The sequence below is a fragment of the Papilio machaon genome, chromosome 1 (genome assembly GCF_912999745.1).
Source record: "Papilio machaon chromosome 1, ilPapMach1.1, whole genome shotgun sequence".
Lineage (NCBI taxonomy): Eukaryota > Metazoa > Arthropoda > Insecta > Lepidoptera > Papilionidae > Papilio > Papilio machaon.
In genome coordinates, this window is record NC_059986.1 from 6,294,170 (window position 1) to 6,731,262 (window position 437,093).

The 437,093-nt window shown below is 34.4% G+C and overlaps 31 protein-coding genes and 2 long non-coding RNA genes across 47 annotated transcripts; 21 read left to right on the top strand and 12 right to left on the bottom strand.

Moving 5' to 3' along the window:
• Positions 1-83,362: 83,362 nt before the first annotated feature.
• On the bottom strand, positions 83,363-92,914 carry LOC106719823 (5'-AMP-activated protein kinase subunit gamma-2). 4 transcript variants are annotated; one of them, XM_014514269.2, is made up of 3 exons: positions 92,511-92,914; positions 84,082-85,662; positions 83,776-83,857 (listed from the first exon to the last, which is right to left on the bottom strand). In XM_014514269.2, the coding sequence occupies exons 2-3, from the start codon at positions 85,582-85,584 to the stop codon at positions 83,810-83,812; spliced, it is 1,551 nt and encodes a 516-aa protein (XP_014369755.2). In that variant the 5' UTR covers positions 85,585-85,662; positions 92,511-92,914; the 3' UTR covers positions 83,776-83,809. The 4 variants fall into 4 exon arrangements, with proteins under 4 accessions (XP_014369751.2, XP_014369753.2, XP_014369752.2 ...); XM_014514265.2 differs by having other exon boundaries at positions 83,363-85,662; XM_014514267.2 differs by lacking the exon at positions 92,511-92,914 and adding an exon at positions 92,183-92,263 and having other exon boundaries at positions 83,363-85,662.
• A 5,135-nt stretch (positions 92,915-98,049) lies between these two features.
• LOC106720018 (probable nuclear hormone receptor HR38) lies at positions 98,050-110,991 on the top strand. 3 transcript variants are annotated; one of them, XM_045683119.1, is made up of 5 exons: positions 98,200-98,275; positions 98,359-98,462; positions 107,606-107,682; positions 107,942-109,370; positions 109,640-110,991. In XM_045683119.1, exons 2-5 carry the CDS (start codon positions 98,399-98,401, stop codon positions 109,906-109,908), a joined length of 1,839 nt encoding a protein of 612 aa, XP_045539075.1. In that variant the 5' UTR covers positions 98,200-98,275; positions 98,359-98,398; the 3' UTR covers positions 109,909-110,991. The 3 variants fall into 3 exon arrangements, with proteins under 3 accessions (XP_045538992.1, XP_014370041.2, XP_045539075.1); XM_045683036.1 differs by lacking the exon at positions 98,359-98,462 and having other exon boundaries at positions 98,050-98,275; positions 109,640-110,989; XM_014514555.2 differs by having other exon boundaries at positions 98,196-98,462; positions 109,640-110,990.
• A 1,733-nt stretch (positions 110,992-112,724) lies between these two features.
• LOC106720017 (vacuolar protein sorting-associated protein 52 homolog) lies at positions 112,725-115,887 on the top strand. Its single transcript, XM_014514554.2, has 7 exons — positions 112,725-113,154; positions 113,397-113,542; positions 113,637-114,204; positions 114,378-114,533; positions 114,604-114,722; positions 114,793-114,916; positions 115,181-115,887. The coding sequence occupies exons 1-7, from the start codon at positions 112,903-112,905 to the stop codon at positions 115,808-115,810; spliced, it is 1,995 nt and encodes a 664-aa protein (XP_014370040.2). The 5' UTR covers positions 112,725-112,902; the 3' UTR covers positions 115,811-115,887.
• Positions 115,888-116,994: 1,107 nt separating this feature from the next.
• Positions 116,995-125,430, bottom strand: LOC106719787. The gene is made up of 12 exons (XM_045680317.1): positions 125,229-125,430; positions 124,827-124,894; positions 124,340-124,463; positions 123,355-123,453; positions 122,815-122,947; positions 122,513-122,676; positions 122,331-122,382; positions 119,284-122,064; positions 118,666-119,199; positions 118,394-118,573; positions 117,936-118,187; positions 116,995-117,329 (listed from the first exon to the last, which is right to left on the bottom strand). The coding sequence occupies exons 1-12, from the start codon at positions 125,301-125,303 to the stop codon at positions 117,130-117,132; spliced, it is 4,662 nt and encodes a 1,553-aa protein (XP_045536273.1). The 5' UTR covers positions 125,304-125,430; the 3' UTR covers positions 116,995-117,129.
• Positions 125,431-134,026: 8,596 nt separating this feature from the next.
• On the top strand, positions 134,027-135,993 carry LOC106719914 (BTB/POZ domain-containing protein 9). Of its 3 annotated transcripts, XM_014514399.2 has the most exons (3): positions 134,027-134,067; positions 134,212-134,327; positions 134,594-135,993. In XM_014514399.2, exon 3 carries the CDS (start codon positions 134,594-134,596, stop codon positions 135,938-135,940), a length of 1,347 nt encoding a protein of 448 aa, XP_014369885.2. In that variant the 5' UTR covers positions 134,027-134,067; positions 134,212-134,327; the 3' UTR covers positions 135,941-135,993. The 3 variants fall into 3 exon arrangements, with proteins under 3 accessions (XP_014369885.2, XP_014369884.2, XP_014369886.2); XM_014514398.2 differs by lacking the exon at positions 134,027-134,067 and having other exon boundaries at positions 134,155-134,327; XM_014514400.2 differs by lacking the exons at positions 134,027-134,067; positions 134,212-134,327 and adding an exon at positions 134,342-134,473.
• A 209-nt stretch (positions 135,994-136,202) lies between these two features.
• LOC106719983 (peroxisomal N(1)-acetyl-spermine/spermidine oxidase) lies at positions 136,203-138,087 on the bottom strand. The gene is made up of 2 exons (XM_014514478.2): positions 137,579-138,087; positions 136,203-137,505 (listed from the first exon to the last, which is right to left on the bottom strand). Exons 1-2 carry the CDS (start codon positions 137,854-137,856, stop codon positions 136,203-136,205), a joined length of 1,581 nt encoding a protein of 526 aa, XP_014369964.2. The 5' UTR covers positions 137,857-138,087.
• Positions 138,088-138,271: 184 nt separating this feature from the next.
• On the bottom strand, positions 138,272-148,235 carry LOC106719984 (aromatic-L-amino-acid decarboxylase). 2 transcript variants are annotated; one of them, XM_014514480.2, is made up of 7 exons: positions 148,041-148,235; positions 142,037-142,076; positions 141,710-141,794; positions 140,961-141,195; positions 139,798-140,047; positions 139,566-139,714; positions 138,510-139,404 (listed from the first exon to the last, which is right to left on the bottom strand). In XM_014514480.2, the coding sequence occupies exons 2-7, from the start codon at positions 142,065-142,067 to the stop codon at positions 138,688-138,690; spliced, it is 1,467 nt and encodes a 488-aa protein (XP_014369966.1). In that variant the 5' UTR covers positions 142,068-142,076; positions 148,041-148,235; the 3' UTR covers positions 138,510-138,687.
• A 4,018-nt stretch (positions 148,236-152,253) lies between these two features.
• Positions 152,254-157,935, top strand: LOC106719824 (trifunctional enzyme subunit alpha, mitochondrial). Its single transcript, XM_045682747.1, has 14 exons — positions 152,254-152,458; positions 152,578-152,684; positions 152,968-153,154; positions 153,382-153,574; positions 153,766-153,887; positions 154,470-154,699; positions 154,960-155,139; positions 155,260-155,426; positions 155,651-155,880; positions 156,040-156,232; positions 156,549-156,684; positions 156,846-157,069; positions 157,457-157,573; positions 157,714-157,935. Exons 1-14 carry the CDS (start codon positions 152,389-152,391, stop codon positions 157,850-157,852), a joined length of 2,295 nt encoding a protein of 764 aa, XP_045538703.1. The 5' UTR covers positions 152,254-152,388; the 3' UTR covers positions 157,853-157,935.
• Positions 157,936-159,878: 1,943 nt separating this feature from the next.
• LOC106719917 (probable palmitoyltransferase ZDHHC24) lies at positions 159,879-160,939 on the top strand. The gene has a single exon (XM_014514404.2). The coding sequence runs from the start codon at positions 160,024-160,026 to the stop codon at positions 160,888-160,890; it is 867 nt and encodes a 288-aa protein (XP_014369890.2). The 5' UTR covers positions 159,879-160,023; the 3' UTR covers positions 160,891-160,939.
• Positions 160,940-161,092: 153 nt separating this feature from the next.
• Positions 161,093-165,049, bottom strand: LOC106719832 (major facilitator superfamily domain-containing protein 1). 2 transcript variants are annotated; one of them, XM_045686501.1, is made up of 11 exons: positions 164,922-165,049; positions 164,718-164,849; positions 163,944-164,094; positions 163,112-163,237; positions 162,560-162,765; positions 162,272-162,485; positions 161,943-162,156; positions 161,767-161,864; positions 161,579-161,691; positions 161,410-161,506; positions 161,093-161,333 (listed from the first exon to the last, which is right to left on the bottom strand). In XM_045686501.1, the coding sequence occupies exons 2-11, from the start codon at positions 164,836-164,838 to the stop codon at positions 161,144-161,146; spliced, it is 1,530 nt and encodes a 509-aa protein (XP_045542457.1). In that variant the 5' UTR covers positions 164,839-164,849; positions 164,922-165,049; the 3' UTR covers positions 161,093-161,143. The 2 variants fall into 2 exon arrangements, with proteins under 2 accessions (XP_045542457.1, XP_014369768.1); XM_014514282.2 differs by having other exon boundaries at positions 161,093-161,336.
• Positions 165,050-169,419: 4,370 nt separating this feature from the next.
• LOC106720006 (junctophilin-1) lies at positions 169,420-189,172 on the top strand. 3 transcript variants are annotated; one of them, XM_045678828.1, is made up of 8 exons: positions 169,420-169,798; positions 178,336-178,547; positions 180,200-180,474; positions 180,770-180,943; positions 181,199-181,533; positions 181,866-183,312; positions 188,360-188,560; positions 189,010-189,172. In XM_045678828.1, the coding sequence occupies exons 1-8, from the start codon at positions 169,569-169,571 to the stop codon at positions 189,094-189,096; spliced, it is 2,961 nt and encodes a 986-aa protein (XP_045534784.1). In that variant the 5' UTR covers positions 169,420-169,568; the 3' UTR covers positions 189,097-189,172. The 3 variants fall into 3 exon arrangements, with proteins under 3 accessions (XP_045534784.1, XP_014370015.2, XP_014370016.1); XM_014514529.2 differs by lacking the exon at positions 188,360-188,560 and having other exon boundaries at positions 169,502-169,798; XM_014514530.2 differs by lacking the exons at positions 169,420-169,798; positions 178,336-178,547; positions 180,200-180,474; ... (1 more) ...; positions 181,199-181,533; positions 181,866-183,312 and adding an exon at positions 185,161-185,682.
• A 1,678-nt stretch (positions 189,173-190,850) lies between these two features.
• LOC106720068 (carcinine transporter) lies at positions 190,851-194,690 on the top strand. 2 transcript variants are annotated; one of them, XM_014514648.2, is made up of 8 exons: positions 190,851-190,936; positions 191,069-191,311; positions 192,281-192,448; positions 192,691-192,949; positions 193,041-193,667; positions 193,909-194,090; positions 194,208-194,386; positions 194,495-194,690. In XM_014514648.2, the coding sequence occupies exons 1-8, from the start codon at positions 190,886-190,888 to the stop codon at positions 194,688-194,690; spliced, it is 1,905 nt and encodes a 634-aa protein (XP_014370134.2). In that variant the 5' UTR covers positions 190,851-190,885. The 2 variants fall into 2 exon arrangements, with proteins under 2 accessions (XP_014370134.2, XP_045541386.1); XM_045685430.1 differs by having other exon boundaries at positions 190,851-190,932; positions 191,068-191,311.
• A 143-nt stretch (positions 194,691-194,833) lies between these two features.
• On the top strand, positions 194,834-196,116 carry LOC106720070 (zinc transporter zipt-7.2). Its single transcript, XM_014514649.2, has one exon. The coding sequence runs from the start codon at positions 194,995-194,997 to the stop codon at positions 196,033-196,035; it is 1,041 nt and encodes a 346-aa protein (XP_014370135.2). The 5' UTR covers positions 194,834-194,994; the 3' UTR covers positions 196,036-196,116.
• Positions 196,117-198,429: 2,313 nt separating this feature from the next.
• Positions 198,430-199,259, bottom strand: LOC106719899 (40S ribosomal protein S18). Its single transcript, XM_014514376.2, has 3 exons — positions 199,192-199,259; positions 198,873-199,058; positions 198,430-198,726 (listed from the first exon to the last, which is right to left on the bottom strand). Exons 1-3 carry the CDS (start codon positions 199,192-199,194, stop codon positions 198,457-198,459), a joined length of 459 nt encoding a protein of 152 aa, XP_014369862.1. The 5' UTR covers positions 199,195-199,259; the 3' UTR covers positions 198,430-198,456.
• Positions 199,260-199,694: 435 nt separating this feature from the next.
• On the top strand, positions 199,695-205,062 carry LOC106720038 (importin subunit beta-1). 2 transcript variants are annotated; one of them, XM_045679247.1, is made up of 10 exons: positions 199,695-199,854; positions 200,311-200,552; positions 200,628-200,808; positions 201,198-201,457; positions 201,803-201,989; positions 202,394-203,535; positions 203,621-203,791; positions 203,870-203,992; positions 204,156-204,448; positions 204,906-205,062. In XM_045679247.1, coding segments are annotated over exons 1-10 (2,658 nt in total). In that variant the 5' UTR covers positions 199,695-199,796; the 3' UTR covers positions 204,907-205,062. The 2 variants fall into 2 exon arrangements, with proteins under 2 accessions (XP_045535203.1, XP_014370082.2); XM_014514596.2 differs by lacking the exon at positions 204,906-205,062 and having other exon boundaries at positions 204,156-204,452.
• Positions 205,063-207,350: 2,288 nt separating this feature from the next.
• LOC106720008 (adenosylhomocysteinase) lies at positions 207,351-210,736 on the top strand. The gene is made up of 5 exons (XM_014514533.2): positions 207,351-207,427; positions 207,522-207,565; positions 207,877-208,067; positions 209,353-209,505; positions 209,721-210,736. The coding sequence occupies exons 2-5, from the start codon at positions 207,544-207,546 to the stop codon at positions 210,645-210,647; spliced, it is 1,293 nt and encodes a 430-aa protein (XP_014370019.1). The 5' UTR covers positions 207,351-207,427; positions 207,522-207,543; the 3' UTR covers positions 210,648-210,736.
• Positions 210,737-210,843: 107 nt separating this feature from the next.
• LOC106720009 (39S ribosomal protein L15, mitochondrial) lies at positions 210,844-212,808 on the bottom strand. Its single transcript, XM_014514534.2, has 3 exons — positions 212,619-212,808; positions 212,269-212,423; positions 210,844-211,526 (listed from the first exon to the last, which is right to left on the bottom strand). Exons 1-3 carry the CDS (start codon positions 212,718-212,720, stop codon positions 210,899-210,901), a joined length of 885 nt encoding a protein of 294 aa, XP_014370020.1. The 5' UTR covers positions 212,721-212,808; the 3' UTR covers positions 210,844-210,898.
• A 322-nt stretch (positions 212,809-213,130) lies between these two features.
• Positions 213,131-215,069, top strand: LOC106720007 (conserved oligomeric Golgi complex subunit 6). Its single transcript, XM_014514532.2, has one exon. The coding sequence runs from the start codon at positions 213,193-213,195 to the stop codon at positions 215,035-215,037; it is 1,845 nt and encodes a 614-aa protein (XP_014370018.2). The 5' UTR covers positions 213,131-213,192; the 3' UTR covers positions 215,038-215,069.
• A 449-nt stretch (positions 215,070-215,518) lies between these two features.
• On the top strand, positions 215,519-216,979 carry LOC106719786 (probable tRNA(His) guanylyltransferase). Its single transcript, XM_014514229.2, has 2 exons — positions 215,519-216,332; positions 216,402-216,979. Exons 1-2 carry the CDS (start codon positions 215,742-215,744, stop codon positions 216,726-216,728), a joined length of 918 nt encoding a protein of 305 aa, XP_014369715.2. The 5' UTR covers positions 215,519-215,741; the 3' UTR covers positions 216,729-216,979.
• A 530-nt stretch (positions 216,980-217,509) lies between these two features.
• Positions 217,510-219,581, bottom strand: LOC106719834 (V-type proton ATPase subunit d). The gene is made up of 4 exons (XM_014514284.2): positions 219,349-219,581; positions 218,677-219,185; positions 218,040-218,294; positions 217,510-217,773 (listed from the first exon to the last, which is right to left on the bottom strand). The coding sequence occupies exons 1-4, from the start codon at positions 219,467-219,469 to the stop codon at positions 217,612-217,614; spliced, it is 1,047 nt and encodes a 348-aa protein (XP_014369770.1). The 5' UTR covers positions 219,470-219,581; the 3' UTR covers positions 217,510-217,611.
• Positions 219,582-220,184: 603 nt separating this feature from the next.
• Positions 220,185-220,780, top strand: LOC106720030 (succinate dehydrogenase assembly factor 4, mitochondrial). Its single transcript, XM_014514575.2, has 2 exons — positions 220,185-220,319; positions 220,444-220,780. The coding sequence occupies exons 1-2, from the start codon at positions 220,277-220,279 to the stop codon at positions 220,743-220,745; spliced, it is 345 nt and encodes a 114-aa protein (XP_014370061.1). The 5' UTR covers positions 220,185-220,276; the 3' UTR covers positions 220,746-220,780.
• A 70-nt stretch (positions 220,781-220,850) lies between these two features.
• On the bottom strand, positions 220,851-224,168 carry LOC106719785 (pre-mRNA-splicing factor ATP-dependent RNA helicase DHX16). Its single transcript, XM_014514228.2, has 5 exons — positions 223,738-224,168; positions 223,406-223,542; positions 221,761-223,324; positions 221,207-221,609; positions 220,851-221,072 (listed from the first exon to the last, which is right to left on the bottom strand). The coding sequence occupies exons 1-5, from the start codon at positions 224,067-224,069 to the stop codon at positions 220,851-220,853; spliced, it is 2,658 nt and encodes an 885-aa protein (XP_014369714.1). The 5' UTR covers positions 224,070-224,168.
• Positions 224,169-224,587: 419 nt separating this feature from the next.
• Positions 224,588-226,722, top strand: LOC106720029 (WW domain-containing oxidoreductase). Its single transcript, XM_014514574.2, has 6 exons — positions 224,588-224,658; positions 225,002-225,143; positions 225,447-225,703; positions 225,783-225,962; positions 226,039-226,306; positions 226,414-226,722. The coding sequence occupies exons 1-6, from the start codon at positions 224,636-224,638 to the stop codon at positions 226,720-226,722; spliced, it is 1,179 nt and encodes a 392-aa protein (XP_014370060.2). The 5' UTR covers positions 224,588-224,635.
• A 1,335-nt stretch (positions 226,723-228,057) lies between these two features.
• LOC106719784 (E3 ubiquitin-protein ligase mib1) lies at positions 228,058-370,821 on the bottom strand. Its single transcript, XM_045680112.1, is given in 18 exon segments — positions 228,058-228,367; positions 228,608-228,919; positions 228,921-229,151; positions 229,235-229,554; positions 230,061-230,247; positions 230,913-231,171; positions 317,710-317,861; positions 356,878-357,147; positions 366,655-366,836; positions 367,465-367,609; positions 367,869-368,051; positions 368,370-368,555; positions 369,170-369,277; positions 369,363-369,530; positions 369,729-369,925; positions 370,290-370,485; positions 370,568-370,705; positions 370,813-370,821. Coding segments are annotated over 18 exon segments (3,384 nt in total). The 3' UTR covers positions 228,058-228,226.
• Positions 233,695-241,034, top strand: LOC106719997. Its single transcript, XR_001357440.2, has 3 exons — positions 233,695-233,909; positions 238,039-239,123; positions 240,091-241,034. It is a non-coding gene; the product is annotated as an uncharacterized LOC106719997 (long non-coding RNA).
• Positions 288,094-303,122, top strand: LOC123721095. Its single transcript, XR_006756144.1, has 3 exons — positions 288,094-288,106; positions 292,909-292,910; positions 303,034-303,122. It is a non-coding gene; the product is annotated as an uncharacterized LOC123721095 (long non-coding RNA).
• A 279-nt stretch (positions 370,822-371,100) lies between the features above and the next one.
• Positions 371,101-375,332, top strand: LOC106719872 (CDK5 and ABL1 enzyme substrate 2). Of its 2 annotated transcripts, XM_014514343.2 has the most exons (9): positions 371,101-371,529; positions 371,638-371,756; positions 371,838-372,021; positions 372,163-372,423; positions 372,884-372,919; positions 373,782-373,896; positions 374,008-374,198; positions 374,268-374,475; positions 374,794-375,332. In XM_014514343.2, exons 1-9 carry the CDS (start codon positions 371,186-371,188, stop codon positions 374,932-374,934), a joined length of 1,599 nt encoding a protein of 532 aa, XP_014369829.2. In that variant the 5' UTR covers positions 371,101-371,185; the 3' UTR covers positions 374,935-375,332. The 2 variants fall into 2 exon arrangements, with proteins under 2 accessions (XP_014369829.2, XP_014369830.2); XM_014514344.2 differs by lacking the exon at positions 372,884-372,919.
• A 4,245-nt stretch (positions 375,333-379,577) lies between these two features.
• On the top strand, positions 379,578-383,909 carry LOC106719783 (radial spoke head 10 homolog B). The gene is made up of 8 exons (XM_045680119.1): positions 379,578-380,027; positions 380,095-380,144; positions 380,739-380,888; positions 381,115-381,345; positions 381,504-381,617; positions 382,102-383,062; positions 383,171-383,392; positions 383,596-383,909. The coding sequence occupies exons 1-8, from the start codon at positions 379,688-379,690 to the stop codon at positions 383,907-383,909; spliced, it is 2,382 nt and encodes a 793-aa protein (XP_045536075.1). The 5' UTR covers positions 379,578-379,687.
• Positions 383,910-384,328: 419 nt separating this feature from the next.
• LOC123721419 lies at positions 384,329-385,479 on the top strand. The gene is made up of 3 exons (XM_045680123.1): positions 384,329-384,627; positions 385,003-385,132; positions 385,279-385,479. Exons 1-3 carry the CDS (start codon positions 384,329-384,331, stop codon positions 385,477-385,479), a joined length of 630 nt encoding a protein of 209 aa, XP_045536079.1.
• Positions 385,480-387,472: 1,993 nt separating this feature from the next.
• LOC106719906 (neuroguidin) lies at positions 387,473-389,018 on the bottom strand. The gene is made up of 2 exons (XM_014514385.2): positions 388,756-389,018; positions 387,473-388,414 (listed from the first exon to the last, which is right to left on the bottom strand). Exons 1-2 carry the CDS (start codon positions 388,762-388,764, stop codon positions 387,530-387,532), a joined length of 894 nt encoding a protein of 297 aa, XP_014369871.2. The 5' UTR covers positions 388,765-389,018; the 3' UTR covers positions 387,473-387,529.
• Positions 389,019-389,437: 419 nt separating this feature from the next.
• Positions 389,438-393,308, top strand: LOC106719846 (transmembrane 9 superfamily member 4). The gene is made up of 9 exons (XM_014514304.2): positions 389,438-389,458; positions 389,534-389,922; positions 390,000-390,155; positions 390,425-390,705; positions 391,191-391,394; positions 391,642-392,059; positions 392,154-392,337; positions 392,418-392,556; positions 392,634-393,308. Exons 1-9 carry the CDS (start codon positions 389,450-389,452, stop codon positions 392,732-392,734), a joined length of 1,881 nt encoding a protein of 626 aa, XP_014369790.2. The 5' UTR covers positions 389,438-389,449; the 3' UTR covers positions 392,735-393,308.
• Positions 393,309-394,089: 781 nt separating this feature from the next.
• LOC106719907 (carbonyl reductase [NADPH] 1) lies at positions 394,090-395,193 on the top strand. Its single transcript, XM_014514386.2, has one exon. The coding sequence runs from the start codon at positions 394,240-394,242 to the stop codon at positions 395,062-395,064; it is 825 nt and encodes a 274-aa protein (XP_014369872.2). The 5' UTR covers positions 394,090-394,239; the 3' UTR covers positions 395,065-395,193.
• Positions 395,194-401,702: 6,509 nt separating this feature from the next.
• Positions 401,703-413,236, bottom strand: LOC106719954 (zinc finger protein with KRAB and SCAN domains 1). The gene is made up of 6 exons (XM_014514447.2): positions 413,027-413,236; positions 409,438-409,670; positions 409,015-409,155; positions 407,461-407,780; positions 404,201-404,351; positions 401,703-402,151 (listed from the first exon to the last, which is right to left on the bottom strand). Exons 2-6 carry the CDS (start codon positions 409,667-409,669, stop codon positions 401,895-401,897), a joined length of 1,101 nt encoding a protein of 366 aa, XP_014369933.2. The 5' UTR covers position 409,670; positions 413,027-413,236; the 3' UTR covers positions 401,703-401,894.
• Between the last annotated feature and the right edge of the window lie 23,857 nt (positions 413,237-437,093).

Here is a 437,093-nt window from a genome sequence, read left to right on the forward strand (position 1 = left end):
TGGCGTGAAATGGCCAGTTAGTGAGTAATATCATGTTATTTGAGGGCGACGGGGGCTAGGGGGCGTGAGAGGCGCGGGGGTGCGGGCGTCGTGACGGTACGTTGTCGGCGCGCGGGCCCCGGTCACGAGTCGCTCTGCTGACCCTACAGACTCCGCTTTCCTTCTCAACATCTAACAATACAAAACAACTCTATGTCAATATACTCCACAACCTAAATCGAGTGCTAACCCTATATCGATGAAAGACGAAAAAGACATTGTATTTAAACAACACTAACTGCTGCTAACGAGGTGTCGGATGTCTTAATATCGGATGTTTAATATTCATTATAAATTTAATGCAACGCGAATTGATTAGACAGACTCATGACTGCGGCCAACAGGTTTACATTAATTCCATTTGTATATTAAGGTAATTTTATTAACATTTTATTAAAGCCGAGTATGCCTTATAACTGTGAGAGGCTGCACAATCAACGACCAGCAAGCACTTAAATTGTGCCGAGCTCCGGCTAAATTAGTTACATTACCTACGCCAAGCTATACCTACTTCTGTTTTTGCAATAATCCATAAGTATTACCTACTCAAAATACAGTTCGCGTGGGAAACATGTTCCGCGTTTTGAATATGTTTTCTTGTGCAAAATTAGTCTGATGATCCAAGATATCAATTATTTACCTTCAAAAATAACCTCATGTTATAATTTATCGCCTGATTATACATATACAGGTGATTTCTGTTTCCTCGTCTAATTTTCATTTCATTTTTTTTATATTAAATATCTTCATTTAATCGTGGTTTCAAATATGTTTACTAAAAAGTCAAATAATATCATAAAAATGCACAGTTACCAGACTTTCCAACCTTATAACCTTTACAATTAATAAAATTGGAGTGTCTATGTGTAACATCGAAAAAATCTAAATAATATCTGTCTGTACGCAAAGCCGCGCTTATTACGAGTAATCCCCGAAACGGCTGGACAAATTTTGACGAGACTTTTACTAGAAGGTAGTTTAGATGTGAGCTAGGTAAAGCTATTTTTTTTTACTTCAGCACTGATAAAGTCGCGCGCATCAGCTAGTTAAATAAAGATTATACGTACATACATATATGTATCGGAATTTTCTAATACTTGTCCTCTAGAGTGCCGTGTTATAAATAGTGTTTTTTTAGTTTTAACTATTTTTAATTAAAACTTCTTTGTATCAAGCTTTACGGCTATTATATTCATAAAGTTTACAATGGTTTAAAAGCTTTTATTGTTGCAATAAAAAAGAAAGTTTGTTTATGGTTCTTAAATCGTTGTTATGGGACTTCTCGTACAGATAGATGATTGAGCGCGTGCAATCGGCAAATAACAAGGCGCACGTTTATTCTCGTTGCCGTTAACTGTCAGGTGTTTTGTGATAAATAGACACACCTTTGTTGCATTTTATTTGTCAATTATGGACGTTGAAGTGTATTACAGTATCATTAATCTGTGTTCGACGTTTTAAACCGACTATGATATTGGTATACATAATTGCCGTTACTTATAATTCAACTTGTAAATAGTAATACTAAATAATAAGTTATTATAAAATAAATATATATTAGTCATTGGAGTATTAAAAAATTTTAATTTTGTGTTATAGAACAGTTCAAAAATACTGTCTGTGTCTTTAATCTGTTTATTTTATGCTCGTATCGATCTTCTTTGTCCGAGTTGATATCAAGATGTTTTAGACGTAAAATAAGATGCAATAGATGGCGTGTCTTGAAGATATTATTGACAATAAATGAATACTGAAATAATGATAACTCAACTTTCTATTTGGAGGAATATTCATTCAAGGTCATGTCTATTAGGTTCGTTAGTCATGTGTTAAAAGGTGCATAAGGTTATAATTTTACACATCAATTGATTTAAGAACCTAGTAAGTTCTTATAAACACAAACTATGTTAAACGTTACCGCATTCTCTATTTAATTACCATATTACGGAGATGTTAATTAAACTTAAAGCTTGAAACAAGCCGGCTGCGCTGCATTCGAGGCGCCGATTTATGTATTAAATAAGTGGACTATTCAAGGCCGTCTGATGTGTCTTTTTTCCTAAACAAGTCTCGGCAAGTTTCCTTGAGATACGACTTTGACGGTACAACAATCTCAATTTTTATTCTCTCGTTTTTCCTGATTTTGTTTAGTTATCTCGTGTTTGTCACTAAGAGAATAGTAAATGGCATTTAAATTTTATTACTTCATTAGTCGTAAATTTGTATAAACAGTTCGCTAAAATTACAAGTAGCTGTGCCCGCGACTTCGTCTGCGTGAAAAAGTGCCTTCGGGTAGCATTTTTAATGATTTAGGCTAATTATATTTTAATTAAATTTATAAAATATTACAGCGAAACATATTAAACTTACAAAACATTCACATAAACCTTACATATTCCTATACAAACTTTCATCCCCTAATACCTATTGTTGTTTTGCACCCTTGAGGGTAAAACTTTTACAAACTTTGAATGTAATATTTATTAACATCATTAATAGTCTAAAAAATAAGTACTTACGATACTTCCATACTCAGTTTTCACCGCCACTTTCAAATCTTACAACCCTTTATTCGCGTTAAAAATTATGTCTATGTCCTTTCTTAGGCTCTAGACAACCTGTGTACCAAATTTCGTTTTAATCGGTTCAGACAGACAGAGTTACTTTCGCATTTATAATATTAGTGAGGATTAGCTTATGAATTGATGTCAACTTATTTAGCATATTTTCGTCACTGTAGCCCAGATCAAAAACTTTTTTTATATGACCTATGTAAAAAATAAAGGTATTCGATGACAACAACAAGCGTTTAAGGTTTTTTTTTGATTGACTTTAAAAGATACGGAAACGCTGTGAATTATTAATGTTTCATTTTTTTATCATATTGGTTCATAAGGCTTCGAATTAGAGTAAAAATTCAATTTTCTTGATTAACACACATGCAGATTTTTTAAAGTTCGATAAGAGATTAGAATTTTTGATAGTTCGGGAAAAAAAAGTTGCATTATCCGTAACATATTGCAAACAAAGATTTGAGAATTAATATTATTTAAACATATATGCATAAGAGATAAACGAGGCTCAAATATCGTATGATATAGCGCAACGCTAAGTTCCTACCCCGAGCCATTAGCTATAAATTATCACGAAGCCCATGTTTAGATGTTGCAGTTTGCGAAGATATGCCGGCCGCATGGGAACCGCGGATTATCCAAGAATTACACACTTCATACACGAACACTAAACGTTTGCATGTAATTTACGTTTACGGTGTATAATTTTATTTAAATTAAATCCAGCCGAGACAATAAGCACACGTTATAACTAATGCAATATTTATAGCTAATGACCAATAAAAATAATAATGATTATGTCAAAATATACTTACATAGATACAAATACAACTTTTTAGAATTCTAATCGAGGTCGCCTTCTTTCCAAATATTCAGGCGGGTAGGTAGGTATGCTAATTACAAAAAGAAGCTCAATAAATAAGCCATTGCCGCTTTTCGAAATAAAATTGCAGGTCGTTTCAAGGTTCCGCGGACGCGATTATAGTACGGTCAGTTATGTTAACGGGGTAATAAAGCCAGAAATGCAGTTTTTTGTGCAAATCAATGCTGATTGTGCAAGAAAAGCAAGTGCAGAGCGAATCGCATGTAATGCGGTGGAGCTTGGGATAAGTAGTATGTTATTTGCGAATATTAAAGCGTGCGGAGGGGCGCACGTTATTTGGGAGTCGGGTAATGCATTTTTGCAAGCGAAGCGGGCGCGCGTTGTTACGCAAGGATGCTCGGAGAACTGGTCCGACCGGCTTGGATCTGGGCCAGAGCCATCTCTCCGCTAAGATATTACCGCTAATAGATATTGAACCTCCGGCCGCTAGCCGTCGACTGTTGACTGCGCCGCCACTTTTGCTGTCCGCCGTTCCTTGTGCTCGATTTGCTTTTAAATTGATTATTGCAGAAGCGGCCTGTGTCATGTTTCGACTTATAAAGCATGCATTACGCCGTAATGGTTAAGCAGCCTCTTCAAGTTACAATATATATTTGTGTTCAAGTCGGAGCTTTCATTTATATTGGATCAAATAAACAATGCTTTGCTTTGCGCGGAAATTGTTTGAGTATGCAAATGTTTTAAAATAATATTTTACCTACATGTAAAGTCAGAGTGGCGACTGACGTCAATCAATATTATTAATAGAAACGAATGGCCATCATACACTAGGTATTTTAATATAATATGCAAAAGCTGCGTTTATTTTTTTTTACTCACTGAACACAAGTAAACAGGACAATGATATATGGCACATTTTAGAAGTTTTCCACTATGATGCAAATTGAAATTAATACATAAATTTATTTTTATACTTAAATTTCTTAAACATAGTAATAATTAAATTGATTTTTTTTCAATGCTTAAAAATAAATTACGATTTTATAATTTAGATTGGAAGACACTTTTCGATAATTGATTCCAAATATTAAGATTTTGTCGGTGCATGTAACCGCTAAGCTATAGGTACCGTAAACATAATTAGATATCAATTTTGAAACCTGTGCGCAGAATTCAATAATAAATTACATAATAAATTTCATTGTATTCCTAACTTGAATGGTAATATCGGGAGGGAACTGGGCTGGGTACGGTTAGCTTACACAATGGAGGTTACACTAAGTGCTGACATTTCATTAAAATATATTGAAATCGTGAAATGGTCTTGCATCCGATTGATTGAAGCGGTGGTCGGCGATCGACTTCGACGGCTGCCCGAGATTGAATTGTTTCATCTTACGACATGCTCGTAAATACAAGTACCCCCTGGAACGTTGCTTTTTATTTGCGGCAAAACATGAGAATCGCTTTACACGGTAAAACTTGACTCCACCGCTACTTCTTATGTATCGGAAACATTGAATACTTCATGAAATTTTTCAATGAAAATAACAAACGTGTTGTTCAAGCTTACTTCTTTTATCTTATACTAACAACGTTGTGTGTTAGAGAGTTGTTAACAAGATAACAAATTTGGAAGCACTTACCAAAATTGTTATTTATTCCAGGTCTTTATCCATTTTACATGGCATTCCGAATTCTCTACCTTTTTTTATTTTAAAACGACGTCAATGATTTGAATATCTACTAAATACAATTTGTTATTTAAATTTATAAGTCCGTGAGGACTGAATGATAGATTAACTAAAGTATTATGAGCTTTTAAATAATTTAATCTATCATATATACAGCTTTTATAAGTTATCTAAGCGTGTTTTACCCAATCAATCTCTCATACGACGCCGGACAGCAGGTGATCATTAAATTAATTATAATAACATTATCTGTGTTTAGGTTTAAAGCGACGTTCCTAATTATTAGGTTCTGTAATAACAAATTGTGGGGACCTTGGCGCTAAATCTTTAAACAACGACGTTACCTACATACTTGTACGTGGATATCTCCTCACCCGATAAATCTAATTTATTGGGAGCTCGTGCAATCATGCGCGTGTAGCCGGTAAACACAGAGTTTATCTCGGTAAATAACTAGACAGCGCGGAGATTCATTAGGCGTCGATCCGTGTCGGCCGCGCTGTAATCGAAGCAATTGTTCTTCTAGGGAAATTCAATTATTAGCTTGTGCAAGTCGCAATTGAAGCCACTACCCTTTACCAGTTGATGAACTTACGTACAAATATGATAAGCATCAAAGTTAATAATTTCTTAAGTTCTTTCAATTTCAATATATTCTAACATTCCTGAATTAGAGAAGACAAAAACTGCAAGAAGAGTAGGTAGAAATAGAGAGTTGAGATAATTTAAAAGCTGATAATTGTAGCCCACTGACATGTACTTAACTTGACAATAAATTGTTAAATGTGACATTCTATTGTCGCAACACTTGTACTGAGACATATTTTTGTCTCTGTTTTTTCGAAGAGTATGATAGAGAGACGAGAACGAAGAGTTGCTAGTTTTTGCGTTTTCGCGATTGTTGTTTCTATATTTCGAATTGTAGTAGTGAGCTGCGAGTATTTCGGTCTCACGCTTTGAAACTGCAGCAATATCATTGATCGATTGATTTATAAATTAGAAGAAGAGATTTATAAATTAATTAATTGATTAGAAGAGGTGTTTGAGACTGCGGATAACAAAAAAAATTTATTACTTTCCGTTTACTCACTGTAAGTGGACATTGGATCACCGCAATGGTATGATAAAATATTCGGGAAAATATAAAAAAAGAAAATCACTTACTTTTGTATGAGTAAATTTTTCATGGAAAATTAAGTAAAAACTAAGTTTACGGTACGAAACGTTTGCGTACTAAGAAAACTAGGCACAATTTACACCAAGTTGACATTCACAGTAGTCACTGCGGTACATTTCCATACAATATGACTAATTTACATTGAAAATCGATTAAGCCATCGATTTCGGAAGCTAGATGTAACTTGAAGAGAATTAAACAAAGCATTTGTGAGAAAATTTATTAAGTATATTTACTAAGGATAAAGATAAAATTAGTTTCTTCCAAAAACCGGTTATAAAAATCGTCTAAAAATTATTAAAAAAAATGTATTATGCTTGTCTCTTTTATTGAGAATTTTTTTTACCAATTAAATCATTTTACAATCACAACGATTCTTTTAAAAGGAAAAATCTTTAAAAAACTCAAACCAAATTTAAAACCCGAAGAACACAGAATAGGTATAAACCTAGACGGAAATTAAAAGGCATCCGTAGAAATTTGAGGCTTTTAAGACCCCTATGCCGAACAAATTGGCTAGCAAAAGTTTATTATGCCCGCATAATCCTTTATTTAGTCTTCAAATAAGTTCGAAAACACTTAAGCGTGTCTAAAAAAATGAAGCAATATAAACAACCCTAAATAAAGATATTATAATTACAACTATTAAAGGCACTTTGGCATTTAAACTATCTTGGATGCGCAAAGCAGAGTGTCTAGTTCCGCGTCTACATATGTGGCATAAACAAGGGCTATACAAGCCTTACAACGTACACCAGAGGAATACGACGTGATACTAACTGTGAATTTATGTGAGCCCTATAAATTTTCAATTGTCTGTTGTCATTAAATATTCAGAGTAATAAATCAACGCGTTATCGCGACTCGTTGTAACGGTTACATCGCGGAGGCTCCCTGGAAATAATTTAGAGATATCGATAGGGGATTCCGGATTACGAATAACAACAAAACGGGAACGATTCCATCGCGAGCGCTATTCCCTTTTGTATTGTACATTGCTGTGCTGGGAGCCGGGGAATACAACGTAACTGCTTTAAATAAAACAGATAACACTATGAATTGTATCTTCATTTTATTATAAACATGTTAAACACTATTGTCTAAGTTAGTTTCTTTTTTACATTTACGAATAAAATTCTTCTTACTTTATCTAAATGGTGTAGAGAAAATTTGGAATAGTTTTTCGTTAAACAAAAACATAATGTGACAGAAATATGACCTATTATTTTACAAAGCACTTAATATTACACATAAAACTTGAAATTTTTAACATATTCTCATGTTAGAAATTATTAAAAACTTTGCTTTAGACGGTTAATAATAATAGTAATTGTTTGAACCCATATATGTCTATGTATCTACAACTATAAATGGAACTTGTGCCCGCAAAGCCATACATCGTGCAATATTGGTCAGGGATACGAGTACGTGGAGCATCGGTTCTCGGGTGCAAACCGTGAGATGGTACAAAAGATTTGGGTGCCATTTTACCACAGATAATAATTACGATGTGCGAATATTGCGGTTCTTTAGATTATGCTTTGACAAATCACGACTTTGCAATTCGAATGCAGCAGATTTAATGTATGGGCGGCAGTTTGCATTCTACCCGCGACCCGGCGGGCCACCTCTTTCCTAATGCACGCTTATTTGAGCTTTTTAACCTTTCCTCCGTTGTCGATTTTGTGTATTCAACAATGAACTTTAAACTGTTTCTTATTCAGTACTTGATCTCGGTTAATTGTAATGACTCTTTACCAGCGAATTTACTTTTATGAGCCGATTGTCCTGTTGAGTCTATTTTATTGTTTGTTTTATCTGTGTACAACATTTTTGAATACAACTTTTACGAATAGCAAACACTTTAGTACAATAAATAAAATAGTTCAATGTATTCTCATATTTGTATTTGAAATCTTCACTTAAAAATAAAATAAAAAGTTTTGTACACTACATACACTGACATACAAATACACTTGGAGCTATTGTGTTATTAATACGTGTATTACGAGCGAACTTGTAAGAATAAATACTCATTATCTTTTAAATGATGTATCGTTACCAACTTGTAATTACGATGTGAACCTTAACCCGTATACTTAATTGCCAAATTGATGTGTACTCATTTAATAATAGTAACAATAAAACGTAAAAAAAGTTTGTTATTGATGTTATGTTATTTAATTATTGTTTAAAATTGTGTATAATAATAATTAACTGATTATCATTTTTGTTAATGTAAAACGGTTTAACATTTATACAACTTCTTAGATGAAAATAAGTTCCCCTAATCGATTGTTAAATAAACAAACACCATGTATTTTTTTTAGAAAAAACATAAAACAATGTACAAATTACATATTGCAGTCGTAGAATTTTTATTTTGAATTTAATTTTAGATATCAACACGTTTCAAAATATAATTAAAGTCAGAGTAATTTACCAGACAGAGACAGATTTATATACAGAGTACCAATGGAAAAAATGGTTACCAAAGTTGACAAAATTCCTATAAAAAACCAATTACATCTGGCGTATTAAATTATATAAGCCATATTTTTGTATGAATCATATACTTACAAATTACTCATACACTATGAATTATTCATGTGCTGAACTCATTAAACGTATTATAATTCATTTTTTTGTCTGCTAGTTATTTTTTATGTATAATAGCCTTTAATAAACCTTTTAAGTACACTATTAATAAGCTTACTGTAAAACTTCACTTCCGAATAAGTAACAATTCTGAAATGGGACTTATTAAATAAAATCAATTTCAGAATTGTTAATCATACTAATATTATAAATGCGAATGTTTGGATGGATGGATGTTTGTTTGAAGGTATCTCCAGAACTGCTCAACAGATCTCTATGAAATTTGGCATAGATGTAGATCATAGTTTGTAAGAATACATAGGCTACTTATTATGTTTTTTTCATTGCGCGCGGACGGAGTCGCTGGCGACAGCTAGTATAGCAAATAAATAACAATTCCAAAACAGATTCTACACGCAGTTGGAGTCATTCTTTGAAATAAAGGATTTTTTTTTCTTTTAACTTAATAAATTGAACAACAACAAATATACAGAACAAATTTAAAATCATAGAAACAAAATATAATTAAATCAAATTGAAAAGAGTACAATAAAATTATATTTGTCAAATTAGAGATAATATAATTTATCAAAAATTCTATTTGAGAAAATATATCTGTTATCGAGTGTAATCTTTGGCGCAGATTTACCGTGTGAACGTATTTACTGCAGCCAGCATATAACGTGGTTAGTTTGACACTGTAATAATTTACTACCACGATATATTTCAGTTACGACTGTATAATAAAGTAGGATATCATTTGCTAGGCCTCTAATCTTGTCATGTTTGATATCTTGTACCTAAAAGTCGTGTCAACGGTTAATCATTTATTTATCATGCTGTTAAACGATTTAGAATCTTCTGTAAGGTTTATTATTTTAACATTGCAAATACGTGAGCTATAGTTATAGTAAAAATAATGCAAAAATTAATGAAACTATTTTAAATTTATTGTACAACTGGCAAGCTTATCGTTAAAAGCGATCTTTTTCAGTTCAACCTTTAAATAGACGGGTATGTCAAAATCGAAACGGAACGACGCGACGGCTATAGATTATACACGATATAAAACAAATACTCGTACATAAATACTCTGCACAATATTTTGCATCAACAATAAAGTTCGCAAGAAACTCGATTCTTACCACGATTGGGCTGGTATTATTGAAAAATAATTAAATGAATTCGCTTCCGATTCCTGTAAGCGTTTTAAATTTGAAAGAGCTTAATACCTACCTATTTTAATAAAACTATGTAGTTACCATAGGAGCATAAAACTTAGTGTGGTTCAGCAATACCAAGTGACACGACAGATTAAGAGATTATTAAGATTTGTCACTTACTTGTTACTCTGTATCGAATGCGCCGGTTAATTGGCTGTGTTGACCCCGATAATGTCAAAGGGTATGAGTTAAAAATTTCGACATTTACTTAACAGGTTTCATTGCCTTCTTACAACATGTAAGGCACGTAAGTTGTGCCTGCAACTTATACTAAAAATGTCATTGCTTAAAAGCTGTCGCTCATAACTTAATTATAATAATTAGAATTAAACGATTTTAGCGCACGATAAGCGATGATGAGAACTTTAAGATTTAATTAGTAAAATATTACGTTATTGTTCTAGTATTAAGGAGCTATGTTTGTTCGTTTGTTTCAATCGCAGCTCGAAATTACAACGAGTCATTCCGTGGGGCCGGCACGACGCCGACATGACTCGCGGGGTCGACGTAATTAAAATTTTAACATCTTGACGGCAAACAGTCTGTCGAAAATAATTTACGTCGTAATCGTGTACGATCTCGATCCGTTCTCTAATGCGCCGTATTAGTTTATGGCGGGAGGGTTGAAAGGTTTCAGCACCGATCGGTTTTGCAAGAATCTATTATGTAGAATGCCTCGGGCGTTTCTGTGCAGGGAATAGCCGAGGGTTACGCAAGGCCGGCGCTCGGTGGTCGCGAGCTATGAGGGGCAGAGTGGTGGGGCGGGGCGGGCGGTGAAAGGGTTTGGGCGGGGCGGCGTGCGCGGCGCCGCCCACTGCGCATTTCACCACCGCAGCCGACGACGCTCCGCCACGAGCCTCGTGCGTCCTACTTCCCTCGGCAGGTACGCTCTAGGTGTTCCATTGTGTGCCAACATCCTCAAACAATGCCATTGCGAAACCTTAGATAATACGTACCAAAATCGTTAAGGTACCGCACGAAACGCGCCTTAAGTTAGACAAAAACTTTCAGAGGATGTCGACTTTCTTGAATCTAGTTCTGTAGTACGGTTAATTTACCGTTAATTCATTAGATAAGGGCTTAAAGTTCAAGCACGGACGATTACGGTAATAATTAAATATCTATAAAAGTAAAATGTTCGCGTGTTCAAGCACTCGATTATATCGTGTTAAAAGGTCATAAAGAAATAGTTTAATGCGTTGCAGCTGTTGTTAGTCTACAAAATTATAAAGTCTAGGTTGCATAAAAAGTTTAACCGTTTTAAGTATAAGGTTTTGAAGTTTGTATAGTTACTATCTTAATTCTATTCCGGCGTAGCATATCTACTTTACTGTTAAAAGCAGTCTGCGGCTTGCGGGGCAATTGTGCTGAAAAGCTCCAATTTGAAGCGAGTTCGCGCCGCATTTGACTCTAAATGAGACGTCGCGGGTCCGTGCGGTAAAGAGGCCGTATTACTGTGATTGCGGGCCGCGGGCCGCTGGCAGGTATTACCTGGTCGCCGCTGGCGCTGCGCCGCGAACTGCGCCACGCCGGCTCACAGCGCGGTGGCGAGAAGCGCTCGAATATATGACCCGGATTGGACGCTGCCGCCGCCTCAAATCTGGTTTCATGAACTTACCGTAATTTCGGTATAATTATAATATTTTAACACTTGCAGAATTAGAGCGTTTAATATAAATTATCGTATTATCGCTGCGTTAAAAATATTGTATCGCCTTGTAACCAGGCTGATCTCCATTTCACTGATATGGGTCGCTTTTTAAATTACGGTTATGTCTTTTATTACTTAAAGTAAGTTAAATATGTATGGAATTATATTCTAAGAAAAACAAAGTATAGTCTGCTACAGTGCGCATAATAGTGAGCTTTTTAGAAAGCTTTAGCGGCCAAGTGGGCCATACCATAAATATCATTTGTTTTTCTATTAATTTCATCAAATACTATTTTGCGTTCTATATCTGATGTTTATAATATATTGAAATTTAATGATTAAGTTGTAAACAATTATTTGAAATAAAATCGACAGTTACCATGGTACACAGCACGTTTATTGATATACTATTCTCATTCTTGTTCCTATTATACGGTATTTGGTTTCGATTACACAAACGCCACTAGCACATATTCTAATTTGAATTTCAACAATACATAATTGTGGGGGGCGTGTCCAAGCACGAGCCGGGCACCATTCATCTTGACACACCGTACCGACGAGCTTTGCCGTTTTGCTGCTGAAGATAAAATATTCAAAATAAAAAAAAAAGGTGAAGTCTATGACGATTTTATTTTCCACATTATACTGAAAAATACTGGCAACTCTCACTCATATCTGTTAAAAAATTTATAAAACTAAAAAATAATACTTTTATTATGTTTTAAATGCTACACGTGATATCTTAATCAATCGCTATCTTCAATTTGGAAATACACCGCTACATTTACATACACAAGATATAAATATGTTCCCTTAGGTGAAAAGAAAAGAATTTTATTGATAAAGGATGATAATGTACTTGTTGCAATCTCCACAACGTCTGGATCGATTGTAGCTGATGCACACGGCTATATTACAAGACTTTTAAAGTTTTTTATTCTGCGCTGACGAAGTTTCGGGCGAGCACTAGTAGTAAATAAATTCCTAAAGCTAAAAATATCATAGCATATGGCGTATGGCGCATTCAATATGTCGTAATGTGTCGCATTCCTAGAGTAACTTAAGCTAAGTAGGTAGATTGTTCTAAGTATGCTGTGCCCATATTTTCGCGGCGATGTCACAGATCCCGAAAGGTCGCTGAACCTGAACCCCATTGTTTTGTGTTGCGTCAACGAATCGTCTGCCTCGAGCTACAATGAATTGAATTTGTACCGCATTGGGTATTGTAGCAACAATCGCGTGACTAATTTATTTTATGTTATATCTCTAATGGTATGCGGTACAATTATTTTCACAACAATGATTCAGGTGATGCTTGATGGAGATGAAATTGCATTGTTTTCTTTGACGTCTTCATATCAGACTTCATATTTATCTTCTAGGTGGTACATAATTATTTTTTTATTACAATGAAAGTTTTTACTAACTGTCACTCAGAGGTTTATTGATGGATCTAAAGAAGTCTACACTTAGGAATTGTTCAAGTTAAAAAAAATTGTTCCACGATAAGTTTATTTGTGCGTTTTACACATTTACAAAAAGTTTAAAAACACTTATAGAATTAATTTGAATAACTAAACACGAGGAACCATTCTCAAAAGCAAAAGCTCTCTGATAATGCGTTCGTTTGCCTCAACATATGATTCAGCAACGATGTAGAATTATTTTACAAAACATCCTACTTTTCAAGTAAAGGTAAGTTTACACGGATGTACAAAAATATATTATTTTTATGCACATTATTTCAGGTATGAACCACCACTGTAAAATTAACTTCAAAGCATTACTTGTATTAATAAATAAAAACCACCCAAGTCTGTTTACATGTCCGTAGAAAGTTGTATCGCAAAAAAGTTAACTATGTGCAATGTGCATGTATAATAATAGGATAAGAATTTCAATTTCTATAAGCTGCAACTTACAAATGTTGAAAAAATAAACAACAGAGTAATTGCAAATTAATCGCAAGACATTGAATAAAACACGAGTAAACTAAGAACCGTTAGCTTTAGAACAAAAACAAAAACACCTGTCTATCGTTAGTGTTAATATTTCTTATTTATTGTAGTTAACTGGGATAGTTGTGTAGTTTCTGTATATGTCAGTTATTGTTCTTACTTTCTATTAAAATCATAATAAGCGAAAGTAAATTTAATATAATGTACATATATTCATTTCAAAATCTTAGCGTCATCTGTAATCATTCTGTTTATAGGACTTATGAATGCCAAGGAATCTTTTTTATTAAAAACTTTGGTTTAATTATGCCGTTTTTCAACTATTACAAAGGTTGTTTGGAAATGAAATAAATAAGAGATAAACTGCATGATTCTTGGAATCAAAATCTTAAATAGAAGAAGTCGGCAATAGAGGGAACAACAACAATAGCCACGATCCGGATGTATATTTCACAAGCACTTCTAATGCTGATGTTGCCGCCTTAATGCGATAGTGTAATGCCCATTGTTTCTCGTAATTTTCAAAGACAGTATTATCAACCCTCGAACAAAGGCGTTTATCTTGAGGGGTCTTCTTAAATGGGTATAACTTTTCTGAGTGCGACGCACCAGTGGGCACGAATTGACAATAAGAGCAAAGTTCAACTGCGATCGGGAGTGGAGAGGAATGTGCAGGTGCGGTGCTCCGAGGTGCCACGGGGGCCACAGGGTGCCGCGAGGTGCCGCAGCATCCACATTACGGTAGTTCCGCGGCACAGACTCCGGTGAACCTACGAAGTCACGATTATCCGCTATTTATATTGCCCACTTCGGATATGAACTGCCCTTACGGACAATAAATTCGGCAATATTATCAGACCGGCGGCGTGGTGTCGATATGATTTCTGTTCGCTGTCAATTTAAATGTTAGAAACAAGCCTGTTTTATGTCGACAAATCATAAGAGATTAGGTACAATCGCATTGAAAAATGTTATAATTCAATAATATTAAAGTTTACTTACTTTGCAAGTATTCGATATGCGAAATAAATATTAAACGAGAGCAAAAATGAAAATAGATGCGTACACGTATGTAATAAAGTAAAGGAAGAATTGTCTTAGCTGAGAAGTCCAAAGAAAGGTGTTGTCCTTTGAATTAAAAAGCAATTAGCCTTTTTGTGGTTGTAGATTTTAACGAGACTGTCATGTTGAACATGGTTGATGCATTTACCCTAACATATTTATGTTTGTCGCATAATACTGTAAGGTTAAGTGTTTTACTCTATACTTATGTTATGTTTTCGTTATTTGCGAGAATAATACAAATGCAACTCACACAATAGCTTTTGTATTAATGTTTGCACTCTACGGTACTTATAAATAAAAGTAATTATAATTATCTCATCTTTATGTATAAGTTCCAGCCAGGGTAGCAAATACTGTTTATTAACTGAGATCTAAATTTTAACGTGAAGAGTCCTACTCGAATAATAATAATTAATGTTAACTCCATCCAATTTTATCATATTCACAGGAACGGCAATTTATGAAGCGACATATGAAACGGGAAGTTGTTTGATCAGTTGTCGCGGAGCTCGCGGTGTGGGCAATGAATCAATCCGGCTGAAGGGTTTCCACAAACACGTTGAAGCACTCAATCCTCGGCCGCCGCGCGCAGCTCACCGTCTCCTAATTGACATGTGTCAGTGAGTGTGCGACTGACCCCGGGGTCATGCGTGAAGAGTTTGCGGCTTTCAATACTTTCGCCGGTCCGCACAAGCGTTGTTGATTTTGATTTCAGGTTATTGTTGTGGCGGTATTCATTTCACTTGTAAGAAATTTCCATAACTTGTGTAACGGTCTCGGTTGAATGCACGATATGCGAAGATTAACTTGTTTTCTGATGAATGTATGATAAATGAGATAAACGGTGTTATTTGGCGCTAAGAAAAAGATTTTTTGAAATATAGTCTATTCTAAACTTTTAATTTTTTATGCATGGAATAATAAATAAAATTTTCGTTAAGACGAAATAAATTCCGAAATTTAATTGGGTTGACGTTAACTTGGGGTCGACGTTAACAGAACCATACTAGAACAAAACATTTTAAAAATGAAATCTAAATGTTAAAACGTAAATCAAAACTTTCATAACTCTGTAACCAATAAGTCCGGTCGATCTCGAGTTGCACATCAGAGTGGCAATTATCGCTTTGTAGTACAAATACTATTGTTAGTGAAGAATTGTAGAATGATATATGGCTTGTTCGTTATTTCTTAAGTGAGTCTATGGCTGGCAATTTACCGGCTCGGAGATCGATCAGGTGCTATTATTGGAAGAGGTCGGACGTGTACAAACATCGATTCGTGTTGTTAATCCGAGTCGTCGCCGAGAGGTGAGAGCCAAAGAGGTTCTACTCACGTATTCTCACACAAATAACCATCAATCGTTACCACAAAATCGTCCATAAATATTTAAACTCGAATTTTAATGCTTTACGCAACACTGGCGAATCCTGTCGCTTGTTAAGTTTCTAGAAACTGAAAGTTGATATCTGAAATTTGACCAATTAAACGTTTTGTTGAAATTTAGAATGTTCAACTTGATTTTCTGGAATTGTTAACATTTTATACGTTACAGTAATTCCGTATAAATATAAATAAAAAAGGAGTATATATTAAGGAGTGGACAAAATGAGATTCATTTAATAAGACGTAAGATTACCTTAACATGTTCACGTAACAAAAATATGACCATGAATGCCACTTTTTAAATAAATAATAACTTTTAACGTCTTCTAGATAATGAATGCTGATAATTAAATCACTGACATAAAAGTAAATTGCCATATAGATCGGACGATATTGTGAAATATGATCTAAATTTTTGCAATATAAAATTCGTATCAGGTTGATAAATTGCGAAAGGATTGAAGCATCAGTGAATTTGCATTTTAATAGACCAATTTAAGTATTTCAGACGTAACAGCTTTATCTAGGCATCGCGAGGCCGGAATATATCAAAATGTGCAATAAGCTATAAAGGCGATTACAATCGCTTTTTTATTTCCGCCTTACTTATTTGCTCAGCTGTAAATTTTCCATAAAAAGAACATACATAAAAAGAAGTAAATATGAGTCAGAACTTAAAACTTAACATCGAATTATTTATAACTAATTTTATTAAATAGTATAAAATTTACAATAACTTTGAGAATGATTTTAATATAATTTCGTATTTAAATTATACAAATTATTTGAGATAAAAATATGCAGTTTCTGACATAAGCGCAAGAAAAGGGATGTCGAAAAGTGGATTGTCTGAAAAGACAGCTATACTTTTATATCTCACTCGATAAGCAGTTACAAATTGGCTCCGACGCTGAAGACGCGGCGAGAGCTTTCATTAAACGAAGCTCTGTAATGTTTTACAGGAAAGCAGAAAAATGAGGCAGAGCAGTAGACAGTTTAGTACCTACTTATATTGATTAAAGACTTACTGTCTAAACAGGCCTGTTATTTCTCGGCGTGTGCGTTCAAATAATAGCAGTACTGTTCTTACTGTGGTGCCTTCGTGTGAAACTAGCGTAAGCTCTGCGCGTTGCCGCTGGAGCTCGCTCGCTTATGGCGCGTGATTACGGCCAATTATTTTCTGTTTATCTCTAATTACGCATGCGCTGCCAACGTCGCTGGTTTATCAGCGATCTGCCCTCCGGCCCGAGATCCCATCGCGAGTGCTAATCAGCTCTCAATCCTCTTACATGAACCATCACTGAATTCGCGAACGCATTGCGACAAAACTATCATTTATTTCCACTTGCGTTTGTAACAATGCTAATACTTTAAGCCGTAATTAAAACAACATTTTTACAGTTTTAGAACGTTCTAATGTCTTTGGCTTATCTCACTGCATTTTTTTTATAATTGACCATACTGACTTACAATTATATTCTACATTTGAAAGTGACTGTGAGCAAGAGAAGTCTTACGATAGAATGGATTATGGCGGTTAATTCCTTCCGATGAAACATACGTCAGGGTAAACATTAAAAATACATTAAGCAAAATATTTTGTTTACGAATTGGTAATAACATGTGTAATAGGAATGCGTAAAATTATTCACAACGTTGTTATATTCGAGAATGGTTCTTACGCAAATTCTCAACTCAAGAGATACAAGAATCTTATTTAAGTGTTGTTTATTACGAAACGACTGCGGTGATCAATGGAAACTCATAACTTCTTTTTGTAAGATGCAAGTGGAAATATTTCAACAATAATTTTAATGATCACTATTAAGAAATTAGTAATCAATTTGGTATTAAAGAAGAATGATATTCATTGATATAAAAATTTAACTAGATAAATATTATACCTCTAAATGCGAATGTTTAGATGGATGGATGGATGGATGTTTGTTTGAAGGTATGTCCAGAACGGCTTAACAGATCTATAATTAGGCTAAGTTGGCATACACGTAGGACATAATCTGGAAGAACATATAGGCTACTTAATAAGTTTTTTTTTGTCATTCCGTTAGGACGGACTCGCGGGCGACACCTAGTATAGTATAAGTACGTAAATATGTATGCATTTTTAAATGAAAAATATACTGTGTTAGTTAAAATTAATGATACTTCGTGTTAAATTTTGTTTTCATCATCCTGTACGACGTAAAATGAACGTCTTGTTAGTCAAGTATTCACTACTGCAATTTACTGCCCTACGGCATTATTTTAAATATGATTCTGAATAGTGGCAGTTTATTAAACGCGTACATATATTTATGGCTTTTTACAAGTAGGATCTAAATAGCCGACTTACCTTGGCTGTTTCATTTTACTTAATTAATTTCGACTTATGTTCCTGAAAATGTCGTGAACTGGTAATATCAAATTTTTTATTGTTTTTATTTATTATTACTATTTACAATACAAAAACAAAAAACTTACTGTAACTACATATTTACCAATATATTTTAATATGTAAAAATATGTTTTTATATGAACAGTTACTATAACAGTTGAAACAGTTGAGACAAATTACCACATTTACGTAATAAATGTTTGTTTTCTTATGAGATAAATTGTCACATTGCATGTTAGATTATAGTGTTGTTATATTAAAGAACACGTCGGGATGGTTATGAAGTGCTTCGTGCGTCGTGCGTGTCCACAGGAGCGCTCGGACAGTATTAATTTATCGGTAAGTCGTGCAAACATTATGACGTGCCGGTTTTCGGTTAGCACTTATGGATGTGAAATTAGGGTGCAATAACGCAACAAGGCCAGCGGTTTCAGTGCTCAGTAGGGCTGTTTGTCTCAAGTTATAGCAATATTTAATAGTGTTTCTGTGTACTAATTTTAGTCCTCTTCCCCTTCCCACCCTTTCCTCCTGAATGGGTGGGAATTTGTCGGAGGAGGGTACGCAAAGTAAGGAGAAATATTATTTTACTGTATGTCCCCTCCTCCGTCGATTAAACGTAGGCAACGCATCTGCAATATCTATGAGTCATCAGCAGTCATCAGCGGTCATAATTACTTGCTCGTATGACAGTTTATGATATCAAAAAAACATGTACCAAGTATAAACTAATTGATTAATACTGTGTAGTTTGAAATGTTATTCTTAAAAAAAATCGAAAAACTAAATGCAATTAAAAGTTTAGAGAAAGTGTTATTTCCTTAAGAATAATAACAAAAACACTCACAAAATGAAATAAAAAAAATAAAAAATAAGTTAAAGTTCATTTAGTTTATTTTAGATGTGGCAACCCTGTTGTCGACCGCACATACGCGGTTTGATTGATATGCTTTGGTGATGTCGATGCACGTTGCGGTCGCGTGCTTCTGCGAAAAACAATTATCAACATATTTTTGGATTATATTTCTATATATGTATATCCGGTTCTTTTTAACAACCTTATAAATGTTCTTTTTAAAAAATAACAACATAAGTACGTATTGAATGTATGAATGCGTATACGCTTTACATTTTATTGAAAAACTAATAAATATCAAATATTATCTTCGACATACATTAAAGCGTAAATGAACTAATTATTCGAATGAATCTATCTGTATTTATCAGTTTACTCAGACCAAGTCAATAGGCCAAGGAGAAAAAATTCAAAACAAGAATATTCACTCGATAAAACTATAATCGTGACACAACAAAGGCTGAGACAGCGACGATCGACATCATCCTTGAATGAGCACTTCGAGGTGACTAAGTCGAGCCTTATGAAAGTCTATTTAATCTGACGAGGGCACTGATCTGAATTCCGATGTGACGCCCGATCCCGAACAGATGTGTGTCATCGAATCACTTTGCTAAATATTATTTTAGATGGTGTCCTGAATAGACCCAAAATATGATATGGTAGTAAAAATTTTATTTTAAAATAGGCTTAAACTTCGATCCTATAATCTTCAAATTCATTCTTCTTCATAATATTGATTATAGCGCCGTGCCGGATCACTCACTACAAAAATGTTAATTAATATGTGAAATTTAATATTTTGATGAGAAGATGAAATAATTTACGATACTAGCTGTCGCCCGCAACTCCGTCCGCGTGGAATTAAAAAAAAAACTTAAATAGTAGCTAATGTGTTCTTTCAAACTATTTTCTAATCATTGCCAAATTTCATCAAGATCCGTAGAGCCGTTCTGTAAATACCTTGTAACAAACATCCATCCATCAATGCATTTAAACATTCGTATAGTATTAAATATAATATTAGTAAGATGTGAAAAAACACGTCATTTTTATTTACGAAATCTGCATTACTTCATATAATGTTTTTCACCTTTTCAATAAAGGCGACTTACAATAAGTAAATTATCCAATTTATATCGAGACATATTTAAACTGTGATTTAAAACGAAGCTCATTCGCGATTACGTCAGTGTGTGTGTGTGGTCTTCGGGCGACAGTCGCTGGGCCCGTCGGCCGACAATACCGACAAGCTGACGGTTCAGACGAGATTAGTGAGATCAATTACTCAGTTCTCACGGACCGCTACCGGCGTGCACTGCCACTGTTCACTATTACAACACAATACACGTACATACGACTGTTACATGTGAATCTTTACCATTAATAATGTAAACTTATCAATCATTTTCATCAAAGGAAATAATATTTTTACTAATGTTAAAACTACTAAATAAACATAAATAAAATACACTCATACATACATACATTTTAACATTAATATATATAAATTAAATTATATTTTTACTAAGATTTTTAAACCTAACCTAAAATATTAGTAGTACTAGAACTGTTACAAACCTAACCTCAAACTCAAAAACACAATAAAATTCAGGTAAAATCATGAAACATTTTTGCTCGGTTACAGCAAATAGCTTACGAATCGAAATTTTGAAGAGACCACTTTCATACTTTAGATTAAAAATTAATTCCAAGCATGGATCTCCTCACCTTTCAATCTATTGCTACTATTTTCTATGTATCTGTTTACTAACATAACGTTCATATATAACAATAATTGAATCCTGTTACATTGCTTATTCATTCGATAAAATTCAATGTACAATCTTAGAGCGGTCACGCTTTGTGTCACGTAATGTAGCTTCCCACGATGTAAGGATAAGATCGCAGTTGACTGATGTGTAGTTCAATAAAGCTACAGATCAGTTAAGTCTAAAAGTGAAACGGTCGCCAGTATAATAGCTCATTTATTAAGATGGTTGTCTAGTTTAGATAAACGACGAAGAAATATCGCTTACATTTTCCGATAACTAAATGTAATTAAAAGATATTAAATATTTTAAATATAAAGTTTAAAATACTATCTGATATAATTAAAATTAAACTGTCAACTTATAACGTTAAGATAGCATAAAGAATGATTGATGCAGTTCTATAGAGAGCCCTTATAAAAGTGTTCGTTGAAAAGTTTAAAATACAATTTTTTTTATAGTACTTTTTATTTGTAATAAAATATAGAAATTATTATTATTTAATCAAATTATATAATGAAATACTATTAAACTTCTACAGTTAAGACAAGAAATTTTTATTGTAAGTTTTCAACGCCGACACACTCTAAAATAATGATTTCATTCCACACATTATCTTTAAAAAGAAGTAATAACAATTGGCTTTAATACACTTTTTCTCCAGTGGAATTTTTTTTTACCATAAATTCCGTACTTCTTTGCAGCATGAGTAACAAAGTTGGGAAGTGTAGTCATTTGTTCGACTAAAGATAAATGTTGTCAATGAATTGTTACGTTGTAAATCGTTGTATATCTATCATCTGCGGTGCAGGCACAGGTCCGGGCCGCACGACATACTATTACCAATGCAGGACAAAGGTTTCTTGCCATTGAGGTCATCTGTTGCTTTATTCTCTTACTTGTATTTAAAAACAAGAAACGTACATATAAAAGTGCCATAACTCTGTTTCATTCTTTGAGTTGGTATCAAAAATATGTAATTTTTTTATTTATGAAAATAATCATTTTTAGTTTTTCCTCTTTTATGAACAAAAAGTAGACGAAGAAACTATGATGATTACTTTATTCGTATTGTTCCAAAAAAGATATTGAAAATGATTTTTTTTTGTTTTGTTGAATATCTTAAAAATTTATTGCAATTACGTTGCATTTAATTGACTGCGGGTTACTTTATAAAAATTCTTTCTTATCGATTGTTCAAAATCAGTAATCAAAGATAATAAAAGTAAGTACGATATTTATCTTATATCATTCAGTAACATCATTAAGTCCTCAATGGGTCATATGGCATCATTTCTTTATCTTCTTAATTAATGTAAATTTTCAACATTATAAAACATCTATTACGTCACTCGATCATAAACGTACGTAACCAATTGAATTTTACTAGACAGGACCTGTCAAACAGCCGCTTTGCTCTCTGTCAAAGTAAAACAAATCAATTACTTCTAAACTTGTTTACTTGTTTGCTCGTCTTCTGTAATTTTTTGTTCATAAATACGTAGGTATCAGATATGCACTAGTTTGGTCGTCATTTGTACCTCTTCTCTCGCGAAAAGTAGCAGACTTTATTTATTTATTACAACAGCGGATCTTTGTCTAGTCCGTTTCTGTAAAGTCAAAGAGTGTCCATTTATTTCTGTAGATGCTTGTTTGTTGAGCAAATTCATTGCGCCGTCGCAACTGATTAATTCTCTCGCCGCTATCAACTTTACCGCTTAAAGTATTATAATTGCCGTGTTTTGATATCGCGTTTCTTTAACTTTTTATAAGGAAGTGAATAAATGAAGAACGTTTATGGTTATGCGAGTACGTATTAAAGTTGTCTTCGATCCGAGGGACTTTGATTTATTTTGCAAAAGTTTATTGTTTATTTGGTTTTAAGCTTTTTTATGCTTACCATCCCAGGTCCCAATGAAAATATATTAAGCATTTTCTTATAAATATTTTGATTATATCAATCTGTGTTTCGTACATGGTTTAATCGTACTTAATATAAATGCGAAAGTTTACATATATGGATTGATGGATGTTTATTTGAAGGTATTTCCGAAACGGCTCAGCGGATCTTGATGAAATTAAGCACAGATGTAGATCATAGTCTGGAAGAACACATAGACTACTTATTAAGTTTTTTTTTAATTCCGCGCGGAAAGAGTCGCGGGCGACAGCTAGTATTAAATATAATGAAATATTAGTCAAATCATGTGTTAGATTAGTTGATGAGATACAAATCAGGACTTGTTTTATCTTTTGACAGATACATTAAAGAGCAATTAGATTTGTTATCGATGTCGTGTGAATGGATATATCAAGTGTGAAATTTTGTATCCTCGTTTGTGTACAATTTTATTTATGTAGTTTTATGACATTTTGCAGAGAGATTTACTGATACGCTAAAAAATATACAAAATCTGTAAGAGATAATAATAATTGAAAACAGTAACCTAGAATTAAAAATTAAATTTTCTGGGCAAACATGTCTCAGACTTTTATCTTTTTGTAATTTTACACAGTAGAATTTCAATGTTTTAAGACAACAATATAGTATATATATATAGACAGTTATAAAATATCAACAACTTCACTCTTTTTAATATGTATTAATTAATGAAAGCGCATTATAATGATGTCCAAGATGATTTGCATTTCATTAATTTGGTTTTCAGCTGAAATTATAAACAGCATACAGTTCCGTTACGTTACCGCAATGAGTATGCGTTCCTGCGATAACATACAATAGATAGTTTACGCAACATACTGCACAAAGCCGTCGGTCAAAAAAACTTTATTGTCCGTCCGTTAGACACATAATTGTGAGCGCGTGTGGGTGCAACGCACACTTAACCTCGTTGCGATGATGATGCAAATTTAGCCGAGAAATCGTCTCGTATCGCACACTTTCATAACAATCCGGTGATTGATTACATAAATTTGAATATTAACGCTGTTAAAACCAAATTAAACTCACCCGCGGCATCGGATAAAGGACGTCGCAAGAAGTCTGATAAATTACCGAAATAATGATTTAAGACTGTCTATAAAGTTACGTCTTACATGTAACTAATAAGTGCAGTGATGCTATTACGCGTTATGGCTATTTGATTGGCACAAAATGAACTAGGAACTACGAAAACGTATGATGTTATTGCATGAGAATGGAACGAAAGTGGTGAATGGAACGAATTCTTGCCATCAAGGAAACATGCACACTTTTAGTTAAAGATGTTGTCAATACTTTGCAATGTAATTCTAAAATGAATTGATTATTTGAGGTCTATTACTACAGGTCGGTCGTTCAACAGGAATAATGGTTGTAAAAAAAATGTCGTCATGGAATTTCATACAGAAATTTAATTCTAATAAATATTATCTCGATTTGATCATATAAATGAAGAAATTAGAATGAATTATAAAATAACCTTGCTGACTGATAACTTCAAACGTAAGCCGTGCTGTATTATTAAGTTATTTTAGATGACCATGTAGTCTGGTTTTATTTATCAGGCGCCAATCTACATTTTTGTTAGAACTCAAATCAAAAAGTTTTTATCGTTTTGATGGTTTATTGCTTTATTTTAACATAAATAGAAACGCTTCGGAGGCACATAAAAGGTTGATCAATTATCACAAGCTGGCTAAAAAGACTTATTAAAAATAGATATGTTAGCATCATTAATTTAAACACCAAAACATTCCATAACAAATCCATAGACAATAAATGACTTTGTTAGCCATTACAATGTCTAAATATAATTTCTCATTTCCATTGAATACGACTCATATAAACACGTTAATTTAATATCTATAATAAAAACTAGTCTCAATTAGTTATGCGTGATAAATAACAACAATAAGCCCTTAATTTTCATTTGATTGTTGTAATTAGGTTTATATAAAACCACCAAAACGTCGGCGATACTCATTAAACACGTGCGTTGAGGTGGAGTGAGTCAGTTTAGGAAGCGACTCCCCTACGCACTATTATCGCCATTGATTCTGCGGTCAAATTAACCATGAACAGCAGGTGCAGCCCAAAATTCTACGTTCCCATAATTTATATTAATTCACTTAAATGTTGACCACAAAAGTTTGGTTTTTCTTTGGCAGATATTTGTACATACTTCATGATATACAAAACAACAAATTCAAATTACTGGTGTTACATAAATGTGATTTATTGCACTAAGGAGGCTTAGAATACAAAAACTAAAAGAGATGGAAAGTATTATCTGTGCGCCCTTATATTGATTCTATTACAACAACGAAATTTATTATTCTAATTCATTCATTCAATAGGTCAAATTCTCCTTCACATCATTCAAAATAATTGCGGTACTAAGTTTTTAGATTTGCTACTAATCGAATAAGTACTCTATACTGCTGACATTCCACAATTACACTTCTATCATCAACAATTGCCGATTAAATTGCAAACAAAAAGCTGCACATGTCGCAAATAGTATCGCTTTCTTTCAACGAATATTGACCGCAATTGTACATTTCATTTTCTTTTTCCAAGAAATTTAATTGTTGCATTGGACAATGAAATTCTATATTTATATTTACCATTAATTGCTTGTTTTTAAGTCCTTCCTTGAAAAATAAAAAGTAACTGTTATTTCTTCGAAGTCGATCAACTAGTACTGTGCTATTCTGAGTTTCAGAGAATAAAGAATCCATGAAAGTAATGACTTTGAGAATAGTAAATACACCTTTAAACTACATGAATTCGAAACAAACTTCCGTATTCGAAGACTTACAAGAACAACATTCTTAGTCATATTTATACTAAGCTTTTAGTTAAGTATCAATAAATTATGAAACTTTTAACTTTATTAAGAACTCTATGTGGGGTCCCTAAAGTGAAAATTTTGTAAACATAATTCTTATCTGGGGTCAACGGTACTTCATCATTTTTGACAGTCGAGTGGTTTGCATAAACTGTTACTAGTTAAGCAACAGTTTATGCAAAACAATTTCTTCAATAATAACGTTGTAAAATTTTTATAAAAAAGATTTAATTGTACCTACTAGATAAAAACATTATCATTTACTACTACAATTAATAATAATTTAAACTTAAATTTTAATATAAAAATTTTGATAAACATAATTATATAAAGATGTACCTAAATATCGATAAAATGTGGCAATTAAAATTACTGGATAAATAATGTTAAGGTATTTTGTTTGGCTACATATTAAGGAGTAGTGATGCAACGGATGTCTGTTTCCGTTTCCGCAAGTGCGGAAGTTCCGCGTGCTTTTCAACATCCGTTTCTGCTTCTGCTTCCGCAACTTTTATAACGGAGATAAAACGGAACTTTACGACGGCTGAGAGATCCAAATGCGCGGCGCGAGACGGGCAGTCCGTGCGCGGCCTTTCAGCACTTGTCGCATTTGTTTGTTTACGTACTATTTTGTGAATTTAAGCGCGTAATATTTTCTGCTGCTATTTGAAACAATCAGTTTCTCTTGCTGGAGTAAACTGTCTAGTTGTTTTCCATATAAAATTTGACAACTGGCAAAATGTGACTATTTCATACGTACGAGTTATTAAATGTACTTTTGAATAAGTGATAACCATGTAATATATCATCATCATTATATAGTTAGAAATATATTTGTCGTTTGTCAACACGAGTGGTTTGGCGAACTTTAATTTGTAAATAGTGTAATTTTGTTTCCTGAAAATAAATTTAAAAAAACGCGTATTTTAACTTATTGCAGCGCAGTAAAAATACATACATTGAAGGCTAAAGGATATCCAATGCCTTAATAAATTAAAAACGAATACAAACTGTTTTTACCGAAAAAAATATTTTTGTAAATATGTTTTTTATTATTATTTACACTTCTGTTTCCGCATCCGTTTCCGTTTCCGTTTCTGCTAAAATTTATTTTTGACATCTGTTTCCGTTTCTGGTTCCGGTAAGACACTTCCGTTGCATCACTATTAAGGAGTGTGTTTTAAACTTAGAAAAATGTTTACCAATATTTTTCAAAACCAGAAACAAATTGAATTAATTTTCGAATATCTAATTGCATGTCTACAGTATAAAGTTGCCTTATACAGAAGATCGATTCAACCCTATTTACATTACAAGCCTTTAAAGCTTAGTATAAAAAGAAATAGCAATTTAAGTTTCTCAAGACGAATTAAAATATGTTACTGCACATTTATGTATATTTTATTTATAATTTATTTGTCACGTATAAATTTGTACATCGTAATATTATAATGTTATTTACGCCGCATAATTTGCAATTGAGGTGTTTTATGAGACTTAAGATTGGCTCGCTCATTAGCATTGACACGAATAGCGCAGCACTAACTCTGATTCAGCCGATGAGCTTCGACTCTACTACCAGGCAGTTAATTAAACCTCTATATAGTTAACGTCGATGACCGCATCATAACGTTTATTGTGCAGTTAATAAATTGCGCCAGTACTTTGTTTTAAAATCAATTAGCCTTCTTCATTTTGAAACGAGATTAAATCTATAATATCAGAAATATTATTTAAGTCTATTGGAAAAAATGAGGATGAGGTCAGAAAGTTCTAGAATGGTGACGACAACAATAAGGATGGTCGCATCGTAATTGCAAGTCTAGATGATAAAAACGAGAAAGGAACAAACTTTATGATCAAATTATAGAAATGGCCTCGAACGCCGTATTGGCAAAAATCATATTTTTGAACAACAGTCTACAACAGTTAACAAACAATTTGCATTTTTACATTTTTTGAAATTCGCTTTGTGTCATTTGTGCAGGAAAACAGCATACTAATGTATGCATATATTCAAATTTCAACATCATTATGTTTTAAAGCGATACAGATTCGTTCCATTATAATTTAAAATTATGTTAATTGCCTATCCATAAATTGTAATTATGGCGTTCAGTATTAGTCCGACTAAGAATTAGGTCACCCGAGTGAGATAATCGAATAGATATGACTAAATTACTAAATTCTATAATGATAAGGCGTACTCACCTACTTATACACATTTCCAGTATTACGTCAAGTCAATTGTTTTGTCCTTCCTCAAGAATTTTGTTTATTTGGTACGTAGAGAATGCAATGCGATTAAGAAGTTGGAACTTGTACATAACTTAAAGAGAAAACTTTTTATGTTTCCAGTGAACTATCGTAATAAAGAAGTCAATTGAACTTGATGCTGCTATCCGTAACTTTATTCAATATAATTCAGAAGACCAGTTCATTGGAAAGCTTTGCATATAGTGGAAAATGTCATGTAAATATTTTAATAATAAAATAGTGTGTGCGAGAACGTGCCAATTATTAAGTTAATGAGCACCAGAGGGCATAGTCGGAAGTTGTATGTTGAATCTGTGACCACAAATATTGCTATAACGTGCACGACCACCTTCGTTAGAGAACAGGTTTACTACCATATTTCTCATCTAAACAATAAATAAGGTGTTTCGTTTTTCACTTTGATTGCATATCATGAGTCAGCTTATATATTTTTAATTCTATCACGATAAATACGCGTACCTTTCGGTAACTATTATTATTAATCGGATTTTCAATGTGATAATATATATTACGAGTATAATACTTTATATGATGTAGTACTATTTAAAAACACAATTAGAAATTTAAAAATTCCGCGGGATCGTTTATATCTTTTACATGCGGAACTTTGGAAAGATTTTACTTTTGCAGCTAAATTAAACGTATGTGAAAGACCTCAAGAAGAATAAATTGTTCCTTTGTTAATATTTTCATTATTTTTTCATGCAGAGTAACCAAAGCTCATCAGTCTGATTTTCAATTATGCATTGAATAATCAACAACGTCAAAGGTACGAGTAAGCTGTTAAACTTAATGATGTTCATAAATATTATGAAGCTGTGGCTTGCGGCATTATTTCAGTGTAAATAATTGGACAGGAACTTTGCATTAATGCGTTTTCTAAGCGCATTCTTCTTTTTCAATTGAACCATAAGGTTGTTGGGAATTTTGTTCGATAGCTGGGTACGTGGGTTGCATACCGGGCTCGGTTTACTGCCTCGTGAGATATTCCTACTTGCAAATACGTTCTGTAAACGAGATGTTTGTGCACCCTTACACGGTATTGTTTTACACTTGAGTGTCTGTGGCACTTGCTGATAAGTATAATTTTATTCATTTACTATAGAATTCAGCATATTATAGGGTTTATGTAAATTATTCTTATTCCGGGAATATATAATTTAATATCATTTGTATTGTGCACTGTTTTGTTTTGTTAATTAATATTTTATAATTATAAATCCCGTACAACAAAGCTTTAAAGTAATTTATAAATAATGATTACTACATCGAAAAGTAAATCAATACTAAAATAAAGGCATTTAAATCAATTATAATCATTACACAAAAGTGATATTCGCGTCGAATAGTGATGTATTACATCCACCAAGGAGAAGAATAAATAAATAAAGCGCAATTAAAATTACCAATCAAATTTTACGACGGAAAAAACTTAATGCAAAATTGATGCTTGCGATGCAACGTCTACGGCTCAGACACGTCCCACAAAAACAAGTTCTGCCGATTCGTTCTTGTAATATCGGAGTAATTTATTTAATGTTAGAAATAGACCTCGCTCGGCTTCGGTGCTACAAAGAATATTGGCTTTCACAACGGAACCCGGCAAATTTATGTGCAGCTAGATTGAGCCAACACTATGCTCACGAGAAGCGAACCGCCTTATAATCGACTGCGTACTTAGCCTATGAGCTATCCGTTTAGATTTCGCAACATCTTTATACCTCAGTACCAGCTTAACCTGCTTTGACGACGTACTATTGTTTTGTGTACCTATTTCTATCACAATTAAGATTCTTATTTGATATCACAATAAAATATTTATAGTTTTTTAATTTCGACACTTGTCAAAATGTTTTAAAAAAGCTTCCGAGTTATCTTTGCATTCCTCCTGTTAAAGATTCATGTTTTAGTTACTTGGATGTGATGTTTCACAAAATGGAATCGCTAACCCACAAAAATAATGTATGGAAAATATCGAGCATCTTGAATTAAAAAAAATGTCATCCACGTGTTTTTGTTAAATAGATAAAAAATATATACTATATCATAGAAAATGTTATTATGACATGGGCCCGTTACTATTTTATAATGAACATAAACACCGTGCACACTCGCCTGCAACTATCGACCCGTTATTATGATGAACACTTTAATTAGCAACACTAATCTAACCAACAACTCAGTAAACAATTGCCGTTAAAATGGTCAGGTGGAGTGGCTTAGAATTGCACAGGGATCGATTATGGAGAACCAGTAATTTCGCAGTACACAAGCACGCTTCTTTGCTTCCTTCGCCTTAAGCTTATTCCGTTAGTAGGAATTATGAGTACTTGTCGCAGTTTTACACCTGCTCATGAAACCGTTCTAGTCTCGTTAATTGTGTCGAAGAATCTACTCGCATAAACTATTCAATAAGTTCAATTATATTAACTGTAATGTAACAAGATAGTGTTATAAAGATAACTACACCATTAAATACTAAAATGTTAAATTTTATACGATAATTAATATGGTACGAAAATTTAATATGTAAAGTTATACCAAAACTACTTATTGTATTAACTTAAATATTAATATATACCTATACACATATATTAATGCAGTCTAAATCAACCATCTCAGGATGGTAAGGATTCTAAAACTCAGGCGGTGCTGATTCTGGATAATGAGTTCCAACAAATTTCTAGATTACATTAACGAAGATAATTTGTGTGAAAATAACAACAACGAATATCAAGAAAAGATTGCAGTTGCATATTATTAATCTATATATATAAAAGAAAGTTGTGTTAGTTACACCATTTATAAATCAAGAACGGCTGAATCGATTTGACTGAAAATTGGTGGACAGGTAGCTTAGAACCAGGAAACGGACATAGGATAAGTTTTACCCCGTTTTCTTTTTTTTTTATTCCGCGCGGACAGAGTCGCGGGAAAAAGCTAGTATGTTATATAATATTGAAAGCGGATCCATTTTATAAACTCGTTGAAATTTATCTTGAAATGGCATCGGAACTATTTCGTATTTACTGGGAGCTAGTTGCTTAATATTATCGTGATGTTGACTAGTAATTATATCGACGGCGGAGGTGTTACAATTATTACATGTCATATTTGTAATTGACGTTGGCAAAGTGAGCGTGAGCGTCCTCACAACACTGAAAGCGACATCTAGTGGCTGCAACATCTTATATGATTAAACGCATTTCATGTTTAATTACCTATTCATATATTTTGTGTATCTCACATGAAAATAGTAATTAATGGTCATCAACTAATTACATCTTTCTAATGTTTTTATGGTGAAGGAAAACATCGTGATTTGCACATGTACCTGCAGATATATTCCAAGATGTACGTGAATCAATCCGCACCGGGCCATCGATCGTTGATTAAGGCCTAGTCACCAATATCTTAGGTCTTAGACTCGAGCCCTTCGGTGGGAACATTTATGAGCTGTCGATGAAATAATAACATTATTCTGTGTCTACCTTAATTAAAACCAATGATTCATTTACTTCACCATTGTAATATTGAGGTAAAATAGACCAAGTCTTTTTATTTTTAAAAAGTAAAACGCTTACATGAAACATCTTTTATTCTATGTATCTTTTATTTTATCGCTAATTTACATTTATCTAGTTTGATATTTAATTATAGTGAAGTAAGTAATATAAAAGAAGATAACAAATATAGAAGATATTTTACATAAGAGGTATTCTGATAAATGAAGATTGGAACGCCCAACGAGATGGGTTGCTTCGAAATACACATCATCAATTTTTGAAGTTATGCCATATAACAACAAAAATTGTATAATTTGAATTATTAAGATCGTGTAAGAATGTTTATAACTGTCCATTTTATTTATGTAAAAAAATTAAACAGTATATTAAATGTAATGTCATATCTAAAACCTAAATCTCTTATCATAAAGTGAATATAAATTTAATCCCAGTATATGTTTGACTCACAAATACTTTGTGGTAAGCTAAAAATAAACTAAGAATTATTTTATATGGCTATTTTTCCATGATATTACACATTAAATTGTCGATTTCGATCAAAGTGAAATGATATATCCATTTACACGTGATTCCGTCGTTATTCTACTTACAAATGCATATCGATATTCATTAAGGTTGTACGTTAATCGAATAATGAGTCTTTGGGGCACAGTTGAATAGGTCCGTCGTATAAGTCGTATCGCTGGTTTCACACGAGGGCTACCTAGTGAGGCAGAGGCAGTTATAATATAACATAACAGTACTGCTGTTGTTTGAACGAATACGCCAAGACGTTCAAACAATAGCAGTACTGAACTGACCTACTGTTCTAGCTCATAGTTCTGCCCTTGTGCGAACTAGCATATTTCAAAGGCGGGCGGGTAGGGACAGTGCTCTCACTAATTAGGCTTAGCTCTCGCTAATTTGACGCGCGAGCACTCGCCCGCGCCGGTCGCCGGTCGCCGCCTAATGAATGGTATCGCACACGTTCATCTCGGCCACGTCGCCGCCTGACTAAGTTTCCTGCAACACAAAGCTGGGGATGCGACCGCAGATAAAAGAAGTCGTTTCCGTTAACACAAATTCAATACTAAACGCTAATACTTTAGTTACGTATCATCAGTATTAATGTACAAGGAAACGAATACAGGTAGTGGCTGCGATGAGATCTCTCCATTCTCTGGCTCCAGAATAGCGAGGCTAATGCTTATTCAGAGTGCTTGCATCACTCGGCCACGTTTATTATAGTCATCGTTACGATGAACGCAGTTGCCGCTTTGATATATTCATATACGCAAAATGTTGCTTGCCGTCTCTACTTATTGTTACGTATGCTTTTCCTAGTCCGCAAACAGCTATGTTATTAGCACGTAATTCGATTGATGTGCCACTTTGTATTCACATTTGATGAATGTTCTAGTGTTACTCTGATGCGACTAGTAATGATATACAATTTTATGAAATACAAAAAAATGCAAAGTCAGTTTTACGTTCGATGTAACTTTTACTGGTAAATTTCTTTCTTTTGCATTAGGGCAAAGATAATAAAAATTTGTAAATAAAATATTAAGGTGTACATTAATGGAAGAATATAAAATTACAATAACAATTTTATTGGTAATATATATAAATTACAGATCATAAAAGTAACAGTTATAAAATCTATCTTATGATAACAAAATCTCAATATAAACGAAGAAATTTTTAACACATAATAATTTGATTAAAAATGAACACACAAATTAGTATAATATTTTTTAGTCAAAAATATTTTACACAATTTATTTATGATTATATAGGATATCAAATGTGATATCATAGAAATTGTCTGTCAATATTTGAACAGTAAGTACTGGACTCTATATTAGTTAAATAACTTGCTATGGTTTTACTTTTATAAAAGAATAGTACACACACTACTTCACTATACACATAAAGCATAAATAACATGTATCTATGTGTGCAGAGGAAATTATTATTTGATTGGCAATAGACTATAAAGGAAATGAATGGATGAGATGTAATCTTACATTATTTGATGTATACTAAAATCTATGCAATAAACATATTTTTATTCGTTTTCTTAAAATCAATACATTAATATAAAATGCTTTGTAAACTATTCCTTAACAAAAAAAATCGAATGTTTTTTTAAAAAGTCCACCATTTTAAACATCCCTTCAAACAAAAGGATCTTTAAATGTGCTTAGTAACACTTTAGGTAGCTTCTATTGAAAAACAAAAGGGAAATAAACATTTCATGTTAACAATAGGATAGAAACTACGAGTATAATCGGCTTCAATAGAAACGAGAAATTATAAGAAACCGATGTAAAGAATTTTACCTTTATAAGACTGTAACCACAGATTTATTAAAAACAGACTTGATTGTCGTTGATATAAACACTAATTTTTTCATAATTAAATCCATAGACAACATGGTAATAACAGCCACTTAAATGTAAAAATGTAATTTCTCATTTCCATTGAATTCGAGTATACTTATAAATCGACGAATCTTCAATCAAAGATAGTGATCGTCAAACAAAACAAAACTTAACTGCCTCGCGGATCCTTGTGTCCTTAAAGATAACTTGTTAGTATTGACACGATTGATATTTAATGCGCAAACGCCGTATCCGTTAATACTCGTAATATGCCCATTCAGGATCCTAAGCAAAGTCGGAGATATAATCGTGGCCGACGTTTAAATGTACCACTGTTTTAATCTTTGACTCTGAAAGGAAACGAGGCAAAGTACCACATCATTAAGTGGAGAATTCCTTCGGAAGCGGCCGCCGCCGCCGCAAAGTAAACAAATTCGTGCTTCCTTATACGTCGTACTTATGCTCTTATCTGACAATTTGTCACAAAATCGAATACGTTTTCACTTAAATTTTGTCAAAGATTATAACTACAGAGTCGGAAGTATAATTAATTTATCTACGAATATAAGGGGGCCTTCTTCGTTAGATATGTCATATAATGTTTTCATCGTAGTTAACTACACACACATAGATAATATGTCAACTATGTTTTCACATTGCAGAGGATTTATAAGACAAAACATTGCTAGGCTAGGACCAATGCCTTCAGGGCCCAAAAGCAGTAATGTTCATTTTACTTGCTTAGAAATATAATTTGATTATTTTTTTTATCTTACTGGAATACATATTCTTTTATTTACTACTGATCTATGTATAGGAGCGCAATCAATTCGACAGTTAATTACTGCACCGAGGACTCACGACTCAGACGTCGATTTAAAAAGCTTTAAGCTACGCCATTAATTTCCGGCTATAATGGACTGATAACGAATATGATTCGCATGTTTTTAAAATAATTATATGCAGCCATTTGATGAAAAATTATTCATTCGTAAGCTTTTAAATGATGTTAACATCTGTACCAAGATAAAATGTTAACGTTTATTTGTCGTTTAACTTTCTATAGTTTTTATACATTTCAAATAATAAATTAATTTCAGTCCGCGCAAAGGTATACCGATGAATACCGACTGTTGATAATTAATTACATGACACAAATAAGGAATTAACATAATTTCAGACACTTCGAGTATGCAATGTTTACGGCGAAAAACGGTTTCATTTTGAGAGAGAATCGTAATAATTTCACTTAATTACAGCATTTATTCGACGACGAGGCCACGCGGTCACACTGGCCGTCCACTCTTTATCTCACAACGCTAGTATTTCGGTTTACGACCGCGACAATGATTCCAAGTGAGAATTAAAAGCTTTTCCTTGTTACACATTGTACGCTAATGTGTGCACAACCATATCCAGGTTATTTGAACAAAAACTTGACAAATTATCTTACGCTTATGCTGAGATAAAAACTATTTTTTAATCACTTAAAAATATATTAAAAGACTTTGATTAATTGTATAGGGATCTGTAAAAATTAATAAAATTATGAAAACTATGTTTCACGACTATTTCGTACCAAGTTTATATTACTCTGTTTTTTTTTTAGTAAATTCGAGTTAAATATAAATTTAATTCAATATTCATTGTAAATATATTGTAAATATAGTTTTGTATAACAGATTCGAAATCTAAAAATAGGACATGTTTTTAATGCATTAAAGTAAATTTAAAGTGAAGGGGTGAACGAGGAAGCGGTCCGCCTGATAAATGATCGTCGGCGTCCACGGACAAACGCAGATGACCGTGTGTCACTCTGTTCTCTTTTATATTCGAAACAGTTTCGGAATACTTTGATTACAATTTGATTTAAACAAATAATTGTAATCACGTACATTTATTGGGTAATGAAGAAAAAAGTGATCTTTACTCAAAAACAAATATTGATTTTCACTATTTGCAAGCTGAGTGTGGAAAACGAATTGAAATAATAAACCTTTTTAGCAAAAGTATACAGAAATTATCGAAACCCAGATGTTAAGGCACATAATAATATTTCTTGCTTGCCAAATTTACGAAGCTTATTTAATTTTGTTTTCATATTGCGTATGAAAAAAAATCCCACGACCTAATAAAGTGGTCCGAATAAGTTGTCCGACTTCACTTATCACTAGCATTATTTTTTTAATTAATTTATTTGATTTAATAAACATAAAAGACAAAAGGCCTCGTGTGCAAAGCATAAAAAGCATATAAGTCGAATTATTTGATTGTTTATAACGCAAGTTGTCATAAATTTTAAGGTTTAAACGTATCTCTGTGGACGGCAAGGCGCTGCAACAACTATAATCGTCGTAAGAAATGTGTTTTTGTATTCAAAATCTTACGATTTAATAAAACCTTGTTTTTACGACTATTTCACTGGAGGTGAGATAGGGAAACATTTGATGGTGAAAAATGTATTTTTTTTTGAGTTTTTGGCATTCAACAGATTAGAATTATAAGACTTTAATCATTCAAATGATCAGGTAGAAAGAACTAATTCTATTTATAGTACAGATACCTGGTTAATTCTCTACAAACATATTTTATTAACACTCGAGATATAAATAGGATTCATAGTATCTACTTCGAAAATATTAAAATAGAAAAGAGAGATATTTTAAAAAGCATTAAATTATATACTTGCTAATAGTTTTGTATACCAATTTGCCACATTATCCCCTTTACATGTGATCTCTTTAATCACATTGAATGTTCTCCATTATTGCCTTTGATTCGGCCGTTATACTTATTTTATTTATGTTAAAGCATAAAATTACAATTTTATATAAAACTTCCTGTACAACTAGTCCATAATCGCAGGTATTTTGCGACAGGCAATACATTCCGTAAAATATGATACATCTTATATGTATACGTAAGCTACGAGGCACTTAAACGCAGTTTTAGTCCGGTAAGCTTGTTATGGTTATTTCAATATGTCAAGTATTGAATTTCAGGCAGACACCAAATCAAAACGGATACTGATCACAACATCATTAACTGTAAATTGTTGTCAAATATTTTGTCATGTTTTCAACATTAAATAAGCTGTTTTAAAGCAAATCACATACATACACGTCGTAGTACATAATCATTACGCATTATTTGCTATATGCGATTGTGTACTGTTGTATTACTATCACTACTATTACCCGCGGGATTAAAAAAAATATCTGGTAATAAATATAGTCTGTAGTGCTGGTCACTGGATAGTGAGTCTTCCCAACAATGAAAGAATTTTACAAATCGGTTCAGTAGTTTCGGAGTCCATTCAAAACAAACAATTGAATCTTTCTTCTTTTTAATATTAGTTATATAAGTCGTAGAATAATATGATGAAAAATGGAACATTTAAAACTGTATACATAAGCGCAATACAACAAAAATATCGAATTTGAGTTCTAATTAAATAATTATAATCAATAAAGAAGAAAAAAAACATTTTTTTCTTACTGTAAAATTAGTTAGTGGAAGATAAAATCAATAAGCGTCTATCGATCTTTTCATTAATATAGTTTTCATAGCGATAGCCATCAGCGTAATCCGGAGCCAGTCAATGACGCATCCCACGTAATATAGCCAGCAATATGTCACCAGCAAATCCTGTACTCCGACCATTTTTAATTTTCCTAAGCAATTGGTAGATTCATAAAATTACATATCTGACGAATGCATTCAATTTGACGTGTTTTATTTCGTCTATTTGTAAAGAGGACAACACATTAGATTGCCAGTCTGCACAGAAATTAGCAGCTAAAGGTGACACTCACGTTTTCAAAATTGTCGAAATGTAACACATTTTGTGAATAAATTTGTTCGATATGAAATTAGCCGAGTCTTTACCATTTTCGGGGTCAAATTACAAATGGGCGGGGTACATGGTTTGACGGTGTCATAGCTGCCTATTCCATACAATCTGAGATAAGATTGAATAGAAATTAACTGTAACTGTTATGAATGAGAATATGACTGCCATTGCCTCGTTTTAAAACTTATTAAGAACATCTTAAGAGTCCTTTGTGTTCGATCGACTAAACCGTAACGATCTGATTTAAATTTTTTCCCCATACAATAATTTGATGTGCATTAAGTTTTTTTTAAATATTTTCTAATGTTATTTCAATTAAGATTAAAAAACATAAAATATTTTTTACCAACATTAAGATAAATTTACAAATATTAAAAAGACTTACAGTTTTGATAACCGAATACATATTCGGAATACTTAGCAAAAAAATTTACAATCTACCGAAAATTGTTAACTTTATCAATTTTTTTGTTTTAGTTGCACCAACTACAATTATTGATTTATAGGTGACAGTTTAATATCGAGGACATCCTGTTACAACCGGAGGCTAAGAAAGTATTTGCATCAATTATACGGATACAAATAAAGTTCCAATTTTAAAGATCACATGTATATTAAAGTCGTCAATCAACTTGCAACATCGGTTTGTTATTTATTGCTGTAGCACTGCGCTTTCAAAACAACATATTCATACATATATGTATGTTTAAGCTTTCCGAGTCAGGGGTTGAGTTACTCATATCCATCTTAAAACGGTTACAAACGTCATTGACAACAGGTGTGATAGATTTTAAATTGCTTCTATTGTACGTATTTATTATTTATACGTACGGTTGTTTTCATTCTTAAACTATTTTCCGTGAGTCAATATGTTATCTATTAATTTTATTGTTTTGTACCGCAATGTCTTAGGACCGCCACTGTGCACGGAGACTGAAGAAGTCGGCAGTTGCAGCTAAAAAGGTCGCCGGCAGTAAACGTTGGCTCTTGAACTACAAAGAAGAGTAAATAAAATAAGCTGTTGCCTTATAATTTACACAGCACTATTTCGATGAGCATTGCTGTGCCGGATTTTAGGAATAATAACGGCGACCAACAATAACAATAAATATATGTAAATCTAAATTGCAAGAATATTCAAATCATTATTATCTGAAACAAAAAACGATAAAAGCAAACACCGTACAAAATCTTGTTTATATTTAAAATGTACTTAAAATTTTGGATAAAATCTTCAAGCATATTTAATAAAATAACATCTTTTAATAGTAATAGATTGTAAAGAAGACAACAGACACAATTTTTCTGTTTCATTTTACAATACAAAGCTTTCATGAAAGAAAAGTTATTTCACAAAAGACAAAAAGTTTTAAATACAGCTCTCTCACGATTTACCTGCAAATTAATTTCCCTTTAAATTAATTTTCGTACATTAAGTATAATTTACTTATAAGTATTGATCAATTGATTAATATTGTAATTCGCCATGGTAATTAATAAATCATAGCTGTAATAAAAAGCCCTAAAAACGTATCCAACGTTAATGAGTAACTAACTATAGGGCGTAAAGTACAATGACAAATTTTGACATATTTTGTGTTACGAAAACGTGTAAAAAAGACATGTCTAAAAATCCAAGATGTGACAAATAGAATTATACACAAACCGCCAATGACAATGAGTTAGTCAAAGAACAACTCGCTGTATGACAGGACAATAAAAATACTTTATGACTAGGATGTGATTTATCAATAACGGATACTCAATGGACCAGTTACTTAGTAATAGAAATAGCCACAACGCGAGAGCAAGGCCGGGTCGGCTCGAGCGAGCGCGGATCCGCAATCGCCTCCGAATCCTTGACCCATCCAGAAGAGGCTACTCAAATAGAATGCATCGAGGTCCTGTCGCCGTACATAGATAAATAGGTATTTAAAATGCCGTTCGCCGTGGGAACCGTGACGGGGCCCGAGCGAGATAACCCGCGCTGCGCCTGCGCCACTCGCGTCGACTGTTCGCTCACAGACCACGTCGCGAATCAAACAATGAACTTTGTAATCCATTTGGTCGCTTAATTTCGTAACTACCTCTATCTGTCTTTTTTATCTATGCTTTTTATTTTCGAATATATTCTAGCACTTGATTTTAAATTAAACTCTAATATAAGTAACTGTAAGGATGATTTTATGAAAAATAAAATGGTTTGTTGAAATTTGAACGTTATATTAAAGAGTTAACGTCTCTTATCGTGTGGTTCTATAATAGCTTATGTTGTATAGAGGTAAGGCTGCACGCTGCGAGATGTCATCTGGGCGTCCCGCTGTGAGCCGCGAACAATATTGTGTCTCCTATTCCGCTTTGTACATTATAAAATCAATTCATATTCACTATGACGAGCTACGAGATTACGAAACGATTTGAATTACTTTACTACACCATTATATTTCATATTAAACGGTCTGTTATTTTGCAAATATTTAGATATACATTTATGTAACATAAAAATCAAAATTATGTTAATAAAACTTGATTATGTCCACGTGTAATAAAATTAATGTTGTAATTAATGATTTAGGCACATAATTAAACAAAGTAGTTTATTTCCTTGAACATATTTTTATTAAATACGATTTACCAAATTCTGTCATTTATCTCTATGTACTATGTAATTTATTAATTTAATTATTGTAATGCCTACAGCTACAATGTCGGATATGTATTTTAATCTAATTTATTATAAAGTCTAAATGTAATTTAATATCTCCCATATCACATTACGTTGAAGTTAATACCTAAATGAATACGGTACAATGTAACGAGAAAATATATTGCCCAAATTTAGTTCACGAAACAACTTGTTAAACGAAATAAATAGGGAAGAATTAAATACAGTAATAAAGTAATAAATTTACATTGGTCCAGACGTAAAACTGACGTCAAACAGGTTGCCGGAGCAATTACCATTTTACGACAAGACGATTGTACAAAAACAGCATCCACTCGAATTTAGCGAGCTTTGTGCTTTATATTTGGTATTGAATTGCAGTCGCGAGATGATTTTGTTGGAACAACAGTCACCGTATCGCGATAAGCATTCGCGTTTATAATTTATCTGGCATGATCTAAGTATAAATTAATGTGGCGATGCGTATTTATGCGCAGGGCGTTACAGGATGGTAAAGGGGCAATGTGAGAGATGTATCATAAAGATATACCACGACCGGTGAACGCTACTCAAACGTTTTAATGCGATCTCTCGATTATTATCAACTATTTTACGATCTTGCAAATGGCTCTCTGAAAGCAATATCTGTATTTAATTACATTAGACCTATTAATCATAGCCACACAATAGAAACTATAAAAAGAGTCTGCGATTATTATAGATAAACTGCATTTAATGTGGATTGTTAGCTGATGCGTTGTAAAAATGTAAGACAGTTGCAGATAGTTTTGTTATGAACAAGCCGTGAGTAAGAACACATCAAAATCGCCGCTCACCTGTGCCGGTCCCACGATCGCTTGTCTTTATTTATAGATAGTTATCTGAAAATCGAGAGGCGCCTCGTATTTTGCATTAACGCCGATTGCTTGTGCACAACAATGCCTTTGCGACTGTAATAAATTTACCACTGTCTATAGTTTTACGAATTTAGCTACATTATGAACACATGAATAATTCCAAGTTAAGACGAAGCAATTCGGTATAGTAAGTTATTAATATTTATTACCATCTCGCAACTTGCAACTAATTCGTTGTAATTACGATGGCAATGTTAAAATACATTGTAATTCGGGACGTAAATAAATAACAAGGAAATTTTATTGAGTAAATTTGTTCATTAAGGTCCGAATATAATTAGGTATAATCGCGACATAATTATAAAAAATGTATTCGAAAAACACGTAAATCTTTTGTCGTTAAATTGGATCAACTTCCTGCATGGACCAGTCCGTTGCGGCGCCCGACGGCGCTTCCAAATCGGTATTCTGATGTTCTTTTTCTTCACGAATAAAAATAGAGCAAAAACAGGTTGCCGTTTTTTTACACTCGACGACCTTGCGGCCGAGTAGATTACCGATTGTGATACACAGTTACTAAAAAACGGAGAGTGTGATGTATCGCCGCTATTAAAATAAACCGTGGAGATTGGCGATACAACGATAATTAATTTTCACGTTCACATATCGCTAGCCTTCCGGGACACGAAGAACGGAATAGCAAAAAGATAAATACGCTTCGGTACTAGGTTTTAGAAATTTTACTTTTACTTTTAAATAATAACAAGTAACCATCATCAACAAAAGATTCTTAAAACGTCAGTCATGCGATTAGTACGTTCTGTTTTTCTTTTTATTTAAATATTGCGCATTGAACTACTCGCAATAAAGATTGGTAATTTAAGCTCCGATGGACGCTTTAACCTTGCTTACTTGTAGCGTATTTGTATTTATTAATATCGAGCAACTGTACCGGTATATTGTATGATAAACGCTTACTTCTCGTTGTTTTGTTGATCGAATAATATGCGAATATGACATTGCTTTAAAATGATCAAAGTTTTGATTCTATCGCAATGATTAATGATACGACTTATTTATATTTGAGAGAATGATCTCATAAATAACAGTGATTTCTAATTACAAAGTGTGTTGAGGCGCCTCACGAGATAATCTAATAAATCCATTTATAATTTTTAATTAATACGTCATTGGGATCTACTATTACAAACGTGTTATTGCTGTATACTGTTTAATTGCGATTTAATATAACACCAGAAAATAATAATTAATGCCTTAATTACCAAGTTTTACCGCTTCTCCTACATGTAAAGCATTTCATATAAAATAACTTACATTTTGATTTTTAATGAGTCTCAAAATTTGATGATAATTTTTTTACTACAAGTGAAATATGGTTTATAACTGATATTCCGTTTAAAGATGATAAATGCTTTCTTCAATGAAGCTGGGAATTTCTATTGTGCTGGTAGTAACTCTTCTTGTGTTATATATCAAGTTTATAAGTTGCGTTATGTCTGATGTTTGTTTCATCAAATTTTCGATAGTCTAATAATATCTAAGCCTAAATTCTCTCGCTCCAAAGTAGCAAGCAATTTATCATTGTTAAGGTAATAACTTAATACCCAATTGCCATTGCAACTTTAATTTAATTTAAGATTGAAAACCCACACTCATAAGTTAATCAATATTGTGAAAATGTGGTCAAGCTTCTAGGATTACAGATTTAATGAAGATTGCCTAAGCTTTGCTCGTCCGCTCCTCGCATCACTACTTGATATTTATTCATTTTCTAAGTAATCACGCAACAAAATAACCAATAAAGCAAATGTTTCTCTCAGTGCTTACAGTTCTATTTTATATTTATGTATAATGTATATAAACAGAAAATGTAAATAAGAACTCATGTACACAATTCCAAATTGTTACGGAAATATCGTTAAACAAGCTTTATGTACCTATATTTAAAATATTTCAGCTTATCATTTCTTTCTATTATATAAATTATTATAATACAATTAGTATTCTTACAGATAATTTTAACATTTAAAAATATTTTAAACGAATTGCTGTGTTAATTGATTATTTTAACTTTCTGTTATCACTAGTTTATAATTAACAATATGTGAAAGCTACAAGCATAAATCATATGATTTTCTTGCACACTTGGTCGTGAAAACAAATTATTTATATGATTATTATTAGTAAATAGATAACATTAGCTAAACTTTGTTGAATAGCTTGAATCAATCAACATTAGCGTGGTTGTCACTTTATCTCAAAGTAATACATAATTTTCTAAAATATACCTCTATATTGTATTCATCGTACACTTTTGAAAACAAATTATTGTTTTTGCTTCCCATTTAGAATTGATTATGGTACATCAAATTGTTGCCATAAGTTGTGTTGGCAAGTTTTCGACCTAATTTCATTGTGATCGCCAAAAGACAATTCACTGAAATGGGTAGGAAACGAACGTCCTCGACTGTACATTTATTTACAAAGCTACTTACATAACAAGACAATTTGTTTAAATTTCATGATCGTAATTTAAATGTTTTCCACCTGCATTCCAATCTCCAAATTTTCATATAAACAAGTTAAAATGGCAAAACATGGATTACTTTGTAAATATGTAAACTACGTTTAAAGATAATATTCGAATTGAGAACGTAAATATTTTCCTGGATCCTTCTATACAATATATTTGACTAGCTATAGCCCGCAACTCCGCTCGTAATTTAAAAAAACTTAATTAGTAGCCTATGTATTCTTACAGACTATATTCTACATCTATGTTAATTTTTTCAATGTTCAGGAGATACCTAATAACAAACATCCATCCATCCATCCATCCATCTAAACATTCGCATTTATACTATTAGTAAGATTCAATACGATCCTTGTATTCGCATTTATAATTTTAATATTTTACCGAACATTTTTTAGTTTTGATTATTTATTTGAATCAACATATGAACATTTTTAAAAGCACAAAATTTTATTTAATTAATAGTATTTCGGCAATGAGAACAAACAGTTACTTTTCTTGTTAATTTCAGTATTTCATGATTATAACTTAGTAACATTATTATGTTTGTTAGTATATTCTCATTTAATAATCAACAACAACTACCATTATTATAGAACACACAAGTAGTTCATTAAAAATGGTAACAAGATGTTTAAAATATAAATTTATGTTTGTGTAATAAATGTTTTTTGAACATTAAGGGCCTTACCATAAAAACTTAGATAGTGTATCAAATACATTTTAGCTTTAACATGCGTCAATCCTTTATACCGTGACTCTAGCGCTCTAGCTTAAAACATTGTTATGCTCAATTGGACTATTGGTTATTATGTTTCAATTGGAAGAAATATTTGCTATCAATTGTATTTCCTATATAATTTTATAAAGTACTGAAAGCTTTCAAAGCTAAGAAAGCTTTCAGAACTTGGGCTTTGAAGTTTTTGAGTTCAAATACATTTAATTCAATTCTATAGTTTTAGAATAGCTCTCATTTATGAGTTAGGACAGTGAAGAGTTTTTACGATAGTTTAAATTGCAGTCTTATTGATTCCTTATAAGTAGTAGTACGCAGTAACACACGCCTTGAACAATGCGGTGAGCCTGTTCTCTGCTATGTATCGGCTTTCCGGTAGAAAGTCACTTATCTATTCAATTGTCTCTGCCACACCCGCAGCTTCGATGACGGAGTTATGCCAGAATCCCACGACGGCACAATGAGATAGAGCAGTAGACAGTTCACTATCGAATAGTAGTACTGCCCAATGAATTAGAATATTTCATTATTAAGAGACAAAAGTTCTAATTGCTATCATTCTTGCTTTATACATATTAGCCCCAAAATATTTTCTTGTAGCAAGCCAAATAGGTTTAAAACATAAAATCAAACTATGGTTAGCCCAAATTAAACTTATCATAGAATTTACGTTTAATTTCCATTTTACAAAACGTGCATGAAAAATCCAATATTTTTAAACGTTATTTTGGTACATTAAAAAAATGAATACCAGTAATTGAAATCGACATCGACCTTTCAAAACTAATGCTATTTGTTTGTTATCTGCTTTAAACGGTTCCGTTAAACGTAAAGAACAATGATTCGGTACATCCTGACAGTTATCGATAACTCAAGGTCCGAGATTTGAATACGCATTTGACAAGGTTACATTGCCACACGAATTGGTTATGATTGTACATAATTTTTATATTTATACATTTTACAACAGTTTTTGTATTTATCTACCTGCACTGTTAGCAAAATAAACGCTAGTTTAGATTTTTTGTTTCACATATTTAAGTAATCAAGTTACATATTGAGATATACAATTTTATTTAATTGCTGCAATTGATTATATCAGTGCTTATTTCTTTGGTAATCTATACATAATAAATGAATGATTATAAAATGTGTTGTTAAATTTTTTTTGGATGGACTCAAACGCGTTGATGTCTTTTATACTCAAATTCTATTAAGGTTTGTTTTAATGTAATTTTTTATTAGTACTATCTCATTAAAATAAACTAAATCGAATATCAAATCGAGCAATTAACTCATAATGACTAGCCAAAGTCGATTCTCGCGAATGTGAATTAATGAGCCCGTTTATAAATGGCCGTGCAGCTCACCCAAGTCGATATCGGAACCTGTCCGCGAGCAGTCCGTTGTATAAAGTGACCGTTCTTTGTCCGGATCGTCCTAGACAGCCGCCGCGCGCCGCATTCATGCATAGTAAATAATTACAGTGATCATCGGCAGGTGGACGCGCACGCGCACGCGCACCGCGACCAGCGCATAGAAATAGAAAGCCACATTGCAGTAATTATTTAGTACAGTTATCCTTAATGGGCCGTTTTGCGAAAGCTGTTAAGTAAATAAGCTTCGTCCTGCGCTTCCCACCTCGCCGGCTGCGCACGTGCCTCTTCTCTCCTCTCCCTCTATTCCCCCACCCTCATGCCCCGTGCGCGCCGGCTGGAATTTAAAATAGGAATTTTTAAACGTACTAACAATTCTTCATTTCAATTAATACTATTTGTTACACGTAAACTCTTTTTTCAGGTATTTGTCGAGCGTCAATACTCGGGGAGCATGAAGAAATATGTTGATTATATTGCAAGTCATGAACTAACGTAAACAATTCCTTTAACGTTTTATGATCTTACTAAAACTTTTTCGAATCTTTGGATGTAAACAAGACGTTGACAACAAATGTGTAATGTTTATTATTTTTTGCGATATCACATATATTTTTATGTACGCATTTAAATAGTTCTACAATTCAACAAACAAATTGAATTGAAATAAATAAAATAATAATTCAACACATCAAAGTTTCTAACCCACTATATTTATTCTATTCCATATTGACAATTGGTCATAAAGTATTTAATCTTTCACATAAATTATGTTTTGCTCAAGATATTATTTTGCTAAAAATAAAATGAATTGTGAAAAAATATAAAAAAATATTTAAAATCTTAACAACCATTCACGAACCTAATTTACGATCTAAAGACCTTGAATTATAAAATCCTGTACGAAACCACTTTTACGTGCGTCATCTTGCATAGACGGTACGGTAACTTATAGAAAGCGTTTACACTAAACTACAACATGTTTCAAAGCATATTGTTGTAGTTATACTTTATTTGTCTTTTCTCACTTTCAAAACATTGACTTAAAATCATTTGGTCTCAGTTTTTTTGAGACAATTGAATAGAAATAAAGTTGCCTTTGTGAATTTCTCAGTTGAGTAAAAAGTATGGCATATAATTCAATTTGTTTTGAGAATTGTTCGAATTATTCGATACAATGTTGCCTTATTCGATATGATTTTATATTGAAAAACAAAGTCGTCAATTTTTAAAATGCATACATAAAAATATATTGAGACACGTTTTTTGTCTGACACTAACCTTCGAAACGTTATAATACTTGAAATTCAAGTTATTAACTCCGTTTACATGCAGCCTGCAGAATATCTATCTAATTTTATATTACCAAGACAAGCATTGTTTTTTTTGTGCTTTGTTGTTGCTCCGTAACAAAAATTACACATTTGAAAAGTTATTTGAGATTACTAACAAAATTTTAACGATGCAATTCTTTAACTTGCAATGTAATTTGGCTAGACACTGTTGAAACTACAGACATTTTCAACAGATATTATAGAATAAAAATGAGCGCTTGCTTATATTACATTTTTGACACCAAAGGTTATTTGGTTTATAATAATTACCTATTTCTTGTTGTCTGGTCGAAACCAAACAAGATGGCGACCACTAAAAAGTTCTTAGAACTTCGGAAACGAAAAGATAGGATGCAGTTACGAGACTGTGTATGGAAACTGCATGATTTAACTTATATCACCTTTTTCATCATCCGCGTGGTACACCTTGGAGTTGCCAAGGTGCGATACAAGATTCCACAGGTCACAGTTACGAAAATTAATTAAAGAAATGAATTTACACATTCGTAACAAAGAATCGTAGTTAGAGATTATGGATTTCCATTTGTTATAGTATCGGCACAGCTCGCTTCTTCATGTCCACCATACGTGCATGTAGGCTATAGACACATTTAATATGACAAATCAATTGATGTTCGACAAATCTCTCGTTGTACTGCCACTCAATTTTGAAACATTAATTCCCTGTGTCATTCATCCTTGCAAAGAATATTCGAGAAAACTGTAGAATAAACAATTACTTTGGAGTCTGAGTTGTTATACTACGTAAGCACGATTCAAAGATAGTTGTGAGGCGCACGACGGTAGCCGAGAGCGCGGCCGGCTGAGCGGCGGCTCGGCAACGGCGGGACAGCGGCGGGACAGCGGCGGGACAGCGGCGGGAAGGCGGCGGGACGGCTCGCGGCGGGTCACGGGGTTAAGCGATACTTTATTTTGAATAATTTATATGTCTTTACGCGATAGACGGCGTGCCCTCCAGCTTGTACTGTTTATGGTAATGCGAAATATCGCGCATTGCAAATTCGCCGAACGTGTCGCCGCCGCTCGGGCCTCGCTCGCTATGAATCGCGAATTTATTCCTCCCTAGAAACGAGCTCGTTCCGGTACCGATGTGGAGCTATATAAGGTCAACGTTTATCATGCCCTCGTTCAATTGTACAGCAAGCCCGAAAGAAAACTGACGACGCCACTCTGCTCCGCGAGCGACATAAATAACGATAAATTATCATCGGCACGGGGTTCATTAAAAATAACCGCAATCGCAACGAGAACAATCAGCGAATAAGAACAGAAAACAATAATTAAAATGTAAAAAGTTCACAGCCATCGGGGGCGAGGCGGGTCGGACGCGGCCGTCGTGGTAGTTATTTAAAATTCACTTTCAAGAAATTGTCATTAATCAAAATTAATGGAGTTATTATCGCACTGGAACTTTCAAAAAATATTTATTGCAGACATAAATCAGTGTTAAGGGCCGTAACGAAGCAGCGCACTGAGCTTTCTAGGACGAGGCAGGGATACGCCGCAATTACGACCGCTCGGCTGCTGCCGCGCCCTCGCCTCTCACCCCGCGGCGCTCCTTGCGATACTCTTAAACAATAGATGCATCGACAAACTAGGCCACCATTGCGGAAATTAAACAGGCTCACAGCATTTACCTATTTGTTGACTATATAATTGTGATGTGCTCTGTAATTGCCCAATGACTTATTGTTATATAGGTATTTGCACAAAATTGGCTTAAACATCTAACATAACATCTACATAAATGTTTGATTCAAAAGTTGCTTAACCCATGAAATAGTATCATCTAATGCTCAATGCTCTATTGGCATAATTCACTGCAATTAAATTTGTATTAAATTTTTTACAGTTTTTTAGTAAAAAATAATTTATGTTTTCTTTATTTGGAATGCAACATTTGATAATTATCTTAATAATACCAATCAATTTAACGTTTTACGAAGGATAAAATCAGTGTTATTAAAAATAAAATTGCTTCCTATTCCGCTGAGTTCAGGAAAAATCTTTATCTATTCGCAAATTCCAAACGTAAGAAAATAAATTTGTTCATTATTAACAATCGCATACCATTTTTTTAAATATAAACGATAGTTATCCGCAACAATTTTGAAAGTTGTTTTATTAAAAGAAACAGACGATATGACATGATTTTTAATAGACATCGACGTTGATGTACGACAGCGCCTCACTGCGGCCTCGAACCATACCGTGGGAACTATATTTCGGATAACTAGCAATTTTGTAACCATTGTTTATTAACTCTAAATGCGTTATTATTATCAAAATCATATCACTTTAGTCAAATAAACGCGCAATCTGCTAAATGCTATATCTGCATCATCATCACTCAAATTACCCAACTTAATAAAACGCTGTTTTTTACTTCACGAACAAAACAGATCTGATATTATTGAATAAAGCTTTCCGATGAAATGCACCGGAGTGCATATCTTTTAAGAGGTATTAAGAAATTGACATCTGACATTGGAAACTCCGGATTGATATAATTGGCAATATGTTCGTAAAGTAGCGCAAGGGGCAAGCGGCAGATATATTTATGCCTTGAAATTCGAGTGACCCGCGCACCGCCTTCGTAATTTAACGAAAGCTCGCGTACCTCGAGACACTTTCTACTGGCCCTCATACTGAAAACAACAATATTTTCGTTATTGATTACGCACATCATTCAACCGATGTTATTATACCATCATATCATTCCATCACCAAACGGTATATATATACTTATTTCTTAATCATTTTTAAACAGATCCATTTCTAAGTTGATTATATAACCGGTAAAGTCTCCTTAATACATTAAAAAATCCAGTAATCTAATTTTAATGGCCTATAGCGAAATAGCTAAACGAACGCTATTTTATTTATTTTGTGTAATATAATTTGCATTTACGTAGAGACATGCGTCAATGACAACGTGACTTATAAATATTTATTAGAGCATTTATATATTTTAAACATCGAGAGTTTGAATGACTTTGAATAAATGATCAAAGGAACTATTGTATTTTCACCGAAGAGTAATCGCGTCCCAGAATCTGGAGCGAGGCATCACTTTTTATTTCGTAAGCAAAAGAAACTTTTTAATATGCCTCAAGCCGAGCACCGAGTTATACAATATTCGTTACGGATTTTAAATTGATAAATAATTTGAATAAAGAGTAATTCATAACGTCGCCTTAAATTATTTTAAGCTCTGTTTTGGAAGCCAACAATAACTTTAAGTTAGACATAGTATTAAAACCAGGATATATCTTTTAAGCATTACCTAATTGATTTGGAATTTTAAAATAATTGTCCACTACTTTCGTTTTTGCTTACGACTATTTAATACAAGATTCAAAAGTGAAAACCAAATTTAAACTTAACTCTAACGTTTAAGTTTTGAAAGGTATGAATATCAAGTTTGAAGTTTGCAAAAAGTGCAATTAGTATTTTTAAGAAATTGATCCGTTATCTATTCATTACTACAAACTAATACAAGGTTGAAGATATAAAATATATGTGAACAGGCTATGTAAAGATAACTTATGAAAATATTCCTAATTCGAATTCAATGGAAGTATAGCGTAGTGTAGGAATAAATCATCACAGCTGTACGAAGCTAGATAAGAGGTGCAGTGCAAGTCGTGTGCCATTGTCGGTGTCATTTAGCAAACACGCAGACAAGAAACATGGACAAGGCAACGGTCGTTCTACCTTCTGATGAACACACCTGCCACTAAGCCGCGCCCATCACAACGTCTATTATACTTATTTTGCACGTTGCAACATAACTCTCTCGATCATCGTATGGTTAAAAAAAATATAAACGAGTTTTTACATAAAATTTGTGTGTTAATAAATATTATTATCAATTATTAGTATTGTATTATTAAGCTAGTAGTTAATTAAAAAAATAAGTTCAATTGACTCTACGACGTAGAATACGAATCGTATGACACTTCGCTCATCAAAATCGATTTTGGCTACAAAAAGTCCTAATGACCATACCAACTAGCATGCTTATTAAAATACCAGAGACTACTCTGATGTTTTAGAAAAAAGTCAATATCTACATAAATAAGTAAATTAAATAAGGTTAATGTGCAGCTTTGAATTAATATGTTTTTTGTCTTGAAAGCATTTTTCTATTATTTACAAGAACTACATAAACCAAATAAGGACTTTATGTTTAAAAAAGTATTTCAAGTATTCATTTTAATTATCTGATTAAATTAAATATCAGATTGGTTAATTAAAGCGTCAATTGAAAGAGTAATTATTTTCGAATATGTGATCAGTTAACATTTTACTCCGTAAGAAATTCAATTTCTTTGAGACGAAGTGGGTCAATCTGATATAAAGCAGCCATTGAAAAACGAAACCATAGCAATAATCGACGCGCCAAAAAGGTCTCGCGCCGCCACGACATTACGACAGCCACGCGGCCACGCATTGTATACGAGGATCGAGCGTTTGCAAACTGATCAATAAATTTATACCGTCAATAAAGATATCGATCAAAATTACAGGGTGCTGATGATTTAACAAATATATACGTATAGAGTTAACGCAGCGAGCACGGTGGCCGCGTGCCTTCCGTGAAGCTGTTATACCATAACCCTTAGCATTAATTTAAGCTTGTCCGTGCGAGCTTAAACAATTTCATCGATTATCATCTGCAAAGATGTTGAGATCACTCAATTATACATCCGAACTTCTTTATTTGCATTGGTACTTTATGACGATATAAAGTTCGGTTTAAAAATATTACCGTCAAATCCGTAAACACGATCAGGGTTAATGACTTACATTGATTCGAAAGTATCAAAGTGGGAAAAAAATTAAGGCCATATTTAAAAACAATACAAATATCGGATACTATCAATTTATATTTACCGCATTTCCTTGGATACGTTCAGTGGTCGAGCATAAAATACTCGTAGTAGGTAATATCTGCGCCTGACACGTAATTTATTAAGGTTGATAAAAAGAACTTCCTGATGCTTACTGCAGTTTCAACCAAATTGTTTTGCTCTTTATACTTTGATGAAAATTAATTTTGATTTGCAGGCTCTACCGCTAGTAGATAGTTATTACTGTAAAATATTAGTTACAGATGCATTGCATTATACAGAAATATCAGTAAAATCAGTAAAATCTTCATCTTATAAGTTAAATTGTAATTATAGCTGAAATAAGGGAAAATATTTTTTGCTGAGTACTTTTAATATTTTGTCACTTCTTAAAATGCCCTTGATTTAATTCAAAGTGAGATATGTTATTGAATCAGGGCAGAAGGCCGACCCTGCGCAAAGGTTACTCCTGATAAAAAGCTGGCAAGCTCTCATTAGCGGCTTGCGTAAGCTCGAAAGCGGCCCTGAGGGCGCTCGCCGCAGAGACAAGCAGCGCAAATTACTTTGGCACCGTTTGACGGCGGGAAATTTCATTACCACGAGCACATATCATTATTATCTCGCCGGCAATCTACATATTTTACTCGGTAATAAATGCGCGCTGGTGATTTCACTCTCTGGCACTGGTTTTCGAAAATGACCCGACTTAAAAAATTCTGTAGCGCTACTCTCTCAAAGGGCTGTTACAGTTATAAGTGAATTTCTTTTTGACCTCTTGCATCAAGGTGTTGTAGGTAATTATCTGTAATGTACATGACATATAATTTTGCGTAAACAACATAAATTGACATTTACCTTAGTGGGTACGGTACACATCTGTAATTGGTACGACTCGCAATAAATACCTGATTGACACGTTTGTTTTAACAACATTGTTCAATTTACGTGATATAAAAACTAATTTACGTCATTTCATTATAAATATAGATCTCAAAATGGTTCATTGTTTTAAAATCGAACCTATTATTTTTTTACTTTTTCGCAAGTATTTTAAGTATTGGGCAGTAAAATTAATTGATAGTCAAAAATAATTTATGAAAAGCAGTCACAAAATGTCACAACTTTTTAAACAAAATTATAACATTTATGATTGATGCAGATCAAAAAGTGTAAAGGGCAAATGATCGCAATTTCCGAGGCGAAAAGATTGCACGTTGTAATTATTTCAAGTTTTTTGGCGTATTAACAAGCCTTTTCTTGTTTCAATCTCGTACGTTCACACTAAGACGTTGATGGCTGTCGTGAAACCAGAATACTTCTTTCCGAATTAACAATAATGTCAGTTTTTTTCATCAAAAACGTTTTTTTTTAAACAAATAAGTTGCAATTTAATCTAAAATGTACTAGGTTGAAATACAAGATCTTTGTTTAGTCTCTCTTAGCAACTTATTGTACATTTTAAATTATTTTCCTAACAAATAACTGTGTGAGAGTTTTCACTTGTTTTATTTCTTTTGTGTAATCGTATTTCAGATCATTTTACTCATGGCTTCTGACCATTTGATGGTTTTCTTATACAGACACATATTTTGTACTTTTTTAATATGCAAGATAAAATTACCGTAAATATTAGGGTGGGGCAAAAAAATCAACTATTTTTTTTTTACAATCAATACGGAAAAATGGGTTACTAGGCACCTTAAAAAAATTCTCACCAAATATGAACTCTTAATTTTAATAGGAAGATCCTCCGCGTCGCAGTTTTTCATTTTTTTCTCAGTCCAATAGAAAAAAATTCATTCCTCATCATTAATTGGTCGTACAGAAAAATTTTTTTAAGAATTTTGTAGGAAATTTAATGCTCTACAAAAAAGGTATCTTATGTTTTTTCCGTAAACCTCACCATTTCACTAATATTGAAGATTTAAGATTGATTATTTTAAGTCAAATGTCACTTTTGTTTATGAATTTTATAACTCGACAATAAATGGCTATTATTGAATGCGCAATAGAAATTTTTGTAGCAAATTAACTGCTCTATAAAAATGGTATCATATGTTTTGGCGATTAAATTAAGCGTTCAAAAGATATTCATCATCAAACTTTCATGTATACCGATTTTAAGAGTTTTTGATTAAATAATCGAAAAATTTCAATTTAATCTATCAGTTTTGAGAAAATTTACACGAAAAAAATTTTATTTTATCAACTGAGAAACTTGAAAATGTTTTTCAAGCTTTTTTTTATGTGTAAGTATTTTTATCTACATTTAAAAAAATAAATTGTACATTATTATTTTTTTTTATTGATAAATGATTAACTAAGCGATAAATAATGTACAATTTATTTTGAAATGGTGAGGTTTACGGAAAAAACATAAGATACCTTTTTTGTAGAGCATTAAATTTCCTACAAAATTCTTAAAAAAATTTTTCTATACGACCAATTAATGATGAGGAATGAATTTTTTTCTATTGGACTGAGAAAAAAATGAAAAACTGCGACGCGGAGGATCTTCCTATTAAAATTAAGATTTCATATTTGGTGAGAATTTTTTTAAGGTGCCTAGTAACCCATTTTTCCGTATTAATTGTAAAAAAAAATAGTTGATTTTTTGACCCACCCTAGTAAATATTGATTATTGACCTTATTTTTAAATATATATTTTTATTGTTAAACGTAGTAACAGCGATTACCGTTTAACTTAGCAATAAATATTTACGGTCTGTTTATTTTTCGGTTGTGTTATCGACATTTTTAAGACACGCCGTATAAAGCGTATTTTATAACAGCGCTATAAATATTTAAGTCACAATAACGCAACCTTAATATGAGGTTACTTTGTGTATAAGTGAACTCATATATTATCGTCGCGATATATTAAAAAGGTTAAAAAATAAAAGCTATACAATGTAAATATATTCGGTTCAGGTCACTTCGTCACATCTTATCAGATTGGGAGCGGTGCGGTTGTCGGCGCGCGGTTGCCGCAACGGCAATTTCGAGGTGCCGTCAGTAATTATTCCGAGTCGCCGAAAATGTAAGGCAAATATAAAGCTGTAAGTATTGTGTGATATCACCGCAAGAGAGAACCGATCGGGCGGAATGCAACACCCGAAAGTCCCCCGAGGTTGGCGCGAGGGCGCGGAGAAATGAGTGCTCAGTTCAATATGAAAACCTGTATCTTACAAAATCGATTAAGCTTTATTTTCTGCTCTCACGATCGCGTGACGAACAATAATTATTAAGGTGTCGATTGGAAAAACGTTGTACGGAAATCGTTTAACATTTTCAGAAATCATTGGTATTAAGCCATTTCACCAATTATCGAGTCCAATTTGTACGTACTTATATTAATATAAGACTGGTTGACGGATGCTGTCAACCTAGCTAATTTCAATTACGTTGATATCTTCCGGTGAATTTCAGATTTAAAATTGTGCAATAGTTGAACATTCAAATTTTTTTGGTATTCTTACTTGGCTAAAAAACTACTCGACGAATCGTTGGTTTCTGAGATCAAGATCCCATTGTAAAACATATTTTTATCTCTGTTTTTATACAGAGATTTTGGTCTAAGAAACCAACGATAAGTCTGTTACTTGCATAAAATATCAGAAGATAACTACTATCAAGAAAATATTGTTATCTTTGCATAAAGGACTTTAATGCAATTTGCGACTAATTGAAAGTTTCATATTGGCCGTAACGCGTGGTAAGTGTCTTTCTTAAGCTCTACATTGTATGCTATATTAATAAGATTTATGATTCAAAGGTTAAAATTTTCTTTTTATAGCAATTTTATCGCTCTTTAACTTTAACAATAATTGTTTAAAATACATACATATTGTACAAGTACAAACATAAGAACGTAATTTTATTGTTGAAGAATTACGTAACGTAATAAAACCCTGACATGTGGTGACTGTACAGAAAGAAAAATTCTAGTCGAAATATTGCGCCATGGACGCAAAAGTAAGGAGGAAAAAATACAATTTCTGTAACGTAATTGGGTTTCCCGTAGTACTCACGTGAAGTTTTCATGTTGAATATTCATATTTCATGTTGAATAAACCAAGGTAACTCCGAAAACTACAGTACCATGACACATAGTGTATGTCATTTATATAACACCCTCTGGATTATTTTTCACAGAGGATTATATAATTGTAAATCATACCTTTCCACTATTGTAATTTATTTAACTTCTTTTACATCAACTTTAATTGGGTTTAATTTACACATCTATACTCAATAAATTGTTAATATCACAAACAATAGAGTATAACTATAAAACAAAACTATTTTATCTTTTTACAATATTTATTCACAACTTTTTTTCTTCAACTGTTTTATATGTGCCTCTATTACGCACGGCTTCGCGTTACCGGCCAGTACGACCTCCTTGGTAGCGTACAAGGAGGTTCGATGAGCATTGATATGCGTTATACAATAAAACAATTACTTATAAATTTAACTAATAACTAGTTATGATTATGCCACACAAAACCATGGCATGATCTGCATGCAAATTTGTCGCTTAAAATATAATTTTTAAGTGTAAATCCTACTTAACTCTTAACTCTTCGAACAAATAATTATTTTTAGATAAAACTTGATTAAGAAATCGAAAAACTCGACTGACTGAGGCTTAAATGAATAGCGCCATCCATTGGATGTTTTTTAAAACAAAAATTTTAAAATTTAATTAAGTTTGACTAAATGAACTCTGATTTGACATAAATTCCTTTATCATTTAAGGATAAACTCAAAAAAATCGAAAAATTGATTTAGCGATGTAAAAAAGGCTATGAATAGTCATATCCGAACTTGTTTTTCACTAATTTAGAATTTTACTTCCTAAGTCCACTACATTAGTTTTGTGTCGATGTAATATGGTACAAATATATATAGCACTTCGAGCTAGACAACGAATCAATTGACACCTCTCTTTTTAAAATAAGTTCAGTCGTTTATGCTCTAGGCCGTAACAATGGAATTTACATACATACAACCCACATACATAAAAACAATTTTACTTATACGTGAAAAACATTACACTCGGTGTTAGTCGGGTAAAAAACAAAAAACCTTTACAGTTTGATTTTCAACTAACTAAATTCTGTTTAACGTTTTATTTATTCAGGTACTTATATCCGAAGTGTGGCCCGGGGTGTTCCTTACGATTATTACGAAGCAATATCTCGCGGGCCGTTAACACGTTTCTCACCTGTCGACACCCGCCATCTATGAGCGTTTATCGTAAACTGTCACTACAATTCTTTACCGCAGACGTTTTAATTAAGTCTTGATTTCATTATAGGCATATTATTTTGTTCTTCGAATTGTTTATGTACTTCGTGACCGTACTACCTACTAAGTACTTTCTAGATGATTTTATATGAGGCTAAATGGAATAAAGGAAAATCTATTTAAACATAACCGTCGACTGTTGAGCAAGTGAGTACCAAAAAAACTATATTTTAGAAACAACAATTTTTTTTTGTCAATTTAATTAAGAACACTGTAATATCAGGTAAAAGGTAATCTCACCGTCTTGTTGGTCGTCATCGGCTGCCAGTAACGACTCAAATAAAATTGCGAATTCATCGTCATTTCAGGCCTTTGGTTACTAATCTGCAGTTCGCTGCGGGAAGTCGACGAATGATCGATTCTTTATTCAAATCTTTACGACATCATTAACCGCAAAATCCTTCTCTTTAGAAATATGAATATAATAAACGACAAAAGAAGAGATAAAGAACCTGTAAATGTTTAATCACAAAAAATTCCTCTCTAGCTAACGTATTTTTTTAATACCCAATAAATATTTAATCTGTGTAAAGGTCTGTTATACTTTCCTCTAGGACTGGAACAAAATTCTATAAATTTAATATCAATAAACAACGATCTGATAGGATTAATTTTTTTGATTACCACGAGGTTCCAAAAGATTTATATAATTAAACTTAGTCACTGGGAATCTGGCATTTAGTTGGGCGGTAATATCTTGGCTGATCAGTCATGCGGTAACATCTAGATTGACTGAGCCGTTTTATTTGTCTAATCCTAATTCAATATCGCTTTTTATACGTCTGCCTTCGCAAGTCCGACTGGCTGAACGTATTCCCAGACGGAGTTACTTTCACTGTCTAATTGTTTATAGTGGCGGATGTCAATCGTATCGATAACTTAATGTCAGCTAGTCTGCGTTTGGTCTAACATTGTTAATTATTCAGATATGATATCGAACTTTTATAATGCACCAAGGTGAGCCGAGGCGACTGCATTAAACTGTCAAGTCCTCGATTATCTCACACTTTAGATTCATCATGAGACCGTTTTAGCACTTAAAAATTGAAATGACTCCGTAATGTATTTCTCTGAATGACTGGAGCAACGGTCAAGATCCGACTACCGCTAAATGTGACAGGATAATATATCTGTAAACAAACTTATCGATCGCCATTAATCTCCTAGATGTTTGCAAAGACACAACATTAACTTTTGCAATATATCATTCCAATAAGTGTAATTATAGATAAGGAAAAGGAAAACTAATTGTTACACGTCATATAATAAAATAATAGCATTTTACAAATAAAATAAAAGCACAAAGTTTTTGTTAAATAATCATACAAGAATATGTATATGTACCATAAAGATAATAGATGACGTTAGAAACTAATTAAGGAACCTTATAAGTTATTTCTTGATACAAACAGAACCGCAAAATACTTTAATAACAATATTTTGTTTACGCTTTAAACTACAAATAGGTCCAGGTACCGGTAAAAGCATTTAACACCTTGCAACAAACGGATGGGAAAGATAACAAGATGTTTTTAAACTGCGACTTCGTGCAAGCGTCGCTGTCACCTCATCAGCTCCTTAAATAAAAAGAACTTCTTCAGATAACAAGCTGCTATATCAGGCGACTACATTAATACTACTTTGGTCATTGTTAAATATAATATTAGACTTGAAAGCAATCGGTACTAATGCCGACTCTGTTTAAATCTTCGGAACCGCGCGATTTTAGTCGCTAAGCGACTTACGCAATAAAATGTCATAAAGATTCGTACACAGCTACGTGTCGTCGACATTTTGTTCTTTTTTCTCCAGTCGCTCGCTACCTACATTTTGCAAAATCGTTTTAAGAAGATGTAACGATAAAGGGACATGTGAAAACACTCTGCTTTAATGGAAAAAGTTAACATATCATCAAGATTTTTTTTTAAATCCGTATTGTTTTATGTAGAATGTTTTTCCCCAGGCGGAGAAGGATCAGAAGTGAAATATACAATGGGTTGTAAAATTTAAATATTTTGCCTTTAACTACTAGTCAGTAGGTAGTAATAAGCAGTTAGTTGATATTTTTACCATGTTTTTCATTGCTGTTTTTGCCTTATTACAATATTTATTTATATCATATCATGTACGCAATCTACAAAAAGTGTTACCGTAGATTTTACTAACTAAGTTTTAGTACAATAAAAGACATAAAAAGTAAATGTTCTTGTTACATTTATAGTGGGAACGTCTGATATGCGCAGACGTAAGTAGCGAAGTTGTATTCGGTCTAAATCCAGCGGCCATCACAATGCATCAGAGCCACGAGAAGTGAAGGGCGCTCGGAATTCTCGGATTATTTTAACTTGTCTTTTTCAATGTCAGCGTTTAAAATAATTGCATCACAATTTTAAAATGCGAGGCTTTTGCTTTTAAGAAGGTTTAAAGCGTCGAGATTATTTCCTGGAAATCAAGACGCAGTTCAGTTTATTACTTTTGCATTTATGTATCCTTAGAGCTTATATACACTTTGTCAATATTTAAATTATATATTTAGTTGTCTAGATTTTAATTAAGAAGTTATAAAAATATCAATTTATTATTTATTAATTATAAATTCTAAAGTCGTCAAATCCGCTCTACAAGGTCACGTAAAAGATACAATTTGTCATTGACGCGTCATGGCGACTTACTATTTATAGATTTAATATTAGACAAATTTATGGAATAAATTGTAATTAATGAAATGTATAGTTAAGTAAATGGCGGAGTGTAATTTCATTCGAGCAATCCGCAATTACCGCCTCACCGAGGGCTAGATCCCTGCAACAATATTACGAAATTTGCAGCTTCGTTCAAAATAACAAGTAATTGATTCTGAGAACATTGTCAGTTACCTTATAATAGTTACAGTTTACAGATAAGATATTATTTACCTACATTTTGGTATCTTATGAAACATAGAATAACATTTTAATAAAAATAATACTTCACCTTGGTCTAATTTTAAATATTTATGCTAACAAACATTGGTAGCAAAATTTTTTATACATCTGCAGTGTGGCAGGAAATCTAAACCAAGTTCTATGAGATCTTCACATAAACATAATAACAAATAACTTTTCAGTCTAGTATTAACATATTTACATTTTTTTGCATTACCCATGAAAATGGGTGTAATAAAAAAATTATAAAAGAGAAATAGAAATCAATAGATAAAACTTTCCACTAAGATATATTATTTTAAATGATCTGCTATTAAACACTATAATGAATGATCGATTACATACGGTACAGTTTATTGTTCACGACACCTTTTTCGTAATGAATGTAAGGCCTCAAATTGGTACGCGAGCTGGCACTAGCGTGGGATGATCACTATTGTGCTTTGTATGTTACATTAGATGACATTGAATGCTTCTTGGAACTTACATCGACTTTGACCGGAATCGATTTTAAATTACAATAATTTCACATTAGATAGAAATTAAAAAAGTTTCTCAACATTTAAAACATACTGTCTTTGTATAAATTGTCATTTAACCCGCGTTGAATTTGTTTTATAGTCAGTTATTATTTTATTTTATTGTAATTTTTATACTAGACAAAGATATAATTTTAAAAATAATAAGATTAACATTTACATATTATGTTAAAAATTTAAGTACGCATAAGAATATTTAAGTAAATAAAAAGTTGTTGTTACCTTTTTTCAAATATCCAAACATACAACAAGATTCAAAATAAGTTGAATCTGTGGAAATTTTAAATAATCACTTTTTCAGATTAAAACATTTTCTATTTCGAAATCGACAAAATTAAAGTATATCTCTAAATCACTTTGTATCCTGCAAAGAGTTGATTGTTTGTAATAATACGTAATAAAAAATACATTTTAAAAATTACTCTGTTATCTTAACGAATACGTTTTTGGTCATTTATATTAATTACAATTTGCAACTATATAAACGGCGTAGCATTGCCAATCAAAAACACACTTTCACTTCCTGTTTTTCGTTTTGTTAGTAGATCCATTAAAAAATGAAACAGGCATAATACATCAACAACTTTAAAATATAGAAGAAAATATCAAAAGAGAAACGACGACGACCTTGTAAACTATAGCTTTAAAAGATATAAAACAGACTCGTTTTAGATGACAACATAACATATAAAATGAGCAGGTATCGTAAAACAATAATGTTCGTGATAATGTATATGTAAGCTATTATAAGTTGGCCACAAAGATTCGTAGATATGTTGGTAATTTGAAGAGTCAGTTTACGGTGAGCGGCTGCGTAGATTTCGGCTGGGAACCGCCCGAGGCTCGCGCGCCACTCGCTTACAAAAAAACAACAAAGATTCACTTCACGCTGACCTGCCGCACAAACAGTACTGTTCAACGGTTCCTACGTGTACCGTCCTAACTGTAAAAATACAATTTTTATAACAGCCACTAGTAAACTTTGAAGACATAGAAGTACTCTTCTGTTAAAACTATATTTCGTTTAAAATAATAATATAAGACAAAAAAAAATGTGTAGTGCAGACTATGTTCGTGCACCAAAATTCTCAAAAAAACGAGTTACGACCTTATTCGTAGGGAAACATGTATTTGTAATGACATGAACCGGAAAATTACATTCTTAGAATGGTTACAACACGAGAGAATCATAACAGATTTTTTTTTTGTTTATTATACCAGTATGCTCCAGGTATGCCAAGTATTAAGGTACAATAAGGAAGTATCCACAAACATTTTTTGTATTTGTACATACTAGGTTTGTTAACAAAAAAATATATAAGTTTAATTAAATAGGTAACTTTAAATGGGTATGACCAGAATAGCCATTCCTATAGTAAATAAGAGTAGTAATATCTATAATCGTTTATATATAGTAAAACATAGTAGGTACAGTAGTTGTTTGTTCTACACGTATCGCATCTTCATTAGTTCTTCATGTTTGTAGGCATTAATTAATTTTAAACTTTTTAGTATATTCAACGAAAGTCAAGTTTTTAATTATTTCTTACTAAAGATTTTGTTAGGTACAACTATAAAATTGCTATAAATAATAAAATACAGATAAAATACTAATTTATTTATTTTTGAATTAGTTATTGCTAAAGAACTGATTGCACTCTGTTAAAATTGCAAATACGAAGCTGAATATAAACTTAATTAGATTAGAAAATACGATGCTTGACAACTTGTGGGATACACCGAGCTTTTAGTCGAACAGGGTCACAGGTCGGGTACTGACATGCATAATTAGCAACATTTTGCCTGTTTTAATAAATTATTTATACAAATTCACTTACCATTAATTCAATGAGACTTTATCATTTACTTATAAAGTGCACATGTAGTTTATATTATACACTAGCAGTCGCCCGCGACTCCGTCCGCGTAGAATTAAGAAAATACATAACCAGTAGCCTATGTGTTCTTCCAGACTATTTTCTTCATCTAGGCTAAATTTCATCGAGATCCGTTGAACCGTTCTGAAGATACCTTCAAACAAACATCCATACATTCATCCATTAAAATAGCAAGTTAGTAGTTAGTAAGATACCATATTAGATGGAAGCATTTAAAAGTACTTAAATTAGGAAGATTAATACGTTTTTTTTTATATTATTTTACAATAACTATAAAGATTTTTATGATTTCTCAATTTTGTAATAACCTTAACTTAAATATCAATATTGAAATTAAATTATTTTTTAGTGACGCATAAAAGCATATGAAAGGTAGATGTAAGGTACTGTTCACGTTCTTAACTTTATTAACCGAACTTTAGCTATTAATAAAATAAAGTCTTATATAAATATTCTATTATAATATAAGTATTCATTTTTAGCCGACTTCAAAAAGAAGGAGGTTATCAATTCGACTGAATTTTTTTATTGAATAAGCTTTTTGCGTGACGTTAAAACAAATGTTACTTATGAAAAACTGTTGAAATGTCTGAATTATAATGGTCTGTGGAAACTAAATCTAAGGTAGTAACTTAAATGTTTGTTATTTCACGTTGCGGGCGCGTGGGTTGTGAACTACGATCGCTCTAATGATGCTATTAATTCTATGTTGATCAAATGCTATCGATCTAATTTAAACATTTAATATTAATCAATTAACACACGTTGAAATTTGATTTAAATCATTAACTTCAAGTTTTTGCTTCTCTTTATATGCTGAGTAATTTTGATTTTGTTTTTGTTGCCGTGGAATCCCATTGGCTTTCACTTGTAATATATATTGCATTCCCTATTTTAACATAGACAATGAAAGGGATAACAATATGTATACAAGTCTATAACAATGCCAATCACTTGAATCGTCTAATATTAACTATCAGTCGCTCATTCGTTTTATTTTTAATATCTAAATGCAGTTCTCCACATTAACTAACTGTGTCAAACACCTTCCACTCAAAAGAAGGCATACAAAGTTTTTGCTTCATGTATTTATTTACTGGCCAGTATATCAGTGGGCGATTATAAACTCAATCTTTTTTTAAATTCTATGCCAAGCAGGCATGCATCTTAAGACACAAAAGTAATTTAAATTTATATACATCTAAAAGCAAGTCTAAATCAGATATTAGTTATAGTGTTCGTTCCTACATACACATCTCACGCCTGTAACCCAGAGGGGTAGGCAGAGATCACGGACCTCCATTTGGTGTGGCCAAATGAACCTCCGCAATCCACTTTTCTCCATTTTGGGAGACGGAACGTGACGGGTGGCGAGCCACGTCGCCGTCATTTTCTCCCGGGAATTCACACATATGTGCGGGTTGCATCACGATGTTTTCCTTCACCGTACGAACGTCGCGTCGGATTAATGTACATATGGAAATAGGAAATCGAAAAACACATTGGTACATGGCGGGATTCGAACCCAGGACCTGTAGATTGCAAGTCAAGTGTTTAACCCCTGAGCCACCGACGCTCTCGTTCCTACATGTGTACACTTATCGTTTTATCTTAGTGAAATGCGCTAACAACATAGCTTTCACATCGCTAATTGGGTTGGCCATTAATCTATTACAAAACGACTACACGATGAGGACTTCACAAATTAAAGAAAAAAAAGACATTTTTAAACATGACCTATGACTCATTGCAATTAATTGCAATACGTAACAGTTATTCAATATCTTGCGTGTTTTCGTAGTTTTTTTTTTAGTTTCAATAGGTATATTGTATTAACTAAATATACTGATGATGAGAACTAAATTATAAAGTATCATATTGTTCTTTAATCACCGTACGTTCTGTTACGTGCATTAATCTTCATCTTGGTGTTGCTTTGAGATTTATTTAACAGGTATATAAGTGAAAGTTACATTGTAATGATCCGTACTCTTTTCACATAGCCAATATTCAAGTGTGTTTGTTTTCAATTACTTTAATTATATTATTACAATAGTAACAACAAATTTCATGTTAGCAAATGGTTCTGAAATTGGAGCCGCGAATGTAATAAGACACATAATAACTAACATGAGTAATTTTATTAATAAGGTGTTTTCTTTTTTTACTATGAATAAAAAACGATAAAGTCGTTTTCATGTCTTTAGAAATGAAAAAAAAAACATTTTACTTGTTTTACAGCACTTAGCCATGAAAGTATTTGCAAGTTTCTTGTTGTTATCGAGTTGAAGATATACTAAACATGTACTTAAATCTTAATGAATGAACTTGATTTAAGTATAGTTATAAAACGAAAAGTCCGTTAAAAGTTGCGCTACCGTAACGAAGCACAAGCAGAAATTTTCACGGACGATAAAGGTGCTAAGAGAATACGTTGATTACTCGGCGCGATGCCATGTCGCGGCGCGGCCCGTGCGCGGCGCCTTTCACCGCGGGTCGCAGGTCAGGGCGCGCTCGGGCGCTCCGCCCCCGGCGCCCGCCCCCCGCAGACTCCCGCAGCCCCCGGCCCCCGCTAACGGCCCGCCACCACTGCCCTATTCAGCTGTCTTCGCGCGAACAGCACTACGCCGCCGCCGGGAACGACTTATGAATTATTAAATTGCCCCGAACCGTTTTGAAACAATTACAAAACAATACCAATTCATATCATAAATTTGAAAGAGCCCTTTGTAAGCTCTCAACATAACATTGGTCTATGTACGCCGGTAATGTTATCGATTGTATAATCATCTTCCTTACTACTGAGAGAGCAGCTCCTATTGACTTATACATTTAATGTTATCATACAAACAAAATAAAATTTCCGTCTTTCAGTCTTGGGCAAGATAAAGGAAAAGCATTTATACGACTTCTGTCTACATTTAAATCAGATCTCACTGTTTGTCTACGTTTTGTTCAATGCGTTTAAATTTTACTATTGGAGGGATATTTCTAAAAATGTAAATTCGTCTGGAGAAAAGAATATTACACTAAAACTTCCTTGGTGTCCATCTGAGTTAATATAGAAATGATAACTATTTAATTTTCTACCTGTTATAAAATTCCATACCACGAGGGTTATGTAAATCACTGAGTAATACTTAAAAATAATGATATCGTGTTCGAAAGCATAACGGCTTACATTCAGACATTGCTACTTGCAGTTTTCGAAATTCGATACGTTTAAGCGTAGACATAATAATTTCGTGTAACTAAAGATAATGAGCGAATCAATTTGTGTTAAGAGCGTGGTAAGTTTACGGATTGTATGAGGTACATCGTTAGGTTAATTCGGGTATGGCGGCGGAAGCGGCGCATAGCGAGCTTTCGGCGGTTCCCACGGCGCACGCCCCGCGCCCCTCAGCCCGTCGCCTCACCGCGCTCTCTGTTACACAATGAGAGGTGAACGCGGATCTAAGCAATCGCTTAACCTCGCCCACTACACGGCGCGGCGGCGCGGCGGCGCGGTGGTGGTACGATCGCGCCCAACCGATGCGCCCTCGATACCGGACGAAACGCTCGCTTTGCGAAAAATTATACCGCTTACTAGAAGCTTATATCTAGATTTCTACTTAATATATTTATAACTCTGTATCACGTGAAAAAATCCGGGAAAAATTAACAAATATGTGCGTTTACTTAAAAAAACTGATACATATTTTCTCCGTAAGAAATGAGCTTCGATATACGATTCAGATATCCAAATTAGACGTACTGCAGGTGCAGAATTGTAATTAACTATAATTACAAGACGATTACTGATGTTACATATTTGATTGATAGCAAATAAAACATTCTAAAGATTAAATAAATTGGATTAAAATATGAATTTGTGGGCACAAGGGCGTGGGTTTTGTTCTTTAGTAGAACCTAAATAAATTACCGAAATGTATTTGATGAATAAGAAAAATTAGTTTTCAAATAACTCAAGCTGCATTACGGCGGTCATCGGTGTCGCCGCGGGCGAGACGGTGATGGGCACTTTCGATACATCCGGCAGTGTTGCGCCGGTACCGAGGTCACGACCGCTCTTTTTGTCCAGCAATGTACATGCGACGTGCGTGATTATATTCTGCTTAATTATGCTGTCACATCGTCACTTGGGCGATAGTGAAAGCGAACGATACACAATAATGATAGAGGAATATGCAAGTGAAGCTTAGATGGTCGCGTATCAATGATTATTTTAATCATTATAATACGATTATTATGTTATGTACATGCAACTACCATTGCATATCCTAATTACGCTCCGAAGTTAAGCCAACTAATTTAAGATTAAAAGTAAGTAAAACTTACATAAATTACTTAGTTTTTCTTTACTATTTATACTTTATGCCTGACATCAAAAATATTATAGTAAGAAGACATTGTTGGAAAAAAACTCAGACATTTCCCTACCAAACTCATGCGGGTAATCCTTCTTCCTTCTAAAGTCACCGATCAGGTAGGGTTTTAAATGATGTACTGAACTTCACTGTATATTTTCATTATGTACATGATAATTAAGTCTTATTTATAACATACTCTGAAAGTAAAAAAAATATCACCACTTTAAGCCTTTGTCCGTCGTCATACCTGAGATGGAAGTCACTAGAACAGACCAACGTTTCCTTGTTCTTGTAAACGTTCATTATACTTATTTAATCGGTAAATGAGTGATTTTTTTTAATAATTAAATGATTGAAACCAATTTTCATATAAACTTGTTTACTCAATTCTATAAAACATTTGTAAAACCCGTTCTATATTCGCTTTTTTTTTATTTGTTTTATTTTTTATTGTTAACTCGTTCCCGTCTAACTAGTATAATGTGACAAAAGTAAACAGGTTTCGTTTGTGTTTAATTTCGTAGTTAAATTTATCTTTATATAAATTATTGTATTGATCATAAATTATTTCTTTCCGGGTCATTTAAAATCCCAATTAATTACAGACACAGTTTTAGAGGTGTTACAGCATATACGTAAGCAAACTGGAAATGTGAACGGTGCTATAAAGTAGTAAATCACAGTACGCAGGTGCGGAAGCCAAGTTTTTGCCTTTGTAGATATCAAGCTAATGTCTATACTAGTAGATAAAATAATTGTAGCGGATATTTTTATGATTCATATTCAACTATAAAAAAACGCTAAAAAAAAAACCAGACAACGAGAAAGAACCAAAGGTGTTCAACTTAACAAATAAGTGTTAATATTACTTACAGTCCGCCACCGATAACGCTTATTGAATTTTTTTTTGTCAAAGAGAATGACAAGGATGGCAATATGTTGTTGTATATGTTATTTGGCAATAGAAACTTACATTAACAAACTTATCAAGTCAAGTCAAAGTTAAACAACTGTTAAAAATGCCAGTGAGTACGTCCATCATCTCAAAACTTGTTTCATTGTTTCCCTACACTATCACGTATTACATTCATATGACCAACAATTGCCACACCACCTTACAATGGCCTTAAAACCAAAAGCCCGCGCTTCTGTAAGCATGCCTGAGGCGCCTAAAGCTTGGCTGCTACAACAAAAGTTTGAAAGTTTCATTGTGTTAGAGATGCCAGTCGCTAAATCATTATAAGTAAATATAGGTAAGTACGTTATTTATGTCTAAATCTCTCGTCCACACAAGGACTGGTTAAATAATTACATTATGTGTTACGTCATACGTATAAAATGTATTATTTTCATAATTTTCCACAACGATAACTGATACCAGGCGTATTATTTGACAAAGTGAAGTTTTAAAATCAGACAAAACAAAATAAGAAGAAATAATATACCTCTGTTCCAATACGTTGTCCTTCGAAGCGATAATATACTATATGCATTAAATAACCTCCACTTGCTTTGTCTAGTGGACGTTGAGTGGGATAATTTATAGTTGACTGAATTTGGACTGGTTTATTTTAATGGATGGTAAAGAAAAATAATAAATTTTCACTTTCAATGTTTTTATTTGAGAAATATTTTAATTAATTTTCTGCTATTTTACATAACGCGCTCACAACGAGCTTGTTCACATTGTAACGACAGCTTTCGAGTATTATTATCAGAATGGCTTCGCATTCGCGACGCGACGAACCGCGCCCAACCTCCTTAACACTATTTGTATATTATTTTAATTTGATATTCCAACAGCAAGTAAGATTTTAGAGTTAAATTATTTCGAGATAAACAAACTTGTTTTGAACCGAATGACGTGTTAACGTAGTTTGTTCTGCAAATTATGTTTGTTTAATGCGTCGTGGGTATTTTTCAATGTCGGTAACTACCCGTTGTACAAATTACTAAAATGTAGAAACATAATGTGCATTAGAATTCAAAGCGAATATAAAATGCAGATGACCCTCTATTGTCGAACTTCGCGTGGCTTGCTGAAAAAAAAAGGGAAATATTAACAGTTATCTATGTATAAACGGCAACAGTAGCACATGCCGAGAGGAAAGATAAAAGATTATTAATTATCGCTTGTTAATTTTATGAAGTCTTAGTTAAAGAATTTTCACTTGGACACAGATGTGGACTTATTTAAAAGTTATCTTAAGGCAGAACTCACAAGCGACGCGCGAGAAGCTGCGAGACGCGGTAGACGCGCAGTATCCAAGCGCGTATCTGTTCCGGCTCCGGAATATTCCGGTCCTCCTTGAGCCGCGCCGCTGAATACGGGCCGGATCGCAATCTTTTAGATCCTCGCATATATTATACGAATATAGCTTGTAAATATATTGACCGACCAAGCATTATGCAGTGTCACTGCACCTTCTTCGAAAGTTGATTTTTTTTTTCAATATTTCCTTATAGATGTGAATGGTGTGAAAAAAATGTGAACATATTTTCTTTTCATATTTAATACTGAATCCAATAACTGCACCGAGTACCGCGCGCCGCACACCGCATACCGCACAGAAGCTCTCAGTGACAATAAAACTACGTGATACGCATTTAAACATCTAAAATGAAAAACCGTGTACCTAAATACTTCCTGCAATATTTATTCATTTCATATTTTTAATGTACTCCATTCGTTGATGTCTTTTTCTTTGAATTATTTTCGAGTTTTAATTAAACTTTAAAATATATTCAGAATTTATTTTTTAATATACGAAGGAGTTAAATACAAATAGATTTAAAAACATAGTTCTCCTTACAGGAATGAGACAAATGAAACCGCTACAAAGCAAAAAGTAAAAATTCTGTAGTAAAAAACCTAATCGAAGAAAAATCATCTGAGATTGAAGTTTAAAACGAACCATTTCGTGCAAATATTGATTACTTTTAATCATATGGGATAAAGCTGTAATGTTATATTATTTATTGAAAATAATCTAATCTGATTAGTTTATTGCACTTATCAGTTTTAAAATGAGAATACAATATCAAAGTAGTAAAAACCTTTTATTTTACGATTCTACCTGAAATGATTAGGTAATCAACCTTGGTCTAACCAGATCAAGGCAAATCAATAATAATTCGATTTGGATTGAGTTAGCTATGCATTGGAGTAATTCTGATCCTCTCAACGCATAGCTAAATAAAGTTATGTCGTCATCGGGTCAGTGATCATGACTAATTTTCAGTTTACGCCGCACTTAACACGTACGAGACGAAACGTAACCTTAGTTGTCACCGTTACTTTCATAAATTATTGTGACTAAGAAGACTTTTTAGAGTTTATGTAATAGTTGCAAGAAATAGTGGTCAAAGTACCACAAAATTCTAAGAAAAATTGTACTAATAGTTTTAACAAAAGTAGGTTATTTTGTTACCGATGTTTATCATTTACCCGATATGGTTAAAAAAAATACAATTTTAAATGCAATAAATTGAACTTGAACTTATTACGACAATTTAATTTGTGTTTTCCCCACAAACCTTACAATTACAGAGTACCAGTTTACGACAGGCATGCAAGCCTTTATGTGTCTTTTGCTAATTTACAATAATAGTTATAAATTATTAAATTTAAGGAATATATATTCTTTGAATATGTACTTCTTTTTTAAGGTGTGTTCAATAACAAATTTAAACAACTTAACGACTTTTCCCATTTGTAAATGATGGGCGTCGTGAAGAGCAAAAGCTACTACTAGGTCAGTGTGTTGCATCATGACATCAAATCGTCACTTAATACACAAGATTCTATAGAAGGTAAGTCAATTTTGTTGAACATAAAATTAGCAGTTGAACAAATTCAAATACATCAGTTTACCAGTGGTAGACGCCAAGAACAACAAAATTTGTTTCACGAATTGGTCGGCTCCCCGTTGAAATACCACGACCACACCGGAGACCGGCTTGAAGTTAAAGCTATTCTGCGATTCGTCTGATGAGTGTGGGGCAGGAGGCCTAATTTCACATCCATTTCCTTTACCTGGTTTACCTTTCTTATAAGGAAAAGATGGAAATTGGATGGGGATTTAATGGACGAAGGATCGCATAGGAAGGGGAAATATTCTCTTTCTGAAAGTCCCCTCCTCCGTTAATTAAAGGTAGGCAAAAGTATCTGCAGTTGCGAATGTCTTTGGGCAGCGTCCTCTTCACTATTTCAACGAATTCATGGAGCTGTTTGCTCGTTTGCCACCTTTCAATATAAAAAAAAAGTTAAATGAGTAAATTAGTTGTAAATTATTTTTTTGTAGAATTTTAAAATTTTTAAAACGTTATATAATTAGTTAATTTTATTACTAACCATAAAATTAGCGTAACATATTTTGAATGTGGCTATGCAGATAATATTACCATATTTATTAATACTGACAGGAAATCCGCGAATACGGTTAGATAAAGTAATATCAACATCCTATAATCAAGTATAGTGCTTCGCTTACTGCATGCGTCTAGACATGTTGAAGGCTGTTTACTTCAACAACGCCTTTATGAATCATCTCACTTAAATATTCTAAGCAGCTTTTTGAACAGACAAAGACGCTGTTTTTAAAATAAATTTAGTCTTATCAGGTAATGCGTAAGTGGTGTCAAAAAACGTGTTTGGTTTAGACAAAATTTTATAAGACGAATAGCCAAGAAATATGTTAATATTTTGGCTTTACCCTACGCTGATCTAATATTTAATGTGGCTTTATAAATAGTAATCAACAATGATTATAATAAACAGTTTATAAGGTAACGCTTTACGTTATATTATTAACAGTTTAATAACAACAAATCGTTCCGAAGTACATACTCGTCTCTCTCTCGACTCCGTCCTCGTGGATTTGAAAAAAAGATAATATGTAGCCTATGTGTTCTTCCAGACTAAGATCTGCATTAAATTTCATCGAGATCCATTGAGCCGTTTTGAAGATACCTTTAAATAAACAAGAATTGCCAGTATTTTGTTCTTTAGACATAAAAAAGGCAAACAAAAATAAAGACATTAATCAACATAGAATTTTTAGAATTTCATAATTAAAACGGTAATCTCAATGCGATTTTTAGTTTATCTGATATAAAAATTTCGTATTAAATCACAATGTTAATTAACATACTCCTTCGAATCGGCTTAACCGATATGAAATTTTATATGCATATTCATATAGGTCTGAGAATCGGCTACTATCTATTTTTCATACCGCTAAGTGATAAGGGTTATAAATTTGGCACATGTGTCGAACATAATCTGGAAGAACATACAATCTACTCATAAAGTTTTTTCTAACTACGCGCGGAAGGAGTCGCGGGCGACAGCTAGTATGCTACAGATAACATACTAAGGAATAAAAAGAATTTTAAATTATGTACATAAGCGACTTTGTGATTTATTTTTTTAATAAAAAATGGAATCGGGACAGTTGTTGCGTAAATTGAATGACAGACGTGTGGATTTGTCAACGTATCCGGTGAATTTAAATACTGAACGCAATTAAAAACATCCGCTTGTTTAAAAATTTGTATAATTTGGTAATTCCATCACATTTTATGGCGGCTTACATCTTACATGGGATAGAAGTACACAGCCTTCAAAATGGTTATTTTTAAATATAGATGAATATTTATAGACTATACTTAAAATGTAAAGTATATGTGAAATATTTCAACTTTTCGCCGCTTGACCTTGAATATATATTTTTTTAATTTTGCTTATCTTGACCGGCCTATTCATAAGAAGCAGACGCAGTTTTATTCTTAAGGACATCTAATTTAAGTATCTGAGATAGTTTTTATCGATACATGACTATGTTTTCATTATTATTTTGGATACATATTATGTTTTGTTTATTAAGGTGTCCACGATTTTATTTTATATGAATATTCTTAACAAAGAGTAGGTTAATAAACTTAAAAAAATTGATATAAAAGATACTGCCTAGTTAATAGACGGAAATATTACAGATAAATATTGCCGCTTGGGCCGAAATAAGACAATTTATCCAACATAAAAAAAGATAAACGTTACATCATTAATTCGTGTGCGAACATGGTTATGCACTTCTCTAAGACGGCGGTCATGACCCTACATAATGTAACGTACGAACAAACGAAAAAATAATGAACGACATCTTATAACAACAATGGCGACTATAAATAGGCACATACGGTGTTGTGCAACACAAAAAGGCATAGACTATAGAGCTCCCGGGCATGACGTATGACGTTTGTATTATCGTTTTTATTTTTGTTCGATATTCAAATAGTGCATCAATTGCCAGACTTCATTGTGTTAAAATGAGGTCCGTATATCAAGTGCATCATTAAGACGAATTGTTAAAAATAAATTATCATAGTTTAAAATAGTCACATCCTAAAAACCTGACTTGAATTTGATAACAAGGTGCATCTGTAGCAGCTGTTAGAATGTGAATCTTAATTAAATCTGAAATCATAAAATGTTAAGTCCTCCTCATGTTATAAAATCTCCTTTGATAATTATTACGAGAATAATTTATATTAATGTTAATAGAGATTAATTATAGGCATTGGTTGTCCGTTTGCTTCACCTTCCGTATTTAAAATAGCGCAATAAAGTACCTTCACTAAGTCAAAGGTTACGTGTGATGATAATGAATTAGGTGGCAGAATTTACAATAATAAATCATGATATTATAATGTTACACACATTACAAACCATTCTATTAAATACTAAATTCAATTAAAAAAGAATATTAACTTTAATAAGTTTTATAAGTCTAAATATGTCGAGCGTAGGTGGCTCAGGAGTTAATCACTTGACTTGTAATCTGCTGGTTCTGGGTTCGAATTCCGCCATGTGTTTTTAAATTTACATGTTAATTTATCCGCCGTTCTTACGTTGAAGGAAAACTTCGTTATGCACATATCTGTCGACACATATAAGTCAACCAAGCACTGATCCAGTGTGATCGACTAGCCCTTCAGTAGGGACGAAGAGTGAGCTGATGATGTAATATGTCTCTATTTGTTTAAACGTACTCGAAAATTTAATAATTGATTCGTTAGTGATGGTCGATTATGGCACTTTTTATCAATATAAAACCGTTACTTTTACACAATAAACATCAACATACAGGGTATGGGTAAGTAATGATTTGCTCTGAACATACCAAATCCTTACAAAAATACCACCAGTAAATTCTATGAAGGAAATTGATTCTCTCATTTATGTTTACGATCAAGTAAATGCAGGAAAACGCCAGCAATCGATTGCTTTCGGTGAAATCTGTCTTTAACCCTGAGGTAAATATGTTCTTGGTAATACAAGATGCAACTTAATACCTCTCAGAATCTGTATAAATGTAAACAAAGTTCTTTAGCTCCATTATTACTAATGTAAAAATTTTATTGCACTATGTATGAATGTAACAACCAGGTGAGCTGTTTTGCTTCTTTGTTATTATTTAGTAATAAATCAGTGCAATATTACAGGCATCACACACATTTATGTTACTGATTAATTTTTAACTAAGTCAATTTATAATCGAACTAGGATAATGAACTGTCGTCGATTTAAAAACTGAATAAATCATTTAAAATTTGACTTATTATTCCACGCAATATAACAACAATTTTAATTAATATGAACTAGAAAATAAATAAGTTAGATTATTTAGGTCGTTTATTATCAAAGAAAAGATATCTGTTTCGTTTAACATGATATTTTCCAATTGTAAATGATTCGTTTAGTTTACAGTTGGTCCGTCTAGCAACTGACAAAGTTTATAATCGGTGCGTGACATATAGATTTTAATTGTATTTGTCATATCATCCATTAATAACGTAATAATTAATAATTACTAACAGTGACCTCACATGCAACAAATATGGATTTAATAGAGGTACTAATCACATGGGAAAAATGTTTATATCAGAAACGGAAATATACAAGTATTGTAATAGATTACGCGGCACTGAGCTTTTATTTAGATTGTATTAATCACGAACAACTCAACATTCAATGAAATATACGTTCAAGATGATTTACTTACACGAAGTTACATCGGCTTCCGTCTACAACCTGTTCGATTACTGAATGACAAATGATTTTATGTTAATTTATTTCAATTATATATAAATATTTCAACATTTTCTAAGAGATATTAATTTTGATAGTAGATCAATAACTGTTGCTATTGTTTTCGCTTATTTATTTCTGATCAGGTAAAAAATTTACATGTAACTAGTAGTTTCGGACGCTATTTTCACTTATGATCTTATCACCAAACTTATTATTATTCAGCGTCTTTTATTTCCTAAAAAAGGGTATGTGTAACATATACATTTCTAGTGAGTGTCTAGTAAGTGAGCAACATGCTTATATGCTTTGTTATCAATAAAATGGTAAATTATTTATTTCAATTAAAATTTTTAATATATCAGTTCTAATAAAAATATTACCGGTTCCAGTTGGCCATTTTTAGCTACATAATAATACATTCTAATCACTTCTATTTTCGTAGACATTATAATATGTATGAACATAAGTCTACGTTTACGTAATATTTTAAAATAAATTAAATAATGGAAAAATTAACATGACTTAGCAATTAAATATAGATAGTCTATGTATGAATATGGATTACTAGCTTTAGGCCGCGACTTTGGTAGCACACAGAATTGGTAAAAAATGATATAGACTATGTTACCCAGTGATAATATAGGTTTATTATGGCATAAGAATTATTGTAGTCGGTGCAGTAGTGTTTGAGTTTTGTTTTTTTAAACAAAAATACAAATCTTTCCTCTATACAATATTAGTATAGATGAAAATGTTATATGCCTATGCTGGTAATAAATTTAAAAAATCAATAAAACCCGGCTATCTGTGCAACACTAAAATGAAAATTACGAATCGAATGATATATATACCTTCACGCACAAGTGAAAGACATCCTATAGTCAAATTCAATAGTAATGAAAAATTATATTGACACATTTCACTGGCTGGACAACTTTCAGTGTTTTAAATTGATGATACAAACATGTCTGTTTTAAATAATTCCGTAATAACAGCCTTATAACGGTGAAATTGTTTAGATAGGTTTGTTATAATATCCATTGAGTTCGATTATCTAACCCTACATAATTACATACTTGCATAAACCTGAGAAAATACAATTTATACTTACTAATCCGCGTACTACCTACGGTTTAATCCATTAGCTAAAGCCTAAACAAGGATACGAAAAAATATTAAATTATAAAACGGCGTGATGCATCAAGCGTCAAAATGAGCCGCGTCTTATATCATCGTCGGAGAGATTTCACTTTGTTGTTAAACAAAATTACATGACGTAACTGTGTATTCAACATTGCGTTTTTACTTCCTCGTTAATCTATAAAATTTAGCAAATACACAAATACCTAAATGCACTATTGATCTATGCAATAATTTTATATGCATATGTATAAACCAACAACTTATTTTATTATTGTGACAAAATTTATTGTAAAAAAAAAATAAGCACGCATATTTCAGCCAAAATATATATAACTCGTTTTTAAAGGAATATAAATGGAAAACATTGTGTATTATAATCAAATTCAAATGTGATTTATTCAAAAAGCTTTATGCTAATTGATTTGAAACAAAAAAATTAAAACAAAGATAAACGTAACCTTGCTAAATGATATTGTCAGCGGTATGCAAACGATTGCAAGATGATGAATAAAGAATATGATCGCAAGTCGAGTTGAGTTCGCGTTGTTTCGAATTAACGCATCGGTCAGTGTCCATTCGCGCCGCGCAGGCGTATAAGAGCCGTGTCAGGAGGTCATCGACTGGCTCCCAATCGCTATGACATCAGTTTCACTACTTAGGATTACAAAATACTTACTCTCACTCACGTAACTACACAACGAAGCTAGGTTTTACATTATTCCATTTGTAAATCTTATCTTCACAATAAAGTCTCAGTTCATCGTCTGTGTTTATGAATATTCTTCAATTTTACGTATACCACATACAATATAGTTATAGTTTTATCAGTTAGGTAAATAAACAATTTTATGATAATAGATATAACAAAGGAGAATCGACTTTTCCTAATTGTAAGTGATTGCCATTAGTAGGCTTGTGTTTTCCTTTATGTAGAATGAACCAAATTGGGAAATAAGACAATTAGGTCAGTAATTAAGATGGAAATGAGTCTCAAGCTCCCGATACATTGTAGACAATTCAGTTCCAGTTCAAAACTTACTGTCATCAACGACATATTTTGATCTTCACACAATCTCATATTCCTATTGCAATTAAGATAAAATTAATTTAATCAATTGACTGATGCCAAATATATTTCAACATAATTAGGCCTAGTTAGCATATTAGTTGGATCTGCCGAATCGACATCAAGCTAATAGATTGAAATATTACTTTGTTACTGTATCGACGGTACAACTTAATCACAAGCTGACCGTAAACATCCATTTGTAAGGTCAATAGGCGCAAGACATTCGTGAACTAATTTACATTTTTAAATCTTTCCTAGCGAATCTATTATCATTTTCTGACACATAAGAGATTTATCTCAATCATTGCGAAAATACCTTAATACTGGTGTAATCGTAGAAACAAGTTTTTTATATTTAATTTATTTTATCAAATTTTAAAACAAAATAAATACAGTGCTTAAGAAATAATGACAGACATTAATATTGAAGAAGATAGCGTCAGTGTTACAGCCTGAGGCCGTTTTGTTTGTGTGCAACATAATCATAGAACTTAAAATGTAATCAATTCATTTGTGTATGAGCAATAGAAAAAATTGTTGCTCCAATGATTCGTTAAATATCTTGCCGGTCAGCGAGTGTTTATTACGAAATTGTGTATTTATAGTAAACAGCATCTTCGTAATGTGTTTACTTTCTAAGAACTATAAAATTAAACGAAGTTAACATAGATTTGTGTAATAATGTAACATTTTGTAACAGCAGTAACGTTAACTTTTATTGTTTTAACCTGATGTTGTTACAATATACGTAATCATATTTGCAATTTAACGACCGTAAACAGCTGAGATTTATTAAAATCCAATACAAGCTTCCACTATTTATCTATGAGATAATTAATCGTAAGCTTTATTTTCTATTCTTTATTTCACAAAATTAATTTTTAAATTAAACCACCAGAGCGATAAAAAATATGTTTGCAAATCTTCAATTGTCTCCGATATGCCGCATAACAGTAATACGCGAACATTAGCGTGCATTAGGGTCATAATGTCGTGAGAACTTTATTTATTTAGTAATTTACCAAGAAAAATGTTAGTAACCAGGAAAAAATTAATACACATTTTCATAATTAGAGATAATAAATCTAACTAGGTTATTGTATTATATGTGGTGACTCAAAAGTTTCTAAAAATCTGTAACCGCAACGTTATGCAAAGCTTCGACTTCACTTCTTAGAGTATTAGACATAAGTAAATTATTGATTTAGAATGTACACATGAATAAGTGCTAAGAGGCTTATTTCCTTTTAAAGAATGTACTAACAATCATAAGCGACTTATTATACGAGTACAGTTACATTAGTTATTATATCAACTGATTCTAAATTTTTTCGTGTTTGTTTAAAAAGTTTCCAAAAAGAAAATTATCAATTTAAAAATTTCATGGTTATATTAATTTGAGTGTTTTAAAACGTTTATCTGGTAGTTTTTCCAAAAAAAATTGTTTATTATCTCACATCCGTATATTTTTGGTTTGTTAATTTCATTACAAAAAGAAAAGAAAAAAACACTCGCAATCCTTGATATATATTATGTTTTTATTGTATAAATATGTTACAACATCGAATCGGTACAAACTCGTCGATAATAATCATAAACGTATATGACCACTATACGACCTCCGCTTGATCGATTAATATGTTAATTTAACAATTTATTAAACATGGACCAGTCTCGATATCTTCCAAAAATCATACGCCAAAATCAATTCAATTTAGAGATTCTAATATTTTGTCAATGAATGCATTTTTAAAAAAAATATCTAATACTACTGAAAGTTGCAAGTGTGATAAAATTTTTGGATACTTACTATAGTTAATTAACAAAAAAGGGCTCGTATCTTGCCATACGAGATATTTTAAGAAGCTAATTGCAAGTACAGTGTTGTTCATAGTAGTGAGTTTCCATTTCTATACAAAAGCACATTGTTATCTCTATCTTATGAAAATACTTTAAAAACCAACGGTCTGAAGTTAAATCTCTGCTTCTTGTTCACTAAGACACGTTGGACGAAAGAGCTATTAATAAAGAACTGTTGCAATTCTTGTCGCTAAATTTTAATTCAGCGAACTAAATCTTCCCATTAATACGAAGTGATAATTTGTAGTGTGATGGGCCTTGAAGGAAAGATTTTCGTTTTTTCTTTAAGGCTTGCAACGCACCTTCAACTCCTCTTAGAATTAGAACTTACTAACATCAAATGACCCACTGCTCTTTCCTTAATCTATAAAAATATATTCTTACCAAGTTATTCTATAAAAGATATAAAAAAGTTATTAGATTGCGATGTCTGGTAATAATCCGGTTTCCCAACTTTTAGATGTAGACTACTTAATTACTAAAGCTATAATATTAAAAACTCTCTAATCAAGATAGAAGATAATTTTAATGATTCATTGCCAATCATTTATAGGCGAGTAGAAACTATTTTCGATACTAGACATAAGCCATTGAATTATTAATCTTTCAGTGAATAAACTATTGCTTGATCATAATACCCGTTTTATTACAAAGCAGAGGGCACACAAAAATATCATCACTTTGGCAATCCCACTCAGGGCTGTAACTCTCTTGGCATCTTCTCTTAGCACAAGCTACTACGCTAGAGACAGTCTTGTACCTAATTCTTTCAGAAAAGTGGCAGTTTTTTTAACATTATATGTGAATTATTAATTTCTCTTATATTGCTTCTTACAACATCAAAGTCATCATCATCATCATCAACCTGCCCTTACAACATCAAAGTACAGGACAGAAAGTCAACGCATAGATCATAAATGTGTCACTAAACGAATATTAAGTAAAAAATAAGAGTTAAGTTTAATGTAATATGTTACCATAAGTTAAACACGGTTATAATTTATATTTCTTAAGAATCACACGTCGTTGTAAATATGTATTTTGCATATTCTAAATGTATCCAATAAATCACCAAATAGATAAGCTTATGACCGTCAACGACAAAAATGTATTATCATTTACCAAAAAAATATGCGGTCACTCGGTGAGCCGGTTACAGCGCGTTGTTACCGATGTTTTAAACATTCGCTAAGTTAATATTTGATAGCAGTAAGCAATTAGTTTTCAAGATTTGAATATCATTAACATTTAGTTGCTTTATTTTAATAAATAAATGTTTGTTTAATTTCACAATAATGTACAAACTTTTCCTTCAATTGTTAAATATGAACGAATTATTTGCAGACTTGGTTGCAGAATTGTTTACAGAGATAAGGAGAAGAATTGCATTAGCTCAATGTGTGTAGAGAACACAAGTTACCAAACATTTGTTGTGCCCATTTATTGCATATAGAAAGGAGAGCGAAAAAAGAAACCTAGCAAATAAACGAAGCTACCGTCTTTGCCGGTTTGCGTGTCAGTGTAACTGACCTTTAAAATTAAACTAGGGCTCAAAATATGAATGCTGGTCTATCATAGTATTTAGTAATTGATACTCCTCTTTAACGACTTAATTACATGATACATCGTGAGATTTAAAAACATTTCCAGCATTTTCAGAAAGAATTGATACAGAATCGTAATTTAATTGCGCTAAAAAAACTGTCGCGAGAATCAATTTTACTAACACGGATGTAAAGTGTGTGAAGGAAGTAACCGCCTCTAGCAATATGATTTAAGTGATTAAATAAAACTATTAAGGAAGTGCCCTGACTTCGCAAGTTTAGAACTTTGATGCCAAAAATAGAGATTTAAAACTACCCTACCTTTAAATTTGGAGCAAATTACATATTCGTTACGAAATTTCATTAGGACCGGTGCAACAATTTCAGTGATTATTCCAGATATTTTTTTATTTATTATTTTTTATATGTGTATAAGTATCACCAGTAAATCAATGACATTTCGCATAAGATCGTAACTACAAAAAAATATTTGTTTCCACAATCCAAAACTAAGCCAGAATCGGGATCATCAATAGACCACCTAAGTTGTTATTAATACATTAAAAAATAAATAAAAATAAACAATGGGCACTTGGCACTTTTTAAAGTATTATTATACCTTACAGTTGCAAAAAATACAACCGTAGACGATAAAAACATCAAGCATCAAGTTTACACTTCAGAATCTATAACTTTACCCTTGAGCCATATGAAATATAAATAATTCTCGTCTAGACAAGATTTTATATTTATCATTTAATCTTTTGTTGCGAACTGTATAAAATTATGAGTATACTAATACCTGTCGCCCAAACTTCGTATCCCCGAAGCGAACGACGGTGGTGGCGGAGGGTGGCGGGCGGCGCGGTGGCCATGTGTAGGCAGATCGCTCTCATAATCACGCGACAAGCTTCCATATTTATTTAACCGGTGTCAAGTGACTTACCGGTTTCTCGCGAGTGGGTCGCTACTGGTTCTTATGTTAATTTGAATAGAATCTATACTTGCCAATCTATTCTAACACCATTTCTTCCGTGCAAGCGATCCTTAGGCGATATTTGTTTCGCATTCGACACATGTACTTCTTTGTTTTATTTTAATGATAAACCATGAGACAGATATAAGATAAAATGCATATTTCCCTTTTACTAAAAGAAACAGTGCAACCTTGAAGTACAGAGATTCCGGGTTCAGTCTTCAACCGACGACGGCTTGCCGCGTATCTTACAATGTACTTGTGATAAATATAACGTGAGTCTTTATAAAAAAGTAGACATATTCTGAATGTTATGAATCCTATTAGGGCAAAAAGATTCGCTTAGAAGGTATGATAGAAAGTGTATTAACAACAACAATGAAATAGAAAGATACTGAATTTGATCTGATTGAATCGGTCAGTAGATACAGGAATGAGATAGTAGAGTCCTTGCGTAGTTATTTTAACATGTTTCTGTAATATACCGCTTGTGCCTGTTCCTAGACATCAGATCAACATCAGCAACAAATGTCTGCATTGTGATATATGACAAATTATAAAGAGCTATACCGTCGAATAGAATGTTGCAAAATCGTTAACGATCAGGGTCACAAGCGCACGGTCCAATCACGTGCATTCATTATTTTAACGATGTGTAAATTGTATACAAAAAATATATTATACCTACTCTATTTTAGAAAGTGATAAAAGCTTTACCCAATATTTAAGGCCAAATTGTAACAATGCATATTGGTAGCCATTAGGTTAGCATATGCATTTTATAGTCATAAATGCAATCATTATTTAACGATAATGACAATCACTGAAAATTATAAAAATAAGATATCATTATCGTTAACCTCATGGCAACTTAATACCACTTAGCTTGATGAAGTTGAAAATCTATGAAAAAAACTAAGAAAATATTAAACTAGACAGTTCCATCTAAGTCTAAAACACAGTACAGTAATTATGTTCAAACGCCATAGGAAATGTTAGTAGCTCAACGTTTTGGCCAATGCATCTGTAATAAATTAAATAAATCTATGTAGTAAACTATACTAATTATATTTTAATTATAAAGGATTTTAAAGATAAAGATACTGAAAATAAAAATTTAATAGATTAAAAGGCAAAATTTGCTAAAATATTTTATTAAGTTTCAGCAATATACTTTAATGAGTTAAATAATGAATAAGGCAATCACGTGGTGTTTAATGCATCTATTAATGACTGACAATAAGTTAAATTACAATATCATTAGACACAAGCAATAAGCATAATTTGAGATTAACAATCTAATTCTGCTATAAAATCATTAACAATTTCTTTGGGATTAAAGGACAAAACAACTATATTTATTACATTTACTCATCTCCATTATTATTAATATTATCAGCTAGTGGCAACGACTCAGATGGAGTTCTCGAGATAGAATTGTGGATTGTTTTATTATTACTACCTTCAACGTCAGTCTCCAAAACATTCGCTGAAGTAACATCTGTAGAAATACCATCGATAGCAATATTAGATTTCGTTGTGGCCTCGTTAGCCTCAGGTACAATTTTCGCTGCTAAGTTTGGAACTTCTATAGATATTACTTCGTTCTCGCTTTCTTTAAGTGATTCAGGCAACTTGTTTTCTTCAAGTGGTCTAAATATCTCTTGAAGTGAAGAGACCTTCTTTTCCGTCGGAATAATCCTATTGAGATACAATAAAATATCAGACAGGGATACAATTCCTATCAATTTATCATCCTTATTTACTAGTAATAATCGATGACTTTCAGTTCTAACTATAACTTCTAAGGCCTCATATAGAGTAATACTTGAACGACATTTTTGTAACTTTTCTTCCCAGTCTTTCTTTTTATTTCTTACCTCGCCTATAGTCAGTGACAAATTCAAATACAATTTTTCACTTACCAGATTTAAAACTTCATATTTTGCATAAACGTCAATAAGAGTGCCATTGTCATCTAAAATAGCTAAAGCAGACACATCTTTTTCTAATAACAATTTGAACGCTTCTTTAATAGTAGTGTTTTCAGTTACAGACAAGATCTCATCATATGTACCAATTTTTAAGTCCAATAACCTCTTTTGAAAAAAAGTTAATTCGGGAAATTCATTCAAGTAAACGAACAAAAATCTTAAGATTCTTTTGTGTGATAATATGTATAAAACATCACCGGTAAATGGATCAATCATTAAAAGACGATGGACACGGTTCTTTGTCAATAAATTGATGGCTTCGTGCAACGATTGATCCGGTCCCACGGCGCATAACGGCTTTCTTGTAGGTCGTAAGATTTTTTTCCAATTATGAAGTGTATGACGTTCCAGATCCTCCATAGACAAATTCTCAGAGTCAAGATGCAGAAGAATTCTAATGAAATCAGTCACTGTGATCATACCCACTAACATTTTCTTATTTGCATCCCAAAGAGGTGCTGAACGAATACCGTGAGATACTAGTGTAAGAAAAGTTTTTTTCACTGAGAATTGAGTGTCGAATATAATAACTTTCGCTGATTTTGGTAATATTTCATAACATTTGTGGTATTTGAAAAAATTCAATAAAAGCCTAGTTTTATCTCTTCCTCCAATAGATATTTGTACGATGGATAAGTAAGGGTCATATTTAGGTAAACCTCTAACTTCTCGAAACAGTTGCTTTGCCTGTGCTGGTTCAAGCGAAGCGTATGAATTTTTATGGTAAGTTGGAGAAGTGGTTTCTATTGAAGAGCGTCGGATTTGTTTACTATTTTTCTTTTTTGCGGCATCAGCAGGTGATTGGTTATGTTCTGTGTGTGGTTTGTTTCTAAAAATATCCATCACCCTTGTTATTGGACCAAATTTCCGTGATGAGGCACCAGTTACAGTGTGATAATATTTTTTATGTGAATCTTTCGGATCCACAGGTTTTTCTTCTTTTGAGGAATCGTCGGTGTCAGTCGACTTGGAAGTGGAAGCTTTTACATTTTGAATAACTGCTTGATGTTTCTTTGAATCACTTTTTCTTCTTAATCGAAATATATCAAAAATGGAGCTTCGTGGACTAGAAGAGGTACCGTGAAAGGTTTCATATTCCTTTTGGTTCGAATCTCTTTCAGCACTTGAGGGCCTAGAAGATTCTACAGGTTTATCTTTAAAAATTGTTCGCACATGAGGTCGTTGGGATTCAACTCCTCGTGTGCCAAAGTGTATAGTATGTACATTGGCGTTTGGTAGCCTTTCAGGCGTAGTTTCCTTTTCATCAGATGACGATAACGTAGTGACAACAAATTTCTTCTTCTCGCCGACCACTGTTTGCCCATCTTTCTGCGTCTCAGATTGATGCCTTTTCTTCCTGTGTTTATGTTTATTTTTTTCATGTTTCGAAGGAGACTCTGGTGTTGCAGATTCATTTTCTAAAATTGGATCCATATCCAAATAATACTATACTTAAATAAACGTTGTATTCCTTTTTCATGTATCATTATCCGGACCAGTAGATCATGACACCTGAAAACAAAGAGAAAAAATATGTTAATTAAAATTAAATTAATTTTAAAAAAGAGTTAGCATTTATCATCAGAACCTAATTTATAGTAAATCTTAATACACAGGTTCATATTGTCCATATCAACATGTTTATACAATTTTCTAATTATATCATGGCGATGTGTAAAGTTTAAAAGTACTTTTTTAAATGTATACATATTGATATGTTCTATTTTTAGGCCAGAAAACCTGGGAAAAAGACGTTGAAAATCATGAAATATAATAATGCCCGTACCACCCTACATTAGTATTTCGATTCAAACTAATAAACTTGAGACCTAATCATCTAATATTATGAGTTAACGATAATATTTGATACCCATAAAATAAACTGGGCACAGTATTTATCTTATTTACAAAGGCTTATGACATATTATATGCACATATAAATGAAACGTCACCTTTTTTCAGATCGAATATAGTTCATATGGAGACATATTATATCTTTGAGGGACAAATCAAAAATCCTTGGTATTAGTACTCAAAGATATCATAAGTAATATATAAGTATATTCATAAATATCAGCCTATTTGTATACGTCATTTAGCCAGCTTACGTAAAGCCCAAACAATATAACGCATAGTTACAAAGCATAACACAACGAACTAATAAAGGCAATTTAATTTAGAAATATACATATTTTAAATACATCATTTATCATAATTTAAAATTAACTAGAGCATTATTATGCAGAGGATTATAGAACAAATCGGTACCAACAGGTTAGGTCGTTGCTAAGCAACGCGATGAGGTAACGTTATGCAGCATTTTAATGCACCATTTCTTATATTCACCCAAGAATATTATTATTAAACCTACTAGCTGTACTATAATACTAAATAGACAAGATACTCTTAGATTTAATTATATTTACAACAGAACTACACGAGAATGCGTCAATTTTAAGTCATATAACAGGTTACCGTGACACAAATCAATACTTCAAGTAGGGTTGGGGGACGTCTACGTACAATGTAACCAACACTGAACATACCTGTTTTGTATCGACTAATCATCTTCTTTCAAACAATAAGTACAAAGTATTCACACAAAAGATAAAATGTAGCAAACTAAATATGTTAAAATTAAACACTAACACTAAGGTTGCGGAATATTCAAGCTGGCGGGGAGCGCCATGTTGGTATGCGATAGAGAGATTTCTACGACATCTATTGGCGGGTGGGTGAAATTGCAGGAAAGGAAAACTCCAAAAAGCTTACCATATCAATAAACATTTTTGGTCAATAAATTATGTTTTTAAATATAAGCTTTAATTAGATAATAAAAATTATTAATTTCTCCTTAATATTAATTGAATATATATAATAAATATGCAAACGAAAACTTTTGTTATAGATTGTCTGTTATATGAAGCTGACAGATGGGGAAAATCGTTCACTTTATTTTCATGAATACACCCAAAGGCGTCATATACGTTCGTGAATACTTTATTCAATTTAGGTATATGATATTCCCAGTTATCTTAAACGCTTTTAAGTGTGAGAAAAATTGTCCTTAAAATGGAATTATGATACGTATAGTTCAGTATTGTTAGATAAAATATTTCTGGCAATTTAAGTAAAATCAATGAAAACTAAATGTTTTATTGAAATTAATATTTTTAACAGAGACAATGGAACTCCAATTAGCACAGTCCCGGCAAACGAAAAAAGTGATATTAATGAATCTCTTCTATGTCTTAATATTTGAGTTTAGAAATCTATTAAATTTTACAAAACTTGTATCACTTAACTATGGCACAGATGAGGATATAACTATTTCACTTCGGGATAAACGTTACTACTCCATGTTTTTTTCCTTAATTATCACTTACACCTGTACGTCACACAATTCAATTCAAATAACTTTTTAAAAACGTCTTTATTACAACTAGAATATCGCGTTGTTACAACAAGCTATACCTAATTCGGAATGGTTTAATAAAATTTTTAGATTATAAGTCTTACTGCCACACTCAAAATGCTCACTAAAGCAGAGCCTTAGTGTACATTTGGCATGAGTCTATACTAATTTAAACTGAAGAATCGCTCAAGTAATCAACAAATGTATGTAGTTGTATCAAGAGGAAATTGCCAGTTTTCTTCCAGTGCTAACTTCGTGGAATTTAGCTTGTGTACTAATACGTCCTATCTAGCCCAGTAAGTTTAAAGACTCAGGAATTTATATAGATATTTTTACATGCGGTATATGCAAATATCGCACGATTTAATTAATTCGATGTTTGACATAATATACCTACCTACTTAATATTGAACCGATCACTTCAACTATGTATTTAATCCAAGAATCTAATTAACATGTTAATATTTTATAGGCTTGATTTATAAAGATGTCATTTTTGAAGTGTTTTATGCATTTAAATTGACTTAATAGGCGTGACAAAAATTAGAATTAAATGTCGTAATTAAAAAATAAGTTTATGTCCCTTATTTTAATTGGGGGATTGCTATAAACATCACTGAGTACTCTTATGACCTTATTGTGTCCCAAACGTTAGCTGAGCTGAAAATGTAAGCTTATCCCTCTATTGCAGTAATAAACTAGCGTATGTATTTTTATTTTAAGTTTCAAATTATAATCTAGACATTAAAATAGGACCACTACAGAAACATTGTATATCGTAGGTATTATCGGGTAATAGTCAATTAGCATAAACGGCAAAGCATAGGCAAATATCTAAATTTAAACATGAAACTTCTAGAAACAACACGCATGCGCGGGAAACTATGACGTGATGTATCGTCATCAATCCGTGACGTCATAAACTTGGAGCTCGAGACGAACGGTGACGTAGCAAGCGGGGGGATGCGGGAATAACGATCGATACCCTTATGGTGTTAATAATAACATCGAATGAAAGCAGTGACGCTCGAATAATGGCTTGGTTGTACAGGAGGAGTCGGCCTTTTAATATTACGGGTCGGTAGCTCACGCGTGAGACCCACTGGCACTATTTGTAACGAATACATAGGTCAGACGTTTATCTAGGAGTTGATAAGTTGTGACATTATAACGTCCAGTTATGAACGATGCGTTGAGCCGTTTGACCGTAAAACTCTAAGCAATGTTTTAGAATTTTGATTGATATGAATAATTCTCACGGTTGTCAATTTTGGAGACTTCCAGTTTGGATGATTTTGACACTTAAGGTACAGTTTTGACTTCTGTTATAGAATATTTGTTGAACCAACCAAAAGAACTATTGCTCAAGTGAGAACATGCTATCACAACTTCTTATCTACAATAAAGTTTTTAGGAATTTAGTCAGTCAAATTGTGCCAATTTCTGTCACCTATATTTTGACTATACGGTCATAATAAATTAGTTTTTCTTATACGAGTCCGTTTTGCGTTTGTTTATCTAGAAACGAGTCATTCATGAACGTGACACATCACGAGACTCATTTACAACGCACGCGACTGCGACGCATCTCAATTACTCTTCATTCGAATTCTTGGTTTTCGCAAGGTCACAATGTAAAACATTTATATAAAACTAGCTTTTACCCGCGACTCCGTCCGCGCGGAATAAAAAATAGATAACGGGGTAAAAATTATCCTATGTCCGTTTCCCGGTTCTAAGCTAACTGCCCACCAATTTTCAGTCAAATCGATTCAGCCGTTTTGAGTTATAAATAGTGTAACTAACACGACTTTCTTTTATATATAAAGATAGATATTTTACCACTGGAAAGAAAAAATACTTCATTTATTCGTATACTTCGACATTAATATCTTTCACGATCAATTTTACTTTCTTCCCAGTAAATTTAAATATTCCTCACACCTATTTTTAACTTTATTGCTTTTTCTGTTTTATCGTTTTTATTTCAACTATCGATGTTTTACTCTGTGAATATGCACATAAGTACTATTATTATTTCAAATGATGACTTACTCGAAATATAATGAACACAATTAACTGCCTACTATGTCGTAGTTTAACATCCAGCTTGATTACTGGCTATCGCTATATATGTTAGATAATATAAACCATATTAACAAGCACATACATATAGGTTGATGTCATAGCGTTTGCAGTGCTGCTTAAATTTTAATTTCCGCAAAGTTAAAATTAGCATCGCACATAATCTGAGCCCGAAATTAACTTGGAAATTATTAAAAACTAGCTTTTGCACGCTAATTCGTCCGCGACTAATAAGAACTTATAAGTGTTATTCCATACTCTATTCTACATCTATGCCAAATATCAACGAGATGCTTTGAAACTTTTGGAGATACCTTCATCACTCATCTATCTAAACATCCAAACTATCGAATTTATAATATTAGTATGTTTCAATATACAACATGTATAAGTTCGAAATGTGATTCCTGGGTAAAAAAAACAGATCGTTACCGATCTCCTACTATATTACACTTATCCTAATTATTGCAATGATTTTCATTTGAACTCTACAGATCTCAAACATACGAGAAGTATGAATTACTGAATATAGTTTCATATGGCTACCGGCTCATGCCAAATACTTCGTAAATAATTTTCAAATCCATTGTCTCAATCAATTCTCGCTTTTCATATAAAAATTACCTTAATATTAATATTTTTGATATTTTAATATCTATTTGTTATTTTTATACTGAAAGAGCACGTGTTATTGACACAGTATTTTTAAGAAAAAATGCGTAATGCACAACAGCAATTAGATTTTTCCATAACAAGGTAAACGAATATAAATTTATGCTGATAAAAGTAACGTTTGGAATATAAGAAGCGCACTATAACTTAGTTTACCGTGTTATCTATAATTATATTTCATTACGGTTTAGTGTAAATCGTTAACAATAACAAAGTCTATTTAATAATTCCTTTTTCACTGCTTGACTTTAACGCTAGATTAAATTTTTACATTAAACTGAGAAGACCGATTCAGGAAATTATGTAATTTTGTTTGAAATAAAACATATCTCAGTTTATGTTTAACGAATTTGCAGTGGACATAAATATGTCCCGAAATAAACGGATGCAAAATGAAGAATTACAATTATCATATACAGTGTACCAGGGCGTATTAAAGCGTATGTCTAGTTTTATTACTTTAAAATAAAAAAATAAGATAGAAAACAAATATTCACAAAATTAACACCCGCATTGCGAAACACCAGATTCTAGTAGCTTGCAGAAACTTGCGAAGTCCGATATGCTAATTTACTTTATGGGGACTCGTGTCTCCAAGTTTCACATCAGATCCCAGTCTTGCTTTAAAACAAGATTGAAATAATTGATAGCCAGTGTAAGTTTACTTACAATTGAATCCCAGCTCATTTTTACCAATTCCCAACAGTTTTTGTTTTGTTTCCTCAAGTCATGCTATATGTGTTCTTCCAGAATGTGTTCTACATTTATTCCAAATTTCAGATCTATGTATACATTCTTGTGATATCTGCTAACATACATCCATCCTTACATCCAAACATACGCATTTACATTATTTGATGGACTATTTATTAATGTATTTAATTTAATCACGATTAAATTTTTCCTTTTATTTTTGGTGTATTTGTACTTTAATGTAGATTTATAATTACACAACAATATAATTGAAAAAAGATAACACGTGGAGGACACTCTATGTTTGCGAACTACTCAAATCAAACTTAAGTAATCCACTGATCTTAAAGATACTTGAGTGTGCTTTATCTACGTAATAGTTTATGATAAGTTTTAAAACGATATCGCTCTTTCGATACATTCGAAAATAGCAATTGAAGTATAGATAATGCAATGAATTTAATTCGAAATCTTTTTAATAAATTAGATTAAAATTAAGTAAGAAATCAAAGCTCTCTTGTTAAAGCATTTATTGGGGACAGAGAATATTCATGTTTATTTGAATTATAAACAACAGAATGTTACGTCATTTTTTACAATATGCAAAATGAGTTGGATATACATATTTATTTCACGTGATTACATCTACCCATTGTACTGTGCTATATTTAAATACGGATTCCTTAGAAGCTTCGATGCCTCTAGTCATAACAGAATGGTTCGTCTCATTGGCATATTTTTTTCTGACCTACGCACTTCCGAAGCGTGATAAAGATTAAGGATATGTTTGACTAGAAACTAGAACTACGATGGTACCCTGCTAAATAATCTCTTTATAACATTTATGCAATAAAAACTTTGGACAAAGAAACATCCAGGAAATCTAGATTTTAAACAATGATAATTGACTTAATTTTTATAAAGTGGATCAGAAAATAAATTTTGATTTCATTGTGGGAAAGAAATTTTATTTATTGGTGTCTTAAAAGTTTACATAACTCATAACTAATGCTCCGAATCTTGATCATAGTGTAAATATGAAAATATTATTATATACATAGAATTTCAACTCAAATTTAGCGAATCATAAAATATAGAATCATCATTGTAAATTAAAAAAGTAGTCCATTGCTAAGAGATAATTATTTTCAATGCCGAGTATCATACCTTTATCATCGTTCTTTGTCGGTGCAAAAATCTACCTTATTCGTATCCGACATTAAACAACAACCCGTTCTATACACGCTCACGAGCTCACGACACTTGATTAGCCGCCAAATATTACTTCTACCTTTGTATCTGTTAGCCCATGATAATGTGATCGATAATTACAGGACCCGCTTGGCATACCAAAACTAATTTGACAACATTCCTGACAACGATAACATTCATGATCGCTCGGCACTGATACATTTTTATCTGCATTTTAAAACATAACCTCAAAACATCTTTGCCGTCTGCTCGGAATTTATTAATTGAACTCGTATGTACTTACAATAGTTATCATTGCGTCGAGCACCTTTCGCACTAACTATTTGCGAACACTACACACACGCACACACTGTCAAAGTGCATATTGCACTCAATACTACACGATAGTTTTGCATGCGTCGCGTTTGTATTGTATTTCGACACGACTTTAGAATTCACTGGACGTTTGTGCAGACGTTGTATAATATGGCCACTGGGGTTGTTATTGATGATAGCACTGTTTTGTCAGAAAAGACCGCCATGCCCAATTAGTACAATTTACAATAGCACACAACGTTGAAATGTATGCGCTGACGGCATCGAAACAAGTCGCGTTCACGCTATAATTCTCTTGCGGGCCGCTGATGCCGCTGCGTTCACTCAAATACGTACCGGCGCGCACACATGCGCGTTGCGCGCGGCTACACACTTATCGATGGGTGCGTATTAAATATAGAAGACGCCACGCGGCCGCGGAGTGCGGGGTGCGTTCGCGGCTCGCAGCTGATGTATAAAAACTGTTATCAGCTTGATCCCAGAGATTTTAACAATGACATGTTACACTAAACAGCGCTTATTTCTACATTATCACATATCCGGGTTGTAGTACCTAGCTGCTCATAAAAAACGTTAGGTATTTTATTTAAAACTGTAGTTTATTATGTATATTTTTTATTTAACTCCAGAATTATTCAAACATTTAAGTAGTTCAGATGTTTTGCATATTTTATGTTCTAGTAGTAATTGTAATTCAATTCACACAGTTTACCACGCCTATCTTACTTTGATTTTCATTGCCATATAGTCATTTATATGCTGCAGCTTGATGTAGGTAATGTATATTACTATAATAACATTTATTACATTTAATTTCATTCGAGTGATAATCGAATTGCCTTCTAACAAAAATATAGGTGTAAAAAATATTGAAGCAACTTTATTAACATAAAATAATTTATCAACACAACTTACTTACATTTGTCCTATTACCGAATAACCTAATACAACAAACGAATATTTTGGTTCGTTGGAAATGCATCAAGTATTTATTTTATTATTAAATATTTATCGCGATCACTGACAATTGTAAACTATAAACTACAACCCAGTAATATGTGTATGCAAACTGAAGTAATAGAATGATATAACGAGCCACGATATATTTTACTTCCAATATTACAATCTGGAAGACTAAAAGGTTAAAATTTTATGACATACCTCTCTCATTTTTCTCTTTCAGCAGTAAGCCTCAGCTACATGTAAAGAAATACGTATTCTTTTCTCACTCCTCTTTTAATTCAATTGAATTGCACTGACGGCACTCGCAAGCAAACTGACACCAAACAATATTATCGGCTATGTCGTTACTTTTTATGACTAATAACAAATAACAAATAGCCGTAAGTCTGTCCCCTAAAGCCTTATGATAAGGATATGTTGGTATCGGAATTCAACTTAATATGGTACAGAGGAGAGTCGGTTTTTATGAAGAAATAAAATCGTACAGTATTATATATAATTTTTGCATGTTTTGTTTAGGTTCATAAGGGCTACTTACTTCTTCTAATTTGTAATATAATAAAATTTCATTTAGGCCAGGTCTGCAACACAAAACAATGGTCGCTTTATACATTTCAACATAAAATTCTTTCTTATCTTAGAATATACACGAAAATATCGAAAAATGATTTACCGCGGATTTCTGTGACCAAAAGTTCAGTATAAAATATATTATTATTTCTGTTTTGTCAAAGATAATGACTGGGATGACGACATGTTTTATACTCATTTATTGGTCTCAGAAACCAACGGTTAGTAATACAAAAAGATATGGCTTGAACTTAGATACTTAAATTTAGAATTTATTCTTACGTCCACTGTATGTGTTTTGTGCAGATGTAACTCCGGAGAAGAAGACGAATCGTATGACATCTGACTAATCCACACACTTCAGTTGTTTAGCCTCTAGGCCGTTACAATGAATCTTACATATATATAAATCCACATACATAAAACAAACTTACATAGGCGCAAAAACATCACCGATATTCTCACCAAACATCTCTGATATTAGTCGGATACTAATTAAAAATTTAATTTTATAAAATGGAATGACTTACTAGTTACCAGGTGTAAGTACCGACTGGTGTCGAAGGCCTTCTAGGACTTTTCATTAGTGTGAAGGTAGTTTGTCAAAACTGTCTCACGGAAGTTTTAACAATTATAAGCTAATCTTATTTCCAGCAGGTAAACGTAAGCTTCCCCTTCTTTTGTCCTGATAAAAGCTATTTTTTTCACATAATTTATAATAAAATTAAGACTAAAGGTATGTCGCATACCGCTTCCCCTTTGACGGATGAGCAAGTCTTTTGTCGATGAGTCGGCGAAGCGACCGGCATCGATTATAAGTAAAATTAGAATAACTGGACGTTTGCCCGTGCTGAGCAACAAATAGTACTAGGGCATGCGACCACCGACCGCCGGCGGGCCGCAACCGACCGCAGACCTGCCGCAAATACATGCACTGAATGCGGACGCCGCGGAAGACGCGCTAGACTGTGCTGACGAAACGCAAAAGCTTGCAGTTATATTTCACACTCGTTTTACTACGAATTTCAACTATCGTAGCATCTGTATACAAACATATTGTCATGTCTATTCAAAGATTATTAAGGTTAACAAAGTATTGCACACCCAAGTGCCGGCCGAACCCAATAAAAATGGACCGATAGTTCTATACAAAGCTTTTTTTCAGGGTATAACATAGTAGTTATAACTTTTGCTTCATCATCATCTCAGTACACATCCCGAGGCTCGGAGCCTATCCTAAAGTTAGGGTGACCAGGCCATACTCAACCACTAAATCGAAAATCGAAAAACACATTGATACATGACGGAATTCGAACCTAGGAACTGTAGATTACAAGTCAAGTTCTTATCCCTGAACCACCGACGCTTGACGATATATTTTGCAAGGTTTATCTAAATATACAAAAGATTGACATGGTTTATACAAATCAAATGATTAAACAAGAAAATAAGGACCATTATAAATATGAACCACTATGGACGTAATGTATCTGTTTATTTTGCTCCATATTTAATTCAAAACAAAATCAGTACATATCGCTAAGTACGCAATAAAGCTGACAATTAATCAGGCAATCTGTCAGGGCGTCCCATATGCGAAGAGAATAGACTAGGGGCTGTGTATAGCCGCGGTGAGTCGCCCTCGCAATGCGGAAGGCGAGCTCCCGCTGCCGGCCGAATGAGGCCGCGATGCGCCGGACGCCGCGACGCCGCGTCACCGCTGCATTTGTCTCCGAACCTCGATCCGGACCTAATTGCGTCCAACACGACACTTATACACAAATATTCAACTCTACGATATCTATCGACTCGTATTAAAATACTATTTCAAACTTCGTAGTACATAATAATATTAAAACTATGCCTCCCTGTTATGCCTGGAAGGTGAAAAATTTCAGCAAAAACAAAACATGACCTACAAAACTCTTTTACATAGTGACCGTGTAAAACTTTACTTAATCAGGTAATATGGTATTTTTACAGACAGTTTTAATAAGATTATTTAGAGAGAAATGTGAGATTTATAAATAAATTCTAAGTAGTTGAAAAAATTAATGCAATGACATACAGCTGTTTAATCATAACTTGTTGGTTAAAATGAAATGTCACTAAAAAGAACCTCTTTAAAACCGATACAGAACACACTCACTTGATTTATAAATGTCCCCTCTTTATATCGATCATACACAAAAGGGTTAATGAACAAAAATCGTCTATGGTTAAAAAGCTCAAAATTACTATTTATGCAAAAATAAATATGAAGTATTTGTCTTCTATATATATAAAAGAAAGTTGTGTTAGTTACACCATTTATAACTCAAGAACGGCTGAATTGATTTGACTGAAAATTGGTGGACAGGTAGCTTAGAACCAGGAAACGGACATAGGATAATTTTTACCCCGTTTTCTATTTTTTATTCCGCGTGGACGGAGTCGCGGGTAAAAGCTAGTTAAAAATAAAATATTACAAATGTCAAACTAATGCATTGACTTACTTTGAATAGTACCTATCACATAATAAAGTATCATACAAGCTGAGTGAATAAGTTTTTTAATTTAAAAAGAAAATTTTTAATATTTTTTAAATAATTGACGTTTCACCACAAAAAGGTGTCTCGGTATGAAAACAATCCCGATTTCTGTCGTACGACCCGCGTTTAGTATCAACAGTAATTACATGTAATGACACCTAATTACGGATAAAGAATTTTGGAATTTTCGCAAGAAAACCAAAAGCTCCGCAATTTCAGTGCAATCATTTTGTAATTGCTGCCCTAAAGTTGAATCCAACGTAAGTGTAACGTTATACAAATATTTTCATATTTTTTGCGAGTAGAACTACGTATAAGTGAATAAGGCTATTGAATGTATGTACATTGTTTGAAACTATCTAAAAGCACGAACTAGAGTTTACTTGAAATGGTAGAAAACCACTCTAGTAAACTTTGTTAACACATAAACCACTAAGCATTCTATCTTCATATAAAATATGTTAACTCTATATTCACTTATTAAGTTGTATCAGGTTAAGTCTATATGGCCTTAACCCACTTTCCATCAGAGCTTAGTTATCATGATACCATCTTACCACTCAAGACTACAAAGTAAGTAAGTTGAGAAAAATTAGAAATTCATACAATATAAAAATAACTTTCTCACATTTATGTTTTGTTACTCATTTTTATAATACCTGATCTTTAACAAATCATATAATTTTCCAGTATCTCTTTTGGAAATATTTTACGCCCATTCGTGACTGAACTGAGATTTGAAATCAGTACTCATAATAAATAACCAAATAGTATCGCTAGAGGTGTCGAAACTAAAGTTTTATAACTTTAAATAATCTAGTTTTAGAAGTTTTAGGTTTCGATTTCACTTTTCTGAATATTCATATGGAACTTTATTTTTAACGACTATATTTATAACGCACATGTTATTTAAGAATGCAAAAAAGCTTGTTTCGTTTAATTTATGCCTAAGTTACCACTTCACTTCTATTTCAACTTTAATTCTGCTTATAACATAATGTAGACCACAATTAGAAATATTAATTGCAACCCTACATTTAGAATTTCATCATGAAATAAATACAAAACTGTATTTAAAGTTATAAAAACTCAGTTTCCAAGATTTCATAAAGGCTTGCAATGAGTTAAACGACATTTTAGCTTTTTTTTTGGTTTTGAATAGACGGATAATATAAAAGGATCAGGTATGATGTCTTAGGAAAGACACCGAGAACTGTGGGCAGTGGGCAGTGGGCACGGGCAGGCGGCGGCAGCGCGCGCTGTGGAGGCAGCGGGCGTGCGAAAGCTCCACGTACTCGCAGTGCCGTTAGTGCGGGCTCGGGCGGGCGGCGGGCAGCGGGCGCGGGGCGGGCGGCGGCGGGCGGGTTGTGGGAGGTACCGTTAGTGACGTCGTTCGTGACGTCGCAGCCGTGACGTCAGACGGCGCGATATAGCCGCCAGCCTCGGCGGCGGCGGCCTCAGTATCGCACCGACCGTTCACCGGCGCGTACTACCGCGCGCCCTCCCGCGAGCCTCTAGAGCAACCGAGTGAGTGAGTGCGCGTGCAGTGAGTGGAATGTGCTCGGCCGCATGAGGATCCTGCTGAGCGAACTGGGACTGTCCGGCGGGTGCTTCGACCTGACCCTGGAGCCGCGCGCCGCATCTCTGGACCCTGACAAGCCTGCGCCAGGTCAGCGCCCGCACGACGATTCGCGGACCCCTACTTCTGTGTTTATTTTCGCTTTCGTTGTGTAGAACCTCTGGATGTTGTAGACTCTGTGTGGAACTGTCGTGACGATGGCCATCGGCTAGGATGCGAGGTGCGTTGCTGACGCCCTCCACCAAACACTGTGCCCTTAAACGATTCCACCACACACGTATGTAAACCCCTTTTTGTTTTCTTTATTTATTTTATTTAACAACTTTTTAATTTTTTAATTCCTTTTTTTAAAACCCACAAACACTACATTTTCTTGTTTTTTTACTCATTTAAATATAACGTAAAACTTGTTGATACCTTAAAAAATTAAAAAGTTCTTGCAACAATAATGTGTATTCAATATGTAGTGATTTATTTATGTTTTATCATCAATTAAATAAACAATTTAATGAAGAAAAATTTTAGTGGAGAGAAGAAGTTAATTATTACAGAGCTTTTCGAAGCTTTAATTATTTCCTCCTGGTAATATATGAAAATATAATTATGAAATCTTAAGTGCAAAGGTACCTTTTACTAACTCTATTTAAAAAAAGTTAAATTTTTCGTTTAGAAAATCTAAAGTCAAATTAAAATCATAATTAATTACGCAAATATTGTAGAAGACAAGAAGCGACATAAAATAAATATTATGCGTCTGTGGCGGGCGCGTAGCCGACGTAAACAAACATCCGCATTATTCATTAACACCACAAAAAAGCGCTAAACATGCATTCGGCACCGCTATTGAAAAGTTTCGATGTCACAATAACTTTTACTGTTATTGAGCGCGACGCGAACTAAGTGCGAATATGGGCGAAGGATAAAAAGCGGCAAAACATTTCGAAATCAGACGATTCGGGACCAGACGAGATGACACTCGCCGCATCTTTACTTCCCATAACATTGCATACTTTTACACATTATTTTAACTTTAACTATCCGTCAAAAATAATTTCACCAAAGACATTTCTGTCGAACACATTTTGATATAAATTTAAAGCAAATTGGATCAGGAAACAGAGAAAATTGATGTATTGGATTATAAAATAATTTATAAATTACCAAATTCAGTAATCCTTCATTTGATTAAACTTTTACTTTTATTTGTTAAAAGTTTTTTACCACATATAATTTTATTCGCCATGAATATCTTAAAAGGTAAGATTTGACTAAATTAATTTATTTTAATTCCCTCTTGTCTTTTTTTAGTCTCCAAATATTTACTCCCTAATAAAATAAAATTACGCATATAAATTACCACGTCATTAATGTGAAAAATTGTTGACTAAAATTTTCGTATAGTTTCCCTACAAACCTACCTAAAAACATTCTGCCGATTTTATCGAATGCGGAAAGTTAGGTTTTATATTTTTATATTTATGGAACGGTAACATATTTAGTGCCGAGATACACCCAGAATAATGTAGTCAAATTAAAATGTAGTCGATCATAAACTAAGTTATACACAAAACCGGCCGGTGGACTGTCATTACGGACATTAGTATCGCCTTTGATTAGCTCACATGAAATTAACTCGCGAACGTTAAATATTAGATGTGCGTCTAATTTAGTAGAACATGTTTTGCTGTCATTGAAAAACATGTAAAATACTCTTTATCGGTATAAGACGAGGATAAAGTTTAATTAAGTACTTACGAAATGGATGGTTAAGAAGTAAGTTAATTCCGTTTTTGTTTGTGTCGGGGCATTAGGTAAGGCTAGTACTGGGTGTCGAATGTCGACGGGCCGAGGTGGCGAGGTGTATGGCCTCCGAGTCTCCATCTTGCCCAATAGCCTGTCGCAACCGGCAGACGTTGCACCTGCCGAGATACAAGATGCGAGCCTTGCAAATTACCAACTATCAATATTGTAACATCCATAATCTCACTAATATCCTCTTTACTATACAATCGATGAGAGGAAATACAAAATACTTCATTATAATTTTAGCAATGCAAAAATATCTTAAATTTTATTCGTATCTTATTTATAAGACATGAATTAGAATAAAAAGAGATATGCACCTTCCTTTTTAAGTGTATCCTTTAGTTGCATTTCTAATTTTTAGAACGTAAATGACATCAAGTTTTTCTTTTAGTAATAAACTAAATCCATCAAAGGTAAACAAAATGACAAATATGAGAATAATAAATCAGAAATCAAAGGGACACAATCATTTTCAAACAGAATTTCGTTAAAAAAGCTTGATGTCTTACTTAATATTTAATTTCCATTAAAAACATCTCTTTCCAATACAACGGTGAGAGGTGATAATTGATCGATGTCTATTCTTAGTCTTTGTGATGGACATTTATCATGTCACTAAATATTAATTACATAAAACACGGCACTAATTTGATTTTCCGCTACTTTACACACAATAGATAACAACTTTCACTTTTAGCAACTTTGTTATATTACTGGACATTAATGTCTTATGTAGAATCAACATCAGTGGGTCGGTGGGGAACTACCATAAAAACAAACCAGTTTTCATAGCTTTTATCTGTACGATATAACATAAGTAACGAAATATGAGAGAATCTCATTTACTTTATTGAAACCTAATAAAAAACGAACATAATATAAACGTACATAACACATTAGCTATATAATATAACACAAATTATTTAAATATTTCATAATATTTATTAAAAGAAATATAAGAATAATCGTTAGTAATTATTCATGTTACTTTTATATTCTATATACTATAATTATAAATTTCAGCGTCTGAGATATAAATAAAAAAGATATATAGGTACGTCAGTTATTCCTGAAGTGGTGTCTGTATACGTACACGTATATGTACGTAGTTGATAAGGCTCGCTATCAGTCGCTGGCTGGGATGACGTCACCGGGGTAATTTCGCTATCCTGTCTGCTCTCTGCGTCACTTTTACTACGACCGCCTCGTCCTCGTAGGACGGTCGCTGCCCCGCGTATACTTTTATATCGTCCATTAAGCTTCATAGATTAACATAAAACGTAGATAATAAGATCAAGTAGAAATAATAGAGAATAAATATATCAAAACATGTTTCGTCAAATCTATAAAAATCAATGAAATAAATAACTTTCACTGAGTCATTTTTGATATTAAAAAAAAATCTGCGATAGAAAAGATCCATCACGAATGTTTCCATTCTTATTTAACAAATCGGATTACGTAACTGAATAACTATGTATATATCTCTATTTTAATATAATCTGATAAAAAGCCCATTAGCTTTAAGCACGCCGCTGCTAAAATAAAAGCAGCAAGTGTTTAATTCTACGGAGAAACCAGCTGACGAAGTCGCATTTTTAGCCATTCATTTTGCGAGAATCTATCGCTTTTCGAGCAGGAATTACGTCACGTGGTCTAAAAATACGCCGGCATTGGGGGATGGGGGATGGCGGCTCGATCGAACACCGCCCGTGACGTCACGCGCCGACTTACGTAGTGTGACGTCACCCATCGATCCGCGCCCCGCTTCAAGGACGCCCTTGCCAGCTGCGGCTGCCGGCTGACGGCTGTCGGCCGCCCACCAACTACCTCGAAACTATTCGCCGTCGCCACACGGAACACTGAAACTCACCGCAACAACTTGTTTATTAGCGCTTTGACGCCAAACTAACAGGTTTCCTGGTCTATTAACAACAATTTTCATATTAAAATTAAAAGAACTAGTTTAAATTCAACTTAGCTTCAAAAATCGTATCGTATTTAAGACTAGTTTTTTTTATAGTGAAAAACTTCAATTTCAATGGTTACATTAAGACCCACATGGTAAGATGTCGAATCAGTCTTCATTCTATTACAATTCTCTAGGAACAGTAGGTTATTCCCAAAGTTCTATTTTGGTGATTTTGTCGAATCCTACCAACAAAATTCCCAAGGATTGACAATTTAACTTGAATAAGTTAACTTGTATAGAGGCAAAAAGTAAGAGAAACAACCAAGATTCTCTGTTTCTGAGAATTATGTTTTTTATCGTTTATGTTAAGATTAAAGCTACAATTGGCTTGGCAGTCAATACGACCACTTAAAGCCGAGTGTCAACATTGCAATCATTTTATGACAACAGTGTCCGCTTGTGAAATCCTCATCGCATAAATATTCCCATAAAAGTCCTTTTGACGCTTTCGAACGAATAAAATAAACACCATCTCATCCAAAATTGTATAACAATGGAGATAAAAATTAATTATACATGCATGTGACAAAACATGATTTCACAATGCGCCTGCCTACTTTGATTCGACGTTATTGACATCAAATATTGGTTCTTCTATTTAAAGACATATTTCCTAGAGACTGCGTGTTTGCAAATCTTACGAACCACTATATTACACATCACCTTTTGTCAATAGGCTGTCGAATACCGCGATGGCGCAGTAGATGAATATTCGATTCGAACTTATTTTATTCGAGTACCGAATAATACGTGTTAAAAACTTCCAAACACCATCTCCACGCTATAATTATATAAATATCCTATGGCGATATAACAACTAAGTTTATCCATCTTATTTAACCAGCAAAATATAGATGTCATGTCTATGGGAACAACAGTGTAATAGACACCTTGCAAACTCGGTTAATTATAAGAGCGGATATCTGATATTCGGAATTTTTGAAAATATGAATTTGAGTTTAAATTTAGTAAGCTATACAGTATTGTTCCATACCAATAAAAAAAAAGTTGAAACTTATCTATGGAAATTCATGATGCCGAAAATTCACAGATATTACACGTCGATTTTATTCTATTTTTTATTCACTCTTTGGGTCACTAGCACTTTTGATGTAATTTACATATAATACCAGAAAATTATATCAGAAAAAACAAATGACTAAAACCACAGTAAAAATATTAGAGAAAGCCTGTCTATAAAAAGATAAGTTTCGTCGATCATTATCACATAGTTCTAAGATATGCATAATAAAGTGTCTAAGTTTGTGTTCAGCTCGGCGACAGGCTAGCTAACATCATTAAGGTCGTTGAGAAACTTTTACTAAATTTGCAAACAAAATATACCTAACTCTAACACGTTTGTAGCGAGTGCAAAATAGAAATTAATTCAAATTTATTCCTCAATATACCCAGTTATATAATTTTATTTTATATCTACAGCAGTATTTTGTCTTCAAGGTCATTTCAAGTATGTTTGTGTAAAATTTAAAACTCAGTCAGTGGAAGATAACGATTCATTTATATAGAATATAACTCAAAAAGAACTTTAAAAGTGTACCAAGCTTTTTAAATATAAAACATTCTTAATAATATTTTTGTCACTAAAATTGAGTTTGCGTCTTTTAAGTTAAAGCATTTTTGTAGCTTTCTGGATATCTATTTTATCTTTGTTACTACTTTGGCTACGGTAATAACTGATTTACCTAATTTAACCTAATCATTTAAAATTTGTACACGAGATACATATATTGTAAAACATCTCTTGTAAAAATTGTAAGTCAAGAGTAGCGCTCGGTTATGTTTTTTTTGGTGACAATGAAATCTTAAGGCGGTTTGTTCACACAATTTAGGTTAGGTAATGATTTCAAATATTTACATTTTGTCGACTGATTAACAAAATCAATAAATCATAGACAAATCAAGCTATAAAAATAAATCCCACTAAATATATATATTTATGTATCAAACATATTAATATATTCTATGTAAATATGAATACAGAATAAGGTATAAGTGTAAAGTTGAAAAGATGCCCACACATATTTAAAAGGCCACTCCTAACGTTATTTTAAGCTATAACGAATAAATAATAACATTATATTATTTTACATATAGTCGTGATATATTAACTATTTTTTACTATTCTCTATGTATGACATATGACCCTTTCCTCCGTGACCTCGTTGGTTACACCGATCTTAAAGAATGAACTGCTATTTAATTCGAAATCTTATAGAAATTAAGTCCGTCTAGTTCATTGGTTTTTCAAATGATAATTTGCTTAAAGTAGTTTTGTAACCTTTTTAACCATAAAAGAATTCAAAAAATGTTCAAATCCAGCGGTTTCTTTAACGCGTCAAACTTTATGTAGGCACTCGATTCGCACCAGCAATTTGAGAGCGAACGTCAGACGTCAGAGCCGATGACGTCACCGTATGCCCTACCGCCACCCCAGGCCTATCGTGGCACAGCTGATAATCTGCAGCGATACGTTAAACAGATACGGCACGCAAATTAAGAGATTTTCATGCAGAACATAAATAACTCTATATCACGTTTACCTTCAAGCCAATGTCATGGAATCATTTTTGTCTCAGCATCCCTGACAAAGTCCTGGTGAAAGTCAAGTGAAGTTTAGGACGATTTTTGATTATTGCCGCCTCTTTTTTCGTAACCCTTGCACACGTTCAAGACCACTCCTTAGTACGTCACGCTCGGACATACACTGTGCGCTAATATGTTATGTACCACTTACAACAGTTTAATTGTCAGAAGTTAAATCAAAAATACATGTAATGTTTATAACTTAACTTAAGTCAAAATCTTTCTATACGTTTAGATAAAAGCTATCGATTAAGCTTTCTTTTAATTGTCTAGAATCGATTAACATTTTACGTTATGTCGATAAAATCAAATCACGTAAAAAACAAACGCACACGTTATCAAAATTACGTCCTCATCCTTGAATTACACGTGGGTTATCAAACTTCAAACGCAACAAAAGTTCGTCAGAAGCTTACGTTACATAGTGATTACGCTGAAGCATTACATTACAGCCGTCATTCACGGCGTCTCTCCGTCTATCAACACAACATTGGTAGCGTTCTACGAAATACGTCACAATCATAACAAGCCAGGATCAATACGAAATTTTAGTACCGTAGCGCCATCTATGCTCCTACAATAAAATTAAATTCCTGGTTTGCAGTCCAGGTACTTTCAACCCCTTGAAGTTTAACCTTAATGTATAGATGCCGCTGGATATCAAGTGCTACATTCACTTCTTGTAATTTCTATTTCGGGAAACAGATGGGACTAGTTAGTAATAAAATAATAATCAAAGTATAGAATGCCACTTTGATAAGAACATTTTTATGCTCATTTCTCTATACGTAATGATTAAGCTTGATGTTATTGAATAAGTCAATGTTAACTACAACTATAGGTAGGTTTTCTCCAAATTTAAACGTAATTTTTTTTTACGTTTTCCTAAAGTTTGTTTCTTAATAACCATTAAAATATTTTTAATTATTATCATAAGAAACATTTTTAATGTTAAGTACTTAATTTTATTTTAAGTTACAAAATATTTTACCTAATAATATAGAACCTAGCCTGTGGTCTTCCTTACTTTATTAATTACTGAAATAATTAACGTTTTAATGTCAGATGGCATCATCAATCTAGAAAACGTCGCCGTTGAAAAAATCGTCTTTGTTATTTTCTTTCTATTGTGCGCTTTTTCAACGCTTTTTAAATTAATTTTGACTTACTTTTTCAGCAGCTCTTTCAATATACGCTTTCAATAACTTGCTCATGGTAACGATATGATCATTAACAAAAAAGTTCTTAGTGTCTGGAAAGAAAGTATAGGGATAAAAGTATGCTAGCGGTTTAGTAGTGGCGGCGTAGCATGTCGTAGCACCTTGACGAACGACGAAACACAAATGATCTATCTTCTCGTCAGTCAAATGGTTTATTATAACATTTTCATCCCCAATTCGGAGTTTTTATCATCGTTTGATGAAAACTCCGAATTGGGGAATTAAGAATTAAAATGTCGGCATAAGAACCATTCACTTAAAACTTATAGATCTCTACCGAACTATAATTTTATGTAAGTTAACGATACTTTATTGACTTCAATCTGTAACTTATTTGTTTCATTTGAAGAGCGATAAATGTATAGATTAAAATTGTTTTGATAAATAATTTAAGATAATTTTCATTCCAATAGAAATCCATAAAATACGAGGAAAGTATTTTTGACTCAGTAGTGACTATTCAAAATTATTTTGCTTTTATGAAACGTTATAAAAATTATATAAGTAGTTTTAATTTTTATATCTATTAAAAAATATTTTGGATTGAAAAATATATAATATTGGATTGATAAAATGGACAAATCAAGATTATGATGTTAAAAACTGTTTAGCTAGTTTCTGTAAAGTTGCGAAATTTAACTAAAGTATTGAAGTTGAATATAATTGGGAACTATAGTAGAAAATGCTAAAGAGAACGTGAGGCCACAATATATTTTGTACGAATGTTTTTGTAGTGGAAGTCCACCGTTTTACATAGAAGAATTTGTCCCAATACATTTCTAGATACAAATGTGTACATACGTACTGATCACGTTTTAGATATTTAGTGAAAATCAAGAACCTCTTAAACTAATGTCGTATTATTTAAAATTGAATAAACGCAAATAACTCCATATGAATACTTGATAGTTTAAATAATTTCGTGAATGACATGAAATAGACATAATGATGGTGCTAAAATAATAAAAGTTAAAGCCGTGGAATAACTTCTAATCCTTTGTACGTTTGTATTAAGTGGAATTAATCTTTTTTTAAGTAACAATAACACAATAAAATAATAATTTGAATTTTTTAAAATTTTAATTCTATCATTCTTGACAAGTAATAATATGAAAATTGTACCGTTTTGTTTATAGTCTAATAAGACAGAAATTAATGGTTCTTATCATAATAGAAATTGCAAATGCCACTGATTTCATAACCTCCCAAGGGATGTATCGCCTTTTCGCCCCAAAAATTTTCTGACATCTTTGGTGCTTTATTATAGAACTTAAAGCCAACAATATATGGTTTAAAATACAAAAATCAGCGCTATTCTTTTGTAGTGTTTCTTTACTAAACATAGACAACTTGTATGTATAGGATTCAATTTTCGGGGCGTGGCGAATCAAGCACCGTGACACGGTGTATTCAAACAGGCAATATTCGGCGGCAAAACTGCAGTATAAAACGGGAAACCTTTCTTTTTCACCATCATTCTGTATGACACGGGGCTAGTGTTACAACGAACAACCGCGAGAGTATATCGATTAGGCAATTACGTGTGCCTGTGGTGAAGGAGGAATCAAAGTATGTTCGCCGAGGGTAAATATAAATAATGCATGAATCGTATAGCGTGATAGTTCAAAGCGCAACGCCGTTGCCCGCCACTAGCTCGTCACTACCCACTACTACCCGCCGCTACCCGCAGGCCGCAACTTCACGCATTCATGCTCCGAGCTAACTTAGAATTGTGAAATATGTAAAATATATTTTAACCAGATTCACTAGATGTTAATATGCAACTTTTTTATTAATTTTGTAATATGATTGTTACAGGGCCGAGCGCCATCGAGCCGCGCTCGCCAAGCGCCTTCTCGTCGAACTCCTCCAGCATGCTACTGCTGCAAACACACGTAAGTTGCTTCTTAGCACCACTAAATAAACAAAAAAAGAAATATCCTTTCCGTTAATCTAACACTTCAATATGTATGACTAGAAAATTATACATGATTGGCAGTGGACAATAGCAAATGACACCATGAAATAGTCATTACTTCAGTCTGAGTGGGCTCGCCATTGGCCCACCGCCGCCGCCCCTGCCCGACTTTGCCGCCTACTTCACTGCTACGCCTACATTATTGATTTTCTAAACCATATTTTTTTCTATTACAGAGCAACTACGGTTCATCCTTTACTGATCTCTTGTCCTCGCAATACCGGGAAGATTCATCGGAAATACTAGAGGAAAACTTAGACCCGTTCCCGGACGTCGAATTCCACGCACCGATTCCTCTTGAGATTAAATCGCAACGGGCGACGCCAGTGAGCGAGACCCCGTCGCCAACACTAGGCCCCGCGCTGCCAAGTTTCGAGGAAACGTACTCTGTCCGATACCCGAAGCAGGAAATGGCAGAATTCGGGATAAAAATGGACGAAGATTGCTACAACGTGAGTGCGTATTCCCATCAGGGACACACCTCTACGCAGCTCCTGTACCAATATCACCAGCCTACGCTTCCTTATGTGCCCTCAACGTACTACGCTCCGGCTCAGCCGTGTAGCCCGACGTTTGACACGGGAGGAGTCGCCCCGAATCAAGACTCCTATTCCTTGCCTCCGTTCCCGAGTTCGATCGACTTACATATATCTTCAGATCAAGGATCGAGGCAACGCCGGGCGTCATTGCCGGTCCAGCGATCGGAATCTAATAGTTCGAATGATAGTCCGAAGGTTCATGGAAGAGTTCAATGCATGCAAGCATCCGCGCCTAGTTCTGCATCGAGTTCGCCTGGCGGAGCAGCTCCGGACGCGGCGGCCGCGCGCGCTGCGCCTCCTTCGCCCAGCCAGCTGTGCGCTGTGTGCGGCGACACCGCGGCCTGCCAACACTACGGAGTCCGCACTTGCGAAGGCTGCAAAGGATTCTTTAAGCGAACCGTACAGAAGGGGTCAAAATATGTGTGCTTAGCTGAAAAATCGTGCCCGGTAGACAAGAGAAGAAGAAATAGGTGCCAATTTTGCCGTTTCCAGAAATGTCTCGCTGTCGGCATGGTTAAAGAGGTAGTTCGAACCGACTCATTGAAAGGAAGACGAGGAAGATTACCCTCGAAACCTAAATGCCCTCAGGAATCACCGCCGAGCCCGCCAATCTCCTTGATCACTGCTCTCGTCAGAGCTCACGTGGACACCTCGCCAGATTTTGCTAACCTCGATTACTCCCAGTACAGAGAGCCGAATCCTATGGAGCCCCCTCTATCGGACTTGGATGTGATTCAGCAGTTCTACTCGCTCTTGACGACGTCGATCGATATGATCAAAGTGTTCGCGGAGAAAGTGCCGGGGTACGGGGAGCTATGCATAGAAGACCGGGAGCAGCTGTTCGCGTCGGCGCGGCTCGAGCTGTTCGTGTTGCGACTGGCATACCGCACGCGGCCTGACGACACCAAGCTCACCTTCTGCAACGGCCTTGTGCTGGACAAGCGCCAGTGCCAGCGCGCCTTTGGTGATTGGTTGCACGCTGTGCTCGACTTTAGCAACACACTGCACTCCATGGACATCGACATCTCAACCTTCGCATGCCTCTGCGCATTGACTTTAATAACAGGTATTAAAACTTAACTCAGTACATACCTTAAATATTAAAAGGTGAAAATTTTAGAAACAAGTACATTTATATTAAAATCAATGCACCGACAACATAAACAAAATTTATGAGGACAAAAACAGACTCAATTAAAACATTTGGTTACGCATTGCAATGTTATATTATCATCCGCAAATTAATTAAAAGCAGTAGTAGCACTGTTTTGATATCATTTAAAATACAGTATTTATATATTTCACTCTATTAAAGCTGCTTCTTGTTATCGACAGAGAGACACGGCCTGAAGGAGCCCCACCGCGTGGAGCAGTTACAAATGAAGATCATTGGTTGCCTACGAGCACACATGCCGGGCGGCACGGGGGCGGGCGCGGGCGGCGGGGCGGGCGCGCCGCACTTCAGCCGTGTGCTGGGTGCGCTGCCGGAGCTACGCTCGCTGTCGGTGCAGGGCCTGCAGCGTATCTTCTACCTTAAGTTGGAGGACCTGGTGCCACCGCCGCCGCTCATAGAGAACATGTTCCGCGCCAGCCTGCCTTTCTAGGCGCTCCACCGCGCCCCATCGCCTTGCACGATCCCCGAGGACCATTCCCCGCCTTCGTAACGCGAATCCTTCTATCCTTAGAGCCGACTCCGTTATTTTTATAAGTGTTTACTTAGATTTAATATATTTTTAGACTAGTTGGACATTGGACTGGATATCCGACGGAATCGGTTCACACTCGTTTTAATAAATTTTATTTTGAGAAAACAAACCTTAACATATAAGTCTTTCGTGAGATATCGATATTTATTAATTAAGCTTAATTTATTGTAACTGTACATTTTTGCGTGTGGATCAATTTTATCTTACATATTTATAATTTAATCTAATTAAAAGTATAGTTGCATTTGAGTTACCGTTCGTGATCCGATGGCATCTCGTCGTACAAATATTCCTATGTTATTTACTTGTGTATTATTTAAATAAGAAAAATCTAGTCACAAGACTTACTAATGTAAAATTTGGCTTGTAAACTCCGAATTTTATAGTTATATTAATATTACGAGCGACAAGGTGAGGCACGCAATTCGCGTCCGGCGTCGGTCGTCAGTCGCCAGGCATTCTGCGCGATGCTGCCTCGGAACAGATGTTGTTTGAAGTTACCTTTTAGGTTTAATTTATTTTATATTAATCATTTTTGATAATAGGATGTTAACGTAATTTGTTATAGTGTTTGTACGAGGCTAGAGAAAAAGTTCAGCAACAAGTTTACACCACCATACTTCTTTAAACCACGTGTCTTAAAGAGTACCTTCCTAATTAGATAACTAATGTATGTCGTAATGTGAAATTATCCTTAACATGTTTTTAATTACTTAAGTAGATATCAAAAATACATATCACTTTACTTACGTAGATAGTGACAAAATAAAAAGTCCCCGATATATCCATCAAATGGGATTAACCAATTATTTAGCTGAATAACAAATTACGACTTTTTCAATAGTGTAATGGACCAAACAATCGAATGGTTTTGTAATAAATTACCGTACTATTTAAATTATTCGAACTATGAACTTCTAGTATAGTATAGTAAAATTGGTGCACTCAGTACAAATGCTAAATGTAAATAAATTGCTTATATATTTTATGATGTTAAATCGCAATGCATAAAAAATGCATATTTGTTACCTTTATTAAAAACTAGCTTTTACCCGCGACTCCGTCCGCGCGGAATAAAAAATAGAAAACGGGGTAAAAATTATCCTATGTCCTTTTCCTGGTTCTAAGCTACCTGCCCACCAATTTTCAGTCAAATCGATTCAGCCGTTCTTGAGTTATAAATGGTGTAACTAACACGACTTTCTTTTATATATATAGATGTAAGGTAACTGTTTAAAATTATGTCCTAGATTGTAAAAATTGTTATTGTATAGAAATTATGTGATAATTTTTTTACGAAATTTATATCTATTTTGATACATATTTGACTGTGCTGAACTTTTTACTCAACGCCCAATCTCCTTTAAATGTATTAGTTAATTTAAAGTAATTTTAATTGTAATTAACAGATTATTTCTTTATTCTTTATAACGTATCACTATTATTTTTATTGTTCTGTTATACACAGCAGCGTAAGTGATATGTAGGTGTTAAAAGCACAAAGCGTTATGCTTACCCTTAAAGATAGATTTTATGTGTAACGTTTTATCGTTGACTTATCGTACATGATACTGTTGTGCTTAACAAATAGTCCAAATTTCAATTGTTATCATCAATACTGGAACCTAACGCTGATAATGCAAGTGCTACCTATTTGTTAAATTTATTCGTCTCTCCCTTGATATCTGTCAAAACATTCCATCTTTGTATTATTAAAAAAAATCTGTACATGATTAATACAATATTTAACATTCGAGTACTCCCTATTTCACACTTAAATGTAGATTGCGCTGAGTAGAAGAGAACAATCTATATCATAAACGATTCAACATAGATATTTTAGAAAGTCAACCTAATCTTTAAGTTTCATAAATAGGACTATTGCTGCATTTCTTTTATATCAACAACTGTGTGATGTGCTTTTGTTACATGTTATACAATTTTTTTCTTTGTAAATATTTCACCCCAATAATACTGACGCACAGGCGTCAATTGAATTTTATATTTTCTTTTATTTATATTTCATCAATGCCCATTACCTATTACATCAACTACAGGAATACAATTACAGTAAGTATCAGAGTTGTTATCATTGCAAGTCAAATAGACGACGACGTGCACAGTACAATAAATTGTTACGTAAAAAGGTGGGGGTAATGTAGTTCATCCAACCCAGATGATAAGCTTTAGACTGTGCTTTAAGCTCTTGACGCACTTTGACCGATCAAGTTGTCTGTAAAGTTTATAATTCAGTAGTGTCCCTATAAAACATGACTAATAAAATCGATAGCAGTACTTGCAATTGTAAAAATTTTGCGTGACGCCCATTTACTTTGAGACTTAATATGTTTCAAAGGGTCGCGCAAAAAATGTTAGCCAACATTGGCCGCCAGGCATTTACGGAACCAATCAGTTCAAACCGGCTAAGGCCGATTACACCGATCAACGCCAATCTACTGTCCATCCAGCTAGAACGCGCCCTGGCATTCAACGTGAACACTCGCACTAAACATAATATGTTCGAAATTCGCGACTGTGCCATTGTGCCAAACAAGCAATTAGCCATTTTAAGTTGTTTTAAATGTTTTAATTTTTTTATTATCTGCGATTGGCACCTAAATCATTTAATCTTTGTTTTTTTTTATTGATTTTGACTTTACACTGACAGAAATTTGACAGCTGACAGCATATTGCTTTGCTTAAAGTGATGACAGGCGACTACTAAGTTTTTATGTTTATGATATTTCTATATCCATATTTTTTGACTGTTTGCATGCTCTTTCGGGCCGTGATACCCCATGTATGTGTTTAATTATCATCCGTGTTATTATCCCTACACTTAGGTTACAATTTGTATGTAAAAAAAGTTTCGTAAAGTGATATACTATAAGAATGACTGAATCAATAATTACGAAAGATACTTTGGACAAGAACCTCGAAGACTTTGAAATACAGGAAGTTTTAAAAAATGGCACAGATTTACGAGAATACGCATTACAAATTGATAAGGGGATCAAAGAAGCTGAAAAAAGTTCAGTTGCCGATTATTTGAGAGAGAGCGAAAACATCGCCTCTCTGCATGGTCAGATTGAGGAATGCGACGGTATATTAGCTCGCATGGAAAGTATGCTATTAGTGTTCCAAGTACGTATTCTCAAAGTTCTTTATAAAATTTCAACATTCAAACATTTCATACTGATTCAATAAAAGCCTCTTTTCAATTAACACACTAAAATCGCTAAAAAGTATAAGCTTTTTATTTATAGCTTCCAATTACATACTGCTAGAATAGACACTAAATGTGTCTTGGATTTCAAAAGAAAAAAAATATTTTAGCCATAGGTTCTGTAGGTACTTACCTTTCTATAGAATGTTTTTCTTTTCAGAATGATTTAGGAAGTATAAGCAATGAGATCATCAGTTTACAAAAGCGATCTGTCAACATGTCAGTACAACTTTCAAACAGACAAGCACTCAAAGGACCACTGTCCTCATTTATAGAGGACATGGCTGTATCTGAAACACTTATATTGTAAGGTCTTATTATTTTTAGGGTGTAATTTACTATCTTAATAGATTTTTGATAGTAATGAACATCAACACTCTTTTTTTGTTGTATTTTTCAGTGGAATTAATAATGTTCCTGTAATTGATAAAGAATTTATGGTCCAATTGGCAATATTGAATCAAAAAATAAACTTTGTTAAAGAACAAGATTTCAAAGAAACTAAAGCCTGCCATGATGTAAAGGATGTATTGGAGAAGTTGAAAATAAAAGCTGTAGCAAAAATAAGAACATATATCTTGGAACAAATATATAAATTCCGTAAACCAATGGCTAATTATCAAATACCTCAAAATGCGATGCTGAAATACAAGTTTTTCTTTGAGTTTGTTTTAACTAATGAGCGAAATGTTGCTCAGGAAATATGTAATGAATATATTGACACTTTGAGCAAAGTTTATTATTCTTATTTTAAATCATATGCATCAAGATTAGATAAACTTAAATATGAAGAAGTTCCTACAAAAGATGATCTAATGGGAATCGAAGATGGTTCTAAAGGAGGATTTTTTCAAAAAACAAATCTAAAAAATAAAAGTACCATCTTTACTATTGGTAACCGAGGTGATGTTCTTGCACAACAGTTGGAAGCCCCAATCATTGTTCCTCATGCTCAGCAGAAGATGAAAGTAATTTTTAAAACCTACTTTAAAAATTATGAACTTTTAGTAGTCATTTAAATGAGATGAAGAAAGAAATACAATAAATGTCTTTATTTTATCTTAAGTGTCCTAATAAATGTAGACCATAGAAAGGTTTATGAAACATTAAATAACAAATTAAACTTATTGTTTTGTTCCAGTACTCCTATGAAGCATTGTTCAGAAGCTTGCAATATGCTCTGGTAGATAACAGCTGCAGGGAATATTTATTTACTACTGAATTTTTTCACGTAAAGGCTAGTCATGCTCAGGAACTTTTTGATAGAATATTGGGAAAAACACTATCATTACTTGTGGTCTGTAATTTTTTTTTTTGCTTAGAGAATTTTCCCGTAAAAGTATATTATAACTCTTTGTTATTTTCAGAAAAGTGTAGAAAACTATGTACTGGAATGTTACGATTGTTTGGCACTATTTTTATGCATACAATTAATAAACCGTTATAAATGGATGTGCCACAAAAGAGCTGTACCTGCACTAGACAGGTAAATATAGCGTTACTAAATATAGACAATTTTAAACCTTTCATTAATCTATTTAATGTTTATCTTTCAGTTATTGGGATTCGCTATTAAGTGCATTGTATCCCAGATTAGAATATGTTTTGAAACTAAATATCCAAAGTGTCAGAGAATGTGATCCTGCTAAGTTATCTAACAAAGAACTTGGCCCCCATTATGTAAGTACAACTCTATATTATGTAAAACTATACTGTATATATAGTTTTCCCTGCGGCTCCGTCCGCGCGACATTAAAATAAAACGACGGAAACGTGGTAAAAACCAATGTCCATCAGCCAAATTGGTGCAGCCGTTGTTGAGTTATAAATAGTTAGTAGTATTATTAATGTAGATTTATTAAATCTGGCTTTAGTCTTTTGGCAGTAAAAAGAACCTGACATCTTAGGCTTAAGGAGGAAAATTGAAATTTATTTACATTTTAGATAACTCGGAGATATGCAGAATTTTCCGCTGCAATGCTGAGTTTAAGCGAACAGTTTCCATCTGAAGAATTAAATAATCTCTTATTATTGTTACAAGACGAAGTACATTGTTTCTTATTAAAAATGGCAGCCGAGTTTTCACAGAGGATTCAACAGCTTATATTTTTGATAAATAATTATGATATGGTTCTAAGTATATTAATGGAAAGGACCAGAGACAATACAAAAGAGGCGGAAAGCTTTAGAGAACAATTACAGGCAAGAAGTACAGAATATGTTGAAGAAATATTAAGTCCACATTTCGGTGGTCTGATGCAGTTTGTAAAAGAAGGTGAACAGTTACTCGAAAATGGCAAAACAAATGAGTTAGCGACTTTAGAAAAGAAATCAATGTCTTTGGTGGCATCTTTCACAGCCGGCTGGAAACAAAGTCTTGAAGAAATTCATAGAGAAGTTCTCGTCTCATTCCCCAATCTCGTCACAGGATCGGGATTATTGCAAATGGCTCTCACCAACTTTGTACAGTATTATCATAAATTTGTTAAATTATTAACACCCAATGCACGTACCCAGTTGGTCAACATTCACGTTATAATGGTTGAAATAAAGAAATATAAAACGAATTATTAACTTATTTAATTTAGTAATTCATTTATCTCGTTATTGACATGTATTTAAAAAGAAATTTATTGTAAGTTGTATGTTTATTTATGATATTTGTAAGTATGACTAGAACTAGACTTTTGAATAATGAAAATAAAAATAATTTTTAAAACTCAAATCTTTATTTTTTTATTTAAATCCTACATAAATCACAGAGAGTATAGTGCGCAAACTGAAACCCGTTTGAAAGCAGCAGTTTTTTCAATTTTAGCTTAACCTAACAGTTCTGAATACACCGAAATGGTCTCAGAAAGAGGTAATCCATGAATAATAACTAACAAATGTACACTGGCTTACGTGAATAAACTACATTTTAATTAGTTATTCCTAACTAAAACTTACTAATATTTCACATTTCACCTCGTTAAATAGTATAAAACAAAACATCCATGCTAAATAACATACATCCAATTTGACACTAAGGCTCTTCGAACACAAGGCCACGAAAATCTCAGATACTTTTGTTTCATCCGTTCGTCGAATGTATTATGTGAGTCGCTTAGAGACTAAAATCACCAGATACTGTAAGATTTAAGTAGCCTTGTGTACGAAAAGCTTAAGTATATTTTTACAAGTTTCTTATTTCTATATTGTTTAAAGTAACCGGTACATTAATGAGTGATTTTACCAATATTAAGAAGATAATATTTATATACATTATTGTATGTAGCAAATAATTACCGGGTTAACTTAACCTGCTAAACGCGTTGCTAGGCAACCGCTGTTGCTATGCAAAAATATAAACTGAAGTATCACTTTTAATTCGCTAAAATATTTAATTACATACATTTTTTATTGTAAAGACATAAAATAATTACTCTCTTAGTAGAGAGTACATACCAAAGTAGTCTTTGGTCTTAATGTTACAAGGAGTTAAAAAATTAAAAGGTAATAAAATTTTTGCCGAATTTGTTTACATGTGTGTTTGAAAAACAATGTTTTATAAAATTACTGTCAATTTTATAAAATCAAATCAATATTGAATCATGCAGATTTTTTTAAGTGATTTGGATTAATAGATTAGTTGTGGAATAAAAGTATTTTTAACTTTCGACATAGAATTTTATACACTTTCAATAAATAAAACAAAAATATTGTACAATAAAAGACATTGGATATTTCCACATAATTAGTCTTAATACTGTCACATAAAAATAAAAAAAATGGGTAAAAATTTCAAAAGAAATACAGATCCGCCATCTTAACGACTAAAACACTTGATAACTGAACTGTTCTCCTCACTAAATTGGTTATTTACTTTAAAAAAAAATTACATTACACTATATTTATATAATGGTAATCTTTGACAGTATATGTTTCCATACTTTAGCGGGCTTCTCTCTGACGTAGTCTTTCAGCAGATGTTCGAGTTCTGGAGTCAGGTGTCGCGGGCTCCAAGTGAACAGCGCCTGGTTGACGCGCGACGGATTGTGCCGCCTCATGTACAGTAAACTTGTGAAAATAGCCTCTTGCATACTGGGTTTAGCTGGAAATATAAAGGTTATTTCTCAGTTATATTCATTTAATAATCATTTAATTTAATTTTTATGTTTATGCTCTGTTGTTGGGCTCTCTCTCTGTTGTTGCTGTTGCTCTGTTGTTATAAAAAACACTAAATCAGAAACTCAATTACATCTATTTAAATGCCATACACAGTTCATCATCATCAGCTCACTATACGTCCCCACTGAGGAGCTCGGAGCCTACAACAAGTTAGGGGTGACTAGGACATAGTCAACCACGCTTGCCCAGTGCGGGTTGACTTCACACATATCTTTGAATTCTTCTCAGAAATGTGCAGGTTATACCACGACGTCTTCCTTCACCGTAAGAACGTTGAATAAATGTACATATGTAAATCGAAAAACATATTTGTACATGGCGGGATTTGAACCCAGGACCTTCAGATTGCAAATCAAATGCTTAACCCCTGAGCTACCGACGCTTTATCTTATCAACCTCACTTAGTTGAAACTGCTTAATATGAAATTGTTTAAAACAATAGATGTTATGATGAACAAAGGCGTATAACAATATAATAAAGGTAAAATTCCTTGGCCATTATAAATCATGTATGATAAAAGTATCTTACCGTTATGATCTAACATTTCCATTAGCTGATTGACAACAACCTCACAATGCACTCTCATGTCATTAGGATAAGGCTTCATCAGTGGTCCAAGTATTGACACACAAAACTCCTTCACTTTATCTGGTACACCTGCCTTTTCTATGAGAGGCTGGATCATATCTTTGATTATATACTTTTGGGTCCAATGTGGACCTCTGCGCTTTGCAAGAATGATAAATGCCAATCGAAGCATTTTCTTTTCAACTGGAATTTCTAAAAAAAAATTTACAGTAAGTTCAAGGTTTTACTAAATCGTCATAATTGATAGATATGCTATTAATATAAAATTTCATTGCTTAAACATTTGTTTTAGAACATGTTTTTGTCAAAAGGAACTTATTGATAATGGAAATCCACTTTAATAAACATTGTCTTATGAAAAATGTAACATGAAAATAATAATAAAACATGATACTTACCACATAATTCTAATAATGCGTTCTTAAACATTTCCAACATTTTTGGTTCGGTCCACTCTTTAACTTGGTAAAAGTATTTCCGGCTCAATATTTCTCTTATTTCTTGAACTCGGTTAAATTTATCCTCACATTTGAAAAAGTGTAACAGATATATTAAACACATAACTAGCGGGCATTTTGCTGAAAAAATAAACACAAGCATTATTATAGCTAATAAGGAAAGATTGAAATAATCTGTGATTCTTGTACATCACAATAAAAAAAAATATTACCCATTCCCATATGAGCCAAAGGTAAAATATGCATCCAAACTTCAAGACATTGCTTTATAAGTGCCACTGATTTGAACTGAATGCAGTACATAGCGTCCAACATGAATAGACGTAGACGACTCTTGACTGAGAAATATCTACAGAGAACGGCATAGAAATGTGACAGACTCTCAACTATTCCGAACTCTGGTGTATGATTTAATTGAAATAGAGAGAATTCTATAGTTTTCATTATAGTTTCTACAATGTTTAGTGGAGCCCAACAAGCTTGTAATTGCTTCAGTATATATAGTAGGACTTGTTCAGATTTGGTCATTAGCGGAGCTGGCGGGGCAATCACTTTGTTAAACAGCTCGTCTTTACGTGCTGGCTCTTTCAAATACTTCATAAGCCCCGTCACAAACACCTTCTTGTCACAATGTTGTATTTCATCAACTAAATCATTCATTGCATTCTTTGCTTCATATTGAGGTATTGTTATAATATTTGCAATGTCTTCTTCGAGTTTCCGTGCGATCATATTTACTTTAGCTTCTGAAAATTTAAGTTTTTTTTTAAATTGTACATCAAAAAATAATTATTATATTATCGGCAAATAGCAGTTAGATTTGTACATACCTGGTATTTTCTTGGCTTGGAATTTAACTGAAGTTCTTGCATATTTTTCTAACATTCTACACAGAATGCTGTCTTTAGGGTTCATCTTTTCTGGTACACAAGTTTGTTGCTCATTGTTTTCAGGTAATGTAGGTCCAGTTAGAACATCTAGATCATTGTAATTAATAATTTCTTTTAGACTACGCTCAGGGTCTTTTAAATTAAGTGAAGATAAGCGACTCGAGGTTCTCCTAACGACAATAGGTTCAGAATCTTTATGCAATGATTTAATTACTTCTGTATTAGAATTATCAGTCTTATTTATGCTAGACTCTTGCATGGCAGATCCTCGTAGTAACCTTTTAGGTGTACTCTCAGATCTGTCGGACGCACGACGTTTCCGTCCTCTGCGAACAGGACTTGTAGAATTCTCTTTTTCTAATGACAATTCAACTTGCTCATCTCGTTTGCTGTCTTTCTTTGGACTATTAAAAAGTTCTGAAGACAACCGTTTACTACGACTTCTTGTAGTAACAGATGGTGAGGTAGGATTTTTTTCTACAGTAACATGTGTTTCTTTTTGCACAGTATTATCATTTATTGCAGTTGTTTCTTCAACCTCACATGTTTGTTTTTGAATAATATCATCACATTTAGAGAGTACAATAAGTACTTCTTGGTTGCATTCATTTCTCTTTTCTAAAGCTTTGACTACACATGGTTTTGTTACGGTTTTATTCTTTTCCTTATCTCTTAATTCGGCCATTACTTCAACGGCTTTTTTATATGCTGCATTAGTATCTATAGCTGGTTTAGGTGATTCATTTACTATTACTTTCTTCTTTAAAATCTGTTTCCTTTTCTTATCTTTTCTGATTGGTGGAGTTAATTCTCTTCGGATTTTAGACTTTGGAAGCAATTTTCTCTTCCATTTCTCTAATTTCGTCAATTTTATAACCTTTTTAACCTTTTTGGTGGGCGATTGAGATACATTTTGTTCATCGACATTCATGTTACAACTTTGGTCTATATCATTTTCATCAATATCCTTCTGAACTTCACATGATTTTATTAAATCTGTATTTGAAATAGGTTGATCTTCGTTTATCTCTTCGCTATGTAATCTGTCTGATGCGGTTTCATTTGACTTATTTAGGACTTGTTTATTGCTTACTGGGTTTTTGTTGTCACATTTTTGAATTGAATTTGAAATTGGTATATTTGATAGTGGTTGATGTTCATTATTTAAAATTTTATTGTTATTAAGGTGATTTTCATTTTCGCCAAATTCTAATATTTTTATAATATCAGCTACTTTCGCTTTGTTTCTAATAGCTACTGAACTTAGTAAATCATTTGTTATATTTTCTGGTGCATTATTGCAGTCTCGAATATTTACATTAGACGCGATCGGTGGAGTAAAATCGTCCATTACGAAATCACAAGATTCTTTATTATCATTATGTAAATTATTATTTACTAAGACTCCTCTGCTTTTTATTAACCATGTCATGTTAGACATTGATTTTGCGATTTCCTGAAGTGTTAACTGTAAGTTTTTATTTTCCTTCTCAAGCTTCGCCATATCTTGGCACCTGTGGCAAGTGGCAAAATTAGTTTCTACTTTTTGTGATTTAGATGGCGATTTAGGAATGGGTGTTATTAATTCACAATCTAGTCGCATCGTTCTTAAAATACTTTCTACCTCACAGTCAATACAATTATTATTATTTTTACTATTATTGAGTTCTAGACATTCTCGTTCGCTTAATCTTATTGTACTTTCCTGATCACCAGGAATATGATCAAATTTAATAGGACTAGTTGCTATTTCGCGCTGTTTAATTTGTATAGTGTTTATTCCAATTGTTTTGTTTTTATCAACATGCCTATTTGCAAATGTAGCTTTCTTGATAGTTACTTCATCATGCAAGTTGTTAGGTATGCAGTCTATAAATTGTACAGGACTAGTTGCGATTTCTACCAATTTTCCTTGTACTGTTATAGGACTAGTTGCTACATCGGAAAAGTGTTTCTGATTTGTTTCGTTATCTAATGGAATATCGGTTTCGAAGCTATCTTGTCCAAACAGACATCCTTCTATAATATCCGAATCACATAAAGACACATTATCTTTATCATCATTCATTATATCTTCTAGATTTTCCTGAACAGTACTGGTTTCATTAGCTTTACCAGTATTTTTTTCTTCTTGTGGTCTATCATTCAATGGTTGGTCACTCACAATTTCATCTAAATCATTTAAATAATTTTCCATTTCAGAACAGGCTAATTGTTCTGCTGTTGCACAGTCTTGAGCTTCATCATTGATTTCTACTTGATTTTCTTGTACTGTATTGATTCTGTTAGGTTCATCAGAAACAGGCTTCTCATTTTGACTTCTTTCACTTGATAGATTATCAGTATCAGTAGAATCTTTATCTGAACTAACAATTTCAATTACATATTCCTGCACTGTGAGTGGACTAGTAGCTATATCGGAATAGGTCTTCTCTGTTTGAAGATTATTACTTAATTGACTGCATGATATACACTGGTGGTTTTCTATAATATCTAAAGGATGTGTTATAACTTCAACTTCTTTCTGAACAGTTATAGGACTAGTAGCAATATCGACATAATTTTTCTTCTCTTTTAGCACCAAACTTGTACTACAAGGACTATTAGTTGGATAATAATCTGGGCTGTTACCAAACGAACTGAAACCAGAATCTTCATTAATGATTTCATTGCCAGAATCGGAATCTTGACGACCATTAACATGTATCAATAACTTATTGCCTGTAAAAAAAAATAAGATTACAACTTATATGAAATTGATTACTAACAAATTGTTACTAAGCGACGACAAAATTATCGTAATATGTAGTTATTTTAACACTTTGGAAAGATTTTTATTTTTTTTAAATCTGTTTTACACTTTGGAAAGATGTGATCCACTATTAACAAAGCACAAAAAAAATAATTTAAAATATTAATAATTTTACAAAAGTAATTATTTTTAAATTAAAAAAAAAACGCTAAATACTAAATTTTTTCCCACTTACCCTTTTCTATCTTTTTACTTGCAGTGTTTGTTTCGATCAATAAGCCCTTTGCCTGAAACAAATAAAAATCTTTATATTATTTTTTACTTTTCATGGGCCGCTCCTTTTGATAACACTACCCTTCAAATATTACATTAATTGTCCAGTGGTTAAAACATATATATATTATAATTTTATTGTACCTGACTAGTTTTGTTTTTAGATGATTTTTTTGAAGCCTTTCCTGTTGATGATTGATTAAATATGTCCAATTCATCGACACTACCTTCAGAGGCATTATCACTTGCAGTTGATTTATATTTATCATACTTTTTTAAAACCTTTTTATGTCTAGTTTGCATCTTTTCTGAAAAAAAAAACAGAAAAATAAGAGTAAAAGACTTAATAGTGTTAAAAATAAATCACAATTATGAACGCTAGGATCATATTATCATACAAATATAGCTCAACTTATTAGCTTATAATTTTATGATATAATACATACTTTTGCCTAGTACAATGTCTCGTAACAGACATATATCATTAATCATATTGTTGTATTCTTTAGTATTACATTTTTGTAGTTGATTTTCTATTTTCAAAGCTTCTATTTGTGTTTCATATTCAGTAACCAGCATCTGTAACATAAAAAAAATTTATTGAATGAAAAAAAAAAAATGACATCAAATTTTTTTTTAGAACAGTCGCTAAGCCACTTTTGACTTCATACTTTCAAATGTGTTTCACTAAAAGATGAAGTTGTTATAGATAAAAAAAAAAGTTGGAGTAATTTATACTCTTTGTATAAATTTCATACATGAACTGATATATATTGTTAAAAATGTGATATATATTGGGCAAGTGTGTTATAAAAACAAACCTTGGAAAGGAATCTAATTTTTAAAAATATAAGCAGATTTTTTTTTAATTTATTAATACTCGAGAATTATGCTGGATTAATGGAATAGTTGAATGCCGGGGTTCAAACCCACAATCACATGATCAGTTGTTCCTTTAAAAATATTTTTTTAACATGTTTACTCACCTGAAGTTGATTAATATGAGATTTCATTTCCTGAATTTTGATTTCAGTAGAAGCCAATCTCACTTCCAGTTCCGCTTTCTCCTTTGATAGCCCCACTGCCTGTGGTATAACATCATAGTTATTATTTTGTATATTTTAACATTGATATTAAATCAAAAAATATCACTGAATTTAATTTAACAAATAAAATTTATACTTTAAAATTTTTTAATTTCTGCTTTAAGCTATTAATGTTTAATTATTGAATACTAGCGACCCGCCCCGGCTTCGCACGGGTGCAATGCAAAATATACCTACTACAGAATAAATGCACAATTTATTTAAGGTACTTAAATGGATAAGGATTAATGCTGTATTGTTTAAAATCACTTCGCAAAAGAATAAAAATGGTTATGCTGGGTTATCCCTAAGAGATAGACATATACCATCGCGGACTTTTTTGTTGAACTTTTTAAGGTGAACAATACTGTAGTACATTATTTTGGTCTATCTCGTAGGGTTCAGCCAGCGTTTGCAATATAAGCGCAAAAAAACGTGCTTATTTACGACATCACATTAGAAAACTTTAAATTTATCAGTGTTTCTCTACTATATTATGCATTTATTATACATACAAACCTTCCTTAAGAATCACTCTATCTATTAAAAAAAACCGCGTCAAAATCCGTTGCGTAGTTTTAAAGATCTAAGCATACATACGGACATACAGCGAAAGCGACTTTGTTTTATACTATGTATTGATAACCTATATTTAAAAATTTCATCTTTTAACTGAAAAGTGTTCAAGACACAAAAATATTTCTACATAACATAAAAAAATTATATTACATTTCCTTATCAAATGCATAGTTAAGACGTATCTAAAGACCATTGGGTTTATTATTTTGTGTTTCCAAATATATATGTAATTTAATATGAAAAGTTATATGTTTCATGTGATTAATTTTATATTTTTATGACATAAAAGTAAATTTATAATAATTACCAATTCATTAGTTGCAGCAACATTGAAAGTGCAATCTTCAGTATATCCATCTGGTGAATTCAATCTATCAAATCCTCCTGATTTTTCAAATAGAACATTCTTTTTGTATTGTCTTATAATAAAACTGAAAGAAATAGTTATGGCTTATCAAAAATTGTGTTTGGCCTAAATCCTGCATTAACTTTTAATCTGTCTGGCCACAGAAAAATGTAATCATATGAGAATTTGCTACCCGGACATCGCATTTTAAGAGGTTAAATCTCAGATTCTGGTGAATTATTCTCAAAAAAAAAATTAATGAATATGCAAAATTGTGCATCATGTTGAGAAACAGTGTACAGTAAGTAATGCCTCATGTATCCAAAACCACCAAAGACCAAATGAATAATCATTTAAACTAGTGGGACAAAACATTTCAAAATCTGGCTATGGGGTTGTCCCACGACATTAAGATTACTAAAGGAAATTTAAACAAATTAACACTTACTCAGTTTCCAACATTTTTTGTTTAACATAACTTATATTTTCATATTGTTTCTTGGGATCACATTGTACCTGTTCACAATGATAATAATAAAATTATTAATTGATAAGTCTAGTTAATTAATGTAACTATCTCTAATATCAAAATATTAAATTTATACAAATAATGACACATTAAACGTAAGACATTTGCAAAACTTTTGCTTCTTCATGCTAGGTTTTCGATAATAAAAATTCATGTAGTTGAAGTCGATTACTTCAGTTTTGATAGTGAATTTAAGATATAGGAACTGAATTGAGACAATGTTACGCTCATTTTACTCTATTTATTTATAATAAAATAAGAAAACCAGAACATGATAACACAAAAACTACGATTGGATAAATAAATAACCTAAAAACTCACCGCAACATTAGAACTATTATTGTCCATCAAAATACTGTACATTGGGCAACCACTCTCATCTAAAGTAGAAGGCATAATTAACCAAGATTATATTAGGTCTTTCAAATAATTAAAAATCCTTCACATAATTGATTTACATTTGGAAACATCTCAAACACACCACACTGACACAAAAACCGGCGCGCGGGCCAGGCTCGAGCAGCTCGTGTTTTCTTCTTCTTCTTTTTATTTTTGGCTTTGGCACGGTTTGTGCATTTAGCCAACGTCAGGTGGAATGATTTTTTGATTCGCCATTTTACTCATTTACAGACTATGCGTATCAAAAAACGTAGGAAACTTATCGCGAAATAAAATAAATAATTAAAATCGAATTGAGTTTACTAAAGGATCAGAATAATTTTATAAGGGGAAAAAGAAAATTAAATTAAATTTTAATGTTATTATTTACAATAAACCTATTTATAATATTATATACACGGGGATTAAAATCTCTAAGAAGTAAGGAAATGTTGGTAGGAAGAGGAACGGAAAGAGATACTAAAGAAGTATATACGAAAGAATGGTCATATTTAGGGCAAGAAAAGAAAACATGGTTCAGGTCAGAATAGCTCTCACCACACTCACAGGCGGTACTACTTACGATGCCAAGTTTGTGTAAATGAACCGGAAGACTGTTATGTCCCAGACGCATTCGAATTATAGTAGAAGTGGCGGTTTTACCAAATGACAATTTAGCAAACCATGGCTTCCTGGGAACGGAAGACTGTATATTATACAAGAAACGACCCTTGATCCGGCCGCTCTCTTCCCAACCTATATTCCACGAATTGTGGAGATATATGCCAGGTAAAGCAGTAAGATCATGTCCAAAATTCTTATACGGGTATACGTCACCAGTCGCAGTAGCACTGTTGGCCAAACTGTCAGCCTTTATATTTCCAGATATGCCGCAGTGACTAGGTATCCAACAAAATGATACTAAATAGTTGTGTAATTGACAATGCAACAACTTTCTCTTACATTCAAATATTACATGAAAAAAAGGGTTAAGTTTTAGAGAAAATTTTGCTAAGCTCTGTAATGCGCTTAAGGAATCAGTGAATATAACGGTTTTTTTGAGTTTGAAACAAAGCACATATTCAAGAGCTTTTAGTAGTCCAAAACATTCACCGGTAAAGACCGACGATTCTGGAGGTAATTTAATTTTCTGAACTATATTGTACTGTTTATGATACAATCCAACACCAACACACCCAGTGGAGTGTTTAGATGCATCTGTATAAATTTGATGCCAGTTAGGCCATTTACTATTGACATTGTAATTAAAATTTATATTAGCATTGAAATCAGATTTTTTAATACCAAGAGAGAAACAAATATCCGGATAAAGAAGAAGAGAGTCATAAGGAGAACTAAATAGGGGAAGTACACGAAAAGAATGCGTTGGCGCTTGTAGTTGTTTGAATTTTAAGAAACTTTTAACAAGACAAGGTAAAGGTTTATGTGAAGAGGGTAATTTTTGAGAAAGATACTCCAGTTTGGAAATTAGGGGATGATTATGGAACTGGACGATTTTAAAAATAAACCTATCAGATAGATATTGTCGTCTTAATTTTAAAGGGGGGTCACAACATTCTATTTGTAAAGCATTAACGGGACTAGATTTCATTGCCCCGGCTACAATTCTCAACGCTTTCGTCTGAATGACATCTAATTTTTTAAACCCAGCTACATTGCCTGGATCTAAGAAAAAGGTTCCAAAGTCCAGTACACTTCTAATGACAGCATTATACACCAACCTCAGTGTGGCCGGGTGAGCACCCCACCAAACGCCACTAAGACATCTCAACATGTTCAAGTTTCGCTCACATTTACCAACTACAAATTCGCAGTGTGGTTGACCTGTTAGTTTTGAATCAAGAATAACTCCCAAGAATTTTACTTGATTTTTAACGGGTAATATATCGCCATCATATGTTATAGTAAGTAGGGGAGGAGTTCGAGATTTAGTGAAAAGTACTACGGTACTTTTTGAGGGGGACAGATCTAGGCCATTACCATCCATCCAGATTTTTAGAGAAGACAAAGAGGAGGAAATATGTTGTTCAGCAGTACCAACAGACATATCAGAGGCATAAATAACCAAGTCATCGGCATATTGTAATAAACTAACTGAGTCTCCGATTGAACCTTCTAGGTCGTATGTATAAATATTGTACAATAAAGGACTCAAAACAGACCCTTGTGGTAAGCCCCTCCAAACCAGCCTACTGGGCATGTAAGACTCGCCAATATCTAAAATAATTTTCCTCTCCGAAAGAAGATTTACAATTAAATTAGTTAAAAAATAAGGAACCTTTAATTTGTCTAATTTACTTTTTAAAATATGTAATAGAACATTATCATAAGCCGAATTAATGTCCAAGAAAGCGGCTACTACTGACTTTTTATCTGAGAAAGCATTACGAATGTCCGTTATTAATATGCCTAAATTGTCACTCACACTTTTACCTTTTCGAAATCCAAATTGACTTTGGGATAGATGTTCATTATTTTCTATATACCATTCAAGCCTATTTTTAATTAAATGTTCAAGAACTTTTGTGATTGTCGATGACAAAACTATTGGACGATAAGATTTGATATCAAATTGTAGCTTAGACGGTTTTAAAAATGGTAACACTATTTGACTTAGCCAAGATGATGGAATGTCACCTGTTAAAAGAGTTTTATTTATTTGATTTAAAAAGTGATTTAGTCCATTTTCGCCAAGGTGAGATAAAAAGGAATATGGAATCCCATCTTCTCCAGGAGCACTGTCTTTGACGTGATTTAATACGCCTTTTAACTCAGCTAAAGTGAAAGGTAGATTTAGAGAGGAAGGGGCATCGGACTTATTTTGTATAGGAGAATGGATATGAACTTTAAGTGGAGCCGACGGAGGAACCAAGTGGTCAAGGAATTGATCAGCTAATTCTATAGGAAGTAACGACGCGTTAGAAGGATTGACAGCTGATCTAAATCTTTTGATATTTCGCCAAATGACAGTAGCATGTGTTTCAGGTGATAAAGTACTACAAAATTTCCTCCATCCCTCAAATTTCTTTTTTTTAAAAAGTTTTTTAACCTCTTTCATTACAGTCATTAGCGCCTCGTAGTTATCCATAGACATATTATTGCGATAATTATGCTCAGCTGCCTTGCGTTTTTTTATAGCAGTGGTACATTCTTCATCCCACCATGGTGGAGATGACAATTTATTGCTACGCGGATTTTTCTTTGGAAAAACTTTATCAGCCGATTCTAACAAAATAGCTTTGAAATGATTATTATCAGTGACATTAACCTCTGAGCAATTATTAATTTTCTCTTCTACTAATGAAGTATATTGACTCCATTTAGAGTCTATGATTTTGTGTTTAAGACGAGATTTTTGAATAATAGTTTTACTCTTTTTTTTACAGGGAAATGAAATAAGTATGGGATAGTGATCACTATTGTAAGTGGAGCACAAAGTAGACCAAGATAGAGAAGATGCTAAATTAGGAGTACAGATGGACAGGTCAATGGCACTAATTGCTTCACCAGGCTTTGTGAGGCGAGTCGGAGAACCCGAGTTTAAAATGCACAGATTATACATGTCTAAGATATCCAATAATACATGGCCATAACTATTAGAAACTGAACTTCCCCAAGATGTGTGATGAGAGTTAAAATCACCCAGAATCATGAAGGGCTGCGGAAGAACGGAAATTAAGTTTTTGATTTCATTGAAGATTTGTAAGGAGGGATGGGGAACATAAATAGAGACAAAGCAGATATTATCAACAATAGCTGCAATGATAGAAAAGCTATCACTGTGTGAAGGAAGAGGGAAAGAAGAAAAGGTGCTCGAATTTCTGATGAGTAGGCACACACCACCATACCCATCAGTCCTGTCTTCTCTTAAACATGAATAACCAGGAATTCTGAACACATAATCTGGCTTTAACCAGGTTTCAGATAGAGAAAAAATAAAAGGATGAAAAGTATTTATAATATGTAATATTTCATGCTTTTTGTTTATCATACTGCGGCAGTTCCATTGAACTAACCTCTCCATGTTGGCCCTTATTAATGTCAGTGTAATTATGAGTTAAATTAGCAGCGTGGGACGGTATAGATAAATTTGGTTGAGAAAGTAAATTGATTAATGTAGTAAGTAACTCTGCTATTGTCTGTTGTGAGTTTGCCTTAGGGGATGATGGTAATGCACATCCATTAGAAGGCTCTGGCATATTGTAGTCCCTTACAAGAGATTCATGAGCTACATGATCAAAACCTTTACTGTGTTTAGGCGGAGTTCTGGGTTTAGTGAAGACTGTTTTTTTATAAGATATGGTACGTGGAGGCGGTGAACCAGGCAATACTGTATTTCCACCAGGAACAGATTTAATTGGGAGAGAGGATACAATATCAGCAAATGATTTAGAAATAGGGGGATGTAATTTTGACGCTTCAACATAAGATATACTATTTTCTGCCATTGTTACTTTAATATTTGTCTGTCTCACATACTCTGGGCATTTTTTGTTTGAAGCAAAGTGTAGTCCAGAGCATAAACAACAAGAACCACTATCTTCCTCCACTTTACAAGTATCTCCAGTGTGGGCCTGACCACACTTGTAACATCTGGGCTTTGACCTGCATTGGACCTTGGTGTGCCCAAAGCGGCAACAGTTAAAGCATTGGATAGTCGGGTATATATATAATTTAACAGGCATAGAATTGTAACACATGAATACACGTTTAGGTAAAACTTGACCATCAAATGTAAACACAACTGTTTGCGATGGTTTCCATGTGGGTGTGTTATTTATTGTGACTTTATAGTTTAGTCTTCTGACTTTTAGAATTTGCCCGCACCCAATGGGTACATTAGTGTTTTCTATAATATCTTCAGGAGACCACTCAGTTGGGACTCCCCGAACTAAACCCATCCTAGTAACATTAAATGTTGGGATAAACGCCTTCATTTTGTTCATAGCTAAGCTGTTCGAAGAGAGAAAGTTGTTAGCATCTGTATAATGGTTAAACGAAATTGTCATTTTATTTCTCCCAATACGCTTTAAGCTTCCATTTACTATATTTTGTACAAGATTCTTTTTTAAATATCTACCAAATACAACTGGATGTAAAGTTACACCGTCGTCATCTGCGGATTGAATTTTCTGGACGTGAACTATATACGGGCCGTGGTCATTAGCATCATAAGTAGCCCTACCAATTTGTGTGGGGTCTTTAGAAGAAATATTAGAAGGTCCGGGTAAAGAGTGATCTTCAGTTAAAGAAGGAACATTAGGGATTTGACAAGGAGCTGGTATATCCATTGGGATTTCAGAAAATTGTTCGCTACAGTGACAATCGGTATTTCTTCCTGGTTCCGAGTTACTTTTACGTTTTTTTTTGTTGCAACTTTTACATATTTTGTATAGATGGCTGCGCTTCAGTTTTCTTTTTGAGATAAGGGAACAGTCAGAATCCATTCCGGATTCATTTGAGATCGTAACATATGCCCCCGCTGGGGGCGCCGTACCCCCAGGGTCCGGTGGCTCGTTCATAGAAATATAAAATACTTACCCCGACTCGGAGAAAGTAAAAGAAAAATGTAAATAAGGATAAAAATTACAAATAAAGACAAGTTTTAACTATTCTGATCACTTATTACCCCAAAATTACAATTTTACAAAAATTTCAATCAAAAACCGCGCCCGCCAAATTCGAAGGTTTCCCGCGTTTTTTTCAGCTCGTGTTTTCAGTTTGTTTTTCACCTATTTTTCACGCAGAGCTACTAATCACTATAAGTGTATAGGCGATTGCTTGGAAATGACAGCTTTTGTATCGTTCCAATTTCAACTCGCATTGAAGTTACGTGACAGTCAATTCTATCCATATTGTTAGTTCCCATGCACACCACCGTTGCAAACCACTGCCATCAGCGCCAAAATGACGATAGTCAAATAGGCACGAAACATTGCGTCATTTAGCCAGTCCATTTGTACAGGTCAGTCCACAGAGCATCGCTGCACTTCTGCCATATCAGATCTCTATGGTTCAGTTTTATTCCATACTAGCTGTCACCCGCGACTTCGGTCGCGCGGATTTAAAAGAAACTTAATTAGTAGCCTATAATGTTCTTCCAGAAAATGTTCTATATCCTTGCCAAATTTCTTCCAGATCGGTTGAGGCTTGATGAAAATTTATCAGAGAATTTTTAAAATACTCTAATAAATAATAAAAAAAAATCAGCTAGCGGTAAGTCAAGGGAAAAGTCGTCAGCTGATAAGTTTCAGTAGGTCATAGATGCTGTTACGTTATACCTTTCAAGGTGACAAACTTTCCACTGAGATACAGCAAGCTGACATTAATTTTCATTCATAGTAGCATATAAACGATCACCAGGTAAATTTTTAGTTGAAAATGTTTTTTTTTTCATGTTCAAGGAGCCAGCTGACGTATAATCCACCGTGTTATGGTCAGCTGACTATGTTTTTCTTTCAAAATACTACATAAACAATACTCTGTTAAATTTTCAGATGAGAGGAAATGACTAAAAAAAAAATGTTTTTCTCCATGCGTGGGAGGCTGCCACTGCCCATCACACCCACGGAGTCGCAGCTGATGGTCGCGAGTATTCATAGTATAAGTCCCTTAAGCATTTTACGAAGTTTCGCTCGAGAAGAAATAATTGACCGAAAATGTACCTGGCTCCCGGGCTATGACTTTTTACCGGAAAAATGTTATTTTCTAAAAATATTAATGCATAAGAAAGTTTAGATTATTATGATTTTTACAAAAAAAATACTCAATTTGGAAACAATGTAATGATTAAAAAAGTTAAAACAGCGTAATTTGAAGAATGTTGCAAAATTTTTAAGCAGTGCTACGGCTCACCGCTGATATTCCATACAATCACGGCTTTTTTTCCGCAATGAACCAGCCGGGTAAAAAGCTTAATTGGCAACACAGATACGGCCCACGCCGTTGATCTTCTTCCATACAAGTCTATGACACGGTAATAATAATACCGTGAGTGAGAGAGATACAGTTATACCCAATTCCTGTAACGTGACAAAGACAGGGATAACTATCTTCTGTCCCTTTCTGCGTACCAGGCTTTGGGGTTTGTTTGGAACAAAGGTTGTCCCCTACAAACAACCTAGGTTGTCCCTAACAAAGTTTGACATTCGTGCTATTTTTCGAAAACTGTGAGTACTTAGTGGCTGTAATTGTGCAAAAATATTTTGATATTACAGTTTTAGTAAGGTAAAGTTTATAAAACATGGTATACTGCTGTATTGTCGGTTGTAAAAGCCGTAGTGAGCGAAAAGAGAAAAACATAACCTTTCACTCGTAAGTACTGAAACTACGCACCTATTCACATGTATTCATACAAAATAAGGAAGAAAATACAAACTAGTTGTTCTTTACAGTCTTTGTAATAACTAATATGTTAAAATACGGGTAAAATCAGCTAAAATAAAATAGTATTTTTCGAACATTATGCGCCCAAACGCAGATGTCATTTGTGTCAAATAATATACTGTGGATCTGGGAAACAAGCGGCCATATTAAACTTCTTTTCAAATTGGTTGGTTATTACCCGTAAAAATAATACCACCATCTTGTCGTAAAAATTACCCTGAATTTAGGGGAAATAAATTATAGTATGTATAATGTATATAAATGAAACAATTCACATTTTTTATACTATTTTCAACAGATTTCAAAAGGAGTTTTTAATTCTGGTATATGCTGTGTTTTTAAATATTTGATACTTTCTTATCCCGTTGATTTTAAAGAGTATGATTTTAATTTGTCCCATGTAAATTTTGTTTCTTAGAAATTACAATCAAAATAGTTTAATATTAAGTAGTTTTACATGTAGTGTTCACTGTAATGATATACAGAGTAATTTAAAATTATATGACTATAATATTGGTATGTTTTTTGTAGCTTTTTATGAAGACTTAGGGCTTCGTGCATATCGAAGAAAAATAGGACATCGTTTGAATGCTCGTCTAATGGACCTAAGACTGAAGAGATGCCGCGCTTTGTTGAAGCGGTACGCGGGAAAAAAATATCGGGAAATTCTTTTTTTGGAGTCACTCAAGACATCCTTGATTAAGGCAGCCGCCGATATTGACATGGACCTCGTTCGTGCTGTGATAGACGACTGGCCGAGCAGATTGAAGGCCTGCATTCAAAATCACGGATGTCATTTTGAATAAACTTTAGTGTCATAAGAATCTATGTTTTGTTAAGTTCATTTTGGTATATAAATGGTCACATAATGAATAAACTTGTTTCAATTATTTTATATTAAACATGTAACAGAATTTATGACCTGACTAAGTATTACTAAAAAAATCTGTTTATGTAATCTTAGTCACATAAACAAAAATTACGCATTGTTTTTTATATTTATTACGTTTATTAATTACAATTTAATTGGGAATATATAAATTGGTCTATATTAAATTATATCGTAATTATTCATTTTCGGGACAAAACAAATAACTGGTAACCCCAATCCTTTTACATATATATAGGTATAGTCTATATTACTCTCTATCTGTCCCTTACGGGTGAACGCGCGTGTCATATCTATATAATTCTTCATCTGAGCTTCCATACGCTGCGGCCTTGGCCAGGTAAAAATAAAAATTTTCATTGGCAACACCAAAGAGTATGTAATGTAACTACTTCGTAGTATTGGCAACACTGCTGATTGCAAACATAATTCTTTAAGTTGTGAGTTGTGGTTCACTTTGTTTTTCTTCATAGTGCTAATTATTAAGTAAAGTTATAAGTTAATTTTCATAAACGGTATTAAGTTACATTTTAAATGTCTGAGTTACATTTAAAATATAACAATTATCCGTTTTATTTTAAATGTTGGTACACATCTCATTAAAATTTTAAAATTCCTTCCATAATATAGCAAAATATTGTTTGCAAACACAACATAAATATTCGCGTTATATTTTGGAATTGTAATACACTGATATTACTGCATTAAAGTGTACATATACTTGGCACTTGATAATCATATTGAAGGTTAGTACGTTTTTTATTTCTTCTGTCATATGATAAATAAATAAGTCAAAGGCTTTCGTACCAGGTGTATGATAAACATCCTATTCTCAACAAGTTTTGGTCATTGGACTTGATCAAGTTCAAGGTTATAATCGGACGCAAAACAGGTAAAACAGACAGTTATAATGGTTTTAATTAGAAGTCCAGTTATTTTAAGTTTAGAAGTCCTACAATGATGTCACTGTAAATTTTTTAAGAAAAATACATATATGAATCGTGTGTTACAGATGGGTTATAAAATGGGCGAATTAAGAAATAATAGCCTCTACGACCGCGTTAACAAGCTTTTGGTGTCTTATGAGTGGAGTGATTGTACATTTTTGGTGTGTGATAAAAAATTCAAAGCACATAAATTAATACTAGGAATAAGCAGTCCCGTATTTGAAGCTATGTTTTATGGGCCCCTCTCAACTAACAGTGAAATTGTTATAACTGACATTGAGCCTGAGATTTTTCAACAATTATTAAATTACATATACACTGACAAAGTAGAAATATCATCAATTGAGGAAGCCTTTGAATTACTATATGTTTCAAGAAAATATTTACTAGACCACTTGTCAGAAGTATGCATAAAGTATGTACAATCAAATGTAAACATAGATAATGTTATTACAATTTTAAATTACCCTGATTACATGCAAGATAAACAATTACTATCTTCTTCACTTCGGTTGTTCTGTGAACATGCTGCATATCTACTCAAAGAAAATAAGAGAAATATTACAAGTTTTTGTTTGCAAAAAATTCTTACAAGTGACAATATGAATATACCAGAAAAAGAACTTATTAAATTTACTTTTGAGTGGAGTACTTATTACTGTGAAATGAACAACATTCCTGTTGATTTTACAAATCGAAGAGATGTGTTAATTAAAAATGGATTGTTTCAATTATTAAGGTTTTTATCATTATCTGCAAACAATTTGGATGAAATTGTTACAAATGCAAATAGCTTACTTCTACCTCAAGAATTTGAGTATATTAAGAAAATGTTAAATGAATGTAGTGTTTTATGCACCAATAATATAATGGACACCATTAGTACTGTCATGATACCAAGGAATCCATTGAAACTGCAATGGTATTTATGTCATCGTAGTCCTGTAAGATCTGCCACTCCAGCTATTATAGATTCAACTCATAACTATGTCCTTTGTAAATTAAAAACTAATAAATCAATATTTATTAATTATCTAAATATACCATCGAGGATGACACCAGTATTGAACTTTTGTAACAACACACCAAAACAATACCATGAAAATGTTTCAATTTCATTGATATGTGCCTCTGACAATAGTGTCATTGCACAATATAGATATAACAACAATGTAGATTATGATTCCAACATTGATATTGAATTTAAACAACCATGTTTTATTAAAAAAGATAACTGGTATAAAATATGTTTCCATTGGCCGAGAGATGACAATATGTTTTCATTTTCATACGGCATTCAATGCAGAGATACGGCCTACACCAGCAATAGAATTTATTTGGAATTTGAAGATGTATTTTCATCCTCTGATAATTATGGTAGTTTTTTAAGAGGTTTGAAATTTTGTCTGTAATTTGATGTGTATTGCATGGAATATGGTGTAACTTATGGTGAACTTAATTTAGACAGATATGTACTTATTTATTTAATTTTAGATTATTTTAAAATAAAAGACAATTTAAACATAAGTGTTTTATTTCACAATTATACACTATAAAATTTTAAAATTACTTATTAAATTACAAATATGGAATATAAGACATCAATATACCATCCTCTAAAAATTTTACTAGTAAAGATATAAAAAAATAGATCCAAATTTAAAAAAAAAATTATTAAGGTGGTGGACCATTGAATTTTTTTGTTAGCAATATAATGCGCTCGGCTTCACGAATTCCACTTAGTCTTGCTCCATGGACAGTTGAGAAATACCCAGGGAGAGTTGCTTCACCGGCGAACAATAGTATAGGAGGTTGGGGGTCACAAGGTCCCGGCACCGGGTTACCCAATTCACATTGGTGGCTCACCATAGAACAACAGCTCATGTATGAGTATGCTCCACAGAAATGCGGATCTGAAGCCCAGCGGGATCGCAACATCATTTGTGGGTATGGCAGGCAAGGGTTTCCGGTAAAGCGTCGCAGTAGCTTCGTGAGTCCTTCGACAACGTCGATGTCGGCTTTAGACTCCATAACAGCCGCCTCCTGTCCGGAAATCCAAGCACACAGAACGTGTTTGCTGCCGGGTAGTTCGTCGATTGCGCAGACTCCATCCGTCCAGTCGTTTCTGCATTGTAATTCTTCGGCTGACCATGCTAACTTCATGTTACCCTCATGGCACACCCAGAACGGTTCTTTATATTCCATAAATACTTTGTCACTGAGTCCAAAACCCAAACTACATATAGCATCCAATTTACACGAAGGAAGAGGCGGTGCAAACAGCTTATCCGCTTGACATTTAAGGCATCCTAGGGAAACGGTAACGATGACATAGTCGCATGTGATCTCTTCACCATCACAACACTTGACTAGAGCTCGGCCGGTACCCGCCTGGCCTCGACCCCATCGTATAATATTTACGGCTTTATTATACTTTACACTATTGTCCGGCAGTCCTCGCAGCAGCGGCGCCAACACGCCCACATACCCCAGCGGCACGCGCACGCTGCCACCTGGCAGTTCTATGTAGCTGCCGTATTGGTCCGCACTGACGAGCGACAAGTCGTCCCCGCATCTATTTCGTAAAATATTAGTCAAGCCAAACATTACTCGAGCGGCGTCATACCTTTGGTCCTCGGGAAAATTGTACAGTTCTTGTTGTATACGCAAACCGAAGAAGTTAAGCAGTGTACCGTGCATCTTCTCACCGCCTAATCTAAACAAATTAGCGGCCTGCTGCTCGATTTGTCTGAATGTGTGATAGGCAGTGATGGTGACCGGCAGATCCACGGCGCGCCCCTCGCTTGTACAAAATAAACCACGGGAATTGTCCAGGCGAGGTAAGGGTGCTTGGAGTAGCCGATCTTGTGACGCTAGCGTGTATACAGAATTGGGTAAACAAGCGCCGTGAATCCACTCAGCACCCATTTCTATGATTGAATCTCCGAGCCAACACGAGTGAATACGTCCACCGGGCCTGCAAACACATTAAATATTATACACCTAAATTGCTGACAAGTTATATATAGGTAATACATAATAACTATTACCTTTCTTTTGCTTCCAAAACGTTAAAATTGCATATGCCGCATTGTGTCAGTCTATGGGCCGCCGAAAGACCAGCTATTCCGGCTCCTACGATAATTACTCGCGGTTCGCGAATGCTTGGCTTTATGCTGCACGAATCGAGAAAGCACTGTTCCTGCCCCGTGGTGACGGCGGTGCTCCTCGCTCGACATGCCGTCACGATCACTGTCCACTCCTTCGGTAGTATAAATAACTTGTACAGACCCTTGTTACAGAACAATTTTACACGTGATAATTTCATCTTGTTAAATTTTCATTACTTTGATTAATTACAACACCATTGCATTTTAATCTTGCTATTTATTCCGAAACTATTATTGCAAAAAAGTAAAGTTGTTGTATTTATAGAAAAGACAACCGAGTGACATTGTATGGCAAAATTTATCCTCTTTTTTTAACCTTAAATGGCCAACATTCTTATTTAAGGCTTGTATGAATCGTAATAGCTATATTTTCCCCACAGTATATAAAACTTTACTCATATTATAAATGCGAAAGTTTAGATAGATGGATGTTTGTTTGAAGGTATCTCCGGAACTGCTCAACGGATCTTGGTGAACTTTGGCACAGATATAGAACATAGTCTGGACGAACACATGGGCTACTTACAAAGTTTTTCGTCGCAAACAAATACACATAAACATTGAAACAACCAATTATTCATAATCCTTGTTTATTAACATTTAACTTTTTACAATAAATAATCACATAATACGTTAAAATGTAGGCAACTAATCCTAGAAAAAGATTAATATCGGTAAGATTTAAGGAATAAGGACAATATTTGTATTTGGTATTTGTAGGGTATTTCTACGAAATATATTAGATAGTTACGTTCACATTGAAAAATAAATATTCAACAATAACATTTTCAGATTTTATTGTTTTTGGATTAATACTGCTAAATCTTTATGTAGGTATCAATCACTATATCTTTTGTTATCAATTAAGGTATATAGACATTTACTACAAGTTAACAATAATTTAAGATTATTCGATTACGTCTAAAGATTATTAGACTTTACGATAAATATCATTTTATCGGTTCATTAATACTTATAAATGAAATACTTTACTTTTGGGCAAGTACTTCGTCGGCAGAGTTCTTGATTTCCTCCCACGATATATGAATATCACTCTCTTCCGAGAAACGCGAGCAAATAGCTAATCTTAGGAAATAAACATCGTCAATCTTAGAAGGCACGAGGTGAATCTTTCCGCGACCGTTGATACGCCGGAGGAGCTCCTCGTTGATATCGTTACTTCCCTTCAGTCTAAAGCAAACGAGACCCATCGTCACTTCCTCGACTATTTCAAATCTTTCGTCACAAGTGCACAACTTTTCAAAGAGGTGAGCCAAGGCGATGTGCTTCCTGATATGTTTTTGAAGATTTTCAACGCCGTACAATCTCAACACGAACCACAACTTCAGCGCTCTGAACCGACGCCCCAACGGGATCTGCCAGTGGCGGTAGTCGGGCGCGGAGCCTTGTTGGTCGTGCTTCAAGTACAACGGGTCGACATTGAAAGCGTCTACAATCCAGCGCGGCTGTTTGAGCCACATAGCGGAGCAGTCGAAGTTAACCAGCATCCATTTGTGAGGATTGAAATTAAACGAATCGGCTTTTTCGACTCCCTTCATTAGGTAGCGGTACTCGGGGCATATGAATGCGGATCCGGCGTAGGCCGCGTCCACGTGGAGCCAGACGTCGCGAGCCGCACACACGTCGCCTATTTCATCCAGGGCATCAAACGTGCACGATGATGTAGTGCCCAGTGTGGCCACAACCTGAAAATATAAACATTATTTCTCTATAAAAACGTAACAAAAAACATCTTGATAGTATTAGGACCCTTAAATATTAATACGAGTAACTATTGTGTCCCACTCGATACTTCTTTTATAATTCAACAGCGCAATATTTAATTCTGTGTGTTCAATGTACTTACGTAGAATGGTATAAGTCCTTTCTTAATATCTTCATCGATAGCCTCCTGCAAGATGTCGCCCCGAAGACGGTGCTTGTTGTCGGGCTTCAAGGAACGCATTTTCACGCCCCCCAAAAGACCAGCTCGTTCAACTGACGAATGCGCTTGTTCTGTGGATAAAAAGAAGTTTCATACAATTACAATTCATACAATTATCTGTGTCAGAAACTAATTTTCAACAAAAAATACTCACTGTTACAGTAGCCAACAAGTTTGGAGAGGATTTCGGTGTCGGTCCATTCGGGATGTTGTTCCTTTACTCGTTGCATGGTGCGAGATTTGGCGCCGAGTAGTGCGACTAGTGTTGCCTCGCTAGCAGTGCCCTGGATGACGCCGCCCGCCTCACCACCCGATCGCGCCAGGAAGCACTCTGGCAGCCCAAGCATCTGACCCAACCAATCCAACATCACCACCTCCAGCTCAGTGCACGCGGGACTAGCGATCTGAAAATTAACATTTTTTTTTAAATAAATTTACCAATTAAATACCATACTTGTCCAAACTTGTATGATATTTGATGTATTAATAGATGGAGGTACCTTCGATAAGCAATAATAAATTTAGTTATTGCTAAGCGAAGAGAAATATAGAATATACAGTAATATGCATTCAATCATGTGTCGACGTTTTATTGTACATTGCTTAGGCCGCAGATACGTTTTTATCACCACATAAGTATAATGTCCATTATTAGCATTGTGTTGTTTATGTAAAACTTTTGTAAATAATAAATAAATTTGAAAAACTTAAACTGTTAAGGAAAGAACTCTTTTTCAAAAATCTTGGCGGCCCAAGATAATTGGCGCGCTGTGCTGTGACCTCCCTCTCCCCATTGTTAATAGTTGTGGGCTGCGGCAGTTTAAAGCTGCCAAGATATCAGAAAACATTTATACATTCCATAGATGTCCAGCAAGGTAGGAAGTCCACCTCCATGCTGACATAAAAAGCTATACACGAAGTTTAAACACTTGCCTAGCACTCCTAATATCTATTTTTCAAGTACCAAAAGTTTTCATTTGTTACAGTCAATCAGATAAGGACATCGACGAGCTAAACCTTATAATAACGTACACTCATACCGACGTCATTCTGACCGGTTTTCCTTGTCCTCAATGAAAATTCAAAAGAATGTTGACATTGGCAATGGTTCGTAGAATATATATTTTTTAATTGTTTCAACTTCCTTCTTAATTGTGAATTTATTATTTATTATTCATTATAAATTACATTTTTCAAGGATTCAAGTTTTTTATATGTTTTAAATTTCAAATTATATTTAACGTAAAGTACATACATACGGATAAAAAGGTTTTGAAATCTTTCCTTTGTATATTAGTGTAAATAATTTCAGCTCACCCATGTAAATCCAATGCAGGCGATCGCACCGCTCAACATGTCGGCGACAATGGCGGGGTAAGAGTTGGCGGTTGGGAAGTAGGCATGGAAGCGCGGCGAGTGCCAGTGCGTCACGCCGGACATCACCACACGCTCTATGTCCGCCATCACAGCAGTCCAGGGCTCTGCCTTCTCCGGTGCTTGCTCCGGCACCAAGGGGCGCAGGTAGCCTGGCTTCACTGAAGGAACGACGGGCCTGGAAATTGACGTATTACTCTTTGAATACTGGGTTTATTGAGATGGACTACGATGATTACTGACTCGGATAAGTGAGTACAAGTTCAAGAATTGTTATTAGGGATGTTCCACAAGGTTATTAGGGATGTTCCCGGACCCAGATATGTTGGGATGTTCATAACATTATATGAAGGCTACAAGGAAACTTATGTTTAACTTGTTACTTGTATATATGATTAGGTAACTAGTAACGTAGTGTTGACAAATTCATTTCATTGATTTGCTCTTGTTGCCTGTAGTACTTGCGCATTCTTTTGCGGGCGTTTACATTCATTACAACACTATTTGGAAGGAATAACAGGTTTTGTACACGAAAACGTCGATCGCTATTTGAATTTTCTTGAAAATTGTTAGTTCCTAAAAATGTTGTGTAATGAGGTCGTCATTACTATGAAAAGTAGAACAAACGCTTCCCAGGTCTTTTGTACGCATAAGACTCATCTACATTGAGACAACGTTGGAATCTGAATTACCTGTCTCTTATGTTCTCCAAATATTCAGCGATGTAGTCAGTCATCGCTTTAGCGAAATCCTTGAAATCTCCCGCTTCCATTGTTTCTGTAAATATAATTGACGTTCGTTGTTTATTTTAAATTAATTACAAAACGCCTTGAACAATTAAAGCACAAATTACGAAAACGAGACACGGATTTGCAACACAAATCAATTTTAACACAGTTGTAGCTGTAGCTATTAAAAAAGAGGCGAACGAAATTAATTGAAAAAACAATCAGTGAGATAGGGTGAGCCATAACACAAATACATAAAAACAAAAGAGTATCGTTGTAATTTGAACAAACCGAATTTCAATTTTAAATCCATCTCCGTCATCGTTAAGACCTATAAAAAAATGTAATATATGAAATTAATACAGTTCGGCTAACAGAAACATTGCCTAATTCTAAAAACGTATATAGTTAGGTAACAAGTTAAGGACTAGCTAGCCCTATAGAACATTTTCAATAAAAGTTCCTTATAGTAACAGTTTTAACATAAAGATTTCTTTCAGTAGTAGTTTGTACTAACTTTTCATTTAGCTTTCGTGTATCGGTATGTATTATTGTCTGGTCTTACGTGAATAACATCATATTATCAAATATGTTATCATTACATTTTGCAATAGCCATCCTTGATGGTTCAATGCCGAGAGAGCGGTGCGGCGCATTGCATAACCCGCGGTAGCCAAGTCGTGCGAGGTTATACTTGGACCTCGCAGTTGCTGTACCTAACGTTGTTCTTAACACAAAATTCCTTTGTCGAATAGTAATGTCTAAATTAGCCAATCTATTTACAAAACTAACTCATTTCATTAATCACCGTTGTAGAATCAATTATTTAACTTTTCTTCATAAAGGTAATTGAATATTTTATAAATTCGAAATTTAAACCCAAGAAATATTAAATATATCAATTTGATCCAATTGAGTCGAACATTATGTGAGTTGTTCATTGATTGCACAAAGACTGACAAAGTTCAATGGCCGTAACAACTTATATATCGTGCCACTAAAAACTATTATATTTTTTTTTTTATTTACTCACAGTCTATATTAAAGCAATATATAGCAATAGCAATTATAGATGCTCTTACAACTTTATAACTCAAATGCAAAATTAACAATTTAAAAACAAGATAAAAATATAGTGTGGTTGTGGTTAAGATAACAATACTTTGTGGAACCTATAACCTGCCGTACCCACGCTCACATATAAGATACTAAGTATGTTTGTGTATATTAAACTATGATCGGATCAAATAATTTGAACTTATTGAACACTTGGATCAGAAGACGTCATCTCCATTAGGCTCCAGGTATTCAGAAGTATCGATATTTTTGTGTAAAATTCTTAAAACGTTAAAATTTCAATTATATTTACCATTAATATAAAATAAATGCTACTGTAATATTTTTTTCAATAAAGATATAACAAAAAAAATTGCACAAAAATGTATAAGCGAATTACATTCAAGTCGTTCTGTTTATTGAATTCTTACGGTCAAGGCGATCGCGATGATTACACGCGAGATTGCATTAAAATAATTATTAAAGTAATGCGTCCTTACAAAGAATTCATACTTTATTAATATACATTCATTCATTAATTCCATTCTTATACAATCCTAAATAAGATTCACCGAATAGCAATTGTATCTAATTAACTCTCGAATAATCATTTCAAGTAAAGTTCTACGAATTGAAAAAGTAAGTCAATAAAAAACAAAATTTTTTTTGTCTATGCTCGTGATCTCGTGGTATTTTTGATTCCAAAGATTTTTTAATATATTACAAGATTATAATTACTAATATGTTTTTCCCTGCTAAATACTTAACTACTTTAAATTCCTACATAACTATTGGTTGGTAATTCCTTCTCTGCGACATAAATGACGTGAAGCGGGAAAAACACGTCGGCGAACTTGTGGGGTATTCCCGCGGTGTCAAACGCGGTCGGTTCGACAAATTGCATTTGAGCATTTTCATTTTTTTAAATTTCATATAAAAAAACAAAACACATTAAGGAACAAAACAAAAGTACAAAACCGCTTAGTTTATTCGTTAAAAATGTTCGCAGCAGTTACAAGTTCCCCAGATGTTGGGTTCAATTTAATTTTTTTGTGATATTCCTGAAGAATAAATTGTTAACCTAATGTATCACATAATCTTGTTTTACTCACTAGTTTCTCTTACCTCAATTTTTACTTATTAGAAAAACAAAAAAGGCCAAATACCACGTCATACTTTACATTACTTAATCTAATATAACATATAAAAAACAATCTCAAACAAAATACACTAAAAAGAAACAAAATAATGTCATGAAAACTTCTTTCTTTCTTTCTTCTCTCTTTCAAAAACCCTCTAAACTCTAAAGAAAGTTCTCTTCTTTCTTGTAACATGTCTATATTGTATAATTATTGTTATTTCGCAGTCGGTGTCGGCCGAAGTAAATAGGTGACATTTTATATTTGAGATGTATTAGACATACTTACGTTTATGTCCCTACTTAGGCCGAAACCGACTCCAAAATAACAATAATTATACAATATAGACATGTTACAAGAAAGAAGAAAACTTTCTTTAGAGTTTAGAGGGTTTTTGAAAGAGAGAAGAAAGAAAGAAAGAAGTTTTCATGACATTATTTTGTTTCTTTTTAGTGTATTTTGTTTGAGATTGTTTTTATGGTACTTTTGAATGCATTTTGTTTGAAATTGTTTTTTTATGTTACTTTTGAGTGAATTTTGTTTGAAATTGTTTTTTTACGTTACTTTTGAGTGCATTTTGTTTGAAATTGTTTTTTTACGTTACTTTTGAGTGCATTTTGTTTGAAATTGTTTTTTTTAAGTTACTTTTGAGCGCATTTTGTTTGAGATAGTTTTTTTTTGTTTTGAAGTCGGCTATTTTTTTTTCTTAAAATGTTTGTTTTATTTCTCAATTTTTAGTGAATTTGAAGTTTAATTACAAATTTCCTTAATACGTATAAGGATTAAGGACATAAATAAGACAAATAAAGAAAAGGACTTTCCTATTTAATATGTGTGTACTTCAATTCAAAAACTAATTTAGAATACACCAGATAACCACGTATCCTTTAAACAATGAAATAATTATCAAAATCGGTATACAAATTGAAAATTAACGAACTAATACATCGTAGCGTGCCTTTAATTTTGTCCAGCCGCGCGCCGCAGTAGCATTTTTCGAATGCGCGTAGTTTTTAATAATTTAATATCTTCCAAACTATTGATCAGAATTACATAGTTTAAAGGCTAATGTAATCTGCATTTAATACTCTAGCCATCAAACATATTTATTTGGATAAGGATTCATATCGAATACAATATAATAGCGCCGTAAGCTTACGACGCTGTTTTTCGTGTGCAATTTAATCGAAGTTTGTTCATAATAACATGGTTTTTGTGAGACATCCATAGATGATAGATATATGCCACCTGAGACTTTTATTTAGCAAATTTAAGGATCTATAATTACTCGATACATCATTTTAATGTAGGTCATATAGTTTGACCTACGTAAGCCCAGAAAGCAAATTTGTGCTATTCATTGTAACGCGATGCAGCATTTTTCGTTTCCGCGTAATTTTATTCTTACGATATCTCCTAAACTATTAGACAGAATGATATAGTTTCAATTGCAAATATAATCTACATTAAATTCTCTTGATAATGAACATATTTATTTACATAAGGGTTAATACTGAACTTGAATAATAGCGTCGGAAATAGGGCATGAATTTAATTAATGTTTCTAAAGAAAAAAATGGTTATTGTGAGAAAACTATAAAAGATAGATATATGCTATCGCGGACTTTTATTTAGCACATTTAAAGAGCTACAATTCGCCATACATCATTTTTATGTAGGTTCTATAGTTTAGCCTACGTAAGCGCTGAAAGCAAAAATGTCCCTAATTTCCGCAACAAATTTTGAAGCTATATTCAAAATCTACTAGTCTTCTAGTTATTTAAAAAAAAAAAACAAAAAAATGGGACCCACCTGCAAGCACTTCCTTTCGATTAAAATAATTTTTATCAAAATCGGACCACCAGGGGCCGAGTTTCGCGGTAACACACATAAAAAAAAAAAAAAAAAATACAGTCGAATTGATAACCTCCTTCTTTTTGAAGTCGGCTAAAAATTCTCGTGTCACAGTTTTCGTCACCGTACTCCTCCGAAACGGCTTGACCGATTCTCATGAAATTTTGTGAGCATATTCAGTAGGTCTGAGAATCGGCCAACATCTATTTTTCATATATTTTTTTTAACTGCGCGCGGACGGAGTCGCGTGCGACACATTTAATATGTGTGTACTTCAATTCAAAAACTAATTTAGAATACACCAGATAACCACGTATCCTTTAAACAATGAAATAATTATCAAAATCGGTATACAAATTGAAAATTAACGAACTAATACATCGTAGCGTGCCTTTAATTTTGTCCAGCCGCGCGCCGCAGTAGCATTTTTCGAATGCGCGTAGTTTTTAATAATTTAATATCTTCCAAACTATTGATCAGAATTACATAGTTTAAAGGCTAATGTAATCTGCATTTAATACTCTAGCCATCAAACATATTTATTTGGATAAGGATTCATATCGAATACAATATAATAGCGCCGTAAGCTTACGACGCTGTTTTTCGTGTGCAATTTAATCGAAGTTTGTTCATAATAACATGGTTTTTGTGAGACATCCATAGATGATAGATATATGCCACCTGAGACTTTTATTTAGCAAATTTAAGGATCTATAATTACTCGATACATCATTTTAATGTAGGTCATATAGTTTGACCTACGTAAGCCCAGAAAGCAAATTTGTGCTATTCATTGTAACGCGATGCAGCATTTTTCGTTTCCGCGTAATTTTATTCTTACGATATCTCCTAAACTATTAGACAGAATGATATAGTTTCAATTGCAAATATAATCTACATTAAATTCTCTTGATAATTAACATATTTATTTACATAAGGGTTAATACTGAACTTGAATAATAGCGTCGGAAATAGGGCATGAATTTAATTAATGTTTCTAAAGAAAAAAATGGTTATTGTGAGAAAACTATAAAAGATAGATATATGCTATCGCGGACTTTTATTTAGCACATTTAAAGAGCTACAATTCGCCATACATCATTTTTATGTAGGTTCTATAGTTTAGCCTACGTAAGCGCTGAAAGCAAAAATGTCCCTAATTTCCGCAACAAATTTTGAAGCTATATTCAAAATCTACTAGTCTTCTAGTTATTTAAAAAAAAAAAACAAAAAAATGGGACCCACCTGCAAGCACTTCCTTTCGATTAAAATAATTTTTATCAAAATCGGACCACCAGGGGCCGAGTTTCGCGGTAACACACATAAAAAAAAAAAAAAAAAATACAGTCGAATTGATAACCTCCTTCTTTTTGAAGTCGGCTAAAAATTCTCGTGTCACAGTTTTCGTCACCGTACTCCTCCGAAACGGCTTGACCGATTCTCATGAAATTTTGTGAGCATATTCAGTAGGTCTGAGAATCGGCCAACATCTATTTTTCATATATTTTTTTTAACTGCGCGCGGACGGAGTCGCGTGCGACAGCTAGTACTAAATAAATTTCTAATCAAATGTAAGAATCCTAAAAATAAATAACATTTTTATTATAATCTTTCGTATTAAAATACATAGTTAGAAAACTAAATTTAAACGCATGAACTGAAAGATGCTAAAAGGTATAAAATTAAAGTATAAGGTAAAAATTATTTCCTTCTATGTTGAAAAAACAGTTTCATAGTATTAGTTAATTTAGTGTAATAAATAAATGGCCATGAATATTAATGTGTAATTCACGGTTTTTTAAATATTATTTGAGTAACAACATTATATTTCCTTTAAATTTCGTCATCAGCTTCCGTCGTAATCTAATATCGGCACATCGTATCTAGACAGCTGAGGTCAAGGTCTGCTGATTGTTTTTGAAAGTGAATTTCTACGTCAAAATCGCATGGTGGAACTGCTGTGACAACTTGAACAAGTATTGTCAAGGTTGACGAGGAATAAAAACAGTTCCTTATCCTATGTGTTAATTTTTATAATTTAATATTAAAAACTTGTCCCTATACGCTTGTGCTACAAATACCTAAAATAAAAAAATGTTTTTGACATAAGTAATACTTAATTGTTATAATCATATACCACTTAAAACTCGTTTACTCAAATATAACACATTTAATAAAATTGATATTAAGTCTGTCGATATCTAAAAAAAAAACAATAATCATTAATATGTTACTATAAAACTCACCTGATTATATTATTCGTGTTTTCACAAAACGATTTTAATTCAACACTCGTTAAATACGAAATCAATATTTCTTTTATTGATATTTAAAAGGAGTCCGAGTATAAATTTAACAGAGCGTAAAATCACGTCGTCAACGGACGCCCTGTCTCTTTAGCACTACGCTCGCCGCGGCGTAGCACCGGACTTTATATACTGCGCGATATGACGCGAAGGACCAACCACACTATACGTATACACCAACTCCATTTAGAAGATTAAACGAGACGCATGAAACGTCAAGTCGAGCTAAGTTCAGGAGCTAAATTTATTAACTGCCCTAGTTCAAACTAAAAGGACAGTATATCTTTAGAACAATAAGTAAAGCTTCCGTATAAGGAAGGTCAGTGAGTATTATATCCGGTTAAGGAGTCGATATAAATTATCTCAATAAACCTTTAACGTATATGAATAATTCAAAACATTACCATAGTAAAATATTTTGAAAATGGATTGAATCAATCTGAATTTATAAAGCTTCATTAAAAATTCCAAAAACAGCACTTATTTTGTTTAAGCGTTCTTACTTCGTAAATCTAAAATATATGTGATTTTCTTTCTCCTTTTCTCCGGTTCTTTCCTTGCAAATTGTCATTTTAAAGTATACCAAAAAATCAAATTCCTTAGGCAGTGCCCTTCTAAGCGGACTCTAAAAACTCAACTGACTGTAATAACAATATTCGACACGCTTTCAGAGTTTTTTATTTAAGATAGACTATCAAGGTAAGCAAGAAGTAAAGCTATAATTATAATACTATTATAAATTCATTATTAATTATTAATTACTAAATCGCTGCTGTTAAATTGGCAGAACATAAGCTATAACGTTCTCGTAGGCTTGCGTTGCACAGTATTGAGTCGTACTTCTTTTTGAGTTTAAGTAGGTACTTCTAGTTTTCATAAAACATAAAGCAACTTTATTATTTTAAAAGGATTAATTATCCATCCAATAGTACTATATATACAAGCAAACAATTTGAAGACTGGAAAAATAATACTAAGTATTTTCAACTGTGTATGTCTCACATGCATTGTCACTTAGAAAATTTAAAATAAAGTGAATTTTTAAAACTGTATAATGCTGTACTTGGTTATTTTATTCACAATGCTCTGTTTTTTTTTTTAACGAAATCATATTCTTTTAATATAATCTAATACAGAAATGATATTAGTGTCGGAAACGAAGTTTACAATGCAATTTACAAGAGAGTTTGCTACCGTAACGTACAGTAAGCGAGGGTATGGGTGGTGGGAGGTACAAGGAGACTGAGGCGGCCTCAATCCACCCAACCGGGACAAGGGGAATTGAATCAGTTCCTTTTCACTCTGACTACTCGTTAAAATCCCTTTGAGAGCATGATTTATCGACGCTTCAGAGATATTATGGAAGAAAATGTGAATTAAACATTAATCTGAGCATATCTGACTTCACACATGTAGGAGGATGAGAAAACAACTTTATAAGTAAGATGATATTAGTATAAGCTAAATTTTAAATTATTTTTCATTGCAGCTGTGATATATAATTTTTGCATTATATGGGCTACTGTAGAAGTCTCGATTAACCCCTAATACATTGAAATACAAAATTTACTTTGAATAATAAACAATCATAATATCATAATATGTATATATTAATATACTTTTATTGCTTTTTGAATATTATTAGTTCATTATGGTCTTTCTGAAGTAATTTATCAATATGTATGTAGATAATATAAGTAAGTATTTACTTTGTTTTGTATGGTCGCATCTTTTGTACGTTAGAATATGTATGGCCAAAATAACTTCAATGTAAGTTTTCTATGTATATTCAAGCTGATTGAAAATCTTACTATTATTATAAATGCGAATGTTTAGATGGATGGATGGATGGATGGATGTTTGAAAGTATCTCCAAAAAGACAGAACGGATCTCGATAAAATTTGGCATAGATGTAGAGCATAGTTTAGAAGAACACATAGGCTATTTATTAAGATTTTTATCCGAGCTGACGGAGTCGCGGGCAACAGCTAGTTAAACATATGTCTGCCGCCATTTGATGATAAAAAATATATTGCAATACATACATACAACATGGTGAAAAAATATTTCTTCAATCTCTGAAAATATAATAAGAACATGAAATCATATTTCAGCAGGAATAATCTACAAATAAATTCACGATAAATTTATCGTTTCATGCAATTTCCGTCTGTCAAAAGCTAAAGTGGAGTAATTACTAGCGACCCGCACCACTCCCAACGCTCTCAACTTAACTAGAGCCTGGCAGCGTGTGGAATGGGCCGGGAGAAGGGGGACAAAAGGGTGTCGTTGCCATGGCAATAGGGGGAACCTATTGCAACAAGTGGTATAATATCTACATTTATTCTCGCTTGTCTCAAAGATAGTAATAAAGCTAATACTCCTTTTGTGAAGAAATAGCAAAAGTTTTATTCTACTGCTATGCGATTTGATTTTAATGCCTCAGTGAGAACAAAAATCAAAGTACCAGTGTAAGCAAAGAATCCTATAGCAATTAAATAAATTTACTTCGTAAAAGATTTTAAATTTAGACAAGTGCAGACGAAACGATATCCATATAAAACCTATAAGGATGGACATGGGAGGTAAATACAAGTATAAAAATAAAAAGAAAAAACTTTTTAAAAACAAGTTTTTATTATGTTCTTGTTGTATTAGAAAAATAATAAGTTTAAAAAAAACAAACAACTCGTCAATACAATTCAAGCGGGCCAAACTAGACGAAGTTGTGTCGTTTCATTGAGAAATTTGAAATTCCTATGGCCATCTTCCAGCTGCATCATCAGATCATTACCATGTCATGTACGCAACATTTCAGCTCAATCAGAAACCAACAAGTAGATCAAATTTAATTTACAAGATTTGATGACATACATCGGGAAAGGTGAAGCTAAATGAAAGCTTTCAATAACATAACCTTAATTTAAAAAAAAAAACACGACTAACCAAGGCGCTAATAGATGAAATAGCGAAATTTTAATTTGCTAATTTAAAACTCTTGAACTGTAATGTTTTATGTAACACATTCTTATTTTAAGATATACTCGAAAACATCGAAAAACGTTATCAATGAAAAAAGTAAGAGTGAAGTTGAAGTCGTGCTTTTCACTTATTTTTTAGAATTTCATCTCTCTTGTCCACTACATGTGTTTTGTGCCAATGTAATCTGTCACATGACACTCCAGGGAAGAAGAGGAATCGAATGACACCTCACTTGCAAAAGTCATTTAGGGTCTAAGGCGTCACAATGGAATTAGCATACATACAAACCCACATACGTAAAAACAAACTTACATACGCGCGAAAAACCTCTTTATCAGTCGGGTTAAAAAAGAACATGATTCAAAATGGTGGGTATAAGAGGCGGCTTTTATTGTTAACAATTCCTTTTTTTTTAAGTAACTTTACTTACTAGCTTTATTTAAACACTATTACAGTTACAATGTAATATAATTACTAATGTAATATATACATCACGACTACTGTAATTACAATTACTGTTATACTTTTATTTGTTTTAGTAATTTGTTTCAGTCGTAAAATTTATTATTTCTAAGCTGGAAATTCAAATTAACGATTTGGTTAATAATTTGTGTTTGCTGTATGTATGATTTGATTTTTAAATTCTGTACATAACTAAATCCCCTGAAAACTATTTTTTTTTTTAATTCTCTTATTATCAGGAAAGGAACTATGGTACCCCATACACGTCATTACAAGACACCTACACAGGTCCGTGTATGTTACGTAGATACTTATTCTGTTTTAATTCTGAAGTATGTAGGTTGAGTTTAAGGTCATAAGATTATTGATTCTTTAAATGAAATTAAAGATCCTTTTACTTTAGTCCAAAAAGATGATGGCAATTTAGTATGCTTACATTAACTATCACTTACCTAGATTATTTTTACTATTACCCGACTAACATTAGTAAAATAAAAAATCTTTGTTTTGTAATGCTGCCAATAGGAGTCGCTATTTCAGGAATCTCAGTCAGTCGGGTTTTTTGTTTTCATATTTTAATTAAGCGTAGTTAGTTGGTGTAATAAGTTCTACTTCAATTAGATACTTTTTTACACTGACAACAATAATCATGATTATTCTTGTTTTTGGTAAGTGGTAACATTTACATTTTCCTCCCCCCTGCCTCCCTCCCTCCCCCTTAACCTGCTTAGCCGTCACCTCCAACAAGAAAGTTTAGGTTCAAAGTCTGGGTCCAATTTTCGAAGTTTCTTAAATCTTTCTAAGGCCTACTTTTTAGTTCATTATTTATATTTTCAGTTGAAAATGTCTAATAGCAAGATGTTGAGTGCACTAAAGATCCTTAAACATCGGAATAACATTAAATTTTTCAATAGTAAGTTGAAAGATTTTCTCTTGGTTTTTATTTTTATTTTCATATATTTTTAGGAATTCCGTAGACTTATTCGCAAAATATGACTTATATATACATACTAAGTAATACAATGATTTTAGGTGCAAACTGTAGATCGTATGCAGTTGCTGCAGGTAATCATGTCCATACCAAGTGTAAATTAGTTGACGGCGTTTATGTCATTACTTTAGACTCTCCAAATGTTAAGGTAAGAAATCTTAATATTTTCACATCAATATCATCAAAGGTCATAAAGAACAATAAACATTTCAGTACCACTTTTAAAGTAATAAGGTTTAAACTTCCAATTTTGAAAAAGGAACATTGTGTAATGTATATTAAAAATGCATGAAACATAATTAATTTGTTTCAATTGTTTTATATAGAAACTATAGTTTATTATATGTTTAATTGTAATCATAAACATATCATGGTTACTTCTTGGTACATTAATTATGTTTATTAAATAATATTATTAACAATACTTCTAGGTAAATACACTTAATACAGTGTTGATGGATGAGTTTAGAACTATTGTGAATGAAGTGGATTCAAATCCCTCGATAGAGGCAGCCGTGCTAATATCTGGCAAGCCAGGCTGCTTTATAGCCGGTGCTGACATAACTATGATTGAGAACTGCAAAACAAAAGAGGAAGTTATTAGTCTTTCTAAAGCTGGTATGTATTAATCACATTGTTGGATCACAAGTTTTATTCTGTTCCTTCATAAGATTGTGCAAATATATAATTAGAAATTACAGTATTATTTGAAGGTATTAAGTGTATATAGAATTCAGTAAAATGTTTAGTTTACGTAAATTTGATTTTACATAATTGGCACTTTTTAATGAAAATATTGCTACTTCTCTCACAATGTCAGTTCAATAACATCCTTTTTTTTCTAGGCCATGAAATATTCAAACGCATGGAAAACTCTCGCAAGCCATATGTAGCAGCAATTCAAGGTTCTTGTCTGGGCGGAGGCCTGGAAACAGCTCTGGCTTGTCACTATAGAATTGCAGTCAAGGACTCAAAGACTGGTCTTGGACTACCTGAGGTTATGTTAGGTCTTTTACCAGGAGGAGGTGGCACTCAAAGGTATATTATGTACACAATCTTTATCTAAAATTAGGGACACTCATACTTCTGTATTTACTTAATTCATACTTTTTTACTATTGTTGATATTTGATACTCAACTTTAGTTTGATTCAGGTTTGTACTCATTTATATGAATTATTTAAAAAAAAGTTAAAAATAGTGATTATAAATATATTTATATGTTGGCAGGACACCTAAACTCACATCAGTGCCTACAACATTGGACTTAGCATTAACAGGGAAAACAGTTAAAGCAGATAAAGCAAAGAAATTAGGACTTGTAGATTTATTAGTATCGCCTTTAGGACCAGGTACATATATAATTTACTATTTAAAATACCTAACAATATTATACCTTCAACAGTGGTAGACACCAGCAACAACAACATATGTTGCATGAATTGGTGGGCTCGCCCGGTGAAATACCATGACCACACAGAAGACAGGCGTGAAGTGGAAGTAATTCTGCATACAGTCTGATCTTTTCTTTTTTTTTTTTATAAGGAAAGGATGGGAAGGGGAGGTGGATTTGATGGAGGGGGAGACGCATAGGATGGTTGAATATTCTCTTTTTGTGCGTCTCCTCCTTCGTCGATTGAGGGTAGGCAACGCATCTGCAATTGCGAATGTTTATGGGCGACGGTCGCTTCGTCATTTCGACGAATTCATGTGGCCGATTCCTCGTTTGTCACCTTGTAATATAAAAAAAACATAAAACATTAATACATTTATAGGTAAAGAACAAATGTTAACTTTCTTTTCTCCAATTAAACTTGAGAGTCAAAGCTCAATGTATTTGCCGCTCATTTGAGATATCTTTTATCTACATACTGTTTCTTGGACATTGAATGTCATCAGTATTCATTTTAGTGTCTAAATTATTACTCCTACAGGTCTAAGTCAACCTGCTGATAACACAATGAAGTACCTAGAAAATGTTGCTGTGCAAATTGCAAAAGACATTGCATCTGGGAAGCTTAAGGTGGACAGATCTAAGAAAGGACTAGTTGACAAAGTAATGGCAACAGCAATGAAATGGGACTTTGTTAAAAACATGATCTTTAAAAAGGCTAAGGAACAAGTAATGAAAGCATCCCGTGGTTTATATCCTGCACCTTTGAAGGTGAGATATAAGAAAATATTAAGATAATTGGAATGAAGTTCCTTATTTTTGTTTTATTTTAAATCAACTTGCTATACTGCACTGTTATTTAGGCTACATAGCTCATTACTGGCTTATTAGTTTATCACCAACTACATTTAAACCAAATAGAATAAGATATTAACTAAACAATATATCGAAAATGTCTTCATTCAGTAAATACTGCTTTTTTGACTTATTGAAAACTGAATTAATTATAATTTTTGATTTTCCCTCTTCAGATTCTTGAAGTAGTAAGAACCGGTGTAGATAAAGGACCCATTGAAGGTTACGAAGCTGAAGCACAAGGGTTCGGTGAGTTAGCCATGACTCCACAGAGCAAAGGACTGATCGGCCTTTTTAGAGGTCAAACTGAATGTAAGAAAAACAGATTCGGTAAATCGAAAGTGGATGTTAAAACAGTAAGTTAAAATTATTTTCATATTTATTTTAATGTATTTTAATTTAATTAATAAGTCCCAAATGTTTTTCTTTTTGTTACAAGTGCACTTTAATAATTTTTTATTGTATGTATTATTTAGATTGGTGTACTTGGCGCTGGTTTGATGGGTGCGGGTATAGTGCAAGTGTCAATAGACAAGGGTTACAATGTTGTTATGAAAGATGCAACAAACCCTGGCCTCTACAGAGGAGTGGGACAGATACAGACTGGCTTAGCCAATGCCGTTAAACGCAAAAGAATTTCCGCGTGAGTATTAAATATAATAAATAGAAGTATTAGAATTAACACTATTTTTACATGTAATTAAATTTTAAATGTGTTAAATGCTAAAGATTAGATGAAAAGTACTTGGGTGTATGTATGATAAGTGAGTTGTCATTCAATTTGTATCCTTTCCTTCCCCTTAGTGTCATAAAGATATAATCACTTGTTTTTTTTTATTTAACAAACATTGTTTTTTTTTGTTTAAGATTACAAAAAGACAAATATTTATCAAATCTCTTACCAACATTGAGTTATGATCATTTCAAAAATGTGGACTGTGTAATTGAGGCTGTATTCGAGGATATTAATATAAAGCATAAAGTTATAAAGGAGCTGGAAGCTGTGATACCCGAGCACTGTATTCTAGCCACTAATACCAGTGCTATACCCATCACTAAAATAGCTGCTGGTAGTCGTCGTCCTGAAAAAGTTATCGGTAAGTATTTTTTTTATATATTTCAATAAAAAAATGTACAAGCACACAGAAACATTTATGCAGCCTTTTCAATCTGTTTTATGTACCTAGAACATAGATTTTTGTTTAATTGCCAGCCGAAGTGAATTACAAACTATAATGGTATGTATATTGTGTAAGGTATGCACTACTTCTCTCCGGTGGACAAGATGCAGCTGCTGGAGATCATCCGGCATCCAGGCACGAGTGAGGACACTGCGGCGGCTGCAGTGGCTGTTGGCCTGCGTCAGGGCAAGGTTGTCATCACCGTGGGAGACGGGCCCGGCTTCTACACAACACGCATACTCTCTACCATGCTCAGCGAGGCTGTCAGGTTAACATAGACTAAATATAGACAGATATAGACGCTATTCTAGACTGTAATATATATTTCTGTTCTAAATTTAATCAAGATACATTCAGTTGTACTAAAGTTACATAGTAACAAACATCTGTATCCATAAAAAAAAAATGGGACCCATCTGCAAGCAGTTCCTTTCGCTTAAAATATTTTTTTATCAAAATCAGACCACCAGTGACGGAGCACCTCGGTAACACACATAGAAAAAAAAAACAGTCGAATTGATAACCTCCTTCTTTTTGAAGTCGGCTAAAAACTTATTGTTAAGATGTATATTTATAAATTTTAGGTTGTTACAAGAAGGTGTTGACCCGAAAGACTTAGATAACATGACCAAACAGTTTGGGTTCCCTGTGGGAGCTGCCACACTCGCTGATGAAGTCGGTATAGACGTTGGTTCACATATTGCTGTCGATTTAGCAAAGGTAAATAAATATACCAAGCTTGCTTAACAACTAACCATATTAATGAAGCTAAAAAGATACAAATATAAGCACATTTAATGCAATTTAGTACAATTATGTTATATTTGTAAAATATCCTTATATCCTAGTAGTTTGTTCGACTAAATTTTACATTATTACAGGCTTTCGGTGACCGTATCGCCGGCGGTGATCTCGGCATCATGCAGGACTTAGTGAAGGCGGGCTTCATGGGCAGGAAGTCGGGCAAAGGTTTCTACGTGTACGAGAAGGGCACTAAGAACAGGGACGTCAACCAGGACGCCGTGCAAATATTGAAGGACAAATACTCTCTGGAGCCTAAAGGTGCCAATACTGTTGAAGATCAACAATTACGTATGGTTTCCAGGTAATACATACACAGATAAGGTTTTTATGCTATGAGATTTGCTGTATAAATTAAATTTAAATGTATGGAGTCCTTCAAGGTATTATAAAAAGACGGATTGACAGTTTTTAGTTCGCAATAAGTTTGTCTTGTTAAATATTAATCACTAGCTTTTACCAGCGACTCCGTCCGCGCGGAATAAAAAATAGAAAACGGGGTAAAAATTATCCTATGTCCGTTTCCTGGTTCTAAGCTACCTGCCCACCAATTTTCAGTCAAATCGATTTAGCCGTTCTTGAGTTATAAATAGTGTAACTAACACGACTTTCTTTTATATATATAGATTTGTATCTTTTCCAAAAAAACATTTATAACCATAACTTGACATACAATTATTTTTATTATCAGGTTCGTGAATGAAGCAGTATTATCGTTGGAAGAGAAAATTCTCCACAGCCCACTGGAGGGCGACGTGGGCGCTGTCTTCGGTCTAGGATTCCCTCCATTTACTGGCGGACCTTTCAGGTTTGTTGTAACATTAATGTGATTACAACTAAAAAAAAAAAATAAACAAAATAATTGTTATATTTTTAATTTTCATTGTATTATTTTTTTGTTATTGCATTATTTCAAATCTTAACAGTTATCGATTATTTCTCTTGCAGATGGGTTGATCAATTTGGTGCTGATAAATTAGTTAAGAAAATGGAAGAGTTCCAGGGATTGTACGGAGCACCGTTCAAGCCGGCTCAGACTCTTATCGACATGGCCAAAGATACAAGCAAGAAGTTCCATACCAAGTAATAAGTATAGCTTTCAATGAACTGTGAAATCATTGAAACTATATTACTTTATAATAACCAGCCATTGATTAATATTTTTTATTTATATTCATGTTTCAACTGTAAGTAAATTGTCTATTTTCTAAAGGATTTTATCTAAAAAGCAGTTATTTTAATAAAAATCTGATGTTGATTATATCATATATAAGAATACTGTTATAATGTAAGATTACAATAGTTAACCTATTTACATGTAATCCATGTTAAATGTTAAAGTGTTCCTTCTTAATTTTTTTTTAACACATTATAAAATGGTGTTTTACGTTTATTTTTATTAATATTAGCACAGACTGAATTTATTGCTATGCTAAAAAGTTGAATGAGACAAATATTTGTTATATACTTGCTTTGTGTTTTATAAGTTTTTTTTCATGCATAAAATTAAATTGGATGAATGGTTAATTATTTAAACATCACAAATTATTTTTCTGTTTCTAGTGGTAGGGATGATCTGAAGGTAATAATTTATTACAAATGCTGCCTCGGCTATTGAAAGCTTTTTTTATAAGTAAAGGTTATAATTGTCTTGTAATAAGTATGTGTATTTAAATGCATATACATTTTTATATTACAGATATAGAGATTCATGGTGTTATTTATTGTGTAGAATGAGATTGCATACTTTTGGAAAGTGCTTTAATAAAATATATATATAGAAGAATTTATTTTTATTCCTCCCTTTTAGCAATCGGTTAAAAAACGAATGTAATTTATAAAAGTAGCTTAAAAAATTTACTAAAAGTGGTGAATAATATCAGGTAAGAACAGAAGGTAAGTAATTCAAACGTAATATTTTAATTGCTGCTAATTAACCAAGTAAGTTTAATTAAGAAGACTTTAAAAAAAAAGCGGGTTTAGTCAAACAAGTTTGTAGCTCAGTGAGAGACGGAGACGCACTGCTATTGGTTGGTTCTGTCAGAAAATATGCAAAATCTGCATGGACATAGGAAATGGCATATGCCCACCTGTTTAGATATCCCGGTCGATTTTTGAAATATAATAATTATCATACTAATATTATGAATGTGAACGTTTAGAAGGATGGATGTTTGTTTGAAGGTATCTCCAAAACGGCTCAACGGATCTTTATGAAATTTGGCACAGTTGTAGAACATAGCCTGGAAGAACACATAGGCTACTTTTTACGTTTTTTTTAATTCGTCGCGGGCAACAGCTAGTACGTTCATAATTTTAAAAAATCGATGTTAGATTGTCAGTTCTTGGTGTCGATGTGTACCTGTACAATTTGTCATCATCATTGTACATCTGGATATTCTTGTCTAAGACTTGGCTTAAAGGTCTCCTCAGACCATGAAATTGAATTAAAAAAATACTTGTCAACTCTTCTTGTCTCTACAAAAGTATCTTATACTTGTCAACTCTACTTGTCTCTTTAAAACTAACTTTGTACAATACCAACAACAGTATACAAAATAAGATTAATACAAAATAAAGAGGGTCAAATAATTAAATCAAATAAAAAATGTGGTCCGAAAACTAATTTTATGCGAGAGGCGTCATTTCTATAAGATCGTCTTATTCGTTTAATGTGTGGTGTATCAAATGGTTATATTCATAACTTAAGGTAGGACATGTATAATAAATTTTGTTACATGTTACTAGAGAAAATAAGATATACCCAAATAGTAAAATGAACAAGCAATTACGAAAATGCCTAATTTCTAGATCTGAGGTAAAAGAAATTCCGTTATGAAGATTTCGATACATTTGTCATTTAAATTGTAACTAGCAAGTAATTAATTTACTTTCTCCTTTAAACAAGGTCGTTTCATAAAGCGAAAAAGGTAAAAGTCTAAACGACCTATCGCATTAGAAACTCAAGAAAATAATTTTAGTCAGTTTATTATATACAGGACAAGGAGTGTTTAAATAATCATGACTTGATCCTGCAACTGTTTTTATTATCAAGTAAAAAAAATTGTTGTCAGGATGTACACTTGTATTAATTTTACATTTTTTCAGGAGGACCAGTGGCGAAGACAACTCTAATGTGCCTTTATGATGCGCCCACTTTATTAGATTTAAAATCATCAATTAGTTTTTTTATGGTTCAGACCAAGTATTAAAAATAAGTTTAATGTAATATTTTTCATAGTTGTTGTTGTTTTTATCATGTGTTTCAAATCTAACAGCCTGCTATTAAATTTAAACTTAAAAAAGCATATGCGTTTAAAACGTGTTTTAGAACATAGCATATACCTGGCAATAATTTTCATTTTGGTGCCCGTATTTATTTATTTTGAGCTTTGTATTGTATTGCCAGCTGTAGTTAAAGAATGGAGTATACCATATTTCATTCATTATTGCTGTGCAGCATTTTTGATACTTAACATAGTCGGAAACATGATTTTTGGAATGTTTACTGATACAAGTGTTAAAGGGAGAATGAGTGAGAAGGTGATGAGTAATACACAAAATTGGGATTTTTGTGCTGAATGTGACTTCTTGCGTCCACCCCGTGCATGGCATTGTGATACTTGTAACATATGTATTTTAAAACGGGACCATCATTGTACATTTTTTGCTTGTTGTATTGGGTACTACAATTACAGATATTTCATCATGTTTACACTGGACATATTTGTGGCTATGTTGTATGCATTTTATTATAATGTACAGTTTTTAGCGCAATTCATATCATGGAATCATGGGCTTGTAATTATTAAATTTCTATTTCCATTGGCCAGTTTTGTCATAGATTTTGGTCCTGAGAGTGTTTATGTATTTTTGGTTTTGATTAACTTCTTGGTAGCATTGTTTACAGGTTTCTTATTTTTCTACCATATTAACAATGTTTTAAATGGAAAAATTACACCAGAAAATAAAAATTCTTTAAAATCTGTTTATGATAAAGGTTGGACGTGTAATTTAATAGAAGTACTCGGTGCCAGGTGGCACTTGACTTGGATATCTCCATTCATTTACAGTCCACTGCCTGGTAATGGCTTTGAATGGGATATTAATGATAAAACACAATAAATGTTCTAGTGCCTTTTAGCTAACCTCAATATATTGAAAAAATAAAATTACACCATTGTATTTGATAATGAATACTTAAAAATTAATTATGGTTAATGATTGAAACATTTTATTATTATAAGAAATTAAAGTACACTTTATTTTTTATTGTATTACAAAATTAAAATTGACATAATTTTACATTCTATATTATATCTTTACATTATATTATATATATTTACAATTACATAATAGTGGTTATATTATATATTCCCTATTGTCTGTCTGGAATGTTAGTATTTGGCAATAATTGCGCTATATATCTACTGCGTATTCTGTCAGATTGTGACTGTGTGAAATCGCGTTGAGGCTCCTTTGGATCAGGTCGATCACGCGAATCAGTCACCTCTTGGTCTGAACTATCTTCATGTTCTAACAGATTTGCAGTTTCGTCACGACATTCACTTCTGAAAAAAAAAATTAATGTTGCCAAGTTACAAATAAATTTGACAAACTACACAACCAACTAATGATACTTACGTATCCGTCATCGATTCTCGCATACTTGGAGACATATTAAGAACTCCATTGTTAGCAGAATCCACAATATATATTAATACGGCGGCAATAAGAGATACTAAAAAATTACATTTAATTAAATTGAGATTAAATGCACAAAAATTTTACAAATTGATTTTTTTCTCCTTACTGAATAAACATCCTAAGAAAAACATTTCCAGCATCAAGTATCCGTATTTGTCAACAATAACACCAGCCAGAATAAGAACAGTAGCTAAACCTAAGTTTTGGACGGCTTGACATCTGTAAAATTATGTAAAATGTTTCAGAAAATAACTTTTGTAAAAATAAAAAAGATATCCCTCAAGAAGTCCTTACATTCCATATGCTGTACCTAATTGATTTTTGGGGACAATCAAAGCAACAAGTGGCCATAATCCACTCGCTAACAATGAATATGAAATACCTAGTGACATCTGAAACAATTAGACGAAAGAATTTGAATCAACAGCCAAAAAATATTAAAAAAAAACAATAAAAATATTTTTTCTTACCACTCCTACATATGGATTAACAAATGTGAATGCCAATAAAAAGTGAGAGCCAATTGTCGTGATTGTGCTAATTATTACCCACATCACATTACGTCCAGTCTTGTCTATCAGAATGCCAAAGAATGGGCTCAAAGCTGCTGACAATAAATACACCATTGAGTTCACTGTATTAGCATCTTGAGGCGAAAAGTCAAATTTACGTTCAAAGAATAATCTGAAAATGTATCAATGTGTTAGTATGCAATGAGATTATGTAAATTTTAGCATATATTCTATCCAACTAAATTATATTTAGGCAAATTTCAAAATGTTTATGGGATATTACTTACTTTCCTAAGGCTATAAATGGGAAAATTGCTAAATAATATGCCACACATATAACAGAAACCAGCCAAAACACTCTTTTGAAGTGTAAAATATCTAAAAGTCTGAATGGTTCAGCATCACTCTGTTCCTCATGGCGACCCAACATCTTTTCAGCTCGGTAATCCATCCATCCAAGTATTAATCCACAGATGAGTGATCCAACACATGTGAATGATGCTAAAAATTATACAGCCATACTTAATTTTAATTATTTATCAATATGCTATTTACAAATCATAAAATCTATTTACCAATAAACAAAGCAACTCCAAGACGTTCATATCCACCATAGTAATTTGCCACCCATCTATAAATAGGTTCCATAACCCAAAAGTTGACAGTACTTCCAAATCTAGAGAAAGATAACTGTAGGCCAAACACCATGTTCAATTCTTTCCCTTTAAACCATAACACCACATAGCTATTAACTGCCACTTGCAAAGACTCTCCTCCAATACTGGAAACATAAAAGAATTATTAAGCTTTAAATGTAAAAAATATAAAGATAAATATTACTACTGTAATTTATCAAGTTATGAAATACGAATTAAAAGATGTGTTTTAAATCAGTACCTACAGTAAGTTTTATAATTACAATAGGACCTGGATCAGCGTGAATCAGAGGGATCGCGTATTCTTGCTTACAGAGGTTTCTATCTAACCCTTGTTTAAGCAGGTTGTCCGTCAGCACCGGACAAAGTCTCTCGCTTATCCAAGTTCCACTGTATTACAATAATTGATATGTATGAGAAATTTAACTTTTAATCTAAGCATGGAAATAAATTAATTACGCAATGTGTTACCCAAAAATAAATCTGCCAAGTATCATAAGCCAATAAACATTTATGTAAACTCCAGTGGCGAAAACAATGGCTCCTATGGTCACGATGACCATGTATATAATTGTTCCCAATCTTATCCCAAAATATCTGAAAATGACGATTATTTTAAATTGTACTATGTAAAACATATGTCCATAAATTGTTAATCAAAGTTTTCCTGTGTATTCTGTTTTTATTTGTTATTTGGTATTTTTATGTGGTTCTGTATATTACCATTCCATTCAAACCTACTAAAGTTTTATATGAAATTAGGCTGATTTAGAAGACTAAGGAACTACTTTTGATTGCATATTTTTCAAATTAAAATTCACTCCAATTTGAAATGTGAAGACCTTTTATATAAATAGCCCTGGCTGCAATATATTTTTATTGAACACAGTGAGTCAGCCTACATTTGGAATGTAACATATGGCTTTGATGAGATATGGAGATGAGAAGTCAAGGATTCTATTACAGTGTTTAACTCTAAACAAATAGTCATATACATTTCCATACATGCCTATAGCAACACTATCATTACACTTTATTTGAATATTTTATGCAACGTTTGCATACATGCCTTTGTTTGATGCAACTCAATAAGTATGTAAAGATATTATATTGAAAATAATATGTCATCAAATGTTAATAAGCAACAATAAATTATGCATTAAACTTTGAAACTATGTTAATAATAATCAGTAGGTAAATAAGGTCACAATAAACAACACACACTTGCTTATCTTGACAAAGATGACATCATATGTAACAAAATGTACATATGTATAATACAATTGCATATAAGTATACAAACCTATCTATCAAATAACCGCCAATGAAACATAATATGACATTTGGCCACGAGTATATGGAATATAACAATGCAAATTGGGATGTATTCAAGTGAGAATCACCCTTAAAATTGTCAGCCAATGCACCAGGTGTGTCATAACAAAAATAGGAACCTGAAAAATAAAATTACGTAAAATTATTTATTAATTTACCTTTATGCCAGAACGCCTAAGTAACACTTGCAATGTCATTACCATTTTCAAATTATAAAGTGAACTTCCAAAGTGAGTCAGTCAGTCAATATGATAAAATGTTAATTTTATTGCAATCCAAACATGTTATTTTTCTTTTTGGCTACTAAATTAATAAATCACTTATATTCAGTCAAGAGTGTGAAATAGACTACACATGGTTTTTAAATTGATATAAATTTGTACCCAATTTTTGTCAAAGTAAAGCATATCCAACAACACTGGTATATTGGATAAAATATTCATAAGTACTTTATGTCTATTAACCTACCTACTTTTTTCATTCCTCGCTTTGAAAGAATGTAAAACATGCAAATCGAAAATTATCAATCTTTTCTAAAAGATTTAAAAAAAAATTAGAACAAGTCATTTCATGATTTTGGAGATTAACGTAAAAGTTCACAAAGCAGAATATTCAACTGTAGCAATATTGAAAAAAAGTAATCAGTACACTAGGAATATTATATTTCAAGAATTTTTGATATTATTTTTAGCATTCACAATATATATGTATACGCCTAAGCTTTCTATTCAAACGTACTTACCAAAACAAAGGAAGCACATTAATAAAAGTGCTAAAAACCTATGAACCTTATTTGCTGGATGCCACCACGAGTCTGGAGATAGCTGGACTGATCTCATATCACTGGACGTTGGATTATCCATTTTTGAAAGTCCTGGATTAATTAACCAATATTATAGACAAATGTAAATAAACAAATATTTACAAACGAGAATTTATGGTATACCTTTATCAAAACTTTATTTTCACATAAACTTTAGAAGCGCCTCTAATGCAATCTCATTCTACATTGTTGGAAAACTATATTAGAATAACATTGCACTACACACTATCACTGTGTGACATTATTATTAATTCAATTTTTGCAAATCGTTGCAAATATAATAATTAGCCACAGTCACAGGTTAAACAAAAATATATTTGACGTTGACGTAAGGCGCTATGGCGATGGCACTGACCTGACTATAGATAATTTACCTACTATATGGCACTGACTGCCAGCATAGATTATGCCCAGAAAAATAGCAACCCTCACCATTTTGCGAAAAACCTACGGAACTAATTTCTTGTAATGGCAACAACAATTCAATTACAAGTTGTCAAATTATTCTATAGTAATCGCGGTAATTTATATTTGATGTATAAAATTCTTTAAAATGTTACGATATGTCGAAAACATTTACTTTGAATTTACGTTTAAATTCTAGGACCAAGTATATAAGTCTATTCTTTATCTGAGTTTAAATTACATTAGTTCGTTTGATGTATTGATGTAGATATTAAGTGTTGCAATACTAATGCAGATTGTAGCGCCCTCAGGAGAGTTTAAATATCTGTCATTGATTTTTTGTAACGAAAATTTGCCAAATATTACTATTACAAACAAAGCTCTTTTTATCAAATAATACTAAATCGTGAATTTGGATCATTTTAGGTTTACTGTTATAATTCATTGCATAGTTTAGGCGGGAATATTCAATAAATGTTACTTGTGCGAAGTCGGGGCGCTGTGCTTGTTTTAAAACAGGTATACCTAACATATTAAGCTTTATATTGTTTCTTCATCTTCATCCAAAAATTAGCGAATATTATTAATTAACTTATCGATATTACTAAATTATAACACCTGCCTATAACTCAAAAGAAATAGCAGTCGTGCATTCCAAAAGATGTAACCACTTTTTATCTTTATATTAATATCAAAATCTACGTGTGAATTATATTATCATAATGTATTATTACCAGAGCTGGGCATTAACTCGTTAATCCGTTAATCGTTAATTAACGAAGTTAACATTTTGCTTAACGGATTAACTTTTAAGTTAACTTCAAAAAGTGTTAACGCTTTTGTTAACTTCCGTTAAACTCAACTTCCGTTAATAAAAGTACGTTAATCGTTAAATTAGAAACTTTGAGACGTGCTTAAATTGTTTAAACTTTCGTGAGACATCATAATTAATTAATTAAGAAACGGCTTAACTCACGTTTTGATCGTCCGGTGGCGGCACCGACTAGTTTCGGACCCATCGGGGGTCCATCTTCAGGGCGAGTGTTTACTTCGAGGACTTCGCGGTCGCGTCGCGTCTCGCACTGCGGGCCATAGCGCGTAGCGCGCGGCTCGAGGGGGCGGCGGGCGCGGGGGGCGCGGTGGCCGTTGCGTGCGTCGGCGACGGCGATGTCGACGAGTTCAAAATTGAATTAAAATTCAAATTAATGTTAACAACAACAGTGACTCGTCAATTTTGAACTCGTCGACATCGCCGTCGCCGACGCACGCAACGGCCACCGCGCCCCCCGCGCCCGCCGCCCCCTCGAGCCGCACGCTACGCGCTATGGCCCGCAGTGCGAGACGCGACGCGACCGCGAAGTCCTCGAAGTAAACACTCGCCCTGAAGATGGACCCCCGATGGGTCCGAAACTAGTCGGTGCCGCCACCGGACGATCAAAACGTGAGTTAAGCCGTTTCTTAATTAATTAATTTTGAGACGTGCTGTCATTTTGTTTAAATTACGTGCCACGTCACGCTCGTAAGTTCAGCTATGTTGAGCGACTGTCGGCGATTCGAATGGTGAACGAACGAGTTGATAATTGATATAATATGTGAAGTTCACGTGCAAGCGTATGCATCAGAGCGTCCGGGAAAGACGTGTCCAACAGGACAAAATCAAAAGAAGGTTCGAAGTAGTATATTTCATTACGAGTATATAAAAGCATGAGTATGTAATAGCCCACATTCCGAACGCTCTTCGTCCCTGTAATACGCCACTTTTTGAGCAACTGTATTAAAACACTGTTTTACTCGTGCTTTTTTTTTAGCTTTTCTAAACTTGTCTTTCCCAACTGTCAAAAAATGTCTCTTAAAAAGAATAACCAACCACGAAGTTTTTACAAAAAAAATCATTGAAGTGTTTATGATTCATGCAAATATTTCTAAAAAGAAGCTTCTAATTTGTTACAATATCAGATTTAATGATTTGATTCAATGAATTAAGTTAGTTTTCGTTTTATTTCATCTCATTAAATTTCATTTTCATTTCATATCAATAAAAATAATCTACTGAAGACTTGGTTGTTTGGGCATAGTTCAGTTTGCCTACCCAGAATGGGTGAAGAAAACAAAAAAATCTCTGTTTGTATTCTTTTACGGTTGGCGCCATTTTCCAAACATTTTAGTTAGTTGAGTTTATTGTGTTTTTATTATTCTATTAATTTGCTTCATTTTTTCGCAACTGTATCAAAAATAGTTGTTTAGTACACGTGCGAAACTGCCATTACAACTTGTTCCAACTGTCAACCCTCACATTCGGCTGCGCCTCGGCTCGGATAAGCCGCATTCACATTTGTCTGACGTGTTGTGTCGTGATGCTTTCTGTCGTGATGGCTACTGTTCACATCTATGTGACGCGTTATGACGCATTTTTAATCAGTTCCGTTATAGTTCTCAGAGAGTTTACACATTCGCAATGATTTTCATAAATCATACGATTCAGATTCAGATTATGAAGAAGATATGCAGTTATTGGCACTGGCAACACTTCTAATAAAACAAAGAAAGAGAAGAAGATATTGGATACATCCAGTAAACACAAAAAGAGAGACTAAAGGCGAGTTTCATTGTCTCGTTAAAGAGCTTGAGAGTGATGCTGAAAAATGTCATCAGTATTTTAGAATGTCTAACTTCTGACGCGTCACAACACAACACGTGCGCGTGCACACTAGTCCGACCCGCTGTGTCGTGTCGCTGCGCCGTCCCCCGCACCTCACCCATACTGACGCGGACCGGGATCGCTTCTGACGCGACACAACACAAGCCATCACAACACACTGCGTCAGAGAAGTGTGCACGCAACCATATTAGGGTATGTTCCGATATACACTGCGAGCACTGCACAGTGCTATCACTGTAGACATATTCGTTCCGTTATGGACTGCCAGTATACTGCCGCAGTACCCTAGGGAAATATATGACGTCATAAATCGCCGCCATATTCTACTGTGAGCACTGGCGTTTTCGAGGTAAGGTACTCGCAGTACTTTGATCACGTGATCAGTCGAAACCACCCGAGTGCCTGACATCTTATAAACAAAGCTACAGTTTAATCAGAAAATGTTAAAGTTCTGTAATTAGTTTGGATAAATAAATAAAACAATGGAAGAATTGCAAAAATTAACCTTATTAGACTGTGTTGATAATGAAAAACATATTCTTTTTATGAAAAAGTACTTATTTTTATTACATTATAAATACAATTTACAATTAATATTAATTAAAATATTTTTAATTTGACAGTACTCCAAAACAGTTTTTTTTTATGTACTAGAAAACTTGAATACACTCATTTGAATGTTGCGTCAAAAAATGCGGTTGACAGTATACGAGATTGCGTTCCGTTTTAAATCGTAACCAGTATAACTGGCTATTAAGGAACGGCTTCACAGTATACTGAATTGACGTCACACTCTACAGTGGTCGCAGTGTATATCGGAACACACCCTTAATTGTATGAGACCGATACCTTTCTGACGCATCACGACACAACACGTCAGACAAATGTGAATGCGGCTATAGACATTTGTTGGAACTCTTTGCAATGTCAGGCTTTCCGCACTCGTAATGAAATATACTACAATGCATTCATATTTGTCCCTAATACTAATCTGTACATTCTATAAATGTATAGTCAAATTACTATTTTAAACAAGTGTCGCCACATAAGTGTGAAATTAGTATGTATAATTTTGGTATGGTTAACTGTTAACGATTAACTTTAACTTGCGTTAAATGTTCGAGAATTTAACGCTTTAACGATTAACGAAGTTAATTTTTTAATTAACGAATTAACGATTAACGAAGTTAACTTTTCGATTAACTGTGCCCACCTGTGATTATTACTATTACACAAAAACTAAACTATACGAGGTTATTAATCAATAATTCACCGTTCCTTAATATAATATCATTGAGTAAAATTTGTTTTTCAAATAAATTACTTTTCAATTGCAATTGATCAATAATTTACTCGGCCACTATGGAGACATGAACGTGATAGCTGCGAACTGCGATGCACGAGTGTTTGTCGTTGCCGCTCATCTCAGAGTAGAGTAGATAAGTGAAGTCGTGCAGTAGGGTTGCGTGGTCGGGTCGAGGAGTGTGTGCTAGAGTGAGTGCTATGTACTAGAGTGCGCAGGGCGGGCGGGGTACAGCGGGCGGCGGGCGGCCGAGGCGGCAGTGCTTCGCGCGCAGGACCGGCGCGGCGTTCACTCGGCGGCGCGCCACGGCGCGACATGCCCAGCTGATGTTTATTTATACCGCGAGCTCGGCGGAGGGCGCGCGCGGGAGGCCCTCCCCTCCGCGGCACCACGGTTCCGCGTGATGCAGCCGAACGAGCCAGCCGAAACCGCGCACGCCGCCGGCGGAAACCCCCCGCAGCGGGGCCTTAACGGCGGCCGTTTCGATTTTGACGATGGCGGTACTTACTGTGGCGGCTGGGAGGACGGCAAGGCCCATGGCCACGGTGTGTGCACCGGGCCGAAGGGCCAGGGCGCCTACTCCGGCTCCTGGCACTTTGGCTTCGAGGTGTCCGGCGTCTACACCTGGCCCAGGTGAGATAGTGTCTTTTCCCGGGCGTCGCACATGCCCGAAATTCGCGTCCGAAGCCGCTCCAAAAATAGTCTGCTATTAATAATTGAGTTCGGTGTTTCGCTAGAAAACGCGTGTAACGGCAGCGGTGAAAGTGTCTATGGTTTGTTCGCAGATAAATTATTCATATCGATCTGTGGCTACTGATAACATAGTGATAACAAAATTCGTGCTAGGTATCACGACAGCGACACCTCGACCTCGGCGTCAATTGACCTGTTGTCATTGTTACGGACGGATCCATTAAGATTCAATAACATGACGTGAAACAAAATGCGAACATATAAATCGCAATTGAGGGCAATATATTGCAGCTGCTCAATCTCTAAGTCACGAGAGCCGACATGTGACTATTAAAGTCATCCACTACTATAACATTTATCTAGTAAAAATGTGATAATTTTCTTTAAACACGGATCTAATAACTAAGCTTTTTAATTTTGCTTACGTGCTTAACTGTGGAGGCTCAAGAGCTTTCGGCGAAATTCCTGAATATGATTTTCCATAAAATAACTGCTTTCACCTTTGATTGTTCTGTTAAAATCCACTATATTTACTTGTATTAACATTGGCTATTATAACTAATGTTCTAGTAGGAAAATTGTAATCAGGGGTTTTTCTGAAAGTTATATCACCTACGTAATATTCATTTTTAATTAATGACATGAGAAACAAAACAAAGTTCAGTTTCAAGCAGTTTAACAATACATTATTATATTGATGTACGGTATGAGAATTGCTAAATATGATTTCTATATGCATTCATGCAAAATAGCTTAGTTAATTTTTAGGTGAAAAATAAACAACAAAAAAATAAACAATTGCTTCTTTCACTTTCAATATACTAGTGCCCTGCAGGTGAGTGCGTTTTTGCTATTTTTTTGTCAGTCAGCTAACGCCTGCTCAATCGTAACCCACATTCCTGGGGTCAATGACCTATCCGGATCTGTACCCATCCGAACATGATTTTTACCTGACTTTTTATCTTTTTAAAGTCGTATGAAAGTTGAATAATCGGAATTATAGAAATAAAAAATAAATAAAAGAAATGACAAAAATGTGCAAAGATTGCGCCAAATGAAAATCTAGAATCGGTGTTTCTTATTCTTCTGTATTAACGGACTTAAGTATTGTGTTATATTACATTATAAAAAAAATTATAGCATATACATTACCTTTGTAATTTTATACGTAACATGAAACTTAAAGATCTCAGTTAATATTGATTATAATATGCATTTTTCATAACTTAGTATTAACCGTGAATGTAAAGATAACGTAGAAGTGACGTATAACTTATTTTAAATATTTTTTATTTCGTCCAATAGGGATAAGTTAAAGTAGCAATTATTGCGAAAGGTCTTTTAATAAATAAAATATTAGGGGTTATGTTGCTTGGGCTTTGGTACCCTAACTTTGTTTTGTTAAATTGTAAAAGGTTCTGAAGTATAACAAATAGTACTACTGTTTGTAATTATTACATATAGAATTAAAACTCAAACTCGCTGATGTATGAACTGATGTAACTGATGCTAAACATCATACACAGAAACATACAAAGAACTTTTAAGTAGCGATAATCCGTAAAAGGAGTCAATTTCTTTTGGGCCCACACAGTATTATTATAATAATCATATAATTAATACTGAAAAAATTTAATATTATTGCAGTTTTTTTAAACAGATTTTAAATACTTGACGATTTACATATTTTACATAATCACTGTTATGCAGAAATTATAAGGAACATATGTTTTTTCTCTGTCTATTACTGTTTCCCGGTAGCCCTAGTTAGTAGTAGTAGTACTTAGTGTTATTACAAATAAATAAGCGCTTAGTATGACTGACTCTAATAATTATTAAGGTAAGGTAGGACTTAAATAATTATACTTTCGAAAATTGACTTTGCTATTTTACATGTTATTTTGGTCTTTAAAAATATGCAAATTTCTCGCATAATATATATACGTGCAATTCCACTACGTTATTGCTTTTCTTAATAAAATGAGAGGAATATCAATATATTTTCATAAAGCTATTTCGACAGTGGAAACCCACTGTAGACAATATCGTAGAGGTACCGTAGGACCATGACATGTTTACATATTTTTATGTTATCGCAAAATTGACATTTAAGCAAGCGATAATTATTATTACCTTATTAGATATATCTGGATTAATCTAGATTTAATTAGACGATTTTAAATACATCAAACTAGAATAGTGTGATATTATACTTTGGTGTGATGATTAAAAATACAAATTATAGGTTAGCTATTAGCTGTGCCAAAAACTTTCAACGAAAAATAGGAAATTGGAAACTGTTCAAAATTGACGTGGAGCTTAATTTGATGCTATTTTTTAGACAGAAGTAATGAGCAAAGTAAAAAGGTAGTTACTTATTAGTAGTGGCAGTAGTAGTAGTAACTGATATATATAGTGATGATAATCTAGATGTATAGTCCTTACAATACAGAATCATAACAAGATAATTTAAGCATACTAATATTATAAATGCGAATGTTTAGATGCATGGATGGATGTTTGTTTGAAGGTATCTGCAGAACGGCTCAACGGATCTTGATGAAATTTAGTACAGATGTAGAACAGAGTCTGTAAGAACACATAGGTTATTTAAGTTTTTTTTTTATTTCGCGCGGACGGAGTCGCAGGCGAGAGCTACTTATCCATATTTTTGAACCCTATGTATAGACGTTTCCGCATATTATATATACATTTACTTGTGTTAGTTTACTTTTATTTTATTTTAATCTTTTTACGTTCAAAAATGTTTTATAGAATATCCTAGTCGGTGCTTTTTTATAATCCTAAAGCATTCTGTACAAATACATAGCTATGTTAAAGTTAAATGCCAGGGTCAATTCATGCAAATAAACTTTTTTGAAATGGAAACCTTAATGCTTTAACCCACAACCGTAAGTGCGTTAAGTTTTCACTTGTGAAATATTATTAAAAGTATAATATATTCCATTTATCCTATTATAATTTTTATTAAAAATTTGATTTTAGACACTGCAAAATAGTAGTATATTGCAGAATCATATTGTTTCTACGTAACCGTTATAGTTAGTGAAAACTGAGTCGTATAGTTTAAATATTTATAGCTATCTTCTATTACTTTTGTCGCCAATTTATAGTCATTGTCTCGTATCTGTATTTCAACTAACTTTTTTTTTTGGAGATATTTTATATTGGACAAAGAAGGATTTTTTTTAAATTTATTACTCAATGAAACATTTCATAGTAGATGTATTGCTATTGATATTCGTGCTGCTTATTTGTTCTTGAAAGTCTAAACTTGTTCCCAACATACTCTTATTCCCGTTGAAACATTTAATCTTGTTACTCGTACATGTAGTCTGTGTACAAATGACGTAGATGTTAAATCAATTTGTAAAAGCATGTAAAACTTATGACCTATTTTCGGTTTCCATTGATGCATTTTAGATGCACTCATACTCGTAAATGTGCTGCGTTGAAACCAATCTTGCTTATATCATTTTATTATCTACTTTGAATTCATGAAGAATAAATGAGATTTATTTTACATTATAACCGAACATCGAATATATTTATGAATGAGCTTTGAATAAAAGCTTTTGCAGTCTCTGATTAACAAAATACACACTTCCGCGTTTATAATACGTAAAGCAACTTAGACAATGTTATTTCACGCAAATTTTAGTTTGTTTTTAAAAACGTAAGTAACAGTCATATTAGCTATTACAATTCCTGTGACGAGACGTATGTATTTTTATTTTATTTTCATCATCCATAATGTTCTTCTTAGACCCTGAATAACATAATATTGCATTACGATTTATCCGTCAAGAAACCATATCTGCGATCTACTTGTACATCTAACGATATACAAAATAAACTAACAGGCGTTTAATAGTCACTAAGAGGAATTTTTAGACTTTTGGCTAGACTTATTATGAGATATCCTAAGTAAGTTTCATAATGTAAAGTTAAAGTTGTCTAACATGAATACAATTGTGAGTTACATAAATGGAATAACTAAATCTCAGGGAACTCTTGTGAATACCACTCGACACCTTTTTTTCGTTACTATGGGAACACTTTACTACTGTAACCAAGAATGTTAGTTCTTGGTTTCTTTCTCTTTTACTGGGTTAAGTTGTGAGCTAGAGTGTCGAATACGGTAGCATTTGTAAATTACATTTATTTTTCGTAATAGTAACTACAAAAAAAATAGTAAGAATATATCTTACTAATATTATAAATGCGAATGTTTAGATGGATGGATGGATATTTGTTTGAAGGTACCTTGATGAAATTTGGCACAGATGTAGGACATAGTCTGGAAGACCACATAGGTTACTTATTACGTGTTTTTATTTAAATTCCGCGAGATTGGAATCGCGGGCGATAGCTATTCGTTTATATAAAAGAAATAAAATCTGTTACGTGAATACCACGTGAAATGTCAATATGAGTATTGTCCATGTGAATCATGACAGACTTGAAAAGAAACGCGATCATCGGAACCTTTGTTCCCCTTATTACCTTTTTAAGAGAGAATCTTATTTGCCGTTGCCTGTCCAGTGAATTGTAAATTAAACTGTAATTCAAAAATATTTTGTTACTTAGTAAAAAACTAAAAAGTAAAAAAGGGCACGAAAAGTAAAACTGTTATTTATCCGCTTTCTTTACTAGATTACAGGGTTGCGTATATAAATTTACAGACATGACATATTGGCTGTAAAAGACAGCACACATAAAAAACTACTAACTAAATATTGAATTTTCACAACTACTTATAAAATGTTGTGTCGAAATAAATGTGGTATTTTCGTGTAGAAAAATTCGCCCTTCCACCACCGAACACATTTCATTGTCATTCGCATGACAGTGGCTTAGCGAACTGCACGGCAGCTGGTGCGTCGCACATCGCCGTGAACTGCGGCAATTTGTAAACTGACCAGTGAATTTGAAGAATTTACACTAAGTGGCAAAATAATTGACGAAACAAGATAAATTACAATTTACCAAGAAATAGCGTGCATGCGCGATGTATAATTCTTGTGGGCAAGCTTTAATTCACATAACCGTACGTTTCCACCAACTTACAAAAATTTATGTCTGATTTGGCAATATGTTTTCGTACTGTTTTTCGGAAATGACATCGTACACAGAAACAATATAATAATACACAGATAAACTTTTTCTACAATAAATTTTCTGGAGGCTTACCGTGAGTTTCTGACACCGAATTCTCAGTATGAAACATTTCGTCATCCATCTTCCGTCATCTTTGACAAAACAGAGATAGTTGGGTCTCGGAAACCCACGGTTAGGTTAGGTTAGAGAGTTAAATCACTATCATGTTGATTATACATATCCATATTGCCTACGAGTATAACGTACTCGTATAATATACTTTTAACTTTAAAGAAAATATTTAGGTTCTTGTTTTACATGCAAACCTTTCGTTTTTATAAAGTTTAGGCCGGTCAACATTAAACTTTGAGCGCCTTACGTAATGATAATTCCACAAAACGTTTATGAAAATTTAACACATACAGACGTATTAATGACTAATGAGTTCTGTGTAGATACAAAAATGCCACGTCACACGCGGCATGCTTGTTTTTAGAAACGAAGTATATTTTTGTTCATGAAATATATCATTTGCCATTGTAAAGAGTACGGTACATTACTAGTAACAACTACACATATTTTAGCAAGATTTGAAACGTAAATGATTGAATCATGTTCAATTTGGATGGGTTAAACTTACCCGTCTGGCTCACGATTGTCGATTCGACTTGCAATATTCAGTTACGCTACCCCAGAATGTGTAACTGGTGCGTTATAAATAGAGGTCGGTCGAGTTGTTCGGTCCGCTACTACTCATGTGCAGAACAGACCGATCCATTATCTTACCGCAACTAATAAAAACATGATGGAATTTCGACGTTGTTCTCGGCTCATATTTATATGCAAACACGATTTAATTTCCTTTGGAATAAATTATAATTGAGAAATTATTATCAACAGCAAAACTTCTACTACTACTAATATACTACTGTTTAATACAAGATAAACGTAGACTAGTCTCACAGTCTAGTCTTCCGTTAAAATGTTATTTGTATTAACTAGTCACTCTCAATTCGCTGCTATTAATATTTGCTGTTCATTTGCATGTAACCACATGACATTTGCAACTGTATCCAGGTTGATTGGTAGTTATATAAAGTTATGCTAGAAACAAGACATGTTTCTACTTAAACATAGTATCGTTTCTGGTGTTTTTTTTTTCATTAATTAGTTCCTTGCTTGCTATAACCTGAAGCGTCACCTAAAAGGTCAAGGCCCTACGAAACATGAGTCAAGTCGTAAATGTCACTGTTTTCCGATATAGCAGATTACCTACCTAAAAACAATCTTTCTTTTAACAGCGGCAAGACGTAGAACTACATACTTGTTAATTTTTGAGTGATTTCGTATATTAATAAATAATCAATTATCATGGCATATAAATGGCGTTTGGCGATTAGGCCGCCTTTATTCACTTATCAATATAAATCCTAGTTTTAGTCAAAAATAAAGTTTTAATCTTACTAATATTATAAATACGAAAGTTTAGATCAACGAATGGATGGATGTTTGTTTGAAGGTATCTCTAAAACGGATCTCTATGAAATTGGGCATAAATATAAAGCATAGATTGGAAGAACACTTTTTAAATTACATTTTTTTTAAATCCGCGCGGACATAGTCGCGGGCGACAGCTAGTAAATAAACATACCTACAGTTCGTATGGCAATGTTAGGGTAAGATATTTATTGCTAAACAAATGTGATTCTTTCGTTGTATCTTCTCGAACAATGAACAATAATGTTCAGAGCAGTGTAATATAATCAACTATCTTCCCATTTATCGCATATAAAACAAAGCTTCTTTATAATAGCTGCGTCATCTGTGAAGGAACTCTTTTAATACGTTGGCAGTAAACTGCGTAATTTAATTCAATCCGAGAAATGGCTAATAGGATATCTAAAATAAAAACGATGAAATTTCAACAAAACCTTTAACGAATACACTTACACGACTACAATTTATTATAGTTTACATGTTGCATCATATAATTACATATTAGCTACGCAGTAGCATATGTATATAACAGTTTTACAACGTGAAAAGAATAATAATTGGCTCGGTATATAAATCTGCGTAGCACCCTGCCCTGATGGTTACGAAAACTTCGTAGCAAACTCGTAGAGACTTTTCTGATTTTAAGTCCCAATGACTTTAAAAAATCCATAACACAACCAATATATAATTGATTCAATTCTATTAGTGAAAAGTAAGCAATTGTTAAGTTTTATTTTACCAAAAATATTAAATAATAGAAATAACACATTCTCTACTTTGTAGCAATGAAATAGGAGTTATTGTTAGCTACGACGATTTATAGTTCTTAAAAACGAGCGTTATATTTAAATTTAAAGACTACCTTTGTTTATGTAATGTCAATGGTATTTCGACTACAATTAAAATTTTAAGTGAGCGTCAATCAAGCCCGACGTCATTATCATGTCTAGGTCAACTGCTTTAACCTTAACAGAACTGAAAATCGTATACTTGGAAATGAAATTGCGTCACCATTTGCGGTTTACTTTCCCCTCTCGACTTAAATGTTTTACTTGTTACTGGATTACGTAAGGAATCTTTCTATTAAGTATACTTCTTAACGATAGTTTTATTGAAAGTGATGTAATTCTTCACTGTTGCTGTTGATTCTTGACTACTGACTTGACTATATGTGTATTCAATATTTTATTGAGATAATTACAGTGGATGTCCCCTGCCGAAAAATCGGTGCTAAAACGTACTGTGATCTCAGTTTTTCACAAAGAATAAGAGAGACCACAATATGTTTTTGTATAACATCTTCGGCAATGGGAATCCACGGAAGTTATGAGCGCCTTACACTGATACTTGTCTTGGGCGTGTTTTTGACCACACTTAGTAGGTATTGTAAATTAAACTAACTCTATATGTAATTTTCTTTTTTCATAGTATTCTAGAATTGAGATAAAATAATTTTTAACCCTTTATTTATTTCTAGTACATAATAACATGTATGCTATGATATCAGTGCAACAATTAGAACCACTTAAAAAGTTCTACATAGGTAGTTAAAGAAGTAAAAAGAATTCGCTACACGGAAAAACCGGAGTGCTTTGTCGTATTTATTTTACATATTTCTATATTTGACACGTTTTATAAACAGTTTGAGTATTATATTGTTAAGGACAAAATATAATTCTACGATTTAAGATTTATAACCCTTCACGAGGCAGTATTTTATAAATTTTGTTTGCCAATAAATATCTTCTTAAATGTATTCCGATCAGACGTTTGACGCGCATAGAAATGCATATAGAGAAATAAATTTAGGGAAATTTAAAATTCTTTTATACCTATAATTGTAATTTTGATGTTTACAGCGGCAGTGCATACGAGGGACAATGGCAGAACGGCAAGAGACACGGGTTGGGTGTGGAGACGCGGGACAGATGGCTGTACCGAGGCGAATGGACGCAGGGTTGCAAGGGCCGCTACGGCGTTCGCCAGAGCACCACCAGCAACGCAAAGTACGAAGGAACCTGGGCTAACGGATACCAAGACGGATACGGATCTGAAACGTACGCTGATGGAGGTCAGTTCACTCGTTCTTGGCGACAAACTATAAAAATATCAACGAAAACATTTTAATCCACACGACCATGGCATTATTATACTGAGCAATTTAAAACGAAACTACAAAGATTTTCACGAACGTTGCGTAACGTACTGACGGATTGTCGGCGAATAGTTTTGTTACTCATTCCCGAGACCATTATTTAAGCTTTTGTTATTTACGTTAAAATCAAAATCAAAAGTAAAAATACTCTACACATAAATGAAAAGTTCTAAATGTTAAATATTATCCTGAATTCCACCTAAAACCCACATTATATTATATTATACCTACACTGCGCTAAAAAGAAAACCTTTCAGCTTACGCAATGTTTGTTACGCGGAAACAAAATGAATATTTAAATTCGGTACGAATACCCATGTTATGGTTGACAGCAATAACATAACCACTGCCTCTATGTGTATATTAATAATGAAGAATAATGTATAAGATACGTATAAAGCATTTCGATGCATGGAAAATCACACCAATAAAGATATATTGAATAACTAAATTCTACGTAACGATGGATGCGTGCCCTGTTCGTGCAACACCATAAACAACGTCACGTATGTAAGTCTTGACGCCAATCTGTTGAGTCATGGCCGCATTAAGATTTGTCATTCATGAAAAGAGAGCCGATGTTGTTATTCGTTTCCTTTAATATCACCGGTCATTAGTCATTAGCTATATCAACACGACGTTGAATAAACTTCAATTTTAACAGAAAACGAAACGGCTTTATGAGGATTACTAAAGCGCAAAGAAACACAAGGTAACAATAATAGAAACTTCGGGGTTCGTGAGTTACTAGATCGTGTTCGATAATCTATCGGGATGAGGATTTTTCAGCAGTTTAGTGTGAATGATGCGAGTGCGGTGGCCCTGCAGGCCGCAGCCCGCCCCGCACCGCGGCCCTCGCGCCTATATATAGCGCAGGCACGCCCGCTCCCTGCCCCGCCGCGCACCCCGCAACCCCGCACCACGCACCGACACACAATCGCGTCCACTGCTTATTTTATTCCACTATAAAAAAAAGTCTTTTAAGTCATTACACTGACCCACTAATGGTGATCGCTAATTTACCAATTAATTAAATCCTTCTCATTTCGACGGTTATCTATGGTTTTAGATAATAGAACAGCACAATTAGTTTCACGATAAACATTCAAAGTAACAACTGTCGAATTAGTAATTGTCGTAGTCACGCTTAGCAAGGATCAAACTTTTAAGTTTCCTCCCTTATGTAAACACAAATAAAAATCAACTAGCCCTTTGTGCCTGAAAAGTTGAAACTCAACATCGTGATATTATTAATGACTTTCGAAAGCTGTCACGTTGTGCTTATAAAACTTATAAGATAACGTTCCCGTTATCATTATGGTTAAATAATGGTACAATATTATAGACAAACATTAATTTACACATGTATGCAAAATTCAGCTCAGTCAGTAAATGGGAAGTGGATCAAATTGTTTAATCAATGATGATAAAATGTTCCTTAGCCTTAGGCGTATTACACATTTATTTTAACTCAACAAACATCTCAAAAAAAAATTCAACCTTGAAGGTAAGTTAAACTATCTTATTAGATTCTTTCAGAGTCTTAATATATACGTTGCTTCTTGCAGGAACATACCAAGGGCAATGGATGCGGGGACACCGGCATGGCTATGGCGTGCGGACGTCGGCGCCGTTCGGGCTGGCGTCGCATAACCGCGGAGGCGCGCGTGACCGCGGCTCCCTATCATCGCTGGTGGAGGCACTGGGCACGCCAGATCCCTCTGACCGCCGCAACCTGCGCGTCGACGACGCCCGGGGCGGCTTCGTACTGCAAAAGAGCTCCGACGAGCCGGCCGGCAGGCGGGGCTCTATCGTCGAGAAAACTAAAAAAGGCTTGTTCCCCGTGAGTATCTCACAATTATTGTCTACTCTAATAGGTTTTACATGCCTCAACTAGAGTCGAAAGTTTTTCAGTATTTTTTGCCATGACTTTGATTCAAAATCCATCAAAAATTAAGGATCATCTTAAGCCATTCAACGCTGAATTGAAGTGAAACATTTGTACCATCGTCCTACAAGAATCCAATGTTGACTTTTCACTTCTCGCGGAACCTCTTATGACCACCTACTTAATGAAGTAATCGTAAAAGATATAAGCTTAGCCACAGTTGTTTATTAAGCATTAATTTTGTTGTTAGAATTTCCGTAAGCGGCGCAGCACGGGCGAGCTGGACAAGCGCGGTACGGGTTCGGTGCGATCAGGAGGCTCTGCGGGCTCGGCCTCCTCCTGGGTGTCGTCCGTCGAGAGCTCCCACTCCACCAACACGCGAGGCTCGCACCACACACACTCCAACACCAGCTTCATCGTAGAGGTGCGTTTCAATTACTTATATCTGTAACATTTTGTAAATTCGGTTCTTGTTGCGAAGACAGATTTTAAGCATATATCTTAGAAATAGAAGTCAGCTTAGAATCGAAACTATTGTAACTATAACCTCACAGACTAAACTGAAAGATTATCGTCTACTTAATATTCTTTGAATTGTTCTGCTGAACGTTAAATAAAATAAAGAATGCTGTACGAGGTTTGACAATATTATCTTTAGCTTTATATAACGTATTTTCAGGATGAGCACTTGGATCCGAGTGTAACAGAAACGTATATGGGCGAATGGAAGAACGACAAGCGAACTGGTTTCGGCGTGTGCGAGCGAACCGACGGCCTCCGCTACGAGGGAGAGTGGCTCGCCAACAGAAAGTACGGCTACGGCGTGACGACCTTCCGCGACGGCACCAGGGAGGAGGGGAAATACAAAAACAATGTGCTCATCACAAGTCAGAAGCGCAAACACATGTTCCTCATGCGGTCGGCGAAGTTCCGGGAACGCGTTGACTCAGCGGTGAACGCGGCGCAGCGCGCCTCCAAAATAGCTTTACAAAAGGCCGACATTGCAATCTCTAGGTTCGTTTCTAGATCATTGTTTTATTTAATGCCAAGTTCTGTCCTAACTTTATGTTCACTTTCGTTCTAATTAAATCAAAATGCTAAATTGATGTAAAGTAATTACAAAGTAATTGTAAAGTAAGTACACTAATTTACCATTCATAAGTGCTTATCAGACGCAAAGTCTACTACTAATTTATCCTTAAATAGATAATGTTTTCTGAAAGGAAATATTATGACCAAAATGAGTAATGATAAGAATATAAAAATAATGCCAAATTAAAATCTTTAATCAAATCATCTATTTTTTTTTTATTATTTCATAATAAAACTGGATTATATAATTGCAGAACGGCTACAGCGCGAGGTAAAGCGGAGCAGGCAGACGAGTCGGCGGATCAGGCTAAGGAAGACTGTGATATAGCACAAACGACTGCAAAGCAATTCGCACCGGACTTCAAACACCCCGGCTTCGACAGAATAAGATTAAGAGACCGATATAGACAAAAAACCTATGAAACGCAAAGTCCCGCACCAGTTTTACAAGAATCTGAAAATATCCTAGAAGGAAAGAGCATTCCAAATCATATCCCTCCGACGCATTCACAGCTTCCTCAAGCTAATAAAATTCCTAACGCTATGAACTCGAGAAGACCTTCAACGCAATATCCTAAAGCGATGCCCCCTATGGACCCACGACTCGCCAATAGCACTAATTATGGCACCGACGACCGAACACTTGGACCTCCTTACGACCCATATTATAACTCAAACAAAGAAAACTGGGGTTCCCCGAGCAACTCGCCGGCTCAAATTCAAGATAAACAAAGGCAATATATGACGAATGAGCCCTCGAGTGGATACAGCGTGGCTCAGCCGGGAGGTCCACAACCTTCTTCTATAGCATATCGCAGACGGGATTCCTTGCAACCACAACAAAGTGTAGACCAAACATCTCAGCAATATCCCAACCAGGGAAGAAGACCATCTGTTAGGCCAACGATGAACCAGCGAGCTCCACCTCAGGAATGGAACCCGACTCATGGAATTATCCGACGTCAAAGTATACTCGCCCAACCCACAAATGACCCACAAAGCAATACCTACGTCGATCCCGGTACGGCATCCTACGGCCGAAATGAGCTTCGTACCGGAGTTTTTCATTCAGATGGAACACACGAACATCAACGACCCGCTGTCGACGCTCAAGGTCACCGTCAGGGTCCCGATACTCAGGTCTATCAGCAAGGATCGCTCGACCAACAAGGATACAGGCAAAGCGATCAACAGACGTATCGCCAGCCGATGTCTGATCACCAACAATATCGACAGCAAAACTTGCCTCCGGAACAAGACATCGTGAACGGAGAACGCGAACCCCGTCCGTTTACCGCACGCCCCTCTATAGATTACTTCGACCACTACAAGAGACCTCCCAGTAGAGATTCGAGCGTGGACCGGTACGGCAGACGGTCACGTCAGCCATCTGTGGAGGCCGCGCCGCCCGGCGGCGGGTCCCGCTCCGGGTCGATAGCTCCGCAACCGCTGTCATCGTCGCGACCACCCTCACGTGCGGCGACTCCCGCAGGCAACGGCCATTTGGCATCCGGTCGCGGTTCCCGAGCGGCATCGAGAGAGCCCCAAGGATTCGAGGACTCGCTATTGCGCAAGCGAACGCTGGGACAAGAAATAACACCATCACCTTATCAACCGAAACGGACTGAAAGTTTATACGTGGCGCAAAACGCTACTCCTCCCCCTCCCGCACCAATGGCCGGAGGAGGTGGAGGTCGCAAGGTAAGTTTTGACAAATATTTACACATCTTAAAAGAGACAGTACAGCTGGTAAGTAAAATACTAAACATCCGCAAACAACGTCTTTTAGCATGGACACAGTTATAATGTTAAAAACCATGCATTCATTTTAATAATCGAACATTAACATTATCATTTATAGTCTTGTCATCGATACAAATAAAAGGCAATAACTTTGAATTATGACATTTATAAATTCTTACTTTAAAAGGGAATTAGAAAGACGAATGAGAAAACTTACACCTGTATTAGAAAAAATAACTATGATCTTGCCCTCTTCTAGCCTGGTGAAACACCATTCGAGCTGTACCGAAATCGTTGAGTTGTTATGTACATAAATATTTTTAAGGAATGTACCAATTGATGAGTAACTTAGTGTTCTATTTTGATTCCGTTAATTATAGAAGATTAACATGAGGCGTAAAAATGTTTGGGTTCGAACATTATTGGACGGCGTCATGGCCGGCTTGATTGTGTTATTTTTATAACATTTAGCCAGATATTTCTGAGCTCATCGTTATTCAGTTTCACATGAATAAAAGTTACGTGCATATACCTAAAATTATCATATTCTTCCAGGTTTATTTTTTCTTTTATAGATAGAAACCTATATTCGATTTTCGCCGTGCTTAGTAAGTTGTGAATTTAACAAGGGACCAGGCAGGCTATAGACAAAGATACCGTACCATGTCTTCTACTATTTGTGGCTAGCAATCGTTATTTGAGCAAGTTAGCTTTCTTTACACTTGAATTTGCAATGACAGCTTACAGATTCCCAGGTGTTCATTTTTATTGTTGCTTTTATTTTTCTCGCTGTTTATTTTTTTTATCTCTCGAAACATTTTTTGGGAAAATAAATCGCCCTATATCTTTTGTGCAAAATTGCATGATAAGCTTGAGTTTAAACTTTTGAGTTAAATCCTCAGAGTAGTGAACAAATAATCTTAAATTTATGTTTTAATGCCGGTAAATCTACTTTTAGATAGGGGTACTTGCGATTGCCTAGTTATTTTAATTTCATTCGCATCATTCAATTAACATTGGATGCTGAAATATTCTAACTATATTGCGTCAGACCATAGGCCTTCGTAGATCTCATAGAGTATGACGCAAGGTCAAGGAGTTCCTTCAGACGAAAACATACCTACACACCTATAGGCACATCCTTTCTTATTACCCTTCTCACCTATAACTTGATACACCTTCCCCCCTTTCCGAAATAAATACGCTGATATTGGCAACGCGTTGATTCTGATTGCTGAAAAGGAAGACCGCTGAAATTCTTTCATCATCACCCTGATCTTATCTTACTCACGTAAGATAGATGCACCAGGTTTTAATGCTCCAGATCGCTCTATCTTCCGTCGTTTCACTCGTCACTCTTTTTATAATCGTGTCACCTTTTACGCAATCTACACATTTATATTTAAAGTTCTCCTTAAAACAAAGATACTCTATTACAATTTACAATAAAGTAGAAGAGGGCGTGCTTAACCGTAGGACGTAGAATACTCCAACATGTCCTGATTTTTATTTATAATAGTAAAGCCAAATACGAAAGCTACAACTTTTGTTTTCGTAAGATATAGTCATAAAATAAAAATAGAAAATTTTACTAATAATTACTTTTGGTTTATTTATAATCTTGTATTTTTTTGGGCAAATTTTTTCTTCTCGGTTTTTCTTCCATTCAACGTCTTAGAACTAGTATTTAATTCATTTATTTCTATAAATGAATTACTTCTTTTTTTATACAGTACCTCCGTATCCAAGAATTTTAGAGTATCTACGAATATATATTATATTTATTATGGTGGTGTTGTACAGAGTTGATTACTTAATCCTTAAAAAATAACACGATACGAAAATTTGTTTCCCAGAGATTCGATATTTTTCGGTTATGTTTTGCAACTGTTATCGCGTGATTTGGCCACCAGCAAAAAGGTACAATCGTGCGTCTGTCTCTTGCGTAGATATTTTGTGACGACGCGGGCGGCAGTGGGCGGCGGGCGAAACGACGAGCGCTCAGCCCGTTCTATTTCTAAATCGAGACAGTCATTCGCAGTGGCTTTCCGCGCATCATCTCGTTGCATATATAAATAGAAAAAATAATCAATACCAGATAAAAGATAACAAATACATTGTTATAGTGTTACAAAATCATTGAAAAAATATTCGAAGTAAATTTTTTGTAAAAATTTTATGAATACGGTAAAGAATAAAGTAACGGACAAATAGTTAAAGATGATGTGGTATCAAGGGGAAGAAGACGAAGACGATGATCTCATGTGCTCGCCGGCTATACTAGCGCGGCGTGCCTCTGAGAGCTGGATCAATGTACCTCCCGTCGAGGTAATTTATACGTCGAGGTAACACGTCTATAGCCACATATACAGGGTGTCCGGTAATGAATGGATAACCTTGAAATGTCTTATAGTACAACTTATGGCCGTTCTGAAAAAAATACGAAACATAATTTATCACAAGTAGTACCTTTGATATATTTTTTTTAAAGAAAAGTCGATTTTTTTCTATCTTATTTTACTGTCTTGAACACTATGACCAAAATTGAATGATTTCTATTGATTTTTTGTTGTTTTATTATTATACACTAACTGTGCTAATAGATAAAAAGTAAACAGTGTGAATAGCTTTTGCAGTTTTTATTTTAAAAAATTCGCAAATTAATTTATTTCTGAAAAACATGCATAAAATATTATTTAAGCGAAGTTCAAACCTCTTGGGTATGAAAAAAATGTATGAATGTATGGGTGGCCAATAATTTTAAAATAATGTCGGTTTCATGTAGATTTTATAATGGTATAATTCATAAATGTATCTTCCATAAATAGTGACTTATTGCCATTAATGTAGAAAAGGAGAAAATTTGACTAAGTAACAAAATTTGTAATATGGGAACATTTTTTAAATTGAATTGTTACTGATCATTAGGTATTAATGAAAACACATCAGAAGTTGATCATACATGAAAACAGCTATTTTTAAAGAAATTGAAACCAAATTAAGTATTAGAAATTAACTTATTTAAATGTAAAAAAATAACCAATTTTAATGTAAAAATGGTTACTTTACTAGCGTGAAATGGGTCGTGTGACCTTCATTTTTTTATATCATAAGTTGGCAAACGAGCAAACGGCCACCTGGATTCGCCACAATAGCGAGGCGACCGTTACCCATAGACATCCGCAAACGCAGATGCGTTGCGTACCTTTAATCAACGGAGAAGAGGTCCCACAGTGAGAGGACATTTCTCTTCCATATGCGTCCCCTCCTCCGTCAAATCCACTTTCCCTTCCCATCCTTTCTTAATAAAAAAGGGTGGGAAAGGAAAGAGGACTAAAATTAGGCCTCCGGTACCACATTCATCAAACGAAACGCGGAATTGCTTCCACTTTACGCCTGTCTTCTGTGTGGTCGTGGTATTACACCGGTCGACCCGGCCAATTAGTGCACCCAACAAATATTGTTGTTGCGGGATCTACCACTGTTAATTGTGTTTGTTAAAACTGTTTGTTCATATTTACTACCTGCTGTCTTTTGTGTTATATTAGACAAAGACGGGTCTGAATTGAGTAAGCGGGAGAGAAAAGAGCTAAATGTAAATTTTGTGGCTCCCACGTTCACCGGATCTAAATCCATTGGTTTTTTCTTATTGGGGCTTTCTGAAAGAGGAAGTATACTGTAGCCTGTGCAGTCTTTGGACGAACTGCGCAGTCGTGTCCGAGCAGCCGCATCAAAAATATGCGAGCGACGGTACACAACACTGCTCAGAAGATCATTTATTCAAAGATTTAGGGCATGCATACCTAAGAGTGGGAGGCAAACAATTTGAACATTTTTTGTAAACTAATGAAAAATAAAATAAATATTTTAATTTTAAATGTTGTTTTTTATTAATTCTAATGATCAGTGACAATTCAATTTAAAAAATGTTCCCATATTACAAATTTTGTTACTTAGTCAAATTTTCTCCTTTTCTACATTAATGGCAATAAGTCACTATTTACGGAAGATACATTTATGAATTATACCATTATAAAATCTACATGAAACCGACATTATTTTAAAATTATTGGCCACCCATACATTCATACATTTTTTTCATACCCAAGAGGTTTGAACTTCGCTTAAATAATATTTTATGCATGTTTTTCAGAAATAAATTAATTTTCGAATTTTTTAAAATAAAAACTGCAAAAGCTATTCATACTGTTTACTTTTTATCTATTAGCACAGTTAGTGTATAATAATAAAACAACAAAAAATCAATAGAAATAATTCAATTTAGGTCATAGTGTTCAAGACAGTAAAATAAGATAGAAAAAAATCGACTTTTCTTTAAAAAAAATATATCAAAGGTTCTACTTGTGATATATTATGTTTCGTATTTTTTTCAGAACGGCCATAAGTTGTACTACAAGACATTTCAAGGTTATCCATTCATTACCGGACACCCTGTATATAACCGACGAGCTTATCACATTGCAAGCTAATTTGCCAATTGTTACTGTAACGTATTGCGCTTTCTAACTAAATTCTGTGGTTATGGTAATGTAAAAAAACTGATCCGAACCGAAAACAAAATTATGAACGTAGAGTTTACTCGGACATCGTCTAGATCTCATGTTTTTCTATAGCTTTTCCTTAATTTTTAAAGCAAGAAAACACTGTTGCTTGATAAACTGCTTACAAAATAAATATGTACAGTTTATCATTTGCAATGTGTACCCAATGCTAAGAATTTGCAATATTTTCATGTGCTTCCGGTTCGCGACGGCATTGGTATAGGATCGATTTAAACTTGCCTCGGCCTACGCCGGACTGAGATTTAGCAAATTAGATTAGTGACAACTTTCTCTTTATTGAGTACCTACAATGTGCGACGAAACATCCTTCCAATGTATAATTTGCTGGTCAATTTCGGGTTGCAAATTTCAAATATCTTTGAACTTTTTTAATCAATGTTATCGGCCAGAGCAGCGTTTTCAACGTACGTATTGTGTGGCAGATGTTGAGCACGCCACAGACGCTGCAGCGCAAGAAGTCGCTGCCGGATGTTGCGGCACTGCCGCGGGCGGACGGCGGTATGTCGCGGGAGGAGGTCTCCGCACTCGGCTCGGCGCGCCGCGAGGAGGTGCGCCGAATGCACGAGGAGACAGAGAAACTCAGAGCTAACCCTCTATTGTATTTAGTCAGTCCGCAAGTCAAGGTAACGTTATCTGATATCTTTGTCCTTTGGGTATCAGCTTCGCATTAGTGCGGTGCTATGTGCCTTTTCAGAAAGTATCGATGTGCAGAGCACTTAATTGAGGATCCTCTAATTTTTTACGTTACGTACGTTTTAAGCCTTTTACGAGTATAATATTATGTCGAGTTGTAGTTCATTTGCATTTGCCTGACATAAGTGTTTTTCTTTTTCATAATATTCATAATATTTTTATCATGAATGTGTGATTTGTAAAATTTAGGTATATAGAAACAATTTTTTAAAAACGTTAATATACTTTAGTGCATTAGACCATTTACTTCTTCCAAAAGACTGCTACCTCACCACTTTTACCTCATAGATATTTTATTTTTCCTCCCTATTTCAATTTCGTGAGAAATTATTTTAACGTAAATAAACGAACGTACTTAAATGGTATTATTTATTTCCAGGACTGGTTCTCGCGACAGCAGCTGGTAATCTTAGTATTGTTCATAAACATCTCGCTGGGTATTATGTTCTTCAAGCTGCTGACGTAGCGGTGGCGAGAGGCGCAGCCGCGCCCCCATCTTGCATCGCAACGCCTCTTTTGTACATATTTCCCTTGAATAAAAATACATCAACCATTTAAACGACCAATGCAAACGTAATAAATATTAAAGTGAAAACTTGAAACTCGGTTACCATATTATCTGTATAATATACCATAATATTTATCACATTCGTACAACCGAACAAAACCATGTATTTACTTATACGTAAGGACTTTGGTTTGCTAGAATACAATTAATGTGTATATGTGCGGTACGAGACATAAAGTGCAGAAAGGCCCCTTTAGAAAACGAAATATTAAACTTCTTTATGGTGTGAGAGTGAAAATCATCAAGTCCACTAATAGAAAGAAATCGAGTGTTCGGAGCACAAAATGAAATTGAACCTGCATATTGTAGGTTTTGATCTTGTTATTATTTTGAACGATTTATGCAAAAGCGTTTTATTATTTTTGTTACTATGTTAGATATATCTTATAGTTACCAAATGCTGTTTCATTTTTGTTATTTTTTGTGGAATTTTAATCGAAATTTTAGTATCGTAAGAAAACATTGTTTCTCTTAAATTTTCATATATAAAATTTTGTTTTATTGTATTTACAAAACATTTTTACGAAACTAGGATATGTAGTTGAAAAAAAGTTGTGTCCAAAAACATGTAAATATGTCACATATTGTAAAACGGTGACGTATGTTATGTGATAATAAACCCTTTTTTATATATATAATCGATCTTCGAACATTTTAAAGAGCGAAAAAAATATTTTCCTACGTTGTACAGTAAAAATTTAAAGTTATTATAGATCATTAGTATCCTTAATATGTATTAAAAAAATTGGTGCACAACATTTTTACAAATTCTAGGTTTTTAATATATTGAAGTCAATTTTCTCGTTACCCAATATTTGATACATGTAATGTATGTATGAAAAAAATCATTGATTTATTATATCTTAATGTTTATTACTATTTTTGTGGACGGTGTGCGAATGAGACTGTTGAATATTTGTACAACGAAAGTTGTGGACACGCGCAATTTTTAAATGTTAAATTAATGTTCGTAAGGCAATTTTCGCAGTTTCATTATTGTATAAAAAAACATAAGTTATGTCTATAAGAGTTTTATTTACTTGTATCAATTTTATCTACGTTTCACAAATAAAATAACTTTAACAAAATCTATAGCGTATTTTATTTTTCCTTACCTTTACACACAAAGTTTATTGATTATTGCTAGAAGTTTTTAACCCTTTCTGAATGATTTTATGTATTGATTAACTGCAAAACACCAAAACAATTGATGTCCTTTAGTATTAGACACGAGCCTACTGTTAATCCCGCGAACATGGAATACGATACATGAAATTTAATGCGCCGACAAAGGGAATACCTAGTTATATTGTATAGTATATATCTCTACTTAGTTAGATTAGATAGTTTCTTTAAGAAATCAAATTCCATAGTTGTTGTACACCTAAGAAGCTAACGTGAAAAAGTCGTCCGTGTTTGAATAAGAACGGCGTAAGAGTTTTTTTGTATTATTTTATCAGCTAATCAATATAAATCATAGCAATAATAAAATTACTCGTAATCACTATAAAACCCAGGTAAACACAAAATTAAAACCAACCCGAAACTCCGTTTTAATCTTGCTTCCTCATGAACGTTTCAACAATTAGATTAATGCTATATGGCTTCCTTCAGTAGGAAGGTATTCCTCTGGCCAGTATTGAATGGACACTAGTTTGACCTAGTTTATGTTCAATATTATCGTAATATGCCAAAAAATAGTAAGGGCAATAATTACGGCAGTCAGGAGAATATGCCGGTATTTAAATTGTTATTTTTTTTAAATATTGTGTGTGTTAAAATTGTGTTTGTTTGGATAAACAATAGAAGTTTTTTGTTTCATTTTTCTTTGACTCTATACTTCAATTTTTTTTTTTTTTCGTTTATCAAGGAAAATGATGATAATGACGATCCGATAGATTTGGACGATTTATTGCCAAAGATCGGTGAATTTGGAATCTACCAGAAGCTATTGTTGTGGCTGGTGTGTTTGCCTGCTTGCTTGCCGTGCGGCTTCTGCGCCTTCAATCAACTCTTCATGACAGACGTGCCCGACCACTGGTGTAAAGTACCGGAATTACAAAATTTCAATTTAACAGAAGAACAACGCAAAATAATGTCTATACCACGTAAGGTAAAACTATACCATAACTTTTTCCTGCATAAATAATAATTAGATAAAAAATAACAGTTAATCAATCTTGCTTCGTATGTTTTTATCAATTTTGACTTATAGTTATATATTCTGTACACATTCTAGTATTCACAGTCTGCTTTATTAATTTAGTTATGTCAATTTAATAGTAGGAAAGGTAAAAAAATTACCATGCTTTTCGCTTAAATGAAATTTATTAAAAAATGTTTTCCAAACAAAACCATGAATTACATAAATTCATAATTTAATAACAACAGACTAAAATATCTTTTATATTTAGAAATCGATACTTTACATATTATGTACGTATGCTCCTAGAGAAAACCCACGGGAAATTGTATAACGTGTCCTTGCGCCTTCACCTTGTTGCAATATATTGACACAGTTTCTACACACAGCAATTATCTTGTAAGAAAACATACATTTAAAAAAATGAAAAAACATTGCTTTGTTTCCATTGATAATTTTAGTTGCTAATATACTACGAAAAACTTTTATCATTATATTATGAATTTACTACATAATTTCTTAACATAACGATTTCGAATTTTGTTCTTATTTAAACCAGTTGTAATTCTTCGATTAACATATCACAAAAAAGAATCAATGTTATTATAGTTTTAAATAGTTCAGGAGACAGAACTCCACCACTAAAGCATACATACTATAACCCATTGGGCCCCAATGATTTTGTGAAAAAATGTTTTTGTTCCAAAAAAAACTGTTACTTTTTTACTTACTACCTAACTATTAAACTATTATATTTTATAAAGTTAGGTTAGTAAGATATTACTTACTAACCTAACTTTACCTTTAATAAATCGTTACCGTAATTTCCTATTTGGCCCTCGTTTCTAACTCAGGTTTGCTGAAATGGCGAAAGTCTACCGATAATAGTAGCTGGCTATTGGGCGAAGAATTTATTATTTACGTTTTATTTATTTTTAGGCAGACGACAACACAACTTTTGAGAAATGTTCTCGTTATTCTGTTAATTGGACAGAAATTTTATCAACAGATAAAAATTTTGAAATCAACACGAGCTGGCCCTTGGAACCATGTTTTGATGGATATGTATACGATAGATCTGAAGTAAAATCCTCCATAGTTATTGACGTAAGTTTCAACTCGGCACATATTTATGTGTGGTGTTATCGAATGAAATAAATTAGGGGGATTGATGAATTAAAAATGATACTCGTAATTATTAATATTATTACTACTATTAATAATTATCTTTTTAGTCTAAATGATTTCTATTTATTGTCATACTGCACGCTACTAACTTTATAACTTTTTTTTAAATATTATCTCAAATAAACTTAAGTACTTCATATTTATGTTCTATTTATTTTCAGTTCGATTTAGTTTGCGACTTCGACGTTTACCCAACTTTGGGGCTGGTGGCTCTTAATGTTGGAGGGCCTATTGGGGTATACAGTTTTGGAATGTTAAACGATCGCATAGGCCGCAAGAAATCCTTTTTTACTTGCCTCACTACCCTTCTTGTTGGCAGTTTAATGACAGCATACGCACATGAGTATTGGTTTTGGGTACTTGCGAGAACAATTGTGGGATTGACTATACCGGCCGTATATCAAATACCATTTATAATTTGTAAGTTATGTAATTTAAACAACCAAAATTGAAATAATTCTTGTGATGAGTAAAAAAAATTAAATTTAAATGATGTTGTTTAATATTTTAGCTTTGGAACTGGCTGGACCGAATTATAGATCTTTCGTAACGGTGATGACATGCATATTTTATACTTTGGGATTAATTTTATTATCCGGTGTAACATATATGTTACGGGACTGGAGATCACTGGCGTTAGCAACGTCCGTTCCCTTTTTCTTATACTACTTATATTGGTTTGTTTTGCCGGAATCACCAAGATGGCTGCTGATGAGAAAGCGGTTTGAAGAAGCTAATAAGATTCTGAAATCTATAGCAAGAGTTAATGGTAAAGAGTTGCCAGTAGAGTATACGCATAAAATACAACGGCAGGTTCTTGAGCAAGCTATGAGTGGAGATAAGGAAGCAAAGACAGCCAGTATGTTCGCTTTGTGTCGAACTCCTAATATGAGGCTCAAAACATTCTTAATCACACTCAATTGGTGCGCCTCAGAAATGGTATATGTCGGATTGAGTTACTATGGTCCAGCAATAGGCAACAACCAATATATGAGTTTCTTTCTATCATCGGCGGTTGAAATACCAAGTTACCTTGTCTGTTGGGTTCTTATGGATCGGGTTGGACGACGATGGCCATTGTGTTTGTCGATGGTTATAAGTGGTATTTTTTGTATAGTCACGGTGTTGCTCCCAAACGGTAAATAAAACTGACTCTATCTCTATGTCTATATGCGTGCCCAGTGCTTGTTATTAAATATGTACCGTAATAATCTTACTAATATTATAAATGCGTATAGGTTTAGTTGGATCTCGCTGAAATTTTGCATAAATGTAGATCATAGCCTGGAAGAACACATAGGCTACTAATAATGTCTTTTTTAATTCCGCCCTGGCAGAGTCGCAAGTGACAGGTAGTAATTATAATTTATAATTCACAGGTGCAGAAACAGAGACTCTCATTTTGTACCTTATATCGAAATGTTTTATTTCGGCATCATTTCTGATAATATATCCATATGCTGGTGAACTTTACCCAACTGAACTTAGAGGCGTTGGTATTGGAACGTCCGCCTACATTGGTGGACTAGGCCTTATCATTATACCTTTCGTTAATTATTTAGTAAGTACTTTTCGTGACGTGCATTAAATACTTACGGTACTAGCTTATAATGCTCTCTCATCTAGTATAAGTCTACTCTTAACAACTTTTATAAGCATAGTGAATTCGCTTTTCCAGGGATCTAGTAACCTAGTGTTGCCTTTAGTGGTAATGGGAGCAGTGTCGGTAGTGGGAGGATTGACAGCATTACGGTTACCAGAAACACTGCATACCTCATTACCACAGACAGCGGAAGAGGGTGAGGAATTTGGAAAAGACTGGACTTATGCGGACTGTTTTAAATGTGGTGGACAAAGGTGAAAATTTATTATATATCATTATCAACATTTGTATCATATTGTTGTATTTCCATTAAAGTTATCGTAAGTAAAAGTAAATAAAATAAGATATATACTTTTAAACAGACCTGTAGCGGAGGCAGAATCATATGAAAATCTTGATCAATTAGAGCTAACGCAACCACCGACTGAAATGGATGATGAACTATCGGAAATGCCTAATATTCGAAGAAGTTCCATGCGCAAGCTCGTTCGACAAGCAAGCATAGTTGAAACTCAGCGAGACTTAGATGGAAACATGAAAATGACGTACTGGTTTTAATAAATTTATAAGATCTCTTATTACACCGTGTTTATCTTAAATTGTTATAAGATGAAATGAAACAGTATTGTAATTTTAATTATGACACCCTTCGACGCTAGGTGTGCCACCTATAATTAGAGTTATCATTTTGTGTTACCATATTAGCCTGCACCACTTACTCTTTGCCTCCACCTAATCTATCAAGATATATCACTTGGCTGCCACTGTCACTGTCAATAATTGGCCAAGTATACAAAAGTATTCTCTTCGTTATTTTTGCATAGTCTTAAATCTTGATAAGTTTATCTATTGAAAGAACATCATGTGGTACTTACGAAAGATTTATTTTTTATGTATTTTGGTATGGACAATTGTTATTGTAACGGGTCACTCCCATTCACATTCGAGTGGAAATGAACCCCCAGCGTATAAATACTCATCAAGTGCTAACCAAAAAAATGTAATTCAAGATAAACTTCCGGAGACCGACTATGATTTATATGTACGAGCATTAGGTTCCACTATTTTTATAAGTATAGTTCCTTTCTTTATTTTGTTTTTCATTCCAATTGACGGCAGTGTTGAAAAACAGCCACTGCTAAAAATACTGCTGTCCTTTGCCTCTGGAGGACTTCTTGGCGACGCGTTTCTGCATTTAATACCACATGCGCTGACATCGCATGATGACGGCCATGGGCACGGCCATAGTCATGGTCACCATGAAGAAGGCCAACATGAACCTCATGACATGACAGTTGGTCTAGGAGTACTCGGTGGAATTATAACATTCCTTGTTGTTGAAAAAACGGTGCGTTTATTTAGTGGAGGCCATGGACATTCTCATAACACAGACAAGAAAAAAGATGATAATAAATCAAAGAAAACAAATAAACCTAAGAAGGAAGAAATCAAAATTGCTGGATACCTTAACCTTGCAGCTGATTTTACCCACAATTTTACAGATGGATTGGCAATCGGAGCTTCTTTTATAGCTGGACAAAGTATAGGTTACATTACAACTATAACTATATTGTTACACGAAATTCCACATGAGATTGGGGACTTTGCAATCCTTGTACAATCCGGTTGTTCTAGAAGAAAAGCTATGATGTTACAATTGTTAACAGCTTTTGGAGCTATATCTGGGACCGTCATTTCTATCTATCTTAAAGGCTCTAGTGATGGTCTTGTTTCATCCCTTATTTTACCATTCACTGCTGGTGGATTTATATATATTGCAACCGTATCTGTAATACCAGAATTGTTGGAAGGATCAAATAACAAGTTTTCACAATCAGTCAAAGAGATATTGGCTCTTCTTGCTGGTGTATATATGATGGTTTTAATAGCCCAGTATGAATAGCTGAATATCTAAATACAAATAATTTTATTTGTAAATTCAAAGGCTTACATAAAACATCACAAAATTATTATTTTTAAATTCTTTTAATTTAAGGAAATATTTTTTTAGAAATAAAGGATTTTAGAACAACCAAATGTTTTATTTTAACAAGAAATACCTAGTTGTCATTTCATATTACTACCACATTACTATTTAAATGAGAGTTTAATGCTCACAATAAGTTGAAAGGAGTCATCAGCTACCTTTAGCCGTAGAAAAAATATTGGATAATAGTGCTACTTAGAATTTAAATGAGATATATCTACATGTTCTCTGTTCATCTATCTTCTCTTCTACATTTATACATGCTTTTCAGTTATAAGTCCTTATATTGCAGTAATATTAGTAGGAGTTATTATTTTTCTACCATTAACAACATATTTTATATGGGTGTTTTTCAGAAAAATTGACCCTGTGACGATCAGGAAAAATAATTTTGGTTGTACATGAAATTGTTCATATTGTCCCTGGTATGAAACAATACATTATTAACTAGCTAAATATGCTATTTAAATTAATATAAAACCATAAATATAAGAAATATTCAAGTTTTTCTCTCAGCATATGATGCAAAGTATTCCTGTGCGTCACAAAATATAATGAATCAGATATAAAACGACCAGGCATTGAAAGAAAATCAACGTATATTACCTTATAGATATGCTTAAAATCTTTCCATAAACATCAATAAGGTAGCATATCTCTATCACATTAATAAACAATCAGGGAAATAGTTTCATGTTCGTCACTTCGTTGACAAATGGCACTTGAAATGTTGTTTTTACTAATGATATGTGTAACAAATTTAAAAATTTAGCAAATTGATGAATTTTTGGCTATAATGAAATACTGATAATTACTAAATAAACACTATAAAATGAAAAATAGATATTTAAAAAACCATTTTTGTACTATTCAGAATATGGGACAGTGACTATTACGACAAGTGCGTTACGAATAGGAATAATTTGAGCAGTGTACACACCACCGCGTTTAAAAACAATCACAAAGAATTTTTATTAATTACGCTTTATGAACTTAAAATTATTAATAAATTTAATCTTGACGTGCTTTAAGCTTCTCTATTTTGCGATTCTTTCTTTCATGCAGAAGTTTTTCGCGGTAATATCGTTTGCGACTAGTTTCTAACTTCCTATGTAATTTCTGTATTTTATCTAAAGCTTTTTTGTAATTGGCGCGCAAATTTTTATATCTTCGTCGAAGTAATTGGCTCACGTGTGTTTGGGTTTTCTCCGGTTCTCTTGTGGGTTTTACGTTTTCTTTATTACATTTGTTTAGTTTTAGTTTTTTCTTTTCATCTCTCCATAATTTACGTTGTTTTAATTTTTCCTCTTCTGTTAAATCCGCTATCTTTTTCCGATTCTTTTTTAGTCTTGCCAATTGTTTTTGGCGCAGAACTTCAAATTTTTCAGGATTTTGTTTTAATTTTTCACGATATCTCTTCGCCCTTTCTGCTGCCGTAAGCGCCATTCTCTCCTTTGATGAAACAAACGGAATAATTACTTTGTACATGAATCATTAATTATTTCCTACCACACAAACCTCACACTCATCCTCGGGAACATGATCATAAATAGAATGCATACAAAAAGAACACCAAAAAATGGAGATTTTCTGATATCACTTTGACTCATCGCCAAAGTAAAGTGCTGAGGTTTCATACTGTTGTTGCTTTTTCGCCGACATCCGAAACACTCCTTCGTAATTATGAAATGTGTAACAGGCCAGGGCCACTTAGAATTAGTAATGTAACATTGATTTAAATCAAAATATGTTATGATTTTGTCAACGTCCCAATAGACTACCATAGCTGCTAGCAGAGTGATCATCCATAGGAGTAGGTATGCTAAATGCGAAATTTGACCTGAAAAAGTGGCGGTTCACCTGATGTAAAGTGATAACCGGCGCCTATGGACATCTAAAAAACCTAACAGGTCAGAGATGCATTGCCAAAATTAAAAAGAGGGCCCCGGCTACCTCATTCATATATATCCACTCCAAAGCAGTATTCTATGCTGTTTCCCAAGTCTTCCTTTACAGTCACCAATTGCGTTTTTTACAATTTTATTCTGGAAAATCCTCACTTCAGTAACATAGCTTCATTTGATCACCCTAATCTATCATACTTTTAAAATGCCAAGCATTTATATGTTGACATTAGCCACACGCAGACACATGTGATTTATACCATCAGTTGACAAGTGCCATCAGCAAATCTTCTGTGCATAAGTAATAGGCATACTTAAAACTGTGTAAAATTTAATTATTTATATAGGATCAGTTTGTCTATCATATAAACAGAATCAAAAATAGAGGAAAATTAAACACATAACATAGAGAATGCAGATGTTTATTACTTATTTACTTCTTCTTAGATACACCAACAGTACGACCTCGTCTGCCAGTTGTTTTGGTGTGTTGACCACGCACACGAAGACCCCAGTAGTGACGCATACCCCTATGGGCACGGATTTTCTTAAGCCTTTCTAAATCATCACGGAGTTTAGAGTCCAAGTTTGAAGAAGTCAGCTGACTGTATTTGCCATCAACAATATCCTTCTGTCTATTCAAGAACCAATCTGGAATCTTGTATTGTCTAGGATTTGACATAATAGTGACAATCTTCTCAACCTGAAATAATATAAAATAAGTATTGTCACTATAAAGTTGCATTGTTTTTATGTCAGACTCCTAAATGATGACTTACAAAGAATCTTTAAATAAATTGATCATACACAAAACTAATTGTTTTATAGGATAAAAAGAAACATAAATACCTCTTCTTCTGTACATTCACCAGCGCGCTTATCCAAGTCGATGTCGGCTTTCTTTAGGACAATATTGGAGTATCTTCGACCAACACCTTTGATAGCAGTCATGGCAAACATTACCTTGCGTTTGCCATCAATATTCGTATTCATAATACGAAGAATATGTTGAAACTTGTCCGGTATCACGAGCGACTAGAACACAGTAATTGAACATTTAGTATGAAAATAACACTATTTTTATCATCAATGAAATATGGTTTTATTATTTAAAAGATTTTATATATAAATCACGTTAAGATTAATATAAAAAAGTAAGATTAAATACCATTGCGACTAAATTGTACAATGTAACGTCGGAAAAAGAACACAAGTCAACTTGAAAGAACAACAAATGTCAATATATTGAACAGACAAAAAAAATTACAGATTGCTTTTATCTTTTTAAATTTGGTTCTTTATGGTTTTTGATTCCTAGATATTTTTTTTAATAGAAATTTTATTATTTACGGAAAGTAGATACATACAGGTACATTTGATGATGATTATAAAATTTAGTTTAAAGTTTCTAAATAGAAAGTAAAAAAAAGGAACGGGAGAAAGATTATTCCAACAGCGGGAAAACGTTGTGATTGCATTTTTCACCCTATAATTACTGTAAAATGAAGATTTAATTTTTAAGAAATGAACTCTTAGGTTTTATTCACCTATAAAGTAAGTATCTCGGTTTTTTGCAAGTATCAATTTTTTTACCTTAGAACTTAAAAAAGAAGGCAATGAAAAAAATGTCATTACCTTTTTTTACTAAAAAAGTTTTATCCTCTTGTCTTTGGTTCACATTTTATGAGTGTTCCGTCGTGTGCCGGTTTCCACTTTCTTCTGTTAAACGAATTCAATCTAGTTGTAAGTTAAGAAAAAAAATAATACCTAACCATGCTCGCGGAAACAACATTATCACTAATACAAATATTAGAAAAGACTATATCACCAGGTAAGCTAAAACATGTTTCCTTTCTATAGCATGGCGTTTCATTTTATTGTCAACGGACATTTCGCACGTAGCATGTAACCGCTTTTCATTCTATACTCTGATTATTAAATTATCATAGAACTGTGCGTAAAGTTAACGATTTAAATTACTAATGTTTAATTGAAAATTATTATTAATAAGATATTAGATTCGCTGAAATTTTTACTGACATTTAGTTCTGACAATTTGGAAAGAAATTTCTAGCGTATTTAAAATCTATTTCAAATGATGAAAAACACACTTTTCACGATAATATGGAATATAATTATCTCTGCTATCAACGTTAACAACATTCCTTCTAAATCTTATCGGCGTGTTGCCATTGTTGCATTATGATTTTGGTTATAACAATATTAGTTGTTTTTCAATGACCTTTGAATATTTTTTGTAATTACGAAGACACTGTGTGAATTACAGATCGAAATGAATTGGAAGCTGCAGAAAAATACCTTGACCATGCAGCAGTCACAAACTTCACCACCTTCATTAAGATGTTGTCAGATGTCCTGGCACAAGGAGGGAATAGCCAGGTGGCGCGAATGGCTGCAGGACTTCAATTAAAGAACCATCTCACGTCCAAAGACCCTGTTTTAAAACAACAGTACCAACAGCGATGGCTTGTGCTGCCTGAAGATATAAGATTGTACATAAAGAAAAATGTAAGTAATTGTTATTCTAAGTCCTTTTTAATTTAAATTAGAACTTAATTTTAATACATACATTTTATTGTATAGATTTTAACAGCAATTGGAACAGAAAACAGTAGACCAAGTTCAGCAGCACAGTGTGTTGCATATGTGGCAGTAGCAGAGCTTCCAGTGGGTCAGTGGAATGACCTCATTCCCATGCTAGTAGAAAATGTTGTTAATGCTCAATCTACAGAATTAAAAAAGGAAGCCACACTAGAAGCTATTGGTGAGTGTCTTTAACAAGTTAGATTAAAGAGAATTCTTTAGTTGTCCTTTGTCATAAAGCTAAACTTATAAAATCACATGAGATATAATAATATAGTTTTAAACCATAGAAATGTTACAGCTTTTTTTTGAGTGGAAAAGAAAGGTTAGGGAGAAGAAATTTAACTCCCTGAAATGTTTTCTAACTTAACCCTTTCTTGTTGGAGTTGTTTTAATTAGAAATTCATCGCTGTTAAGAAGTAGTACAAAAATATCATAAACTTGTAATTTTAGATAGATAATTAATCTTAATCATTTAGAAATAAAATAAGTGTATTGTAATTGTTATTAATTTTAATGTTGTTCCCTAATGACTAACATTTTTAATTTAATTGTCTCTAATACTTTTAGGCTATATCTGTCAGGAAATTGATGCAGAAGTATTGACGGAACAAAGTAATCCAATTTTAACTGCAATTATCCACGGTATGAGGTCCGCTGAACCCAGTAACCATGTTAGGCTTGCTGCAACTCAGGCCCTGTTAAACTCATTAGAATTCACTAAAGCTAATTTTGAAAAGGAAATTGAAAGAAATTTCATTATGGAAGTAGTTTGTGAAGCTACACAATCAAGTGACATGAGAATTAGTGTTGCAGCTTTACAATGTTTAGTAAGTATTTCAATTTTTTTAAATAGATCTGTGTATTGTAATATTCTAATAATATATTTAAAGATTAAATTAGGAATTAGTTTTTTTTTTTTCATAAAAGTTTGAAGTGGTTGTTTTTTAACTAAGGTCTTAGCTTTATTCATCATAAAAAAACAATGTTTCACTCATAATGAGGTTAAATGTAAATATAAAATATCGGCTGAACTGAAACTTTGATAGTGTAAGTAGTGATTATGAGGTTGATAATAAATTCTTTCAAATCTTAAATAAAAACAAGAGCTTATTTACATTTAAAAACTTAGTGTAGATTATGTTTACATTTTTAAAGTTAAAATATTTTTTCAGGTTAAAATTCTTTCTCTCTATTATCAATTCATGGAACCATATATGGGTCAAGCACTTTTCCCAATTACTTTGGAAGCCATGAAATCTGACTTAGATGAAATTGCACTTCAAGGTATTGAGTTTTGGTCCAATGTAAGTGATGAAGAAATAGATCTTGCAATTGAAGAGGCAGAGGCGGCAGAAGCAGGTAAATAATTTTACCAAAAAACTTACAATAATAAGTTTATATGGAATTCCATTACCAATGTAGAAAAAAAAGGTTACAGTCACAATTATTCAATATTAAAAGCTTGAAACATATTTTTTAGGTTCTTAAAGTTTTACCCTAACAAGTGCAAAATAACAATAGGGAGTAGAGGATGAAATTTTGTATGGGAATATGAAAGATTTATGTGAATGTTTTGTAAGTTTAATATTTTGCTGCAATGTTTCATAAGTTTAAGTATAATAATTAGCATAAATAATTAAAAATGCTAACAGGAGACAGTATTTCACGCAGATGAAGTAGCAACCACAGCTTGTGGTGTCTAAAACTATGCACTAAAAAGAATAACAGATTGACATGGTGTATATGAGATTGTTATTTTCCAGGACGCCCCCCAGTGAGAACATCAAGATTTTATGCCCGAGGTGCTTTACAATATTTAGCACCAATACTTATGCAAAAGTTGACTAAACAAGATGATTCTGATGATGAATTAGAATGGAATCCTTCAAAGGCTGCATCTGTATGTTTAATGCTTCTTTCTAATTGCTGCGAAGATGAAATTGTACCACATGTCTTGCCATTCATCAACTCAAACATTAAGAGCGATAATTGGCGATACAGAGATGCTGCTCTGATGGCATTTGGCTCCATATTAGGTGGCTTAGAAGCGACCACTCTTAAACCATTAGTTGAAAACGCAATGCCAACTCTTATTCAAGCTATGTATGATTCAAGTGTTGCCGTAAGAGATACAGCTGCCTGGACATTTGGACGGATCTGCGAAATTGTTCCCGAAGCTGCTATAAATGATACCTACCTTAAACCACTTTTAGAAAGTCTTGTCAACGGTTTGAAGGCTGAGCCGCGCGTAGCTGCAAATGTCTGCTGGGCCTTCACTGGCTTAGCCGAAGCGGCTTACGAAGCAGCAGACAGTGGGGACGACAAGCAACCTCAGACTTATTGCATGTCCAACTTCTTTGATTTTATTATTCAACGTCTCCTAGAGACGACGGATCGCCAAGACGCCGCGCAGCATAACTTAAGATCGGCCGCTTATGAAGCCCTAATGGAGATGGTCAAAAACTCACCCGCCGATTGCTATGTGACGGTTCAAAAGACGACAATGGTTATATTGGAAAGATTGCAACAAGTTTTACAAATGGAAAATCATATATCTAGTCAAGCTGATCGCTCTCAATTTAATGATCTACAGAGCCTTTTGTGTGCGACTCTGCAGTCCGTGTTGCGTAAGGTGACACCAGAAGACGCTCCACAGATATCTGACGCCATTATGACGGCGTTATTGACCATGTTCGCCGGAAATGCTGGCAAGGCAGGCGGCGTGCAAGAAGATGCCTTAATGGCAGTTTCCACTCTAGTTGAGGTATTGGGGGAGGGCTTCTTGAAATACATGGACGCCTTCAAACAATATTTATATGTTGGTCTGAAAAATCATCAAGAATATCAAGTTTGCATAGCAGCAGTCGGTCTTACCGGCGATATTTGCCGCGCTTTAAAGAGCAAGGTAAATTTAAAAAGTATTATAAATAAATAAAATATTACAGTTCCACATTCCCATCCTATAAATTAATAAATGTGCAATTTTACAGGTGCTGCCATATTGTGATGAAATTATTTATCTCTTATTAGAGAATCTTGGTGATCCTTCCATTCATCGTTCTGTGAAACCTCAAATATTATCCGTATTTGGCGATATTGCTCTGAGTGTGGGTCCAGACTTTGCTAAATATTTCGATGTCGTAATGCAAATGTTGCTGCAGGTAAGACATGGGAGATTACTCGCTTATTTATTTATTGTTTATAATTTATGATATATGATAACTTGTATAATTTCACAGGCCAGCAATGCTCAAGTGGATCGTAATGATTATGATATGGTTGAATATTTAGGTGAGCTGCGTGAGAGTGTCTTGGAGGCTTACACGGGAATAATTCAAGGACTGAAAGGTTCTACAGGAGAGGTAAGAATTTTATAAAAACATACAAATATTTAAGCTGTTTAATAGTCTTAACTTATGTTTGTAAACTTGCCTTTACATGTTAAAATTAAAAGGTTAGTTATTGTCAATTTTTAAATCAAATAAAAGCTTCAATCAAATATTAATTGTACTCAAAAAATGACAGGTTCGTTCTGATGTGGCTCTAGTGGAGCCCCACGTGCCGGCCATTGTGAACTTCATGCGGCTGGTGGCGTCCGAGCCTGAGAGGACGGACGGTCACATGTCTGTGATAGCGGGACTGACGGGGGACCTGTGCACGGTGTTCGGGTTGCGGGTGCTGCCTCTGCTGGAGACGCCGGTGCTGCTGGAGCTGCTCAAGTCTGCGCGGCTGTCTCGCACGCCGCGCACCAAGACCCTCGCCACCTGGGCCACCAAGGAGATCCGCAAACTAAAGCTGCAAATGCCTCTTTCTAGCTGGTAATTTTTTTTAAATGTTTGTCCTATTCAATTTTTACATATAAACAGTTACATATTTATACATGTAATATGTTGAATACCCATTTAGTAGAAAAAAAGCATTGCCAAATTTATAGCATTAAAGATGGCGATGGAGTTAACGTTTTTTTTTTAACTCTGCAAGTTATTTTTGTTTGCAAAGTATAATCGTGGTGTAAGACCTAAGCCCACCACTGGTCACTATCTTATTTCTTATTAATATTATAAATAAGAATGTTTAGATGGATGGATGGATGTTTGCTTGAAGGTATCTCAACAGATCTTGATGAAATTGGTGATCTGGATGAATCTAGTTGAGGTACATACATAGGCTACATATTATGTTTTTTTTTATTTCCTCGCGGACGGATTTACGGACGACAACAAATATTTATATATTGTAAAAATTTTAAAAGTAAAAATATGTGTTTCTTTCCAGATTTGTAACAATGAAAATCATCACTTATTTAAAGAAATCAACTTACTGCTGGTAAACTCAAGTGTTGGGAGGTCATATTATGTCATTATTTGTAAGTCGTTTGGTGCATTTGCTTTTATATTTCAAGCAATACAAGAATTTAAAGTATGTTATAATATTTCAATTTAAATATATCACAACATTAAATATGAAAAACATTTTTAGTTATATTGTATAAATTTTGGTGTATTGTAAATGTTATTTATATACATGAGTTGTTACCAGTGCTTCTTCTATTAGTTTTAGCTATTTTATATAATGTTTATTGCGAGGGTAAATTAATTACGTAAGTTGTCAAGTTGAAGCATTGCACCTAACGCAGCATTCTGAATACTGTATGTACGCCTCACCATAATCTTTCCATAATATTCTTAATAAAGTCAAAGCATTTTTTCCTATTTGGTATTAGTAGATACAGACAGTGGCTGTGGTATCTTACTTATGTGACACTAATGTGATTTAATGAAAGTGGACGAGTATGAAAGAGGACGGACGTTACTATAAGGCATGCACATATGCAAGGGACTGTGAATTTTTATAAATTATTATTACGTTTTGTAAGGCGTATGAAAGGATTAATGCAAGGAATGAATGAATGAGTGATGTGAGTGAATGATTATCACAGATATATTATAAATTTAGGCATGTGTCAATCTTTTGAGGGTTGGTATAATGTATAAGGGTCCGTCAACTGTATTCGAGCGAGATAGAAGGACGCCATATTGGTGAAAATTACTTTAACCATCATAAGTTTTTTTTTTATAAATTAAAAAAATATATTATGTATTGTATTTATTATTTTACATGTTTAACTTCTTTTGTTTATTGTTTTTTATTTTTGTTTGGTATTTTTTATTTGTATAATGACAAGTGTTGAAATTTTTGATTTTGATTTAAGAATATATTAAAGAAAAATAAATGTTCGCAATGCCCATGTGATGGTTAAAGTGACCCTGCCTTCTCATCAAGCTTGGTATAATTTGTACATATGTAATTAAAAAAAAACTTTTACTTTACATTGTTAATCTATCGTGGCATTTTAATATTAACCACGGAATTTAACATTTACCTATAAAATATCAGAGGATGCAAATATTATGAAATTTAACATGAATCTCAGGTGAATTTTGTGATTTGTACAAGTTATAATTTTATTTTACAGTTTCAAATTAACAGTACAATTTTATCTTTTATATGGTGCCCAAAAAAATCGTATGAAGTCATATCAATTAAGACTGCCGTGGATTAAAATGTTATCGAAATTTGAATACACCATAACCTATCTGAGCTGTGCTCAGTGAGTGCAGTGCAGTGCATTACTTGTTTTGAGATTAACGAAAAAAAATTCAATAACTTTTCTTTCAAAACAGTGTTACTCCTTTACAATATCTATACCTAACGAGTGCCTTTAACTTTGACGAATATCTTTCTGTTGTATGATTTTTGTGAAGTTTTATGTTCTTATACCCACTGCTATTATGGCAACACCCAAACTAACGAAAAATTCGTTACGTTAAAGGGTCATATTTTAATGCCCTAAACCTGGTTTATAATTTTTAGAGTGGCTGCTAGTCTGTGAGCATCACTGACAGGGATGATGTTTGCGAGAATTATGTAAGATTTTTTATGAGGAGTGTGTAGTCAAGCAAGTTTATGTTACAATTCAATTTGCATGTATGAAGTAATCAGTTGAGCCCCAGTTCTCATATTTCGTACTTATGTCAAGGATGATAGGAGAATGTGTGAGGACTAGTGCCATGCCGTGAAAGGTTCTGATGTAGAATCATAGGCATTGAGTCGATGCATACCACCCACTTTTCCTGCGCAAATGAATATTAATTGAAAAATTATTTTGTTACATTTTTTATTTCTTTTTGTTATGCCTATGACTACTATTCTGTAACTGTTCTAATGTAATAAAACATTTTAAAGTTAATGAAGTTTCATTACACCACATATAAACCTCAGTGATTCTTCTATTTAGATTTAGAGTTTTACAACGCGTAGTAAACTTGTCGTACTTTTGAGACGGAAGAAGGTGACTAGAATGAAGATTAACAGAAAACTATCAGTTATGTGTTACGTCTGTGTGTAACTATATGTGTGTCTATAAGTCTGATTTTCACAGCCAACAGTCATGACTATAAGTCTACCGTTAGATCTGTCGTCGTGGGCAATCAAGGAAGTTCTTATTCTCAGATGAAAACTGTTTACAGGGCCGAACGGTTTTTTGCGGAGACTGTACACTAGAAATAAAATGATCTTTTTATATTACACGTCCGTCTTTGCTTGCTTGATTCCATACTTGTTTGCGTTGATTATAGCCATATTACCTAATCTGTCACCCTTAATTTTGATCTCAATATTGAATCTGTATCTGTCATTTGCCACTCGCTCGCCCAGCAGTTCTCACGTACTTGTGATTGTCATTTTACTTGAAATTCTGCTCCGCGCGGTCGAAGTTACCCGCTGTATTATTTTATGTAGGTGTTTTAAATTGAGTTGTAATATAGAGTCAAGTCTAATTCATAATATATGCGGAAATTTTGTATTTTATCCAACTTTTTTTGATTTCAGATTTAACACAATAAAAGAGAAAATGAAGCCGCCGTACAAAATAGGTAAAAAATTTATTATTTTCAAATTTACGCTGTAACGCAATATGTATCCATAAAATACGTACGTGATAGTACTTTGTTGTAAAGTATAAGATTGTATTTAACATTAAAAGGCGCTTCTATCAATCATCATATAGGTTATCTTAATTCCCATGTGTCTTACATGCCAACAATAACAAAGATTACACCATATTAATGGTTATTACAGATATGTATTAAAAAGAAGTGATTTAGATAGTATCTTGCCGATGTTATCGATTATCGATAGCCTTGATTAGAACAATAATAGCTCCAATGCAATACAATTTTTTTAGCTAACTTAAGCTTGGCTGAGTTGGGTCGCAATGAAATTATGCTGGCAGAGAAAGAAATGCCAGGTCTTATGGCGTGTCGCCGCAAGTACGCCCCTGGTCAAATTCTCAAAGGTGCCAGAATTGCTGGGAGCCTTCACATGACAGTACAGACAGCTGTGCTCATAGAAACTTTGATTGAATTAGGAGCAGAAGTAAGTATATGTAAAAAGTCTCTTCTTTATTTCATTTTATTGTTTAATAATAACTATGAAATTATGTTTTGCTTCATAAAAATTGTATGAGAATTGATAGAAATAATGAGTTGACTTAAAATATAAGAAGATCTTGCACATCTTTGTGACAAGCACTGATAACAAAAAAAAAATCTATATTACTTTTTCTGAGCATATCTTTTTAGATAACATTTAAACATAGTCTCAATATGATATAGGAATGTTTGATATGGTTAAATACTATGAAGATAACATATTGTAGATAATCTTTGGGGAGGCTTTGCCCATCAGTGGATATCATTTGGCTGAAGAAGAAGATATGATATCTATTGCCTTCATAAAACTTTATTTGTGATAATGTTTGTCTATCATTAAAATTTGAAAAGATAGCAAAAAAAGTCCATCAAATGTTCATTCTACTGGTTCATTCAATTGTGTTTAACATACCTTTGGGTTAATAAACATCCAGAAAATAATCCAAAGATACATTCAGTAGAAATGGTATATTGCCTTGATAACATCAAAATCTATATACTAAATACAATAAACTACTATCTATTACTTGTGTTGTATATCAAAATATGTTCAAGAATCTTGGTATAAAATTTTGTACTATTGAAAAAAAAATAGTTTCTATCCATTAAAAGAACTTTCATCATTTTATGACAATGTACATCTGAATTTATCAATGTAGATAAGTTGTCGGAAACAACCTTTATCTCTTCTAAGGGAGTTTTCAATTGATATTAACGTCTTCTGATTTCTTATCAAATTCTAAGTTTATCAAGTTACAAATTTAAATAATAATATATATAAAAATCATTATTGCTTGTTTTTTAAACAATCATTATGTGAATACACCCCTTATCTGTTATGATAATTTCGTTGAACTTATATGAGTAGGTTATCAGCCGACTTTAATCTGAAACAGTGATGCAATATTTAAATCAATGCTTAGAAATTCTATTTTGAAAACATAAATGAAAAACATGTTTGTGACTTTGCTAAACTGGTATTTTGTTGTGAAAAATTTATGTTCTGAATACTTGGCACCTCTATCTTATTGTATACTAAAACTATAATATACTATGAACTATATTATAGTATCTTAATTCATGTTTATAATTAATAAAACATATACAATTAGCACCACTTTCTATTGAAAACAGTTTAAAAATTCCCTATAGAACTTTTTCTCTTGAATCAGTTAGAATGTAGAATAGTTACATTCCTTATTATAACATGTATTTTAATTTAATTTTAGGTTCAATGGTCAAGTAGCAATATCTACAGCACACAAGATGAAGCTGCAGCTGCCCTTGTGGCTCGAGGAATACCTATTTATGCCTGGAAAGGTGAAACCGAAGAAGAATACACCTGGTGTATCGAACAGACACTCATCTTTGCTGATGGCAAAGTAAGTAGAGAGTGACAATCACGTCATATTTTAATTGTTATTCAAAATATTTTCAAATAAGTTTGAAATATGGAAATAATTTAATTTGGAATGTTATCAATAGTAAAACACTATCCATTATTATGACACTGTTGAAACTACCTAATAAGGAAGTAATAGATTAACAGTCACCCACTTTGATAACATTGAAATAATTTGTAATTTATATTTTTCAGCCCCTTAACATGATATTAGATGATGGCGGTGACTTGACTAACTTAGTACACAAGAAGTACCCACATCTCTTAGAAAATGTTAAAGGTATTTCTGAAGAAACAACCACTGGTGTACACAATTTGTACAAAATGTTCCGCGAGGGACACTTAAAAGTTCCAGCGATAAATGTCAATGATTCAGTGACAAAGAGCAAATTTGATAACTTGTATGGATGCAGGGAATCCTTATTAGATGGTATCAAGAGAGCAACTGATATTATGATAGCAGGAAAGGTATGTGTTGTCGCTGGGTACGGTGATGTTGGTAAGGGCTGCGCACAAGCTTTTAAAGGTTTCGGTGGTAGGGTTATTGTCACCGAAATAGACCCAATTAATGCTCTTCAAGCAGCCATGGAAGGCTTCCAAGTGACTACAATGGAAGAAGCCTCAGAAGTAGGTCAAATATTTGTCACCACAACAGGAAATATAGACATTATTTGCAAGGAACATTTCCTAAGAATGAAAGATGATGCAATTGTTTGCAACATTGGGCACTTTGACTGTGAAGTTGATGTTGCTTGGTTGGACAGTAATGCCAAAAAAGTAAATATTAAGCCTCAAGTAGATCGCTATGAATTGGAAAATGGAAACCACATTATCGTACTTGCGGCCGGCCGTCTTGTCAACTTGGGATGTGCAACTGGACATTCATCATTTGTCATGTCCAACTCATTCACTAATCAAGTTTTGGCTCAAATTGAGTTGTGGACAAAGCACAATGCTTATCCTATTGGAGTACACACTTTGCCTAAAAAATTAGATGAGGAAGTAGCTGCACTTCATTTGGAACATCTTGGTGTTAAACTCACTAAACTAACACCCAAGCAGGCCAAATATATTGGTGTACCTGCTGAAGGTCCGTTCAAACCAGATCACTACAGATATTAATTCTGTGATAACCCTGAATAAAAGTAACAACCAAACTATTTTTCTGAAATTTTTATTAAAACATATAATGTTACTTGTAAGTTACAAGACAGTGAGAACTGTCATTTTGTATATTGCCTGTTGAACATAAAAACAATAAAACACAATTTCAGTTTGCATTTTTTACTTAAGACAATTTTTTAAATATTGTTTTTGCCTATGATACACATTCAATAAACAAATCAGTAATACTAAGGGTTGTTTTATTTAAATTATGATGAATAAAACCTTAACAATTCTTTATCCGTAGGTTTAAGAATACATTTATCTTTCAGATTCACTACCCATCCTGGTTCCAACCCATAGAAAATCTGCCGAGGATCTTTCCTTTCACACAACATTTCATAATGTGAATCATTTTCTAGTTGTGGCAACTCATACCCATATTTTTGTGCCAATTTTAGTCTTTCTTGTGATATTTTCTCTGGATCAGCTAAATACCCTCTGGTCTCAGCACTCGTGTAATATTCAATGACATCTGGTGGAGGTATCATCCTCCTTGGAATGGCTGCTCCAGTTTTGAAAAATTGTTTTGGATTTTTCAACAGAAATAGACTATGAGGGTCATAATATGCAGTGGTTATAACTCCACCATTCCTCTCAACAGCAGCGATCACTTGTTCACTTGCCCATTGCACTTCAATGTTAATTTTCGCTGCAAACAAATCTGCACCCTCATCTGTCAAGTTTATACCAAATTGTTTCTGCTCCGGATAGAAATTATATAATCCTGACTTTATAATACTTGCAATATCAACAGGAGCTGACACATCAATTCTGTCTGTGTCAATTAAAGTCTGTAGTTGCAATAATGACAGCGGTGGATATTCTCTTCTATGACTAAAATAAAATAAATATTTTATTGTCAATTTGCTTCAGGGAGACCTAAACTAAACTGGAATAATACTGATTATTTAACTAAGAACCTTACTAGATATTTCTTTGATACCTGTAATTGTGCTGAAACACTTGTTTTAAAACATATTATTTTTTAACCCTTAATCAGGCCCCATGTGCACTGGCATTGAAACATATTTTTAAATATGGTGTGTTCTAAATTTTTATCTGTACAATGTGTACCTAAGATCTGTTTCTTAAAAAATATTATAATCAAGACAAAAAAAGTGATTGTATTATGCACTATGCTTGTTAAGGAGCTCTCTGTCTTTTATAATTTGTTTCCATTATCCCTATTTTTAATTAGGACCTGCATAGTTTGAACTTTGATCTCTTTACTGATAACTGTTAATTAATATTGTTTATTATAATGATTCAAAATCATCTATTGTATAATGGGAACAGTGTCCATGTCATACAATGGGTATAGGACATATAATGATCACTTTCTTTGAATAATGATTTTTCCCAAAATGAATTTGTTAGTAAAAATGTTTAGCTTCCTACAAAAGATACAAATATTGGTAATCAAATAAAGGTTTTATGAATTAAAAAAAAGACAATGATCAAGATAGGTGGTCGATAAATCATATTATGCCTGATTAAGGGTTAAAGTCCGCAATTTATATGTTTGCTATGATTTGTGTGTGTATAGGTAACTGTTATGTAGCTACAGTTTACTTACTGGTGTCCTTTATAATATGGTTCTTGGGGCATACGAAGATAAAAGGGATTGTTTCCTGTTTCATATCCTAACCTCATATAATTCTGTCTTTGACCTGATCCTTTATTTCCTGCACCATGTTTGTCACCACCATGTTGACCACGTCCTCGTTTTTGCTAAGGAAATGAAACGATCTTGTAATTACTACTACAGTAAACTCGTGTATCTTTTCATTACAAGTGCAATAATAGGATACAAGAAAATCTGTGGGTTCACCCGCTTATATAATTTATTAAATCGCTTATATACTTCATTAAAAAATATTTATTTAAAAAACTAAACATTAAAAAAATTGGACAAATGATACTTACTGTAACTTTGGAACCTGGATTATCGCGTATATTACCGACAGAAATTCGTGGCAACGATCTTATTATTGACAAGGATTTTTCCGTTATTTGTCGAGAACCCATGGTCCCAATTCGAAGTAATTTCTTTTAAATATATAGTTATTTGTTTTTGAATAAGTTTAAGGTTACAATTTGGAGGTGGATAGGAAATGTCAAAGTCAAATTTAATCATGACGAATATTAAAGAGTTGCCAATAAGTGCACATAAAATTTGTGTTTAAAACTAGTTCAAGTAAAACTTTACCTAAACTGTTTTTACAAATGCTTACCAAAAACTTAACTATGACTTAAACTATAAAACTGTAATTTTATTTATTTTGCCTATAATTTGTAGGCAGGTTACATTTGCATATGCATAAATGTGGCATGAAATGCATGGTGCATGCCAACTGTCAACTTGTTAACTTTTTCTTGACTTTTTCAAGAGAATTTTAGATTTAAAAACGAAATGCAATAATTGATTAGTTGAGTAATTAAGTTTTCTCTGGTGATTCTTTATTATACTGAAGTTTATAAAAAGGGTAAAAAAATAAAAATGGAATCGTTTTATAATAATCCGATTAGACAGAAAATAAATAAAATATTCGATACTCACCTAATAACAGATGATAGTGAAGCTTTATACACGGTGTCGGGTTTGTGCTCAGCTAACTCAGCGTACACAAGAAGAATTCTGGTAAATGAAATAGAAAAAAGAGATTTATTGGTTAACAAAGCAGTCCTTGTTGAATATAACAAAGTTAGAGATAAGCTACAAAGCTTGTTAAATTCTATTTCTTCTTTGGATGTTGCTGTGTCCGACATGTCTAATAGACTTCAAGAGTCTAAAACAAAAACTCACCATATAATTACACAAACTACTAAATTAAAAGAAGAAAGAAAGAAAACCAAGAAGAAGCTCTTATGGGTGGACGCATTTGTCAAGGAATTTCAAATAGCACCAGAACAAATAAAAATTCTATATAATGTTACACCTCTTACACTTGATTTCTTTAATACCTTGTCACAGATAGAAAAGCTATATGAAAATTGCAAAGTACTTGTGAAATATTGGTATCAAACACCTGCTTTTGAAATAATGGAGATGATTGGGCTTCAACAAGAAGTAGCAATAGAAAAATTATATCACTGGACTATAGGAGCATGTCTTCTTGTTGATTCACCAAATAATGCTTTAGTACCTAAAGCATTGGGTAAGTTTGAAAACAGACAGGTTCTATTTTCTAACATAATTGATGAATATTGTAATGCTAGAAAGGCAACTGTTGTCCAATTATTTATTGATGTCCTTACTAAAGGCAATAGTGGTTCAAAGCCAATAGAGTTCTATGCAAATGAAACAACAAGGTATATTGGAGATATATTAGCATGGGTTTATCAGATAATACCTGTTGAAAAAGATAATCTTTGCACATTATTTAAATATTGTACTATGCCCGATAAAGATGAGAAAATTACAACTGCATTAACTAACATCATGGAAGCTTTATGCCCGTTGCTCAAAGTTAGAGCTGAGCTCATATTAACACCAGATAAGGATGCTTTGGTTTTATGGTCAATTACTAATTTAATGTTATATTATAAGAATATTATACAGTCTATAATAACTAGGGGTCACTTGATAGACACTTTTGATGAATTGATAAAAAAAAGCCAAGACATATTTCTGGTAACTCTAGATAGCAGAGTACAAAAAGAATTGAGTCATGGTGTGAAAGCACCTCCTCTAGATTTGAATCCATCTGTTGTTGTGACTGATTTGATTAGTTTTCTTAGAGATTTAATGAATTTATCAAACAATGTTATAACTACTGACAAAAGAATAATAATAACACATATATTAGATCCACTTTTGCATGCAATCAATGAAACAGCTTGCCATTTAAGTTCAACCGATATGTCAGTTTATATGTTGAACTGTATTTATCATATACAGTGTACATTATCATTGTATACTATTCTGGATGAATATAATGAAAGACTGCAGGCACAATCTGAGGCGCAAATAGACACACTAACATCAGAACAGGCTAGCTTCCTTGTTGCCAATTTGAACATGGGACCAATGTACACAATTTTACAAGAAAAGATCAGCGGTCCCCTTTCTGCCATACCTGGCATGGACACATCCACACTTAAAACATTCTTAAATAAATTTGATATGTTCTTAGTAACACCTGATGTGTACATTTTACCACAACTTAATTTGCTCATAAGTCACAATCACAAATCTGTTATTAAGAAAAGAGCTTTTGAAGTGATTTTTGCAATTTATGAACAATTATACAAAGCCATACATGACCCTGTTAACAGTTATGTGGATCCACAAGGAATAGTTCGCAGAACTCCAGAGGAGGTTAAGAAGTTTCTTGTAAATTAATGTTGAATAAGAAAACTATTTTTAAGTTATATATTAAATACCTTATCTGTATTCAGTTTATATTGTTTCAATGTAGTAACTATATCTGTAATTTATATAACATAAATATTTACTTATCCTTTTGTTCCATTAAATATTATGTTTGTTACTGCTGTTTTTGCACATTTTTTTTTTAAATAAGCGCTTAAAATATAAATATTTTAAAGGATTTGTCATCAAACTGTGACAATTTCGAAAGAATTCTTATCTTCAAATGTGCTATAAATGTATGTAAACAATTAAGTAATTTTTTAAATAAGGATTGAAATAAATATTGAAATGTATTTACATTGTAAATTTATGTTTTGTTTTTAGAAATAGCTTATCTTAATGTAAAATTCAATATTTAAAATTGTCGTGGCTTAGACTAAGAGTTTCTGGGTTCCTTCTTACGAGAAGGGAGTGAAATCAGATAGAGATACATAGAACAGGGCCGGCGGCAGTTTGATGACGATTTGACGATGATAGTTACTATTACATTACCTTTTCCCGAAAATAAGATTTGGCTTAAAAATTTCGTAACCAGGCCATAAAAAAATAATATCTGTCACAATAACACGATGTTACTGTGACATTGACGTTGTCAGTTGTGCTTGACAGAGATCAGGTGGGAAAAAGGACCTCACTCACCTTTCTTGTTGTAAATAAACTTTAAGATACGATTTATGTTACTTAAAACAGAGTCATTATTTTATAAAATCCTTAAAACGCGAAGATTCCTACGAATTACCAAAATGGCAAAAAGCTCTTTTGAATATGTGAAGAAGTTTGAACTAGACGATACATTATTACCAAACACATGGATAGTTGTGAGACTTGATGGCAAATGTTTTCATAAATTTGCGGACGATCATAACTTCAAAAAGCCCAACGATTTAAGAGCATTAAAGTTAATGAATTACGCAGCTTTTTCTGTGATGCGTGATTTTAGTGATTTGTTAATGGGATTCGGTCAAAGTGACGAATACTCTTTCGTTTTTAAAAAACACTGTAATTTGTACAAAAGACGTGCTGCAAAACTTTTGACTACAATTACTAGCAAATTTTCAACTTCATATATTTATTATTGGAATAAGTTTCTAGGAGACCAACAATTATTATATCCCCCTTCATTTGATGGCCGGATCGTATTGTATCCCAATGAAGACACCTTGATTGACTACATGAAATGGCGACAAGCAGATGTTCATATAAATAATTTATATAATACTACATTTTGGACACTAGTTCAAGAAGGCAAACTTAGTCCTACACAAGTAAGTTTTAAATGTTAAGTTGTAATGTAAAAAAATGAATGTTTTTCACTATTGTATATTTTGTTTCAGGCAGAGAAAAGGTTGTGTGGCACAGTTTCAGCAGATAAAAATGAAATATTGTTCAAAGAGTTTAATATCAATTATAACAATGAATTAGAAATATTTAAACGGGGAACGCTTTTGCTAAGAAAGAATATAAACACAGATGTTTCAAACAAATGTTCTACAGTAATAGTAGATGTTCATGATGACATGTTGAAGGATAGTTTTTGGAGAGATCATAAAGATTTATTCACAATAAAACCTAAGCAACATTTTATTTACAATGGACCGATAACAGAAATTATTAGTGCACAAGTACATGACAGAAAACATGGAATACCAGAAGCAACATAATATGTTAAAAATTTATTAAATTATTATGTTTATGATTTATATTACTTTACACTGTTTTTAATTATATTTTGCTTAAAATTGGTTGTCGACTCAATTTACTAATACACCCCATGGTACGTGATATTAATATGATTAACATGATATTAATGATTTAAGTTTGTGAGCCTTCAATCTAATTTCAACCTATTAACTCATAATTTTCAACCTGTGGGTGGGTTTGAGGGAAATTGTAAAAGAGAATTTTTGTTACTATGTATTTGCTGCTATCCAGACATTGGAAAAACCCACTAATGGTTGCATGGATCTAAGGAATATTAAAATAAAAAGAATTATTTTTAAACATTTTTTATTTTATCTAATACAATAATACATGATGCTAACATTAATAAAACTCTTCTAATATAATGTAGTGTGTAATTTACAGGTTAAAAATCAAAACAGCAAATTTGCCCAAAATAATATTTAAACAAATTACTGTTTTTGAAAATAACTAAATATTTTGCAGTACACATAATAATAAATTAAAAATATCATACAGGCTTAATGCAATTAAGCAAAATGTAAGCAATAGAATCGAGAATAATTTTATTAAATAGGGAATCTATAATAATTTGAAGTATTAGCTTTTTGATTATTCATTTTCACCCGCCTTTAATATATTGCACACATAAGTATGCTATGGAATGCTTGAATATATTTTAGATTAAATCAATTTTCAACATTCATATAAGTTTTTGCATTCTAAGTTAGGTTTACATTTATTTCTTAAATACTGTGTAAATTCTGGTCTATTTTTATATTCAACAATTTGAACTGGAATTGTCATAACACATACAACATTATTTACATTGCAAGGTTCCTTGAATATGAAGCTTTCCACTGTTTAGAAAATGGGAATATAGTTGTCAATTTTGGCACGGTGCTTCTGGGCAACGCATTCGCTTATCCACACAATGTTCCTGCATTCCTGCTCCTTCAGTTTCAGGTAAGAATAGAAAACTCCAAAGTGGAATTGTTGCAAAAATGCATGCACATTTAGGCTGACCTGAAATAAAGTTATTAGAATCAGTAATTATTGATTTTATTTTGTTAGACAATTTATTATGTTTAGCTCTATTACAAAGCCAATTTACTTTAAATTTCGTCCTTTGCCCATAATTTTAAAGATATAAAAAACAAACAATAAAACATTTTTATTAAAGTTGCCCTATTGGGCAAAAAACTATCAGTTTTATGAGATTACGAATTTAGGATCAAATAGCTTTTACTGTATTTTACGAACACTTGAACAGGGGGAAAATTTAGAATTACCTCGTGCTCAAAGAATTTATCTTCCAAAGTCTTATCACCAACATTGCTTCCAGCACCTTCGAAAAGGGCAGCATACTCAGCATAATATTCAGCAACAGCTTTAACTTGCTCGTAGTCATCGGCCCTGGCAAGTGCAGCCAAGCCATCAGGGTTGAGTTTACCACAGCGAGGGTACAACTTTGCACGATCATCTTTAGATAGCTCAGTTCCAAAAGAGTTGATAGTAATGATGATAGCACGACGATCAGCCTCAAACTAAAAAATATAATAATTTTAACTTCCAAAAAATGGCATAACCAGATAATATTACTGATATTATTAATGTGAATGTTTACAATGTATGTTTGTTAGAAGGTACCCCCTCCAGACTTCTGAAATTTAGGATAAATGTAGAAAATAGTCTGGAAGAACACAGGCTACTAAATAAGATTTTTTATTGATTGATTTTCCGAGCGGACAAAGTCACGGGTGATAGCTAGTATTTATTAAATGTAGATAACATCAACAATGTGTTTTCCCTAGTTCTTTGTATGACCAAAACAGTGATATAGACAAAAAAACTAGATGTATACACTTATGTTGATTTAGTATGTATGTAAATACATGTTATTAGATTTGTGGCAAAATGTTTACTTACAGCCAAAATTTCACACATAACATCAGCAGTAGATCCCCCGATCTGCTTGCAGAATTCATAGAAAGCTTCCAAATAAGCTTTGTATAGGGTGTTACGGATTATTTCAATGTTCATCTCATCAAGGTCTTGTTCACTAATGCAATCTACAAAGAATGGAGCCAGGGGAGTGTCCACAAGCACCGCATTGTACAGCTCAGCCGGGGTGGCGGCTACGTGAATAGCTTCCATCTGCTCAAACGATCCCAAGGGGTGGCATTTAGGGATCAATTCAGAAATGGGTCTCTGGTGCAGAGTACCAGTAATCAAAAGTATGATATTGTCAATCATATAACTGTAAGTAATGAAGTCCAAGAACGTAGATAGTGGCTCCACTGAATGGTTTCTCAAGTGTTGGAATTCAATGACAAGTTTTTCACGAAGCTTGTCATCGATAGTCGATACTGCCAATGGGCTAGGTTCATTGGCCAAAAAGGTACCATAATCAGTTCCCTGTAAGTGAAGCTTTAAATCTGCAAGAAATATATGCTTTTTTGAAAATGGTAGGTTTTACGAAATCTAAAAAGACGTGATCACGATTCTTAATTACGTCAAGGTTTATCATCGTAGTTAGATTACTCTTAGATAGGGTAAGTATGGTGTACTTTGTAAAAAGGAGACATTACGATAATTTACCTTCTAATGTTTCGCACTGCACCAAGTTCAAGTAATCGGATTGCTTCAGAATCCCGCACTTGAAACCGCGACACAACCCCTCTAAATACCCGGCGTCAATGTTGAAAATACACCCCTTCATATTGATATAAACTTCTTTCCAATTTTGGTATGTAGAAGTTTAATCGATCAAGAATGCAAAGATCGAGGGGAAGATGAAAACTTGTGTGAACAAAATTGATCATATGATATTTCCATAGATGAACAAATGAACATCAAACATAGACAAGACCTTTTTATTCTGACAACTTCGATATTCGATGGATTAAAAAAACTTTAATAATTTTAATAATTTTTGAAAAGACTAATCTTAATAACTTTAACCATCCCGTTTTAAATGGTGAATAGCAATAGGATGTATCTCTAATAACAGAATAGAGTACTACGTACATAGTAAAAAAAATAATAATTTAATTTTAGTTGACACCCGAGTTACTGTAGAGGCTGAAGCATGGGCGTCGCCAGCCGATGATCTAGACTAATTCTAGGTTTGGGCAGCTACCATTAATATTATTAGAAGTAGTTCTTATATCTATTTTACATTTTTCAATTCTCTAGGGTGGTATCGGCTGCCCTTTCCTGACCCGTCTGGCGACACCCTTGGCCTGAAGCAAACGTAAAGTACAGGAATTTAGGGTTTAGGCCCTAAAGCCACCCATATCACACAAATGATATTTGCAGCAAAATCTACGCCTTTATATTTCTTACACTGGCATATAACATATTTAAACTGAATGGTAAAATGGAACGATTCTACGTTATTGTCAGATTGTCACGTTTAGAATTCGAATCTGATTCTGACATTTCATTTGACGTTGTTGTCACAAACTTTGTAAATATTTCGCGACTGATTTAGAACAACAATATTTGTGTTTCTAAATTTCTTACTATGATATCTATTAAGGCACTAGCCTTGAGACGTATTTTGAGAGGTAAGCGACAACATTCCTATGTTTTGAATTTAACATGAATCTGCAGATATCTATAATGAGTACCAGACAAAATTTGCTTAAAAATAAAATTGTAATCTAAGAAAAAAATGTTTTTCTTTTATAGATGAGGCCTTTATGATAATGCAGTTATGCAAACATTCCCATGACTCCAAGGTTGATGCTGATGATGCATCAGCTAAAGCTGAATCTAAACGTATGGCAGAATTTCGGAAGAAGTTAAGAGAAACTACTCCTATCAAAGATCTTGGTGAACAGCCGTTTACAAATCCAGCAAACCAGGAGAATGCTTTGCCACCATGGCCCAATGATACCAATCCCCACACTGGGGAGATTGGTGGACCCCGAGGACCGGAACCAACTCGTTATGGAGACTGGGAGAGGAAAGGCAGAGTGTCGGATTTTTGAAAATATCTAGCATTAGCTCCAATTGTTATTAATAAATATATCATTATTATTTATTTAAAAAAATGGGTAATATAAATTAAAAAGGTAGATTTTGTCACAGATTTTTTATTTACTTGCAGATTTTCCTAAAGTTTTTGGCATTTTTTTATTTGTTGAATCCTCCAACTCATTTGATTTATAATAATGTGGTGCTACTTCCAGTAGCCATTTACTTTCTATTTCAGTAACTTGTCTCATAAATTCTTTTGATGTAAAAACTAGTTCATGATAAATAACCCATCTTGGTAATTCTTCAAATAAAGCACTGTTTGGATGAATCATCACAGTCTGCAGAAATAAAAACATTAAAAATTAAAACATTTCTGGTAAACTTGATTCTTAAAGTTCAATTATCTTTGTTAATAAAAATTTTACTGTGAATAACTTATGATTTTACAGTAGAAATACAAAAAAATACTTACTTGATTATGTTTAACAGTTTTGTAATGTCCACCTTTCGAAAATTTTGCAATATGATAAAAATATCCAGCCGTAATTGCCTTTCTGATGTTAGTGTCATCTGATATACTTGAAACCATATCAATTTCAACTCTTTCCATCAATCCTACAAGTTGTTCTCGAACATCTCGAGCTCTTTTCATAGATCTGTATTGTATGAAGTTTTCATAACACCATTGCACTGAATAATCAGAGCCCACCCATTGATTATACACATTCATTAAAGTCAAATGATCCCCATTTCTATGAAAAAAGTTTTTTCTAGCTGTATCTGCATGAATAATTTTATCCTTAGGTCGATAAAAAACTGAGCTGTTAACTGATAACATAGCAGCAATGCTAACAATCTCTTCTGAGCATTTATATCTGAAAAAAATGAAGTAAAAATATTTTTTTGAGTTTGATATTTGTTTGATGAAAGAAAATTAAGCTAAATATGAATTGACAGGATATATTAGCAAAGATATTTATTTTATACCCTAAATCTTAAAAAAAAATTGCTAATGTGAAAACTTACTTTTCACTGGCTAATAGCATTTTAGCCAACATAGGATCAGTGGGAAACTCAGCCATTCTTCGGCCAGCCTTAGTTAATTCTCCATGGTGATTAAGTGCTCCAAGTGCATACAGTTGTTCCAAAGCTAGAACTAATGTCTCATGGGGAGGAGGATCCAAGAAATCAAAATGAATAAGGTCATTGATTCCTAATGCTTTCAAAGTGAGAACAGCATTCCCTAAATTAATCCTCTGGATTTCTGGGACGGTATTATCTTCAAGTTCATACTTATATGCCCATGCAGTATAAAGTCTGAAGCATTTACCTGGCGCCACTCTTCCGGCTCTGCCAGCTCTTTGATTAGCTGATGCTTTAGATATTGGAACTACCATTAAACTCTCCATTCCAGTTTTGGAATTAAAGTTGTTTTGTTTTGCAAATCCTGGATCAATTACATATATGATGTTGTCAATTGTAAGTGAAGTTTCAGCTATATTTGTTGCTAACACAACTTTTCGGGCTCCCTCTGGGGTTGGTTCAAATATTTTTGCTTGCATGTCACTTGGTAGGTTTGCATATACTGGTAATATTAACAGTTCCTTAATCTTCTTTCCTAATCTTTTGGTTCTGTCCTGTAACATTTCTACACATGTCTCAATTTCTTCTTGACCCGTAAGAAAGACAAGTATATCTCCTAATGGCTGAGTGGCATGTATTTGCAGAATAGACACTACACTGGCATCTACATAATCAGCTTCTGGAGCTTTAGTGTAATAAATATCAACTGGAAACCTTCTACCAGGGATACGAAAAATTGGTGCCTCATCAAAAAAGTTTGAAAATTTTTCAGCATCTAATGTGGCACTAGATATGAGTAATTTTAAATCAGGTCTAAATCTAGTGATGTCTTTTACCAAACCAAATAAAATGTCAGTATGCAAAGTGCGTTCATGAGCTTCATCGATTATCATAACACTGTAAGATGCTAAGTCTGGCTCTGATAGAAACTCTCTATGTAGTGTTCCATCTGTCATATATTTAATAACAGTTCTATCTGATGTACAATCTTCAAACCGAATGCTGTATCCAACTTCATTTCCAAGCTTGACATTCATCTCTTGAGCAACTCTTGCTGCTACTGACATTGCAGCAACTCTTCTTGGTTGTGTACATCCAATTTTTTTCCCATCTTTTGTAAATCCTGCTTCATGTAAGTATTGGGGAATCTGAGTTGTTTTACCTGATCCTGTCTCACCTTCTACAATTAGTATTTGATAATTTCTAATAGCTTCAATCAAAGAGTCTCTGAAAGGAAAAACCGGAAGAGATTTCTTAGTTTCTTCAATTGTCATGCGTATCTTTTGATATTCAGATTTCTCTTCATCTTCCTTCTTCTCCTTGTTACCTTCCAATTGGAGTGCTTGAATAAAATCAATTTGTTCATCAAGCAAGAGTTCATATTCATCTTGTGCTTTTGCATCTTTTGCCCCAAATTTAAAGAATGCTGATTTTATTTGTTCTTGTTCCCACTTGCGTTGTTCTGAATGTGGTAGTTTTTCATTTTCATCAACTTCAATATATTCACCTGAAAAAGATTATTTTACATTTGAGTAAAACTATTAAGGTCAACAAGTTTTAATAAAAATAACCACTAATTCATACAAACCTTTTTCACCTTTACCCAAATCCCGAGGCATATGATATCTTTGTACATTTTCCAACTCTCTTGCTTTTTCATGCTCCTTGGCTAATTGTAATATGGTTTTCTTATGTTCTCTTTCTTTCTTCTCCTTCTCTGTTAACCTGAAATGTTATTATGAGATCTAATTTAAAATTACTACACACACACACACACATCATACGGAAATTGTGTACAGTTTCAAGAATGACAGTCTAAAAGCTGTTTTCTTACAATAAACTTTCTCAAAGTCAAGATCTTGTTCCGTAGGAACATTTTACTCTTTCTATTGAACATCTGGTAAATAGCAAAATACTTACACACTTTCATCAAACAGATATTCATCATCAGCTATATCTGCTTCCAACTCTAAAACTTTATCTTCTTTTCTTTTCTCTAAATATTTCCGGCGAGATTGAACTCTGAGTTTTGGTAGTATTTTGTTCCTGTCTTCCGCTTCTAATTTCAAGCGTTTGGCCGCTTCTTCATAAGAACGTTTACTCGTGGACTCTGTTACTTTTTTTACCTTTTCTTCATCACGTTTCTTTAATCTCTTTGCAAACTCATCTCGTTCCTTTATATCCTTTTTCCGCTGTTCTTCTGCGCTATCAGAATCCGATGATGAGTGCTGTCGCTTTCCACGTTTGTCCATCGTGAAAATTTTTATTTACCTCTTGTTTTAAAATTGGTAAACCATTTAAAAATGAGTTTTGTCAGTTTTAATCAACGTACTCACTGTCAAGGTATTAAAAAATTTTTACTTCCCACATTGTTTACTCAGATCGACATTGTTTGACATCAATCATTGACACAGTTTTTGACTTTGACATCTAGTGCATAGAGTGCAGAAATTTTGACGTCTATAATTTTATTTGGATACATTATTTAATGGTTCTTAGTATACATGACTTTTTGCCTGGAGACTAGTCAAAAAAGTCGTCTGTCTTTTACATATAATCACTACAGGTGAGAAACTGATATGAAAATTAGTTCCAAATGCTGGTTTTAATATTAATAAGTAGCTTTTAAAATAGCTAAAGTACACGCTAAGAGTACACTGGCAATTGATGAGTTAAGAAGAGGATATAATTGTGAAGTATATTAAACACAATTTAATGCCAACGACAATTTAAATTAAAAGCAAATCGAATAAGTCAACATCTTAGTTATATTGATTTAAATTATTTTTATAATCTTGTAATTCGTGTTATTTAAGAAATGTTATTCAAGTATATTTCTAGGTAAGGGTAATGAAAAAAAATATGAATATTTTTTACATAGTAAAAGAGGAACCATATTTATCATTTCTTGAAATTACTCTTATATTTTCGTTATTTATGTTATAATTGTTAGTCTCAATTAACGCTTTGGAGTTACATCATAATTCTAAGTGGCGCATAATACTGTGTAGCATCTTAAATTTTGAAATTGTTTATGTGCATGTGCTGATTATGTTTTTGTAGGATTTGCTTCAGTTTAGTTAATTAAAACATCCGCTCGGTTTACCTCTTAGCCCTTTATCCTAATCGTAAAATCTTAAATAAAATGTAACGCTTGAAACTATAGAAGTACTTTGTCTAATAGAAAGGTAACTGTAATAAGTCGGGTGCATACAAGACATGTCACCAACATATCAATATGGAGAAACGATGTCCTGGAAAATGCTTTGAAATTTATACAGAGAAATGTGGAGTTCGTACGGATACACGGACCAACTGCTGACGAGGTAGCCTATTATAATATCTTGGCGGCTCAAGGTACGGGTACATCTAAAATAGTTTTCTGCTCAATGACTCGCGAGAAGCTAAGAACCGCCAAGATATCTGAAAAGACTTGTACATTATATTTACTTTATTTAAATCATACGGAATAAAAAACCAGTATTTATCAACTTGCATAAGTTGACATAATATATTAAATTCATATAACTTATTGACCATTCAGCAACTGCATGGCATTTTTATATTTTTTTTTTCACAGCAATTGCGGTTCTCAGTAATTTCTTATTCGGATATTCCTTACATTTTAGGTAACAAGAGATGTTAATTTGACAGATAAAACATGTCTAATAACTGGAGCAAACAGTGGGATCGGTTTGGAAGTAACCAAATGTTTGCTTGCGCGCGGCTGTAAGGTTTTGATGGCATGTCGAAACACTTACGCTGCAAATATTGCCGTAAAAAATGTCCCTTGCGAAAAAGCAAACTTAATAAATATCCACGAAGTCAATCTCACTTCACTTGCATCTGTTAAAAACTTATCTGACAATCTTCAGAAAGAATACAAGTAATTTGATACTTTATAAAAATATTAAACCTACTGTTAAATATTTTAAAAAATGTTGACCATTTCATTTTTTTCTCAGAAAAATTGATATTGTAATTTTGAACGCAGCTGTGTTTGGGATTCCATGGACTCTTACGGAAGACGGCTTAGAAACTGCTTTCCAAGTGAATTATTTAAGTCAATATTACTTGTTAATGAATATTGAGAAGATTCTAGCTCCTAACGCACGTGTTGTTTTTACGTCTTCAGAATCTCACAGGTTTTTTTATATTATTATTATTTATGCGTATTTTTATGACAATGTAACAATTCATTTTAAATTTTAATATTTACAGGAATATAAATTGGAACATGCCAAAGATTTTGTCGCCAAGTTTGGAACATCTTTCGATTCCAAAGGAGGAGTATACTTCTATCAGAGCGTACAACATTTCGAAGTTATGTTCCATTTTAGCAATGCACTATTTGGGGTATCGTTGGTTAAATACAGAAAAAACTGTTTTTTGTGCTCATCCCGGGTCTTTTATCAAGACGCGGTTATGTCGCAATTGGTGGGTTTACGAAGCTCTTTACACGACAATGTTGCCATTCTCAAAAACCATTGTAAGTCCAAATGTTATTTTCTTCACTATCTTTGTTTCAAACATACTACTGTATATTCGTATATTTCAGCTTGATCACTTTTTATATAATACAACTTGTATGAGCAGCGTCAAGCCGCGAGCACGATCTTGTACTGCGCGACGTCGCCGGAGCTGAGCGGCGTGTCGGCGCAGTACTTCAAGGACTGCCGGCGCTGCGAGGAGAGCGACCTGGCCAGCGACATGCATCTCGCCTTTAAGATCAACGACATCACGCGAGAAATCCTGAGAGAGCGCGCGCCCGCCTTCATCGACACCTTCCGAGTGACTGACAAGCCGAGCGCCAGCGTCCCCAACGTTCCCACAGATGTCGACAAAGTGCAACGAGTTAAGGAAAACGTTGAACACGACTCTCTTATCTCCAGTTATACTAATTGATTTATTTTTTGTTGATACGTTTGCAAAGAGGTGCTTTTTTTAGGTTGGAATTTTAATTCGTCAATTTTGTTAGAAGATAATAAATAAAATATTTAATTCAATATAACATTTTTATTTCGAATATTGAAGCATTTAAATAGAATAGAGTAAATTAACGTTTAAACACAAAAGAAAACATTAACATAACTATTATATATACTTATTCTATTTCGCCGTCTCTTCACCTGGAAAATCTAAAGAGAAAAATTCAGACACTTCAGTGAATAACATTATACTAGTATAAAAATTATATTTTATTGAGTATATTAATAAAGACATAACATTAGTAATCTAAAATTATTGTTTGTATCACCGTGGGTTCCCACAGCTCAAAACATTCACAAAAAACTTCATGTTATCGGCTCGTTAATATTGGCAACACTAGAACATCAAATAGTTTAGAAATTAAGTTTATTTAATTTCAGATTTATGTTCACGTTTGATATTCGAGAATAATGTAAATTTTTGATAGAAAAATGAGAACGTAGAAAGTTGAGAATGTTTCGCAGATGCGGTAACATATTAACCTTAAGTTAGAAGTGTAATAAGTATATTATAATATGTATTTGTATACAAATACATAGTTTAATATAACGCTAGGCAAAAAGGGTTTAGAAACAAGACTAAAATAGGCGTAAGCGTAGCGGTATGATATAAATAAAAGTTTAACTCCGTTCTCGCTTGTTTCGTGCTCGCGGACTTACTTCTTACAATAACTAATACATGGCCTATTTATTTTAAAGGACATTAACTACAGATACGACACTTTAAGATTCGATTGAAGGAAAAAAAAATATAAAATCAATGTTAGAACCTCATGCATATCTAATTGGAGTAGACACAGATAACAAGTTTTATCCGCTGTCGTAGAGTTTATATTCAAATAAAAAGATCATTTACATAATAATCACGAGGACATTGATTTAGTACTTTTTTAAGATTTATATGCGTTAAACATATATAAATAATGATAATTTTTAATTAACTACATAAAATAAATGCTATACTCGAGTAAAAAGAAGAATATTATTATATTTATGGAATTAACATCAACTTCATTAGTGTTATTAATTATTAAATTCAGTTTAATTCCATTCCAGTGAAGAATCACTTATATAAATGAATAACGAAACATTTAAATGTACGCACTTTAACTATATTTCTATAAATATAATCAATTTTAATGATAAAGCCAAGAGATTACACATAATAAATGCTTACAATACATTTCACATGAGAAGAATTCACGTGAATCAAATCTGGTTGGATAATATAACTTTTTGAAATATCTCCATTAAAAAATTTTCAATTGATTTTGTTAGATAAAACCAGTTTTGATTGTATACAGTAAAATTGTAATATTAATTGCCACAAAGTCATCAATATAGCTTTGTTGATAGAAATAAGTAGTAAGAGGTTTAAGTAGCGAGTGTTTGTCAATCGTATGTGAGTGAAGAGTTAAGAGCTAGTAGAGGAGGATGCGCTTCTCGACGTGTTTGCGGCAAATGGGACAGACGGCGATGCGGTCGCCGCACATCTGACACATGCCGTGCCCGCACAGGAAGATCATGTTCTTCAGCCGGTCCAGGCAGATGGGGCACATCGTCTGCACACAAACATTCATTCAAATTAAAACGATATCGTCAAAAACAGACTTTAAACGGCGCTAGAGATCCATTAAAAACGTGTCATGTAAACCTGTAAATACGTGTAACCATTAAAAACGTGACACGTGTCATGCTTATTGGTTTATTTAATGCTCTTACATTAACTTCAAATGTAAATTTAAAGTAAAAAAAAAAGTTTAGGACAAACTATAAGTCTTCCGTTCGTGATATGATATTACCTGTTCTTTGATGTCTTGGAGTTGCTGTTGCAGTTTCTGCACGTCGGCCGGGGGTTGTGCGGGGGGTGCGGGGGGCGCAGGTGGTGCGGGGGGAGTGACGGGCGCGACGGGTGTGACGGCGGTCGCGGGGGGCGCGGGGGTCGCGGCGGAGGCGGCGGGCAGGGTGGAACGCAGCCCGTTGTTCATGTGGTGCGGCGCGGCCTGCGTGGGCGCCGGCTGGCCCTTGTTCACTTGCACCTGCGCCAAGTTGCTGCTGCTCTCCTTCTCCACTGAGATCGAGTCAATGGAAACAGATAAATATTTGTCACGTTTGTATATGGTACATATTCATGTGAAACGTGTACTTACGCGACGGCAACGCCGGCTGCTGCAGCGGGGTGCGGCACTCGACGCACTTGCGCATGAGGGGAGCGCAGGCGGCGCAGGCGCACACGTCGCCGCACGGCCGGAACACCACCGTGGCCGGCGCCTCCGAGCACACCACGCACTCGCCCACGCGCTGTCGCCCGCTCACCGCCGCGCGGCACGTCAGGCACTTCTTCACCTACAATTACATTTCAATTAATGGATAATGAGAGCAAAAGGTTACATTAAACCTGAAAAATGTAACGACTTTGTTCAACGTACCCTGGCGGCACAGACGTTGCAGCAGCATATGTGTCCGCAGGGGCGGAACATGGTGTCCCGCTTGGCGTCGGAGCACACGAGGCACTCGTCCGCGGTGGGGTCGGCGGCCAGGGAGGGCTCGCCGCTGGCCGGCTCCGGGGCGGCGGCGCTGGTGCTGGCCACTGCAGGCGCCGCCCCCGCGCCCGCGCCGGCGCCTCCGCCCGACGAGCTGCCCTCGCTCTCCGGCGTCTCGTCGCTCGTCACCCCGGAGCCTTCCTTGCGACATGTCGTCAGCGTCTTGCGCAGATTAGGATCGGGACACAGATCCAGTGGAGTTTGCCCTGGAATCAAAAAGCTTTGATATTTGATATTTTGATTGTATTGAATCCCTCGAACTTTTCGTCACTGAAGGAATAACTGCTGGTAATTTGATATTTTTTTAAAATATGTGTTTAATTAAATTTTTCTTATTAAATCTTTCTACGATATAAACAATCATTTATTATTGGTAAAAGAATCGCAATAAATTTTATTTCCAAATCGTCGTATTAAAGCGAGCAGCCGGAAACTTTTTGCGCTTGTCGAAAAAGTTTTATTAGCAATTACCGGGAAGCAGTTGAAGATTTGCAAAGTAGGTATCATTTTCCTCTTGTCTTGTTTCCTTATCAAGAACTCATTTAAGGGAATGGCTATCGTCTTTTTTTTTATAAAGAATTGGTAACTATTACTCATGAGCTAATGTGCGCTCGCACAATTTGTGTCCCGACTATACATATAATCAGTTCTGGATAGCTCCTGGTGCGAAATTGTGAGTAGTAGTAAACAGTGTATGACAGAGAACAGAGACCTTTCTTGTTCTTGAGCGTGAGATCGGCGCCGTGCGCGGCTAGCAGGCAGGCGATGGAAGCAGAGGACTTCTTGTCGTGTGCGTGCGCAAGTGCACCCAGCGCCGCCGCGTCACGCGCCTCCTGCAACCGCCGCAGCTGCTGCAACGTGTGGTGGCGCAACGCCTCATGCAGCGCCGTGTCGCCGTCCTGCACCATTACCATTCCCCATTACCGCCATTCGCATCAGTAAATAGACAAGTAAAACTATTTATTATGACAAAAAAAAATCATAGTTTAGACAAAACAGGGGACTGGCGAAAAAATGTGACAAAGTTCGAAGCATTTCATTAAAAACAATTGACTCGACATTATATTAAGTTGTATATTTATGACTTGTAGCAATTTAAACTTATCGTTCTAAATATTGAGATACTCGTATATTACAATTTTTTATGCAAATTGGTAGCCTGTTTCCGAGCGAAGTGCATATAGTAAATGTTTGCAAAATGTTACATAAATATGTCTAATCTAAACTATAACAACAATACACAGCAGGAGGTGGAAGGTGCATAACAAGTGACCGGCCTTCGCCCGCCGCACCACCGCCGCACCACCGCCGCCGTTCACGCTACTCCAATTTGTTTTACACAAGCACGTACTACACTGCACATGAAAACTTGTCACAGCTACAAAAAGATGAGAAGAGATTTACTCTCTCCCAAATTATTCCTTTCACGTTCCAAAATGATGTCCAAAGTTGTTATTTTCTTTACATTTCAAATATGGCAGAATATAGTAGTAACATCATAAAACATCATGTCTTTTGGTAAACGTTTAAGGAGAGTTTGTGTGGTGAGTATCAGTCGCGGTACCTTGTCGCAGATGTTAAGGTCGGCTGCGTGCGCGATGAGCAAGCGCACGATCTGCGCGTGTTGGCGCTCGACGGCGAGGTGCAAGGCGGTCTGCAGGTTGGCGTTTTGCAGGTCGGGCCGCGCACCCCCGCGCACGAGCAGCTCGGCCACCTCGGCGTGGTTGTTGAGCGCCGCCAGATGCAGCGCTGTGTACCCGTCGTCCTTCGCGTCGTCCACGATCCACGGACGGGGCAACTTGCCAAGCATTATTTTCATAGCGCTGAAACAAAACATATTTATTTTTGGTGATTTTGTTTGGCGTTTTAAAAATAAATAAATAAAAAATTAGTAGCCTATGTGTTCTACCAAACTATGTTATAATATACATCTATTTCAAATTTCATTGAGATCCGTTAAGCCGTTCTGCAGATACCTTCTAACAAACATCCATCAATCCATCCATGCATCCAAACATTCGCATTTATAATATTAGTCAGAAGTAAGATAACCATTAACAGAAAAGTACAATTTATTACAGTTGAAACATGCTGCAGTATGTTTATTATCTATAGCCGTTAAAGCCCTCTAGAGAATAGCGGTTAAAATAAAGTAACAAAAAAGTTGAATTAAGAGAAGTCGAAGCTTGGCTCAAGTTTCACGGAGCAATCGAACTTTTAACACCCCCGCAAGGCCAGTTTAAATCTTGAAACCCCCTGCTGAGTCTTATTATTAACTTCTATCCAATTTTTGCCGATGTATAAATATAAATATTTGGAATGGTCTACGGTATGAATTATGAAATGTCGAGAGAAAAATGTGAAACGATTTATGATAAAGGTTCAAAGACAATTTTACGAACAATCTTGCAAACTTTTTTGCTTGTAACCAAGTCGATAAAGTCGAATAGAAGGAAAAATTTGCTATATACAGTAAATATAATCATGCGATTGGCACTTAACTATGTAATATCAAAATCGTCGGAAACCAAAACATACAATGGAACACCGTAATAATATAAATTGTGTCGACCGATATGGGAGAAGTTAGGATATTCCGCGCGGTAACATAACGAATGTTCATGCCCTGCGGTGCGTTAGATACTCAAAGCCTGAGATAACGGCACTTTCTACTTACGATCTACAATTAATACGTAACTCAAATTTATAACCTTTCTGTCTGTTACGATGTAGATTTTGTTATTTGCGAAGTCAAAATATTTTCATTATAAATGAAATTTTTTATGTACGAAACTGAAATAAACATGACCTGCTTGGAAATATATTGTATTAAAACAAGTTAATTATTTTAAGGTTGTATGGTCAGCAAATATATCCTTATATTTACAGAGCTACAATAATAACTTGTGCCGTCAAAACCGTGACATCGCTAGGTCGCTCAATTAATCCGTGAGCACTGAAAACAAAAAACTAATTGATAGTTGGCAAAAATAATTGGAAGATTTGTATGCGATGCATATCTGATGTTAATTGTCAGATTGGCTAATTGATGGCTTGCATTTGTTATGAATTATTATTTTAATTGACAAAATGTGAAAAGTTTTAATGATGTTTTTTATGATGAAATTATTATATTAATTTTAAAACAAATATTACTTTTGGTATAAACTTTTATACGGAGTAGAAACCTGAAATGGAAGCTACCGGAAAGGGTGTTTCCCGTTGTGCCAATCGGCCCACCGATTCTTTCCCATTGCGCTGATTGATTCGATCGGCCCAATGACCCGCCGGAAAATAAAATTTAGATCTTTATAAATTACGATTTTTCTTTTATTGCCATGTAAAGAAGTGAAACGAATCAAATCTATAGAAGTCTTAACTTATTTTATGTCAAGCGATGCGGCTACGTCTACTTGTGTGAGTTTCAAATTGTGATTGATTCGGTCTATTGAACCGTGAATCCTGTGTTTGATCCATATTCGAAGAATGGTATATTGAAACTTGAAATTCGTATATGTTCGAAAACTTAAGCGATGAATTCAAATTAATTGAAGTTAAGAAATATCATATTTTAGACGCCTGATGACGTGTGATGACCTGTGTGAAGGAGAATATACGTAGGAATGGGGTGAATTTAGTTATGACGGCTGATAGAGATGTATGGAGGAGTAGCACATACTGCGCCGACCCTCCATAGGAATAAGGGCAGGTTGATGATGTTGAGATGCTTATAGTTGCAGAACACAGTTTGCCAGAATAACAAAACAGTGCGCAAAATAGTTGGACGCGGTAGACGGAGGACCGCATACTGTGGAAATCATTGGGGAATGCCTATGTCCAGTAATGGCCAGACAGAGACTAATGATGTTGATGACAACGGGAAAGTGTGCATTTTTAAGAATTTTCTTACGTAAGTATATTAAGTAAGTTACATTTGATGAATACTACGGGAAAATAAATTCAGAAATTTTGTTTAAACTTTCTTACAACATAGTTGTAAAGTTATTTAAAATAGCCGTTGCAGAAATCGACACCGGTAAGATGTGAATGAACTCGGATCAAAAATAGATCAAGACTTTGAATTTGTTGTTAACTGAATTTAAATGCAGCGGCTGAACTGATCTGTGTTTTGAGTTTCTCAGTAAAACCGAACTCTAATCGATTCGATCATATATTTTGTGAAGCAACGAATATCATCTGAAGGAATTTGAACTGTAGTTGGTAGTAATAATTCTGTAAATGACAACAATGAATTAGTTGGTGTACATATTAATATGCTCGGTTACGTTCGAAGAGTAAAAACGAACGAACTAATTAAATAGGGTCAAACGTCGTCGGGCGTCGGCAGCGCACGCTCATGCGGCGCGGCGCGGCGTGCGCGTCGTGCTGTGGGCACTGCGCAAGCGCAGTCGTCCTCCACGCGGCCCGGGTGCGCCTCGTGCCCCACGCGACTTCTCTTGTCACCGTACGATATGTGAAAAGCCAACATTGTACCAAACAGTGATCGCATTGGAATTGAAATCTGACTCGATACACAATTGATAAGATTTATACGACAGTGGTAAGTAATATAGATAATGAAGGTTGTCAGTTTTAACGTAGCTTCATTAATTCAAATACAATGCAACTTGTGTCGAAACATAGTAATATGGTAAAGTTTTATCCTTGTTTTTTTTTCATTTATTATTCTTGTTAATTATGTGACTGTAAATGTTGAGCGCTTAATTATTAAATGGTGCCTGTTTAAATGAAGTCTAATGTATTGAGTATGTGTGTGTTGTTGTCCCGAGGCTGTAAAACGTTGATGGCATGCACCACAATGAAGCTGCGCTTCGTTCCTGGCTTCTTAGTCATATGACGCCATTGAATTTTTTCAACCATATGTTTTTATCGATAAATAGATTGAGATGTTATTTTACTTACGTATATTTTGCAAAAACACGAGCATCGTTTTAAATAAGCGTTTTTTAATAGGAAAGAAATATGACTAAAATAAAGAATCTTTAACAAATTAGCATATGAAAAACGAGTTTTAACATACACTAACAATTCTGTTCTCTAGACTATTAACGACTTTAAAAATCTAACATGACTAATTGCAAGTTTACATAGCTTAATTGTAACTATATGTTCTATTCTGTTTACTTTGTCCTGGCACCCTTATAACTGTCATATGGTAGTCCAACAGTCAGACTAGAGACAATTTTTATTATACTTCATTTTGAAACCAAAACATATGGGATTCAATAACTTAGTGAACGTTAGCACTAAGACATAATCAGATATTTCAATATTAATTTATATAAATTACTAGCTTTTGCCCGCGACTCCGTCCGCGTGGAATTAAAAGAAATTTTGATAAGAAGGCTAGATGTTCTTCCAGACTATGTTCCACATCTCTGCCAAGATCAGTAGAGCCTTACCGCAGATAACTACAAACAAAAATCCATCGATCTAAACTTTCGCATTTATAATATTAGTAAAATTTTACATAGCATACAAAATACGATAGCATACTTTGGTATTAAAACGTTTCTATTTGTTACCTTAAAGTAATTACTGTAGGAAATAGAAATAATTTGAAATCAGTTTAGCGCTATACAAAAACGTTTACGTTCGCAGCGGCGAAACTTTCTCTTATATAAGGCAAAAGCTTTTTTTTTATGTAATAGCTAGGAAACGGTTTGCAGATATTCGGTAAGTTAGGGAAATTTACGAGCGACCTGAATCCCGGTGCCGGATTGTCGATATTGTCCTAACGGTGGAAATGCAATGAGCACTTACGAAAAATTCAACAAACTTTTTCTTACAATATCCCACTGGAGTAAGCTTTTCTTATTCTTTTTGCTTATTTTAGACTAGTTTTATTTCAAGATTTTTTATTGCGTTGTATTTGTATCTTGGAGTTTAAGAAACCTTTGTCAATATCGTATATTTTTCTATTTGAAATAGGTAATTTCAATTCATTCTTCGATTATTTAGTTTTAAGAAGCTTGTCTTTAAAACGTGACGTCTTTAAACTTGAAGCATTATAATTTACTTGAATTTTTATTACAAAGGAAAATGATTCGAATGGGCTTTCGGATTCTGTCATATTTATCAGACCCACGTCATATAACTTTGAGTCCTTGGCACAGTAAGTTTGATTTAAAATTTCTCGTTTGCGTATGTAAATCAAATATTATGTTTTGTATATTTATTCAACATGATATTCATTTTATCGACTCATTAACGATTTCTCGATAGTTTACAGACTGTTGGAATTAAAATTCAACTTTTAAAGTGATATTTTGCTTCTTATTTACGTTATAGCTGTTCTATGTGACGTTGGCCGTATGGTGTTTAAAAATGTAAAACAATTTTTTGTTCTATCCGCAGAGCTTTTTTTTATCACTTTTTTATTTTTTTGGCTTACAATTTGTCAGTACGCTTAGTCGAATAATGAAATTTAAAGTTTATTCTAATGTCTTTTTAAAATTCAAACGATCCATTAGTATTCATATTCATTAGAACAAACGAATATTTCAAATTGTCGTTCAAAAAATGGTAGGCGAATTCAACAAAATAATGAAGTCAACGAGATTTGAACATAATACTTAAGAATTTGAGCACTCTAAAGCATAGCATCTCTTTGGATTTGATCCTTGCCAAGGCAAAATATTCTTAGTTATTATAAGCCCAATTTTGATTTATTTAAATGATTTCGATACTATTAATTCGTAGAATTAAACGTCGTTTATTCCGCAAGTTAAACATTAACACTATACAGATGTCTAGAGTTTTCGGTTAATTCCATTTATTTAATTTTCTTGCTAAAAGATATAAATTTTATCAGATTATTCAAATTAATTTACTAACATTTCTTGGAACCATTCAAAATGAGAGTAAAGATTGAACTAGTAACCTAATTCAATCTTTACTCCGCTATTGTCGAATTTCGGAACTCGAACCCACAACCGCAATATCGTAGTAGTCCGATAACTTTTTGCGATGGATTTATCTTGCCTCGTAGCAATTTGACAAATGTCTAGATATACTCCGAAGCACAAATTTTTACCTTTTAAAGGAATAAAAAAAGGTGTTTAGTGTACATACTATTAGGATTATTAATTAAAAATAGTGTCGGGTTCATTAAAATACATTTAATGAGCCAACGCTCAATAATGATACAATTTAAAAATAAAACGTCGTACGACAAAAGCTAAAATCAATTTTGACTTGATCGGATTGAAATTAATTTTTTTTTGCAAGATGTTAATTTTTTTTAAGAACAGGAGTGAAAAATTGAAGTGTTCAATGTGAGCCCACTGAGTATGTTCCACTCGTGATTTGTAAGAAATTTCCGATCAACAATACAAATATTGTATTACAACATGTAGGTTTTAACAATGTATGTGATTAATAAAGTTAAATACAACAAAATGAAAGATAAGTTTTAATTTTAAAAAAAAAAGGTATTTTGAAGTACTGTGCAAAATTATAATTTGGGGCGTGTATATTAACTACGATCTTTATTTTTCATAATTTTAGTCACAAACCGTGTTGTTTTACATCAAATAAATCTTCTGGTACAGGAAAATTAAAAATACCATTGGCGGAGCGCAGAGAGCGCTGCTTTATGTAAAATATACAGTGGATATAAATCAAAGGCCGAAGGCGGGCGGCGCGGTGTGGCAGCGTGGCGTTGTCTCTGATGCGCCGGGAACGGTCCATGAATCACCCCGCGCCACTTCGATGCATCACGTACTTCGAAGCCGATTAGAAGCCCGGCTCCTCGCTTACTTTAAAATTTAATTTAATGAATAATTTAGAGACAGGCGCGACGATACATAATTTACACGGTCAATACGATACGTGCGGGCGACGTAAGTGATCATATTCCTACGACAGTGAGCCGATTCCCCGCGGATCCGGAATAGTAAGTTATGGAAATGTGCGATTGGGGCAGCACGGACAACTGCGGCCAATAACAATGTCGCATTAATATTCAACAGGCGTTCTTTGGACGTTTTTATTCCGCGGCCAGCTTCACCATTCTTTACTCTAGAGCACAATTTGTATTTCTTATGAAATTGCAATGGCTCTATAAAAATATATTCATTCGACGGAGATTAAATTGCGATCATCTCTATTTCCATCTTTAAAATCAAGTCATAGTAGCTTAACTTCAATCATAGATTTTGTATTAATATAAAACCGATTTCTAACCGTCGTCCGCGTCACTTATTAATTTTGTATGTTATTTAAATCGACGTAATTAATATTGTTTAACCATCAACATCTCTAAATTTGATAAAAAAATATTTTATGTTGACAAGTTTGAAGAATCCCAGTATTGAAATGCTAACAAAACTACGTTACTTGAGTAGACAAAGATGACTTGGCCGCCGTCCCACTTGTTTGTCTACAAAAGTTTGCCAAAATTCTTTTATTGAGTGAGCGGGCGTAGCGGCGCGCTTTACAGCCGACGGCGGAAATTCTCGGCTACATTACGTCGCCACTACTTCGACAGTTTACTCCTACGCTTATCCTCATCAAATCCTACTATTATTTTTTCTCATACAATTCTTTGTAAATTTTTGATTGTTTTCTTTTGAAGGATGATTTTTTTTGGTTCTATTAATAATATTTACCAGTCAAATAGAATATCTATTGAGTCAATTCAAATAAATGTTGTCTTAATGTTTCAGAGGTCAGTGAACGCAAAGGATTGCCAGATCTTGTGATCTGGACTATGTATAGGCCGACTACCCCGCGGGAGGTGACGGTGGTAGATGGCGCGCAACTAATTATAGCCTCCCCTCCAGCGAGATGATGGCACGCCGACGGGAGCGCGCACATGTGGCGCCCGGCGCGGCGGCTACGAGCTCCCTGCCCAGAGCCCATGGTTATTTCCGATACGGTCGCCAAGCGGCGCGGTGCGCGTTGCGCCTTACATAAGAGACTCCAGCGCGCGGCACTGTGGCCGGCCCTTGCGCCACGCGTGCAGCCACGCCGCGAGCTGCAGGTCGCTGCACGTTCGGGAAACCGATCCGACGGACGCCCGTCGTCCGGTCTATTTTGGGAAAATACAAATTTGGAATGGACGGCACTCGCGACTCGAAAGCGAACTCCGGCGGTTGAATCCATTTTTAGAGGTAGTGTGCGCGTGCGCAGCGAGCGCGCTGCCAGTGCCGTCCGAGCTGTTCGTCGGGTCACAGGCGCGCCGCGGCGCCGCGACCCTCTCACACGGACGGCCATCGGGCCCGTGACGCGTGCGGCCCTCGCCGCGGCAGCGCTGCGTCATAACTAATGGCAACACCGACCGAGTGCAAGAACAAACAGTGCAACATAATGAAGATAGAAAATTGAGCCTTGCGCTAGTTCCGTGCTTCCTTACTTCCCATAGTGCTATTATTCATATGGAATGTAAAGAAGTATGGAGCTGCGCCGGCGGACCCACCGCTGCGGATCACTGCTACTTTCATACGTGTCATCCAACTAATGGACCTGATTTGTGTTTAATATTATAAAGTGCTATTCAAATAAAAACATACGTTACGTCATCTGAAAGTAATTCTTTCTCTGTTTTTGTGATTTCTGAATTAATTTGATAAACTGAAATTGACAATAAAACTGTTTACAAAGTTTTATCGATTCAACAAAATAAACAATACTTCCAATTTCGTTGTCGACGTTGAGTTACAGTGTGCGGTTACAAAACGTTTAAAGTTGAAGTAAAAGCGGGAATTGTTCGTCGGCTGCCGAGTTGTCGTAAAATAACATCTGGCGCAGAGTAGGTAGCGGTTCTGACTAAGGGAAACATAAATAAACGTACCTCCGACGCCGGCCGGAGCTAGAAACTTATCCCGAGACCAAAATTATATTTAGCTATGGAGAAAAGTGCGGCGCGACGTCAATGTCCGAAAGATCTGTAATGCACTTTATAAACATTTGACAGTTCTATTTAATTTAAAGTGCATTACTTGCGTGTAAAAGAATACAAACTGTATAGAGTTGAAAATGAGTTTTAACATTTGTTCATTTCAGAATAATACAATTTAGACGTAATATATAGATTAGAACAGGACAGAGGTATCACAGTAGAAATATGATATTGTCAGTGTCAGGGTGTTAGCAAAAAAACGGGTGGGACACAAAAAGAGTCGTTGTGTGCCGCGCCTGCGCCGCATCTGGAGCGCGCCCGGCATGTGACCTCCTGTCCACCCATTTCTGTGCTCTTACGAACCGCACTGCTTTGTTCCCCGCATTGTTTCAACTTACCTCACAGCATATTATAAATATTAGTGGATGCAACCAAATGTTCAAAACGGATACAAATCTTTTGTGTGCAACTTCAGTTTTTGTACCATAAACGTTTCCATCGCATTCATTAAAATAATAACACAATATATAAATATGCATGGTCGTTTTTTTATCTGTTATTTACTTATTATGTTTCGGATTTTCAGAATTTCGCTAGTTGTATTTTCAAATCAGATTATTGTGAGTTGTAAAATGTATACTTACATTTAATTTCTAATTTCTTAACGTCTCCTTATTGTGATATTGTTTTGCAACATTGTAGAGATGATTGTTAATAAGGTAAATTGCATGATCTTGGACAGTTAAACAAATTGCTTAAAGTTCGAAGAAAATTGAGAGTAAGTTGACAATGCAATTCAGTACTTTGACAATGATCAACATTTCTCTTAATTTATGAGGCTTATTTAAGAATAAGTTTGCGTGTATTGTTTTACTAGGTGGAGCTGGACATGGCGGCGTGATTGGGGCAATGACAGCGCGCGCGCATTACAATGAGCGGCTCTCAGGACGTGAGAGGCGCGCCGCGGCGGGCGCCATCGTCGACGTCTCGGACGCCGGGTCCGCTGTACGACGTCCGCCGTATTCAATAGCGCACATCGTTCCGCGCTATAAACCCGGGATCGACCCGGCCCGAGCCCTTTAATACTGCACGCATTTAACTAGCGCACAAAGGAGCGCTCTATGAGAAAGGGATCTTGACCTACCAGTTCCTGCATAATGTTCGACTTAAAAATATCGCCTTTGAAAAACAATTTATTCATGCATCTCCGCAACGACTATTTCTAACAAAAGAATACGAAACTAGACAGGGGGATAATGAAAGCTAGTCAAAGCCATTTTAATAGAGTTACTTACGTGCAATTCGGTTACGTATTATTTTTTTAAACACTGTATGGGCGAATGGTGTGAGTATCCGAAGGGTTAAAAGACAATATTTTTTTTTTAGTATTATAATATATGGTTTAAAAATGTTGTTGGCCTGTGGAAAATTAATGTGTTGCAATAAAATAGATTATGATTTGATGTTTGAATGAAGACATATAGCTCTGGATTGGCCAGCGATCGTGTTATGACATCACCTCGCGCCGGCCGGTGCTAAAATAACCAGCGCAGGAATCTTTGGCAGCGGTCCAGGGGCCGGCGTCGCCGACTCGCTTCTCTCACTTCTCTCGCCTTTTCTATTCACGTGCATTTTAAATTTAATATCAACTCGTATACAATTTCATTACGTGGAAATGTAATATGAATGTTTCTTTCAAAGTAGTTTTGTCATAACGAATGGCATACATTAAATGTTTTTAAGCTACGTGTGCTGTATGCAGTGCTGTAAAAAGAACATAACTGATACATTTAGAGTCAAAAGTTAAAAACCGTACCGGTAAAAGAATGAATAAAAAACTTGATTTATAATATTGTTACTTTAAAAACTTGTTATGTTAGGTTTTTTTTATATTTTTTTATAATCAGTAACTATGATGCTACTATATAAATAAGTATTTTATGAATTATATAATATATGTTGATTAAGGCATTATTTGACTGGTCTTATGCTATAATAAAATTGATATATGTGGTAATTTTGTACATTACCCTTTTGCATATATGGAATACATTGCAAAAGTTATGTCTTTCCTGTTTTGTGTTCCAACTTTTTTCGAATTTAATTGATTGGTACGATTTTTAATTATGCATAGTAAATATTTTAGAAGAACAATATCGGATTTACCAGCTACGGATTTATATTATGTTAACTATGTTTAATGGTGATACCGATTATTAAAAAATAAAATTTAATTAATAATATATTTTTGGTAATCCTCATCTCCTATCCCTCAGAACTTAAATGATATAAAATGTTTGATAAAATATAAAGATTCTAAACTTGTTATCTTTATACTGCAAAATACGATGAAGCATTAAAATTTCACTAAGTTAATAACTAAAATCATTATTAGAGATGAACAATAATTATTTACTGAAGTCAAGATATTGACTGAAGCACAAACAAGTAAAGTAAGTATATTATGTGTCCAGCGGCAGCTTTCACGACAGATTCACACTTTCTAGAATTGTTATCCTCAACCACACCACTAACTCTGGAGGGTTTTTCCGCGCATGTTTTAATGTATTCGTGTCTGTAAGAATGAGGTATCCGATTTTGACGAGTGAGGTGTGTGGAGTGACATAGGTTATAGTTATAATAAGTAAGGCATGTTTTTAGATGCATCTAACAAAGGTTATATCATACTAGCTCCTGACGGCGACTCCGTCCGTGCGCAATTAAAAAAACATAATTACTAGCCTATGTGTTCTCCCACACTATGTTCTACTTCTATGCCAAATATCAGCTAGATCTATGGAGCTGTTCTGGTGATACCATCTAACAAACATCTATCCATCCATACATTCAAACATTCGCATTTATAACATTAGTAAGATAGTAAAATAATGCAAGCTAATCGTTTTAACATGCTACTCAGTCATAACATTGGTCCAGACCACAATGTCTGTTTCGAAAGAGTTACTAAGGATATTTATTAATAAATGTTTTATTTATCCAATGTAACAACTTATCTAATTTGTAAGTATGTATAGTATGTAGACTGATACATAATAAATAGTGATGCAACGGAAGTGTCTTACCGGAACCAGAAACGGAAACAGATGTCAAAATTAAATTTTAGCAGAAACGGAAACAGAAACGGAAGCGGAAGCAGAAGTGTAAATATAAAAAAAAAACATATTTACAAAATTTTTTTTTGGTAAGAACAGTTTGTATTCATTTTTAATTTATTAAGGCATTGGATATCGGTGTCCCTTAGCCTTCAATATATGTATTTTTACTCGTACTGTGCTGCAATAAGTTAAAATACGTTTTTTTTTATTTATTTTCAGGAAACAAAATTACACTATTTACAAATTAATGTTCGCCAAACCACTCGTGTTGATAAACGACAAATATATTTCTTTATTAATACATTCACTGCTGACCACTCGAATGCGAGTGGGCTGAGCTATTAGTAGCGGCGCCTCCCCCTCGGATCCGAGCAAGGGGCCCGTTCACTTTATAGTAGCCAGTAAGCCACCGGCGTTTGAAACAAGTCCATGTTGCTTTGTGTGGCCACTCTGGCAATATAGTCAACTAACGAAAAAGAGTATTAGTTTAATTCTTACAATGTTTTAGTGATTAGTACCACGTTCGTACGGAGGCAAACATACAAATATCTTGTATCACATGAAGCTAAGGCTGAACTTTATGTCATGTATGTATATTTTTTAAATATATATATGTCCTGTATGTGTGTACGTGTGTGTGTATGCGTTTATTTTTATGTGTGTGTGTGTATACGTGTGTGTATGTGTGGGTGTGTATGAAATGTTACAAGATCTTGAACCGAGAAGATAAAAGCTGGTTTTGATTAGTTTCATTACATGTTTTACTCAATATTCTGGAATTTGATGAAAAACTTGACTTTGTCAAAATCTTGTAACATATTTGTACACAGAAATGCGATCGTGGAACAAATATCTACATACGAGTATTAGTGAACTAAACCATTGCCATCCCTAGTGCTCAAAATGATGATCCCTAGCGCTCAAAATGATAATCCCTAGCGCTCAAATACAAAAAACATTATTAATTTATCTATATATTCAAACACTCCCAGATATACTAAATAAAAATTCACCATAAAAAGTTTTGGCTCCCAGCTGTTACCTTTTTTATTTTGTAAACAGTGAATGTGTTAAGTATCAAAAACACCAAATCTAGATTAGAAAAATATATAATTATTAGGAACTTGACTTGCAATCTGCAGGGCCTGGGTTCGAATCCCGCTATGTACCAATGTGTTTTTCGATTTAGATATGTACATTTATCCGACGTTCCTATGGTGAAGGAAAACATAGTGATGCTGCCTGCACATATCTGAGAAAAAAATTAATGACATGTGTGAAGTCAACCCGTTCTGGGCCAGCGTGGTTGACTATGGCCTAGTCACTTCTAATTTGGGGTAGGCTCCGAGCCCCTCAGTGGGAATATATAGTGAGCTGATGATAATAACGATGATGATACATTACATGGTTATCACTTATTCAAAAGTACATTTAATAACTCGTAAGTATGAAATAGTCACATTTTGTCAGTTGTCAATTTTTATATGGACAACAACTATACAGTTTACTCCAGCAAGAGAAACTAATTGTTTCAAACAGCAGCAGAAAATATTACGCGCTTAAATTCACGAAAAAGTACGTAAACAAACAAATGCGACAAGTGCCGAAAGGCCGCGCACGGACTGCGCGTCTCGCGCCGCGCATTTGGATCTCTCAGCCGTCGTAAAGTTCCGTTTTATCTCCGTTATAAAAGTTGCGGAAACAGAAGCAGAAACGGATGTTGAAAAGCATGCGGAACTTCCGCACTTGCGGAAACGGAAACAGACATCCGTTGCATCACTAATAATAAATATACTTGTTAGTATATAATCTTAGTAAATTCTTCGAGAACCACTATCTACTGTCCAGTGACAATAGACAACATAACAAATTACATGAATAGATTTACTGAGATAGAAATTTAAAGTTGAAAAGAGTGTTTATTTCTCTTGTAATAAAATTCCTAAGAATGATCTATTCAGCCTAGCAACATTAACTACAGATGCGACATCTATAGAAATTTATTAAGTACGAGAGAAACATCTACAGACCAACAGCAAGAATTTTCACAATTATCCAACAGATGGCATGATCAATTTAAATTTAAACTAATTCATTGACGCTGTTCTTTTAAAACGTATGATTTCGTGTGGTTTGTGAAAGCTCAATCGAAATTTATGACTTGGTTCCGGTCGTGTCTTTATTCAAATATCTTAGACTAATTTAACATGTGATCAAATTGGATATGAGATTAATTGGTCATTGTTACTATACTTGTGTATAAATTTAATATACTAATATAATAAAGCGTAAACACACACTTCTCTATGACACCGGGTGGTAGTCATAACGACAGATTTTAGAATAATTCTTTTTCTAATAAAAAGCCCTATACTTACGACACGCTTTAGACTATATATTTTCACGCCATTAAACTGGGGGGTGAGTCAATTGAAAAATAAATGTTATGCGAGAAAGGGATAAAAATTGCAAGCCAAAAGCGAAGCAACAAAGATAGACGGTTGCCATGGTAACGGTAATTTCAGCCAACGGCGAAGGCCTTCGTTGTCATTTCAGCATTTGAATTTTGACATTTGCAATTGAAAGTTTGACGTAATGTTAACAATAAAACAATTTTTTTTTCTGTATAACATTTTATGCGGATGAAGCCGCACGAGAACGGCTAGTCTTTTATATTAGCCGTTTCCCCGATAGTTATTAAAAGTATACGAGTATGTTGAATTAATTTTAAGGGTCGTGGTTAACATATTCTGCAGAGATCTATTAAACAATGTTTTCGGTAAGCGTATCTTAAATGAGTAATTAGCAGCACATGTGGCAGGCGTGCCGGGGCCGGGGTCGCGCCGGGCGGGAGACAGGACCAAGCCAACAAGCCATCAGTAACGTGCCGCCTGCTGCGGACTGCGCCGGTCCACAGAAAGGATAATAAAGCGATGCCAAATTATCTTTTAAACAATTAGCCGCAACTTATGCCTTTGTTGCACAGCCCCTTAAGTTCTTTGACCGAAATAGCGGCGGTACGAGCGTTTAGAAACAACCTCGTAAATATATTTTTGGAGCATTTTGATTGCAGAGAAGACTGAGATAAGTTTAAATTAGAACAGTGTAAGCTTTCAAGACACGTCCGCAGCAACAGAGGCAAGTGCTCGTGCTCGTACAGCTCGCGTATTCAAATTAATCATGAGCTCGCGCACGTCTGCACTTATAATCACGCAACAGCTACTCAATGCGTGTGCTTGTTGTACCCACGAACACATAAATAGCAGGCATATCAGCGATTTTAATCAAAATCCATTTACTTTATTTAGTTTTGCAAACATACTAAATTGTTTGTAGACTCCAATGATCCGATGGTAATGGACGAATTATAGTACGGTACGATTATGATTACCTGGGGGGTGACGTTCGAAGCACACAATTAGATGTAAGTAAAAAAAGGGATATTTAATTTATAGATAGCAGATTATTATCATACTGCACGACCGAAATGATTCGTAAAATATGCTATGCGGTGTAGTGGCATGCGCTTGTGCCATTAACATTTATTGGTCGATGGGGGCTCGGTGCGCGTTGTGACGTAACGAACGTTTGATCACCATTAAAGTATGGCACTTAATGCCGCCGCCACTTTACTTACAACTTGTCGGCTCCTAGTTTCATAGCTACTATATAAAGTACGTTGTGCTAGTAATCTCCATACAATGGCCTTTATTTATTAATGATTTTGTAAATTTTTGTCAACATCAAAACTTCAATATGCTAATTATATTTAACGTCACTAAAATAAATATATAAAGGTGCTATTTATTTACTTTATTGTGTAAAAATACCATTTTACCTTTCGTTAATTGAAGTCCTTATTCCTCACGACAAAAGATCTCGTTTTTATTGTTTTTATTAGATGTCGTACGTAAAGTTAAATAAATCAGTAGCTGAAATGCTTTGTTAAACCTTAAGTAATTCAACATATTTGTTATATCTTATATATAACTAGATAGCTATACTGTAAAGGACGTAGTATATTAGAAGATATTATCATATATAATTAATCTCTCTGCGCTAAACAAGATGTATGGGTATCCACGTTCGGTGCAAATTACTTAAGTTACCATAAATTATGCTGGAAAGTCAATGGAACCCTATAACAACGTCTAAATTACACACGTCTGCACTATAGTTAAGTTGCAAATTGATCTCAGTAGCAACGTGTTTAAATTACCTTAATAATAAAATAATGTCGACTTTCTTAATATGTAAATGAGTAAAAACTCGCGTGTATAGGGCCGCACAAAGAGGAGTGTTGATGAATTGGAATAGAAAGAAAAGGTTCTCGAGGAATTTAACGTTGGAAATAATCCCGAAAGCGACCGACACAATTCCTCATTTCATTCACGTTCCCCCGCGATGAAACTTTTTCTCTGCAATTTTTCTGTAGAGGGCGGGGAGATATCAGGTGGGGAGTGTTGCCAGTCGCGGCACGTAGCTCTGGCAACCTCCCGAGTCCCGAGCCCCCAGCACACCCCGCGCCCCCCGCAGCCCGCCCGTTGAATACAAACTTCATTAGCTGTTTGATAATTAGCCCGTTAAATGCCTCTCATTCGTCTACCATCTCTAGCTTCGAATACCATTTTCTAATCGTCTACATCCAACCGGACGCAAAACAATACAATGTTGCAAAATAAACAAGACATTATGAATTTGTCACATATATACATATGTACATATGTACAATGTCTAATTGTTTGTACACCGCAAAAATCGTTAGTCTCTGGAAATTTAATTTGACTTCTTTAAATAGAAACTTATACGATGCTTTTTTTTTGAAAGAGTATTAAATTAATTACGTTATATCTTGTATGCAATTCACGTGACAACAATCCCATGTATGTATTTTTAATAAAAGTATTCATTAGAATTTGAATATTGTATTGGTCAAGTAACACTGAAAAACGAACTATTAATTGCCGGTGGTTAAAAAATCCTTTTCAAGGTGCTCCTCAGAACACTCAGTCCTGAGAGAGAAAGAAAGAAAAGATAAACGTGAGTAATCACACACACATGTGTGTAATTATTTTAGCTATCGGAGCGAATTGTAATTTGATACACATAAGTATACTTTAAACAACGAAATTTCAACATTAGCAGAAGCCAAATATAATAATACCTAACAATTTTAAGGCCTTCCTATTTTCCAAGATTTATCCAAGATATAACAAAACATTGCTGTCATCACAAAAAAACTGTACCCAATTCATTAACAATTCGAACCTTCGTCGAACCTTCGAATACTGATGACCGGCCGGTTGACATTGAAGTCTAAAATAAAAACGTCTCATCGTGCACATTTTATAAAACAATTTCATAGTAATTAAAAAAAAAACTTGATGGAAAGTGTCTGAAATGAATCACTTAATTGTTCATTAGAGGAGAATACTAAAGAGGAAATTCGCAAGTAACGGAAAATAAAAAGTGACAATTTAACCGGAACGTCAACGAAAGGAAACTTTGAAACAAAAGAGCCATCCGACGTCTAGCTGCGATGAACTTAGGAAAATTAAGAAACAATGGGATACGTAATGTGTTTTCTTTAGAACTATCGTAGAAGTACGGGTACTTCGAGTTTTAAAGCTAAACTGATGGGGCGGCCAATGTGCTATAACACTAAACTCGACACAAGCCGTTGATTTAGCTTAGTCTCTGATGCTAAAAGCAGCTTTTAGATAGTAACTGACAACAAACTAAAAGACAGAAGCAAATTTATGATTATTATATGAATTAATTAAAAAATATTATTTTAACTGCTTTCACTGTTATTTCACTTGGCACAAGAGTGTTTGGAGACGAAGTGACATTTAGAATTTAGACATTCATAAAAGACAAATATAATAATAAACGTAATTTTAATCACTATCTATCTACCAGATAGGTGCATAAAAATACACTACTTTATAATACTAGTATACTGCAATGTTGGAAATTAAAATAAATTTTATAGTAATTCATAAGAATATGACTATCACGTAGACTGCATTTTTAAAGAGCTCTTTGGAAATCTCCGCTTGATACGACAGATAAGTTTTTTTTTATCTTTTATTCATACATATCGGAAGAGCTAACCTTATTTGCTTTTTGCATTTAAGATCACTTTCCAGAATATTTTAGCATTTTTTACATTCTTTGACATTTTATTGGGAGTATAATTTATTCAACAATATGTTTAAAGGTACCGAATAACGTGATACATCGTCTAATTAACACTATGAATATTTCTTTATGGAAAAATTACGTTTTAAATACCATTTCTTACTTAATCTTTATTTGAATGATTCTAGAAACAATAGAAGAAAGTAAATCACATGCACACAATAATAGGGGTACTATTACCGGCAGAATTAATTCATTTCATTTCAGAGCATTGTTGCGAGGGTATCCAGGCCATTGTTTATTTGTTTAGGAGGGTTCTTAGCTTGTATGTCTATATAATATATAATAATCTGTGTCAAAAAAGTACTTTTGAATAAAGGAATAAAACTACTGTAACATAGGAGCCGTGTAAGATAGTTGTTAAATAATTTTATACTTATTTATCTTTTAATGTCCATAAATACTTTTTTAATTCAGACAACGATATCAGATAATAGCAACTGATCAAGCCGAGGTTCGGCCCTCTCGGGCACCCTTGAATCGGAATGCCAAACGCGTAATGAGTGACAGCCCAAGCCGAGGTCCCCTCTCGGGGGCCCTTGAGCCCAGTTACTCCATGGAGCTTCCACCTTAGCGATCTAAGAGCTCGGTGACCTCCCAATACGGTAATAATAATGAAGTAACAGCCCGAGCCAAGGCTCCTGGGGGAGCCCTCGGGACTAGTTACTCTTAAAACGAGGTTTAGGCTAAGCGCCATCTGCGCCCGGCCACTTCAAGCCCGGTGAAACTGTAAATGCCTCCTCAAGGCAGTGACTAGTCACAAAAAAAAATCAGACAACGCTTTACTAAAATTATATCAAAATGATACCTAAATGAGTGAAGCCAAAAGTGGCACTTTATTAACCTCCTGTATTACTGAATACCGGTAATTGTTTGCTTGGGGTGGGTTTTATATAACGTTCTTTGATTTCTGGACATCTATTAACAGTTCAGTTTTAACTGAACAGTGGAAATGTTCGAGTAAAACTCTGCGTGTGTAGCAGGCTTAATGCCTTTATTCTACAAGAGATCTTGTGCGGGGTGATCAACTCAGTCGCGATAGCGTAATATGTGAGTTGTATGAAATTTTATCATTGGCGAGTGAAAGGCACGTTGAATTCTCATGCGCCGGTATCAAAATTTGATTTCAATTTACGTTAACACAATCGAGTTGTGAAACGGAGAGAGGAAAACTTGCACTTGACACTTGAACTGTTTAACTGAATAATGTATTTATATAAAGTTTTAATAAAAATGTAAAAGTGCGGTTTTTACATCAAAGGTATCGGCGAGAAACAAACAAAACACCGCGGATGGATTGGGCGGCTTTCGATTTCAATAAAGGATTCGTTTGTTTTTCTTTTAATCATAAACTGGCTCTGCAATTTGCAATAAAAGTGGAGGCTGGAGGCCCGGGCGAGCGGTGCGGGGCGCGGGCCGGGGGCGATGCGGTCGCGGGCAGCGCCGCGTTATTTCGACGTAATTAAAACAAACAGGAGGCGGCCGCCACTCCTCTCTAATTGCGCTCGTGTTGGAATAATCACGGTAACTGTGACAGAATATCGAACCTGATCATGTTTATCCGCGCCGCAAGCGCCGGTGAGTTCGTAACGCGTGGACAAACTTTGGTTTCGAGGAAAACACTCGCAGCTGACAAATGTTGTAATGAAATAGTACACGAGGCAAATTCATGAATACCGCACGGTAAGTAGCTCTGCCTCAAAAGGCAACGTCATTTATTCGGCTTAAAGCACTTAATTTCAGGACGTTTACGACGATTCCTCCGCAAGAAACAGCAATAAATTTATTCGGCTTCTTCATGTTGCAAATTACGATATAACCAAAAGCGATTCCTGTACTTATTTAACATTAGCTTTAACCGGCGAGTTCAAAGGTAAATAAAAAGGAAACATGTAGTGTATGTAGGTCATTTAACTAACTAATACTACCTTGCTATTGTTGAAAGATTTTACAAACAAAAAAAGAGCAATTCAAAAACCTTATATCTATATATATAAAAGAAAGTCTTGTTAGTTACACTATTTATAACTCAAGAACGGCTGAATCGATTTGACTGAAAATTGGTGGGCAGGTAGCTTAGAACCAGGAAACAGACATAGGATAATTTTTACCCCGTTTTCTATTATTTTTTTCCGCGTGGACGGAGTCGCGGGTAAAAGCTAGTATGTAATAATTTATAAGTTTTTGCACGAGGGTTTCGGTAGTGTAGACTTATGGTGTGTAATGATTTATGTGCGTGATATTGTCAAGGGTTAACAATACGCGCCAAGGATGGCCACTAGCATACATTTTCTTGTTATAATCAAAATCTTTCACAACATTGTTTTGGTGACAACGACCTATACATAGAAATCACGTTAGTCATTTTCGGCCTTTTACGTATCTGGGATGTTTTTCATCTATAAATGAATGTTGTTTAATTACTTGTTGTTGTAATCATATTATAAAACCTACAAGGTACTTCATTTCTTATAATAGAAATATACATAATCTAAAAATTCCTGATAATACTATGTACAAATTAATCATAGCAGGGGTCATTATTCTGGGTGAGTTAACTTTTTTCGCGAGTGTATGGGGTTGTGGTCGGTGTGTAGCGCGGCCGGCGAGGTTGCAGGCACCGTAGACTGTGCGGCGCAGGGCGGCCGGGGTGGCGCGGGGTGTTGCCGGGCGGAGCGGGGGTGGCGGGGGTTGCGGGCGGCAGGCAGGTCGCGGGCGGCGCGCGGGCGCGGGGGAGGCAAGGCGCGGGGCCGGCGCGGCGCGGCGGCGCGATGCTGCGCGCCTCTCAGTCGAGACGCGAGGCCCGCCCGCCCTAGCCGCCCGTAGTGACGCCCGCCCGCCCCGCGTGCTTTACCACGCTTTATCTCTGGTCTCAGTCATACAACCATTCAGTATCGTAATGCGTCCAGACCGTATTTTGCAAAATTTCATCTGTCGTAAAATTTTCAGTAGTTTATACTTATCTAGAATTTCGTTCTACTCCGCGTTTAGGCATCGCGTATTTTCGAAGCTTTCGGATGGACCGGAAGGGGAAGGGGCGGGGGAGGGTCACCGGATTCGGAGGGTAGCGGGGTACCGAACCCCTCGCAGCGCGGGGTTAGTAGGTTCGCGATGTCGTGTCGCCGCCGGTCGGAATGCATTCGCGGACGTAAAGTAGCGACCTGAGGTGTCGTCGCGTCTCACACCTGAGGTCGGTCACCTTGCTCATGAACAGATAGCTCGCGAGATTCACCAAAGCAATTCTGCTCGATTATTTTACAAAATATTTACGTACGTTAAATTGTAAATATTTTTTTGGGTCAAATATTTGATACAAGGTCAATCTAGTAGGTGTCAACGAACCGTCTGGGGCTCGCGCCAGGTCGATGACGTCGCGGTTGTTGAGTTAGAATCTAACACGATCTCGACTGATGACGAGGGGACGGATCCGTTCGTGTACTATCTTTTCCGAACGGCGACTCGGCCGAAGTCTGAGTGCCTACGTGGAGAACGAAGACGGAAGTGTGCAGCGACCGAGAGCGATCAGGGAGGCCGCCGCGTTAACCCTGCCCGAATTAGTGCAGCGGCCGGGACCGAAATAGCGAGCGGCGTGTACGGTTACATGCGGCGCGTCAATGTCGGCGCCGGCACGCGCCGCTCGCCTCGCGCCGGTAAGCTTACACTGCGTCTGCTTGCAGGCCGGCGTGATCAGCCCTATATGTGGAGCCGCGGTCGGCAGCGCGCCCTCCTCGCCGTCGCGTCGCGCCGCACCGCGCCGCGCGTCCGCCCGCCGCCGACTATTCCTGGACTCATCCGCTCCACTATATACACACGCTAAATTCTATGTTTCTAAATATAACACACATCTATTCACGTCAATGTGGTATCTTAGTTTTGTTAGCTTAAAACATCAAGATTTGATTAGAAAGAAAGAAGAATGTTTTCTGGTACAAGATTAAGAAGACAATGTAGATGGCACTGATATCAGAAGCAAGCTAAGAAAACTCGAAGCAGCAGCAGTGTTTCAAGAGGCAGGTGGTGCAAGACGAAAGTGTTGGCGTTGTTCGCTTTAGCTGGTTGACTTCGGGTCAAATTGTATTCATGTATCATTTGGTCCCCTTCAACCAGCTGTAGTTAACATCTGCTTCGCTTTCACATCTCCTGCCAAATCAACAATGAAGAAGAAACTCGGAAGGGAAACACTCAGTTTATTAAAGAAGATTCAAGAAAATGTACTATAATTTACCGTAAGTTTTATGTTAATTTTTATTGTAAAACTGAACTATTAACTTACGTATTAAGTTTGCTTGTCTGTTAAGTTATAAATTAATGTTTCAATTATTGTTAACTCCTACTAAATTTGTTTTTAAATATTTCATGTGTTGTTAGAATAAGGTTTATAATATGTTCGTAAAAATTGATGTAAATTATATTTTTGTTAATAATGTTACGTGATGAGGGCATTTGTGTTTATACTAAGTAAAAACAATTTGACTTGTTTGTTAACTAATCGAGGATTTTTTTTATTACTTTAAGTACTCAATCAATATAAAAACGTTTCGTATAAAAGTACAATGTAATTATACTTAATACTTAAATTATCAAAATGTGAAACGGTTTTTGATAAAGTTACTATAATTTTAAGTTACAATATTAGCCTAACATTTTTAAGTTGATTTAAATATTAAATATACTTCAATAGAATTTAATTGGTTAAAATTAATAAATAAATATTATCTAGCTCTGTTTTAATATATAGAATTAAACTTATTTTTTAATATAGTCAATATAGTGCTATAGTATAAAATGGTTATATAGATCAGGTAGACTTAAAACGGGAATAAACATATTAAATTTTCATTGTAATCGAAATATTCAAGGATAAATAAATAGTAATAATATAAATATTAAGGATAAAACAGCTACGATAGAAAACAAATATGACCTAAAAACCCGTACTTTGAACACAACCTTTTCGACACATATTTTTTGCATGTGCAAGTAAAAAAGGTCTAATGGTATTAAAAAGTCAGTAAAATAATGTTGTTACGAATTCAAAGCTTTTCATTAAACTTTTTTACTTTACTTTCGAGTACTTAACGGCATTACGGATGTTTTTAGAACGAGTTCAAGAGAAGCTCGCACTGGAAAGAATTTTCTTTTTGGGCCAATTTGCTTTTCATACTCTTGATGAATGAGATTCGTACGTGTTTTTATCTGACAACCTCGTTTTCTAGTTTTTAAAACTGTACTGTATTGAATACAAAAGAGAAATAATATTAAATATTTATCTTTACGGTGTGACTTCTGTACATTATACAGTCAAACCTGGATAAGCGAGAGTCTAAGGGACGGCAACATTTTTCCCGCTTGTGGTTTCTCTTTAACACGAGTTTCTCGCTTACGGAGGTCGTCCAACGGGACCGGATAGACTCTCACTTATAGAAGTATCTTGCTTATCCATTTCTCTTTTATCCAGGTTCGACTGTAATTGAAAAACCAACCAATCGTCATAGTGTTAGTCAACAAAGAATTATTTTTTTTGAGAAAAACCTTAAAAAATAAATATATCAAAGTTTCTACATTATAATTATTATATTGTTGAACCTTTTAACTTGTTAATGTAACTTGAAAAGACAAGTTAAGGTTTCAATATTTAATTTAATTTTATAAAGATAATTATGAGAATTCAAATTTTAGTTGTACTTAAGCATTTAGACCATAAAAGCTAGATAAAGTTATTTAATTATGGATTTTTTTTTCACCATAAGTTCAACCAGAATATATTTAGTCCAAGTAGGGGATCAATAGAGACATTTAAGGCTTCACATATAATGGTGTCAGAATATATATTATTTTATTTGCAAACAACAAAAGCTACCTACGGAATCGGCATATCCATTAACATAACGATAAAATTTTACTCTTACTAATATTATAAATGCGAACGTTGAGATGGATGAATGGATGGATGTTTGTTTGAAGGTATCTCCGGAACGGCTGAACGGATCTTGATGAAATTTGGCACAGATGTAGAAGATAGTCTGAAAGAACACTAAAAACTATTTATTAAGTTTCTTTTTTAATTCCACGCGGACGGAGTCGAGGGTGACAGCTAATGATAATATAAATAGACTTTTTCTATCTCATAGATAGGTGTAATAGTATTTTGTAAATTAGAAAGGTTGTTAGAATTAAGCTCCATAAGAAAATATGGCGGACGACGATTGTTGACGGAACAAAAGATCGCAAAACTCGCATCATTATAAAGAAAAAAAAATAGTTTTACTTTATTTATATCGCTATATCTCCTTGTAAAGGTAAATTAATTTTCTTATAATTAAAAAAAAAAGATTGTAACTTAAATCTTTACATGTTTTAAAATTGCAAAAAATTATAGGTTTTATAATTAGTGTGATAACTCACGCCTATTAAACATCGTTTTTTTTAATACAGTTTATTATCGTATTTACTTGACATATGTCGTGGGGAGGGACCGTGCACATGGAAGATCTATGAATTTATCTATGAACGAAAATCGATCTTGTAAAAAAAACCAAATTAATACTATAAATTAGGAATTATTATTACTTCTTTAATTAATTTAGATTATTTTGATTTGGCTATCTATCGCACAACTAATTGAACAAAAAACCGTTACTAAAAAAATAAGGGAAATAAACTATTTACAAAAACGATAATCACAAAGTTAATGATTGCAAATTCTATGAGAATAATCATCGAAAATCAAAAAGATTCGAAAGCGATTTTACTCAACCCATCCCTACTGAATTTCAAAATAATCTTCATAAAACGGACAAGTCATAGCGTCAATCGTTCTACCATTCGATTAATATTTTGATTACACACCATAAATTAAATTGTATATCGTAAAAAGAAAGTACATATTTTCTTACGTTTGTTATCTCGTGAGCCTCTAATAAGATTTATTAGTCTTAGAAATTTAATAATAATGTTGTACTTAAATCACACACATCTTTTAAAAAAGTCTATTTCAAAGTAAATTAATTGCGTAGAAACTCTGCCTGTTTTAGGCACTGACATTCCGAGACCCTTTGATCACGTCGAACAAAGGACTTTAACTATGCCATTAATGTTATTTGGACGTGAATGTAAGGAGACAGTGTAATATGATTGGTTATATCCGAGTTGCTTTGACAGCGCGTCTGATGCGAGCGGAGGGTCGCAAAAACGCTGGAGGCGTTAGCAGCCGCCGCCGCCGCCGGTGGCGCGACTTCGTATCATAAATCAAAAGTCCCTGGGTACCCTCCATCACATAAAATAAGTATGAAACACATACAATGTTCTATATTCGCGACGATAAATCACACGTTATTTAAATTATTCAACGTTTGAATTGTGAATCTGATCGAGTAGGCTTCGATGTATGTAGTCGAATATAAAGTGGAAAGCACAGCGAATACACGGTTATTGGGTCGCGTCATCATTTTTATGTATTGTTCCAAGTTAATTTTTGGGTTTCAGTGACATTGGTGTTCGGAGGTGGCGTCGTTTTACCCGAAAACGATTCAGGAGGAAATCACCTGGCAGGCCATTAACCTAATTCACGGACTGGGCGTAGAGGTGTAGAGGCGTAGAGGCGGCGCGGCGGGCGGGTGGTAAAGTAGCGCCCGCTTTAATATCGCTACGGTGCCGGTAATAAGATGGAAATAAGGCAGCGGCGAAGGAATCGCGCCAATCATTACCGTCCTTGCACCTCGCTCGATTCTTGTATGGCGATGTCCTACATGCTTTTGGAGGTGTGTTTTAAATGTTATATATAATTAAACAACGCTCATAATTAATTACATTCCAAGTTAAGCGAACAGTATTTAAATTACTCTGGTCCGAATTAAACAATATGCAAACACGTATTGCTTGTTTTCGATCACAGAGAAAAAACCATTTAAACGAATTGGTTGATGAAATTATAAAATAGCAATAGGTCGTGTCGCAAGTCGCAAGATTTCATTTCCGGTGCATTAGGGCACAATGGCTGGCAGGAATTAAATATTTGAGGCGCGACGCCTGGCCGCGAGTTAGTGCCGGGTTGATGAAACGCCGCACTCCGCAACCAGGAGTCGAGGGAAAATTTAATTATTGTTTCACCGGCACCGCGCACAGTTTAATACACTTGTAAACGGTGAAGTACATTTTTGTGTCACAGAATGAGTTTTCATGTCGAGTTATTATGATTACCCAGAGGCTTGTTACTGTTTATTACATTGTATTCGAATCCTTTATTTCCATTAACTTCATCTCATAAATGCACGTGTAATTTCACACTGTACGATTTTTTCGCAACAGGTATGAGATTTTCATAAGAACTCTGGTGGCTTACAGTTTGAATATTTAAATTAAGTGACATACATAAATTAAATTAAAAAGTACGGTACAATCTCAATATATTTTGGTTTTCTCAGGATTGATGTTAACAAATTAATTAAAATTGAATTTCAATACAAATCCATCAAATCTGGAGGGAGGATAAATCTAGGGGCAATTGATAGTCCTACAAATAGGGGAGTAAAGCACTCGCGAATCGATCAGTTAATGGGATATGAATGAAGCGCGGGCCCGAGCTACACGGACTAGAATCTAATGGAATTCACTTGTAGGCAAACAAGCCGCAGAGTGGGCTGGCCTCGCCTGCAGCCGATCACCATGCCGTCGGCGAATACACACTACACTCCCAAAATCTGCTATCATTGATGTTAATCAAGATATTAGCAATAGCGTTTTGGGAGTAAACTGTTCACGTAAATCAAGACATAGGGCCTTGCCTTCAGCTGAGGCCTTTAAAATATATTTTCGTTAAAATATGAGTTAAGCTTTCGCTTAACTGAGTAATCGTTTCATTCTTTATTTTATAGTACAACAATCGTTAAAGCCACGTAATTCATATATTATATACCGACACCTACGACTATAAAAAAGTAATCATATAAATTAAATCGTCATGAATAACTTCGTGTCACGAAAGATATTCTTATCATTACATTATCGAAATAGTTATTTATAGTGTGATTTTTAGTAACAATGGTTTGCATCAATACATTAGGAACCCGTTTGGCATTTACGGTAGAACCCAATAATCGATCCCAATTTAGAAGAATTCAGATGTTATTAATCCATTTTTGTGATCCTTCTCATGTTAAGTAATTAAAAAAACCTTCTTATTCGTCATAAGACTTGATCGTGGAATTGGGCCTTTAGCCATAAGAGTACTGAGGATGAAATGTCAAATCATTATATGAACGTCGTAATCGATATGAAGCAAAGATTAAGAAGTAATGTCACAGATAAGCAAACAGTCATAGCCCGTTCGTGAGTCCTTCAGTAAATCACGCGACAGTTATTTTATACTACAGTTACGTAACTTTTTTATTTCGTAATAATTTCCATCCCATTTTTATTTCCTTTTCTTTGTCATTGGTACTTACAAAAACATGTCTTCACATATGTCGTTAAGGAACTTGTAGCGCTACGGCGCCGCGTAGCGCAGTTCTACGCAAGCGAACAACAACCAACAAATTAAATATTATTTGTATTTTTATTATTAGTTTAAATTCTTCCGATTTTTGTTTTTTAATCCATTTTATTCGTACATAGAAAAAAAAACATTTTTTTTTGAAAATATTTTCTGATTTTTTGTTGATTCTTTTTAAAATATATCTCAAGGCCTGATTTTACTTATAAATTCTTTCGTAAAGTAGGTTACGTATTTTTTTCTTTATATTACACATTCAATAGAGTAATATCGAGATGTAGAGATAGGCAACAAATGTGTGCACTTATCCTCAAACCAGATTGACGCGTTTAGAATTCCTTATATAAACGCTGCGCTATAATATCGGAAAAGAGATCAGAAGTTAATCTATCGGCAACATTCTTCGCGTTTTGCCGGAAGGCAGCGCCGGGCCGCCTCCGCCGCCCGCCGCCCGCCACCGTCGGCGCTATGGCCCCGGTGCACGCGACTCGCCCTCGTACCTACTAACTAATCGATCCTTTTGCAAATCATAGCCCACTTCCACTCAATCTTACACACTAATGTTACGAGTTCACTAAATTTAGAATATATTGTATGTTAGCTTTTGCCAGACTTCGTCTGCGTGGAATTAAAAAAAAACTTAGTAAGTAGCCTATGTGTTCTTTCAGGCTATGTTCTACATCTGTGCAGTATTTTATAGAGATCCGTTAAGCCGTTTTGGAGATTAGTAGTAACAAGCATACGTCCATGTTTTCGCATTTATAAAATTAGTAAGTATGAGGATTTCAGGAATAAAATACTAACTCGATATTACAATAAGGCGACCTGGAATTCATTTAAATATTTAGTGAAAATAGAAGTATCTTCATTAATTATTTTTAATACAAATATGATACAAACGTATGTATGTGAACTAAATGGAAACAATTTCTATATAATACTTTTTTACATAATTAGACAGTTTTTCTAATGACTAGACTTTTATTTGTTAAAAATTTAACTTTACAAAATTCTTATATTTGTACAGATAAATTAAACCCAAAAATGTGGAAGATCAATTATCATGTAGTCGTCATTATAAACAGGCATATATTTGATAATAAAGTCAGTTTACAACAGTAAAAGGCATCATAAAAGCAATGAATTATTAGCGCTATTCACACAATTAGCCTTGGATTATTTTATTTGAACATAGATAGTGCACGTACATCCGCAGCTGCGTCCAATAACGAAGTGGACACAATTCATTTCAAATAATTTGCGTGTCCGCTGCAAACATATTAAAATAAAGACCAGTATTAAATTTACGGACGTTAATTGAAAACATTTTGTCTATGTCTATTCCAGCGTTTTCTATTAATATGTTATTTGCATAAAATAAATGTGAAGCCTGACGGAAAAGACTTGCAGTGAAAACGAAATCTTTAGAAAAAAGTCGAAGCGGACAATGAAACAATGTTTCTAAGTTCTTTTATAAACGCCTTATGTTGCACCTGTCCTGCAGTCTAGTTCATGAAGTAGGATTCGCTGTTACCTCAACCCCCTCCCCTATAAAGCAATGGACAACTTTTAACTCTCGAAAACCGAACAAGTGCAGAATTTCTTGAGAAATCACAAAGAGGGCGACCCGCGCGCTTTCAGATAACAAACATCGTGTAAGTGAGGAAACCGACAAGTAGTAGTGTGTATATATGGAGGTGTAGGTCTTTTGTTATACTTGTGAAAAACTGAACGTGTTATTTTAAGATTTTTCACAAGTTCTTGTTTATCATCAGAAACAATAAAAAAAATTGTAAGATCACAAACGAAAAATATAACATTTTAAAAACAAATTTTCAAGTGATTTAAGCAATACAGTGTACGGTGCGTTGTTATTTACGTGTCGGATGGGCGGGCGGGGGTCGCGGGGATGCGGGGCGATGCCATTCGCAAAGGGGAATAGATTCCTTTAGTCACATTTATGGCTAATATATTCATGAAAGTTTCACAAAAATATTTCGGAGCAACCTCTTTGTTATGAGCACAAACGGGCGAAACACGAGGTCGAGCCGATATTGAAAGACAGTCCTGTGTCTTGATGTGAGCAGGATTACGTGTAAATATTGCAAGTAAGTGTTTACAATTGGTTTCAATCGTCCAAGCGATTTTGGTACTATTTTTTATCCATATAATTTGGTTCCACCTTCTCATACCATCCTTAAGGTACACATCATGAAAATTATGTACATATGCACAAATACTACTGTTGGTATTGTATTGAAAGCATGCAAATATCATCAGCTCACTATACGTCCCCAATGAGAGGCTCAGAGCCTACCCCAAGTTAGGGGTGACTAGGCCATAGTCAACCACGCTGGCTGTGAAGTGCTTGCTTGCAAGTCAAATGCTTTACCCCTAAGCCACCGGCGCTCTGTATGCAAATATATTAATACATAAAATTAAGAGTTGCACAGCAGTTTAAGTTGAGGCAGAGATACAGCTCAAGGCAGTGGAGCGCGGCGGCAAGCGCACGTCACGGGCACGCTGAGGGCGCGCGGCGTGCAGCGGGCGGCAGCGCACGACACGCGCCTACTAATTTCCGCCGCCCGTCAGACGCGAGCAGCGCGGCGTCCGCACGACACGACAAGCCGAATACCGCCCACATCTTCTACTTCTTTTGGCTATATTCACCATTTCACTTCGGTTATGAATTTGCAAAATTAATTGTTTTGCTTTAGATTTATAGTCTACATGTTATTGGGTCGTAAATTCAATCTCGGTTTCTTTCGGAATTTTTCGCATGAAGCATTCTGCAGTTCGTGTAGAATTTCTCTCATCTAAAAGATCTCTACGAAAAGGGTATTATTTATTACACATTAAATTCGGAGGCATGATTTATTTTAGTCGTGCCTCTCTCTTGGCTCGTAAGGAATGGATTTAATAATTATGGGTAAAGAAACGAAACGTGTGGGGTCTCGGCGGAAGGACGGAGTGGGGCAGGGCACGATTAAATCGCAGGCGTTTCGGCGTGTAGCAGGAAGTGGGTCAAGCGGCGTCGCCCGAGCTATTTATTGCGTTTCCGACTAAATTGCAATCGCTATCTTAGATTTTGGAAATCAAACGATCTTCGTTCATTTTAGCGAGCTAAAGTGTAACACGACTAACGTCGTATGTTGATCACGTAAATTACGGGCTATATATGTTTATAGAATGTCTGCAAATTTGTGAAATTCCGAGTTTTCAGTGGAGTCGGATGCACGAACAATCATAGCACGTCGATAAAGGCATACCATTAAAAGTTCTTTTCGTCCGCTAAAGGCCGCAGCCGAGCCGAGGCTAAGTCTTAGTCGCTCTGCAATTACAGTCAAGTGCCTTTAAATGAACCGAGCTCTCAAGCACGGCGCATCGCTTCGCACAGCCGGCGCCTCTTCGCCGCCGTGCCCTTTCCACTCGCTGTTAATTTGATTCAAAACGATTATTTCATTTGGATTCATATGTCTTAATATGATCACTCACAAGTGCAAATAAAATTTACCTTCCAACGCATCTTAGAAGAAAAAAATACAACTGTAAACAAAGCTCCGAGTTTATATCTTTTTATTACTTTTGTTGATCTTATCACAAAGAATACGAGTATTTACCTACAGTGAAATCAACTCAGAAAAAGAGACGCCTTCGGAAAGATTTATTTTCATGTATTATTCATTCACGTGTCCTCGAACGTTTTCATTTCTATGCGGTATTTTGGCACCGCGATAATGATATCTGTCGTGAAAGCCGTTATGATATCTACTTATAGCCTACAACATATTATAGAAAAGGAAGATGAAGCGATGAGTACAGACCTAATTCAAGAGCAAATTCGCTCTGACTTCACCCCCCACTAATTCTATATCGATCAGTTTACGTAATATTGTTAATTCTTTAACAAGTAATATTAAAAATCTTTTTTAAATCTTTTTCTACTTTTAGCAATTAATTTTTAAGTTTTTTGTTAATGTTTTGAATTGGTCCGGTGCTCTTTGCGTGTCAGTCGGGTTGTCCGCTTAGTTGGAATGATTAAAAATATTAATAAATAATTATTTGTACATAAAATATAAAAAAACTAATTCGTTCAATTACTATAAATAAATTGGATAAAATTTTATTTATTTTCTCTATAATAATGACAAATATTACAATTTCATACTTAAAGTAAACTCTTTAATTACAATAAATTTGTTATACAATAATTTTTGTAATACAATAAATTTGTTAAAATGCAGCGAAAAAAAACACATAAATCTTGTAATATTTATTTTTTATGACGAAATAACAATTCACTGGACAGGTCGATTACAATTATCAAAATAAAAATGTTGGTGGGTTTTCGGTGCGATAACAAATTAAGTGGGCTATTTCGAGTGCAGGCTGCTCTTTTGGTAAGATTAGTGCAAAACGCGCTACGGCCTGTATATCCGAAGATATTGATTTTGGAATGTGGCCAAAAAAACTCCTAGCAAAGGCACGCGTCAACTGCCGCGCTGCGCCCCCATCTCCCCGCGCCGTCAACCCTTTTACCAATATTAAATTCTGTTTTGCCACTTCGCGATTTCACAATTCTAAAAATAACGTACATATATGTAAATATATTATACTTTTCAGGAAACTTCACACTGTATTTACAATACGTAATATAATCTTCTTTTACTTAGTTTCGGTATTTAACAAATATATATATATATATACGACAATTGAGTAAACAAATAAATACTTAATTATAATAAAGATATAAAAGCACGTTTATTGGAATAGAATACATTTTTCAGAATTTGGTAATAAATAGTCGAAAAATATATCTACAATAATTTATAAATACGAAACTCGTTGTTCATGAATTTTCATTTGAGGGTGCGGATTGCTTGATTACTTTAAGATAACTTTTACAAATGCTTCTCGCAAGCAAGGATTAATGCAATCTTTACTTCAAAATAAAACATTTGCTTTATTAACGAAAAGATACCGACGTTGCAACGAGTTTAAATATTTAGAGCTATTTAAGTTTTATCACTATTTAAACACCGAACATTCTGCGTCCCAGAAAACTTAATAGGCACATAATAAATTTCTCTTTTCAATTCCTCGTTCCTATAAGGAAAAGTAACACTTGCAAAAATTATTTATCAGGTCGACAGCCATAAAATTTGGGTCGTGTCGTTGTTGTTTATTTATCCGTTGCTCTAACGTGTTTTGACCCGACGATTGTTACTCAATTCCGAATAACGTCGACACAGCTTATTATTTACTTCAAGCCCTAGCAAATACATGTATAAAATCACATTCCGAAAAACTTTCCAATTGTAAAAAGAAGAGAAGAGAGAAAAAAGTCATTTTATGTTTAAATTTAAAATAAATAGCATTAGAAGCCGTTGACAAGAAACAAAAGGATGCAAAAACCCACCCGTGCGCTCCACTAAATCTTACTTGTGTCATACGTACGTTTTGCTCTAAACTTTATGTAGTTAGCGGGGATCGGGGAGGCACGTATCTACAAAGAATGGGCAAAGAGTGACTGTCCGCAAAGTTTTCTGAAGCAAGAGCGTCTGTACTTTTCTCTACGAACGGGTCTGTTTCCGTTTATCTTTGGTTGCTTTTTGTTAGCTTCAGTTTCTTTTTCTGATGTTCTTTCGTAGCATTTGTCGTATCGGTGGACAACTATACTAATACCTATTGTACAATATGTTTAGTGTTCAGATTAAACAGATAATTTTAGAGCACTTTAGTTATTCTAGGACATTTTTAAAATATAAAATAATGGAGGCTGGATGATTTGCAATCCGGTGTGCTATCGAGCATTTCTCGTCGAGCATTAATTGACGGCTCACTGAGCTCGGTCTTAAATTGGTGTAAATCCTCAAGGCACAGATCATGCCGAGCGAGCGTCGGCTCTCAACGCGCCTCCTCCAATTACTTTAATTAAAACAATACCACGGCACCAGTACTTCGTCGACTCGCTGAGTCTGTTTCCCATTTCCCTATTTAAATACGAAAACGAGCTCGTGGCTCGCGCTTAGCATGCAAGATGTTACTACAGTTAATTGTAGAAACAGCGGCTATACGATGAGACACCTGTGTGGGGGCTAGGAATTAACACTGAGCAGAATATTACGATGTGCGCGTTCCGTGTAACTTTATACTTCATAAGTCAAATAAGTTTATACGATTTTGTGTTTTTTTAAACACATTAGTAAGTGAGATTTGTCGAATAAAAAACTTAGATAATAGTTTTCACTTGTAAAATTCCGTAAGCATTAAAGTCGGCTACAATTCGGTCCATGAGCGAGTGATTCTAGAATCGATTAGGAAGTCGGGTTGATTCAGCGACTTCGGAGCTAGTAATTTACTCTCGAGTTGGCTGAAGGCGACACCTGTCGGCCGGAGTGACGGCTGATAATGCGAAGCGGCCGCCATTCACGCGCGCCAGAGCGCGACGACGCTCATCCTGCTGCTTTTCCCTGCTTTCCCAACATCTAACGTATCGAATTCATTCGATATAACGCTTAGCTCAAAAAACATAAGGTCATTTTGTTGGTCGTGCATTTATTTTGAACGTATTAGTACATTTAGTATACATTTCCATCATTGTATAAAATATGGAATGTTAATAAAGGAAAAATGAGTCGCAGTTATGACCTCTAACGGAGGTGGTATAAAGCTGTTTAAGCCGAGTATCATCTGCGGGATTAGAGTTTACACGAGGTCGCTAGTCTTGAGGCGACACGACACGGCACGGCACATCTCCGACGGGAGTCAACTTCAGCAACTTTCTAAGGGCGGTTAGCTAACTTTGACGTGCACGCACTCCCAGAGTAAGCCCGGGTTTCGATACTTCGAAACAACTAACAACATCCAATATAGGGGCTGCAATCAGTATCAGCGAAAACGTTACAATATATCAAAACGTAGAGAGTAAGATAATAACTTTCTGTACAATATAATCGTACATTATTCACGCTCCAAATTAAAGTTCTTAAATGTTTCGTAATATCTAAAGTTGAACAATAATGTTCGTGGAGTGTGGCTCCTTGATGAAGTTTGTAATTTCGATTCGAGTATGAATTTTAACAAGCACCAATATTTTTGACGATCAACAAAGGTACGTTGTGCTGAATAAAATAATTTAATGAAAATTTCACAGCGAAAAGTTAAAGTAAAATCCAAAAGTCATACCTACACTATGTTGATACTAAATATTATATTAGGATTTTAGAATTAATTAGTGTTGTTTTGTGTGTTCTCGACTAGTGATGTCAGAACTCGCCATGATCAAATTCTTCCCTTACGTATAACAACGAGGTCGGAACGCATAATGATTATATTTTAAATTAACAGATATTGTTCAAGTTCTGACTCTCGCTTTAGTTTTGGCTGCTCTTTTTATATAACATGTTTGTTTGACATTTGTTATGAACTAGTGGATTGATTTTGAACCTAGTATTACCTCCCCTGGGAGTATATTATGGATTGATAGGTTTCGAGGTTGTGTTTATAACAAATTAGATACCGATAAAAAAGTATTATTTAACTTAAAATCTAACTGAAAATGACTATCTAGAAGACAGTCCGGAAGAACACATAGGCTACTAAATAATGTTTTTTAACGACAGAGTTGCGGGAAACAGCTAGTATAACATAAAACATAAGTATACTTCTTACTTACTACTGCAATCTGTACTGTTTAGCATAAAGTCATAAATATTATTTTACTAAGTTTGTTTTTCAATTTCCTCAGTTTAAAAATATTCAGTCCAAACGAACAGAAATATGAATATTGAGATAGTAATATTCGTTATGTTAATGTTGGGCGTAGAATCAGTCGACTGTGTTATTAAAAGGTGGCGGTAGTGGCGAGGTAGCGGGGCCTGAACGGGGTCTGTGCGGGACGAGGTAAGGGGTAGGGCGGGTAAGTTACTGCTTGATACTGCGGCCCGGCGGCGTGCGGCCGACAGCGGTACTAAGAATGTACCTATAGCCAGTTTTATGAGTTTAATCAAATCGTTTTAGGGATGTTACGTTGTCTAACGAATGATTGTTTGTGAGCGCACGTGAGCTGACCCCACAATTTATGACCTTATGTTACACCTATTGTGGAATCCGTTATGAAATTTCCATATTTCCAGAGATGAGCAGAATGTAAATTACATTCGTAGATATCTCGTGATTCAATTTCCGGTAAGTAAAAATTACCATCTCATCTAAGTGTAATTGTTTCAGAACTTTAATGTAGTCTTTTCAGTTAATAACTTCATGTTTACAAAATCTGCGGTACATTAATAGATTCAAAATAAATAATTATCAGATGTACATAAGTTTAATCAACATAAATAATATTAAAGCCAGATTTATTAATACATTACGTACTCTGCATCTGATACCTGTGAATTAAATTGCCAGTAACATTGTCATATGTTCGCACCACATCCATCTCTGCGTAGAGCCAATAGTTTAATTAATGTGGTTTGAGATAAATTTAATTATAGTATGCTGTAGGTTAGGATTATTATCAGGCAGAACGATTGGTTACGATAGTAAAATTGAGTAAATGTATATGAAAATCAACGCATCGCAAATTTAGAGTCATGTAAGCTTATCGCAACGAGAGGGCGGTAGTAATTCTTTTCTAAGCAGGGTGTAAAGTTATTCAAAATATGTATAAGTTACGTCCTAAGCTGGTCGTAAAATGGTATTACAAACGTTATGACGGCCGGGGTTCGGCCGGATCTCATCACTTAGGGAATTGTGAAAAAAGGCTACCGTCGAAAAAAATCTAAAAAAAATTGGCTGCTCTTAAAACGAATTTGGACGATACTCTGTAGCGTGTGCCCTTCGCTAACAAAATATACTTGAGTATTAAAATCGAGATGAGGTAACAATATATCGATGTTGAAGTTTTAAGAGCAATATCCGTCGTCGAGGCTGAGGCGCGGCGTTCGTCTCAAAATGAAAAATGTTTTGCGAGGTAACCGTCGAATATTCATGCACCGGAGGAGCGATCATAAATTATTTGCCTCGATCTTACATACCGGACAAATCCTTTATGCATATGTCGACCTGCGCCGTATTTCTCACTCATTTCCTAAAAAAATATATATAGATTTTTTTCGGTCACTAAAAGTTTTCAACATTACAATTAGCGAAAAACAAATCTCGTCAAGTACTTGTGCATTATACCTATGTTCACCATTACCATGTTACGACATTACTTTCCACTTTCAGGAATTGAGTGTGTAAGGTTCAAATTTTGTACGGAATAACGTAATTAATTTCATCAGGAATCTATTATTCAATGCATTTAAAAAACATTCATATTTTATCCATGATGATATTGGATCTTGTGTAAAGACACCTTACACATTACAAGTAAAAATGTATTTTTTGTACTGCGTTATAAAAAGTTAATATGAAAATGTAAGGTACATATGTATATATGAGGCATGCATCGTAAGTAATAGTTGGTGGGACAGGGAAATTGTCATAAATCCACGTGTGCAGGTTGCAGGCGGGTGCCGGGGTTTGCGGGGCAGTGCGGGGAGACACGGCGCGCGAGGGCATGCATGTTAGATGAGCCGGCGCTGCACAGGTGTCGCACGCCTTATTTTTAATGCATCGCATTCCCTGCAATTCGCCCCTTACGCAACAAACTAATGTTAACGAGGAATTTGAAAACATTTATATAATAAGATTTTCATACATTATAGGTGAATTTTATTCTATGCTATTTATTATATAAGGTTAAAATAAATTTTTATCATATTTATGATCTACTATTTAAATTATTAAATGCCCATTTTACGTCACCCGGAAAAAGAAAAATAAAACACATAATTTTTTTTTTTTCTTGGTAGAATGAATAAAGAGATTTTTTGTACCAACACGTTCAAATGAAAGATCAGTGTGAATTTTGTATTTAATTTTCAAAATAGGAATCGGATTGCGACAAAAGCTAAAAGAAAGCGGAAAGCGTTAAGTTAAATAGAAAAAAGAGCCGTCCGTCTTTTACAGAAAGGTCGAATGACATCGGGTGGAGATTCGTTTAGAACAAGGATAGGACACAAATTAAAAGAACGCTGGAACGCTAATTCCATTACGTTTCGATGGACGGCAAAAGTCGCCTCCGTTAGAGTCAAAGCCGGTAAAACGTAATTGCGACTTCACTAAGCTGGGCTCCGCGCGGTCTGATACGGACGAAAGGGGACCTCTCTGTAACGGCTGATATAAAAGCGGCAATAAATTTAGCAGGATGAACGCACTACTTACACCGAACGAGCACGCTCGCCGCTCGCCACCGTCGCCCGCCGCGCCGCCCGCCGCCCGCCAGCGCGTCGTAACGAGGGGCACGCGCCCAAATGCCTTGTTTTTTATCCGTCCGCTACCGCTCCCATTGCGAAGCTCATTTACTAAATAATTGATTATTCATCATCATAATTTTATTATATCAACTAGTTATTGTTATTTTACGTGCGTTCATTTTGATACTTCAATTAACATACGGTTTTCCTTTGCGTAATCAGTAAGAATTTATATTGAAAGTAGTCGTTTACTGTTTAAAACAGACACTTTGTTCCTTTAAGTAGGCAAAAATAATGACAACGAGTTTTTGATTCATACTAGGTATTAATTGCAATTTGTGGTCATATTTTGTTTCTGCCGAAAATGTAATTGTTTATTTGGTTGGTCTAATTCGATACGAATTTCTAGCATGGCGACGCTTGGATAGTTTAGTTATTTCGTTAAGTCGGGCACGATCTAGTTGGCTGTCTTGCAACGTTTGCGCCGCAGCGGTTTTGACTCTTGCCTGAGAGCCGTGCCAGCAACTTACGTTCACGATTTATTTAAAAAGTTACTTTCGCAAAGAAATATGCTTTCGGATAAATTTTGGAGGTGTTTAATAATGGAAGACCTCAATAATAATTATTGAATTTATAATAAGTAATAAAAAAAAACATATTTGACTTGATTGGCGTATTGTTTAAATCGGATCTCTGACTTTTGAATAAAAATGCGTAATTAATAATCGTTGAATATTTTAAAACATTTAAAATTGTGAACCAAATTTTGTATGGTGTAATTCAGCTTTATGAAATCTTTCTAACAAACTAATGCATCAACGACACAAAATAAAATACAGTATCTGTTTATAAATACGGCTAAAATATACAAAATTCGGGTACAAAGATGAATTAAAACGTTATAAAATATAACTAGGTCGTATGAAAGTAGGAGATTCAAAGGAAATGTTGTCATTTTGGATAAACATGTTTATTGCAATGAAGCATGGGGGGTTCATAACAATCCCTTTCACTCTCCTCAAATTGAAAGGAGCGTGTAAAGGAAAACACGACTATAAATAAAGCTGGCATATCGACCAGATAGATTGCGAGAGATAAGCGCAACTTTACGTATACGCGGCAAGAGCTCGGCTCGCCCAAATTAACGGGACGGCGCTGCGTTTGTTTGTAGATATCGACGAGGAACCGTTTTCACAGTCACAGTACGGAAATTTATTGTAGTGTTCTAGGAGATATCTTCTTACGGTCTCATTAAAAAGGAGACACGTCGTACATAAATCTCGAGCGGGCTGGGCGGGCGGCGTGCGGTCGCCGCGGTGCTTATCTTCTGCGACGTCGCGCCGGCAATAGGCGTTATCCGGTTCCGTCGGCGCGCCATCTACGCTATTGTATCTTAGCGCCATCGCCATCGCCACTTCGTTCTTTGCCGAACACCCGACCATCTAAACTTCGTTACATTATCCTCCCTCGAGATACGTTTCTTGCGAATATTCGCAAGTATCCGTAGTTCAACTCGAAAGAACTTTATTGGTCTGCTTTGCATCAGACTAATGCTAAAAGAAATATAAAATAGATCCAACATTGTGTTTTTCTTTTCACATTTTAAATGATGCGAAAAATATTGGATTCAAGTAAATATTTTTTGGCGCCACCGTGGTGTTAAAATATAAAGCATTATGAACAGCCGCCGCCTCTGAGTTATCGGAGCGACGGTCCTATAAAGTTTTATGTCGTTATGCAACATCCAACTTTGTGCAAAACGACCCAACATTCACTGTATGAATTTCAAGCGCTAACTCCGTAACTTGGAATTGAAACATTAGGGAATTTATTTTGAGCAACCTTTTGCACTAGTTTCGGTTACACAGCGCTTGTTTCAAATAAGTTATGACATGTTTGTCCCTATCGAGTCAGATAAATTATCCACTTTGCGTTCAAGTTTGAACAAACTTATCACTAAACACTGAACACTCGGCTGCAAAAAGTTTGTTCTAAATTTATTTTATGTTATGTAATGACTTCTATATTATATTTGGCAACTAAATTACATTTTGTAAATCGACTTTCTACAAAACAATTTTTAGTACTTGTCTAATGAAATACATATTAACAGTGTAATACAATTTTTTTTTATTTTACTGTTTTGCCGTTTTAATATTTAAGCATTACAAAATTACTCAATAAAAACAAGTATTTTGTTTGCTTGTATAGTTGTGTCCACCAAGTGTTTTGTTAAATTACTTAATCGTTTTTAGCGTTGTTTTTATGCTCTTACCATAGAGGCACAACATAAAACTTAGTGTAAAAAGCCTAATAACATCACAAGCTTTATACTACCCTTCCAACATGTAAATAATTTTTCCTTATTTTAAATGGAAATGGTTGGTGGTTTTAACCAGGTCAGCTGCAATAAGCGTAGTTATTTGTGTAGTAGTTGGTGTACCGCGTGATGTGTAACGTGATAGCGAGCGACTGCGGATGTTGCAGGTGCTACGGCAGCGGGCGTAGAGGAGGTAGGGGCAGGTATCTGGGGGCTAGGGGCTGCCTCGACAAATGACAATAATTGACGCGCAGGGCACCGACACTGTGGCGCAGCTCTCAGTCAGCGCACTCATCGACTCTAATCGACTGGTGATTTCAATGAATGCACAGCGACGGATTCACCAAACGTCACCGTTCGATGCACCACTTCTACTGTAATGGCATCAGACATTCACTCAAAATGTCGTTGGTAGACCGCGCGCTGTGAATTTACGACACTGACGACGACCAATAAATGTAAATTTTATGGTTTATGGTAGATTTAACGGCAGTGAACTCTTTTACCGATACGGTAAAGCAATCGTTGCATTGGCTATTTGTCAAATCTGTTTACATTATTATCGTGGGATCCTGACATGAGGTGATGCGAGTTTAAAACTATGGTAGTTTTTTAAAATCTAAATAGGCGTAGAAGTAGTTTCTTAGAATAAATAAAGTAAAAGACGCATAAATAAATTGTTTAACTTATACTTTCATAAAGAAGAAGTAAAATGAAAACTTTTATATTTTGGCGTAGACGCGTAAAATCTGATAAAGCCTGACCACATTTTTCAGCATTATAGTTAGTAAAGAACAAAAGAAACCTTATATTCTTTTTATACCTGATCGTAAAAGAACGAAATGCCAAAAACTTTTTATAATTCATATCAGTTTAATGTTTGAGATTAGCGGAATAATACCAAGACAACAATTTATTATAAGTAAAATAACGAAACAGCAAATATTGTAATGATTTTATATCTCTACTTCATATTATAGTTACACATATTCCAACTGAATTTAAAATTCTAAATTGCAATTCTAATTGCGTATTGCACGGAACATATTCGATTATCAGGCTTCTTAACGGACTGCTTGTGCTTCATCAATTCCAAGGTAAAGACAGCTGCCAAAAAGAATGAAATGTTCGCCAAAATGGACGCTATATTTCACTGCAGTTAAAGTTTACTGAAAATAACGAATTTTAGAGAAGTGTTTAATACTGTGGTTAAATACATTACACTAAATATTTATAATTTATATACCCAGTAAATATATACAAATCGACTGAATATTCTACTTGCAACGTGTAATAATATTAAACTTTGTGTGATGTTATGTCTACTATACAAATATGGTACATGAATGGCGTTCAAATTCATTGCCTATTTTGAAAACAATTTTGCTAATTATTTTATTATGAAATATAAAAAAAAGTTGGAAGCAATTAAAATTGTCATCTTATTTAATTTGAAAGGAAAATTGAATATAAAATGAATAAAGAAGGGTGCTAAGTCCTTGCAACTGTGTAATAAGGGTTGATCTAGGCAGGCGCCTGGGCAAGGGGAGCAAGGTGAAGAGCGGTCTGCCCCAGTCTGATAAGGCTATTAAAAGTTACGCTTATAGACTTCTGAGAGGATTAAATCGATGCGTTCCATTGATACCAAGAAAATAACAAAACAAAATGAATTAATGTTTACATTGAAGATGCTGTTCAGTTCTGAAGAAAAATTTAACAAAAATAAGACAGAGAGTTAAAGATATTACGAGGTACATTGAAAGGGGGTAAAGAAATCACCTTAAATTCATATGTCTACACTTAAGTTGTATCGTTGCAAATTAAATAAAATTACTAACGTAAATTATAATGTTCTATTTAAAGTAGGGTAATAATTAATTATGAATGACTAAAATTTTAAAACATGTTATATACATATATAATCTTTAGAGAAATAACATTTTTCATTTAACTTTAAAAATCTGTTTAATGTTATAATTAATTTAAACCTATTGATAGACCAATATTTATAAAAGATAATATTACCCATCAGAGTAATTAACGATTAATTCTGTTCACCAATACTTCCTAATCATTAAAGAGCTTTAATTAATGTTATTATATTTCAGGAAGCTTTGAGAGGCAATTACCAGGAGAATCGCGTAATAATTTACCCCACACCATGTACAGTAACGAAACAAACAAGAGATTAAACAATGCGAAGACGCGACGCGCCGTGATATCGGTTTGGAGCGCGGGCGCGTCATATTTCGGCACGTACGTTCTTGTCTATGGTGTAAAATACGGAACGTAGATCGGGACAAAAGATACGTGCGAGAGAATTTTGTTCAAAGCAATTATTGTGAATAGTGTTCACTTCAGCGCTGGTAGAAATTCGCGTATAAATCGCGTCACAGACCACAAACAAAAACGTGCATGTGGACCGGCGCCCATTATTCTCGACTGCATAATCGCTTCGTCCGACGCCCGCATCGCTTCCCGTGCTATTTTATTTCCTCTCTGTTTCAACTAGGCGGAGCTTTTTGAACGAGTCTTCGGCAGGGAAATTAAACCATGTTTAATTCTGTTTAAGGTCTGGTTCCGGCTAGAGCGCGCAGCGAGCTTGGGTCCGGGGCCGATGAGATCGGCGACAGACCGAAGCTACCGCACTACACTATTGGCACAATGTGTGTTCGTTTTAATAGGATTAAACTCATTGTTACATACGATCTGAAAGGACCATGAGCCAAATGAAATTGTTTCTAACAAATCGAAGCAGACAGTGTGAGAGATATTGGAAAATAACAGTCACGATTCCAACGAATAAAGCAAAGAATGCCTCTGTTGATACCAATATGAGAGTGACACAAGTACGAGACAAATACTGTTGTCGAATAAAATCCTAAGAAGATACAGATATTCTTAATTAAGGAAAGTAAGTACGTAATTTAATGGAATATAAGTATTAAATTATTAAATTCAAAAAGAGAAAATATCATTTTTTAGATGCGAATTAATAGACTTCAAAACACATCATACAAATGTTGCCTCACTTGTGCCTATGGACACTGCGTAGGCATCCCGTAGCTAGTCGCCGTAGAGTAATTGAGTTTTCGAGGTTTAGCAAAAAGTAGGGCTAATAATTTGAGTTTTGGCAATTTCACTAGTTGTAATTGAATGTTGGACAATAAAGACAGGTTAATTACAAATTTTTGGGTGGATAAAATTTGGCTTTGAAACCCCCTCGTCTATCGAACCTAAAAAGAATCGTTAAAGGAATTCTAATAATTAAATAAGAGTGAGGGTATTTATTTAATTATTTATTGACTCTTATTGCTTTATAAATTATACAGACAAATGACTAAAAACTAATTTAAATAGCAATGGCGGTATTTGATGAATATTAGTTGGTGGTTACTACATACAACTCTTTTTACACATACATATATAATATTTCTAAAGTTACGTTTATAAGGCTTACTAAAACATATAAATAATACAATTTAATGAAAATTTATTTTCTATACGTATGTTAAGTTGTTAACTAATGGAGATGAAAAATTTACGAAAGCTACTATGAACAAATATCATGTCTTCGTTTTCTTCTAGTAGAAAAAGTCGTTATGTATGTGAATTAATGTTGAAATCTTTTAACGCCTGATTATACAATACAAAGCTTGAAGAGCTCGCTTATTATGTGAGTTCCTGTTTTTCTTTTTCAGGCGTAACACAGGTTAGTACACGTGTGTGTACTCAGAGTACCTATTACCGGAGTAGGTTGTAGACTAACGAGTCCGTAGTTACTAACGTACACCAGTTTGCACTTTCGAACACCTGTTTATGTACTTTATAGGTGCGCCACTTACGTTTGTTTCCTCGGTTTAAAAAAAGGTCGGTAAAACAGCAACGTTTATTGAGCGAGAAATATAAAAGAAAAATTCTGTGAGTACTTCAATGAAGGTTAACGCGAGCTGTTGTGTTTAATATTGTTGTTGTGTTTAATTAAAATTAAAGTTCTATATATATAAAAGAAAGTCGTGTTAGTTACACTATTTATAACTCAAGAACGGCTGAATCGATTTGACTGAAAATTGGTGGGCGGGTAGCTTAGAACCAGGAAACGGACATAGGATAACTTTTACCCCGTTTTCTATTTTTTATTCCGCGCGGACGGAGTCGCGGGTAAAAGCTAGTTATTAATAAGAGAACAAGGCTGCTACGCTTAAGGCTAGCGCATTGCTTGTAGAGAATAAAAACAATCAATACGAGAACAATTTGACATATCAATTGGGACGGCGCGGCGCACCGCCGAGGTGTTTTTTTTTTGATATCGTCGATGTTACACACTGCTATCGTTTCTAATTATTTAGCAGTGAAAGAAATATATTTATAAATCGTAATATTTAAAACGTAATAGTAATCAGATTACGTAGATTTTAAACAAAAATGGCAAATTAAAACATAAAAATTCATTTTCTGAAATTATCTTTTACAAAATGTGAGAATACCCACAACCTTAACCTTTATTGCGTACTTACATAGATAACAAATAACGTAAAATTTTCGAAAATGCAATAAAAATCGGAGCTAACAATTGAAAAATCCGTTACGAAGGCCAAATTGAGCGGAAATAGATCAGTACCGTTAGGTAGTCTATAAGAAAGACGTGATAGCTGTACGCTTGGCTGCTGCGGAGTTAAATTGTAAGTCATTACGATTGTACAAATCATTCAAGGTTCGCCATTGGACTACGTGACCAATGACATCATATCATATGCTCATCATCATCATCACCAAAATCTTTGAAATTATTTAACACTAAGAAGACGTGACATAAGTGTTTAACTCAATTCTGAAGAAAAATAAATTTAAATTATTAATTACTACTATAGCATAAAATTTTATAGCAATTTATTCCATGTTATGATTCCTTTTTATGAAACGTGTGTAAAAATGAATAAAAAAAGATAATTTAAAACGTTTTAGATAATTAAATGCGGAACAATGTAAAATGAAAATTGAAATTTACGGCGCGACTGTAAATATTTATATTATCACAGTAATTTACCCAAAGGATTAATTAATTGAAATCCCAAACAGCAGCCAGGCTACAAAACGTCACAATAAATTATTCAAAAAAGTAAAGCAAGTAATAAATTTAAAGTATACAATAAAGCATCAATAAATGTTCTTATGTGCAATTGTATTTATAGATTTATATGACAATTTCATTATTTGCAATATTGATTGGTTCGCATCAATCGCGATATGCAAATATTAGCTTCGCTCGGTGACCGGCGCGGCGCGGGCGGCCGGGCGGACGGGCGACCGAGTGATTTACGTGTCGCGACACCGGTTTATGCAATTACGACAGCTTATTAAAAATTAACTGTTGTTTCAAACATGTCCCCGATATGACAACGCGTTATAAATTATTCACATATCAGCTCTCAACGTTAACCCGTTTTCATCGGATTTTGCACTAGCTTTTATTGGTAAATTGAAATACCTTTCTCGATTCACGTACGTAACCACATAATTACTTACGAGGTGAGAGATAAGAGTGCGGTCAAGCGTTGGCCTATTTCAAATTAAAAAGGAGCACTACTTAACATGTCGGGGTTATTGAAATGGATATGGTTGAAGTAGAAGAGTAACATTCGTTGCAAATCAACTGGTAAGATAAATAAAACTAACGAGTGGTGCTTCACATTTACACAGAATTTAAACCTATTTTCTAAATAGAAACATTTTTAAGTACTATGTAAGCATGAAGCTTTGACACTTAAAAATCAGTTATAACTTTTTCAATCGTAAGCATCGGTAATTGCAATTACAGTATTTTAATTGGGTGTTTGGTTTATAAAATATTTTTGTTGGTATTAAAGTTGAAAAAGGATTGGAAAAGGATTTGTGTAAGACTATTATTATTTTCAATATACTATTAAACAAAATTAAATATATGATTATCTAAATTTAACTAACTGCGTATGTAAATTCTGATTAACATTATTATGATGGCCTGTTCATCGATTTCTATTTAGCACATAACGTTGATTATATTAATGATTTATGATAATGTATAAAAGAGTTGAACACATGTGTATAATTTTAAATTGGACAATTTCCGTAGTATTCGCGTGGAAATAGTCCCCAGGAGCGGGTGGCGCGTAAATCAGAGCGCCGCGCCGCGTCGGGGGTACTGAGCCCCGAGTCTCTAGCGCCGCCGCTTTCATTTCACCCAGAATCCAAATTGATGGTGCACGCACCTATTATTATCCCCGAGCACACGTCGCAGAATCAACCTAATTAAACGCTCGGCACATAAGCCTCATCGTATGCGACAAATGACTTCATGTAGAACATAACACCGCCCCCTTCACGGCTGCATCATCAAAAATATCGCAAAAAGCCACAAACGACGCTGGGCGTAATGGCGAATATAATGTATGCTAATGAGGGCGGCGGCGGCGGACGTGACGTCACGCGCTGGACCGCAGCCACCACCGGCCGCACTTAACGAGCGGGTGTGCATTTTCAATACGCAGACCGAGGTCCGATTGTAGGCTGACCCTTGCCTGACTACAACAAACTACTGCAATTAATAGAGTAACAACTTCTGCACGCATTGTGCAACATATTGAATTATCTGGTAATCTTCCGTTCTTCACATATTAGTATTTATAGCACAAAGTTGGAATAACTCAAAACAATTACATGATAGGACACCTAAGGCGTTGCTATTTGCAACAATAAAAACAACACTAGTACTACGAAAATAATAAAGCTCGCTCGCAAAATAATAAAAACATCAGCCGTCCGCGAGGCGCCAGTAAAGCCCTGCCGTTTCAGCGGACTTTGTCATGTCTTAGTTACTGTAACTTTTAATATAAGTTTTTTCTTCTTCGTACAAACTTTTTCACATTTTTACACCTAAACAAGCTCTTTCTTTATCTGTTAAGTTTTATATTGTCTCAATCTCACTTACTACGATATACAACGGCTTATTTTAGGCTTCTATTGTTTTGTATGATACTATTTGCATAGTTTTTGAAGTACGTGTGTATCATCAATCACAGAGTGTCGACTGATTTATGAGAGGCGAGCGGAGGCACGACACGAGCCTAGTCTGTTTGCAATGACGATGCGATTAAGAGCGGTTCAGGGAGGGAGACATCGGAGAGGAAGGGGCCGCGCCGTTAACTGACGCGAGTGCCGTCGACTTAAAATTGTACCTTTACGACCAGCTAGAGCAAAACTTACGCTGCATCATTGACGGTGTAAACCAAACAAATTTACTGAAGCCATACCAACATATCCGACGACCAAATCTGTTTATTTAGTGATAGCAGACAGGTAAAAGTAATCAGTTAAATGTCCGTTATGAGGGAAAGTGCTATGACACAACAGGTTTTCGTCTTTAATAACGTTCCTGCTTTGATCACAACTTACATTGATCACAATCACGTGACATATCAGAAAGGCACTTCATAGCTAAAAGGTAACTTGTATTAAGTCGTTTGCATTGTTGTGTTTATAAAAAGCAGCATCTGCCGTAAAATAAAGCGCGGGCACGTCACAAAATCACATATAGCTATCAAGCTCTTGCTCCCGCGAGAAAATTGCGGGTATTCATCATAAATGCGTGACGTTTAAAAATTTTCAACCGCCCGCCAGTCGGCCCCCACGTATAAATCAAAGCAAACAGTAGTTTGGGCGAGTGCGATACTATATTACCTCTTTTGTTCAAAAATTTTCGCATACATCACCTTACAACGCGCGCTGCAAGTTTTAAAATCCTTTTACATTTATGACATAAAGTTGATATGATAATGTTCAAACGCATAAAGTAGCAAAGTTCAAAAAGGTCCGTACGTCGGAAAATGTTGTTAAATAAATGTGATATAACAGTTTTGCAGGAAGCTCTCGTGTGTGCAATAATTTAGTGTTGGTTAGCTGATATTTATTGCTCGGTTAACATGGTTCTGGTTTACACGGATGAAGAGTAATAATTACGTGCTAGTTTATCGAGCATATTGCAACGGCATACTGGAAGCTCATTACGCACATTTCGCATCTAATGGCTGGACCGCAAATGTTTTGCAATGTTCACTTTATCGCATTAATACAATGCGAACAGTATCATTTTTAACTGCTGATTACGACACGGCCGATTTATAGATTGTAATAACAGTATAGTATGTGGTAGTATGTGGTTTAAAATTTAAATTACATAATAGATTAAATTATAATGACAGATTTTGATTAATCTTACTAATACTATAAATGTGAATGTTTGGATGGATGTTTGTTTGAAGGTATCTCCAGAACGGCTCAACGCATCTCGATGAAATTTGGCATAGAGGTAGATCATAGCCTGGAAGAACACATAGGCTACTTATTAAGTCTTTTTTAAACAGCTATTCTTTAAATATAAAAGTCTTGTTTTTATCTGGAATCGACGAGTTTGTACGTCCATATTACTATTTTAGAAACTAAAGCAGGAATATTTATAAAATACTTAAATACAAACACTGTTAAGATATTTTTTTTTTATTTCACAATAGTATTTCATGAAACATGTTACATGGGTTGAATGACCTGGTGGCAATAACAAATCTGATACAATGCAGACTTTAGACCGGGCTGGAGTACCGTAGCTCAGTAATTGATATACGTATTTGGCAGTAGCGACTAGGATTTGCATAGCATTAACGCTGTAGTCGAACGAAAGCTATGTGCATAACAGCCGCTTGTAATAACACAAACAGAGTGTTAATTTCCGATGAACTGCTGGTATTTGTTATTCGGCGAGCTTGCGAATAAACGAATAGTAAAATGTGTAGGTATTGCGCCGGGGAAGTTTCCATGTAAAGTAAATTAACATAGAGCTCACATGTGAATTGCGAGAGCCGGTTCGACTGCCGCGCGGCACAACACTCCTAACGAGAGGCGTAGGAACTGGCAGCCGCGCACACCGCTCGCTCCTCTCCTCGGCGGCGCGGCCTCGGACCACCCTATTGCATTTATTCATGTCGTTACCGCTAACGATAATTTTATCGTGTGCTCATTTGCCGGCGCCAGACTCGAGATCATCTGTCAGCGACTACAAATCGACAATTTGTTCGGCACTAAAAATTTTATTGCGACCTAATTGACCCCGATATTTCTTCGGCGGGTCTACCAAAGTAGCTCCATTTGTTGTTCTAATGGTATTTTCATGAATGCGTTTTTTCTTTTTGTTTCTTTCATTATCCGAATACCCTTGAATTCATACAAAGAACGCAGCAACGATACGAATAAAGTTGAAACGTTATCTTTAAACAAATTTAATATTAGCCAAGTATCGTACTGTAGAAAGGTTTTATGTGAAAGTCTAACAGGGCCATCTTGAAAATTTCTCCCAGAGCGTTGTAGGTGGGTAATTGAATAGCGCAGTAGACGCCGCCGCTCGGCAGTTAAGGACGTGGCTGGCCGCTGCACGGCGGGGGGCGCGGGCCGCGGTGCACGCTGGGGCTATACCATAATTGCACAAACTTTCATGTGCTTCGCATACATTTTCATAATTAAAGAGGCGGTTCGCACCAACTGGCAAAATTCTTAACTTTTATTTACATTATCTTTATGAATGGAAGACATTTTTGTGGTCACTGAAGGAAGCTACAAGATTGTAATATTACCTAACAATTTTCTAAGTTTGTACAGTTTTCTGAAATGGTATTTTAGGACAGGACCAGAGGTATAATGGTGCCTACGATAAAGTGTCGTAGATATCATTATTTTTCTTCTAGTTAATTTTTATAAAATTAACAGGAGTTAGATTTCTTACCTTACTCAATTGTTTCTTTAATCTAAAGATATTTAGAATTATTCTGTTCGTATTCTCTTTAGCTTGTATAATCTAATTTTGTGAACAAAAACAAAATAAATAATTATACAACAAAAGTTAGAAAAGTCAAAAGAACAAAAAGAGAGGGTTTATCTAATGAACTTACAAAAAAGTATGTAGGGTGTACACAAGGGGTTGCTCATTAGAAATTCTCAGGGAGAGGCAAGCCCGGACTCCTTGCTGGCGCGCGACGTGGGATTTAAAAGAATAAAGTTAGTGGCCTGCGGTAAAAGAGCATCGAAGAGCTTGCTAATGAAAAAAGACTTGTACAATATAAGAAACAATATAATATTTGTATATTAGCTATTTACACAATTAATTACATTGGAGAGTCTTTATGTTATATCGAAAAAATCATATTTCGCACTCAAGATGTTTTTGCATTGCGTTTAACGAAAAAGCAATTTTTAAATTTTTGTTCTATCTGTCTGACTGTCTGCAAGTCCGCGTTTGTTCCGGGTAGTCTCTGAAATGACTGGATCGATTTAGACAAGATTTATACTGTATGGTAACTTACGTCTGCGGTAGTAACTAGACCTACTAATTGTTTATTTTTTTATTCTGCTCTGATGAAATCATGGGCAACCGCTAGTTTCTTAAATAAATAATGGAGTCTGGTTGCACTGAAAAACTTGCATATAATCTACGTAGCATAGGTTTATAAGTGCTACGGAAGCCATTAGCATTGGAAAGTGATAGTTTAATTTTTTTACCGTGGGTTTCCACTACTGAAAAGTCAACAAAAACATATAGTTATCTCCACTTCGTAATAAAAACTCACGGTTAGATATATTTAATCATTCAATATCATTTAATTTATTTATCAGATAAGATGTATCGTAAAATAAATATTAGTCTTGAAAAGCAGGAAAGGAAATGGAATTTATGTTCACAGTATCAACAAGTACTGTTGTGGAAAAAATGTTTCGCAGTATCGAACCAACAAATACATCTGTGAGTTATATTGAACGACAAATGTGTACGTTGTGCGATGAACTGACTGCAACGATAGAAAGCCGTTCGCCCGACGATCATAAAAATATCGCCGAGTCAATGGATGATGACTTCATATTAAAACTTGTTTATAGTTTTTACAATGTACTAATTTAATAAAAAGGATAGATGGTGCAAAGAAAGTGATTAAAAAAAGGTTACACGTCTTTATCGATGTTTAGAGAGGTCGGTTAAAGAAAAAATAACATTAAAATATTTTTTATCGTTTTGAGGAATTTGGCCTTTCCTAGATGTATTAAACTTTTATATTCCGTATGTTGATTAGGATGCCCGAGGCAACATACGAAACACAATGTTTATTAATATTTTTTCTATCTAAGCTATTCTAAAATACTCTAAAGTACTTATATGATGTCAGTGATGTGACAGTGACAGATATTTCAAGAATATTAATTAAAGTTGTAAAAATAAAATTAAAATAGGAAAGTGTTGGCGTTGTAAACATTAAATCAAACAGCGGAATCGGAATCGCGTAATTTCGTGCCGAGGCCAGGAGGTGGAACAAGGAAAAAGCGAAATGGAAGTCTTTTTATAAAACCCCGAAGTAAATATCTCACTTTTCCATTAAGGACATAAAAGCAATTCCGCGAGAGACGAATAATAACGAGGGGCAGCGCTGTCCGGCCGCGGCCTCTTCCGAATTTTATTTGCATCGCGGGGCTCGTCCCGGGCCGGAGCGGACGGTGGCTCCGATTGCCCCAATAATCGCTATTGTGCGGCGGCGGCAGGGGTTGCGGGGAGAGGTAAAAAGGAGGGGGCGGGGAAGGAGGGGCAAGGCGGCCTCTCCTACAACTTCCAAATTGCATGCGCCCGAGAAAACTTCAACCTTTGAGAAAATTCCACGCGCTCCGATGTGCCCCCGATCTAAACTCGCTAAGCTATAATCAGACACGACACCGATGGTATTGCCCACAATTCTTATTTCACTTTTCTTTAATTTATAGATTACGTTACCATGAAGACGAATATAGAGTGAGATTTACAATTTTCGTGAAATTTTTTTTACGCAGTAGTCATGTTTTCAAGTTTTATATTTTTATTAAATATTGACAAAAGTTATTATTGTTAGAGCAACGATATTCATGAAAAAAATACAAACGTTACGTTTAATTTTACCTTGCATATTTAAGATAAACACCTTCTTTTTGAAGTCGGCTAAAAAAATTTATTGCAAAAAATTTAAACCACAAAAAGTTAACTGCTAGGATTATATGTAGGTATCAGATAACACCCTCACGAATCTTTCAGCGGCACATTCGCACTTAATTTTCTTGGAACAGTGGCGGTAAGAAATAAAGTTAAAATTAAGACGCGAGTTTATGGGGCGTTACGGCGGGGTCAGGGGGTGCGCGGAGGGGTCTGCGGGGGTGGTGGGGCGAGCCGCCTCGGGGTGAAGCACATTCGAATTCACCGCGCGAGCCTCGCCGTAGATAGCGGCAGGCGGAACACGTACTTCACTTCCACTAACTCCAACTATTGACAATATTAATGCACGCTTAGCAGGGCCAAGCGACGCCGTGCACCGCCTACGGAATATTGTAAAAACATAAAGGAATCGATCGTAATAACTACGAGGCTTTATCGCGGGCAAAAGAGCGCCCAGTCGGACGATTATTGGAAGAGCCTTATCGTGCGGCGCACACCGGAGCAGCCTTCTCCCACTGCCACTAATTTATTCCATATCCACTGCTAAGAGCGTCTCCGGAAGTAACGCAAATATAAGGCGAGCTCCGGGCCGCGATGGCTGCCATTAATTTCAGAATTGAAATCTGGAATTGCGGCGGCGGCTCTGGTGAATTTACATTCATCGCGGTAAGAACTTAAATCAAGTTCTCGGTTACGATTCAGTTGCGATATTATTTTATTAAAATATGTAAATGACGCCGTTCCAGGGCGTAGCTACAACGGCAAGGGCCTCGCGATTGCGAGGGAGGATAACTGCCGCGACACTATATTTTCATTAACGAGACTGTTACTAACGTTATGACTCTATTATACAATTTCTTAATTACGCACGTTATGCGAGGACGAAAATTTAAATCTAACATATCAACAAAATGTTCTCACGTCGACTTTAATTTTAATAAAATTCTCACTTTAGACCATAACAGTATAAAGCTTTTAGATCGGATAGTTAGAATGTTTTTCAAGTCGAGCTTACTTGCAATAAGGAACTAAGGGAAGAGTCCATTACTGTTTGAATATCAATATGTTTGAAAATTTCATCGGTAATTTTATAAATGAACCGTGGAATATAATAGCGAAAACTAATAGAAATAAAGAACCTAAAAATCGACTGCCACATAGAACGTTCCCTGATTGAAGACGCGACGAGACGACGAGACAGGCGTCGGCGACTGAACCAAGTCTGATCACGTAATGTGTCTATAAAGTAAGAAAATGGTTACAGGCAGCTTCAAATGATTCCGAGCACAAAGCAGTTTTCAATTTATCGGGAATAAATGCTTCGGTTGGCAGCTCAGACACCCAATTACCGCGCACAAAAGCTGATTACCGCGAGTGCGCGCAGCTCGCTCCGGCCCGCTGCGGCGGTGCGAGCGGCGGCGCGCCGACGGAATATTTGAACGACTCGCGACCACCTCTTCATTTAGTCTCTTTACTTTGCAGAGCACCCGCCGTCTGTGATTGAAATCTGGAGACGAGCGCCTTATGTGGATGTTTGTTAAATCTATAAAGCCTGCAAATATTTTATTAAATGAAATTCAGAGAGCAATTATTACATTTCATCTTTTTGCTTTATTTGCATTAAGTATCTTTATTTGCATTGTATCACTTCTAATCAAGAAGCTATTTGTAAAGTTCACTATTGTATGAGGTAAAAGGACATGATTTTTATTTATAAAGTTTGCGTAGATTGTCATTGTAACTCAGTGTTTCCTTTGCTCGCTGGTCCCTGTTGTCATTTGTGTTGAAGATGATCGGGTCGGGCTGGCTATGCGGCTCCCGAGCGCCGGGGCGCATATGCATTGTCTTCGTGTAGCTAGTTCAACTCCCAGCTGTGAACGCCCTCACCCGCGCCCGGGGAAATCATGACCGTCGCTCATCTGACTTCACTTCTCAGGCCAAAGGCGATTTTATAAGCAGACACGCATCCCTTGGAGATCATCTGATTTCATCTGAGTACCTTTATTACGACGTAAAATATTGTTATTTTCAAATAAAGAAAGTATGTATAGTACGATTTTTGCGAAGTATGAAACAAGTGGAACCTATTGATTATATTTTGTACCTTTGATTGAGCTAAAAAACCGTGTAATAAAATTGTACACGAATTTGGAAGATTATTATTATCATTTTAGTCTTTATTGCAAGTGATCAAAATTTATATGCAGACGTAGTAAGTCTAGTGTTTGAAGAAGTTCCTTTAAGTCTTTAAATCAATACACGAGTAACTAACAAGATTATTCGTCGACAGAGATCCATCCAAGTTAAAGTCCAAAATAATTAGTAATCCGGCGCGGTGTTGGCCGGTAGTCAGCGCTCGCAGTCGCCTTTCATTAGCAGTGTAAACCTACGCCCTGCTTGAATTATGGCGGCGCGTCATACGCTTAAGACGTATGCAAACAAGATTTATGTAATTAATTTACGAGATAAGAGCGGGCGCTGGGATACATATGCGAGTACATATGTACAATGGTGTAGACGACAATGGATGCCAGCCGTTAAAACCAACCTAACAATGCACCGGCTGCTGTTTATTCAACCTTTAACGTGTTTAAACATTGCGCTAGTATAAATGTTTCTAATCTTTAAGGTTTGAGTTTCCAAAAATTATTTCCAGTTTAACTGTTTAGTCTCATTGCTAATTACAGATATATAAAAAATACATTTATATTTAAAAAACCTAAAAAGTATAGTGCTAAAGTAACTTTGGAACAATAATTATTTACACAAATTCATAAAATGAGATATCAATCTTACTAATATTATAAAGGCGAATTTTTAGTCGGATGAATGGATGGATGGATGGATTGATCGATGTTTGTTTGAAGGTATCTCCGGAAGGACTCAACGGATCTTAATGAAATTTGGCACAGATGTAGAACATACATTTTCTGGAAGAACATAAAGGATATTTATTAATATTTTTTAATTCGGTGCGAACAATGGGGTTACAACTAGTTAATAACATTTTTGGAAATTATATTGATGAATGTAATATGAGTGCAATTAATAAAAACATAAGATATAAATGAGGCTTCATAAAGAAATAAGTTTATCGAATCAGGGGGAGAAAATGTCGGGAAGGAGAGTGTACAGTATTGAGGGTCGAGACGAAGCGGGGGGAGGGCGAGCAGCCGACAGCTACGGCCGGAGATATTTACGTTTATCTTCGGGTAACGGCTTCATCGCAAGCTTTATTACGACATCCACTCACGTAATCCTCCGCCGCCGTCATAACTTCTCGTTTGCCGCTCCGCTACAATGTGCCTCGCTCCCACACCGCACGGCTGCATGGCCGCGACCTCCGTGCAGCCACGCCGGTGCAGCTCCGCACACTCGTCACCTCTTTACAAGTTTTTTTTTCAAATAAGCTACTTAATTATTACTTTTTGAATAACATATTGGAAAACGAACATTGACTCCTGTAGTGTTAAGAAATCACTGATTCCATTGGACACTATAGCTCACGTTCTAATTTACACGTTAGTTGTATTTCAAGCATTATGCTGCATTACCATCTACCGTTCAATTATGCTGCATTTTTGTATGTTTTGTTGGATTTAAATTAATTAATTAAGTATTTGATGTTTATCGGATAAATGGTTATTGATGTCTGTCATTGATTTGTATAAAGAGGCTCAAGGCCTTTATTAACTAAGCTAATAAAAATAATCGAAACTGTTTTTTTAACATTAAAAGCATTTCTACTACTTAACAAATAAAAGCCGATTTTTTTCGTAAAGTAAATGGTGGCTACCTAACAAATATGAGAGAATATTAAGCAAATGTAAATGATCGAGTCATTTACAAATTTTCGGGACGCCCTGGCAGGGGCCGGGTGCTATCCTGGTCGGGCTATAAATAAATATCGGATACGGAATCCATAAATACTCAATCTAAATTCGTAAATTTTCGCCGGTCTTCGCGAAAATTGAAGAGGTAATTTAAAAGAACTCCGGCTCGAGATCTTCCTTAGGAAACCGAGATATATCCTCGAGTTAAACTTCGGAAACGATGATTAAACGAATACGTCTAAGAGTCTAATTTAATGTAAATGTATTCACACCTAATATTGGATGGATGAATTGTGTTGCAGAAAGGCCGAAATTGAGCGGGTAGATTGGAACAGGGCAGCTTAGCGCAGCCACCGGAAGTAGGCTCTGACGGCTACCGTATAATAGCTTCTAAATTGACCCCTCTACTTCGGTCTACGTTCGCCAAATACTGCCAACACTTACATCAGCACTTTCATACATTCACTCTTGCATATATGTAAAGTGCAAGTGTATTTACAATTTTGATAAAGTAATTATTGATCCAAACATAAATATTCTTCTTAATTAAGTAACAATAAATTTGAGTCGAATCATTTACTAGATTAATTTTCATACAAAACATTAGCACGAAATCACTCCGGAAGTTTCAGAAGTGTTATTTCCTTTTATAGCAAAGGCAAACGCCAACCGAGCGGCGGCGGCGGCGAGGGCAGCTATGAGGATAGTCAAATATAAACATAAAAGGGACAAGTCCCACGAAATACTGACATTGTAGGATCCTAAGCCCTGTTTAGATTAGATCAGACCTTCGAAATAACAGTGAATGAGGACGTGGATTAACTACGGTCCGGAGCACTTCGGCCCGTGAGCCTAATGGGGTACCGTTAGGGGTAATGAGGGGTGCGGGGAAGGGGCGGCTCTGCACCCGCTCGGCCTTAAAGTCTCATTGCAAAACATTTATTTTCCCTATTTAAATTAATTATCTGACGTTAATTTTATGCATTACCAGATAACTGCAATATACATAGAATACATAGAAATGACATTCAACTTCATGTATAAATGTGTAAAATATTTCGGCATTTTTAGATGTAAAATTCTATGCTTTCGTTGATTAGTTTATATATTCTCATGCCAATGATTCCAGTACAGGCTGTTGTACATAAGAGCATGAGAACGTAACCGCTGCAGTAACCACGGGTCCATTGAAATCTAGTGTTCAGCTTCGCAAATGTCCAAATAGCAAAAGCAGGGGTTGAAATTCATTTTTCAATGTCAAAGAAGAAAATTCATTAGAACTCAGAAATTACTAATGACTAAACGGACGAAGTAAAATTCACTCTTAATTTGTACCAAAACTTTTTCACGAAATTTAAGAAAACTTTACTAAACGACTTTTGAAGTGAGAAAGATGGCAGGCAGGAGTGCTAATGATTATTGTTCTGTTTTTATTATTACCCATTTTCTTGTTGAAATTACTTTGCCTTTAACATTTTACTTCAAAATTTTACTTAAGAAGTAGAGTTTCCTCTCATTCTTTAAGTAGAAAAATGATAATAACAATTTCATCGGTACGTTTATTTTGTTACACAATATATTGTATATATGAAAGCGTTAACACGAAAATTGTCACATTAACAATCGAGAGAGAAGACTAGCTGTACATATCTGTACAATGTGACGTGTAATATTATCGTGAATGAGATGTGTTTTTGTAACGCTACGCTAGAATGAAGTAACGATGACATTTGCAGGCGGATACTCCATCCGCTCATATTGAAGTAATAAATCTGTAGGTAGGTATGCGGGCCGGGTAGCGCGCCCAGCGACCGTCGCCGCTCACAACCTACCGATATTAGTTTACTTTTCTTCTCCAACTTACTTTATTAGTTATATAACCGCAGGGGCTGCCACTGATAGTTTTCAAGTTATCGTGAAGCCACGATGGCGTGCAATGTGCTCGATAAAGTACAGATTTTTAATATACTAGAAGAAAAATATTTTAGAAACGTTGAAAATTGATTCACAATTTTCTTAATCTGTGTTAAAAATTGAGACATTTTTGGAATCGATGAAAAGTGTATATTTATCGATAACGTAAAAAAGCCATTGAAGTTATTTGTAAAAGTTACGATGTTTAAGTATCACAATATTGCGAAACGTGGTTACAATGGCGGGTGTTTATAACTTTGTCCAAATAACAATCATCATCTATTTGAATTGTGCTAGACTACTCCGCTTGCTCAAGTCCAAATGAATAATAAACTAGAGAATAGGTAAGTTATTAACATATGTAGATGCAAATGCGTCGCAGAAACAGTGCAAATAGTACGCGCGGGACGCCGGAGGGTTCACCGGGCTCGCCGCATCTCTCTTAAGACATAAACTTTGCTTATGTCGTAAAACAATGTCATCTCCCGGCTACCAACTAAGGAGGAAATAAAACTTTGCTCTTTATAATTTTCAACTAGTGATAATAATATCTCTAATTTAAGCAGAACAAAAGGAAGAAACAGCTATAATTGTCGCTAGGACATCTTTGTTATTAACACTGTACGAATGTTATGTTATATGTTTTCGTTTTGCTACTTGGTGATCTATAACAATAACTTGTTCAATGAATAAATGGACACAAAAACACATAAGTCCGAAAGTTTAATTTACAGCGATTTCAGAATAACGAGAAACATTATGTCCGGACAATATGGCGGCAAGACCCCATAGTAGACAAAAACAGGTCAGTCGGCTTTCCGTTGACAACAACAGCTTTGTTATAGAGGCATTTTATTGGCACAAATATTGTCCAAGTGGAGCTGCGGCATAGTCGTCGTGATTTACCGAGCTGTTTACGCGAATCCAAGCCTCCACCCACTCCCTCACAACTACCAACATTTTTAGAGTGTTGTCATAAGAATTCATGTTTTATACAACACGTAACTGTAAAGCTTTTAAACGAAAACGAAGGATATTTTTCTCAGAAGTTATGTTGTGTGATCTTTTAAATCAAATCCTAAGTGAGATGTGTAAGGCTGTTTTGTTTGATATACATAGTTGTAGTGCCTTGATTTGTATTTATAAAACAAAAAATATTTTCGTTTAGAAATTAAACAAAAGCGAATTATTTAATTAATAAACATGTAATATACACTTCTCAACATAGGTTTCAACTGCCGAAAGATCAATGAAGACAATGCTTTTGTAAGAGTTTTTCATCACTTGAAATCCTCAGTAATCAATATATACCTATAAATGTACTTTAATTAAGTTACAAAACATAACAAAAAACAGCAAAAGATTTTGTCTTAAATTTTACTTTCGCTATGTGTTGTAAAAATAAGCAAAACCATATTTCATTTGCTTATAGTTAGAACATTGTAGTTATATTTATTATGTAATTTGTTATCTTGTTATTTAATTATTGCAATGGCGGCTCACCGTTATCCCGCAGTAGATGTGCGATCGTTAACAATATAGACATCAATTTTTATTGTTCATGGCATCTGGCAACATTAAGTGATTGGATCTTTCGGTACCCAATAATACTTTCTGAGAATAAGATGAATTAAGAGCTAATCACCGAGTTTCGTATGATTAAGTAATGTATAAGATAAAACTGACGAACAACATTGACGAACAAACTTACAATCTTTTTGTATAAGTAATATTACGTATACTAACTTAAAAATAGATTGAATGAAACTCGGAAATACAAAAAGAATATTTCTTAAGTCTTCTTTGAGAACAATCAACGGAGATTTCGCGTTAACTTTTTTGGATAAGTAGAAAAGTTGCGGAAGCGTTTTCCAATCTCTGAACGAAGGCCGTCGCCTCGCAGGAGTGGGTTTGTTATTGTGCCGCCTCGTGCCGCCGCGCACCGACTTCGCCGAAACAATATCTCTTGCAGACAGCACGGCAAAAAACTAACGAGTAATTTATTACAATTTCCAAGTTATTGCGATTTTTTTTACCGCATATTTTAGCTCGTTAATCTTAGTTATTTTACATTTACGGAAATGTGGATTCATAATTATACGTAGACAATGCAAGATAATAAGATAATGGTTATGCGATGGAAAATAAAATCCTTTTTAAGCCATGTATATTGGAATATAATACATTGCAATATAAAAAAAATATCTACGTCGGGTTATCTTCGCAAAACAAGAAATTAAGTAACTCGTTTATTATATTGTATGAAATACTGGGTTCTGTTACATATTTCATGAAATTCAATTTGCTTTACACGGGTTGAAACCACAGGAGATATAAATTAAATCCTACCATTAAAGACGTACGATAATCCGATCGATCGAGTCCGAGCAGGGCAGCGTCTATAATAAATTTTAAATTTACATTGGAAAGAAATCTGTAGGATATAAATTACGAAAAAAGGAACAATTTCGCCGATGAAACCTGAATGGGAATTTTGTCGATCTCACGTATTTTAGATCGGCGAGTTTGTTTTGTTTCAATGTTGGCACAGTACTTGAGTGCGATAGCGTAAAAAGAATGGAGCGAAGAACGCTTTTTTCGAATAAACGTTGGAGTAAGTTATTGTAATTCTCGCACGTAGATAAGCGACTCCGATCTAAATTACACAGAGTTTAAATTACTTTTGCAGATTAAACAATAATAAAGATAAATTAACAAAATGTTTCTATACACATATATATGATAGTAAAAATTGATATTTTTAATGGTAGGGATTGGCAAGATGGTATCATAAAAATCATTGTCCATCACATCATTAACAAAGCAATAAAAACTCATCCATTCTCATAGAAATATAGTGAATACAAACGTCTTTGAAAGTTTAAAGTCTGAAATAATAATGTTAATCACGCTACGATAAGAAAGGTACATTAAAAAGGTCTGGCGTGACAACAAATCTAAAGGAAAAATCTCCGCCTCTGAGAACCCAACGGTGATAAACGAGAAAAACTTTGGAACTAAATGGAGCATTTGAGACGGCGGAGCTGCGCTTCTCTCGTAGAATAATACTTTCCTCGAAGAAATAACACTTATAGTCCGCGAGGCTTAAAATCAAATGTCTCCGTTCTTTCTCGGAGTTTCGAGCGAACGCTGGCTGCGTATCTTGAGGAATGGCGACAGAAACAAATGTCAATTTGTACGTCTTACTTTTTAGATTTATATTCTAAGAAAACGACTGGGCGGTGCAGCGAAACTTGAACTGAATTAAATCGGAATCAACAATGGTATCACACAACAGAATTACATTTGAAAAGCATAGTATACATAAGTATGTAAATAGGATAAATATCTTGGAGATACAACAATAGTAACAAATACGGTTACTGACTCAATCAGTAACCATATTTTGCATTTGGTCTAAATTTAGTAATAATAGAAATTACTTACATCAATAAAAGAAAAAGCTATGCATACCTGAAACAATAATAAAAATAAAATGAATAATATAATAAAATAAATAATCTATGGTATATAGTTCGACTTTTCTTTTTTGCTGATCGAAAATTTCTTTTTTACATTCAAAATGAGCAACCAAACCAATAATTTAAGGTTCTTTACTTATAAAAACTAGAATGAAAAAAAAAGTACGCAAACAATTATGACAATACGGTTCAATATATATTTGTACAACACGTCCTTAATTAAAGTTTTAAAACGTAATAAAACAAAATACATAACACCCTTTCCCGAAAAAATATTAAACAAACAAGCCCTCCATCCACAGAAAAAGCTTTTATTTTTAAAAATACACAGCGGCATTTTGTCAACACGAGGGTTGGGTAAGTAAGGAAAGATTATTCCAATTTATATTAATACATGTTATCCGGAGGCAAGTGTGACGGGGCAACGTTTCGGCGAGCATAAGCGTGGTGGCCGGGCAGGGCGGGCGGCGGGCGGTGAGCGAAGGCGGGCGCAGGGGGCGCGAGGGGCGCCGGTCAGCGACGGACGGACCGAATCATACGTCCCGCGAGACCGCACACCTCGCAACGCCGGGATTATGTTATATGGAAATAATTGTCGCTCCGCGTCGCATCTAAACCGTTGCCTAAATTACCTTACCGAATAATAGGCAAACTACTTGTTGTTCAGGGGTAAACTTTTGTAATAGTGAAACATTTAGTTTGAAAATTTCATAATATATCCCTTAGCTTCGCCGTGTCGCTAAAATTTAGCTTATAATTACAGAATGATAATTATATTGATGAACGAAACTTTCCAATTTTCAGTAAATGTAGAGGCAACATCACGATGAAGATATGTAATGGATGGCAGGTGTTACAAAGTCTGACATAATCAAAGATGCTTTTCACGTTCTAATTAGTTTCAAATACGTAAATTCAGATAAAACTAATCGAATGGTAAGTTATTGTTACGACTATAAAATTAAATATCGGTTCAAATAATTCAGTAAACTGTCAGGCAGTGGTATGGTAGTGAGTAAAGTATATAACACTACCTACGTCGTCAGCGGAGCGTAGGCGATAATATCGGCGGCGAAGTGGAGGCGATCGGCACGCGCGACGCGTTGAGTGCAGCCTGTGTCAGCGAGCCGGCCGCTGAATGACGCGCGGCATAAGAGCCGCATCGGCAATTATGCCATTGACAACTTAACCGATCAAACCGCTGGACGCCCGCTTCGGTGCAGCGTGCACCGTGCGATGAAATCATAGGTGCCACGGGATAATTAAACACCGATCGTAACAATATAAAATACACAACTGGATTGTCGTTTTAATTCATTAAAAAGCTATAGTAGTCCAGTCATTTAAGGTTAAATTAGGTAAGAATCTCGGAATTCGAGATACCCAGCTGTAAGTCTGTAAATACTTGTATATTGACACCGTAAAAGTTGTCTCAAAACCTACATATGGTAGGGTGTAAGCAACCATTAAATTTCAAGGTCAAAGGTCACAAAAATCGGTTTTTCGCGCTTTTTTTGGCAATATCTCATTTCCTATGGGTTTTTTGCTTTTTGTATTTCTTATCAATATTGTAGAATACAAAATTCTCTACAGATTTTGTTGAAGAATTTTTTTTATACGGTGAACCGTTTTCGAGATAGAGGGCGGAGAGCGCGCGGTCACAGCATCACTTCAGCCTCCGGTCGAAAACGCGCCATATAGTTGATGAACTATCAATAAATCAATTATTATAAATATTTGTCAAATTAATTAATTACTGACAAATTTGGATGAACTAGCTGCAGCATTTGAGGAAGAAAATTGTTCGGCCCAGAAATTATTAGAGAGTGGAACTCAAACCTTATTGGCAGTCTATAATGCTCCGAAATCTGTGAAAAGTCTCGATCATCTTCGTTACATGCATTACGTCAAGTCTACAAAACTTAATAAACCTGCAAAGCCTTAAAGCTTTCAAATATTCCACCAACAAGTGCAGCTGCTCATCAACATTTCTACCGTGTATTTTATCAAGTTCAAACTTGGTTAGGACATGATTTGGAACCCCAGGTATGGGGTTGGGCAATGCGAAACGATTTTCTGGAGCCTATCATGACAATTTTACCACCTGCTCCAGAAGATTTGCTAAATACAATTTTCTGCAACTGCAAGAGTGGCTGTGGTTCGCGATACCGATGCAGGAAAGAGGGCTTGCAATGCTCTTTAATTTGTGGCCAATGTAATGGGCAAGCTTGTCTCAATGCTCTACCATATCAGAGCGACATATAATTCCTATATTTTCATTAACAATTCTGCAATTACATGGGCAGGTAAGTGTTGTTAAATAAATTAATACTGAATAAAAAGTGGTTAAGTTAGGAAAAAATGATAAAGTAGAATATAGTAGTTAATAAAAAATTGACAAATATTTATAATAATTGATTTATTGATAGTTCATCAACTATATGGCGCGTTTTCGACGGGAGGCTGAAGTGATGCTGTGACCGCGCGCTTTCCGCCCTCTATCTCGAAAACGGTTCACCGTATAAAAAAAAATTCTTCAACAAAATTTGTAGAGAATTTTGTATTCTACAATATTGATAAGAAATACAAATAGCAAAAAACCCATAGAAATGAGATATTGCCAAAAAAAGCGCGAAAAAACGATTTTTGTGACCTTTGACCTTGAAATTTAATAGTTGCTTACACCCTACCATATGTAGGTTTTGAGACAACTTTTACGGTGTCAATATACAAGTATTTACAGACTTACAGCTGGGTATCTCGAATTCCGAGGTGAACTTACTAAAATGACTGGACTATAGTTCGTTTAAAGCTACCTATAAATGACCGATCGTTTGTCAAATTTTACGCGTTTGTCAAACTATTTGATATTTTTTGTTTGTTGCTTATTTATGTGTTATGAATAATTTGATAAAAGCAAACGCATATTGTATAGAATAGTAGGAATTAAATTACCTTTTATAATTAAATAAATAAAATTTGGGAATATTTCATGCATAATATTCCAATTACAGAGTACCGATCAGTAAATGGAAAAAATGGTCCAATGCACGTGAAAACAAATTCCCCTTAGAGAGCAATATCATAATGGAACGGAGTTACTCTACACTCTATATGAACTTGCATCGCATCTACCTAGCAGTACGAAGCTAACCGCTAGTGAAATGGTTAGAGGAACAAAATTTTATCCCAAAAAACTATTGTCGTTGTGTTTGCAACTATATAAAATTGCACAAAACTCAAGCAAATTTTGTTTATTAAAACGAATACTTCCTCGCTTTGTCATGTTGTAACCAATCCCCCTAAATTTAAAATCATACGCAGACAACCATATTTTGGCTTCTGTGAACCATTGGTAGTCCAAAGACCACTGGTTGGGAATCATTGATGTAAAAGATCTGGTGTTAAAATGGGAATGTAAGGATGAATTTCCACTGTCCCTTATAACGTTTTTACCATCCCTCTTATTCAGCTGCCACATCAGTTAAAATTCACGTTAATATTGATGTAATAGACACAGCTTCAAGCTTCAAGAGTAAAGCACTCATGCCAGGTTTGTAACAACATTCGTAACGTTAACTCGCATTAGTATAACGACGCAGTAAACCGTTGCCCGAAAGTACCGCCGTAATCATAAGACGTCTCGCTTCAGAAAACCGTTCGGACTAAATCTATATAAAACAGACGTGCATCGATAAAGGTATTCGTTTAACCTAAAAAAAGGTAACCGTCTAAAGGATTCCGTTACAGTGACTTCTTGGAAAAGAAAATAGACCAATGTAGACACTGTAGGAGTGATTTCATTTGAGCAAAGTTTCTCTCTATCAACGAAATTCAGAGTATAATTTGAGAGAGGGGAAAGTTTTACCTTATCACAGAATTCCACGTGGAGTGTTTTGTTGAAATTCCTAATTTTATTCACAGACCACGAAGAAAGTTTTTGTGTTTTTTTTATTAATAATATTGTACTTTTAGTGTTTTTTTCGTAGCGCAATACTGGAATTAAGTAATACCTTGTAGTGTGAAAGTAAACTTAACTTTTTTTTAGTTTATGAGCTATGCAAATCATTCTTCTGAATATTTAAAGTAATCAAGTAATCAATCAAATCAATCAATATTTAAAGTACAATAATCTCGTATATATATATTTTTTTATTTTGAAACGGTGCAACTGCAACTCAATAGCTAAAATCTTCGTTATGACGCTAGGTTCATATCCGTACCATACGTACGTATTCAAGTACTAATTAAAAAAGTCATTATGGTGCATATGGTTATAATCTACTTTTAAAGTGGTCGTTAACATATGTTGTAAGTCAAGAAAATGTACCTACATTTACATACCCAATATTGCGGTTAAATTAGTAAATAATTTAATGTATGTGTAATTATCAAAAAGATAAATTTCATTTCTTTGAAACTTTACTTGTCTCATCTTTACAAAACTATACTCGTTTTATTCGTAATATTTAGATGTCAAGGAAAACTTTTCTATTTCTTTTTCACATTCATTGATTAATAAAACGCTCAAGTTGTTGGTATAAGAGACACAAGGTACCTTTTATTCTCAAAAATTAGATAATAGAAGATTAGACGTAAATGACCAGAAAAAAACTTAGAAGAAGTCAATTAGAGATAAGTTGGCAACAAGTTATCGCAATTACAGCAGGTTCGCCACCAGAGCAGATGTTAGCGCACTTCCCAGTAATGATCGAACGCAGCGTGACTCCGCCGGCATAGCCATTCGAAGCACTCGTAGAGACGCGTAGCGTAATTGGAATGACTACGTGCTACGGGGGCAGCTGAACGCTAACACCTTATCATTAGCGTCACTCACAATATTCTATACGATCTCGCCACCGCCTCATATAATCCAGACGAACGACATACTATAAACACATTTTTGTTGTTATTTTCAATAATATATTTAGTTAATTTACTTAGTTTAATCGTTTCTTTATCTTTAATATAAGAAATTATCAAACATAATTTTGACTTGAGGCGTACGCGGTTTAATCTAATAACTTTATACTTTGACGGTAAAAGATTTTCTTCCGCAACTCGCTCTGAAGTGCAGCGCACGCTGTTAGCGTAATAAAATTGAAAAAATTCGCCGCCAAATTAACTGTCTTCGTAAAAGTTGTTTAGTTATGTAGAGATAAAATTACTCATAAAATATACAATCTATTTTTTGTATCTGACTTTCCTTGTTAATACCGTTTACAAATTAGATTTTAATTGGATTAGGCGAAATGCAATATGAACTGTAAAAAATGCAAGAATGATCTACAATTCAAATTAGGATAGTTTGTGATGGAAGCGAGGGCTAACGGCTAATGGTAAAAAGCATTTTGCGTAATTAAACGTTCAGGCAGCAGCAGTTTATGTGACGATTAGAGAGCAGGGCGCGCGAAGGCTCGGCCGTTCAATTTGCCGCTTCACTTGACACAATTCGACGCCTGACTCGGGGACAATCGCACTCGAAGCCCCGTCGACCTCCTTATCTCCCGCCGAGGTAATCTTTCCTTCCCTTGGCGGCCATAACTCCAAGTGGGCAGGATTACCTGCAAAAGGGCTCCGTAAGGCAACCATCTCTACATAGGTTATCGATTCGAACATTGTGTGCACGCACGAATTCTTTCATTTTTATTCTAATTCCAAATTTTACGCATCGTTAATACTAGTCAGAGAAGAACAATCTATACTAAGGTCGTTTTTTTTATCTATAAAACAGAAATCAGCACATAATGTACAGTGTGTTTATTGTTTTCAGCAGATTCTATCATATTATCGTCTTCGTTTTGTATCATAGTAAGTAAGGCGGCGCGTTGTGACGTGGCATTCGACTTGAGCACTGCTAGTCTTAGCAGTGGGGATATTTTAATTTGGCCTCAGACGTGACCCGGGAGGCCGCGGCTGGAGCACGGCTCGCTGAACCGTGAGCCCGTTGCGGCCTCCGCCAAAGAGCAAACATTGCATCCGCCATCTTGTGCCGCACGGACCACGCCGGACACTCGACGGCGACAATCTACTACTACAATTGCCTACACTACTACGGAAATACAAGTGGATCGCCAGCAATATTGGCTCTCGGTACTTGATAATGGATACGGTTCAGTTTAATCTACACAAAAGTTCTACACATACAAACGAACATCGTTTCATAAACAAACAAGTTAGTTAAACGTATTTAAAATATAAAATAAAATTACGTAGTACAAGAAATCCGATATACGTAAATACAAATCACAAAGAGGTCGACTTTTCAATATGAAAATGACGAATATAAAAAACTTTATGTGGATAAATGTAGCAAATATCCTCGATCAAAAGTTAAAGACTCAGCAATATTGTTAAATAACATTTAGACATGAATTCTAATAGTTTGTGAAAAGTAAAACTTTAATAGTAAACAACTTAATAAGCAGTGTCGGAGAGTCGTGTTCACTATATAAAGTGTGGGTTCAAACAGCCATTGGATATTCTCGTAGCCTCTCCTAAAACTCGAGGTTTAACTAAGTTAGGGCTGTTACGAGAAAATTAATTAGGTTAAGAGATTTATTAGTCCTTATACACGGGGAGAAAATGTTTTTAGTTGTATTTAAATAATTAATTTACACGAGAAAACAAAACTAATAAATGACACAATTATTAATTACCAAACAAGACTTGTTTTTTCATCAAAAACCACTCTAGTGATGTTTGCTAGCATGACCCAAAAATTTAATTTCGATTAAATCACAATGCGGAGGGAGGGAAAGGAATCATGATAAAGAGAATCATGCATCATGCTTATTGAGTGTGAATAACAATGAATTTACGGGGCTCGTAAATCCAGCAGGTGTGGCTGCTACTGAATAGACCAGCCCAACGCCAGACTACATTAATCGTAGCCCGAAATATCGTGAATCAATTGATGTCAAAGTATCTCTGAATCTGCACCAAAAAGAGAATACAGTTATTAAATTCCGAGTACATATTGCCAGTTTAATTCCCAAGCGTCACTGCGTTGCTGTCGCCCTATTAATTGTCTCTACATTGTTTTAAAATTATAATATAAACATTATTCATTGCATTTCTGTTAATTCTTGTGTTACTTGGAACTTTGCCATGGAAGAGTATCATTATTCACATAAGAATGTAGACCGCTATATGCCAAATCTGTTACGTAAAATAAATAAGTTATAAAACAGTAAAATTTAATTTTTATTTAAATACAAATCGAAATATAAAGAAATAACATGTATTTCAATTAACAAAAAATACATTTGTAGACAAACATCACAACGATGGGGAGGTCAGTTATTATTTCGTAACTCAACGTGCACACAGTGATACAACCGTAGGTATTTTCTTTTCATTTTATTTCTTTCAGAGTGTAACGAACTGTGTAATTGAAGTAGGGGATGTTTCAGGCGCCGAAGATTTAGTTTCAGCTTTCTTTCTTTCTCTTAATTTTAAACCTCATCTGTGGCGTACGATTTAAAATAAAAGTTACTGCTAATCTTTTTCTTAAAATGTTAATGGCGTTTACTTTCATGGCGACAGTGAGACTAAGTTCAGAGCCAAGTTTCGGATATTTGGTATGTACATATGTTAAGTGACTATTTAAATGTATTTTTTGCGTTTGAAAATAACTTAGTTATGTCATTTATAAAAAGAAAAAAATATGCTGTAAAAATTGTCTACTCAAAATATAAGCTATTTTTTGCCTAAAATTATAATAGACTTACAATTTGATAAAAAACTTAGGAAAATAGTACTAAAATAACTGATAGTAATAGATTAAATAGTACACAAAATTTATCTTAAGAAGTCAACGTCTCAAAAAGCTGAGTTAATTTAGAGACTATTAAATTATTTTAGTGCTTCCAATCTTGGTAAGAATAAAATTGCTCCAGGCTTATTATAATTACAGTAATGGAGGTCTCGTTTACAATGTTCTAGAGAAGCGGATAAATGTTCTTTCGTAGAACTACAATAAATCCCTTAGTAATATAAACGCGCTGTCGACATCGGGGGCGGGAGGCGGAGGCGGGGGGCACGGCGGCAATTTTTCTCTCCGCTGACAACATGATGTAACGCCAATATCGCACGCTGAGCGATTAAGCCGCGCACGCCGATATTTCAGACTTGCCCCTACTAGCTGTCAAAGTGTCGACGAGAACTCTGTACGTTCGTATTCGTATACACATAAACACAAAGTCGAATACAAAAATACTTTTTCTTTAATAAATTAAAAGAGTACTTTTATGGATATTGAAAGCTATTCCGGTAGTTGTCATGAAAGAAAATAAATAGAAGTATATCTGGCCGTAGGTATATCTAAACGTTCGTAATCATGCGACGGGCTATAAAAAACGAAATAAAGCAGACGAAGGAGGTTCGTACCGAGGACGGTTAGTAATGCGAATCACGCAGGCGGGCAATCAGTCGGAGACGGCAGTAAAGGTGGAAGAGCGCGTGAGTCGGGCGCAGGGCTGCATCACGTGGCGCTGACGCCGCGCCGCTGCCGCCCGGAAGCACCCCGCGTCGCTGCCTCAATTGCACTAACGATATAAATCAGACGACATGTATCGAAAATTACGACATCAAATTTTCTAATAACGAACGTATTTACTTTTCTATTTTCTTCTAAGCCTCGTATAGCTTATTGAATAAATGCTTAAAGGCTCTCACGGCAATAATGTTATTTCTTACAGTAGTGGATGAATCATAACCAGTTTTTATAATGACAAAAACTGAATAAAACTACATATAGTTATTTAAAGTTCCATCTTAAAATATCAAGATTAAGATTTCACTAGCGTCCGATATAAATGACTCGTTACTTTTTCTGGCTTCGTATTCATAAATAACTAAGGGCTTGGACAAGGCGGTGGTGTCGATGATAAACGATGTGTAGCCGGCGCCTGGGCGGCGGCCGCGAGCCGCGAAAAATACGACTGTCATCTTGACTGATAGCAAAATAATGCTCGAGTCATTCATCCCCCATTCTGCATGCTAGCGGTCACTAAACTTTCCTTTTGTGTTGACTTAAAATTATCAATAATAGGCTTAAGATTATGGCAACTTTATTAAATAGACGATTGATAGTAACCACTTTGTTTTTTTTATAGGATTTGTCCTAAAATACATCATGCGACAAGTCTCATGATCGGCACGAACTGGGACAGAATAATTCGGAGAAAATTGTCAATTATTTTATTATTAAAAAATGATTAAATTCGCGACAGATGATTTATTTTGACAATCACAAATACAATCGACACTTGCCAAGTTGCATGGAACTATCTATAATAACTTTAAAACCGCAGATTCATTGAAACAATCTGGCATGGAATCAAATCTCTGAACGTGATATTGTAAGTCTAATGCACAGTTTTACAATTTATCTAGGCTGTCACTGCTTCTTACTGTACGTGAAATATTTTTGAGTATTCTACATCCCGTCAATGTTCATTACGAAATTTGGTGAACATGGAATATTTGTTCAAATTTCTAAACTTATTTGTGCTCCTTATGACATAAGAATAAAATAAAAACTTTATATGAAGATTAACTTTACAGTTAAGTTATAATAGAGTAGAAACAAAAGTAGTTTTGTAGACTGCATTAAAGTGGTTACTTGGATGTGTCCATAACTTTACTACGTGTCCTCTCGTACTTATCGTTATGAAGTAGTATTAAACATGCTTGACAATATTTTATTTAGTACGTCCTTTCTTGTCTACAAAAACAATTACTACTTGATGTTTTGCGTTTATCAGAGAATTAAATGGTATTGGAAAAATCAGTGTTACTAAACAGGAGAGCGCGATTGCGTCTAATAAAATACAAGACAATTGATTGTTGCTATTGCGGGCACGTCGCCCAGTTACTGTTTTCACGTCTAACGTAATAACGTTAGCAACAAAGTTATGGTACAAACGTGACTCGTTATTCGCTACGTTATCGTACCACCGTTGATCCACTTCACATCCTTTTGCTATTTCAGAAACAACTTGTAGTCCAGTCATTTTAGTAAGTTCACCTCGGAATTCGAGATACCCAGCTGTAAGTCTGTAAATACTTGTATATTGACACCCTAAAAGTTGTCTCAAAACCTACATATGGTAGGGTGTAAGCAACTATTAAATTTCAAGGTCAAAGGTCACAAAAATCGGTTTCTCGCGCTTTTTTTGAAAATATCTCATTTCCTATGGGTTTTTTGCTATTTGTATTTCTCATCAATATTGTAGAATACAAAATTCTCTACAAATTTTGTTTAAAAATTTTTTTTATACGGTGAATCGTTTTCGAGATAGAGCGCGGAGAGCGCGCGGTCACAGCATCACTTCAGCCTTCGGTCGAAAACGCGCCATATAGTTGATGAACTATCGCTAAATCAATGATTATAAATATTTGTCAATTTTTTTATTAACTATTACATTATACTCTATCATTTTTTTCCTAACTTATCCACTTTTTATTCAGTATTAATTTATTTAACAACACTTACCTGCCCATGTAATTGCAGAATTGTTAATGAAAATATAGGAATTATGTTTGAATTTTAACCTAATTAATATTAATAACTTCTTACATGATGAAAAAAAAAACAAATAAATTGTGAATTAATCTTTTTATTAAGAAATATCATTGAATACATTAATTTTTATTGAAAGTAAAAAAATTGAATAAAGGGTACAAAAACTACAATTTATAATTTTAATCATCTTCTTCCTCTTCATCGTCGTCTTCTGGCTGCTGGTAAATTTCAAACTGGTCTTCATTATCGTCTTCAACGACATTTGTCTCAAGTTCTTCCATGATTTCTGGGTCAAAGGTTCCATCTTCGTTAATGTCGCTCTGATATCGTAGAGCATTGAGACAAGCTTGCCCATTACATTGGCCACAAGTTAAAGAGCATTGCAAGCCCGCTTTCCTGCATCCGCATCGCGAACCACAACCACTCTTGCAGTTGCAGAAAATTGTATTTAGCAAATCTTCTGGAGCAGGTGGTAAAATTGTCATGATAGGCTCCAGAAAATCGTTTCGCATTGCCCAACCCCATACCTGGGGTTCCAAATCATGTCCTAACCAAGTTTGAACTTAATAATATACACGGTTGAAATGTTGATGAGCACAGGTTTATTAAGTTTTGTAGACTTGACGTAATGCATGTAACGAAGATGATCGAGACTTTTCACAGATTTCGGAGCATTATAAACTGCCAATAAGGTTTGAGTTCCACTGTCTAATAATTTTGGGCCGAACAATTTTCTTCCTCAAATGCTGCAGCTAGTTCATCCAAATTTGTCAGTAATTAATTAATTTGACAAATATTTATAATAATTGATTTATTAATAGTTCATCAACTATATGGCGCGTTTTCGACCGGAGGCTGAAGTGATGCTGTGACCGCGCGCTCTCCGCCCTCTATCTCGAAAACGGTTCACCGTATAAAAAAAATTTTTAAACAAAATTTGTAGAGAATTTTGTATTCTACAATATTGATGAGAAATACAAATAGCAAAAAACCCATAGGAAATGAGATATTTCCAAAAAAAGCGCGAGAAACCGATTTTTGTGACCTTTGACCTTGAAATTTAATAGTTGCTTACACCCTACCATATGTAGGTTTTGAGACAACTTTTAGGGTGTCAATATACAAGTATTTACAGACTTACAGCTGGGTATCTCGAATTCCGAGATTCTTACCTAATTTAAGCTTAAATGACTGGACTATTGAGGTGATATAGAGCAATCAAGTCAGAATAATGAATCATTTATTTCAACATTATAAAAAATAAGTTGTAACAATATTCACTTGCCTAAAAATCTAGTATAAAACGCAATAAATATATAATAATTAGCTACTACTATGGTGTCACCCATTAATCAATTCATGTTTCATAATAACTTTAAACGTTCCCTTCTCTGATGGTATGAAGCGAGTTTTTTAGCACAACCTTCACCCCATAGCTTAAATCACGTGTATTTTTTAGTACAAAGTAATATATAAATTTACAAGAAAACATTATTAATTCTAAACAGTAATGATTTATTCATTAAATTTACGTCATCAGACAGAAAATAAATATACTTGGAATTTTATTTTAGTCCCCACTAGGGAGTGATGTTTCGTGATTATTCAAAACCTTCCTCGAAAAGGGATTAGGATCGCTATACTATAAACAGAGCCAATATAGTAAAAATTTGAAATATATCTACATAGCTCAGACACATTACATGAAAGATACTGGTATATTATAAACATTATAAACACATCACATATGTTACGTATCAATTAATCAAAGGAGAGTTAATTATCGGTGACCATGCATTTCATGTTGATCGACGCGGTGAGCAACTCGCATTTGTCTTAATACGACTGATTGACAGATATCCGATGAATGGATCATTTGTAATTATGTGATTGAATTCATACATATACTTAGTGAAAAAGAATAATGAATTCTCAAAATCAAATCAGTCTGGATTATTTTCGAAATACCCAAACAACCAAAATCCTATAACAGTAGAAGTTTTTGATAGAAATTCGTGAAAACTACATTTTGGTTATATAGTTAAACACTTATAACAAATTACTTAATTTATAACTTTAAAAACATTTAATTCTTAAAAACCACGAACGTTTCTAAAACAATTTTCGTATCTAGCTAGAAAAACCTTAAAGACGTTTGAACACTCCGTTGTATATAAATCATGGAGAAAGTGGTCAGTGCAAGAGCATCACCTGTGATTGATGGCGCTGTCTGCTCCACTCTTGCTGCGAATATTTCATTAAGCGAGCTCGGCAAAGCCGCGCCATGTATCATAGCTTACGGCGGCTACCACGTCGACGCCCTCAACCTTACTACAAATTAATATTCAAGTCTTATAATCAATGTCAATACGACAAAAAATATTCGCAGGCAAGAATACTCTGACCGTTACTTAATCGTAAGTAAAACGTACTTAACGTCAATTCCTTATACAGTTTTTTTTTTACAAACTTTCTCATACTTTATGTCTTTATTTGATGAATCAAAGGTGCAAAATTTCATTTACAACAACAAGTTAATCAGAACCAAAAATTATTAAGGTGATCACATAGTAATAACTTCTTTAAAACTAAAAACAAAAAGCGCGAACGTAAAACTCTAAAGACGAAGAAAAGTGCACGTATCTTTGAGGATAAAATTTAAAGTTTTTATGTTATATGTAGGAATGTGAGTTTCAGTAAAGGAGAACACGCGGGTGCGCGGAATCGAGCCTTCTGGGGGGATGCACGTACAGAACTTCAAACGGGTAAATTCAAGCACGGTTCGCCGGGAGTTTATTACCCTGCTCATATTTACACAATTGGAGTGGGTGTTAGCGGTCTAGGTGTGCGACCGACGCGACGCTACGAATATATCCTATTCCCCTCGGTACATGTTCTTTTACGACGGAAATTCTTATCGTGAGTAAATAGTCTATCGTGTATAGATACGTCTTATTTGTTGCCTGTAGGCGAAATGTTCCAGAAGATCAAAGCTGTCCGGCTTTTAAATACAGCACTCTATATTATTATTGATAAAAAATGAAATATTAACTTTACTCAGTAAATTATTCGTCTGGTTAATTAAACAATAATAGCGCATGGACAAATTACAAATGATAATGTGTATAGCTGTATCTCTTCGCCAAGGAGTATAATGAATAAAGACACAACAAATGCTTCGAAGAACGCGGGGCCAAGTCGGGTGATTAAGTGTCTCATTTAAATGCAGTCTCCCGATGCGGACGTCTCAAACGCAAAGAGAGCGGGGAGCTCGCGGAAAACGGAAGACGGGTCTCTTCGTAAAGGAAGGAGAGGTATTTAAATTAGCGTAGTCTCTGAAAAAGTGCACTAACAACATTAGCGAATGGAACAATGGCCGGCGCACAAAGGAGCGGGGCTCGTCGACAAGTTCGCTCTACGTGTTTACCTATCTACTACCAGTACCTACTATTCCCTACCTAGAGCTCGTGTTCGCATATTATGTTTTTTTGCTTATAGAGGTGGATTTGATTTTTTAGAGACAAAAAAATTGAGAAATAGGTTATATGTAATTTTTTTTTGTTAGTAGTCCCAAATTATTAAAAAAGGCACAGATAGATGATCAAGTAACGTATTTCTTGATCCTTGTTTAAACTATTAGGTAGTTAGAGATGTCAAAATTGTTTTAACAGTCATTAAGCACATGGAGCATTAATTTTCGACTGATTTCGATGTTACGGTTTGAAAGCTGACCTTTTAACCATTTGTTATTGTGGTACTGTGTTACACTTTCATACTTTCAGTACTTCGATTTTATAAAAGGTGTGACAAGAAGTTAAATTACTTTCTCGAGTACAAAGCGAAAGGGAAACAAATGCGACTATAGTGGACACCCATCTATAGTTCGACCCCTTGGAAGGTTGTTTAACCTTAACAATCTGTCCAAATGTCTGAATTAAGAACGCTAGCGGTTTCTCACACTGAATCAATTCAAAACAGCGTATAATTTACTGATGAATAGGGAAATTTATGTCATTGTTTTTCAATGCAAGTGTTTTCTTGGTTTATCTATTTATCCATTTTATGAATGTCATCGCCATACAACTATTGTTTTATTCAACAGCTTAAGTTTACTATTTGCATGTGGAACATTGAAAAACAATAGGCGAACTTGCTTAAATAATTATGAATAGACCGTTGGGTTTTATGCATTTTGTAGCATAAAATTGGAAACACATTGATTGTTTGTTTGATAAGTGTGTAGGTGAAGTAAACATATATTGCAGTCTGAATTTTATTATAGCTATTAAAAATACAAAACAGGTGCGGTAGTCAGCATTGAAGGGCGTAAATATCGAGTGTCCGACGGCTACACTTCCCAAGGGGATCGGAGCATGGAAGTCGGCGCTTTTCACTGTAAACGAGAGTGCAGCCGTGTATAAAGTTATGTATGAATGTAGGATATATTATAGGATATAATATTTCAGTGCCGTTTAAATGTCAAGTTGTATAAGAAAAAATGCTAATTAAATTAGTAAAAAATAATTAATTCCAGTATTACATCCTGGTATGTAAACACATGCCAGAAAGTTTACAATGTGAGATAAAATGGTCATAACCTGAGACTACTGGTTCCGTCAACATATCCACCAATATTTGAAGCGTCTGTTTCCTTTTTATTTGGTTGTTAATTCGATTAATAAGGTCGGATGTTTAATGCAGAATAAAGGGACTCGAAGTTTACAGAGCAACTTGGTTAACCCGCCGAAACAAATTAGTAACAACATTAATATATCCTCTGTATCCGCCAACTTCCCCGCAATAAGCAGAATGTATTAGTGTTATTTATCTTAGCTTGAGCGCCAGCAAAGTTTTAATTGCAAGCGCCGATACAATTTGCGTACAAATGAAATTATTCGCTGAATCCGTAGTGCATTCGCGAGCACGAACGCGGGCGCGCGGGCGTTGCGAGAGGGTGAGGTGCGGGCGCGGGGTGCGGGCGGCGAGGATTATTCGCGTGTGTCGAGCCGCTAATTGCGGGTAACGACAGTTCCGCCGCGCAGCCTCACACTACCCAACTCGCGCTTCCCAAACGCAATCACCACGCGCCCTTACAGCGCCTGATATTCTAGCCAAATAGAGTTAATGTTTTCCTCTATCTGATAATGCCACGCACGCACTATCGAAACTGAATTGCTTCAGCGTTTTGTTCCGACATAAACGGCAGTAGTATATCAAAGGGACAATGTTATACAGGGCTTAAAAGGAATAGAAACAAAGTAATCTTGCATTGAGGGCAACAGAACTGGCACAGTAGCCAGTATTCGGACAAACAAAAGGGTGATAGCGATGCGTGCGTAAATCACGCGGCGTACAATAACAGAGCCTCCCCGCCCGGCGCCGAGCCGCCTGCGCTACCGAGCCTCCTACTGCTCGCCGCTTCTATAACCGTCGGATATCATAAATCTGCCATTTGGATATGGGTTTCTATGCCCATTCAAATATCTGACGAACTGACGATATTGGTCATACTATCAATTCTATTGTAAGAAATAATTTAATTAAAAAAGTGTAGTAACCATGTTTTATCTGAATAAAACAGATACACTCACTTACACTTCATCCGGTGTCGGCAACTACCAGTCCCACTCACTCTGAAGAATGGCCCCGGATGGACTCGAAACCAGTAGATGCCAACACCGGATAAGGTATGCGTGAGTGTAGCCGTGTTTATTTAGTTGTAATAATGTCTGACGAAAGTTTAAACATGTTTCACTGTAGTTGCAAACCTTATCGCGAATCTTTAATAATACCAACTTATTACAAAAAATTGTATGTATAATTGACGAAATCAAGCTCTCTTTTCTTATTTATAAAATTTATGAATAGCCTTTACTTATTCTTTGACATTACCATGCCGATAAAGAAAAATAAGTCTTTATAAAATGTGCCACAGTTATAATCGAAATTAGGCAGAATGCATAGTAAGTCTTGCCGTTCGGTAACTTGGACTCGAGCGTATAGTACGCCATTCGCTGCAATTATCGCCGCACAATGACCGTATAAATCTTCGTGGAATACCGTGTTCATCCTTGCATCTACAGAATATTCAGAAGTAAACGTCTACGAATATATCAGAATATTCTATGTATATAAACACAAGGCCTCCCGCAAGATGGACAAATGATCTGGTCAAGTTTGCGGAAGTATCCTGGATGCGGGTTGCACAGGACCAATCATCGTGGCGATCTTTAGGGGAGGTCTATGCCCAGCACTGGGCGCTACGTGGCTGAATAGATAGATATAACACAAGTATTGCCGTACACTGATTTTCTCTTAAGAGAGCAATCAATGGTAATGATTAGTCTGGCAAGATAAAACGAATCCAATTAATAAACACAAATAAGCATGATGTCTGTGGAAGAAATTAAGATCTGTCGATTTGGATCTGGAGCGCTGACTAATCTTACCTATACGTCTCGAGCCGAAGAACAAACAAGCCGCGAGCTGAGATTACGCTCCGAATAAATCAATGTTACAACGCGTTAAAATATTTAAGCTCACGATTAATGCCGGCTGCGAATTCTCGTCTTATCGCAGTGAAGCGCGCTCGGGGCCAAGGCGCAGATGTTCAGGCGACCCGTGATCACAGGGTTCCACAACGTATTAATCTTAACAGTATTCCAAACAAATCTCTCTTATCTTTCACACCAAATCTGTTTTTAAAATAAAATACAACAAAGTGAAAAAATACAACAAAGTTTGACTAGTACGATAAGGTAACTAAACATTTTTGGTTTTTCCGCCCACGGCGAGAACCTTCGTTTTACTAGGCTGTCAATTTTTACACTGGCAACAAAATACACTGATAAAACGAGAATATAAACACCGAAGTAAAAACGCCATCAATGTTTAACGAGCTGGCCTACGTCTCTACGCGATTACAATTAATGTATAATTTACGCGGATGATTAACCGGAAGCTTATCGTTCCCCGGTTATGTATCATGAAATTGCCATAGAAGTTTTACAAGGGCTCGTTAGGGCGGCTGTAACGATAACCGCACCAGATAACTGTTTCTAATCAGACGTAATGACACAGCGCCCCGTCGCGCCCTCCCCCCGCTTCACTGCCGGAGACAGCGGCCCGCGCTTTGCCTCCCCTGCTCTTCATGTCATCTTGTTTAACTAACACATAGTTGGGGGTAAACTCAGCGCCTTACCTATGCATTAGTTTATAGCTCAGAAATGACAGAGTTAAAGACTGGTAAACCAATTTTCTATAAAGGGATTATAACTGTAAATAGAATTATTGAAATTGAAGTAAACGAAACAAAAAATGTTTGTTACAAACAATCAATTGATGAATCAGAGTTGATTAATTTGATCGTGTTAAAACTAATAATCGGTCGAAGAAACAAACATTTGATTAACAGATGCAAATAGTATTAATGCACTACAACTCATAGTAATATTTGTAGGAATATATTGCAGAAGCTGGAAATAATGAAATTAAATTAGAATTCCATTTCATAAAGAAGTTTCCGAAGCGAAGAGATACTTTTGATATAACGATATACTGGCGGAAGTAATAAAATAAAACGATTTTACATCTCCAGGGGGAAACGAACGTTTTTGTCGAATGGGAAAAGTAGCGAGCGACTTCTCATTCCGCGATAAAATCGGGAACGTTTTACGACAATCTTCTATTCGATTACCGTTAAACAACAATCTTTAAAAAGTTTTATTCACTTTCTCATGCAAAGCTGATGTCGTAAGGGCTTTTTTTTTTTTTTTTTTTTTTTTTTTTTTTTTTTACGTGGGGAAATGACTACGCATATCCGACTCTATGGGGTGAAGAGTCGGATTATGTCGGACTCACACCGACTAAAACCCCACGGTGGTCGCCACCGGCGCTAACAAGAGGAGGCGGGATCTCCGTTCGGAACACAACCGTCACCCCTTAATCGCCTAGCTAGTCCTTTCGACCTAGCTCCTTCTTCATTTTGGCCTTCTCAAGGCTGTTTGAGTGTTAAGGACCCCACCCTGAACACTCGCAACCCACTAACTCCATAAAAGGCATGAAGTGTCATTACCGGGTGGCCCGAGGAACATTGTGGGGAACAGCTGCCCCACGATGGCGTCGTCGCCGAGTGGGATCAGACCTTTCACGGGATCGCTCAGCAGCCTCCTTCGTAAGCATCGCGGATTCGCAGAAGGAGACTACAGCCTTCCATTCTGTTTCCCCACTCAGCATCGCCGACACGACCGCTGGCAAAGACAGGTCCTCGCCAATCCGTTGTCTCAGGGCTTGCCGCTCCAATTCCCACGCTGGGCATATCGCAAGTGTGTGCGCAGCGGAATCTCGCTCCTCCACAAGACAATGGAAACACCTTGCCGTTTCCTCGCGTCCGATTTTATGAAGGTAATCTCCAAAACAGCCGTGCCCGGTGATTATCTGCGTAAGGCGGAAGGTGAGGCTTCCATGTCGTCGCTGCATCCAGGCATCGAAGACCGGCAGCACTGCTTCAACGACGCGTTTGTGCGCAGTTCGCTCATCGGAAAGCCTTGTGCGCCATGTCTCCAACGCGTTTTGCCGTTCTTCCCGCTTAACCATCTCGAGCGTCTCACCTGGTGTGCCCCTGCCCATGCGAAGGATGCAAATTCGGTCGTACACCCTTGCATCCATTTCGGCCAGGATATCAAAGGGAGGGAAGCGTGCCAAAACTGTTGCCGCCTCAAACGAGATTGTGCGATAACCCCGTACGACACGTATGGCTATTCTACGTTGTACGCTATACATCTTCGCTCTACAGCGGCGGAGTGCGAGCCTCTTTGCCCAAACGGGCGAACCGTATAAAGCTACAGATCGTACAATACCCGCGTAGAGTCGCCGTACTTCCTCACCTGGCCCACCGAGATTTGGTAACAATCTTTGCAGAGCACCTGCTACCCTTTCAACCCTGGGAACTAACCGTGAGAAGTGTTCCTGAAAATCCCAGCGACTGTCTAATGTAAGCCCGAGGTACTTCATGTACCGGCCTACCCTGACTTCAGCTCCACCTATTCGGACCCATGATTCGGGAGGTTCCTTAGTTCGCGGAAGCTTGTGGAACCACAGTGCCTCGGTCTTAGTCGGCGTTATTCTTAGGCCCAACTCCTGGATTTTCGCAACAACGGCGTCTGCCCCGCGCTCAGCAAGAACTTTTGTATCATGGAAGGTTTTTCCGCTGGCCAACAATAAGGTATCATCTGCGTAACAGACGAGACTTACGCCTGCTGGAAGGTCAATGCGCAACACCGCATCATAGGCGAGATTCCACAACAAAGGACCTAATACTGAACCCTGAGGAACCCCGCACCGGATCTGTCTTCGGATTGTTCTGCCATCCCGGTCCGTATAAACTATGTATCTGTTATACAAGTAGTCGGCGATAATCTCTTGCAGATAAATGGGAATGCTGTGCTCTACTAGTCCTCTTTTGATTGCGTCCCAAGGCAAGGTATTAAATGCGTTGACAATATCCAAACTGAGGGCTAATGCCACTTCACCACGGGATACAGCCAGATCCGACAACATGCGGACATGCTTAATCGCGTCTATAGTGGAACGCTGTCGTCGGAAGCCAAACTGGCTTTCGGCAAGGTCGGGACCAACACAATACAAATGTCGATTTATACGGGCGGCAATTATTCTCTCAAATAGTTTGCCTACCTCATCCAACAGACAAATAGGGCGATAAGCAGAGGGGGAATCTACAGCTCTACCCTCTTTCCTCAAAAGAATTAACCGCGCCTCCTTCCATGCAGATGGAAACACAGTGTAACGGAGACAGTTGCTGAACAATTGCCTCAACCTGTCCCCCAATATAGGTAAGCTTAAGACCAATACGCGACCAGGAACTCCATCTGGACCCGGGGCAGAAGATCTTGCTCTTAGACGACTTGCGGCTTGATTGACCTCCTGGATGCTAACCTCCATTTCCTCTGTCCATGTCTCCGGCGTTACATACTGGACGAGGGACCCAGTTTGAATTCTTGGGAATAGGGCATCAGTAACAGACTGCAGAAAGACAGGGTCTAATGTTTCCGTCAGCGGTGGGGTCCAAGGACGAAGTTTACCCATAACCATTCTGTATGGCCGTCCCCACGGGTCTGCATCGAGTCCTTTCAGGAGATCATCCCACGATCGCTTTTTAGCCTCAGAGATAGCTGATTGTAATGCTTTTGTCGCTGTTCGGTACGATCTATACAGACTTTCAACTTCATCGGTGGAAGCGTTTCTTCTTCTACGGGCTCTCGTGTATTGGCGTCGGCTTCGCAGGCATATGGCACGCAAACGCGAAATCTCCGCGGACCACCAGTGCACAGCTCCTGATTTAGAACGGCCGGCTCGAGGCATGGATGCGTCGCAGATAGTTGTCATGATTTCGCGAAACCACATCGCTTCTCTTTCAGGATCAGTTAGAAATCGTTCATCACGTTGTGGCCATGCTGCAACGCTGGCTGCCGCATCAAGCATGTCCCGATCCAGCCGTTTAAGACACCAACGCCGCTTATGGCTGACTTGATTGCCGGAACTTAGGTAGGGACGTTGACCTGAGACGTTGAAGAAGATGTGGCGATGGTCAGAGAGAGTGACCATTTCTTCAGCAACCCGCCACCCCGACAAAAATCGCATTGCAGCAGGTGTTGCCCATGTGAGGTCAACAATTGATTCTCCCTGCCATCGGACACATGTACTTACAGAACCCCGATTTAATAATCGGAGGTCTAATTCAGCAGACCAATCCAGTAATAACCTGCCCTTTGGATTATCTCTATGGTTTCCCCACGCTCGGGCATGAGCGTTGAAATCTCCCAGGACTATAGTAGGTCGTGGGTAGCAATCTCGAATGCAGACAGCTAGGCTATCCAGATAAGCCTCGTATTCAGAGAGAGACTTATTAGGGGAAATATAACAGCCCACAATAGCCAGAGTACCCCATTGAATCGCCAGGAAACCTGCTCCTTTATTTATAAGAGAGCAGACTGGGACGCGATCTCCCCCACTCCAGTAGATCGCTACAGAACACGTTGAATCTCCAAACCACCGCTCATCGTCAGGCACCTTGTATGGCTCTGCCACTACGGATAAAGCAACCTGCTGCTCCGCAATGGTTTGCATTAGTAATTGCTGCGCATTGCGGCAATGGTTCAGGTTGCCCTGGAGAACTTTGAAAAATTCGAATTTTAAGCTTCCATAGCCTCCACGTCCGAGATGGGATTCGGAAACGACACATTGGGTGTATGGGCTACAGCACCTTTAGAAGCAGAGGATTTACTGCCTATTATTCCACTCTTTTCCTGAAGTGAGGCACATCCCTTACCAAAGCGATGGTCCGAGGGTCTACCAAGATCTGAGCACAACGGGCATTTGAGAGTCGATGAAGTACACTCATTTGCCCGGTGTCCGGTTTCCCCACAAGCGTAGCAACGCGATCCCCGATATATTTGATTAGTGCACTTGCTGCCGACGTGACCCTTCTCTAGGCATCTGAAGCAATGCAAGGGCCTAGGCTCGAGAGCTTCAATTCTCACTGAGCTCCAGCCCACTCTCACGACTCCAGAAGCCAATAAATCCCTGACCACTTTGACTGGGCAACGTAGCCAGCAAGTGCCCATGGTAGAACAAGATCGGTGAATTTCCCCAACTTTAATGGCATCTACAGAGCATCCACCTGCTTTTGCTACTGCCTCCGCGATCTCATGTGTATTAACAGCATCATCGAGGTCCCTCAGGCGAATATCTCCTGTTTTCATTGGTCTACTGATTTTAAGGTTTAGTTCAGAAAGAGCCTCGCGTAGCTTTTTTGCCAGGTTGTCTGCTTTTTGGCTGCATTCTGGACCAGAGATCTCCAATAGTAGACCTCCCGTTATGGCTCTTTTCTGTCTAAGAGTATCAATGCCAATATCGGCTAGATTAATTTTGCTTTTGGCTATCTCCATGACTTTGGCATAGGTGACAGTAGAGTTCTCCGGTATGGTGATGGCTACGGCCTCCGTAGACGGGACTCGCGTCACTTTCTTTCGGATTCCGCTTTTCTCAGTATTAGTTGTCAGCGTTGCAGGTTTGGGTTTCTTAGTAACAGATACCCACGTTTGCTCCGCCATATGTCGTGCCGCTTGGGGTTGTGCTAAAGCGACTGGAGGAAGGTCCACCACCTGTGGGTGCGGAGGCTTTTTCTTCCTTGCCCTTCGCGGTCGCTCAGATAAAGCCAATCCTTCAGAATGGCTTCGGTGCTCTCGGGGAATAAGAGTTTCTGTTTCTTGCGTTTGCGACCCTACGATGAACTTGTTTACCCCTAAAGGAGGCCGAAGGGCCCTATCCGGGAACAGTTTAGCTTCGAAAGCCGCTAACTTAGTCTCTATCAAGACTCCGATTCGTTCCATTAGTCCTTCTTCTCTGCTCCTTGGATTTACTGCTGAGGGGGTCCTCTTTTGAGACACGTCAACCGACGGTCTAGGACTGGAAGTTGCGGTACTGTTGACTCGTAGAATATTGATTTCTTCTGTGAGTTTTTCTAGTCTAGAGCTCATGATGGAAATTTGGGAACGTAACTCTGCGTTCTCTCGCTCGAGTTTTTCCAAGTTGGACTCTGTGACACACCGCCGAGAAAGCTCACCTAATGCAGCTTTAAGGTTTAGCGCTGCTATCCGAAGACCATTTGCAAAGGTACCCTTTAAATTGCGAGATCGATCCGCTACCTCCTCGATAACCTGAAGATGCTGTTCTATGCGTTCGCCGAGTTGCACGTTGGCACAGGACTGCATTTCGCTCACTAGTTCCTCCGGGTTTGGAAGATTACTCTTCGTCTTAGCTATTGAGTCTGCGGCTAATTTTCCGGTATCCGATTCGGAACTCGGAATAGCCATAAACTTTGAAGCCATAATTTCACCACCGGAAGGCTTGGACTTCCGCTTCGCCGTTTTGGTGTCTGAAATAATAGATGTGGTTGATAGTATTGAAACGTCCGACATCTCTCCTTCACTTTCTGCCTGGCGACCGCTTGTCGAATAAGGCCGAACAAATCGCCCTCTTCTAGTACGTGTTGGGACTTTGGCCTTCCACGACGACTCTCCTAATTGGCCCTTTACTGGGCCCGCAGTCGACGCATCTGCGCCGCTGCGATGTAGAACCTTGCCCCCCCCAGATACGATGAGGCTGCCCGAGCTAAGCTCAGGGGTGGATTCTCCGGCATTGCCGGTACCACCCTGGGGAAAATGTGTTTTGGATCCTACATTCATTTTTGTTTCTTTTCCTTTTTTACTAGGGTGAGGTCCCTGGATTGCGCTAGCGACTGGGTTCCCTCCCAGCCATTCATCCCCTCGGCACGCCAGACCTTGGGATTAGAGTTATTTTTTATTGAGGTTTTCTTCCTCGCGGCCCTGGAGAATTCCTGCAGGGCCCCCGTTCCCACTGTGTACGGGTTGCCCGGCGTCGGCTAAAGCCGAGTGCACTTGGCACAGCACCGCGCTTGTCACCTCCCACGTCTCTTCTCTGTCAGAAGAGATCCGGAAGCGCCCAATAAGCTCAAGCCCGCCTCGTGAGCTCACGCCATGGCCGTTTCTCAATCTCGAGGAGACTGAGGGTACGCCCCGAACCCAGCCAGCTTTGGTCCGCGCCGGTTTCCCGATACCACCCATGCAGGGTGGCGTTCCCCTATCCGCCACCTGGGGACGCGCCCGAGAGGAGGACTGGCAACTCCTACGGGATGTCGTAAGGGCTAACGGATGTATTTTGAAACTTTTTGCGAATTTCGTTTCTTAAATAAGAAACTTTTACTCATTTCACTGTGCAGCGATATATTTATCGTTCAATTTGTCTAAATTTTTAACAAAGATTAAGAGTAAATGTAATACAAATCAATATTATCTATATAAATAAAAAAAGAAATTGATCTTCATTTAACATTAATGAAACGTGAACTAAAGCAATCATTATCAATTATCAAACATAAGCCTTCAAAAATAATCAAGACATATGTTATGGTACGTTGCCTGAAATAGAACTACAAATAAATTTATAAGAAAACCGAAACGATCATCGTGCCGAAGGCGATGTGGGCCGATATTTGCAATATGCGGTAATCGCGGCCGAATAAAAAGAAACCGGTCAGCTGCAGAGTGCCGCTCGGTGGTACAGTGTACCCGGTCACGTCGGCACATTTCGTATTATTTCTCTAGGACGTGTCACGTGACCTGAATAATGCAGGCTTCGGTCGCAGCCGCGGCTCCCGTCCGCTCGGACCCTTCGCAAATAAACCGCTTTACGCACGATTCTCCAGCGAAGATTCATTATTCCAACTTTTGCTTAGGATATCATAAAATGTAAAGTTTCCTTAGTTATGTAAACCTTTCTTTAGGTGAAGGGCCAATCGCGTCATAATTTTGTTTGAAATACATAACCAAACGGACAAAGTCGTGGGCAACAATTAGTGATTTTACATTCGCTAATTAATTATTCTAAGAATTGTATTTGAGAGGGTTTCTTTCCAAATTAAATTTCTATGAAAATTCATAAAATGATCTCTGTATAATACGAAAGAATAGATGCAGTTTATTTAGATAAAATTTTCCGCTAAGGATTACGAGAAATTATATTATTTGAAATTCTTACTTTATAAGAAAGAACCTTTGAGTGGAAACTGGCTGCCCGCACCGGGCAAGAACGAGCTACGGTTAAGCTCCGAGTGGTCTAGATAATAATGCTAGAATCAAGTGTTATAACAATTCCTTTTTCTTTTCACATACATTTAATAAAAATTTTAAGCTGAGGTCATTTTACTGTGTGGAATGTTTTCGTTCACATTACGCTGTATAGAGATGAATGATGAGATGTATAAATGAACAGCTACGCAGTAGCCATGACGAGTACGCTACATACTCCCTGGGACTACGGCGTAGCAGTTTATTGCACGCTGGGCTCGCTTATAACTACCCATTTACCTCCGGATAATGAAGGACAACAGGCAATGTTATGTTTATTTCAAACAAAGTCCAGGACATAATGTCTAGCTTGTATACGTGATTCCCTGGTGAGAGACCCCGCTTCGCGTTACACATTCACACAAATGTAATAAACGTCTCTATGTTTTGCGTTACACATTAATGTAAGGAACCTAGGTTCAAAATTTCATGTATTCATATTCAAGAACAAAAGCTGTACAAAATTTCCTTAGGTGTAACATTTTCCTTTTATTTTAGTGCGATATTTCCTGCACTTTATCATCTAGAATAGAAAAGTCACCCACCTCGGGTTGCCTCGCAGCGCAGCGTGGTGAAGTGCATTAAATCCATTGTTATTTGTTCGCGTCATATCGGCACCGTGGTCCAACAGCAAAGTCAATATGTCGTCCCTCTTTTTCGATATAGCGTCGTGGAGTGGGGTGTCGCCTTCCGAATCCTATAAAAATATGTAAATAAAATAATACGTTCAAATCTTTTGTTATTTTAAATTATAAAAAAAATGTTCTCATGTACAGTCTTATTAGGTAGAAGATAGTGATAGTTAAATTTGTCGTAAATTTCATTCCTAATGGTTATTAAAAATTAAATTAATTCAATTTTGGATTCCAAGAAAAGAACTCGGTGACGGGTAACTCTTCTGCAGTGAAAATTAGAATAAGACAGCAAATTTTATTTTAAGTATCTGTCCTAATATACATATCATGTATTATTGCAATTTACATTTATTATTCCCCTTGAACATGAAAAAAACACCAGTAAAAGTTTGTTAAGATCTTTTAAATTACTTATACTAAAATAAACAAAATTATTCAAAAGCAAATAAATTAAGCTTTTCGTAGTCAAAAGGTTTCTAAAGTAACTAAATTTGATAAAGGTCAAAGGCATCATTAAAATAATAGAAGGTTTTAAATATACAACATACAAACATTATTCTAAGTAATTGTATAAAATGTTCTCACATAAGACAAAACACTTATAAATCGTACTGGCTATGGCCACCTTATATATCTGAGACTGATTTTACCGACCTAATAGAATCTGTTTTTTTTCTAGCACCCATTAAATTAAGTGTGAATTATAGACTGAAACAAACAGCTTTAGCTGTTTAAACATTATAGTTGATGTAATGTGCAGATTCTTGTTTTTTAATATGAAACAATACACTACACCAACAATGCATCTTACAGTCTAGTTCGAAACTGAATGAAATTAATAAATAAGTAGCCAACAGGTTGAGTTCGGATAGCGCGGCGTGTAGTGTTATAGTGGTATTGTCATATAGCGCGCGGTATCAGCTGTGCAAGAGCACGACTGCTGAATTATACAGCAGCGCCCGTCTCGAGTATCGCGACAATTTTCTAAAACATCAAACCGCCCGAATGAATAATTGAGGCGGAGGAGAAGGCGTTTAGGGCGCGGATTATGGAGAGCTGCATAATTTAAAGGCGTCTCAGAGTAGTTAAGGCGAGTGAGCTCGGCTCGTGCGATACGCCGTGCGTTGCCCGAGCCGAATCAAAAACGGTGTCGAGATCCGCAATATAGTGAGAACGGGGAATGGCGCAAAAAGCGCGGCTACCGCGTCATTATCATAATCACCGGCGCTACGTGTAGCGGCCCGCACTACCCGCGCGCCCGAGCCGCTCGCTTTGTGAGCGCGCACTTAGAGAGCACCGCGATGCGCCTTGTCATTACACAATTAATTTGCAAAATTTCAAGAGACCGTCAGATGAGAGCAGCTACTTTTGCAAACAAGCTGAATGTGTTTTTTACTTGCGGTTCATCTATTATTTATCTAGACTTGAGAGTAGTTAGAGAATATTATATATATTGTAATGAGTACAATACCATAATGTAGGACAATTCAAAAATATAGGATAGAAAATTAACTAACCTTCATGTGCGATTCTTCAGCTACCGTCTAATGCAGTCTTAATTGGTTCCATTTTAAATATTTCCTATTAAGAGTCAACAAACTTTACATGTATTTTTCAGTTAAAATAAACGTTCCATAATCCAATACGATGTCAAACAATAAAAGTTTTTTCGAGTAAATAAAAGTGCAACATTGTTACAGCAATCTTGTCGTGCAGTATCATGCGATTATGTTGTCAATTCAGCTTGCGACAGAATTTTTGATTGCAATAAAACAGGCAAATGTTACAACAGTAATAACAGTCGTGGCAGTTTCATGCAAAATCGTCGACAAGTGTTGTCGGTTCCTGTGAAATAATTTGCATGAATTTAATTCAAGCAAATACAAACCATCCTCTTGGGCTAGAATGTGTTCATGTTATCAACTATCAGTCAAGTCACTACTCATTCAGAGTTCTATAAGTTCCACAAACAAGTTTTATATTTACTGAATGTTAATTACATAATAAACATTTGTTATCTGCCACTGAATGAATGCCATGTTAATCTGGTAATGAAACAAATCAATATGGATCCCTGCCAATTTCTGTAGGCAATTGATATAATGTAGGCTCTAGCACAGACATGGATTAATTTCACGTCGTACAGCTACATCAAATATTAATCGTATTGGTTTTTACACGGGGATATCACTACGCTATAACTGATGTTGTTTTATACGAACTCAGATACGAACAGAGCTCTCAATACTAAATTGCCAAGAAGTAGAAACTTGTTATAGTTTGTACCCATTTTATGATAATTAGTTTGACAACTGGCGCCTATGAAGTATGGAAATAATTTTGTTTAAAGATTTGCATTTAAAGGTTGCTTTAAGTATTGCACGTATTTGCATTGACGAATATTCCATTTAAGTGGTGAACGTTTCAGAAGCTACTGCATTTATTCAAAAATCAGTCAAAATGCGTTCCGCTGATTTATCGTTCCAATTATTGTATAGGTACTAATCTCAAAATATTAGATATTTTAAGTTTTACATAAACAAAATAAAAACCAATAAAAAAGTGAATCAAAAGTTGCAAAACTGAATAAGACTGTTGCGTGTTGTGTACTTTACAAGATAGTTATTGCTTCAATTTAATTGTATGTAACTGGCAAGAAACCTGCATCGTGTAAATGGGCCTTCAGAAACTAGATCTCGACTCTTACGACACTCGAGGGGTTTTGTGAAATAACTCTAATGACTGGAACAATATTATTATAAAGTACAGATATTTAGTAACTAGTATAGGTACATTAAACTTAACGCAATAAAGTTACGTTTTTTAATCTAACGTACAACACGAAGTAGAATTAAATATTTTTAGAATTGGATGTAGAATTAAGTTAAATTTTTTATAAAAGTTCAGTCTTTTAAAAAACGGTCTAAAGTAGTTTATACCATCTTGAATAGGAAGTACTTTTTTATTTTGTAATCGAGCACCTACTCTTATTACATATAAGATTTAATTTACATTGCTTTTGAAATTCCTTACGAAGTTATAATATACTATAGGAGTACGATATCAACACAAAATAATTGCATCATTTCAACTGGCATAAGAGTATTTTGTGTACATTATACCAGCAATATTTTGAACTACGAAAAGTATACTCATCACTTCTTTCACAATTGCAACGGCAACAAAAAAAAATGTGATAAGCGAAACAACTAAAAGTGCGACATAACATTTTACTGGGCGTTCGAAATAAACCAGGAGGACAAGGGTTAGCCGTGGCTTTGTGCTCAAATCAAATAACAAAAAAAAAAACAAAAAGCGAACCGCTCTCCAAACAATAACAACACAAAACAGCAAGGTAATTACTCAAAGATAAGAACAACGCGTTAGAAAATGTACGAGGGAAAGGATGGTAGAGTGGGTTGAGCGGTGTACGGGTGGTAGGTAGAGGAGGGGGGGCAAAGAGCTGATGCCCGCGCTGATATCGCAGCGCCTGAAATGTACCTAAGCTTGATTAACCCCCTTTCATCTTTGCAAATTAAATTAATTGAGAATAATAATTTGTACCTCTGACTTTGTTTCCAAGTGCAACCTTATTAATGACCTGATAATTCTCTTAAATATAGCTTAAAGGCAATTTTAATTACTTATATCTGGACTCATATTTCTTAATATGACAAAAAATCTCATTTTTCACTAATGAATCAAGTTTCATATAAAACCATTAGAATCCCTAGCTATATTGTAATTGTTAGCAAATCTATAGTAACGTGATAAAAAACAGAGCCTATTAAAAGCAATGACGTACTTGAATGCTAACATTGCGTATTGATGTTCGCATACTTTTTAAACTAATGGTCCTATTGTTGTTATGTAACCGGGGGAATTGCGCTAACCTGAATTTGTATGCCGATACAGTAGAATCATTAAAAGAGAGTCAGATGTGTTCCTCTTTTTTATTTATTTAGTTAGATGCAGTTGTGTTATTATTATAGGTTGTCGAATACTACAAATGGAAGTAATTTGGCAAAAATATATAAACTAGTGGCTAACCTAATTACCCGGCGAGATTTCCTTACATTTGCTCAGTGATTTAAAATGATATAGATTTAAAAAAAATAATCATTGAAATAAACATGTAAAGTAATACTTTTTAAAATAAATCTAAATATTTGATATTTTCTTATAAAAAGAGGTTTAACGTTATCATAACAAAAGAAAGATTTACACTAAAAAAAGGTAAACTGTAGCAATGGCATTAAATCTAGAATCCAACGATGCGGTAATAATTCTCCGACACTGTCTTCCTGTCTGAATATAATACAATGCAGGTAGTCGGCACGGCAGCGGCACGGGGGTGCAATTCGCACACCTTCGCACAGCTAAGCTTATATTATACTCACTTTAAACTTAAATTACTGAACGATTCCATAAAGACATTATTGTTGCCGTTCAGACTTTTATATGATGTATAACCTAAGCACACTATTCCGAAACTATGGAAACACAAAACGCGTATTTAATTCAAACTATGTATAGTTAAGTTTAGTTAAATACATGTAGGTAAAATAATATTGGTTGAGAAAACTAAAATTCCTATAATCTGTTATTTTAGTGTACTTAAATGGAAAAACATTTAAGTAAGATTAGATTGCTGTCCAAAATATACTTTAAAGAATGCTTAAAATTTAAAGCTACTTCCAGTCCCATAATCTGAATAATTCCGTGGCCACGATTTTCGTGGCAAATATTTGCAACGAAGTAAGCATGTATTGTAAAAAAAATGAACATGCGTGAACATTTTTTTAGTTACATCAGACACGGGTTAAAGATCAGGTTTAAACATTTCATTTTCATAGAAGGTATTCATAAAGACATTCAGGCCCTGAATGGACAGAAAGAAAACAACTAATTGCTTGATTTCCAAGCCATTTAGTGCAGTAATGAGGGTGGATTATTCACGGGCCATATACCGTGGCGCTTTCCCCGCGACGCTCGCGCACATCAATTTGCGTCCAACTCTCGCTTCACCACGATACTTTACATAACAAATACCTCTTTAAACGGTAATCCTCCAAGAATAATTGTCTTTGTAACTATTAAACATATTCAACCAAATCATTTCTAACTTATAAAATTACATCTCGCAACAATGTTACATAAAAGAAGTTATATTGCTCTATTCTAATAATATGCGAAGATCCATAATAATGTACTAATTTAATAGAATACTAATTAATCCTTTTTATAAAATAAATCCGAAAACAATCCGCGGAAAACCAAAACGATTCGTCATCGCAATTTAAATCAACAATGTAAGTTCAAAGCAATTTCTATGGTAAATGGTTACTTACCAATTATCGAGGCGAACAAAGTAATTTAAAATTTATGGGTATTCGGCGCGAGATAAAATATTTAGCGCGTGATGAAATGCAGAATTGGAGTTATAAACTGAATTAATTTGGCAATTCATATCGTGTGGAAATTATCGAATGGCTCAAAGAGTTAAGCAGTGCGGCGCCGGCGTCGCGTCAGTGGCATACACCCTCTCGCACCCTCATCAGGCGCCTTGATTGATTGTACGGAATTAAGCCTGCGCGCCTCCATGCAAGAGCCTCAATATGCGAACATTAACAATTAAAATTTATCGATGTAAGCAAAGTAAATAAGCATATGCATTGAATCCTGCATCGCTGTGAGATTTAAAAGAATGAAAAAGCTGCCAAATAACGACTGATTTATACAGCAGCTTTAAATTTATTTATTTCAACTATTTCATTGACTTTGTTTTTATTTGTCGTTAATTTTTAATGCGTGAATTGCGGAAATAAAATACTGTTCATAAAAAATGATATTTTAATATTGAACTATAAAAAAAAACTTAAGGAAAGAAGTAAGTAGCATCCCAGCATGCCATAGACTATTGTCACTTTAATATCTCATTCACGTAAATCTTTTGATTCAGTGCGACCGCAGCCGCACCGCGTTTTGCTTTGCCCGTTGATATTGGAAAACTGTGATATATATATACTAGTCTGAGAGAATTACCAAGCAATCTGCTTCTAACTATTTCCACAAATGTTGTTTTCACATTTACGAGTATTGCTTTCTATGCAAATCTAGTTAGTGTAATATGATTTGGCACAAATTCTGATAAAGTAATCCTACATGTTGGAATAGTTGATTAGATAATTCATGTAGCTGCATTCTAGTTCAATTTAAATTGGCTAATTTAACTTAATTAATCTAAAATTAGATAGAGGGGAACAGGTGTTAATAGAAATGCTTTTAATGATACATCCTTTTTTTTATAACTTATTATTGGATCTAACACACATATCACAGCTTGACTGACTTAAAAGTCGAACTTCATGACATATTATAATGACAAGGAAATAAATATAACACGCACTCGGATCTTTTAGACACCGTAACATTCAAAGCTGTTACTTTCATGAAAGAACAATGTAAGCAATTTCGATTGACATAAGCCCACTTTTCCAATATAAATTTGGAACTTTCGAATAGTTACCGTGAATACGTGAAAGGCAAGTATTTATTTGGTGAATATTACTGTGATGCGGGTGTGTTGACTGAGATTACGGTCCGGGATGGCGCGAGGCCACCCGCCTACTATCGGTGCGGACGACAGGTGTCTGGAATGTGGCACAAATCGTAATCGAGGGTCAAAATATCCTGATTCGCCGATACCTTATTGTTACTCAGTGTTTTATGGTATCGCAAGATTCAATTTTAAATATTACACAAAATATGATAGAAGATTACTCGGTTTAATATAAGAAGAACTAAATAGAAGCATCGACATTAAATTGAGCTTTTAAATTTAGTTTGTCAATAAGTGCATACAATCAATATAAAGTGTAAAGCCGTGAAAAAATAATCAAAATATAATTAGGTAGTCTAGTAAGAAATTGTAAAACTCGACCTACAAAAAAAACCCCGAAAAATGACAGACTTAGGAAAAGGACCGGCGTAATAAAATATAAGTAGAGGCGAAGAAAGGAAACATAAAATTTCAGGTGACGTCGGTCCTTCCATAAATTTATCGACAGCTCGTGGTAACAGGCTATAAGGAAAATATTTATGAAGTAAAACAGCGAGGGCACGAATTTCATTAGTTAATTATCTGGTCTTGAGAGTAAGAGGCTGAAAAGCTGTTAATTTCTATTGATTTTGCGGTAGCACCTACTTTCATCTTTTTTTGCTAGGTTTATCGTCGTAGGTACAAATCAGAATATGAAAAAGGTGGGCAAGAGTAAAGTAAATTTATCAAGATGATTTCATGGAGGAATATATGCCCCGCGTACGCCTTAATATCTATCTGTCGATAGGATGGCTGCCACACGTGCCAACAACGGCCGCCAAACCGATGGATATATAGTCCAGCCATTTACTTCATAAATTTCAAACGATTTTAAATAATTATGATGGTGCCCTGTCTATAATAATAAAAAAATAAAGTTTATCGTCTAAGTTAACTTAGACATAGGCGACTACATATCGATTGGCTAAGTTGACTACATAAAAACGATTAACATTAAAGTGTGAATGAAGTGAACATAAAACAAACACACTATTTTGGTACAAAGATAATGTTGAGAATACGACATTATTACATTGACTTAAAATATAATCAAACAACAGTAAACAGCACGAAGTAAACAAATTTCGGATAAGAATCCCACAAAGCTACGACAAACATAGTCAAAATTAAAGCTTCGTATGTAAGTCCGGCGCTGCGGTCCCATAACGTGGTATTAGTGTAGCGGTGGCTGGCCATTGTTTGTCGTGTGCTCTATTCCCACTGTAGAAGACAAAGTATCTTACTTTGTATACAAACATAGTCGTATTCTCTTTAATACTTGAAAACAAAGCTTCGTATAAAATTCGACGCGTCGTAACACTTGATATGTATAAGTATAGGGAACTTTACGCCCGCTACATTGCCCGTTACTGGCAATATTTATGCATACATAATCCAAATACAATTTTGCCGCAGAAAATCTCATTCAGTCGCTTTGCTAATCCGGCGCATTCGGATTTTATTTTCATCCGGATTTATGAGCCTTTATGTATGGTAAAACCAATATCTCTTCAAATGTGCTACATACACTATATACACATATTTTCATCGAATATTTAAATTGTATACTTTGCTGCTTTTATATTTGTGGCAATCTTTTTAGTACAAAGCTGTAACTTCACTAATATTAACGGAAATAAAGTCATAGGAGGTTCTTGTTCAAATGAAGTCAGATATTATTTATATATGAGCCGCTTATTTTGAAAGTGGCCTAACTCCATTTATCTTCAAATCGAGATATTGAAAGGTTTGCGTTTCAATGAATTTAAAAATATACGTATATGCCATTTCTACCACGGCAAAATCTCTATCATTTGGTAAAAACGAATGTCCTGATATTAAAAATTTATGATCTATAATTTCTATATTATTATCCAAAGTTTGGACAATTTTCAACCACATTAAAGCTACTTTAATGTTTCTATTTTGCCCGGTGCACATGTCACTGTAAGCTATGATGTGTTTTTCACTTCTTAATTTTTTTAATATGTTTTAAGATGCATGAAACAATAACTTGATGTAACTATAAATGGAGTTGGGCCACTTTCAAACTACACGGCTCAGTTATTCAATTACTTCGGAAAACTTATGTGTAAAAAATGTATCGTATTTTTTCTGAATATAAGCAATCTGAAATGCTTCACTGATAAATAACATGAAGTTGTACATGTAACAATGGTAACTGGCAAAAAATTGAAAAACGGAGTTAGGTCACTTTCAAAATAAACGGCTCATATATTAGTCAGTTATATGTAATAACATCTAACCTATGGTACCTAAGTAATCTAGCAAGATAATCGACAAACAATACTAATTGCTATGGGAATTACAAAAACAAATTCAACGACAACAAAATTAAAATTAATAAAATCAAAAGGTTTCCGCAATCGTAATATTGATCAAAGTGATGGTAAATAATTATATTGTTAAAGTGTTTTACAATTTTACGGGAGCATATTAATCGTCCAGTCGGAATGGAATGAGGCTGGCGTCAGACAACATAGTACACCAAGCGTAGCGTTTAACAGAGCTATCTCCAACCGAATTGGCACGTTTAATTGAACGCCTGTTTCAGCCATTAGCGTTCGGGACAACAGTTATTGGCAGTGGGCGTACGTCGGCGTCGCGTCGGTCTGGCCGCTCACCGCTACGAGCCGTAGGCCGTATTCTGATGTTTAACACTACTGGACACTGAAATGGGGACTTTTGATGCGTCATCTGACCGTATTTATGTTTTATCCTGTAATAACAAAAACCAAATTCGAAATGCTTCATTGTTTTATGAAAATGTTTTACGAAATATCATTCTTTCTAAATGTGACACGACCAATAAATCCCATAATGGTGTCGTAAAATTTCGGCGGTATTATCTTGGGAAAACCCGGCTATTTTACATTCACCTGCGAGGTTTCCCTCCGCATCCAATTTATGTTAGTGGGCACAAAACGAACGCTGACAAATGTGAAAATAAAATGAACATACGTTTTATCTGTACCCTAGCGGAGTCGGTTACCGATCTCGGTGCGGCAGGGGCAAGGCGGGGTGAGGCAGGGCGCGGGGCATCGCGCCTCGTGCCTCTCATCAGGCCTTTCAGTTTCGCGACAAATCGACTGCCTTTGCCGTAATTTTAATAACTAGAGTTAAACCACTTGCGTTTGCTTTTACTCTCGCTTTTTGGTTTACTTATTTTTAAAAGATTTTGATTACGATGAACTTTCATGATTATTTAGGTGTAACCAACAATTTAATTCTAAAAATCAATAAAAAATCACCAATACTTAAAAATGTTTAGTGTAGAATTAAAATTTATATGTTGAGTTGAAACCGTAATTATATGGAAATCTAAGGGTCGAACCTAGAACCTGTGATGCTTTGTTATTTACTACCTGTAGGTGACAAAAAAATTATGTTTTGTACCCACAATTTTCGCTGGTTTACGAAAATAATATTGTAAATACTAATACTTTCTACAAATCTTAAACTTGGCAAAAGAATAAGTCAATTCATTATGCACAAAATTTACATTTATAAAATTTACCTTAAAAGCTTTTATAGAATCGTGGATTTCCTTGAGATGCAAAGAACCGCTGCAGTTTGTAGCTGACATTTATTATGGAAACGTCTTAAAAGCGTCTCTGGACTTTGCAACCACTTGCGCAGTTTCTACTTAGCTGTACAAGACACCGGGCTACGGAGCGGCTACGAGACGGCTACGAAGCAGCTACGGGTGAAACTAAGTGGAACTTTTCCCAGGTTGTCGTATATAAAAAGAATTCTTAAGGATACTTTGCCGATTGTAACTTTTTCTAAAGTTTGCAAACAACGTTTAAATGTAGTTCTAAAACAACTTTAATTGATTTGATTTCGCTGTTTCTAAAGGAGTATTTCTACAAATTAAGTTTATGTTAAAAGTAAACATTGTATATATATACTATCAATAATATACATACGCAGCAAACTGAAACACTGGCAAAACAAATTAAATAAAACTTCAAGATAATTATTATTATAGAGAATCCCCGTAATACCATCGTCATCTGATTCTATGGCTTTAGCATATAATTACCACATCTTGCGCTGTGTGCTATTTGCTTACGCCCGTTAAAGGCATAATTGATGTCTGCCGAACCATAAGTCATCGAATTAACGCCGTAATCCGTAGTTAGAGGTATCTCCTATAGCCGAAGGTAAGCACTGGCTTAGCAATAAAACGCAATGAGAAGTTTGGCATACTCGGAGTGAAGTTGATCGAGTTATTCTAAAATAGAAGAGACAAATAGTAGTGATCTGTGAATAAAATATAAATTAATATCTAGTAATAAAGTTATATTTTACTTTAATCTCAGTTACCTAATTTATGACAAAAAGCTACAGACAATTTGTTAAGTAGGTACTTAATATGCCAAAAGTTTTCGGTGAATTGTTTATCAATATTAAAGATTCGTCCAAGTTTAAAATCGTTCGTTGATAGTGAAATATTCGTTGCTTAGCTTCAACAATTTGGGATGCTTTTGTTAACTTAACTTTATCTAAAAGCTATTTTCTGTTCCTTAGAGCCGACAGCAACTAAGTTAATATTTTTATCTTTAACATAATATTGTTCTATTTATTACAGTACACATTTTTACTCTACTTCTCTTTACTACGATCATAATGATATCATGACTATAATGGCCTGATGTACGATAATTCTGTAAGCCAGTTTTGTTTCATTAAGTTCAATTGGCGAGACAACAACGAATGGCTGCATATAAAATATATTTCAAGTTCACATGGATATAACAAACATATAAACGCAATAAAAATTCAAACAAAAATAGTTGGAAATTAAGTCACAATGCAAATCCCAATTCTCTAAACGTGAGAAGGCTTTCGATTGGATGTCGTGACTCAAATTAATTTTATATAAATACAATGGTTAATATTGAATTCTCCTTACACAACTACTAACTAGCATCATTCGGTAGCGAAGCAGCGCTGAGAAGCGATAACATCGCGCTCCTAAATTACACAGGGACAGAATGATAATCAGAAACAATGAACGTAATACTAGTTTCACACAAGGGCAGAACAGTGAGGCAGAGTAATAGACAGTACAGTACTGCTATCTGTATTACACAGCTTACTGTTCTAATCCATTGTTCTGCCTCACTGCTGTACCCCTGTGTGAAACTAGTGTCATACAGGTGCGAAGGCGAACGCACGAACGGGAGCGGCAATAGTAGCGCGCCTCGAAAACTACACCCGCTCCGACACTCGCCGCCACCACCACCGCCCCACAATTTGTCATAACTAAGTTCACAGCTCCTGATATGATGTAACTATAATAACATTTACAAACATTCTACGCTTATCTTATATTACGTGTATCTCAGGCCATAAGTCATATTCAAGTCTTCTGGAAATACAAAACATAACATAACAGTACATATATGTGTTCACATAGAAATATACAAGTTTTTTTTATGAAGAAAATTTACCTTCTGTGAAGTGTAGTCGGCGCTATTATGTTAAATAATTTAATATAAAAATTCCGAGATACATTTTATTAATCACAAAAGAAACGATTTGTTTAACAATATTAAAACAAAATTTACATAACAGAAAAACGGAACTTTATTAATCACATTTCAAGGAAAATAAATAAAAAGTAGGAAAAACAAAACATAACTTGTAAAAGCATTAAAACGCTGAAAAAAATACAGGGTCACACGAAATTGTGAAACGTTTATTTCGCTTACTTTTTCATCTGCATTAATTTACTTTAATAATACAAAAGTGCTTTAGCGGCCGGTAAGCTATTTCCCATAGTCCCAGAGTAATTACACGGCGCGGCTCACAAAGGGCGCGAGCGGAGAGCGCCGGCGATCGTGCCGGCAACGCCCGCCGCGCCGCCGCCGACCCGAGTGCTACCATTTATGCGTTGCCATGCCTCTATAACTACGTTACTAACACCTCTGAATTACACTCATGAAACTGCTAAATCAAGCAATAACTTTATCGTCGGATAGAAACGTGCGCCGTTTAACTGAAAAATGTCGAAACGTATCGAGTCAGTTTGAATGTAGTTTGATTTGAAATGTAATAAAAATAAGTGATCGCTTTTACTGACCACGACGGAGACGTTGAGTATTTAAAACTAAATAATTTTGTATTGCAATTTTCATCCTGTAAACAGTGAATAATAGGCAATGAAATCGTTTATAATCGTCTTTCAGTTTTACTTTAAAAGATATTATTCGATCGAAATGCTGCTCCACATTATAATCTTAGCTTCATAATGTAATACCGTAGACTAACTAATAACGCTAACACTAAACGAGGATAAACATTACACAGCAGCATTTGTATATTATCTTCTACAACTTGTACGATTAAAATTCAGCTAACATATAAACAATTTCATAATTAAACTTAATAACAGTTCGGGTGGATTTTACATAAGAAGCTCGCATGTCGCTAGTCTCGTATGCATAAAGCCGGCAGCGGCAGTCTAATGAAGCCGTAAAGGAACGAGAAGAGGCGAGCTCACGGCCACCCCGCTCCTCGTCGCACCAGCTGGTGTTAACACAACAAGACATTCCGCTGCACTCGTTTGCATTTATTGCACTTCTCTAACATTTCCTCAACTACAGTACTGAAACATTTGAACTACGAATATACGAAAACATACAACAGGATAAATATCAAAAATCAAGAAATTTGAATAATATTGCTAGTATTAAAAAAATGTAATGACAAATATTTTATTACAATTCAAAACATTCAGTTTACATTGACCAGTTAAGCAAGGAAACTTTACGCATACAGAAGGGTTGTTTTTATAAGTATTGGTCAGTAAATTGCACTAGGCGCAGCCTGTATCGCGAGGATCCTGCTCTTATGTTTTATCAAATATTTGTTAGACGGCAACAAATTAACTTAAGTACACATATTCAAATTGTTTATACAAAAAATTGTAATAAACTTAATGTACTATTTTGAACATATCTTCCGTGTCCTCGTACGTTAGTTTCAACCACCACGCCTTTAATTTTATTTTGGCTTTATTTTCCGAGTCTCGCTTAGCGTAGCATTTTTCTAAGATTGTATTATAAATGTACGGGCCTAAGAAATGCATAAAACGTTGATCTTAAACTTTCGCTTTTCTAGAAAATTTTGGCGAGTGGTACTATTTGTGAAAGCTTTATGCTGTAATATCGTTGTTCTTAATATGAAAAAATTTCGCACACTGAGCACGCCGGCCTCTGAGTACAAATCAGACGTCGGGTATCAAGTACCAATAGCAAGTACCTTTACATGCGACACCATTGACTGATGATGGAAGTGATAAATTTAACGAAATGGTAGATTAAAGTCAATCTGTTTTAAATAGATTATTTGAATAAAGTATTTACATAAATGGATTCGCACCGCTTCCAAAGTAAACGTCCCTTGCATATACTGTGGAAACAACTGTAACAAACGCGTAAAGCGAGAAATCAGTGCAAATGTTAAAAGCAGTGGCAGGGGAGAATGGTGCAACGGGGAATAACCGAACAGCACATTCAGATCACGGCGCCGTGTTGAGAGGCGAGGTGAGAGGTGCGGGGCTACGAGTTCGGCGCTGTGTGATAGTCCCCGCGTTACTCGCCACACACCGTACTTATAATCTAATATTCGCAATTTACGAGGATCACGGAAGGGGCCCGCGGGGAGCAGTAGCACTGTCATCGCGCCACCGTACCTGCCGCTTGCACTTATCCCGACATTAACTCTATCGCTGTAGCTTTTTTACGTTTTTACGACATTAATGTTAACGTACCGTTGAGAATAGCTTATAAACGTACGAGGAAAAGAGAATCTTGAATTTAGATAAAGGCAAAGAAAATCTTATCAAGAGAGCTGTTCCATTTTTACATAGTACGTAAAGTACAAGGCACGTCTTTTAAAATTGGAAGCATATAACAAAAATTGCTAGCTACGTCGTGAAGGAATTTCAACGATTACTCAAAGGAGGGTCATTGTGGGTGAATGTGAATTGCATAAAGAAGCTATTGTAGTTTCCACCACAAAGGCCGATGTGGATTTTGATACGCTTTAGTGAATGTGTCTGATAACCGTGACGATCGAAAACTGATATTAATATTGTTTATTACACATGAACTTTAATTATTGTTGTAAAGAAAATAATAGCAATCTATCGTATCTCATCTCAATGTTGTTTCGAGATAAAAAAAAAAAGTTTCCTTTATATTTTTCGACATGATTGAGAGAGTTAATTCAATCCGAACAGGAATGGCGTCAAGGGAAACATAATCTAGGAACTGAAATAAGTGCTTCACGGTTTTAAACAGTTTTCAATGCCACTCGAGGAAACGACTCGATGTGACGGTTAATAGCATTCAGACGAAACTCCAGGAAAAGAGGTCTTAGGGAGACTCATCGGGCCGAAATGTTACTTGAAGCCCGAAGCGAGGGAGGATCTATAAATTACCAAAACGACAACTCGTTCCGCGCAAGATAAAGCCCTGCCACAAAACAATGTTCTAGACGAATGCCTTATTCGTTACTCCACTCGACAATATCGTATCTCTTTGAACTGTTAGCTCGACAAAAAATATGCTATTAAATGTTAGAATATAAAATATTTTAAGAAGCGCAAAGAAAATTATTTTGAATCTTTTTCGAATACTCTAATATATATTTACTAAGCCACTTGATCTCATAACCTAAATATATTTAAAAGGATTTATACCAACACAAGAAATTTCAAGTAAATATCAGAAAGACTAGTTATTATTGAAACTTTTTAATATGAAATTTCCAAAGTAATAAGAAACCGAGCAAAAATAACTGCCTCTAATTAGGACTTCTTTTGCAATTCACAAAGAAAGTGCTTTAGAAATCTCGTAGCTATAAATCTTACAGTAGAAGCGAGAACGGCTAGTTAGTCGTAAACTACTTAAAGTAAATCCAAGTGTAAAAAAAACGATGGCCTAGTGTAAAGTTCCTTAATATCGTACTCTGTTCTGTAAAAGCTATTTCATCAGAAAGTTTGGTGAAATAATAAATTGTTTGTTCGTTTTTGTTGGACGCAAATTTTTTCAGCATCAAATCCCCGGAGCATTGCCAGTAAAAGTAGCAGTTGTAATTTGTGTATGTTGTTTTTGTGCGTCAATTCAGATAGCAGATAGAAAAATCTATATTATTTTTACGATAATTTTCATCCGTTGTACTGGCAACATAATTTTTTCTTCATATATGTTGACTTTTATTTAATTAGAGAGGTCGAAATATGTCACAATTATAATTATTGTAAATATAATTTATATTTATTTTTAACTCTCTCTCTGCGCATCGTTTCCTCACTCCTGAGGGTCGCGACCTCTCCTTTTGACCAACTCGTTCTCCATTCTATGCGGGTTACACATTTTTCACTAATTTATCACAAATTTTGAAGACAAATTATTAAATTAAGTATTATTAATTTTGTGTATCGCATTGTACATGTAGCCTAGCTATCACTACAGAGAATGTTACATATATAATATTAACCATTATCATGAAATGTCAAAAAGGCAATGAAAGATGCTGCATGGATAAATTGAACTTTTATCTAAACCCAATTCACATATATGAATATAACGAGCGATTAACCTTTCGTTACATATATATGGTTATTAATATTCATACTGTTTTCTTTTTATGTGGATTTAATATATTATACGGTTTTGATACCTATACGAGTACGTTGTAGTTTGTAACTCAAGCATTACATTTTATTCTTCCCTCAATGATATTAACAATCAACTTAAGAAAGTTGCAGTTACTCTTAACGAATTTAACTCGGAACAAACTTATATAAATGCAGAACCTGATGTACTCTTTTTATACAGAGAATAAGTTAAACTGTTCAGAAATTCACGACTATCCCCAATTTGCTTCGCGCTCAAAGGCGAACGTTTCTGAACTTCCAATAATTTAATAAAGAAACTTTATTGGAGTTGGGGAGGCGTGCGTGGCTGGCACGCTCGCCGCAAAAAGCCGAAAACTTTGATTCAATTAAAACATAAAGTTGAAGGAAGAAGTTGCCGGCGCAGTCAAAAGTGTTCTCTGGTGCGGTGTGGTGACGGCCGCGCGCACTTACAACACCACTTCAGTGAGCCACGCACGCACACCGCGCATGTTACGACACCCTGACACGACGCTAAATTACATCGTAAGTCCAATAACGTAAGCCTGTCCTTTATATTGAATACCTGACTCTCAACTTATTTGATTTAGAAATTTTATTTCCATTGTATTATAATTCAGAAATGAATTTTAATTGATAATTCGCGATGGACAGATTTAATGAATAAAAAAAGGTGTCGGGTCCGGTGGGACACGGCCGCGTAGCCTGCTAAAGCCGTTGGTAGGGAATAAGGGGTGACGAGCATTGTTATGCAAATTGAGGTCGTTATTTCGCTACGAGTGAGGAAAGAGCGCGACAGCGACCGCCATACTGCGCCCCGCGAACTTCACCGCCCGCGCAACATGATTTACATAATTGGTAATACAAGTACCTACATATAGTTATAATAAACGGCAGTCGCCGGCTACACTGTGACTCCAGCCAGCGTAATCTTAACTGCCTTCCCTTGCTTTTTGATATAACGCACATATGTAATAGGAAATGCCTCGAAAACTACTACTGGAATTCCTATGAAATATTAAAGGTAGACTTGCGATTTCGAAACTTTCTTCAAAGTTTTATTTCTAAATTACAATGTATATACCATATTAACACTCCACAGAAGAATACAAATCGAATGACGCCTCTCTAAATAACACCAGTGTAGGCGGTTAGGCTGTGGCCTAAACGTGTAAATTGCAAGAGGTCTCAATAGAATTGACATGCAAACTCGCATACATAAAACGTTCTTACATACCCGCGAAACATATTACTCTCTTATCAGACAGGAATATTCGCAAAATAGGCAAAAAAATGGTCAAGCTACTGTTGCTATATAAGCTTATAGACTTGAACCGCGACGAAGTCAGATCTCCGACAAAAAGTTTGTTGAATGGATCGCAATGAATTCTGCTGGGAAATTTTTAGAACTAACTCACGAAAGAGAAATAAAGTAGCGTTTTATGCGCTTTGAAATAAATGTGTACAACAATGTTCTAGTTACAATGCCTTGAAAATGTGCTTTTGTTAAAGTTTTAAATTTTTTGGAAAGTGGAAGATAAGTTTAAACAATGCATGTCTACAGATTCAACATACAAAGATAATCTCAAGAATTTAAAAATGTATAATCCACCTCTAGAGAGATAGTCAATTTATGATTCAATGCTTAAGTAATCAAATTCAGCTGACATATCCAATAAACAAGTTTTTACCTGAAGGTAATTTGTGAAGGTAATTTTTGTTGCAGGTCCATTATTGCCAAAAACGGAAGATAATTTGCCACATGTTCTATTACGTGTTATTTGTACATTTTTTATTCTAAAACGTTTGGTAAAAGCCTTCAGCAGTATCTTTCTCTTTTAATCCAGTTGATTTAACAGATGAGAATGTGTTTTTATCATTTCCTAACATCCCGGTTTATGAATAATAACATAAATAACTTTCAATTCATAAAAGCGCTCCGTTATTCTCGCTCGAGGCGGTCATAATACAACGGATACTCATAAAGCCTAGTTCGGGGTGAGCTTAGGAAATCATATTTCATGATATAATCGGAGGCTTTTTTCCTCGCTTAGCTAAAAATTACTAAAGTTGTAACCATCATATTCATATTTTCGGGCGAATTATCCGATATTAACTCTCAAAAGAGTAAGAGACGACTTTTAAAAGGAAAAGTTCCTTGAAGGCACGTAATGGCTCATCCCGCGCACGACTCCTTCGCCCGAGGCGGAACTGGCGGACCGGCAGCCTCAAATAAGTTTCTAATTGCTTATATTACCAAGTTATATTCGCTCTTCAAAGTAATTAAGTCTGGAAGTTAAAACCGCATTCACGTACTTTATGAAACTAACTCTCACTTTTTCTTATCTCTCAATCTTAAATATTATTTGCAGTAGCGGATTAAAATGTATCTTAACAAAGGTGGAAGAGAAATCTTTTGTTAAAATCCAGCCGCAACGGTCGGCTACTTCGCAATCCATTGAACTGAAGCGGCGAAATGCATCCGCTTGGAAAAGTCATGAAAAATGTTCTCGTCTTTTAGTCGTAAGGCTCTCTAAAAAGTGGTAAAGAGCGTTGTTAGTGCCGAAGCCTGCCGCTGGAGCAATAAAAGTGTCCTGAGCTTGACACAGAGGCCTACACTGGCAGCCACAGCTACAGTCACATGCGCATACGAAAAGAATACCAATAAAAACTGTCAATTTTATCACACTGAATAAATGTCTAGCCTATTTTATGTTTTAAGCGCTTACATAAATCATTTGCTTCTAATGATTTATGGATAAGAAAATTATAATCAATTATAATTATAATAAACAGTGAACAATTTATCTAAATTAATGGAAACTCTTTTGATATAACAATTTATTTATCAACATTTGAAAACGAGCTCGCAGACTTTACTTTGGAATAATTAACAAAAGTGGAAATAATTAATCAAAGGCAAATCGTAAATTGAATCAGTCGGTATCATTATATTAACAGCGTAGTATTTTATACAACTTAAATGAGATATTTTTTTTTTAAATGCACTTTAATTAAATCAAAGCTAAAACACACATATTATATGACAAATATTTACAGCTTTAAACGACTTATATGTCTGACTCTAAACTAATAATACAAGTAAGTACAAATGAAAACGTAACCCATTTTTCTTTACATCTCAATATGCGCGATTTAGTGCATTACTTAGGGACAAATAAATACTTAAATCACATTACTCAAGATATCTCAGCATTATATTGAAATGATCAAAGGGCGAGTCAGCAGTTTAAGCCGAGGCGGTACCTCCATGGCAGCTTTATAATTACTCACCACTGCAGACTTGTACACGATCAGCAGAATAAGCGGATTTCTGAGCACGTCCGATTTCATATCAGACAAATTGACATTTTAAGTAATTGGACAATTCAACCAATTTAATCTGCTTCGACATAAATCAATATTCCTTATATTTGCAAAAATCTTTGTCCTGTTGGTTTTTTACATAAAACAGTAAATTACAAAATTTCTAAATAACTTATTTCAGTATTATACCCAACGATGATTTGTTTACATTAGTACTTACATTGCCAAAAAATAAAGAGTTTAATAACAGTAAAGAGTGGAATTTTAATAAAAAAAATTGAATATTGAAGTAATATTTTATTGAAGCCATAAAAGAATTCCAACTTTGATTCTTTTCCAAAATGGCAAAGGAATAAAAATGTTATAAACAGCTAGGCAGACGTTTAAATTCGCGAGATATGAAGGAAATGTGTATAGCATTGTTGTTTTGAAGTTGGCAATAACGGCTTGGATATGGCGCGTGCTAGTGGCGTTACTGTGCCAATAAATAAAGCGGCTACCTACCGAGAGAGGAGGCCACCTCGCTATCATATCATTCGCCATCTAACAATTTTGCCTTTGCGGACTATTTTGCTCTACCTATATAAAACGTAACTGAAATAAATAATCTTAACTATTGCAATTTTATCTACAGAAAGTAATAAAAGTTCTTCCGCAATCGTACAAACCGCATACGTTTCTATATAAGGATTTCTTGAGCCGAAATAAAGAAGGCCAACTTAAATTTAGTGTGTCGGTCTGCGAGTGTTTACGAGCCAATCCCTTGAAATAAACCAACAGACTTCGGTACAAAGGTCGCGATATTGGAAAAAAGGTAGCTTACGATTTTCCATTAACATTGCCAATAAAACTCCATAAAAGTTTACATTAGATACACAACTAGACACTTTGTAATCTAAATTTTAAATATGATAAAAGTGTGATAAAAACTTTTCATAGTAACCAGTTATTTTTACAAGTATGCCTTTTATAACAAGTGTTTAGTTTCATTTATTTAAAAATTTATAGATATTCCTAAAATATATTATTTTAGCTTTGGAATCATTAGCAAAAACTTGTACTTATATTATCTACTATGTACTTTATGTAGTCCCAAAGGTAAAATAAAAGCTCACACATGCAAAAGCAAATACAATCCTATTCTATTCCGTAACAAAAGTGAGGCAAGTTGGGTCAAATAGGCGAGCGCGGGGTATGGCCGGATACAAATTAAAATAACAACAATAGGTAATTCACGCATGGATAACGAGCGGCTCGCGCCATTGTCGGTTGCCCGACTCGATTATTGTATTGTATAATTACGATATTGCAAATATACAACTTGCGAGTACAATTAATAACACAGTAATTGTATAATTGCCGAGTGCGATACTGAATGTAAATGTTTTCTGTACTACATTAATTTCTCTGGCAGTCCAAACATTAATATGTAATTCTTTTTTAGGTACCGTATTAATCTAGACTTTAGATTTAGTTTTAAATCCTATAACGATTCTCGACTTGCACCACATTTTTATAAAAGCGTTCAAACAAAAGTGTTTGCGCGGGAGTAGCATCGCTATATGGCTATGAAATAGCATAAAGAGTGACGTCGTTAAAGAATCGCGTTAAGTTTTTGCTGCCAAAAGCTGCTCGTAATCTAATAGAAGCAATTTTAATTAGCACCGTAGTAATAACAGAGAGAGGGTAAAGTTTTTGTGGCTCGGACTATATTTTCCTAAGTTCAGTGAGAGCTGGTCTTCGAACGCGCCCGAGTGCCTCCAGACATCGTCGTTCGGAACTTAGCAACTTAGTACTTTGTAAACTCACAACTTCCGAGCTTTGTTATTCTTATGGGAATTATAAAATCTTATTGAAGACGTAAGTACACTGAAGCAGTGACTTTAGCATATATTTAAATACGATAACATCCTAAGAGATTATACCGTATGGACTTAAACTTCTTACCTAATACCTTAGAGCTCTCTATAAAGATAAATGCACCACAAGCTTTTCTCGGACGTTAACCTACAACGCCTGCAAAAACAGTATCTCACGCTACTAGTTTAGTAAGTGGTTTAGTTCGGTAGTGCAGTTTAACTGTGAGTGCAGATGGAAACTACAGATATCGAATGTTTATTTCTAAAGGCGATTTTTTCAAATTTAATATTTATATTCTGGGTATAGTTTAAATAGTACGTGATAAAATTAAGGGAAGATGTAATACATACATCCAAGAGATATAAACATAGAAATTAAGACCTAATGGTTCTGTGAAAGCATGCTCGTATTACTGTTATACTGAATTTTGAAAAATTTATAAAACAATTTAAAAGCACAATGTCTTTAATTTCCTCTGACCTACTCCCACAAACCTATATGTATAATTTTATATAGTATACCTAATTTGAAATTTTTAATTTTGTTTGTAAGTTTCGTACGTATACTCACTTCCATAGGTACGAAACTTAGTAACAAATTGTTTAAATCAAAGGAACTAAAATATATTTTGCATTCAAATATACTATGAAAAGCTATATAAATAGACAATTTACCATAGCTTAATAAATTATTATTCAGTCCAATAAACGCGCACGAAACCGCACGGGAAACTCCTATATGTTAGGTGAAGCTACTGTAACTTATACTAATTTTAATGAATACGACTACTAAACATTGGGTATTAGGTTACGTAAACTGAAAATTACTCCTCGTCAACAATTTTACACATTATTCATTTTTACTTTTTTATCCGAATATAATTATTTTTTCTCCGTGCATTCAAAACTTTGCTCACTAAAAGAGGTACTGTGCGACACACGTGACAGCAAGAAGTAAGATAATAAAGGGGTACATGTGAGGGGGGGGCACTAAATCTCCGTAATAGCCGTGCAATCGCATCCAGCGTGGCTCTTGTTTCACGCACCGCCAACCACGCTAGCAATACACTGATATGCACCATCCTTTAAGAGAAGCAACTGTTCTCTCGGGGAAAATGCACTCCTTGCTCTACACAAATCATTGAATTGCTTCACATTGCTTTATAAAAAAAACTCAAAGTTCAAAGATAATCATAAAAATAATTTCTTTCACATTATTTAATAACATCGAGAACGGAAACTTCTCGCCGCTTATCTCGTTATTAATTTTCTCTTATTATAATAAAATTCAAGTCAGCAAATATGTTTAAAACTCAGAGAATAAACATCTCAAAATATTTCGTAGCGGACCAATATAACAAGAATACATTTTCGAGAGGTAATCAACGTGGAAGCGCTTCTCGGAGAAATAGCCTCTTTTTCAGTGCGCTAGCAATTTCCATCATCGCCCCGGGGCTGCGCGCGGCGATTGTTATTCAACCTAAGTCGCGTAAATAGATGCTACTCATAATAAATTCCTTTTCTATGTTGCCTTTAAATTATAACACGATGTAATTTTAACATTTTGATTTGTATACATATTATCATACTGTCTGGTAACGATTAAGCAAAGGAAACTTGACCTAGCATATCAAAATAATTAAAAAAAAAAAGATAAAAGAAAATTTATAAAATGAAAACATACATTGCAACTATTAAATCAGAAATAAGACAAAAGCGAATTATTTATGTATTATTAATAACATCATATTTTTTCCTTTTATACAAGTTACATTAACTTAATTACAAAGATTAATAGTTATATTTGATTTCGGTACATAATGACAAACGTTCTGCTCCCTAATGAAAGTATATATACGAAAACAGAAAGGACCGATACAAATATTACCAAGATACTATTTAATATAAATTAGTGCCACCATAATTAATCACTCCTTTAGATACAGATTATTAACTACGCAACCTAGAAACGTCACAGAGATAGCGATTTTATAAAAGACATAAGTAGAAAAGTTGACAATGAAATATGCGCGGTATTATTATTTTATAGCAGAATAAACAAATTTATTTAACCTCAACTATAGCCAAAACATGAAATGTGAACAATGATTTAGAAGCAAATCACTTCTTACCGAAAAATGTTGTCGACGTTACGAAGTAGGTCACGAAAGTCTGTATAATGTGTTTTGTACTTGACATTTTCTCTATTTGAATATGTGGAGAATGATATTTGTTTTTTATTAAAACTTTGTGACATAAAGCTCAACCAATTCAAAGAAAATTTAACAAGGTAACAAATAAATATACATTTTTTTTTAATTAATTATGCTTTCGAATAAATTCATTGTTTAAAATCAATGTCTAACAGCGGGCATCATTTTATTGAAGATGATAATGATATAAAAACTAAGAAAGGCATTTTATACGATATAATTTAACTTGCGACTTTCATTTCAAGTTTTTTTTTACAAAAGTCCTTTGTTTCCACTGTCTCGAATAGATGACTTCAATCGAAGGGCCGGACTGTAACGTTTGATATTAAAAAAGTTTTTCTATAAGAACTAAGAAAACGGAACGGACTTGAATTCCATTGCAAATTCCTTTTCCTCTTTGCGGTTCTTATTCCTAAATTAGTTAAATCGAAGGACGAAGAAACTTTTTACTAGTTATTGAAATTAACACAATACGTTCTATAAAATACTTTTCTCTAGACATCAAGAAAAAAACACAAGAACGGAGAATAATACAATTGTAACAGGGTCAAGAGTAAGTGTCCAATATAAATAAAGCGTGAGGGACATTTGTCCGGTGAAATGCCCACCTGCCAGGTCAGGTGGCACACGTTAAAAGCGCTAAAAGCATTCATAAATTTACACGACGTTCCCAGTATAGGACGCAGGTGTTTTGAAGTACTGTAATGCGAAGAGAGCCTATAACAACTAAAACATTATAACATAGTTTTACGTCTCGACGTTCATTACTTCAAACTCATTCATGTTATATAAACCAACCGAAAACTATTGAATATAGATAAACATACAACTGATTCTTATTTAACGATAGATTTACAATCATTAAGTATTGTTAAATACTAGCTGTTGCCCTCGACTTTGTCAGCGAAGAATTAAAAAAGCCTATAATATGCACTCGTGCATCAGCTGCCTTCCCGTCAAAATCGGTCCAGCCGTTCAGGAGATTACCCGGAACAAACGCTGCCTTGCGGACAGACAGACGGACAAAAATTTAGTTTTTCATTATCAGCAACGCAAATAAATCACGTGTACGAAATACGTTTTTTTTATCGATATTACATACAGCAACTCCAATTTTATTAATATGTATAGATTCTTTTGTCGCTTCTATCTGTTCGAACGCGATAAACTTAAAAACCTTATAGGTATTCATCTATAGAAGTTATAAAGTAGAATTTATGTCTACCATTAATTGAAGTTTTTGTTGATTGATTTTCAGACAGGCCAACGAAGCACAGAAAAATATTGCCATGTAACAATCCGTGGTGGATCCCTACTTCATTTGTAAGGAGAACGTGACGCGATTTTAGTTCGCTGTAGCGATGTGTCCGGGTGAAGATAAACCTCACTAACGAAGTAAACAATCGACACAGACATCCCGCGTCCGACGACGACCTGCCCATCAGCGCGTGTTCAAGACAAAGGCTTGATGAATCTTATTATTTTGTTCGACTGTTTCCACTCCCGCATGAAATCTAAATAAACCCCTCGAACCATAAATCCGGCACAAGTTATATTTACTTCCCCATATATAAGGTTGATTTACTTACAGAAATTTGCGATATCGGATTGCGTTATAAGAAAACCATTTCGTTAATCCACATTAAATCCCTGATCAAATTAATTCACGAAGACCCAGATTACAGACCATTACGTAATTTGCCGTTCAAAATAAGAATCATGGAATTTACAATGTTAAATTATACGTAGTACTAAATTGTAGTTCTTGTTACTATTGCAGGGAAAAAATTTGAGTACTGTTAGTTGAGTACGACAATTAGTAAAACTTAAAAGATTTTCATGTTCATTTCATTCATGATTAATATAGAGTAACGTACGACTAGTGTAGAATCAAATAAACTATAGAATTTATACAAACAAGAAGATATGTACAGAGCATTCCGCATACCGTCCAGAGGCAGCAGTGCGGCCAGAGCAGCGCGGGCTGCTGCGGCGAGCGCGGCCGGCGCGACGCCGACATAACGCCGACACGACGCTGGCCACATCGCTCGCATTCCTCTCCTTGATACAACACCTCGCTCCGCACATTTGTGACGATCCTACCCATACCTTTCTATGTTTTACTACGCTGTGGCACGCTTTAAATGCAATAAATTCTCCTTAGAGCTTCATTTGACCAGATGATTGGATCTAAATAAATCGAATGATTTTAGGGAATTTTTAGCTACGATTTGATACTCGCCGCTTTTTTTTTTGTTTTTAAACAAATCATATGACAAACCTTTGAACTTGTCAACAGTCTTTCAATAGTATAGATGTGAAAAAAATGTGTTTATTGTACGTAAAAAAACATAAATCGCAGCAAAAATCGTAAGCAAGATGACAGTGGCTGTAAACAAAACGGTTAAATTGAGCTACATAAATTACGCCAAAGAGAGTAAAGCAAATACTGTTCATTTCCACTGATGACAATTTTCGTTGTGTTTGTAGTCAAACTATGAATCTCTTACAGAAGAAAGGAAGCAAGAGCGAAATACAAGTTATTTACGACTCGTGATTCCGGTACACTAAGACTGTACCAGGAAACACTATTTAGTTCTGAGACGCGTTTCTTGTAGTCGATTTACATTGTTAAGACAGTCGTATAGTAATAGAAAGATACACCATTACCATGAAAATTAAATTTTCGTTTAGCAGCAGCGTAAAGTTTAGAGTCGGTAAATGAAGGTACATTTTTATCTAGGGAGCAAAGTTGCAGGCGTTTCAGGGACATAAAACGTTACTTAGTGAGCCACAAATCCTCGTAACGCTAAGCCGAGATAAAACACTAAGCCGCCCCGCAACGAAACGAAGCTCAAATTTTTCACCTGCGAGTCGGTACCGAGAGCCGAGAGCCGAGAGCCGAGAGCCGAGCGCCGAGCAAAGTCGTCGACTGCCGGCGAATGTGTGCCACGCGAAATATTACTTACACAAGAATTATGACGTACCGTAATGAAACTCTCGCCACCTTTAATCACACGTTGGTACCTATGCGCGCTCTAGAAGCTTTCTCAAAAAAGACATCAAATGTAAAATAATGCCTGTCTTGAGCCAGCCGTTCCACGCGTATTCTTTTTCTGACTTAACGATTATACTAAGAATTAATGAGCATAATAAAAAGACGCTTGCTATTTTTTTTCTTCTTTGAATGATAGGAGTTGGTATTGTATTCAATTGAGTATCTTTTATGAATAAAATGGTACCGATTGTCACTCTTGGATAACAAGGTGTTTGTTAAACGAGTTTTCGACGTTGTGATGAAATCAGATATTTAGCTAAACTCATTTATTTCGCATTTCACTAAGTGAAATAATCTTTACTTACATTACTTTACATTGCTGTATACTTTGATATTAATAAGGAACAAAGACCGAAAGCTCTTAAGATCAAAAAAATATATGAGAATAATAAAGCCATTCCGTTTTACGCGTAAATAGCATAAATCAGACTAAAACGACTCGCGCCGCAAGACAAAGATGGCGGAGGCAAAGATTTAAATTTAAAAGATACGTTCATGTGTGTCCATTGTAAAGTAAACTGCCCTCAGTGCTAAATAAAAAAATATACGATTACCTATCGTTTAGTAATTACAATGACATTATGTTTGAGATGTTTGATGAATATCTTGGTCAAAGAAATTAACTTTTACATATGTACTCGATTCAATAAACAACACAAGAATGAAACCAAATGTTAAATACATTATAAATCATGCGCAAACATATTTTTCTCAAATATTTACATGACAAATATTGATAGTTATAAATGAGTCGTATTTGTCGAAGAAAATAAGTTCTAGTTTCAGAAAAATATTTACCTACGTACTTACTATACCAAACTTGGAAGAGATTGCCAGCGAAGCCAAGAATTGTAAGATCGAGATCTGTTATGGAAGAAATACAGCGAAGTTGCACAATTCATTTTTATCTGTACAGTTTCTATTTGAAGATTTACAGCCAACAAACAATAATGATTAATATGTTTATTTAAACGTGAGTTTCCATTGTACAGAAACATATTCTTGTTCTAAATTTTGTCAAATAGAATTAGAGGGACGAACGAGGATAAGTAGTTTTTTGATTTCAATAACTTATTTTTATTTATCTTTTGGTACTATAACGTGTGAGTAAAAAATAGTTAAAGATTTATCTGTAACGATACATCGTTAAATTTATCAGAACAGAGATATCTTAGACCATTAAATTGAAAAAAGGCGGAGGAAAATTCCCAGCTTCCGTGTCGACTTTATCATCTATCGTGTTATGATAAATTGTATGTAAGAAACTTTAAGACAAATGGCCGCTCGGAAAAAAAGTAAATCTCAACTTTTACAATCATGCTGTGTTTTGTGCTATTTATTCAACATATAAATTCTTTAATGTTACAAACCACCTACCTGAGTTTTTTTACAACTGAATGCGATAATTTTTTTTCATATCATAAGGTCGCAAATGGAAAGTTGCAATTTCAGATGCGTTTCCTACCTTTAATCAACGGATAAGAAAAGGGTGGGAAGGGAACGTGGACTAAAATTAATCCTCCCGTACACACACTCATCAGACGAAACGCGGAATCGCTTCCACTGTCTCTCTATCCTTCGCCTGTCTTCTGTGTGGTCGTGGTTTTTCATCGGTCAACCTGTCCCAATCGTGAACGCAATATGTTTTATTGTATTTTTAATTTAAAAACAAATTATGTTTTAGCTTTTATCCAAATGAAGTAGCAATGATTTGCAGTAACCTTAATTTAAAAACCTAATTTGTTTTCTGCTACTTAATTTGGATTCTGTGCAGTTGCCGCGTACCCATCATTGCGATAAAATAAATAAATAAAACTAAGCAATCGTCCGTCGCGTCGTCTTGCGCATTTTCCATTTGCAGGTGATTGAAAAAACACGTGCCGAGAAAGCGCTTCCGGTTTATGCACCTATCTCCAATAGCACGCAAATTAACTTTTGCTCTACTTTATATTGGCGATTTCAATTTCTTACTTATTTTTTCTAATAAAGGTCGATAACAAATCCAAATTTGGTTTAATAATACTAAAAAAAGACAAATACTTTGGAAAAATCGAAAATATTGGTTTTCCACCAAACACCATACATACGCTATCTCCAAATGTATAACATATTTTTATTCGCAAATTAGAAAGCAATATTATATTATAGCAATAGCAGTTCTAAAAATTATTTTACAGAGCGTGCAAGTTTTGACTTTAAAAAGTCAATCCTTCAATGTTTAGAGTGCAGTATATATGAAAATTGTAAACCAACTAAAAGATAAACGATTGAGCGTTCAACTAAGCAACAACAATGAAAATATTAATGGCCTTGTTCCGTTTCTAGTCGAACTCGGTCCTAGGATTAAAGAAAATTAGATTTCAATAAGACGCTAGAGGCGAAGCGAGGAACAAATCTGAACCGGAGCCGGGTAATGTGCAGACGGTCACGCTTTTCCTTTTAATGCAATGTCAGCAGCGGCAACGATACCCTAGCAAGCCATAGTCTGTACATTCATGTGAAATAATACACAGCCACGGAGGATTCGTTAAAAAATTCACAAGGTCTGTCGACTTTCTTAATCAAATAAAGACGAGATACGGCATCAAGTATCTGATAGTAAATTTAGAGCCGCTGATACAGCAAGACATGCCGAGTATTGTAGTGGGGGCCAGACATGATATGTTGTAACGTGCGTAGAATACAAATCGTAAGCAAGCTCGGTGGGAATACTAAGTCGACGTGACAAATTGCAAATTCAGCATATTACAAAGAGATTTTTTTAGTTCACTTGGAATAAAAAGAAAAAACACAGTATATACTATTTACTTACACGGATTAATGTTTACGTAGACACATTCTATGTAATATGTAAGTACTATTGTATTTCTGTCATTCGGCAACTTTGTAAATCTTAATTTTGTGTCACAAACCCTCGGGTATCTATTGAAAGTCTTGTACGACTTGTACGACGTACTTGTGAATAAATTAAAAGGCATATTAAAATTAAAATACGTATGTATTAACTGTTACTAATTTATAATTGCCAGTTAGAAATTACAAAGGGTTTCTCGGCTAAATTGCTAATACGTACATCTAAGATAAATTAATGTGCATCACTTAGCCTCCGGCAAAGGCCCGCACACGGGGAGGGTAATTTAATTGTGCATACGAATTACAGCAAATTAACTACTATATCTATTCACTTTAAGCCTCGTGATAGTGAACATATACAGTAAACAAAAGATGATCCTCGGCCATCACAGATAACAAAGCGAGAAAAATGTCCAATAGACGTTAAGCATATAGAGCTGTTTTGAATAAAAAGGTCGCAACCCAAATAAATTATTCCTCAATTCGGCCGTTTCGATTCGAATTGAAAAAGCATCGCTGTATTGAGATTTCTCTAGCCGCAAAGGAAGAGAGAATACAAATAGGCACATAAACGGAAATGAAATGGTTTCACATGAATCGTAAACATGACTTCGACCGCAGGGTAACATGGCATAGTAACGAATGTAATAAATAACAATTTACGATAAGAAACTTTAGGTTTAATTCATCAAATTAAGTAGGAAAATCGAATTGACAAATCTTAGGCGCGTCTCTGTCATGTGAAACATTTATTCATTAGATATTCGTATGCGTGCCACGTCCTCTATAGATAGCTGGTATAATTCGCGTTGGGCGGGGCGACCGACAAAACAATAGCAGATTATGAAACAAAACGACGTAAATGGTCGTCACTCCCGAGGATACGAGGCGGGTAAAGGGCCGCGCTATGGCCGAGTCGCGACAAGAATGGCAGATGAGATGCCTTTCTATGCTTTCGGACCTTCGATGACCAACTGTTATAACGTTCTATCGATTTAAACTAATAAAATAGTAACAAAACAATGAATTAACCTTCATATAATACGTGATGGTCATTTTGAAATGTAAACTCGTGGGAGAAATCCAACAAACGTATTTAATATACCATCTTCATGATTAAACCCTACAAGAATTTAAAATGTCATATACCAAAAACTACAGTAGGCGATTTAACATCGAACAAATGAAAATTTTCACATTTTGTGGGTTTGTAAAACAAGTATACATAAGGATTGTGTATTGTATTGTATTAATTAAATTTTTAATCAAATGAAAAACATACAAGCGTATAAATTACGAAATTGTTTGCGAATAACTACATCAGAATATATAGGTAAACTTAGAAGATGGAAACTCAAAGTTGTGTGACTTCATTGAGTATTTTACGTAAACATTAAAATATCAACGTATGTGGTGTTTCCGACTTTACTGAACTTAGTAAAACATTATGCTTTAAATCTACGAATGAATAAATAACAATTTAAAATGTTCAGAGATATGTAACTATTCAATTCATTTACGTTTAATAAAACGTACATAAAAAGTACATAAATTACAAGTAAAATCTCGTCTGTACCTGTAACCAAATAAATATGATCAACATGAGAGATGTAAACAAACACACCAAGGCAAAAGGTGGTGATGGCATGGACAATTCGATTATACAGAGGCGCACAATTCGATTGCGCCTAAAAACAAAGAGGCTGCTAATAGCGGCGCGCGGATAAACATCGCTACACCGGGTGCCCGCTGAAAAAATAAAGGCGCGACGACGCCCGAATAAATGAGAACGTCGATAAACAGGAGGATTCGTTCCGGACGGAGGGTCGATAGCGAAATACATTATTCCCCGATCCGAGTGTTCCGATTCAAATTGAAAGAGCACCTCCGACATGAGATTTCTCAGGCGGCGAGTGGGCTCAGAATATAAATCGGCACATAACCAGAAATGGAAAGGCTGCAAATATACGTTTTGTGGTGAGCGCTGGTGAACGATGGCGCTCGAGTGCTCCACTGTTTTGCACATAACGCAAACACCCAAAGTTTTTGTAAATACCCTTATAGCCGTATTTTTGTTACACTAGAGAGCCCTTGCGAAGGTTCGCTTCTCATACCTCGACGTATATATACTGTTTGATGAACGGCTTTCGTAGTAATTTATTTATAACAAATGTTTATTATAAAATATCACGAAGGTTATATAAAATCGTTTTATTCGTCATTCTTTTAGTAGTGTATATTTAGTCAAATGTAAAAAAGATTTAATGTCTTAAATATTGTTGAAAAACAAAATATGCAGCTTCTGAATATCCACAAAAGCTTGTTTATGTATTTTAAATAACTATATAAAAAACTTAGGACATAAAAACACGTTCATAAAAACTGCAAAAAGTAGTAAAATTTAATCGCAACCAACATCGTTAACTGGAACAAATATACGACAGCGGGTGTCACATAAGTACTAGAGAAAAGTAAACTGAACACTTATGCAGCAGAAATTGTACGCGCGCCTCCCCTCATCGCGTATTCTGCCCAATTCGCTACACGCCCAGCCGGTGTTTACGTAACAGACGCCACGCCACGCTGCTGTCTGCTGGCACCGGCTCACACTTCTTTACGCCCCGTCAGGATAACGTTCACTGTTTACCTAACTAATGAGCTCTAATATAACTGATCATTTATCTCTTTCACGCTTCCACGTTACGGATACACAGATAATCTATTATAGAGTATTTTTCGATTTCATCAATAAATTGAACAGCAATTTGAACTACATGGAGACAATAAAGTTACGACCAAACAAGACCAAGGCCATTGGTTCGCTCAAAATGAATCGCCAAGTCGCCAGAGGCCGCTTCGAGCTCAATTGGGGAGAAACGGGCGACGGTGAGGGGCTACGGCCGAAGCTCTTGTCCGCAGGCGAAGGCGCCTTAACTTTATTAAGTACGAGACGGCCTCGACGTCTTCGCTGAATCAAGGTTACGCGCGCTCACAATGCCCTATTCAGATTTAAATAGCTTCACGCTCAATTGCTCCTCAATGTGGCCTTAGCTCTCACGGATAGTTATTTCATTAAACAAAGATTCCACGGATAAGTTAAATTCGGGGCGAAATTCAAATTGCGTTGTTGAACTCTCTGGGTTGAGAATTCCTTAATTTCTTTACAAGACTAAAAACGTTTTCATTTCAAATTTCTTGAAAATAAATTGTTATTCAAAGAAACATCTAAAGATGACAGTTACAGAATACTAGGTATAAAATATTACGTATTTCTTAGAATTAGTCCTCCTCTATCGAGCGCATTTATGGGTTCGAACAATGCGGCATACAAGCGCTACTATGAAAACAATGGTGCGCGACAAGTTGCGGGCTTCGAAGGACCAGGGGCTGGAACAAAGTTTGGCAATTATGGCGACCGCATGTCTGAGAGCGTCGCTACACTCATTACCGACTAAAACTCAACTCGTCTATATTAAAAGTCCAAGAGACATGGGTCCCGTGAAATGCCAAGCCCAAATTTTACAACTTATACACAACAATAATTTATAGGGATATTTGAACTTAATGTATGTTAAATTTTGAATTTAGTTTACTATCTTTTCATCTAAACCGTATACACTCTACTGAATGTCTCCATTCAGTCATTTCTCATTTTTATTTATTTATAAATGAACATTAAATTAAAAAATAATTTTTTTATCAATTTAAACATGGTTATAAAATTATGCATCAGAATTAGAATCATCCCTGGACCTACAAGATTAAGTAATAGTTTATGTGTAAAAGCCATGTTTGACATCAAGGCCAGCCCATATGACTAAGCATTATGAACTTTGTAGAAGATGGTGGAAATGAACGAATGATTTTCGTCGCAAATGGCTCTAATACATTCTATAATAAGACCCGCTGTCATTTATTTCTTACAAATTATTATTTAGTAAGTTCGGTTTTCTATAAAAAAATATGTTATTTTAAGCAAGTAAGTGTGCAATTTCATTAGTCAATAACTCGATCGTAATACAGCATGCAAACCAGCATACGGGATAACGACTAATGAAAATGATCTCAGTTGACAAGTACAATGCGCGGTAGGGAAAAGTAAGGATTATCGCCAAACTAAAGCTTGCGCTAACGAACTAATCAATACGATTAATGCTAACCAATACTAATCATTACGGTTCTCGCATGCGAGCACTATGACATGCGCGAACAAGAAATCTCTCGCATCACGCAAGCTGTATAACAACCGAATTATCGACTTATAAAACTGCGCTCTTATGGTGATCCTGAAAAAAATATAGGTTTAATGCTTTATTGTATCTCTGAGATTAGCTCAAGGAAAAATATATTTAAGAAAATTAAAAAAAAAACGATGCGAACAATCTTTAACTTTTTATGTATTCTTGGTAACTATTAGTATCTTGTAAGCCATTTTGAAGGTAGTTTTTATTGGTGAAAATGTATAAAAGATATAGTTTTTGTTATATAATTTTGACACATGCACGTACATGATTGGTTAATCTGTCTACCCGGAATATAAATTGAGGTGATCGATATTCAAATCGCAAACTTGAAGTTTTCATATTAATCCAAGGAAGATGCAACGTAAGTAAGTCTGTGGTTCTCGCCGTAATGAATCGAGTGACGTTGCGGGAAAGTTATACGAATTCGATTGAAATTAGATGAAGAAACTCAATCACGACTCTCTCCGCTGCTTTAATGTACTCAAACTTGCTCCGACTTGTTCTGCCATCGTTTGAGACCAATTCCATCGACATATCATAATCGCAATGGGCAAGGAAAATAAGGTTATTCTTCAAGACATAATAATAATAGAAACATAACATTTCAATAAACTATACATTTAATAATGTAACATTTTTAAAAAGGATAATGATATTTAAAATCTCCTTCAAAATATTGCAAGCTCTGTTTTTTTTTAATAATTAATTTTTTTTTTAATTTAACGTTTATTTAATACTCAGTTTCGAGTTATATGGTATTTCACTTTATATTTTAAAACTAAGATAAAACTTTCATCTTATACAGCCCGTTAATTTTAATAAGGTTAATTTAATTTTAATAAGGTTTTTAAGTCATTCAAAAGCTTCTTTAGTTCGTTACTTGTAGTTTTTAAGGCTACATTTTTATACGAACATACGTTTACTTATTTTTTGTAAGCTTTTCTATTTAAAAAGCATAGCATAATAAATTTTTACTAAGTTTTACAGCAGTATATTTACCTCAATATTAGAGTATTGATAATAAAACCCACCTGTGGATCAGCAACAAAATGTTGTTTAAAAGAACGCAATAAAGCTCGTGGCTCGTTATATTTTTTTCGCAAAATTACAGTACGCTAACGAGCGACGCGGACGAGCGCTGAACACTTACAAATAAGTGAAAAAACTTTAATAACTCATACCGTGTAAAAAAAAACTTACTATAAATATTCGATCAGAGCTTTTGAACAGTTTAAATTTTATTATTTAAAGTCTTTTAAATGTGAACTTTAATGGTAGTTATTATGAATGCAAATATTAAAATCAGAATTTTTTGCCTTATTAACATTGTTATTTATTGGATGAAATTGCGATGCGCGAAAAAAATTAAAGATTAACTATATAATTTAGCCATTACTAAAATTCGGAAAAACATATCATTCTATACCACTTGGTATGTTAGAAAGGGTAAGATTTTAAGTAATGTTTAACTTTAATTAATACGGCGTTATACTAAACCAATTAAGTAAGATCAAGTAGGTATCTTCACAAAGTTCGCTTAGCCTCGGATCAGCTAAACAGAAACCTCGCACTAAAAGCGCTCTCTACGAACGAAAGCGGATTACCGTTCCAAAGTTTAAACCTAAGAAAACGGACTTATAAGGTACTTCTGTATACCTGTTATTGTTAACGCGAAACAAACCATTTCGTATTCATTGTCAATTTTTTTTTTAGAAATTTGGCATTATAGAATTTTTAATCATCCGAAAAATGTACTTATAATAGGTGTAAAAAATATAATTAAACAACAACTAGACGAGGCTTTCTTAATTATAGTACCAAGTTGATTTAATACGAATAAACATAAAAGGTACATTAATATAACCATTACAGAACAAGAAAATAAGTTCGCAACCTTTACATAATCATAAACTAAAGTGAAGTAGTAACGAAATGCCGTCAACCATTATGACGCGTATTCAACAGCTTTGCAAAAGTGAAAATGTAAATACATATACACGTACATCAAGTTACGCTTTTCACAAGCTCCAGCTGCAAACATAAAGTTACGGAAAATCTTTTTAAACTTGCAAAAAGGGTACACTTTTGAAATGTACAATTTTAATTCTTTTTGTTTATCATATCATTAAAAGGATATGGAAATACATTTTTTTGGCGGGAGCGTGTATCACAATGCCCTGAAGTTATAGTGAAGATGACATAATTTTCAGAAAAAAATTATTATATGTACTTATTTTGTATGTATAGATTTTTATAGAACTTTATGGATAATCACATAAATATTAGACTTGGTAATAATTAAAACTTACCTTAGGTTTAATCTTAAAAAAGGTTGGAGCGTTTAATTAATTGACTCTCATCAATATATTATTACAAATTTAAATTAAATAATATGGGACATCAACAATTAGTGCTAATGACCTCGTTAACTTTTTTTAGAACATTCAGTAAGGACGGAGCTAAGCAAAAATAAGTTCAAAACAATCGGACATCAAAGGAATGGTAATCAATGCCTAAACAAATACAAATGTAATCAGGCCAACGCGCGCCAAAGATTATTTAAAACAGAGAATTCAATGCTGTGAAAGTAACATTTATTTAAACAGAGAGTACCTAAATAATTATTTCACGTATCAACTCTGATGATGTTTATTAAAAGTCCTTTTAAAGATTATATCGCGTCCAATTAAAATGATAAGTCTCGACTACTCGATGACATCGTTGAAAATGAAACAGTCCGTAATTCTTAAAATTAATTATATTTCTGTGAAACACAATCACACATGTCACTTTAAGTACCTCCAGCCTATAGACTGATATACTCGCTTAACAGGTTAACCATTATCACACAATTCACTAGTTTGTAATTGTGTACACTAGCACGAGGTACAGGGTACAGGGCACTTATTGCCTTACTATTTTAAGAGCTATATTAAATAATTTAAAAAGTTAAACTAACGACAAAAAAAAACTTATAAATAACTATAAAAAACGAGACGCAGAAATTTTTTTAAGTCGAAAGTTAGCAGAAAGTCTGATTATAATCAAAGGTTGCTCTGTGCCTGATGTTATCTTCCCTTACAGGGTTCGTAAAAATCAACAGCGAAATGAGGCTGCCGAAAGTAAAGGGACGAGCTCAGGTAACAACCCAGAAAACTAATACAATTTACTGACCCGTCGCTAATTTAATCAATGTAGATAAGTAGTACACGACTCAGAATATTTTCTCGAATTCTTAACAAAACTGACGAAAAAGAAAAATAAATAAAATATTTACTAGAATATCTTATTTTACGTAGTAATGGTTGTGCAACTGTAATGTGCCAAAAGTTTAGACAAGTTCTACAATACTTATAAGGATTAGAACGATATTAAATTAAGGCAATTTCAGGAAATTGTAAAACATAATTTGGTAAAACAAGGAAATATAATGGAGTAAGACGATACCTGTTTATTTTGTTTTGACGTGGAACATGAGATACCAGTAATCAAGAGATTGAAACTTCGCTTTGTACTGCTTCGTTGAGTAGTATCAATAACACCTCTCATCTCTGTAGCTATTTATAGATGTACTAGCTGTCGCCCGCGATACCGTCCGCGCGCAGTTAAAAAAAAAACTAAATGTTATGAAAAATAGATGTTGGCCGATTCTCAGACCTACTGAATATGCTCACAAAATTTCATGAGAATAGGTAAAGCCGTTTCGGAGGAGTCCAAGTTCGAACCCCGTGACACGAGAATTTTATATATAAAATAAAATTCTTTATTTTGAGCATTTTAACTATTTAAATATAGTGAGACTTTAGACTCGTATTATCCTCAGAGAAAGAGGTACAGTCTGTCGTTTTTACTTTTTATACTAACTATTGCTGTTTTTTTTTTGGATAAAATTTTTCATTACTTTGCATTTAAACATCAAGCAAGTCTGGACTCTAATAGAATATCAATGACGTTTAATTTAAACTTCTAATACAAAAAGCTTAGTTTCAAAATGCTCCGTAAATGTTGTAAGTTTGTAGTGTTTTTTACAGAATAGTAAACAGACGCTGCTAATGGTTTGCGTAATGGAAAACTGTACAATGTTTGGAGAAATGGAAGACATTCCTTGCGATATAATTACGTACGCGAGTGTCTTATACTACTAAAAGGAAATAAGACTTTGACGTCATAGACATTTTCCTTTTGTTTGTAATTTTATTAATTGTCATGTATATGGCCTAACTTGTTTGATGTGCTAATACAATTATTCCGAGTATTTAATGACTCATGAAGATTTTCTGATTTGTAATTGGACTACTTAGAAACTGTCTCAAATAAAATTTAAATTTCTTCACAATAAATAAAAATTATCGTTCGAGGACACGTAGATACATGACTTATGACATTTAAAAAAGCACTAACTAGTCTAAAATATATTAATTATATATCAGTCCAATGGAAAAGTAAACAAACAGGATTTTATTTGCCAGAAAAGTACATATAGGGAAACAGTAAACAAGATTTCATGATAAGCATAAATAACAGCTCTTACGGCTAAATATATTTCGTCCCGCATATACGTTGACTACACAAATATCTGAATCGACGGCAAAAAGGAAAGGAAATTCCGCGCTGCACTAGCGCCGCGCCGCGCCGGCTTTAATCGAACTTTAGTACCTACTTTTCTTTCCCTCCGCAAAGGGGAAGTTTTTCCTTCTACAGTAAACAGCTGACTCATTACATCGTTGTCAGATTTTGATATCAGCACGATTTAAATGATAATTATTGTTTGAGTTGCGTAAATATTGCAGTATTGAGAAATTAAAATTTTTCTTATTCGTTTAATTATCCTTAAGATTGTTGATAGATCTCTTTAAGAAATTAAACACTCGTGATAAATGATCTAATTATTTATGTTGTACCTAATATGAAGTTTTTTAGTTAAAACATCAGTGCTATAGATAATAACAGGCAGCTCAAACTGCGTTAAGGATGTCAGAGAACATAACACAGTGTGTTACAACGTAATTAACCCTGAAGATAAATGGAGTAGGACGTGATAGGTAAGGATGATGTCACTAATCAGTAACACTACTAGAAAATAACATAATTATATATTCCAATAATAAGTTGTAATACTGAAGAAAAGACTAAGTATAATATATTTAAAGTCGTAAGACTGGATTTTGAGAGCATATAACATATAGGATTTAGATTTTATCAGTAATTACCGCACTCAGAGGTATTAAGTGAACCCCATCAACATACCTGCAGGCTGGGATGCACGGCGAGCTGCAGCAGAGTGCGCACGACGCCGAGATGACCCTTGTTGACGGCGATGTGCAGTGGCGTTTGGCGGCGGCGGTTGCGCGCGTTGAGGTCTGCGCCTGCGGCGGCCAGCGCCCGCAGCGCGGCCGGCTCGTCTCCGAAGGCCGCGTGGTGCGCCGCGCGGTCTCCGTCCCGGTCCTCCGCGTCCGCCTCCGCACCAGCCTCCACTAGAGCTCGGATCACTTCCACATGCCCGTTTTGCGCTGCCGCCTAATCGACAAATTAAACGTTCCTCATATTAGGAATCAGGTACAGGTCAACCCTTTCAACTTCACAAAATTTTAATCGTTTGAACGTGAGATACATTCGTATATACCTACGACAAAATAGTAACCATTTCCGCGTTAATAATATTAGGTCCTTACATATGAAATTGGCGTTTTTCGTAATGGCCACTTTAATCACGAATTTCTCCTCTTTGGTAAGGAATTCCAAATTCAAATTTGTACAGCTATAGACTCATGTATTTGTGGTTCGATGACCGTCATTCATTTGTTTTTTTTCTTCTGTTTTTTTCTGTTTGCGTCACTCATTTTACAAAATGGAAAACTTAAAATATCGCATTATTTACGAGTACGAGTTCCGCCGTGGCACTAGTGCTGCGGAAACGACTCGAAGGGTGAATGATGTGTATGGCGGTCGTGTTGCAAAAGAAAACACAGTTCGTTTTTGGTTCCAACGTTTTCGTTCTGGAAATTTCGATCTGCAGAACAAGCCCCGTGGACGGCCTGAGACTCAAGTTGATAATGAAGAGTTGAAGGCTATTGTGGAAGCGGATCCATCGCAAACCACGTCCGAGTTAGCTGCAGGCTGCGATGTTAGTGATAAAACTGTTTTAATTCACTTGAAGCAAATTGGGAAGATTAAAAAGCTTGAAAGGTGGGTACCTCACGAATTGACTGAAGCAAACCGGCAAACGCGCGTCGACTGTTGCGTTACATTACTAAACCGGCACAATAATGAAGGTATTTTAAACCGAATCATTACCTGTGATGAAAAATGGGTTCTTTACGATAATCGGAAGCGCTCAGCGCAATGGTTGGATCCTGGCCAGCCAGCCAAATCCTGCCCCAAGCGAAAATTAACCCCAAAAAAGTTACTTTTGGTGGACTAGTGCCGGTATTGTTCATTACAGTTTTCTCAAATCTGGCCAGACTATTACGGCTGATGTCTATTGTCAGCAATTGCAAACCATGATGGAAAAGCTAGCGGCTAAACAACCTAGGCTGGTCAATCGCTCCACGCCACTGCTGCTTCACGACAACGCTAGACCACACACTGCGCAACAGACGGCTACTAAATTAGAAGAGCTTCAATTGGAAAGTCTAAGACATCCTCCGTACTCCCCGGACCTTGCTCCAACAGATTACCATTTTTTTCGAAATTTGGATAACTTCTTGCAAGGGAAAAAATTCAACTCCGATGGGGCAGTCCAAATCGCCTTCAAAGATTTTATTGATTCCTGTCCGACTGGTTTTTTTAGTAAAGGGATCAATGAACTACCTATGAGATGGCAAAAGTGCATAGAAAATAATGGTTCATACTTTGATTAATTAAATATATTATATTAAAAAATATTCGACTTTTTGTTCCTCCCATACAAAACGCCAATTTCATATGTAAGGACCTAATAATTTCATCAATTCCCTACAATGAAAAAGAAATAAATAAATCCAAAAACTTATTAGTTAAAAAAGCACGAACATCGAAAGTTCATTCATCGAAGGACAATGAGAATGGTTAAATTAAACAAAGAGATGATTGCTCTACGGATCAGCTTTTTAAAATTTGCACGAAGTATTAATTATCGACGTTCGTTGAAAATATAGCATCGTTAAAAGAGAAAAGCAATTTGATCGACTTCATAAAGTGATACTTATTAATTAATTGTACGTTTCTAACATTTACATAAAATTTTTAAAATAAATGAAAATAAGTTATTTGTTAAGATTATTTAATGTTCTTATTGTTCATTTTAGGAATTGAGATGAGATATATATACAGTATGACAGCTGTCAGTCGCGGTGTAAACAAATCCTATGTAATAAAAAAGTATTATAAAATCGTTAAGTGATAATTACAGTGAAAAAGTGTAATTAATAGACAAATAAGACTGTGTTTGTCGAGTGACAATGTTATCTAAAGAAACAATAATGTGCAACAAGTTATAAACAACTTTGAAACATCTTCAGTGTTATCCTGTGGAACATTGTGTATTTTAACAATTATCATCTAAATCACAAATAAAAGTGTTTAACTAGAACTAATGGAACTTATAAGTGCTTAAAACTGTTATTTCCGAAGACTATTTAGTGTTTGTTTACAAATTAAAAGTTAAAATTAATAAGAACTGAAAAATACCCACTTCGAAAAAAAATATTATAGCGCCTGCAGAAAATATAGATGCAAACTTCATAAAGTGAAAAAATGAAACATTTTAAGTCAAGGGCGATTTCAAGAATATAAACATTGTAGATACTAAGCTGTCACTGACAAGTTTCGTTTTACGTACATAGAGAAGAGTGATCACTCGGAGTTTTAAACGATTGTGGCTCAACATAAGTACATCTCTAATAACAGATACTTGCCACCTGGTTATTGCGATTGTTCCAATTAATAAAAATAAAATAAAATGGAAGGACAATTTCAAATTTTATTTGACAAAATGAAAATTGAAATGCAGAACCAAAACGCAGAATTAAAGGACTCAATAACAAAAAATGTAATGAATCAAATGGAAGAAAAGTTAATTCCCATTATAGAAGAAAACAAGACTTTACGACTTAAAGTAGAAAAGTTAGAAAAAGAATTAGAGTCTTTAAATAGAGACAAAAGAAATAACAATATTATTGTTTATGGAGTAGAGGAGAAAGAGAAGTCAAACCAAGAACTATTGGAAGATATAATTAATAATTTTAAAAATGATTTAAATATTGATGTAGAGTCACGGGATATAAATAAAATACATCGGATCGGGAACAAACTGAGAGAAACTAAGAAACCGAGGCCAGTACTCTGTTCATTTACAAGCAACTGGAAAAAGAACGAAATTGTAAAGAACAAAAAGAAATTGAAAAATATATACATAAACGAAGATTATTCAAAGGAAGTTTTAGAGAGGAGGAAAGCGCTACAAGTAGAACTAATAGCAGAGCGAAACAAAGGAAAAATTGCATATCTAAAATATGATAAGTTAATAGTAAAAGACAGCAACAATTCAAATAAAGAAAAAAGGAAAAGAGAAACCTCTATTTCGCCATCTCCTCATATTAGTCACCCGAATAAGCAACAGGCGTTATCCTCTATCAAAACAAACAGAACAAACGCTTTCGATATGATGAGAGCTAGATCCCATTCCTTTTCTAATTCATCAGTAACAAAAAATCAATAACAATTAAACATCGACAAACGGAAAACGAGACTAAGCGACAATATTATAAAATTTAATTTAATAGAAAAACAAAAACCTCCCCCAAGCCGACTGGTCCTCGTGGGGGCTAATGACCAACACCCTCTTAACACAGAAGATAGAGCAGCTGAAAAGCAATCATCAAATATATATATAGCAACTCTCAATACACGATCACTGAGAACCCCTGAAAAACTTACCGAATTAGAAGAAGCCATCGAACATATAAAATGCGACATCCTTGGAATAAGCGAAATGAGAAGACTGGGAGAAAAAATAATAGACTACGGCAACTATATTTTATATCACAAGGGCGAAACTCCAGGATTGTATGGAGTGGGATTTATTATCAAGAAAAAACTTTCAAAACACATAATAGAGATAAAAGGAATATCGGAAAGAATAGCAATACTTAATATAAAACTTCCCACAAATAAACAAAAATTCGAAGCATGGTCCGTAATTCAAGCATATTCGCCTACAGAATCAGATAAGAAAGAAGACATTAAAAACATAGAACAATTTTATCGAGAACTACAACTAACAATTGAAAGCTCTTACAAAAATGTTATAGTAATGGGAGATTTCAATGGACAGACTGGAACAAGGAGGATGGGCGAAGAATACATAATAGGAAAACATGGTGTAGGAAGGAGAAGTAAGAATGGATCAAGATTGGTAAGCTTTGCCTTAGAAAACAAACTAAGCATCTTAAATAGTTTTTATAAAAAGAAGAGTAGAAAGAAATGGACATGGACATCCCCAAATGGAATTTACAGTAATGAAATTGATTTTATTTTGTCAAACAATAAAAAGGTATTCAAAGATATCTCAGTAATCAATAGTCTAAATTTTAATACGGATCACAAGATGGTTCGGGCCACACTAACTGTCGAAAAGAATATGAGGAGTAGGAAGTTCTATAACAAGTGCCAGCCCGCCGTCTTCCATGGAAATAATAATGACACTCTTCTTCGAAATCTGCAAAACGAACTAACAGAAAATATAAAACCTAGTATGTCAATGCAAGAAAAATATAATAACTTAATTAATATACTAAAAACGCCAATTAAGACAGCCTCAGTTAGAAAAAAGAGTATTTCAATAGAAGCAAAAGAATTACTAGAGAAGAGAAAAAATCTTATACAAGGTAAAAAGAACAGAGAAGTACGGAAGGAGATATCAGAGTTAAGTAAAAAAATAAACGAACAGCTGAGGAAGGATAGGAAAATAAAACGAACAAATACTTTGAAAAGCCACATAATAAGAACAGGAGGTGTAAGAAAGGCGTTTAAGGAATTAGACAACAAAAAAGAATGGATGCCGAGCGCAAACACAAACAGTGGAACATTCACTACTAGAAGATTAGAAATATTAAAAGTCGCCACTGATTACTACAAGAATTTATATAAGACTCAAAATCCTATTTCAATAACAACGGAACACAGCCTCACAAGGGAAGAAGAAGAACATATACCAAAAATATTAAAAGAAGAAACTATAAAAGCAATTCAACGTCAAAAACTAGACAAAGCACCGGGATTAGACCAAATTACTAACGAAATTCTGAAAGCAACAGTACCAGTAATTGCCGGACGACTTACAGATATTTTTAATGAAATTATAACGCTAGAGACTGTACCTGACGACTGGACAAAATCAATCATTGTACTACTACACAAAAAGGGTAATAAAGGAGATATCGGGAATTACAGGCCAATTAGTTTAATGACCAACATTTATAAGGTATTTTCAAAAATCATATTATCACGAATTGCTAAAGATCTTGACGATAACCAACCTAAAGAGCAGGCCGGATTTCGCAGTCACTTTTCCACTGTCGACCATATACACGTGCTAAGGCAAATTCTTCAAAAATACAGGGAATACAACAAAGTGTATTACTTAGGTTTTGTTGATTTCAATAAAGCATTCGACACATTAGAACATGAATACATTTGGAATGCACTAGAAGATCAAGGAGTTCAGGCAAAATACATAAGGATAATCAAAAACATATACGCAAGGAGCACGGCAAGAGTTAGAATGGAGTCTTTAGGGGAAGAATTTTCGATCCAAAGAGGAGTTCGGCAAGGGGACCCTATATCTCCTAAACTATTCTCAGCGGTATTAGAAATGATATTCAGGAAATTAGAATGGTCTGCATACGGACTCAATATCAATGGAGAAAACCTTAATCATCTCCGCTTTGCAGATGATCTAGTTTTATTTTCAGAATGTCCTAACACCCTACAAAAAATGTTGCAACAATTATCTGATCAAAGTGCAGTAGCAGGCCTTACAATGAATACCTTTAAAACTAAAGTCATGAGTAACACCACACATAGTTATGTTATCAAAGTAAATAACGAAGAAATAGAAAAAGTAAAAGAATATGTATATTTAGGACAACTGATTTCGACTGAAAATACAATGCAAAAAGAAATAGACAGAAGGGTTGCCAACACTTGGAAGAAATTTTGGTCGCTGAGTGAAATCATGAAAAACAAAGATATGCCAATGAGTGCGAAGAGAAGAGTATTTAACGTTTGTATATTACCGTGTCTGACGTATGGCTGCCAAACATGGGCACTAACAGAACAACTACAAAATAAAATAGCAATTTGTCAAAATGGAATAGAACGGAGCGTAGTAGGAATAAAAAGGAAAGATAAAATACCACTGGATCAAATAAAGAACAAAACAAAATTTAAAAACACTGTTAAAACTACAAGAAAATTAAAATGGAGATGGACAGGCCATATGCTACGGGAAAAGAAGGAAAAGTGGACAAAAATTGTTACTGAATGGTATCCAAGAGGGAATAAAAGGAGCAGGGGTAGGAAAGTAAAACGATGGGAAGATGAGTTTAAAAAAGTAGCGGGCCCAAATTGGACCCGTCTCGCAAAAGAAAGAGAGAAGTGGAAAGTGTTAGAGGAGGCCTTTGTCGAAAGACACGCTGATACATAAAAACGGTAGTATCCGCTTGCCGATGTGTAGATTACAGACATGTTATATCTTAGTTACATTTTAACATTAGTTTCAAATTTTGCATCTGTATTTATTTTAAGTTTAAGTTTTAATTTTAACATAACTTTAAATTTACATTTTTTTAGTTTCAGTTTGTTAATTTTATTTAATTCATCGCAACGTAATATTATAGATTGTAAAACTTTCTATTATCAGCAATAAAGGCTTATTTTATTTATTTTATTATATATACAGTATCAAAACTAGCGCTTTAAGTTATGAGAGTAAAATACAAATGTTACTCATATGTACCATGACAACCTCTAATAAGATATTTCTACCACCGTAACATAAATAAATCACACTTTTTAATAAATTATTTTATGAGAATATTGTGAGCTTTTGTCGTAATTCATGTAGCGTCCATTTCTCGTTTCAAACATAATGTTACGATCATTTAATATCGGTCAACAAATGAATGTACTGTCCAGCCCCTCAAATAACCGTAGGCTATTACGCGCTCTCGAATATATTACCATTTCATTCCTAAAAATTTAAATTTTCGTGCATTTTACCACATTTACTGGCGATAAGAACATTATAATCAAAATAATGGCGGAGCGCGATTACGCTGCGCTACGGCCCAAACGCAATAAAAAGGCAATTTGATGCGGTAATGACTCACGGAATTCCACATATCTGTGATCGCTAACAAAAAACATTGCCGTCTGATGCTATACCCAAATATATTTGGTTTTAAACGTAAAAAACAATCAACACCTGAATTCAAAATAGCATATTAACAATTCAAATAATTATTTTTAGAGATACTAAAAAAAAGTCGGCGGCTCAAGGGTTAAACACTTGACTTGTAATTTGCAGGTCTTGGGTTCAAATTCCACCAAGGTATCAATGAGTTATTTGATCTTCTATTTGTCTGTGATGTTTTTACGCTGAAGGAAAACATCGTGATTTTATCTGCACATATCTGCGAAGAAATTCAAAGATATGTGTGAAGTCAACAAACACGCACTGCGCCAGCGTGGTAGACTAAGGCCTAGTCACCCTTAACTTAGGATAGGCTCCGAGCCCCTCTGTGGAAACGTAAAGTGAGCTTTATAATAATGATACTAAAAAAAGGTAAGTTACTTACCGAGCGCAAATTACATTCAATTTTATGTTTCGTGTCGTCTGTACTTAACAATATTATATTGTGTTCTTCAAATTAAATAAAATTAAACACTTATTTAAAGTAAAAATAAATTGTTATAAAGTTTGTAATTTCTCGCACATTTGCTACATTTTCCTTACTGCAGTACATTTAACTAAACTTATTATCACTTTGTTCGCAAGCAACGCGTTAACTAAACGATAATTTTCACCGTTGAACGTACACACGCGTACTTACAAAACACTTGAGCCCAACAAAGGGTCATAGAGCTCCCCATTACCCTAGCAGGGAAAAGGCTTCTTTAAATTTTTAAACGTTGCAATACTTGTGTTCTGAAATAACACTTCATCCTTGAAGTTCTTTTTGCACGTACAAAGCTAAATCTAGGCCACGTAAAACTTTTAGTTGCAACATCTTAAACACTACCCTTACTATTCGTTCTTCCTAAAAGCAAGAAACGAAAAATAATTTCTAGAATTTAAGATATTTTTGAAATGAAATTGCATGTACTTTCGAATGAACATTTTTTTAGCCGACTTCGAAAAGGTTATCAATTCGACTGCATTTTTTTAGTAGTAATTGAGTAACTTATATAACTGACTTACCGTGGGTTTCTGAGACAAAAATTCCCGTTTAAAACATATTGTTATCTTTGTTTTGTCAAGGATACTGACAGTGATGACGATATGTTTTATACAGCGATATTGGTCTCAGAAACCAGCGGTTAGTATTATTAGTATGAGTTAATAAACATTTTATTTCAGCACAACAAACTGTTACCAAAGCGCTTTTTTATAGTTTGCGTATTTATGTTACACTTTAAAATATGGCCTTTTAAAAACGGACTTTTTTGACGATGCGGATCCGATGACGTTGTTGCGTCGGGATAAAACAATATTGCTTTTTAAATTCATAATGGCCGTTAAAAATACCTCGAACACTTTACTTTGGGTGAAATCGCCATAAAAAATTTATTTTCGCTAAAAAGTACATTATAAACTTTACTCGTAAAGTATTTAAAGTGACAATCTTGGCCCTATTCCACTTATAAAAAACCACAGCGTTGGTTTCCACTGCCGAAACAGGTGTAAAAAAACATTGTTATCTCTGTTTTTGTCTCTTTGAAGAACAGATTTAAACCATACTAATACTAATAACTCATCAAAAAAAAGTTAACGCACAGGAGGTTTACCTAAAAAAAGGTGCGATATCTCAAATAAAGAAATCGAGTTTGCGTGAAGAATAAAACGAAACACGCACTTATTAGTAGCGAGTTGTAAGAGGGTTGATTACTTATTTTTGTGGCACATCATTAAATGCCCTTTTATCTGATTTAAAATGACGAACGAACTAATGACATGCTATTAACGTGTAACTAGTGGGTCAAAGTTGCCGTAATTTTATGTACCTATCACAGTGGAACAACCGCGCTTGTTAATTTTGCCATAAACATTAATAGACGGTAAACTATTAACATAGGCATAAATATTATAGCTGACATTAAGAGTTATTTTTCTCTCATAAAAATTTTGTAAAACACTAATGAAAGTTCCTAAATTGTGTAAATGTATTTAAATATCAAATACAAAACTACGAAATTACCCATAGGGTAACAAATAAAGTCAATGACGTCTGGATAACTTTAGATAGGATTAGACTTACTATAATCTCTCGCATAACTCTATTGTCATCTTCTACCTTTTAGATAAAGGCAATGTTTATAAATTTGTCATCTAATTCCTACAGTCTTTCCGAACATTCCTTATAAGAAAAATGCGGGAAGAGAAAATACTAAAATATGGCTTCTGGCGCACACATACATCAGACGAAACTCGGAATTACTTCAAGTCTGTCTTTTGTGTGATCGTGGTGTTACATCGATATAGCGGCCATTTGTAACCCAATGCTGATACGCACTCTATTAATTTTTATTATTTTGTTGTTCGTTAGCGGCCGTTTCTATCTTTTTGGCTGTTTAAGGTCACCTTCGCGAAGCGCATTGTCCTTCTCCTAAAAAAGCATGCCTTTTACGCCTTGCTATATCTAAAAATTGTATTCTACGCAACTCGTAACAAGTTCCGAGTAACCTAGAAATTTGAAAACACACATACTTATGATACAAATTGTGGAATTACTTCCATTGTACACTGGTTATGTAGTAACTTGCCTGCAGCGCCGTGTGGCCGCCGTATACACCGTTGACGTCAGCGCGTGCGCCGTCACTGCGCGCCAGTATGTCAGCGCAGCGCGCCGCGTCCCCGTTGGCCGCCGCCTTCACCAGCTCCTCGTTCGCGTCACCCGTCACATGAGACTCGAACAGTTTCTTCAAAAGCACTGATAGACGATCACCTACAGCAGTCATTATCAAACTTATTTCTTTTACCGTCCCCTTTGAAAATCAATTGTTTTTCAGCGCCCCCTATTTTTTATTCGATCTTAAAACTTAAAAACCACAATTTCATTATTTTAATTAATTTCAACGCCCCCATTTTTTTTGGGCTCCTTAACGCCCCCCTCTAGGTTTTAAACGCCCCCAAGGGGGCGTTATCGCCCACTTTGAAAAACACTGACCTACACTATAAATATTAACTCATACACAATACTTCTTGAGCTCTTTCGTATAACTACCTATAGAAGTATAATTATTTCCAGAAGAATGCTGAACTAGCTGTCGCCCGCGACTCCGTCCGCACGGAATTAAAAAAAAACTAAATGCGTAGCCTATGTGTTCTTCCAGATTATGTTCTATATCTGTGCCAAATTTCATCGACATTTATTGAGCCGTTGTACAGATACCTTCAAACATCCATCCATCTAAACATTCGCATTTATAATATTAGTAAAATAAAGTAACACTAGTAACATTAGAGGAACGTCAAATTCAATAAATTTAAACGACGGCCATTACACTAAAATTTTGTTTTTTTTGTGAAAATTGTGAAATTGAGCATAAAATATAGATTTGTGTCAATTGTACCTGAAGAATTTCCATGGACGCTGCCATCGGACGAGAAGACCTTTGTAACAGCATTAGGGTTGTAAGTCCACGAGGTGTTGCACACCTCCACTTTAAGATCGTTGTCGTGATAAATCTGTTGGACACGTCCTATCTTACCGAGGGTCTGTAACAAACGATCCAATTTTAAAAATAAATAAAAAAAACATGGTTTATTAAACAAAACAAATTACACTTACAAAAGATATCAATTAAAGAGAAAGAAAAAAATAATTCCGTTAACTGTCTGCATATTGCTAACATGTATTTGATAGCCTTCTTCCACTAAACGACGAACCTCACCGGACCGTGCGCAGCTGTGTGTAAAATGGAATGGCAATGGAAAACACTTAGTGGAAAAAAGGAGTCAAGGAGTAGATACATACAGGTGCCATAGCCTCGGCCCACTCGCCATGTCCACGCTGCAGAGCCTTGACACGCTCCTGGTCTGCGCAGACCTCCACCAGGTCGCCCACCGCGAACGCCGCGCCCGCGCTGCTGCTGGCGCCGGCGCCCCCCACACCTCCCACACTCCCAGATGTAGACGCACTCAGGTTACCGCTGCACACCTACACGTGCAGGTAACGCAACTTCTTAATAGTTTTTTTTTTATATTTAGTACAAAATTTCAAATAATTTTGACAACATCCGTCTGCATTGAAGACTATTAAAATATAAAAATCTTGTTTTAACGAACCTGTTGGTTAGTAAATGCACGAAAATTTCTGAGGATACTAAATATTATTATAAATTAATTTTTAAATCTGACTCTAAGAATGTTTTATAAAATCTTTTTTTATTTAGTTGGTTAGACTGGTTATAAGGTCATCGACAGTATGCGAGGGTCGGCGCGAAATGCATAGTAAATATGAGTAAACATTAATTACCTTAGTCAAGACAGCAGGATTGAAAGTCCAACGATTGCCGCTGGGATATGTGACCACTATATCGTGGTCCTCATCAATACCGCTGACAGTGCCGGTGGTGCTGAGGCACTCGAACATGCCGTCCGTCCAGCCGCCGTGCCCGTGCTGCAGCGATTGCACTATCTCCAGGTCTAAGTCCACATTCACCTGCAAATAATTTCAAATGAAAACGGTAGGAATAAAATACTTAATAGCTTCATATTAATCAAGTCTCCAACATTTTATTTTGTCGGCAGACTGTCGGTCTTTTATATTTACAAAGTTTTACCGAAAGAGGAAAAAAGGTTCGACCAGTGACGTACTACAACCAAGCAAAAGACCGGCTTGAGGTGATAGCAATTCCGCGTTTCATCAAAGGAGTGTGCGTGCGGCAGCCCTTATTATACTCCTTTCTCCCATCCTATCCATTTCTTAGAAGAAGACGATAGGAAGGTGAACAGGATTAGGTGGAGGAGGGGACGTATGGGAAGGGAACAAATACTTTTTCTGTGCGTCTCCTTGTTTATCTATTAAAGGTGAATGACACATCTGCAATTGTGGATGTCTATGGAGTGCATAATGAAGAGCGACTAAGAGTAGTAACAACACATAACAAATAAATAAATACAAAATAATAAACAATAATAACAACATATATTGTTTGGTATTCTATGAGTGAAACTACATAACAAAGGATAAGATAATAATTCCGTATTTTTAACTCTAAAAACTATTATGGAGTATTATATTTTAGATGCAATTATTTACTAAAACATATTTACCAGGTCTCCAACTTGCAAGCCATGAGGCCCAGTACGGCCGGGACCAAGTTCTCCCAGAAGAGGCAAATGCTCCTTATAAACATTCTGACCTTTTACATCATTTACTACCTGAAATCAAAATTATGCAATATGCATCACTCTGAACTTAAAAATTATTTTAAATATTGAAATAAAAATTAACATTTTATCCAACCTTCAGATCTGCCATTCCTTCGAAACCAACTCTGTATAAATTCTTAGCTCCATTATCCCATACTACGTAGGCCGCAGAACGTGGACTGGCTGCGGACCAATCTTGGATCTCATTGACTTTACCACGTCTGCCATTTCCACCATCTTGATCCTCCCATTGCCAATCAACCTTTAAGGCATCCATTTAAATTGTACATTCATTAATCTTTTTATAAAGCTATCAAGTAACATTTCTATTGTAAATTATTATTTTTTTTAAATACCTTACTCAACTTACGAAGTGTTAAAATATTTTCCACAGATTGCATTTATTAAAATAAAAAAATATAATTTCAAATCAAATATTAAATAAAAATTCTTTCATTACCCCTCTAACAACTCTTGCACCAGGAAATATACCTCGGACAGCATTCTTTTTACTTTTACGCCGAGGTTCAACTAGACATCGCTGGCTTCCCGGTGCACTAATGCGGTAGAATCTGTGACGTAAATGATGCTTGTCACCATGATAGCAAACAGAACAAAGATCGTAATTGCTACATTCAGCACATTTCCAACGAATACCTGAAAAGTAAATTAAAAACCTTGACTTAAAATTTCCAATTAGAATGAATAAACTAACTAGAAAAAAAAATGTATGGATGTTGATTTATACATATAAAATAAAGTGGAAATATGTATTTTTATAAATTTTATATAATTTTTACAAGTGCATCTTGAGTTTTGATAGAATTTTCAACAGCAAGTAAAAGGGACTAAAAAACAGCACTTGTTTTTATTCTGTTTATTTATTTATTATTTATTATATCAGATATAATGATTTGGTTCTTGAACTTATGACTGAAATGGAATACTTGGATATAAGAGAAAGTTGTAAGTACTATAAAGTAAACAAACACAAATAGAACATGTACAAATTTAACCTTACCAAATATAGGTTGCTGCCTGCAAGTATCACACATAGTGCCTTCATGTTTTACTCCAGTTGGTGCACTATCTAAAATACGTAAGTCGTAAGCTCCGGAACACCTATAATTTGCTGCAGTGCCATTATCCCACACTACAACTACTTCTTCAGGGGACTCGAAATTTCTAACAGTGCCCACATGGCCATCTCCTCCATCCTGCAACGTCCAGTTTTATAAAGTGTATTGTGAAAGATACTATTAAAAGTTTTAAATATTAATAATATCGTTATTAACTTACCTGTTTGCCCCACTTCCAATCTGGACCTCGTATTACACGGGCTCCAACACCTTCCATCATAAATCTAATAGCTCTAGATGTTGCTGACACGCTGGGGACATTCGACTCAATGGTTATAATTTTGAAGACAAGTAATAACTATTAGATTAGTATATCCAGGAACTCAAATTCCTACTTCATATACTTTTTGTTGACAACAGTGGACAACAGATACTTGACAGTTTACTTTTTTATAGTTAAACTACAGTCCACATCAATGTTTGAAAAACGATGTGCTGCCACTAATGTCAATTTCATGTTTTTTTTTTATAAGTTGATTGTAATTTGTATTTTTAGAATTTTCTTCATTTCACTGATGAATAACATAGAACTATAAAAATAAAATAATATGCACCCAAAAATAATTTTCAACCTTTCGATACTTTACGTGGACTTAAGCGTTAAACATTTATGTCTTCTAAAAAATCAAGCTGTCATTTGAACTGACATTGACATTAACAATTATTTGTAAAAGTTAAAAATACTGCAGTGCTTTGCATAATTTATAAACATCTGATATTTGATTGCATTTAAATTAAACTTCTAGAATTATTAACTTCCTAAGAAGTCCTACTGAAAATGTCTACGAATCGCAACAAATATGAAAAAGCCCGACGTCGTCTTGCAGCTGTGACATTTTTATCAAATATATCCCTGGATGGTACATTTAAAGATACAGAACTTTGCCAGTTATTAGAAAAAAGCTCCAAGGTTGACAAATGTGATGGTGGTCTGAAAAATGGCGATGTTTGTCACAATGTTGAGAAAGATATAGTGTTACGAAATAACATTCGTGGTCGTAATAAAGCGCCACAAAGTCCAGTTAATCGCATGGGAGGTGATAATCATTCTATAAGTTCTGATTCAGAGCATGGCCATACCACCCCTGTTAAAACTAGAGGCAGTCATTCGTTCAGGGAAAGGTATATTGTATAATAAGATTATGAAAGTAAATTTTATTAAGTTAAAATATTTTTCTTGCATTCAAAAATTTTCCCATGAGTAGTTTTCAATGTAATTAATTTATTTAGATGCCAGTCTGGAAGTGCAGAACACAAGGATAAGCATTCATCAATCAGGAGCCGTAAAGCACATATTCCATCTAATATTACACAAGAAGAAAAGAGCAGCACTGAAAGTCTTAGTATTGGTAATAATTCCTTTGCTTATTTAATTACAAAATTGTAATCTGAGTTTTTTTTTGTGTTTATTAAAACAATTTTAATAACAGGAAGGTTTAGAACAAGCACCACATGTATACCTGAAAATCACTATTTTTCCAAAGAAGTGAGAATAGTTCGTCCTACAAAAGGTGTTACTTTTAAAGATGAGAGACTTGCAATAGCACCAATGCAAGGTGTTCCCTGTGCTATATATAGTACAATACCATACTCTAAAACCATTCGAAGTGCAAGGTATGTCCTTACATTATTTTTTGCAAGCCCTATTAACATATTTCTTTTTTATTTTTTTTATCAAAAAATGATGTTTTAAATTAATTAGGTAAATTCTCAGGTTATTATTATCACTTAGAAGTTAATCTTTTTAATTTTCAGAGCGGACATTAGAAAAGATGGTGTCCGTAGACGTAATACATCAGGACCTAGGCCACTGTCATCAATAACTGACAATGGAGTAGATCCATTTGATCTCCTAGGTCTAGAAAGAGAAGAGCATGGTCAAGACATATCTTATTCAAAGCTATTAGTGCCTTCACGAGTATGTACAAGAGATCAATATCGTAAAATTTATGACGGAGATATCGGGGACAAAACATCATGGAAGTTACTAAATCGTCACCCTCATGTTATAGCTAGGTAAGTTTAATCATATCATAATGAACCTATTTATATTCACCACATAGAAAATGAGAAACATTTAAATGCTCACTGCTGTACTCAGATTTATCTATTAGTTTTTAAGGGAGGAGTTAATGGAAAATTAGTAAAAGAAATCTATACCACAGGGCAATGTAACTGTTAAGTAATTCTGAGTATGGCAGTTTGAAGATTACTTAAATGGTGTGATTATTGGTGTAATATGAAAGTTTACCTATAGCATAATGCATATTGACAAAAAAATGTTGCATGTCTCTTGGTGTCTTTTTGATTCCCTTTATTGATGTTTTTATGAAAATATTCTGTCTGTCACATTACTATTTTCATGTGCATAAAACATATCATGTAATCAACATCTTATTTTTTTATTTTAATGTTTTGCTTTAGTGTGACATCACAGGCAATCACCTCATATCATTGCTAACATTTTAAATTTCAGGACTAAGTTATTGACGAGGCACAAGGATAGACAATGGTAAACTTAAAAACATTAACTAGTATTTCTTTAAAACGCTGCATTATTATAATATAACAAATTTAATATATGACTTGGGTTGTTGGGATTTCAATCGGAAAAAATTAAAAATATCAGATTGCAAAAACACTTGTCATGTATTAAAATATAATTTGGTATCTAATAAATGCTAAAAAACTTCAATTGAGGTTATGAAATTTTTATAGAAGCTAAATTGTTGATTTATAACATAGAATAATAATTTAAAAAATAACAAATTATACTGCACTATAAGTTATATGTAGCATGAATACACCTTGAATACATAACTTGTATATAGTGAGCTTATATCAATAATATAATATTTATGTATCAATAAAACTTTTATGTACTTGAAAAATATAAAACCATAATGTATTTGAGTATAATTTTGTGCTATAAACAACTTTTTAGAAACCACCACCAGTACACCATACTTTGAAATTAAAAGATTCACTAAACAACAAGCTTAGTAATTGTTAATTATATAACTTTAACAGTGATATTTTTATACGTACTATAGCGCAGAAAACTAGCTAGTTTTTAAGACATCGTTTTATTTAAAGATTGATATTTTAGTTTTAACACATTCCCTGCCACGGATCTCTTGGCTCATCAATCATAGCAGTTAATGTGTTACCTTTTAGTAATATACACAATTCATACACACAGCTCTTCTCATTGCACATTTATAATTAAATATCCTTAGTTTGCATGTTCCACTGTTTCTGTATTTTTTCTTAATTTTAAATGCACCCGCACGTTAGCTTGCATGTGGAAATTATTGTTGAATGCATGCACTTATTTATGTCTGTAGTCACAACTAACAATGCAATTATTTTAGGTGCTTTTCGTATGAGTCCTCGCAACGTCCCACGATTGCTTCGTCACCGCCGCACTCCTCTATAGAAACTAAAACGTTTGATTGGGACGAAGGAGCCATATTGTCACAAAAAATCGTAAGTTGACTTTCTCATATGCTTATTTTGTTTACACTGCGGATAATCTTTACAAAACAATTATTTAATAAAGCAGAGATGATCTAAAAAATTATGATGCTTGTTTTTTAGGTTCAATATTGTCCTAACGTGTTGGACGATCCCGAGCTAATTGCGGGTAAACACAGGACTCTATTAACATTCACATCGTACATGACCTCCATTATTGATTATGTAAGACCACAGGATCTGAAGAAAGAGCTCAACGATAAGTTTAGAGAGAAATTCCCTCACATTAAATTAACATTAAGCAAACTTAGAAGGTAAGAATGTCATAATTATTATGAAAAAATTAAAAAAAAATATAAAAAAATTATGTTTTTTTTTTTCAGTATAAAGAAAGAAATGCGAAAGATTGCAAAACACGATTGTGGTGGTATAGATTTGTTGTCTGTCGCTCAGGCGTACGTGTATTTTGAAAAACTGATTTTAGCCAATTTGATAAACAAAGACAACAGGAAATTATGCGCCGGAGCCTGTCTTTTGTTGTCTGCAAAATTAAACGACGTCAAAGGAGAAATGTTAAAAGCTTTGATAGAGGTAATTATTAACTTTTGCGTTTCGAATAAATTTAAACAAGATGATTTGAGTCTTTTTTCGTTACTTTCATCATTTTTCTGTTATTACTATTGGGTAGGAAAGATTTTTATTTGACTATCTAGAGTCGACTCTTCCGTGTGAAATAAAAAAAACTTAATTAGTAGCCTATGCCTTCTTCCAGACTATATCCTACATCTATGCCAAATTTCAGCGACATCCGTTGATACATTCTGGAGATACCTTCTATTATTTAGAATAATAGAAGAAAAGTATTAAAAAAGGTTTACGAAAAACTAAAGTTTTGGAGCATATTTGCAGCGTATAGAGACAACATTCCGTGTGAACCGCAAAGACCTGATGAAGTTCGAGTTCGCGGTGCTGGTGGCGCTGGAGTTCGGGCTGCACGTGCCTCCTCACGAGGTGTTCCCGCACTACCAGCGGCTGCTGCACGACTCGTGACCCTGGCCCGCGTCCGAGCCCCCGCGTCTCTGTCCGCGCGTCTGTCCGCGTCTCGCTCGTCGCCGCGCCACACTCGTCGACAATCTCAGGCACACCGCCTGGATCTAGACCAGGGATCCCCAAACTATTTTGTACAAGTGACCCCCCTTTTCCAAAATGAACCATTATCACAGACCCCCATGGCCAGTTTACCTACTTACTTACAGAGTGAGAATTAGAAATGCTTTAAGTTCGATATCGACCCCTTTGGGAATCCCTGATCTAGACTCTATGTTGTCTCACTTCAAAATGCTAGGCGAAAACATCTGTTACAAAAGAATATCGTCGCGTTCAGCCGCTCAACTAGGATAACTGGTAAGTCCAAACTGTTCATTAAAAATTAATAATCTTATCTCATTTTACAATCATGGTGTTGTATTTTAAAAAATGTAGAAAAGTTACCAAAAATAAACTATTTACTTTTATTATACAAGTAATGAAATGATAGCAATCCACAACTTCACTAGGGTAGATAGATAAATATAAAATATAGCCTTTTGCTTTCTGATCTATTAGTTACTTTTTGCTTTCTATCACTGAAAAATAATATTATTTCAAAAGTTTTTGAGCTTACCCAAAACATGAAGTTGATCTTGATATTTCTTCAATAATCTAAAATTTTTTGTTTTGTTATTTCTTAACTTGAATTGAACATTGATTTGAAATTATCTTTATATTTCTGTATTAAATTAACTATCATCTCTATCAAAAAAACTTGTCCAAAAATGTTATATTCAACTAAGGAATTAAACAATGCAATTAATATGCAAAAAAAATTATAGAAGCTATGCATTTAAAGCAATGATTTTTTTTATGTCTATAATGGTAATGGTGTAATACCATGACATTTTCATGACTTGGCCAAAGATCTAGTTTAAGGAATAAGAAAAAATTATTTGCGTAGATTTAAAATAATCGATTGATAAGATATAAGAAAGTGCCTGAATGAGAAATATAACTTGATGAGTATACAATGTACGTAACTTAAATGTAATTGAGAGAATTATGGATTAGTTCAAACAAGTAAGTTGTAAATGGAAATATGTAAGGGGCCAATCCTTGCCAATAGGAATCTGAAATAATACGTAAAATATTGAGATAAATCTTTTATGAATTTGTACTCCAAAAAGAAAATTATAAACAGAACAATTTAAAAAATACTCTTAACTGAATAAGCCTAATTGTCCCTCTCTTACGTGGGGTTGTGCCAATTTTAGTCATTGTCTAAGTCATTTATAATAAGGGTAGTATTTGATGTGGTGTGATAACTAGAATAATTACAATATGTCCGTTATTGTAAAAAAAATGTTGTTGAAAAAATTAAGATGTAAAAAATTTTGATGCTCAAAATATTTTTGTACATCGTAACATGGTCTTTGGCAGGTGCTCTGATGCTTCATTTTTTTGTAGTAAATATATGTCACTAAGTTGAATGTTTGAATTTATTGTTTTTAAATTGTATTTGCAATGAAAACCTAGGAAGTAAAAATGACTTTTTATTAGATAGCGTCTAATTTTTCATGCCATTTTATGATCGCAAATCATTAATCATTGCTTGCCAACTAATGTTGTGTAATCATTGCAATTAAAATATTATTTTAATATATTACAATTATTCAATACTAGCTGCTTCCTCCAGCTTCTCTTCGATAAATACAAATACAGTAAAAATACGTACTGTGTATTTTTTGCCTGGATTTAAAAAGGTCTTTTGAACTTGCCGATATTAAATTCATTTATTGCAAATAAATCAATGTTTTCTTCATAATTGTAGTAATGATGTTTCGGATTCTAACCAAATAACTTACTAAGCTTATTTTATTTGTAATGTTTTTCTCAAATATTTATAATTTTGCCAGAGGCTACAGTAAAAAATCTATAGATTATTAGTATTAGATCCTTCCAAATCTATACAAGATTAGGTGCAACGTGACTAAGACACAACTTTATATAACTTTTACCTTGTTTTTAAACGCACAATAAAATGAAGATTTAAGATATTTCAATATACTACGAACGCAGAAAAGACCTACATGAGTTTAAAAAATGTTACTAATATTTTGCCTCTCAGTGTGCGTTTAAGCGTAAGTTTGCATTTAATTGTATTAGTATATTTCTAATAACTATTCTACATATGTGAACTATGAGTACGGTGCTTACTTCTATTCCTATACGCATATTTTTTCCTACAGGTGTTTTTGCAGTGGTAAAAAACTGTTAATCAAGTTCTATATGACCTGCACTCCTGCTAAACCTTTCTTCTACTTGTTATATTTATTTACACCGAACAAGAAGAAGTCAATTCTTTGTATGAATTTAAACACTTCACACTTATCTTACTCTATGTAGGTAGGGTTTACATAACAGATTTTTATTTAAATCAATCTATTATTCGTCACTCCCTTTTTAATCACGTCACCGTTCATGAAAATATAGAAAATGATAGCCAGTTTATTATTCGTTTAAATATCTATAGATAATATAAATACTATTTTTGTAATACATTTGTGAACCGATCGCTTAATTAATTATAAAATAATCTTAACATAATTCAATTTATTTATTAGTGAAATTATATATTTATTTTTGTTTATCTTTACAGTATATAAAGCTTGCACATAGTGCAAATAGTTTTAAACGTGGTCTGTGAAATATTATCCATAATATGTTAATTTCTTGCAAACAACTGTGTTATATTTCTGTATTATTATTGGATAAATTATTTTAATAATGTGTTACTGTTAATAAAAATAGTTATTTTGAATTGCAGTATTATTATTTATAATTCTTCTTCGTAACCATTTAAATTACATAGTAGAAAAAAAGAACATTTCCTTTAAACTACAATATTCTCTAGTCGAAACCAAACCCATGGTCCTTCGTGAAAAAAATATTTATCTTGGATGGAGTCATTCGATATTGTATTAACTCGACTTAAATAATCACTTTGCGTTATATTATACGCAAAGGAAATGGTGCGTTTCAGTGGTAAAAACTCTGGTCTAGTCACGCTATATGTATTAACATGTGTTTATAACTATACCAGTTATGTACAAATGTTATAACTTAACCAGCTTCATAACTTGATGTAATTAAAGAAATGATTAAGGAATCATTCGCGAATGTTAGTGTAATAGCAACGTTTGTGTTGTACGGATATTCACATAAAAGGCTGATACAAAAATGATGTCAAAGGTATTTATAATCGAATTTGTTTACCTATTTCATTAATATTATTTCTCTGATTTCTTTGTAGCTTATCTTTCTCCTCAACGTACCTTAAACCATGTATTAGAATACAGTTCAAGACGGCAGGATTTGAAAATAATAATAAGTTTGTAAAACTGATTCACATTTGCATTCTTTTTTAAATACATTTTGATAACAAATCTATATATATAAAAGAAAGTCGTGTTAGTTACACTATTTATAACTCAAGAACGGCTGAATCGATTTGACTGAAAATTGATGGGCAGGTAGCTTAGAACCAGGAAACGGACATAGGATAATTTTTACCCCGTTTTCTATTTTTTGTTCCGCGCGGACGGAGTCGCGGGAAAAGCTAGTTTTAAATAAAATAGAAATAATTCAAGAACTGAAGAATCTTATTAAATAAAAAAATCTTATTTTAAGGTGCTGATGCTGTTTTCAATATTAAGTTTTTTATGTCCATGTTGCGGGGATGCAAACACAACACAAGAGATTCCACATCAGGACATACCCCTGGAGCCAGACGATACATCATCGCAGGCTAATCTTAATAATAGTTCAGATTTCTGGCGTTTTTGGAGGACTTGGAAGTTTTTAAAAATGGGTTAAAAATATTTTAGATTCTTTTCTAATTTTTTATTGTCCGAAAATACCTTATAACGTCCTATTTTCTACCGCTAGGTCGATCTTTGTTAAACGATGAGTTTCCAAGCTCTTATAAGACGGATGGTGCTACTCAGAGACATCAAAGTCACTATGATAGACCTTCAAGACCTAGAATTAAAAATAAAGTTAGACTGCTTGTAAAAATAAACCAATACGAAACTTAATTAACTTTTTATGATGACCCTGTTTTATTATAACAGCTTTGTATACATTTTGATAATAAAGGTAATGTTCGTAAAATTAAAAAAATAAATAAGTAAAATTATTTTGTCATTGTTGTTAACTTTATTGCAATTAACATTTTTAAATTGACTTAAATTTAAAACCAAAGTCTAAATTCTACTGGTGGGTCTGGAATTTGCGATATGCATTAATTAGAACTATTCAATGAGACCATGAGAATTGTGAAAATAATGTGGCAAGCAATTTGAACAATTGTACCATGTGTCGTATGTTTCACCCGAATTGATATGATAAAAGCGCGAAGCAATTTTTTGCTCAACCACATAACAAAGTTGTTTTATAACAAGAATTTCCGCTTTATCAATATTAGTAAACCAGATGTTTTAGAAACTTTTACCGACAAGAGGTAGGAAATAATATAATTGTTTGGTCCTTAATTCCTTCTTTTATTTTGGATACAGTCAGAAATTCACATTAAATACTTTTACTAATTTATGATCAAAGTTTTTAATGAACTTGAAAGATGTCAATCTTATTATGTCAATTTGTAAGATTGTGTCGTCCTTTTAACCAAGATATTTTTATATATCTTTTCTACTAACGTTTATGCATGAAATTACTGCCTGTTTAATTGCATTATCTTAACAATAGAATAATGCTCTTCTCGGATACTCCAAGATCTATCGCCACGAGGCGAGACAGTTCACTGATTTTATCAAGAAGATCAGTATCTGAAGCGAGACATATTGGTGGAAATCTGATGTCGAGTAAGCTGTCTATAGCCATGGGCTGCGACTCCACAACTTTTCTAATGAGTCGGCCAAAAGGCACGGTGGAGAAAGAGATCGTTACCTGTTTATTTAATTCCATGTTGGACAGCATCGTAGACTCTTGGGAAGTAATAAGTCAAGTTAAAAAAGAAGAAAGTTTTGGAACTAAAGAGTTTGGAAAAGTCAGCAGCAGTATATTTCCACAAAAGAAAAAGAAAAATCTTGGTTAGTTGTCCATGTTTGGTTTTGGTAATGTTTGAAATAAAATTTGATCGTTTTCGTTTTCTTTTAGCCAAATCAAAGTCAAAAAGATCAAAAAACGAATTTCTGGATGAGGCACAGGTATTGCAAGGAATATTTTTTTTTTTTGTATATTATAAGGTGGCAAACGATCAAGCGGCCACATGAATTCTCCGAAATGGCGAAGCGACTGCTGTCCATAGACGTCCACAATTGCAAATGCGTTGCCTACCTTTTATCGACGGAGGAGTCGCTCAGAAAGAAAATATTGCGCCTTCCCGTGCATCCCCTCCTCCATCAAATCCACTTCCCTTCCCATCCTTTCCTTATAAGAAAAGAGTGGAAAGGGAAAGAACACTAAAATTAGGACTCCGGCACCACACTCATCAGACGAGACGCGGAATTTCTTCCACTTCACGCCTGTCTTCTGTGTGGTCGAGGTATTGTACCAGGCAAGCCGGCCAATTCGTGCAACAGATGTTGTTGCTGGCGTCTACCACTGTTAATCTTTATTAATTAGGTATCTTGGTTGACTTTCTGAGATGATCAATAAAAAACTTAGTAGGTATATTCTTCTTTATTGTGTACGTGAATAAAAAAAAACTTTTAACATGTGGTAATCGCTAAGCAAAGGCTTAGATATTATCAAGAAACCCATTACTATTTCTTCGAAAGCTAGAATTTGTTTTGATTCAGGAGGATACAATACCTACGTCTTGGTGGACAGCTCCAGACGAACGAGCAATAATTCGATTTCGAAACGGTAATTTATACGAGGGAAACATTTCTATGAAAGCTATGCACGGTGACGGCATTTATGTATGGGCAGACGGAACTGTGTACACGGTAAAAATTTTACTTAGAATAATAACAAATCCGACAAAGATACATGAATTACAAGATCAAAATAATAATAGTTGATAGAATGAACTCTCCTTTTGCGATGTTTGGCTTTTTTTGGATAAGGTCAAGTAAGTTACTATCGCACAGTTCTGGTAGGAATCATCGTTGCTTAAAATTCAATGGGTTACTAAGAAGTTAATCTAAGGAAGAAAATCTGCTTGAAATACAGGGTTGTTTCAAAGACAATGAGATGAATGGAAGAGGAGTACTTCAATGGAAAGATGATACTTGGTACGAAGGGGATTTTGCCGGTAACTTGCGTCACGGTAAAGGCATGTACGTGGACTCTCGGAGACAACGCTCCTACATTGGTGAATGGTACACCGGTACTAAGCATGGACGGGGAACTATATATTACTCAGAAACGTTTAAAAATTCTTACGACGGTCAGTGGGTTTATGTAAGTAATAGTTGAATGTTGTCTTTTTACGCATTAACGATAGACGCAACTCCGAAAACTTCCTTATGTCAGCCGTCTGTTGAGTCGTGGCGTTTCACGATTTGTTACATTTATGAAACAATTTTTTTGACTTACCAGTGATTCAATCTTTATCTTAGAACGTACGCCACGGATATGGATCCAGAGAGTACTGTCCCCAAAGTGTGTACGAAGGGGAATGGGATCTTTACATTAGAGAAGGTAAAGGCTTGATGGTATGGCCCAATCACGATGTAAGTTACAATTGAATACAAAAAAAAAATAATTTAAATTGTATTCTCCACTACGAGAACTGCCTTGGGCAGCTATACTTAAAGTTTGTACTTAAAAACTTTCTACGGAGTCCACTAAAATAGCTACTGATCATAATAAATTATATTCTAAAGAGGCACTATAAGGTTTAATTAGCTGAGGATAAAGCCAGAAAATTTTGAAAATTAAAAAACAATTTCATACCTTTTTCCACATTCATTTATTTTAATGATTATTTTTATTTAATTATTGGTAAAGAATTATTTTGGTGGAAAGGTCTTAATGACACTGATATGACCATATTAGTATCTAGGGTTACGTTAAATACTCCGCTTATGAAAAGTATCTCATAGCCAAAAAAGTTTGTGGAACTGCTGGCATAAAGTATGCTTGGAACCACATTGCTTCGATCAATTGGAGAATATCTATGATAATAAATAATTAAGTAATACATTTATTCTGCAGTTTTATAGAGGAGAATGGAAAAATGGTGTTATGTCTGGCAACGGCACGTACATTTGGGATACTTTTTGTAACAACACCCTGTCTCAGCCGCCCGTTATAATGTACCGCGGGCAGTGGCTCAGAGGGCAGCGGCATGGCTGCGGACTCCTGCAGCTTGGGCTCAGTCTCGGCGCTCACTACACCGGGGAGTTCAAGCATAACCAGAAACATGGTGCGGGGATACTAGTCTCCAACAACGGATTCATACTAAAAAGTAAACAATTATTTCAAGACGGCAATCTAGACGCGATGAATGCAGAAGACACAGATATTACTAACGCAAAAGGTATAAAATACGATCAAACTGTTGAGCCCTACAAGTTCGATATAATCGACAACTCGGTGGGATTTCGATATCATGTCAAACAGGCGATCAAAAATATAGACAAGCAGCAACAAATCAGACTGGCCATGATCAACAAATTCATAGAGTCCAATAAAAAGCTGTACGATAACTTGCGTTTGACAGATTGCGGTGAAATCGACGAAAATATTCCCGCTGATTTGATCGAATTCGAGCTCAGAGCGCTGGATAATTCTTTGCGGTGCTATGAAAGTGATTTGAAAAGAATTTATTACAAATATTGCACTTTATGCAACTCGAAAAAAATAAATTTCACTCCAATTTTGATTCGGCTCTACCTGTGGCAAATGTATTACGATTGCAACATACATGAGAAGGGACTAACATTGGTACAAATCGACAACATATTTGCTCAGAATCCCCGTTGGCTTGCGAGTTCACCGCACGATCCCTTCGAGCCAGTTTACTATTGGCAATTTATACATAGCCTTATATCGGTAGCCAATAAACTGTACGCAAAAAGAACGTTACCGGGTCCAAAACCGGACACAATATTAGCAAACGCGTTTAGAAAATTTATGGACAAAGACATTTTACCAGGAGTGACTCAACAAAAAGGTGAGTAGTCTAGCAATACAGCCATAGCTTAAAGGCTAGTGCTTTTTCTATCAGAAACAGTACGGTAGCAGTAAAATGAAGATATAATAATAGTTTTTTTCTGTGCAGGTAATTTTACTAATGGTTATGGGGTATTTATGCCTTTAAAACCTCTATACAAATTGTATCAAAGCTTAGGAGAACCGCATACTCTCCTGACGTTCATACGCGCCGTACATCCTCCCTCACATTTAAAAGTGAAAACTCCGAATGATCTCTACGTTGAATCTGACAATCCCCGTTTTGGACAGAATATCTACATTTTCGGGAATGAAATCACATATGTTCTAGGTAAGTGTAAATTAATTAATATATAAATTTTAGGGTGAGATCGATTTGTATGAAACGATCGATAAAAGTTGGACGAAAAGGGGATAGGAACTACGATATATCGCTCATAACTGTAGAAGATTTATGAGTTTACGACCAAGTGGAATGATACAGGCTGATTATTATTAACATATACGATAATTTTACACTGATTTAATTTACAGACTCCTATGAGGAAATTACTATACAAAACATGAAGAAGCAAAAGAAAATAGGCTTGAAATTATTTAACTTCAACAATCTTCCTTGTACATCAATAATAGCGATTTTTTCACGTATATTTCCCAAAGTCTGCGAAGAACAAAAGATTATTAACTTAAATATAGAGATAACATTTTTTGAATTCTTTGAAATCTTTATCGCTTGTGCGCTCAAAAGTGTTTCTTTAAGAGAACTTAGTGTGGCGGAACAGTCTTCGACGAAAGGCGTCAGCACGATACCGACTGCACCGCCGCAGACACCAACTGAATATTATTAAATTATTAATGAATAGACCTTTTGCTATTTTATTCAGAATCAAACGTTATTAATTTAATTATTCAACGGCTAGCAGGCTGCCTGTTACGTTAAATAAGAGCTAAAAAAGTGTAATTATAAACGTAAAAATTAAAGCTTAATACTTAAATCTAAAAAAAATATACATATATTTTTTACATATTATATTTATACTTTTTACATATATTACGGAAATAGAACAGCTAATTTTGGATAAGATTATAATTATTTTCGAACATTTTCATAATCTATTAATTTTTAACATTTTGCAACGGTATTAATCATTTTATTTTATGTCATACAATAAAAAAAATAGTTTCACGTCAATCATATAAAAAGTACATTTTGCTCATCATCATCATTATTCGGTAATTTCGTTATTTCTTTAAAAATACTCAAAAAATGAGGACTAAAAACCCAATGGCGAAAAAGCCACCCCAAATCTTATTTTGTAAAAACAAATACAGTCCTAACGTGAAGGTTGAGAACTGGGACTTGGTGGTACGGGCTGAGAAAAAAGATAATTACGTGTATCGTGATCAGCTGAGCAATCACCTGAGTACATACTTACGTCTTGGCAGTCATGACCAAGGCGTTGGGCCCACTGAGACTGGACATATGCTGCAGCAAGTTTTTATGAGAAAGGACCCCGTTTATATTTACAAGCCACTAGTTAATTTTACGTCATATCCTTGCACTGAGTAAGTAGTATCCTCTAAAAACATCCCTGAATCAGTCTGATTATTAACCGACCCCAGAGCTTATTTCTCTCTTCGATTGCTAAACTGAAAAAGTTTGCAATCTTCAAGAGATTGCATACTTTTCACAGTTTTTCTGCTTCATTCAGAGGTATTGAAGACTGTCTTAAAAAAAGACCACACCAAAATTCGTACTAGCCTATAATTTGTAATCTAAAATTTACTAAGTCTGGGAGTCGAACCCAGAATTTATACAACTACACACTTCTTAAACGACTATCATCCCAGCGCTTTACGGCTACGTCTATTTAGTCCATTATGTTGAATTAGCTGCAAGTATCTATGGTTTTTTTCTTGTTATACTATTTTCAATTTTAGTACACCAGGACGAAATAGACTTATGAAAACGGCTGGGTTGGCGCAATTGCCACCGGATTTCGGGATAATGGACTATCTTTCCACACAACAAGATGATTACAGGAATCCCCATCCGACTGTACTGAAACCGGTATAATCCCAAAATTTAATATTTTGTCATGTAGTTTGTAAATTTAAAATTTTTAAAAATTAATTCAAATTCAGTTAATACATGCGTCACGGACCTGTTTTAAACAATTTATATTTCGTTCTTATCGACGTATTTTAAATTTACAGATTACTATGCCATCACCAATATGGTTGATGAACCGGGTCATACGCTCGCAGCTGACACAGAACTACGGAACTGCGCCCCCTCGCGGTGATTATCAATGCCTAGACACGCACACACCCATAGACCACATCAGAAAGATGCGACTAAAGCGATACCAATCATTTGATCCAGCCTCGGGCCTCCAAGATTTTCCCAGGTTGTAAAAATTGTTGATTAAATAAAATAAAATTATTTTTCTGATATTTTATTCAATAGTTGTTGATTAATACAAAAGAAAAAAAACTAAAGGAATTAAGAAAACAAAAAACAAAACATCAACTTACGAAAATTAAATAAAACTAACATACATTTAAAGATCTTGCAACATTTTTTTAAATCGCTAATAAAAAATACATTTTGGTAAACGAATTTGAATCTAAAAACCTAAAATCAAAACTTCCTTAAGAATTTTAGAAAATACGAAACACCTGAAACATAAATTAAATTACAATGATAACAACCATTGCAATGCTGAAGGCTCTATTCGCTAACATTTCTTCAGTTACACTTCAAACTAATAAAATGCGGTAGTAAAGATGTAAAAAAACAGAGCAGAAAAAATTCCAACAAAATTACTTTTTTTTGTCCACAGAGTTCAATACAAAAAAATGTTTAAATAAACCTTAGAATAGTGCTGACTATCTAAATAATTATAATGTTTCTATTCTGTAAAAAAATAGCTTCAAAATATAAATAATCGTTGTCACAAATATCACTGAAACTAAAATTATGGTTTTGTATTTTGAATCTCACTTTGCACATGTATAAGGCCCCGTTACAGAGCTACATTATGTTAAAACACATACAATTTTTACTATAATACAATCTGCTGTGTATAATTAATATTTGTTATATATTTTAAAAAGCTCGACCTTTAAGCTAGCTGCTTCTATATCATCAGAGATTTGTTTATTTTCAAATATATGTATTTTAACTGTGGGCTTCCGAGACCAAGATCCTCATTTAAAACATATTGTTCTCTGTTTTTTTCAAAGATAATGACTGAGATAATGATATGTTTTATACAGAGATTTTGGTCTTGGAAACCAACGGCTAGTCATATATTTGTCTTTAGGCAATAATTAATATTCAGAATATAGCTTAGAATCAAGCTATTATAACATTTTTATGTACTTTGTGAAATGATAACCTATACCAAAAAAAGTAACCAAACTGAAAAATAATCTTTTAAAAACAAAAAAAAAACATCTTCAACTAGCTATCTTAATATTTTAAAGAAAATTTCAATAAGGAACACAAACGTGAAAAAACAAATTGTTACTCATTGAAATCCAAATTTAAATTCACATATTTAAACATGAATTTTCGAATATTTCAATTAATATAAATAAATAATAAATAATTATTGCTAGCAGATACTTAAGTTATCTGCACACAAAATCACCAGTAACACATATTGTATTGGTTCTTACAATATCATGTCCATGCTAACTATAGGAATATGTCATCTTTATAGAAAATACTTCATGTAATGTGCTTAATAATTAATGTATAAAAATAAGAACATTAGATTGTAACAAAATGAAACCATAAAACAACCATTAAGTATTAAAAATAAAAAATTGAACATATAATATTGCGTATCATAGAATTTTGTTAATTCATGTAAAAAAAATTGTTCAATGTACTTAAGTTTAAGTTACTTAATCATTTCTATGGAACATTGTTTTAGATATATTTTATACTTACCTTATATATATAAAAAATCGTAATAAATGTTTAAAAAAATGTGAAAATCCTCTGTGTTGAACAAATATAAAATAATGATAGTGATCATGTCATAATATTGTTAATAATTTAATATTAACCTGAGTATTATAGCTAGTATTCATAGTAGTTGAGCACAACTTCAAAATTAAATAATTAATATATGTATTTTTTGGATATTTTTAATTAATTATATAATTAACTGGTGTACTGAAGCTATACTTTATAACAAAATACTTTTTCAATCAAGTTAGCTCCAACAATCTATGATTTTAAACTTTGAAATTTTTAAAAACAGAGCAAAATACAGTTTATAAAATACACTATTCATTTACCTGCAAATCATCTTAATTTATGTACTGTTTTAAATTATTGATATTGTACCAAGTTTCATAACAGAGTTTATTAATATGTATGTTATAGGTTTATGATACATTATTTTTTATTTCCATTACATTAAAAATACAAGTTATTTATAAACAGATTTCAATGAATTCGCCTTCTTTTGAAACCTTTACCTTTTTTGGATTTCAGCTTATGTTTTCTAGATGTCTGTCGAGATCCAGTTATCTCATCAGCAAGTACACCCACTGTTGTTAGTTTTTTTCTACGGTTCTTGTCAGCTTTAGTAACGGGTAGACGTGTTAAATAGTTCTCTTCATATTCAGTCTTTTCTTGCTCATATTTAGATATAGAATGCTTCACATGATTCCCTGTGGTTACTTCCATAGGTGCTTCAGAGTACTCATCGCGAAGTTCCCTCATTACACTAGAATTAAGGAATTGTTTCTTTGACCTCTCTTTGTTTTTCTTTTCACTTTCAACCTTTGAAGTGCTCTCATCAAAATGAACTGCTGCTAATTTTGGAGGTACGTATATATTTGATTTACTACTTTTATCTTTTCTGGATTCTTCATTGTCGCTTTCATCACTGGTATTATCATTATCATCTATTTTGCTTACTAAGTTATCGGGATTAGCATGATATGACTGTGGGTCATCTTCAGTAACTGAACCAACAACTGCAGTCTTCACTAGTTTGTCTATTTGATATTTCAACTTAGAGTCTATGGGACGAATTTTCTCCAATACTGTCCTTATTTCAACTAGTCTATCAATTGATGGATCTGATTCAATCCTTTCACCTGAACATTTGCGAAGAACAATATATGTTAAATTGATTAAATAACTTAGTAACATTTGATATTTCATCTCAAGAAAACTCAATCCTTTGTCAGTTGATAGTTCTCCACTTCTGACTCGGACCAACATGTTGTCTACAAGTTGCGACACTTGCTGCACATTTGTGTTCATCTCCTTGAGCAGCCGCACCGCTTGAGGTAGATCAGGATTTTCAGTTTCTTCAATTGCCTGCAAAATTTTTAATTTAAACTTAGTTTATTTAAGTATCACAAAAGAAAACACAAATTTCTTAACATTGCTTCCTTGGGGTGTAAACTATACAAGATAAAACCTATGCTTATTTGGATAAATACAGTTATTCATTTACATAGTTCAAATGTACACGATAAATAGTATTTATTCTTCTGAAAGTACTGTGATTGATAGAAGTTTGGATAATTTGATAAAAAGCTTTATTTAGATTTTGAACACAAAAACAAGGAAATTGGATTTGATTTTTTTTTACAATTTACCATAGAAATATAATTCAATGAATTGCAGCAAAGGATAATGGTGGGAAAACCAATTACCTGAACCATCTTGCTTCGATTTTGATAGCTGTTTAATTTAACCTCGCGGGTCACAATATTCGTAGCATTCAAATTTTGTTTGAAAGAAATTGTTTTTAGTCAATTTTTGTACAATTTTGTGGTTGTTTTATGTTTAAGTAGTTATATTCACATCTATTAATTGTTATCTAAAGAAATTCAATTCATTAAAGACAAACAAAACAAAAAAAAAACATTAACTAAAAATCGACGCGTTTCGATCCACCATGACCATGCCATGCGTCCATCACAGATGAAAAATGAAACTAATTGAATTGACACTAGGCTTTGGATTTTGAATTTGGAGGTATTGGCAAAGTTTTAAACTAAACCAAAAAAAAAACTTAATACATGTAGGTATGTGTTACATCCTATATGGCCCAGTGGGCATTAATAAAAAGAAAAAATGAAACTAGAAACTACCTACCTTCCAGTTTAAGTTGCTCTGTGGAACCAACAAACCATCGACTATTTATATTTGACACAAATGTTGACATTTTGTTCGTAAATTATACAATTTTAATTCCTATTTCCTCATTATTCCTAGAACATCACAAATCCCAACTAATTGTATCCCTAATATTAAATAATTGATGAATGATACAAACAAGGAAAATGTATTTTAGGAGAACGTGTTTTTTATTTTGATTGAAGAGTAGTTTTTACTTTTGTAAATATGTTTACGGTATGTATTTGCGACACCATAAGCTTTAAAGTATCGGAAAACTAAGTCATACTTAAATGATTTATTTTCTTTCAGGTTTCTTTATCGCTGTCTATTGTGTTTTTTAATTTAGTATTATTTAGTAATGGATTTTATGTGCCTGGTGTGGCCCCAGTCGAGTTTAAGAAAGGACAAAGAATTGAAGTGAGAGCTGTTAAAATGACCAGCATTCATACACAATTACCGTATGAATATTATTCACTGCCCTTGTGCTTACCAAAAAATGGGTCCTTTACGTATAAATCTGAAAATTTGGGCGAAGTTCTACGAGGTGATCGAATAGTTGATACCCCTTACGATGTACATATGGCTGAAAATATTAAATGTAGACTTTTGTGCCATAAAAAAAATGATCCAATCAATTGGAGTGTTGAAGAATCAGAAGAAGTTGCAAGTAGAATAGAACATGAATATTTTGTACATTTGTAAGTAATTGATTCATCATTGATTATTGTCATATTAACGGTACAAATAATTTTTTAACCATTCAAACATATTTCAGGTTGATTGACAATTTACCGGTGGCTACAAGAGTTATTAACCGTGAGACTTCAGAAAAGACCATTGAACAAGGTTATCGATTAGGTTTTATGTCCAAAGGAAAAGCATTTATTCATAACCACTTGAAACTACTACTCAAATATCACAAGTACAGTCAGTAAGTCTCACACTCTGTTTTTGTAAATAAAGTTGTACCTGCATAAGCATGAGTTCAAGGGACTGCTATATTTTTCTCCCTTCTCATATAGAGGCTTATCAAGGTTCAACTGTAACCATATATGAATATAATTTTATTTAGTTTAATTTAATTATCATTAATTTATGACCAATTAAATAGTACCACAATTTTTAAGACTATCATTTAAATGTGCACTCTATTTTTAGTGCTTTTTTTATTAAAATGTTTATTAGACATTATTATTTCAGAGATTCCTACAGAGTTGTTGGTTTTGAAATGGAAACATATTCTGTGGATAAAGATGAGTTGACTTTTAATGACGATTTTTCCTGTCAATTTCCATCTGATGCAAAACCACAGCTGGTAAATGAAGACACAGGAACAAAGTTGTATTTTACATATGCAGTGGAATGGGGAGAATCCGAAATAGGCTGGGCATCCAGATGGGATATTTATTTAGGCATGAAAGATGTTCAAATCCATTGGTTCTCCATTATCAACTCTATTGTGGTTTTATTCTTTTTGTCAGGTTGGTTTACACTTTATAAATATTAAGTAATTTCATAGATCAATTCATTTAAAAGCTTTTGCATGTAATTTGTCTGCACTATATTAAAAATACAAAATTTCAAGTTATAAATATAATCTACTAGCTTTTACCCGCGACTCCATCCGCGCGGAATAAAAAATAGAAAACGGGGTAAAAATTATCCTATTTCTGTTTCCTGGTTCTAAGCTACCTGCCCACCAATTTTCAGTCAAATCGATTCAGCCGTTCTTGAGTTATAAATAGTGTAACTAACACAACTTTATAGAGAGATATATATATATATATATGTTACTCAGTGATAATGTAGCATTGTAATGGGAATAGATTCTTTGAAATTGGTCCAGTAGTTTATGAATTTATTTGTTACATACAAAAATATAAAATAGAAATCTTTTCTCTTTGTAATATTAGTAGAGATAATATTATGGTTGAATTTCATATAATATTGGTTATGTATATTTTAGGTATATTAACAATGATCATGGTCAGAACATTGCGAAGAGATATAGCAAGATATAATTCAGATGAAAGCATTGATGACATGATGGAGGAAACTGGTTGGAAATTAGTTCATGGTGATGTTTTCAGGCCACCTCCTAAGAGAATGCTTTTTGCAGCTGTTATAGGGAGTGGTATACAAATTTTCTTAATGGCACTGATAACTATATGTAAGTATATAACATACTAGCTTTTACCCGCGACTCCGTCCGCGCGGAATAAAAAATAGAAAATGGGGTAAAAACTATCCTATGTCCGTTTCCTGGTTCTAAGCTACTTGCCCACCAATTTTCAGTCAAATCGATTCAGCCGTTCTTGAGTTATAAATAGTGTAACTAACACGACTTTCTTTTATATAGATAACTAATAATTTGTGTTTATATTATCCGTTTTGTGTAGCATATAATTTTGTTACAGTTATTGCTATGTTAGGCATGTTATCACCAGCAAGTCGAGGTGCACTGATGACTGCTGCAATATTTTTGTATGTGTTCATGGGCCTCATTGCCGGTTATTATTCTGCTCGTCTATACAACACAATGAAGGGAAAACAATGGAAACAAGCCGCATTTCTTACAGCCACTCTTTACCCTGCTATTGTATTTGGGACATGTTTCTTTTTGAATTTCTTTATAATGGGTAAACATTCTAGTGGTGCAGTACCGTTTTCAACTATGATGGCTTTATTGTGTTTATGGTTTTGCATATCATTGCCTCTGGTATATTTCGGTTACTACTTTGGATGCAGAAAGCAACCATTTCAACATCCTGTAAGAACTAATTTTATTCCAAGAAAAGTACCAGAACAAGTTTGGTATATGAATGTGTTTGTCTGGTAAGAAAATATTTAGTATTCAAATTTTAGCAAGCAATCAATTTTTAATTTGAGCTGACATAATTGATATTAATCTATTATTTATTGTTTTCAGCATTTTGATGGCTGGCATACTACCCTTTGGCGCAGTGTTTATTGAGTTGTTTTTCATTTTTAATGCTCTTTGGGAGAATCAATTTTATTATTTATTTGGATTTTTATTCTTAGTATTTTGCATTTTGGTAATATCAGTTTCGCAAATTTCAATTGTGTTGGTTTATTTCCAACTTTGTGGAGAGGTAAATATATTTTAATTTAATTATAAATCTTACTTTCATCATTTTTTACTTATAATTTAATTTTAAAATATCTTTTTTAGGATTATCATTGGTGGTGGAAAAGTTTTATTATTTCCGGAGGATCCAGTGTATACATCTTAATATACTCAATATTTTATTTCTTTACGAAACTGGAGATCACGGAATTCATACCAACTTTGCTGTATATTGGCTACACAGGTAATACAAAAGAAAAAAATATTATGCAGACGAATTTTTATTTATTACCTGATTTAATTTTTTTTTTTCATTTTCAGGTCTTATGGTGTTAACATTTTGGTTACTGACTGGCACAATAGGATTTTTCGCTGCTTACACATTCATTAGAAAAATTTACGCTGCAGTGAAAATTGATTAAGTTATTAGTTAGCACATTTATTTTACAAAATGTATGTTTTAAATTGAGTATGATAAGAGTCACTATTTTTATAAACTTGAGTTGATTATGTGTGTGTATCCATGATCATTGGCGAATTACTTTGTTTGTAAATAGTTGAAGATTGTGATTTATTTGTAATAAATTAATTAAGTTGGCTTTGAATCTTAAAACACACTCTCAGTATTTAAACATCTAATCTGCAATGGAATAAAAATAATCCTGGTAAAAGCAACATACTACAATGTATTTATGAAGAAAACCTTTTAGAGGGTACATGTACTATCTTGCAACATTAAATTAAATTTACATGAGTTGTCTTTACTTATGAATACTACAATATCACGATATAACTATAGAAAGAAAGAAAAACATTTATTACCACATACAAGGCACAAACTTGATATAAAAATACAAACGAAGTTAACTATAAAGGCTATTGGCATGTTAACTAATATTCATGTGTCTACTACAACACTATTTTTAACTACCAGAAATAAATCAAATAATGTAGAGTATGTATAGGATCTTAATTATGTAGTTAATTTTTTTACCCAAAAATAACAACAAAAGTTAAAGCTAAAATTAAAGTTTTAAAAAACCCTGTAAAATCAATGACACAATACTTTTGACAAACAATAAAAAAATGGATCCAAACGACATTTATTCTGCATCGAACTAAGGATGAATCACGTAAATCAGATCATAAATCTCAGTTTTATCGGTCTATATACATAAAAATATCAAAAGGGCAAGATTGAAATAGACGTGAAATACAGCTTTTTATAGCCTGTCCATTTACAGAGGTCAGTGGTGGAAACTATTATATGCGATATCTTTTCGCACGCACACTGATATATTTATTGCAATTGACCAATAGTTAGGTTTCTTGTAGGATTATTTTGCGATTTTCATTTTCATTTCTTAAATAGGATCAGTATCGGAAACTGACTCTAGCACGATATTTGGGACAATCGACATCGACAAAAATTGTATAGGGATTTTTCCAAATTTCAAAATTCATACCGGGAGTGAAGTAATTAAAAATCTCATAATAATTTTGACGTAATTGACGATACAATCCTTGTAACAAATATTCGCGCTACCCACAAGTAGCGCTCTATTTTTTCAAATATATAATATAAAATCTTTTTACCTACTACGTGATACACTACGTATTTTTGAAAATGCCTTTTATTCTTCTTGAAAACTTCTAGTTTTGCTCCTTATGAATCATCTGGAGATAATTTCGATAAATTGAGGTTTTTCTATCTGAAAAAAAGAAAAAACCGAAACAGTGAGTTTGAGAAAAACGATAATTCATTCAAAGGTAGAATGGACATCGACAACCCTAGCCTAGTTCTGATTCTGTCTACAAAACGTCAAAATTACCGGGAGCTAAAATGTCAAATAACAAATATTTATTTTTACAGCGTAATATGTCTCGTATGTTTTACTTGTATTGTTTCTAACTTGTTTTGTACAAAATGAACACCAAAGTAGCAATAGTAACCGGAAGCAACAAAGGTATAGGATTTGAAATCGTTAAAGGTTTATGTTACAAATTTGACGGAGCTGTGTACCTTACAGCTAGGAATGAAGAGCGAGGTCGACAAGCCATCAAAAAGTTGGAGAACTTAGGGTTAAAACCTTTATTTCACACGTTGGATGTAACGAATGAAACTAGTGTTCAAGAGTTCGCACAGTATATATCTAAACATCACACGGGGATAGATATTTTGGTGAATAATGCCGGCGTTTTAGATTTCGATAAACCTATAACGTCGTATGAGGATTCAAAAAAACTTATGGATACAAATTTTTACAGTTTGCTAACGATATCAAAAATCCTTTATCCACTCTTAAATGATGACGCTCGCGTTATTAACATAAGCAGTGATTGGGGATTGCTTTCAAATATCAGAAAGCAACACTGGCTTGACACATTGGTTAAAGAAGATCTGAGCGTGGATGAGATTTTACAGTTTGTTGATGATTTTCTTCAAGCAGCAAAGAATGGCAAAAACTCTTATATGTCATTTGCTGGTCATTATGGAGACTATAAAGTGTCAAAGGTGGCATTGTCCGCTCTAACCTTTGTCCAACAACGTGAGTTCAGCAAACAGGGTAAAAATGTATCGATCAATTGTGTTCATCCAGGGTTCATTAAAACTGATATGACAAATGGTATGGGGGACTTTACACCAGAGCGTGGGGCACATGCTCCGCTTTTCTTAGCACTGGAAGCCCCTCAGAGTATGAAAGGTACTTTTGTTTGGCATGATTGTCACCAAGTTAACTGGGATGATTAATAATATTTAAATGAAACTTATTGCTAACATCCTGTGATATAATTAAGTGTCACACACACTAAAAATGTAATTAATATATGGATTATAGCTGAACTTGTTTTTATTCCATTATCTAAGCATGTTATTGGTGAAATGTAAAATATTTTCGTTATTAGTTGTGTTAAAATATGACTTATTGAGAATTACTTTGAAGTAATTTAAAATTATTCAAATTTAATATATTCTTTTTTATAATTTGATTTCTTTAATGTATATGTAATCTGTAAACAATATATGTGCATATTGTAAAGGCTAAATAGTAAATGTGTTTTAAAACTCATGTGTTCAATTTACTGGTGAATCAACCTTTTGTTCTTTTGACTTTAATGTAAATTGTTTGACAATTTTTCTTACTGCTTTCCTGTCACAATGGGGCCAAAGCTATGGTCAATTTTTATCTTTTACTTCACACTGTTTTCCACCCACTCTAAAGGCACTCCATACTTAGTTTATTCTCCATGAAAGCTGCCTTACTTCAAAGTAATTAAAATATGAATCACTTGATTTAAAAATTTGCCTCCTGGTTGCCACTTATTCAATGTGTCTATTTTTTTGCTTAATGTAAAAAATATACTAAGTTTCTTCTAGCCTACTTGCGTTAGTCCCAGCTGAAAATAATGCATTTTCTATAGCGCGGCTGTGATTGCGATAAAAATAGTCGCGCGCAGGCAGTTCGCATGGTGCAAAGGGGTCGTCCTTCAAAATTGTAAAAAGCGCGCCGACGACGGCACAGCCTTTTTAATAGCAATTTATAATAGACACTGGCAATAAATTAATCTTCATTTATGAAAGAGTTAAATACTAACTAGCATTTAAGATCAATATATAAATTACTATATTAATCAACTATTACCATAAATATTTAACAAAAGTTTAAGCTTGGTTCCAAAGCTTATAAACGGTGCTAGAAATGATTAATTAAATTATACAGTTTTATGGTTTATCACAATTTGAAATCTGTGTATATTATTCCCTGTCAACAACTCATCATTCTTATCAAAGTCTTATCGGGAACGAGAAGAGAATAACAAGAACTCGTGCGTCAATATTGTTCAATAACAACCGCAACATAGCATTTATCAGTCTTGTGACTCTTTCATGTACTCAGCTTCTTTATCACATCTTTAAAAAGTAGAAAAAATAGCTTTGGGCAGGTAGTACAAAAGAATCTGAAAAATTTAATTGGACTGACCTGACACTTTCATGTCTGATAGACGACACGATAGGCATCCATCGAACGAAATTTTTTAACTTTCAGACCACCAAAATCATTTCCGAAAACCCGAGCAAAATATAACATACTTAGAGAAAAAGCTTTTTAATTATGTTAATAGAAAATGTAGTAGAATTTATTGATCATTTAGTTAATTAAGAAACGGCTTAACTCACGTTTGATCGTCCGGTGACGGCACCGACTAGTTTCGAACCCATCGGGGGTCCATCTTCAGGGCGAGTGTTTAATCCGAAGACTTCGCGGTCGCGTCGCGTCTCGCACATGTGCTCATTTAGTATCTCGTGATCATTTAGTATCTTGGATGATCTGTATCTTGATAAGTGTTATCTTTTAATACTCATTGTGTGGACAACTATAATATGTTATTACATTTTTATCTTGTTACGACTTATGTTCTTAACCTACGAGTGGCCATTTTGCCTCGATCGTAATAAATCTCATTAAGGATTTTCCAATGAAGTGCAGCTCTTTGTACGGATTCAATTGTCGTTTCTTTATCCCTACTTAGCTGTATTACAAAAATCGTAATGGCGACAGCCAAAGGGGTAAGCAGTACCTAATTCAATATAACAAATGACAACTGTGAAACCTTTTAAATGCTTTATACAGTTCTCGTTTTGTATTTTATATAAAGGATATATGGAAGATATATTGCCTGGATTAAATAAACATTCAATAGTTGGAATGTAACAATAGAGAATTTTCTATTTGATTTTCTTCAATTTATCAGTATTTCGTATAATCTTCACAGTCGCCAAGTGTTATAATAGTCAATACTTACACTCATACACTTCTCTCTTCTCTTACACTTCTAATTTTTTTTAGTCCGTATTCCACTTTCTTATTATTCTCTGCCTTAATAGAGTTTAATAAAATTCCCTTCCCCCTAAACCGCAATCCTGGATCATTTCTACGGGGCCGATATCATATCCACTCCATCACATCCCATTATTTTCATTAGACCTCGTATAACGTTGACATCATAGTGTTTGTCTTTATTGCATAAAGTAATTAATTAAGAACACGCGAGCGTCGGTATTTTGATTTCATTACTACATTACAGCTAGATATGAAATGAAAATACTACGACAAACACTATTAATTCGAAATGAGTTGCGGGAAAGCTCGTCTGTAATGTCCACCACGCCATATTTCGTAATTGTTTGTTTTCATTGCGCTGTTTACATAAACGAAGGCTATCTGCTGATTGTTTTATGCATAGAACACAAACAATGTATAAGTTGAAAGTTGTTGCATCAAAACAATACGAAAATACCATTCTATTATAGTAGAAGAAACTAAGCTTTTGAATTACTTAGGTTTATGGATCGTGATTATATGCAGTGGAAAATAGAGTGTGGCATTATCTATATTTATTTTTGATTGTTTGTTGTGAATACTTATTATTTAAGTAATAATAACATAGATATGTTAGGTTTGTTATATACACTCATGGGCACAATTAACCGGCCACCTACATTTTGTCGATTTCTTTAAAATTCTTTGGTAATTAAATGAATTGTGTTATAATGGCTCATTGGGTGAACCTTTACGAAAACAAATACAACATGTGTAAGTTGTGAAGTGATTTAATTTAGACAAAAAATAAATAAAAATAAGAATATGCAGTTTTCTTGGAAACAACAAAAATTTAAAAAAAATCTTAATAAAAAAAAGTATGCTCTAAATTATCGCACTAGTAATATGTATTTCCTCCTCTAGCCCTAATGACCTCTTGTAAGCGATTTGAAATCCCTTCCAGTATGTCTTGGATGTCACTTTGTGGAATGTTCCCCCATTCCTCAACGGCTGCAGTTTTTAGCTCACTGATGGTCGTAGGAGCTCGTGTGCGACTCCGAATCTGTCTTTTTAGGTTGTCCCATACATGCTCTATCGGGTTCAGGTCAGGACTCCGAGCAGGCCATGGTAAACGCTGTATATTGACGGTATCCAAATAATTTGTAACAATTCTCGCGGTGTGAGCACGAGCGTTGTCGTGCATTAAAACAAAATTATCGCCAATGAATGGCCCAAAAGGCATCACATGTGGTTCTAGGACTTCTGTTACGTACTTGTGAGCGTTAACGCTGCCTCTATCAAAGACGACCAACTCTGTACGGGCGTCGTAACAAATGCCACCCCACACCATTATCGAGCCTCCCTCGTAGCCCACTGTTTCGACCACAGCACATTCAGCAAACCTTTCACCGCAGCGTCTATACACACGCTGACGTCCATCAGGACCTCGTAAACTGATTTTTGATTCATCAGAGAAGAGAACTGCCTTCCATTGATCCAAAGTCCAATTTAAATGTTCTCGAGCAAATGCAAGTCTAGCTTTTCTGTGAGCTGTGGTCAGTTCTGGGACTCGAGCTGGTCGAAATGATCCAAGACCCTTCTCTGCTAACCTTCTCCTTATTGTTCTTAGGCTCACACTTACATTTCGTACCTCAAACAAGCGATTGCGAGCCTCTGAAGCTGTCGTGAACCGATTTCGAAGAACGTTCGAGACGATGTAACGGTCATCTCTTTCTGATGTACACCTTCTGCGACCTTTCCCAGGCCTCCTTGTGTAGGAACCATTCTCTTTGTAACGCCGGATAGCATCTTGGATAGTGGTTCGTGGATATCCAAGCATTCGTCCGATTCGACGCTGGCTGAACCCAGCGTCTGCAAGTGCCACAGCTCTGGCTGCTCCAGCTGCGTCCAGTGACATTTTTTTGGGTGTAAATGATAAAAGCCCTCCAATACTTCGGTTTTATTCGAATAAAAAGATTACAAATTGTTTTAAAACAAATGTACGCTTAACTTTGAATGTGAGGCGAGACTGTCAAATTTCGACTAAACTGATTACTGTTGAATAAAAGCCTCAAAAGTAAACAAAACGCGGGTATTACGGTTTTGTTTATTTCAAATATACCCACTTATGAAGTTACGCCTAGTAGTCAAAGTGTAAGGTAAAGTAAACAAACGATATGCATTTCGAGATGAGTGGACGGTTAAATGTGCCCATGAGTGTATTTAAGTGAAATAATTATACCATAAAATATTTAAATGCAGCTTTTACGTCAACAGGCCAGGAACTTACGGGTAAAGATTTTTTTAAAGAAATATATGTTTCCTAACGACGTTTTTACGTACGCTATAAAACCAGCACTTCAAATTGTGAATAAGCTTTACGGCGGGCACCTGGCCTAAGACAACGATTTTAATTTATAGCACTTTTACTTTTAAAATCCAGTATGTTCAGATAGATATTTCAATTTAAATAATTTTATATTTTTTCTAACTAGTGCAAAATTTCAAATCCCGTGAGTATTTTATTAGATCAGCTGATCAGTGTTACAATTTGGTGCTGTTCTTTGTCTGCCACAGGTCTTGAAATGAAAATCTCATCAAAGTAGAATTTGCTTAGAGAAATACATGTGGCAAAGAAAAATTTAATGACTTTCTTTGCCTTAAGTATGTATCATATATGTTTAGGTAGGTGAAAAAGAAATAAAAAAATATGGTTCATAAATATTTATAATTAACTGGCCTTAATAAACTAAAAATTATTGTTAAAGAAATCCATCTTGACGATACTTTGTGTCGTCAACTTGCAAGATTGTACATTATATTCACAATAACTTTATTCAAAGGTGAAGGCAAGACATCGGTTTAACCGTGCAATGTTACAAGTTCTTCTAATGTGGGAGTGTACAGCGTATATTGTGATATGCAACTGTCGCATGTATATAATATCCTTATGGGTTTAAATTACAATAAACATAGATGTTGATTTTCTTTGGTGTTCTAGCCGTTATCTACATAGCATGCGTAGCTTCAAACTTGACACCATCAGGATAAGAAAATATTTCAATATCTTATACAATCTAGTCATCAATTTTCTCACAAAACTTGCAAAAAAGTAACATTACTGATACAATTTTCGTCTTACAGGCTCTATTTTACACTGGTGCAGCCTATCTACAAAAACAGCCTCGTATTTTTTAAAACACTCGTTTTACAAAATCTAACGTCTAAAAATCATTAATCTATGCTAAATGCAGGTTATCTTGATGTCGACTTTCTTGATTGATTGATTGATGATTGGTACGAATTTCGCTCCAATTCTAAATTTAAATTTGTATTTCGCTTTGTCATATAACTTGTGGTAACCAACCCTTACAATGGTAACCAGATGGTAGCTTCGAAATGGTAATTCACAGTTAAATATAAAACAGTGCTTACATAATACTTAATCAATTAATGGCATATTGTCCCATATAAGGCAATTAATTAAAATTGTAATAAATCGTACAATTTGCTTAAAACTAAGACTTAAAACATTTATTACATTTAAATGACTCGTCGAAGCATTCGAACAATGACCATTGCGTCAACTAAATTTAATAAATAAAGCGTTTCACTTTCGACTAAAACACACTTTACTTTGGTTTGTACTAGACTATTTGCTTACACTTTGATCCAAGCGTAGTTAGTGATTATACTTAACACAAAACTAATTTATTATCAAATTAACTTAATTGACCAATGGTAAGAACTATACTAAAGTTATGTTGTTGTGGTACAGTGAGTTTGATAAACACAGCTAGTATATAGGATCAAAATACGACACAGGAACAAATGCAATGTTAATTTTAACTCACATAACGCACTAGTTATTCTATTATTACTAATATTTTTAATAAAATAAACGAATTAAGCGCAAATATAACAATACTCTTGTAGTCATAATTTTACAATACTATGTACACCCATTGATTTCATTTCAATTTAATATCAATCTATACGCTTCCTTAAATAAACTTAAAACTTATTTTACGTCAATGTCTTACTAAATAAAAAAGAAGTGCCTAGTTATCTACACTCTCTATAAACATTTTAAATTTCACATGATTGTATCAGAAATACATATACGTCGAGTAAATTAAAGTACAATAAAATATTCGTAAATATATCACATAACCTAGGACGGATTTATATTTTACAAATTGGTTCCCTTTTGAACGGACGTTATTTTTCATTTATAATGTAAATAGTGGCATATCAAAATTATTTCTTGGAATGGTTTTTAATTTATTAGGAATAAAGATTTTTTTTGTCATTTTTTATTTATGAACATTTTTAATTGTACGTTGATAAGATTCAGTATTGCTTAAAAATTCTTTGGTCAATTTTTACTTATGATTTTATATATAAATACCACGGAAATAACAAAAATAATTTTGAAATTATGCTTTAAGATAAATACAAACTGTATCGAATTATAGTAAATTATGTAATATTTTGAGGATTACGAATAACATCTTAATATAATTTTCCAATCTTTACATATTTTTTTAAACGCAGTAGAGAACCCATTCAAATTTCTTCAATCACTTAATATATTAATATACTTTCAATATATTATTCTAGTGCATTAGTAAACATTACCGTGAATTTCCTCTGCCGAAACACCTGGCCAAAATCATTGTCATCACATACTGTTCAGCTGCTTCGGCAGTGAAAACTCGCGGTTATTTAAAACACGTATTTTAAAACAATTAAAAAATCAGTTACTGATGAGTGGGGTAAGCGGAGTAGGCGAATCTTCGTAGTATCTGTATCGGGTCGGTGCTTGCGGTGGATCAACGGAGTCCGCGTGCTGGGAGTCCCTGTGGCGGCGAAGGTCGACTTTGCGCTGGAACGCCTTATCACAGAGGCCACATGAAAAAGGTTTGTAGCCAGTGTGCTTGCGCATATGAGTGATCAGGTTCGAACTCTGGCTGAACGCTTTTGAACACACGACGCACTTGTGTGGTTTCTCGCCTGCAACAAATTTATTGCGTTTAGATATAAAATTAATACTATAATAAAGTAGTTATGTTAGAGTTTGTACCATACATAGGATTTAAAAAAACTGCCAAAAAGGATAAGTTTTTTTTCCTGAGGGACGTAATAGGTAATAATAGATGTCCAGTGTCCTTTTCTTAAAATTCAAATATCAATAAATAGCATATATAAATTAATATAGATTTCTTACAGATTACTCAGATCTTTATTAATTAATCTAATATTTTTTTTTATCAATGGCATTACAAAATTATCGATGCAAATATTCCCGTAAGCTGTCACCAGTTTGACAAATGCCTGCGGCAAGACGTCGATAAAATAATGTTAAAAAAGCACCGATGCAATTTTATAGATAGAACAGGATTTAACTTCACTTTTTGTTTGTGCAGTGATCGCCGCGCGAAGGTCTGTGAAGGCTGCGCGGCTAATTGCAAGACGAACCGCATTTCGGAATATTGATCATGATGCATTTATCGGAGGACGGGGCCCATGTACGGCCGCAGTAAATCATTCGGCGCGCCGATCATACGTGACGAGATGTTGCAGACGACATACAATATGTACTCGACATTTTTTTATTCACCTGAATTCGTCTTCCCGACCGATAAAAACAATAAAATCGATGCAGTAAATAACGGCGCAAGAACATGTTTTCAATGTGTTACTTGTGAAGTCGCACATGACCTAAATAGTCGATATATAAAATAACACAACAAAATATAATAAGGCTAACATATTTCATATTCGATTATACTTTTACTTATAAATCCCTGCACTAACAGTTCACACAAATTTTATGTACTTAGGTAAGTAAATAATCTTATAGAAAAAGAGGTAGCGAACACTACTTTTGTTTGCTTAAGTAATTTTATCAATTTTAACCATCAAACTCACACGTATTTAAGACGTGGTGCTTGATATAGATCAAGCACCACGTCTTAAATACCAATAGTGGTAAGAGATGAAATTTTAGATCGATGGTGAAAGTTTAGGCGAAATATAAAAAAAATAAGTTTGTAATTATGAGACAATGGTTATATGAATCGTGACCTCAGACAAGATGATGCTAGCGACCGCGCGCCGGCAGTCTGCAGCCGATTCATGTTTTTTGCTCATTGAGAATTCATTACCGCCAGAACCGGCCGCGATTCACCGACGAAAACATAATTACATATGTACCCATTTATATATGTTTAACCTGTGCTACGTTGCGGTATCTGTTGTATTTGGATATACTAGTTTTTTTTTTCGCTCCATACTTTTATACAGATATTATGCTATTTATAAATATTTATTTTAACAAATCAAATATAACCAAATTTTTGTTGATCGTAAGATACGAAAAAAAAAATAACTTTCCGAAATAAACAGAAAACTAACTTAATCTAACTGAGTACTATTAGAACATTTAATCTTTTTTCCTAAATCAAACCCTTTTTCAGTGCCATAAGTTTACTGCGGTGAAATAAAGCTTCACGTTAGGTACAAATCTAATTATTTGCATAAATACAACTTCACAACGCGTTGAACTCTAATTACAGCGGTAAGTGACGTAACTTTACAGTAGACCTATAATTATGCTTACAAATGGAAACAAGTAAATCCTTGCTTCCTTGCTAATTAATAGCTTTGTTCGTTAAAACATTTATATAATTTCATAAATATTTTATTTACCTACATGTCTTAATTTATTTATGTTCAAAAAGTTAAAATGACAAAAGCTGATTAGCGACGTACGCATTGTATAGATTTTTAATGGCATAGATGTGATACGTTTAAAAGAATTGTAATATTCAGAGTTAAAAATAACTTACCGTTAAATTTTGTATGCCAAGATAAGGCTGAGCGACTTACTTCAAGCAAATGATTTTTAATTAAAGATCACCATGATATTTACTAATTTATAATTGCGAAAGTTCAGATGAACCTTTGCTATTGGGTTATTCCAGAACGTATCAAAAGATTTGCATGAAATTTGCCACATAACTAGTCAGGAAAATGGACGGTTCGATGTGTTTTGTTTACCTGTATGTATATATGTGTGCTTCTTCATGTCGGATTTCTGGTGGAAGCGCTTCCCGCAGTACTGGCAGGGGTAGGGCCTCGTGTCCGAGTGGATCAGCAGGTGAGTTGACAGCGTGCTCGAGCGCTTAAAGCATTTGCCGCACTGCTTGCACTGGACATATACAAAGTTTTAATTATAATATGTTAATTTAAATGTATAAAATCTTTTAAGCAATTCGGTATGAACTTTTTTTTTTAATAGATAATAAAGATAAAGAATATGAAAATACTTAGATCATTTGATAGAGCATTTGTTAAGCGCAATGTGTTTCAGACTTTCGAATATTGCGTTAATGTCTTGAAAGATATGACAATCTTACTTTGTAATTGCATTTATAATTGTCATGATTGATTATACAATGCTATTTCATTTCTAGGTGAATTGAATTTAATATCATTATCCGTCCAAGTAGCTTGTCACCGTCCATCGACTTTGTTGGCAACTAGTAATATTATAATAACAGGCTATGAAGAGACCCCTTTCTACACGTTCCTTTGATATTCCGTAATAACCCTAAAGCCTTGTACTTTTTTTTCTATCTACTAATTAGTAGATCAACGGGAGGTTATTTTGTTTCAAATACGATTGATTTTTTGTAACTATATTTTTAAGTACAGTTCTATATTTATTTAAATAAACATTCATTATCCTAATTAGAAGTTTTTTATGGTTCTCTTTTATGTTTTTTTATTATTATTTATTCAATTCGCATTCGATATCAATTTATTTAGTTAGGCTTTCGAATTAAAACTAGGAAAACATTTTCACGAAATCATTTACGAGGATATTTTTATAATAAGCAAGACAATGTTAATCGTTTTAATTTAACCAATGAAAATTACTCTAGGACAGAGACTTCTAACATCGTAGTTTTCGTTAATGAATGTTTGAGAATGCGACATTTGGACGAGATAGCTCCGTGTTCGGTAAACAAATTCTTATTTCTTCGCTTTAATATTCCGTCCACAAGTACGCATACTTATTAGACAAAAGTTACCAGTTTTAGATTTATTTACCCAGTTGTTTTCGGTACTTGAAATATCGCGTCGTTTGTGTCGTAACTGTTTGTTCAAGAAAAATACAAAATCATTGTTATGATGTTATATAGAACTAGTGCATTTGAGATTTGTATTACCATACAAAATTCTACACTCATTCCGTGTGTGATGTGTTGACTTAAATACGCTGAATTGTTTACTAGTACACCCTTATAGGCTAATATCTAATGAACTTTATACTAAATAATATTTATGGATTGATAGAACAGCGATTGTGCTTTTTGATTTATAAATTAAATGCGTTGTTGTCTCATGCTTTCCTTTGCTATATTATAAAAGAAAGTTATGTGGCCATTAGGCGGCTGATTAGTCGTTAAATATGCGGCGAATGATTATCCGCGGCACAAATCCGCGTAGCGGGCCCCTGTGACAGTTGGCGGGGCAGCTGCTTCGAATCGCATCGCCTCGCCTCGCGCCAACAAAAACTACCAGTTTTTTCGTCTTTTTATAACGTCGATGGACTCTCTTATAAACAACACAGGTGCTGGGCCATGACCGTCTACATATGGTTATCGGCCATACCCCGCGCATGGACGGACGTTTTTTAAAAAAATCTGTCGAATTGAAAAAAGCTAAGGAGCAGTTAAAAGTCTTTGGGTTATTTATTGCCTTTTAGGTTACCTTTCTTCTGAGTTATTTTAAAGGTGATTGACCCGAAATTCGATTTTAATTGCTAAAGTAATGATTATATAAATAAGTAGCTATACTGCTTTTGTTATCGAATGACAATTGCCTACGTTAAAGTAAAACATTTTCTACTAGTTCTAAAATAAGGAATAGATTGATTGTTACAATTTTTTGTAGACAAAGACTTTTTTGTAGATATTACTTGAAAAGTAACATTTATTTAGCGAGCATAATATATTTCGTTAATCGAAAATATGGATATCATTACTACGTCACTTGTATTACAATACTAATTCTCGTCATCTTAATTGTTAAATAAAATAAGTACGTATTTTACAAGTTGTATTAAATGTAAAAATCTGTGAAACTTGTAAACAATTAAACACAACACCTCTAAAAATTTCGTAATTGTAACATAAATAATTAATTCGGAAAGGAGTTTCGTAACACGAGTAATCAAGCTATCAAATATAAATTATGTAAAGCGTTGTGTCCGGTGCGGGCAATTATATGGGAGCGTTGGAGAAGGCGCGGGCGCGGGTGTTCGGTGTCGCAGTCGCGTGGCGCGCACGCGTCCTTTCCCGCCAACGTCCGCAGCGCGCGCGCTTTCCCGCCACAGCCACAAAGCACAAACGGAAAATAGGTCGGAACTCGTGCAGCGAATAATAAATACATTTAATTTTATCTCTTATAAAAGCTATCCTAATTAAACACCTTTATAATAATTTTCTTTTTAGAATTTTTATAGATATTTGAACCTCGACATAATAATGTATATTTGATGTCAGGTTACACTCCAGTAGGTTGGCCGTTAGGCCATCTGCGACAACTAAGACCGCTAAATAAATAGTAAGCTAATCTTTACGAAGCTAGTTCGCCGCTTCTGCTAAGACTATTTTATATCGGATAACTAATTCATTTTATATACATACTCGTATATGTACATATTAGATACACTTGTGTTTCCAATAAACGAATGCATTAAAATTTAATGAAGAGGTGGGAGTTTATTTATTACTAATTTTACTTAATTTATTAAATTTCAACACAGGTACTTAATTTCAGATACAAAGAATGCCAATGACACCGATATAGCAATGTATTTAAAATATTTAGCGGTGCAATGGCTTCTGTTATCATCTTATGACACAAGGTAATTATTCCTCCAATTATAAACCGCATCGCCGTGATATTAAAAGTTGGAATTTTGATTAAAACCGATGCGGATTTTTTATAATGACTCGGTGCAAATAAAAATGAAACGTATAAAAATGGCGCGGAGACGAGCTGCGGGTTGAGGGCGGTGGGCAGCAGGCGACGAGCGCGCGCAGGGACGCGCGACTCGCCGCGATACCACGGTACTTATTAAGACAAGGGCAGTTTTTGCTATTTGATTTGTAAAAAACTCTGAGGCTGGTACTGGTTTGCTATTTTAAACCATTTCGAACGGAAACTGTACAGTTATTCCGATCTTGTCAAAGGATGTCGCTATTTATTGGTCGATTGCGGCGGCGACGTGTTACATAAACACATACCTGGAATGATTTTTCGCTTCTATTCTCGTTTTTGAGTAGCAGAGTGAAGTTGATGTCCCCGGATTGCGCGGGCGGCGGGAATACAGGTACGGGAGCAGAGGGGCAGCGGCGTTCAGCGCTTGCCGCTCTCTCTGACTCGTCGGGGCTGCTGCGACACCTCTTCACCAACTCTAACGGAGTCTCATTATCTTCTCTACTCTCCCATCGATAACTCGGTGATTCCTCCCCTATTTCTCCCTTTTCGCGTTCGCAATTGCTTCCCGGTGACCAAATTTGACGGTTTTTCATGGATAGATTAAGCGGTAGCTCTTCCTCGTCATCTAAAACAAATATTTACCTTAAATGATTGACCTTAACGTACTTCACGCGATGCCCTCGAATTTAAAGACATTCGGGTCAAATAGGACGTCTTTGAAAAGACTTATGAAATCTGTACAGGTGTGCGAATGTTTATCGACTGATTACGTCATTATTTGCACCAGAATTAAATTCCTAGTTAATACGCTTGGTAGTGATATTTTTACATTAAGACATTTTTAGTATTTAGTATCTATTTATGTTTGACAAATATCTATCGATTGATTTTTTTCACCAACAAACAGCTGATTTTCTATCGCTATATATACTTTATTTCTAACTAGCTTTTTCCCGCGACTCCGTCCGCGCGGAATAAAAAAAAAAAAAAAAGAAAACGGGGTAAAAATTATCCTATGTCCTATTCCTGGTTCTAAGCTACCTGCTCACCAATTTTCAGTCAAATCGATTCAGCCGTTCTTGAGTTATAAATGGTGTAACTAACACAACTTTCTTTTATATATATAGATATAGATTTTGCAAGTCTATTTACTATTAGCAGAGCAAAAACTATCGCGTGTTGTTGTCGTTTCTAGTTAAAAAGTTATTATAAATTGACCATTTCATTAAAAATCAAAATGTTTTGGAATTTAGACTGGTTTGTAGGACTATCTATGTCGTCACGTCGAAACTGGTTCGCACGGATAAGCGCTAATTTGAATACTTAAAGAATGTAATGACAATGAGAGCTCATTTTGTAGGCATGAAGTGCTTTTCCTTGGCGCGTAGGAAACATGTAACCGTGCTCCGGTTGCGGAGGTAAACGACATGTAAACGACAGCGTATCAGTGGTACGAGTTATTAATCGGCAAACGAAACTGATAGCTATTCTAATGAGGCACGTATAGAAGAAGTCGTAAGGAGGCCGAGGTGAATACGAGTATAATGAATGTTCATTGCATGATTTTTTCAGGTTACTTAAAGAAAAAAACTTTTTTTTGCTAACATTGCATTCTTTTGAATGCACGCGTCGTAGTAAAAATACACTAAATTTAACGTAGTTCGGGTTTTTTCCTGATAAAATTGTTTCACTTTGTTTTGCTGTAATATTTTTTTACTTCTAAATATAATTCTAAATATATTACATCTGTTGACGTGATTCTTCATAAGCAGTCATAGTAATTTTTAAGTAATATTGTAAACTATGTTTAATATTTATTATATGACATTTATTATATTTTAAATAGGCAAGTTACTTACCATCTCTAGGCGGCGTATGTCTCATATGGTCGAGCGGCGGCAGGGCATACTGCGGCGAGGTCCGCGGCATTAGTAGCGGCCACACGCCGGCCCCGCCGTACAGTGCGCCCAGCCCGCTACAGTACATCAGAGCTCCTAACTCTGAAACAATAACCAAACGTTAGTAGATCTTCATACCATTCAATTAGCTTATTAACTTTAGATCTGGTTAGAATGTTGAAGACTGTTTATGTTTACGAGCGTAAAAATTGTAACTCTGAACATACCTAGTATCTTTTCTTACCAATGAGAAATGAACGGAGAAAAAATTAGTGGAGGTAATTTAATATCAGGAGAGTTAATTTCATTTAGCATCAATAGTTCTATGTTATTTATTCTGTATTTGTTTATTTTTCTAAGTTAGGATATGATTAGTTGCCTTACCTGTCGCTCTAGCGTATTGCTTGAGCGCTCTGCCTGCGATTTCGATATCCCCCAGTTGGAGAAGATCAAGTCGTTGGTGAGATATGGAGTCTGGAGAGTGTGGTGGAGAGTGCGGGGAAACGGGGGAGCGGGGAGAGGGACTGCGCGTGGGAGATGAAAAGCGCTGGGCCGGCGGGGGAGATGTCGACTGGAACTGTTCCGCTAGGCGCGACAGCAGTACGTGACGTGACATCCTAAAGAAAAATTAAAATGTATCAATCAATCATGTCAAGATTTTTGTTTCTAACTCTGTACAAAATTGGGTTTAAGCAGACTATTAAAGCTAAATCTGAACCAATCTTGCTCGTGCAGTGCTCGTGTTAGGCGTGCTTTTAGAAAGAAGTTTTGAAAATTACATCTCAAAAGAGAAAAGAAAGTGTAAACACTAGATATGAAAAACTAAAAGTCAACTATCATTGCAGGAAATCGAAAAGAATTATGTGGTATTCGATAATCCAATCCGTCAACAAAAATATGAAACCACATCGTAATTGTAATTAGTGATATATATACTCGTAGATTTACTTTACCTAAATATTTATATTAAATTGTGTATTTGACGTGACCACTGCCATTAACGTGTATTGCGGTATGAATTTTTGTTGACAGGTCTGTAGGTCTGATTAATCCAGTCGCTTGTTTGTTGACATCGAATCACATTAAAAGCTCAATCAAGTAAATGAAGAATCAGAATAATGGAAGCGACCGAGGGCCGGCGCCCGCTGCGTACGCGCATTAATAATGCACGACGCCCTCGAACAATCTTCATTAGTCTAAAACGTGTTACGTTATGGAATGAATTTGTGAACGATGTTAAACTAACGAAATGCGACTAAATCGTGACAAGATTACGATCATGTAATGATTTGCTAAATTTTCTAATTATCCTGATTGCGTTATTGTGGTGTGGAGGTTATTAGGAATTAAGATGTAACAGATAACTTTGTGTTATTTTAATCCATGAGTTAATAAACTTGCTTTAGAAAAAGAATTTTACATGGTAATAGTATGAAATGATTACAATGTATATGGGGTTTGATTTGTAGGTCGGGGGTTTTTCCGATGAGCTTGTACATAATAATACATTTTTATCGATTTATGTGATATACTTGCGAGTTTCCACTGCTGAAACATTTGACGAAAAACATATTGTCATCACACTTACTATGTTTGAAAAGACAAAGATGAATATAGAATTTTTTTCATGTGTTACGATACTGGAAATTCACGAATGCAATGACATCGTCAGGTAATCTTAAGACAATTTCGTCTCGAAAATCATCGCAGTAAATTACTTCTTATAAATATCACATACGAACAAAATTACAATACGAATATGAAAAACTATAATAGTTCCCGGGCTTAGAGCAATTATAATATCACCACGAATTAAAGAGACCATGATGTTTTTTTCCTACAACATTTTCCTCGTTACTTAATACATTAATTGAAGCCCAAAACTTTTTTTTTGTGTGTAACTGGCAAAGTTTCAAAATAATCATAGAAAATAAGATTTGGTAGATGGCATGACATTAATAAGCCTAATAAAGCTTGTTTTTTTTGTTTTCCTTTTGTAGTCAACAATAATTGAAAACAATACCGTGACTTTCCACTGCCAAAAATTTTGTATCGTATTTTTTCAAAGAGTATAAAAGGAACGTTGTTGACATGTTCCCATCGCACAAATCTCTTCGTAACGTACTTTAAGTACGATCTTTTCCATTTAACACTAACATCGATATGTGACAGATAAGTTTACCTACAAAGCTGTAGTTAGCATTAATTTTGCATAGCGTTAATGAAGATTCTGTCAATGTATAAGAAACAGGTGAATGCAATTGCGCTATTACTACTAATTGAGTAACGAGCCGGCTTATACGAGGGTTGAGTGTCGCAATTTCTTGTTTCAATAAAGCAAGTCTTTATTAGTTCGCCGCACGGCAATTACCAGGCCTCCATCGCCACCTATTTTTTCATACCGTCCGATGGGAATCAGAACAAGTGTTTACTCGAAGAAATGAAACAGTGTGAAATCGTTTTTATAACGTTACACTTATTTTTACAATTCATTTGTACCCTTGTTATTGTACATCGTCTAAGTTAAGATTTTTTTTAGGAAAGTTATCAACTATCTCAATCAAAACGCCTTAATTATGTATGTTAATCTCAAGAAAACAGTAAACTCATTATTATGAGTAATAGCTTAATTTACAGTCCTTTATTATTTTAAATCTTTCTTTGAAATATAAAAATGATTGATATAAAAAAGTATTATACATATTTGGTGACGATTTTGAATAAAAAAAAAATACAGTTACTAATTAATACTGTAAATCTATATAATTAATAAAATTAGACTTTCTGTATGTAATATCAAATAAAAATCTTATTTCGTATCAAGTTGTATTTGCGTTGCTGAAAACGAACCAATTTTTAAAATAAATGTCTGTCTGTATGTCTGTCTGCAAATGGGCGTTTGTTTCTGGTAATCTCAGAAATAGCTGAACCGATTTTGACGGGTTTTCGACTAAAGGTCAGCAAAAGGATGTATGCTACTTAGGCTATAGGCTACTTTTATTTCTACGCTGACGAAATCGCGGGTGATCTCTAGTACGTGCAATAAAACATTGTCTCATTGACAGTTCTCATTGCCGAAACATTTATACAAAGACATATTGTTTTCCTTTTCATTCACCTTGAGAAAACTGAGATAACAATATTTTATTGTACGATTGTGACAACAGTGGAAACTCACGGTTACCTTATAATCAAATCCATTTAATTTTGTATTTAAAATTTCGCATTATGTGTATGGTACGGTCTTATTTTTTTTTCGTTATCTAAAGCGAACGAGGTTGTATAAAAGTTGATTTTCTTGTATTTGTTTATTTGTAGGAAATTATTTAAACTTAATCATTACAATAATACAGGTGTTCTTTTATTTTTTCATGAAAAGTTTTACAAATTTTTGTGATGTCTACGTACTTCATTTAATTTCAGGGTCAAATAATGGATGTTTTACTTATAAATACTTATTTTAATATTTGTTACAAAGTAAATAATATACTTATTTATATGTATAAATAAACAGTACTGCTTTCAAATCAATTTCTAGCATTAATACTTTTTGCAAAGTTTAGTTGTTTTCGGTTTCTTTTCTTAATAATTAATTATATTATACGGTTATACTGGTAAGGATTTATTTGATAAACATAACAACCAGTATTCCAGTTACTTTCGGAAAATTAATATGCGATTCTCAAAATAATATGATGCAAACAGCAACAAATACTGCAAACCAATAACTTTAATTTTCATGTTATGTAAAATCTTTTAATGAAAAATACCGTAAAAGTTTTCATAATAATTTTGATTGTAAATAAAAAAACTTGTCGAAGAATTATTTTAAATTCAAGTTATATCATAAACCTATTCGTTAATTAAAATTTTGTAATATAATAGACAGACACACGGTGGTGTCAATGTTGTATGAGTGTAAACAAAGTAATAAACTACTTATATCTATTGTTCATAAAAAGATGAATCTTACCTTGGGCGGGAAATCTCAGCACAAGATTACACTCAATCACTGGCCGGGATCACAATAAAATTTATTAATCAATTCCAATCGCGTGATATATTTACATTTTACTTGCAGCGCTTTCGAAAACGTATTTCCAAAAAGCTGCAAGTTGTGTCGTAGTCGACGTATGAAGGCTGTATGGGGTCGACTCGCGTGCCGGTACGATGTTTAGTGTTCGGCGCCTGGCACCTGACTGAAACGAGGCTCGCGCGCCCCGACCTACCCGACTCATCCGCGATAACGTTTTTTTTTTTTCAAAACGCTCACAAAAAAGAGCAGGTCGGGCGGAGGCTGCGCAATAAAGAAATGATTTGATGAAACGACCACTTGACAGGTGGCCCGCGCCTCGCACCGCACACCGCCACCGTTCGCTAATTGCAGCTCGTCTCGCGCCGCCTCAGGATGCGCTGAAAAATGTATTTTGAGTATTAATGTAGGCAAATGTAAGGTTTCTTAATGTGTCGCATTACGTTGCCTCGTTACGTATCACGACTGTTGCTTGCAAATTGCTCGATGCATTAAGACGATGCGTTTTTTATTGTTTTGTTTTAAAAGGACTCTGGTTGACTTGTTAACTAACAATGTAGCATATAGATTCTCTTGAATAGTTTTGGAGTTGTTTAGTGAGAGCGCTGGAGCTTAGATTTCCTCGGTGCGTGCCCCGCCCCCCTGCGCCATTGGCCGCTCGCGCCGCCGGGCGGGGCCTAGCTTAGATGTGAACTTAGAAACCTCGCGAAACAAAACCAATTGTTGTTTACATCAATTAAAAATATCAAGAAATGCTTCTTGATATTTACTTAATGTAAATTTCGACAAACATTTTTCCAAATAAACTAAGAAAAATATTCTGTCTCTAAAACAAATTATGTACAAATGTGTATTAGATGATACTGCTATACCGAAATTTTTATTTAGTCTAATGTGTCATGTAATTTTTTCGAATAGTATTAAAAAGATATGTTACCTATTTACATAGTTAAACTTTTTTTAAGGTCAATGATATCATAAACAACATAAAAGTATAACATGTGCCAATGCATGGTTGTAATGACGTAATAGAAATGATGTCGTAACTAATAAGTTCGATGTCAATACATAAAAGTTTCAATTTTGCCCTTAATTAATTAAACATGCGTTTATTATGATCAGTTTAAGAAAATGAAATAACTATATGACTACTAGTGTGGACTATGGTAATAATAAAACTACACTTTGTTCATAATTATCATGGACTGTTTTACCAGATAATAACGGATTTTCAAATAGAATGTTATTTAGTTGGAAAGAAAATCGAACACTTGATTTTACTTATTTCTACTGATATTAAATATTTGACAGTAGTGTTGGATTCAAATATGAAACATACTTTTTAACCATACTTACTAATTTAAAAATGAAATACTTCAATTTAAAATCTATTTAGGGAAACTATTACCGTTGAAGTGTTTTATTTTATAAATCAAGTCCGCACCTGTCTGTCCACTGACTGCTGACCGTTTGTATGTTGGCCTTGATTTTATCGTAGTTCATGAGTTTCACAATCATTAACAAATATTAACACCAATCAGAACATTGGGGAGTGCGTCCCCCCACTTTGTTAATATTCACCTTATTCTGTATCAACACAAAGATATGTGATATAAAGAAAACATAACCGTCTTGTTACAAACAAGAATTGAGTTTTATTTCAGTTAACTACGGTAACGTATTTGTATAAACTATCGATTTTATGTATGATCAATGTCGATTATTTTACTTCTTACGAGTACAAATACATGCGAATGTGTGGACGGACTCATCGGGATCAAATAAACATCGATTACAATCTGGGGTATCGCATAGGCTACTAATTCAGTTTTTTTTTTTAATTTCATGCAGACGTGTTCACGAATAACAACCTAATGAATTAAAAGACTGCTAAATATACTACCTAATTTTAAAAGCGATGAACATCCATGCGACAGCCATTACCACTAAATGCAAAACTTGAAACCCACCGACATTACACCAGCAAGCAAGATAAACCGCAAGAAAATGTCCTTACAAACGCGAACCTTACATTATTTTTGTTAGTGTATGAGCTAAGGTTACGTCAACAACTTTTTAACTAAATAAAATCCGGTTCATTTGGCACGAGCCGTTTGGCATACAATTATTTCTTTTTTAAGTTTTATAAGTGACATTCGAGCATTCATGAAATTTTGTAAATTCGACTTTTTTTTAAGTTGGTTAGTATTGTTTTCAAATTCGTTTACTTACATGTTATTCATTACACGAGTAAAGTCTTCAGCAAACTTTTCTAACTTTCAGAGAAGAATGTAAATTATTAATAACTATATATTAAGTAAATATTATATTTGCAGACAATTAGTTTTCTGCGTATTTATTGTAGGTTCCAATTGCTGTCTCCTAAGTTCGAAGGAAGCTTCTATAAAACTTTATTCTCAGCTTTTATAGAGCTAGGAATGTTATGTTATGAGTGATGCATAGCACTTTCACCTTTTTTTTTGCTTAACTTAAAATATATGATCATTTAAAGCTTAGCGAAACTTATATGTGCGCTTATAAGTACTACGATTCACAATAATATTTGGACAAACAATTTGAACCATTCGAAAACACTTGTTGACAGTTTAGTTTTGCCCGCAAAAAGTGTCAATTTTGATACAGCAAGGTGAAAATATATCTCCGGTTACTCTCACTAGCCTCGTGTTCTGAGGCCAGTTAACTCCTTTCTCTTTCAAAAATAAAAAGTAAAGGTAAAGAAAAATATAAAGAAAAGACAGCAGGAAATGCTGAAAAAACCTTTATTTACAATACATTTTATATATACGTTATATTTATTATATACGTTCACCATTAGAAGTTAGCCGTTTCAGACGATCGTCGCTCACCTTCCTCAATATTTGTCTTATTCATAATTTTCAATTTACAATTAATTTAGTTATTATATTAGTTTCAACTATCGATTTAAAAAAAAAAGTGTGATAAAGCAATTACAAATCAAAAAAAATAATTACTATGAGTCTCGAAGGTTATTCACAACTGTCTCAGCTCCGCGGTCGTTGGCTTGTTTGAGAATTAATTTGCGAAAACGTTCTTTTTAAAAACCGCCGCTGATATTATCTCCAACGTTGCACCACTCACAGATAATCTTTTTATGACTTGACTATTTTTTTACTTTAATGCGATATTATCTAAGCGGAATGAACTCGAAAAATATTAAGTGGTGACAGAATGCAGCTTGTACATTCTAGATTCTAGAGTTTTAATAGGTATTACTCCTCTTACGATATTCGAAAAGTTACTTACTACAGTTATAGTCATTGTCTTAATATTTAAGACATGGCGTAGATCACTGTGTAATCACATGCTAAAAATGAGTAAACTTATTAAAAATAACTTTGAGGTTAAGTATGGTGATGGGACATTTATTTTTGAATATAATATGTGTGCAGGTTGCATCACGGTTTCCTTCACTGTAAGAACGTCGCATAATTGTACATATGCAAATCAAAAATCGAAAACCACATTGGTACATAGCAGGATTGGAACGCAGGATCTGTATATTACAAGTCAAGTGCTGACCCCTTTTAAACATAGTTTGTATGAAATAAAGTTGCGGTTATTACTAGGAACTTATCCCCTACAGTTACATAATATGTTTTTTAATTTAATAATATCATTTTCAATTTACATGTTATTGTAAAAGAGTAATTGATACCATATATATTAAATGTATTTACACTTGAGTTAACGATATTTTTCACTCGATTAACCCATTGTTGCAATCTCGGGAAATCTAATTACGTAGTTAATCTGTTTTGGTTACAAGGTTTTTAGTTACACATGGGAAATGTATGGTTTCAGGGGGAAAGTGCTTCATGGTGCAGAGAGTGGGGAGCACGCCCCCTGTGCCCTCTACCGGGACATCAACATAACGGCAGCGCGTGGCGCGCGCGGCCCGTTACGGCACCCCACGTTCTTCTGTTCATCTCTCCCCCTCCCCTTAACCCCCACCCCAAGCCGGGATGCGCGGCGCGTGCACATGTCGCGCCGGCACGCGCCCGTGCTACTTTTTATCATTCTTTTTCTGACTGTTTTTGTTTTCCCTTTGTTCGAATTTAAATCTTCGTTCGATTTCGGTAGACACAGTGAAGTGGAATCGACGGTATCTCTATGACCTTTTTTTACTCACGCAACCTCACCCTTAGAAAGCGTAGCAGGTCCTTAATAAAGTATATTTGAAGCGTCTGACGTTAGCAGATGCGAAGTTAGGATTAAAAAATAACAGATTAGAGTTCTTGCAAATGAATGTACGTGTAATCTCGAGGGTGCCGCGAGACCTCCGTAATGCATACAAGTACACGTTTGATAGATAAGTAAATCAAAATAAAACGGCGGTGGGTACTTATGTTTCAGCTGCGGGCAGAACCGGTACGCGGGCGCAGGCGCGAGCGGCTGTCGCCGGAGTCGTCCGCCATTCTTTACAGTCAACTTTTATTAATTGGGCAGATGAGAACCGCGGCTCCCATGATGAATGCTTCGGCCATATACGGACACCAGTTCGCGAAACCTTTTATAGATTCTCAATTAAAAGTGTCTATTATAGTTAATAGGGCGATCGGGCAGTATAGGGTTTACCAAACAGGAATATTTGCTTTAAGTACGGGATAAATAAAAAACGGGCAACATAACGGAAAGGACGATTAAGTGGAATAAAATATAGCGTGGGGGTGCGGGTGGCAGGTGGCTGCTCGCAGGGCCGAACTCACGCCGAGACAATCGTCGATATCGATGCATTCTTGCTGTAGGAATCTGACCTATTGCTTATAAGGATGCTACTATATTTGTTTGACTATTGTTATTGTTGCCTTGTATTTAATCCTTTTTTTAAATTAACTTTACATGTTTAACAATATTATATTTCTGCATCTGATACATGTCTTCTAGCACTATTTAACGAGCCGTGTCGTTTTAATTGAAATGTGTTTTATAATTACTAAAATGGTCTCGAATTAACCTAATGTCAAATATTACATTTTGAAAATACATTTTTAAATTATTGTTTGTTATAATAACGGTACAAGATTCTCAAAAAATATATACATAAATACAGATGCAAAGTTTCACTGCTAATTAATTATAAGTGAGTGTTATCGATGTCGATATAATTTGGTGGGTCGTTACTAGACACACCCTCAGTCTCGGTCGACAAGATTCAGCAGGCGACAGCTCGCGAGGCGCTGCCCGCCTTGGCTTCGGCCGCGGCATGTGCGCGCTGCAGTGCACTGTGCAGTGGGCAACCTTAACGGATTTATTCAAACGTGTGCGCGGACTCACCGCCTCAAACGACTTGTCTTTTTTCTTTCTTTAACTTCATCCCATTCAACTTTATTATTTACAGTTACAATAAGGATACTTTTGAACAACGTAGCGATGTTCCACGATAAATATCAATAATGTTTATTTATTATTTAAATGTTTATGAGTTAGTATGTTTGCAGATGATTAGTCATAATTTTTTTCTTTAGTAATTGTTACTTGCTATTTAAATATCAACGCAGCATATTTCCATTTGATATTAAACCTGCAAAATAATGTAAAATTTAAATTTATGAAATTTAACTATAGAACTCTGACTTTTTGAATACGTTTAACTTATAAAGCTTATACTCGTAATTTCATCCCTTATTAATTAGTGTACTGAACAACCAAATTTAATAAGATACTTTAAACAAAAATAACCAAAAAACAATGGGATTTTAAAAGAAAATAAGTTTAAAGGATAGATGTAATAAATAAATGAAGTCTTACGCTCAACAACTATTGTTTAATGAATAGTTCCTAACTAGCATTAATCGCTGAAGTTTAAATCTATTTCTGTACCCAACTCGTACGACAAAATTAATATCTTAAAGTCTCAGATAATTTATTACTTTATAGAATTTATCCTATTAAAGATGCTCATATCATGCGTGAGGGAAATACTTTGAGCTTTGCGCGAAGAATTATGTCCCACAAAAAGGCTGTAATAATTTATGATTACCTAGTATATTAAATCTCGCAGTAGGTTCTAACGAAGTAAATCATGGAATGTAAATGTTTTTGTATATAAATTAACAGTGAAAATGTTATACCACAAATTTAATTCCCTAAATACAACGCATATACACCTTATAATATTAATAATAATAAATCTTTATTAAATTAAATATAACCAAGTTCATTTTGGTATAAATACGGACATAGGTGGTGGAATTTTCTTAGACTTTAACAATTAGGTAGTCCTATGGATCGTTTGATCGTCGTAATCAATGTTAGTTTTATTGTGTACAAAAGACCACATAATGTAATTATTTATTTCACCATGACTTCATGGTGTAAATTCCATGGTATACCACATCATGGTGAAATAAATTATTTTTTATGAAAACATTCAACACCAAGAGACACTGTTTCCTAAAGTACGTGGCAATCTGTACCCAAAGAACTTTAATTTATGACCATCCTCATTAAATGTATTGTTTCGTGAATAAAAATGTATGTACAAAAGTGCAAAGGTACACGTGTAATCACTTGTCATTCATACGCCCATTAAAGTTAGGGACAATGGCATTGTATAATAAGAGATGCAGACAACAGTTAGGAGTCATATGGCTGGCGTCGACAGAAACCGTAAAAGCTCCGCGCACATGCGAAGCAAGCGCACGCCTCTGCGAGCCGCACAGAAGCGCGCTTTGTGACCGCCGGCTAATTATAACATGAAAGTCAGAGCTTGCCTAATTACCCACTCTTACAGGTATTGAAGCAGCACATGTTCCCGCTTCCGAGGCCGCCGCGCTGCGGTTTGCGATTACGTCGTGAGTAATAAACCGCTAAAACCTCACCGAAAAAGACGTTTGTGCTGTTCAAGTAATACATCGTAATGGGAATTATAAAACACACATCGCGTACAATTTGCGGTGCACGAGTCGCGCTTTCTGCTCATACCGTCTACCAGCAAGTCTCCAAGTACCAAATACTAGCGAAAAGGCAGAAGCGCGCGTATTCGACTTTTGATTATTGAATTGGTAGCTATCAGAGACGGCAGGGGCGGGCATAGCTACGTGTTCGTGTGTTCTTTGACAATTTAATAGCATGTGCGCGTGCACCTGCCCTTGCAAAAAGTAGGCACACGCTTCAGGCAGTCAAGTACAGAATTTGTGCGCTTTTAGCCTATTTTATACGGCATTTATTGATAATTGATTGGTAAGGTGCATAAAACGTTTTATGCTCTACCTTTATAACTTTAACATCGAGCTATTTAATGATAATCAGTCTGGCTTTGCATCGCGTTAACATTAATCGATATTCTTCATTAGCTGGTTTATGTTTTAATCTTTATAGCCGTTTGTGGTTAAGTTAAAAAATTAAGATTCAAATCAAAGAGTTTGCATTGACTATTTTATTCTTTTAGGAATAGTTAAAGATATGTGTTAGATCATAATATTTGATGATTTTTTATGTTCTTGTTTAATCTGTTATAATGAAAGGGTAGGACAGGGGCCAGTGAGGTGGTGAGGCGGAGGGGTGGCCGCAGTGAAGATGTCTACTCGAGTTAACTCGTGGCCCGCGGCGTCGTGCTCGCCGCCGTCGCTCATGTCGGCTTAATGAGTGTTTTAACTACCGTTCGTAAATCGTTGCCTCCAGTCCTTAAGGATTTAATACGATTTAAATGGAGAAATATAATCCTTAATTTTAAAAATATTCCACAAAGAGATAATAGCTAACAGCACACGCTATATTTGCAATAGCTATTAACTTGTACCAAACTTTGTCTACTAACGTTTACCTAAAGTAGTGATGATCGCCACCAGTTTCTCGTCCGGATAAGAGTGTTTTTAACCAGTAAAGAAAGTGTAAAAATTATTATTTGATTAGATTACATATTAACACATTAGCTACCTTACACTGTTAATAATTTTAAATTTCTAGCCACTAGGCTAATAAAACTAATCTTAGGTACAAAAATACATTTTAAAATGTATTTTTCATCAAGCAATGGTGTGACGAAAGTTTTTCATATTTTTTAATAATAGAGTTCATTTTATTCCATTGTTTCATTTCAACATTTTACTCGCATAGAATTTCCTTATCTTTTATTTAAACAAGTTTGATGTTTTGTTTTAAAAAAAAAAGCTAATTGGTCTGACCTTTGCATCTTGATCGGTTGATTAAAGTTACTTAAATTAAGTGAAATGACTTATCACTTAGTATTATGTAAAGAAGATTACCAACTTATTCTTTAATTGTTCTACTAAACGATGGCATTTTATCGTACTTAGTAACAGTTCTATGATTGTTTTTAAATTGTATTTAAGATACTTAAAGTTTAATAAGAAAAGTGAAAGTATTAATAACTTTCTCTTCTTTAATTAATGATTGACATAAACTGTTTTACTCCAAAAAATACTGGTAGACACTGTTTAGTTAAACACGTGTTTTAACCCTTTGACCCGCCGCTGATTGATATTATTTGACATCAACGTGGTTATATGTTTCACCATAAATAAGTGTCACCACAATATTTTCGGTAGAAGTACTTCATTAATTAATAGTAAAGATTGCATTTCGAAAGCCTACGCATAATAAAGTTTCAATAACCATGATTTGTCAAAAATCCGCGCCTAGTGCTAGAGTCACGGTATAAAAGGGTTGACGTATGTTTAAGCTAAAAGGAATTTAAACACTGTCCAATTTTTTTATGGTAAGCCCCAAAGCTTTTGGCAAGTATTCTAATTTCAAGGTTAAATGTGTATTTAAGCATGGGAAAATATAACGAAGGCTAATTTCATCTTTCTTGTCTCATGTTGTTTGTTTTATCTTTCAGTATTATAGTCATAAGGTTGTATAAAATCGTATGCAAATCTAGTAGCAATAAAAGCGATCGGCAGTCGCTTTCGACGAAGCATCGATTAAATGACCGCTATAAATCCGAGCGGTCGATTGTATCCCTCGCTCGGTAGCTCTGTAAGGCGAACATTGTCGATTTTATTGTGAACCTTACTATAATAGGAGTATACGATGTATTAAATTGATTATAATTACTATAAGAACAGTTAAAAAAAAAATTGGTGAACATTTTTTTTACGTCTGTTTTAAATTAATTTTATTTTTCAACAAGAGCTTTCTTTAGTTGTGTAAAATATAATCTTGTCGATAATTTTATTCGAATCTCATTATATTTATTTTTATGTATTAAATAATAAAGTCATGGTAACAAAGAATTGTTTGCAGTGAATCCATTCGACAGGCATTTTGTGCACCATTAAATGTAACTCGTTTGATTAAAATCAAATACAAAAAATACAGATGGGCCAGTAGGCTGCGCACTCACCATATCTGTAAACGACAGTAGGCAAGTGCTATTACTTTCATAGTGCGTCTATATTTTTAACGCAATATGGACTTTTGCCGGCCTTTAACTACACAATAATACAATGTTATAAAATTGATACATACATACATACAATGAGTGTCAGATTGTTTTAATACACGCTAACTGAATTACTCCAAAAAAAATGAGACACTGTTGTGTTAAACACTTGTTTTAACCCTTTGACCGCCGGAGATTGATATTAAGGACGTCAACGTGGTTATAAAAGAGTATGTTTTATATATATATTCCCAAAACTTCTTTCGGTATAAGTACATTGTTATTTATTTGTCAAGTTCGCATTTCGGAGAACTACGAATGTTTAGATGGATAGACGGATGGATGGGTGTTTGTTAGAATATTTCTGAAGAACGGCACAACAGGTCTCTATTAAATTTGGCATAGACGTAGAACATATTTTGGAAGAACACATACGCTACTAATGAAGTTTTTTTTAATATTAAATTAAGCTTTTTGGGTTACGTAAGATAAAAGTCGAAACATTTTCAATGCGGAAAGTACTACGATGAGGAATTTAAAAAGTGACCTTAATATTTTGACCGTCATTATTTTGCAACATTGACTACGTACTTAAAAATATTTTTGTTTTGTTCCTTTGACCTCGTATAAGATTCCTTCAACGTTTCTCCGTATTGTGTTTTTGAATTCTTTGTGCATTTTTGAATTCAATATTTAAGAATTACTTTCACAAAAATAAATTGATTTGAATTTGATACTGTTACATTTAAAATACTTTACGTGTAATTAGTAATATGTAAAAATAATCTTATCAGGTTCTTGTGATTTTCTCAATGACATACTCGTATATTCCCTTATTATTTCATTGTTTTTTTCCATAATTATAAATGGCATTGTATCTATATTTTGTTTCATAAGTTATGATACATATCAATTAATAATTTTAGCCTCCCGTATCCTGGTTAGAATTGAAAAAGTCGGTACAGTATTGGATATGGTCGATATAATGGTGCCCCTACACAAATGAGGAGCGCACGCGCCTAACAATTAGCAGGAAAAGGTCGCGCGCGCACATTGCGCCTGCGCCTGCGTAGGACATGCCCATTCGTCGCCTTAGGGAGCGCCTGACATCTGACATATAGGTATCACTAGGCAAACGTGAGCTATAATAATTATTAACGCAAAAATCAATATTCGATCCTTAAGATCGGTCTAAAAATTATTTTAATTACTCTGTGAAAAACGGCGTACAAAAATTTTTTCGGTTGCCTCTTAACAAGAGATCATGCTTTTCGATTGCTATTTGATTGATCTTGACACAAATGGATTAATAACTAAAAATGAATCTGATTTCTGCCTTTTACATTTAAATTAAAAGGTTTTGAATAATCGATTGCTAGATATAAATTCATCTTGATAGTTTATTGAACAATGACAGCTTATAATTATGTTAATTTAACATTAGTAATTACTTTGCTTTGTTTATTACTTGTGTCAGATAACGTTGATATAAATTATTAACATATACCTACAAAAAGTATTTGCATATTTTTTATTGAGCAAAAATTATATGATTATGAGAATGCTTAATGCCTTTGAATGTTCAAGAAACATTGCTATGTGAAAATATAGGCGTGGGGGTAAATAGTCCGTTTATTACTAACTTCCCAAATCTCGCTTAAATCGGCTCTATTTCTTTATTTTCAAATATTTGGAACGGAGAAAATTCGCTCTAGTATAACGAGTCTACCATATTAAATTACATTCTTGTCTAAAAGCGAGAATAGTAAGCAGAAGACCTAAAGTGCTAGACGCCAGCAACAACAATACCTATTTACGAATGGAGCGGCTCGACCGATGTAATACCACGATCTCACAGAAGACAGGCATGAAGTGGAAGTAATTCCGCGTTACGTCTGATGAGCCTGAGTGCCGGAGGCCTAATTTCTCTTCCCTTTTCCACCGTTTTCTTATAAAGAATTGATGAGGTGGATAAGATAGAGAAGATGTCCTCTTTCTGTGCGTCCTCTACTCTACAAAGAACATTTATTCATACCTTTCATTTTATAAAAAAAAAAAACATGTTTTTGTACAATTGTTACAGCAGTGGGAAGTCGCGAGTACTAATTTTAAAATGTAGTTTTTCGCAAGCTTATAAAATATAACGAACCTCGTGTCAGAATTGCGTCGGCGTTAATTCTTTCAATAATAACAAAAACCGCCCAGTTTGACATTGATGTATTAAGTGGACTATAATACGAATATTAAATAAACAATGTCTTGTAATCTTGTTACATTGATGGTCTTTTCTATATAAAAAAATAACATGATACGTGAATTTATTTTATGCTGCGACATATCAATTCAATTTAAAAATAAACTTTTTTATGGTGTCTATTTTTGGCTTTGAATTTTGATAAAATTTCTGATTCGAATGATAATATGAATAAAATTATTTTAATTACAAAACTTACATTTACGAGTAAAACAATTAAAATACAATTTAAAAGTAAAATGTTTATGCGTGTGCCAGTTAACATGAATATATATAACATAAATCAATATAAACAGCAAGTTAGTTCGCAACTACTTCATCATACTGTGACAGTAACAACGATAAAATATTTCTCTATAATTTCAGCCGGACCGCAGTCGACTCGACACGATCTGCTTTTAATTATTGCGAATCGATGGCAATTACGTTCATCTTACCTTTGAATTCCACTGCCGTGACACTTATCTGAATATATGTTTTCATCTCTTTTGATCTCTTTGATAAAACAGAGACTGCAATATTAATTGATACAAGTGACTACGCAGTGGAATTCTATAGTTAAGCGACAAGGACGGCATGTGTTGCTCGAACAAAGCGTCTTTGCCCGTGAATTTCATGTTATGATTTTATGAGACAGACAAAGTAGTCGAACCACAGCGACATCTGTCGACTATCTTTACTATTATCTAGCCATATTTTGTACTTAAATAATGCTTTAAGTGTATTATTCGTATAATTGTTTTCAACATGACTTTAGGTGGAATATATGACTCAAGACAATTAAGTACTTCTGAGATTATAAAAAGTTACATGTTCCACTAAAGCAATACTTCAAATTCATCCAATTTATATCACTCTCGTTTTATACATTATTCGAAAGTAAGTTTAATTATAACAGATCGCAAACAATTATAACGGAACTATAATCAATTATTTCCTTAAGAAATCTGACAGCGGCAGGTGCGGTGGCCAACACGAATTTGTTCGAATAAAAGCTACGACCGACGCGAGGTTTCACGACAAACGGAACTCGAAGCTTCGCTACTGAATAATTGAATTTACTTTTGTTTCTTGCCAACTACTTTTGTCTTCATAATCAAGAACATTTAAAATACATAATACATTCGAGGAAGCATTTATTTTTATTCATAAGCTTTGTTTGTTTTATAAATTACGTTTTTTTTCGGATATATATGTGAGGTATATAGGAAGTAAATCCGTTACATTGAGATATATTATAGCTTAGATTAAAAATTTAGATTGTGTTTCAAATATAGTTTAGCTTAAACATAAGTCAACCCTTTTATACCGTGAATCTAGCGCCTGGCGCGTTTTTTTGATACATCATGGTTATTGAAACTTATGTGTAGGCTTGCGATACGTTCTTTACCAATACATAATGAAGTACTTATACCGAAATCATTATGGTGAACTGATACATATTCATAGTGAAACATATAACCAAGTTGACGTCAATAATATCAATCAGCGGCGGTCAAATGGTTAAAACAAATGTTTAACTAAACAGTATCTACCAGCTTTTTTGCAGTAATACAGTTATGCTCCAATTTAATGGAACTGAAGTAGCTGAGTATGTATGTTTACTATAAAATCCGTAGAATTATTATAATAGCAATCAGGCAAGTCTTAATTTTTGTTCACAGTATCATAATTATCGATAAAGATTTTTACGACTTCAATTAGGTTCCAGGAGCTTGTGTTGGTAAAACAGGTTCAATGAAAAAGAAACACTTCGACTTCTCCACTTCTTACGATCAAGATTTAAATTTAAAAACAGATTTTTATTACAGGATGTTCTTTTTCATATGCAAAGTTTATAGATTAATAAAAAAATAATAGGAACGTTTAAAAAAATGAGGAATAACATACTATGACTAACCATTGGTTTCTGAGAACTGCTTTTAAATGGGGATTTTGGTTTCAGAAACTCACGGTAAGTTTGTTGTCTTAATCTCTATCATATGCACCTAACTCTACCTTAGCATGTGGCAGCTTTACTCTCGCCTATAGTATTGTGCCTCTACAAAGCCTTTGTCTAGTACGCGCCACTTACTACAACTATAATTTGTTTTCCATATTTTTTCACTCTGCTAGGGATGAAGTACATTCTTTAGCCGAGTAATATTTACTCCAGAATTTAACAAAGTTATTTGCAATAAAATATTTTTTACATTCAATAATTAATGCATTTCGCAATACAGTGTATCTATTTGTCGTTAACAATTATCGTTGTTATAAATTATAATGGAACGTAATCAATTAACAGAAGTTTTTGATTAATACGTACACGTATATTCACTTTCGTCTAATTCGCCGTTAATAAATCTAAGGCGTAGGGAATATTTTTCATTATATTACAAGTTTTTGTTGCGTCGCAATAGACGTGTTGAACGCGGAGCTATAAATAAAACTTTCGCGATGCAAGCGCGTTAAATCGAATCCGACGATGGTTGGAACTCGTCCGTATGCACCTGCGACAATTTTTATAGTATAAATTTGCATTAATTCATTTAGTCCTGTTTTCATAGCAAACTTCAAACCGTCTAAATGGGTTAGGCGGTAAGTGGTATCTAACCGGTGCTAGTCAAGGAATTTGAACGTCGCGTTTAATTGACGGCTCGAGAGCTTTTAACTGACGCTTTTCTTTAACGCAATTAGTATTTTAAAATGTTCATGAAAATTCTTATGACGTGAAAATGTGGATAACTTATTTAATACAGCTAAAAGACATACTTTGTGAATACTAACATGCTATTATCTGGCATAAAAAAGTGAAAAATATCGACGTTTTATGCGTGCGGGCATATCAAAATGTCTCTAAGTTATTTGCATTTTTATATATTTATTAAATAAAAGACTTTGTTAAAGATACGCAATAAACTCGCGATAAACGTAAAAAAGTCATTACTTTTTATGGTTGAGTTCAGATATGCAGAACATTTTAGCCTAGGCTATATGAAGATATAACTTTTATACGTATTAAGAGATAGTTGAGACATGTTGGGGGAATCGCTCGTAAGATATGCACTTTGTCAACGGGTTTGCGGAACATCTTGCGACTGCTGAGCCGCTGTGCCGGTGACACACAGCTATGAACATCTTTACAACGTGTTTACTGTTGCTACGGTACCTGAGGAATGAAGTACCAATCGTTATCTACATTGTATTCAACATCCAATGATAATGAAAATGTTATTTTTTTTAAATTTATTATTTAGAAACCAGTTTATAAAATCATTTGATAATTATTTCATATTGACAACTTTTTAGTTAATGTTTAATTTATTTTAAGTTCACACTTATATACTTATAAACCAAATTTTAAATCGTTTGAGGTAGGTCTGCTTTATACCTGATGACCTACCATGGAGAGTTTTGCTAAGTAATGCCTTTGTGCTATCTAAATAAGACAAGCACTAAAAAGGTAAATTATTTAATGTTCCCAGTTATGGAACATTGAACACTGTGAAACTTCAACAAACACAACGTTAATTTTCTTTACAAGTGAGAACATAGTTAAAGTATTTATTTCCGTCATCGAATTAGACTGATTTATATTACATACACGTGAGGTGCGACAAGCAAATGCACTTAAAGACGCAGGCATCGGGCGTTACGGAATAGCATAGGGGCTAACCGACGCAACGTTCTTATTAAACCTATTGTTTAGAAAACTTTCCCACAATCTAAATACGTGGCCAAATTAATGTATTTTACTATATAATATACTTTAAGCAATATAAACTAGTTTAAATATTCATTTTCTTATTAAATTTTAATTATGATTCCCTGTTGTAACAAATCTGTGTTTTCCTTTCGATGATTTCGTTGCATAAATAGTTTATAAACTACATAAACATATAAAAATGTTACAAATTATTAAGACATAGTATGATAACGAAGGGTGGGTTAGGCAGATAAAGGCTTATGATAACAATGATAGCATTCGAAACTAAAATAGACGTTCATACAAAAGACTTCAACGCGTTTAAGACACAGTTATTAAGCAGATTTTTTGTGCAGCTACTTTCACCAATACTAAACATGTGTAAAGTAAAACTGCGACAGTTTTTACTTAACGCCTTATGATATTGTAAAAAATCGATGTTTATTTTTTGTTATTCTATAAAGCTGTAAGCTAACTCACTGTTTATACCGCAGATACATTGCTACTGAAAGAGATAATCCTCAGTATTTAAATATTATTTTACGGCGTAAAAAAATATGCCATGAAATAAAGGGAAAGTGAATTATTGTAACTTGTTAGTTTAGTAAGTAACAGTTTCAGATCAGTCATTAGATTGATAATTTTGTCACACTTTAAAAAAAGGTGTAAAAGTTTAGTCAGATTCATATGATTTATTACACATAATATGTATATGAAACTAGCTTTTACCTGCGACTCCGTCCGCGTGGAATAAAAAATAGAAAACGGTGTAAAAATTATCCTATGTCCGTTTCCTGGTTCTAAGCTACCTGCCCACCAATTTTCAGTCAAATCGATTCAGCCGTTCTTGAGTTATAAATAGTGTAACTAACACAACTTTCTTTTATATATATAGATATATTGGTTCTAGTCTACTATAAAATCATGTTATCGTCAGTTAAAGGTAACATTAAAGTGGCGTATCCAGTAATATTAATGCTAAGATCAACGCAAGTTTGGAAGACATTACAACGCTTGAGCTGGCAGCGATGGTTTCACGCCATATGGGGCCCACATGCCCCAAACCCTCGCCGGCGCCCGTGCCTCGTGCCTCGTGTGCACCAAATTACAGGTTGCTTCAATTGGACTCATTGAATTAAAACGGAGGGCTACCAATTGTAAATGTCTCGTGCCATACATATTAGAGATAATCTATGTGTAACGCTCTTTATTGTTTAAATTAAGTGTAGGTTAATCACAGGTAGAGATCCAAATTCACTTTGCTGTGATAAAACTAAATGTCATTGAAAGGTTTTCCAATTCACCCCTGCAGATCAAAACTGCGGCAATAAACCTTATCTAGGTTACTCAATGTTGACAGAGCTAGACTGAAAACTATCTATCTTATGAGTCTATCCACCATGTTACATAGGTAGAACGGCTTACAGTTGCTTTCAGAATTTTTACCTCCAGTTTCTATGATATGAGTAATAGCCAAATATATTAATATTGAAAACGGTAAAAAGAATAATATTCATATTATGAAAAAAGACCTGATAATTAGTTTCCGGATAGGGTGATAAATTTAATACTGTTTAGGAAATCAATTACAGATCATTCAAGTTGTGCAATATCATCTATGTTATATCTCATTATGTTGCACAGACAAGATTAACAAAAGCACATTCATTAAATGATTAACAAGGGATGAGCAGTACGCTAATCAGTGGGTCGAATTTTTGAGTAACGAGCTCGCCCCATGGTGACGTTTTAATTGTTGCACATTGTTTTTGATTGAGGCAATATGTAGGAGGCGCGGCAAGCCGTTATCTGATGAAATATGTCCGTTATGATTGGCAAACAAACAGTATGGCGCCGCCATATGTCGCGGCACGTGCGCCCGCGCATCGCTCGTCGCGCCGCCGTCCGCAACGCGCACTCAGGGATGAAACCATACACCATAGTAATGTATACAACTGAATTAAGTAATATTTTATCCATCGTTTATACAATTTAAATATCTTAACATAAATTAAGATATTCCTTTATCAGATTTTTTCAAAGAGCTGAAGTTAGTGGATCGCATTTAATACTCACGTATTTTTTTGAAAGTCATTAAACTTTATACAGTTGTTAGTCATTTTAATAGATTAAAACAGCAAATAAAATATTAAAAAATTGGCAGCTATGCAAAGCGATTGACTCTTATCGTTTGTTTTTGTGTCGAATCTACCGAGGTAGTTAGGTCTATGGTCAAAGAAGCCAGCGCGGACGCGGTATCCATCCGTCAGCATAATCGCTTGTTAATCATTTTTCGGTTGATGGGGTTCATTGTGCTGACGTCTACGGATTATTCACGGGTAAAATTTAGCACGCATTTCATAAATAAAATATATCGGATATAGTTAATGGTTGATATATTGAGTGTGAGTCAGGCGATGTCCTTTTTAGTGCAATATGATATTAAAAGATACACACATATCATATTTCACATATTTAAGTTTATTACAATAATAATAATTCATTTTCAATATTGAATTTCGTAACATAAATGAAAATAATGATTAAGACGGGACAACTATCGATACAAAAAATATCTAAAGTGTTTTTACTTGTTAGAAGTCAGCTGTTCTCTCACAAAATCGCAAGTCTGTCGCGATGCATGTTAGGCTTCACATATTAAATTGATACAGTATGTTAAGTTTGAAAGTCCGAATGTTTCAAGCCGATGCTATCTGGTGAGAATCAAGTAAATAGAATAACAATAAATCGTACATAGTATCAGTGGGAAGTGAGGCAGCACGCAGCCCGTATCTCTCGACCGCGGTGGCGGCGGCCCTACCATTGACATTGAACTCAGCTTCAATTCTGGGATGTGCGGGCTAAATTGTATATATGCGATTTATAGACAAATGGGTTTGCTGACCTGTTATTATCACCGTGTAGCTGATTTTGTACTTTTTCTGTCCCTGTCTAGTTGGTCGTGTTTATGTATGCCAATTGGTGAATTTGAGTATATAACTATAGGGTAATTATATGTACCCATAAAAGAAAATTGCTACTATGCGATGTTACTACTTTAAACGACCGGAACAAAAGCAATCTTTCAAACGGCAAAATTAACTTTTACGAGAATAATATGTTCCAATATGTTGTAGTCTCCTCACATGTGGTCGATGCGGTAACTCGCCGTCGCCTTCGTCGCCGCCGCCCGCATGCCGCGCGCTGATTTGCATGCGCCGCCGTCACCTCAACCGCATGGATGGCGCGCATGATAAGCTTTTCACGCTCTCGTTTTCAACTACCTTAAATAAAACAATCAATATTGAACAAGATTCATGACGATAAAAGAAAACATTAAAATGCAAACGTGTTTTTGAACACCGTAGGTACTATGACAAGTCTACCTTATTACCACCTAATTGTATTACCCACCTAATTTGTATTAGACGCGCAAAATATAAATAGAATAAATTGTTTTTTTTTACCATGCGCTTGTAGTGGCGATTAAAAATTTAGAAACTTTGCGAGTAAAAAAGATAACAGTTTTTTTGTACTAATTCAAAATTAAAATTCAAGTGGGTATTCCAAAAATGCATTATATAGCTATTTCCCACAGGAAATTAATTTGTCAGATACAAGGATTGCCAATAAAATAAAGATAAACTGTAAACAAGCTTTCATTCTCACCATTAAATGTGTCCGTCGGTATAATACATTATCCCCATCTGTATTTTCAATTAAGATAGGGACTAATCAATAATTGCATCACATTTATCGAAAATGTTTCGCGAAGGAGGAAACCATCTATCTGCTGAATTCACGAAATAAGTTTTTAGTATAGAGCGACAAAGACAATAAAACAAATGAATTTGTGAATGTAGGTAGATAATTATTAGTGTGAGGATGGTATTAATTGCGCATGCGCACCTGGGCGGCGCAGGTGACGATACAATTTGGGGTCAGCGTTGGTTTTGACATCGAAACGATGTGCAATAGGATTGTGGGAACTGACCCGTCGCCCGAAATAATTAATACTACTGTTCCTATTTATTTCGGCATTTAATTAGTGGGTTATGTAAAAACGATAAATGTCTACATTTGTCTTATTTTCAGATTAGTCTGATGGTCAAATAAATAATAATAAAGACACAATACTGTGTTTCAAAAAAGTCGCAAACGTGATTTATAATATAATATGATGCTAAAAATCTAGTTTTTTATAATAGACCGCTGATATACATAATGTACTCTGTTAAACCCTGAATAGTGTAAACTACAATTTATTTTATTTTTGATTTAATGCACAGATCAGAGATGATAATCATAAAGAATCTGAATGAGTTATTTTTAAACAAATATGTACTATCTTAGTAACATAAATTCTATGAATAGATGCATGGAGCATTAACGTTATCCAGCACCTGTGCATACCAGTTGGAATTATTAAGATTTTTTGTTACAGCGTTGTTACACTTAGTGTGTCACAAAACATGTTCGTTCTGGTACTGGTATCTGGTGTACTTGGAGCATTCCTTTAGGTTGGTACGCGGGGAGCAGCACTATTAACACTAAAGGTGGAACATAAATGTCATCGCGGAACCTCTGTCTGCGAGTTTACTGTTATTGACAGGTGTAACATCTTCCATACGATTTTATTAATGAAATTACTTTTATTCGATTGATTGTAAGCAGCTGAAACCTATAACGTTAGACTAACAATTGATAATTTAGGTTCTGTTACTCAACATTTTTTAAATAATAATTGAAAAAAGCATTATTATAAGATCATTATCATACGTCAAATTCCTTATATTTGCTTTGTGAAATAAATCTTCCTTTAATATTATCTCTCCAAATGGTAAACCAATTAAAATATGGTCAATCCACAGTTGACGTGATTGACAGTTCATTTTCTAAAACTTGCATTAGAATTCTTGTCCTCCGTTGATGCTATTTTGTGGTCCACGTTTTCTACGGATTCCATACAAAAAGCGGAACTAGACAAGCGGTATTGCTTAGTATGCCTGCTCGGTTTTGGGTTAGGTTTGGTTATTAGGTTTGTTGGGTTTGACAAAATAAAAGAACAATATAACGTTCGGTCACGTTTATTTAGAATAATCATCAATATTATGTAATTATCACATATCTGTAAGAATTTGTCAATAAGCCAAGCATTTGTTTACATTAACGCATTCATTGTAACTTGATTTACAAAGACCTTTAAAAAACCATAAAAATCCTTTTATCATTTTCAAACGATTTTATAGAACATCGGATAAAATTTATCGCAAGTAATATTTCGTAAAAAAAAAGCATCCAAATTATGAGAATATCTTTGCATATGAAATCAGATTGCTCACAAAAATCCTTAACTGAAAAATATAACAAAAATTATATATTCATATAAAATATAAAAAGATCAATGTAAATCAAGTACAGTTAGTTAACATCGAGGTATATAGTGAGAACTTTTTCAACATGGCCAATAACGCATACATGTCTTAAACATTTCAATATATATATTATTATATAAACTGGATCAATTTGCGAAACTGCTTTATGGAGATCAATCGACAATAAGCTATACTCAATTCAACTATGATTTAATTCAATAAACGCATTAACACGTTTGCGTATACAAAGTGCTTTTTATTCAGATGTCACTAATAGCGGCTTTTAATACTTCATATTTAGTAACACAGCTTATTGTTGACTGGATATCCTTAGGGCCACACACGGACTGCTTTAAATAGTCTGCAGCTTTAAGCTATCCGTGTGCGGCAGACCTTAAGCATATAGTTACAAAGGAGTTTAATGTTAAATACCCAGCATTCATTCACATTGCATTGAATGATTTTAGGCAACAATTTTAGAACAACGCAACTTTATACATTCCTGTAATTAAAGTTTTATGTAAAAAACCAAATAAAAATTTAACATCGTGCCGTAAAATACTGTTATTTTGAATTTTTATTACGAAATGTTTGTATGGTGTATTTTAAAAAGCTATGTGAAAGACGAAGTCGCATACATAAAATAAAGTAGAAATTCTAATCTTTTCAGCTGAATTTTTTTTTTAGTTTCAATAACCGTAGTCAAGTCTATTAAAGACTATAAAATGTGTAATTTTCTTTTCAGAATATATTTAGGACACAATAATTAACTTATCAAATGTTTTTTACGGCTCTCAGTAAACTTATGTAGGTATAAGAATGCTATGTACGTAATGACATGGCTTATTAAAAATATTGCAATATTAGTTCATAAGAAATACCGTGTGCAGTAATTATCTTAATTGATATAACTCAAAAATGGTCTAAGACCGAGCTTAGATTTACCACAAAATTACACATTAAAAAAAACTTTGCCCTCACTGTACTTATATGTACCTCAAACCATTAAAATTATAACCAATTAAAATTTCCCCATTTAATTTGTAAGTAAATTGCAATATTTTAATAATACATTATAAATGATAATTAGGAAAAAGAAATAATGAAGTAATTAAGATATAATTAAAAATAATCACAGAAGAAAAATTCAATAAAACAAAGGAACTTTCTCATTAAATAAGGAACTAAATCTATAACTAATTTGCCCTAATTAAAGACAGACATTGAGATATGTATTATGGTTGTGTTTACAAAACAACTAGCAATCAACCCAGGCTTTGCTCTGGTTACGAAGGTAAACAAAAAGAAATTATCCCGCCTATTCATTAACAGCTTTTCATTAGTGATATAATTAAAAAAAATGGTTCGTTTTTTAGTTTAGAGAAAAAGTCTTTACATTCACAATGTTTTTGTGAGTGCAATTAACAGACAACTAATTAAATAAAACCTACAAAACTTTTTCTTTATTACCCAATTAATAAAAAAAAAGTTTGAATTTAAATAAAAGCAAAAATATTTTTTTCCAATCGGTGTTTAATTGATGGTCCCCACAATAAAGTATTAAAATTACTATTAAAAAAAAATCTTAAAACTTTTTTTAATATTTTCGGTTTTTATAAAAATAGAAAGTGTTATTTTTAATGGGATGAAGTTTTAAATTATTCTTTGAACACAAGTGAGCTATTTAAAATTTAATTTTATAGATAATTTAACACCATTTCTTTCTAAACTTAACAATAATAAAAGGAAATAATGAAATACTTATAAAGTCTAAAAAAATAAAGGTAAAATTATGTAAAATTACCAATTCCACAAATTACTAAAACTAAAATGAACATGGGCGATAATGAAATAGATAAATGCCTGACAAAATTGCAGAATAAATTTAATAACATTACATTATTTAATTTGACGACTAAAATAACAGACTACATCAGTTTTGTTTATAAATAAAGCAGGCAATTCACTAAGATATTTTTTTTATTTTATCGTTAATTCTTTTGTATTGATATTCCGCCCATTGTTCGTTTAATACTTAAACAACTGGTAACCAAGAAAGATCCCGTTTGAATAACAAAATAGAAGTAAATACACAAATTCCGTAAAAAAAAAAAATTATAACACCCTGTTTTAAATATTACCTTCAAAAATAAATTGTTGAGTCGTCATAATTTTTCACAACTAAATACTAAATTATTTAATTTCTATTAAGCATCGAAACAGATTTATATCGAAAAAAGTCGTAAATTTAATACAAAAGAATAATATAACAAATATTGTACTTGGAGGTTCTACAAAGGAATGTATGATTGCTAGAAACGAAACAAAATGGCAAAAAAAATCGGTGAGTAACAAGTTTGATAACATAAATGTGAGTTTCCATTGCCGGAAAACCTGTACAAAAACTGTTTTACCATGTAAGCCTATGGTTACAATAATAATTACAAGTCTGAACATCGATTAATATCAATTAATAAGAATCTTGTCAAACTATAAGATACAAATCGATTTTTATATCGATTATAATTGTTAGCTATTCGAATGTCAACTAGTAAAATAAATGTACATTATTTAAATCCGTAAATTATTATTAAAAATAATTTTCAACGAGGAATTAGGAACACAAAAGTGTGACAAAAATCTGTCAATTATATTAATCCTGGCAAGAAAAACAAATTAATAGTCATGGATAGAGTTTGTCTATGAAATGTATTTTCAAAGATGATTGGCCCTTTATTTATGTAGTGATTTCGACCATGCAAATAATGAAGGTTTAACTTTCTCAATTAATTTCTTTTAGTTAATTGTGTGAAGACGTTTAGCAAATTCAATATTGTAAAAATTAAATATACATCTAGTGTTAGTATTACCGTAGTTTTTCACTACAAATACACTTTTATTAATACATATTGTCATCCCTTTCATTCTCTTTGGCAAAATAGAGACAACATTATGCATTAATGCAAGTGTAATTGCAGTGAAACCCGTATACTGTCCATTAAGTACTCAGGTCAATGTTACCAAAATGAAAATAAATTTACCGCAACAAAATCTCTTACATATAATATATGGGGCGTATCTGTTTTTTACCCAACTGAGAAGAGGGTAAGGCTTTTTGCGCCTTTGTAAGTTTGCACGAACTGATTTGGACGAGTGAGATGTACATTCAAATAATCTTCTTCCGCGGAGTGTCATAGTGTATCGGCATAAAACCGTTGTGAAAACCATTGGATATATTAAAAATGAGCAATGCAATTAAAATACATAATAAAAATATTAATTCGTCCTAATTGGCGAAT

Coding starts and splice junctions, on each gene's coding strand:
- LOC106719823 (XM_014514265.2), bottom strand. CDS start 85,584: ATGGATCCAATTTTAGAAAATGAATCTGCAACACCAGAGTCTCCTTCG.
- LOC106720018 (XM_045683036.1), top strand. CDS start 98,176: ATGAGGATCCTGCTGAGCGAACTGGGACTGTCCGGCGGGTGCTTCGAC. Junction 98,276..107,605: donor CCCTGACAAGCCTGCGCCAG/GTCAGCGCCCGC, acceptor TGATTGTTACAG/GGCCGAGCGCCATCGAGCCG. Junction 109,371..109,639: donor CGCATTGACTTTAATAACAG/GTATTAAAACTT, acceptor TGTTATCGACAG/AGAGACACGGCCTGAAGGAG.
- LOC106720017 (XM_014514554.2), top strand. CDS start 112,903: ATGACTGAATCAATAATTACGAAAGATACTTTGGACAAGAACCTCGAA. Junction 113,155..113,396: donor GTATGCTATTAGTGTTCCAA/GTACGTATTCTC, acceptor TTTTCTTTTCAG/AATGATTTAGGAAGTATAAG. Junction 114,917..115,180: donor AAGAACTTGGCCCCCATTAT/GTAAGTACAACT, acceptor TTTACATTTTAG/ATAACTCGGAGATATGCAGA.
- LOC106719787 (XM_045680317.1), bottom strand. CDS start 125,303: ATGCCTTCTACTTTAGATGAGAGTGGTTGCCCAATGTACAGTATTTTG. Junction 122,065..122,330: donor AAGTAAAAAGATAGAAAAGG/GTAAGTGGGAAA, acceptor TTTTTTTTACAG/GCAATAAGTTATTGATACAT. Junction 118,574..118,665: donor TTTGGCTCATATGGGAATGG/GTAATATTTTTT, acceptor TTATTTTTTCAG/CAAAATGCCCGCTAGTTATG.
- LOC106719914 (XM_014514399.2), top strand. CDS start 134,594: ATGGGTTATAAAATGGGCGAATTAAGAAATAATAGCCTCTACGACCGC.
- LOC106719983 (XM_014514478.2), bottom strand. CDS start 137,856: ATGAAATTATCACGTGTAAAATTGTTCTGTAACAAGGGTCTGTACAAG. Junction 137,506..137,578: donor GTTTTGGAAGCAAAAGAAAG/GTAATAGTTATT, acceptor ATGTGTTTGCAG/GCCCGGTGGACGTATTCACT.
- LOC106719984 (XM_014514480.2), bottom strand. CDS start 142,067: ATGACGGAGATGGATTTAAAATTGAAATTCG. Junction 141,795..142,036: donor GGATTTAAAATTGAAATTCG/GTTTGTTCAAAT, acceptor TTATATTTACAG/AAACAATGGAAGCGGGAGAT. Junction 139,715..139,797: donor ACTTGTTGGCTACTGTAACA/GTGAGTATTTTT, acceptor TTTTATCCACAG/AACAAGCGCATTCGTCAGTT.
- LOC106719824 (XM_045682747.1), top strand. CDS start 152,389: ATGTCTAATAGCAAGATGTTGAGTGCACTAAAGATCCTTAAACATCGG. Junction 154,700..154,959: donor TATATCCTGCACCTTTGAAG/GTGAGATATAAG, acceptor TTCCCTCTTCAG/ATTCTTGAAGTAGTAAGAAC. Junction 156,685..156,845: donor TTGCTGTCGATTTAGCAAAG/GTAAATAAATAT, acceptor ACATTATTACAG/GCTTTCGGTGACCGTATCGC.
- LOC106719917 (XM_014514404.2), top strand. CDS start 160,024: ATGTGTTTCAAATCTAACAGCCTGCTATTAAATTTAAACTTAAAAAAG.
- LOC106719832 (XM_014514282.2), bottom strand. CDS start 164,838: ATGGATAATCCAACGTCCAGTGATATGAGATCAGTCCAGCTATCTCCA. Junction 163,238..163,943: donor GGCGGTTATTTGATAGATAG/GTTTGTATACTT, acceptor CGTCATTTTCAG/ATATTTTGGGATAAGATTGG. Junction 161,507..161,578: donor TTTCTTAGGATGTTTATTCA/GTAAGGAGAAAA, acceptor GTAATTTTTTAG/TATCTCTTATTGCCGCCGTA.
- LOC106720006 (XM_045678828.1), top strand. CDS start 169,569: ATGCAGCCGAACGAGCCAGCCGAAACCGCGCACGCCGCCGGCGGAAAC. Junction 178,548..180,199: donor TGAAACGTACGCTGATGGAG/GTCAGTTCACTC, acceptor TGCTTCTTGCAG/GAACATACCAAGGGCAATGG. Junction 183,313..188,359: donor GAGGAGGTGGAGGTCGCAAG/GTAAGTTTTGAC, acceptor ATTGTGTGGCAG/ATGTTGAGCACGCCACAGAC.
- LOC106720068 (XM_014514648.2), top strand. CDS start 190,886: ATGCCAAAAAATAGTAAGGGCAATAATTACGGCAGTCAGGAGAATATG. Junction 193,668..193,908: donor CACGGTGTTGCTCCCAAACG/GTAAATAAAACT, acceptor TATAATTCACAG/GTGCAGAAACAGAGACTCTC. Junction 194,091..194,207: donor TACCTTTCGTTAATTATTTA/GTAAGTACTTTT, acceptor TCGCTTTTCCAG/GGATCTAGTAACCTAGTGTT.
- LOC106720070 (XM_014514649.2), top strand. CDS start 194,995: ATGTGGTACTTACGAAAGATTTATTTTTTATGTATTTTGGTATGGACA.
- LOC106719899 (XM_014514376.2), bottom strand. Junction 198,727..198,872: donor GTGAATGTACAGAAGAAGAG/GTATTTATGTTT, acceptor ATATTATTTCAG/GTTGAGAAGATTGTCACTAT.
- LOC106720038 (XM_014514596.2), top strand. CDS start 199,797: ATGCTCGCGGAAACAACATTATCACTAATACAAATATTAGAAAAGACT. Junction 203,792..203,869: donor TAATGCAAATGTTGCTGCAG/GTAAGACATGGG, acceptor ATAATTTCACAG/GCCAGCAATGCTCAAGTGGA. Junction 203,993..204,155: donor TGAAAGGTTCTACAGGAGAG/GTAAGAATTTTA, acceptor AAAAAATGACAG/GTTCGTTCTGATGTGGCTCT.
- LOC106720008 (XM_014514533.2), top strand. CDS start 207,544: ATGAAGCCGCCGTACAAAATAG. Junction 207,566..207,876: donor GAAGCCGCCGTACAAAATAG/GTAAAAAATTTA, acceptor CAATTTTTTTAG/CTAACTTAAGCTTGGCTGAG. Junction 208,068..209,352: donor TGATTGAATTAGGAGCAGAA/GTAAGTATATGT, acceptor ATTTAATTTTAG/GTTCAATGGTCAAGTAGCAA.
- LOC106720009 (XM_014514534.2), bottom strand. CDS start 212,720: ATGGGTTCTCGACAAATAACGGAAAAATCCTTGTCAATAATAAGATCG. Junction 212,424..212,618: donor ATCCAGGTTCCAAAGTTACA/GTAAGTATCATT, acceptor TCATTTCCTTAG/CAAAAACGAGGACGTGGTCA. Junction 211,527..212,268: donor CCATATTATAAAGGACACCA/GTAAGTAAACTG, acceptor ATTTTATTTTAG/TCATAGAAGAGAATATCCAC.
- LOC106720007 (XM_014514532.2), top strand. CDS start 213,193: ATGGAATCGTTTTATAATAATCCGATTAGACAGAAAATAAATAAAATA.
- LOC106719786 (XM_014514229.2), top strand. CDS start 215,742: ATGTTACTTAAAACAGAGTCATTATTTTATAAAATCCTTAAAACGCGA. Junction 216,333..216,401: donor GCAAACTTAGTCCTACACAA/GTAAGTTTTAAA, acceptor ATTTTGTTTCAG/GCAGAGAAAAGGTTGTGTGG.
- LOC106719834 (XM_014514284.2), bottom strand. CDS start 219,469: ATGAAGGGGTGTATTTTCAACATTGACGCCGGGTATTTAGAGGGGTTG. Junction 218,295..218,676: donor TTATGTGTGAAATTTTGGCT/GTAAGTAAACAT, acceptor TATATTTTTTAG/TTTGAGGCTGATCGTCGTGC. Junction 217,774..218,039: donor ATAAATTCTTTGAGCACGAG/GTAATTCTAAAT, acceptor ACTTTATTTCAG/GTCAGCCTAAATGTGCATGC.
- LOC106720030 (XM_014514575.2), top strand. CDS start 220,277: ATGATATCTATTAAGGCACTAGCCTTGAGACGTATTTTGAGAG. Junction 220,320..220,443: donor CTTGAGACGTATTTTGAGAG/GTAAGCGACAAC, acceptor TTTCTTTTATAG/ATGAGGCCTTTATGATAATG.
- LOC106719785 (XM_014514228.2), bottom strand. CDS start 224,069: ATGGACAAACGTGGAAAGCGACAGCACTCATCATCGGATTCTGATAGC. Junction 223,325..223,405: donor TTTGGGTAAAGGTGAAAAAG/GTTTGTATGAAT, acceptor AATCTTTTTCAG/GTGAATATATTGAAGTTGAT. Junction 221,610..221,760: donor ATGCTATTAGCCAGTGAAAA/GTAAGTTTTCAC, acceptor CATTTTTTTCAG/ATATAAATGCTCAGAAGAGA.
- LOC106720029 (XM_014514574.2), top strand. CDS start 224,636: ATGTTATTCAAGTATATTTCTAG. Junction 224,659..225,001: donor TTATTCAAGTATATTTCTAG/GTAAGGGTAATG, acceptor TTTGTCTAATAG/AAAGGTAACTGTAATAAGTC. Junction 226,307..226,413: donor TGCCATTCTCAAAAACCATT/GTAAGTCCAAAT, acceptor TTGTATGAGCAG/CGTCAAGCCGCGAGCACGAT.
- LOC106719872 (XM_014514343.2), top strand. CDS start 371,186: ATGTCTACGAATCGCAACAAATATGAAAAAGCCCGACGTCGTCTTGCA. Junction 373,897..374,007: donor CCATATTGTCACAAAAAATC/GTAAGTTGACTT, acceptor CTTGTTTTTTAG/GTTCAATATTGTCCTAACGT. Junction 374,199..374,267: donor ACATTAAGCAAACTTAGAAG/GTAAGAATGTCA, acceptor TTTTTTTTTCAG/TATAAAGAAAGAAATGCGAA.
- LOC106719783 (XM_045680119.1), top strand. CDS start 379,688: ATGCTCTTCTCGGATACTCCAAGATCTATCGCCACGAGGCGAGACAGT. Junction 381,346..381,503: donor ACGACGGTCAGTGGGTTTAT/GTAAGTAATAGT, acceptor TCTTTATCTTAG/AACGTACGCCACGGATATGG. Junction 383,063..383,170: donor AGGAGTGACTCAACAAAAAG/GTGAGTAGTCTA, acceptor TTTTCTGTGCAG/GTAATTTTACTAATGGTTAT.
- LOC123721419 (XM_045680123.1), top strand. CDS start 384,329: ATGAGGACTAAAAACCCAATGGCGAAAAAGCCACCCCAAATCTTATTT. Junction 384,628..385,002: donor ACGTCATATCCTTGCACTGA/GTAAGTAGTATC, acceptor TTTCAATTTTAG/TACACCAGGACGAAATAGAC. Junction 385,133..385,278: donor ATCCGACTGTACTGAAACCG/GTATAATCCCAA, acceptor TTAAATTTACAG/ATTACTATGCCATCACCAAT.
- LOC106719846 (XM_014514304.2), top strand. Junction 390,706..391,190: donor GGTTTTATTCTTTTTGTCAG/GTTGGTTTACAC, acceptor TGTATATTTTAG/GTATATTAACAATGATCATG. Junction 392,060..392,153: donor TATATGAATGTGTTTGTCTG/GTAAGAAAATAT, acceptor TATTGTTTTCAG/CATTTTGATGGCTGGCATAC.
- LOC106719907 (XM_014514386.2), top strand. CDS start 394,240: ATGAACACCAAAGTAGCAATAGTAACCGGAAGCAACAAAGGTATAGGA.
- LOC106719954 (XM_014514447.2), bottom strand. CDS start 409,669: ATGTCACGTCACGTACTGCTGTCGCGCCTAGCGGAACAGTTCCAGTCG. Junction 407,781..409,014: donor ACATACGCCGCCTAGAGATG/GTAAGTAACTTG, acceptor TATTTGTTTTAG/ATGACGAGGAAGAGCTACCG. Junction 404,352..407,460: donor GAAGCGAAAAATCATTCCAG/GTATGTGTTTAT, acceptor GTATATGTCCAG/TGCAAGCAGTGCGGCAAATG.